At 39.1% G+C, this 576,716-nt stretch overlaps 9 protein-coding genes and 4 long non-coding RNA genes across 16 annotated transcripts; 8 read left to right on the top strand and 5 right to left on the bottom strand.

Moving 5' to 3' along the window:
• Positions 1 to 3,502: 3,502 nt before the first annotated feature.
• On the top strand, positions 3,503 to 6,008 carry LOC145554546 (uncharacterized). Its single transcript, XR_014090521.1, has 2 exons — positions 3,503 to 4,683; positions 5,641 to 6,008. It is a non-coding gene; the product is annotated as an uncharacterized LOC145554546 (long non-coding RNA).
• A 2,930-nt stretch (positions 6,009 to 8,938) lies between these two features.
• Positions 8,939 to 13,982, top strand: mrps22 (mitochondrial ribosomal protein S22). The gene is made up of 8 exons (XM_008426228.3): positions 8,939 to 9,098; positions 9,380 to 9,528; positions 9,601 to 9,765; positions 9,877 to 10,020; positions 10,319 to 10,402; positions 10,845 to 10,990; positions 11,775 to 11,883; positions 13,551 to 13,982. Exons 1-8 carry the CDS (start codon positions 8,972 to 8,974, stop codon positions 13,641 to 13,643), a joined length of 1,017 nt encoding a protein of 338 aa, XP_008424450.1. The 5' UTR covers positions 8,939 to 8,971; the 3' UTR covers positions 13,644 to 13,982.
• Positions 13,983 to 25,473, bottom strand: LOC103474942 (COPI coat complex subunit beta 2). Its single transcript, XM_008426227.3, has 22 exons — positions 25,339 to 25,473; positions 24,777 to 24,914; positions 24,314 to 24,400; positions 24,052 to 24,178; positions 23,806 to 23,954; positions 23,566 to 23,712; positions 22,637 to 22,736; positions 22,418 to 22,560; positions 22,134 to 22,333; positions 21,731 to 21,841; positions 21,399 to 21,487; positions 19,351 to 19,457; positions 19,129 to 19,272; positions 18,868 to 18,998; positions 18,577 to 18,784; positions 18,188 to 18,298; positions 16,995 to 17,209; positions 16,819 to 16,911; positions 16,440 to 16,620; positions 16,019 to 16,090; positions 14,636 to 15,565; positions 13,983 to 14,547 (listed from the first exon to the last, which is right to left on the bottom strand). Exons 1-22 carry the CDS (start codon positions 25,339 to 25,341, stop codon positions 14,470 to 14,472), a joined length of 3,564 nt encoding a protein of 1,187 aa, XP_008424449.2. The 5' UTR covers positions 25,342 to 25,473; the 3' UTR covers positions 13,983 to 14,469.
• Positions 25,474 to 28,324: 2,851 nt separating this feature from the next.
• Positions 28,325 to 30,587, top strand: LOC103474941 (tubulin alpha-1C chain-like). 2 transcript variants are annotated; one of them, XM_008426226.2, is made up of 4 exons: positions 28,325 to 28,483; positions 29,029 to 29,251; positions 29,324 to 29,472; positions 29,551 to 30,587. In XM_008426226.2, exons 1-4 carry the CDS (start codon positions 28,481 to 28,483, stop codon positions 30,529 to 30,531), a joined length of 1,356 nt encoding a protein of 451 aa, XP_008424448.1. In that variant the 5' UTR covers positions 28,325 to 28,480; the 3' UTR covers positions 30,532 to 30,587. The 2 variants fall into 2 exon arrangements, with proteins under 2 accessions (XP_008424448.1, XP_081470811.1); XM_081614685.1 differs by having other exon boundaries at positions 29,324 to 30,587.
• Positions 30,588 to 32,375: 1,788 nt separating this feature from the next.
• rbp2a (retinol binding protein 2a, cellular) lies at positions 32,376 to 34,223 on the bottom strand. The gene is made up of 4 exons (XM_008426224.2): positions 34,075 to 34,223; positions 32,992 to 33,170; positions 32,791 to 32,892; positions 32,376 to 32,522 (listed from the first exon to the last, which is right to left on the bottom strand). The coding sequence occupies exons 1-4, from the start codon at positions 34,145 to 34,147 to the stop codon at positions 32,469 to 32,471; spliced, it is 408 nt and encodes a 135-aa protein (XP_008424446.1). The 5' UTR covers positions 34,148 to 34,223; the 3' UTR covers positions 32,376 to 32,468.
• Positions 34,224 to 75,407: 41,184 nt separating this feature from the next.
• On the top strand, positions 75,408 to 77,642 carry lpar5b (lysophosphatidic acid receptor 5b). Its single transcript, XM_008426223.3, has one exon. It carries the CDS (start codon positions 75,573 to 75,575, stop codon positions 76,425 to 76,427), a length of 855 nt encoding a protein of 284 aa, XP_008424445.1. The 5' UTR covers positions 75,408 to 75,572; the 3' UTR covers positions 76,428 to 77,642.
• Positions 77,643 to 92,469: 14,827 nt separating this feature from the next.
• On the top strand, positions 92,470 to 372,509 carry LOC103474938 (calsyntenin-2). Its single transcript, XM_008426222.3, has 17 exons — positions 92,470 to 92,963; positions 201,655 to 201,777; positions 261,527 to 261,722; positions 276,840 to 277,048; positions 281,683 to 281,832; positions 308,876 to 309,061; positions 315,946 to 316,203; positions 316,854 to 316,975; positions 338,577 to 338,739; positions 344,010 to 344,176; positions 347,995 to 348,143; positions 355,239 to 355,450; positions 358,975 to 359,145; positions 359,236 to 359,381; positions 361,015 to 361,138; positions 366,486 to 366,670; positions 369,042 to 372,509. The coding sequence occupies exons 1-17, from the start codon at positions 92,900 to 92,902 to the stop codon at positions 369,252 to 369,254; spliced, it is 2,838 nt and encodes a 945-aa protein (XP_008424444.2). The 5' UTR covers positions 92,470 to 92,899; the 3' UTR covers positions 369,255 to 372,509.
• A 15,341-nt stretch (positions 372,510 to 387,850) lies between these two features.
• On the bottom strand, positions 387,851 to 417,315 carry LOC103474936 (SPRY domain-containing SOCS box protein 4). 2 transcript variants are annotated; one of them, XM_008426220.3, is made up of 3 exons: positions 417,003 to 417,315; positions 397,868 to 398,753; positions 387,851 to 389,061 (listed from the first exon to the last, which is right to left on the bottom strand). In XM_008426220.3, the coding sequence occupies exons 2-3, from the start codon at positions 398,574 to 398,576 to the stop codon at positions 388,934 to 388,936; spliced, it is 837 nt and encodes a 278-aa protein (XP_008424442.1). In that variant the 5' UTR covers positions 398,577 to 398,753; positions 417,003 to 417,315; the 3' UTR covers positions 387,851 to 388,933. The 2 variants fall into 2 exon arrangements, with proteins under 2 accessions (XP_008424442.1, XP_008424443.1); XM_008426221.3 differs by lacking the exon at positions 417,003 to 417,315 and adding an exon at positions 405,878 to 406,448.
• Positions 417,316 to 424,931: 7,616 nt separating this feature from the next.
• On the bottom strand, positions 424,932 to 438,513 carry LOC103474935 (solute carrier family 25 member 36-A). Its single transcript, XM_008426219.3, has 7 exons — positions 438,062 to 438,513; positions 436,070 to 436,234; positions 434,353 to 434,430; positions 432,744 to 432,844; positions 430,869 to 430,935; positions 429,861 to 430,150; positions 424,932 to 429,774 (listed from the first exon to the last, which is right to left on the bottom strand). Exons 1-7 carry the CDS (start codon positions 438,100 to 438,102, stop codon positions 429,581 to 429,583), a joined length of 936 nt encoding a protein of 311 aa, XP_008424441.1. The 5' UTR covers positions 438,103 to 438,513; the 3' UTR covers positions 424,932 to 429,580.
• On the top strand, positions 432,365 to 432,593 carry LOC145554545 (uncharacterized). The gene is made up of 2 exons (XR_014090520.1): positions 432,365 to 432,493; positions 432,539 to 432,593. It is a non-coding gene; the product is annotated as an uncharacterized LOC145554545 (long non-coding RNA).
• Positions 438,514 to 438,635: 122 nt separating the features above from the next.
• LOC103474934 (uncharacterized) lies at positions 438,636 to 443,906 on the top strand. The gene is made up of 3 exons (XR_535260.3): positions 438,636 to 438,879; positions 441,191 to 441,312; positions 443,632 to 443,906. It is a non-coding gene; the product is annotated as an uncharacterized LOC103474934 (long non-coding RNA).
• Positions 443,907 to 447,883: 3,977 nt separating this feature from the next.
• Positions 447,884 to 448,965, bottom strand: LOC145554566 (uncharacterized). Its single transcript, XR_014090553.1, has 2 exons — positions 448,538 to 448,965; positions 447,884 to 448,153 (listed from the first exon to the last, which is right to left on the bottom strand). It is a non-coding gene; the product is annotated as an uncharacterized LOC145554566 (long non-coding RNA).
• On the top strand, positions 448,023 to 464,104 carry pxylp1 (2-phosphoxylose phosphatase 1). Of its 2 annotated transcripts, XM_008426218.3 has the most exons (6): positions 448,023 to 448,159; positions 449,877 to 450,011; positions 455,898 to 456,086; positions 456,521 to 456,647; positions 461,547 to 461,686; positions 462,328 to 464,104. In XM_008426218.3, the coding sequence occupies exons 2-6, from the start codon at positions 449,930 to 449,932 to the stop codon at positions 463,359 to 463,361; spliced, it is 1,572 nt and encodes a 523-aa protein (XP_008424440.2). In that variant the 5' UTR covers positions 448,023 to 448,159; positions 449,877 to 449,929; the 3' UTR covers positions 463,362 to 464,104. The 2 variants fall into 2 exon arrangements, with proteins under 2 accessions (XP_008424440.2, XP_008424439.2); XM_008426217.3 differs by lacking the exons at positions 448,023 to 448,159; positions 449,877 to 450,011 and adding an exon at positions 454,103 to 454,302.
• Positions 464,105 to 576,716: the final 112,612 nt, after the last annotated feature.

The following is a 576,716-nucleotide window of genomic DNA, read 5'->3' as shown; positions in this document are numbered from 1 at the left end:
GTAAGAATAATCGATAGATTACGCGATTACTAAAATATTTGTTTACAATAGCCCTAATTATATAAATAAAATAGCATTTATAGGTGGATCGGGGGGATTAATTCTCTCCTTCGCCCCCTCCTTCTACAGCCAGACCTCCTCCCCCTTCTTGCAATTTGCTGTCCGGCCGCCCCCCCACCCAGCACTCAACGGTACGCTTGACCGGCCCCACCCTCTTTGACCCCTCACATCTACCTCTACATTGAAGGGGGCTAGTGCACCTCTCATGGTACACTAGCCCCCCCAATGTCTCTCCTTCACCCCCCCCTTCTACAGCCAGACCTCCTCCCCCTTCTTGCAATTCGCCGTCCGGCTTTCCCCCCACCCCCCTCCCCCCCAGCACTCAATGGTATGCTTGACGGGCCCCACCCTCTTCGACTCCTCACATCTACCTCTGCATTGAGGGGGGGCTAGTGCACCTCTCATGGTACACTAGCCCCCCAATGTCTCTCCTTCGCCCCCTCCTTCTGCAGCCAAACCTCCTCCCCCTTCTTGCAATTCTCCGTCCGGCCGCCCCCCCCAGCACTCAATGGTATGATAGACTGGCCCCACCCTCTACGACCCCTCACATCTACCTGTACATTGAAGGGGGGCTAGTGCACCTCTCATGGTACACTAGCCCCCCAATGTCTCTCCTTCGCCCCCTCCTTCTGCAGCCAAACCTCCTCCCCCTTCTTGCAATTCGCCGTCCATCCGCCCCCCCAGCACTCAACGGTACGCTAGACCGGCACCACCCTCTTTGACCACTCACATCTACCTCTACATTGAGGGGGGGCTAGTGTACCTCTTATTGTACACTAGCCCCCCCACAATGTCTCTCCTTCGTTCAATCCTTCGCTTCCCCCTCCTCTCTAACGATACGTCAGCCCCCCACCTTCTCTCCTTCTTCTTCGAACCCCTTCTAGCCTCCCAGTGGGCCATCGTTCCCTCGGCCTCCAATTCTGATTCTTCGGGTTAATCTACCCGTCTTTCTCTCACTGTAACAACAGATGACTAATGGTTTCCGGTATTCTCAGGTTGAAAACTTGTAAGCAACCTTTAAGGCCATAATCATCCGCTCTGGTAAGATGCGAAGTTCTTCTGAGGAACAGTTTTGATACTTCTGACAAGGTGTCACTAGGTTGGTGAGATTAGGCATGAGGACTCAGAGGTCTGTCGTGAGTCGGAGACAGGTCCTGACTCAGAGACAGGTCATAACTCTGTGGCAGGTCCCGACTCTGAGGCAGGTCCCGTCTCTGAGGCGGGTCCTGACTTGGGGACGGGTCCCGACTCTGAGGCAGGTCCCGTCTCAGAGGCAGGTCCCGTCTCAGAGGCAGGTCCCGTCTCAGAGGTAGGTCCCGTCTCAGAGGTCGGTCCCGTCTCAGAGGTCGGTCCCGTCTCAGAGGCAGGTCCCGTCTCAGAGGTCTGTCCCGTCTCAGAGGTCTGTCCTGACGCTGAGGCGGGTCCTGACTCTGAGGCGGATCCTGACTCGGAGACGGGTCCAGGGACGGGTCCTGACTCGGAGACGGGTCCCATCTCAGAGGCAGGTCCCGTCTCAGAGGCAGGTCCTGTCTCAGAGGTCGGTCCCGTCTCAGAGGTCGGTCCCGTCTCAGAGGTCGGTCCCGTCTCAGAGTTCTGTCCTGACTCGGTGACAGGCCACGACTCTGAGGCGGGTCCAGACTCTGAGGCGGGTCCAGACGCTGAGGCGGGTCCAGACGCTGAGGTGGGTCCAGACTCTGAGGCGGGTCCAGACTCTGGGGCGGGTCCAGACTCTGGGGCGGGTCCTGACTCTGGGGCGGGTCCTGACTCTGAGGCAGGTCCTGACGCTGAGGCGGGTCCAGACGCTGAGGCGGGTCCAGACTCTGAGACAGATCCTAACTCGGAGATGGGGACGGGTCCTGACTCGAGGATGGGTCCTGACTCTGAGACGGGTCCCGTCTCAGACGTCTGTCCTGACTCGGTGACGGGATCTGACTCTGAGGCGGGCCCTGACTCTGAGTTCGGCCCTGACTCCTCCAAGTCAGTACCAACCTCTGAGTTGATCAAATTTAGAGGCCCAGCTAAGTGTGGACTAAACACAACATTTGATCCATTCTTGGTGGGCTCTTGCCTCTCTTCTTCATCTGGATTGTCTCCACAACCCGCAGCCTTTTTGATGAGGTCCCATGCCTTTTGGAGAAAGGTGTCTTTGAGATTGATTTTTCTCGGTCGTGCAAGGGTTCTTTTAAAGCATTCCACAACCTTGTGAATCACTATTGGGTTGTTGCTTTTAATCATTTTGAAGAGCAGTTCTCTAACTGCGTCTTCATTGCCCCACAGAAGTTGCAGGATGTCTCGGCAGGCTTTTTTTTCCATTTTGTCATAAAAGACAAAATCTATGTCCTTGACTTCTTTCCATATTTTTGGAGCAAGCTTTCTCTGGACCGGTTCGGTGTGCTTCCTTTTGTAATGCCCATAGCTAGATCTGTAACTGGACTTATAAATCAATCTCCATAGAATATTTTGAACCATAATTCTCCTTTCATCTTCTGTTCCACGTCTGAATCCCATCCTGTTTGCGTCCCTCAAAAATTGTTCAGGGTCCATGGTTGCCTGAGTATAATCTTCACTCAGGCAGTTTTCATCTGCGTACAAGTCTTCAGTTGGAAAAAAAGTCTTTCGGATCTTTCTTTTGGTAGACGTGAACATTTTCTCTTTAGGAACAGGATTCTCCAGATGCTTTTTGAATTTTTCCACGATGACTTGGTGTCCTTCTGGGTAATCCAGTAGTGCGATTAAATGCAGTCCACTGGCAAAGTGGAATGCATCTCTCGCAAGACTCTGGAAAATCCTTTCACCAAGTTCTTCTGAAATCTCCGAGAGTACGTTCACATTTATATCTCCAGTTTTTCTCAAAAGCAATTTCAAAATTTTGCTATGTTGTTCCTCAAAGACTTGTCGGACAAGATGCAGAGTTGGTCCATCTGCAGCCTTTTCTATCACTTCCCACAGAAGTTCACTGAGAAAGTTTCTCTTTTTGTAATCTGGGCTTCTTTGACCAGGATGAACTTTGCTGGACAATGTCTTTTTCACTTTCGTCCAAAAAGAAACCTTAGGTTTCACATCCATTTCTCTCTCTGGGCTTTCGTCGTTCATCTTTATTGTGCTGAGCTAAAACGTCCAAATGAATCTCAAGTTGACTGACTTGTTAACCGATTTGTGGTAACTGATCAGAGAATTAACTGATCAGTTGGTGATGTCATGGACTCTATGACATCATAAAGTCATCCTCAGAAGGGCCTCATGACACAGACATCATTTGAAGTCATGCTGATGACGTCATTGTAAGCAGCATGGCAACTGTTGCTAAGGGTAAAAATAGCACGCAGTGAGCATGCGCTGTGAAAAAAAAACAATCTGTGGGCACTAGATGCATTATTCCTGCAAGTCTGAACTGGCAGTGATTTGTGCAGCTTAACAGGAGGGGCCAGGGAACAATTGGCCCCTCCACTTACCGCCCACCCATTTTTATTTGTTATTTGGGTTCCATCTCCTAATAGGCATAGAGCAAATGTCAGTGGAACCACAACATGACCTGGGCCGGTCTATCAGTCAAACAAACCTCTTGTGATGCCCACTGGTGTGTGAAAAAAAAGTGAAAAAGGAGCATTTAAATGTCTATGGGATAATAATAATAATAATAATAATAATAATAATAATAATAATAATAATAATAATAATAATTTACTTGTTAACAGGGGTTAAAGACGATGGGTGCAGTAACGGTGTTTCACCGGTATGTGGTGCATGGGAACTCTGAGCTGCCAGTTGCTCTTAATACATTAGAAATGTGCCATTTTAATGAACAATGCCACAGATAAAGCATATTTTTATTATGTTTACTCTCTGTAACATGGTTTAGACTTAGATATGTGATTCTATGCATCATAATTTCAGGGACGGAAACATCTTGTCTCCTGTCCTAACATAACATGAACTTCACTTTTTTTTGCTACTAGTAGCTTTTATTTTTTAAAGAAATCCAACAGAAAGGGGATGGAAAGAAGGTGGGTGGGAGAGGACAGGCAACCAAGGAGCCAGTAGCAGAGTTGTAGTCAAGGTCACCGACCCAAGACCAAGTCAAGACCAGCACCCCGCGCTACGTGACACAAAAAAATTAACTTTTACTTATCAAAATTGCTTCTCAAATTGATCTGAAAGATCCACTTTCCCATAAAAAACTAGTTATTAAATACGTAGAGCTTAAATAAATGCAATCAGTAAAGATCCGTCCAGAAGAATCGGATCGTTCCTGAATGTACCAGCGTTGTCCCATATGTGCGACACCTCAGTCAAAACCTCCACACAATAATTCAGCGCATGAGTGACAACTTTTTTTCATGCAGATGCAACATGTGTGTCTACGTCAGTACAGCTAGCTTTGCTAGCATCACGTCCACAGATCTTACCTTTCTTTAAGCTTTCCTTCCAAATGACGCTAAAAGTTGGATGAAGTCCCCACCATCTGTGAAAGCGAAGCGCTGCTGATTTTACATGTCGCCATATCTTATGATTTATGCAGCGCTATTATATTACTGATGATTAGACTCGCTCAGAGGAAACCACTGCGCATGTCTGGAGCTTCGCGTGCGAGTAAAGGTGGAGGCGATGGGTGACAACAGACACGTAAGTTACGATATTGCTCGGATTTTAAGGCGCCACCTTACGTTCCTGAACTTCACATTTTAACGGAAAAAAAGAGCAACGCGACTTGGATGTAACGAGTAACGCGACAGTTTTGTAGAAATGTAGTGAAGTAGAAAGTACAGATACTTACTGTAAAATGTAGTGGAGTAAAAGTAGAAAGTCCCCATTATTAAATCTACTTAAGTAAAGTACAGATACACGAAAACTCTACTTAAGTACAGTAACAAAGTACTTGTACTTCGTTACTTCCCACCACTGCTAATCAGGTAAGCATTATTTCGAAAGAGTTTATGTTTTATAAACTATATAACTTGTTAATTTGGTTTTAAGAGATAAGCGGGGTATTTTTCTTGGCAACGAACTGCCACAAAGTCTAAATCGAGATTTTTACTTTTGTGTTGAATGTGTTTAATACATTTATGACCAATTACAAAAAAAAAAAAACTATTCTGCAAAATTCACCAACTGCACAATTCTTGTTAGTGTAAAATAAGTGGTATTTCAAAAGAGCAGGAGAAACATTATATATTTTTATCAATAAGAATTTTTGTTGCTACGCTGTTAATCTGTTGCTAAGAGATGATCGCGTTTTCTGGTAACCAAGTTCCAGCATTTGCAGCATTGCAAATGCTAGAAATAGTTATGGGATGTAAGCACTTCTGCACATCATGGTGCTTGTTAGAGAGCCCTAAATATTGTATGTTTATGTTATTTCCCTCAGTTACTCAACATATACTGTTACAGAAACTCACAGTTTCAGTGTTGGGGTCACATTGTATTTGGGAAACGTTTGATAGTTGTGCACATAAGAAAAAAATAATGTAGTTTACTGCTAAGTGAAACGCTAGTTAAAATCAAACCTACTTGGAGATACTCAGACAATGTGTATATATATTTATTCATATTTATATAAATTCCCTTCTCACGCTTCTGCAGGTGGACTCTTTCATCCACTGAGCTTGGGTCCTCTACCAGAGGCCTGGGAGCTTGAGGGTTCTGCGCAGTATCTTGGCTGTGCCTAGAACCTGACGTTTCCGGACTGAGCTGTCTGATGCTGTTCCTGGGATCTGTTTTAGCCACTGCTCCAGTTTGGGGGTGACTGCCCCGAGGGCCCCGATGACCACAGGCACTACCACAGATCCCTGCGCTCCTCGGCCCTGTAGACGCAGGGTGAATCCTAGCAACCTGCGGCCTCTTTGCCGGGAGCACCGGATGCCACCTGATGGTGTAGACCCGCCGATTTCTGCCAGGATCAGTTTGGTAAATGCCAGGTCGCTGACAAATAAAACTTTCGTCATTAGGGATTTCTTTACGTCTTATTGATTGGATGTTTTATTAACAGAATCATGGACAAGTGGTTTGGTGACTCCAGCATTTTTAATGAACTTGTACCGCGGAACTGCGGCTATTTTAATGCTCCAAAGATGTCAGGGTCCGGTGGAGGTATAGTGACTGTTTTTAAAAGCAGTTTTACTTGTAAACAGTTGCCTCTGGCCTCGTTTAGTAGCTTTGAGATCAGCCTGTTTGAACTCGGCAGCTCTCACACTGTGCTGTGTGCGGCGGTCTATCGACCACCGAAGTACAACAAAAACTTTATAAATTACTTTTCTGATTTCCTGGCTGATATCATGCCGAGGTATGACCGAGTTCTCATTTTTGGTGTTTTTAATATTCATGTCTGTCGTCCTACTTCACCTATGACTCAGTCATTTCTTAATGTTACCGATTCTTTTAATTTTGTGCAGTCTGACTGGTGCTATCCATGAGCATGTTCACAGTCTTGATCTGGTTTTATCTTATGGTCTACCAGTTGGTAATTTAGTGATTGGTGACTCATTATTTTCAGACCATATGCCTGTTTTATTTGAGATAACGCTGTCCTGTGCTAAAGCTAAAGCATGCACTGCAGCTCGGTTCTATCATGTTCTTAACCCTTCTACTGCTGGTCAGTTTTCTTCTGTTTTTAATCAATTTATTGGTGTATAAAGTGCTTCATAAATAAAGTTGGTATGGGATGGTATGGTACTGTGGTCTTCACCTTCCAGGCCTTTTCCAGTTCCTCTCTGAGGCCCTGGTATTTCTCCAGTTTCTCGTGCTCCTTTTTCCTGATGTTGTAGTCACTTGGTGCTGCTACATTCACCACAACAGCTTTCCTCTGTTGTTTATCCACCACCACAATGTCCGGTTGGTTCGTCATTACCATTTTGTCTGTCTGGATCTGGAAGTCCCACAGGATCTTAGCTTGGTCATTCTCCACCACCTTTGGGGGTGTTCGCCACTTTGATCTTCCAGTCCATATTCTGCAGATGTTCCTGTACACTATGCCTGCCACTTGGTTATGTCATTCCATGTACGCTTTCCCTGCTAGCATCTTGCACCCTGCTGTTATGTGCTGGACTGTCTCAGGGGCCTCCTTGCACAACCTACACCTTGGGTCTTGTCTGGTGTGGTAGATCTGAGCCTCTATTGCTCTGGTGTTTAGGGCCTGTTCCTGTGCAGCCAGGATGAGTGCCTCTGTGCTGTCCTTGAGTCCAGCTTTTTCCAGCCATTGGTAGGATTTCCTGATATCAGCCACTTCAGTTATTTGTCGGTGGTACATCCCATGTAGGGGCTTGTCCTCCCATGATGGTACCTCCAGCACCTCATCCTCTGTTCCCCATTGTCTGAGACATTTATTGAGCACATCGTCTGTTGAGACCTTGTCCTTGGTGTATTTATGGATCTTGGATGTTTCATCCTGGACAGTGGCCCTCATACTCACTAGTTCTCTGCCTCTTTCCTTGCGGCTAGTCTCGGGGTGCTGGATTTGGGGTGGGACCCTCCATGCATGGTTAGTAGCTTCTGAGTCTTAACATTCGTGGTGTTCATCTCCTCCTTTGGCCAGCTAATTATTTATTTATGTATTTATTTTTATTTATAAAAGACAATCAAGAAAGAAAAAAATAAAATAAAATAGAATGAAACAGACTACAGAAATAAGAGGTAAAACAAATTATTATGCCCAAGTGACAAGCAAATTTTATTTTTTCTGTTTGAAAAGGAGCAGGTAGAAGATGTAATATCTTATAATGTCCTGCCCCTTTCATACTTATCAATTTATAATCAATTAACTGTCAAAACATCAAAACGAGACAACTTGTTTCCATTTTACATGACATTTAAAGATGTCCCATTATTTAAAAAGTATTTATATCATCAGTAGTATTTACAGACTTTAAAACAGTCATCTTATTATTATTATCTCATTTTGCAATAAGCTCCTTTTTAATCAGTTTTTTAAGCTGGTTTATATTTCTACTTTTTTGAACTCATCATTCAATCCATTCTATACATCTACTCCACACACCAATAAACAAAAACTCTGCATGGTTGTTCTAATACATTGTTTTTTTAAATGTCCTTCACCTCTTAAATTATAACTTCCCTCTCTGTAAGGGCATAGGAACGAGTCTGTCATTGGGGGCGACGCATATCGGAAACCTGACAGATCAGCAAATATTTTGAGCAGAAATGTCAAACAATTATGCCATCGACACATCAGTAATGCGTTACTATAATCTGACCCTTGTTTCAGTAACAAGTATTCTAACACGTTACTATTTACAATCCTATAATCAGGATTCCAGGATGAACACTCACTTTAGCATTTGCCTCACAACTAGCAAGCTACATACTCTGGTAGCACAGACAGGCTACCAGATTCTGATATATCTTATTGGTCAAAAGACATTTGATTATTGGTAAAAATGCACTGATATAAATTGACTTGCAGTTGAACTGGTTCTACGTCTTTCTAAAACCAAAGTAAAAAACAAATAATAAAATAGGACTCGGCAGTTTTAAACTCAATACAGCAGTTTGACCAACAAAAATAAAATTATTGGGGGGGACGAATGTGACTCTCTTCAATATTTTTTTGGGGGAGGGGAGGGGGGACATGTCCCCCGCTTCCTACGCTTATGCCCTGCCCTATTATATTCCCGTTGTAAAGCCAAATGTATCCCAATATATATCCTTATACTGCAGAAACAATGACTTCATTGTTTTTTTAATAAAGGAAATCACAATGGTACCTAAACAACTATACAATTCTATTCGCTGCCGTCACCGATTGATTAAAGCAGGGCATCTAGGCCCTGTTGACGCTCCGTTTGAAAATGTATCACTATATGTCTGCACCGCCTTGCTTTCCCGGGCTACAAATGGTGCGCACCCAGAGACAAGTCAGACGTCACTGCGCAGCTGCGTAGATGAGGTAATAACAAAGATGGCGGCGCTCGGCACAACGCGCTGCTTGTTTCAGAGCTTTTATCGGGTTAAAGACCTACACAGGATCAGGAAAACATTGTTTAGATGTAACGCGAGGACGTTTTGTGATGAAACAAGTGTAAAAGGTAGCTTTTATTTTTTAATGAGGCTATTGTGGTTGAATAATGTTTTTTTAATGCTGACCTTGTAGCTTGTTTCGTTAACCCCCTATACAGGCTTTGCAAAATTATTGTCCGAAATTCGTATTTTACTTCAATGTAAAGAGGCTGAAAGTGAGATATTGCGTAAATCTATTGTAGTTACTACATCTATTGAAGCTGGATGTGTATCTTAAAACAAGTTATAATGGTACAATGGGTTCTCTAAATCCTTATTTTAAGATACGATTATCTGTTATAATCCACAGGTGGTGCAAAGCCCCGGTTCACAGATGCAGCTGTGCAGGACATCCTCACCAGGATAACTGGGCTGGACCTGCAGAAAGTCTTCCGACCCATTAAACAAGAAATGAAGCCGCCCACCTATAAACTTATGACGGATGAACAGCTGGAGCAGGTAACCATTACAGCTATGTATTACACACACCTCATAAAAGTAATAATTTTAATCCCCCGTGTGTGCTTTCAGGCTATACAGTTTGCCACAGAGGAAGCAAAGAAGCAGCTGCAGATGCCCCCCGTCCTTCCAGAGAGGAAGCCCATCAACGAAGTCCTGGCTGTGGATAAGATCCTGGATGGCATGGACACAGCCAAATATGTTTTCACTGACATCACCTACAGCGTCCCACACAGAGTACACACACTTTACTGTTCCTCTTTGTGCGGATATTTTACTAAGTGGAGTTGAAATGAGTACAAATGACACCCAAAAAAATCCTCGATTGCTTTTTTACTCTTTGTTCAGGAGAGGTTCATAGTTGTTCGAGAGCCTGATGGGACTCTTAGGAAGGCGACCTGGGAGGAGAGAGATCGTCTCGTTCAGGTCTATTTCCCCAAACAGGGCCGGAAGCTGATGCCACATGTCCTCTTCAAAGAAGAGAACCTGAAGGTGTGAAGCAGCCTAATGGGTTTAACCAAGTATTTTTTCCCTCTCTCTCTGTGGTTCACAAGTTTAACCTTCAAACCCTGTTGCTTTGTGAAGTTCCGATAACCTTTTTCCTAGACTGAGTCAGAAATCTTAATATTTCAGCGTGTTTTCTAAACATGTTGTGGTCAGTATACATGAGGCCATAATATCATGTGAATCTTTTCCAAATTTCTGCTTTGTGCATTTCTTCATGTGTGTAACAAATATCAAATCTTTTTTTAAATTTTTTTAACCAAGTTACATCTCTTTTCTGTTACAGACTGTGTTTTCCCAGGACCGTCATGAGGATGTGTTGAACCTGTGTCTGGTCCAGTTTGAGCCAGATTCTGCAGATTACATTAGAGTAAGTTTACACCAGTCTTTATTCTAACTAAATAAACCAAAAACTAAAAAATAGGAAATTCTATTTTAACAGATAAACAAAAGAGTGTCTGATGTATGGATACATATTCTTTTCCATTCCTTCATAAAAAAAGAGAACTGTGTTAAACCTTTCTCCTTTTTTAACTTGTGAATAGCCCATAAACAATCTAATAACCACATGGTTTTGTGCTGAAACACAGCTAAACGCTCCAGAGAAGCAAAATGCTTTTAAAGAGTTGGTCACTATGAAGGAAGATCTGTATATTAAAAATTGGAACCAAGAAAGTATTAAAAGTATCAGTTGGTCTGACAATCCAAGCACCTTCTCCAGGATCTTGGTTTTTCAGAGTCGAATGTTTGATCCGAAGAGAATTTTCCTGATTCAGCATGAGCAATAATCATTGACTTCCTGTTCTGTGTAGGTGCACGAAGCCACATATGAGGACCTGGAAAAAAACGGCAAATACAATCTTCTGCGATCCACCAGGCACTTTGGAGGCCTGGCTTGGTACCTGGTCAACGCTCGCAGAGTCGACGGACTTATAGCGGACATGCTGAGGAGAGACATGTGGGTTTTTTTTTTCATATAATCCTATAAATACACACCTATTCAATAAATTAGAATATTATTGAAAACTGAATTTATTTCAAAAACTTTATTTGTAAGTGAAGCAAATTATATAGATTAATTACACACAGACGGATGCTTGAAAGCCTTTATTCCTGTTGGTTATGATGATTTTCCATTTTCAGCTAATGAAAACATGACATTTAAAATTACAAGGTATCCACACATTGTTAAAAAGTCTAAAATTAATATCTTAAAATGTCTTCAGTTTAAAGTCGCGTTTAAACATCTTCATTCCGTTCTGTGGTTTGAAGTGATTGAGGCTACTGCTAACTAGCTGCTAATGTGTCAAACCTAGCTGGCTAGTTTTTTTTTTTTTTTTCATCTTTCATGGGTAGGTTTAAATTTATCACCAGTTGGCTGGACGACATTCGTCTTTGGCAGTGGTTCACTTCTGTTGCCAACCCATACAATGCCTTGTGTGAATAAAAGCTTGGCACTACTATGTAAAATATGGAAATTTTTTTTGTACACTTATGTTGTCTTAAATTTAGTTTATAATGGTTTTGAAAAGCATTAAGTCATTAGAATATTACATCTGACTGATTCAAACTATACACACAACTTTAATAAAAAGTACGTTTAAGACCTGCTCAAAAGTTATTTTCAAAAAAATATGACAAACGAGACTCATCAGGATATGTATTTAATTTATTGATCATGATTGTAGATGTTGCACCTGCGGGGGATTAGCAGTGTTTTCAGTCTGGGTTTGTGTCTGCAGGCTACAAGATGCCATCAGCCTTGTGTCCTTGTTCCATATGATCCATCCACACAGTGAGTCGGCTCAGGAAGCCGCCAGCCAACAGGCCGCCGGTACCGACCTCCTGAAGGTGAGGACAACTCGGCCAGGATGAGAAATATCTGCTCTCCATTTCCCACCACCGCTGACTGCAACGCGACTCGTGTTCCCAGTGAAATCTCAGATTTAAAGCAGGAGTTGGAAGAGTTCATGTCAGGGCTGCGTCGACAAAGCGGGGACTTTTCCAGAGTCCATGAGAAATCTTTTTTTTTGTTTTTTTGTCTCAGGACTGTTTATTATTGAAGATGCTCAGAATGGTATCTTTGTACAGGTGGATTCTAATAAATTAGTATAGCTTTTAAAAGTTTAATTATTTCCATTATTAGGGCTAAGGAATAAATAATTTTTTATGTTTTTGGAGGTCTAATTGCAGGAAATTCTGGACCCACTCCTTGGGTTTCCATAGTTCAGACTGCAGGGTTCAGGTCAAGCCTGTTAAAGATTGTTATGCTATGGCCGTTAAAGCACGTGTTGGGAAGCATCGGCAGGTACAGCTAAGATGCTTCTGACACTTTCTGATTCAGGAGTGGCTCAGAGATATGAAGGGAGCAGTCGTAGCTCTTGTCTGTGTGCGGTCTCTCTTGAACTCTGCTTCACATGGCACATTCTTTTTTTAAACTTTTCTATGTTTTTTTTTCACTCCTTTGTGGCATCAGCTATGTTGGTGTTGTCCGTTGAGAGGAAGCATTTAGATAAGCTCCTCTGTTCCTCGTCTCCCTGCTTCTCTGACCTTCTGTCTTCCCTCCCATCCTCGCCCGTCTTTAAAGGCACGGATAAGGAATGCTGGCCTTGAGTTGCCACTCCCAAAGATATAAATGCGCTCTGAGATGCAGATTCCACACACGAGCTACACTTTCATATCCTCCCCACACCATCTTTCTCAGAAGTGTTTGTCTGCAGAAATATACTTTGTTAAATATAAGGACCACTAGCCTTCATTTTATCTGTTTATTGAGGTTGCTTATGAAATGAAATGGCATCAGACATAAAGTGCTTTATTATGACACTCAAAGATGCTTTACATAAAATTATTCATTTCCATTCACACACACTTTCATACGCTGATGATGGCAAACTCCTATTATATCTTTTTTTACAAGAGAAATTGTTGCAGAGAACAATTGATGTAGAAGGCCTTAAAAATTTGCTGCTGTTGCACCAGCATTTCCACACTGAGATGATATTCTACTAAACTTTTTCCTTCCACTCAACCTTCCATTTTGGCCGTTTACAGCACACTACACGGCCAACTAATTCAGCAGTGACCTTTAGAGACTCATCCTCTTCAAGGAGGATGTAACGGTTGCAAAGATTCAACAGTTACTTTGCAACTGTTGAATCTTCACTCTTCATTGTGATTATGTAGGGCATCATATTTCTGTTTAGATGATGTAACATTTCAGTTTACTGAGAAATGGATCTTGGAGTTTGTATTTCCTGTGAGTCAAGCTCAAAATCCTCTACTGCAAAATATTTCCACCATGAACCAGTTAAGACGAACGTTTAAGAAAAATAATGCTTGGAATCAATCAATTCACTTTTCTTATATAAGTTAATTTCTGGCAGAAATGAACTCTTATGTAATGTTATGATTTACTGTAATGCACGTGTATCCTAGAAGACCATCCTGGCTGTATACACAATATACATGGACTGGAGTTTATTAGTAACGTTGTCCTGTGGTGTTTGTCCCTGCAGATCTATTCTCAAAAGGAGTCTCAGAGGTCGGGCTACATCGAGCTGGCTCTGCAGGCCTACGAAGAGAAAGCCGCTGAAGGCTCGGCTTCATAACGTCCCAACATCCTAGTAACAACCTGAACTTTTACTTCAGAAGTAAAATGTTACAAAAAGCCAGAGCTGAAGTTATGTTCCACATGAAACACGAACTGCTACTGTTCTTTGCCTCCCGGGGTCCATCTTCACTGAAAGGAAAGCTTCGATCTAAAGACTCGACTCCAAAACTTTGTTTGCAGAGACTTTGTATATGCATTTCATTTAAATCACTGGAATTAAATTGATGTTTGTTGCAAAATGTGCTTACGATATGTTAAGGTAAACTAGGACTATCCTGGAGAATAAAGAGATACTCATGAGGAAAAGCTCATTAAAATCGTCTGTCCAGTCCAGAAACACTTTGACATCCATTTATTTTATTGAAAAAAAAGACAAACAAAACTAGTTACTGAAAGGTAGAAATAACATCAGAACTGTTCTTTGTTTATAACAAGTTACCCTGGTACTGACTTTGAGGTGTACATGTGTTTCCCAACCCTAACATTGAGGCAGACTGCAGAAGAGAATTATGCTTATTTAACATTTCTGAACACATTTTGTACTAAGTGAAGACTGTCCTGCCTGTTAAAATACAAACTTTTTATAACAATTATCCCTAACACATCAACAGTGATGTCTGAGAAGAAGAGATAGGAGTTCTAACTACATTAAGATGCAGACTTTAATTTTCCAGCTTTCCCCTTAGCCTTTAAAGTATAGAACTAGTCTGTATTTGACCCACATTTTAACTTCTTTTAGTAAAAGAAAACTTTGGTTGGTTAGCTTTAAAAATGGAACTTTTAGTTATTTGGTCTCAAGAAAATGTCAAATAATGTTGCTTCCACTATTCACCCAGCAGATTCATGTCTGAGGTGTCAATGTCCTCCAGTTCAAAACTGTCCAGATCCAGATCATCAAGGTCCTAGAGAATGATGAGTGAAATGTTAGGTTACATTAAGGACCTTACTGAAATTCCCCTAATTTAATTTCTAACAAATGTTACAGTTTACCTCATGGTCGATTGCTTCCTCGAGGTCTTCTGCTAGGTCCTGTGATCCTTCAGATCCTGCTTCCTGCTCTGCCACGTTGGCCTCTGCTGGGTCGTCTGATCCTTCTGATTCAGCCTCAGGAAGATCGCCCGCTTCCGACCCATGCTCCGTCTCTGCTGGAGGTTCTGCAGTTTTCTCCTCTTGTTCTTGCTCATCCTCCCACACTGCGACCGGCTTCAACGCCGCTGATGCATCTTCATCTGAGTCTAGCAATGAATCGAGGATCGGATCTGAAAAAGCCTGGCCCGCGGCTGATGGAGCATCCAGCAGGGAACATTCTGTTGGTTTTAAAGAGACGAGCTCCTCTGCTGCTATAGGTAGCTTCGCAATTGGAGTTTCTTCTGTTGCTGTAGCAACTAAGGGAATGGCGTCTGTTTCCAGTTGATCAGGGCTGGATGTTTCCTCTAATGCTGCAAATTCTGATGCAATCACAGAATTGGCTTTTAGATCCGTGCTAATTAGCTCATTATCTGCCGTTTGTGTTTCTTCTTCAGATGCCGTGATATCTGGCTGAGCTTCAGCTGCTGAAGCTATGGCCTGATCAGCCACCTCTTCAGATAAATCTACACCTTCGACTGGACTGGACTGTATGGCCTCTGAGTCTTTAGCAGGAGCCTCAGTGCAGGGTTTCTGGATCAAGAGTTCCTCTGCAATAAGTAAAGTCTCTGATTTCATGATGTTTTCCCTTTTGACTCGACACTCAGACTGTGCTTGGTTTGGCTCAACATGGTCTTTGGCGGCAAAGACAGACAGAGGAGCTTCCTCTGGAAAACTAAATATTTTCTCGGGAACAGGATCAGCAGGAGGCTCATGTTTTATTGGAATGGGTTCTTCCATTACCGTTGCTTCTGAAGAGGCAGCAGGGCTTTCATTCATGCTTCCCACTGCCTCCTGCAAAACAAACACCAGACAACAGTTAAAATACTGTATAACTTCTCTCAATTAAATCACGGCTCCTACACAACTTTGTGAAAAAGATTTTTTTTTCCCCATTTAGAACAACAGACATTTACAAGAATCCCTGTAACAGTTCCTGAAATGTCATGGATGGCCACTAGGTGGGGATGATTGCACAGAGGTCAGGTGTTATTGCTTTGTTGTCAGTCAAGAACTATTTGAGTTCATGCTTGAAAAACAGCAAAAAAAGTTACTGTATAAAAGAAATACTCTATTGTAATTTCTTTCAATATATAAGAAAATTTAGTCCTCACAGACAGTTTATAACAATCACAAACTCAATTTACACATAAACAAGAGTTGCAAATGCAGCCTAAAGATCTGTCTGCAGATTATGTGGTTAGTGTCTAAAAGATACTGCAAAGATGCGCAGGGTTTTCTCCTCACCCCTGGCTCAGTAATCTCTCCTGTGGTGATAAAACCTTTGGACTCCTCCAGAACATCACGGTCCTCGTTTGACTGGAGAACAGAAAAAAAAAAAACAAGCAAAATTTATTTCTAGCAATCCATCAATCCCTTTTCTACATCTGTTTAAGTGCATCTCCATAGTCTTTGGGCGCAAGGTGGACAGAAAAAAACACAAAAAAAAAACACATGCTCCCTACTTGGATTAAATGAAACAAAAGACCTAACATAACTTGGGTGCTTTGGACTTAAGAGAAATAACTCATGCATGAAGTAAGAAACCCTAGAACCAAAAACCTTACCATTCTGAAGCAACGGTGCTAAAACTTCTCCAGTTAAAACCTATGTGTGTCATTTAAAGTTTTTTTTCTGACAATGTTTGAGCTTAAAACAGACCACTGACCACGACGAGGGGGTATTCTGCAGCAGGTCTGACCCCAACATGAGTCTCCTTCAGGTACTGCTCAGCCAGCAGAGCTTGCTGGAGGCCAGGGAACAGGTTGTTGTACTGATCCGGGACAGCCAGTGCATCTGCTGCCTTCTGGTTAACCTTGGACATGTTCTCCTTCCACAGCTTCACCACCCTTGAGGAAGAGAGACAGACCCAGCTCGCACCAGTAAACCTTAATGAACAGGAGAGCTTTTCAACTTTATTTGTATCCTGACTTTGGGAAATTAAAAGTTACAATTACAAAGTAGTTTATGCAGGAGTTCTGCAGAAACAAGATTTGGAAGTTAGCCATTCAACAACCTTGGGGATAACCGATTAGAAACACCTTTACCTTGAGACTTGGCTGGGTATGTATGTTCTTGCCAGGAAAGCAGCCTCTGGCAATCGATCAGTTTTAATAAGCAGCTCCAAACATTTGTCAGTTCTGCCAAAACAAAATATAAGAGTAACAGCATACCAAATGTTAAAAGCAACAAAAACAGGACAAACTGTTCCAGAAACACCAACCTTCCTTGCATGAAGTAGGTGAGGAAGGCCACGTTGGTCTTCCCATCTTTCTCCGCTCCCTCGGCCAGTTTCCCTACCATGTCTGCCCTGCCTGAGGCGGTTGCCAGCAGAAGTAATCCACCGTAATCCTGAGCTTGGTGCAGACATTCCTGAGCCAGGCTGAACTGCCCCTTTGTAGAGGCAACTTCGGCCAACTGCTTCCATTTATGCTCAGACTGACGCCCCAACACGCAAAGGAGTCAAAGAGACAACAGAAAAGATTGTTGACCACTTTGAACCTACATAATAACACTCTATCTCTTAGAGAGTACACAGATGTGGCAAAATTCACATTTTACATATTTTTGTACTTCCGTCTGGGTACTTCCCAAATGAAATTACCACGCACTTAAAAAAAAAAAACACCCAGCGGGTTTTTATATATATATATATATATATATATATATATATATATATATATATAATATATTTTACAATAAGTTAACGTTACGTCTAGAAAATCAGCCGTTTCAAAGACCTTCTGAATGTAATGTCACAAATCGGCAGGAAATTCCCTTACCTAGCAACCCCAGTGGAGCCCAGCCTGTTACCTAGCAACCCCAGTAGAGCAAAAGCACATTTGGTGAGCTGGTTTTACCACTGTATGCATTGTACAATGGCTGCTGGAAAAGGCAAGCGTTTTGTTGTGGACTTACTATCCAGATGCCATTAGCTGCATTATTATTGGTTGTGCAAGAAGCTCTACAAATGCTTTTCAAAGATGTACAGTTGTGTAATTGCTCATCTGTTTGCAGCCATTTTCAGGTGTGAGTTCAAACGTTGATTAGGGAGAACTCTTCTAACAGCAGCTTATTTGGATTTAAGGCTTGAAACGGCTCATTCTGAAAGGGGCCCGAATAGGATATGCTCAAATCTCATTAGCTAATAATATTGAGCAAAAAATTTAACGAACATATTTTATATAACACATTGACCTATCCTAACACGATCAACTAAGGTCACCTGTAAACAAAATCTGTAAAGGCTTAAATTAATATAATTTTTTCAGATTACCATTGTCAAACATTTTTTTAGAAGAAAAATGACAGGTCGGATAAATTCTGGTTGAATTTTTTTCTCTCTTATCAAGTTTTTAAAGCGGTGCTGAACTGCAGCCATACATCAACATGCACTAGCATGAGGCTTTCTCTGACCTCTGCCTCCAGAGCCAGTTCATGCGCCATCCCCAGCTCGCCCAGCTGCAGAGCAAGCTCAAACTTGTGTTCCAGATCAGTGGACACAGCCAGCGCCTGCTGTCTGAAGCCCTACAAAAGAAAATGCATTTAAAAAAAAAACATTAAACTTTCTTCAATAACACTGAAACAGAGCTGTCGTATGGCCACTGTTAAATGTGAGGCAGGTATAAGGACCAGGAGAAGATGCATCCTTGCCATAAAACAGAAAATTTTAACGAGAGGTTTGACTGCATCTGGCTTCCTTGTCTTTTCTAAATCTTAGATCCAAGTACAACATCACTGGGTTGGCAGTAAGTTCAACATGGCAGCAAACTTCAAAAGGACAAATGCTGGGAGGACAGTGACACCTGTTTCTCCAGGAAGTGGGCGACCCTGGTCCTCTGCTCCACTGGTATTGTGGGAAGGACCCTGTCAGCCGTGGTGAAATCTTTCCTCATGACAGCTGTCTCATATTCCAGCACAGACAGCAGCAGGGAGTAACTGATGATGTTGAGCTCCTTGTCTCCTAGATAGAGACGGTCGTCCTTTGGGATGTAGCCCAGCAGATACATGGTCCTATTCAGAGTTTTTACAATGAAATGGCATTTTAATGCACATTTTATTTCGTTAGCCTATAAAAGCAAATGGCAATGTGCTACCTGTCCAGGTGAGCAATAGTTATGATCTCTCCTCCAACATAGTAGTTGAGTCTGTTCACGGAGCTGGTATAGATGAAGCAATCTCCGACCCATAGACCTGTCTTTACAACCTGCTGGACCTCCCCCAGTACCTGGGAAACAGAAGAACCACAACAAACAGAAGCCATGAAATGAAAACTGAAAGGAAAGACAATGAAGTTTTCTTTTATATCAGCATCTTACGATAAAATTTCACAACAAACCACTAGAAACAGCTCTGACCTCAAAAGCATCTTCTATCCCATCCTCTGTCAATGTTTCTTTAGACTCCTGTGCTGCTGACACTCGCTCTGTCAGGTAGCGCAACACAAAGAAGGACTCTTCTGTAGCAATACACACCAGCTCCCCAGAGTCAGACCAGAACATCTGCAGGCACCAATGAAAGGCTTATGAAGAAGCTGCAGTTATAGCATTCGGACTAGCACAAAGGAGATTGTGACAGACATGTTTAGGCAGGATCTCAACACGGCGGATCAAACGGGAGCTTTCCCAGTCATAGAAAGCCAGTCCGCTGGTTGACCTCACTCCCAGTAAGAAGCCACCAAAGATGCCTGATCAGAAGGGATAAAAATGAACATATCAATTATTATGATAAAGTTTATTTGATAGGGACAGACACACATCGACATAGACAAACTGGATAAAACAGCAGTCCCATGTTTGCATCATGGTGCAATAGCAACAGCTAATTCGCAGCACTTGTCCCTAGTTGGGCTTTTAAAAAAAATAACTCTTAAAAAATGAAGTGATAATCATTTAAAATAGCACAACATAATGTATACAAACAGAAAAATGTAAAACATCAAAAATGGGTACAGGTCTGTTTTTGACATAACCAGAGTTTTGTTTGATTTTTGAACATACTAAAACTGGTTACGGACTTTAAATGAACAGGAAGTGAGTTCCAAACTGCAGATCCTCTCACAGACAGAGCACTTTGAGCAAAAGCTGCTCTGGTAGATCTGCTGTTGCCCTGCAGTCTCTGTATGCAATCGCTTAATGGTGTTGGTGCAAGTCCATTTAAACATTTAAAAATCAATTTTAAAATATTATAATTTAGAAAATTTGTAAAATCCAAAATGCCAAATTTAACCAAAATGTGACAGTGATGGAATCTAATCGGCTTTAGATATAAAACCTTTAAGGCCCGATTATAGAGACTTGCTAATGGTTTGAGTATAGTTTGATTAGTCTGAGACCAGACAGTAGCTCCATAGGTAAAATGTGAGAGGATCAGTGAGTTCAAAAACATATCTGGACGATCTTCCAAATATGATTTAAACCAAGACAATGACCGTTCTGAGAAGTTATATGATGAAAGCCTTGAGATCAGTAAATTGTGATTCACCGTATCAAAGGCCTTTTTCAAATCAAGGAAAACTGCACCAGTAATTTGTCCCTTGTCAAGTGATTGATTAACCTTTTCAAGCAGCAAACTTACAGCGGTCTCTGTGGAATGTTGACGTCTGAAACCAAACTGAAGCGGATGCAGAAGACTGTTACTTTCTAAATGCAGTAGTAGTTGTTCCAGAACAATTTTCTCCAGCACTTTTGACATGACCGGAACCAGACTTATTGGCCTGTAGTTGCTGATTTCATGTCGACTTCCTGATTTAAAAATCAGTTTCACCAAAGCTTTATTCCATGCATCGGGAAATTGCCCTGTTCTGATGGAAATGTTAACTATATGAGTTAAAGGTTCTACTAAAATGTTACTGTATTTTTTTAAAAACATAGCATCTAAATTATACATATGTCCCTACTTTACAATTAAAGTAGGGACATGTGGAAGATTATTTTCTTTGCCATACTTGCAAGGAAAATACCTTTGTGGGTTGCAACAGTTAAAAACATATCAGTACCAGATAACTTTTGGTGGAGATGGTGTCATAGCACAGTGTGACATACTGGAAAAAAAGGCTTTCATCTTTGGAGGCAACTTCAATGCTCCAACTGATCAAGAATACACTTTAAGTGGCAACCCTATACAATTTTTAGGGACCAAATTCCATCCTGCAAGGTGGGAAGACTTGTCCCCTCTGGGCAGAGCTTATCAGGTTTACCGCCAGAATTTGGGAATACACTTGATAAACTGTCAAATGTAGGTTAAGATCAGGACTGCTTGATGGCAGTCAAGCAGTAGCTGTTCGCACCAGAGTGACCAACACAACCACATCAGCTGACTTGGAACAATAACCGGTTGAGAAGAATGTCGAACAGCGTGCCAGAACCCGCTGTTTGGCATTGGCAGACAGGATTTGACGAGTTATTTGTGGGTGCTACCAACATAACCAACTCTGCTGCTCAATCCTGGAACGAAATTTTCAAATGTGATGTCATTTAAAGACACCACATTTAAACAACATAAGTATGTTTACACTTTTAAACACAGATAAAGCACTTTGATTGGTCAGTATGGTAGTACATAGATTCAGTTCATTTTACTAGTTGAATGTAGAAAAAAGTGATTTTAAGTGGCAAAAGAAACGTACCATCAGCCCCAAAATCAGGGTTGAAAGTCTTCTTCTCTTTAAAGTTTTTAAATATTTTCACCACGCTATTGCCCTCCCTCGTGGCATACCTGCATAGAAACAAAAATGGCGTGTCATTTTAAATACTGGGTTTATGCTGTTGGAACAGAACTTTGGACAATTTAAATCCAGTGAGTTGGATTAGAGAAGAGGCTAAAGGGAGCCTCAACAGTTTTCAAAAACTGCCCTTTTGATCTTCTTAATGATCCATTCAGACCTCATTGAACCTTGAAACACATATATATTTTTAAATGCGTAACAAAAAAGGACTTCTTTTAATTGGTAGGACTTACTGTGAGGAGTCGTGTGCCCAGACAAACTCCTGAGCAGAGCCAAAGCTTTTGTTCCTCAAGGCCATCGCGGTGTAGATGATATATTCCCCATCTCCGCACACCACTACAAATCTGTCAGAATGAAATGCACACCACATATATATCCATTTAGAAATCTCAGACAGAATACCTATCGCGCTTTGTCAAAATGAAACATTGAATGTAACAAGTACAGATATGAGGTTTCACTCAAACCATCAGCATGTATAGACACAGCGGCTATTCTACCAGCACTAATGTCAAGCGTTCCAGTTTACACAAACTTGCCTTTCCATTCGAAATGGAGATGACGACACTTAATGTCAAATTTTAAAAGTCTCCTGTTTGACTGCTTTTGTCATATTCCCACTCTGCAATGGCTCACCTGCCATTGGGGCTGTGTTGAATGGTCTGTGGGTAAATCTCACAACTGCCCATGTCTTTGGCACCAAGTGGGAGCTTCTCTCCGTCCTGAATCTCCGTCTCTCCCAGCGTCTTCAGGTTGGCCTGCTGCACCTCAGAGTGACGGGCCCACATGATTTTCCCACTGGAGTCCATGGACATGGCCGGCTCCTCCCGACCCAGCTGAAACAAGGTGAGGATCAATATAAATATGTGTTCATGAAAACGTAATAGTGCACTCATTTAAAGCTCTGACGGTGCACAAACCTTAATGATGATGCTGCCTTCATCATAGCCCAGAGCTATATTGTTGGAGCCAGACTGCCCACATATACACCACACTCGTTCCAGCCCGTAATTAAGTGTGTTTTCAAGTCTGTAGGTGTTAGAGTGCCAAACTCTGACAGTGCCTGAGGATGTGTCAAAGTGGAACCAGGTCAGTGTTCTCTTTGTGACCCAGTAATAACTGAGACAGGTTTTACTCACCGTCCTCAGATCCTGTGAGAATGATCGGCAGTTCAGGGTGGAAGCAGACACAGGTCACATTCTGCACATGACTCTCCAGGGTCTGAACACACGTTTTGTTCTGGTAAATAAAATCAGAAGAGACGAAGGCTTTACCTGGTGGTATTAATACAAACCACCTGCGGAATATGTCACTTTCAGTTTTCAGACGGAAACCCCTGACTCACTTTCTATTCTTTGGAAAAATTATGTGGTTTTATATCAAAACTGATATTCTGTTTTCCAAATTGCCACATGGATTTATAGACGTCTAGATATTGAAAAGCACTAGATTCACCGGTATTAAGCATGTTGTTTTTTAGTAGGTTGTTTACACTCTGAACTTTTCAGGAACCAATGCTGCGTTCTAGTTTTAGTCAAAACTGGGAATCCAAATTGGGATTTCCCACTGGTAAACCGGGAGCAACTCCAAATACCCCGTTATGACATCAAATTTCAATATGGCTGCTCCTCACATAAGCTGTGGTGGAGGAATTTATTTTACAAGCATCGGCACAACTGATGTTTGCTAGAAATACTTTAAGTTAGAGGAAATTACTCAGACTACAGCACTCTGCAGTTATTTGAGTGCAGATTAAACTTTCCAAATGGACTCAAAATTCACACGTTTGTAGGCGTCAGCAGGTTCTTTTTGAGAAACAAAAGAGGAATGTTAGTCAACTAATACAAACACAGCTGGATCTCAATAAAAATATACTTTAAATACGTGCTTTTGCTCTTGGTCAAAAGATCGATGCCTTTTGTAGCACTGGTTTAATGTAGATTTTATTTGAAGCTGAATAAACTTTTTTTTTTAATCATACTTGCTGTTAATCTTATAATAGCTGCTCTTTTTCAGGTGTACTACTTGAGGATCCATGTTTATATGTGTCCAATGTGTGTTGGATTACCTGGTAATCCCAGATCTTCACAAGATGATCATCTGCTCCTGATATAAGGTAGGGCTTGTCTCCTCCATTGTAGTAATCAATGCAATTCACTCCTTTCTCGTGACCCTCAAGAGTGAAATTGGGAGACTTGGAGCCCAACTGCCACACCTACAGTACAGCAAGATGAGTTGTAGCATTAGTGTTATAGAAGGATAGTTGTAGTTTTAGTCTGTGGTCACCTATGTCTGCCTGTTTGTGTACCTTAATGGTTCTGTCTAGAGAGGCGCTGGCAAACTGGTTGTTGTCTTTAGGGTTGAAGACGACCTGCATGACGTAGTGTGCGTGTCCCTCAAACACCTGACAGCACGTCCACTTTCGGTCCCAGTCCCACAGTTTGATCAGCATGTCATCTGGAAACACACACCGCTCGTCAGACAACTCAGTAAATGTTTGCATGTTGCCTTTGGACGACTGTATTTTGCGTGACTCTAGGTAGGCATTTCCTACCGCTGCTGGTGAGGACAAAGGGCTGCGTGGGGTGCACAGCGACGCAGCGGATGTAGTCGCAGTGGGCTTCGAACATGAACACCCTGTCTAGCGTGTTGTAGTTGAACACACGGATCTGCATGTCATCCTGTGGGCAAGCGAACAGATTTATCAAAAACATGATCCCAATTCAGTCCACAGCAGCAGAATAGCTGCTTTTGTTCTGCAAAATTAGAGTCACAGAAAAGATTTGTACACAAACTTTTATCCAGAAACCACTTACTGCTCCGGTAATGATCCAGTGTTTCCTGGCTACAAACTTGGCCACTCTAACAGGCAGATCGCACAACTCAAAGGATTTAATAATTGCCTAGGGATAGAGAAGCAAGGTCAGGCAGTATTACTGAAGAGTACATGCCACAGAAACCTTTTCAAAATGTATCATTGTAAGGGTTTTTTGAAGGGATGTACTATGGACAAAATATTTTAATATTACATGAATGTACATGCTTAATTTATTTTATATTTATATTAATTATTTAAATATATAAACAAGGTCTAGGCTCAAGTCCAATCGGAAATTTGTGTCAAGACTGGAAATTTGATCTGAACTTTGGGCGACAAGTGAATCCTTTTGCAAGGCATTTGTTTGTTTTACTGAAAATAAGCATTCTTGAGTGAAATGTTGGAATACAATTAGGAGAGAGTGAGTGCGAAATGACGGAAGTGTTGTGGTTCATAGACACCTGTGTTTCATGGTTCCAGACGACAACAGTGCCGGTGTAGAGGCTGAGCACCATCCACGGCTCAGTGGGGTGCAGGTCGGCACTCTTCACTCTCTCTGACCGAGCTGTCAGCCTCCGCTGGATGTCCAACCTCAGAGGCTGGTTAATATAAGAGACAATAAAAACGAACGGGGTCAACATTGTGCATGGGGTAGGCTGGCGGATGCTCCTCTGCAGCTTTAAATCACGTTCTGGCTTTAGTTAGGGAGTGGGTGTGTCTGTTCTCCCATACCACATTTTGCATGCATGCCTGCCTAAATTTTCTTTCGCATCGATGATTTCTCACCGATCGCACGGCATACGAAAGAATAAAATACATGCTTAACACGTAGAGTTTAAGATTTTTCAAATTAAATGCTTATTATGAAGGCTCGATGTGGTCATTTTGTTTATTTTGAGCTGTGAGAGTTTACTGTACTTTTTTCTAAGTGCCACTAAGTGTATAACAGGGTGGCAAGTACAGTTCTTCTAATAACACATTTTCAAACTGTGACGTGATAAATAGTTTGTTTGGGACACCTACCATGTCTCCACGTCAGCGTGTGCCTCAGTTACAGTCCAGGGAAAACACACCTACCATCCTGCTGCTGCTGTGCTGCTTCAGGTCCCTGCAGTTAAACGGAGAAAAGTTTGATTATCATGCTAAAGATAATATCTAAACAACTTCCGGAGATGCTTTTCAAAGTAAATACTTTGCCCGAAGTGACGAGTAACAAAATTAACGCCTTTAGGAAAAACCGGGAAGAAAAAACATAAACAAAACTATAAACTATGAGAAAAAATGTGTTGCGCATGAATAGCTATGTTAAGATTAAGTTTTATAAGCTAATATGGTGAAGCAGTTTTAACGTTTATCAGTCTTACCTGTGTATCCAAATTCATATTCATGAATATTCATTTTGAGTTCGAACATGGCACAAACGTCACCAAATCTGCATTTATTTAAGTTTAAGTCGTAATAATTTTTGCCAAAAGCTCTGGTAGCTTCAGCTTGTTTGGGGTTTGTGGATTCTCTATTGTCTCTTTCAAATTGTTTTGTAAGCTTTTACTTTGAAAATGAGAAATTCAACTTCCTGTTTATCTGTGTCGAGGCAAACTTGACTTGAGACTTTTTTTTTGCAACGTGGATCTTTCAGTGATTTTAGGAGAACACTTTGTACCTGACAACTCATTCATATACTGATGCACGACAATAAAAAAAACATTTTATTTTAGGAATGTGGTATTTTGTCGGCATTACAGCAAAACGTTTAGTTTAGTTTAGTTTAGTTTAGTTTAGTTTAGTTTAGTTTAAATCAGCCAGCATGCGGAATTTGGAATAATTAGATCGGTTGTAGGTAATTTACTCTGGTTTGCCAAGATAATACCCACTGGGTTATTTTTGTTATTTAGTCACATTGAAACAGCCTACTTCAATTTATTTTATTAGAATTTTACAATTCTCAATGGTAATATTTTCTTCCAGGACTGCATCTATCTTCTCATCAAGTGTCACCTATGTCACTGTCCCTACAAAGAAAAACAACAACAACAACAAAATCTTTCCCACAATATAATGCTGCCTGTGCCGCCTATTAAGACTATGGAAAGGATGTTTGGAATGACGCAAGAATTGTTCACTGTGTGTTCTACAACTTTGCATTTTGTGCGTGTGTGTGTAAATTTTTTTTATGATGTAAAGCACTTTGAACTGCCATATTCCTGAAATGTGTTATACAACTTGATCGATTGATTGACAGTATGGCCACATTTCCTGTTAGGAACCTTTAAAATAAAAGATTTTGTAAAAAAAAAAGTTCAGTTGTGTGTTTTTACTGATTAGACTCCAAGAGTCCAGCTTTTACTTATGAACAGTATACCTGAAATATACATTTTATTACTTTCTAATTCAAGTCATTTAGTTTCAAAATAAAGGGTGGTAGAAAAAAACGATTTTGTCTCCCTCTGGCGTTTGAATTGTGAACTTTGAAATCTACATAAAAATCACAAGGCAAATGAAAGCATCTTATACTTTATATAAAAAGCCCTAGTCTGAAATTTAATTAGTTAAATTTGAAATTAAACTTTTTATTAATTCATAAATCGTTAATACCTTGAACCACTTCAGAATTTTGAATTCACTTCTGATTGTTAAGGTATTTGGGGTTTAAACACAAATTAGTATTTCAGATTAAATTCAGGAGTCACTGATATATTTTCCTTTACATAATTTGTCAAGAATTTTTTTTCAGAAAAATGTATAACTGGAAAGCGAGAGTAATTCTTTCACACACTGTAAATAAATCTTTGCATGTACACAACCTGTCAAAAATGATTTATTAACAGCCTTTAAATCACAGTTTATGAAAACAAACAAATAAGTGGAAAATTTTAACCTTTTTGGTAAAAAAAAAAAAATCTAATAGACCCAATTTATCGCATGCATGATATCTTTTTAAATGTCAAAACAAATTAAAAAATAAACATACTTATCAGAAAACCTACTTATCAGATTCAAGGCTCCAGTTAAACAAATTGTATTCACCAGATTCCGATATTACAAGAACCCTTATTGTAGCATAACTTCCCACAGAGAAATGTAAAATAATCTGTAAGAAGTAATTGTTTTTCACAGCATCACTTCAGGCACTACTACTGGTAACCTTCTAAACTTAAAATAATTGGAACTGAAATATTCGTACGTTTATAGCTTGCATTTGCAGTCCTAAGACTGTTCAGTAATTTGTGACTTGTGAACTGATGCAGAGGCTCTTTTCTTTTACCCACAGGCCTGTTTCTCTTCTAGAGGCACTGGGAATCTTGCTAAGCTTAAAGGCATCATGAAAGAAGAGACTTTAAATATTTGTCTTGTAGCCTCTTCCAGAAAAGTGAAAATGTGGGGTCACTTGTTCTCTCATTAAGATAATGATCCAACATGGCCAAATCAACACAGGAAAGGAAAACCTTTGGGCTGAGCTAAAGGGAAGAGACAATAAGTGAGGAGGAAGCACAACAGATAGCTATAAAGCAGAAATTACCAAAGATGGCAACAATGCACAAGTAAAAAAAAAAAAAAAGTAAATCAAATTCCACCAGAGAGATTCTAAGTCACTATATGCATTCCATTTGCCGTTACTATTGAAATACTCAATAGTATTGCGATATAAAATGTATGAGTACATTTTATATCGCAATGTATATAAAATGTACATTGCGATATAAAATTATTACATTTTATTTAATGTAATAATTTTATTTATTAAATTAAATAAAACGATCATTTTTTATTTATTTTATTTTTAAAAGCACGATTGTTTAAACGCTAGGGGGCGATAGCAGACGTTAAAAAGAAGAGTGGAACCTGACCAACTACAATTTTGATTGCCTTGGGAGTTTGCTGAAAACTGCACATAATGAATATATTTTTCGAATTCGTTTTTAAAAGCAGTGATCTCCCACACCTGTTGTCGCTTTGATGTTAACCTCATGCTGTGTCACAGTGTTCATTTTTCAACCAATCAGAACGTTGCCTCATGTAAACAGACTTATCAGAATTAAAGACCTACTTCCGACGCAGATGTATTTAATTGCCGCACCAACGTGCTTTCACAACATTCCTGCCAGTGAGACGAGAGTCGGCAGCGTTTGTCTTTTGTCCGATTCTTAAGTCATCTAGCTTCAGAAAAATGGTGAGTATCAATGTTATATTCATGGCATAGCTGAATTCCTAAAAGTCTATTAAATTGATGGGAGACTTTTGAGGAAAAATGCTTCGTTTGCCTCGACGGATTAAGACGGCTATTCCCTGTTTTGTTTTTTCTCTTTTTGCTGACTATGTGTGGGAGGCGACGCTCTATTTAAACTACTTCTTAGAAGTTTTGTGGTCCTTTAGTTAATAGAAGCTGCAGTTTTTAACTTCGGAATGTCTTCATTAAGCTTTATAGACCGCGTTTGTAGAGAAATCGGCTCCACCTGTGTCCCTTTCAGTCAATGAACTGGAAGCATTATCGGAGTTTTGTTCCCACCAGGGCTTCTATTATTGGGCTGTCAACTGAAAACCTACTTATCAGATTCTAGGCTCCAGGTAAACAAATTTTATTCACCAGATTCCGATATTACAAGAACCCTTGTTTGCTATGGGAGGAAAAGGGCAGCTTGTCCCTAGGGGTTTGAAGCCTTGAGATGTAATTGAATCCATTTGTTTTTTGCTCATAACTTTCATCTTGCTCCACAGCGTGAATGCATCTCCATACACGTTGGTCAGGCTGGCGTCCAGATCGGTAATGCATGTTGGGAACTCTACTGCCTGGAACATGGGATTCACCCAGACGGCCAGATGTCTGGTAATGAGATGATTGGTGGTGGAGATGATTCTTTCAACACCTTCTTCAGCGAGTCTGGAGCAGGGAACCATGTTCCCAGAGCTGTTTTTGTGGATCTAGAGCCCTCAGTAATTGGTAAGCAGATCACTTGTTAAGCTTCAACATAAATTCTCAAGGTTACTAGAAGTCTAAGTCGGTATCTGTCAGATGAAGTGCGCACTGGCACCTACCGCCAGTTGTTCCACCCTCAGCAGCTGATCACTGGTAAGGAGGATGCTGCCAACAACTATGCCCGTGGACACTACACAATCGGGAAAGGGATCATTGATCTGGTTCTGGACAGGATTCGCAAACTGGTAGGAAATCTCTGTAGTTTTATTTTAGGTCAGATGATGCAGCTGTTCCATATTGGTTTCCTTTTTTTTTGTCACCAGTCTGACCAGTGTACCGGACTTCAGGGTTTCCTGGTTTTCCACAGCTTCGGTGGAGGAACCGGCTCTGGTTTCACCTCCCTACTGATGGAGCATCTCTCCATGGACTATGGTAAAAAGTCCAAGCTGCAATTTTCAGTCTACCCATCCCCCCGGGTGTCCACTGCTGTAGTGGAACCCTATAATTCCATCCTCACCACTCACACCACCCTGGAACACTCAGACTGTGCCTTTATGGTGGACAATGAAGCAATCTACGATATCTGCTGCAGAAACCTCGACATCGAGCGCCCCTCTTACACAAACCTGAACAGATTGATCAGCCAGATTGTGTCCTCAATCACCGCTTCTCTTCGTTTTGATGGAGCCCTTAATGTGGATCTAACAGAGTTCCAGACCAATTTGGTGCCATATCCACGCATCCACTTCCCTCTGACCACATATGCCCCTGTGATCTCTGCTGAAAAGGCATACCACGAGCAGCTCACTGTGGCTGAGATCACAACTGCCTGCTTTGAGCCAACCAATCAAATGGTGAAATGTGACCCTCGCCACGGCAAGTACATGGCTTGCTGCCTTCTATACCGTGGTGATGTGGTGCCCAAAGATGTCAACACTGCCATTACCACTATTAAAAACAAGCGGTCCATCCAGTTTGTGGACTGGTGCCCAACTGGCTTTAAGGTTGGCATCAACTACCAGCCACCCACTGTGGTTCCTGGTGGTGACTTGGCCAAGGTTCAGAGGGCTGTGTGCATGCTGAGCAACACCACGGCTATCGCAGAGGCTTGGGCTCGGCTAGACTACAAGTTTGACCTAATGTATGCCAAGCGGGCCTTTGTTCATTGGTATGTGGGTGAGGCGATGGAGGAGGGGGAGTTCACTGAGGCCAGAGAGGATATGGCAGCCCTGGAGAAAGATTACGAAGAGGTTGGCACAGATGCCCAGGAAGCTACAGAGGATGATGTAGGAGAAGAGTACTAAAGACTTGTATTCCTTGTATAAATGTGCTTAATAAAGAATGGTGTTGCATTATTGTGCTTCTTGGCTCAAAGTGGTGTAAATGTCTTCCACTTGAAAGATGGTCTGGTTCACATGGGACAAGTGTAAAGCAGATTGGAGGTGACAAACTTGGACCGTCTTAATAATAATAATAAGCCCACTTGTAACAAGTGAGCTCTTGTGTCAAGTATCTTAAAAAAAAATTGCATTCATTTTGTGGTGGATAACAGATGTGATACCTTAAAACCTATATTGCATTGCTTTATGCAATTGGCGCACACAAACGATACATTTTATAATTAAGATGAGGGGAAAAAATGGACACACTTTTGCATTTCCTCTCCTACTTTGACCCTGTCTAGCACTTGCCAGTGATCTCAGTTAGTCTGCTTTAAGCTTCTCTACAGTTTTTGTCTTGACAAAACTGTGGACCAAATGGGGAATATTTGCTATGTTTTTGCCTCTTGGTTGATTTCTCAAACATTACTTAAAATCAAGCCTTCTTATGAAGTATCAGTACATTTTTTTTTTTTTTTTTTTTTTTGCTTATTTACCACAAATAACTGTTCATTCAGTTATTTACAGAGCTTAGAAAAATACAAATACTCTTAACATTTTTTTTAAATACTTGCGGTCAGATAAAGCTTCAGGTTAGGCCAGAGTAGGACTGGCTAAGATCTTTCCTGTCATTGACCCTTTAGCCTATATCTGACAAGTAGGGATGAGGAAGGAAGGGTGGGAGGGAAATTAAGGAATTTATAGCAGCATAATTGTAGCAATATTACCATGTGCTGCACACTTTTTCTTTCCCTATTTAAAAAAATCTGAATGACACTGCCTGAAATTGCAAAGAGGAAACTAACATACAAAAACATCTTAATCTCCAACTGTATTTCTGAGAATGTCCAGAGATGTTTCAGGAAATTTGCTTCTGTTTTTTGTAAATTGAAAATTAAAGATGTTTTCTTTTTCTCCAGGTAAAGATTGCTGCTGGGATGACCGAGTCAGTTTTGTTGGTTGCCTTGCTCTCACACAACTCTTCCCACAAAGTCTATTTGAGAGTTTGAATTTTAATGGCTCCTCCAAAACATGGACTTTGTTGCTCTGAAACAACTTTGTAAGTAATTGTACAAGTCATTGTCCATTCAGATGAGCCAGCTGTCCCCAAGCTTTAATTTCCTGGATGATTTAATATTTCCACTTAATATTATTTTGCATGATGCCATCTATTCTACAAAGCTTACCTTTCACTTCTACAGCATAACACCCCAGAGCATTACACTGCCACCACTGCACTTTCTTTGCCAGGCTTGCAAGGTCATTATGGCTAAATAATGACATTTTATTAAATTAGACCACAGAACATTTGCCCACCAGGCTCTTTATCTTACTGTTAGAGTAATGGCTTCTTCCTCACTGAGTGGCCTATCAGCCAGTTGAAGCACAGGCCTCTTCTTTATGGATAAAGTCCCTCCATCTATAGTAGTATCACACGATCCAAACATGCTGATGAACCTAACCCTGAAATACCATGATTGTAGAAGTGGACTTCTTCTCTTTGGATTGTTTCACAAAATCACAAAAGTAATTATGTTGGAGGTGTTGCCCTACAATCCATCTAAAAAGCAATGTTGGGAGGAAGTAAAGTTCTGAATTTAAAGAATGCAGTAATAAATGACTGAAAAAAAAATTGGTCCATTATTCTGGGAGGTGGCAAAAAATAATTGTGATACTAACTGATCTAAAATAGGAAAAGTGGAAGTGAGATGAAGTAAAAGAACGTAATGCCTTTTTAAAAACACATCCAATGGACAGTCAAAGAGACATTGTTTGTATTAAAATGTTTTAATAAAGTTCACATTAAACACATGGCACACACAGCAGTCAGAGTTTTACACACATAATCAATCTTCCTCCTTTTATTCCTTCTTCTTGAACACTTGGTGGCAGACTTTGTCGAGGACTGTGATTTCCTGTAAAAAAAAAAAGGCACAGACCTTCAGACTTGGAGGAAAGTGATGCAACAAGGGCGTCTATTGGTTGCACAAGCAGGCAGAGCTTATATCTGCATGTTTCAAAAGCATTTTATCATTATTGCCCAGAGACATGAGGCAACTCTGTGTGATGCAACTGGGAACGATTGGTTCAAGTAAATGAAGTAGAGTTCTTATGTTTATTCTATTAATGAGGAAACTGGGAATAAATTTACACCAGTTGCCAGTGTGTCACGCTTATTCTCACCAGGTGCAGCAGGTCTCCCTCGATCCAATGCTTCCAGCCGCGATTTTCTTTCTCCCCCTTCTGTACACAGACCAGCTTGTCCCCATCCCAGACAACCAGGCTCTGACATATCACATCACAGACATTTAAAGCAAAGACCAACACATTTAGAGTCCAACACCCCCCCCCACCCCCCCTTCATTGACCCTTTGGTTGCCCCACCTTTACTTTCCGGTTGTCCAGTCCCTTTGTGTGCTCCTCAAACTCCTCCCCCACGGTATAGTTGACCTCATAGTTTCTGAAGGTACTCAGGGTCTTGGTTTCAAACTTGTCTCCATTCTGCACAATTACTTTTGTCTGGTGCAGGTGGACGGCAATCTTCCTGGTGGCAAAGTCGATGTCTGGATTTGTGGAGAGAGGTCAGATGTGGTCAGGAAACTGACTCTAACGTATGTTTTTGTAAAGTTGTGAAAACCTCTCCTGGATGCTGATGGCATTCGTGAAAACACAGATGTGACAATAACCCGTCAAAAATCACCTTGAATTCAGTCAGAATAGATCTGAATGACTTTCTTTGACCCAGGCTCTGCCACAGTGAACCACCCATCCTAATCGTTTAGATATTCATATCCTATTTGCCCTAAAGTGGAAATTCAATTTCTTTCCATCACTCTTACAGATGGGGCACCATATTTACCCATCTGACTGATAGTTTCTGGCCCATTTCCATAAGTATCTCATTTTCCAATCTGCTCCAAGGAAATGTGTCTGAGGACTCAAGGATTACCCCGGATTTCTTGACTGAGCTCATTGCACTGTGGCTTGTTTTTTTGTGAATTGCAGATAAAGTCGTCGTGAAAAATGAAAGTGTTTCTATAGGCTGATCAACGACGCGCAAGGAGGAGAGCCAGCTCTCCTCCTGCATTCTCAGCTGATCCAGGGTCAGAATCTGTCTTTTATTTCTTGGATGGAGAACGAAGAAAATACAGAAGGGACTGAATCAATGCGTATTTGGCACAGCAACAGACAGCAACTGCTCATAGAGAGGAGGTTAACTTTGCCTGACAGCAGCTCAATAAAGAAATGAAGCAGTTGCACATCACACCTCTTTTTTTGGCTTTCCTTTCCGTCCCTCTCCTACCAGCATTCTTGTTCTCTCTGTCACACTGGTGTTACATTTTCTGCTAAGATGTTCCTTTCTTCCTGACTCAGTCTTTTAGTATAGCACTCTGATTTGAACAAGACCATTTTCATGATCAATTGAACAAGATCAAATTACATGCGTTGCATCAGGGTGGAACTTACCAAGAGCCTTCATGACATCCTCGAAGTTCTCATTCTTCACCATCTCCCAGCGTCCATTGTAGTCTGCAGGCATTTTGTCAGCGGTTTGTGAGAGGAGGTAGCAGCCTGCCTTGAGATATGTTTTTCCAACAAAGGGAGAGAGTTCAAGGGCCCAGCCCTTTATATACACTTTGTTTCTGTGTGTGTGTTTAAGTGTGTGTGTGTGTATGAATGTGTGAGACTATGTGGACCAAAGGACATGGTCCGCCTGATGATTGCTTCAGGACATTGGAAGCGTGTGTATGTGGCATAAAGTTCATGCTTCCTTCGCTGCATTGTAACCACTTTACAGAACATGTTTTTCTGTGGCAGAACATCACAATATGAACGTTGTTTTGTAGAGAGTGGACATGACTCTCTGCACTATAAAAATGCATTTTGAACGTTTGTAAACTTAAGCTGTAAAAAAAATTCAAAATATTCTGGCCAGAATCCTTATTTGATTCTAAGAGGGAATCTGTGAAGGGAACTAAAGATTAGGGTGATGGCAAAGACGCCATCCAACCTCAAAGACTCGGACCTAATTGCAAAAGATTAATGGAAAAAAAATAATACACATAGCTTTGTACAACAGGCATCATAACAGAAGCTTATCTGCAAGAATATTTAGCCAATTTCTGCGCCTTTCCTGTTTTTCTTTAATTTATTTTTTCTGCATTTTCCTTTCTTCTAGTTTCTTTTGTAGATTATCTCAAGATTTATCTTTGTTGGAGTATAGAAGGTATTCCTTGAGGCAGTGAAATGGGTCAGGTCCAGTTAGCAGTTATTCTCATTTATGCTGGTGTCCAGCAGAGATTGCTTACGCTAAGATGGTTGTGTGGGTTGTAATATGAATGGCATAAGTATATCAGGTTAGAAAAAGATCAATAACTTCTATAAGAATTGTGATTAGGAACATTTCCATGTCATGGCACAAAAATGTATGTTTCTCTTCGGCTTTAGCTAATTCAGCCATAATGCTAATGCTAAACTTGCTAACACACTAAGCTTCTTAGATGCTGCAGTTGCAGAAATGGTTTAAATGGCACAATAATGTAAGAACAGACTGCTTCTTACTGTTTCATGCTTGGAAACCACCATACAAACCACTTATTTTGTTTTTTTGTCTTAACATGGAGGACAGACCAGATGACTTCATGATGATAATGTTTCTATCGTGATACAAGAGAAAGAAACCTGATATATGACCATGGAACACAAATGGACAAATATTACTTGAAGTCTATAAATGCTGACTTAATATAACTTTATATCAACTTTGTACAAATGATTTATTTGATTAATTAAATTCACCAATGTAGTCCAAAAAAAACTTTGAATTTAGCAAACTGTTTTGGACAAAAAGCATTTGAAATAATTTTTTTTTAGCTGTTAAACATATGTCATGTCTACAAAAAAGTAGAATTAAAATCACCAGTTTTATTGGCTAAATTCTAACAGCTTGTTTTGTCAGTGTTACTATGCATTTGTTGCATGTCCTCTAGGAATCTCCAGTTGTTTTTTTTCCATCTCCATTTCCTCCCATCAAGCTGGCGCCTGCTTTTACTCCATCTAATGGGCTGGAATGGGGGGGGGGGGCGAGACGGAGAGAAGCTGTAAGACAGATGTCCACCAATAGGCAGGAGCTCATTTCTTTAGTGCAATTTTTTGGAGCAGAAATGTTCTTTTCTCAGTTTTTTTTTTTCCACAGAAAGTTTCTTTTACTAAAGAAAGCATATTTCGTTCTCTTAGATGGAAGTTCGAGTACATAGTTGCGCAAGTGTTCCCTAAGAGTCCATGCTTCAAGCTCTCTTTTTGAATCACTTTAAGATAAGACGCCTGTGCTTCAGTCTGAAGGAGCTTCTTTATCAGGCAAAGTGTGCGGGTCTGCCTTGATAAAGTATTTATGACAACATTTTGTGTGTTATATCTCTGAGCCGCACAACTCTGGTTAATGAAAAGTTTTTAGTTTTTGTTGAGGTTTCAGGCAGTGGTTTGTGATTCTTCCAATGAGAATTCAATCAAATTGCTGTCTAATATCTAATCTCTTCCTGTTCTTTATCTAAGAAACTTTAACACAATATTGTGTAGAGTAATGTTTGATATCTAGAGCTTGCTCGTGTGCTTTAATGTGGGGAAAAAAATCAGCTTAGGTGATATGGTTTTACAACAACTTTATGATAATGCTCTATCTGAAGATTAATTGATCCTGTGATGAAGGACTTGTATGTGGAGGGTCAAAGGTGAAGCAGCATGTGAAGTTTATCAGAACTGATAAGATTATTAGAAGTGCAGAAACATCTCGCCTCAATTCATGCTTGACGGATCAAAATAAATTGTTCAGCTGAATTTTACCTTGAACTTTTTCTTGATTCTTCTATATTTCCAGTTAACTCTAACTTAAAAATTCAATATGGCTGCCATGCAATAGTGCAAGTTGCCATATTAACCCCTTAACTGCCACCTTCAAAATCCTTACACGTAAGTCAATGGGTTCATGACGACACTTGTGTCATCATGATAGTTAAGGAGTTGTACTTCTCATTGTTTGTTTTGCAATAAATTTACACTTGAAAAACAGATAAGTAGACTGTGATGTCATTTGCACAGCCAAATTCCACTAAAACTTAAATGACCTTTTCACCTCTATGTATATGCATATTTCCTACCAATTAAAATAACTGTATTAATCTAAAAGGGAAACTGAATGCGGTTATTATTTAAATTTCGTCAGTTGTAGATGGTGATGGCTGTGGTCAGGAAGGATCTCCAGTAGTGGTCATATTTGCTGTTAGACGAGCTCATGAAGAGGATGTTCAGCGTTGTCAGTTGTGTTTTTTAATGTGTGCAGAATCCTTCATTGCACCAGAACAGTCCCCAAAACAAAACCAGCCTCTTTTATTAGCTTGTTATTAAATCTGTGGATGTTATGCTCTTACCCCAGCAGATGGTGGCAGAATATATGGAATTCTCCCTAATGAACTTATATAACATAACATGACATAACAGGAACTTGCTTCTAGAGTAAGAATAATTGTGCAAAAGTGTTTTTCTCCTAAGCTTTCACCATGGGCTTCTGAGTCTGACCGAGGTACTTAACAGCAGTTGTGGTCAAGCAGCAGCAAAGAACATCATGCTTTTAATAAACAGAGTTGCCAACACACATTTTATTAGCTGTATCAGTGTTAGACAGACTTGATGAGTCAGGCTGAGCAAAGGTCAGATAGCTGTCTAATGGCATGCTTTATTGAATAGTCTGAGTTTCAAAAACTTATTTGTTATGATCTCGTTAAAAAAAATAAACTGTCTTCACTACTCGAAGTAATGATGTTTATGCATTTTAATTTAAATGTTATACATGTTATTTGCACACAGACGTAAATTTATAAGTGTATTTTATATATATATATTTCAAAAACCTTTAGATTTTATAAAGTTGTGGTGAAAGAACCTGCGTGGGGGTGACGGGCCCTATTAGATTTTTTTTTTATTTTTTTTGTCATGGGACCCAGAATTCATTGCAACACCCCTGGCTGTATTACATATTTTTTGTAGCCCCACTTCCTGGGGTTGCTGTGAAAAGTAAGTTGGTGAGAGAGTGAAACAAACACATGAGAAAAACTTCTAACCTGGCATGAGTAATATATCGCTTCACAAATGTCACATGTTTCCGGCTATTCATACTCTGTAGTCTGAGGTTTTTTCAAGTCTGAGCCATATCAGTTTGAAAGTGTGAAAGAAACCCTACACTGATGATGAGTTGTGGGTTGGTAAAATAAGTGTGGATTTTCTGGTGGTCTTTTGACATTAGAATTCCTAATCGGACATTTTTTCACCACCATAAATTAAATATTCTCCTAACCCTAACCCAAAGATTCAAGTGAAGCATTTATATCTTTAGGTATTTACCAAATTTCTCCACATTTTTGCATGCTGCCACAAAGGGGCAATGTTGCTGCATGTCAGTGGTGGCTTCAGTGTTTATGCATCAACTGTGCAACTTGAGGCCAAAATAAGATCATCACAAGTTATACTGTGATCCATGCGCAGATTAAACAGAGCCATCTGGTAAACAAAAAGGTTGACAGAGCAGGATCAGCTTTACTTGTTCGCTGACTGGTTTATAGTAACTATGAAACAAAAGGAAGAGGCGTGAATTTGCACCATGAATCATTAATGCATCTTAACTCACCCCAAATGCATTTTTGCCTTATAGCCCTGAAGGCCCCAAGTGCTCATATGCATAGATATTTCTTGTTTGGACCGATTGTGTTTGTCTGTGTGCTCTGAATACATCCCAGCTGTAATTTCCACCTGCCTGTATGCATATGCAATGTGTTTAAACAACGTTCGTGCCAATTCACATCTTATAGCAGTTGACAGGCTTTGATCTAATGGTATAATTTTGTTTCCTTTGTCCCTGGGTTTTTCTCCTCTCCCTCTGAGAGTAGAGTTTCTTATCCCTCTATGGCAGCCTAATCTTATAACGGTAAGACCTTGAGCATCGTGCTTGCGTGCTGTGTCGCTCGATACAATTTCAATATCCTGTGTGATTCAATTCAATTTGCTTCATTAACTTGACATTTAAAGCAGCGGTTTAGTGCGCTGTCTTTACATCCCCTTTGCAGCTCCAGCGGTGGCTCTCTCTTCTCGCCAATATCTTCCTCCTCCCCGTTGCTTTAGGAACATCAAAGTTAAGATTAATCACAATCCTCGGAGGAGACAAATGACTGAGAGAAGGCTGCTCTTGCCTATGAAACCCCCAAGAGTAGATGTGTTTGTGATATATTTTCGGCCCACCCATGGATTTTAATAGTGCTGCGTCTTGCTGTGTGCTTTGGCGTCCCAGTGAGTATTGAAAGGGCCCGAATGTTCTCACACAGTTGAATTATTCTGGCTTTATTCATAATTAAAACCAACAAATCGCATGCACACATTAGAGAAGATTTGACGTATCAAAACAAGATAGAGTGCCGTGTAAAAGTATTCACACCTGTTTAATTTGATCATGTTTTGTGCCTTTACAATCACTAACTTCAATGTATTTCATGACGGAACAACGCAGAGTAGTGCAAGTGGAAGGAAAATTATACGTGGGTCTCAAAATTGTTTATACCCCAAAATTGCAAAAGTCTGAGATGCATTGTCATTTCCCCCTCTTTTCTCATATATAATGAAAGTTACATAGCAAACAGAGTCGGTCTCTGTGTAATCTAGTTTCAGTATGAATGCAACTGTTCTATGAAGGCCTCAGAGGTTTGTTGAATAATGTCAGTGAACAAACACTGCTGCGCTGGAACACAGGAGACAGCTCAGAGAGAGAGGCTGTAAAACTATATCCCGATTCTTTGAACATCTAACAGAGTTCTGTTCTAAGTAACACCTAAAAATGGAGACAGGATGTCACAACTGCAAGTCTACCAAGACAGAGTCAACCATCTAAACTGACAGACTGGGCAGGAAGAGCTTGGATCAAAGAGGCAGTCAGGTGTCTCATGGTAACTTTGTGAACGCAGCAAAGTTCTGCCAAAAGCATAACCATTAGTTGCAGACAAACCTTTATTCAACACTCAAATAAAATAAGTTGCTGCGGTTAATGGTAAAACATTGTGGTGGCAGCCCCATCCGTGAGAAAGGTTTTTCCTCAGTGTGAGCTCTGCTTATCGTTTTGGTAACTAAGTTTCTGTTAAATTGTCGTACAAATTATAAACAAACTTTTGAAATGTTGCAACAAAAAAAAAAAAAAAAAAAAAAAAGAGTGTGTGAGCAGCACTAATTTCTTGGGAGCGGATACCTCTGAAGACCTGTCATGGAGCAACAACACTGCATCACTGCCCAGGACAGCCCATCAGCTCCTACACTTCCTCTGGAAACAGCAGCAGGACATTTACATTACCCACAAAGCCCTTCAAATTTGCAGATGACAAAACCAACCCATTTCACAGGCTCTTCAGCCTGCTAGCCACTAAGAAGGAAGTTGTGAAACCTAGTGAACTGGTCTCACCGTGAGAAAGCTCAATTGCCTCTCTTCTCTGTCCCCCAAAGCCAGAATAAGAACATTTCCAAAAAATGGTAAACCATCAGTTTACTGAAGTACACGCTTGTATGCTTTTATAATACTGAAAGCATACAGCAGTCTCCACCCCCAGACTGCTGAAGTATGATTGGCAACCTGATTGTAACTTCAAATGGCAAATACTTCCAGAGATGCAGTAGCTTGAAAGACACTCTATGTAACCACACAAACAGATAAAGATGCAAAATAAATCCTGCTGGAAGAGCTTTGCAGTTTCCAATTGAAGGGACAAAAGCTACGCAAGTGCCAGTCAATTTTTATGGCTTCTGCACACTCACAAATAGTGTGCAGTCTTTCAGAGAGCAGAAAATAATAGGTCTGCCAGTTGGCCAGCCTCAATGTCAATAGAGGGAACCTTTTAAGGTGTCAAAAAACATTCTTGCAGCAAGGTACCTGTGGAGGTGTGCTCCATGTCAAGGTCACCAAGAAGAACTGTAGGCGTGTGCTGTTCTGGAGAAGCTGCCAGGGGTAAAGCGCAAGCCTTGCTGAGCCTCATGTATTTCTGTGCTCTCATAAATGTATGCATATGTCCACTCTTGTGCATGGCTGTTTGGTCATTTTTTTGTTAAAAGCCTCATCTTCCCTGAATATCATTACTCTTCCTGCCTGCTTGAACCAGACCTCTGCCAGCCTGAGCCCTGACTTCTTCCTCTCGCTGTTGATCAAATCTCGTGTTCCTCCTCTGCATGTGGCGTCCTCCTCCCTCATGGCTACCGTCATGCAGTGAAGGCTTCCTCCAATCTGCATGGTTCTTCTTCCCTTACTCACAAATCTACAAACCTTCCAGATAATCAGAAATCCCACCGCAGGCTCTCTGCATTTTCTTTTACTTTTTACCTCGCAGCAAGTTTGAGCTGGAAAGTGGAGAGCGAGGAAGGGGGATGACAATGCTAAATATTTTATGTATCCCTCTTGGTAATTCCGCATGGCAGGAACAAGACCTCGTTTACCAGAGAAACATATGAAACCGTGGGACTGATTGCTGGAGCCAGAGATGCTCTCTGCGTCTCTATTTTTTGCTTTTCTGCTCTGAAATAGGCCTGGATGGTGATACATAATGCATGTGGCTTCCTCTGTGGAGCTGGAAAGGGCTGAGGGTCCTGGGGGGGATCAGCCTGGGATAGGGTGTCCAGATTTGTATGCTGGAAATAAAGAGAGGAGAAATATTAGTTTTTTTAGTTTTTATTCTCAATGTTCTAAAATGTAAAGATATATATATGAATTTTACTAAAAGCTTGCTGTGCTTAACATCCTTTATACTTTCATAGTGCTTTGCAAAACTTTTCAAATTCATTGAACTTTTTCATATTTGTCATATTACAGCACCAGACTTGGTCTTTACAACGGACTTCATTAGTTTTTCAAAAAGTAGCACATAACTATAGAGCCCATCTGAGTCAATACTATGTAAAACCTTTTTACTGCAATTACAGTTTCGAATATCCATCCATCCATCCATCCATCCATCCATCCATCCATCCATCCATCCATCCACCCACCCACCCACCCATCCATCCATCCATCCATCCATCCATCCATCCATCCATCCATCCATCCATCCATCCATCCAGTGGCTCAAAAAGTGGGAATGCAGCGCATGCAACGCATAGAGGCGCTGCAACAGAGGGGGCGTCAAAACCTTGTCTCCACCTCACGCCCATAACAGGTTAAATGTAGCAAGTGTTACCTTTCATGTACCTTCGTGTCGGGGGTGGGGGTGGAGTAGAGAGAGCGTATGTTGTTGGGAGATTAGGGGGTGGGGGGGGCAATTTATGTGTTTGCATCTGTTGGGTAAAATTACTCATTTTAACTAATCATTGTTTCATCATTTTATTTGAGTGTTTTATCTACATGTGTTCAGTTACCTTTGACCAGTCATGCTTTAAGGTTCTTTCTGTATCTATAATGTAATTTCCTACTCAAGGGGTCCATCTGTTCTGTTATCTCAGCATTGTTCTACTGAAGAAGGTCATCATAATAAAAGCTAATTCCAATCAGAGTGGAGCAGAGCTCACCAGTCTTTGATCCCGAGCGGGTTAGAGGTTGTGGATCTCTCCCTTTGCAAAGGAAGTCATAAAACCCTCATTTGTCTTGTGTCTGGTTCTATACAGGTCTTGAGCTAACTTTAAAAAACCCCAACAGCATCCACCTGAATAATATGTAGTTGTGACCATCCATCCATCCATCCATCCATCCATCCATCCATCCATCCATCTTCTGTACACCCTTATCCTATTGGGGTCGGGAGGGGTGATGGTGAATATCTCCAGCTGTCAACGGGCGAGAGGCGGAGCACACTCTGGACGGGTCGCCAGTCTATCGCAGTTTTGAAATTCGATACAATTCAGTAATAATTTATTAATAACAGGAAAAGTAAATGTTGTTGTAAATCACTTTGTGTCAAAGAATTGTCAAAGACTCGTTGCAGATGGTGATGCAGTAGCAGTCAGTCTTGAAAGGTATCTGTAGAGGCCTCTGACTGCAGACTGTTGCTGTCATGAAAATCTTATGACTGTCATAAGTCATAAGTCTCTATTGAGTTGTGAAATATCCAGGGATACAGACGATATTCCACAGTAAAATGGATAACAGCTGGATAGATGGATCTTGGTTTATTCTCCGAAGGACTTAATGTGTGTCTGTACGTTGTTGACCTTGAGGGAGATTTTCAGTGTCGCAGAGAACTTGTAGCACCAGGGCGACCTGGGATTTTTTTTTTGAGATTCACTATTGAGAAATCAGGTACGATTTCACAATTGGTAGTGCTCTAGAGGCCTGGTCTTGGGCTGCTTGTTGCTCTCAGACCTGGAAAACCTGCCATAATTGATGGAACCAAAAATTCTCCTCTGTACAAGATAAAGTAGAAACTCAACCCATCAAATCATAACCTCCAGGTTAAATGCATGGCAGCAAAGCTAACCTCTGAAAGGTAAAAACAAAAAAATCTATATAAATAAATGGCCTTGACAAAGTTTGGACTTAAATTCAACTGAGACACAGTGGCATGAGTTTAAACAGGTTGCTTATTCTTGAGAGCCCTCCAGTGTGGCTGAGTTAGAGCAATTCAGCAAGGAGGAGTGGGCCAAAACTCCCCAATGATGTAAAGGCTGCCAGTTATCACCAACACTTGATACACCAGATAACAAGTTTAAATTAATTTTCACACGGGCCAAATTGGTTTGGGAAGATTTAATACTTAAAATTTTTATACTTATTGATATATACATATATATATATATATATATTTTTTTTTTTTTTTACTGTCAGAAACAAATGTTTCACATCTCTACAGATCATACATAATTTTGTAGAGCGTTGGATTCAAACCTGATTGCATATGCAGGTAAGCTTAGATGAAATCTTGGACAAAATTAATATTAGCCAAGGAAAAAATATGATAATTTGATTTATCTAAAGTAAACAGAAAAGTAAAACAGAGAAAATGTTGAAAGGTAACTATTCAGCTACTTATCTGCGCCTTCCCAAGCACATTATGCAAAACTGCCATGACTTTTCACAGATAAAGCTGGCATTGTCCTATTTTTACTAAAACCGAATCTTAGCTACCTCTCATAATTATCAGTTATAATTATCAGTATGTTTAAACATACCTGAGAACGAGGATAGTGTAGAGACATGCCATGCAGAAGTAGCCCAGTGCTTATGAATTCACTTGTATGAAAATTAGCATAAAAAATGTAAGAGCAGAGATCTAAGCTTGACACAGTGGAACCAGGTCAATATCCAGGAAACTGAACCTCTAAGAGCAACAACCCACATTTTTTGTGTACAGTGTATTTTAGTGGGATTGAATGTGAGAGAAAACCACAAAGTAGAGCAAAGCTGTTGTGTGCACAAATAAACACACAACAATTAAGTTTTTTTGTTACCTTTAAAAACTTAAAAAGTCAGGTATACATTTGTATTCATCCCCCTTTACTCTGAATCCAATAGAGCCAACTGCCTTAAGACATCACTTACAAGTCTGTGTGAATCCAACTTCTATGTGGTTTGTTGTAGCTTGTAGCATGAAGCTGCTACCACAGCACAAAGCTGTGGTGGCAGCTTCATGCTGTGGTAGCATCACCGTGGCGATGGCACACTTAGAGTGAAGTGCATTGTTAGTTTTTCACAAAACAGGGCTCTTCTTACTAATTACTTTTGAAGTCTTTCTTGTAATTTATTAACAATGATTTGAGAAAAGGGGGTTAATTTCAAATACAATCGACACATTTTAGATTTTTATTAAAAACAATCATTAAAGCCATCCATCCGTTTCTTCCCAGTTCACCAAAGTAGTCTAAGCTGTAATGGGCAAAATGTGAAACGGAAGTCCAAAGTTTATAAGCTTTCACAGCGCGCTGTTTGTGCTGAGGGAGCAAAGGAAATATGAAGAATGGCTTAGTCTAAATTAGTGGCACCATATGTGAAACACAGATAGGAAGGTGTTGAAATAGAAAAATAAAGGGAAAACTAATCCATACAATCCCAGCCTAATTCGGAACCTTGTACTATGCTGACCTAAAAATACCTCACAAACCATGAAACACTGTACCTCATTTTCAACAACTTAACAAAATCATTGAAATGTCTGTGAAGTCATCCGGTCAAAATAAAGCAAGAAATCCAAAAGATTTGAAGACAGTCCAGCTTCTTCTCCGATGTACCACTGCACCGAATCCATAGGATGTGAACACACATTACTAGTATTGAACAAATAAACAATGACTCGAGAGGCTTCATATACTGGCAGTGGGCAGCATCTGGTGTAGCATATAGGAGGTACTTTGCTCCAGGGCACTTCAGCCATGAATAATGGGGCGGGACAGCGTTTGTCGTTCGCTGCCTCAGCCCACATTTTTACCTGCCAGTCAGGGAAAGCTTCCAGCCCCGAGCCCCATCTCTAGCTGCCTGCTTGCATTTCCCTACAATGCATCCACATAATTCCAGCCTTTGTTCCTGCCATCAAACCCTTGCTCACACACTTGCTGTGCAGGTCTGGAGCGCGGAGGGAATGAGAGGAGCTCGTGGTGCTCCACTGAGACAGATAGCTGCCAGTACATCTGGGCAAGAAAAGTGCTCCGCTTGTCACTAACGGTATGCATTTCTGTCTGTGTGGAGAGCAAATGAGGAAAGGAAGCAAGACGAGTGAATGAAGACAGAAACGGACGTGAGCCAGAGTAGAGAGGGGGAGCAGAGGACGGGGACGGTACAAAGGAGGGAGGCAGGCAGGAGAAACTTATTAGTACTTAGAATATTTCACATATATTCCACACTGTAGGCCCATTGTCCATGCCTCTGATGGGAGCTGGTGGGGTTGGTGAGGGGGAGCGGAATGAGAAAACTTTGGCCCAGGTTCATATCTAATTTCTCTTAGTTATTTGCCGTTTCCGCTTGTGAGGCTTTCAATCTCTGAGGCCTTGGGGGGGTCCAGATTATCTCTTTCGTTTGGAGAAAATGAGCCGAGCTGGAAGCTACATTACCTCCTCTGCCTTGTGTGAGCTCATTTTTTCCCACACTGCCATTAGCTTGCTAAAGCCATTTGGAGATGCACAGTGGAGTGTTTCCATGTTCATCAGTAAGTGCCTGGCATTCCTTCAGTCAATTATAAGCAGCACAGTCTCTGTATGATAATTCGGGGTTCGGTGTGTGTGTGTGTGTTCTGGGATAGATTTACAAGAGACGTGTTAATGGTGATTTGAAGCGAAGATTCCAAGTTCCTCCTTAGTAATCAGTCACCTCTAGTCCATAGGAGCTCTTGCGATTAGATGGTATGATACAAGCATAAGTACAACAACATAAGTTTGATGTTTAAGACTCATTACATAAAGTAGATGACATCTTCTGCTGAGTGTATGTTCTTCTGTGTAATCTGTTCTACTGACTGGACTCTATAGACCTCGTCTTGTCGGGGTTAGTGTTTGTGGATTTTTCTGTGGGATGTGACTCCAAGTTATTCACTGAATTTTTTTTCTAAGAGTGTATTTAAAAATACTGCATCTTGGGAAGCCGCTAAGCTCAATGCTACTTGGTTGATGCTTACAAAGCAGTCAAATACCCCCAAGAGGGGACATAAGGAAGTCTGTAGATATTAGCTTCTGCTGTTGTGCTGCTAAGGTGGTTTCCACCGTGCCTGTTAATGCATATAAAGGTATATTTGGTGTTTATGTATCAAAATAAGCAGATATAAGCAGTTTTGTTGAGGGTCTCAGGTATTTATGAATTTTAGTTATTCGCGGTGCCCTGTAACACCTGTTTTCTAGCTTGTTTCTGCTTTTGGTGTGTTAACCCTTACAGTTTCATTTTCTAATCCTATCGTAACCAGACTAACAGTAAAATCAAAGAAACAGCGTACTGAAACAAATCTCAAGATAGGTCAACAATGTGTTCTCTGCAAAGTGAAAATTTTCATCATTTTGTTATGGATAAATTATTCTGTGCTGAGAATTTAGTCAATCAGTTTAAAGCAAGGTTGCCAGGTTGCAGTTTTTCCTTCAAACTGAAATTCATATTTACTTTTATTCAGGTCTGAAATATTGATCCTTTCATAAATTTTGCAAAAGCTAAGTAACGATGATATGTTGTAAAGATGAACCCAGGATTATGGGAGAATTGGATGACAAATTACGTTCAATCAGCCAAGAATTGATTCCAATAGAAAAGGAAAAAATATTGGAAAACTACATTTCATTTTTTCACGTATGTGATTCTTAATATTCACATGCTTCCTGTTTTTTTTTAAAGATTTATCTGTGGTTCCCAAGCATATAGAATACTCACTCTAACACTTGAATAACATACCGATGTCTCATCTGATGGCTAATCATAACAATTATTAGACATAGTTATACATGGCTGAAGTATAACTATGTCTTAATATCCGTCGCCGCCATGATTTTTAAATACTTATCAAATGAATGCATTTACTCACATGGGACTTTAATCACATTTCTCATTTGATGGAAACACAACAATTGTGAAATTATTTTTTTCGACATTAGCAGAATATCAAAAAGGTTTTGAGTGTATTTACAATGTAATAAGCATGTTCAACCATTTAGTGGTTCAGCAATTGTATGTGCAGTAAAGAAGTACATCTTTCACCTTTAATCAGATCCATTTCTATTTCTGATAAGAGCCTTATATTGCTGCTCCTTTAGCAGACATTATAAAATATCAAATGTCTTCAGAGTAACATCATCCTCTTTATGCTCTGCCTTTTGTTATCATCATTATATTGATAACAATCAGCATCTTTGGCATAATAGACAAACTATAAACCCAGCAGACCAATTTCCTTGCAATCCCAGATTTCATGTCTCTCACTAAATATTGTTTGTCATTACAGAAATGATCTTTCAGATTCAATTTGCAGATATTGAAATTCATTAGCAACAATGGTTTCTCTTAACGATGTTTGTTAGTTGCGGTTCAACACTAATTTCCTTTCATTTCTGCTTAGTAAATCTGGCAACTTCATGCCTTGGAGGAAAGCCTTTTATGGGCCAACAAGGAGCTTCACAGCACCTGTTAATGACCGTCATATTCATTGTTACATTCCTGAGAATGCAGATGATTATTTGGAGAGATTTTAATTTAATTTAATTATTTTTTTATATTTTTCTTTTTAAGTTTACAGTGTCATACTTGTCCAAGAACTGAAGGACCCAGTATATTTTCTTGAGTTTAGATTGGTAAAGTGTAAAAGTGTCCAAGCCCCAAAAAAGCGTTCTTAAATGGTTATTTATCTTAAATTTTTAATTTTTTTTACTCTTTAGCTTTCCAACTGTTCTTTCATTAGTTTAAAAGCATTTCTCTGCAGACTTACTGCAGGTGTTAAAAGTCATGTAATTTTTTACCCCAAAAATGTTTTCTATTTTGAATTTTTTTTCCCACCAACTGCAAGTTCTGTGAAAGTAGCAGTGGCATTGTAGGGACAACAATCAAAATTATTGCTAGGATCTTGAAACATTGAGGGCTTAACCCAATCCAGAAACAGATGAATTTTTATGTACCAAGAGTTTAGATTTTAGTTAATTGTCTTTGGCCTGATGATGTTTTGAATGAATAAGAAATAAACAAGAAATGTGGACAATTCCATAACCTGTTTATTTTTGCTGTTAGCAGCCTGAGTAACACAGTAAGAAAAACAGTAATTTGCTAAATTCAGTTGTTCCAGCGTTTTGTAATCATCTTTAAAAATAATGCAGCAGAGTTTGTTCGTTTTTCTGATGATAGGAGGTGGAACAGAAATAATGTCCTCTTAGTGTCTCATGAATGTGATTCTAATCTAACTAAAGATCCCATTTATATCTTATGGTCCCATCAAAGTGTCGCAACTTCTCCTTCCGACAACATAAAAAAATGAAACTTTTTAAAAAACAATCACACTTACTTGATTTTCTCTAAAGCTGATAGATGAAGTTTGACATCGTAACCAAAGTATTGCTGGGTTAAGTTTGGAAGCCCAGGTCTAAGGACGCTTTTGACAGCAATCATCACACATGTGAATGTGTAATTTTACTACATTGGTGCGGATTCTCCCAGTAACTCAACAGCAGTGTCAGGTTCTAACTCCTGTCTCTCTCTTTCCTGCTTTTAGTCTTTCTGTGGACTGTGACTAATTGTTTTTCCAAGTAATTTCTTTGCTATCTTTTCTTATTTTACTTCACTTTCGGTTTGTTGTACATGGGAACAATGAGCTACATGCATTCACAGCATTTTGTTGTCTTATTCCTGTAATTAGTCAATTCTCAGGGGTAAGTACAGTTTACTGAGTAGGTGTGTAGCCTTTTAACCCCTGCACATGGCTGTTGACAGGAGTAATCTATGCACTATAGCTCTTTTAGTTGTGTCTATTTGGAAAGTCCCTAGACCAAGGTTTAACATTGGGTCTTTTATTCGGTTGGTTTGTTTTAGCTACTCTGTAACCACTGCAAAATTTCCAAGATTTCATTTTCTTTGAAAAATACTAATCTGTCTCCTAATCCAAAAACACATTATGTCTCATAGATGTTACCACAAACTTTGCCTTGCAAAGCCAGTTATGATCTTTCAATGTTTTTCGAATTTGTCACGTCATGAAAAGAAATGTGTGGTATTAATACAGAATGAAGGTTGTCAGAAACAGTAATTAGTGTTTCAATATAATCATTATTAATTTTAAAAAATTCTCAACGATACTCATTTGCTTGATAATAGATAAAAACTGACCTACTTTCATTTCCACAAGCAGGTACACGACTTCACCCTGCAGCTCTGCAGACAGACTCAAAACGTCCTCGCCCGCCTCTCGCAGTGGCTCACTTATGGGGGAATTTTGAAACGGTGAGCCGCTGCTGGAAGTTTAAAACTCCACTGACATGGCAAGGAAGTTCAAAGACGAGGCTTTGCATTTGTTTTCAGGAGGCAGATTAAAATGCAGGATTAGAAAGATGCCGACAAGCCCAGATGCTATCTGTGCTGGCTCTACAACTGAAAATCCGATGTTGGCGAGTAACTTCAACGGTGAAGTAATAGACCTGCAAGTTGACATAAATAGGGGGAATTGTGGTGACAGTGGTAGGAGTTCACCCCACCATCGGCTGGTTAGATACCCTCTGCTCCCTCCTCTGTTGTTGCGTTCTTGGGCAAGACACTTCACCCACCTTACCTGCTGGTGGGGGTCGGAGGGCCCAGTGGTGCTACAGTGGTTACAAATTAATGCATGAAATGCCCATCAGTGTATGACTTTATGGACTACTTAATGGCAACTATATGTAAAACATTTTACATATACATATTTATCCATGTTTACTCAAAAAATCTATTTAGGAACAGAATAGTCCTTTTTTTTGTTCCTATGGGAAAACATCTATGCTTATCAGCAGCAAATTTGTAGGCAAATGGAAGCATACAGCTAAAAATAATACGGTATAATAATAAAATAATTATGGAACAAAATCTAAGGTACATTGATCTATAAAAGATACATAACTGTTAATATATGCTGCTTTTTAAAGAACCGTGTGCCTTAAAACAGTTGCTGTGGTACTGAGAATTAGTATCATGTATCAAGTATTTATTCTTAGTGGCAGCATCAATTGTGACAACTGTGGAAGGAAGTGGCTCTGATGGGCTCAATAGTTTTGGCAAATAAAAATCGGAGATGTGTGGAATGTGTTTATTAATTGCGTTGCTGAGTGAATTTATGTTGGGCTGTCAGAATAAATGAAGAAGTGAGTTCTTTAAACTGAAACTGACACACAACATATTCCATCCATACTATTTCCCTTTAGTCATTCTCTTCAAATCTCGTAATTTAGATAAGATGGTTGGTCATCTGTTGAGATAAGGAGGATTTCTGTAATGAAACAGTTCAATTACAAACAAGAAGACACATATATCAAATAGTAATTAGATAATTTGAGCTTGATGCAGTTTGCATTAAAATCTCTCCCGAATTACCAAAATGGTACTTGGGCGAACCAATTTACTTAGTTTCATTTAAACCCAATAAATGCTGAGGAATTATATTATTTGTGAGTATGAAAGAAAATTGACTTTTGCTATACATGCAATAGGGGGTAATATGTTGTTCTTGGCCAGTTTAAAATGTCTTTGTGATGGACAGTAACAGAGCAACTGAATAAAGGTCAAAGAAGCATTTACTGTTACCTAAACAGTAAATTAAATTTAGTCCTTACTGGGATTTCTTTTTCATGGAAATCCCATAAATACTTAAATACTTTTAAGTATTAAAAAGCTATTGAAATAGCTAATATAGAAAAAACTGCACATTAGTTAAAGAAATATATTATTTTCCTCCAGATTAAAAAAAATACCTACAGTTTCACCTCAATATACAGCAAAACTACTGCAGGCAGAATAGGTGTTAAAAATTTAATACGTAATATTTTGGAGGCTAATATTCAAGGAGAAAAGATTTTTGCAATACGAAGAAACTGCTGTGCTGTAAATAAGTTATTCGTCTTTCAGTGTGCTTTGTAGTTCCTGGTCCTCTTTTGTGCTGTGGTGCCTTGTTATTGCATGTAAGGTGCACAGTCTGAGGTAAACATCCAGCTTTTTGTTTCATTGTTTGGTCAGAATGCTTCCTATAAGGAGCAGTAAAACCAGAGGGAACCCACTGCGGCTCGTCTGCTCGTTGTAAACAGACCTGATTAAATGCATTGATTTATAATCAACAAGCCTTGAAACCAGTCACTGCTGGAGTTCAAACTGGAACACTTATCTTTCGCAAACTAATTTTGTAGAAGTGATCCGATCCATTACCTGTTGTCACAATCAAAGCGTGCTGAAATAATCTGAATTGATCCCTTATTGGTGAGCCATGTGTTATGTTTTGCTTTGCCAGCTTTAAAAATCTCGGGCTATTTTTTTTAGTGAGCAGCCTGCAAAAACTGTATCTTAGATTAAGCACATTAAGTTTTTGCATCTGTATCTATTTGTTCTCTGAAAATCAGTGTGTTTTTCACTCTTTAAAACGATGTACAGCCAAACTGTGCCGGCTACTGTAGCTTCGTATTTTTCTGTCATGTGAAAGTAAAACATATGAAGCAAAAATAGCAACATTTTTCTAAGCTTTGTCTGCAGATGTTTAACTGGCGTTGCACAATCAAGACATTATCAGCTGAATTATCACTGAGTCATATCAAAACAGAGAGCAAATATCTTAGCATTAGCTTAGCACTTTACCAAACTGCTAAAACATTGTCAGCAGGAGTTAGATGGGACTTTATCGAAGCCATAGAGAGGCTCTGGGCTCTTGGCTGTTGAGAAACATGTGCTTCCTTTAGGTGTGGACTATGTTGGGTTTTTAAATGTTGCTCAATCGTTAATGTTTTCCTGTAACGTATGGGATGGGCCAGTTCTTCTTTTCTTTCACGTTTAACAAACATCTCAGTTTGAAACACATCCTTAATTTGAATACAAGTTCTAAGTTTGGATATGCTGCAAATGTCCTGCCACCACTGATCTTTAAGCATAAGTTCTAAGTCTAAAAAAAACTTGAGGTAATGGTGTAAAACGCCTCAGGAAAGAATACACTAGTTAAGTAGAAATATCTTTAAAAAATATGCACATTTTGAAAATATGAACCACAGAGCATTCCTGTGGACTCTGTAGAGAAATAATAATTTCCTGGGACATACAGTAGTTTAGTCCTTTTGTCCTTCAGCAACACTGTGCTGAGTTTAGATTGCCATTGCTCTGCTGGGTTGAAGGCTGCGCTGTGTTTTCCCAGATAATCGTGTGGTTAAAGTGGAACATCAAAAAACCAAAAGGGCTTTTAAATGTCACTGGAAAAATTGATCCAGAATTAGTTATTCAGCTGTTTTGTCGGGACTTTTAAACTTGGCCTTCTATAAGTGCCTCTAAACCCCAGTCCTCTGTCTCTCCGTGGTACAGACTGCAGTGTCTCAGCTAACATTTATTGCAAGTTATGGACCCCATGAATAATTGATCCCAATTCTATTTAAGATCCTGACGAGGACAAATGGTACGGGGCTGCTCTGACCAATATTTCTCCCTTCACTGCCCTAATAGGAGACCTTTTTGCCCACATAAGCACAGTCATTTTTACTCCCTTTCATATTCCTCTTTTTTCTTTTCTCATAAAGTGCACTGCACCTATTTTCCAAGTCACTATTTTAGGAACTGGATCCATTCCAGACAGTGTGCAGGGTAATATGGAGGCATAGCTGGAGCACGGTGACAGACAATGCCAGCAGGAACCAGCAGCAGATAGCATGGTGAAGATTTATCTCTGTTGCTTGGTATTGAAGTGACCCTTTAGTGTCATAACCAGGGAGATCATTTGGAAACAACGACATGGAGCTGTCGTAAATCTATTAATGATATGAGGTGAACAGCACGATCAATGCTCATAGCATTGGGCCTTTGTGTCATTGGAAGACGTCCAATATTTTAGAAGTGTGTGTCTTTGTGTTTGTGTACTTATCCTGGAGATGTGAGGTCCAGTAGATCATCCAGAGTGAATCTAGATCCAGTATATCTAGGCAAACACAAACAGACCCAGTCCAGTTGTGCCCAGCATGATCGTTTCTGGGTAATTTAGTTCAGACTTGACCAATCATCTTTTTTACATCGCATTTCTGAGTGTTCCTGTCAAGTGGTGTTTGTTGTGTTCTTGCAGTGGATTTGATAAAATATGGAAAACCTGATTCTACCTAAAACATGTGGTCATGAGTCATGCTGAAATTTAGAGTTCATTCCATTTTCCAAATTTGGAGTGAATGTACACACAAAGGTTTAGAATCTAGACCCACAAAAGCACAGAAGTCCCTCCCACACCATCTCTCTACCCAAACAACTGTTTGGTGTGGCTTATTTAGCAACTTTGTTCTTAGTGAGTATACATAATGCTCTAGCTCTTTTCAAGAAAGTGCCTAGCAACAAATCCTCGAGCAGCAAGCCCTGCTATCGGCAGGTAGAGGACGAGTCCTACGTATCCTGACGACTAATGAATTATGAGTGCAAGAAAAACTTGTTTCTAATGGCTTTCTTCATTCCCTTGATTGCATGAACTTCCATCCATCCATCCATTATCTTTACACCCTTGTCCCTTAGTGGGGTTGGGAGGGTTGCTGGTGCCTATCTCCAGCTATCGTTCAGGGCGAGAGGTGGGGTCACCCTGGACAGGTCGCCAGTCTGTCGCAGGGCAACACAGAGACACACAGGACACACAACCATGCACACACAGTCATGTTTTTGGACTGTGGGAGGAAACCGGAGTACCCGGAGAAAACCCATGCATGCACAGGGAGAACATGCAAACGCCATGCAGAAAGACCGGGGCCGGGAATCGAACCCAGAACCTTCTTGCTGCAACGCAACAGCTCTACCAACTGCACCACTGTGCAGCCCGATTGCATGAACGTCATATTGATATATGATTTTTGATTTTCATGTCATCATATCTGTCAACAGCAGGGGATTGATTAAAGCGTAATCAAAAGCTTGTAAAGAAACTAAATGTCTCAATTAAGGCCAAAGTTGAAATAAAAGCTTCTGTTTTTGGTTTTATATATATCTGAACAATCAGGAGTCAGTGCCTCACCACTCATGAACCCCCCCCCCCACACGCCACAGACCGTAAGACACAAAATGAAGACTGATAGAGCTCAACACAGTGCCAGGCACCACTCAGTGACAGCGGGAGTCCAGAACTCACAGTACATCATAAAAAGAAACAATAAACACTCTGATGAGTTATAGACAGAGCTGCTCCCCTCCTATTCCCTTCTCTTCAGCCTTTTCTCTTCTGTTTCAGCCTGTCCTGGTCTTTACCATTACAGACATCTCTGTCCTTTCTCCCCATTAACACAGACACATTTTTCTGCAATAAGAACAAGTCTCAGAAACATTTCACTCCATTATTAAGATACAATAAGAGCTCTGCAGAGAGGCTTCAGTGGGAAAAGTGCAGAGCGAAAAAGAACTCTTTACTGGTCAGAGACTCTTTGACATGTGGCAGGAAGAGAAAAGGCATGTGACAAAAGTTTACACGATGTTTGAAAATGCAAACCATGCAGAATTTCTTTTAACCATGGAGCTGTTAAAAGTGAGGTATTAAGCCAAATATATATATTTTTAAATTGTGTTATATCATTCCCTCATCATTGCTTTGAAAAAAAAGTCTCCCCCTGACAGAGCCACCAGACTGCCAGCAGCAATCTGCAAACACCTGTTGTCAAAAACAGCTATGATGCAAAGTACATTTTTAAAACGATCTTTTAGATGCAAGACATTTTTTATAACAGTTGAAGGTATAGTTAGTTGATTGCGCAATGAAAACGCACTTTGCGCCTGGAAAAGACATAATACACCGCCTTTAATTATCTCATTTGTTTTGTGACTCATGGGAGTCGAGAGCTTCGTTGATTCCCTCTCTGTAAATTATTTATAAAGACAACTGACTTCATCAACACATACAAATGCGGTAGTTCAACTTTTTGTCAGAAGTAACACAGTTACTCCCAAAGTATGAGCACATCTTGTCACAACAGAGATGATTATCACTAATAAAAACAGACTATTTGTTTTTCCTACATGTGAACATGTTGCTGCATTTAGGTCAGAGAGGAGCCAACAGAAGCACGCAGATGGCTTCTGTGAGCAGAAAGTTTGCTGCTAATTAGGAGCAGAATATCTGTGTGCTTGATGAGTCGAAAAAAAGAGTCGAAAATCACCATCGGAACAAAGATGGTATGTATGGGGTTTTTTTTCTGACTGAATAAAAATATCAGAGCAGTCATGTAAAATAGAAAGTAAATACCAAAACTATCTATCACACACTCAACATTACATTTACACTAATGTGATACCATGTCTTTCATATCTTCAGCATAATTTTGCATGTGTTGCATATGTGGCTGGAATCATTAAAGAGGGGATATAAGCAGCTGAAAACATGAAAACATTCAACTGTCATTACTGTAGCCAATTAATTGCAACGCTTAAACCTTATTTAAGGTTGACAGTGAAAGTTAAGGGAGACATCTATATCAACTTACAACAGTGGTTCCCAAACTTTTTCTCCTGCGCCCCCCCAGTGGTTTCCAAATATTTTCTGCCCCCCCCCCTATGGATTACAAATAGCTGTCTAGCTGAACGACTTATGCGAGCGGAGTTGTGGGGGTGGGGTGGGAGGTCGACTTTTTTTGGGGGGCAAAATGAATGTACTTAGCTGAACATAGACAACATCAGTAGCCTGGCTACTTGTTAAGCTTAAGGTGATGTATTGATATTAGCTAGACATCTTTTAGCTAACTTTAACTGCATCCAACAACTTTACTCAACTCAGTCGGTTAGTTTTGGGGGAAAAACTGTGAAAAGTTCTTTGCGTTTTGCTGGTTTGCTGCCATGATTCTAACACACCTGCGTATCTCTGCACAGCAGCAGCAGCAGGTCTCCTTCACGGCGAACAGGTGTAAACCCAGCGCAAGTGTCGTAGCGCTCATGTTGCGTTCACAGTCAACTCGGAAAAACAGGTTACGACATGTTAACGGATTAAACAGTTTTAACTGCTGATAAAAGTGACAGGACACAGATATGGGAAGTGCGGAAGCCCCTACTGAATCAAATTGACATAGGAATTACAGAGTTGGCCATTCTAAGATAAAAACCCAGCTCATACAGCGTTCAGGTTTTTTTTTTTTCATCCAGACGGCTTCCCGTCCCCTAGGGGGCGCGCCCCACAGTTTGAGAACCCCTGACTTACAACATTTATATTTTAGCTTAATAAAATGCTCCCCTGCTCTCTCTGAATAAGTTAGATATATAAAATCTGTGAAAAGGCACGTTTTCCAAAAGTAATTTGGAGTTTTGATTCACAGAAAAATCTGCAAATGGGTGAATCCATGAATATTGAGCCATGATGATATAACTAGTGTGCTAATTATTTGTAACCTTTATGCTTATATTAAGTATAAAGGACTTATGTTAAAACCCAATATTTGGTCTTAAAATCAATAGACAGGGATTATTATAAAAATAAAACTCATATGTTTTGACTTCATGATTGCACTGCAGCTGATACTGTGGATAGATAGCTTCTATCTACTATAGATAGAAGCTAAGACTGTTCAAATCACTCTTCCCAATCTGATTTGTTTTTCCCTGACAGTCTTATTTTTAACAAACAAAATGAGCCATGGTTTTAAACTTAGCAGCTTGCAGTGGCTGCTCTGGGTTGGCTCTTAAGTGGAGTGACTCCGATGTCCTGGCCAGATTTTGTGGGAGCAGATGTTTATGCATGCCTAAAACTTTAATGTAGAAAAAAAAAAGGATTTCCACCACTTTCGCTCTTTTAATGAGGGGAGTGTTTGCTGCACACATCTTGTTATCGTCTTGTTTGACTCACAGCAAAGAATTTTACACTACGGGAACGACCTTCTTTTGTTAATTGGACAAGCGGAACAATGCTACACAGATAATCCAACCGGAAGCAGCACAAAGGCCAAATTCTAGACCTGAAACCCGAAGAGATTTGGCAAAAAAAACTCCTTCTGAGTCATTCCTTAGTCATAAGCAAAGGCCTGATCTCTGCATTATTTTTTTTATCTTTTCCTGTTTTCTCTTTTGAAGTGGTTTATTTTTAGAGGCATCTGCATGTAGACATGGACGCTTCAATCTTTTACAACACTTTATCATCTCCCTCATGATAGATCCTAGTCTATCAGGCTGAGTTCAAGGTAGCCCTCTTTCCAAACCAGATCTACGTAGGAAGCTGTGTGTGTGTGTGTGTGTGTGTGTGTGTGTGTGTGCGTGTGTGTGTGTGTGTGTGTGCGTGTGTGTGCGTGTGTGTGTGTGCGTGTGCATGTGTGTGTGTGTGTCATTTCTGTACCTTCACAGTCGATTTCATCATTGCTCGAAATGATTAAATAGTGTCAGCTTTGTCATCAGCTTTTGGGAAACTTCGCTTGTTCAGAGTAAACCTCCCCAGATGGGTTAGTTTGTTCTTTGGGAACTATTGAAAATTTGTTCCAACTGTAATCTACTGTATTAAGACACTTTATGATGTTAACTGTAAAACCGTTTGAGCGGCACTGAATCACAGAAATGTTTTAAGTGTGTTTTCAATTTAAAAGGTTGGTATGATTTTACCTTTCTAGTTTTACATACGTCCTACCATGTGTAGGGGTGTGTAAAACCCCTGTAATCTGTGTGTGTGTGTGTGTGTGCGTGTGCGTGCGTGCGCGCGTGTGCGTGTGTGTGCGTGTGTGTGTGTGTGTGTGTGTGTGTGTGGGTGTGGTTTTCTTGTGGCAGCACGATAAAAGACAGATGTCAGAGTTTGACAGAGACAGAATGGAGAGGAGGAGAATAGGACAGCCCCGGCCGAGTTACTTGGAGTGGGTGTAGAAGGAGAATTGGAGATAGCAGCAGAGTGGCACATGTATAATTGACAGCCTGTGCTTCCTCACCATAGAGTTTATGACATTTTTCCTGTGTAATCTACTTTCTTGGCCAGCAGACAAGATGGTAGCAGGCTGGGGCTGTGAGTCGACTGCAGGGAAGGAAATGGCAGAGTGGAGAATAGGTTTGGCGGGGAGAATGTGAAGTGCAGAAAATGCCAAGGCAGCCTTGACATTCTTTTTTTTTTGTTTTTTTTTGTTTGTTTTTTTTACTTCAGCATTACAGTTTTAGCAGGAGCAGGACTGTCACTGATAAAGGCTTGCAAGGATGTTAGGTATGGGGCTGAGTAGAAACCATTGGTGGTGTTTTGTTTCAGTGTTGTGGGTGGGTTCTAAATTTCTGTTGACATGAATGATGGAAGAGGAAAGTGAACGCGCCACCTCAGCGCCAAACACATTTCCTCTGCACTGAAGATTACGGACTTAAAAGTGTGTGGGTTTGTAAATAAAGCATTGGTGGGCATCTGCTTTACAGGCATTCCGCCCACTATAGTAATTACTAAGATCCAGAAAGAGTGACGCAGAGAAGTATGATGAAGCTAATAAGTTAAACTGTCAGGTGTCTGACTGCCTTAAAGGTTTTAGTTCCGAAAGCTGTTAGAAGGAGGCGAACATATTTCAGAATTCTTTTTTGCTTAATACAAGAGCTGAAGAAAACCTATGGAGAACTGAAGTAGGTATACACACTGAGTTATCGGAGGGAACGGGCCTAGAAATAACTTCACCCCAGAGACATTCTCCAGCTCATTCTGGGGTGTCCCACAGCATCCCCAGGCCAGAAGGGAAGTAATCTCCTGTCTCCGTCGCTAGAGGACCCAAATTTGGGTCCTCGGCGCTTGCCGCAACAAGATCAATTAAAAACACATGCTATACATTTATCAATATAGGCATATTGCATATCCACATAAAGGGAAAAAGCTCTTCTAAATGATAGGATCGATATTTTCTTCCTCAACACCACCCAGATTGAACACTAAGCAGATTAATAAAAAGAATTAGACGCTAACGAGGCTAACGAGGCATACCCGGTAAAAAAAAACAATAGTAAAAGAGCAAGGAGGCCTGATATACTAAAACTATTAATCAGAGTAAAGCCGAAGCTCTGAGGTTTTTAACAATACTAGAGTCACCACGCTACATGCAAAACTCAATGAACCAGCAGCTAAAGAAGAAAAACAGAAATAGCTCATTTCACGAAGCTAAAATCAAAAATCCAGTCCTACCTTTGCCGTTTTGTGGTCATAATCCATATTAGAGTAAATATTTCCACTTGGTCCGATAATCCCTTTTCCCTGAGTACATCTCAAAGGGTTTTTGGTTCGGCACAGAGGCATTTCCGTGTTTTACGTACATTCACATTATGCCGGGTAAAATTTGGTCAATTTACGTCACATGCCTTTTTTTCGCTGTAATTGGTGAATGACTTTAGTTTCCGTATTAATGTCAACGCCCTCAGATTCTATTGGCTCTGACGGTTCGAACGACATGTCAATCGTCAAAATTGACCAATGGGTTCCCGAGAAACTGCCCCGCGTAGTTTTGAAAAATTGAATGGGGAATTGGGAGGTTTTACGCAGAGAGCGCAGAGCGCAGCTGTTGTAATGTAATTATGAGATATATTAGTTTTTCCTTTGATCATATCATTTTGACAACTTAGTTTTCATTGCTATTTGCATTTTCATTGTTATATAATTCTATTTGAAGTGTTATTGCGAGTTAATCTGTTCCATTTTCAGTCTATTACAATTTGTCTATTTTCTTTCTCTTTTTATGAATGAATGCAATGTGGATTTTTCAAAAGAACCCCCAAAAACAATTATTAGATGTAATTACTTATTCATGATAAATAATAATTTATTATATGAAAAGAATAAATGATTAAAACAGACCCTACAGAAATAAAAACTAAGAAAGTTCAAATGGCACAAATTGTGCCAAAATGGCTAATTTGGAAGGTCCGCCTAGATTTTTATCTGGAAGCACCTCTCTAAAACTCATATGATTGACTTTTTTTTCATGAAACTTGGCACAATAAAAGGTCAGATTGTGTACTGTTGTTACTACTTTTTTTTTGGCTTTCACTGCATGTTTTGAAAGGAGCATTCATAGATTGAAGTGGTTTTTTTTAGGCGGAAATTGATTTTTTTCTTAATTTCTGCTGTTTATCATATTAATACACTTTCCTCAGTAACAGGCAGGATGGTTTTTAGAGTTGTAACATGTTCCCTAGGGTCTTGCCTTTGTTTTGATACCAAAACATTTAAAATAAACTCTGTAGTTCTTGAGATACATTCAATTCATTTTGGGCATGTTATTTTCAGCCATATTGCTCAAAAGGAGGCCATGTTCCGGAGAGAGATTAACCTCTGCCAGGTTCTCGGATGACCTTCAAAATGCAAAAAGAAGTGAGACCTAAACCTAAAGTAGCTTCAAAGGAGGGACATTACTCTCCTGGAAGAAGTTCTCTTCTGACAAGGATTGTGAACTGCAGCACTGTCATATTCACAGACTACCTTATCGTCTTTGTCAGGCAGAAATCATTTATTTTATTTTTGATCAGCACAATTGAACATTTCTGTTTTTAATCATTTGTCTATTTATCTTTTGCTCCCTTTTGTCCTCCTGTGTCTTAGTCTGATTACAATCTATCAGTGTGAAATACTGGGTCTCTTCTTGGTTCTCCTCATTGTGGAACGTACCTGGAAAACTTCCAAGTCGAGGAGCAAAGGGTGCACTGACATCATCTGTTGTCAGTGCATATCCAAAACATGGGACTCTTTTTGACTCCAGGAAGCTCTGTCTCTATTGAAGAAACTCATTTCAGCCTTTTATATCTGAGATCTTTTTTTTTTTTTCAGCTGCGATCCACTTCTCACGTTCACAGGTCATAATTGGTAATTTTTTTTTTCTTGGCCTGGGTGTTTTTCCACTGCAATTCAAGAAAAAATTAGAAATGTGAGATGATGTGCAACAAACTTTAGGGGTTCAATAGGTTGTTGTTGACAAGCTTAAGGTGTTCTGATTAAAGGTGCCTTTATATAGAACACCTTGACCTCTGTACCTGCTAAGAGCTTCCAAGAATCAATGACTTGTTATTTTGAGTAAGTGCTTTATCAGAGTAGAATGTTTTGTTGCATGCAAGTTCCGCTGTGAACAAGACAAAAAGGTCAACTTGGTGCTTTGCCCTAACCACAAAATTTTATGACACGAATGCATATGGTCAATGCTACAGCTTTGTACAACTGGAATGTTTTCTAGTCTGTTTACAGAATTTTTCTTTTTACAGTTTTGTCAGGAAAGGGTTTTCTTTGCATGTTGTTCTATTCCGATCAATGCACTGACACCTTTTTAAACCAATTAATCAGTTTAAGTTGTAGAGAAGGAAGCAGGGTTTTCACATTTTCTTTGAAAATGAACACCTGCAAAGTGTTGCATGAGTATTTTAATTAAGATCAGGGGTGCAGCCAAGAGCTCAAGTGTAATTTTGGAGTCGCTGCCGAGATTCACAGCCTAAACGAGAGAATCTATGAAAATGATAACTATTGGTTGCTTCATATCACAAAGTTGGCTGTTTTAGGAGTTTGGCAGGGAGAAAACAATGAGAAGATCTTTCTGCAGTTTGATATCAATCATAATGGGCAAGGATTATGTCCTTGCCCATCAGCGTCTTTTTGTGACCGTGCAGCCAGACAGAGATTAAAAGAGAAGTGATGAAAGCAGAAGAAGTTGATTAACAGTGTTTGGAAACAACGGATGGTGTCATCCAAGACGTGTTACTTTAATATACAGTTTCTGCTGCCTGGATATTGAGCTGTTTGCAACTGGTTGTCTGGGAGGCATGACAGAGGGGAAAAAAATGACCTTTTCTGATCTTCTTACATTTCAAGTGTAATCATGTGGACTTTGCTAAATGCTTTTGGAAAGATTTTAGCTAAGATACAGATTTTTGCAAGTGAATGTGCAGCTGTTGTGTGGATCAAAGGATGTTAGGCGTTGGTTGGGGATCTGTGATGAAGTGGGATTGTTTCCCTTTCCAATGACTATTTGCATGGCATCTGGAAATATTTCAAGCATCAGAAGATTTGAAAATAAAACAAGCAAACAAAAAACTATGACCTCTATCAGAAAACTGAATACCGGTGTGACAGAAGGTTAGCGAGAGAAAAAAACAAAAGACAAAATCAAACAAAAATGGCTTCCCACACACAATGTATTCCTTCTCCAGAGGAAAACTGTCGACAGAATATTCAAATAAAATATGCAATTTCTGAAATTGTCAATATGAGGTTAAACTACTGCATGTTTTTTTTGTTTTTTTTTACACATCTTTACACGGTGTCCAATATGTTTTAAAGGTGCTGCAGTTATGCAAAACAAATACATGTCACATTAAGGTTCCCCACATTGTGAAACTTCAAGCATTTGAGCTACCTGTCTTCCATCTGGCAGCCTGTATTTGAGAGTTCAGTTGCAAATTACACCAAACCCATCAAGTAGATTAGATTCTTTTGTCTTTTTCTGCACCTCTTTGCCTACACCTTCTTCTCACATCTCCTCTCACCAACTTTTCATTTTATTTTCACTTTACTGTTTGTGTAAATCAGTACATTGGGGATTGTCTCTCTTCTCTGTGTTTTTCTTTTACCTATCTGTGACATCTTGCACATTTTTTCTATCATCCGTTTCTTGTATTATATCAGTGCTGCCTGTTTTCCCAATTTCACCGCTTTGTCACTCTTTCCTCCACCCTCTTGTTTTAGCTTTTTTTAAATTAAACTCATCAGTTGTCTAACTATAGAACTGAGCTCTAATGATTTATGATTGTTCCACACCCGCGGTCCCACTGCATTCATTAGGTGTTGCATTTCTTTACACATTTGGAAAACTTCCACCTGAAATGCAGCATTTATCTACAAACTAAGAAAACCAAGCAAGTGGAAAGATTCGTCATGCAAATTTAAATGCAAAAATTTATAGTGCATGAAAAAATATTTGCCTTGTTGCTATTAAATAATCTATGTTTAGGCCTTCTTTTTGGAGTAATTTTTGTTCAAATAAAAAGCCTATTGCATTTGTCTGTTTGATTATCTGAACTCTGACAACACAACAGAAACAAAGCAAATCCATAAGCATCCAGTTTATCATAACCCTGTTAATGAAGTTCACAGCACCATTTCTCTTTTGCTATAAAAGAGGGCAAACAAAAATGTATAAATCTGCTGTCTTTATTATCAATAAATATGAAGGTGTTCCAGAATTCTGTATATATGTTTCCTTTGAGGTTAAAGCTGATGCTGTTAAAATATACTAATATTTTCTCAACAGCAGTAAATCAACAAAAAAAACACAGTTTGATTCTTTTGAGCTGGCCTGTGCGAGTACCAAAACAAATTCCTGATGAAAAGCAAACATTTTAATCAAATATGTTCGGTTTTCTGCCTTAAGTGAAAGAACCTGCCCCCTGGCAGACTGGAGATGGTTATTTGATTTTTGAAAATCAAGCAATTGCTCTGTCTTGTTTTCTCACAACATGTCACCAATTGAAAGTCTGAGATTGGTTCGGCTTGACTGGAGAAAGTAATTTACACAACCAGAAAATTATTTTATTTAGTTAGCAGAGAAGTGGATGTCTCCCCGAGTCCTTTGCTGTGTAAAAGGGCAGATAAAGGGACTGCAGCAATGATGGTTTTTAATATGAAAGCACCACATAACCACACAGAGCACCATTGGTAGACTCCAATGGTGCAAATCACAGCTCTGGTTTCCCTCGAGATCAACAATACTCCAGAATACTCTTCATTGTGTAACTTTCTATGACAACAGACAGTTTGGTCTCCCTCTTTACCGAATCAACTGGACAGGACATGATGGTGAAAATAAGTTTACACCTAAAGAAAAGGTCCCCCGACCCTTTCGGTATTCCTGAAGTGGTCAATCTGCGCAGTGTCCACATATCCAGTTCATTACTGCAACATAAAAAAAAAAAAGACCTCGCACACACCTACGCCTCAACACAGACATAGCAACTCAGATTTGAGACTCTGACTCTAGTCACACTTAAGTTGGAAAAATAAAAGACTTTATTTTGTGTGACCTTAATCCTAAAAACTCAAACACTTTGTTCACAAAGGTGTGAAAGGAGGAGATGTTAAGGTCGAAAAAATAGTAGAAAGGTGTGAATAGTTTTCTAAGTACAAGTTAAAGAGAACAGGACTATGGAAAATTAATGGTTACTCAGTGGTTTAGGTAGAGGTGCATCATTGGGGTTTCTATTTAGAACATGCCACACCATGCTACGTATCAGAGAATTATCTATTTAGGACAACCAGCTCTTAGGTAATACCATAGATTATGTTATGTATCATTGATAGAGCAGGAAATAGCTATAAAACGAACACACTATGTTTATTTAAATAACTCATTAGATCATTTCCGTTTTCAACCTGGGACTTTTGACTTTTGACCTCAGCCCTGATGTTCCTAATAAATGTCTGGAGAGGAATCGGTCGACTCATGTCTTCTTGAAGATACAATATGTGAACTTAACTATTTAAAACGTGTGTGTTTTTCACATGTGTGCTAAAAGTGTCATCAGGTTGCGACAGATAATCTTTGAAAAGATTGAGCTCCTCCACCTCCTCCCTGCGCCTCTCTTGCCGTCTGAAGAAATGCATTGCTCCTGCTCAAAAACAACCAATCAGAGACAGGAGGACGGGTGATCAGCGTGCACATGGGTGACCGGCAGGCTTTGATTGGTGAAGACAGAGGAGCTTTATTTTCTTCATAGATTATCTGCCTCATACCATATTGTCACAACTTAGTGACAGTTTTAACAAATATGAAAAATGGCTCATTTGAAAAAAAATTACACACTGCAGCTGTAATCAGAAAGGAACACAAAGTTTTGGAAATATTCATATATTTTATGTATTTTAGTCATTAGTCTAATCGTAATGCAAGTGATGTGTATCGCTCTTTTTTGTCTGCCACTCTTCCTATTCCAGGTTTCCCTCTTCCGAATATTCCAGGCATGTGCCGTTCACTGGTGTTGACTTCGCTTCATTCTTCAGTTTTGCTTGGTCTGCATACTGTGGTTTTGGATTGTTGATGATATTCAGGTGAATGGCCATAAGGCCTACTACCTTTAAAGAGGGATTGAATGCCATCTTCCATTAATGCACTACTATTGTTAAAGCATTTTTTAAAAGAAACAATTCTACTGTTCTTTTGACCTTCTTCTTGCCTCTCCTTCTCCCCCATTAGGGCATGTTTGGAGTGAAGGTTTGCCTTTCCCTGAGTGGAGTTGACACGTGTGCTTTCTCTTCTATTGTGAGTTTACTAAGTAGCTCTTTTATTAATTTGATAAGAGATAGTATCAGGTGAATCTAGTATGTCTGACCTCAACTCTGCTTTCTGTCTCCCTGAGAGAATCATTCTGTTTTTCAGTTCTGTCTATTGCTCATGAAATGTCAATATGATGACAAGAGCATGGAAAGATAAAATCTCGGTAAAGACCCACCCTGTCGATTGTTTGGAGCACTCTGCAGAGTTTAAAGCTCTGCGGCCAGTGTGAGTCAAGGAGAAAGGCCTCTAGAAAGCAAGAAGCCATTGACTTATATAAACAGGTTTAAAATGAATTCGGTGCAATAACAGATTTGCAACACAAAGCAACACTCCAGGTATGCTTTTGATGAGGGAATAACATTATGACATACTATAAATCCCCAAAAAGTTGATTTTACGCTATACCTCCATTTTAGATGTAGGTATAGCATGTAACTACATTAACAAACTTAATTGCAAAAATAAATTATCTTACATAGTTAACCAACTTTAAATAAAATGTCCTAATTTAAAAATAAAATAGTTATACAAAAAAGAAATAATTGAACATAATTATATATTTTTTAAAATACAAATACAGTTGAATGTGTGTAAAGCATGCTGCAGTGTAGCAAATTGTTCCGGTTTATTCCTATTCAAACCTCCTGGATTGATACGCCATTTGGGATCGGATCTAAACCCAACAATCCTGGCCGCCTCCAGACCTTCTTCTTTTACTCATTATTCCAACAAACAGGGAGTGAAACCCGTTCTTGTTTTCCCTTCACCTTCCATGTTCCAACTTGAAACATTTTATGAATGTCACTCTTTGTTAAGCGCGGCAGGTAATTTTAAAGACTGCAACACTCTACTTTGTCTAACTCATTTATTTCTGTTGACAGCATTATTAAAACTTTAAACTCATTTGCATAAGTAATCGGCCTAAATTTGCAGACCTGTAAAGATTTAATATGGCAGCCGCTAATTGGAAAGTAGGAGTAAATAAGGAACTAATTGAGGTTGAGTTTTGCTTTGTCTTTTTGCACGAGACTGAAACAGGGAGGGCCCTCACAGACTGGGGCAGATTAACTTGTTTTGTTTTTTTGGGCTCAGATGAGACATATGAAGCGGGTTAATTGCCTTGGCTCAGCTGGTAATAGTGGAGGATTGGTCTAAAGCATATAATCGTTCAAATTCTCGCTCTTCCCACACCGAGCCATGAGGCAGATAAAGATGCTATTCAGGCCCACAATTCAACCCATGTTTACCTGCTGTGTTTACACCAGACCCGACAGAAGAAAGAGACGAGGGGGGGGGGGGAGAAAGGAAGAATTTGCCCATATTTATAACAATCCCGTCTCTTCAAACATCTACTGCCCTGCTCCATACACACAAACATACATTCACATCCCCGTGAATCAATGTTGATTCATTTTCAAACCTCCAGCCGCATACTGATGCCAGCAAACAGACATGCATTAGCTTCACAGGCCACGGGAGCACGGTTCATTGTGAGTCCTGCTGTTGCAGAAATGGAAATTTTAATGAAGTGAGCACAGCAATGGAGGCCGCCCCTCACTGCCTGGTGTGGGAGAATGGCACTTTATTCACGCTGCCCAAGAACGGTCCAGTGATCTTATTAAAGATAGAAGCTAAAACTCCAGTCAACAACTCCCCCCTTTCAACCTATTTGTGCATGTACACTCCGTTGGTAAACATAAAACATGTTGAATTTATTCAAATTTTAACTCATTTCATTTGCTTGCTCGTCTAGGTTTTCAAGGAAGATTAGAGAAACCAAAAGTGTGACAACAGCTCCATCAAATTGATTTTATTACAAACTACAACTAAACTTTGGACATTTATTACAAACTACAAGGAACTATAAGCTGTAGTTCCTTTTAAAAATGTTTAACTTGTGTACAATTATTAAAACACAGAGTGATGGAATGTCAAAGGCAAACATCTTTTCTCAAAGAAAAATGACAAAAATACTGCATCTGAGTAAAATAAAAAGAGGAAACGACACTCTACTCATTGTAGCACAGACATAAGAGGAAGAGGGTGAGTTGAGTCTGTTGAAAGATACAATCTTATCATTGTTCCTGTTGAAAAGTCAGCATTTTGGACAGGAAATACCTTAAAATGGCACATTTTCAGAGTCTGTGTGGTGAGAAATTTGGAAAAATGTAATAAAGAAAATGTGCCTTCCAACAGAAAAAAATAAATAAATTACACACATTATCAAGATCCTGATCTCGTCAGAAAAAGGGTTAGTGGAAACATTTCTCCATATCTGCCAACTTATCACAACCCAATGAGAATTTCTGCAGCTGCGTCTGCAAATGAAGAAGTTTCATATATGATGACATTGGCTTTTAAAATCTTGTTTGAACGTGACAATTTTTAAACGGTGGGGTACTTTCCAGAGTATGTTAAGAAATCGAAACTGAGATCTATGTCATCATAGAACAAGATTAGAGTGTAAATTAAGAGACTGCTGTGTTAACACCTGCTTGGTTTTTGATTGGCAGTCTTACTTGTGTTGATCTACAGGTTGGGATAATATCAGACGTTGTCATAGTCATCCTCCAGTGTAAAAACAAAGTCATCTTTTTGGCATCAAAATGAGGTGACTTATGACTTACAAAAACTAAATGCACTCTCTGATGTAAAGACCAACATTAATATTCCGTCACAGTTATGTTGCAACAGTGTAACCTATCAGTCTTGCATGCTCTAAAAAATGTGAAATTAGCATTATTCAGACTTCAGAATGTTTTTGTTACTGTTGTCATTGGCCTTGTCCTTATTCCTAAGTGCTACACTGGAGTTTGAATAATATTGTTCAGTCTTTTATTATTTAATATCAGCAAACTTTTATCAAATTACATTGTAATGTAACATCTAAAGACGGCTATAGGCTAATTCATGCTATGAAAATTGATCAAATATTTACTGCATTAGAAATATAAATATGCATTTACGCGCTAAATAAAAGAGTAAAGATTCAAACTTGTTGAAGCTTTAATGTCTGTAACGTGATGACTAAGTTAAGATGACTAAGTTGTTTGTCCCTGTCTTCATATTGTCCTCTCCTTCACTATATATTACACTAAATATGATTTGAAGGCTCTACTTCACTCTAAGCTAAATAATTTGTATTATTGTTGCTAAACGTCACCTAAAATTACACTAATTTAAAATGTTATGTATCAACGTTTTTTAAAAAAGCATATTAAAGTTACCTATTTGTCTACCCAGAAAAAAGAAACATTTCATAAAAGGATGATTTTAATATGACAGTCACGCTGTTGTTGTATTTGCATGATTATAGAACCAAAAATACTAGATGGGCCCTCTAAAAAGACCTCAAGCTATATATCTTAGTTCAAACACCAAACATAACTTAACCCTTGTGCGTGTGTGGACTGAGTCAAACATGGAGGACTGAGGCAAATTATACAAGTTTTACGAGTGTGGGGTCGGTTGGACCCCATTTGTAAACACAAGGGTTCATATGCTTTGATATGCACAGTGGAAATCATCTTAGCACCACCACAAAACCAGCATCTTATCTCCTTATCCGCCAGTGTTGGGGATGCAGCCGATCAGCCCCAAGAAAAATAAAAGACACTTCCAGATTGGCTGTGCAAACCCCAGCCAAAAGTATGTCAGGTAGCACTGCGCCTAGTTATCTCAGCCTCCCAATCTGCATTTTCTTTCAAATGTTTTAGATATTCACAACAGAAAGTTCCATCGATATTGAACAAATAGGAAAGGTTCCCCAGTACATAGTTTTAGTTGAAGAAAACATTCAATATCCGTAATATTCAACATACTTGAAAATAAAATATTGCTGGAAGTTGGCTTGCTCTTACATGGACACAAATCAGTTCTAATGATTTCAACACCTCAAACTGGTGATGGCAGCAAACAGTTTTGCTTTTGAGTTTCAGTTTTCACAAATTGATGAAGATCTGCATTTTTTGACTCTTGCAGTTTGCATGTCGTTTAATTAGTCACGCAAGCTCTTGGATCTTTTTTTTGAGCATGTAGCAATGACCTTTGATACTGAAAACTGATGCAGGTTTAATCTCAAGAATCGGCCATATCCACACAGAGAGAGATTTATATTTTTTTATTTTGCTGTTGCTTAAACAAATGCCAGATTACTCAGGTGAATCACTTTGTATGGCATCACAATCATGAGTTGTCTAAATTCCCACCTACCTTATTGGATTTTGAAAAGCAGATTAGTAATATTTGATGTTATTTTAAAGTAATATGAGCTGATGATCAATAAATTTATGGTTATGGGTTGATATAAAGTCAATCTAGCTTGGTGCTCTTGGGAGCCCCCTGGTGGTGTGGGGCCCTGAGCAGTGGCATAACTCCCATATGCCTTGGGCCGGCTCTGTCTATAGCTTTCATTTAGCATAATTATTGCATGTCTCTTCATTTTGTTCACCTGTCAGTGCCTGTGTAGGTGTTTGTAAACATTAACGCCACCAATATCACTAGATGTTACTTAGTTAGCTGGCTGAATAGTGAAGGAAAACCTCAAAGATTTATTCCTGATTTCAACTAAAAGAAAGGGTCAGTATTACATATTTCGCAGGCACACATTTTATAGCACAATCAAGTAACAATGTTACCTTGAACAAACCTTGAAAAAAAATGCATTCTGACACCTTGAAATTGATCTGTCTGAAGTCAGTCGCTACATTTCCTGTCGGCTCTCACTGTCTCAGTCTTCAAGTTCCACATTTCCATAAACACTGACAATCTAGATGCAATCAAAAAGAAATACTGTACAGGTGCAACATGTTTATTCCAATTAAATTTGGTTTATGTTCAGTAATGACTGCCTCAATTTTGAAGAACTGATGACTAAAATACTTTTATCTTATTTATTACAAAGAAAAAAACTATCTTGTTGCTTCCTCAGTTTTGTTGTCTGCTCACATTATGTAATCATGCAACTTCCTGTAGTAAGCAGCCCTCTGACACATGCTGCATGTGTGCATTCTGTTCCCACAAAAGAAAATGGGCACTAATGTAAAACGTGTAGGTGGTGTGATGCGTCCGGGTGTTTGGGTTTCAGAGAAAACTTGGGTGTATATGCAAATCAGCAACAGCTGTGGAGCTTAACAAGTAGAAAAAAGAAAACTAACTGGGGCAGGCAGGAAGAAAGCAGCGCCTAGCACAGTGTTTCTCCACCCTGGTCCTCACCTCCCCCCTGTCCTGCATGTTTTAGGTATTTCCCTTCTGTCACACACCTGAATTGTATCTGGGGTGATTAACAGGTTTCTTGCAGCACTTGATGGTCACACAATCATTTGAATCAGCTGTTGTGGAATTGAGGCACTTCTAAAACATGCAGAGCAGGGGGGGCACTGAGGACCAGGGTTGAGAAACACTGGCCTAGTGTAATGTTGCAATGTGTTTAGACCGAGACAAACCTTATATGTTTGAAAAGCGAGTTTATGTTGGTTTAATTCTACAATTATGCATTTTACAAAAGAAAGTTAGTTTTGAAACTCTTTTTTTTTTTTTATAGTGTACTGGAATACATATCACTGCAATGCTCTAGTGTAAAACTGCCAAGATTTCTGCTCTTCTAATTACCAACGAAGTGAAGGTGGAGACTGAAAAGTCAACTTCCTTTCTCAGAATGCAGAAGACATTAGTCTACCGCTGCCTCTGTAAGGTTGCATGTTAGCTTGTGCTTGCGGTGTTTATCACATTGATCTAGATCTAAACAGAGGTGTAAGAGCAACAGCGTAGAATGAATAACACCTCTAATGGTTGAGGCTTTTGTGGGAATTTGGGGTTTTGTATTGTTTGTATGTTACTTTAAGCCCTCTTCTGTGCTGTTTTTTTCCCCATTTATTGGTTAATTGGTTCCCCTGTAGTCTCATTGATTGTACCAGCTGTGCCTCGCGCTCTGATTATGTTCCGTAGGTATTTAGTCTTTCGGTTTTTGTGACCTGGGTTCCTTGTCGTTTCAGTTTGTCATTTGAGTTTACCTGAGCTACCAGTTCACGAATCTGTCAGTTTGTGGTCAAACTTGAAGTAATTAAAGAAGCTGAGTTTCTCACCTCTGCAGGCTGCAATTCTTCTCAACGATTAAAATCATGACACCTTTTTTTGTAGTTAAAATATTTGAATTTTATTCCCAAAACGGATGAGGTTAATGGCTTGAAACGCAAAATTTATAAACATTTCTTATAATGTCTTATCTCTTACAATAATGAAAAGGCGTATAAAGCTCTTTTGTGGCTAGCAGTTTGAGACATTTGGCCACAACTTGTCTGTCCTTTTCTTCCTTTGCTTCACACCTCTTAGAACTCACTTTACCCATTTCCTCTGATTTGTACTTGCATCATTAGGCTTTGTTTGTATCACCAACATCAGTTTGGCATGAACTGATGACACATGACATAAGGTATGAGGTTGTTGGTGACTATAGATATAGGTAAATATTGATATACTTGCACTTGGATGACCTTGTGTTTAACATTATAAACTCAAGTTAACCTGTTAAACAGGCTGTAGAAGAGGAAATGCATTCACATTGTGGCCTTCAACTGAGATGTGAAATTTAGCATTCTTTATCACACATGTTATCAACAAACACTTCAATTCATGTAAATATTCAGTTCGGGTGAATAAAGTCAGACTAAGGTACATTTCTTGTAAATTGTTTGCAGGGTTACGTGTTACTTTATGTATTTTATTGATCAATAGTCTTAACTAGCTTATTCTTGCGGGGGGCTGGTGCCCATCTCCAGGTACAAATAGGCAAGAGGCGGATTAAATCCCAGATCCATCACAGGCCAACAGAGAGACACACACAGAACAAGCAACCTGGAGTGCCTCAAGAGGTACCACGCATGCACAGGAGAACACACAAACACCATGTAGCAAGATCTGGCCCCGTGATAAAATTCTTGCTGCAACTCCGCTGCAACTGATTTGATAGCAAATCACAAGTCGACAAAACTGTTGTCGTCAAATCAGTCTACAACAGTTTGCTGTACTTGTCAAACTGTTTAAAATAACAGTTTGAGAAGTATGAGATAGGTAGGCTGCATGTTTGTTTTTCCCCGAAAGATTAGTCCCAAGGCATCATCAGTAAAATCAACATAGTCATTTTTTAGGGTGGGAAGTGTTTTTTTTTTTATCACTTTAAGTGAAATGGTAGTGGGCAAGAGAAAGGTCAGACCTAAAAACACACAATCAGACTTTGCGAAGTATACATATTAAAAAATCTGACAACACCAAAAGATGCAAAACCAGTTGATCCATCTTTGACATTTCTCACAGTTGCAAACAAAAAATAGGAAAAACTAACAAAAAACGACTTAATTTTGGTAGTACATTTTCATTTGTATTTACTACGCACGTCTTCGTCCTGAGCTATTGGGAAATCATGCACAAAGGATTCAAAGGCAAGATGTAACATAACAAAGAAACATCTGGCAACAGATACTTACTTTCCAAAATGTTTTGCTTCTGTTTGCTTTTGATTTTGAATCTACCTGCTGATTTGTAGTCAAAAGGAATAACTCCAAGTGAACTGGCAGCAAAGCACCTCAAACGATGTAAGCGCGAATAGTTGAGAACTAGCTCACTGAAAATCAGTATATTGTGTATGGAGAGTTTTACAGAACAAAGTACACTGAATGATCTGAAATATTGGCAGAATCGTCTCTACAGAGTACACAGGTGTAGTAGACAGGCTGTGTTATTTTACAAGCTGCAACAGAGGCTGAAAACTGAACAGTCTAAAAAACCAGATATCATAGAACTCACTTTTTGAAAACCCTAATTCTAAAGGGTTTTTTAAAGCATATTTCTCTGTTTCAAAAACTCTGCTCTCATATAAACTATGCAAGTCCGATCAAAGCATTGTAATACCCATTCCTCACCAGTAGTTGGCAACATTGACCATAACAACCTTCAAATTCAAAAAACTTGCTATAAATGTGATGCTATCCTCAAAGAAAAAAACTCTTTCTGTGACACTGTTTACCCTTTCCCATAAGTCGTATGACATTTTTTTTTTTTTAGTATTGACTGGAAATGTGTATGAAACAGATTCAGGACAGTGTGAGATCCATAAAAGAAACCCACAACAGCAGTATTTTTGCTGTGGTTTCCAGCAAAGTACTGTGTGAAGGAGATGAGAGTCCCTTCTCACACTATTGCTGGTTTTTTTTTTTGGTTTTTTTTTCAGCCATCCACTTCAGTGTGGTTCTTTAAAAATGCTCAAATCACTTTTTCACAAGGGTCTCCCCTGGTGATGTTATCAACACTCCTGCGGGAGTGACAAGAGATTTGCACTTATAAAATTGTTGTACAAACCTTGCATACAAAATGAGTCACAACATTTACTCATTAAGCTAAGAATTTGGTGACAGTTGTGTTTTGGTGTGTGTGTGTGTGTGTGTGTGTGTGTTTGTTTGCATGCATGTGGGTGAGATTCAGGTTTGGGGATTCTTTTTTGAAAACGTGCAACTTTATTGCCTTACTTTTAAATTTATCCATAAGTTGGACTTGTATCACAACTATTGGAGCTTGTACTTTATACCACGGCTTCATCTGGTTTCTGTTACTGCTGGGGAGCAGAAGTGATTACCAAAATATTTTACTCAGGTGAGAGTAGCACTATTTTAAAATTTTTACTCAAGTAAAAGAAAAAAGTTACTGTCCAAGACATTTTTCAAACAAGAGTAAAAAAAAAACTTTTGGTAAAAAGACTGCTGAAGTAGTGAGTTACTGATCAAAACAGCAACTGTTTAATATTTAAAGACCAAGATATGAATAGCATAACTACCAAATAAAATCAGGTAAAAAAAAAAATGCATTTTTCAAAATTAACTTCTTTTGATATAAAACTTACGAAACTAACAAAAACTGCAGGTGAATTTTTTTGGTTAAAAAAAGCTTGTTCTTCATTCAGTGAAGTTACAGTGGATAGTGAGTAGAATGAAACTTGCAAACACACAAACAGAATGGACAACCCCCAATCGGCACTTGTACATTTACGAGTACAAGTATTGGCAGATTTCTGGGCTGTGGGAGGAAATCAGAGCGCATGGGGCGACACGCATACCCACAGGAAGAACGTGTAAACTCAGCATCGATGCTGAAACGTAAAAACCAGAGTCCTACAAGTTATGAGTCAACAGTGCTAACTGCAGGAAACGCATGGCTGCTGAGCTCCTGGTATTCGAGTGTTTGATTTTAAAAACGTTTTACAGAGATGAATGTATTCATAACATTGACAGTAATATGTAGAATTTATACATTTTACACGTCAAAGCAAATATAAGTGCAAGTCAACGGTGTTTTTCTTTATGCTGAAAGACAAATGTAAAACTTGATCAACCACAATCAAAATCTTCACTAACGTTGTAGATTTTGCAGGGAACATTTTTTCTGTTACTTGGTGATAAATCCCAGTGTGATGGTCAGAGAGCAAAGTCAAAAGTGACAACATGCATCAGGCTGTAGCTTCATGTTTACCTCTGCCTCGACTGAAACTAAGCAGTTTTGAGTGGTTTTATTATGAAGTATCGCTACTCTTACTTGAGTAAAATTTTCGGATACTCTATCCACATGTAGAGTATATTAAATTACCCTAAAGGAGCTCAAAAATATTTAGGTGATCTAAGTGTAGGCCTTTGCTTTGATAGAGGAAAGGTACAAGAACTTTTAAAATAACACCGAACTTGTTCACTTTGAATGCTTGTTCATGTAAGCCGACATGAAAGGAACAAAAAATAGTTTGCTCTATTCTTGTCTCTTTCTTGTCCACGTGTAGGATTTTAGAGCACAGAAATCTTCCATGGCTTTGATCTCCCCACACACTCTTTCTGCCACCTTTGCACGGTGATGCTTGAAACCTTCCTCTCTTGCTAAAGAATTGCTCTCTTGCTTCCTGTTTCACTGCGCTAAAAACTTCTTAGCACGCAATGCCCCCTCCACTTCACTGTCACAAATCTTGTTGACGGTGTGCTGAAACGAGGCGCTTGTGGTTTGTGTCGCAGCTACGCTCTCGGGCATTTCTGCTTTTCATTCAGAAGCCAAACCTCTTCATCAGCAAGAGCAAGAGAGCAAATGGAACAGAGCAAGACATGAGGAACCTGGTGTATGCGACTATTTATGGATCCATTATTGCTGTTGGTTTGCCGCTCAACATCATATCTCTGTGGATTCTGCTCCGTCACCATGGACGAAAGTCGCCCAGCGCCGTCTTCATGGCCAACCTGGTGGTATCAGACCTGCTGCTCATCCTCTCTCTGTCCTTGAGGGTCTACTTTTATGCTACGGGCATCTGGCAGCTGGGTGGGATGTGGTGCGTCTGGTTCACCATGCTCTTTCGCAACAACATCCGCACGAGCTCCATCTTCATCACCTTCATCAGTGTGGACCGGCTGCTGGCTGTGGTTTATCCGTTGAGGTCGAGGCTTATTCGGACACCAGTCAACGCCGTGAAGGGCTCTGTTCTCGTCTGGACGATTGTAGTGATGTTGAATATCCCAGAGAGTGTGGTCTTTCTGAGAAATTTTGACAATCAAACATGTTTTGATTCTTACACAGCAAATATGAATCAAACCAGCAGAGGAAATGACGAGATAGTGGAACTCACAATTGGTTATTTCCAGCTTGTGTTGATGCTGACCATGCTGACAGTTAACATCATCTCCACAGTTATGGTGTCCTGCACTCTTCAAAGACAACTAAGTGAGTCTGCAAAGGTCAATAACAAACTGAACGTCATGCTGATTTTCGCCATGAACCTGATGATGTTCGTCGTTTTCTTCTTGCCGGTGTCTTTGGTTGTGTTCTTTGATCACCTGAGGCCCGTTCTGAGCTGCCTCGCAAGTGTGAACTGCTGCCTGGACCCTGTGCTGTATTACTTTTCTTTTGACGGGTTCTGGAAAAGAAAGGAGGATGTGGAAACATCTCTTGCAAGTCGCGGAACATGAACAGACTGACAGCAATGTGGCAGTTAAGCAGAGATAAGATGAAATCTTTTTTTCTTTCTTTCTTTTTACAACAAATTATGCTTGTATCAGTGTGTTTCCTGTTCTATCTAGTAAAAATATATAAAAAAAATTGAACCAGAAAATGTTTTGGTTGACTTTTGAAATTATAATGATAATAAAAAAAGATTACTAGATTGCTGCATTACTTGAATAAACTCATTGAATTAATTTAAGTTTTGTTGCTAATTACACATTAAACTAAGTAGCTGCTAGTTTCTAGAGAGTTGTCAAGGAATGCATTCATTTGTTTTAGAGAGAATATTTTATGGTAAAATGACTTGAAATGGTATTTGCAAATAAAAGTTTGGCGTAACCTGATCAAACTATTGTGATTTTATCTGATGCAGTGCAGAGTTATGAACCAACAGGAAAGCATTTTTTTTTTACAAATGAAAAGGGCGCCTTTTTTTATATCCTGTCGATTTTACTCTGACAATCTATATCGATAAAATCCTGAGCAATAACCTACCTTTAGAAGTCGCCTGATTAGTAACACACAAGCTTTCCATGGACAATAAATGGAGAAACACAGAAGAACACAACAAATAGATCAGAATAAACAATGTCAAGATTTTCCTGAATAAAACCTCTTAAAAGTTTGATGTGCATTTGTGGATCAGAAGGGAAATGCAACCCACATTTTTCAGATTTGTTTTTTTTAAATATTGATATTTATTGATATAAATATTCTTTTCCTCCTTTTTTGGACTATCATATGAGATACCTATAAAATACTTTAAAGTGTGCAATTGCAACGTGACAAATCTTAAATGGTTCATAAGCTATGAATACTTTGCCAAGGCACTGCTTGATATAGAAAAAAAAGATGTAACTTCCAATAAGTAGAAATGTAAGGTCTATGTTTGTTGCTGTGATCAGAATGTTACATTTGTCTTTTTTCAGAATTGTTCCTATTTATTCATCCCCTCTGGTCTTTCTTTTTAAATATGCCACTTTCAAAATAAAGCAAACCACAGCAAACACAAGAACAGGACATCTTTGTTTCCCGCTTCTGCTCTCATAACTGCATTTAGAGTTCTCATTCTGAGCACATGAGATCTGTTGCTTTGGAATAAGATGCAGAATTTGTATGCATAAAATGTTGCCTCTTGTAAATAAAGTAAGGTCGTCGGTCCATAAGGCTGCGGCTGGCCAGATATTGCTTGAGTGTGACCCTTCTTAAATTGGAGTCCTGTGTGGAGGCGCTCTTCTGCCTCGAGCTGCTCCATATATGTTTAATGTGACCTACCTGTGCCCTCTGCAGGATGAAACTCAACAACAAGAGACGGAAGGAAAAAAAGAAATACAACAGCTTGCAGTCACAAATCTGTATCGCAGTCTGTACTCACTCAACCCTGGTCATTTGTTTTCACACCATCGTGTATGACAGCTTTTATTCAGTGCGCTGTGTGTGTATTGGATTATTGCACATGGCTTGAAAGGGGTGTGATCTTTAAAGATTCTGTTCATTATGAAAGAGGTCAAGTTGTTGCTTTTATATCTTTTATATCTAATGCCATATTTGAAGGTTATGATCTGTTTAGTCTGGGATAAAAGCAGAAAATACACAAAAAAGCCTCCTTTCCTGTCTGCTTCTTCCTCAAGCACGCATACTTGCATGGACACGCAAACACACAACCTTTAACATGGAAAAAAAAAACAAAAGACACGAGGCAGACACATTCTGCTCTGCTCTGTGTGGCCGCAAAAGCCTCTATTCCTGTCTTGTGCTGCAGTCTGGTAGGCCTTTGACCAAAAAGTGAGCACTATACAAAGAAAGCAGCAGCTTTGGTCACTTTGGAGAGTCTGGTGGTAAGAAAAAAGGAACAAAGCAAAAGAAAGACAGAAATTGACATCAACAAGTGCAAAGGACAACGATCAACAACGACAAGGCCTACTGCCAAAAAATACATTTCATAAAAACAAAACTCTGTCAGTTGTATGCAAGTAAAATTCAAATTGTGAACATGAACTGATTCTTATGAAACATACATGTGTGTAGTTTGACAATGTGGTTAAGACCACATGTGTACTGTGCTTTAGGTCGTGACTAAACAGAGCGAGGCATGAGACAGAATGCTTTCTCAGTCAACATTTTCATCAATTAAGGTTCATCCACCAATAAATAAACCCTTAAACAAATGAAATAAATCAAGTTTTACACTCTCTGCACCCAAAAATGGCTTTTGAAAAGTAGAGGCTCCCCGATGAGAGCCAATTTATTTCACATTCCAGTTTGGTGGGCTGCAACAGAGGCCTGTTAATGAGCCCGAGTTTTAGAAAAATAAGATATTTAAAACTGGAAAAAAAAGAGAAAAACTTAAGTTGAAAAATGATCTCTTAAAAAACAATGTAGCAAGTACAAAAAGCTGTGAGGAGCTGCTAACTGATGTTCTCATTGGAGGCCACACATGCGTGATGACCACATTTTCACACATTTAGAAACGGAAACCATTTGCTATCCAAAGTTATTGCTTCACAGCCAGAAAATTAACCCCTCCCATGCCAGAAGAAAAAAAAGAACACTAATCGACAGACTAGCAAACATCACATAGCTTCCTGTTATTTTTTTTCTTTGTGCTGGAAAAATATTTGACTATGTTCAGGCAATCATTATATATTAGTTTCCAGGCTTTGTGGTGCTATTTTAGAGCCAAAAAACAGACAACCCCAGGATGTTAATGTCAGTTTAGGAGCCATAACTTTAAGAAATGTCTAAATTCCAGTTTCTCTAAATACCCACAAATCAGAGTTGCAAGTGAAAGTGGTAGGTAGAACCCTTCATGAGCCTTTGCATACCTTAGTCAGCAAGATGATGAGCTGTTTTAGCCATTTCCTGTATCATTACTAATACTCTTCCATGTCACAAATGAATAAAAACTAAACAAGAAGCCAAGATGCTGATTTCGAAAAAGCCACTAAATATATTTGATCTAATATGACTCGTAAACGAAAGCCAAGCAGATGCAACATCTGAACAGTCCGTTGGGGCTCTTTCTTCTTTTTTTTTTTTACATAAACCAGGCTTGTCAGATCCGTAATTTTTTTAGATCAGTAACTAATCCTAACAATACTGTTTCTGCTAAGTGGTATGCCATGCTTGTTATCTGCTCAGGAAATCAACCAAGGTTTTCTACCTCAACATTTGTGATGTGGCTAACCACAAACCCCCATTTTAACTAAGGCTTACATCTAACAAAACACACTCACACATTCCAAAAAGAAAATTTAAACAAAACACGTGCTTCTTCTTCATCAGAAAACATGACTAATATGGAGGTAGCTGACTCGATCTGAAACTGTTTCATAAAGAAGCATTCATTACTAAGAAATGCATTTCTGATATACAGTCAGCGGTAAAAGTTTTCACACCCCTAGCTCCATTTGTTTCACTTTACAACAACAAATTTTTCTGTGATTTATAGAGAACTGATCTAAAGATGAAATGTGAAAATCCGTCCATAGAACAGATGAGGTGAGCCAGACAGTCAACTCGACCGAAATGTGAATAAGAATCCTCGAGAAAATTTTAATATAGTGGACACAGACGCTCTCCATCCAACCTGATAGATCTTCAAATTATTTTGCAAAATATAATGGCCAGTTTCTTTGTGTGCCCAAAGAGCACACTTAGATTATTTAGGGGTCTCATTAAATAGGGATGAATACAAATCCACAGACACTTTTCAGACTTTAGAGGCGCATCATAGTGAAAGCAGTAATACTCCACTTGTGAAAGTAAATTTATTGGACTTCTCCTTGGCACTCATGCAACAGTTTTAAATACTACTGCTGGACACTGGAAAAAAAACGAAAAAAAAAAACAAAAAACGACTATATGCATACTTTTATTGTCCTTTTCAGTCATCCACAATTTAGCATTTGTATAAAAAAAATGCCAATAAGTTATAGTGAAGTCTGCAGTTTGACAAGATGCAGACATTTCAGCACATTAATACTTTTGCAATACTTCCGCAGTATTTAATGATGCAACTTGGTGTAACATTGAACACTTTGTTTTCATACAATAATCCTCTTGTGAGCTCATGAAAACAAGCATTGCATTCCTGATTTCAAGAACACAAGCTTTGTTTTCTCAAGATACTCTACTAAGATAAAACTATGTTGGTTATGTATGGGTGCAATAGATATTTCCTAATATTTAGAACATAAAATTAAAATTAAGGGCTATGCTCTGCGTTCATGTGACAAAGTCATTGCTTAAAGTTTTTTATACAACCAAAAGCAGAACCAAGCAATTCTGAGTGAAACTAAGAGGGAACTAGTTTTGCCACAACACGTTACTCCCACACTAGCGGTGGTGCTATTATTAGGCCCAAAAGATACATGCAAGATGCAATGCGTGCCAGACGACAAATATCCCAAATGTGAAACATGGCGATGAAAGCATCATACTGTGGGGGTCTTTTTCTTCAGTGGGGGAAGGGAAGAAGGTTAGGACTAATGGACTCAAGGTAAATACAGGGGAATTCGGAAAAAAGAAAAAACTGTTAGAGGCTGCACAAGACTTGAGACTAGGAATAAGGTTCATGTCCCAGCTGGACAACAAATCTATGCATGACATATGTTGGAATGGCCTAGTCAAAATCATAATCTGCAGGAATATTTAACTGCAAAAAACAGGTGGAAGAAAGCTACGTTTTGAAATGTGTAAAGCTGATGGTCATACCCTAAAAAACCAGCAGCCCGAAATGTTACAAAGCAAACCAGACCTACAAAGTATTTATTCAGTAGATTACATATGTGATTCTTTCAGATTTTGATTTACAAAGCATATGAAAACCATTTACACTTCACAACTAAAACCTTTTAGCAGGTAGGTTAGAAATGTTCTTCATTAAGATGTGAAGAAAGAAAATGTTCCTGTGCATAAAGGGTGCTATCCTCAGATATGAATACATCATTTTAAATGTGTGTAAACTGAAAGAGGAAAACAAATGTCCTCATCAGTCCACAGTGTTTGCAGCATTATTTTAAGTATGCTGCCAGGTAATCAATGAAATCCTTGTTGACTGAATGGAAGCTGGTTTGGCCTTTTTACTGTCTTTATCTCGAGCTTTTTTTTTTCCAGTGCTCTTTTTCCATTAACTCTTGGCCCTTTTCATTTACCTTTCTATTCATGATTTCCTTTGCTCTTTATTTTAGCCACAAGGCAAATGAAAGTTTATTCCCAAGGAATAAACCTTTACACATCTTGCTGCACACTCCAGTAGGAAGTAGGCTGTTTTGGAGTCTGATTAAATGATCCTGAAATAATGACTTTTTCTGTTACTGGTTGAACTGTCCTGGACTTGGCAGATGTCACAAGTCCAGGACAGTTGAGTCACCACTTTAATCTACTGGTGTTTGTTTTTGGACTGTGGGAGAATAAAGTAAACTTCGAAAACTCTGTCCTGCACATAGACAACAACTTTAAAACTTCATACAGAAAAGACTTTCTTGCCTTGATGAAACAGTCCTGGCCAGTGTACATTACCACTTACAAATGTTTGTAAAGGTTCTGTTTAATAAAAATGGAAAACATACATTATGAATGTTGTGGGAGCTACATTAAAAATATAGTCCAACTATGACAAAATTGTAAGAAATGTAGTAACTTTTACTTTTAAATAATAAAGTGCATCAACGAGGTTTACCTCCACTGTTCATTAAAGTATTATAATAGAAAACCTGCTGACTGTGTGACTGCTAGAAAATTTTTTTTGTGTGTGTTTCAGATGCCAATCTGAGCTGTGTGTTCTATTTTAAGATGTCAGGTTGGGAATTGTAGCTTCTCAACAAGGCTCAGTGTCTGTCTCTTCAGTCTGCACAGAGGTCCCAACAGATGTATGCCCCATGGACAAGAGGGGAGGAGTGGAGTCGAGCCTCTCAATTCAGCTTGTATTTTGATTAAAAGCATTAGTCCTTAAGATTCCATGTCTAAAAAAACGATCGTTAACTGTTTACTCTGATACCATGAAAAATGTAGTGTAACTAATTTTCTTCTGATGCCTCCGTTTTAGAGTCCATATGGGTTATTTAATCATAGAATAAATACAAATGTTTTGTGAAAGCCACAAATCTGACCTTACTGGAAGAGCAGCAAAGGAGGAAGAATTGAAAATAATTCATCAGAAGTCCTTTTTATAGTTTGTGAAGTACCAGGAAACATTAGGAGAAAGATTTTCTAATGAGATTAAACTAGAACTTAATATTTTTGTCCCACATGCAAACTGCTACGGTGCCATTAAATTCCTGTTGTCTTGTACAAACCTTTCTCACTTCTGGTTCTTGTCCAGTCTGCAGCCTCATTTGTTGAATTTGCGTCTCTCGTTCCACTAGGGGGCTCTACAGTTTATTTACTTTGTCTTTGAGGCCTTGACGGTAAACCGGAAGTGACTTGACGGCGACCCAGAAGTAGTTTATGCAACTGTCAGACGACGCAAACGAACTAAATTAACCTTAAAAATTACTCATCACATACATTCTTCAATATTGCTGAGCGAGGTGAGTTGATTTTGAATATTACAATCTATTGAGAAATGTGTTGTCCTAAATGAATGCTTTAGCAGATTAGCTGTAAGCTATTGAAAATGCTGGTGATTTTCATGGGATATTTAGTACATTAGCAGATAATTAGCTAAGCCAATACTTGAACTATCTTATGCTGCAATTACAGCAGCATATCTCTGCATACCAAGAGAGTATGATTTGTGCTTCATAATCAGGGATTACTGTATTTATTGAGGTTTGTGGTCATAAATTGACAAAAATCCTCCATAAATTGGATGTGGAGAGTCAGTCATCATCAGTTGGGAAGCAACATTAGAGAGAGGAGTAAGATTGATTTGAACAAAATATTAATTTTCATTGTATTCTTGTCAGCCTCTTGTTAAATAACTCTTGTTTTCTTTTGTCAGAAGGAAAGCTCTAACTCAGAATAAAGGGATTAATCTAATTTTGACATTATAAAACATTTAGAGAAAAGAGCTTTCTGTAGCCTGCTTTGAGATTAGAGAAGCAGGAAGTACCTTTGTCTTAAACTGTTTGTTCAATCTGGACACAAAGTCGATATGGAGCCTCAGCAAGCTGTGCTCAGCAGCAGACAGACAAACTGTACCTTCGTATATTCCACACAAATACAGGAGTGTTTTTATTCATTCAGTTGTTTTTCATTTATGACCATAAAAGCATCAGTTTTCTAAAAATGTGCACTCCATCAAATGAGGTGCTTTTAATTAACTCACTCAGTGCTTTACAAAGACTACTCAAAGCTTTCCATACAGCACTTTAATCAAAGTATGGACCTCAGTTATTTTTAGACCCCTCTAAATATGCTTGTAATCGGCAATATAAATAATGCAAATGCCAGATATACCTTAATTTGCCTAAATCATTTTATGCATAAGTAAAATACAGGTTATTACTATGCACACAATGGAAGTCATCTTGGCATCACAGCAGAAGCAAACATTTTGTTGCTTCGGTATTTCAACTTTTCAAGCTGGATTTTCCTTCAAATATTTAAAATATGCGGAACGAAAAAATCAGTGAAGAGGCAAATTTTCCGCAAAAAATTTGGAGTTGCGCTCCAAAGAAAGACCTGTGAATACTATATCAGCAGTCGGTGGGGATCCTCTATACACCGTTTCATTGAATAGTGACTTGCTTTATTCAGATTTTAAGGAAGACGCGTTGAGTATTTTATCTTTTGTACTTCAATAAGACTCACCTGTCTGTTGGGCCTATTACTCAGCTACTACAACTACTAGAAAGATATTTGGTTTTATTAATATAATTTGTATATTAAACAGCAGTTAATCTGGTTGTCAGTGTCAACAATTCTATTGCTGTGAACGCAGATACATTTTTGCAAATACTTGCAGCACAACACTTGGAATTTATTCAGACTTATTCTCATGCAGAACTGCTAGTTTAGTCTTATAGTGTGTAATTGGAAAGAGAGGATGAAAGAAGGAAGCAGAGAAATGACTTAAGTGGATGCAGAGGTTTTTGAAATGTGTGTTTTTTTTTTTTCCAAGACTGGAGAAGAAATAATATTTGCTTTTGTAGTGCTTGGTAATGGGATTGAGAAATTTGCAAGGCTTTTTAGCAGATGACAACTTGTGGCCCGGTTCCTGGCAGTGAGGCGAGGCAAAGCAGGGCCAGGAGGCATCCTCACAGCATCAGACCTCTGCGTGATGTAGGCGGCATCAAAGCAGCACCACCAACACTTCCTCGGAGAGAGCCCGGGGTTGGAGAGGTGGGGATGGGGCGGGGGGGCACCAGGGGGATGACGCTCCATCTCCCTGCCTTTCTCTTCCTCCTCTCATCTTCCCCGCTCACCTCCTCCCCCTGCTCCTGCTGCCGCTCCAGCTCCAGCCAGCTGTCAGTGGGAGTATGCTGAGGCACTGCACTCTGTCACACACACTAACTGGAGAGCGAGGGAACCGACGGGTGGATAGAGAGATCTGAATGCGGTGACAGTGGAGTGATTAGACCATGTATAGAGTCGGGAAGGAGGCATCAGGAGAAACAAGGGCAGGGTGCGGGAGGAGATATGGGATGAAAGATGGGACAAATAGAAACATGGGAGGGTGATTGCTTGAGACAAAATGACCTAGGAGTTGAGGGACAGATAAGAGAAGGAGGAAGGCGCTGCTAGATTGCCCAGAGGCACAAGATGGGAAAATGGGGTTTAGGGGGGCGTAGCGACAGGAAACAGAATGACAACAACAAGATCCAGGAGCTGTCTGGCTTGGTTAGTCTGCAATATCAAGTTTAAATTTATTCACTGTAGAGTAGGAAAAAAGAAAATACTTATTTTAGTTTAACTACCACTTCAGATTGACTCATAAAATGTTGCACATATACAATAAAGGAGTTCGCTTTTCTCTATGATTATATTCCAAATAGCTGCACAATGGACCATTAGGTTCAGCAATGAAGAAGATGGAGTTTCTGTTCTCCCCATGTGTTCGGCAAATTATCAAATTAAGATGCATGAGTGTGCTTTTCTATCTGTCACACTTGCTGTGCACAGAGGGATCTCCAGCCTGACTGCTGGGTGGAGAAAGCTGAGAGTCCGTGGGACGGCATTTCTGAATGGGTCCGCCATAGATGTGGAAACAGCCTTTAAACTGTGGTTTCTTCTTGCATTTTCCATGCAAGTTGTTGATGGAAACTGCAGTGTTGAAAACACAACAGGCTGGAATGAACCCATACATTGCCTTGCAAAAGCATTCGCACCGTTTGAACTGCTACTTATTAACACACTACCACCAGACTTCAGTGTGTGTTTATTTTATGTTGAAGGATAACATGCTAGTGCATATTTGTGAAGTGGAAGAAAACATTTTAATGTACACAAATGTGTGGCATTCGTTTCTATTTGCTGAGTCAACACTCTAAGGCCACCTTTTGCTGTAAGTTTCCAGTTTCACGTTTATTTGTGTAGTACGTTTCCGGAAGAATGCAGTTAAAGCAAATGTATTCACTTTATAGTGAATAAATGTAAACTTGATATTGCAGACTAACCGAGTCAGACGGCTCCTGGTTCTTGTTGTGTTTTTATGCTTTACATCATAAAAACACAAAGACTTGCAAGTATATCTGCAAGTCTTCTATGGCAGAGGTCTTCAATCCTGGTCCTCGGGGCCCACTGCCCTGCTGCTTCACACCTGAATGGGTGATTAACTGGCTGCTGCAGCAATTAAAGGGATGTTAAGCAAGTACTGCAATCATTTGAATCAGCTGGGATGTAGTGGGAAATATTTAAAATATTGGACCCTGAGTACCAGGGTTGAAGACATGTGTTTTAAGGTGTGTATCTACCACTTTTGCACATATATCCCCCATTTTTCTAAGCTAAATCATAGTAGGAATTCAGCATTGCTGCAGGTACTCAATTGTATTTGGTGGTTTTGTGACATTGACTTTGACAGAGCCACTGAAAGCTGAGTATGCTTTAATCTGAACTATTCCATCGTAACTTGTGTAACTCGGGCTGTAGGTTTGTGTGAAAGTCTTCCTGGAAGATGAATCTGTACTTCCTTTTTAAGTCATTTATTGCCCCCTTAACAGATTTTTTTTAGCATTGCTTAATATTTGTCTTCATCCATCTTACCATTATCTCTGACCTGCCTTCCTGCTGCTGCTGAACAAAAGCATATCCAGCCACTAACATCTTTTACAGAGGATATGGCGTGCTTAAGAGCAGAATTATTCACATACCAAACTTCCATTTCGCTTGTTGGCCAAGAAGTTTAATTTTGGTCTCTTTTTCCACATATAGAGCTGTAGTAAGATACAAACAAATCTTCTTTAGGCTTACTTTAGGCTTACTTTTGACAATAACTTTCTTTGTACCGCAATTCCATGATGGTCAGATTCCTGAGTGCACATCTAAAAGCTGTGCTGTTAGATTCTATTACCTGAGTTGTGAAGCTCTGAAACTCCTCCAGAGTTACCAGGAGCCTCTTTGCCCAGCTTGTCAGTTCAGGTGATTTAGCTCTGTCATTGTAGGTTTTCAGTTGTGCTGCACTCTCTCCCATTTTAAATGATGAATTGACTCCATGATATCAAACCTTCTTATATTTTATAACTCTGCTTTAAATGTCATTACAACTTTATACTACGTGTCCTATGTTCCTTAGTCTTCATGTTGTTGCTTGCTCTGTCTGTGAATTCTCCCTCTACGGGCAACTGGTTACTCCCAATTTTTTAGGGTATCAAAGTAAGGAATTAAGTATCTGACACATTTTAAAAAAAAAACTATCAAGTATCATTTTGCCTCTACTTCATTTTATGCACAATGCTGTTTTGGTCTATTCCATAAAATCCCAATGAAAATTTTGGGGCATAACATGGAGAAAATGTGCACATCTAAATGCTTTTGCACAGTGTTGAAGCAGTAACATTCTGTCTTCAGTCTTACTGTTAACTCAGTGTGTATTACAGTGCAACTCGTACACATATTTGGGTGCCTCAAAATCCTCCTAATGCTGACTAAGCCTGCCTAGCGACAGGGCTCCTATACGTTCCACCATGCTGAATGTCACCCTGTGGCAGTCAGGGCAACTCATTAGCACCCGTTGTGCTCTGCTGCAGTGCATCATCAATGAACGTGAAGTGAGCCCAGAGCAGCCTTGAGATTTAGCCCTAAAGAGTAGAAATCAATACAAAAGCATCACATCTTCTTGAATTTATAATAAGACATTACTCTCTGTGTGTATCTCTGGTTTTAAGTTCTGTAGGGTTTTGTGGCTGCTGTCATTGTAAGGTTACGTGAAGCCTTAAATGATCCAGGCTTCTGCAAGCTTTTCACACCAAAATAAATGTCTTCTAAAGGTTTTTATTGGTTTTATTTCTTCACGCAGCAACTAAACTGACAGCATACACATTGAATATTTATCACAAAACCTTGTGCCATGAATTTTAATCCCATATTCTCATCCCCTTCTCGTTTTCATGAATGTTTAGCAACTCGCACAGCAGATGGTTGTCAGTAATGTAGGAAACACAAGAGGCAAGCAGGCCAGATTTGATACACAAACATAATAGAAGGAACCTTCTTTTGGGCTCTGAACTGGCACTTGGGTGAAGTACAGTGTCACATTACTGTCACAGCTTACATCTCTCTACACAAATGAGGTCCTAAGGTGTGTCAACAACAAAAAAGTAAACTACAGAGTTTTAATTTGGAAAATAGCTTTGAGGGGAGACATGTAATGTTTTGCCTGATCAAGCTGAAACAGAAGACCTACATTTGGTTTAGGAACTAGCGGGGGCTGTCTGTGTGAGCCCCTCCTTCTGCTCTTGTGTAATTTTTATTTTAATATATAAAGGAAATGTTAAGAAATTGCTTTCATAATACATCTGACAATCCATTTGAAGCAAATGTATCTGAAGCATTTCTGTTAAATAGTTTTTGTTTGTTTTGGTTGGTATCTCTGGAGTATAAATATGTACCAGTTCAAATTCATTTATTTTAAGTCTTTTACATATCTGGCTACAAATATGGAGAGTCAGTATGTGCACAGGCATACATAATCCAAAATGCTCATGTCAGTGGTTTTATAAATCCAGAGTCTAGTTAATAATGTCTATAGATTGGAATTTTGATACATGCTGATGCCAAAAAAGGTATCAAAAGGACTTTTTAATGTTTTTGCATATATAGAACGAAGGTCTGATTATAATAACTATGTTTTAAAGTGTTTCTGTGTTCAGATTTTGAACAGTTTACGTATTTTGGATGAATAGTGTAGAGCAAAACTTCAATGTCATTATCAGCAATGCTGCACATACCCTTATGTGGCCAAAAACAGACTTAAGAAATTATGAATTGTGGATCAATTTGTGTTTGTGAAATATACTGAGGTATTTTATCTGTTCTTAAAAGCGAAATATCTGGAGAAGGACCACTGATTAAAAACTGGACCAAATAAGATCAATTTCCCTTATGGACCCTTGGAGTGTACTTTTCTGAACTCGTTCAGTGTCTCCAAACTACACTTAAAGATCCAAAACTGTACTTTTTTTCAATCACCTTTTGATTATATTAGCATGAGGAATCCTTTCCAGCAATTGTATCTCACCTAAATCATTTGCCAGGAAAAAAACACCAGACCAAAATTAATTTCATCAGTGGGTAGTGTAAATTAAATCACTACATTGTCATCAGTTTGCGCTATTTTTTTTTTCTCCATTCCTCTCCTGAGATAACGGAGGCAATATTTTTCTCTGTCTCCCAGAATAATTCTAAACCAGTAGAGATAATCCATAAGAGGAAAAAGAAAAGTTCCTTTGAGATAGGCTCCTAAGGAAAATTGAAAACGGTATTATTAATCCCACTGCCCAGCCCCAGCTTGCACATAAACTTATCACACAACGTGTAGAGAAAAAAAACAAGAACGATTTTTTTTTTTTTTTTTACTCTGAATCTTGGTAAACAATATTTTTCTGTTTTCAGAAAAAAGAACAAAAACAAATAAGCTATGTCCCACTGGGAGTTTGACATTTCATTATGTGTTTCTGGAAGTAGTAACAATATATAAAATATAAGAAGCATGGTAAATAGTTTCTTCTGGATGGCACAAGCAGTGTGCAATTTATTTGTATTTAATTTAAATTGGTCAAGTGGAATTTGTTATTGGTCATGGATGAGTTGTTGCAAGATAACTTGGATTTACCAGCAGTGGAAAGTACATCTATCCTGTTGCATGTCAGAATAATTTTGATACATTTTGCGCTTGATTTTCTTTTTTTTCCATTTTGCTTACCTTATGCAGCTGATATCCTACTTTTCAGGAGGAGTATAATTATCCCACAATTGGAAAGCTTCTGGTACCAAGGAATTTAAGGAGGTTTCTTTTACATTTAGAAAACATAAACGAGCCAACTAAACATGAACTGAATTATTTGATTTCAGATGCATATGTTTTTAAGATGTTAACAAAAAAAAGTTAGTTTGCCTTCTAAGATTCTGGCTTTCAATCAATCAATCACATTTTATTTGTATAGCACATTTCAGCAGCAAGGCATTTCAAAGTGCTTTACATAATTAAAATAAAAACAGAAATAATCAGTGAGAAAGAGAGAGATTTAAAAAGAAATAAAAAAACAAAATAAAAATAAAAACAAAAAAAACAAAAAACATTACATCATTAAAACGTCAAAAAGAAAGAAGAAGAAATTAAAAACATTAAAGACATAAAAACATGGAAGACATCAAAACCCGCACTCTAACCCTAATTTAGCCATAAGCAACTCTAAACAGGTGGGTTTTAAGTTGAGATTTAAAAGCACCCAGTGTTTCAGCTGTTTTATGTCTCCACATCTCCCAAACCGTCTGCATTGCTGTGAAAGATCATTCTCGTGCAAGAATTGCTGTGAAAAAGAGTTTGCCTATTATTTTTCTGTTTTTCTCTTACACCTAGGTGTTTTCACACCTGAGAGTCTGTTAAACTCGATTCATTTGGGGACCAGACTTGCAACATTTGCTACATTTTCTTCTGGTACGGTTAGCTTTCACACAGCACTATGTTAAATGAACCAAATCCTTTGAAAAACCTATCAAAACCCCTTGCTTGTGGTGGCACTACATCAAGAAATACTGAAGGAAACATGAAAACCTCTAAAGGAAACATGAAAACCTCTAAGAAGACATGAGCGCAACTTTCTTCTTCAGGAAAGGTAAACAAAAATGGAGTAGCCTCAGATTTTAGCGGTTGTAGGATTTGTCTTTTGTCGTTGGTAAAAAACCACGAGTCACCTTTGAGAAAATATTTCTTTGGTCTAACAAGACAAATGTTGAGTTTCTTGGACGTCCTGTCTGTTGTAAAACTAACTTATCATTTCAGAAAAGGAACATGCAGCTAAACATGGTGCCGGAAGTGTGATGGTTTGGGGCCATTGCTTTGCTGCATCAGCACCTCTACGATTTGTTGAAAAATTTGCATGAATTGTGCTTTCTAGCAGAAAAGCCTGAAGGAAAATGCCGAGCCATCATTTTGTGACCTTAAACTCAAGTGAACTTCAGTTACGTAGCAGAAGCAGGATCCAAAGCATAGCTGCAAGTCCACTTCTGAATGGGTAAAAAAAAACTAAATCAGGGACGTCAAGTCACTGGTCAAGCAAGTGGACCGGAGCAGTGTAATGCATGTATTTTTTCTCTCCCTGGTTCAACGTACCTGGATCAAATAATAGCTCATTAGTAGGCCTCTGCAGAACATCGACATGCTGAAGAGGTAGTACCAATACCAGAGAACAAAAACATGCAGGATACTTTCTTGACTCTGGGCAACTTTTAGACTATATGAAAACCAAATTAGCATAAGGTAAGGTAGTACATCTCAGTTAATGTGACATATGTTCAGGTTGGTTTGGTTCGTTTTTTTTCTCTCTAATAAATGAAGTCATCATTTAGGCTCAGGTATTTTTTGATAGATAATAAAATGCATGCAGTGACCTAATACATTTAGTTATGAAAATAAAAGGAAAGGAAACTGAAAAAAAATCATGGGGCAAAGACCTTTTCACAGCCGATTTGATGATCAATTAAATACTTTTTGTACATAACGAATAATTGCAACATTCTCCATTTTGAAAGGAGAGTTAATATTAAAAGCGGCGTCAAATCAGATATCTGTGACAAAAGCAGCACAGCATTTCAGATGAGGCTGAATTGGTTGTTTCAATTGGTTGAAACAACCAATTTCAATTTAAATGCATAAAATCGACATGCATTAGTAGAATTTGGTTTGTGGGCCCAACATTCTGTGAAGATCACCTCATTCCGTTCCTAAACGAAGTTTAATTGAACGAGCTTAAAATCAATCACTGATACGTGGTTATTATTTTCCGAGATGTTATTTGTGAACAAACTAAACTCAAAACGCAAACAGCTGAACTTGAAGCATCACGTTGTAACTAGTCAATAAGATTTTATTTAAAAAAGACAAAACTTGCAAATCCCCCTTTTGTTTAAAATATTTTAAAACTCTCCACAAAATAATCTAGCATTGTCATCCTTAAAAAGCAAACAAACATTTTAGATATGGGCGGTATTAAAAATCAAGCATTTATGGGAGACTTCTAATGGTTTGGGAGATCTAAGCAGCTGCTTCTTTCGTTTATGCCTTGGGCCAGTTCTGATTTCGAGTCTGCTTACGTTAATACTGACTCAGTTATCAGCTTTGCGGGTTTTTTTTTAATGTTACCTAAAACGCATACTTTAGGTTGTATGGCTGTGATATTAAGTAGAGACCATTAGTGCAACATTGCCTACATATCCAGAGTTGGGATATTTAAGTGAGAAAGCCTTGGGCTGTTTTTGAAGTATTCACCGCATACTGCCCCGCTTATCCGAGGCAGCTGTTATAGGTTGCTGCATGGAAAACGGTCCAATCTTTGGAGTGGGTTGGGATGCTCTACAGAACAGGAACGGGAGGGGAGGGGTAAAAAAAAAAAAAAAAAAAAAAAGTGACTGAATCCACCTCTCTCCTCCCTGTGACGTCGCTCGGTGTGGACCCGGGGTACGCCGCTCTCTGGTCCCGTCTCAGCTCCGCTCAGTCCACCTCACCTGCCGCCTCTCAAAGCTGCGGGGGAGACGCGCGTCAGGGTCCGTAGGGCTGCTGCTCCGAATACCCGGCTTTTTTTTTTTTGTTCTCTCTCTCTCCCTACTACTACTCCACGCCACTCGTCTTGTCCCACATTGTGAGTGAACTGTTTCCACACTGCGTGAAGAGAGCAAGGACAGGAACCGGTCGCTAAATTAGAAAACAAAAGGTAGCAAGAAGATTAAAAAAAAGAAAGGAGGGAGGCAGAGAAGAAGAAGAAGAAGGAGGAGGAGGAAAGAGGTCGCTGTGGTCCTTCTCCTTTCAGCAGTTGCTGAATCTCCCACCGAGAAGATGCCGAGGATAGTGTGCGTGTTGGCAGTTCTGGCTGCGGGGCTGAGCGCCGCTCACACCAAAGGTACGGTAGGTGAAGGGCAGCCTGCTCCGGGCTCAGCAGCTGTTGGTATGGATGTGTGCAGAAAAAAAAAAAAAAATGTCCCTCTGACACTGATAACTCCCTGCTGATCGTCGCTGATTGCTCTCCGATTCTCGATAACATCTCTGCTCTATCCCTGATCACCAATGGCATTTCAAGGTGTTTGCTTTATCTCCCGCAGCTTGTCTGTGCTGCTTAACAAGGTGACCTGTTTTGGTCCAGATCTGCTATCTTTGATACATTTACTGCTCACGTTTCTGTAAGTAAGAGATGGATGTTTGAGAAACGCTGTGTTATTCAGCTCAGTAGTGCACGCCTGCAGGGCTTCCCTGTTGTTTGAGACTGATAGGTGGAGTTATGTAGGAGGAAAGCAGAGGATGCGAGGCAAGTTCTGATAAAACTGCAAATATGCTGAATTGAGTTTTTTTTTTTCTTTCTTTCTTTTTTGAATATGCAAGCTTTTCTATTTAAAATTTTGGAACATCAGTGGTGATAATGTAGATGTGATGAGCTAGATGCCTCTTGGTAGTTGGGACAATCCAGATCAGGAAACGTTAGGAAATCTCTTCCCTAAAAATAGTGCTGATCAAAATGTGACAAGCACACAGAGTGAACTTAAAGATCCCCATTTTTTTCCCCCCCTTGTTGTGCACTAGCTGGTGCTTAAACTTTAATATGACGTGAATTATTAACGTCCGACTAATCCGATTAGCTCACACAAATGTCAAAACATGAGGAGAGTAGCGCCCCCCCCCACACCCCCCACTCCACAAAGCCACAGTCATACAGCAAGACAACATCCAGATGTCACAACTGTGCATCTCACTGTTGGCACTTTCTTGCTTCACTTGCTGAACTAATTTTAGTCCTCACCCACCCGCTGCTCAGTTCTCCAGTGAGAGTAGCGTGTGTCGTGGGTAAAGCTGCTACACGTGGCAACAGGTTTGTGCTAATCAACTCCCCTCGGACCCCGGATGAGCTCTTCTTCTCTCTCCGTGAAATAACAAGTTGACATCTGTCAGTTTCGTCTGGCAGGCGCAGGAGACTCTGCAGCTGCAATAAGCTGCTCATCCTCCCTGACACAGCAGCCAGCCTCCACGGGTTTATTGTCTGCGTGAGGAGGAAAAACAGATGGAAATAGAGCCGCTGCAGGCTGTGTGACCTGGACAAGAGGTCAGAATTTTGCCCCACGTCCACTTGCAGACACCCAACAGGATGACTATAATGTGCTGTGCTCGGGAATAAATTGATGCATCGGCTGGCTGCTGCCTGTTAGGAAACCGATAGAGTTACCCAGGTAACTGTTTCCAAACTGTTTGGCCTGGAGTAGTAGAATGAGGCACCGATGTCAAGGTATACTGCAGCTTCAAGACTACATTTTCCATCATACTTTTCTCACCGTTTCAATAACTTATAAAAAAGCCCTGAAATACTCCGATTTTTATTTCCTGCAGAAGGAAACAGTTGCTACACACTGCCAGTCGGCTGGCTGAAAGAATAGAACCGAAATAAAGTAGAAGCTGCCTTTCCGTCCAGCAAAGGCGAAATTCAGTTGTAACAACAGCCTTAGATATACAGATTGACACAAAAAATTATTAAAGTGTTCAAAACTATATAAAAAAACCCAGATTAGAAAAAAAAAAAGAACCTACTACAGCTTTTCCTCATAAAGCGCTGCAACTTTTAGCTGAATGCAGACTCGGAGCAAAACAATGGGTAATCTAGTTAGGGTGCTAATAGTAAAAATAAGTATTTTATTTCTAGGGAATTGCATTTGAAACAAATACCAAACAATGCAGTACTTTAGAGGTATGGAGCAGCTTATAATATAGCAGCAGCATTAAGAATAATTGTTGCTTTTCTGTTTTGATAAAAATACAAGGTTTTGCAGGGTTTTTTTTTTGTTGTTTTTGTTTTTTTATTGTGAAATTTCTTGATTCGGACAGGAAACAAAGTATTCTCTGCCGGTCTTAAAATCAGCGATGAACAGCAGATTTTAAGACTGCTAGTAGAATGAGGCACCGACGTCGGTCAAGCAGCAGAGCTTTAGCATGCTCTGCCGCTTCCAACAGGTGATACTGAGTAAGTTGGAGTCAACCGCAGCCTCGCTACCAGAGCAAATAGCCTGACTAAGAGATCAACTAATTCCAGCTCAAAGTACGTGTTATTCTATAAAGAGCAGAACGACTAAAATGTAATGTTCTGTACAATAAGCACCATACGTTGAAAACTAAGATTATTTTTGCTCATTTTTGCTATGTTTCAAAATATTACATAAAAATATTTTCAGAGCAGGAGAATTCTTTTTTTTTGTTGTTGTAATTATTCATGTTTTTGTTTAAAGTTTTTACTAAATTTACCAATACCAAGAAAGTGTGGTATTGTTACTGGAGGCTCTCATACCATGAGAACCTCACTTGCTGCTGTCTGACCACAACGATTCATGTTGTGGAAGGATTTATTATGTTTTCCACCCAGTGCTTGACTGTGAAGTAAACAAATTACTCCTGAGCCAATGAAGGTGGAAAAACCAGGCGCGCCACAGTTCTAATTGATTCCCTGGGGCCACTGTACAGAGCAGTTAAAAAAAAAAAAAAAGCAAACCAAAACAACAACAAAAAAAACGAGCCCGATGTCTCCAGACTGTCTATCTGTGGCTATGTTGGTTCTTGCAATCTTCCTCCAGTCCTGTTACAGCTGACAGAAACAAGCCATTTCCCATTTCCTCCCACTGGAACCGTTTCTGCATTCCAATATTTTTTATTTTTTATTTTTTTAACACGGACTGAAATAGAACATTCATGTCATGTGCAGGAGAGAAATCTGACTGTGGTGCCAATAAGCGAAGCTGTTCTCCAGATAACTTTGAAGCGCCGCCACTCCTGTTTAGCCACCGTCTCATTCCAGGAAAGCGCAGAGCGGATGCGCACGTTGCTTTAATCACCGTCGCCGTGGAGTCCCTCCATAACCTTTTTACTGCTCACAGGCAGAGCATTCATGTGTGTGTCTAGATACGTGTGTTCGCCCACTCCTGAGTATGTGTTGTCGGTAATCAGAGCTTGAAGCTTCAACATCCCTCCGTGTGAGGGTGTGTGTGAGTGATAGAGTGCATCCAACATGGTGACAGCCGCCAAGTATGCAGAATTGGGCGAGGAGGTGATGTCGTTTAAAAAGGAATTATTGCCTCCACGGATGCATGCTGCGGCTCAAACGATTTTGCCGGGACTGAGCGTGTCGCCGCGCGGCGGGGAGACTCTTTTGGCCACGAAGCAGAAAGTTTTCTTGTCTCTTGTGTCTCCTGTCAGTGCTGCCCAGAGTCCAGCTTTTGTGTAATTCCAAGCAATATGACCTCTGAATTTAGATAGCTCATTACCAGCAGTGTATTTTAATTCTGCTTCCCACCATAAGACTCTTTGTTAGTGAGACTTCTTGTTGCTGCTTTGTTACATCCAGATGAACACACTTCACATTTTATCTTGTTGCCAAGCACGGAAACGGCTAGGATTTTATTTCCAGGCCTGTTGTGGTAGCAAGCTGCTGGGACTCTGACGTCCCACAGTATAAGTTCCAGGATGAATTGAGGCAGGTTTTATAATTTATACCTCTCCATACGGTATTGTACGTGTTACATGGTGTGTAAGGCGGTGCTATTGTGAGTGTGTGTGAGAGAGATAAAGCAAGTCGAGGTTCCCATTAGCAAATAAAAACGGGGTGTGGGGGGGCAAAAAGAGGTAGATTTATGCCCCCTCTTTGTCGGGAGAAAGTGCATTATAGAGGCACTCTATAAATCCTCCGACGAGGCTGTGACGCGGGACGTGGCACAAATCTCGTCCGGCTCATCCCGACCAGGGGATGCGGCGCTCGGCGGAACAACACAGATTTATTTACAAACACTTGCTTTCTCCTCCTTTGACAAAGCCCGGAACAGCCTTCTGCCTTTTCAGGGCAAGGAGAGCTTTGCGGCTGCTGCGTCGGAGCTGCTTCAGGCTGCTGATCCCCTCACAGATCTGCAACTATCAGAGACAAAAAGTAGACCCAGGGTGGATGAGTCAAAGCGGAAGATGGAGGGCTTGCTCAGTCCTCTGAGAGCTGATGCTGAATCTGTTTTTATACTTGTAGCAACGGAAGAAGGGGGAAAGTTGTTCACTGAGATTCACATCAGGTTCACATGAGAAGAACAATTAAATCTGATTAAACTTCAGATATTTAGTCCGCTGTGCTGCTGATTGTTAAAATGAGTGTGAACGCCATGGTGCGATCCAATGAGCTGTCTCGGGCTTTCAGAAAGAATGTTTTAGCAAGTTTTGTGTCTGGTAAGATCCTAAAGCAATCTGAAATCAAGTCCTTTCCTGTACAGAACACAGTCTGAAGGTGGAAGACATTCAGAAGAAGTATGACCATAACCAAATCTACTTGTCACACCAAGTCCACCCTGAGAGCAGGCGAGGATCTGCTAAAAGAAGTTTCCAAAAGCCTTAATGGAACCTACCTGGTAGTGTTTGTATGAAAGTTCATACCTATACAGACACTAACTGTTTAGGTGTGAAATAAGGAAACATTTGCGCTGTACAAAAAATACAAATGTTAGACTCAAGTGTGCCTGGAAGATAACAGACAGAGACCAGGACTTCTGGTATAATAATCTAAAATTAAGCATCAGAACAGAGGATATGTTCGCATAATTCAAATACAGCAGTCCAGGAAATGAACCTAACGCCAGCTCTGAAGCATGGAGGTGGAAGTGTAGTGGCTTGGGAATGCTTTCCTGCAGCTGGCTAACTCACGGTCACACAATCCATCTTAAATCCTACCGTGTATCAGAGGCTGCTTGGAGAAAATGTAGGGCGTCCTAACTCTTTGCTTAGCTGGAAAACACATTTATGCTGCTTTTATGGTAGGTGGGATGAAGCCATCTGCTTCATAGTGATGTACTGGTTGTGCAACTTGACTGCAAGCTGTGTGAAATACAGAAAATACAGAGCAGTGCATTGTCATATAAATTAAACATAGCATTAAATCCAAGGCTGACTAAAAATATTATTGTACTCTACCATCACAAGATTAGAAAATATAATATTTACAGTGAACCACAAATAAAGTGGCATTTTTCTGAAAGCCTCTTACTGTCATTTGCTTTGTGGTCGTATCTAAGGTTTTCCTTTTTTGTGTGTGTGTTTTTGTGTGCTTCTTACATTTTAACTACTACCTCCTCAAATGTGGAAAGTGGGAGAGAAGGAAGTCGCAGTGGGTGAGAGCATGTAGTTCAGCTGCTGACAGAACAGGGTGCACCTTGCAGTAAGTAGGTGTCTCATCTTTACTTCACTTCTTTTTCTTCCTTTGCTTCCTTTGAGTGGTCACAGCTGACCATACTTGGCACCAAATGTTCAAGCTGCCGAGACCCATTGATTTGGCCCACAGACGGAGAGAATGAGAGTGAGAACATTTGATCACAGACGAGACAGGATATTTTTTCTCTTTTTTTTTTTGTATTCGCAGTATCATGTTGGAATCTCAAGTGTCCTTAAGGGAATCAGAGAGGTTGGGGTAATTGGCAGATCAGGGAATGGAGAGATGAGATCAGGTTGAAAGGTCAGTTCTAAACCAGAAAAAAAAATATATATATTCTAGGAATTTTGCTTGAGAGAATATCAGATGATCAAAGCTGCAGTGTTTCTTATCTGTTGTAGTTCAAATAAGTCTTGATGGTATTTCAAAACTCTATACACAGATATATTACTAAAATGATGAAAGTAGGATATCGTTGTAAGCAAATATTGACCATTGCAAAACTGAGTACACTCAGACCACAGGAGTAATGAGACGTCATGGATCAAGATCCCACAATATTAAACTGCCAAAATATTTTGCAGAGTGCTGTCAGAGGTTAGAATATGACCTTTATCTGGTGAAATAAATGTAGACCACTTTTACCAGCCTACAGATAAAGTGAGTCCTTCTAAGCTCTTATTTTGAAATACATTGTTGCCAACTTGAATGGAGCGACTCCTTTTCAAAAAAGCGACTACCAATAAATCTAGCAACTTTTTATGTTATTGGAGACTTTAGTGACAACATGTGAAAGCACCAATCGTCCTGCAGTTGCAGCGAATCGATTAGTGTTGCTGTGAGTCCGAAGAACTTACAGGTGGTCAGTCTGACCAATGGCAGCCTCGTCATACAGCAAACCCAGCCTGCAGTCAGAGCAGAGAGGACACCCGCTTCCATTAAGGATTACAACGGATGTATATTCACTGAAACGTTTTTATTCACTGAAACTGCTGCACTAAAATAAAACTAGATTTGATTTATGCAACCTCAGTCAATGATTCATCTCCTCCGCTGTGTGCCTCCGATAAGTGTCTCATTTGATACTGATTTATGTACATTAGATTCAGGCAAATAAAACATTTTACACAGTTTATTTGTAATTCTAGACAGGGTATTTTTTTAATCACATTTTGTCTTGCCAGCAGTGAAATTCCTTTTTTCTACTACCAGGATCAAATATGACCAAATATGCAAATTAGGAAACTACATCACCAAGCAATTTTTAGAAGAGCCCATTGCTATTTAACTTACTGAGGAGTTAGCAACAGTGAGTAGCAGAACCAACTATGAAAACCTGGTCATTACTTTTAATATAGTCATGATGATAAAATAATAAAGGGTCGTAAGCACTGTTTGAGAAATGGTGTAATCATTAACTGATGACATGGTTAGGGCTATAGCCTCCTGGTGCCAAACTATAGAACTTCTTTTGTTTTTTTAAATGTTTGTTTCCATGATTTTAATAAAACACAGCAGAACAGTAAAAGAAGCTTAAGGCCTAAATTCTACATCCCACTCTGCTCAATATGTTATTTAAACATCAATGAAAGAGGGAAGATCTCTTTCATTGATGTTTTTTCCCCTATATGCAGGACACAATTCTTCACTGATTTTTTTGGGGGGAAAATATTGCAATTTCTTTTTATTCTCTTCGAACCTATTTGCTCCTCTGAGGCTGTTGTGAAAACCTGATATATCTGAGGAGATTGCTGCTCTTGTACGGTGGGCCCACTTTGTATGTTGTGGCTTTAAAATCAATCTTGGCTGCATTTAAGCATCTCAAAATCTAAAATACTTTGATTAATCAAACCAGCATGAAGCTGGATAATTTCATTGTGAACAGACAATCTTGAACGCACACAGCTAGTGACTGATGAAACTCAATTGTGTTTTTAAAAAGTAAACATTTTCAACAGTAGACTTTTGCAGTGGACTGAAGTATAATTTGTCATCTTGTCTTGGATATTCAGTATGGCATGTCTCCACATAACCAAATTCTCTCGACAGTTAAGTTTTCTTCCACTGTTTAGCCTTAAAGTGAAAGTCAAAAAAACTATAACAAGGAGAATAGATAATTACGTGTAAGTAGTTACTCTCAGCTCAGTGACTTTACTTTAATCACTTGTTTTCACTGCAGCATGTATAAATATGTATATGTTATCACTTCACTGCCACTCTTAATCTCCACTTCTCCACATTAATCAGCTCTGTAAAGTTGGCAGAAGTGCCTTTCCGCTCTCTAACCATACTGAATGCACTCTTAAGAGCTCTGCCAGACATACAAGAGACTCCTTCTGCCACCTTCTTCAGCGCTTCTTTAATCCATTTGTTCCCGCGCTCCAATCACTTAACTCGGGTGCAATCTCACCAGCGGACTCTCCGCTGTTATTCAGTATGCGGTGATGACACATGAAGAGAGACACACATGGGTGTAGATTGTAGAAACACACACACACACACACACACACACACACACACGTACACACTCGCTGATGACTAGCGGAGGGTTTACTCTGACGGATAGCGTCTGACCTGTCGCTGTACAACAGCCGGGCGTGGCTGACCTCCGAGAAAATGATCACTGGGACAAGATGGAGAGAATTGCAGGTGCTGTGAGAGGAGGGTCAGGAGAGAGAACTGAAGATCTTTGTCTCGGTGACTCATAAATCTTCAGACTTAACAAGTGGGGCACACTGAGTCGAGAGCAGGCTCCTTGAGTGGACAGAACAAGAGTGGGCGACGAATGTAGATGTAACAATTTTTGGTCTTGTTTATGGCTGTTTTGCCTGTAACATATTATGAAATATATGTTATAAATTGCTGGATGTGACAGCATATGTATTGTCATATGTCTTGTTGAAGTAACAGTTTAATTTTTTGGAAGCCGCTTGATGCACTCTTTGGCCTAGACTTGTTGCCAGGAAACGAGTAGAGATTTAAGGACGCCATTGATCTTGGCAAGACAAAAGGCTGTACAGAAACAATAACTCATTGTTTTATGGTGAATATTTTATTGACTGAACGAGTAAAATGTCATGTCAAGTAAGCATTAAATATGCCCTATTTGTTCTTTGGAGAATCACTTTTACAAATTTGACAAGATCTTGGGTCTTTCCTGACATGTTTGAGATACGCTTTTTGCACGATCAATTAAGAGAACAACTATATTTATTACTGATAATTCTATTCAAGATAAATATATTTTCAATTTGCTTTTCACATAGGGAATATGGGAGTAACAAGATCTCATGGCACAAGATCTCACACTATTAAATGGGCACAATATTTCTCATAGTAGTTGAGTCTGACTCATGTCCTGCTGCCCAGGGCCGATGAGGATTTGACTTTGTCCGGTGAGGTTAAGTGTTGGCTATTTAGCAGTAGGCTCATGGACATCAAGGTGAGCCCTGTGGGCTTCTAAGTAGCATTGCTGTGCCAAAAGAATAGGCTAATATATTTTTATTATAGTTTGTTTTGGACAACTTAATAATGGCTTGTAAGCATTCTTAAGAGTAATGCTCCAGGCTAATGGTTAACCACTAACAACTATATTCCTCTGAACATAAAGTGATTTTAATGTCATATTTCTGTCTTCCTTAAGTCCTCCAATGTTCAACTTTCTATTTTGTTTTTCCACAATGTATTCATGTTTGGTTTTGGTTGCTTATCGTCAGCTGAGGAACATAGCATTATTTTTCACCATTTGAACTTTAATGTAAATTATAAATTGTTTTCAGTCCTGTACAATAGTCTCATACATATTTGTTGGATACTCCAATGATAATCTGTGGATTTTCTTTGTCAGTTTAACCTTTTAATAACTATAAATATTTGACTGGTACTGGTTTCGGATAATTTGGAGCACTTGTTTCAGACCCAAAAAGATAATATTTTCTCCATCAGTAAATGCACCGTAGCTCAGAGCCACCTGATTTCTTCTTAGTGGAAGTGTTACTGCAGGTACAAGACTCAAACCACACAATTTCAGAAGCAGTAAGATGGTTAAAAATGGAGCAAGAAGAAAGCTCAGGCCTGTAAGAAATTATGTAAAAAATGAACTGCTTTTTTCTCATTCTGTCTGGTATGGAATTTTTAGGAAATTTTGAAGTTAGTTTAGTGTTGTTTTCATGTTTAATTTTTCTCCCTAATCCTGAAGTTTTCTTGATAATAATGTTGCATACATTAGTCATGTTTTCTCAAGTCCACATATCCATCCCTCCTACAGCCCAAAGTTACTGTTCATTCTGTGATTGAACAAATACCTGTCCCCTGGCTCCTCCAATCAAAACATCTTCACTGTTTTGTCCTCCAGTTTTCGGTCACTCCTTGCTGGTTCCTCCTGTTTGTGATTGTTGAAATCCTGTCATGCAATAAAACTTTAGATTTTTTTTGTTGGTTTTGCTGCAACTATAAATAATTAAAACTCATAGGATTAATGTTGGAGACAAATGTTGAATGTTTTTTTATCATTATTATTAAAGACATCTTTGGATTTACTGCAGTTGGTGTTGCCAGTTTAGAGTTTTACAAAAATCAAAGATTAGAAAAGGGCCACAAAGTTCTAGTGCTTCTTTGGTTACTAAAAACAAACATGCGTAACCTCTTATGTTGCACAGGAAGCCAAATATTGATTGAATTTATGCAAAGGTTGTCTGTGTTTCCCTCCTGAACCTGTTATCCCCCAGACCCAACCTCAGAAAAGGGGGAGGATTTGTAAGAAAGTCATTAAGAATGTATTCCTTAAAGAAAGTATTGATTGCAACAGATACAAATTAAACTTGGAAAATTAGACAGAAAGACTAAAGTTGCATACTTAATGAACACTTATCCACAGACTTACACTGATTGAATCTGGGGAAATGCTAATGCAGTGTCAGTGCTAAAGGCAGTAACGTATTCAGGCCAGCTTCACGTAAGCATTACTTCTCTTCTTTAGTACTTTTAACAGCGTCACACATTCCCAAGTATGAATGTATAACGCCATTAGAAGCATGAGTACCATGTATTTGCTAAAGGTTTGAGGTTCGATACAAACACCTTGGTCCTATTAAATGCTAGTCTGTCACTGGGCTCAATTTCAATTAATCCATCCATTTCCCCAGGAAGCCAACAGTTGCCCGTCCATATGCTAGTCATTTACAGGCTGAGCGGGAGTTTACTGGAAGAGCTTACCTGTGAAATCACACCATTCATTGGCTCATTCTAACTCGAATGCTTTCTTATTGACTCACACATATAAACCTCTTGCCAAGATAAAAAAAAACAATTTTTTTTACAATTCTAGATGTATGCACTTAGTGCTGAAGCTTTTTTCCTGCATGTGACACGATTCGTCTGTGGTATTCAGTAGAGGGTTTTGTGAGTTTTCGTCAGCATCCCTGGCGTCAGTCCAGCTTGCACGCAGACGCTGCAATGTCTGCCACTCTTCTGCATAGGGTGGCCACTGGAGAGGAGCTCTAATGAGCTTTCACCTGTTTTACTTAACTGTTCTTTTATGCTCACATCAAAGGCCTGCTTTTTATAGTCACTAAAATAAGTAGAAATATTTATCTCTAAAGCTAAAAGAGCAGGGTGCCAAACACTTAGAAAACATTTAGATTTACACATTGTACCATCAAGGCTCCGAAGGCAAGATTTTATGCGAGAATGATGCAGGTCGGGGTTGTTGAAAGGCTTTGCAAGAGGCATCTCCGCTATTGTTTTTGACAGCAGAGAGTGTTGCTTTTATCCTCCTTTTGAGAAGCTGCACATTTACAGAGAATCTCTTGCAACAGGCGAATAATAGGCCCACACTAAGCCAATGCTATGTGCTGTCCTTGGTCCTGGAGCGAGCCAATGACACTCAGCAAGGCACTGCTTGAGTGGAACTATCCATTGTGCACCGGAGTCTTTGTCCTCATGCCAGACAGTGTGAGTGGGAATTTGCATTATTTGGAGGGATGGAGCTGTATGGGAAGGCTACAGGGACCCCACAGCGTGTTGTGGTCGGGATGTGGTGGAACACGGATGAATGAGTGACAGATGGACGGGCAGAAATAACAGAATGTTCTGCTGCATGCGTGTTTTCAGTGTTTATAACATGTAGACTGGAAAATGGTGAGAAATGATTGTGAGACTGAATCAACAGATTTTCAAACATATTAGTGCCAAAACAAACTGTGTCAATCTCTCATTATGCACAGATGACTTTGCAGCTTCCAGCAACTGCTCACATGTTGTGTTTCTGTACAGTGTGTGGGGAAACTTACTGCCTGACTGCGATTCTGATGTTAGAGTAAAAATAACAGAGCTTCAATTTATGGCATTCGGTATTTACATGTTAATGATTCAAGATGGTGTCATTGTTCTTAAATGTACTTAGAGTAGCCCTGGTTTTTCTAGGGTCAGGAAAGCGCAGACCAATTTGCTCAGCCTAACAACCTGGTGTTGGTTTCACAACCCATATACTTTCCTACATTTAACAAAATTGTGTCCCACAAACATTAATGCATTTTCCTGTCATTTATGTGACAAACCATGGCAAAATGGCACATAATTGTGAAGTTGAAAAAGAATTAGAAAAGTTATTTTACAAATGAAAATCTAAGCAGCTTGGCATGAACTGAGCTTCTAACCACATGCATTGGAGAACAAACTTCCTCCTCATCTATACCTGCAAATCCTTTTGGGTATGAATGGTGCTAGAGACTGACATTTTTGCATAGCATTAGGTCTTGCAAGGAATTTTAATTTGGATTTAGGTCTGAACTTTGATTAGGCCAAGACACAAATATACTTTTTTTGATTTCTTCCCGTCCATCTATTCATTGTCTAGGCCTGTTTGTCCACATTTGGAGCACCAATGGTGGTCTGTCCAAAATTCTTGTACGACTTAACTTTGTTTTAATAATTTTCACAACTTTATTCCTGACCTGTCTGATGCAATCCTTGGTGTTTTGACTGACTCCTATATGCTATTTAGATTTTTTTTTTTTTAGGGCTATCAGAAAATTGTTTGCTAAATAGAAATACACACCACACTCTTCCAGATATTGTGGTCTAGCACAAAAAAATTCTGCAAAAATACATAGAGCTTTGTGATTATAAAGGGACAAACTGTGGAAAAAGCTTTTGCCGGGTATTGCATCTGTGCCCTGTGGGTGTTTGCTCAGTCGCCTCAAACCGCAGGACATAGAATCTCAAAATAAAATGTTATGTCTGAGTTTCTTTGGCCAGTGTCCTGTGATTCTCTCAAGCAGGTTTTTTATTTTTCAAGTTGCAATAGAAATCTCTGGCCACAATGACCCATGAATCATGCAACTTTATGAAGTGCTTATGGGGAGCTACGTGTATTGCACGTAAGGTGTACCACAATACACGAAAGGCAATAGCTGAAAACTTGCAATGCGCCCATTTAAGGTAAAGACCTTCATTCCAGGACGAATAGCTCGCTCGCTCACGTGGACATACGAATGCCCAAACACATGCAGGGATGGAGGTTCTGAGCAGGTGTGACCATCTTTAAAAGGAAGGTCTGTCATGGACGCAGCAATTTTCATCCTGTGCTGTAACTGGGCCACTAACACACACCTTCAGGTGGAAGCACACATAAATATCTGCAAAGGTGCATCCCAGGTTCCCTTTGGCTGATGCACAGACTCTGTAATTGCATGCTCAAATGTGCGTGTGAGCGCATTTAGGTGTCGAGGTCATACCCTGAGGGATGTGAACTCTCGGATCAGGCTTTAACAGGATGCTCGGGGCTTCATTTGTTCCTGCATGTCTGGAGAGAAATCTTGATGGGGCAGAACAACAAATAAACTGCAAGTCTTTTTATTATTTTTACAATACTATGGATCAGATAGCACGTTTTAGGCACAGCTTTGACTCACAACGTTGCTCCGCATCTCTTCATTTTGTGCTCCAGCTCTGCTGCAGACGGCAGCCTGGCGGAAGCAGCTCCGACTGTGTTACCAGGAGGAAGATCTGGGTCACTGTATGCCTCCTCCTCCTCCTCCCACTGCTTTGCATCCTCTCTGTTCCGTCTTGTCCGTCTCTTGTTCTGCTCTGTATCTGCCTTTATCTTGTCCTAATCTGTATCTTTTCCCCTGTCTGCCTTTGTCGAATCTCGGAGCCAGTAATATCAGAAATTCTATCTCCTATTTTTCTGTTTTATGTTCCTTCAATCTATAACCCTCATCTTTCCCCATGCTCCCATGGGGATTTTTTTTTTTTCTGGTGCAGTATTAGCATGGAGGTAATTACTGATGACGAAGCTTGGCCAGAGCTGATCATTTTACTCTCTCCTTCCCTCAGGATCCTTCTCTTCCTTTTTCTGTTTCTGATTCACACTCGGTCCTCTCTGGTTTTTTTTTTTTTTTATTATTCTTAAACAAGAACCCCCACAGAGATTCTCCTTTTGGAAGGGCATTGGGTTAGGGACATTTAAAAGCTGAATTCTTTAATCCAGACCCTCTTTAAATTCTGCTCTCTGAGAAGCTTGTGTTGACTTTAGTTGAGCTGTGCTTTATCAGGGCCAAACATACCCTGAAGAAGCAGAGACACAAACTCGTGCAGAAAAACACACAGGCTGGCATGCAGACAGGGTCTGTGTTCATACGGCTAATTATTGTGTCTGTCCTAAAAACATAAAACCATGGAAATAAATTTGTTTGTTCATTGATTATGTGCATACTTAGAGTACCAGTATTGATTTGCAGATATTGTTATGCCACAATCTCAAACTTAACTGCATTTTATTGGGATTCTATCCAACAGACCGATGCAAAGTAGCACATATTTGTGGAGTGAAAAGTATTGTAGTTTAACTGACTAATATTAATTCTAACACATGAATATTAATTGATCCAAGCTACTCCTTTGTAGCTCTGGCTGCGCACTTTGGGTTGTCGTCTCCCTGACCAGTCTGAGCTCCATTGCTGCCTCTAATATCTTTTCCTCCAACGTTCTTTTTTTATGTAGCGCCATCCATGTTCCTGTAAACTCTGACCAGCTTCCCTGTCGAAGCAAATCACTGCAGCATCAGCATATGTCACTGTGGACATGGTGTGATCAAGGTGATTTCCAGAGTTGTGAATAGCAGATCTAACAGCTTGTCCACTAAACATGGTCGTCCTTCTCAGCTGGGGATCTCTGCAGCTCCTCCAGAGTTACCACAGGCCTCTTGGCTGCTTCTACGAATAAGTCAGGTTTATGTGGAGAACCATTTCTCAATAGGTATTCAGTTGACGGAGCAACATTTGCAAAGCATGGGATATTGTTTTATAACCTAATCCTGCACTGAACGTCTCAAAAAAACATATGTAATCGGCTTGCATATGTTTATGACATTCCTTTGGTATGTTCAGAACTTGAGGACAAGAGGTTCTTTCCCACTATGGAACGAGCGACAACTGGACCTGAAGGTGTTCAGCTAGTCTTTATATAGTGGCACAATTTTAAACACCTTTTGAGGCCTTGAGAGGGCATCATTTGAAGGATGTTCCTAACGTGTTGTTGCAGCTGTTTTCCTATATTTTCAGTTATAGTTTTCAGTTCATTTGTCCAATGAATTGCACCGACTATACCGTGCTTTAACATATTGCTGTGACATATCAATTTAAATCAAAATGCTACTATTAATGAGATTTATTTCAAAATATATAAAAAATTTATTGTTACTATATGCAAATAATTGGTTATGTGTGTACAACTAATGGAGATAAAACTGCCATAAGAGACACTAGCTGCCTTTATAAAGTCCCACAACTCTTATTCTTTGTGTTTAAACATCTGATTGTGGAAACACACTGCATGCCAACATAGAAGCTGTAGACTTGGTATTGCTGTGTGTGAAGGTCACTCATTTCTCTCAGGATTTCTCTCATTATTAAGTCATGAGTCCAGACGGCCTCACTCATCATTTCTTCACTTTTACTACATATATATATATATATATATATATATATATATATATATAAACACCTGAATGTGGAAGATCCGGTGGTTTTGTGGGGTGTTTGTGTATCTGCATCTGGTTGTGTGTACAAGCCGCTGTACCAAACCCGCCTCCCCCTTGAGTTCTCATTAAGGTGAGGGTGGATGGCCGAGCTCAGGCCTAACATCTGTCTGTGAGAGCAGAGGGCCCCTCGCCGGGCTCTCAGCTAGGCAGCATCCAGAGAGGTGAGGCGGCGTTCTGCTGAATAATGAGCCTCACCGCGGCAACTTGCTCTGCAGAAAAGTTGACTCCTGTTCCTGTGAATTGGATCGTAAATGCAAATCTGTGAAACGCTCGGCGCTTGAGGCAGAACTCCGCAGACCTCCATGCACATCAGTTGTCTGTATTGATAGTTTTAATTAGCAAGACTAAGTTCTGAACGTAAATGCTAAAGAGAATCTGCAGCAGCTGTTGGCGCTTTATAAACAATTTATGAGCCATCTTTTCAGTAAGTCATAAAGTCGGACAGGCTCAGAGTAGCAATAGCAAATCTTAAACTGATAAAATCAAACTGGCTTAACGTTTTTCTCCAGTTCTGTTTTCAGAGTTTCGCTTTGTTCTTTATAACGTTTACAGGATTGTGACTTTATTCTTAGTGTTGAGTTGCTGGTCAATTTCTAAACAGTTCTAGTTGACTGTTTAAGAATTGACATGAACAGCATTCAAAGTATTCATGGTCATTATTTACTATAGGAGCAGCTTCAAAACAATTTCACTGTTATTTCAAAACAACATGATTCCGGAGCTGGTATTTTAACTCTGTTCAAGCAGCTTAATTTAGCAATTAGCATGTCTAGCATTAGCAACTGCAGCAAGCAGCCTCTTTGAGTATTCATTAGATAACTCAGACCCTTAAGACTGAGATTATCTAATGGCTGCTAACTTTTCAACATCCAGCATGTTTCATGCAGGAGTTGAATGTTTGAAAGGATCAAACACACCGACTTTGCCGTAATAAATGTAGCTTTCCTTTTGCCTACTGAGATCTACCTCTCTGTTAAAGGTAACAGACAGCAGGCAAATGTAAGGCTTCCTTTCAGCTCTTGTTGCTCTGACAACATAAACACCTGATACTGAAAACAGTTAACTGTAAGGATTTTTTCCTTGTTACTGTAAAATGCCGCATTCACTGATTGGAAAAAGATTGAAAATCTAATCAGCCAGTGTATTTTAAATCTTTAAGTTAGGCAAGAGGTGGTACAAGTGTAATTGCTTTAACACACTGACAGAAATTTTTTTAGAACTTTGAATGAGGTCTTGAGTTGTACAGGTCCTTCTAAAAAAATTTGCAGATTGTGATAAAGTTCATTATTTTCCACAATGTAATGATAACAATTAAACTGTCAGATATTTTAGATTCATTGCACACCAACTGAAATATTTCAGGTCTTTTATTGTTTTAATACTGATGATTTTGGCATACAGCTCATGAAAACCCAAAATCCTTGTCTCAAAAAATTAGCATATCATGAAAAGGTTCTCTGAACGAGCAGTTAACCTGATCATCTGAATCAACAAAGTAACTCTAAACACCTGCAAAAGATTCCTGAGGCTTTTAAAAACTCCCAGCCTGCTTCATTACTCAAAACCGCAATCATGGGTAAGACTGCTGACCTGACTGCTGTCCAGAAGGTCATCATTGACACCCTCAAGCAAGAGGGTAAGACATAGAAAGACATTTCTGAACGAATAGCCTGTTCGCAGAGTACTGAATCAAGGCACCTCAGTGGGAAGTCTGTGGGAAGAAAAAAGTGTGGCAGAAAACGCTGCACAGCGAGAAGATTTGACCGGACCCTGAGGAAGATTGTGGAGAAGGGACGATTCCAGACCTTGGGGGACCTGTGGAAGCAGTGGACTGAGTCTGGAGTAGAAACATCCAGAGCCACCGTGCACAGGCGTGTGCAGGAAATGGGCTACAGGTGCTGCATTCCCCAGGTCAAGCCACTTTTGAACCAGAAACAGCAGCAGAAGCGCCTGACCTGGACTACAGAGAAGCAGCACTGGACTGTTGCTCAGTGGTCCAAAGTACTTTTTTTGGATGAAAGCAAATTTTGCATGTCATTCGGAAATCAAGGTACCAGAGTCTGGAGGAAGACTGGGGAGAAGGAAATGCCAAAAGTCCATTAGTCCAGTGTCAAGTACCCACAGTAAGTGATGATCTGGGGAGCCATGTCAGCTGCTGGTGTTGGTCCACTGTGTTTTATCAAGGGCAGGTCAATGCAGCAACTATCAGGAGATTTTGGAGCACTTCATGCTTCCATCTGCTGAAAAGCTTCATGGAGATGAAGATTTCATTTTTCAGCGCGACCTGGCACCGGCTCACAGTGCCAAAACCACTGGTATTACTGACCATGGTGTTACTGTGCTCAATTGGCTTGCCAACTCTCCTGACCTGAACCCATAGAGAATCTGTGGGATATTGTTAAGAGAAAGTTGAGAGACGTAAGACCCAACACTCTGGATGAGCTTAAGGCCTATCGAAGCATCCTGGGCCTCCATAACACCTCAGCAGTGCCACAGGCTGATTGCCTCCATGCCACACCGCATTGAAGGCTGCAAAAGGATTCCTGACCAAGTATTGAGTGCATAACTGAACATAATTATTTGAAGGATTACTTTTTTGGTTTTAAAACACATTTCTTTTATTGGTTGGATGAATATGCAAATTTTTTGAGACAGGGATTTTGGGTTTTCATGAGCTGTATGCCAAAATCATCAGTATTAAAACAATGAAAGACCTGAAATATTTCAGTTTGGTGTGCAATGAATCTAAAATATATGACAGTTTGTTATCATTACATTATGGAAAATAATGAACTTTATCACAATATGCAAATCTTTTGAGAAGGACCTGTATTAAGGAGATGTAAGATTAGCTCAGACAGGAAAATAAGTCTGACCAGGAGAGTTACATTTGTTATGTTGACGCTAATTTGTGCTAAAATATTGCTTTAAAAAAGGAAGAAAATAAAAACTAACCCAGCCTTGTTCTTCATGATATCCACATTAACTGTATTGGTTTTGCTCAAGTTTTACAGCTTATTGTTCCCACGATGTTACTAAGATGAAAATAAGCACTGGCTCTTTTATTACCACAATTATTTTCTCTCATCCATATTTTATTACAATATTAGCTCTTGGATATTCACATTTTAAAATAAAACATCGAAATGTGTTTTAGCTTCAGCTTGTGGATTTTAGTATTTTTGTATGATTTTTAGAATTTTCCATCAGTTAATATGAGATTTACAGCTGAGGCTGGTAGGGCTAAACTGCTGGGGAGTTTATTATTAATATTATTATTATTATTATTATTATTATTATTATTATTGTTATTATTATTGTTTTTACAGAATGTTCCATATGTGTTTGGAGACATGACTTAAATTGTATAATTTTTTACTTTTTAAAGTGTAAAAAATTAAAAAATACGTCCTATATATAAAGCTATCAGACGTTCTCTGTACACATTGCTGAAGAATGGTGATAAAGAAACAAACTTCCTACATGTTTGTCTAAGATTAAGCTTGGATGAGTTGCAAATAAGTCATCTCAGCAAGAAGCATGAAGTTGTTTAACTTTAGAAGAATGCAAACTACTATGCAGAGGGACTTTAATATTTAAAGAAAACACATTAAAATAATATGACAAGCCTGCATAGGGGAACACTTAGATGTCTTCAAGTGAGATTTTCGCCTTCTTTTCTCTTACATGTTTTTTCTTTTTTTTCTACTTGCGATAAAATATGATCCTTGTGAGTTCCTCCTCCTCTATTCATTTATTCACAACAGAAACCTATTGCTCTCTGGGATACTGTGATTATTCATATTTATGACGCTGCAGACTCACTGTTTTAGATGTTTATGTGTCACCAGTCTCTTGAGTGCAGGAGTGTTGCTCAATAAGAACTTAAAAGAAGGCTGGTGGAGGACTCAAGATTACACTGACAGTAGCTGCAAAAGAGAACAGAATGCAATACTGGACTCTTCTTTTGGCTATAAGGAAATACATGCTATGTAGACTGAGTATTACTGTCAAATATTGTATTGTAATTTGAGATTTTGATCAGTTGGAAAGAGATGCTCTGTTGGTTTAAATCTATATATATATATAAGTATATAAAAAGAAATATAGCATGTGTAAAATGAAAGTTTCTAATCTCGACCAAACAAAGGCTAAAAGCTGGAAGCACAGCTGAGCAACGGCTTCATGCATGCCATGAAGAAAAAGCATAATTTGCGTTCATCAGTTGTGTTTTATCCCTATTTTAGTTTTCTTCATGAGAGAGGCTTGCATAAAGTGACATCTCCAAGGAGATGCAGGTCAGCTCTGTGACCTCAGAGTCACCCCGGGTTCAGACAACTACTTGTGAAGAGCAGAAGCTAATTATGTGAAAGCAGAGAGAGACTTGCAAGACTTGCTTCGATTTCTGAGCAGAGCTTGTGTTTGTAGCTACTGCAGGTAGCTACAAACATAATGTAGCTACCTGCTACATTGTGTAGCATTGTGTAGCAGGTAGCCACACAATGTAGCAAAAAGGTCACAATGAGTTGCAAAAAGTCCAACTCCTTTTTGCATATTGACATACATCAGTAGTTTTTTTTTTCCAGGGTCCCACTAGATCATTTTTGAAACAAAAGCCTTTCACTTCATGCTCCATGTCCTTTTTGGAGCTGGATTAAGTTATCTTGACCTGCAGTAAATTTACTTGGCACCACAGGTGCTCTCCCTCTGCGGATTTCAGGACAGAAACTGATATTAAACCAGAGGATCCTATTGTCATTAGAAACTTACTGCTCCTCCAGTTATCTTGTTATTTCTTGCAGATCAGGTAATAAATTATGACTAATATGAATACATTATGTTTGTCTCCTTTGCTGATGATTCACCACTAACTGTTTGTTTGCTGTCTAGACTCAAAAAGGAGTCAAACTGTCTGGTGAATATATCCATTCTGACTTTTGCATTTGTCATTCTACAAATACAAACTTAGTTGGGGTTTTTTTTCGATGGTGATGAAGAAAGTATTAGTGGGAGTTTATTGAAATTTTAAATTGAGTTAATTGCAAGGTTTGTAATAAAATTATTACATTTTAGTCGAAAGCCACATCTCAAAAAATAAGCAACATTTTCAATTTAAAAACCCCTTTTTTTGCTGCAGAACTATTACATTTATAGACATATAAGCTCCTTGTTATTTTGGTTATTTAACCATCCAATTGGTGTAATTATGCTTTTCTACCCATTCAGTTTCGAAGTGTTTCAGGAGCCCCTTACCATTCATGTAACTTATTTGAAAAAATGCTTCTTTAGAAATGTAGAGGACATCTGCAACACATTTTGCATTGAGGTGGTATTTTATGCATGAAAAGCTTTAGTAATAGGCCAACTCCTTTTTTCACATTGACATACATCAGTAGTTGTTTTTTTTCCCCAGGGTCCCAGTAGATCATTTTTGAAACAAAAATTAACCCCAAGTGACCCAAGAAAAAAAGCTTTGTCGTCCATTGCTGTTGTTTGCAGATGTTGCATGTGCAGAGGCGGTTCTAGCCTGTTCAACGCCCTGACTGAACAACTCCACTGGTGCCCCGCCCCCGTCTGAGTCTATTGTGACCGGGCCTTTACTGTGTCTATAAATCTTGTGTTCATAAAATGAACGGTGTATGATACAACTACAAACCAACCAATAAATGGCCATCCACCAAAACAGTGAAATGACAACACCTGCTTTGGGAAATATTTTCTGCAGCAGATCAGAATACATCCTGTAGGAAAATGTGCTAAAGGTTGCAAAAGATTTTAGACCAAGGATGAAGTTCACCTCCCAGCAGGAGAACAGCCTTAAAAACTTACTGCAAGAGTTACAAGGGAATGGTTAAATTTGAAGCATATTCAAGTATTGGAATAACTTAGTTAACGTCTCGGATGAAATCCAATTTACAGTCTGTTACAAGACTTGAAAGGTGATGTACATGGATGCTCACTATCCACTATCACTGAGCTTGAACTATGTTTTAAAGCAGAAAAACCTTTGAAAAATCCGAAATTATGTTGCCTCTCCTGCTACGCCAACTTGCCCTAACATTTCAAAAATACCGTATGCAAGTTGACCCTGCATAAATAAACGGGCATAGACGATAGATGGATGGTTTATTTTCAATAAATCTCATAAAATGCTTTCAAAGTTTGTGGTTTTATCGTGACACAACGTCAAACAACTTAGGGAGTAAATACTTTTCAGGAGACGGCATATGAGGCTGATCTTCACAGTCTAACTTATGTGAGTAATCGCCCTTAACTTTTTGCGATCGTCCTTCTTAGCTCATCAGACTCTTGCAATCCTGCAAACAACACACAGATATGAAACCATCTATCTTTGTCCCATAAATACAAAGAAATATTTTATCTCAAAATTACATTTTCATGTTGTCTGAATACACACAGCTGCTGCCTTTCACCCCTGCTTATTTGCGCACATGCACACACTTTTGCACGCAAATGCATTATTTAAATATCCGTGAGTCATCTCCTTTTATGCAATGACCCCCCACAATCGCCCACCAAAACAACAAATAGATTAGATCTGGCTGTGTGCCATTTCACAGGTGGTATTTTGAGCCTCTCCAGTGCAGACCACCTGATGCTCAGGGTTTTATGAAATGGTCGCTGCTGTGTGCGCGCGTGTGTGTAAGTGCGTGTGTGTCTGTTTGCTTAAGTGTATTGGTCAGCTATTATGTGGCCTTTTGAGTCCTTGTCTGCCTGGGTGATTCTTCCTTCACGTGTTTGGATACGGACAGCTGATCCCTGTTGCTTATTGCCAAGAGGCAGGAACACTTGTTGTGCGGAACAGACACACGCTTTCACACACACTTCGCCTTAAAATTCTGAAATTCACCGTATTTAACCTACTCCAGTTTATGCCTTTAGTGCATTTCCTGATGGTTGTGCTGCTCTGCTGTGTAACAAACAACCCTCCTCCAGCTGTGAAGAGAATTTTCTTGTTGCTGTATTTATGAACCGTCATCCTAATCACACCTTCGCCACTTCCATTTCCAACACATCGGGAGGTTTTTGACTATATATTCAAACACGCTTTGATAGAAATAATGGAAACGTGACAGTGTTAGCAGAGCGAATGCGAGGTGACAACAGAGAAAAGGTGAGATTCTTGGCAGGCATGTCAAAGAATGATACGCAATGAACAGAAAGACTAGGTTAGAGAAATGTAGACAACGATGGCATTTATCTCTTGAATTTCTGTAAAAAAAAAATGCTTTAGTGTTTGACCTGTTTTGAATAAATAGCATTTATTTGTTTCTCTTCTCTCGACGTCTACCATCTGTAACTATTGGTGCCACCGTGTTCCTCTGGAGGAGCTGCACAGAGATCTAAGGCCCAGGTGGGGGAATATTTAACAGGAAAACTTAGTCGTGTAGGAGAACAAAGCTCTTCCTGAAGAAAGCAATACAAATCTTTTCTGAAATTTACCACAAACTGTTTAGAAGACACAGCAAATGTGGCAGCATTTTACTGCAGTGACTGTGGTTCGAGTAGTCATCCTTTGATCGGAATATGTGCATGTTTCTATTAATGGGTGAATGTGACTCTAGTGTAAAGTGCTTTGTATGGTCAAAAACGATTGGAAAAGCAGCATAAGTTCAGTCCACTTACCGTTTACTGATAGCCAGAGAGATGGAGCAAAGTACATGGCATTCCAGGAAGAAAACCTGTAGAGGTTGTATAAAACTTGAGGTTTGAGGTTTGGGCAGGAGTCACTTTCCACCAGGACAATGGCTCCTAACATGCAGTCAGCCGATCTGTTCCATTCCAGGTGGTAAGCAGTGTGACTTGCCACAAGTGTCAGACAATAGTCAAGATACTGGAAACATCAAAAGAGTCTTCCTGTAGTGAGACATATGGAAGCGTTCTTCTGCCATTTCTTTTATTTCTATACCCTCTTGGATGTCATAAAAGGATTAAATCTCTTGAACATTTGTGTGGAGAACAAATATTAAATTTTTAGTTTGGCGTCCGGAAAAATATCAGGTTGGGCTTTTGGCAGCCTTGTCGCCTGTGATCTGACCTAACTGATAAAGAACGTCATTTATCACACATGTAGCCGGAAATATGCCTTGATATGCATTAATACAAACTTGGAAACCATGGTTGCACTACAGCTGAAGTCTTTCACAGTCTTTCTTACTTCCGCTCTTGGGTGTGCAGCCGATCAGCGCCAAGGAAAATAAATGGCTCTCCTGCGTTGACTGCATTTCAAATGCCAGCCAGTAGTGTGCTAAGCAGGACTGAGCCTAGGTATTTCACCATCTGAAACTGCATTGACTTTCAAATATATTAGATCTGGTTTAGGTGAATCTGCGGATATAGAACTGTAAATGGGTGGAGATCCACTGTATAACTATAAATCCTCCACACGTCACTTGGAATGACCTTGTGGCTAATGCACAGGGTCTGCAAAACAAAAAAGAGATCTTAGTTCTCTTTACTTTTAAACATACTTTTGTCTGTATCCTCCTGAGTTCCTGAGGCTGCATGATGAAACACGGAGGTACAGTTATCATTGCTGAGCAGGGATTAAAACCATTGTCCTGTGGCACTGTTTAAAGCAAATGTCTTTTGATGTGAAAGAAAGTGGATTATTACATGCAAAGCGGGTGAGGCGTTAATCAGCCTTACAAAGTCTTACAGCCTGATGCAACGACACTCACTATATAAAATGTATCTATAAGACACTCCTAAACAGATATATTGCCATCCCAATAGCCTTCCTCTAAACTTTTTTTTTTTTTGGTTTGCTTAAGTTTCAACCACTTCTGCAAATTTCAATGATTTATTCTTGATCATATGCTATTTTTTCCACTTCTTTACAAGAAATGTGGCAAAGAACGCAAGGTCCTATACAGCAAAGGGAGTTCATAAAACTCCACAAAGAGGGGCAAAGACCGAATTTAATAGCAAAAAGGATTTCAGCTGGACGTGAGAGAACAGGGTTCACTCTTTTTACTGGGCAAACTCCACCAGAGTCGTTCTCCTTTCTTTCCATTTGCGCTCCTGGGTTTATGGACAGGGAGGCGTCCATTAAGTTCCATGGGTCAGTGGATATAGGATAGAAGTGTGTGTCTGTGAGCAGGAGGATGGCTGGGATGGATGTGGAGGTCTTTCAAGGCTGATACTAATGGTACATTTTTATGTGTGGCTGGAAAGCAGATATTTCATGCCAACCGTTCACTAAAAGTTATGTCTAATGTATCCTTTCTGTGGGGTAAGCAGAAAAAGAAAGCACAGTTTGCCTAAGACTATGCCACGTCTATATGAGTGGTGACTCCTCATCCGAGGAAGGTAAAAAATCACGCACAACAAACTATATTTATCATATGCGAGTGTGTTTTAATCCATACTTGACAAATGAGTAAATGGCTGTTTTTATTCTTGTTCCATTCTAAGACGGACCGAACACCAAAAGAGTTCTGACAATGTGCTTTTGAAAGACTTTGTGGCTTTACTGATCAGCAACTTGACAGAAAAAAGGTTTGACATACAGCAAACTGCCCAGATCAGGAAATGAAACCTGGAAGAACTGCGGCAGGTTTTGTTGCCTCTACATACAGTGCACCCACTAACCACTGAGCTACATGGTTACCTCTAACATGGTCTTTTCTTCCAAGTACCCAAAGTGCTGCCACCAAAGTGATTTAAAAGTAACCAAGTGACTCTGTCATCACAACAGAGTAACAACTCATGAAATACTTCTGTTACACCAAAACATCTTCAAATGTGCAATAGCAAAACTGTTCTTAACATTTTCCTGGTTGTAGTTTTGAGGTACACTTCTGAGTATTATTAAAAAACTGTGGTGAATGTAAAGTGAAATGGGAAGTTAGCTTTCAAATTGTAAAACTTACCTGGAAACTGTATTTGGTGCAGAGGGGGAGCTTCAGATTTATCAGTAAAGTCCTACCCAAACCTTCGTATCATGGTGCTTTATTCCATTTCTTTGGACAATTGTAATGAAAATGTGTTGGACGCAGTTTGTGCTGTTGGGTTTGGTGTTGGTCCCCTGGTTTCATCCTACTAATTTCTCATCTTTACAGCCGAGCTCTGCCGCATTCGGCTCGGCTGTCCGTATGTCGTATTGCTTGGCGCCCACCATGCTTCGCTCCCTTTGAGCCGGTGCAGTGCCATTACTATCACCGGCTGCCAGGGGCAACGGGCCGACTCCCCGGGATTGGAATGCAGCCGTGTGTTATTTTGTGTGTGTGTGTGTGTGTGTGTGTGTGTGTGTGTGTGTGTGTGTGTGTGGGTGGTTGGATGGCAGGCAATCTGTCGCTTGTTTACACATTATATGCCAATCTCTGGGTGCTGTAAATCTTTATCTGTGTCTGTCCATGATCATCTCTTTGCAGCTTGGATTACATCTGCTTTTCTCTTTCGGTTCCTATTCTTGTCTTGCTAAATGCGACGGCTGCTATAAATCACAATGTGACACAGTGTAGCCGCTTTCCACGGGCTCCCTCTGTGAATAAATGCTGGATCACTCCCACTCTTCTTATCTTTAAAACTTCGAGAGGATGCAAGAGTGAAAACGGAATCGATCTGCGTAATGGAAGGCGTGATGCTCCTATCATTGTGGTGATGTCACAGGACGACACATGGACCTGAGGACAATCTTTTCCTCCTGGCTGCCTGGAGACACCACCCATCTTATCGATCCATCACTTAGGTGTCACTTCTCCCCCCATCGATCTCTCCATCTCAAATCTGGCCAATGACCAGCAGTAACAACAGCTGAAATTAAGGCAGAGACGGATCCAGCATTTTGGTGCAGGCAGCCAAACGTTCCCATTCTTCTTTTACAAGCACTCTTCGCAGGTCACCGAGAGGCCACGACTGTTATCACGGAAAACCTGCTTTGCTTACGGATCACTGTCTTGCCAAACGACAGCAGTAGCTCCAACTACAAAATCAATTTCTTTCCATTCCCATTGGGCTGGGTAGCTGGAGCAGTGTTCTCCGCTGCATTTATTAATCTTTCAGCAGCTGGCTCCGACTTTCTTTTTTCCATAATAACACAGGAATCCTTAGTTATGCACTTGCCTCATTCTCCTGCTGCCAAAAATGCACAGCTTCATGCATACTTGACCTTTTTTCTTCATGCAGCGGAACTACTGAGTTTTCAAATGTTAGTGTTTGTGACGTACACTGTAGCTGCTGTGTTGCTGATGGTGTGTTGAAATGCAGCTGTGGTCTAATGGTAGCAGACCAGCAGTGTTGTAGTACTCGAGATCGGTCTTGGGTCTCGAGACCGGTCTAGGAACCCTAAAAGTCTTGGTCTTGTCTTGGTCTCGGGTTAGGTGGTCTTGACCACAACACTGCAGACCAGCATTTCAAACAGCATTTGACGGTTTTTAATTTGACAGTTCAATCACTAATAGACATTTTTTTTTTGGTGGCAAATGAGTAAATCTGCACAATACATCAAGTTGTGACATCAGTACAATATCGATACAATACTGTATCAGTCCATACAATAATAAAATGTACTGCTTGGATGTAAAACTTAGTTGGATATTATATCTCAATACATTTAGCTTCTAGACAGATGTTGACTGCTCCAGATGGCTGCACACTTAAATGTATATTTTTTTATTGGCTGAGATGATAATGTTCATAAACAGTGGTGGGGAAGTTGTGATGATGGAACAGGAACATTAAACCAAGGAAAATATGGGTTAATCGTAATTCATAATATAATTGACAATGGTATCGCAAATGCATGTTTTCCTGATGCTTGATTTTTAAAAGAATGTGGGGGATCAAAACTGTCATAAGGCTTTTAAGCTTTGCAGATTTTTCTGACACAGTTCTGTTATTTAAAACACAGTAGATAAAAAATAGGACGACTTTTGCAACACACTTTTAAACCAGGAGATTTTTCGGTCTCCTCCCAGCCTCTCCACAATCCGCTGATAGAGTGAGCTGGATGGGTCTCGATTAAATGCAGTTTAATTTCTCCAGTCTTTTCAGAGGAAGAGGAAGGTAGAAGACGAAGAGAAGTGTTTAAGAGTTTCTGGCTGTCGGCCCAGACCACTAGCTACAGGCCGTTTGATTGAGGTATTATTTGCTGTTGGAGTAAGGATGAATTGCAGCGGAATGTGAGGAGTATGAGGGATTTTCTCAGCTACCAGCTTGCGGGTAGGACTAAGAGATAAAATAATCCCCTTGGCAAGTGCAATATGAACAAATCCTCGATGGGGGGGAAAATCCCATGTTTACTTGGACATGCAATTCCATCGTCTCCAATGGTGTCAAAGCTCTTTGAGGGAATGGTCAGGGTTTTTTTTTATTATTATTATTATTTCTAAAAATTCCATTTCCAGGCTCAATAAAGCTTAGGGTATATTAGTTTTATGATGACAGACATTTGCAGCAAAGGTGAAAAGAAACCACATTCTCTGTTTAATCTGGGGAATAAATGGATTCTAAAAAGATTTAAATGTAGACTAGGGTGCAAAAAAGTGCAGAGTAAGTATTGTCATTCATTAAATAGATCAAATAAAAATGGAAATGCTTGTGATTGATAGATCACTACGACAACAAGAGGCGGTCACTAGGTCCCGACACAATTAAATTACATTTTAGATGTGCTTTTCTCATATTTGTACCTTAAATGTCAGAAAATATTAAACAAAGTGGTCACAGTTGGGTAAAATTAGGAATTTATTTGTACATTTAGACCAAAAAATAATTGTGGGAGTACTTTTCCCCCTCCGTTCTAGTTTTCTAGGACAGATCTTTTGTCAGGCTGAAGTTTAACACCACTGTTCATCAATAATCTTTCAAATCCATTGTGTCCTGTTATACATGGCTTCAAACAGCTTCAAAGCATGCTGCGCTAGACACTGCAAGTCCTCCTACAAATCTCTGGGATTTGTACAGACGGACTTTTGCAACGACATCTAAGAGACTATTTTACTCACACATTTGCAATTTCCTCCTTAATAGCTAAACACTGAAAAGGGAGAACTGGTCCAGTCAGATCCTGGCAGACATTAATCTGATTGGTCAGTCTGTGTTCGCTTTCAGTCTTGCTTGTCTTTTCTTTTGGCAGCCAAATCCAGTAACAACAGCCAGAAGCTGATGGAGCTTATTAGCAAATACTGTAACCATCACACGAAATATGAGACTATAGCAATTACTTTGATATCACTTAGCATTAAGTTCTTATCAGCTCAAACGTCTTCTTTCCTGTGTCCAGATTCAGTGTGCTCAAAAAAGGCCTTTATTCATTTAAATAGGCTTACTGACTGATTATTACATTGAGCTGTTAGGTGGAAAATCAGACAATGGACCATTTTTTTTTATTTGTCCAAAGCTGTAGCTGTGTCCTTCTTTTACTCTCATATAGAAGCAGATCTGATTGCACCACCCTCATCTCCACCAAATATCATTTATTTCCATTTAGTATTTTTACATGGTCTTGCTGACAGATGGTGGTAAAAAGCAAAATAAAGAGAGTAATAAAGTGAATTCTGAGCCATTCTGATATTCACATCAATGCTATCTGGCTAATAGCTGCGCAAGCGGTAATAATTACCAGATTGTTTGTTTAGGATTGTTAGTGACACATGCTGAATGAATCCCACCAGTTGCTACCCATTATGCTGAAAGGCAGGAAAAAACATTGGAGTAGAATCCTGATGCATCAACTCAATCTGAAAGGCTTAAACTCTTTTTACAATATAAAAACACTAAAAATAGGCTTTTTTGTATTTACTAGGGTTACCTTTCTCTGATATTAGCATTTGTTTAATTATCTGAGATAGTTAGGTGTGACACTTTCTTGAAACCTTATAGAAGTAAATATGAATAAACCACAAAGGCTATTTTAGAAATACTGGTGCTGTTTGTGCCCCTCGTACAAGATTGATCAAACCAAAGTAAGCCGCAGAATGTCCCCATAATGCCTATATTGATATCCTTGTCAGCTGCAGACAGGCTAAATGTGAGTAGACTACTGAGAGAAGGAGAAAACATAGCAGACATAAGAAAGTTTGCTTAAAGAATATCTGTGCAACACTATTTAAATTGGCCTTTCTGTGCTCAGTCGTAGGTGAAGGCTTAAGCAAAGTAATGCTGAGAAATTCATTATTTTAGTGCAACAAAGTGAAAAACAATGCATGGCTTTTAGCAGCTTTGATTAGTGACTAGTGCAGTTAACACCATTAGCAATGCTAACTGTAATAGCAGTCTCTCCGTTGCAAGTATTAAAGGCATTTAATATTAATACTGTGTTAAAGTTTTGTAACAGGCTGAGAGAAATGCAAAATATTTAAGTCTCCACAGCAGATAGGGTTTGAAAGCTCAAGAAATAAAATTGAGTTGGCCTGTATCTATTGAAAAATTAAGAAGTTTTCAATATTTTGTTATAATATTGAAAAATGACATTATCCTGACAACAAATTGAGACGAGAGAAGTTACAAAGGTTCGATCAGAACAGGTTTCCTGTTTGTGGGACTTTGACTGTTGAGTCCATCAGTCACATCCATCTAATCGTTTGCTAAAAAAAACTGTAATAGATTCTAAAATATTATTTAACGTCACTATTACAAAAACTTCAAACAACATGGTTCTGAACATTTGAGCTCTAACTAGAGATAACGTAGCAAATAAAAACAATGTGACTTAATAACATACGCTTCGTTGTAAACATTCTTTGTTGGTAGGACGAGACTTTATTTTTTTACTTCTTTTGGGTTGTTGTTTGATACAAGGATGACAGCCGTATGATATTGGATCGAATTGGCCATATTTCGAATCAAAACATAGTCCAATATTTTTTCAGAATGCCACGCACTCAGGTGTTTTTTTTGTTTAATGCCCGTCACACCTGAATGAATGCTCTGGTGTGTACTTCCCGTCCACATTAATCCACATCATCTCACTCAGTCCTATCCTCGATTTCAATGTCTCATGAATAGAAACGATTACATCTCCTAAACCTTTCTGAAGTTGCTCTACATTTTCTCTAACTTATCGCAGTAGTTCACCTTTCCACCTTTACCTCATCTATTCTTTTTTTCTCACCTCTCAGTGTAACAAATGTGTCATTTCACTGTAAATAAGCCAAAATTAACTTCTTCACACAGGCAAATCTTGCGAGCGTAGCTGAATTTGAAGTGTGAGAAATACTTTTTTCACCTGATTAGATGAAGCTGGGGTCTTGTTTTTTTTGTTGTTGTTTTTTAAGTGAGGCAGTGCTGGGCCACTGCTGCCATGTTGATGTTGCTGCGGCTGCTGTGTCCGTGGCAGCAGTGACGTGATGAGGATTGTAAGGGTGTCTGGGGAGTGGCTGTCGTGCTCTCAGTTTAAATGCTGCAGTGGCCCCGGGGGGAGATGGATGCTCGCGTTCAGAGTGTCTTTCTGGGCTGGCTAAGATAAGCAGTTTTGTTATTGGATGACTAAAAATAAAAACCTCTGACCTTGACTGGCCACTGATGACAGAGGGGGGAAGAGAGGTGATGAGTGAGATACTTTCGATGTGTGTGTGTGTGTGTGCGTGTGTGTAATTTTGACAGTGAGGCAGAGACTTAGAGGAATTGAGACAGGAATTTTGTCAGAGTAAGCATTAGATGTGGTATCAGAAAAAAAAATTGAGGATTTATGAAAGCGTGGAAAAGTTCGAAATAGGATAAGAGCTTATGGATATTTGACATCATTAAAATAATAATAAAAAAAATGTTTCCATTTGCTGCTCAGAATTATTGGGCTAAATTTGAAAACAGATTTACTTTTTGACGCTGGCTTTTGCTTTGGAATATGAATACACTAAATCACACATTACAGGTCGTTTTTGTTTGATGATGGGTAATCTCAAAGTGTAAACTGTTTTCAGTCACCTCTATTAAATTTATTTTACTCCTTTCATATGTACTGATAATAAAGCTAATGTTTTTTAAGGCAAAACTCACACGAGTCTGAAATACCCATACTGTTAGATAAGACTACTGTACAGATTCTCTTATGATTAATGTATTATTATTCTCGACACAGAAAAACAACAAAATGTATTGTGATATAACCTAACATGACATGTTAGGTTATAAGTGTTAGATAATGGGTAGATATTGTGAGAAAATGATTAAATAATAGTTATGATATGATGAATGCCTACAGATGGACAGTCTGTTGCATAAATGTTTTGGACTCTCATTAATAAACAATCACTCATTTTAATTAATTTGTTTTTCAAGAATTTTGGGTGCTTGGAAGAAATAAGAGGTCAATATAAAAACCACTTGAAAGCATTGTGAGAATATTAAACTAGCTAACCATAGCACACTAACATTTGACAATGAAGCCTTGGAGAAAACAGATCAGGACCATCAGGACCACTTTAGAATAAAACATGCATGAAATCCACAAAATACTGAAAAACATGGACTGACATATTCTACAATGATGAAAAATTTCATTAAAGTTTTTAATTCATAAAACATCTACAGTATATATGACAACTGTGCCCTTCTCATCCTTTTGATGGAAATAGCATTGTGTATTATCTTGTCATGTCAGCCTGTTACGCCTCACTGAAATCTTGCAAGCAACACCTGATGAAGTCCTGTATTGTTTGTCCTATGGTACATCTCACTCATTGCTTTCTACTTTCCAATACTGTTTTCTTCCCCATTAAGAAAACCTAGATCAGGTCATACGTCCTCTACGCGGAGGGCAGTATTAGTCTTTATGTCCTGGATTAATTCAGGATTATTATTAATTGAGGATATTTAAAACTACCAGCAGTATCTCTTCAAAAACATCTGTGAACAATGTTTGTTCGCAAGACAAAAAACTGTGTAACGCTGGAGTGTTACACTGCTATCTGCACAGCAAAGATGTACTTCTTGTGCAGGAAACAGTACAAACTAAAACCTGAAAAAGAGTTTATCTCAGTCCCACAAAAATTACTAATGCGTCAATAGTCGCGGACAAGACAAGAAAAGTGAAAAGGCAAAAGACACAAGTGAGCGGATACGGTCCCGACCGACCGGAGATAAAAAAAAATGTAAAGTTCTTGAAGTTTTAAGGCTGTTGGATCACTTGTTCAGAGATAATAATGTCTTGATATTGGTAGCAAAATTGGAGTTCCTATGTTTTTTTTTAATGCAACTGTAGCCGTATTAAGCTTGTTTGTGTTCACATATCTCCTGCATGAATGATAAAGTCGTATCTTTCTAAATATAATTGATTTATTCTCCCGCTTAACTATTTATGTCTTTGAGAACACAGATATTGAGATGAAGGTCAAAAGGACATTATGCAGACATTGGTATCAACATAAACTGTTGACATATATTTGTAAATTATAACATTTGTAAATTATTTTTATCCTTTTGCATCACTTCACTGTGAATCTGATTCTCAGCTCAACTAATTTCATGCCAGTCCCAGGGGTCTAACGGTAGACAGATGAAAGAGATGCACCCAGCTTGTCTGGTATGCAGGGCTGCAGGGATCACATTCAAATAGACTCTAAAATGCTGATGCCTCTGCTCTGCTAATGCACTAAGGCCCGCATGGTCTGTACTTGTCTTCAAGGCAATATACAGGACAGGGAGCATAGGAAGGAAGGTACAACTGCTATTTAAAGCTTGACTGACAGCGCCGGAGGACATACACAAAAGCCAGCAAGGGAATCTAAGTAAAATACGTTTGTAAGAAGAGTGCGGGTACGTGAAATCTTTTCAATAACAGGAGAAATACATCAGCGGCGAATGTGCTTCTCACATCCTTTTTTATGTAACAAACTGTGGATACTTTGTTTTCTTTTCCTGGCTCTCTCGCCCATTTGTGGGGAAAGCAGTCTTTAAAGTCAAACACAACTGGAGCATTTTGCAGCTTAGAGGTCCGTAATGATGTCATCTGTCTCTTTTCTTTGGCAGTACTAAAGTAAACTTGCCATGTCGGTGTTTACTATGGCATTACAGATGTTGGTTAAAGTTTTACAGCACTTCATTATCATCCGAAATATTCACTGGAGTCCCTTCCTGCTCTGTTTGTGAGCAGACGTTGCACTGATGGATGCCTGATTGTGTTTGTGAATGCCTCAACAATGGTATCTTCCAAATTAAACTAACAAGGCTCTTGTCATTTTTAATAATGTACACCCGGCAACACATGACAACAATGCGGAAAAAAACATGTTTGGATTTCGGCGACACCCTGACAACCAGTAACACAATTATCATACTCCCCAAGTCCTTTCAGTCACGTCATTTCCACTCCAGTAACACGTTGACTCGACACATCACGGGCCGAACAATGCTCCGGCTCTCGTTTTGACATCTGTGGAAAATCAGGAGTAATCTCGCATTAAAGATGAAACGGCTCTCTGAGCGGAAAAAAACATCTCTGTTTAGCGAAAGAGAGAATTGTTTAAAACGATTGGAGTGTAACTCTCCGGACTGTCATTTTGCTCTTGCACTGTAGCTGGTTTTCTGCAATGAGCGGACTCATGAAAACTGGACAACAAGGGTCCCATCCGTTCTCCTGTTCTTCTGCAGGGAGGGACAAAACAACCAAAATGTGCTCCAGCTAATTCTTTTCACCAGCACTGCTCCAACAACTGCTGGGGTAATTGGCCAGATGGAAGTTTTAATGTAAAACTGCACAATTCTCATCCTTTTCCTTGGTTAAATTTGCAAAGACAGAAGCCCTGCTTTTTTGAGGGAATTAAAGAAAAACAAAAGAAGACGACATGGTAGGAGAATTAAGGAAATGTGATATGTGGTCTATAATAATTAGGACCAACAGAGGGAAGAGTGTGAGCGCTTAGCGCGAGGTGATTCCCGTGTCGGCCAGCCCTAATTACAATGGGATTTCTTCCTCCTCTTCCTCACTCTGATGAAAAGGGTTTATTCTTTCACAGATTTATAAAAAAATGAATGAAAAAGAAGGGATCAGTGTTGGCTGATGAAAGGATTCACTCTAAAAACTGCCGCCTTTCATTATCATCTCTGTGCAACACTCTTTCTCCCACTTTTGGCCTTTCCTCCTTTTCCTTGCACAGATTGCCTTCAACTTCACACACGGAAAGGTGTGTAACAGTTTCTTTTTTTGTCTGCGTATTGTGATCGCCAGAGAAGAGCTCCACAGTTGGAGTCGGGCGCTGTTTGGAACGCGACAGCTGCGCATTGTGCTGTTTTTGCTGAGCTTTTAGGAAAGATTTTGCAGTGTGTTGGGTTGTGTGCATCTGAGCAAGTCTGCATTGCTACAATCTGCAGGAGGTCGACAGCTTGCACTCTCCTGTGGGATGTGGCATTTCCTGCTGAGATGCCTATTTAGGGAAATGTGTCCTAATCTGGTCAATTTACAGCTCCAGGGCCATAAAAGAGATCAAGTTTAGAATAATCGTATCTCAAAGGTAATGGATTTGATTGGAACTCCTGTGATATAAACCCAAAAAGCAAGCCACATTTGTTAAATGACGAATGGTTTTCACTTGGTGCACAAGTGTGATGTTAACTGGTATCTGCCTTTACTCTTGTACACAAGCTCAAGTGGAAGAATTAGTTGACGGGGTAACTTTTATCATTCACCATACAACTCTGCTGTTGAGTGGCAATAAGGGCCCCATTACTGAATCAAAGCCATACAAGAAATCCTGGTAACACTTTATTTGAAGGGCTGTGCATAAGACTGACATGACATGTCATAAACATGACATAATACATGTCATGAACATAAAGAAGTTCATGAACATAACGCAACTTTGCGTTAAAAGTGTCATTATTTACCGAATGACACTTCATGACAACTGTCATAAACATTCATAAAGACTTCTTTATGTTCATGACAGATGTTCTGTCATGTTTATGACAGTGTCATGTCAGTCTTATGCACACCCCTTTAAATAAAGTGTTACCTGTTCAAAGTTTGCTCCAAAGCCCCAAAGCAGACACAGATAAGAAGTGGGTGAAGGTGCTCTTTCTGACCAAAGCTGAATCTTTTGACCTACATGCTGACACTAAGCATTATGGAAAGCTAACAGTGCACATCACCTTAAATGCACCAACCCCTATGGTAAATCAATGTGATGTCAGCATCATGTATAAAGGGTGGTTTTCATTTAGCAGAGAAATTGAAGCTGGTCAAAGGTGATGCAAGAATGGATGGAGTTGAATACATTGCAAAGGCAGAAGAAAGCCTATGAAAGGTTGTGAACGCATTAAAATGTGTGAAACACTGTGCCTTAAAAGCCCTATTCTGCACTGTTAGCTAAACTCAGCCTCTAGTGCTTGATAAACTGCACTACAGATAACCTACTTCATCAGCACAGGGGAGAAGCGAGGGCAGCAGACGGCCAGGTTGCACCAGCAGGCTACTGAACATCTGGACTGGAACAGTGTTTACAAAGTTTATTATAGTGCCAAGCGCTATTACACAGAATCCATAATAGAGTCTGCCTGTGCAAACGGCGGCTCTTTCATAAGAGACTATCGCTGCTCTCTTCAAGGCTCTCAAAAAGTTTTCCAAATGAATGTATATTACTGCTGATATATGTCGCTGAATAAATTGTGTTATTGACCTGATCAATTGCCTGAACGGTAATTACACACCAGGGTCTGTGCCACAGACTGCAGGTGTCTGTTTGTGTACTTCTGACGTTCTACAATGATGTCAAACACATAAATAATCCAAACAAAGATAAATAAAAAGCAAAACAAAAAGTGGTCTTTGTGTTATTGCGAGGAAAGAGCTGAACATTTTCCGTAATGTCTTGGTCTGCGATTAAATGATGAGCCTTTGTAATAATGGGCATACAAGATACACAGCCTGGTCGTCTGAACACACATATTGAGGTTTCCTAACTGCTTCCTGTTTGTTGCATTGAGTTAGGCTGTGAGAAGAGTGACTTGTTTCTATATTGCTTAATGATGCAAACTGGTGACATGCCCACTTTAACTGGAAACAAGACCACAAATCAATTGTGTTATGCAATGTCCCATTGGAAACCATTGAAATGAATGGTGGACATACAGTAATGTGGTATTAACTTTTCCAAGATAATTCTATATTAATATTATAACAAGTATATGACAGATTTTTGATGTTGTGTTGCTAGAAGATTCACAGATCACAAAAGCAGACAAAAATGTGTACTCCACTTTATGATGGAGCCCTTCCTGATTATTATTCAGCGGCTCTTGGTCTGTTTATTTGATTGCAAATTGTAAATCCCCAACACGTTTTTTTCTTCCTTTTTATTTGATCCGGTGTTTACTCTGAATCAGACCAATTTGGAGAAACATTGTAATTATATCATTTGCTTCCAACTCTTTTATTAGGTTTTTCTTTCTGTCTAAGCATGCTGTTTGGATTAACCCATTAACTGCATATATGACAGATTTGAAAAAGGTCTAAGTGTATCACCATGTGGCTGAGTGTGACATAACTTAACATATGTACATGTATTCTCAATTATCTAGATTACACCTTTTTATAGTGTGCTAGCAAGTGTTATAAAATCCTGCGTATACATGTATAGGTTTGTCACTTTGTCGCCTGGCCCTAAGAAGGGCCAGGCGACAGAAGACCTACATGGCTGCCAACAGGTGTTGATTATGCTGATGAGTTCAGAATTAGAAGTAATGACTGTTTCAATTAAGTGAATTGTTTTCCACTTCATGTTTTTTTTTCTTCCCCATGCCTCTCTTGCTTTTATTAAGGGGCTTTCACTGTAGGAGTGTTCCTTATTGAAATGGCCTGTGATGTAATGTGACATTTTCAATTGGACACTTAAGTCTCTGCTTGGAGCGACATCCACTTCACGACCCGGTACACTACCCAGAACACACTTTTAGAGACTTTATCGGTTCTAATTAAGTCCTTTAAAAAACACTGAAGAACAGCTCGGCATAGTCGAGCTGGTACCTGTCAGAGTGGTCACAGCAGCACTCTACAGCTGCTTTACCTCCCTTTTTGCTTCCATCAGCCATTACCTGTGGCTCCAAGCGGGGAGATATTAGGCCTGGCTGCAGGGTAAAGCCTGCCGCAGTGTCTCGAGTGATGACTTCGGCCTGATGTGTGCTCTGTTCAGTGTTCCATCGCGCTTCTCACGTGTTCATCACAACTGTCAGGAGAGCAGGATGGGTGTTTATCTCATCTCAGCACAGATGGGGGGGGCTTTTATGCCTGGGTCCGTGACACCCAGTGGGACTCGTGGACACGCCCGCCCAATCTCCTATCAGATCAGACATGGCCTAGCCATTACCGCCGTAGAACAGATCTGGGGGCTGTTTTAATTCCCAGGCTCCCTGACTTGTAGCTGTAAGATTATCGATGGTAAGCGGGTCATTAGGAAGCAGAAGATGGACGAGGCTGTTAAGAAAAATAAGAGCCCAATCGCTTTCTTATACAGATGTCACTGCCGACTGCTAGACACCAACAGGAAAAGGTACTTTGAATGTGTCTCAGATGCATCTAATGAGATGAAGGTACTTTACAGGGAAGAGTTAGGGTTTTGAATATAAAAAGATATTTGCCTATTTGTAATGGTAAATAAAGCAGCATAAAATAACAACATGGAGTCTTACCGATCTCACTTGTACTGTACATTGAGCCATTTTATGCATATTGCTCCCCTGGGAGTGACTCACTTGAGTAGACTGCTACAGAGAGGTAAGCTCCTCTGTGTTCAGGGATTTACATACATATTTTGTTGTTTTGCTGAAACATTTTATCGTTTTGAACATTATTAGAAGAAAAAAGCAAACCCCCTGTAGATGTACAAACATGTACAGAGAGGCAAACCTTAATATTATATTCTCAAGAAATTCATGTTTTCAAAATCCTTTGTCTTTCCTTTGACAATATAGGTTAGTTTTTCCAACATAGCAACGAAGGACACTTCCTCCATCCATGTTTGTTGATGGTAAGATTAAAACAATGATTTTTTTACCTGTAAAAGTCCAAAGTCAATTAATATTGAGTTCTTTAGGTGGTAAATAGGAGTTGCACAACTTAATATTTTTTTTAAATAGATGTCAACATGATAAAAAAAAGTCCAGCCGACTTTGACTAGTAGCTGTGACTTCATAGAAATGCAGAAACAAATGTTCATAGCAACTATCACATTCATTGCTGTATAACCTGAAGCTTTCCCTAACCCACCCAGGGGAGAGCATAGGGGATGACAATTTTGGGATAATCGCACAAAAGATATTCCCAGCTGTTTTGCTATCCAGCAGATATGAGTCTTCTCCCAATGGATTCTGTTATCAGCAAGAAGGATGTGTTGCACATGCTATAATTCTAAGCAATGGGGGTCCTAAACAAATGTTCTTTTCCAGATTTACAGCTGAATTTGTTATGTACCTGCTTAAGACTTTGCACCCTTCCGTCTTACTGGGACCTTAGTTCTGATATGATGCAACCGTAATCTTCTAAAAAAGTATGCACTCTCTCCTGTTGTTTATATGAAATACTGGGTTTTTACCTGCTGATCTTCTTCCATGTGTCTTACCAGTTCAAGATATTGTGTTGGTCATGTCTTGAATTATAAATACCTGACTGCCAGCCTTAAACATTGATTGCACAGATATGGTATATTTTACATCTTGTCTGTCACAAGTCTCTCTGTTGTGGGTGACTCGCCTCATCGCATGAAATTCCACTGGAGGTGATCCTACTAATTCATCACAGGTTTGCAGAAGGATGCAACAATGCGTCGGCTGAGTCCACTGCATGCTGCAAGCTTTGGACACAGGTGGAAAAGAAAGAAAACTCACACACATGCACGCACATTGCACACACATGCCTCTGTGAGATGCTTTAAAAGTCCCTGGAGAATTGACGGTGATTATTGTGGCTAGTGTGATTGCTATCATTGTCTCCCATCATGGCCATTACCAGCCGAGCTTTTCCCCGTGCACTCCTTTCAGCTCAGCGCTCTGTTTACCCTAATGTGAGCTGGGGGGAAAATAGCCGAGCGGCGTCTTCCATAAACACCTTGTTATCTCTCAGTCCTTCTCTAATTTTCTCTCCATTCTATCACTGTCGCTCATTTTTCCGCCTTTCCATGAGCAGTGGCCGAATGGCCCTCTCACACTGAAATGAAAGGAAACGGTACATATATTGTGTTTGTCTTGGAGCCTTCTTGCCGCTGTCTGAATTTCTAGTTTTCCTTTTGCATTTTCATTTTTATATATATATATATATATATATATATATATATATATATGCATGTTATATTATATTACACACTATTAAATCTGACTAACTTGTTCATACAAAGCTATACTCTGCCCACATGTCTGCTCTTTGGCCTTTCTTTTCTTTTCCTTGGTTCTTTGCTCTCGCTCTCATCTGGTGTGAGCCAAAGCGCTCAGTCAATTCTGCACAAATGGGATTCTTACAATGCAAATAGAGAAGATTGAAATCCAATAGCATGCATTTGAAAGGCCTTAAATGTGTCTGCCAGTTAATACTTCCTCAAACAGAGGAAAAAATAGAGAGATTTCAAGTTACATTAAACCCTGATTTCCTGGCATCTCTGACTGCTCGCTCTCTAATAAGAGCAACAAACTCATTTTTTGGGGATTTCATCTGGATAAATACAAGCAAGGGGCTGCACAGTGGCGCAGTTGGTAGAGCTGTTGCCTTGCAGCAAGAAGGTTTGGGTTCGATTCCTGGCCCCGGTCTTTCTGCATGGAGTTTGCATGTTCTCCCTGTGCATGCGTGGGTTTTCTCCGGGTACTCTGGTTTCCTCCCACAGTCCAAAAACATGACTGTCAGGTTAATTGGCCTCTCCAAATTGCCCCTATAGGTGTGAGTGTGTGTGTGCATGGTTGTTTGTCCTGTGTGTGTCTGTGTTGCCCTGCGACAGACTGGCGACCTGTCCAGGGTGTACCCCGCCTCTCGCCCGAAACGTTAGCTGGAGATGGGCACCAGCAACCCTCCCGACCCCATTAAGGGACAAGGGTGCAAGAAAATGGATGGATGGATGAAATACAAGCAAGTGTGGCGTTGATTAAAAGTGAGTAAAACTAGAAACTCTTGAATTGTAACACCTGCATAATTTGTGAGTAAAGGGCCCAGCATGATCAGACCGAGGTTGAACTGTCGAACTGCTCTCAGACTGAAAAATTCACTGCTTTGACTATCTGTGCTACCGGATGATCCATCCTACCTTTAACAGATGCAACAGATGCTAAACTGTGACTGTAAGCTGCTCTGACTTTGGTACCCAAATGTAGCCTCTGAAAGGATGGACCACAAGATACTCTTGGCTGGTGCAAAACAGGTTTTGTTCTGGTTGTTGAGGTCTTACGTCTTAAGTAGTCTTTAACAGTATCAATAGTTTTGACTAGCTGACATCGCCCGTTTTATTTTTTATTTTTTTAATTTTTTTTTAAACAGGTATAGCGCTCTTACTGTTGTATCTATACAAAACTCTTGAATATTATGCTGCTGAATGCACTTTCATTTAGTTTCCTCCCATGAGTGGATTTTGAATTGTCTCTTAATTTTTTATATATACAGTCCCTTTAAATTCTTTTTTAATCTCTTATGGGTTGATCTTTTATTTTTTATATTCTGTGTTTTAGTACAGTAGCTTTGTGGGCGATTTTTTTAATGTGCTTTACAAGTAAAATAGTATATGGTGCATAGTTTGGTATAGCCTGAGTTTAGACATCTCTTTTCTTCCTGATGTTTTTATTCTTTCAGCACAGGGCAGGACTCCCACAGTTGTCGCAGCTCCTCTACCCCGTGGATGTGTTTTCCCGCATTTACTTTTTTGTTTACGCATCTCATTTAAAAACAAGCCAGTGGCAATTACCTCAAAACAGTATTTAATCAGCTTGTTAAATTGGCTGACCAAATAATTGCTGTTATTGCTCACTGAGAAATGCGTGCAAACCTGCTGGAAGCGAGTGGGTGGACTTGCGAGCGTGAGTCGATGACATTTCATCCCACCATGATCTGTCATGTTATCCCCCCTGTCAGTCCTCCAGACATGTACATGTGGAAGAAGCTGTGCGTCTGTGTGTGAATGTCTCGTGGTGAGAGGTGAATGTGCGGTGCCACAGATAATGCTTGGCTTCTCGTGTCATCATGTCATTGCCTTGAGCTGTTGTCTCTTGTGCATGCACAAGTAACCCACAAAAAAAGTCACACACACACACACACACACACTTATCGCTTAGCTGCCACCTTTTCTTGCCCTGGGGCTTTTATCAGCAATTAATTTCCCAGTATCTCAGCCATCAATCATCACAACTTGTTCGCAAATGCTGCCGATGCTGCTAAAGACAGCGAGAGGGAGACGTGTACACAAGGAGACATGGACAGGCCAAGAGAGAGAGAGAGAGAGGGGCTTTTCAATTAAGATTGCAATCGACAATCACTGTTAGAGATTAAAGTTTGCCTTGTTTTCTGGAGAGTGTTAGATCACAAGTGGACGTCGGTTGCCACTCCCCACTTAACAAACCTGTGTTTTAAAAAGTCTTGTTTAAATGACAGTCCTGGGCTTTGTTTTGTTTCACGCATACTTTTCTTTCATAAATCATGGCAATTCAGAATACTTAGGCCTGACAATGTCTCTCAGTAACTCCAAACGTTCAGTGTTTTAGCAATGCCAATCAGAATCTCAGTCCTATATTTGAAGAGATAGTTCACTTCTATTTTACTGTCAATCACTGGCTTAGTGTAGCTGTGAAAAAAGACTTAGCTGTATTGGAAGTTTGAATCTGTTATCTATGTAGATCAGGATTGTGTTTGCTGCAGAGAAGTTAACAGTCTGTTATGATTCAAAAGAAAAATTCAGAAGAGTATTTAAGTGCTTTTATTTGAAACAAGAAAATCAGATTTTTATTTCCACATAGTGATTATCGCATTAATAATATATACAATTATTTATTCAACCTTTTGTGCTGCTAAATGTAGTAGCAGATTCATAGTAGTAGCAATAAGAGTTAATGATAACTATTCAATATGGCGCTCTATCTACACCAGTAGCTAGCTCTGTATTTAACTGTATTTATGCAAAACTGTGCTGCTCTTAACTTGCCATGTTGCTCTTAACTGTATTTATGCAAACCTAACAGCGGTGATGGATGCCTCTTTTAATTTCTACAACATGAAAGTCCATGTTTTTCTTTAAAATTGATTCCGAACCACTGGATTTTGTCTTCTTTGTGAGAGAAATTTACATTTTTTCAGTATGCTGGTCCACAGTGCACAGCAACAGATGCAAAAGAGGCAGCACTGCATTTACTTTATTCTGTCTTTGTGAAGCATATGAACAAACATTTCATTGTTTTGTAGCTAATTGGTAGCGTGTAAATTCTCTTTATGATGTATTGGTATTTACAATTATGAATTATAACATGACTTATAAAGTGCTCAATTCATTTCCAATTGACTGTCCATAAACAAAGCTCAAAGAAAAAAGGGCTTTCAACATCGTAAAATTGATTGTCTTGTGGTTCTGCTGCTTTCTGCAACAATTTCCATCATGCTGACAAAAACAGCAGCCAAAACAGGCTCTGTTGTACTTCAAGTGACGTTGAGAAGGAATTATTTTCATTATTAAGTCAACTAAATGATGTGCTCTGCATATAACACACTTTTGGTTGCAAACAGTAACCATCCAGATTGCTGAGAGTGCATGAGATAGTAAACCAACATCAGGTTCAGGACTGGAGTTTAGCTAAGGACACAAACACCAAAGATTAAAAAAAAAAGGAAAAATGAATAGTTCTGGAAGAAAATTAAAAAATTCATGCTTTTGAACAGGGTGTGTGTGATGTGGCTACTCAGTAAAGACATTCTCAACAGCTTAATCGACATATCCTCGATCAGTGTGTGAGACTTTTAGTTTTTTGTTATACTTTCTAAAGTGAGACTGGGCACCTTGTGGGCTCCTCATTCTGTCTGATGAATTCTGTCATTTTAATCCTGACCACACAGGCCACACTGCCAATCTGTGCTTTTTACAGCTTCCTACTGCAGCAATTTCAGCAAGTGACCAGGCCATTTATCCTCTAGTGGAAGCAAACCTCTGTTGAAAAACCTGAGGAAGTATTTTTTTTCATAAAAGGTTTCTGAAGAAGGTGCAGGATAATGATGCAAAAGACAGAATGGAGAACAAAAATCAAAGCATTTAATATGAGTAAGCAGCAGTGTGAAAGGAGAAAGGGTAACCTGGACCTGGACCTGCGTTGTTTACTTAGAACACTTTTGGAGACTCACCTTTACTTTCTGAGTTTTCTCTTGACAGTGATTTAGGAAAGAGAAACAGCAAAGCATTCTGCGGTTGATGGCACTGGTGAGTGAGTCCCAGCTATCCCTTTAAAGCTCCTTCTCAGACTGCTGATAGCGGTACAAGGACTTTATATGTTAACAAAAATGGGACTTTGACTCAGACGGGACATGGCCTTGTCCCTGAAAATATATTTGGAGCTTCATTGCAGATGCACGTGGTTTGTTAAAAACAATTTCTTCTTTCTTTGATTTTACTTAAATTTAGCGGAGGAAAATATTGTCGAGAGCCTCAGGGAATGCAATAACAGTGTGGTTTTTGATTAAAAATAGTAATACAAATGAAACTTCATCTTGTGACACGCATTAGTCAAAGCTGCACAGACGCATTATGTAGCTTACATAGATAACCTAAGGGTGATACATATTTTTATGAGAAAATGTAGGTGCAATTTACTCTGTGATTTTGAGCTATTCTGAAAACGTTGTTTCTTCGGATGTAGAATTGTTGCACAGTGCTTACCTGTAATGTACTTAGGTGGCTGTGTCTGTGATTCTAGACCCAGTCAGAGGATAATGTAGCAGAGGACAATGTATCAGCTGACTCCTTGTAAAAATACCATATTTTATACAGGAAACGGTTTAAAGGGGCTGCACAGTGGTGGTGCAGTTGGTAGCATTGTTGCCTTGCAGCAGGAAGGTTCTGGGCCCAGGGTCTTTCTGTATAAACCGGTGTATTGAAAGTGATGATGAACTTTTCTTTAGGGAGCTTTCTTACAAAATCTGTTTATGGTACGATTAAATACATAAAACTTCAGTTAAAGGTTTTTAACTTTAAGTACACTTGGACGCTGAATGAGTATAATAGCACTGCACAAGCAGCTGTGTTGCTCTTAACAGGAGTTAGTCCTAACGTTTTACAAAGAAAGGTCGCTGTTTTCAGGTATAAATTATAAACCGTGGTAATGTCAGAACCTACAGTAAACAAAATGATTTGTCTCAAAACTCAAGGAAGGATAAATTTTTCTGCTTTGTAACCATCTGAAAAACTGAAGAAAAATACCCTGCTTCCTAATTTTTCAGTTTTGTACATTGGCCTTGGCCTTTCATCACTCTAGAAAGCAAAAACAAAATAAAGTTAGGTGATTCTACATCCCATTCATTGAAGTCAAATAACCCAAACCTTTTCATATATTTGTTACGCACTTAAATGTACAAAGGATTCTATTAACTCGTGGGTCAACGCTGAGCTGGTTTTGTGTTCCAAAATGCTACAGAAGTAATATCTTAAATCTCTGTCACATTTTCCTGGAAATGAAAATAATTGTTTGTTTTTTTTTTGTTTTTTTTACTTTCGGGATAATTTTCTTGCGTCTACCGTCACGGATGTTTTTAAGAAGCTCTTACGGCTTTAAAAACCTGCAGATGCTCCGTCTTATTGCGCCGTTATCGCTTTTATCCCAGTCGGCGTTGAGATTGTGGGGAAGATGGTATTTTAGACCAGCACCGACGAAAAATTACATTGCGGGGATAAAATAGAAGAAAATTGACTCCTGACTGCGTTTAAAGGTCACATTTCAAAGACAGCCGTGACATCAAAATGCACGGTGTGCAAGGTGTCAGTCTGCGTAATGACAAAGAAAGCTCACTTTCATCTGCTTCCATTTGTGTCCCTCCCCCACCCCATTCTTTGAGTTATTACCACAGCAGGTTGTTGTTTCCCTTCATCTCCCTCTATGCCTAATTTGCTTGGTCCTGGAGATCAGTGGATGTCAGATCTTTCCTCCCGATGTTGGGAGACATTAGGTTTTGATGTGAGGCGAAGCTGCATTTCTCTGAGCGAGTACTCTGCAAAACAAAACAAATAATGTTCTCTGGGACCTTTAGTTTGAGATCAAATTAAAAATGGAAGAAGACTTCAAACTTTCCAAACAAATATCATCTTTAAAATAGTTACAATAGAAATAACCTTAAAGTAAACTGATAATGGTGATCGCAAGAGAATCACATAAAAAGTATTTGGTGCTTTGTTGACAGCAGACATTGTTTAACTTCATCAATGTCCTAACTTACTAGTATTTGAGATGTTGTTATGGTTTCAAAACTGCTAATATTTTCTCCTAAGCTTTAGAGTGACCACAGCTTTCTCTGCTAAGAACAATTTAGCACTGCCCCTCTCCCACATGTTGCTGTACCTGCCTGTCAGCTGGCTGAAAGAAGGCCATCATGCTTTTCTTTTGCTTACAGGTAACCCACCTTTGCTCTTTCTTGCAAATGGCTGCAGCGGTTTGCTTTTTAAAAGCGTCACTTGTAAAACATTCTGATGTAATTTGGTCTTCTGGACAGCTATGTCACAAACCGATGAAATCCTAACAGTGGCAGTATTTTTAATTTCAGTCACTATCAGAACTCCACAACGCAGTAGATGTATCCAGAAAGTGGCTGCTCCAAAAAACACCACTGCATCCCACTCTGAGATTTTGTCTGCATCAAACAGGTCATCGTGAAAATGAGCTCTGTGTTTTTTTTTAATGAGGAGGGTGGGAAACGTGGAGAGAGGAAGATAATTATTGTAGTAGGAATAGGAGCCAACTTTTTCCAATGTGACAATTAACGAGGCTTATTAACATCAAAGGCAGGAAAAGACCAGAGGCAGGCGAAATGCAGTAAGCTGATAAAAAAGGCCGGCTTTGGATTGAAAGTTTGGTTTTTTTAAATGCACTTGATCTTAGACCAGAAAGTATAGATGTGAAAAAAAATTTTTTTTTTGCTCAAGTGATCATTAGCCTTGATTGGGGTCCAAGAAATGCATTACATTATATTCTATGCAAGGAGATGTAATCAACTCTGTATTGCCATTTGACTGCGCATCACTTATAAAATTAAATCAAGATCAGTTTTTGTGTTGAATCAGTTTTATTGTTGGAAATTATACCAAAGCAGCATGAGAAAGGAACGGGGAATACATTTACCACCACCAGGCTACGGCGGTTTGTTCAGAATAGGCAGATCTGACTCTTCACTCATTGACATACAAAAGTATTTTTTTTTACTCTCAAAACCTCAATTGTCAGAAAGTTTTTGAACGCAGCAACATTTTTATCTGGCTTCAGCTGTTTCTGACAAAAGACACGTAATCCTGCTTTATTGAACAAGTTAATCTGTTTCTTCCCCGCATTGTGGATTGACAATGCGATGGCAGGCAGGTGGTGATAAAAGAAAAGACAAGTGACAAAAAAAGTACAGAAAGAGGGTTTTTCTTTTACTTTCCCCACTTCTCTCTCTTCTGCACTCCTTCACTGGGGAGAACAACTATTGCGGCGTCCGGATTATCCTCGGGTCTGTAACTCCATCTTTCAGCATCTATCCGTCTCCTGCTGCAGCTGGAGGCTCTGATTCCCTGTTTTTGAAGGTTTTAGTATTTATTTCAACTTGGTATGTTTTGCTTTGAGGCCTTACCTTTCACCAAAGTGCACTAAAGGGGAAAAACACATTGCCAGTCCATTGCTAGCCTGGGAGCGTGTAGAAAGACAATCCTTTAGGCATTCTGTACAGATTTGTGACTTGGTTATTTTGTTTGTTTGTTGTTTGTCTGAAATAACAAAAGAGAACACTGATGCTTCTATAAGTGACAAATAGAGTTTAGCTTTAGGTTTCGGTATATGACGGTCATGGAGCTCCTTAATTGGTTCATTTTTTTGCCACTTTTGAAAAACGAGGCAGTTTAGAGAGTACTTAGTCGAGTCTATGGTGGAAACAGCAAGGCTTCATTTTCAACTTAAAAACTATCTGATGATCCAATTAAAATACAAAACTTAGGACACATTGGCAGACAGTGCATATCACTAATGTCTTTTTTATCCACTGTGCTTGTGGACAGCACTTGTGTTTTTTGTGTTGCTGCCAGAAGGGGGAGGCAGAAGTTCCTCTTTGCACATTTTAAATAAACAAAGAAGAGAAAGCAGTAATTCAGTTCTAAGGTAATTTCGTTTTTATTTATATGACTCCACTTCCCATTTAAAGGACTCTTAAGCCACTTTAATTAGAGAGAAAACCAACAACATTTGGCAGTGAGGACTTTTTTTTCAGAAAACATAGAAAACGATCCAAGTTGCTTCTAATTAGCTGGCATTACAGTTTGTTTTGTCATCTATTTAACAGATCATCTGAGGCAAATTGCATCTGACTGTTTATACTTTAGATTTGTCACCACAAAAGAAATGAGATATATTCTTCAGGGTGCTCTTAAAGTTGTAAAAACCTGCCATTTGACGAATTGTCATCGATCTGTCCCTGAAAATCCACTTTAGTATTAGAAGAAAAGCATTAGAAAAATGTCAGCTGTAAATGGATCTAACGAATTATAATGTAACCATGCAAATGGCTTCCTCTCAGACGGCATAGTTTACTTCCACATGCATCCTCTGAGGCGAAGCTGCCTCAAAAGAAACATTCATCACTTACCCATAAAGATAATACACTTGCATATTTATCTTGTTTGGTGTATTCCAGACAATATTGTCATTTCTTTGCTCTCGCCATCATCAATGGTGGATCTCAGCTTGCAGCTAATGGGAGAGTTCCCGGCAGTTTGCTCCACTTTCAAGGTTAAAAGAAGCAAGTTGTCGGTTGCATATATACATATATATATATATATACACCCATCAAAAACCAAGCAGCATTAGCATTCATTTGGTGTCATATTTCTAGCCACCTGATGAAGCCCAATATTTACTTCCTTTTTATCTGTTTATCATCTCCCCAGCTCCTTTGAGCAATATCTGTCTCATTAACTGATAAGTGAGCCCCCATGTTCACCAGCCACTCTTTAATATTGTTTACGACTGGGCAGGGAGCATTAAATCAGGCTCACAATTGTCCTTTTTTTTTTTTTTTTTTTACTGGTAAGGAAATATAACCTGGCATGATAAAAAAGAAAGAAAAATAAAAAAACATCACTCTCTGTACCAGAACAGAAAATTGTGGGGACAAAAATCAGGAGAGTTGACTGAAAGTTATGGCGGAACTACAGAAAGCTGCAGATGTAATTTTCTCTGTGGTTTGTCATGACTCACTTTTAAAAGCTATATTTTTACTTGTTAGACATAATAGGCCTTTGCCACTTTCTTATAAATAAAAAATGTAAATGCCATGAACAATAACATATTACTTTGAATCGATCGCCGTCCTTGACAATGAGATGAGTGTTAGTGATGGGAAGTTCTGCTTTTTTTCAGTTCTGGGTCAGCTCCCAAAGAAGAGCCAGCTCGTTCGGGTCCCGAACGATTTATTGTCAGTTTATTATCATCTGCAGACTCACATTTTAGCTTGACTTGGCAAATATGAATGTTTTGAATAATAGATTCTTTAGCATTCAGTGTTCCCTACATGAGAAGCCTTTTACGCCGTTTGCTTGCTTAATGTTCTGTATTTAGTCTGTTATGAAAGCAGGCATTCTTACTTATGTATTTTAATTTAAACCTTTTACATTTTATGTAACACAAAACATGAATGAAACACTGCCAACAATTCTACTAAGCAGACCTGTAGTAATAATTTATTATTATATCATACAATATTTCTAAACTTCAGCCAGATGCTGCTTTGCTTACAGGTGACACTTATATTTATGGGTTTTTGCGACTCATGCTCCTCCTCACCACTGCCTATTGACTGAGGGGATGGACTCTTCTGACCAAAACAATACAGGCACAAAGCACACTCCATGTTTCATAATAGGCACGGTGCACTTTTTCTTCAAAAGCAGCCATATTCCTTGTCAACATATCCATCCACCAATCCATACCGTTGCACATATTGGCAACTTTGAGTACATTTGCATCTTCTTTCTGGGATCAGATAGATCACTTGGAGTTCAGCTTGATTGGTTTAGCTTGATTGGCTCTTCTCTGATCATCCACACTTTCCCTCTGAGCAATCTGGGTTTGGATTTTGACTGGGATCCATATCTTGCGGGGTTGACTACAATACCTTGAACGCTATACTTTCCCTGAAAAGAACCATGGTCACGTGAATATGAAGCTACTTGGAAAGGGTCTTGTAGCCTTTATCTTTAACATTGATATCTATAATCTTCGTTCTTGGTGTCCTGAGTAGCTTTTGCCTGTGCTTTTCTCTAGTCTAGTGGTGTCAAACTTCAGTCCTCACAGACCGGTGTCCTGCAGCTTTCAGATGTTCCTTTTTAGATGTCGAACACACCTGAATCAAATGCAGTCAATTTCTTCAGAGTTTTGAAAATGACCTAATTATTTTAATCAGATGTGTTGGACCAAGGATCCACCTGAAGTTGGCAGGTGGATCCTGCCAGCTGTGCTCCAGTTCACTTTCAGTGTGGTGGATGCAATTATAGCAAGGCAATAGCATCTTTGTTCCCTTTGACAAAAGGCTACAAGGCACTCACAGAATGCACATAAACCGAGACTGATCAATTGTGACTTTTAAGACACATTGTGTTGAAATGGACTTAATGGACGTCTACCACAGAAAGCTTTATATCAGAACTGATTGAAACAGGTTCTAAATAGAAACTGGTATCATCAGCTTCTGCCTGTGTAGAATTGTCCTGCCTGAAATAATGGGGGTGTCCTTTCTGATGCATAACTTATGCAAGTGTCCCCCTTAAAGGTTGTACACTTGCTTTTCAACAAAGTTGCGAGAAATAATCATGTGTTTAGGAGCTACAACATTTGCTTTTATTTGCATACATTTTGCAAATAGACATGTTTTATTTTATTGTTCTACTTGTTTTACTCTTATCACATATTGAAGTCATGCAGTTATACATTAGTCAATTACTTTTTACAGTAAGGGAAATGAAGAATTATTTTAATCAGCTGTCAGAGTACCGCATTTCCAAAGTAAAGAGTTTCATTTCAAGGAATTGAGGACCGAATAGCAGGACATGTTTTTTGGCTTCAGAGCTGTTTGTCATGTAACAGCGATGTCTGGGATTTTTTATTTGCAATAAACTGCATGTAATGCTGCAACTCCCTCAAGGACGATAAAGAAGCCGAGGCAGTTAGAAGGATAAGCTGTGGGATCATCCTGGAGAGATAGAAGAAGAACTATTACAACCATAACGCCAATATGTGAGAAGATAAAGGCTGGACCTGCTGCAGCCTACACTGGAGCCAGACTTCAGGGTCTGTGGGGCTTTATTGTACGAATCAGTCACCTCTTGATTTTGCCTTTTGTTTAACGCGAACAAAAACATGCCAGTAATTTTTAGGACATAGACAGCGAGGACAAATGTGCTCTTGTCTAATCAGATTTAACAAAACATCGATCCAGACCGAGGTTTCAAATGAGAAAACGGGAGCGTTTCTGGATGTTTTACGATGCAGAGCGTCAGGTGGCTGTAAATTTTCTTTGCATGTCTGGAGCTTGCAGGAAGCCGAGGTGAAAGAACACAGCTCTGCTTTAACACACAGCTATCCCACGGAGGACATGCTTCTCAACATCCATGATATCTTTCACTATATTGTACGTTTATATGCATTTGCTATGAAATGTGAAGTTTTTGTAGTCATAGTTGCCTAAAGAGTAAGTAAAGCAATGGCACCGGCCTTCTGGGAAGAAATGCACACTCTGCTTTGATTATATAACTGTAATAATGTTCAAGGTCTGGGACTGAATTACAGTTAAACATTTTTACAAATACTATTTTGCATTAGGATGAACCACTGTATTAAAAAGGCTCCTCTTAAAGTTAATCACAGTTCGACCATACAAGTAGGGCACTACGAGCCGCTTTCATGTGGAACTCATTGCAAGTCAATGAATGCAACGGTGAAACATGATCAGAAAAAAAAAAAGAACGATTCAAGCATGATGGCATGCCAGTTTTACACTCTGTCCAAATCAGATATGCAGGAGCTTACGTCTAATGAGCCGACGATGCTTTTCTACAACAATGTAGTGCAGAGCTACACCTGGACTCAGCAACAACTATAATTATGACTCTAGAGTATTTTGTTGTATTTGTGATGGTTCCTTTTCCATAAAAAACAGAAGTTTTGAGTCAGTTGCTCTGGGAATAAAAAAGGTAGTTGAGCCAGGAATAATTTTTTTTAAGCTTTTTTTTCAAAACTCTCTGCAGACAAGCTAATGTAATCCACTAACTCTTAAACAACCATCATATTAAATTCAAACAAATGCTTTGGTGGAAAAGCCATGTATTCGATACTAGGATCTTAAGATGTTCTATATGTAACAGTGCAATTCACAACTCACTGAAGAATGGTTTGGAATTCGGGTCGGATTTTATTGGATGCACATTAAAAAACAATAACTTTAATTTTCTAAAAACAGATTCGCTTGCCTTGAAAGCTAAAGCTATTGCTCAGATTTAGTAGGGCCAAGGTCAAAATAGACCTAGCATCATAAGGAAATGCTAATCTCCAAATATCATATCGTTCACGCCAACACTATTTTAGAACAGAACTTCTTCTACTTTCTTACCAGCTCTGATGAACATTGTGCACATTTCTCTGGGATACAGAACCTGCCTACCATCTGAAACATATCATGTCTTGACATTCCCTGCATGTTGTTTGAGCAGATGAATGTAACTCCTTCAGGCATCCGATAATTGTACCTAAAGATGAGTCAGACTTATGAAGGTCAACCACATTCCTCCTTATAGCTCTAGCTGATTTATTTTTATTTTCCAGTGATGAAGCACTCATGTCTGCTATTAACTTAAATGTGTTTAATTACGCCATCAGAAACCTACAAAGTCATGACATTCTTTTGCACACCGTCTAAATGCAAAATAATCTCATATTAAATCCTAAAGAAATATAGATGAAATCTCCCGGTTTAAATTTAGGCATTTAGCGAATGAAAATAACTCTGGCAATTCTAACTGACCTGAAACACATAGAGTTTAATATCATTTTATATTAGACGGTGAGGAAGACATAGGATTTGTATTCTTACCCACAGTGTATTCTGTGTACATATCTGATTTCAGCCAGATGTTTCACATTACTATTTCTTCATAAACAAGAGGAAACAGCAATGCTATTTATTAGCCAAGTGTTATACCATCATCACTATTGTTGCCTTGATTACAACAAATTATTTCTACTTGGAGAAAACACAAAGCTAACTTGTGAGGAACAAAGAGCACCAAGGATGAAGATTCAGGAAACAAGTGAACCATCATTACCTAAAGTGTCTAAAAACAACCCTGTCTGAATTTCTTACCTCTTTTTGATAATTAACACAATTTGGCTTGTTTGACAAATAGAATTACAAAAACAACCAACAACTTTATTGCCAAAGTGAAAACCAATTTATTAAATTATGACATTAAAAATATTTAAAATAAAACTAAGTGATTATAGAAGTGTTCTTCTCCTTCAAGTTCATTTTTACTAGATGGACTTGTAAAAATGTAAAAATTGCACACGCCATGCTGCAATTACAGCATGGAGTGTGTGTGGACAAATCTCAGTCAGGCTGCACATCTGGACACTGCATGGAAAAATGTCTGGACTTTGACTGGACCACTCCAAAACACCCACCTTGTAGTTTTCAAAACATTTCCGTGTAGCTTTAACTGAATGCGTTGGGTTGAGCTCTTGCTTGAAAATCAATGGGCTTCGAAGTTCTCATTCAAACAAACTGTCCTCCAGGATTTCCCTCCATATTGCTGCATTCATTTTACCTTCTGATTCTGACTTCTATTTATTTATTTTTTTGCATCAAAAAGGATTTCAAACATCAAGTTGATTTGAACAGAGAATCTGCTTTTGATGTTCAGTCCTGGTTCAGATCTTAAACTAACAAGCAACTCCTTCAAGGCTCACCTCAAGTCGGAAAAGTGACACATGAAGGCTGGTGCTGTGTAGCTACAAGGCCTAGCGGAGCATCAGTCTAAACATGGATGGTGTCGGGACCGAACTGCACCTAGTCGGCTGTAAACAAGACGGTTAAAAATACCGCCAGCCTTAAACGACCGGGGGTGGGAGGGGAGGAAGAAAATGCAGAGGAATAGGCGGCCTGCTTTTCAATACACATGTTTTCTCTTCATCTCCAAACATTATGCAGTTGTCTGGCTTTCTTCCAGCTCAAACAGACTCTCACTTCAAAATCACAGACTGCCTTGTGGGATGCTCGTGAAGCAGCCGTATCGTGTGCGAATGCAGCCTGACTTTTAAGTGTGAGCTGCTGTATTTATGGATGTTCATCAAAGATGTACGTGTGTGTGTGTGTGTGTGTGCGTGTGTGTGTGTGTGTGTGTGTGCGCGTGTGCGTGCGTGGGTGTGTGTGTGTGTGTGTGCATGTGCGTTTGTGTTTGTGTGTGGGCATGTATGAATAAAACACAGTTGGGAATGGAGACTAGACGTATCGTATATCCTCAAGGTGAGCAAGAGACCAAAGAGGTTCTTCCATGACCACACACACAGGTTGGAACACACACACACATGCATATGTATATCGTGAAATAGTTTTTGGGACACGCTTTCTCGTCTTTCCCTTCTAACAACCTTGAAAACCTTAAGGGCCTCTCGTGTTAATGCAGTCCACCACTTTCCCTTGGCTGCGGTGGAAGGAATGTCTTTCCATCCATGCGCCACTTTCCTCCGTGTGGAACATTTTGGGCTAAGTAGTCCAAATAACACGGCTCTAAAAGCTTGGAGGACAGCTTTTACAGCTTACGTTTTACCTTTAGAAGCCTCTCCTCTTACAGCCACTTTAGTCTCTATTTCCTTCCCACTTTCCACCTTTTAACCATGTTAGAGGGTCTCTTTTCCACCGCGCATTGCAGCGTTATCAAAGCCGACCACCCGCAGTTTGTTAATCACGCCGACGGAGGTGTGAAATGAAGTGTTTGCACTTGGCAACGTGGCACTCTCTTGCCGAAGCCTTTCTACTTTGGTTATGGTCAGCCATGTTGAAACGAGTGAAGGTAGCTGTCGCACAAATCAGAGAAACTGAAAACCTTCTCTGGACCAATTACAGTGCATTAGCTTGGCTCTTAGGGTGTCATTACTTCCATTTGGAGTTTTGAGAAACAAACTTTTTTTCTAGAGGCTCATTTGCATGATTTGTCCCCACAGCGGGCTACGGCTTCTGATTTGTGTGAAAGCTGCAATTTTTACTTGATTCCAATGGCCAAAAGCGCCTGTGGCCATTAGAAGGAAGACAAGGCAAACGCATCTAACTCAAATTAAAGAAGGAGCAAAAGCAGGGACCATTATGCTGGTGTCATTTCAAAGCTGCCACATTGTCCCCCCCCCTCCATCTATAACTGCTGTTTGCTCCAATTTTTATTTCACAACATGTAATCACAACTCCAAGCCTCAGCTCTGAAGTTGTGCCTGTGGTGATTAGAATTAGAGGGGTAAGCATCCTGTCAATAGGGCTAATTTAACACATGCCAAGATGACTGGCGTCAGAAAGCACTGCCAATTGTGCCCAGTTAGGAAAATAACAAGACGGTCGATTTGTTTTTAACCCCCAGCTGGCACTGCTGTTTATGGCTGGGAGGCCGGCACCCAGCATTTGGCTTATTATTTAGTCGGGTCATCAGTCTAAACGCTAATTAGAATCGTCTCCCCACTGGCTGTGTGGTGTGTGAACGTCTGTGTGGACCTGTTGTTAAATACAAGAAAATCTGCACAGCTTCAAGCGATTGAAACTGGTTTTCTCTTGGAGGTGTTTGGATGTTAGAATAATCTTCTCCCCTCCTCAGATAGTTGTAAAGCAAGTAAAGCTGCGGCTGAACAAGAGTGATAACACTTTGTTTGAATGACGAAGAAATTCAGCCACCTTTAAGCCTCCTCCGGGCAGCGCTAATTACCTTCCGTGGTTGGATCTTTGTTAGCGCTGTGTTCCTCAAATTTGATTTAAGTTAGGGAGGATAGAAAAGGAGACGGGGGCATACTGTAAGGGGAAAAAAAACAACCCGCTGCGGTTTTTAATCTTCACGGGATTATACAAAAGGTTTAATCTCAAAACAGCTTCTGTTCAAATTTTTCATAACCCTTTAATGTTGTCACATGCCACGTTTCAAGGTCGAGGATAATTGGGAGGTGGAAATGAAAAGGATACATTATCAAAATGTCCTTCAAATAATGCTGTGAAAAATATAGCATGCATTTATCTCCAGTTTTCTGAGTCAGTGCTTTTGCAGCTGCAGGTCTCCTGCTTTGCACATCTACAGTCTGAAATGTTTACCATTGTTCTTTGAAGTACAGCTAAAGCTCAGATTAGACTGAGCTTGTATTTGCTCTACACGTTTGGAGTCTTGCCAAGGATTCTAAACAGAATTTTGGTCTAGACTTTAACTAGGCCATTCTAACACATGAATATGCTTTGATCTAAGGCATTCCAGTTTACCTCCGATGCTTAGGATTGTTTAGTTCCATTTATTTATATAGTTGCCTTTCACAAGGACGCTATATTTCACAATGGTCTTCATAAAGCAAACAAACAAAAAAAAGAAACATAACGATGATGTCCTGCCAGTTTCAAGAAAAATTCTGTTAAAAGTTGCTTTCTTCTTGCCAGTTTTCCATAAATGCTACATTTCTTGAATGTACTATCAATGGTTAAATTGATTTTATTTTTGGATTTTAAAGTAGAGGGGGGTTACATTTCTCAGATTCTGATTCTAACCATATATCATTTTCCATCCCACCTAACAATTAGCCCCTACTTCTTTTTTGCTCGGTCACATAAAATCTCAATAAAATTGTGAATAGTTCAAAGGGTTGGAATATCTTTGCTAAGCAGCATAGAAGGACGTGTAATTGTCAGACTTTATACTCAGAGCTTTATAATATCAACCCACTGAGCTCTTTAAACTTCTTTGAAGTTGCACCCATTAGGCAGAATCGCATTGTTCAAGTATTTCTTTACAGTATTCATGGCAAGAAGAGTAAAAATGCCAGCTCCATGATCCAGAGGCTTGTATTTTCGCTCAACAAAGCTGATGCTGAAAAGGTTAACTCGAAGAAAAATCCTCAGGCGCTTTATGTGTGGATGTGTGCAGGAAGTTCTTTTAAAAAGTCCTAAGGTCACAGCTCAGAGCAACCACTATTCCAGCACCGCTTCTGTCTTTGAGAAATCAAAATTCTAAGAAGTCATTCAAATATATCTTACTGTTTTAATAAAAGAAAAAAAAAATGTTGCATACCAATCATTTATAACCGTGGCTGTCTTTTATGACACAACTTTCTGAAAGTGCTCACTACAGAGTAGCACCTAAAGATTCAAAATCTGAAGATATTTAGGTCTACAAAGTATTAGAGCTTCAAATGTGAAGAATTCTTTAAGTGCAACACCATGAATAACGTGAATTGAAAGAACATTATAACTGTCAATGTGACATGTTCTATCAACATGTCTAAAACGGCAAACGTGAACAAAACAGTTGTTTTGTTTCCTAAAAATGTACGCATGAAGTAATGTGTATTATAATTTTAAACCTTTAATGTTGTTTATTTTATATATTTTTTCCGTCTTTTCCACCCAAAACTGAGTCTTTCAGCAGGTCATATGTTTCCAGTCATTTTAACAGTATCCACAGGAAACCCTATTTTACTAGGGTTTCTGTCCACAGTTGCAGTGATGTCAACAGATTCAGGTGCTGCACTCGATCAAAGCTTGACGAGGTTAAGAGTGCAACGGATGAGTTCAGAGTCGTTTCACACGAAGCTTGCAAGTTTACCCAGCAGTGAAGATGACGCAATGTGTCTGAGATGAATTATCGAGTTGAATTTAACACGGAATTGCACTTGCATGCTATATATTTAAACCCAAATAATTCATACGGATGCTTTACAGAAATCATTTAATATTACTAATTTGCTTCTTCCCACTGGAAGTAATGATAATGTTTTGGAGTGGCACAGCCAGAGTCCGGAATGGAACCTTTTCAGATTCTGGAATCTGAGGGAATTCCAAGATGGAATCCTTCAGATTCCAGAATGGAAGTGGTGACAAGTAAGTGATAATAATAAGAAGGATTACTCTTAATTTTATATTAATTATCGAGAAAGGTGTTAGATAACTTTTTTTTACATTTTTTTTAAACCTAAACAATACAAACTGATTTTTTTCCAAATTGATAATTATTTCATGTTGTTTTATTGTTGGTTTTTGATAGGTGCCTGCTTAATAACTTATCAGAAACAAAAACATTTTCTATCTAAATCTGCCAGGAATATAAATACATTTGGGCTTAATTGTATGCATTTCATTTTTATGCAATACGGAAAACTAAACTAATGCTCATAATTTCCACTTAGGCAATATACAAATGCAAACAGCAGTGAAGACAATCACCTAAAGGGTCGAGCACACAGATGAGAATCAAGCTGTATTTAAAGGCAATAGCCAGCCTTCAATTTCCTTTTGAGAAATTACGCTTTTCCAACCAACACATTAGCTACATCCTTCAGTCCCAGATGGAGCTAATACCTAGTATTTCGATGTCAGTCAGTCATTCTGGAAAACTAATATCATATTTGAAATAAGATGCACTTGCAAAATTTTAAAGAAAATTGCAGGCTTAAAAATGTGTTTCAAACTCGCACACTGATCAGTTCTTCCTGCCGTGTGTGCATCTTTCCAGAGATCAGTCATTTTCAAGCATAAAGATTTCTTTCTGTACTGTAAATGTTAATAAAGTTACATCATAGGAATAGGTCAAATGCTGGATCTTTTTACTTTTTAGAGGCAAACTGACATTGATTGCTTGCCCCAGAGGTCTCTTGGGAATCAAAGCACACCTAGCTCGGTGAGCAGTGCTACCTGTTAAAGGCTGCCTTAATCTCCTTGTGATGCACATTATTTAACATCCAGTGATTTAAAGAGTGTCTGCTGGTTGAGTCACTGTTATTTTACAGATCTTAAGTTGTCCTTGACACTGAAAGGGCATCACTACAGAAACTCGTGCATAAACATTCTCCATCCAATAGCTTAGTTCTGCTATCAATTCAATGCAGTGTCTGAGAATGAGTGAATGTTCAGTAAATATTCCTTGTCTTCCTAGCTGTGCACTCTGGAGAACCAAACAGTTATCTTTCCTCAGCCTCCCTCTGTGTCACATAATTCCCCTCTTCAAACAATCACAATTAACCTCTCGGCTTTTTCCATCAAGCCAACAAAACAAACGCACCCATGTATTGTTTGTTATTGGCTGCAGAAAGAAGGGTGGATGAGAACACGCTGCTGATGCACCGACTTATCCAGCATCCCATCAGCTGGGCTGCAGTTTTGCTGTAAATACAGAATCCCCCACCCACCCACTTTTGATTGGGGATTGAGGTGAAGGAAAGAAAAGAATCAGGGAAAACTGCAACTTTGCTATGACCCACAAGGAAAAGTGAGTGCAGTGTAAACAACATGAGCTCCTCCATGTAAGTCCATATCTTTTCCTCTCAACAGCGCCCCGCTCTCCTGATTTCTCCTTACCTAACCTTGTTGTTCAGGCATTGAAAGTCCAGACGTGCTACTGTACAGGCAGAGGTTTTGATAAGAAGCGAGTTGTTAGACATATCAGCATGTTGTTCACTTCAGTTTAATCCAGGATTTATTTATCTCTCTTACTACTGCTGGAAAGTGTGTTTTCTTGTTTATGTACAAGTGAGAGCAAAGAGATTCCCATTTCTCTCCCAGGTGATAAAGATTGATAGCTTGCTCTGTATGGGATCTTGCTCCGATTGCATTGTAGTCAAATGTTCACTCAACAGGGATTGGTGAACACTTCCCCGACACATGTTTGTTGGTTTCCTGAAAGATTCCTTTGCAGTGAATGGCAGCCTGATTGTAAATTCAGGTCAATAACTTGTTGAACTTGAGGACACTTGGATGTGTTTGCATTGAGTAAGCAGGCAATGATAGATGAGCCCGAAAAGACTAGGATAGACTCTGGAAAATTATGGTTATTTACCTTAAAAAGTAATGTAGGGTTTTTTAATTAAGGGTCTGTTAAAAGGTTATTAGAAGCTAATTTTGTCCCTGCTGTTCTTTCTTGGTAAATTAATTTATTTTAAATTCAATTTTGATTTAATTTAACCTAAGTCCAGTTCAACAAGGGCCAAACTGCAGTGAGAGTTTCAGTGGGTTGTTATTTACACAGACACAGGTTATCATTTATGCAGAAAATGGAGCTAAAAGTTTATTCACCACCAGAGAACATGAAGCATATTTTGTCAGAGTAACTGACAAAATCTGTCTATCCATCCATTTTGTTCTTTTTTTCCAAGATTGGGTTGTGGGGGTAACATTTCCAGCAGGTACACCCAGATACCTCTTCCCCTAGTAATACTTTCAGGTAATTCTGAGGGATGTCAAGACATTCCCATAGCAGAAAGAAGTTGAGGCTTACCATGTACTTGGGCATATTGTGCATATTCTGTGTGTCGCCTGAAATCTGAAATCCCCAAACGGGCACTGTTTGGGGAGTGCCGGTTGATGCATATTGATGACCTACACTTCTTGTAATAAATTCCTTCAATTCCCACAATCCACATGTCATATAGTACCCAGTTTGATGAGCTAGTTGAACACTCAGCTTTTCTTTTCTGGAGGAGACACCTGTCAGTCCGGCACAGAAAGCGGCAGTCTCAACCTTTCTAGCTTGGTGTATGAAATGTTTCAATGTGAATACTGTTTCCCTCCAAACAGCTTATTATGTGACACCAAGCATGCATAGCTGGAAAAATTAACCCCTTTGTCTACCTTGAGTGGTTCTGGCTCCTCTTAGTTTAGGCTTCTGTGACCAACTACACTGGATTTATGCTAAATAGCTATGAAGAGAGAGCCCTCTTCTGTAGTTGCTAACTGCTAATTACCTTGTAACAGAGCCACAGTTCAATCCCTTCAAGCACAGAGGTAAACGCCTCTGTTGTAAAGAGAAGGTTGAAAAAACAAGATTGAAACAACATGAAGATGTCAGAGTGACAAATAAACACAAGGCGGTCAGTCAGAGGAGATTAAGCTTGTTCCAAAAGTGTAAGGAAAAATTGCTGTGAAGTGCTTTTGGGTCATATCCATAGAGATGTAAGATAGCTTGGGTTTGTTGAACATAAAACTGACCTTCTCAGTGATGTCTCATACATCAAACATCAAACAGCGAGCTTACTAACCTAAGCCTGCTGTTTGAAGTTTTAATTTCCCCCAAATTGTCTGGTTTCTTCATAATGAGCCATCATGCACGTGCTTTTCCCGATCTCTGCTGGGAGGCTAAAGCTGTGAAGGTTCTCTATTCAAAGCTCTGAATACAAGCAGCTTAAGCTTCTTTGGCCCTGCAATGCATGCCATGACCGTCCGACTGCATCCTTGGCGTGCCGTGCCAAGTCTTGTGCCCCTCGGTGGGCGGCTTGGATCTGGGCATCCACAGATAGCTGTGACCGACACATCGTCATGGCCAAATGGCACCATCCTCCCACTAAGTCACTATCCTGTAACACAGCAACAGTGAAAGGTCAGGCATTGTGTCCTTGTTCTGTCAGGAACATTTTAAACCCACAGGACACCAGCCTAGACACATGCAGGTGGTTTTGTACTTTGTCGTGTTCTCTCTCTCGCTCTCACCCACACACACATGTAACTGCTGTTTCATACACTGAAAAACATACATTTTCTCAATTTACGTGTCTCACACACATCCCCACAAACACCTTTGCAGTGGAGAGGGACTCAGCCTCTGCAGAGATAAGTGTCGGGTATAATCCATGGCTATTGTTAGCCGAAATGTGTTGTCCAAGAGGAGATTGTTCACCTTGGCAATAACTGTAATCTAAATCCATGGTTTCAGCCCATCAGTGTAATAAGCTTGCTCACAAACTCATCCTTTTGGCAATAACCTGAACTCTGCCTCCACATCATCTCCCAGACACATGCAGACACTCCAGATGCACAGATAATAAACGTTCTAAAAATGGTCTGCAAGCTTATTGTCTCAGCTTGGTTTTGTCACCATATTAATACATTTTTTTTCTCATTAACTGTTATGTGATTGCAGTACATTTTCTGGCGAGAAATTATCATGCCGTTTGAAATCCACTTACACAGAAATAATCAGCTTTCCTTAGATGTTGATGTGTCCAGATGTAACTTGACATTTGTGGCTTAGAATGAAATTTTTGGAGATCTCTGTAGTTAGCTTTATATAAGCTTCATAGTTAGTTGCCCATTTGGGTTTCTGCCAAAGTTTTTATTTGCTTTTTAAAATAGCTCAACACTAACGTGCACAGTTACGGCTGTCAGTTGTCTTGTAGCAAGCAGGTCATTGGGTTTGCATGCTTGCATGCCCTGCATGAAGTTTGGATGTTCTCCCAGTGCATGTCTTCACAACAGGGAATCTACTCCCTTTCTTTTTCCAAAAAGAAATTTGTCAAACAAGTATAAGCGTTTCCAGCACAACATTGTGGCTTGTATAAAACTAACAAGCTACATCCACCCAATTTACAGGTGGATGCTGGGCAAGAGGTGGGGCTTGTAATCAATAATGAATGAAAACACTGTTGTAAGTTACCACATAGTACGAGCTGCTCACATACCTCACAGGTTTACTCCTCCTTAACTAAGCTGTTTGACAAATCTTTCCATCCTCAAATCAATTTTTAAATCCAATTAGTCATTGCGTTATACTGTGAGAGGAAAGCATTGCTGTGCCTCCTAGCTGTTAGTTTGGCTTGCTGCTATTTGTTTGCCATGTAAGTGCTATTGATCATTGTATTTGTGGGTCACGGTAGGAGAGGAAAGGTAATAGTTGGAAGACCAGGTAGGAAAGAGGTGCAGTTATTCCAAAGCAGCTTTCCATCTCAAGTGGAAAGAGAATATGATGATAGTTAGGAAGAAAGTTATAAAGATGGTGAGAGGGAGAAGATCAGTCAGAAATGCAGAGCCCAGGAGCTGCCAACCGGAGAAGAAAGCAGGTGAAGAGGAGCGACAGAGCAGGAAAAAGAAAGAAATTTCCATCGGCCTGGAGACAGAGATAGATTAAGAGAAGGGAAGTGGCATGGAGTGAGTGGTATTGCCTGAGGTTGAAAGTGTCAAAAGCAAAAATGATGATGGCAGGCAAGGCCTAGAGGACACCTAGTTTTCTGGCAGCATCCTAAGCCAAGGGAGCCCAATCCGAGAACCCTACTTGAAAGAGAGATAGAGATGGATAAAGGAAGAGGGGCAGCAGACAAGGGGAGCAGAAGCTGATTTAGATGGGGATAAACAGAGGACAGAGCACTGATCAAAAGGCTGAGCTGCTTCACAGTTTTACCCAAATCGTTTCGAAATCCCCCATTTCTGACTTACAGAGCTGAGATAAGCTGGAAGAGGAGTCCTGACAAGTGTTACACGACAAAAGGGAGAGGAAAAAAAAAACATTTAGGGCCTGCTGACTCGGGCATCAGCCCAGAAGGGATAACAACACTGTAACACACACTGTGATTACATTTATTATGGCACGGGAAATTAAATTCTGAAGCCAGCACAATATTGGAGTGAACATCCATAAGTGTGTACAATGAACAACATAATATCCAATTATAAGAATTAACAGCTGCACGCATCATACTCATTTATGTGCAGTGGCAGCTTATTCATATATAATCATCTCATTTTCTCTGGCTCCCCCAAATGAGGACATATGGTAAACACTAGTCGCATGTCTGCATATTAAAGTTACAAATCAACACCAAACAAATCAGCAACAAAAGCAATAAACTGCCAATTTATTTTTGATTGGTTGATCGTTTTTTCATGAGATTTAAAAAATGAGAGTTGACACAGTAAATATTTGTTTTTCCCCCTCTTTTCTTCCTGTTTCTTATCCAGTTTCAGTCATGATTTTACTTTTTCTTTAGCATCTAAACATTTTATCTAATAATACAACACCAGAAGGAGGGGGTGGGAGGATTCTGGGGTGGGGTGCTGGGGTTTCTGAATTATTTATCAGCGCTGGAAATCTGGGTGAGGAGATTGTGACACGCTCATGCAAACACAAATAAATGCACACAAACAGAATAGAGGGTAGATTTATGACCCTGGGTGTAGATTTCTTTTCCAAGAAAAAGTGTGAAATGGCCATTCTTGAACTATGACCCAGGAAGGAAAGAAGTAAATCAGTCTGGAGAACTGATCTCGAACCCCTGCTGTAATCACCATCCAGTCCTGTCCTGGGGTTGATTGATGGCCCCTCTCTAAACCACCTTTTCTCTGTCATGCAGAGGCACTCTCACACACGCATGGTTACCTGCGAATCAGGAGGACTCAGACAGCTCCGCTGGTCACTTCCTAAGACGGCCTTTGTCATGGATATGCGACATTTTCCACAACACTATCCATGGAGAATCCTGCAGGATTTAATTTCTGGCTTTTCACCGCTGTCTTTAGCTGTTTTCTTGTGTATAGTAAATCTGCTCACAAGCTGTGATGTTGGGCTTTCGTGATGTAGCTTTTTGGCACTTTGTGTGCCTCATGTATGAATTATCTCACAAGTATTTCCCCCTCATCTGAGTTAAGATTCAATGGTTCAATGGTTTCTGCTATGCCCTGCCTGTTCAAATACATTTCCCTTTAGCCGTCACATGCACTGCTGTTCAAACCACAAAACCTAGTGCAATGTATAACGAGTACAAAAGACAAAAAGCTAAAGGGGTATTGAGAAATTAACATTGGTTTACCTGGTCAATGTCCATTGAAGAAAGGTGGAAAACTCAGCAGATTTTTTTTGTCTGCATCATATCCAAGAACTATCAAGTTGCACCAACCACAACACTCTTCAGTGACGAGGTTGTTTCTCACAAAACAAGCTCCCAGTTTGCCATTTAGGCAATTAGTAAGATATTTATTAAAATTTAAGTCAGAAGAAGCACAAAAACTCTATGAAACTATTTAAATAAAAACTAATTGAAAAGAAACTTCCCTGGCGCATGTTGGCGATTTATTCGGGCTGCTACAACAGAGCTACACTTTTAGAGCAGTTAGTCAATGTGCTAGTGCACGAAGTTAGATTTATTACAGTAAAGGTGCTCTGTTCCATGACAGAGCTTTCAGATTTGCAAATGGTGTCAGCCTGCCATAATTCTCACTATTATATTCTATTGCACAAACTGCCTGCCGTTTCAGTATTGAATGACAACATGATGCAAGAGGAAAATTATGGTCCACTAGCAAAGCCAGTCAATCACAGACTTTAAAAATTGTTGAGGAAATTAGGTTTATTGCACAAATGTACCACTGCAACAGAACCACCACAACTGCTACACCAATATCTCAGCTGTGACCCGTCCTATCTATTAGTCGCTACACTCACCTCATGATTCTAGATGCTTGAAGTTTGATAATTTTCTTGCTTTAAAATAATTTAACTATTTTAAATCTATTTTAAACTAAACTATAATAAAACTATTTCTTACAGACACAACACATGAGGTGGCAAGCACTTACAGCAAGAAGGCTGGGAAGAGGCACTGCTACTTCTCCAACTGAAATTGATAAAAAAATAAAATGCTATTGGCAGGTCAAAGCATCACAAAAACATGATTGATTAAAATGTTTTCATCTATACAAAAACAAGTTGAATTCCTTGATTTAGAAAAAAAGGGATTTATACATGTTTCAAAGGTTCAATCTGCATCAGTCATCACATGCTACTTATCAGTCATCCGTCTAAAGACCTGTGCTGAATTGAGGCTAAGTGGAATCAGTGGCGTTTTCAAAAGCAGCAATTTTACATTTCAACATCTAAACTCTTAATTACTCTGTGTTGGTAATGGGGACGGGCAGAGAATGAGCCCAATCACCATTTCTTGACTTGATTACTTCACTTCAATTACAGAGCATTCATTGAGATCAACAGGAACCCTGGCAACTAAGGTCACATGAGAAGAAATTTGAGACCACAAACCAAGAGCACGTCATCTGTAGCGAGAAAATAGATTTTAGATTTCATTTGCGTGGTAATGTATTTTGTATAATGCAGTGTCTGCAACATCTGTTTGAAATAGAGGAGGGAAAGGATTTACAAATGATTATGAGAGACGGTACAAGAGAAACTCAATGCTCTTTCTGCCTCAAATTAAAGCACCATAAGGGATCTTTAATTTCATTTCCTTTGCTTAAATACACTTAATTTAATGATATTTGCAACATTTGAAAAACCATGTGAGGATTGAAATTCCTCATTCATCAAGAAAACATAAAGGAGCCTTCGTTCATCTTTTCTTGAATGAAGGTTGGCAAAGATATATGATAACATTGCTTATGTACAGTTTGTCTCTACAGCAGTGTACGTAGTGCCATGATTTTTCAGTATGTCACTGAATTGAAAAAAGCTGCAGTGCTTCTGACTTGACCATAGCGACATCTGCACTCCTTTAACAAATTCTATAAAATGAACATATATATGATACATCACGAATTTTTACATTTCCATTATGGGAGACACAATCTAAAAAGAAAATCCATGAAATCACACTGTATGATTTTTTTTTTTACAAAGTAATTCGCCTTTGTTACATGAAATAAGTATTTGATCAAATATAATAAGAACTTCATATTCGGTACAGAAACCTTTGTTTACTATCACAGAGAGTCGGACTGTTTTTTTATAGGAGTGTAAAGCTGTCGTGTTAGAAGCTTCAACACAGCTGATCATGTTGAGAATCTGTTGAATAGATGAAAAAGTGCGTGACATGTAACGTCACACATTATTGCGGTAGACATTGCCAAGATTTGCAGTATCTCTTTGGTATGTTACGTGCAAATTTACGCCATTCCCATTACCGTAAATTTCCCACCATGCTCCTCATCTTTCATCTTCTCAGAAAAATCAGTTGTGTCACGTGATTGCTCTAGTTGATGTGAAACATAAAAGAATATTACAGAGCACAAAAATCGATTAGTCTAAAAGTCATTGAGTTGGTGCAACCGCTAGATCGTTTACTGAACCAAATAAATCACAGACCTCAGATTTTTTTGTATCAGCCATCCTCTTTTAGAATTAGTCCAGTCAGCACAACTAAAATTGTGATAAATCACAGATTACATCTTGGACTGATGATGTATATTTTAGTTGTCTTGGAATCAGAAACAGCTGCCTAATTGGACCAGCTCTGCATTAGTGTACTGACTGATACCCCAACATTGACTCCTGCCAACTTGATGTGTGAGTACTTGACTGCCGAGCCTCTTCCAAGGCTTCTGATCAACTCTCCAGAGCTAAGCTGATGCATTCCACAATCAATACCTGGCCTCTATAGCATCCTTCATGCACTCAGCAACATCTGGGCACTTGATTTCTTTTTGTACCTCAGCCTTTATTCCTTAGCCCAGTGGTTCCCAAACTTTTTCTCCTGCGCCCCCCCAGTGGTTTCCAAACATTTTCTGGGCACCCCCCTATGGATTACAAATGGCTGTCTGGTTGAATGACATGTGGGAGGGGGGAGAGAGGATTCTTAGAGACTCCCTGTCCCTGCCCCTGGGGTGGGGGGATCGACTTTTTGGGGGGCAAAATGAATGTACGTAGCTGAACATAGACAACATCGGTAGCCTACAGGCTACTTGTTAAGCTTAAGGTGCTGTATTGATATTAGCTAGCTAGTCATCTTTTAGCTAACATTACCTGCATCCAGTAACTTTACTCAACTCAGTCGGTTAGTTTGGGGGAAAAACTGTGAAAAGTTATTTGCGTTTTGCTGGTTTGCTGCCATGATTCTAACACACCTGCGTAGCTCTGCACAGCAGCAGCAGCAGGTCTCCTTCGCTGCTACACAGGTGTAAACCCAGTGCGAGTGGTTGCGCTCATGTTGCGTTTAAAGGCGGCTCGGAAAAACAGGTTACCACATGTTAACAACGGATGAAACAGTTTTTAATTGCTGATAAAAGTGACAGAGGACACAGATATGGTAAGTGTGGAAGCCCCTACTGTATCAAATTGACATAGGAATAACAGAGAGTTGGTCATTCTAAGGTAAAAACCCAGTGCATACAACGTTCATGTTTTTTTTTCATCCAGACGGCTTCCCGCACACCCCTGCAATGGCACGGCGCCCCCCTAAGGGGCGCGCCCCACGGTTTGGGAACCTCTGCCTTAGCCTGTAAACTCGGTTTCATAAAGGGAACTCAGGATCATGATAGGTTGTATTACCAGGCAGCTCACGGGGAATTTGTCCGGAGCATCTCCCCCTGCTTTCTTTTTTTTTCTTTTATTTTTCTAACTCTTCTGCCCTTCTGTGAGAGATTTCACCTCGCAGTCCCTTGCCTCCTCTGTCCTCCCCAGCTCTCTGTCTCTGTACCTGTTATTACTGATGAGTCGATTTCACGACTCAGTGATGCGGAGAGGGTACAGTAGAATTTAGTGTGTGCGAGTGTGAATAACAATAGCTGTCTAAGACTCATAAGAGAAACAATAATTACACGCACTGGCACGGAGATTCCATGCCTCGTAAAAGCACAAAATGGTCATTTTATCTGGGAAGGGATTCGGTAGCTGCTGTGTGAGATTTTAGCTAATTATGTAAAGTAATCACCAGAGATGAGACAGAATCCTGTTGGTAGTTTTTGTGAAATCAAAACTTTTGTATGCAGTATAAATGATCGGGTTATTTTCTTTCCCTGCCATGCAAAATGTTACACTGAATATTTATGTAAGATGCTCTTGTATTTCTTGGATGTTCGCAGCTGAAATCAATAGATATGCACCAAAAGCAAAAGAAAACCTACAAATCCTCACTGATTAAACTCCTATTTCTTGACAAAGATGATAAAACCTTTTTTATGTGCACTCCAGTTATTGTTTTCTTCCTTTCTGAATGGGTACATTTTAATTCAGTGGTGACACACACTTGAGCATCAGAAGTGCCACAGTAATGTGAAGTTCTGCACAACCTTCACATCTTGACTAAGTTCAATGCCTGGGAAGAAATTGAAAGAAACTTTATACCTGAAACTTTACCTTTCATAGAAATTTAAGTCATTTCATTTGGATTTGATGCAGAGAATATTTTTTTGAAGCCTTGCCACACAGATAGTCAAATTTAGTTTTGGACTTTGACTACCTTCTGGACTTTGACTAGAGTATTGCAGCTGTTGTTGCAGAGTTGTTGTCCTGTTATGCCACATGCCACATGATTCTTAAGCATAAAGGAAGAAACAAAATTTCCAATAGTAGTGGTACTTGATTCAAATGTTTCAGTCAAGTTAATAGCAGGGTCTGTCCTTGTCCTTCTTTTCAAGAAAACAAATGTAAAAAAGAAACATGGACACCCCTGACCAATCATATTTCTTTCACAGTCGCTCTGCATTTATCTCTCCACAGCATGATGCTGCCTCTCATCTGTCCAGGGCATCTTTTTGTGCATGTTGCCATGTCTGCTTCATGGCTTGTGGCATCCTGAAAATGGGTCTTCTATGTGACTTTCATTCTGCAATGGCTTTTTCTTGATAATGCTCTTTCATAAAGGGCAGCTTTGCTGTAAACATGACTAATGGTTGAATTTTCAACATAATCTCAGACCACAGCTGATCTCTGCAGCTCCTGCAGAATTTCCATTGGAGCTCTTGACTATTTAAACGAAACAAATCTGGAATATATTTACTAATTGGGCAACGTCTGAATTTAATTGGTAACACTTTATTTATTTAGGGGTGTCAGACTAAAGGACTCAATAAAAACGCACACTCTACTTTTCTGATTCCACTTCACAATGTTGCCTTGCACAGTGTTTTGTATATTACAAAAACCTAATTAATGACATGGACGTTTATTATGGCTAAATGGGAGTAAGATCAAATGAACTGACTATTTTGCAAGGCATTGTATGGATTTAAAATTAGTCCATACTCTTTCCATTTGCTATTTCAGACACATAGAGGCTTCATACAGCATTAAAGCTCACTTAATTATAGAATTATATTTTTATTCTTTTAAAATCTTTTCTTTCTTCTGAGTCACTCAACAGTGGGGCTCTTAATACTATGTGTGTGTATGTGTGTGTGTGTTTTTTAGACATTCAAAATTGCACTGAATGGCTTTAAAAGCCAGAGATGCATGGTGGTGGCACATATGTAAATATATGTTTGCAAATTTCTAAACCTGAATTGAGTTTTATCAGGGCTTTTGCATACAAGGCACTCTGTCTTTCTACCACAAAGATCCACATTCTCCATTGTGCTCACGTCTAAGCATGTGTCTGTCATCTCCTATGTCTTGATCTCTAACATTTTTCATCAGACTCTAAGGCTCTAAGACTTCTTGTTCTTTTTCCTGCATCATTTTTCTATTCACTCTTACTGCTTTCTCCATTTTTGCTGCATCTGCTCACTGTAGCCTCCTTCCTCTCTTGGTTCATCATCTTACCTTACACCCAGATGATACCTCTTATCTGAAGGAAGGGATAGTGCGTGCGTGCGTGCGTGCGTGCGTGCGTGCGTGCGTGCGTGCGTGCGTGCGTGCGTGCGTGTCTTGCATTCTGGGAGCAGGAGAAGATTTAACTGTGTGACAGAAGATCCTTCGGGTGACTTTTTTTTAGAGATGTGGTATGTATATGACGTAGTTCTATTGATAGTAGGAGCTACAAACCCACAAAGTAACTGAAACGGTGGAAAGAATAATAGGGCCTGGAAAGGATGTGAAAATATAACAAGAGAATAAATTTTCTTATCTTCTATTGCTGTAGTTTAACCTCACTAAAATCCAGCCCTTAGCTCAAGAATGTATATCCAGCAGTTGGAAAAAAAAAAAAGATCCAATGTTAACAAATAACTGGTGGCACAATTACTGGCACCGCTACTATAACAGAACACCTCTCCATGCTCTCCTAGAACATTTCATAAGGTTTATATAATGGGAACGGTCTTTGATCAAGACCATGACTTGCATGTTTTTGAGGCGTCTCATGAATAAAGTTATTAAATTTTGCAGTTCCTTGCAAATGACCCATTCGTTTTGTTCAGGTCTCTTGCAAGAGGGAAATACCTAAACCAGGCAGGAGACGAACATTTGAGGACCAGCTTGGGATATCACTGCTCTAGATGGTCCAGAGTCCTGAATCATCTGTTATACTCTTTTCACCTTAGCTGTGTGTGTGAGCTGTGTTTTGATGAGCTCATGTTCTGAGGCGTGCAAATATACTGGGACTGGCTGTGAAATGATCAAGTTCTGTACTTTGTTTAGACAGGGGATCCTACCTAAGCCCCGATGCCCCCACATATCATTCTCCTATATTTATATCTACATACAAAAATTTCTCAGTCAACCGTCTACAAGTGAAAATAGTCACATAATTATGTCAAAGAATGAGATTGGTAGACTGACCTTGTTTAACATAAAATTTATTTAAAAAATATATATATCTTTACTTCAGTTCTCTAACAGTTGGCGTGGGAGGCTGTGTTGCCTTCATTATCATCTTATTCATTGTGTGCTGTAGCCAAGGTAAATATAAATCCACATCCAGGTTAGTGGCCAGTGGAAAACGGAGAGGTCTCTATATCACATATTTATACTTCAGGGAAACAAAAAGTAATCGATTAATAATTAGAAATTCATAAACTATTGTCTAATAAAAAAATATAAAGTAAAAATGTATGTTTGTAATATTAGATCTATGTATTATATTTTGTGTGTTCTGATATATACTGTATTTTATTCATCGGTTTTTGTTCCCCTTAGACACACAAGCTGGCTTTCAATGTTGGTTCTACAGAAGACTGCGACCAAAACAGCAGTCCTAAACATGCATGGCCCGCTGTGAAAGAACTGAGTTCAAAGCAAATACATTGACACCAAGCACATTCACAAAAACGTTAAAAAAAAATAAAAAAAAAAACCTTCTCCTAATTGTTGTCCAAAGGTGCAGTTTGCTGCTGACTTCACATCTCCATAGCGATCAAACCTTCCCTCTGAGCCCAACGATCTTCCAGCGGATCATCTCGACACCAGTCATTAAGAGTCTCCACGATGCCAATCACTGGAAACGCCTCCTGCCAATAGCCGGAGTGAAACGCTGCCGTCAGTGTTTTCTTTGAGCTGTAATCTTTACTGGAAGTTGCTTTTTAATAGGATGACAGAGGACAAATAATTGTTTTGAGGCGACCCGAGCTCAGAACTAATTCAATCTTCTCAGCACCTAAATCCCCACCCAAACACACTAATGCACATTAATGAGATTTCATAGCTCTTAATGGGAGACAATGGCGACGTCTGTGCAGGCTTTTACTGCGCCCGGTCGTTTGTGCCTTTTTGAGTTTATCGGATGTGTGCGCGTGCGGTGTCTGCCTGCTCTAAATCTGCTTTCATTAGCTATTGCATGGGCACAGTTATCCATCTGCTGCGGGGGATAGAAGTGCAGGAGGAATCATGGACACACCCTCTGGGTGATATTTAGACCAATAGCGGCACAAACAGCAATGAGCGACTTCTGGACTGGGTTTCGTACGTTTTTCAGCTTGTCGTATCCACAGGAACACCTCTAACATGCTGCCTTTGTTTTTGTTTATAAAGAGCAGTCTTCTGTCATGGGAGGCTGACAATTAGGCAGACTCATTTAAAACTAATTCGTTATAGTGGAAGACAAACGCGCAGAGGTAAATCAGTGTGGAGTCTCTGATTTAATTTTCAGCTTTCAGGCAGTATTACAAGCAGGTAGAGCCAAAGATCCACCTGCCAAGGTTTGGATAGAGCTGTCTGTAACCAATCAGAGAACTGAAACGAGAGACGGGGCGCTAAGACTGTGTGACATTTTGCTTCTGGGTTAAAGGCTAACACAAATTCTTATGAGTTTTGAGGAAGATTATAAAATTTTTCTGAGCTTGTATCCGAAAGATTTTTAATTGTACATTTGAAAAGTTTTACTTCTGTGCTTAGGGGTAAGACACTATGACATGCAGAAAAATGTCAATTAAATAGGCTAAAAATATGTGAAAAATTAAGGAGATGTTCTGAATGTGAGATACATATTTATTGTTTGTCCTGATGCAGAAATGGAGTGGTAGCAATTTGTTTAAATATACCAATAAAAGCAACCTGCTCTCAGGATGATCTTTTACTAAGCCACACAGGGATTTAGGACAAATATTGCAAATCACATGAGGATCATCACTCTATTTCCAGACTAATATAGAGCCCAGCTTTTGGGTTTAAATTCGTTTCTCTATTCTTCATATGACGAAGATGCTTGAAAACAAGTCTTTATACTTCTCATTTGAACTGAAATGAGTGAACTAAGAATAGGTGAAACAGCTACAATACAAAGTAAACCAGTTCACACTAGCAGAAAGAAAGGGGATTTCAGAGAAAGAGGCATAAGAAAAGTGAGACTGAAGTTTCTCCTTGCAGCACAGTCAGGCTGACTGCTGTGTGTGCACCATGTGGTCAGACGGGTACACTGCTGTACTTCTATCCCTCACTAAATGTTCCTGCGTTCACCATCAAAACCAGAAACCCCAACGCAAGATGTGCTTACTTGGCTGGATTCAGAAGCATACCATGAGGCTTTGCTTTAGCCGTAGAGTGATAACAGCATGCAGACAGCAGAGAGGAGGAATGAGAAGCGGACAGCTTAAGAAAATCTCATCACTTCTAGCTTTCTATCTGATCCCTATGCATACAAGTAAAGTTTCTATGTATAGGGTTTTCTTTCTTTTAAAAAATAAAAACTTTATAAAAGCAGAGGATAGACTATGCAAAGCTTTCATGTGAAGATGCCCTAATCACATTTGATTTTTGTAAAACTTAAACTTGCTGATGCCAATTTTTCCAATGTTCATTCTCCAAGCAATGAAGAAATAAGAACTGAAGCATATTTTCATAGCTTTCCTTGCATGAAGTGTCAGTAATTATCGATTGGAGGAACTCTGTCTCTCTAAAACAAGCTGAGTTGACATTTAAACTATCTTTCTCATCTTTTATCTCTGATTACCCTAGTTAGTGCATTACCATTACATAAACAGCAGCGTCTGTCTCTATTTGATAGATTCAGCCTTCCTGTTATCTGCTGTAAGTCATGTTCTCATTTGCTCTCGCAACCTTAATCATTGCTAAATATGTCTTGAGATATCCAGAAATATTCTCTTTTCAAAAAGCTTCTTATTTGACTATGCTGCCTCTGATTTCAGTTTTAAACATGTTCGGGTATTCTTCACGTAGCCACAGTGAAGAGTAATGTCAGCACCACCCAGAGGTGTTTATGGTGTTTTCACTGGAAAAAAAAAGATTAAGTTTCCAAACAGATTGCCACAAGTTAGGGCCAAAAGAGCTAAATTCTTCCTCGTTCCAAGTCACTGCATCTTTACTTTTAGGAGAACGCAGACTGTAAATGCTACTCAATAACCTAATGAGTATGTTAAAGAGTAAAGGAGTAAACCTCCAAAAAATATAAGCTTTTTATTCGATATTATCACATGAAAAACAATAAATGATTTCAGTTTTTAATAGTTTCTTTTGTAATCTACATGGGCTGAGCCTCAACCCCAACGAACCCTTATTGTGTCTGCAGTTTTTGTAGGTTGCTGATATCGAAAGATCGAAAGGATAAACCCACTGGCTCACCTCCGAACCGTTACGCTGCACTTCTATGTGAGCAACATTGGTAATGCTCCTCTGACTCCTTTGCTGAGTCCACAGCTTCATCATCATTAGGCAGCCGCAGTGATAAGACAAAGTGATAGAGGGATGAGGGGAGAGACAGAAAGAGAAGGTGATGTGTTTCTGCAGCAGAGGTATCAAGGGATTACCTTTGCAACTCCCACCTACCTAATAGACTCTCTCGCCAGATCTAATGAAATGCTTGCATGCTCTCTTTCTCACCAACACACACTCGTCCACACACACACACACACACACACACGCACACACACACACACACACACACACACACACACACACACACACACACACACACACACACACACACACACACACACACACACACACACACACACACACACACACACACACAAGGTCTTTCTTAAAAATTTGTGCTTTATTGCATCCCACATATTCTCAATGTAACTGAGGGTTGTGAAAGCCAAAACAGAGCATCCTCCAAGGTAACGCCACATTTTGCTTTAATATTACAATCATCAAACACATTTCTATCTGCTCAGAGACTAGAGCAGAAATTCTGCTAAAACTCAGGATGTTCATTAGTTTTGTTTTTGTTTCTTGTTTTTTTTTCCTCCCTGTATTTTTATCATCCTACGTTAGGTTTATCTCATGTGTCTTTATTAGCGCCGCAGCCTTGTTAGACTTGTTCAAAATTTTAATCTCGTTAAGAACAATCAAAGCTCGGCCTCTACGCAATGACTTGGGAACATTTGCAAAGCTGCTTCTATTCAGGGCTTTTATTCCACTTCTGCTAATTCATTTGATCTTTTCTTAATATCTGTGGTAAATGTTAGATTTGAGACTTCTAGCGTTTGTCTTTCTCAACACATGGTGTTTAATCTGACTGCCGTAGAGTTTTGCCATGGTTTTAAAAATATTTCCTCTGTGTTGCTCAGTGCATAATGTTTGTTGGGTCTAGCTAAAGTTCTGAAGAACTTGTAACTATGTTTCTTTTGTGAAAATGCAAACCTTACACTGACTATGATTTTTATTGACTGTCTTGATCCAAAAACAGCGTAGAGCTTTTGCTGAGCTTTTGATACACATACACACACCTTAAGGCTCTCAAAAAGTGACATTTTGTATAGAAAGTCCTCTTTTTGTCTAATCTTCCGTTTGTGTCAAAGCTCTCAAGCGCGACCTCTCTCCTTCGCTCATCTTTCTTGGTGCCCTCTCAGTTTTATCTTGACAAAAACAGACCAAGCCACCAGGCTGATGTTTAGACCTTACTTCATAAAGCTGATTGGTCATGGTGCATGACAATGATTGGATTTTAATTGATTAGTTACAAAGTAATTGACTGATAGGCACGAGCTTAATGAAAATGAGAAGGTTTAAGTCAGCTGAGTGCTGGTGAACGACACACTGAGGGGATCCTCTCTTATCCATCTAGTTATTTTCCATTGCTTGATGGGGGAATGGAGGTGGGTTAAGTGAAGCAGACCCAACAATCCTTTTCCGAGCCAAAATTGCATAGCCCTTCCTCGGGGATCCTAAAGCCGGATGAGATATCTTGACACTCTGGCTGCATCTTCAGATCTAATCCATAAGGAAAGAAAGAAGAAAAAACTGTATCTGTGATGGAGGATAACGCTGATGGAGCCCAGCAACCACTTGAAAGCTGTTTGACTTCCTGGCGAGTATAAGAAAATAGAATCACACTCTTATCATTGTCATCTATGTGCTCCAGAAAGTGGATGTTGTATTTGTACATCCTAAAATGACATTAGTATTGATTAAAAGTGGAGTTTATGGTGCACCACAACTGCTGTATGTACACATACAGACAAAGCAGAGAAGGGTGTATCCATGAATGAGGAGCCCCACCCATTATTTTCTTCTTTAATTGAAGCTAAAGTCGAAGAGTTTCTTTCCTTGTTTGCTCTATTTTAAGCAGAACAGATTTTGTTCACGATGGGCACACAGATCTGTTGCTCTATTTTCCCATTGTTCTCGAATCTATCTATCTTTACCATCAAAATAGCCTAAAGTCGACAAGAATCAGGAATTTTGGCATGGGCAAAATTTAAGAAATCCTTAAGATAAAAGTGAGAGTTCCTGCATGAGGATGAACATCTGAACCAAGCTAAATTTCCATCATAGTTCCGCTCAAAACTACCTTAAAGGATGAAAGACTGTGTATCTAGGCCGCTGCCAAAGCTTAACTTGATAAATGATTTCTCATCAGGGACATGTTCATTAAGAGATTAAAGCATCCAGAAATCTGTCACTGTGGGCAGAAGATTTGATTCTCAAACACTCAGCCAAGCCAGCCAGTGCAGTTTATTCAGCAGCCGGTCTGATAAATAAAGATTTGATCTCTTGGCGGTCATTAAAGGGATCACCATGTGTGTGCATTGGGAATATGGAGAGGGAAAAGAGCACTGGTCTCTGTAGCACAGCGGGGGACCTGCAGCAAAGGGCACAGCCTGCTCACAGCATGCACACTGGTCTGCGTTGGAGAGTGTGCATGTGTGAATGGATGCTGCTTTGATCTCTCCTACTGCACGGATTTTGTTCGGAGCTTTCTGTAAACCCTGTTTCCACATCCAGCGCACTGGAGGGGGAAAAACAGGGCTCAATTTCAAACAGAAATCACAATCATTATTGAAATGTTCTCGATGTTTGCGGTAATGCACACAAATGTTCAGCTCGTGTTTCCATCAACGTCGAGCTGGTGGTTTTTACTTTAAGATTAAAAAATACATATATATGTAATTGCAGACCTCTGAACAAAGCAGACATATCGGTAAAGCTGTTGTTCGTATGTTTCATGCTTTTTCACTGTGAATAAACTAAATACATGTTTTTTTTACTCTGTGCTTGTGTGAGGAAAGTGTAAATGTTTAATGTACCGTTAAGTTTTATTATTATGTAATTATTATGTAATTAATGATTGTATGAGCTCATAAAATCATTAATTACATGATATGAAATTACATGTTCATATGTAATTTTGATTTGTTTCCATTTTATTGTTCCTAAATAGGCTTTGAGCTGAACCACCTCAAATTGGAAGGAAAAATCACGCCACACACCTAAAAGTAGTTAATTTCTAAAGATTCACAAGATGCTTTCTGATGTGAGAAAGTATTAGTTCGGGGAAAAAAAACAAAAAAACAACAGGTTTTACTGATGTTGTAAAAAATAAACACACTGTCATTAGAGGTAAACTTTAGTGTCTTAAATTTGTGGAGTGTCACACAGGAACCTCCCTGTGCTTTCTTACAGAGTGGAGATTTACACTTTGATTGAGATTTCCAAAAACTCAATCAAATTTCCAAATCACCATGTTCAGTGACAGGAGCTGAGAGCTCAAAGGAGGAAAAAAAGAGCAGCCATGCAGCTATACTTTTATCTGCTGAATGTCTGTCACCCTGTTGTGACCTAAGTTAACTACAGACATATCTTGATCTGCTCTGACATGTGGAGGGAAATACAGTTTCCTTTGAAATATCTTTTTACATCCCTGTTCTTCAGATTTTCAAGCCAAAGAGTGTAGTAGTCAGTCTGACTTGACAGCTTTTCCATTGATCAGTGGAAATCCAGCTTACAATGAACCTCATCCAGTCTAAAATCGCTGTGTGTGTCTCTTAAAAAGTAAAACATATTCATTGACTGTGGAAACTCAAGACAGATACAAAATAGTATCTAAGGAAGAATAACTCTCATGTTTACATAAAAGAAGAAAAGAGTCTGCTATTATAATTCTTAATGTTTATCTGGCAGGAGACTTCGCAAATCTATTTTTACAATTTTTTACCATCCAAAGCTGATCAGCATGAAGAGTAGGTGATCAGAGGAAGACCAGTAAAAAAAAAACCTCATTGAATAACTTTGCTCCAATATTTCACCTATTGTCTACAAAGCATAAATCATCAGGGAAACTTGCACTGTCAATCCCAAGTGCAAATACAGAGTGGTTGTTCCTGATTCCTTGCAGTCATTATTATAATCCAGGCTGTCTGCAAAATGAAGAGCTACAAGAACGAGAAACACACCTGGGAATAATAAGACGTTCTGTTTCTGCTGTTTCTCACCAAATAATCTAAATATCAGACTCCCTGTCCTGTCAAATGGACTTTCTTGCTTTACAGAAACCTAATAAATTAAACCAAATTACAACTGACTGAAGCGTTTCACAAATCAGTTAATTGTTATTTATAATTTTAACTAATAGTTCTATAGAGGTCAACATTAAGGGCTCAATGGGACACAAATTGCAGTTGGTTATAAATGAATGAAGGACTCCTCTTTGCTCACATTACCGTTTTTGAAAGTACTGTTAGAATGCTAACAGACATGCTTGTAGGCTAGCTAATAGACCATTTGACCAGCTAATGCAAATGGGTCAGACAGTGTTTCTCTAAAAATAAAGAACAAGTAATGATAATGTTTCACTCAACAAGCTTTTCACTTTTAAGCTTCTACGGAAGTCAGTGGGTGTTAATGCCATCACTGTTCATCTGTTAATGTAAATCCTAACACTAAGAGCAACACTCTTATGTATTCTCTTTTTCTCTCTGTGTTAGCCTATGTTGCAATATCAAAATAACCATAAATGAATACCATAGCATTGTAGTAACCATAATATTCTAGCTGAAGGAATCCACAATTGTTTCTGTTCTGTTACAAGTCAAGTACTTCACATTCATTGATTCAATTGATTCTTCAGTGATTCATCATCTTACATAGCATGGACGTGTTCTCACTGACTGAAAATACACATTCACTGGAGAATGCTTAAGAAATATATAATAGAATAAATATTAAAGTATACATCATACATGACCAGCATTGTTCTTGTATTCAGATTAGCAGCTTTAGGTTATTCATTTGATCTATTAAAATGCAGTATATGTCTTAAAAAAGAAAAAAAAAAATACTTAACGAGTTCAAATTGACAGTTTTCAGCTTTAAGTCTGTTGCTAACAATATTTCTAACATATTAAAGCTTTGGTTTGATCTGAGCTCCACACGATTCACTGTTTAAATGCTTCAACCAGCTGTGGCTGCACTTTGGTTGGCTTTTCCTCCACAGCAGTTGGTGATGACCCTTCAAGTGAGGAATTAGGTTTGACATAGAGCTCGTTTATCGTTGTTGAACTAAGCCAAATTACAGCTTGTATTCAATCCCCCTACTTTTCTCCATTGTCTCTGTAAAAACCTGATAAACAGCAGATTTTAATGATCTGGGTTATCTCTGCTTGCGATGCTGTTTTTTTTATTGCCGTTTTATGCACTATTTTGAAAATTCAGCACAAAACATTCTGTTTTCCTTTGTTTACAACAAGTTGGCTTTTATTTAACATGTGCCAAGTTTTTACCAAACATTTTCAGCAGTTTGACTGCAGTTTTCATTTACTAGCAGTCAATGGAAAATAAAATAAAACATAATTTTGGTTCCCATAAACAGAAAGTTATCAGCTCTTAGTGAAAAATCCTTTCAGGGAATACTTAAGATTTTCTCATAGGGGGCTGCTCAGCCCTACAAGCTCAGTCCTGTACTGACCCCTGGTAGCTGAAGGTCAAAAGCATTTAAGGTTTACTAGTCAGATGAAAACTCTGTAATGTGTTCCGGTTAAAGTTCAGAATATCTCCATAAAATTGACATTCCAGGAAACTGTCCTTTACTGAAGGCATGCTGGGTAACTGATGGTGGAATGGACTCATGATTAATGGTGATAATGGCTAGACCCCTGCTGTAATCAGGCTGAGCTCAGTTTCTCACAAGGCTTACAGCAGTAACACAGAAAGAGATAAAGAGGCTGCGGAGGCCAGTCCACAGGAGAGCTACTGTCTTTTAGATGGATCGGCAGCAAGATATCAGACCAGTAGTGGTGAGTGGAAACATGTATAATTCTGCATCCATGCACACACTTCCTTCTCTTCTCTTTGAATTTTAATTTCCCCCAGTTTTTTTTTTTTTTTTGTCTTACGCTACAACCTACATTATCTCAGCTTGTCTATTTCACAAAGCATCAGTGTGCTGAACAAAGAAAAGGCTCGGAGCAGTGTGTGCTGACTGAAATGCATTCATTTCCCAGATCACCTCAAGTGCTACACCTCCGTCAGCAGTTAGTAAGTGATGTTCCACTGTGTTCATCTTCCTCCGTCCTCACCCCGTTCCAACTGCATCCTTTGCAGAGCTTGGTGCCTTTCTTCCCTCCGCAGGAGATTAGTGTCTCCTCTGTGAAGTGCAGCTTGACCTCAGCCCTTCATTCTTCCCACCATTTCCCCCACAACTCCCCTCATCACCATTTGATGTAAATGCAAATGATTCATCATCCTCCGCTGATACAGTACCATCCGTCCATGACTGGTGGAAAAAAAAAATCCTTTCATGTAGCAGTTTTTTCTGTGTTACAAGTCAAGTAACGCGCTGTGCTTTATTCAGTGCTGAAACATGATTTTTCTATATACATACTGGGTTTTGCTTGTCTTCTGTTGGGATTTCATGTTATAATCTAAGAGGGGGAAAAAAATCAGTTACCCTCCTTTTTCATGTTAAGATATGAAAGGCATGTCAAACCTTTGCATTCTGCCCCTTTTACTATGATGCCCTATATTAATGAAGTCGCATTTAAACTAATTGCCTTCAGAAGTCCCTTAATTTTCAAACAGAGTCAGCCTGTGTTTAATTTAATCTCACAACGAATGCCTCAAAAACTTTGTTAGAGAAAATTAGCATCATGGAGACAAAGGAACACAGCAGACAGGTCAAGGAGAAACTTGTGGAGAAATCTAAGGCATCGTCCAAACCTTTGAATGAAACAGAACTCTAAAATCTGAACTGATAGGTTGAACACGGAGAGCATTGTGTAGTCAAGAGGCCCAATGGGAAAACTGGAGCGGTTGCAGAAATTGTAAATGTGCCGAGTAAATCTGCTCTAATCAGAATGGAAATCACTAGCCTACAAACAGAATAATGTATGAAGAAAAGGTGCTGATTTTTTTGTGTTAAAATGGCCTAATCAAAGTATGGAAATAAATCTGAGAATCTTTGAAATGACTTGGAAAAAAGATGTTCACAATTGATCACTAACTCAAGAGAGGTTCAGCTATTTGGCAAATCCTGTGAAGCACACATTATGTCAAAAGACTTGCAGCTGTAACTGCATTGCAGAGTGGTTCCACAAAATATGGTCTGAGGGGCTGAAAACAATTGCACATCACTCTGTCCACATTTTTTGAAATTTGTGACTGTAACGTGACAAAATATGAAAAAGTAAAAAGAATTCAAATACTTTGACAAATAAATGTGCTTATAGTGATGAGTATATGAGATATGTAACAGTTAAAGGTACATAAACTCTGGTGGATTTTGCAAATCTGCCAAAAAAGTACTTGTCATTCTCATCCCTTCTCAGTTTTTCCATCTCCTCCATCTGTCCCTTCCTCCCTCCCCACATCCTCTTCCTCTGTGGACAGCGAGCATTCAGTCTCTTATCTGAGGAATCAGCCAAGCACAGCCACTTTTAGTCCGCAGATAGGCAGGAACCGGCTGACAGTAATGGAAGCGGCACAGAGGAAGAGATATATTAAAGATGAGGGTTTCCAAGCCAAAGGATGAGACATGGAGGATGAGGAGCAATAACTAATCGGAGAAAAATAGATGGAGTGTTTGTTTTATCCTAAGAAAACCACCTGCAGATAAGATAAGAACTTTTTTCTCCCAATCACAACATCGCATGCACTCTGTCTTTTGCGTACCGCGGCATATCTCCGGTGCCATCTTCAAATACCAACAGGCTGGGATTTATGTTTGACTTTCAGAGAACCTTGCCGCGCCAGCATCTTTCTAACTTCTCCGAGTTCAGTTCAAACAACACGTGTTTTGTAAGATCACACACAAGTTAATAATGTTTGAGTTCCTTTGACAGTAAGATCACGTCGCAGCTAATCAGCAGGAAGCTGACAATCTTCGCCCAGCCTACTTCATTTCTTCTAAGGTAAATACTGTTGTGTTTTATGAGCTTGGGCTCCTGGTATTGGCAACCACAAGGTAATTAGGTAAATAGCGGGAGCGCTGTCAACAGAAGTTAGCTGTGCAAAGATAGATAAGTTTTTCATCATGTGTCATGGAAAGTTATCTGTCTGACAATTATTGGGCATTAAATAAATCCAATGAAATGGTGAATAAGTACTGAAGTTTTGCTAAAACAGCTGGACAACCTGCTTTTTAATCTCCTGTACAGGTCATTGGTCTTCCTGACCTGTTAGGATTTCTTCTGCCTAATATTAGTGTCTGATTTCACTTTAAACCTTTGTTTTAATAACTTTAGAGGTAATCAGATGGCTTAAATTTTAAACCACAGAGGGTAACCTTCCTCCAATCGACCGCTCAGCCTCCCCAGGGAGCCGTATGCAGAGTTGTGTGGATGTTCAACGGAGCAATGCATCCAGAATACTAAGCAGATGACAATTTACTGACATGTTATGGGTTCAGTTTTGTATCTTTAAATGAAGTGTAATACTGTTGCATAAAAGGGGATGGGATGGTACTGTATTCTTCTTTAGTGCATGCCATTAAAAGGGAAAACATTAGTAATAGATTTTGCTATGGTAAATTGGACGAGGACAAAGGACTTTACGGCATTTCAGAGTCGTTCAGTCTGAGCGATGTGCATGTGGGGGGAAAATCGACTGTATGTCTGCATATGCGATGCTTGGCCTGTAATCCATGTAAAGCCTCTTTATGTAGCTTTGGGTGCTTGCATGCGTAAACCGTGATTTGCAAGCCAGAAAAAACATTTTGTGTGTAACTTTCAATTCTTGCAATGTATGTTAAAATACACAAAAAGTGAGGAAATATGTGTGCAGACGCGCAATTAGAAATTGCACAAACATAAAAATTTAACACCCAAATTTCCTACCTTCAGCCTCACAAATATAATATTTACGAATTTGAAAAGGCTGCTGTACATACACAACGTTAAATACTTTTGCACAAATCAAAGATTTAGTCAGATTGTTTAGAAACCAATTATCAGACACGTTGTTAGGATAGGAAAAGTTCTAGTTTTTCTCAAAAAAACCCCTCACCTAAAACAGAGTGCCCTGCTTTTTCTAGAATTATTTCATAATTCCTTTAGTTTGCTTTTTATAAATTATTATTTTCACATTTCTTTTTCCTTTTTATTAGCTCATGTAAATTGCATCTAATTATAAAGTGGATCAATAAGATTTCCACAAATTGATTGAAAAACATCCTATATGTTAAAAATCATAAATAAACAACCATAATATCACATATTTGCTGGTGTTAGGGACCACAGCCATCTGTGATTATATAAAACCAAAAGCACTGGAAAAGCCCTCTTTTTACTGACTATTTTAATTGTTCAAGCACCAAGTATTCGTTAATATGCATTAAGGAAACCATCTTAGAACTTCAGCAGAAGCTCGGTACAGTCAATCAACGCTATAAAAGCTAAAGGCGTTACTGGATTGGTTGACATGCAAACACCAGCCAATAGCATGTCAAGTAGTATTGCATCTAGGTAAAATGGAATTAAAAGCAACCTATCCAATATATGTTGAACAAATGTAAACCTCATTCAGGCATTAAAAGGTTCACAGAGACACGTTGCCTGAGGCGCAGTAATTCAAGGTTGTGCTTATTCTGTCTTTATGTGATTCTCGAAATAATACCAAGTCTTTTCTGCACCTTATGCCTCTGGCTATTAAAACATAAACAAATTTAAATTCCTCTCTCTCTCTCTCTTTCTCTCTCTCTCTCTCTCTGTCTCTTTGTCCTCATTGACTGCTCATGGCTCAAATGTTGCATTAACATAATTTAGCACAGGAAATGCGTGAATCACGGGGGAAAAGTTTATCGTCTGAAAGGTTATCTGGATTTTCAGTGAAACACACACGCCCTTAGCAACAGGAAATGATAGGATTAACCTGTAAAAGATAAGAAAATACAGTAAAATTACAGGTAGATCACTACTGCAACACTTTTGATTAATTAGGCGGTGTTTCTTTCTGTAGCTGATAATCTCATGTTCAGTCAAAACCACAAATCATGCACGCTGTTCGCTATAATTACAGCTGCAAGTCTTGAAGGGTAGCTCCTTACCAGCTTTGAACATACAGAGACAGACATTTTTGACTTCTTTATTAAAAAGTTTAAGCTCGCTCAATTAGTTGGATTGTGACCCTGAACAAGATTTTATAACTCCTCTCACAAATTACTTTGATCAAAGCTATTCCACTGTAGCTCTGACTAAATATTTAGGTTTGTTGTCCTGGTAGAGGCTGAACTTATGCCCCAGTCTCAGCCCTTTAACAGGTTTGATGTACAGTGTACAGTAATCTATCACAGTACTTGGCATGCTGATCAGAAAATAAAAATGTGCTCTCATTTGACCACAGCACCTTCTTCTGGATGTTTGCAGTGTATTCTACATGACTTGTATCAAAAAGCAACCCAGTTTTCGAATGCATTTTTTATTTTATTTTTTGCAACTGTTTCTTGATGCCTCTCCATGAAGGCTATCTTAACAAAATGCACAGCAAATAGTTCTCCCACCAGAATAGTTGACCTCTGTATCTCCTCCAGAGACCTCTTGGCTGCTGCTCTGATTAATGCTCTCCTTGGCCGGCCTGTCAGTTTAGTTGGATGGCTATCTCCTTGTAGGTTTGCAGTTGTCTCTTAAATTAAACTCTTAAATTAAGCCAAGCTTCTTTCTGAATTTTATTTATTTTTTTGGTCTTTGTGGTGCTATTTTTTTTTCTCTTCACATTGTGTTGCTCTGTCATATAAAATTCTGTAGAGATTTAGGTTCTGTGAGAAAATGTTGGATTTCAGGTTGAGTTCCGACTTCGATGTTTGTCTTGTTGTGTGGGTATATACGTCTCTCTGCTTCAGCTGGTTTTCCAGTCTGTCAGGTATTTTTGTAGGATTTACTGAATTACAAACAATAATAAAACACTGATTGCAACTCTAGTTGACCTGATCAGATCACAGCAATGAAATGACATCAGACCCTCAGGTTCTTCATTCAAAGATGTCGTTCCCATTCACACATGCATTCACACACTGATGATGGCAAACTACAGGATTGTAACTTGAAGACAAACAGCCTGAAAGAACTGCAGCAGTCCTTTTTCGTGATTTTTGTGAAGTATCGCAAACCCAGAGATTTGCTTTCATGAAAGAAAAAGCTTCATTTATATTTCTGTTGACTGCTGCAGGTTTAACCAGAGAAAGCAGCCATGAAAAATAAATGAGCATGTTTTTCTCTATTATTTTATTTTCACTCATTCTTTGATTCTCTCTCTCCCTGCTGTCTGATCATGTATTTCTTCATTTATTTTTTAACAACCATATCCCACAATGAGACTATCTCAGCAGATGACAAAAGCTTGAGCAGGTAATGTAAAGTTCAAGACGAGTCAATCAAAGTTTTAATATTTCACACATGACACTAATATTCACAGGAAAAACTCTTTTGATGGGCATACATTAATATTTTATCAACGTCTCTGGACTTATAGCTCTTGATAGTTGTAGTCATTTCTATGACCAGAATTTGCTGAAACGTTGCTAAAGATGCTCTATGTGGAACGTTGAATTCTGACAACTAAATAATGCACCTAAAACAGGGGATGGAAAAATCTCCAGCTCTATTTCAGATGGATTTTTTAAAAATTAAAAAGAAGATACACATTGCCCTACATACAGCTCTATAAAAACGTATTTTCCACCTTACGAAGTGTCTATTTGTACCTCGCCCCTAAATTCCAAGATGTTTTTTTGTTTTTTTTACGTTGCTGTGAATAATAACATTGGCTCATTCTCCTTTCCATATCGGAAGGTTTTTAAGAATGATTGATTGTTAAAGATTATTCCACATAATTTGAATCAGATATTAGTCCAGCTTTTAACTATAAGTGACTCCCAAATCTTGATTCAAGTGTTTGACTGATGGTATGAAGCTAATTTTCTAAAATGCTATATTAGTTTTACTCTAAATGTAATGGGACAAACCTTCCAAAATGTTACACACTTATCTTGTAAATTTATTAGATATATTTTTAAAGCATCTCAGTAAGTATCGAAATGTTTTGTTAAACGTGGGGTGCTATAGGTCTTTGTGTTCTTGCTGGTCTGCAGTGGTTGAACTCTTCCATTGAGTTCATTTTTCCCAGTCTCTTTCCTGTTGTTGAGTAACTGACCTTATGTGAGGCCACTGAGTGCTTTATTTGTTCTGGGTTCTTTTGTGATCTTCTGGATGAGTCATCATCGTGTTCAAAATGTAAATGTGGACAGTCACTAGTGGAACATTCACTGTGGAAAGAGATGTGTAAAGCCTTGGAAAGGGTTTTGAAAGACATAGATGCATGTCAGCGACTTTGCATCTAATCTGTTCTTTTTTTTTTAGCAGGTTATGTTTGTTTTGTCTGGCACGCTCTACTTAATCTCTTGATTACTTAAATCTACAGGTGGATGGGGTAAATTATATTTTTATGTAGGGGCAGGTTGACTTGGATAACCTTTTTTTTTTTCTTTAATCAATAAAATTATCATTTGAAAATTAATTTTGTGTTCACTGAGGTCATGTTTTTCTGGCAGTAAAATTGTGTTTGATGATCTGAAACATTTCACCGTGACCAAAAAAGAAAAAAATAGAAGAAAACTCTAAGGAGGCAAATATTTTTTCTCGGCATTGCAGGTCAATATTCTATTGGACACTGTGGATTTAGATGGTTCATTATCATTCATATTTGCTACTCTGTGTTTTTTTTTTCTTTAAGTCAAACATGACTACAAAGCTGTAAAAAGTCTTATGGACAATGAAAACCAATTAGACTTTTTTCATGTGGTGATTTCATGTGTTAGGGTCCTAAAATATGATCATTTTTTTCCTTTAATCTGCCTGTCAACATCTTTTGCTTTTCATACCGTTTGTACTTCAACCCCTTGGAATTGCTTGGATCATTTTTGGATTTGTAGACTTATTTGTTCCTACTTAAGCCAAAATCTCAACACAATCTCCACATCCGTTTTTAAGACATGGGGTTTATCCGCAGCTTGATTGTGACTGTATGAACAGCAAAGGAGACAGACGGTACACTGACCTTTCTCTAATCAACTGCAGATGTGCACGTTGTGTGTGCATGTCCAATACTAGCACTCCGAGATGCACCACTACACAATTCTGATGAGCCTGTGCTGCCAGGCAGTTACTATGAGCACATTAGCTGATATTTATCCAGTTTTTCAGATGAGGACTGCTGAACTGGAATCACCAACTGCCTGCCTTTGATCATCGTATTCACATTAACCGGAATGACCTGAACTGACTACGGATCAGTACTTCAACTCGAAGATGATTGATTAACACCAACTATTGAATGCGAGTGCAGGATTTACTGGGCCGGCGTCTGGTAAATCTTTATCGTCTGCCAATACAATGGATGCTCTATCTATACCTTATGAGCTCTGCCATGATTCATGTGGAGATCAGATGGAAACCCATACAGAGAAAGATTAGAATCCCTTTTATTTTATTTTAATGGTTTATAACTAATCTTAATTGAGCTTTTCCATCTGCGGCCTGCCATTGAACCCTCTTGTATCGTCACTGTCTCACCCAGAAATTGCTTCAGCCTTGTGCTCCTTTTGATGCTGGAAGCACTTTGAACTGTAGCCAGCATCTTTACGCCTCGGCTCGATAGCAAGTCCACGATCGGCTCAAATATTCATAGGGACCAGACCTCACCTGGAATACCAATGGACATTATTCCGCACTCTGATCAGCTCTGACCACAATGGGCCAGAATTGGGCTGTGAACAGTGTTACAGTACCAGGCTGTAAAAATGGCTGTATACCTCACAGCACAATGGGCTGTGTTGGTGCATTGCTATGTGTGATGGATAGCACACTGCAGGGCGCAAGGACTTTCTTTGATTTTCTCAAAGGTCGTAAGTGTAGTTTATCTTGCTCTCTCTGTCTCGATATGGGGGCGACTGCAAACATTGTAATGGGAGTCATGTGGAGGTTTACAGTAAAGTTCATGGTTAGATCATATAGCAACAGTAAGTCCATCATGTTGTATGTGCTGTTTTCCGCCTGAGTTGACATTATGCTATTTAAGACCCTGATTTGATGAAATACTTGACTTTTTAAAAGTGTCTTTAAATTCACTCTTTAGTATGGAACCTCTGTGCCTCCTTGGAAGAAGATCTTTTTGCCTCTCTTGTGTTGTGGTGGCGAGCAACGATCAATGGTTACTTAACTTATTTAGAATGCAGAACTGCTCCTGTCATTTCCTGACCATCTTTGATCCATATATTCCTCAGGAATCTTTGAACTATTTAGATGATGATTTTTGAGACTAGTTGTTTGTTTTGATCAAATGATGGAGCAGCACATTAACCAACTTTCAAGAACTTCATCTTAGCAAATGCATCATTTTTGTAAGCTTGGCGGTGTTTTAATAAAGCAGCTGGCTGAGATTCGGCACTAAGCAAAACAACCGAATGATTTGTATCAGTATTGGGAGACCAAAAGTTCTGATCAGGTACCCATTCTAACTTTGGAAGTATGGGATTATTACTGCTTTTGTTTTCCAATGGCTGCATTCAACAAACTACTGTATGTAAACGTTCTTTGCAATCAGCTATTATAGAAGCCCGATTTATGCAACCAAAATAAAATAAGAAGTGGGACATTTTCAATTTCAAGTAATTTATTCATCAGGAACCCATTGTTTCATTCAAGTATTTGACTTGCTGTCTATGAGTCAGAGCTACTTTATGAAATGATCAAATTTAATATCCAACAATCAATTGACACAGCGTTGTTTATGATGTTATAATAAAACATCCAATTTAAACAAGAACAATTATGAAACAACAACAAAAAACTGTGTTTCAGCTAAACTTTTGAGGGGAAGAAAGCTCCGAAACTGTGAGGCAATCCTGTAATTAATCCTGCAAAGCATTTATCTTCCTCAGCAGCCACAATGCGAGCAAATAATGGTAGGCTCCCCAAACCAAACCCTCATGCTATGCATGGTTGTGCTTCATTATGCAGACTCTGACTGTAGATTAAAGTAATTTTTCATAGCTAAATATCATTTGGACTGATTATAGAACAACAAGTTACTTCTCTCTTGTGGGGTTTGGCTTAATTCATCACACAGATCAAAACAGAGGCATCCTTCAGCTGAATTTCAAACGTAAGCTTTTGCACCTAATGTGTTCTTCAAGCTGTTCTATTGAATTTCTATACAGCTGTCATCACACTGACACTACAAGAATCTAATGATGTAATTAATCTTTGTGTTTTAGAGTACGATTTCCCTTCTCTTCAGGTGTGTGTGGAAGGATCTGTAGACTCACCCGGTCTGACTTTGTTTTGAAAGCATTTTCATCTATTTGTCTTCCGTTTTGCTCCAGGTGTGAACCTAGTGGTTTCAGGGTGTCATTTGGCAAATGAGTCAAGGCTGTCAAATAAAATAAAATAAAAAACAATCATTTAAATTGTTTAAACTGCCAATAAAGACCTTTGAAACCAATGTAGCAATTAAAATTAAACAACTTCTTATTTCTGAGATGAAAATTGTTCCCTGAAGTCATTGCAACGAAATTTCCTCTGTTGACCTGTGATCACTTTGACAAAATAAGTGGACTTGAGTTGAGATGGGTGTGAAACAAATAAAAGCTATTAACATCAACACCATTTAGATTGCAGGCAGGGATTCTGTAATGGCACCGCTGTGCTGACATGAATAGAGCACAATCCATTAGGATCAGACCGAACAAAATGATACAAAGGAAAAAGAAGAAAACTGACAGTGATTGAATGGGTGCTTAAAGCTCTTTGTTTATCAGGAACAAAGGTGCCTAATAACAAGCTGTTTAGTTGCTAAATCATACAATCGGCAGATTTTTATAAACTTTGTGGCTGTCAGTTAGACTTAATATTTCAAGGTGCCTTGTTTGGCATCTGATTCACTTCTCACTGTAATTACTCAATAAATGGCTCTTTTATTTCAGAAAAATGTAGATTTCTTTGAATGAATAACATCTGAATGGCAGCCACTGCTGATAGAAATAGTAGGTAATTAATAGTAGGCAATGTTCCAATCTCCAGGTGACTTTAATTGATAGATATGTCATTACTGCGTGAGTCTGAAATTGAGGCCTACATAGGTAACGTCAAACTGAGCTGCATTGAACAAAGACGAAGCCTAAGTGGAGAGTGTGTGTGAAAAAGAACAGCCTTGCTCCACATGCCAGGAAGGCTCTGCTAGTCAAATATATTTTATGAGTGTGAACACCTCTGTAAAATCAGGAGTTCTTTGGTTTTGCCGTTCTTGAGTTTCTTTTAAAGAAAATCTAGAAATCAGTTCATTTTCAGAAGTGAAAATCATTTAGATGGTTTCCTTTGTTCTAATGTCCCCTCAAATTTCCTTCAGGATCAGAGCTTTCTATGCTGTACAATACAAGAGCTCCAGATTTCAGTTAACATGTTAAAAAAAGCTGGAGCTCTTAACAGGACAACTAGAAAAAAACGGATTGAACATGTTGGTTGGAAGGTTGCAGAATTACAACTGAATGCATCCAAAGCAAAACAGCACTTGGATAGATCAGGTTAAAATGATGTTTGGCCATTATGTACAGTGCTATAGATGCACAGTGGCTGAAGGGTCATTCTTTGGGCTTGTCTAGCGGCCAGAGCATGAGGGCACATTGACTATGAACTAATCTATACCATAAAGTATTTTAAAAGAAAATTAGAGGCCTTTTGTCCAAAGTGGGGTTAAATCAGAACAATGACCCTAAAAGCAACAGCTTATCTAGAACAGAGTGACTGAAAAGAAAACAATCAAGGTTTTGCAATGACCAAGTCAAAGTCCAGACCTGAACAAAATTGAAATGCTGCTGTGGAACTTTAAAAATCTTGTGCAGAAATGAATGTCTCCTAACCTCAGTGGACTGATGCAATTTTGTGAGGATGGGAGGGGCAAAAGTTCTCCATAATGATCTCAGAGATTTAAAAAGCCATACAGAACATTGTAAAAGCGATCCCCCTTTAGCAGGAAGGGGTGTGTGAAAAAGCATGGAAATGCCATCCTCTTTCATACATGGCATTTCCATGTTGTCTTCTCCTTTGGCCAGTCATAATAGATTTAAATAATTTCAGGAACTGGTAAAAAGCAACTCACTTATCTGAATACATAAAACCCTTTAATTTGAATAATTGTAGACAAACACCATAATTACTGAGCAAAATGTGCAATATTTGTGTATTTGCAGTTTTTTTTTGTTGTTGTTTGTTTTTTCATATTCACATCTATTTGAAAAGGTTTTGGGGTTTCTCTTAAGATCTATATTTGGAAATGAATACAATTATCTTTTATTGATTAGCTTTGGCATAATAATGAACCTCCAAACAGATTTGGGCAATTTTGTCTTTGCAACAGCTTAAAATAGATGGGGCAAATGCCTGTTTCTTTTTGTAGAGCTTGTGTGTATGTTTGGCATATCATCTCCCTCCGAGATGTTGTGCAAACTTATTAAGCGTGCTCAGGCTTTTCTTTATTTGACTGCGTTCATTTCTCTGAAATCACTCTGGGATAGATTTTCTATAGCTCCCCCATAACGGTCGAAGGTACAGTAACAGCCTATTTTCATATCAGTGTCACATGGCCATCAGTGAACGATGCAACAGAGAGATGTGTTGGTAGAAACAATCTCTCTGTTCTGAGTCTAAATGTAATTTTTTATTTTTTTTTTGCCAAAGCCAATATGTTGTTTTTTATTGGTTACTGGTGAAATCTTTAATTCCTCTAAAAGCTGAGAGTCGCACACATTTCTGTTTGTGCGCCCATCTGTCTTTCTGCCTGCTGCAGCCTCTTTGCCATCTGTAGCTCTGGGTCAGAACGAGTCAGGCCGGAGTAATCCAACTGCTCATGTGAGAAAAAGAGCCGCATGCTGTGTGGGACTAGTCACAGAAAGTAAACATTTTTCCAAGCCTCTGACCTTCACTTGCAAAACATTCTGCAACTCCAAGTTCTCTCAAGAGTCATGAGATATTAAAAGCTATAGTCCTGATATTTTTGAAACAAGGTTCTGTGAAATTATTGTAAGCTACATCGTCATTCGCTTGTGGAGAAGCCAGTTGTCATTGTAAACGTGTTTTTAGAAGAAGGTGTATCAAAATGTAACATATATTTTTTAAAAACTGATATTAATATTACGCTGGTGAACATTATTAGCTGTTTCTGTCAAATCACTTGCAATCCATCAGTCTTCTCTAAATCCAGAAGAAATGCAGAAAACTTTGGGATTTTGCAATATTCTGTCGTCAGGCCAGAGGCAAATGGAAGTGACATGTTTTATCAGCCTTGGGGATTGCCTTCCAGTGGTTCAGTCACAGTGTACTTCTCTAGTACAGGTGTGCAGCAGTTCAGGCCACATTTTGTCTGCCGAGGGAAGACTGACTCTTAAATTTAACTGCAAAGCAAAGAATGTGTCTCTGCTGGATAGTAGGAATCAAACTACAGGGCTGACGTCTTCAAACAAATGGTTGATTTTCCAGCAAACAATCTTACAGGTCCAACTGACTACGGAGTCCCCCAAAAATGAACTTGAATGCATATCCCACCAGGAAGAGATATATCTGATTACAATTCATACCACCTCAGACAGTTTGAAAGAAAAACCCACCACTTGAAAACCCAGAAGAGCTTCAAATGTTTAGCTCATGTGCTTACAGTGCATAATGAATATATACCACGGGAATATTATTGAAATAACTCTGCTTAGAGCAAAGTGTATATACGTGTGTATCAATATCAGATGTAATGGATTACGCAGATGATTTCCCATTGAGACTAAAACTCTTTTCAAGTTGTCTCAATGCAGCATAGACATACAAGAGCATTTATATTCTCCTCCCTTATACATACATACAGCTCTACTATTCAGAGCTGCTGTTTTATTTCTGGCTACCAGCAATTTATTTTAATCTACTGGCTGGAACAGCTAAAATTAAACAAAAGGAAATAAGACACACAAACACACAAATCTCAGAGCTCAATAAGCCAGAAATGCTGGTCAGAGGGATAATCTAGCAACAGTTCGCTAACAGGCTTTTGCCTCAGTGCGGCTCGGAGCCTGTTTTCATGTTGTGTTACGAGGCAGGTCCCTTTTAAAAGCACCCAGAAAACAATGCGGCACAAACAGATGCTGGGCTTTATTCCACTGAACCCCTGCCCCATGAGCCTTCCACCTGAATTCATTTCCTGTACTAAACAACAAAGTGGAAGTTTTCAGAGATCGACTGTATGCACCACAAACTAACGCCGTGTTATTCCTCTCTCCCACACTCCCACTCGTCAGTATAATGGAAATTAAACGAACCGCTTGATCTTTGGCTAGTGAAAAAACACACACGGACACCTTTTTTGTAGGCAGTGACTGATTGCTTTGGTTCTTCAGCGAGTGCTCAATTAGAGTAGGGTGGGCTGAGGCTGCAGATGAAGATTGTACAATAAAAAGTCCTGGTCAGTGGGTGGAATAGCTGAATGGATATAAGCGCATTCTGCCAATTTATGAGTGGTAATTGTGGGTGTCTGTGGTGAATGCTGAATGCTAAATTGGGGGCGGCAGCATGGAGGGGTGATTGTTTGTTTTAACCAGGATGGCATTCACCTCAGTTAAATACTGAAGTGTTGCCTTGCCTTCAGTGACAATTTCAGATTTTGCAACACGTTTGCACAGCGCTTTAAAATCCCCCCTTACAGATTTCTTCTGTTTTTATGAACATACAAATAAATATGAATGATAACCCAAGAAAATACAAGAACGCTGATTTAATTTATGAAGAAAAAAGAGCTATCTAAACACTTTGGAAAGAAAAATGATTGATAACAATCCAAAAACTTGATGGAAACCATTGCCATCAAGCATTTACAATCTTATCAATTACTTTTTCCATCACTGTAGAGGAAATTAAACCACAATATTCATCCACCAAGATGTTACCTCACAAAAATGAGACCAGCCTGTGTTTCTCTTTTGATCAACAAAAGTTCTTGCTTTGCAACTCTTGAATGAATGGATCTTTTTGGCCAGTCTTGTTTTTATTGTATTAAAAACTTTTACCTGAACTGAGGCTTGGTTCTTTGGTGACCTCTTGGATGATTTGTCAGCAAGCTCTTTGAGTAGTTTTGGTAGGCTGCCTGAGAATAATAACCACCATGCCATGTTAACTCTGTTTGTGAATGTCTGCTGTTGATGTAGATCAGCTATGGTTGACTTTGTAACACTGTTCAGACTAATTGATGCAAGTGAATTTGTTTCACACCTGTCCTTGACATTTTAACAATCTGAACATGATGTGTTGCATTTTGATATTTCTTTGTCTACTTCATGTTGTTAGACAGTTTCTATCTCAGTCATTTTGAATTCTGACTGGACTAGCAGTAAGTGGATCTGAGTGCATCTAGTAAAAATGTTATATCATGGTAAATCACGATAAAACTATTGGTAATTTAATTTTATTTCCACAGAAGATTGTGTTGGTGTGAATAGATTTTTCCCTGAACAAATGGATAAATTCTAAATGGAGTTTTTAATTTTTTTATGTATCTTTGTCTGATATTGAAATTCCTTTCATGATCTGAAAAATGTAAGTATGATTAAAAAGCAAATCCATAGGAAATCTGGGAGTATTTCTTTAATCACACAAATGTTCCCTCACATACATGCAAGTTTTAGTTTTTGCTGCTTTGCTGCTACTGAAGTACAAATTAACTTAATGTATCATCACTTTCACATTGCTGGGATGGCGCAGAGAGGAAGCTGAAGTTATTTTCTGTTTTTGAGTGTATCACTGCCTGCCAGCCTTTCTTTTCTCCCAGTCCATAGTCGAGGCTTCACAGCCATGCCCTGCTGCTCTGCAGTTCAACCATGGGAAAACAAAAGAAAAGACACAGGACAGGTGAAGAAAAGGTCCTTTATGAGTTCACTCAGAACAAAAATACCACATTCTTAATTTGTGGTATTTATTAAGAATGTATGCCAACTTTATAAGTTCAACTCGCACTGAACTTCCACCTCTTCACATTTCAGTATTTGGGGATTCAGTTATTTGGGTATTTTTCTGTGGAAAACATCTCCAAGTTAGCCATTGAAAACTATTCAAGATTTTTTTTGTAGAGAAATTCTAAAATATTTGAAATAAAATGCTACTTGGGAAGCTGAAAATTCTAGGCACAATTCTACTTGACATGGTATTTGCAAAGCAGTTTTTCAGTTTTCTTTTTGTTTTAGTGCTGACTGGAAGTAACCCAAAGAGCAGAGATAAGGTTAGCATGTATGGTAGTAGAAGGTTCATCTGAGCATATTAAGACATATTTAGTGCTTGAACTATTAAAATTGGTACCCATAAGCATTTTTAGAAGGGGTCTAACGCATTTAGTGCTTTCACTGTGGGCTGCAGCTCCTAACCTCTGTGAAAACTGGAGGTCCACTGTATTCATCTGTTTTGTAAACACAGATAAATGGCACACTGTTCTTGCCAATCAGAAATTTTTTTTTAAATAACCGTCTCATTGAACAGTTATTGTTTAAATTAGAAGCTCTCTTTCTCCTAACTTAATTTAGTACTTTTTTCGGGTGCTAAAAATACTTACATTTTTGTCTTCTTTCAGTAACAACTTCAGCACCAAACTGTGTTTTTGTTAGCTAGACCTTCCTACTAGCTGGTAGTTGTAGTTCACTGTTGATTACTCATTTGAGTTTCTGACTAGCAGATCATTGGTCAGCCAAGTCAAGCTGACCAGCGTCCAATTCTCATCTCAAGTCAGCTTGGCACTGCATCACCACCATGATTAAGAGCATTGAAGAACCACAAGAAAAAATGTCTAAAACTTGAAAGGGCCAGGACAGATAAATGGTGCTATGTGTATTTAAAAGAGCAACTTTATTCAAGAGACAGTTTTGATTTATCTCTCAAAAAATGTCCACTGAAGCTCTATATCCCAGGTTTGCTCCCTTTGATATGTATCAGCGCACTGAGATTTAACCACTGAACAAACAGCTTTTCAACATTATGTCACTTTGACTCATTTCTTCCTATAAAATCAGTTTTCTTCGCCTTTTTCACCCTTTAAATTGACAAGTAAAGGGCAGTCACTTAGATTTCCACAGTCCAGCTTTCCCGTCTGTGTTTCCACACAGCCGGAGCCGCACACTGGCTTTTCTTTAACCAGATTATAGTGCATAGTGCACCTCATGTTCCATAAGACGGTGGCCTTCACTTCAAACGCCTTGCCACTCTAAAAGGATTACACAGGGGAAACTTTTATTGACTCAATGTGTCTTCACCCCCCTTACTTCACAGCTGGCTGCAGGTGTCACATTAACTGGCTGGCACAAAATTCTGTGGGGATCAAAAAGACCTGGAAACATGTCCTGCAACACACACACACTCAGAGACAGCTTATGCCGGGGGCCATCTGCACATAAGAGGCTCTTACTGGGCCGCAATACAGAGCCGAAGTGGTTTGAGTCAGCAGGAGTGCTTGTCTGTGGCCAATTTATATACAGGATTTTCTACATCATTAGTTTTCCCCAAATACATAAAATTTCTTCCCACCTCATGTCATTTGTTTGTGAGGTCAAAAAAAAAACAAACAGAAGCAGAATAAAAGAATGGTAGTGCTAGAAGCTTAAAGATTAGGAAGATGGACTTTTTTGAGTTCATGCAGTTTAAACACATTATTGATCTGGTTCACAGCGATTTTACAAAGCAGCAACAGTTCACGGGACATGACCTCTGTCAAACTGCCCAATTCACAACTCATCTTTTTTTTTTTTTGCATAGCACTATTCTAGAAACCCAAAGACATTTTATGGGAATCAAACAACATGACAAAATTACAAAACACAAAAATGCATCAAGCAAAATCATTAAAGCAAAACATGTAGTATTAATGACTTGTTAATTAATTGGTCTGTCTTTGAAAGCGATGTTGCTTTCTGGCTCATAAGCCACTAATAAAGTCACTATATACTAAAGTTCTATATATTTACATATATTTCAGGATTTTAACAAAAATTCCATGTTCGAGGCATAAGAAAATCTGTTATTTTTGAATATTTTAAAAACATCCAGTTAGTACCTGTTTGAAGTGAGCAGTTACTTTTTCCTATTGCACTTGAACGCATCTCAATCAGCGTAGTGACGTAGCCTGTTGCATGCGGAGTAGGTAAAATGCTGTGCTGGGCTAGCAGGAGGTAAGCCGTGCTACATTATCGGTCCAGGTGTAAATCATTTTTCTTGGTTAATTCACATTTCATAAGTTATATATTTATTCCAGTGTCTGAGGGAATGTTATATGGCCTATGGAAGCCGAAATTGGATTGTATTGTTATACAGCAAGCTAACACGAGTTCCTGTGTTACAGTTATGTAGCTGTGCATTAGCTTGACTTCACGCAATTGTGGCGGGATTTTTTGTTTGTTTGTTTATGTGATTTGACTCATTTTTATTTATTTTGGATGTTATTTTCTTTGCAAAGGGAGGTGTTTTTGTGCAGACTGTGCAGAGTGCTCACTGCTGTTTCTTTTGATATATCAAACAGGTATGAATTTTATAAAATATGACAAATATTGTTAAGAGATTTGTTTTGGTTTGTTTTTACTGTTCCACTATAACAAGGGTGACTGAATGTCATTGTTAAATGTAAAAATATTGTATTTTTGCACATGTCCAAACACGTATAGAAAATGCTGCGCTGGGCTAGCAGGAGGAAGGTGTTCTGGACCAGACTGTGCAGAGTCCACTGCTCATTGCTGTTTCTTTTGATATCTCAAACAGACAAAAGACGGTCGACGATCTGGCTCTTGTTCTATTTGTTACACTGATAGAAACATACAACACAGAGCTAAAGATTGGACCGGTCACAATGGCACCGCATATGGGTCCTGGATCAAGCATGGAGGAATCTTGATGCACTGTTGTAGTTGTTCATCCTTGATGTTTTCTATGCACACCAATTCTAAATTTAACCGCACTCTCACCAGTCTCTCTCAGTAGTAACAAAAAACATAACAAAATTCTCTACTCGCTCAGCTGCTATGTGCATTGTGTCCAAGCAGCAACCCAGAGCATCTCAGCAACAACAGAATAACATAATCCACAATTTCTACACCAATGCATACAGTGTCACTAGCAGGCCCCTGTCCACAGTGATGGGCATGTGCTGGGCCTGTGTTAGAATCGGCCTCCCAGCTGTAGAGAAGTACTTCCAAATTGCACCACAGGCTGTTTGGCCAAAACAAGCCATGTTTTTGTACCTGTTCGGTTGTCAAGAACAATTGGTGTTGTCATATTTAGTAATGAGGCTGGTGGTGGAGAAGGAGGAGGACAAAACAAAAACATAGACTTATGGGGTTTCCTGTGTAATACAACAATAGCAGAACAACTCATAATGAAAAATCTCAAGCCTGTGAACTTCAGAGTGATGAATGGATGGATGTTTTTTCGTTTTGACTACAGTAGTTAAGACATGCAGCAGGTACAAATGCCTGTTTATAGTTTAGGATGTCCATTAGATAGGCTAATGTTGGGGTACAGCATTATGAAACCCCACCTCTACCTGTTTACATCCTCTCGTGCTCCTAATGAATTAATGAAAGTTCTGATGACGTGTACTCCACAGTAAAGGTGTGATACCTATAGCATCATGTGTTATAGGTATAACACATGATGCTATCATGTTATTTACCAATACATTTTTTGGTAAATGTATGGATATATAGAATATTCTACATCATAAGTTTCTGCCGATACATGCAATTTCTTCCCACTCCGTTGCATAATTTATGTGTAATAAAGAATATGTGAAACAAAAGGGAAAAAACACTGTGTGATATTTCACAGACCGAAGTGAAGACAATAGCACAATGCACATTGTTCTGGTTCACAGCGATCTTGCAAAATTGTTCCAGTTTAGAGAGGCCATGGCTTGCTTTTAACCCTGTGTAAAAAAAAAAAAAAAAGACAAGCAAATTTTGATTGTACATCTTCTGAGTCAAATTGCTAAATGTGTTGTGATCAGTTTATGTCAAAAGTATCATAGCAAAGATCAATCAATATTTCTTACAATAGTAAAGAAATAGAAAATAAGTATAAGTCAGTTTCTTTGTATATCAAGGTAGAGTTTGCCTATGTCTTGTCCCTGCGAGCTGTCCTGCAACTTTTCAATGCCTCTTTTCTCCAACACACATGAATCAAATAGCTCCTCAACATCTTTTAGCTCCATAGAGGCCCGGTAATGAGCCATTCATTTGATACATGCGTGTAGAAGCAGGGATGCATCCAAAAGTTCAATCTCAACAAATCTTCAAAATTTACTGTCTTCAGGATAGTACGAGGATTGGACATTGTCACCCGTGCATCAAGAAATCTTTGTATGTAGGTTGGGCAATCTAAGTATGAATACTGATCAGAAATATTCGAGTAAAAGCAGACTGAAAACGTTTCCTGCATAGTTTAACACTATTAAGCCATTCACGTAATTGAGTAACCCAATACGTTTCTCCATTAGGTATTATTAGGTCCTTACCCACTCATTTGATGCTTTGCACTTATCTACCATTTTGAAATCTCAAACTCAGACTCTTCAATTCTTCCCACCTAACGATTTTATTTTTCGAGTCTACATGTATATGAGAAAAACTGAAAGCTACAAATGCTGCGTCTCGAATTGCACATACAATAATGGACTGGGATAATGGCCCTCAAATGATCCAGAGAGAGCACATTTGTGACTATGTAGCGGTTTGATAAAGAGGGGTAATGATGGCTGGGGGCGATGGCTCCAAAAGTGCATATGCAGCTCCCAAACATCCACTCCTGGACATTTGGATGGATGCTTTTAGCTTTGTGCGCGCGTGAGCCTTAATGCAGGAAAACGCCTTCATCTCGCTTTTTGTTTTTCTAACTCATCCCTGGGGACAGCAGGAAGGCTGGCGGGGCATTGACTCTTTTTCCCTTCTCTCTGGAAGAAGAGCAAAACTTGCAGTAACATGGCAGCACGTTGATTAAATCAAAGGAACAAACTCAGACAGATTGCCTTTATTTTTGCATTCCTCTCAGTTTCAGCGACCCATCTGTAATTGTGTGCTCTGAATCCAAAGGGAGGTGACGTTGAGGAGGTTTGGATTTCAGCCAGCGAAGGTAAAAAACAAACTTGCAATAAAAGTCTGACCTTTTGTCTCACAGCTTTCATACTGCTGGAGGATTGGAGAGAGGGAGATAGGAAAGAACTGCTCTGACAAAAGGCCATTGCATGCTGCGGTGCAAATAAAGAAAGGATTTTTACACGTGTGCCAGCCCTTTGCTTCCTGTGAGTGTTTGTTTTTGTCTGTGAAGAACAAATTCTTTAAAGTTAATTTCTGCTTGTGCCAGGAGGTGAGGGATGTTTGCTCTGAGGTCTTCTGTTTACCGCAGCCACAATACTCACCCTGTTTCTTTGCAGGGTACTGGCACACTTGTTGTTTTGGATCTGTTGGGTAAAGAAGATGCAAGGGCCTGTTGTTATCAACACCACTGAACCTCCCATGTGGAGTGTTATGTTGAACACACGCGCACACACAGTCATCAAGACACAAGACACACCATGGCCTAAATGCACAACCTGCTGGCCACAGAAGCAGCATGTACACCTCGCAAACAGACACAGTAACACAACTTTAGTCATGCACATACACCTAGAGACTTGCAGCGCAGGCTTTGAAGTTAAAAAGAATGAGGAGATCCAGCTTCATCTCACTCAGCCAAGACTTACAATCAGCTCATCGTATCAAAATTCAAACACAGCAGGTACAAAAAGGTCAAATCGTGGCCATCATGCTAGATAGCTTATACAAGCTATCTTGTATAAGATAGCTTTTTACCTCAAAGCTATCTTATACAAGTACAATTCTGTATATTGAGTTGAAAATAGATACGTCTGCTTTATAAAAACAATTAGAATATTTTTTAATCATTGTTTTATGCTAAACCAGGCTGAGCACTTTTGTTTCCATTAAAAAGTATTTATTTTTATTAAAAGTCACAAGAATTCTAGTGTTTTTTTTTTTTAGTGTTCGGTAAAATTGCATTATAGCCTGTAGGACTTTGATCAAAAATGGTGTTTGTTATAATAGCTTGCTAGAATTTGGACCCTTTCCTCCAAATAGAAATGGTGCAACTGAGTCAGATTAGTAGGCTACACTTCTCTCATTCTATAGGATTGAGACGGGAACTTTTTGATGGCCACTCCAGCATATCGACTTGATTGAACTTGAACTACTCTGTAACTAGTTTATTTGGTGAAGTGCACCAGACCCAATTCTACCCCACCACATGATGCTGCCAGCCCCTACGTCAGATTGTTTTATTGTGGATGATGGCACACTATCAGCACCGTTAGCCAGCATCAGCAAAATGTTTTGCTTTTGTTGAGCTTAAAACACACAGTTTTACCTAAATACTTTCTGTGGGACAAATACGTCTTCTTCCTGTGCCTTGGCTGGACATTGTCATGCTGTTGATACTTAGGAAATTATTGTTAGAACATTTGGATATTGCGTTTTCAAGCATATGAAAATTGTACCTTAGTAAAATTACTAAGCTGAATTTGAAATTAAAGAAAGTAATAATTTTAAGCTATCTTTTGCTCTTCTGGCATTTAGCAAAAAGGAAAAAATATAAAAAAATATACCCGAATGGCCTAAAATAAAAAAGTTTAGTCATAAATAGCGTGAGAATTAATTTTTTTTCGGCCTGTGTGTATGTAATTAGATTTCAACTATATTTAGATTACTTTAATAGTTTGGAGTTTACTTTTAACTGCATGTCCTCCAAACAGCTCAGAGCTGAAAGGACTGCAGAAGCAGACACAAAACAGGTCAGGGTGTCGCTGTCTGAGAGGAGCTACGATGGGCTCAATGTGACCCAGGAGGCTTGGCAGGAACACATTTTGCTTTGCTCCGTGCTCAGGCTAATAACCCTGCTTGTATTCAGCTCAAGACTTTCTCAGATTTATTTAGTCACCTTGAGGAGCATTTAACTGTGTCTTCTATTGACTTAATCGTTGCATTTAACTTTGCCGATGATTTAGTGGATAAACAAACTGGAATTCCCTCTACACCTGCTTAAATAAATTGCTGCAAATGTGTGATTGAAAACATAATCATGCAATTAGAGATAGCAAGAAAAGCATTGTTGCTATTTGTCATCCTGGTTTGGAGAGACTTGTAAGAAAAGCAGCTGAAACACTTGTCACAACTTTTATGATGTTTAAACAAAGGTTGTCAGTTTGACACCTTAATGAATGACACAAAGATATTGAAGATCTTGATGTGGCTTAGTCAAAGCCTGGCTTTAAATGTGACTGAGGCGTGGCAGTGGCAGAGCTTTGCAAATATCCCATAGTTTTGAGGCTTTTTGAAGTGATTTGCTCCTGCAGTGCCTCCCAAAAATGTATAAAGTGAATTATTACTTTTTTTATACAAATCGGTTTTTGAATATATCCCAGACTCCAAGATCTCTCTTTACGTCTTTCTAACCGTACGGTCAGACAGATTTAGTGAGGAGTGACCGTGTCATCCAGGACATGTTGCTGTGAAACATCATCTGTATCACCTAGATATCGAGCTGTTAGTATGCCATGACATTTGTATGACTGTCATGCAGGAGTCTTCAGTCAGAGGCCTCTTCATCCTTGTTGCGAGACTGATTGCTACTGGAGATCCTTCCTGCCCACAGCATCACCTCCCATATGACTTTTTAAAGATACTTGAATGATAGGAGTTGGGAGTCTGCAACATTCTTTTTATTTTTAAACATGCATTACTGCTGGTGTCAGCTACATTTTGATATTAAATGCATCAGCCTGCAGTTAAACAGATTTCAAAACCAAACTGGGGGATGCTACCTGTCTGGAGAAGTGATCTACTTGGAAGCTTTTAAATGTGATAAAGTTGTCTCCCTGCAGATGGTTCCTGTCAGCCTGCTCTCGTAGGCACAAAGCCAGGACACACAGAGCATACACGATTAGCATTTGCAAAGATCTCCAGGGTTTTAAGAAGACAGGGATCAGTGCGATGATGGAGTGGTGGAGAGCAAAGCAAAAGCAGAGGCGAGCCCCCTCCTCGTACAGGGCAGAGCGGAGATGTTTCTGGCTGATTCGCAGTTACCCACTGACGAACGTCTCAGTGGCACTTTGAGCTGTGATGAGCTCCCAGCTTCCAGTGTGGCTGTAATTGCGTGCTGCTAGCAGTAATGCCTAGCTGTCTCTGCTACATTTACTTTTCATTATGCTGATGTATTCATCGCAGCCCCTTTTTCTTGACCTTATCAATCAGAGTTTAATTTCCTACAGACTTCTTTTTAATTACAACTGTTTCTCTTCCTCCCTGCGTCCCCTCCGGAGGTCTGTTCAGATTGCAGCATCAGCCTGGTTAGAGGTGGCTCTCACCAGCACCGCCACGGTGGCACATTGTCGCCTGGTCAGAGATTAATCCACCGTTGTAGCGCCTCTGCCATGCTCAGAACCTCAAGTCAAATCCACGCCTCTCAGCTTAATTGGCAATGAAATGGCGGGGGATAGGCCCACTGACCTGCAGCTCGCTGTAAAGGGCATCGCAGCTCCAGAATTCTCTTTTCAGCTGTCACACAAACTGATTATATTAGCCTGGACAGGGGTAATAACTATATTCCTGTGATTAATTTGATTTGAGGCACAGAAATTATTCTCTGGCCTGTGACTCTGCTCGTTTGTGAAAATGCAAAAATAGGCAGATACTAAAATGTATGAATGATGCAATTTATTAATTTGGCAGCCACATGTTGGATAATATGGAGCAGTTGAAGGGGTTAGAGTTGGAAACGCAGCATCTTTATTCTGAAAATTGAGACAATTACCTAGGAATATCTAGGAATTCTTTAAATATGAAAGTCTTGGTATTTCAGAAGTGGCTCAGCTCAACGGTGCCTTGTAAAATATTTCATACCATCTGAATATATGCATAGATTATCAAAATACAATCCCAAAATTTTAATAAATTTATGTGGATTATTATATAAAAGACTGACATGAAGTAGTGCATAATTGTGAAGTGGAATGAAATTATATCTGGTTCTAAAATACTTACAAATTAAAGGAAATTGTAGTGTACATTTCTATTGCCATTTTTTTGCTCCTATACCCACAAATAAAATCTAGTGCAACTTCTAACTGTAATAGTGAAAAGAAGTTTTTAGTATTTACTCAGAGTCAGATTTATGCTTAAAAAAATATAGAAAATTATTACTTTGATTTTAAAACCCCCCTGACTTGCTGCACACATTTCAATGTTTAATTCCAGTTCTGGCATGAACATGCAAAAATCGTTTAAAACCTTAGCAGGTCACACTCACCCAGAAAGACGTGAGGTTTCTCAAGACGGCAGCGAATTGACCTCCCTCCATTCGCAGGTTATCGCATGCCATTTACTGACGGCTTTTAGCAGCTGTACAGGTTGTGTACTTTTTGAAATTGGGGTCACTTGTCTTGGACTGAGTTTTATTTTAAGCATTCATTCCATTAGAGTCTTTCTTGAAAGTAAAACAATAGATGAGCATCACAGGTATAAATCAAAACATGTAAAGGGCAGCTATAAAATGATAAAAATCTTTATTTCAATCATGTGAAAAACAATTGTCAGAAGAGAAAAATAAAAGAGGGATAAGAAAATGACAATGTTCTTATCAGTCCATTTTAGTCTGGAGCGTAGAGTCCAAATATTTACCACATTGTAAATGTTTACATTAAGTGTGCTAAAGACATTTGGCAAAGAAAGCAAAGCTGAGAAGTGGAGTTCCTTTGAGTCTAACTGCAGAGAGTGATGTTACTTTGGTATTGATTAGAGGATTTATCAAGTTCAGTTTTGATTGAAGTTGCCATGGTTTTCCATGTAGCTAGTCACTTAATGTCAGGAAATTAGTTTCGGGTTCAAACGTGATGAGCTACAGCAACACTTCCACTGGGAATCTTGGCATCTGATGGTCTCCACCCATCATCCCACCCTCTCATTCTTGCCTCCTCGACCTCCAACGGCCAGACATTATTCTAAGACGAAAGAACAGATCATCCATTTTCCCGTAATGACCCAGGGCCAGGACTCCGGCTGTCAGTGCATGAACCCAGTTCTGTTCTCGAGGTTCCGCTACGTATGTCTTCCCGGTGACTGGCTGAGCTGTGGTTGTGGGTGTCGGGGTAGGGTTCACATGTGGGTGGGACGTCATCTTGATGCCGTGGCGATTACCGGAGGCAGACTGCTTTATTGCTCTCATCACTCCTGATGAAAAACCATTTTATCCCACACACATAGAGAGCAGCAAGGTGATTAGCTTGCAAGTTGCAAAGCAGCCTGGCCAAGCTGACTGATGGCCCCGCAAAAGTTATGTTGCTAATTAGTGATGTTGAGTTTTCTGTTGGTGATTTTTCTCTTATGACATCAAAGAAAACAGGTCTTCAGATATTCTTTGTTGTATTGAAGGTGGAATTGCTTTCAAAATTTATTTCATAATTCAGAACACAACCTTCAGGTCCGTCTGACACCGCTAAAGTACAGAGAATGAGAGGCACATCGCAGATTACAAGGTCAGCGGGAATCCTTGGCTGTGACTGCTGAAAAGGCTCTTCAGTCCTCATGACTCCCAGTTACTAATGGTGCTCAGTCTCATGGTGCGTTTTTCAAATTTAATGGAACTTTGCTGTGGTCACAAATGAGAATTTCAGTTCACAAAGGGCTGTTTTCAAATATTTTTTGCATTTTGATCAACACTCATTGGCCACTTTGTTAGGTTGTTACCAATCACATCAGAACAAATGCACTATCCACGATAAAGCCAACTTGCTAAAATTCATATTCAGAAATGTTGAATGTGGCATGTCGTTTGTTAGACAGGTTGGTCTGGTATTTACATTCCCAGCCTTAACTTAATCTTATCCAGGAACGATCCTGAAAAGAGAAAACAGCCGGTGAGGAGCACTTGTGTGGATGAAAACACTTTAATTGTAACCATGCAGTCCAGGCTTTAGATTGAATAAATGCCAAATAAGTAGTTATTACAGCTACATAATACATTTACATGAATTCTGAAGAAGGTGAGCGACAGCTGCAGAATGCTGTAAAAACTGGGGCTACAGTGTACACAGGTTCACCGGGCTATGTTCACACAGCAGGCGAATGTAACTTGCATCGTCTTTTTTGCCCATATGTGACCTATGTCCGACTTTTTCACAGCAGTCTGAATTGCCCAGTTTTGATCTTAATCCCGATCTTTTCACCTCCACAGAAATTCTCATTTGTGCCACCTTCAGATGTGGTACTAATTTGGGTACATATGTGGTATACATATGGTAGCAGGAGGCAGACACTGTACATCCAACAAAAAGGTGGATTTAATTAGAAGTCAGATTTGAGCATTAAGATATGCTACATAAATACGGCCTTAGTTCCAGCTAAAACATTCAGACGATAATGTATGTTCTGTAAACATAAAAACATCCATCCTGCTTAGCATCAAACAGAACATGCTGTCTTTTGCACTGTAGCTTTATCACCAAGTTATTTCCCATCATTACACAGTCAAAACCCCATGGTTATCCTCACTGTTTTATCAAACTAATGAATATTAATCACTTCCTAATATACTAGTGAATGATCTCTGACTGTATCAGTGCTGTTAGTCACGCTTTCTTGGCTGCCCCTCATGAATATGGAGTCTTCCGGTGTTCATGTGAGAAAATGTTTCTCAGGTTTCCCTGGTTTTGTGTTGTCATGAAATCACTGTCACAAAACATCTTTCTAAAGTCTGCAGAGTGCTGATCTATTGTGCTTACAACTGATATAAGGTAATTTGTGTAAGCAGCACTATTAGTTACTAGGTAACACAAAAAACATTAAATTGACATCAGTAACTCACAGGCTTATCAGCTTTTTGTGATTACTATTGTCACTGGCAAATGTTTCATTTACTGTCAATGTTAATGATCTAACCCTTAAAAGTAATTTTTTTAACTTTCTGACTTCCACAGCCTCTCACTTAACTGTGGAGGAAATGTGACCCTTTCTTCTTTACAATACTGCCTCAACGCATTGAGAGTTGCTGATATTTGTTTCTACACAGTACTCCTGAGGTTTCACTGTAGCATAATTTGATTGAGGTCTGGACTTTAACTGTTCCATTGCAGCACCTTGGTTCTTTTGCGGCCATTTGTTGTAGTTTTGCTTCTGTGCTTGGGATCATTTTATTTTTCACGAACCTGTTTCAGCTAAGCCTTTGCTGTTGTGAAAGGGTTAGGATTATTTGTTGATTTTATGGATAACTTGATTTTACCATCTTCGGATGGTGAAACATAGATGTGTCCTGCCCCAAGTGGAGGAGTTTAAAAACCGCTACTCCGTGCTGAAGCAGAAACAATACAACGTTCAACGTTTTCCGTTATCTGACAAATAGAAATCTGTTAAGTTGAATAAAATTTGTTTGCTTTCTTTTATATTTATCTTCACAGATCTAAGTCACAGAAGGAAATGCTCTTAGTTAAATACAAACAGGACTTCAACCATATAATTATGTATAGGTTTTGTGATTCGACTGGTATCTGGGCAGTGATTTGGTGCAGATATGTAAGCTAAACAATAGTAACATAACTCAGGGATGACATGCAGTAGCAGGTATTGTGCAGTAGCAAGATGGTTTGTGAATACTTTCATTGTCCCAATGAAAGTGGAGAATGTTTTGTGACTTTTGTTCTTCTAAATCATTCAAAATTGCACATTTTAGCACTGGCGTTGATTTTACTGACATCCAGTGCATGGCTGAAGTGGTCTGTAACAATTGCTGCTTGATTTAACCTGGAGAGAGTCCACTACTTATTTTTTCCTGTCGTCGAATGGGGAGTAATTATTGTTTTTGCACTTTAGTCCTGAATCTCAGGGGAACCAAAATTACAGCCTTGCTTTGTCATTTCTGATCCTTCAACTCACACCTGACATTTACAGAGTCAAACAATTTGTTGCAATTTGTTTTTTGTCTTTCTTCTTTTCTGGTCAAGTATAATAACATCATAAAAGTGAAAATATTCCCTGTTTGTTCTCTCTATGTTTTTTTTCTGTATTGAATGAAAGACGGTGGAGAAGTGGCTAGTGTTTGTACAACACCGCACACTCCAAAGACTGATAAAGTACCCTAGAACATTAAGCCTTTTAGTATTTGTACTACTTTATGTCCTTAAACTCTGGAATTAAACTACTTTGAAATATTACAACATTTTTATTTAAAACAGTTAAGGAGCTCTAAAGAGAGATACAAAAATGTGTCCTTCTGAGATCAAAGAAGCTGAAATACTTTGAGTGCAACAAAACTACTGATCTGTGTTAAGCTGTGCTTTCTTAAGGCTCATTTGTTGCTTTCTGTGTCTACAGTGAACAAACACAAGCCCTGGATAGAGACATCATACCATGGAGTGATAACTGAAAACACTGATGTTGTTCTGTTGGACCCTCCACTGGTTGCCCTGGATAAAGACGCCCCCATCCCTTATGCAGGTAGGCTGCATTTCACCATCCACTCGGCAAACATGGACTAACTGGTATCCGCTAGAGGCCAGTCAACAATGACTGAAAAGTTAATCCTCACACGGAAGCATCGCTGCAGGATTTATTTACGCCAGAGATATAAGCCACATAAAGCTGTTGTGTGATATCCCTGAATGAATCCTCTCTATCGCATATACTTTTTGTTTGTTTTGCACTGGACTGTACTGATTTAATTTTAATCCAATAGTTCTGAGTAAACACTACGTGCAGGACTCCTTTTTTTTTTTTTTTTTTCCTATGTATTGTTGCCCATATAAGCCCCTCTGGTGACTGAGGAAGCTGTGAGAGGAAAAAAAACCCTTGTATAACCGGATTAGATTCTTCTCACTTTGTGGCCATTCCAGCTCATCTAAAGGGTGCCAACTTTTGCGGGGGGGACGCCTGCTGGAGGCTACTGGCTTGCCCAGTCGTTCCCTTCTCCCGCCAAGCCGCTAATGTGGCCAGGGCCGCGGCAGGGGGCTGCTGCCCACTCACAGAGACCCTCAAGCTTAGCTGGCTGGAAGGACGGATTAATGGTTGAAGTGGGGAAGAGAGCGTGCACTGCGCACGCAAATGTGAATGTGTGCATGCTTGCGAGAACATGTTTAGCATTGGTTACAAATGTGCACATGCATATATATGTATGTGAGTGTGATTGTGTTTGCATTGTGGCCGGAGGGGCTTGCTGGCATGGCCACCCCACAGGGAGAAAGAGAGAGAATGATGAGGTCGGTGGGAGTTGCTGGCTGACCAGTACATGCCCTCTAGCTCTCTAGACTGATGGCTACACATGGAGATGGTACGTGCACCTGCATGCATGGCTTCACACAAGCATTTTCCTACACACTCAGATCAGGCTTTGCATATAGACATTCCTGGAATTCCAAAGTGAGAGCACCGGGAGAGATTCCTCACTGAAATATTAATAGGCACAGACCAGGGTTACCTGTTGCTTAGCACTGAGTCTCTCTTCTTTCTTTCTTGCTGTGGTAATTAGGTATCTCTCTCCACTCTCTTGGTTTCTTCTCATCATAACTTCCCAAATGTGTCACCTTCCTCTTTGTATATTTCCCAGCAACCCCCCAAAAAACCAAACAATATTGCTTTTGCAGCTTTTTTTTTGACATAATACAGTTCTGAATTTGATGGACAGAGTTACTCATGAGATTCATGAGATTGTAGAATTACAAGTCGGTGTACAGGTAGTATTTGAGCCATTTAATTAGGTCATACAGATTTTCATTAGGGTAATGCTCCAACATGGAGATACAAAGCCTGACTGGTAACAATTTGCATGAAGCACTGGGTCGTGCATCAGTGGTGGACAAAAAAAAGCCTGCAAGCTCTCCCTAATGCTGCAAGTCATTAAAATGTATAATATTCTAAATTGTGTGAGTGTGTCAATCACATTTGCTGATCTGTCTCTTACAAACGTATTCACACTGCTTCCAACCTCTCAAATTTTGTGATCTTACAATCACAAGTCCCGGGAAATTTTGGGGGGATTTTATGTGATAGACGACTACAAAACATTTTAAAGCAGAAAAAATATTTTCCATGTTCTTTTTTTTTATGTTTTACAAATATATTTGCCATTTTATTTTTGACCATTTCCTCCCAACCACCAAATAAACTCTCATTGCAGTTACAGCTGCCTTTCTTGGGGGACTTCCCCAATGTCAATGTGACGCTGCACGACCCAACATCTGGAGCCTTAAGGAGCTCCAGGCAAATCTCATCCAGGTGTATTAATAGTAATAATAGACACAGGCAGGCTGTATTTACAAGCTTGATGACAATTGGTTGCACTCTCATCTTTTTAGAGGTATACAAGTAAAGAGGGTTTTCTTTGTAAAAAATATTTAATACTCTGCATTACTTTCATGTCACCTCACAATTACGGCTTGTGGTACTTTATTTTTTTGGTCTGTCACGACATTATCAGATGCACTGGTGTGTGTAATTATGTGACACGTCAAAGATGTATGAATGCTTTTAGAAGACACTGCTTTTATTCTTAAAAAAAAAAGAACCCTGTAACTTTAGACACATTGACTGTAAGATCAACACGCAGTTCAGATTAATTCAGAGAGAAAATCCCACTAAGTCGGCACAATTCCACAGAGTTTCCCTGTTCTTCTTTTACATCGCTCTGAACCTGTCCAACATTCATCTGGGGCTGCTGGGCAGTCACTGATCTGGAACAACAGAAATTGTGGCAGAGTTGTGTCTGAAGCTTGACGAAAACTGACACCCACCTTGACTGTGGCCCCATATCAACTCTCCACCTTCAGAATTACCTACTCAGGACTTCAGGAAGAGTGAAGGGCACCTGTCGGCTCTAAAAACTTCTTCTTTTATGCATGCCTGTGTCTGACAGAGTGCAGTCTGTTTGCACTAACAAACAAAAGTAAATAGCTTAGGTAATAAAAACACCAACAAGAGTTTATTCTTTATGTTAAGCTGACAGAGTACCTCGTTGTCAGTTAGGTTGTGGTTTTCACAAGCAACAGAAACTCTTCACAGCTTCTGTCTAGACTAAATATATCCATAATTTTATTAGTTGACAAGCACCTACGCAAATTCAGTCAATCATTTTTCTGGATTTTCCCACCTCAGTGACAATTGTACATGAGGGTGATGCTGAAGCCTCTGAAAGGTGAAAAGAACCAGGCAAACACTGTAGCTCTGTAATAATGTGCAGAAACAAGTCAGGGAAGGCTGCATGGAACAAAAATATGGGCTCTGAATCAGTTCAGCTCAACCAATTATCTCAGCACATCGGCCCCCTCTCCATGCTGTGATTCAGTCTTAGCTTCTCGTTTTCATGCTCGATCTGACTTAAATAAATGTCACGCCTGTTGTCAGTGGTGCATGCCCAACTCTTTCTGCCTTACCTGTAGGCAGAAAGAGTTACTGCCTTTTACTAGTAGATATTACCTTTTGTTGACAGAAACATTTTCATTATTGGAAAACAGCAGATAAGATAAAACCTGTTTGTTAGTATGATTCTGAGTATTTATATATCTTCAAATTCCCATGCCATAAATGTCAGTTATCTAGTTATTTTTTAAACAGACCCAGGCAGAGATTTTTGTTACTGATCATTCTTCATCAAAACCATTGTTTTAAATCGTTTTTACTACATTGTTTTTGTTTTGTTTTTTTTCAATATAAGACTTTCCATTAATATTATTAATATTATTCTTATTTGCATCTACAATGATGGGCAACATGATGTTGCCACCCCTTTACATTTGGGATGGTTGTCTCAGGCTTGCAAGCTTTTCCTCCAAATGTAACAGATATTATGTTTGAAGACTCCAGTTTTTGCTTAACCACACCACAGAACATATCTCCAAAATTATTTTCTTTCCCTCTGAGTGCATTTCTAAATTGAAATCTGGATTTCTTTGTGTCTCCTCTCTGAGTGGTCTAGTAGCCCATGTCAGTGCGGGACTTTTTCAGACTCATTTTGATATTTTTAAGTTTACATTTTTCCTAAAAATCTAAATTCACAATAGAATAGATAAATTCACAAAATTTTAAATGGAACATGAGCCAGTAGATGGTAATGAATCCATGTTAGGACACTTAGAAATGCAAAAGAATATGATTCTAAAGAACAGTTCAGCACCAAATTACTCATATCCCTGGCATATCTACCAAAAACATAGCTTTCATTTGAATAATATATGTAAACATAGAAAAAAAATCTTGATTACAAAACATTTGCATTAGGGTGAACAAGGTAGTGAGAAGTTTTGTACAAGGGACAAAAACGCTAGTAGTCGAAGTGCTGAATATCCAATGTTCTTGAAAGAGATCAATGACGCGTTTGGTGGTTTGATCTGCTTTTTTTACTACAAGTTCTGCTGTAAGTACATTTAAATCTATAAATATAAATATTCTGAATTATTTAGTTTGATAATATGCAAGACCAATATCCATGCAATTGATTGATTTGAACTGGCTTTGTTTAGATGGTTTGTGGAGTGTCACTGTTCAGAGAGAGCTTGCAAAGTGCTGGGTTTGCCAGGTTAATCGGCAAGAGTTTTGCTAAGTGCTGGTATTTGGCACAGGTCAAATGATTGTCAGTCACTTCTAATATTCTATCGCCAACATGCCTGTTGACACTGACAGCTTTTCATTTTCTTACAGGGAAACTTATTGTTAATGTGTCAATCCCTCAGTTTCACCGGTCCCCAGAGTCCTGTGGTTTTTGCTTGGACAAGCAAGCAAATGTCTCACCACTGACCCACAAACCGCATACTCTATGCTCTATCAGCAATGCTTGGAAAGATTCAAAGTCCCCAAATCACCCACCCACGCGCACACACACACGCACATCCCCGCACACACACACACACATCCCCGCACACACACACATACACACACACCCACACCCCCATACACCCCCACGCACACACACACGTTTGTATTTCTACCCATATTAAGACTTTGTATAGACTTCCATTAATTTCAGTTACTAAATTTATGCCAAAGGTAAAACCCAGACAGTTTTACCTCTAAACTTAACCCTGAACTCTAAACAATGGGGTCAACAGTATTAGGATCAGGCTTTGGTCAGTATAAGGCACAATGTTAGTTAATATGCCAGAAATGATCCTAAACAGGATACTGAGACGCATTCTGTCCCTTGCTTTTTTTTTTTTTAATAATCAGAGCTGTTCTTGTGTGATTGCATATGAAAACAAAAAACTGTCTCTAATTTCAGTCTTATCTGCTTTACTAAAATGTGCCTCTGAAGACAATTATCTCCTGTCTTTGGTGAATCCAGCAGTCTCCTTTTAATCAAAAAAGCTGTTGGTCATATGATCTCCTGTCTCTAGCTATATATATAAATATTCAGTACAGGTAAGCACAGGGCATCATAATATTGCTGTGATTAAATAGATGTTACTGTGTAATTGGGAGAGACATGTCAGGGTAATTATAAAAAGTATGCTGTATCATTCACATAGTGTCAATGAGCTCCACACAATATGTTGATGGAGAACCAAAGTGGGATTAATGACAAAAGAAGAGTGAAATAGGCCTGTCTGAGAGTTGCAACAAAGTACAAAAGCACAAAATAAAGATTATTCAGAAAGGAAAAAATAGGTTGTACAGGTTAAATCTTGATTATATATTCAGGGGCATTACATCTACAATTAGGAATGCTGTTAGTCACAATCTAGAGCTGTATTTGCTAAAAATATGGTTTAGTGCAACAGTATTCAAAATCTGCTTAAAAATCTGTTTGTTAACTTCCTTTCGCATGTTGGAGTCACTCTGTTAGTTTTGATTTGTTCTTTTCGTAGACTTTTATTCATTATTTTTATTTTGAGGCATTGCATGTTTGAACGATTAATCCCTCTGGATTTTTGATCTTGCTATTTTTTTTTACTTTTGGACAATTGTTATTACATGTAACTGTGACAATATTGAGTTGCTTTGACAAGTGGGAGCAGCTGGTGATCTCCTGAAAAGCTCAATTAATGCCTTAACTGCAACCCATGGCTAAAGAGTAGGACTAAAGAGCAGAGAAAAGAAGGAAGTCCAAACCATCTCTTCCATTAATCCTAATGGGCATGGATCATCTGTCTGCCTGGCTTTCTAATGAAATAGCCAGACAGATTTAAAGAGGAGCAACAAAAGAAACTAAGATGGATCAGCAATGCTTGCCAATAACTGACACTGTCAAATAGGACATCCATTCATCCATCCATTATCTTCCTCACTTATCCCTAAAGACACTGCAAAGGGTGCTGGTGTCTTTTCCCAGTGGTCAACGGGTGACGGGGGAGGTACACCCTGGAAGGTGGCTAGTCCGTTTATATCATGTTTCTGTGAAATATCAGCTGTCAGGATTGTCATGACACTCATGAGGCTGTTATACATCAACAGTCAGGGGCCTCTTTGGATTCGATGAAAGACTGACTGCTACTGGAGATCCTTCCTGCCCACAGCATCACTATCCACAACAAGTCTTTGAAGATACTTTGATAAGCTATGACAACAGTTAATTCCCTTTTGGGATAAATAAAGTATTTTCATTTTTGGGTTATTACGGATCATTTAACTCCCTTTCTGGTTAAAGCTTTTTGCTTGACCTGTCAGTTTAGGTGAACAGCTGTGTGTTTGTTGGCTTGCAGTTGTGTCATGCTCTTTCTGTTTTCAGAAGATGGATTAGACATCGGTCAATGAGATGTTCAAAACTTAGGTTTTCTCAGAAAATATAATCCCTTCTTTAAAGTTCCCTAACATCTTTCCTCCTGACCTGTCGGCTATGTTTCAAATAATTGATTTGAATAATTGAATAATTGATTTCAAATAATTTGTCCCTGAGGGGCAATTTCAAGGCACTTGAGTAGTGCAAATGGACTCAAAAGTGAAAGCTCATAAAATAAAATTAATAAAATTCACACAAAATAATCACATATGTACGTAGGTAGTGAAAAGTGCAGTGGGATTTTTTTGATTGTGTGCTGTGTGAAGTAATTTGTAGTCAAAGTGCAGCAGTGTAGCGAGAGTTCATAGTTGGGTTGGAAGGGTCAGCTGACCCCAGGTCAATGACTTCATCATAAGAGGAACGCTGAAGTCAATTAGTGGATATAAGGGTTACCGGTTAAAACTATATGGGTAGATATAAATGCATTCCACTCTCTTTTTCACACTTTCTTTGTAAAACAGTAGGTAAAAATCATGTCTCAATTTAATCATGTAAAATCTGAAGATTCTTTAAATCATGTTCTATAGAGCAGCTTGGTTCTGTAATAACTAAGCTGTTTAACTGACTTTTTATGCAAACCTATCTCTGCATTTTGTAAATATGAAGCCAAAAATCAAGCCTTTTTCTTTGAGCTTCAGATCTTTACTAATACATTATTTGAAAAAAAAAAGTTATTAGTACAGGCATTTGATTTTAAAAAGGCAATATTTTTGCCCTTTCTTTGTCAGTTTCTTAAAATAAATATTCTCCCAGTTGAAAGCTGCAGATACTGTGATTAAAACTGAGCAGGCTGTGGTGTGTTTGCAAAGCGATATTCCCTATAAAAGTTGGTTTAACCACAAGTCAGGCAAATGCCCTTAATCCATGTGTTCTTTGATTTGCCCTCGTCGACCTCAGCACCGCTCCCTTCTCCTGTTTCAGCTGTTTTGCTTTCGGTTTGACCTGGAACAAGCCCTCACTTCTTTTCTTTTTTTTTTCCACCCTCCTTCCTGTGTGCTCACACTCCTCTCCTATCTCTCTCAGATAATTTCCGCCTGTCGGATTTTATCCAGATCCGTTTGAGTTCAGAGACACGAGTGACGTTCTTCATCTTTCGTAACCCTGCAGGCTGTTCGAGGTGTTGCATCATGTTTCCGCAAATGGCTGATATTTTCATTCACAGAATAAAATCTTATTAGATCCATTTTTGAATATTTTGTTTTTTATGAGAAATCAGGAGCAAACAGATGACTCTGACAACAAGGGCGACTAACTGCAAACACAGCATCCCTGTTTAGTCTGACTCAAGCACAGTATTATTCAGTGACGCTGCTATTCATGCAAATTTGTTTTCAACAGACTTTTGAGCTGATAAGCGCAGACAGCATAATAACCATCTTCCTTCTGGCATTCGGAGTGCCTTATTCTTTGACTTCAACACAATGGAACTATCACTCTGCCATTGTTCACATGCTCAATTATTAATGAAGTACTGAATTGCAATCTGCTCCTTCAGTGAACCACGCAGATGAGGGAAATAGTCTTTGTAATGAGTTAGGCTTTTTTCATGCTTTTTACTTTTTTTTATGTCTTTTGATGAGTTTCACAGCGGTCATGCTGACTCGCAGCAATTCTTTGTTCCTTTAAAAGATGGCAAAAAAAAAGAGACTTGTTTTCAGTTTTCTTGAATACCATTTTTAGTTTCCAGCTGACATTCTCCTCATCCAAATTTGAAAGTTGTTACGTGATAGGCTGGCTTTTCAAAAGAGTAGCATTGTTGTCTTCACATGATTGCACTGAAGCGTTTGATGGTATCCTTCTCTTTGCTCTGATCTGCCCTTGTTTCTGGAGCAGGATATTGAGGTGCCGATATGCTGAGGACTGCTCTAAAACTTCAAATATGGATCCTGTTTTACTTTTTTAGGATGTAGAAGTGTATGTCACGAACAAGCTCTTGTAATAACTGAATCACCAAAATATCTGTTATCCATATCCAATGACTTAAATGAAGGATAATGGTCCTCCATATGGGGTTTGGTTCCAGACCTCATAATTTTTCCTGTATGCATAACTCTTTCTCTCTTTGCACCGTTTCTATCTAGGCCTTGCTAATAAAGCCCACCAGTTCAAAAAATTAGTAAAAAAAAAAAAAAAAGTCAACAAAAATGTTTGCATCAGTCATGTGCAGTGATGTCAGTAATGTGATGCTTAGTAACTAATATAAATAAATTCTTATTGCAGAGTCTTTTTTTTTCTTTACAGTCAATTGTATATTGTTTTTGTCATATTGTAAAAGCAAGGAATGTTTTAGTTTTGCTGGTTGCTGCCAGGTGCCCATTAAAGTCAGAATTCTGAGAAAAAATATTCAGAATTTTTAAAATTTCTCATTAGTTTTAGTTCTTTTCTTTTGTCTTATTTTTCAGATTTTTTTTCTCTTTTCAAATAGTCATCATTATTTTTTCCCCCAGTGACCGTGATCCTTTCCCATAGAAATGACACTCTCAAGTCTGAACTTAATTATTCTAAACAGAGTCTTCCAAATACTGTTTTTATTAACTAACACCTTTTTGAAAACAACATAAAACAAGGGCTTCTTAGTTTTACTCCAAAAATATTCTGAAAATTGTTCCTCTGTTAGTGAGTTGGATTAGTTGATATACTCATACTGCTCATTTTGGAGAAGAGCTAAAAAAAAAAAGCTGTCTAGGCTAAATAGCTTTATGTGACTTTAATGGAAACTGTGAAATTAAGTGGGATTCTAATGATCAACACTTCAAGGAGAAAAAGAGCACATGAACATTTGGTGTGAATTTTGTAAACAGTCTACTCTCCTAAAACTACGTCTAGTAAGCAATAAATATAGTAATTTAGCCTCGTGTTCAAGACTAGAAAATGTTTCATACACCCACGCTGCAGTTTCATACAATCTGACAAATAACCTCCACACTTGGTTAAATGTGTGATTGCTGAAGATATGTGGTCATTCTGCATCTTGTATGACCTAAAATAATGTAGCATGCAGGGTTGGCATTTCAATAGCTACAAATGTAAAAAATATCAAAACTAACAGAAAATATCAAAACTAACAGAGAGCTGTTGCTATCTTTAACAAACCATCTGTTGAAGGTTAGTTTAGTTTTTCATCTCATACGGTTCATTTACAGAACACTCAATATTTTAACTGATAATGTACAATCTCTATGTACAAGACAATTTGCAAAGATGTAATTCAAATCAAAAGACAACTTATTATCTCTGAATAGCTTTATGGACACTCATGTGAGGGTTGTGTGTGTGTCCCACATTGAAGTATGTGTTACATCTCTGAACGTCTGTTGCAACTTTTTTCGGAGTAAACAAAAGTACATAAATGTCTAATGAAGAAATGTGGACAACAAAACACAGTAAGAAAGCAAAAACACATAAGTCATTATATTCATGTGGATATTAATTAATTGTGAGAGGTTTTTTATCTTTAATCTATCAGAAATGTTAAAGTTTTATGCATCAGCTGAAATTGTAAGATGTGCCATTTCTTACTGAAATATGAAATCAAATCTAAGCAAAAAATAAGTCATGAAATGTTATACATACCCACTACATATGTACACATTTTTTCAGTTTTTTCTTATCTTGTTAATCTAGTTTTCTTTCTTTGTCAGTCAGTTGTCACATATTTGTACTTCAGTGTATGATTTTTTTCATGTCAAATTTAATTTTATTGTTCAGCAGTGACAAAGAGAAATACATTGTTCCTTACAAAGCTCTATGAAAAACTTTAGTCAGATTTATTTGCACTCAGCCACATAGTTCAGCTTTAGATTTTTGTGGAGGAATGTGGAAAACTTGAGGCAATCATCACCAGGGCACTTTTTTTTTTTACAATCAGTTGATTTACCTTTCTCCTAATGTATTTTTCCAAACTCTTTCATTGCCTTCAGAGATTTACTGCACTGTTTTCACACAAGGGCAAGATATTGTCAGTCACACTGAATAAAAAAGCAGCAAACTGTCATTATTTAACATTACCTAAGAGATCACCGAAAAATAAACTTCAGAGCCAAATGGAAAATGTGCTGGTGATGGAAATATAACAGAAAGTTGGTGCTATGAGTGCAATAATAAATCCCCTTCCACATATATGTAATAATTCTTTATGCCCTTGGTCCTGGAGCATTCTGTTTCAGCGAACAAAGTTTGGCAGAATGTCATTTCACAAAATGTTGTGTACCATTAATCACAAGATTGCATGATCACCATTCTTTCAAACCAAATGAACGGCATGAATTTTTAAAGTCAAGATGAAGAATTGAGGATTTATGCACCCTTGACATGTGAGGGAGCGGCGGCACAAACTTTGAGGCCAACGTTATCCTGTTCCGGCTCAGGGTTTCATCTCTGTATCCTTGTTTTATCTTCTTTCTCCTACATGCCATCGTCTCTAATATCATCTCAGCATGTTCATACGCATGCGAATCAAAGACTCCATTAAGTGAGCAGGGGGGGGGGAGGCTGTGGGGTACAAAAAATGATTGTTTAAGAACGTATGAAAGATGATGATGAATAGCAAAGCTTACGGACACTTATGTCAGGAAGGCATGGAAGGGATATCCATTGTAACAGATGTGGATTTATTTTAAAATTAGCTTTTAAATCAGTGTATGCGTAACATACACATTGATCAGACATAACATTATGACTTATTCCTAATGGTGTTGCCAAAACACCCTTAGCCCACATTCCATTCCACTCACACATGATCCCAACTAAGAAGAATTTATAGAAACCAGTTAACCTGACACTATTCTTTTTTTTTTTTTTTTTTGGACTGTGGGAGACAGTGGCAAACTGGAGTACCCAGAGAAAACCTACAAATACAAGGGAAGAAAATGCCTGATTGAAAATGCCTAAGAAAACATCAAAAAGCTAAACATTCTTTAGATGCATTTACATTTTAAAGTTATTAAGAGCCACAGCAAAGGTACTAAAGCAAACATGCCACTGCAGGTTGACGACTCCTGCGCTTTGCACACCTGCATCATTCAAATCAAATAATTTCACCTACCAACTTTCCAAACAGGATCATTTCTCTGTGTGCTTGTGTTATTTTTATTGGACGTAAAAGTTAGATTGTAAAAATTGATCGAGGTCGTATGACTAATTGAAATAATCTGATGTTTTTAAATAACTTAATGTTATGCAAAGACATGACAAGGAAGCATCAGGTGTAATTAACTCAATTGGGATGACCAACAACATCCAGGAGGCTTCATATCAAGGTTTTTTAGCTGAAAGGAGAATACATTAAATATACCTGCTTCATATTACATGAGCAGGTTTCATTTTCCATTCCTCCATAAAGCACTCTCACTAAAATATGGACCTTCATAGTTCAACAAGGCTCTGCTCTTTCAGAAAACATGCCACAGGTTCATGGAATATTGATGTATTAGGACTAATGTAATAATCATGAATTGCAATTCATCTGTACTGGACGCAGAGTCTCAAACATAGACTTGCATTTGGACTCACAGCATGGATAAACAAAACCCTCTTCCAGGCTGAAAAAGATATATATTCTTGTAACATGATAAACCATGACAAAATATACTTATCTGACAGAATGGGGACATAGAACCCCTTGAGGGACAGACAATGCCAGCTCCACCCTTATGATCATAAAGGCTTTAAAAAGGTACAAACAAGATGAGTCGCTTGGCAGTTGAGTGATCTGGATGAAAAGGAAGTAATTGGGTATGCAGAGAAAAAAATAACATAAGTGTTGATCTGAAAATTAGGGTGATCCTCCGTGGCAGCACATATAGATGCAGATATAGGTGGAACATGAAGTGAAGTGTTTGCAAGATTGCTGAAAATTATAAGTACAAAATTGGTCACCAAAATATAATCTGCTTCGCAGCTCTAGTCGTTCCATGAGGTTGACGATGCCAGGCTGCTTGTGACAGTCCAATTAAATACATTTGCATATCGAGAGGCTTAAATTATTGTCATCTGCTGGAGCATAAAATGGAGGTGCAACTCAAGAGGAGCCTGTGGTGATCTGCTCTTGTAAACAATAGAAACAGAAAACAAACACTTTTTGGTCCTGCCAGTCTCTTTTTCTGAATGGCGTCTTGCAAAAATGTTTAATACCCCTTAAACTTTTCCGTATTTTGTCATGTCACAATCCACATAGAATTTTTTTCCCTTCGCCCACAGGAGCATATTGAGAAGATCAATTTATACGCTGGAAACCTGAAACTATAAATTCATGGAGCAGGGGAAATCTGGTTGCTGGTTAGGTCAAACATGCACTGATCCACTTCTTAGGACAAATACTGGAAGAATCAGTGGTTATGGAGTCCAAGTCAGTAACAGGGCCGGCTGAGATGGCCGAAGAGAACCAGAATTATGAGAAAATAGTCAGAGTCTCCGAACATAAGGCTAAAGTCAAATCTAGAATCAGAGTCATAATCACAAAAGAGATGAGGATCAGGGAAAGTCAGTGGTCAGGTGGCAGAAAACGCTTCAAGTACGCAAACGGAGGACCTGGACGTGGACCGCTCGAAGGCCGCTTGAACCGAGTCAGTGTAGAGGAGGCAGCAGCACAGCTGGGAGAAACCAGCAATCAGCAACCAGCAGGATCTGGAGGGGCAGAGCAGAGGAGCAGCATGAAACATAGCTGGAAATCCTGACAGCTTTGTTTTGTCATAATATTAAATCCCCACAAAATACATTGAAGTGTGAAGCTGCACTATTACAATATTTGGAAATCATCAAGGAGCACAAGCACTTCCAAACAAAATCACATGAGAGTTAAAATCAGTCTCTGATTTGTCTTGCTTTCATTCAAAGACCACGTCTTCCCAATAAAATCTTGGTTTCTTTATCCTGCTAAATCCCGGAATTTTACAACCTCCTTTTTCAAGCACCATTACTAAAGTTTTAAATTGTTAAAAGCAGAGCAGCGATTAACTGTTCTTAAAATGTTGTTTTCTAGTTAACTGAACAGATGGGAAGGATGTAGGTTGTAGCTGTAAAATGATCCTTTACAGTCAGTGAAAGTGTTATGTTCTTTAGCCCCAAACAGTGAACTCCCTCTGCTGTGCTCCATAAAACTGCTGTTTATCCATCTCAGTCTTCACCCATCTTTGCCCGGGGCATATGTATGGTTACAGTCTTATGTCATGAAGGCATAACCACCAAGAGATGCGGCACAAGTAAAGGTACCTGTCAAGCACGAGACAAGAGAAACAAGACATTACAAGGAATGTCTCCAGGCTGTATGCACAGACCATATAAGCTGTGGCTTTGGTTTTGCCTATTCCTTGGTCTGTTTGTACTAATAGCCTACAAATCTGCCCTTGCTTGCAATGCTTTGCCTTTGAACAGAGCTGCATATTTTGGGTTTGATTTCATCACACCTGGCCTTTATGGGCAATTTGTTAACAGTTAGAATATCATTTGTATTTTGATGATAAAAGCTGAAAACATAAGGTTTACTGAAGCAGAAAAAGGCTCGACTTGAGTGTAGTTACAGCACATACAGAAGAAACAATAGCTGCTCATGCTCCAAGTTATTTTATGTCCACTGTGACTCTTTAGTTGCAGAGGTTTGCATCATCAAAGGTGAAGTAGAGTGCAGGGTGAAGGGAGCATACACCACTTCCCCTCTGAAACAAATGTAATTGGCTTTCCACATCATCAGCTCCCATTATTTTATCTGTTTTGGACAAAGCAACCCTTTGTCCCCCTGCCAGGTCATCTTTGTCTCTTAAGAGACTATTTTACCTTCATGATTCTGAAGATGTTATATTAAGAAATCATAAAGGACATGTGAACAAGAAGGAAGTTGCAGAGAGCATGAAGAAATGCTTCCCCTCCATCCGTCCAATCCATCCATCCATCCATCCATCCATCCATCCATCCATCCATCCATCCATCCATCCATCCATCCATCCATCCATCCATCCATCCATCCATCCATCCATCCATCCATCCATCCATCCATCCATCCATCCATCCATCCATCCATCCATTATTCTAACAACTATATTTTTGGATTGTTGAGGGAAGCCAAATAAAACATGTTGACTCATCTACAAAGATGTCAGTGGTTACTCTGCAATGATGTGAGAGCAAAATGTCCACTTTTTCAGTTGGCTCTAAGGGAAATGTGAGACGGTGTGCAACTGTAAATTAAAACATTTAGATGTTGAAAATGTTGTTGCGGAAGATGTGGGGTTCATATGACTAGGGTACTTGTGATATTTCATCCCTCTGAGAAAACGCAGACTTTAAGAAAAGACATGATGATGAATCACATGTCTGACACATGAAATGTAGCTTATAACTCTTGAGTTAATTTAATGTTTAATGTTTGGAAGCAAGTTCTGCCAAATAAAACAACAATTTTGAGTTACTGTCTGAGAAATGCCTCCCCACATTTCTAAGCATCCATCAATTTAAATGCTGGTCTTATTTTACAGGCTGAAACAAAGATAACTTTTACTGTAATGTCTACTTTAAAAGCTGCACCTTAAAAAAAAGCAGATAATCAAAAACCTTTATCTTGCATCACAAGCACTATTCTAACCTGCAATGAAACTTTGACTCATAGTTGCTATTTGTCATTCGACACCTGAAAATAGACTTCAAAACTCTTAGATTTTGAAGTCTAAGAGCTCAAGGTTTTGAACAATTTTTATATGAAGCATGTACAGTTTATTAAATTTAACCTTTTTTGCTATTATAATACAATGAAATTCTCTTACTTGTACAACTGCAGAGTATTTTACTTCTCTGTCATTCAAGTGGCAAAAGCCCACTGTGTGTTCAGACTTGTCATATCACATTGCTATCCGCAGGCTCTGTCACTCGCAAACTACAGCAGATGAAATTAACAACACGCTCATGAATTTTACCTTAAAGGCCCAACAATTAACAACCTTTCTTGCTACTGAGAGCGCAGAGTTTCTTCAGTTTTATTGAAAGCTGACTCTAAATTGGTGCCAGAGGACTAAGCATTATCATATCAAAGAGAAGAAGTTAAATAATTGGAGTGAAGTTGTAGCAAATGAGTAAATGAGATACAGCTCAGGACTCAGATAGAGGTCTTATTTAAAAAAAAGTTTGTGCTACAGTGCAGTGAAAAGTGTTTACCTTGCAGTTGTTTTTGGCGGTTTGTTAAATAAAAGTTCTCAGTGTGTTTTTTTGAAACCCTCAAGAAAGGAGTTTGTAACCTTTTCCAGATTGATGAATTTGTTTTTCATTTATTCTTAAATGTATTTGGACCATTCCATGATGTGCTGCTTTTAACATCTTCTAACCTACTTCATGTTGTCAGAAATGTTCTATTAACATAACTTATTGAAGTAAAGGCAAGAACAAAATAAATCTCTAATGGGAAAAATATCTATATGCAAAAAGAACAAAGGGCACAATGCACATTGGGATGTAGACTTATATATTAATGATATGCAGATTTTAATCTAAAAAGGAATTCAGCATAAACTTTACGTTTTGTCTCAGAAATACTTGAATCAGACATGATGCTCATCAGGTGCAGAATATTGGGGACCCAGAGTTAAAAGGATTTAAATAAGCGGAGCGTGCAAAAATAAAATGAGATGAACCTACACATTTTTGTTTTGAAAGCAATTTGAGTGCAAAAACACTTGTAAGGAAATAAAGAACTAAATAAGTAATATATCACCATATCCCCAGACTGCAGTGACAGTTGTCCATTAACCAAGGAGGTCACTCTCCTAATAACTTAACACATTCCCTGGATCGTTTTGATCAGCCTGAGGAGCAGACGCCTCTTTGAATTACAAGCTGACCTTGAAAGTCTCTGGAAATAAAAGAACTTTGAATATAAAACTAGTTGATGTGAAAAAGAATAAAAGCTGTCAGATGTGTATTCAATAGGCTTTATTTCAGGCCAAATAAATTGAATCATCAGCCATGCCCGTCTTTTTTGTTGCTATAAAGTAACCTTTACTTTTTGTAATGTATAATTTTCTTCTATTTTTTTTTCTTTCAGCATGCACTTAGATTGATTTTCAATATGAGCCTTTTTCCATTATGTTACTTTATGAACAAAGAGTGTTTCTTATAAACATCCAATACAAACTGTCTCATGAATGTGAAACTATTCCCCATGCTTTTATTGGACAATGTAGAGTGATAATTGGATGGTAGTGCATCACTTCAATTTACAATAATGTTTGCAGTAGCATTTATAACACATTAACTTTAAAAATTTTTGTTGTGTTACAGCCACAAACTTTAATGTATTTTATCCAGATTTGATCATGCAACTGTGCAAGGACTGGAAGGAAAATAAAAAAAGAAATGCTTTACAAATATGAATTCTTTATTTTCATATTGTACTCTTATACTTTTAAAAACATCTTTATAGTCATATGTGAAATTTACCACTTGATCTAAGATATTTGACAGTAATTTTTTTATGCAAATTTCTCACTTTACAATGTCAGAGAATATCTTAATCTTAACATTATAAATAATATCTTTATTCATGGAAAGCTATTTTTTTTCTCACAAATTTCTCTCAACTGTTTGACATCAGATGATGGCTATGGATGTTTTTTTTCCACATATGTGAAACATCTGTAAGAACATCTGGAGTTATTTGACTGAAATTTACTCATCCATTGTTACATTATGTTTTCCTTTTACCTACAATGATCCTGATAGCCTGTTGTAGCATTTATCATTTGCCACCACCTTGCAATTCAACCCAACTTTGTTAGCATAGAGTCAGAAAGTAAAATACATTCAAGTTTGTGGCTCAATGTGGCAGATTGTGAAACAGTTCATGAGGTATGAATATTTTTGCAAAGCACTGTGGTGATTTTCTGCTGACCTTATAACAACTATGCAAAGCTACAGTTCCAACTCGTGGTAGTAGTTTAATTTGAGTGATTATCACTTTCCTGCTGCACTGAACAACAGCTCGGTGAGGAAGAAATGGCAGAAGCCCAGAAGCCCAACACATTGAATGTATGTATACTATAAATGCCATCAGACTCAGAAACGCAAAAATCAGGAGTGAAAAGCGCAGACACACACATCTAATAAAATAAGTTGTGCCAACGATAAAGATGGGTTGCTTCATTATGGGACTAGTGGTAGAGGAATACAGATACCCCAAGAAATGCTTCTGATTGCTTTGAGCTTCCTCGAGGTTAAATGGGCTATAGCTTGAGTGCTTCTGGCAATGTACCCCATCGGAACAGCTCCATCCTTTAACAATCTGCTTGATCACATTACAGTTAATTAAATATTGGCAAACTTTTCTCAACCACAGACGGCCCATTAAAGTTTACACACTCACCAGATTTATGATTTTCCATGTCTCTTTTATTGGCTCTGCTTGTCGCCTTTTCTGTGCTTAAAGTGGATGATGATAAATGCCTCAACCTTTCATTTCTCTTGCCTGAATGTTTTGCCACCTTTTCCTCTCTGCCCCTCTTTCTCTCTCTGGTTCAGCTTTTTATCCTTCTCACTTTTCTTTCCGATGAAGTTTGCCATTTCTAATGGAAGTGTGTGTTTCTCCATTTCCCTTCGTCTGTGCACAGCCTTCAGCATCTAAAAAAATGTCAAACGAGGGGAAGTGTCAGGGATGAGTATGGAACATGAAATGACACAATTGAGCAACAACAGAAGCACAGAGTACAAAACCGAAAATTTTTTCCTAGAGCTGTCAAGAAGGACTGTAATGAAGTACAATAATACTGATTGGCAGGGTTATGCAGCACTTCTGACAAGGGGGTATTAGGATGGCAGCTTTTATTGAACATATTAAAGCATGTTCTACTTGCCCCTATGTCACTACCCCAAATCCGTCAGGCTTCACAACAGGGCATTGGTAGAGAAGAAGACATGGATGGACACACATTGTTGCCTATTTGGGTGTAGTTAGAAGGTTATTCAGTAACCCCATGCATTCACTTCCCAGCCTGGAGTGGAGACAGAATATCTCCAATGCCTGACAAGACAGCATATTTTATTTTATCTGGGAACAGATGAGAGTCAAGTAAGCAGATTCTCACTATAAAATCAGGGACTTTGATCAAAGGCCATTAGCCTCTAGGCCGGTGGTTCTTAACCTTTTTTGAGGTACCGAACCCACCAGTTTCATATGCGCACTCACTGAACCCTTCTGTAGTGATAAATAAAGTATGATTTTTCTCCCCTCACCCTCCCCCCCAAATTCAAGACATAGGGGTGACCCAACTAAAATGTAGTTGGGTCACCCCTATGTCTTGCATCTAAATCTAGTTGGGTCACTCCATGATCACTAAGTCTTCTTAAAAGGTAGAGTCTCTGAGAACAGTTCTTCAAAATATAGTCAGTGTTTTCAGCAAAGTTGAGCTGACTGTCCAGGAACAACCCAAGGTATTTAAAATTTGCCAGTTTCAACAAGTTGGCCATCGAGAGAACCTGGAACCAATTTAAGGTCTTGTTTAGATCATTTAATTAGCTCTACTTTCTTAAGAGAATGAAAAACTAATAATAAATAACAATGACTTTGTGGTGTGTATTCTGATTTAGTAATGTAATTATATTAGTTGTGTTGCCACCCCCACGCCACTAGAAGCAGTAGCAATCCCGAAAAGTTGCGACTAAAGAGCAGATTTAGAAGTACACCGAAGGCTACAGAATTTGGTAAAAACTGTGAGCTTTGCTGAAGTAACTAAAGACATAAGTTCAAATCCATGCTGAGAGTGGAGCTCCTTCAATCAGGGCTCCTCCGCAGCTCTGATTGGCTAAGCAATGTAACGTGATCCTCTGCAGCAAGTGATGGCAAAGTGGGGCGTCATCACGACTTTACACAAGTGTGTCTTTACCTCTGTGGCAGAGGCTCCGCTGAACCCCTGAAACCGGCTCATCGAACCCCTGGGGTTCCATCGAACCCCTTGGGTTCGATCGAACCCAGGTTAAGAACCACTGCTCTAGGCCATGAAAGGAACTGCAGTTCTCGATCCCCTTCTTTTATTTCTAAAAACCTATTAATGAGGTGAAACAGATCTCAAGATGTTAGGACACAATTTGGGTACCTGGAACAAAAAGAAAACAGTGACAAGCAAGCGACAAATTACATGTCAGCACTGTGGGAATGACTCTAAAATCTGTCTGCTTCATAGCTGCCTGTCGACACAAATTCCTTGTTGGTTGCAGCAGATGGCTGTGCATATGGACTTCTCCTTGAGATTTCTTCTTATTAAAATAGAGTTGCTCCTTTTCACTGCTATCAAGAGCATCCTTCAGATTAGGGGTCTTCAACTGTAGACTTTGAGACCTGGTACTCTGCAACTTTCAGATGTGTCCCTGCTTCAACACACCTGAACAAAATAGTGAAGTCGTTAGCAGGACTTTGGCCAACTTGACTGCATGCTGAAGTAGGAATTTCGTCATTTGATTCAGGTTTGTTGGAGTAAGTTGCAGGACATCAGTTCTTGAGGTCTGGAATAGAAGACCTCTGCAATAGATGATGGATAACTTTTTACCAGTTGGCAGAATTTGACAGCTGTATTTTAACTAGAAGCAAATTCAGAATAAGAATCTATATATTTCAATTGTAAATCGATTATAACATTACTCCACTGTTTGTAAGGAATTTGAATTGTATTTGATTTTCCCCAAATCAAAATCTAAGATATCTTGATTGATCAAACTTGAGCTGGATAATCCTACACTGAATAGTTTTTTTTTTTTCAAAACCCTGATTGAGATTAGCCAAACCTTGATGCTATTCTTAATCAACATTAAAAGTAGATTTAAAAAATATATATTATTATTATTATTTTTGGGACACTTTAGAGCCATCTTAGAAGACGATCATAAAAACTGCCCTTTATTGACTTGTCAAACCCAGATTGGCTTATTCAACACTGATTACAGAATCTTTAAGTCAGTCTGTGATTTGTGAAAGATCTGAAGGACCCTCAGTTTCCCCCAACATTCCCAAACTCTCATCTCATCTTTAACTTAGTGTTGTGTTTCATTTTGCTTTTTGGCCTGGACGTAGCATCACATCACGACTTGTTGTGATGGATTAGTTTATGAATATTGGATGAAACTCAAGAAAGGAAGAGACACAGTCAAATAATTTTTTTTGTCACTAGATCCCACTGGATTTCCACACCTTAAGCTGAAAGATTCTGCTGCTTTGAACCAAATGTCTGAGGCTTAATAGTCAGAAAAGCATCATAAACCACACCTTTTATATGTAGAGGAGGACAACCTTGAAATAAAACTTTCAGTCAACACTTTCACACCTGATGCTTGAGTTTAATATGCTTGGTAGAGAAAAAAGTTTTTGGAAATTTCTGTGATGGATGTGTTGCATCTATGAGAACTACTTCATTTTGCCTCATTTACATGCTGTCAACAGCCAAAACCGTCTCGCAACCTGTCAAGCACCAGTCCAAAAAGCTGGAGCAATTTGTGTTTTATGTTTAGATCATTTTAAAGCAAGTTATTACACCTTTTTTTAATGGCCATTTAAATGTATGTTTAAAAACGTGACAGAAGACATTTAAAGTCATTTAAAGCAGTTCTATTTTGTGGGGAACTGATGAAAAAACAAACATCTCCAATGACTTTTCAAAACAAGAAATAGACAAATGTGATTTAAATGTGAGTTTGAATCGCAGCCTAAATTGTACATAGAAGCTCAAAATTAAACAAACGCCTATTATTATTTGGTAAAGTCTCCTTTAGTAATTTGCAGTTTTTAAATTTGTTAAATGTTTGTTAGATTTGCTTTATTGTGGACTGACACTGGTGTTCTAACTTTTCCAGTTTACGATTTACTTGGTGGTTCTTGGGGTTTTTATGACTGGAGTTAGTCCTTTAAATGTTTTGAAAATTATAAGACCCCCACTTATAGATTGAGACATCTTTTCACAACCATATTTAAACGCTATATGCAAAATAAGCCATCTTTTTCCATCTTCCATGTTTTGTTTCGGATGATTAGGATGCAGAACAATAAAACATTCATAGCAATCAAAGTATATTATGTCTTTGTAGCATCTAAAATTTTATGCTGCATTGGAAATCACACATTAATTTCTGGTACACAATATCACAGCCTCAGTATTTTACAGAAGCTTTGAAGCTCATTGACAAGATAATAAAAGCCTCAAATTCTGTCTTTTTGGTCAAATTCCAAGTCGGTTTAAGACCTACAGGAAGCCATGAGGTTAGAGCCCTGTGTCGAAAGAAAGAAATATGAGTTGGCTAATAAAAGCATAGCTGATTAAATTAAAAGGGTAATTGAATGCTAGCCTATGGACTAAAATAAGGCTGGAGTGGGTATAATGAAACAATCTATTCAAGACTTACTTTCTTTGCTGCCCTCCTCCTTTTTTTTCCCGTATGGAGCTGAAAGCTTGTAGGGTTTTACTGACAGGCAGAATTAGGAGTTGGGACCACCGCACAGGAGTCAGAAAATGAACTGAGACATGCAGGTTGTTCACTATGCGCTCCAGCACCCACACAGCATTTTGTGGAGGTTTGAGCCTTCAATTCATGTTTACCAACCAAACAGGAGCACAGCAACAAGTGTAAACACAATGTGCCTGGGCTTTTTGGAGTTTTTAAAGTCACACTTTATAGTTTGCAGCACAGTTCGCTTATCAAAGATATAATATGCAGCATTAAATGAGTCTTTTTTAAAAAAAAAAAAAGTCACTCCAATGTACTGTATACTTCAATGTTAAGTTCACTGGATTAGCTATGAACCTTGGAATTTAAAATGCCTTGTAGAAAATTAAGTCCGTTTTTAGAGCCAACACAGCGATGGTTGGAATATTCTAGCATATTTTTCTGAAAGTTATTCATTCAAACTATGCCTTTAACAGATGTGGTGATTTTTAACTGTAAAGAAAACTGTAAGCTGTTTAGTAACTTGTGCACTGGCGTTTTCCTTTGGGATGTTTTCTCTTGCTGTCATAACGCACCATCATTGACCTTTAGCAATGAACATAATAAACATTTGCCCCATGCAATTATTTTTAAATCATAGTGAAAAGCAATTTTCAAATGTCTCATATTCCATTGCATGAGTGCTAGAAAGTGGCAGTATAGCTGTTAGCAGGGTTTCAGTTTCAGGCATCTTGCACACTGAGGTAAGTAAATCGTTTTCGGCGCATTGTTTTCATAGTGTGACTAATGTTTTTTGGGGTTTTTTTGTAGCTGGTGCAATTTTTGACTGGCACTTTTTTTTAATGCCACAAAAGAGGTGCAGATATGGAGTACATATGAACTGCTACACTCATGCAGACATTTTTGACACACAGTAGTGTCATGAGAGTATAAAGGTACCTAACTAATGTGACAGATCTGATGCACCCTATTGCACAAAGTTGGGTCACTTGCCTTTACACACATATGAATAAAACTGAGTGACAAGATCCATAGCATTTAATGTGATGTTGGCCAACCCTTTGCAGCGTCCTATGACTTTAGAAAGGCTTTCTATGAGGTTTACAACTGTGTAAAATGTAAAAATGTGGTAGCTTCCTTCTGTTTACACATCGGATTCCAAGATACAGGTATGATTTATGCCTCCAGAGAAAATGTCTCCGCTGCTCATGAGTCCAGTAGAGGTCTGTGTTTAAGCAAAAATCTCCAACCCTAGTCCTCAAGAGCTATTGTCCTTCAGGTTGTAGACGCAACCCTGTTCCAACACATCTGAATCAAATGAATAACTTGTTGCCAAATGATGTAGAGGTGATTTAATCATTTGATCCAACTGTGCTGGAGCAGAGATGCATCCAAAACCAGCAGGGCAGTAGCTCTCAAGGACTGGAGTTGGAGACCCTATAGGAAACTATTCTTAATGATAGATATTTAACTCAAACTGTGCACCACATTTTAAATTACTGATCTTCTAATATTTATCAGATTAATTAATCAATAAGTGTAGAAGGAGTTGAATTCCCTAAGTACTGAATTTTGTGCACTTGCATCGATAGAAGTTGTTAGAACACCTGGATTCAATGATTTGGAGATGTTACCCAACATTTGGCAATACTGTATCACGAATCGAAAGTGCACTAAAAATGGCAAAGAGCTCAAGAACAAGAGAAACAGGTAGGATGATGTAAGTGTAACAGTGGCAGACAACACCATACAAAACAACATAATGATGTAAAAAAAATCGGATATCTTGAATATCTGCATAATAATAATAATAAAAAAATTAAAGCTGTGTTAGTTTGTACAAAGTGACAAAAGAAGACGCTGAGGAGGCAGCAGCGTTTTCGAATAGAAGACATTTAAAAAGTTACTTTAAAAGTAAAAGCTTTCAACACCTTACAAATTTCAGCTACTCTTTTCTATGTCCTTACTTAAATATTAACATTTTACCAGGAGACTAAATAGTACTATTGTGACATATACAAAGCTTAAAGTGAGAAGCTTTTCAAGGTTTAGCAATGTATGTATGTATTATTATTATTATTATTATTTTTGTTCGGATAGTGTTTTATTTTTTAATAATCAAAACCTTCATAAATTAAACTACGAGCATCAGTATGATAATTTAATCATGTTTATAATGATCACAAAACATTGCGCTTAATGTCTGAGTGAATGATGGAGGATTTACGTCGTGGCTTGTGTTATTCCGGCTCTTTAAATGGCTCTTAGTCATCTGTTGATGCCTCCAGTGAAGAGAAGCTTTTTTTCTACTGGCCAGCGGGGCATTTTTATTTTAGTGTACCCCAGAGCCTGGCTATCACTCACTCAAGTCTAATGACCCAATAACCCTGAATACACAAACACACACACATGGGGCTCTGCCACCAAAGCACCACAATAAGTGATTCATTAGTACTGATTTATTCCCTGTGGGAGTACTTGTTAATTACAGAGAACTGATCGATACCTTCCGCTAAGCGATGGATCAAAGGTAAGTGTGTTTGGCTCTTCCTGTGTGTGTGTGTGTGTGTGTGTGTGTGTGTGTGTGTGTGCGCGTGTGTGTGTGTGCATGCGTGCGTGTGTGTGTGTGTGTGTGTGTGTAGAACCCCACCCTGTGGGATAAGTACAGTCTTTGCACCTCCATGATGGATGATGTGAGTGTTTTAGCTATCAGCAGTGTTTTACAGGCCATGAGTGGTCGTTTTTCTGAGCTGACCCTGTGACAGACAGCCTGGAGCTGAGCCAGCAGCTGGCAGGCCTGGACACAGCTGGACAGCGAGAAGTCAAGAGAGAGAGAGAAAGAAAAAAGAGAGAGAAAGGGATAGAGAGAGAGTGCCTGTAGTGGTAATGATAAAACCTCCCCTCTCCTGCACTGTGGTTTATAAAGGCATGGATCCCATTGTAGGTTCAAGAGCTGAATAACAGTTTTTAGTTTGGTTTCAGTCAAACGTGAGCTCTTAGGAATTTTAACAAGCAAATTAGAATTAAAACTATATTTCTAGATTGATCTGGAACCAGTGGAACGTGTAATTCAAACCTAATTGGTTCAAAGAGCTCAGCATTTTCCCTGAATTCATTTGCAAAATAAATCTTTTTGGATGCATCAAACCATGTGAAAATACAGGTGGACAAGTATTTGCATGTGTAAATTAGCTTTGGATGACAGACTAAAGTTTAGTTTAATCAACGGATGTCTTCTTGGAATTCATGGTTGTCTTTGAAACAATTTCAGCCATGTCATTTATTAATAAATGCCTTGTATTTCACATAAAAAACCATTCTAACAGCTGACCTGCTGAGGTCTTTCTGTACAACAAATTCTCTGCTCTGCTCATAACCTATTAAGTTACTGGCCTGTTACTATTTAGAACTTAGATGTTTTTGATTGGATTTCACAATTTCTTTCTCTAATAAAGAGTTAGATAGTTTTTAACCAGATCTTAGTAGCTTCTGTAGTATATTTAGATGTTTTCTCTGCTTGATACCTGCCAATGATTTGACAGTAACCCTATTTTGGGAAGAACATGTATAAATTTCGTAGTTAAAATGCATCTCTCATATAATGAAGAAGTCAAAACAAAAATAATATAATCACCAGCTGTTTAAATCTTTTTTATTCAGTGGTGTTAGTATGTTCTGAGTTATCAATCATAAATCAGTGCAACAGGTTGTGTTACCTTTGAGTACAGCTTAACACTGAAATGTTTATAAGAAGAACATTACAACTGAAGTGACAGTATGCAGGGAGTATTCAGACAACAAGTTGCATTTTCATTATCATCCGTCTTGATCACTACAATCAGAGATCCAGCTCCTGGATGCTCTCTGTAGAGTTCTTCTCTTTGCTATCAAAGAACATGTTTATTTCATCTTTTCAAACAACAGATTAATGCTTTCGAAAATACCAAGTTGTTTTCATGCTTCCTTACGCTTATTAATGATAATTGTGATAGACATGCTTAAAGGCTGGGGTTTTTATTGAAATCGGGAACCACCAACTGCGCGCAGTGTCTGTCATGGACCGGTGAGGATGGGTGTGCACTTGGGGAGAGGATAAAAACAATAAACCAACGAAGAATAGCGGCTTGCCTGGGGAGTCGAGTTGAAGCGCTAATAACACTGTGAAGAATTTTTCCTAATTTTCTGGATGAAAAGCACCATTTAGCTGCAGACACATTTGTGTGAAGCTCCAAAGTAATTAAAATCTGAGGAGATGATTATAGAAGAGCCTCAGCGTGAGCAAAGACAGCCTTTAAATCCGGCATCTTGGACATAAGAAGTGAAAAAGAAAAACATAATAAGAAAAACAACAAAGGCAAAACAAATGCAAGCAAATCAATAAGAGGATTACAAGGTAAATTAGTAATTATTTTTCAAAGCGTTTGAAATCAAAGTACGGCTTTCTTTGATATAGTGAAAGTATTTAGACTTGTCTAACTTTTTCACCTCTTATCACCACAGGCTTGATTGCATATTGTTATGATTCTATAATGCAGACACACAAGACAAGTAAAAGTCAGTCAGATCTTTGCAAAATCATTTTTTGCTGCAATTTCAGCTGCAGATATTTAGGATATGCTTCTGCAGACTGATGTAGACTGATGTAGACTGTCAAGCTTCTCCTCTTTTTCTTTGTGAAAAGTCCTCAGTCAGATTTGATGCAAAGCATTTGTGAACAGCGATGTGAACAGCACTACCGCAGATTCTGAAATGTAATGGTTTGGGCTTTAACCGAGACATTGACATTGAATTTCATTTTTGCCTAGAAGGTGTATCTCAAGTCTTTTACAGGCTCTACTGGATTTGTTTTGTGTTTTGCGCCGTCCACATCTCCATCAATTCTCATCACATTTTCTCTACTTACCGATAAAAAGCATCCCAACAGCACCACCTGCGGACGGTGAAGGAGAGGTTCTTCACGTACAAGTGGAGTCAAAGAAGTTCAGCTCTTTGCTTTGCTCGAACGAAAGTAGGCTCTGAGTGAAGCAATATGGCACTGAGTCTCATTTAGTAGGAGCTAACTTTGGGTTATCCAAAAGAGTGATGTATGATGTATACCCACTCCTGGGTTATGTTTTTCTTCATTTAATCTGTAGTCTGAAGAGCAGATTACACATTTCTGTAAAGCGGTATTACATTCTCAGCAACAGAGGGATTATGTGATCTTTGTCTGTGATGGAACAAAGCCCAGAAATAACTAAGATGAAAAAAACAAGGGCTCTTACAAGAGAGTTTGAATGCAAGGACAAGATCGCCATTTTCAAGGACTTATTGTGATTTTATTCTCGCTGACCGCAGAAAGATGATCTTCTCATCTTTATGTGGAAATGTCAGTACCTGTGCCCCAATTCCCATATTTGCAACTTCACAGCAGATGTATCAAAACGCGCTTACAATGACCAATATTAAAATATTCATTCTGCTTTTGCAGGTTTTTAAAATTTTTTTAGATCTGATTATCACCAAAAGAAGCACTATGATGGAGCCGTAAAGTTTTAGAAGTTAAAATAGGCCTGTACTGAAGTCAAGACAATGCCTTAATAAATGTTTCTTAATGCAAAATTGTAGTAGATGGACATTGAACAGGTGCAGAGTTTAATTTTGGGGAATAATTCACAGTGTCTGATTAAATCTCTCTGTGTAAAGGCCAAGCCCAGTAAGAGCTGTTGGGTTTGCGTGACCTTCAAACATTCAAGCAGACTTGCATAAGAACCAGGATGTCTGGAGTTACCTTGGAAACTACTAGACTCAAAGTAACCCACCAATCAATCCTGCAATGTAAGATGAGATTGTTTTGTTTTGAAGGTTTTCCCTTGTGCACATACGTCAAATCACCTCAAACTGTATCTAAGTTGCTGAAAGATACTTCTAAACCAGTGTTTCTCAACCTTTTTTGGGCCAGCGCCCCCCTAGCCTTTATCCAGGTCCCTCACCATCCCCCACCAAAGAATTTGCAGCATACTTTGCACTGACCATTATTTTATCATTAATATTACTATCACTATTGTAGATGTTTTGATTTTTATGCTTGTTTCTGTATTTATCATCAAAAATAATTTCCCAGAGAACAAAAAAGTCATGGGAATAGAAATTATTTTCACAGGCGTCTATGAAAAATGCAATGAACATTGAAGTTAAAATTGGTAGGCCTAACAGCAGCCAATCCGAGTGGAAAAAATATTCTTATTCTGTGTCATTTTCTAGTTGTTAAATCTTGCACAAAATGACCAGATAAAAGATGTACAACATGCCAGTTTAAACTTTGATCTATTTGCAAAACGACTGAGCTCTGCAACATTAAAACATGGATAGAACTGTAACTACATTAATCATAACTCTTCTTCTCTTCAGTGTTTCTGTGGGTTTTTGGTGGTGCAGCTCTGTGCTGCCTTCAGGAGAATGGGACATCAGAGTATCATACATAAAATTTCACCCACATGGCATTTATTGTGCAAACCAAAGCTTTCATTGGAAAAACTAAAGTTCCAGATCCTTTTAATGCCATACAAACATGAGACAGAAACATGAATTATATCTTTATATAGGCCTGTCTATTGATTTATATATTAGTAGTTTTACTGGACATAAATTACAAAGAACAAATCTGGTTCTTAATAAAATCCCAATGAGTCAAATTGAAAGTGTCATGGAGTCATCAGCCTCATGACATTAACACTGACATGAAAAATAATATTGAAGAAATAAATACATAAAATATAATTAAAAACATAAATAAGTGTTCAGTTCTTTACTGTTATGGTCTGTAAGATATATTTATTCTCAGTACTAGATATGGTCTCAACAAACCCATGGCATTTCAACAATATTATTTTACCTTTTATCTAGAAATAGTGTCTGTTTATTCTTGCCATACAGTCCTCTGTATTAATTATTGCTCTAAAGGTCTTGCCATACCAGTTTATTCCTCTGTATTTACTTTAGTTTCTTAGTTTATTGTTGCATTTTGTTCTTCATTCATTTCCATTTAATTTCCTTTGATTAGTATTATCCTCTCCTGGTTTATTGCTATGTCCACTTTAGTTTCTTTGCTGTTGCTAGATTTATTTTATCGTTTATTGACGCTCACATTAGTAATCTTCACTCATCACCTGCTGCGCCGCTTAATCGTCATGTGTTTCACATCATGTGTTGATTTTTCACTGTTCAGCGTCTTTATACCATAATTTTTATGCCATAATTCACATCTAGTTTGTCGCTCCGTTTTATGTCCAGTTTCTCCTGTTTCAGAGTTTTGCGCAATGTGCGCGTCTTTTTTTTTTTAAGCCCCTAAGGTGCAGGGTGGTCGGGAAGCGTATCGATGGGGAAAAGGCAGACTGACTAACATAAACCTTTTAAAACAACGGAAACAATTTCTGCATTCTGATTATTGAAATTTAAAAGTGCTCTGTTCTATCACCCCCGTTTCATACCGGACCACTTACCTTTTATAGTGTTAACCGGTGTTAACGCTATAAAATGAACGCTCTCTATCGTGGTTTCACCCATGGAGGGATTTATTTATTTAAATAGGTTCATTTTTCAGAGGGATACACAGTGAGGGTATTGTGATTTTAGCTACCAGTAGCAGGAGAACGGAGCTGCGCCAAGAAGCTAACAGAAGCTAACAAACACTGAATAGAAGAAGAGCTGCCATCGATACAGTTGCAGCCAAGCATGATTTAATGTTACACAATACAATTTTACCAAGTTGCTCAAAGTCTAAACTGACATTGTTGTGCACTTAAGGTGTAAAGTTTACCTTCGACCAAACGCCCCCCTAAGGCATCCCAGCACCCCCCTTTTGCAAAAATGTCCGCCAGCGCCCCCTGCCGTCCTCTGAACGCCCCCTGGGGGGCGGTACCGCCCACGTTGAGAACCGCTATTCTAAACCCAGAGATGTGAATAAACCCCACACCCAGGCTGTATGAAGATGCTTCACTATTAGCACAGCACAACACTAATGGTTGATGTTACAGAGTGAAGCTTCTTCAAACAAAACGGAGGCTCGTATGTCTTTTACTGAACCTTTCTGTTCAGTTTTTTATTGAAGAGAGAAAACGGCGACAGCTGATAACGGCAACAGCTGATCGTTATCAAGACAACCAAAATATCAACAAAGCAAGATAGTGACAAAACAGAACCAGATACTTAAGCATTCTTCAAAATAAAAGACTTCTTCTATTAAAATAAATCATGTCTTGCACTTAAATATATTTCACTTCATCCTTGTAATTATATACAATCATGTTAAATTCAATTAATAATAATCATGTAATCTATGCTTAACATATAATTGTAAATCAGTCACTTATCATACCGAACAACATATAAGTGTAAAAAAGTCACAACAGTTGAGGAAAAATTGTCTTCTTGTTACTCTTCAGTCTTTAAAGGAAATCTTTTATTATTAATTAGTTTGATGTTGACTTTGTGTGTTTGCTGATCGTTTTCTGTGATTGTCTAAATAAAGTAAAATGTGCTTTTGTCAAAAAGTAAATTTTGAGGTAATACAACTCTCCTAATTGATTAATAAGCATTTAAGCACTATGTGTATTATACTGAAAACAATGTGGGCTGCAGCAGTTGCTTTTACAACGTACATTAACATTTTTGACTGGCACAATTGCGACTGTCCACCACAAAACCAGGAACATGTCTCTCCTGGGGCATTTTTAGTTATTTCTGAAAATCTATCTTCAAAAATTGCCAGCTTTTGTTCCATTTTTCAACAAAGCCGTGACCTTCTGCCTTGTGAGCTTTTGTTAGGCAGTCGTCTGTGATCCCAGAAGTGTGGAGGAGTTAAGCCATCCCTAAAAGCACCTTGGAGGGACTATGTTTCTCAACTGGCCATGTGCTCCTTTCAAACTTGTATCCTACTGGACGAAACCAATAGCAAAAGCGTTTGAATAACCAATAAACTCCAGTATGTTAATCAGCTGTGAGTTTCCACCAGACTCAAAAACAGCTCCGATTTCAAGCACAAACTGTACCGTTCGGAAAATCTCTGAAACTGCTATTTAAAGCTTTAGGTAATTTCTTCATGACTTCTACTGATATATTTTGCAATAAAACAAAAATCACTCAGACATAAGCGGTTTTTATCTCTTTTTTCTCAATTTCTTTTTTTCAATTGGTCCTTGTTTTCTTGAAAAAAAAAGTACTTTAAAAAGCACATTTTTGGTAGTGAGGTTTACAGCATACATTAATATGTTTAATTAGTACTCACAGCCTCTAACAGAGATCTAATGGTAACAGGCAGAACATTACAAGGGTGTTGGTGTGCTTTAAAGTTCACATAATTGGGCTTCTAGAAACGGTTACTGTCAAAGTTTGAAATAACTCATTACTTCTCCAAGATCTTGGAGGCTTCGCAGATTTACAAGGGGGTTGATTAGGCCTCGGTTAATTTTGAACGTGGGTGGACTTGTGCTTTAAAATTTTGTGAGCTCCGATTTTGTCCATGTGGTTGTAGCAGCTTCGCTTCCAAGTTGAGATGTGCTATCGTTGGAGTGAAATACACAAAGAAGAAGGGATGAGGCAACTCTTTATCACACATTTGATAAGATCAGATAATTGCCTTGAAACTCAGCATGGGCAACAGAGGTAATTGCTCTGTTTAATGAGGAGTATGACTGTATCTGTGTGTCTGATCAATACCATGCTAGGCTGGGTGGCTGTGTGTGAGATCCAGAGTTTCTGGTTGGTGAGTTGCTCTGTTCAGACTGACTTAGAGGACATTCAACTAGAGATTGAGAGTGTACTGATGTTGCAAAACAATAACATTTCACTAGCATGCATCCAACTTATAAGTCTTTTGGTATTCCATTGTACTAAACAAATGTTCAACTGCTGTAACAGTTTTCTTGAATTGCTGCTCTTTTTACAGGTATGTTGCATTGATTTTGAGGGCTGCCGTTAATAAAGATGAGGCATGATGGTTGCTGCCTAGAGTTCTGAAAGTTGACTCTGTGTTGAAGCAGTCTAAACAACAAAGATGAATAAGCACTCTCCGTCTATAATCTGGAAACTTATTTCTTTGGTACCTTTGCTTTTTTTTAGAACAGCTCTATGAATGTGCCATAAAAATTGGCATATTAATTCTGCCATTCTTAAGTATTTGCATTCTACATTTACTTTATTCTGTCCTATTTCCTGTGAATGTCTTTCATTTCCCCCCCCCAAAAAAACCAACAACAATGAAGACTACATGTTTAGATTTTTGTTTATCAAATCATAAAACATTTCTTCTGACAGGTGACTCGTAAAGCCACTTCCGAAGAAGTACTGTAATAAATATCCAGGTTTTATTTAGGCACGCCTGTTGACAAAACCGCTACTGATATAATCTTTACTCTAAATAACTGTAATTCATCTATAATTGCATGTTGCAACAGTCTAAAAACATAGAAGCTGCAGGCTTTTTATGTTCCTCTGCTCTTTTGCCTTCTGCTACTGATAAACTTAGATATGGATTTCATGGTTTGTTCCATTGGTACATGGCTGTGCCAGGAGCATATCAAGTAGCATTGTGTCTATGTATTTCAGCTTTCCAATCTGCATTTTCTTTTCAATATTTTCCATAAGCTCTATAAAAAAATCCACAAATAGGTGAAGTTGCAAACACTGAACCATAAACAGGCTCAGGTGCATTGTAAGTACATTGATATTGGCTTCTCTTGCTACTACTTGCTGCAAGGAATCTGTACATTTTCTCAAGGGTGTAGCCTATAAACTCAACTCTAGTCATTAACTCACAAATACTTTTCATTTTATTTTATTTTTTATTTTTTTAAGATTTGGAAGTGTTTAAAGGGAGATGAACAAGCTTCACTGTTGCAATAAAGAAATCATCAATCACAAATGTCACTATTTTTCATACTAATTTATTTTGGATTTAGGTTTTAACTGTCCAGTAGACTGACAGATCATTTAAACAGCCTATGATTGAATGAAAGTTTTTTTTTTTCTTTTTATTTGAACATTACAAAAAGTGAGTTTGTTCTCTGTAGTGGTCCACATAAGCCAGTTTTTTCCTCAACATAGTCTGTTTAGTGTAAGCACTTCTCGTTCCTATATCTGCCTTTCGGTTACGCCAATTTTGGGAGCAATAAAGCACAAATGAAATGCTGCAGCTGAGTAATGACTGTAGCTTTTCACAAAGCCACAACTCAGTAAATTTTAATCCAAAACCTGAGTGAAAAAAAAAATATATTCAAGGAGGTGCTTTAGCAGTCACGCTGCATGGAGGGGTAAACACTTTGTCTTTGAATGCTGCATTTTTGTTCTTTTGCAGAACAATGCAGTGGTTATTATGCCAATAACATTTAACAGAATATGAGTGCATTTGTAAACCAACCTTTTACCCCTTTCTTGTTTCTTGTGTACCTCTTAAAAACTCAGTTTTCCAAGACTAAAAAGCAGTGCCACTTAGCGGGAAACATATTTCCTTCTAAGTGAAATAATCTTCCAGTCGAACTAGTACATCGTCATCTATAATAAGGAATTGTTTACTTAAAATAAGCTCCTTTATCCTGCTGTAAAATTTATTTGTAAGTTATCTTTGTCTATTTCAGGTGGACTAAGATATTTGCACTAAAAACTAGACCAAAATTGAAGATTCAATGGTTTTGCAGTTTTGTAGTCATCTTCAGCAGACAGGGCTGGGCCGCTTAAAGTGAGTATCCACCTAAGCCGCACACAAAATGTCCGTCTGCACATTTTATTTTTATGACATTTAACAAAATATCATCTCAACATAGTTTTTAGTATGTGTCCTTTAATGTAACTCCCATCTTAAATTATTCATAAACATACCCTATTTAGAGATAAATTGACTAGGAGTTTGTGTACGCAAATGTTCTGTTCACTTTGAAAATGCTACAGTAGTTGCAACAACATGTGTTTGTGAGAAAGACACAAACAAAAGTGAGCAAATGTCAAAGTTTCAGACAGGAACACAAACTAAATATCCAACAGTTCTCTCATGTTTTCCCAGCGATGTGTTGATCCATTTGCAGCTTTGACGTCTCTTGTTGTAATTTAAGATGCCTCCCCTGCTGCCGAAGCCGTACAAGACAGGAAGTGGAATTGAAAATCTCTGAGCAGGATGTTTTATTAGCTGTTGAAAATTGCCCAAGTAGTTAAAATATGAACTTGATTTTGCAACCTTTCTTTCATTTGCTCACTCTAATTTGTGATAAGTGACTTTTCCTGTGGAAGAACTCGGTACTAATTTCACAGTTTGTGCTTTCCGTCTTTTTCTATCGGTGTCCACTATCCACGTATGACGCATTTGAGCCCATCTCAGGAACTCTTTGCTCTGCCTGGAGGCTTGATTGCAGCAAACTATGCAAATGAATTTATTCTATTTCAAATGAATGGTCCCATGCTAAGTGGCTGCTGTTTAATTTCATATTGATGAATGATCAGTCTGTGCTGCTGCTCAGAACAATAGTTTCTAATTAGAACAACACTAATTGAGGATCCATTGATTGGCCGTTGGACTTACCTTTGGGGGATCATGCAGATCAGTTACTGAAGAGTTGTGTCTGGAGCAAACACTTGAGCTCTCGTTCATGTGAGCTTGTCTGATTGTAGAGGTAGACCTTTACTATTTCTAGAAAACCCCTTTAAAAACTCTGTTGTTTGCTGTTCTACACAATGCACTGTGACAGAGTAGACGTTTGAAATGCAAGGCGGAGACGAGATCTTTTACAGCATCTGTCAGACAGCGTAGCTACATAGAAAAGACAAATAAACTGTGTTGTTGACTATGAACTAGTTTTATATTCCAGCCGCATAGCCTTCACTTCCCGTCTCTGTTAAGCAGTAAAAATCTACTTCTTCCAAAGCCTACAGCAGCATCCATAAAACTTTCATGAAACTCATGCTTTTTATTTCAGCTTTCACAAAAAAAATATGCCGATCTGACAAACACGGCAGTCATGTGTTTGGCTAATCTGCATCATAAATTTCAAAGTCTAGTGACTAGAGTTCCACATCCATGCCAGTAGGTGGCAGTGATATCCTGGTTGTTTATTCAAAAGAAGAAAAAACATGAGTAATTATGTTTATGTTTTTTTATTGTCTCCTGCGCCTGGTCAGAGTATTTGGTGGTCATCACCTTCAGCCATGTATTACAAAAAACTGCATCAATATGCATCAGTACTTGAGCAGAACCTTGAGTTTTGTCATTGTGAATGTGTCATTGTCAGAGACATGAAAACAATTGATTTGTTGTACAGTTGTCTGAAGCAAGTGTATTAAACACTTTTAATTAGATTAATTTCTTGCATAAAACCTTTTAAAATCTTTAGAAGTTTGATGAAAGATGAATTTGGGAACGAAGTCCGAGTTCTCCTCCTTTACTGTGTTGTTTGATTCATTAAGTTTTATAAAAAAATATGACATGTCAGCCCAGCATAGCTGAATTTACTTTATGTGAATGAAAAAAACATTGCTGAAGAAGCATCCTATTGCAGAGAAATTCTAAATCAAATCCTGTTTGCTAAAGACAGTTTCTAATTCTAATTTGAAGCCAAGCATTTTTTTTTCTGGCTGATATTTTGCTGGATAATACTGGAGTGTTTCCTATTGAATCAAAACACTGAATCAGACTGAATGATGGCTGAGAGATGAGTCGTGTCAAACAGCTGTGTCCTGTTCATGTAGAGTTAATGTATCAAATTCTATTGAAGTGTGTATAGTGTCAACCATAAAGCAGAAATACCCAATCCCACTGTTTTCCAGCAGTGTGTACACAAATGTAAAACTATAGCTACGCAGGATTAATAGTTTAGCAGAACTTGATATGTGGGTATAAAGCCTTGCAAAAGTTTTCATACTGCATGAATACTTACATGTTATGAATTTGCAACAATAAATATCAACATGTGTTCTTTGGAATGCATGTCACAGGTATAGAGAATAATGTGATGAGAATGGATAAAGAAAGCCCGGTTTTTATTTTTATGTTTTTACCAATGCAATTGGAAAATAGCAGCATGTAATTGACAAAGCTTTGTAGAATCAACTTTGTTTCATGGTATTTTTTTATCAGCTTTGCACATCTAGATGGACTTTTTTTTTTTGCCAATTCTCTTCTCTGATTCTCTGATTAAAGCTTTCTTTAACCAACCTGATAGTTTCTGATTATGGCCATGTCTTATGAAGCATGCCATTGTGCCACACTCTTTTTAGAGGATGAATTGAACAGAACTTTGTGATATCTTCAAATCGTGGGATGTTGTTTTATAACCTAATCCTGCTTTGAACTTCTCCAGAACTTTCTTCCTAACCAGTCTGCTGTGTCCCTCGGTCTTCATAATGCAGTTTATTCTTTAATTTTCTTCTACAAACGTCTTGAGACCTCCACAGAATAAGGCATATTTATATTTCCCATTCTGAGAAATGGTATAGCAATAAAGCAACAGGTAATAAACAGGAATGTTTGATATTGGACTTTTAGGCGTGTTTGTGTGGTGATGGTAGTGTCAGAACGGTGGCTCTTAGAGCCGGCCAGCTTTCCTCTCTCAGGGCGCTCCAGCTCCAATCGAATCATTTAGTCTGATCCAGAGGAATGAAATGGTGTTAAAGAAGGTCAGCCTGTGGCGCCATGTTTCTCACTCTGCTCTAATCTAATAAGAGCGCATTAAGAGAGGCTTGGATTTCACTGTAGTCCACTCGCATCTCTCTCTTTCTTTCTGATTTGTTTGCGTTATCTGTCCCACCTCTCCTTCATTCCCCCAATTTATTTCAGCCTCATCCTCCCTCGGTTATTGGGATTCTGCTCCTCTCCTTCACTCTCACCCTTTTCTTTAATCACCAGACCTCTTGGTTTATTGATACTGTCAGTCACTCTTTGCTACAAGTGTTTCAATTGGGATCATTTGTGGATGTAAAATATCTTACGAATCAGCTTTAAATTAATCTAAAGCCTACCATAAAGATTTTTAAATATTATTTTCAGGACATCATAACCACAACACACCTCACCTCCCATTTAATAATATATAGTTGAAACCAGAACCTTACATCCACCCAATAATAAGATATGTTTTCTCACTGTCTAAAGTTAAGTCAGACAAAACACCACTTGTTTTAGTTTGAAAACATAATTTGGGAGACCAGTTTGTACTCGAGCTTTAATTTCTTGGTTGATGACTTTAGACCATTTTTTTGTTCTTCCCCCTTTTTCCTCCAAATGTAACAGTTGTCATTATGGCCAAACAGTTCCACTTCGGTTTTCTCAGACTACAGGACGTGTCTCCAAAAAGTTCGATTGACGTCTTCATAACGTCACTGACATTTTTTCTGAGCTACATTTGCATATTTCGATTCAAAACATGTTCATCTCTGTGACACAGAACTTGTCTCCTTCCTGAGCGGCATGATGATTGGTCATCCCCCATCATGCCTATAGTTGAGTGTGATTGTTTAAACAGACGAAAGCGACATCTGGAAATCGTTTTCCAAAGGATGAATCAGACTTGTGCAGCTCCACAGTTTTCTTCCTGATATCTTCGCTGATTTCTTTTGTCTTTCCACTCATGTCAAACCAGAAAACCATGACATCATCATCTGGGCTGTTCTCACTGCTTAGAACGACAGTAATCATTCTCTATGTAATCTTCTAACATCAGTAAATTAATAAAAAAAAGCCAAATAAATGTCTGACCTTTCCAAGAGTAGTGTGGTCTCATTTGACTTCAGACAGTGAAGGAAAAAAAGGTTTTATTTGGTGTACGTAAACTTATGGTTTCAACTGCATAGTACAGTACTGGTTGGTTAAAATGCTTCTTATCCCCAACAATTATAATTTGAGAGGATGAGAAAAATTACTTAAACAAATGAGATGCATTTTGATGAAGTGCCCTGTCTTCAAGGATCAGCTTAAATTTGACGGGAGCATGACTGATTTCTATCTGCCATGTTACCTCAGGACATTAAATCAATAATTTACTGAATAGGTCATAAATCAAAAAGCAGGCATCCATCATTTCTGAACTGAATGAGAGGTAATTATTCCCGTATAAATAAAAGAGAAATGTATCATCACAAATTGAAAAGCTGAATATTTTGCAACGGAAACTCAATAAAAAGTTGTGAAATGTCCTTAACATATTTATTTCCTTTTTGTGCCACCCTCTTGGAAAGGATATGCCAGCATCACACTTCCTAAATCTAAATTCCCCTTTACGCAGCACAGAAAGCAATAACTGTCTTTTCAATGACTTATGAAAGAATCTGTTCCCTGCTTCTTCTCATTCATCTAACCCTCTTTTCGCGCTAAGAGACACGGCTGTTATCATGTTCCATCCAGGGAGTCGACACCGAGTTTCCTAAAGAGTCCTTTGGGAGCGTTGTGTAGATATGTGATGTGTGGCAAAAGCAGAGACTTTGGTTTGAATAGGAATGTGTTTGTGTGGAAAATGCAGATGTCGTGATGCAGACACGCAACAGATAGAAAAAATGTTCAGATCCTGTTTAAAATGCCATGTTTTTGTGTTGTAAAAGTGAAACCAAGACAACTCATCTCAGAAGTTTTTCTTTTGTAATGTACCATATATCCTTTTCAGTATCATAAACTGCAACACATCTGATTGGACCGGGGGATGTAGGTGATAAATAAACTGCAAAAATCGGGTGGCAGAAATCTGTATGAAATTGCATAGCTGAACATTCTGTTCAAATTTACCTTCTGCAGGAAACCTTTGCCCTCAAAAACTTGAATACTAGACTAAACCAGAAAGAAGGAAAAAAACACAGTAGGCTTTTAGAATTTACTTCAACATTTGCCTTCTTGGATCCTCAAGATCCATTAATTACATTAGATCTGATTTACCTTAACCAGAGTTCAGCTGTTTTAGATTTTTACTATTGCTTTAGCTAAAGCAATAGTTTACAGAAAGGTTAAAAAGGAGCTTCTTGTTTAAATGTATCTGTAAAGAGAAAGAAAAGTGTTTACTATGACTGCCAATCTCCCTTGAACTCTATGATTTGGACCACAGCTCTTTGGGTCTCCTTCCACAAGCTTTTCACAATATTCCTCCTGATTGAACTGGTGGAGTTGAGTCGGGTTTGCAGGCTCACAGATGCTTTTACAGATGGTGTTCCTCCAGTTAACTCAAATGCTTCAGTTAACCTATCAAAAGGTACTAATTAAATCCATTCCCAATAAAATACATTGAAATTTCCAGCTGCAATGTGACAAGATGTGTTGGGCTGGGGCTATAACAATGTTTTTACAAGGCACTGTACAGTCAAAGTTCTTCGTAGTTGGTGTAGCATGTTTATATAAACATCCACTCTCATCCCTTCATGTGCTCTTGTGGGGTTTTGGATTTTCCCTGTATCAACTTGTTTGGCATTGTTGTGCGTGTGTGTGACGCGTCGAGGCAAAAGTCTGCCACATTCCATGTGGGGATATCTTTGTGTCACTCCTGGCTGACAAGCTGACATTTGCCGCAACGCTGACGTCTTTGAGCTGCTCTCATCAGCGTGACGGCGGACTTGCGCATCGGCAAGAATCCCCGAGCAGTGACAGTTTGCTCAGCCGGCTCAGACCCACACATGGCACAAAGACACCCGGAGGTTTTCACAGACGGGCTTTGAAGTGTAGAAGCTGGACTTAACCCAGAAAGACGCTGCTGATGCGTACGAAGAGCGCCGGGTCCTGAAATTTTTGACTGTTTCACAGTTACCTGGAGTGGCAAATTAATGAAAATGAATCATTTTTATGCTCTCATTGTGAAGACCAACCTTTGGATTTATTCACAACTTGAACCTCCACTCCCACACGAAAGATGGTGTAAGTGCATCATGTCCACTCTGAGGGAGCATTGAAATGCAACAGGCATTTCCCATTATCTTTTATAATATTGATAAGGCATCAAAAGATCAACTATCAAGCAAGAGGCTAAGGCTTTATCCACTGTCTATCATCTGCTGTAGGCAGGGAATAATCCATAATTAATCCCCTCTTGACACATGGGCTGTTGTTGTCATAAATACTTTAAAGTGCCTCATGACTCATTCCAGTGAATCAATGTTTGGACTTTACCAATTAATATTAATTAAGCTCTTTTATGGAATTACTGAATCCTCTGCACTTTGACATCTGTTATGCTAAAGAGAATTTAGATGTTTATATGAAGCAATCACATTCTGAGGTCTAGGACAAATTACAGAGATGCTTAAAATATTTTCCTGAATTCCTCCCTTTATAGATGCTGACACTTGCTTTGTGTTTCCGTCATGAGATTTTCTGGATTTTTATTAGCTTATTCTCATCTCAGTCAGCCGTAAGAAGGAAGAAAATCACAACTTTCATATCACAGACTGTTCTGTTTTTTTTTTTTTTGTTTTGAGCTCACAATTCTGAATAAACCTGGGAAAATATATCTTCAGGCACTCTAACACATTATTGCCTTTTTGGCTTCTAATACTCCCTGTGACATTTACCTTTGAAGTGACGTCCTAAGTTACACTTGCATTCTTTACATTACTTGGGACTGAATGATACGATCTAAAAATGAAACATTTGCAAATCTACTTCCTGTTTAATTAATATGTCAGGACACACCTTTCAAAAAGCATACTGTGTTTAACATTCAGTTCTTGCTACATTTAAACCTATAATAAAAAAATACTTTCAAGCTTAATTACTTTCAAAAAGCTATACATTTTTAATTGAAAAACTGTTATTGTGTGAACCTTTAAGTTATCTTGGACCTTAAAAGTCCCAGTATTTGAAGAAATATTTTTTTGTGCCCTTTGGAAATAACGTGCTAAATCACACCTAATGCTCAAGTCAGTGCTTGACTGTTTCAGTATATAAAACATACCTTTGGTTTCTACATCCACACCAGATGTAAACAAATAAATCACATGAAATTCCTCTTCCAGTTTGCACATTACAATATGACTGAGGGAACATCTCTTGTCTGTGGCCTTTATTGTTCAGATGTTTTCTTGGATTTAGTTATCAACCCAGGTTAGATCAAATAGCAGTTTTAGTTTTGTCTTGTTGAATTGGACTCACTGTAACGCTGAAAAATAAAATTCCTCTTCATGGTCCGTGTCAAAACTAACTGGTAATTAGAACTTGCTCACAACTCCATCCAGCTGGTCAAACCTTCCAGCTCCAAGTGAAGGACAGTAACCTCAAAACATGATGCTGTCACCACCATGTTTTACTCTTGGTACAGTTTTCTTTCTGGGAATGCTCAAGTTTGCTTATTCTTTGTCAATCATACTTTTTTAGAAATATGACCCACAGGTTTCAGTACCACATTCTCCTCAACACGATCTTGGGAGATAACAGTCAGGCCTGTGGTAGTGCTGAGACGTTTCTGGTGTCTCTGTTAGTTCAGAAATATTAAAATAGGCAGCTATGAGAGTTTTTAGGAGGAGTTTTAAGTATTTGCAGATTTTAGGCTGTAAGTTCATAACCACTGCAAAAACTGATGGAACATTTTATAGGATTGTTTCAAAGAACACAGGTCATAGATTAGATTGTGTTTGTCACCATATCAAAGACACACAGCTCAGGTTCAGTTTCATTTGTCACCACTAAGATACAAAGATGATTTTTTTAAAGTAAAAGATTTTATATTTTTTGCAACACTGTAGTTCTTTGGTATTTTGAGATAAAGTACGTCACAGACATTTCTTTAAGTGCCTCAAGTGCCTCATTGTGAAAAGGAGTGTAATGGCATAAAAATCTATATTCACTGCAGGTAAACGATAAAAAAGTAAGGTCAACTTCTTAAAAGTTTTATAAAGGCTTAAATAATTCAAGCACAAAGTGGTGAAAAGCACTTTAGAATAATAGATGTGTTTGTTTACTATGTTATTTGCTAAATAGTCAAAATTACCTGGTTTGGTAATAGAGATTGTGTTGCTGTAAGGGGGCAATTAGCACTTTTCTTTACTCCACTGACTAAAGCTTTGTCTGACATTACCTCATACGTTTGTTCTTATATTGAGTGGCTCCTCAGTGGTCCTGAGGCTGAGATTTAGCTGGGGCTGTTTGTACAGGAGCTGACAGCTTCTATTCTGCAGCTAATGTGGCGAACTGGTAAGCTGCAGTAAAGATAATGTAAGAGTTGTACAAGTGCTGAAGCTAATTAGCTGGCTGGCAGATGCTCACCAGGTGAAAGGAGCTGTTGAAGAGTCAGACAGGCGTGATGAATAGGGTTTTTTTTGTTGTTGTTGTTGTTTTTTTTCCAGTAAAAAGTAATCAGCTACAGCCAAGATGAAAGACAGAACCGTCCAGAATAGTCAACACAGTAATATTGATTTTTCAAATATTAATATTTATATAATACAGATAAGTTGAGTGAAGGATCGGGGCTTGCTTTAGTATGCTAATTAGTGCCGTTTGTGGACGGATGACTGCAGATCTTTTCGCCCTTTTGTCATTTCATACATTTGCATTTCTGGTAGTGTCATACCCAACTAATTTAGACACTGTATGTAATTTTGTCATTTACTGCCAACACTTTATCCTGACCATGCATCAGTTTATAGCTGCAAAGGAGATATTTTATACTCACCTTGACAACTGCTGATGTAGCCAGCATGAGGTCTCTTAAAGTTATGCTTTGATCAGAGGTCATGTTTAATAAAAGTCATCTGGCACAAACGAGCAGAACCGCATATAAAAACTCAAAAATTGTGAAAGAAAAAAAAAAAGATAAAAAGAAAAAAATGTTTTCAGACGGTTACGGTGTTTTCAACATTTCCAAAATACTGGGCTGATCAGAGAACCATCTGACAGTTTACAAATAGTCAACAGAAACATGAAAAGCACATTGGAAAAAAAAAGAAGCCACAAATTAACTATGATTTCAGGAAAATCTAACTTACCAGGAACCCGTGCTTGACGAGATTAGTGACTCTTAGTAGACTAGATAGAAAGGCTTGATCATTAACAAGCACAGAGCTCCACTTCAACTTTGAAACAGGCCAGGTGAAAGTAGGGTACTGGTAACTCATCAATTATTGAAGACGAGTTTGAAAAAGCTGTCAAATTCAACCTCCAAACCTACTGCCAGGTATTGGAAAAAATTCTTTTCAATTAGTGCCACAGGAAAATAATCTACATCCTTTAAAAAGGCAATGATTTTTATGCAGGACAATGCTTCATCATGTGCACTAAATTACTCTACTGCATGGCTCTCCTTAAAGATGAAAGAATAATGGCATGCCCCTTCTTGATCACCTGGCTTAGCCCCTGTTAAGAATTTATGGGAGCTTCTTAAATAGGAGAATTAGGGCTAAGAAAAAACGCTTTAAATCAATCTTTGGAGGCTGTGGTTGCTACTACCCAAAAAATGAATTGGTAAACTCAATCAGTAATGTATGTTATTAAAAAAAGAAAGGTTTCTATATTGATCAAATTTTTTTTATCACTATAAAGCAGAAGGTTGAATTAGTGTCGTCTAACAGAGCGTTGTTAGGAGAAATGCGGCAAAATCTTTTCGAATGAGCTCAGCTCGGTAACTATTCCCTCTGCCCTTGCCACATTACATATTCTGGGTTTTTACAAAAACACTTTTTTATCCTCTTTGTACAGTAATGCGGCATCCACCTCTGCGCATTTAGAGGGGAACCCTGGCGGTGTCCTTGAAATGGGCGGACGTTCATGTCCAGGGACACGCATGTGCAGATAAATTTAATCAGCTCTAATCTTTTAGGCCTTCAGCTGTTAATCTGGACTCTCCTAAACCTCACTTAATATTCTACGGTGTGCATGCACCCAAATCAAAAAAGAATTGCTGCAGTATTAGATGCTTTGCATTTGTATACAGTTTGTCTTCTCCGTCCGCTGTGGGTTGATCATGTTTGTATTCTTTAATGATTCCACAATTTCCAACTTTCCACGAGGCGGCGAATCTCAGTCGTAAGTTGTCCAAGATCAATTGTCATTCAAGGCTAGTTCACATTAGCAGCTGCGTTCAGTGAAATGTAAATGTGACTTCAAATTGTGTTTTTGTTGTACAAGATGAGGAAGCAGAAACCACACCGTCAATCTCTTTGATTGATTAGACTTCAGGTGAGCTAACTCAGGTTCTTAATTTAGCTTGGTTGATCCCATTAGTCATGGAACTTACATATATATCCAGACCACAACATGAGCTCTCTTTTAATTAAGAAACTGGCATTGAAGCAAACACATCTGTGGGAAGAATACAAATCTGAAATGGCGCTAAAAAAGCACATTTTCTTCAAAGTTGCACTTGTTCTTTTTTTTTTTTTTGCAAACTATTTCTATTTTTGCGACATTTTTTTTGGAAATGAAGTCTCTTATTTCAATTCAGCCCATGTCTGCACCAATATAACAGAATCAGAATTACGACAACAACTTGTCAGGATCACGTGCTTGTTTGTATAAATGACCAGATATTAAACATTGATATAAAAATGTACAGTGCCTAAGCTTTCTGTATATTCTTTATTTGTCTGTCAATTTCTTTTGGGGTAGCCATACATTCAACGCTGTAGTGTATGAAATCTTTTAATGTGTTTACAGCATCTAACATCCCACCTCTTGCCTTAGCTATGCGGCTTACAAGTCAGTTGCTTTAAAAGCTGTTGTGCAGAGTCAAGCATCCACTCTTTATCCTCAAGGAGGAAGAGAGGTTTATCCAATCTAAAGGGCCTTTTAGATTGCATGAGCTTGTAGGAGATGATGTGCCCAGCTGAAGCACCCTATTTCTGTGTTCAGTGACAGATCACCCTGTTCAGCTGACCAATCCTCAGCAACACCCTCAATATCCTGTTTTGCTTGGCATTTGAGTGGGTTGCATTTATGATCATGACTTCGGTCAATCTGGGTCCCTTTTTCACAACCTGCCTGCTGTCTGCAAGTTGAAATGTCAAAACCTTGGGATCTGTGAAGTGAGTGGTTCTGATGGTAGATACCATCAAACACCAATCTGGTAAACCGCATTGAGGTTTGATGGAGACATGTGACTTACAAGCTTATCCTTGCATGGCTGTGATGGGGGCTGGTGCCTGTCTCCAGCAGTCATTGGACGAGAGGTGGACATGTCACCCTGGACAGGTCACCAGTTGTTTGCAGGGCAACACAGAAACAGAAAGGACAAACAACCATGTAGGTGCATACGCACACCTTTTGAGAAACCAATTAGCCAAACAGTCATGTTCCTGACCTGTCGGAGGAAACCAGAATACCAGAAGAGAACCCATCCATGTATAGAACATACATGACCCCAGACTGGGATTCAAACCCAAGATCTTCTTGTTGCAGTGCAAAAGTGTTTCCAACTGCGCCACTGTGCCTTTGGTAGAACTGCACAATGTGGATATTAATTTAAAACAATTTAATTTTAAAAGTTAAACATTCATATATTATTTACTTGGAATAAATAGTTTTCTTTCTCTAAGTGCTGTCAGACAATATTTGTTATGAATATTAACACGTACAGCTTGCTTTCCAAGCAATTAATCCCAGTAAACTATACTGTCCTTTGGACTATGCTATGCTATCATGCTAGCACTTAGGACTATGCTGTCCAAAGGCTGAGAACATGTTGATGTTTCCTATTTCCCACTTCCTTTCTGTAAGAAAACACTTAACATTACTCTCTACTGTCTCCTATTTCTAAAAATTGAAAGGCTGGACCTTTAGGATTTATCTTAAGCTATTATTGAAGTTTTCTTGTTTGTTTGTTTTTTTTTTAACCATTTTTACCTGTTGAATTTTTACTCATAAAACTTTTTTATTTTTTAAAATTATCATTCAATTTAATATTGTAATTTTCAAATCTTAGTGAATTTTAAGCTTATTGCATTAAAATAAAAGCAAAACAATGAAATGTTATTTCCTAGCACTCCATTTCAAGTGCTTCTTTACAAAACATGCCTTGCAACTGACTCGTTTTCCCAGAGGGCCACCTGTTTGTCTCAGGCACTGAGTTCATGACCTTTATTTTAAAAGAAAGCATTATTACAGGAAATTCTAAAGAAGAAAACAATTCTGAATGCAAACAGAAAACCTCTTTTAATAAAAACAAATGAAGATGAATAAGGAGGATTGTCTCTGCCTAACTTCCAAATCCACAGTAAATCACTACCAAAGTAAAGGTTAAGTTGAACATCTGTGGGTAAACCCTGAAAAAAGCAGCTGCTCGTGGGAAGGATGTAAAATATCTCAAAGCATGAGGGTGATACATTTCAACTCATCATAAAAAGAGCAAAACAGACAAGCTGTCACATTTGTTACAAAATATTACATTGCAGTGCTTAGTATAGGAAACTACATTTTAGTTAATGCTTTATCCGATTATGTAAAACTGCTTTTGACAGAATATAAGATTATTATTTTTGGAACAAAGGAAGAAAGCATAACTTCATATGTTTTAACATAAAGTTTCATTTTTACTGCTGAATTATTTCCCATATTTTGTCTTATTTAATGTCTGCTTGCTATTCAGTATGCAAACGGTGTGAAGAGGTTCAATGAGCTCCTTTCCCCCACTGCGCATAGAAAAAAGAAAGTCTGATAATGGCACAGTGAGGTCACTTTGTTGTCATCTATAATAGCTTAGCCATTCTTTCCTCATAATAACCCTCTTACAGTAGACCTATATGTGGCCTCCCTCCCACCTACTTGATCACAGGTAGTTGCTGAAGTTTTATGACAGTCATTTTAAGAGAACATTTATGTAGCTTTTATAGTAAAAGTAATCTGTTAGTGAATGACCTGTTATTTGGCCCATCAGGTCATCTTTATCTTTGGGCCTGTATAATTTCAGTAATTTGGAGACATGCTGATCTGATTGTAGATAATGTTGCATTGTGGGAATAAAAGTACCTGAAAGAACCCACACAGTGAGCAGATTTAATGGTCCACTAGGGGCTCGACAGATGAAAGTGGTTTCCTTCATAGGTGACTGTGAAGGAAACCACAGTCGCCTATGTGGCGAAACATAGCTGTTTCGCCTATGTGGCGAAACATAGGTTTCTATGTTTCTATGTAGGTGAATGTCCAGAATTCTAATTCTGGACATTAGAATTCTGGAATTCTAAATTATTACATTGTACTGTAATACTTTGTACAGGAAGTGAACATAAAAAAAAAACCCTGATGTATTTGAAATATTAATTTCTTTTCATGGCAAATCAATGAGAAATTTTCGCTATGGCTTCTGTTAATTTAAAAAATAACAGATTATGTAATCAAGTCTGACTGAGCTGATAAAACCAGACATATGTATCACTTTAACACTTATTTTGCGCACAAAGTAAGCATGTTGTCATGCTTTCATTGAGTTGTGCTGATTGGCATTGGTAATCAAACGTGTCAAGTAGAGCAGAATCATGAAAAGTGGTGCTGTGGAATAGATGGTTGCTGATTTATCAATAAAAATGCCCTCATGCAAAAATCTGATGAGGAAATATAAGGAAAAAGACTGTTCTTGTGTTGCCAGCTTTTATCAATTTTCACGCATTGCGAGAAAGTGCAGTTCCCATCGACTTTCCCAAACTCCAATGTAAGGAATCAAAGGAGAGGAAACAGACATGAGTAAGAGTAATTGATAACTCCGTAGACCGGGTAGTTAAAAGGACAGTCGGTTAACAGACAGAAATATTTACTGGCAAAGCTGTATAGATGGATAAAGGATCTTAAAGGATCTGTCTATATGTCAATATATAGATATAGACAAATATCTATACTGGTGTCAATACTAGAGCCCCCTTTTTGTCAACAGAACAATGTCACATCTTCTCTAACAAAATTTAACAATGCAAAGAATACATAAGTCTTTAAGTCCAGTCCTTGAGAGCCACTGCCTTACAACTTTTAGGTGAATTTCTCTTCTATCTCAAGTGAATATAACGAAGAAGCTCATTAGCAGGCATTTGCAGAACTTGACACGCTGAGGAGCCATATCAGCAAATAGTTTTATTTGTGTTGGCAAATGGAAGCATTTAAAATTTGGAAGACGGCAGCTCTCAAGGACTCAAGATAGAAAGGTCTGCTCATGGTGGTTCTGTGTAATGGCTTATCTTTTTATGTTCTTATTTCTTTAGTTCCTTCCATAGGCTAGCCAGATTTGGCTGTGGGTATTAAGACAGTGATTTGAGAAGACTGATCTGGCTAAATATTGCTGGATCATTATCACAATGAAACCGCCAATGACTGTAGTTGTTATGTTATGAAAAACAACTGTGGATGATTGACAGAAATAACAGAGTTTAAATGAAGGACATAAATAAAGGGAAGAATGGAGTAGCTCTACTGAACATGTTGGGCAGCAGGTGTGGAAAGCAGTGACAGCAGTACACACAGGGAGAAAACAAACAGAAAATGTACAGAACACTGCAGTTTCTTTCAGCAAATATGGGACTAAGAACTTTACCAAGACAAACATACACATAAAACTGACACAGACATCAAGAGATGAAGACTGCTGGGGATTTTGTGATGTCCTTTAAATCTCCTAGTTTTTGTGTTCACACACTGAAACACACCACTCACTCACAGTCGTTCTTGGCAGAGAGTTTGCCTTTGTGCTGCCTGGTCCCTGGCCCAATTTGAACTGCATTATTGAGAGATGGTGGTACACTGGTGGCGGCACACCCAGGTTTTTTTTTTGCTTTGTGCACTGATACAAACAGTGCCCAAAGGGAATTAAGTCAAAATGTTGCCTTTAAGCAATTTTACTTTGAATTTGGTAGAAACAAGTTATTATGACTGAAATAGGAAAGCTGTAGTCTTTTCATGTTTGCAGAGTCAATGATAGAATAACTTATTTACTTATTGGCTACAACCCAAAGGAAAATGTTTCCATAATCTTGATCCGTCGTACTTCTGTCCAAGGAAGAGACGTATGTTTATTGCAGATGATGACAAGCTTTTGGCTTTGTAGTGATACAGAACTGCTAATCCCTATGCACACTTCTTAAGTGTACATTAATCTTACACCTTATTTTTGGATGTCTTAAACATTTGTTCCGTCTTCCTAATGTCCTTTCAGATTGGAAGGGTTGTCAGATGTGTTATCTCTGACAAAAATTCTCCTATAATCACATTGATAAAATTATTTTCAAAACCAGTGCATGCAGAGAGAGAAGTAAATTGAAGCAGTGACACAGCACTGTGATACACCTGCAACCTACACCATTAGCCTAAGGTCATGCCTTTAGCACTCCTAGCAAGAACCACGAGTCACTACACATGTTACCAAACAGACAAATAAATAAATCCAGGATTTCACTATTTCTTTCCCAGACTGAAATTTCTGACCTTAGCTTAAGTGTCTTTATGCCATTTCCACTGGCACCTTGAGCTTATGATGGAGTGGAAATGTTTTGGTTACAAAGATAGCTGGCCAGTGACTGCATTCATTAGCTGAGCTTGTTCCTGACATCCAATGGTTATGATAGAATACACAATGTTGAGATGTTTCTTTCCAAAGTGAAATCCCATTGTACTTTTCCTCAAAGCTTGTTGCCCAAAATGAGACTAATATGCTTTTACTTCTTCTTACAGTATCAGTTTGAAAAAAGCCTTTTGAAAAAAGTTTATCAAATTCAAACACCCAATGAACTTTCCTGTACTGCCACGTGGTAGTATGTGATCGATCCCAATGAAAACATTTAAAACATGTTACAGATAAAGTGTAGCATGATCTGGCAGCACACGTTGTTTTTATGCCTCAGTGTTTCTCAGGAGGTATGACTGTCTCATGAAGGATTTTCCAGTTTCTGTCAGCATGTGACTTTACCTTGTTGAGTCAGTCAAGACAATATTGAGTTACAAATATAAAGGTGAATGCTTTGCACCTGACAACCTCTTCTATATGTGCATGAAGCTCACATTTTGAATTACGACACCAAGTATAGACATTGACAAAGACAAAAACCGGACCAGTCATTCCCTTGGTTTCTCTAAAAGGTAACCAACATCCTTCAAATTTTAGAACGAGGCACTCAAACGTTTTACTGTTTGTGTGCACTTTGACAACAGACTGACTTGCTGATTGACTGGATTTTCTTCACTTCACTTCTATTGAAAGGTGCTGTAGGTAATGCTTGAGATTTTGATTTGAGGCTGACTTTGATGTGGTTCTTCATTATTGACATCTACATCAAACTGTACTGCTTAGTTCTTGAAGTAATGACTTTGGGACTTCACTTGTAAAGATAGTTACTATTGTGATTTTACTAGAAAACTCTGTATTTCACAATCTGCAGAAGCTGCTGTGCATAGAGTCCATCAGTCATAGTCTCCATGGTTGCCAAGAGGCGAACAAGTTCATTTCAGCAGACTCACCTAAAAAGGATTGGTTGCTGTCTCTTAGGAGTTAGCTGGATGATGTAACTAAGGGCAATCTGTACACAGGGGCAACTGCGGGCCATTTCAAGCTAGCTTTTTATAGGGGGTTTTCCTTCCCACTATCAATGAATCATAAACATGACCAGAATACAGAATCCAAAAAGTCTTTTTGTGTGTTCACTGCAAATATAACGCTTCTGTTTCCATGACATTAATATTTTTGTCTCCAAGCAATTCTCTGTAATATATACAAAAGTTTTGTGATAACCTAATGTCTTTGTTTTTTTTTTTTTGTTTTGTTTTTTTTCTTCAGTTTTTATGTGTTTGATTAATGCCTTGAATGCATGAATAAAAAACCTCTATACTGTGCCGATAGCCTTTGGTTTAGTTTGAGCCATGGGCATTATAACAAAAGCTGAATAGAGTCATATCCGGAGGGAGCAGAGTCAGTAGTATTCAGAGCTGATGTTGGTAGACAGCTGAACCTTACAGCCAGAGGCATCAACATGCACTGCGATGATCAGTATCACAGTGTCAGAGCAACACTCTGTATTTGGCCAGTGTCCGGTTACGCTGTAGATTTAAGAATCATTTTGCCACAGGGAATGATTAAATGATTATGGTAGTTTCTATGATGACCACAAAGTGATGCCTGCTGGGAGAAAAAAGAACAAGATGTCAGAAACCATATTTAAATTAATAATTTTATTGTCAGATATACTAATGTTCCTGTGACCATCCTCTGGCTGAGGTTTATTCACCTGCTGTGAATTAGAACCATAGGGACCTTTAGATTTTCTTTCCATGCCACCATAAAAAAAAGTGTCCAGAGGGCTTTCTGTCTTATTTATTAGCCCAATATGTGATAAATGGACTGAATTTGTGAAGAGCTTTTGTAATCTTCCAAACAACTCAATACATTTCACCATAGAGACATATTCACCCAATCACATTCTAAAACGCCCACACATTCATATGTATATTGGTAGACAACTTTGTGTCAAATTGACATGTGACAGGACCTGGAATCAAACCTGGCACTTTCAGATTGTGAGACAACTACACTGAGCCTCAGTGTCCTTCATATTCCCATATGTGTGAAACTAGGCTGGTTTTACACCAGTTTCCACCATGAACATTTCGCATGACCCGTGACTGTCGTCAGTCTTGTATAAAGTGTCAGAACATAGCTTAATTAGAAATGTATGTGTGTTAGAAATACTTTTTTGCTACAGTAACCATGGAAATGTCACATTTTATGCATTGTTGCTCTACATTTGTAGCCATGTTTGATTTTTCCAGGAATCACATCACTTTATGAAATCCCAGATCTTTGCCTCTACTCTTATAGTGACTTTGAATTAGGGATCAATTAAGAGGGAATATTAAGTCAAGCATGTATGTGTTGGGTTTGTGCATATTTTATATTTTATCTGCTGCACCGTGCCCTTTAATCCTCTTTTAATGCCCCACATTTTTGCTTTTGTTTAGCTGCACAGAAAGGATTTAGGTTTAGCTTTAAAATGTGTGTCTCTCTCCGACTGTAATTCCTCTGATACAGATTTGTGCCGTTTAAGCCTCTTGAAACACTGAGTGTGATATGTGGCACAGGAAATGAAAGTGAAACCTTGGAACTGATTAGAAAACCAAGTTTTTGTTTTGTTAGGAAACAATCTAATAAAGCCTGTCTTTGATCAAAGGGACTATTTAGGGAGGTGATGGTCTTTATTTCATCATGCTGCTCAGCTGTACTGAACATCCTCAGGGGGCTTAAATAGAGGTCATAAACTCTGATGCGGCTGTTTGAGCACATTGAACTCCAACTGGCCTTTCTCTGACGAGCACACATGTTCACTCCCGAGGCCATTTCCATGAACAGCATTGGAAAATAGAAAGTATTGATTTCACACTGTTTAATGTGATTACCTTAATGCATCTCAGGTTTATTTGGTTCCCCTTCGGGCTTCCACTTTTGTTTGGTTTTTTCATCTTTACATGATGTCTTTCTTCAAACCCCGAGCATATAAGATGGATTCAACATAAAATGTTATATACAGATAGCCACATACAATATTGATGGGTGGGAATGTGTTATAATTGTTTTAAGCCTGAATTTATTGAGAACTTCAGTTAGTTTTCATGTCACCGCCGTCTGACTTCATTAATCTTGGCAGAGAAAAAAAGTATTGAGTGAATTGTGTTTCAGTGGATGTAACCGTCTCACAGACAGCATATTAAATTGAGATGTTGGTGTTTATTGTAAGGTTTCATCTGCCGCTGCATTGGATGCCAGTTGGTTATTGACAGCTTGACTCTTGCTCAGTAGTTCTTTTGGCCCTGCTCCAAGTCCACATAATTGACATGTCGCCTGGTGAGATTTGTGATTAACTTTGATATGTTAGTGTGTGTGTGTGTGTGTGTGTGCGCGTGTGCGTGTGTGTGTGCGTGTGCGTGTGGGTGTGTGTGTGTGTGTGTGCGTGCGTGCGTGCATGTGTGTGTGTGTGTGTGTGTGTGCGTGTGTGTGTGTGTGTGTGACTGGTGTCACACGCTACTGGCAGATCTAACAGTTCTTTCCAGCTACTAAGAGAAAATAGAATTGTTCTCTTAGGGAGCCAAGATTTACTATTTTATTCACCAAGAAATGTGAAGCTTACTTTAACTAGTTGAGATGATTTCAACTATTTTTTTAATCAGATTCACAAAGAAGTTGTTTTAGAATAAGGGTGACATGATATTCACCACTCCTACACTTTTTGATGAAGTCACAAGCTTACTTTTAATCTCTTAGCTGCACTAATAAATCGCTATAAGCTGTGTGTAAAAAGGCATGCATAGGATGTAGAAAAGTAACAATGTGAAAATCACCATTCCTGCTTTTTAAAGTCATTTTAATGTGCTGTCATAAAGTTCTGGAGTGACTGGACCTTTCACTATCTGTATGGTGCATAGACTTATGCATTACTGCTCCTCCCCCCGTATGTTGCTTAATATATTTTAGGTCATGGAAAAAAATCTAAAGTAATTGTGTGGAAATTAAGTGGATGCTGATTTCCCCCTATTAATCTACTAGTAATTAAATATGCAGCCAGGTCTATCTAAAATGTTTTTAAAGCAATGTCCAGATGGAGGCTGCTGATAACCTTAGGGTAGTATACTACCCTATGGTGCTAAGGTAAGGTGCTAATATTACTGTGTTATTGTAACGAATAAAGAGTTTGGAAAAGGGCAGAGAATAAGCAACAAATAAGAATCACAGTTAAGGACATCCTTTTTACATAAGCACAGCTCCAAAAATAAAAACACAAATACATAAAAACAAATGTTGCAACTTACACTAACATGTACTTTCCTTATTTAAAGTCATTATTAAAAAAGTATTATGTATATATTGTCTAGCTGGGGGTGCCAGCAGGGTGGCTATTGCCCAGGCATCCCTGCTAGCACTGCTAGGCTTTTTTTTGTTCCTAATGTATTTTAAGCCACTGACTGCAGGCTGGATATACCAGCAGATAGTGAGACCAATTAAAAGCTAATATCAGCTTGTTATACTTGTGTTTCTCTTTAAAGAGCAGAATGGTAATAAGATGTAATGCTTTGAGCAATAAGCAATTAAAAGCTACTAGAATACTAAATTTAGCAGATGTTTATGCTGCATTTTTTTATTTATTTATTTTTTGCTTAAGTGCATACATACAAAGAAAATGAATATATAAAAACTGTAATCTTTATTGACTAATTTTTCATTTATAATTTTGACAGCAACATATGTAATTGTTGCTAACAACCCACATTTGACTTCTGACCACAACTAACTACCGCGATTGAAGTCCAGTCATCTGTTCTGTCTCGGTGGACTTCAGATTGCCTCATGCAGTGTTTTTTTATGGTAAGACTTGACAAATTTGAAAATGATATAACTTTGTTTCCTCTTGTAAGTACGTTACCAGCTGGCCCTATAAAAACTCTGCCCTTTCTACACCTGATATTCAAAATTATTAGTCTGTTGCCACAGCATTTAGTTTTTTGTTGCAGTTTGTGTGTATATATATATATACATATATAGAGAGAGATAGATATAATAACGTGGATATCTATCTATCTATCTATATATATATATATATATATATATATATATATATATATATATATATATATATATATATATATATATATATATACAGTGTGACAGGAATGTTATGGAATAATTTGTCCACCTAATAATACATGGCTTAACATGGATTCATGCTGCAGGCCTATTATTACAAGTCAAAGTAAATGCGAATATCAAAGCTTTTTTTTCTGCCCACTTATGTTTTTAATACTGTGCCAACTTTTCCCCCTTTGAAGTTATGCTAAGAATTTCTTTATGTAAAAGAGTAGAAGAATAGCAGTCCGGTCTCCAGTCTCCATCTTGATGAGACAAGGGGAAAAAAAATAAAATAAAAAAACATGAAACTTTTCTTTGAAAAGATCTTGTCATCTCCAAAACCATTTTTTAATCACACTCTCAGTAATTTTGTGTAAAATGTTCACAAAATTCTCTTTAGTCCGGATTGGGTGATTACAGGCACATGAACATTTATACAAAGCTAGTTTCTTTAGATTCTATTTTTTTCTTTCCTCCCTTCCACCAGTTTGAAATACTCAACTCATAGACGCGTAACAACAGCAGGAGCTTTTTTCAGGGTTTATGCTTTCACCAACCTACAGCTGCCTTGATGGTGGTTAAATCCTTCTTTCTGACACCAGTTTGTCACACAGTCGGGGCAGTACACACACAGGGCAGGGGCGGGGCGGTCACTTTGTTAAAGGACAGTGGGATATCATTAACTCGGTGAGAGGAGACGTTAATGTAATTAACAGAGAAGAGGCAACCGAGAGGTCGAGTAAATCATCTGCAGGATTCCTTTGCAACAGTCATAAACACACCTCTACCCTTATGACTCCCCCGCTTCTAAATCCCTCTCCAAAAAGTGTGTCTTTAATTAAATCCCATAACTCTACATGGTCACACACCCGGACTTTACACAAAACCTACTCGAGGATTCATTTGCTCGACTCCAAACACACAAGCTTGATTAGTATTAATCCTTATCTTCAAAATGGACAGCTTCTCAATTGTGTTTTTTCCTCGCCTGGCTAATTTCATGAAGAACATAATTACAGCATTTTCAATTTCAGCCCTCCGCAGAGTTATGAGGCAGACTTTCTATCTCTGAGCCGCAGCTGAGAGGGTTATGCGGGGGTTTATGGGGGAGGGAATCCATGTATCCTGGAGTGCTTGTGGATGGGTAATTGTGTTTTCAGGAGCAAAATGAGAGGGAGAATTAGCAGGTTATGGGGGTGACTAACACAAGAGATAATTTGATGCCAAACCCGAATTGGAAAAGCGGCAGAAATCACGACAACTGCGTGAGCCTCATAGTCGAGCATTACTCTTGTGGAAACAGGGTTGATTTACTTTACAATACTGAGAGAACATGTGTGTGAACACATTTCAGTTCCTACAGATGGGTGTTTGGGGTAGAATCTGCTCACTGACAGTATGATATCCAGTAATCTGATTTACTTTTTGTCTGTCTGCCATGTGGGCTCCAACAGTAGGAGGATGAAAGGCACATTGGCTCTGATTAGAGCTTCCAAACTGGCTACATTTCAGTTAATCTGAGTGTGTGTTCACGCCTGTGCTTTGGTCACTCTCCAGTGCTGAGATTGGAGCTGGCCCTAGGCAGTGGCCCGCTTCCCGTCTTTCTTGGATCTTCTTTTCATCTGTCTCTATATCTTCCTCCTCTTTTCGGCTCTATCACTCTTGCTCGACTGATATCTCTACTCTGCCTCTTGCTCATTTAACATCTGCTGAAAATATCTCCACGCTTATGTGTGAAAACCATGTTTTTGTTTTTTTTCCCACCACGCATATGTGCATGTGCATACCCATTCAGACACAGGAAGCTCATCAACACGGTTGTGTCAGCTTTGATAATAACGTGGAGCCCAAGGCAACGTGAATGGCCCACAATATTCTGTCACACTCCTCCAGCTTAGCAAACACCGGCCACCACTGCCAGCAAAACACCTCTGCCTTCACTGAATTCACTGATAATGAGTTCTGTGTCCTCAAAGATAGTCTTCTGTGGACAAGTGCCAGATTCCCTAGAGGTTTTTAGTACTGCATGACTTCTATTTCCAAACAGGACAGCAGCTCAGGTACTATCAACCTTCCCTCCGCCTTATGGACAGCCATTCATTTGGACCTGATTAAATGAATAAGACACTCATCCAGGGTGAGACTTTTCTACCACAGCAACAGAATGTGGAGAGAGGAAAGAGACGAATAAAACTTTTGCAAAAAGTTTCACTTGTTTCATTCAAGTAAGTTAGATTCAAATCTTTACTATAGAGTCATGCCAACAAGGCATACATGTCATGTTTAGGTCTGACAATTTTACATAGTAAGACAGTAAAATTAATCTGTTGTCTGCCAGGATGTAAAATTGCTCAGACCTAAATTCAAGAATGTGTACAAGTGTACATACTTATGTAGTTGATAAACAAAACCAGGACAAAAACGGAAAGGCCTTTTGGGAAGAACTTGTTGTTTCCTTGTAGTGAATAAAGGAATTGAACAAAGTTACTGCTAATAAATACATTTGTTTAACTGTTTGAATGAGTTGATACTGTCACCATTGCTATAAAATAAAGGATTTTGCAAAGAGGTTGTTTTTCTGGAGCATATCTATGTGTGTTACCATAAGACCAAAACAGAAAGACCATGCAATGTTTACTGTATTACTGGCCATTACTTCTCAAATATTATATCTCAGATATTAAAGATTCAAGTTCATTACAAGGCAATAAAAAAAAGGACTGAACAAGTATGGCTTGTTTAAAAAACGCCTCATTCCTCTAAAACACTCATTCCTCCCCATCTTTAAGCCTACTTAAACATTTATGCCTAATATATACTCATCTTCAGTGAAATTAATCAATGCTTAAATGCAGCATTTTAGCCTATGTTTCTATCAGCCTTAAGAGAAGCTGTGGAAACCTTCTGCATATCAAAGCATTGAAGGGCCAAGCGTGAAACCATCTGTTTGATAGATAAAGTTTATGATCACACAGGTAAGGTATTGCTGCTAAAGGATCTTATTTTGGCCATTTAATTGTGGAGTGTACTGTACTTAGTTGGGTCTTCAAACAACTTTTAGTTTGGGTTTATTATTTCATAAATTATAAGTGCACAGACTGTCATATGCTATATAATATATGTAAATATTTTTACAACCAATTTATGATGTCCTTTTAGCTAAAATAAGAACTGTAAGAGACATGCTTCTTTTTAGCCAACCTCTTTATCGCATGTAAGACCTATACTACCAGATTGTAACTTATAAAGAAGCAGCCTCCTTATTAGTTTTTGATCATGAGTTGCTTTTGGCCAAAGGTCTACCTCTTTAACAGTCTGATGTGGCACAGAAACATATTTAGCCACCATGTTTATGGCTTCTCTGCCAAGTACCAGTCGCCTAACATCTGTTCCCTCACTTCCACTGGGGCTAGCACGTCCACCCTCGTCTCTCCCGCAGCCACCAGCCCTCTCTTCCTCGACGCAGGTGGCGGATCACTTGTCACGTCTGGAGGAAAGTGAAAGACAGACATAAAGGAGGAAAAATTGTGTCAGGTATGCTGGAACCCAGAGCCATTTGAGTCTGGAAAAAAAGAAGAGACCCTCTCCGTTCGGTCACCTTGACGCCCCTCCCACCCCAAGTCCTCATCAGTTCCCCCATCAGGTACAATTAAATCACGAGGAACACGTTGGGCCACCGAGCCTCAACAGTAGGTGTGCGTCATCAGCATATCCTAGGCATATTCATCCTGATGGGAAGCTTCTGCACAGGCCTGGGTATATTGGATTTATTTCTCGCTCCAGTGGTGATGGATTTTGTGTTCGCCTGTTTTGTGCGGCGGCGTGCTATTAAAAGAAGCAGCACAGAGAGACCGCTGCATCTTCTGTCACTCGCCAACGCACACTGTTTGCTCATTGCCATTTTATGAATATGCTCACAGCGCTGAGCCATGTTTTTCCATAGCGCCGGGGCCCATTTAGTTCTGATACAACATTGTTCAAGTAGTATAGCCAGGATAGAAGTGCGTAAGGGCGGGGGTAGGATGTGCCAGTTCTCTACCTTTCTGTTCCAGTTTTACTACCCCCTACTTAGAGCTCCTCTGCAGGCAAATTATCGTTTCAGGGGCCTTGTCCTGACAGCAGGGGAGAGTAACAGGGAGGTTGGGGTTGAGGTGGTGGGGATTATGACAGGAACAGGATGAAAGGATTGGAAATAAAGTTCCTCTTATCGGAACTTGCCAGGAGCAAGGCACGCACAAAGCTTCTTGGGAATCCAATTTAGTCCTCGCTGTTAGTTCAAGTAAAATCAGTGCAATTAGCTGTCACAGGTCAGAGTGTGAGCTTGGCGTGTTAAGTGATTTCCTGAAATGCTGTGAGCAGAATCACAAGGGCAATGTCAATTTTCTTAGCAAACAAAACAAAAAAAAAAAATTAAACTCTCGCCTGAGCCTCGCAAAATATGCCACTTCTTTATATTATGTCTCTGCTAATAAATGTCAGATGCACTTTTGTTTCTCCCCTTTGTTTTTCTCTTCTTCCTCAAATTGAATTTAAAGAGATGTCGGTCCTTTAAATCTTCTCAAGGGCAAATTTGAATCTCCTTTGAGTCCACTCTATTGTGCTCATTGCTTATCAGCTTTCCAACAGCAGCAGAATATCACAAATTACAGGTTAGTAACTTTGTTAAACCAATGATGAGCTCAACTTTAGAGATATAGATACATAGATAGGTACATGGATAGATACTCTCATCAGGAGTGTATGAGTGTAAGTTTGATTTTTCTCTGTACAACAGCTCCACCGCATTTGGTAGCACTCTTGAATTCCTGCAAGACGTTCCTGTGTTAAAGTCCCGATTCGAACACAGGAGTTTGTATGTTCTCCCAGCACATGAGTGGGTTGTCTCCAGGTACTCCAACCTCCTCCCACATCTAAAAAACCCAACTGTTTGGGTTTGTTTGTTTTTGTTTATTTATTTATTTATTTATTTATTTATTTATTTATTTATTTATTTATTTATTTATTTATTTTCTCAAAAAAACAACCTAACAGATTGGTTATCAGATGCATAACAGGTTGGTTTTTAGGTATGTGTGCGTGTGTGTGTGTGTGTGTCTGGGGGCGGGTGTGTACGTGTGTGTGCGCGTGTGTGTGTGTGTGGCGGGGGAGGTGTGCGTGTGAGTGCGTGTGTGTGTATGATTGTTTTTTGTTTTGAATCTCTGTGTTGCCTTGTGATCAATAAACAACCCTGCAAGAATAAATGGGTTCAGAAAAGAAACGGAGAAAGTGGCACCAAGTGTCTAGAATGTTGTTCATCACTCTGGACAGCAACTAACCGTCATATCAATAAATTAATCTGAACAGTAGGTCAGTCAGTAATTAGTTGTCCAGAATCTTCATCACCACAGATTCAATAACTCGTGGCTTTAAAAGCTTGGGTTTGAACTAAGAAGTGGCTGCATGAGTTTCTTAAACTTCCCCAACCCCTCTCAAGCTGACAGACTGTGATAAACTCTCAACTCATCCGTTTATCTGCTCTCTCTCTCTCTCTCTCTCTCTCTCTCTCTCTCTGTCTCTGTCTTCTCTGTCTCTCTCTGCTCTCTAGGGGAGATCTGTGCGTTCAACATTCATGGGCTGGAGGCTCCGTTTGAGGCAGTGGTGCTGAACGGAACGTCTGGCGAGGGTCAGCTGAGGGCACGCGGCCTGGTGGACTGCGAGTTGCAAAAGGAGTACACCTTCATCATCCAAGCTCATGACTGCGGTTCAGGCCCTGGGGGTATGGAGGGCAAAAAGTCGCACAAGTGAGTAAATCTGACAACAGGCTTGGTGAACACGAGGCCACACAACAAGACACAATTCACAGAAATTTTGTCAGAACACACAATAATCTCTCACCACAAATGGTGTTAAATATGTAATGTCCAGCAATCAACTTACAATTTAGAAAGGATGAGCTGTATGAAGCCGGATGTTTAATTATGTATGGGACACAATGAGGGAAATTGTGGGTGTTTGAGCGTGTGCCTCTGTCCACCCTAAAAGCTAAAATACCATACCATACCATACCAACTTTATTTATAAAGCACTTTAAAACAACCACAGCTGATACAAAGTGCTGTACATTAAAACACAACATAACAATAAAAAATAAAAACTCTTACAGTTTAAGAACAAAACAAAATGGTAAAAATGAGTGTTACAAAGATGCCAGCATAATCAGTCTCTGTCAATAACTCAATCAAGCTGTATGAATGGTTCAAGAAACAAAAAAGATCACAACCAACATTCAACCAACATACTCTAGCATGCAAAAGTCAACAAAAAATAAATAAAGGTAAATAAAGGTAGGGGTATCTTGTCCTGACAGCTATGAATCAATGAATTTAAAGTTCTGCAGAAAACACACCAAAAGTCATTCTTGTGGGTCTTGATAAAAACCTAACATTAAATGATAGAAAATTGCTTGTAATTTACCACAAAGAGCACCATCTGTCATGGATATGAGGGCGCTTTTGTGTGTGCCGAGTCTGTGGAAAATGCTGAGGAGGTAAAATTGCCTGCAGAGTTACTTGTACGACGTACACAGCAGCATGAAAATCCATCAAGAACAATAAACATGACCAGCAAGATCATGCAGACTGCAGGTAGTTTGAGAGTCTGCATGCAACAAAACTCCCCTTGAAGGATTTGTCAAAAAACATTCATGGTATTTAAGTGTCTATTTCAGCTGCTCTTCTCACTACCTCCCTGGTCACCAGTGCACTAGTTTAAAGAGATTTGCTGATAAAAGCAGTTTGTTACGCTCATTAGTCTCCATTGAAGTGACTTCTGTCTGAAATCGTTTTAATGTGCAGAGACAATTCCCTGTCCTCTACATGGAGTTCAGTCTTGTTTAGTTGCTCTTACCCTCACTTCTGCAAAGAAGTAAAGACATCAATCACTTTGGCTAGTTTATACACCATTGTACTCTTTTCCAGCACAAGTATATTCTGACAATCCCTCTCATTCTTCTCATCCCTCCTAACAGGCTTTTTGTTTGCCACTCATTTTCCTCACCTCTCTTTATTGGCGCAAAGTCTGCTTTTTGTCACCTGAAGAACATTTCCAGGATTTATTTTTAGGACTTGAAGTAATTACTGCGCCAGTACCTTCTCAGTTCTGCCTCCAAAAGTCAGACCACCGTTCAGCTGATCCTGAACGGTGCTCCACGCATTCTCACTAAAGCTAAGAAAAAATAGCACATCAGCCTAGTTCTAAAGTCCTTACAATGGCTTCCTGTAGCTCAGATAATAGACTTTAAAATACTTTTGTTTGTTTATAAATCATTGAAAGGTTTAGCACAGATGGAAGACCTTTGTCATGGGCGCAATGGCATAGGGGTAAAGGCCCTAGTCCTACTGTCACAGGTTTGAGTCCCGGCCCGTTGACCTTTGCCGCATGTCTTCCCCCTCTCTCACCACCCGCATTCCTTTCTGACCGTGGTCAAATAAAGGCCACTAGAGATGGAAAAAAAGACTTTAAAGAAGAACACTCAGGACTTCTTGTACCAGTATAGATAATTTTGGTAGTAATCTTAAACTGTTATCTTCTGACTTATTGGTGTCCAAGGAATTTCCTGTATTGTTCCACCTCTAAATTTTTGTTAATTATGTTTTATATCAATGTTGAGAATCTTACTTTTTTCCCTGAACACCACTGCTATAAGACGAACCAGGATCTGTTGGTACAGACAGGTAGATGTTGGAGGTTAAGTGGATTTGGGAGCACTTAAACAGCTTGTCCTTCGGCTGGCAAATCTCAGAGGATGAGACTCGCCTTTCACTGCACTACCAGCCCGCTTGCTCAAATTTCTAAAGAAGCTAATAGGGAGAAAGAACAATCTCTGCCTAAGGCTGTGCTCAAATTACGCATGACACGTCAACAGGCATGAAAGAAGGCAGTCCAGAAATTTAGCAGCTAAAGAGGACAGGGTAGAGGATCAGGAGTGACACAAGATGAGTTTAAAATTCTCTCTTTATCCTCCGTGTTCTACTGCACTGCTTACCAATAGCTGCCAACCCACTTATTCCTTTTCCGAAAGCTCAGTGGGTTCTCTCCGTTCGATTCTGTCCTTCTGTCTGCCAGGCGTTCTGCGTCTGCTCCCAGCTTCAGCGCTTGTGTGTGTTGTCAGGCTGTCTCTGTACTCACAAATGGATGCTCTCTCTACCATGGCTGTACAAATCTTTCTGTCAGAGCTGCCTTTTTTCTACAAACAAATGAGATGTTTTTATTTTCAAAATGCCATGTCAAACTTTGGACATTTGCATCTTCCTTAAGAGACAATAAAGTGTTGCATTGCTGCTCTTTTGGTGACTGAATCAGGAACCACGACAACGGGCAGCTTTATAAACACTTATGGTCAGGTCTCTCTGCATTCAAATGTGCCTTTTTGGAGTCAAACTGTTTTACATTTTTCTTTGATATGTTTTATACACCTGCCAGAGAAAGATTTATTCACCTGTCAGCAAAATGTAAAGCTCAAATGAATTCACCTTAAACTCCTTGAGGCTGCTTCTGCTAAGGTCAGCTTTAAATGAAACATAAATTAATTCTCCATAATGTTGGACTGACCTCTGTCAAATGAAGTGGAATGTTTCCTACCTGTAAAAAGGGTAATAAATGTCAATTTTGAGTGTATTAACCCCTTAGCAAACAGAGGACAGCTATGTATAATCCAATACTTTGGACTTTACAGTTTTCAAAGTTGTTAAAACACTAAGTCTCATTATATAAACCTGAAACCTTAATTTGTGAACAAGTTTATTGAATCAATCAGTATTTTGGTCAAACCACAGAAAACTTTCTCCTGGGTAGGTACATTTTTCAAGACTTATTTACATATTTTGCAACATTTGCAAAATATATAAACAAAATCACATTTGTGCACCATGATTCAACTCCATTGCAATAACTTTAATGGATAACACTCATATGATGTAACATAAAATGAACATTCAGCATGTCGACAATAGACAGGGTCTAGGGTTCAAGTACGTGGATGAGGTGCGATACAAAAAGAGGCTGGAAGGAGTTAGGGATCACATGAATACCTGAAATCAGCAGGTATTTCAGACCTCCTCTGAAAAATTTTAGAAGTGCCTATTTTAATAGTTCAGATACCAAATATAACTTAAGATAACATTAATAACCACAATGGAACGCATCGTAGCTCTAACTCAAACACAAGCTCTTCCTTGTCACCGCTGTTAGTGGTGCAGTCCATCAAGTAGTGCCTTCATATATTTCAGCTTCCCAAGGTGCATATTCTATCAAATATTTAAGATTATGCTCTATGAAATAATATCTGAAAATAGGCCAGTAATCCGGGAACAGTTTGGAGTTGCATTCTACAGAAAAATCTGCAAATAAGTGAATCCACGACTAAGAACACTTTCAAATTTCCATTTCTGAACATTTTCTCCCTTTGGTTTTACATATTCTTGACATATAGTTTTGTAGATTTCTGAGAGAAATATAATGTCATGAAAAATGAGTCATTTTTTGCTTAGCTTCATCAAAACTATGCCCCCTTGTACAGTGTGGTCAATGCCAATGTGAAGCTTTGAGATAATGGGACTAGTTACTAAGAACCAAGTGCCAAGTATAGTACGAACATGTGAATTCAGTAGATTTTACAAATGTGGACACTCAGTGAACAACTATATAGAGTGGAGCTACTCAGTGTTTCTGTACACATACAATAATTATAATTGCACAGCAGAGAGCAGAATTATTAGGAAGAAATTTGAATTACTGAATCTCTACACCTTTATTCATTTCAGGGTTTTGCATTAGGCTGCACTACAAAAGCAGCTGTAGAAAGCCAAGGTTATTCATTTCTGAGAAAATCAATTATATCAATTAGAACCAACACATTGTGCTTGTGTATGTAACAGCCTGTGGAAGATTAAAACTATTATGTTGTATGGGAGATCAACTTGGTACCATTATCAGACTGCTTCATAGATTAGCGAACTACAACCTAAAAATTGAGCAGAAGTCATGACATTAATTACAGATTAACTCTGTGTCTTGTTTAAAGACACGGCTATTCACCCATTCATCTTTGTTTTGATCTAGGTATGCTGGGGAAAAAAAAAAATAATAGCTATTTTTGACCCACAAGTTAATGTCCCTCTTCCTTTTTCTGTACTAAAAGCAAGAGTTATATTATGTTTTTCTTTGGAGGTCATTATGCACATCATTTTGAACATACAATGGTAGTTGTGGATGATTGATATATGAATTTGGAATCAAGTGTTGAAATTAATTTTAGATTATTTTTTTCTCAGAGGATGATGTTAATGGAAAATTACAGACTTGTTAAATAAAGGCAGAAAGGTCCTATTAAAACACCTGGCAACTGCCAATAATGTGCAGTAAAATCCAAGGTTACCTGTGAAAGATTTATATAAAGCATATGCTGGGAAATGATTAACAATCTTTCCTGAGTGTACTTTAGCTCTCGCCCAGTGTTTTCTGTCAATAGGCATTAACCACCTCACAACCCTGGCTAGATGGAGCAGATATAGAAAAAGAATGGATAAATGTTGGAAAACATCTGAAGTAATAATTCAGATCTGGTATTTCATAAAATAAGTCATAAAGGGTTAGTCACAAATTGACATGTGTAAAGTCATTTAAAAAAATCTTTGTAGGAACGGAAAAAATTCCAACATTTGTCGCTTTATGCATAAATAGCTTTTATAAAAAAGAATCATCAGCCAGGATTCTTTTGGATAAATGCTTTCTACATACAACCAAGTTATCTTTCTAATAAATACCTAAAGATCTATGTTACAATGCAGTTCTAATCGGCCTTTTCTAAACATCAATCTCTGTGCTGCATTACAGTGTCTTTGTAGTAATTAGGCATAAGGGACATCTAATTCAGTTACTCTTCAAAGCCAGGCACATATAAAAAGTCCTCCCAGGATCCACATATAAACCGTGACATGTGTATTTAATGCCACCCTGATCAGGCTGAGTGTCTGGCAGCAGTCCAACGGGTTAATATATACCCGTGGTTCCAGGGGAGCATGACGGTGGGCGTGTTATAAGATGTAATTCCCAAAAATGGGCTTTTCCAAACAGTAGCACGTGCAGACACTTCATGCTTAACAACAAGGGAGTTATTAAAGACATCATTAGCAAATCTCAGAGACCTGTATGTTCGAACCCCACTGCAGTTTGGAGAGGCTAATTATATTTTCATAAAACGAGCTGAAGGAGAGTCGTGTTTACCCACAGACGCACAAACACACTGCTGAGTCAATCCACACCAATAAATATGCATTACCATATAAATAAGACAAACACTATAGCAAGAAAGACATAGGCTGATTTCAGGAATTCAGAACAACCACGCATGCAAATGCAAAACATAAAGACCTACCTATAAACATACTTGAAATTTATATATAAAAAAAGAAGAGGGCCAAAAAGCTATGCCTCATTAGCATAAGCTGTCATGATAAATTTCTGAAGTGAGAAGACCAGGGGGCTCCACACAGACAGTGATCTTGCCAAGGTGTCGACTCTTTATTCTACCAAGAATCTTAGCTTCACGCTTGTCACACTTCATGCTAATTTGAGTGAAACCTCATTCTGTCAAAACCTGTAAGCTGATGTGACTGTTACTGCAGACAAGCCATAAAATCGGGAAAAAAATAGTTTAGGACTCTGTTGTTTATCTCCACATAACAGAATGTATTTGGGAGAGCATAGTTGACATGTTCAAACTATAACATGCCAAGAACAGGAACATATGTCTCCGTCTGCTTCAGTTACCAAACAACAGGAAGCAATGGCTGCTTCCATTCCAATTTCAGATCACAACCAGATGTCTCCATGTTTTTGCAATTTGTGTTTCTTTATTCTTGCAGCTTGTCCAGTATTGTTGAATAAACTGCCATTGTGTCAACACTGACCACAGCAAATTAATATACCACAAAAACACCCAATACATAAACATGCATGTGTTTCAGCCTTGTAGGAAGATAAATGATGTTGGCTAAATAGTGCTACAGCACCACCTTCTTATTCACATTAGAATGCAGGATGCTTAAAACTAAAAGTAACCTGCTTTCAATTCCATAATGTTCTTCCTGAATAACTTGGTTACACCTGAACCCTTGGAGGGACTCAGGCAATTGAAATGTACCTAATCCCATATTGTCAGTTGATTCTTAACTTTGTGGTGGTGGAGGGGGGGGGAAGATGGGAAAGTAATTCATCCCATTCAGACATAGTTGAAAATTGTAAAATCCACACCTGTGATTTCAGCATGCAGATCACATCAGAAGCAAAGGAAATGCAACATGACTTGTGGGTGATGGTGGCTCGATGGAACAGACTCAATGATTTCTCAAACATGCATGAATGAATTAAAGCAACACTTTGGTTGTGTTTTTGATGAGTGGATAAAATTGTGACATTATATAATACACTCAAGTGGATTTTGCATAATACCGAGCATTTAAAACTGTGCTGACATATAAACAAGAGAAATATTGAAATTATTGTACCTTTTTTTGAAGGTAAGGTGAAATTTTCCCTCACACCTGTGGGATTTCCATCCTGTGTCGTGTTTTTGATCCCACTGCTGTAGCTGAGGTGGTTTATTTCCATTCCAGTTCTGCAAGAGAAGAAATGATTAAACCCCCAGGCTAATTTTTGACAATGATTAATTGAGTCCCTTGCCTTTCTGTTATCTGTGGAGGTGTGTGCTGGAGGTTTTCAGGGAGGACTTAGTTCGAGTAGTTGTGTGTGTTGATAGATAATGAGTACAGATAAATATGAAATAAGCTGGGAACAATACCAGCCTGGCATTAACATGCATCACCTAGAGCTTTAATATCTCTGTATATAATTTGATTGGGTTGATACCTCACCTGGCTCTTGAATAGATCTTCCCTGTTTCGAAGATCCTTCATTTAAACATCCCTGGTGAGATATTTAAATCTTTACAAAATATACTGGATACATTTTTTTTAAGTGTTTGCAAAATGATATGTAAACAGAAAATTCTTCAGGTCACATGTGTCAAACTCGAGACCAGAGGGCCAAATCCGATTCACAATAACTTTTCATACGGCCCTTTAAACTCCGGAGGGTCACATAAATTAAACCTTCAAGATGAGAGTTGTGTTCTTAAATATAATTCCATCATTGAAATCAAAGCTGCTGCTGTTATCTGCAATCTGCCAAATCACAACAATTTGACAAGATGTTCAATATTATTTAATTTTAAGAAGTACTCATCAAATGCAGAGACAGCTATTTATTAAAATTTTAACAGTCTGGTAATAAGTACTTTATCAATACATTCTGACACAACCAATCTTTTGAGGACATTTGTAATGTTGATATGGCCCAGAAGGAAAATAAGTTGGTTAGGCTCGTTTTAGGTCGATTTGTTTTACCTCACAAACATCAGTCATTTGAGTTTTGAACATTAGGAAACATGTTGAATTTAGTTGCTGTCCTTTGCTAAATGAGTGCTAGATACTGCATGTACTGAATCTCATGTCTTCTGAAAGTCTTTATGTCAACAGTGTGAGGGGATTGAGGCTACCAGTGATTAACCTGTTTGGTGTTTTTACACTATCATTGTCTTTGGCCAGGCGGTTATGATCCATTTCATGTGGATTATGGGATAAATGGAAGGCATGGTTTTCTTAGTAAAAAGGAAATAAACTCTTATTGTGTATTTTGTTTGTTTATTAAGAGTTATTTTGGCCTTAATAATTTCAGCAAACCTTTTTCTTCCACCTAAAATGCTTGGATTGTCTGCAAAGTTGGGCCACAACATTTCTGAATGATGATACAAAACATCTATGCTGGACGTGATCACAAATGCTAATATATTCTGTACTGTTACACTCAAGTGTGACAAGCAAAAAACAGTAATTTAGGAAGGGGGCAAAAACTTTTCCCTCACCACTGTAGTGCTATATGCAAATGATGAACTCTAAAGATCTCAATCATTTTCACTGCTAAGTATCAGCTCAGATATGCTTAATGTTTAGCCAAAAATATTTAAGCAAAATATATATTTCTGCAGTAATCAACAAGCTGCGCTTATTAAAAGAACAAAAGAAAATTATTGTTTATTATTTCTCTGTTATATTTGAATATTTGAAGCATGTGGGTTAAAACTGTTTGATTAATTCGGTACAATGCAGCAATCAAATCTCTTGTTAGAACCTCTCAAAGTTCTCTGATTAATTATTGACTTGTAAAAAGCTGCTTTTCTTTTATGGAAATCAAAGTTGCTTTCACTGAAAAGCGAGGAAGATGGTACGGGCTTAGTTAAAACTGCTGATCATAGTCATGCTATGATCAGCATAGCATGACTATGCTGATCATAGCAGCATAGTCACAGTCATGTCCAAATCAGACATGACTGGCAAAACAACTTGGAAATGTGTCAGTTATAAACAGACATGGTGGACCATTGTGTTTTGAAGCGACTTACAAACAGATTTTATAACAGGGAGGTGCCTCTAATAAGCATAGAGCAGATGCCTCATATACAGAGGCTATTAGTACAGATGCAGCCATCTGTGTTATGATTTCTGACATTGGGATCTTGGCTGCATGCCTTCCCCCTATACTCTGCCTGCCCATTTACTGTCTGATTACTGTAAATAAAGGCCACTAGTGCCACAAAAAAATGCAACAGCTCTAATAAAATACTCCTTTTATATTCATATTATCAGGTTAAATTAGACTTGAAGAAGCAAAAGATGAATCAGTGTTATGTAACTCTACACTGTTTAGTAGTACAGTGAACCCCATTTTTTTGCGGTTTAGTGTTTGCAGATTTTTTTCGTGGAGCGTAACTAAAATATTTGCAGATATTTTTGTATATCTACAGCGTTGGAAAGAAAATGCAAATTGGGAAGCTAAAATACCAAAGTACCAAATATTGGCTGGTATTTGCAAAGCAGCCAATCTAGTAGTGGTATTCATTTTCCTTGGCAATGATTGGCTGAACCCCCAAGAAAAGAAATAAGGAAGACCATAGATTAGGGATGTCCAAAATGATTCCTAAACAGTCTGAATCCTGTATGTTTTAGTTCCGTCCCTGGTTCAACACAGCTGAATTAAATTGATGACTTGCTAGAAGGCCTCTGCAGAAGTACATTGACATACTGAGGAGGAAGTTACTACCAGGGTGTTGAACCACAAAGAGAACTAAATCATGTAGGATACCAGCTCTTAAGGACTGACTTTGGATACCTCTAATCTATGGTCTTCCTTGTCTTTTAGCTTCCACATTGGAAGCTAAATGTTATCTTCAGTCACAGATTGACCACCAGATGGGTCTGCAAAGAGAGAATGCCCTAAAAGCAGAAAAAGGAGAAGACTGAAACAAAGCCTGAGGATCTGAACGTGTGTAAGGTCGTAGACCGCAGGGAAGCAGAAATGCTGGGAATCAGAATTTACATCAATGTTTTGCCTAATTAGTTGTCAGTAACTTTGAATAATTCATTTTTAATTAAATTATGAAATGATTTTTTTTAGTTGAATCGAGGCACAACCAGAACCATAAACAAAGCTTGTTAGTCTCTCATGAAGGAGTGAATTCAATGCAGAAACTCCTCACTAAAACAGGAATGACCACAGACACAACTGTCTCTTAAGTCTGAGAAGGTATTAACAAAACAGCTCCCCCTCACAGTCAAAACATCAAATAATAGTGAGCTGCACCAACTGAAAATGTAACAAAAGTGGCAATTTTGGTCCTTGTTCCAACTAAGTGTACTATCAGACTATCAGGTTTCAAAACACCCATAGCCCAAGAGATCATAATGTTTTTACCCCATTCTTTGTTTATGGCCATGTTTTAGTCACAGTAGTGAGTGGACCTCTGGGTCTTTTCTGTTCCCACTACTGATCAAACTCTGCAATGGTGGCAATACATTACCTTAGTTGAATTCTATTCAGGAAACAATCCTGGCACTTGTACTTTCTTGGGGGGATGTCTTAATCTTACATCACAGCATGGGAACCTCTTCTTGCAGTTCTCGACAATATGATAAATTGTTGATTTGGATACAATTCTACTAGCAGTAGTCTGTCCATGAAGCCGTTTTGATGTAAAGCAACAGAGACAGCATGTGTTTTCTTGGAGGTAACCGTGGTTGACAAATGAAGGATGATTTCAGGCTCCACTCCCTTTTAGAGCAACCACTCTACTCTTCTAATTCAATCAGACTGACAGGGCGATATGAGCTGCCGTACCCTCACTAACACTTTCTCCTGACCTCACTGAAATGGTCGTTTTGAGGCAGAGCAAAACTTTTGCGATTAAGTTAATTTTATTAACTTCTTATACAGTTATTTCAATCTGTTCTCATAGCAGCCTCGACTAACTGCAAATTGCCACCGTCAAAAAAAATTACACTTGCATTTGTGAGAAATGTAATTTTTTTTTTCAATTTCAGAATTTTTACCCATGACTGTCGGTCACAGAAAGGTTCGTGCAGACTTAAACCACTGAATTCATGTTAACACTGAAGTATGTGATTATATATTGCAGATTGAAGTCTCTGGCTGGGATTGCTACCATTTTTCTTGCAAGTTACTCATAAACTGAGTTTGAAACCAAGTCAGGTACTGCATTTACAAAGAGAAAAAAATTTTTATGTGCCTTTCATCCACCGTCTGCAAGATCATTTTACATGATAACTGACTTTAAATTGATGTAGCACACAGCTTGATGCCAAACGGGGGTTTAATGTTCCAGTTCTTGACTGATAATGCATCCCGGGTAATATAAATATGCTTTATTGTCATTATCTTTCAACTAGTGAAACACCAGGGGGGCTACATTGCATGTCTTCTAAATCAATGTGTTGAGGGAGCATTTTAAAGGCAGATCACGCTAAATAATATAAGCTAAACACGGTACATGATACATGCAGAGTACAGGTCATTTCCAACTAATAAAGTTTTACTGAGACCATCCTGTTAATAAATGATACTAAATAAAAAGAAAGCTCTCGATGTTGCTTTATCATTAACTATGTGACGTAGCTTGACACTATTTGACTAATCATCTCCCTGTCGATACTTTTTATCCAGTTTGGTTGTCGTCATAATTATTCTCTCACCCTTGGGGTCACACAGGCCCTCGCTGTTTTCTGTGTCTCTCTGACTTGTTGTGAACCCCTACCAGCACACTGACACCTGTCATGGGGAGCAACAGCGGCCCTGGGCCCAGCTTGGCAAGCTTTTAGGACTATAAAGCCACAGACATGCACACTCACACACACACACAAAGTCCTACACACAAATATCTAGTCACCCCAGAGTACGAGGTGTCTGTTCCAGCCAGATGTGCGCCATCAGCAGAGAACGCCCGCTCACATGGACGCAGAGACATCTTCACAATTACTGCATTTAGTTATATTCTATTCATTCGTGTGCATGAATACATAATGACGCTCACAAATGTGAGTCCCACAGGAGCGGAGCATATGCTTGCTCACTCACTATTTGGGGAGAGCGGCGAAGCTAGGGGGGAAATGTTTATGTGAGAACTGCATTAATATGACAAAACAAGGCTGGCTGAGGGATTTACTGTGCACACTGGTACTGCTATCATCTGTCAGAGCATCTTATTACCATCTTCTGCTGCTGTTAGCATCACCATTAACATCCCACCTTTCCTAAAGCTCAGCAATTCATCACTGTCACCCACGTATTCATTTGTGTATTCTGTACTAGGGTCCAGAACTTGAAGAGGGTGTAGTAAAATAATTTATTTCTACTCGAAGTGCTATTATAAACAAGTACATTTTTGTTTTATCAAGCCCTGAAACAAGTTAGTTTTGATTGCTGTTCTTGTCCATAATGGAGCTGACTTACTGTAATTTTTCATGTTTATGTAGTGCACCTAAAAATGCAACCACATTATTTTGGTTGTTTTATAACTTTGAAATATTTTTATGTATAATTAAATTATTTAATTTTTTCATTATATTTTTATTTTAATGAACAAATTATATTTTGTTTGCATTTCGGCATGTTAATCAGCCTGCATTTATAGTGCTTTCCTGGGGTTTGGGATGGGAGCAGTAGTGGCGAAGCGGAACTTATGTTTGGGGGGCGTTGCTTCCGAGTTGGCTTTGAGGCGGAATTCCGGTTTGCCTCAAACGCAATCTGGATGCTAAAGGCACCGCTTTGGTCGTCTTAGCTGACTTCTATTTTATTATACTTTAGGTCAGTACACGATAAAAACATGCCAGAACTACTCTGTAAGATGTTTACCTCTCATTTGACCAGTATATAGTATTGAGTTACGGTTTCTGTGCGCCGTTTTGCCAATAGTTGTCAGTTTTATCAGGCGAGGGTAAATTTGGCAGGATGCCAACACGCGCTGGGAAAGTCCCACAGAGGGAGGCGATTAGAAGGCCGTGATTTTGTACAAACTCTGGATTTTAGGAGTTTTATTTATCATTTGTTTGAATAACATTTAGTGTAAGTTGCTTGTTGATTCATAAGGTAGCTCAGAGCATGAGAGTAAAGTGAGTCCAGCCAAAGTTAAAGGTAGAGAAACTATTCTTTGTTCATGAAGTGTGGGAATTCAGGTTAAAATTGAAGCAAAGTTAAATTCTGTATTTTTTTTGGTAAGTCTTGTAATTCTAATTTTGATTGATATTCAGTTAAATTCAGTGTACATATGCCAGTTAGTATTCCGCTAAAGACAGGGGAGCTTTAAAACAGTTGATTTATCCTGTTTGATACACTATACCTTGGTAGCTATCTTGATATTGAAAGCCAATGCAACGGCAATGAATTTGCATGAAAGTACTTTCATTATTACTAAGTAATTTGCCAGCTGAAATTTCTGTTTGTTCTTTCCTAATTACTTAATTTAGTTGGTTATTAAAATGCTAAACAGCTTTTAAAAGTAATTTATTAATGTCTGTCTTCTAGCCACAAGAGCAAAGAAACAACTAAAGCACGAATTTAGAATAACATAACTGTTAGTGACAGTGATGAGTTTCAGCTGAGATAGCATTGATGCCCTGATCAAAGGTGTGTCTGCATGTGTAATAAGCAAAAATTAACTAACTGAACGTATTAGAGAGAATCCAGCTTTAAATATGTGACTAAATTATTTTTGTTTCCAGCAACGCTGCCTTTTTTTGACATTTATTTTTTTTAGTACCGTTGGTTTACCATTTGTTGGATGGATTTATATTAAATTATGTGTGTATTGAGGCTTAAAAACTGGTCTTTGTGTATGCTGGACAAAGATGATAAGACAGAATGTAAATGTCTCCAGTGTTCCAGTCTGCTACAGTGGTAGCTGGATTGTTTTATATGGATCTTTTTAGTAAAATGATTATGTAGTGCTCAGCTGCTAATCCTCTAAGGTACATGTTAATCTGTATCCCTTTGTCTTAAAGCAACACACTACTTTTGCTTTCGAGTAGTTAATTGTCAGTCATCTCTGCCTGTAATTTATTTAAACAAAGGACTATTTCTGCATGTTCGTTTTTTAAAATGAATACATTTCTTTATGTCTGATTTAATTAAGATCACAAATGAATATTTAATACAAATTAACCTGCTATCAATTTGCAGCACATTTTTTTGTTCTGTTAATACACATAAAAATGTATCCTTTTTGTTGGTTTAGATATTGTTTTATAGAATTAGTAAAAGCTATGGCTAAGCTTTTCAAGGCATGACTGAGCAGGGATGAGGTTAAATGAAATGGAAAACTTGAAACTAACTCATGACCTTTTATCAGTTACATAAAAAAGAAATTCTGTTCTGCTTATATTTACTCTCTTGTCTTTTTTATCTGCTGTTGCAGGGGGAAGAAAACAAACAGCAAACCTCTATTAAACACTATTTTATTGACTGATAGTTACTAAGAAAGAAAATGGCATCATGGGTTGATATTGCTGTTATTTGATGCTGAAATACAGCTGAATTCATTTATTTACAAGCAACAATGAATTTTGAAAAATATCTCGAGAACCATGTAACATTTCCTTAGTATTACAAAACAAAAGACGGATTAGTGGTTCTGAACCTCATAAAAGGTTCAGATTTAATGTAATATGAATACTATTGATAAGGCTTCAGAATCAGGATAAGAAACGGTCCCATTAAGAAAGAATTAGATAAAAAGTATAAAGTATATACATTAAGCTTAAAGTCTGCCGTAATGTTTTTATCTTAAATATTTCACACTTATCATCTTACTGTTGTGATCAGCAAAAATGTTTTTCAATTTTTCAAGCATTCCGACTGCACACAGTTTGAAGAAGTCAAATATTTTTAGTTAAACCATTTGACAGTTAGCAGTGAAGTATCAGTCTTTTGGACACTTTCATAATCTATTGGTTTTGCTTTCTGTAACATCATTTCTGGTTTGCCAGCAAAGCATGACAAGCAGTTGCTAAATCTATTCAAATTATTAAGACTAATAGCTTGTCAACGGTGACATAAAGAAAAAAAATGCATGCATTACATCTTACTTTAATACTTCAGTATTGTACTGAAGTAATCTACAATATTCATGTTTAAACCAATTGTGGATTTATACATGGAGATGACTGACCAGTGATGAGGTTAAGTGAAACACAAAACTGGAAATTAACTGGGGATGAAGGGAACATGACAATTGATTGACAACTTCTCAAATATGTTTCTTGCACTTTAAATGAAAAAGCTATAATAATTTATATGAAAGGGAAATAACTTCTTTACTAAAATGTAAACAGAACAAGCAGAATACTTGTATTTCCCTAAGTTGGAATAAAAAACTGTTTTAACCTGTATGACACTATGCAGATGATACTTTAGTTTGAACTTTCTCCTCCCCTGTGTCTATGTATTGTCTGCAGGGCAGTGGTACACATCCAGGTCAATGATGTGAATGAGTTTGCTCCCGTGTTTCGAGAGCCACAGTACAGAGCTGCTGTGACAGAAGGAAAGATTTATGACAGCATCCTGCAAGTCGAAGCCACAGATCAGGACTGTTCGCCACAGTACAGCCAGATCTGCAACTACCAGATCACCACCGCTAACACGCCTTTTGCTATAGATCGAAATGGTGAGTAGAAATTAGAATAAATATATTCAGCATTGCATGATGCCTCAGTACATGCCACAAAAAATGTAGTAGTAAAACACATTTATTATGCTAACAACTTATAAGTCTTAAAGACTTAAAAAGAAAACAACACTACGACTGGAGACAGAAGCTACTGGAGAAAAAAAAGGCCAAGTATCTCATCACTTTCTATTTCTATCTGCATTTTTAAAGGAACTTATCAGTTTTGACATGCTACGAAATCTAGGATGATTACAACTTGTCAGACTCATGCTTGTGCTGAATATTTTATGTAAGCTTTTTTTCTTTTTATGCAATATGCAGTATAAACTAAATCACTTAATAATGTGAAGACTATTCACAGCAAATTGCAAAATGAGGATTAAATACTTTTATGTGAATAGTTCAGTTATAAAACTGGACCACAATTATAAAGGAATGGAACATTTCCAAAAAGTAAAGCTGTCACTGTACACAGGGTTAGGATTATACATAGTGCAGAACCTTATCTTAACTCGAGTTACCTACTGCAGCTTTAAGAGAATGGTGTGATTACTTTTACTTTGCTGTTGCTTTCAGTCTATATTTTCTCCTAAATAAGTGAATAGCATTCCCAGCTCTCTTTATGGGAAGAATATTTCATTATTAGCACTCAAATTAGGACTTTAGTGCTTTGTTCTTGCACTCTGGTCAGCTAAAGTTTTCACTTGGATAATTAAAGTGCAGAGAATCACAATAGACAGAAATTTGTATGAATGATACTCTTGAATTTTGCAGTCGCTTCTAAATAAATATCTAGTATAGTTTCTTTTTTCGTAGAAAACCAACACAGACACAGAATGCTTTGTGCCAGAATCTCATCAAAATCATAGAACTTACAAACTCCACTTGAATTATTTCCATCTGTAATACAAACATGTGCAGCTGCATTTGTTTTCCTTTGTTCAGAGAAAAAATGTTTGTTTTTGACAAAGATGGATTTTTGAATTTCTTTTATTTCTTTTAAATGTTCATTATATCTTTATTGGGTCCTATGCAAAAAACGGCAAATAAAGACCATGTGCAGTGTTTTTATCATATCAGCACTTGACCAGAGTGATGTAAAAAAATCTCCCTGCTTCACTCAAAAAACTGAACCGACATGTATTCTTGTTTGGCAACGAAACACTAAACTAATTCCCTTAGGAAACAGGTATGTAGAAAGATCTTTACTTTGTTAGTTTTAACCTGCCGGCATATATAAAATACATTTAAGCAAAGCTGCCAGGCTATTATGTCAAACTTGAATTGATTTATGTGCCTGAATGCAGCAGGTCTAATTGTAGCACATTGCTCAGAATTTTAATGAAGTGGATCACTTTGAGCTGGAGGAATATCAAGACTCACAACTTAATTTTCAACAACATCGATTTTTGCTGTGGAGTTTGTTGCACATCTAGAAATAGATGCAATTTCAAGTGATTTAGACACCATTTAAACTGCAAAAACAAGGCTTGTTGTGCTATAGTTTTATAAACACACCTGGAAGAGTTGGGGGGTGGGGGTTAAACATGTTACCAAAGCTACAGCCAGCTCATAAGATGACAGGATACAATCAGCTGGGTTTATCACGACGAGATGAGATTCTAACAATATTTTGAAGAAAACTTAAAATCGTAATTGTTTTTCAAATAGATGTTTTCTAAATCACAATTTGTACTTAAAAGAATCTCTGATCAATTCATGTTTAACTACAGTTGATGTGTTTGTACATGTCTAACTCCATCATGGTGGTGATGCCAAAAAGCGTTGAAATTTCTTCTTTCTTTGGTTTCTCAAAGCATAAGTGGAATCTCCTAGGAGCAATCTCTGGTTGCAGAAAGTCTTCACATAATCCACTCAGAAAATACAGAGAATACTTCATCATTATCACCACACTTTCCTGACATGACGCCAGTGTGGGTCCAAAGGAATCACTGCCTAACAGCTATTTTTTATGGACAAGGTCATGCTGTCAGCAGCTGCAAGACAGACTTCCCTTTGAAGAGAAATATTATCAAATTATCTCATGCCCCAATATCTTGTTGAACCTCTACATAACTCCTAAATGTCATTTTCAAATATGAGACAACCACCCATTCTCCCTGAGGTGTGCTGTGGCAAATGTTGAATTAAGCAGAATTAGTCACGGCTGTGCTTAATATAATGAGCTTACAAATCTTCAGGACAACAGCAATCCCACTTCTACTGAATGTTGATAAAATCAGAGATTTAATGTTGATGCTGGTGGGCATGAGTAATTACTGCTTTTGGAAAAGTAACAACTGAGAGGTGAACAGGGGGCCAACAAGCAGCAATGTCTTTACACGAGGAGGCGGCAAGTATTTAATGGAAACATGTACCCAATTTTGGGAAGCATTACAGTTAATCAGACCCCTTAAGGAGATAGAAGGTACCTGTCATCTCCACTGTGATCTCATTTGTTACAGTGATTACGTTAAGCCATTAAAGTTAATTTGACAATGATACATAATGATGATGTAAGATTAAATAACCATTACTCCTTGAAGCAAACACTCACACACTGTCTTTGTAAATAAGGAGCACATACATAAAGTGTGGTACAAGTGACAAAAAACTCTTTAGATTGACTACTTTGCAGTATCCAAAACAGACTGGAGAGTAATCCTTGCTGTTTTATAGTTTTATCATGAGCTAATGCAGTGGTTCTTAACCTGGGTTCGATCGAACCCCAGGGGTTCGATAAGTCGGTCTCGGGTTCGGCGGAGCCTCTGCCGCGGAGGTAAAGACACACTTGTGTAAAGTCGTGATGACGCCCCACTTTGCCATCACTTGCTGCAGAGGACCATATTTACATTGCTTAGCCAATCAGGGCTGCGGAGGAGCCCTGATTGAAGGAGACCAACTCTCAGCATGGATTTAAACTTGTGTCATTAATTACTTCAGCAAAACTCACCATTTTTACCAAATTCTGTAGCTTTCGGTGTACTTCTAAATCTGCTCCTTAGTCGCATCTTTTCGGGCTTGCCACTGCCTCTAGTGGCATGGGGGTGGTAACAATATAATTACATTACTAAATCAGAATACCGCAAAGTCTTTATTTATTATTAATTTTTCATTATCTTAAGAATGTAGAGTTAATTAAATGACCTAAACAAGACCTTAAAGTGGTTCCAGTTTCTCTCGATGGCCAACCTGTTGAAACTGTGGCAAATTTTAAATACCTTGGGTTGTTCCTGGACAGTCAGCTCAACTTTGCTGAAAACACTGACTATATTTTGAAGAACTGTTCTCAGAGACGCTACCTTTTAAGAAGACCTGGTGATCTTCTTGAAGTGACCCAACTAGACTCTAGTTGGGTCACCCATATGTCTTGAATTTGGAAAAAAATAATTGTATTCATCGCGAACGAAGGGTTCAGTGAATGCGCCTATGAATCTGATGGGTTTGGTACCTCATAAAATGTTCAGAACCACTGATCTAATGTAAAATGAATACTGTTGATAAGGCTTCAGAATCGGGATAAGAAACAGTACCATTAAGAAATAATTAGATAAAAAGTATAAAGTATATACATTAAGCTTAAAGTCTGCCTTAATGTATATGTCAATGTTTTTGTGAATTTCTTAAAGCTCACTGAAAGGATGTCAAATAAACTTTTAAGTTAACTGGTTAAAAAGATTAACTTAAACAAGAAAAATGTGAGACTCTGTTGAACAGGTGAGCTATTTTTATGTTTATGTGAATTATGAAAAAAAATATTTTATTTAATTGAGTTATTCCTATAATTACCTAGAAAGAAAAAGATTTCCTATAATTACCTAGAAAGAAAAAGATTATATATATATATATATATAAATTGTGTTAGATGGGCATCTGATATCACATATCAGTTGCAGACCTATGAACTCCTGTGAAAGCTGATGATTGGCATTCTTTGTCATAGAAAAGAAAGTTTTGTTTTTAATCAGCTTTGTACATCATTTAATTTCTTTTGTTCATCTTAAACAACTGTTACTGAAAATAGCTGGGTCTTCACCGTGAATGAACAGCTGCAAGTTTGTTTTGAAGCATTTTTATTATTTTTCACACTTCAGGAAAGCTATGGGTTGATGCCTTATAGTTGAAGTTTAGTCAACCAAGAAAAGTAATAAGATTCTCACGGCAGGAAGGAGTTTGGAGAATCTAAACGGCAGCTACAAAAACAAATGGCCCTTCACAGAAGAGCAAACTCACCGGGTCAAGGTTCATTTACATCTCAATGATGAGGATTACTCAGTTTAAGACAGCAGTTTGGTCTGATTACTTTCAGACAGTGAGGGGAAAAAAAAGTTCCTATGTGGTTTCAACTGTATGAAACAGGAGAGTGCATTGACAAAGTTCAAACTGACCTAAAGTCTTATTCGATAAACACACAAAGTACAACAACACATTCTTGTTTCAAGTATCCCTTATAAGTTATGTTACGTTAAGTAATGAAATAAATACATTAGACTGACATAGCCACAGCTGCATCTTTTTCCATATTTCTTGCTTATAGCACTTCCCTCATGATTTGTTCATGTCAATTATATGTGTGCCTTGTTAAGAAGCTCTTTTGGTTGACCTTGACTATGACCTTCTCTTCCCATTAGGAAACATCCGAAACACAGAGAAGCTGAGTTTTGACCGACAGCAACACTACGAGATCCAGGTGACAGCTTGGGATTGTGGCCAGAAGAGAGCCTTGCAAAGTGTCCCAGTGCACATTGACGTCAAGCCGGTCTGCAAACCTGGCTGGCAAGGTTGGTCTTTGTCAGACATGTGTGAGCAAACTGTGCAGTGTTTAATCATCCAGGAATGCAGTAATGTTTGTGTGTGCCTGATTACTGGAGATTACACAGTTGCTTTCTTATTTGTAGTACTTCGCTGCACCTTGCCCAGTTCACTAAATGTGCAGCTCCCTGCAAGATTATTTTTCCACAAATTTAGCTTACACCCTGAGAATTTCTGACATGTTTTTAAATTCCTGCTCCTGTTTCTGTCTTCTCACTTTTCCTACCTTATGCAAAGTTCTCCCTTTTGCCACCCCTGTCTTCTGCCCTCCCGGAGGAGTTGGCTTGTCAAGATAGGATGGTGTAATAACCGACTCTTTACTTAGAGCATCACAACTCAACAATGTTGCTCCCAACACATTAGAAAAGCCCCCTGGCAGCAGTCTGGTGCCGCAACAACAAGCGTTACTCAGGATGACAGCATATGAGGACAGTTGTCAGAGGACAGAGCAGAAGTAATTAGATACAAACACTTTGCAGTATATTCATCTCCAGGCAGAACCATGCGCAGAGTGCGTTGGTAACCAAGTCACATCTTCTATATTTGGCATCCAGCCCTCCATTGTCCCAAAGGAGTCTATGTTAAATGGTGCTAAATCAGGATTCTGGCAGGAGTTTGATGTCATTTACTGGTACCCCTAAACCTTTCTTGCTCCCTAATCAGTTGTTCAATCAGTCTTTTCTGGACTAACGGCATTTTGGATTTGGATAAATTTGCAATGGATCATAGTGTTTTTGATTTCATACAGGAATTATCGGTTACAAAGAAAAAACATAAAACGTGTATCAAATTTATTTTTCAAGTAGAAAATAAATAATTTAGGAAAATGATTAAAGTATTTGTAGAAATTCCATTATGTTCACACTTACAATACATCACATTATTTAACGGTAGGAAAGCCCGCAGTCTATCTTAAATGTTGCTCACTTTTTTTGTTATGACACCAACAACTTCCATTACTGAATAACTTTAAAATTGACCCATAGATGACAGCAACCCATTACTACTTCTGTAAATAGTTCACTGCTGTGTGACGTCTGTGTTCTTCTTCTGCGCATGCGGGTCAATTTTGGATCACAAACCGTTCACACAGAAGTCAATCCTAATTGAGTTTAAGGACCTGCTGTGTTAACATAGCCTCTGATGAATGATTTTTCATTTGTAAGACATATTTACTATTATTCCATTCAAGGAAGTTTAACAGATTTTGTTCCTTGCAAATTTAAGTCTTTGTATAAGAGCAGTGTCTTGTATACTGCAGCTGTGTGGTGTATTAAATTGTTAAAACAAATAATAACAGTCATTTTTTTGAGTCTTTTAAAAATAACTTTTGACATAGTTACCAATTTGTGCATAAATTTAGCTGTAGGGTCCTTGCTTTTTGTCCCCTTTCCATTTTTATCTCAAATTGCTTGTTTTCCACTTGTTTTATGTTTGTATTGTATGTTGGTATCTGGAGGACCACGACTGAAATAAGATCTTAGCTTTCTCATGCTTTTGTGCTCAGTGATGATTCTTGACTGTGGTCATGAAGTGTGAATACTACACTCATTTGGGTTATTACAAAATAAATTCAAATCAGTTCAGTTCAAATGTCCCACAAAACTTATAACTTAAGTAATATGCGTGAAGATCCTTTTGTTTGTGTGTGATTACTTCAGTTGTCATGCACAAAGTATTTTTTTAGACAAGTGAATAATTTGTAAAAAGAAAATCATGAGAATAAAACCTTAGCATATGTCTAAAATAAACTTACGTGTTTTCTACTAAACTTCCAATAAATATATGCACAAAGAACAGTTACTCTGCTGGAAAACTTGACTGCAAATTAAGTAAGGATTTATAATGCTAAAGGTTTCTGACAATAATGGTAATCAGTGGTCCTGTTATGCAAAGCAAGCAAGCATCTAGTATGGTATGTACTGATCACAACATGCATAAACAACAAATATGGCAAACATATATAATAGTAGGGATACTTGTTAGTTTATAACAATTATTGACCCATTTGTAGTATTGTCAGAACTGTTGTTTTAATCAAAACAGTACTGTGTCTGTAATTATTTCCCTTTGTCTTCCTGAGCACTAGGCCGCTTTCCCAACTGATTGCATAATCTGCCCTTTTTTTGTGTAGTGCTCTTTTTATAACTGTTCTTTGAGTTTTTTTTAGCTGAAAATGTACAAATGTATTTGAAAGACACATCTGTTCTTGCCAATGTCACCCTGGCAACCAGTACAGTAACTTATGTTATGCGGTGGGTTGGTTACTAACTGGAAAACGGCGAGTTCAAATAAAAAGGGTTTATTACTTCCTAAAGCTCATCAACCAAAAGAATCCAAAAAAAACATGAGCAGTTTGATGACATTTGATCTATATTAAGCTACCAATATTAGCTTCCTATTTAGGGTAAAGAAACGTGTGACAAATATTTTCATGGAACTCAATAACTCAAAATGTCAGCTGCAACCATAGACACAGAGTTTGAAACTTAAAGCATTCACCCTCTAATCCAGGGTTCACTCATTTCACCATGTTGATAGCAGACAGTCAATGCTTTGTAAGACAGATTTTATTTAGTTGTGTATTAATTAAATAGAACTTTTTAAGAGTGCCTGATCTCAGCAAATGAAGCTCCAAAGAAGAGGCAGATCTTCCATCCATCCATCCATCCATTTTCTTGCACCCTTGTCCCTCAGTGGGGTCGGGAGGGTTGCTGGTGCCCATCTCCAGCTAACGTTCCGGGCGAGAGGCGGGGTTCACCCTGGACAGGTCGCCAGTCTGTCGCAGGGCAACACAGAGACACACAGGACACACAACAATGCACACACACACTCACACCTAGGGGTGACTGTGGGAGGAAACCGGAGTACCCGGAGAAAACCCACGCATGCACAGGGAGAACATGCAAACTCCATGCAGAAAGACTGGGGCCAGGAATCAAACCCAGAACCTTTTTGCTGCAAGGCAACAGCTCTACCAACTGCGCCACTGTGCAGCCCGAGGCAGATCTTATAACCTCCAACTCAGTTGCATGGACGATGCTGTTTAAAGTGAGGGTCATGATTATCTTACAATATGCTTGTGAAAAAACTGTTTTCACAAGCATATTGGAGAGTTTATTATGTTTTTATTTACACGTATCCCTCTCTGGCATTCAATGGTGTCGCTCAGTCCACCATAAACCTCCAGAGGTTATCCAACAACATGAGGAAATTCCGTAAATGTTTTAATCAAAAATTGAGCCTGCTCCATCAGTTCTTAATAGAAAAACATTCTCAGTGTCATGTTTTCTGTCCAATTTGTTCTCCAGTAATGTGTCTGCATTTTTCCGCCAGTTCAACTTGTTTTCCAGTGAAAACAACATTTCAGTGTTTGAAATGTTGGAGCTCTTCCCTTCATTTGTGGAGTCCTTGTGTAGTATTTTTCAATTTAAAATAATGGTTCCACACCATCTACAAAACTGTCCATCGGCTCTTGAAGTTAGCTTACAGTCCACCTTGCACACTATCTTCAGTAAATGTAACTGCACCAGTTTTGGGTATTGGACTTGCACTTGATGTATTATTTTAATTATATATTTATTTCACATGCAAAATTCTTTATTCTTTCAGTAAAGCCCTGCATCACTGTAGATTATGTGAAAGTTTTGAGGCCAATGTGCAAGAAGCTTCTGGACAATCCTAATCATCTTTCAGCTGTAATGCCTTTGAAGCCTGTTGTTTTTTATGTGTATTCATGCATTTGAATATTTAATTATAAGTCTTAAAGCCTAACTTATGCTGAGAAGATGCATACAGGATTATTTAATTAAATTGTATTTAATGAATACAAGTTTATGAGATTCAATAGCTGAACTGCAATCCCTTTTACAGCAACTTTTCTTTTTCCTATAAAGACTTTTAACCATCAAAACCCTCACTAATGCAATGACTCAATAACTACATTTCAAATACAAATGTAAAAAAGACAAAGTGAATTTTTCTTTTGTGAATATGTTAAGTGCTTTTTACTAAAAATGAAGACCAGGTTGACTTAGGTTTTTATTTGCTATACAAAACAAACCATTTTTTCTTTCTTTCTGATCAACAAAATGCTGATTTAATGTTGATTATTAAATTCATTGGACCCCTGAGAGGGCCAGATGATAAATCATTCAGATGAGTGTAAACATCCCTGTAAATTTTCTTCTCCCTGGAGAAATTGAGTTTTATTGGCAATCTTTTTTTTTTTTTGCTTTTAAAACCCACTCTTTAGGTTGAGTGGATTCTTGTGATCTTGACCTTATCAATGTGGCAGCACCACTCCATGAAGTACTGTAATGATTTATGAAGTAGTAATTCATGCTATCCATTGTTGTGTTTGCTCCGCGACCACTTGACTCCTTTCTTTTTTCTTGTTTGTTCTCATGGTTAAATGTTCTAAAGACTCTTTTTTATTATTTTCTCCTTTTCTATTTGCCATTATTAACCATGGGTACATTTGATTGAAACCTGTATTTTTGCTACAGCAACAGAAAATCAAATGGACACAACCTTTGTTTTCTCCTCTCTGTTTGCTGGAAGCAATTTAAAACCCTTCCAACTATAATTTCCCATCTCATATGTTGGCTCTTCATCTTCCTTGTCTCTGTTGTCCACAAAGAGGCACAGGCACATACAAATATAAAAACAAAACAACTCATAATGGCATGAGTTTCTATTGAGAATCCTCATTTCATTCATTGTAACAGTTATCAGTGTTATTTGGTGTAATACTTTGTTCTCCACCCAAATTGGTCTGAAAATACAGTATTGGACAACAATGTTGGTTTAACCCAATATTATTTTTATGCAGGATATTGGATTCAAGGGCTACACAATGCTGGAAAATTATTAGATTTTATTTTTAAATAATAAGATGAGGATTGTGGGAAATCTGCATTTTCCTATATTCCTATATTTGTTGTTATTTCCAACCATCTACTTAACCTTTCCCATCTTTGGCATCATTACTTGCGCCAGGTGAAGGTATGTACAGTAAGATTTCATACAACAGTGTGAACACAGCTTTTCTATGGAAAGTGGACATTTGTAAGACTAAATTGCATTACAACCGTTGCTCTTTGTTACTGATCTTGCAATATGTATATTACTTATTTACACCTTTACTTAATCTATATATAATCCCACAAATGCACATAATTTGTCATGGTGTCTGATAAAGGCACAGATTGCAAAACACGGATAGCTGAAGTGGATTAGTTGAAGTGAAAATCACTGAGTGGCATGGAATGGAAAATTGTTTTTCTTTGTGTTTTGTTTCCTGAAATCTTGACATTTGTATTTATCCAAGAATTCTGTCCAAGGGTCAGTTATTTTTGTTATGCTGAAAGTGACATATTTTGTGATTTCATTTTATTTTAATTCCTGAGATGGTTGAGTTATTTTGTTTGTAACTCTATTATGGCATGTGGCTTGACAGACTATAATAGGCTGACCTTTGACTTATTTAAAATGTCTCTGTGGCTTTTTTAAGACTTAGATACCTCTGATTTAGAAGTTCGCTGAAAAACCTTAAACAGACCTGTGCAAAGAAAGAGAATAAAATAAAAGGGGTGTTTTTTTATGATTGTTGTCCAACTATCTTTTGATCAATGCCATCCACTGGCATTGATAAAGTTGTTCATCTTTCCAATGATCATTCTAACAGACTTTGTGAGGGGCAACTGATGACTATATTATGTGTCTTTCCCTAATGATCTCTCTAACACCTTTATGAATTTCTGCTGTTTTGATCCTGACCTTCTTTGGCAGTTCTTTGCTCATAGTGAGCAAAGTTAGGTAGGTTAGGAGAATCTGTAAATAATAAAGTGATAAAATTGTGTGTAGCATGCATAATTCTAGTTGTAAATTTAGAGAATAAAGCATTTACCCAATGGCATGTATGGCATTTTTTATTACATTAAATTTCTTTCATATTATGACTTTCCACATTTACATAAAACTACCACATAATTCAGTTATTGTGAATATACATGTGAATGAGCAAATGTTAAAAAATCTCCAGGAAATCAAACTGTTCCTTGCTTCACTTTAAGTTGCAGTCTATTTAATTATCCTCTGTACCAACTGTGCAAGCTATAGAGGGAAAAAATGTATTTCATACCATGAAAATGAACTGCATTCATCCACCTCAGCAGCCTTCGAACCTCAAGGTCTTCCAATGTTTTAAATCGTGTTGCTGCATTTTGTTTTTCTTGTGGCCACTTCACATTTTATCAAATTTGAAGAATATGTTTTGGTTTTAAAGCCTGAGGCCTGATTGATTTACATTTAATACAAGTTATCAGTCCATATTACAACTTCTGGTTATTCAAATATAAAATAACAGAAACAACTTGACATTGTAGAATGAAATCAAATCAAAATTGTAGTAGCTACACTTGGAAACTTGTGATTTCAAAAAATAAAAAAAGCTCAAAAATGGGGCGCAGTGATCTAAATATGGAGCCCTTTGTTGTTCTTGTGACCGGTATGGGTTCAAGTCTCTCCCCATTGACCTTTGATATTTGTCTTCCTCCTCTCTTACTACCCAATTTCCTGTCAATCCACTGTGAAATAAAGACCACTAGAGCCCTTAGAGCTACTGTAGAAAAGACATATAATTTCAAGACTCTTGAGTGATTGATCCTTTTTTAAATAGCAATTAATTTATTTTTACTTAATATGTTAAAAAATATGAAATGATTTGAACCACCAATGATTTGAAGTAATTTCTTATTCTATAGAATTAGGAGAACAGACAATACTTTGCAGGTAATCAAGATCTGATAAGAATCTGGTCCATAAAAATATAATCAGCAACCACCCTTTTTTGTTTAGGGTAGGGTGCTACAGATTTTGACTAGATTCTGTTCCAACCTTTGACAGCATCAGTCAGCATCAGGTTGGGCGATTGGTCGAATTTATCGATGATAGGCGATTGTCTTCACTGGTTGTTTTTAAGGAACAATTTTCTTCTGTTTTTTGGGCCTATTAGGTACTCTATTAATTATTGTATTAGCAATGCTTCATTGAACCCAAAAGGTGAAGTTCGTGGAAAAGATAACAATATCCATCTGTGGCTGTCATTAAGTGTTTCATATTTCTGCTGTAGCACCTGCTGACTGAGTAGCATAATCAGGCGAATAGTTTGAGTCCTTTGCTGCCACCTGTGATTTACCTCTTCATCCATTTTCAAAGTAATCCCAAATAGGCAACTTTGTATTTTTTGGCAACTTACCCCTACATTTTGAAACTTTTGTGTTCTAGATTGGCAAATCAGTCTGTGCATGTTTATATTGTTCAGCCCCCCAAAAGATTCTTAACATAACCTTCATAAATATTAGCTGGGAAGATCTTGCATATCGGCCAACCTTTTCACTCAGGTTCTCCAACTTGTTTTATCAGTAGATACAGCCACTAATGTATTCACTAAAAATGTTAGAGGAATAATGCAAAGTTCACCAATTCATCAGAGCATTTGATAGTGATAGCATTTGTGGTTGTTTTCTACTGAATGAAACCAACATGGAATACATTTGTAACCATAGAGGGACAGATCTGTAATGGAATGCTCACTTTTTTTCAGTTTCTCATCAACAAGATTATTTATCTTTAACAGGGTTTCTCAAGTTTGTATATGTAATTGATTTCTAGCCGCCACCAGTATCCGGAGTTTACAATGGCGAGCCATCGTTGCATGTACGGTACCATTGTGTGCCAACCTGGGAAGTTGAAAATAGCTTATTTCATATCAACTTTGCCACAAATCTGTCTTCAACTTTTTTTTTTAGTATTGATTTTATGAAAAATATTTTAGATTTTGAAACTGCTCTTTATGAAGAGGAAAAAAAACTATATTCTACACAAAAAGCAACTACTAGAACATTTTATGTAATTTTATTCAGTTTTATTCATAAGTTCTAGTATTATTGTGGTATCAGTTGAATTTTTTGTATTCTACATTTTGAAAAATCATTGTCCTTTTGAGCAGCAGCACAGGAACGTGCTGTCAGCCAGTTTAAGCAAAGACAGCAGTGTAACAAATTTACTACGACTTCCAATCATCGCCAGCTTGATGATAATAATAATAATAATAGTAATCAAATGTAATGAGATTAAAGTCAGCAAAATGATCATCTGACATTTACTTTAAACATAAATCAGTTATTTATGCAGAAAGGAAAAACACCTGTGCAGCTCTAATAAAAATAAATACACGTTTTTCTACAAGTGCTAAACTCTAACTCACAACCACATAAAGCTTTGTACTATCCTTGAATGACACTAAATTTAAATTTATATATATATATATATATATATATATATATATATATATATATATATATATATATATATATATAAACTTTTATGCAAGTTCTTCTCTCTGAGTTACGAAGCCCACTTTTAAAACTGAGCCCATGCTTGTTCCCAAACAAGGTAAATAGCCAGAACTTACTACTTTGAGCCAGGCTTTCTGAACAATCAGAAAATAATCACAGAGATAAAGCATAAATGTTCACTGTATGTTACAATTTTCATATTGCCATTATCTTCTAAGTCGAATGAATCATTCACTCTGAAGACAGGTGGTATTTAAGTTTTATCTGCATCCTGAATGTGGACAGCTTCAGCATTTACACATTTAACTGAGATGTTTTTGTTCCTTGTTGTTGTAAGACTCCTTTTCATAATCATAAATGTTCACTGCAGAAATGGTTCTAAAAATAAACTGGATAAAAAATGTACATCCTTTTTTACATGTAGTGTAGCTGTGACTGCAAATTAAAAATGCATGGACCGCATGTCAGGACTGTAATTTCATAAAAGGCGATCTATAATATGTCTTATCTGAAAGTTGTTGATTTGAGATATGTCCAAAGGTATATTATGTAGTGTTAAGTGGCTGGGGTGAGACACGGCTTCTTGGATTTAGCGGGAGATGGATCGATTGAATGGGATGTTGTCTGGAGGTCTGCATGGTGTAGAGAGCAGAGTCATACAGTGAAACACTCAGGTGCACTGTATGACAATTGCACTGTAGGTAAGAGTCAATGTTCCTCACCCACGTTCATAACTTATCAATTAAATCTCAAAGCACAATATCCTGGACACAAGCTGCTGAAATGGTTTGCCCATCTGAACAAACCCTGACTTTGGAGGTGGTCTGGGCACATCTTATATGAATGCCAGATACACAAAAGCAGAATGAAGGTTTTGACAGTACTCCTGTAAAAAAATAAAAAATAAATAAATGCCTGGGAGTTTATTATGCCAGCAGACTCTCAGAGCTTGTAAATGTTTCAAAACAGTATTATCTTAAAAAGTCAGGGCCGGTGACTCTCTGATTAATTTCTTTACACATTGAAACATTTAATGTTGACTTTTCTTTTTAAAAAGAGGAACTGTGTCGACAAATTTCCATCCTTTTATTAGCATACACAAGTGACCGCCAACTCACAACAAAGGTTCTCTATGAACAGGCAATAATTACCAGTGTCTGTGAGCATCATGACAAATATTCATTGTAAAGCCACCGTAACTGTATCTAAATGTAAAGCTGAATGGTATCTGCACTGAAACTGCAACTTTTCAAAACTGGCTTATACCTTTAATCTGCAATCTGAGCCATGCCTAGTAAGAAGCTTGGTGAAAGTTACATTAAACTGTAAATGTAAAGGTAGGTATTTGCCTTTCATCCTTCATATCTGTACACATAGTGCTGTGTTAGCACAGTGATACACAGCACCCCTTCGTCTGAAGGACTTGTCTATCTGACAGCTCAGCTATACCCAAAGCTTAAATCTTTGCCACCAAACAAGTAGTGTGTGGCAGCTCCTACAACAGCTAGCGTTTCCTAGAAATGTAACAAAGTGAGCCCTCCTGTGTTTTGTCAGTTGTGATTTACACCTTTACATTAATACCTAAAGCAATGACGGCGCATACTGTATTAGAGGTCAAAGAACCGATGGGAATCTATATTTTAGACGGCACCAAAAACATATCATATTTCCTTTTCCTACTACCACTTAGGGTGCTGTTTCTGTGTGAATTGCATTGGAGTATAAAGGAGGCGAAGGAACTGCATCAAAGTCTTTTCAGTTGGTCCAGACCGACTTCTCATGACTGAATTTATAATAATAATAAAAATAATCAATTTTATTTATAATGCCCTTTTATCTCAAATTGCAATCTCAATGGGCATATTCACACTCTGATGATGGCAAGCTACTGGATTGTAGCTCCAGCTGCCCAGTCTGACAGAAGCTCCAGAAAACTCTCAATTTATCAGAGTTTTTTGTTTAAGCCAATTCATGTCTTTGCAATGTTTTTCCAACTTATTAGGATATTTATTTTCACAATCTCGTTTGTGTGATCTCATCATCGGAAACTTGGATGTGGATGTACTGCGTGCTTGATAACTGCTGCTGATTGGCATACCCCAGCAAATCTTGGGTGTGTGTGCGTGCACGCTTGTTGAATTATCCTATTTAAGACCATTTCTGACACATCCTTATGCCTACAGGCTAGGCTATTGTTAAGGTTTGGAAAATAATAGCACTGGTTTGGTTTAGGGAAAATGTCTGGGCTAGGCATAAATGCAGTTACTAAAATTAATGGAAGTCTTAATATAGGTAGAAGTACAAATGTGTGTGCGTGTCCGTGTGTCTGCGTATTGGCAGTCAGCAGCCCGACCTGCGATAAGAAGAAAAAGTAGAGGAATGAATGAGGAGAGAAGAAAAATAAATGGCTTGGCACTTCCCTTTCCCATTTCCTCCTCTCTGGCTCGTACTCTAATCTCAGTCTGAATGCTGTTTTAGCACTTTTCATCCCCGCTCTGGTATTAGCTTGTTTTCCCTTATTACAATCGTTACTTCCTCCATCTGTTTCTGCAGGGATGTCTGTCTTGCATCTTGCTTACCTTTGCGGGACTGATCCCACTTTTCTGTGTTTCCTTTTCCTTCTTCCTGTCAGTTATTTTTCCATCTGACATATTTTATCAAAAATAATCCAGTAACAAAATAAATCATCATTTAAAATATTTCTTTAGTTTAAGAATTTGAGGAAATTTAAACCACTATAAAATGCATTTTTGCTGGTTTGCTATGTGATCTTTGTAGGAGGATATAGAAAAATATGCATTCAATGGGAAAAACTGTTTAAAGTATGGTGTTTAATTGTGACAGTGACTGACAACATCAAAAGCAGGCCCAGGAAAAGAGAGAAAATAGAAAGCACTTTCTGGATGTGAAGGATTGTCGAACTTTGTCTGAGCTCATCCTTTTAAGACGTCTGATAGTGACTGGTGATTGCCCAAAAACGTCTTACGACAATCCTCCCAAACTCTGAAACTGTGACAAGATGCTGTAACTTTTAGGGTGAAACCATCCAAAAACAATTAAGACAACACTTTAACAGTGAAAGGAAGTTATGGAAAATGTTATATGTTGCTAAATCTTTGATTTTACTTTTAGACTGAGCACAGTCACTGTAAGCAAAGTCTTCATTCCAGCATATTATGAATTTATGATTCTGTATTAACAATAGTAGAGAAGTAAGGCTACTTTTATTTCTTTTGTTTTATTATGCTCTCATATGTTGAAGTTGAAACCATCAGTTTTGAGAGCTGTCCATTGGAACACCAGCATACAAAAGACCTTAAAATAAGTAAAGCTTTATTTATATGGCACTTTTCAAGATAAAAATCACAAAGTGCTTCAACAAACAAAATAGTAAATGCACAGAACAGATTTAAGCAAAAACTGATTCAAAAAGATAAGTTTTCCTTTCCTTTAAAGGAAGCCACTTAGTCCACTGATCTAAGAGTTGGAGGAAGGGAGTTCCAAAGTTTTGTAGCCACAGAAGAAAAGTTTCTGTCTCCTTTAGTTTTTAGTTTTGTATGGGGGCAATCACAGATCTTGATCATGGGACCTCAAGGCCCTAATGAGTAAAAGTTCTGAGAAGTTAATTGCTGTCTACATCTAGCAGCATATATGGTATTCGTCTTGGGTCTTTGGCACAAATGCATATAGTCTGTAGCTAACTTGTAAGGACAACGTTTATATTCCATTTAGGAGCTTTGGAAGAGATGATATTTCAAACATACTTAAGTTATATGTAGGCCTGTCATGATAACAAATTTTGCTGAGCGATTGTCTAAAAAATTATTGCGATAAATCATATTGTTTCAAGACCTTTTGACACTGATTTAATGGAAATGACATAATAATGCATGCAATTTCCTGCCAGATAGATGCACCTTGTTTTCAAAAGAACACATAACACTGGAACTGATGAACTAAATAAACAAAACAGCCAAAAACAAAAAATAAAATGGATTCTCAGTCTCCATTAACAAAAAACATACTTGAATAAAAACTAAACAACAAAAAGCCAAAGTGGAAATCAATACTGCATTCAACCAAAAGAGTGCAGATTATGAAGTCTGTATACTATATTGCCCTTCAGTAATCACTAGATTTAAATTTAGAAGATGGGCACATCCGACTACCTGATGCAATAGTTCACATGATTTTTTTGCAGCTATTTTTCCCTTACGACAATCTTAGATCGTTGGCCGATCTAAGATTGTCGCTGGTGATTTTGTAACCGATCATCCAGAACCAGACGAGGAGAAGCAGCATTCAGTTTCTATGCACCACAGATTTGGAACAAACTTCCAAAAAACTGTAAAACAGCTGAAACACTGGCTGCATTTAAATCTCAACTGAAAACTCACCTGTTTAGAGTTGCTTATGGCTAAATTAGGATTAGAGTGTGGGTTTTGATGTCTTCCATCTTTTTATGTCTTCAATGTTTTTAATTTCTTCTTTTCGACGTTTTAATGATGTAATGTTTTTTGTTTTTTTATTTTTATTTTATTTTATTTTTTTAATCTCTCTCTTTCTCACTGATTATTTCTGTTTTTATTTTAATTATGTAAAGCACTTTGCCTTGCTGCTGAAATGTGCTATACAAATAAAATTTGATTGATTGATCGATTGATCCTGTAGTGTGATTTAGATCGTAATGGCCGGTCCGATCTAAATCAGGGGTTTTCCATTACTGGGAGCTTATCGCTGCCTGTTGAATGTGGCAGGTAGCCAAACAGAAAGCGCAGATTCTCCTCCGCTCTTTCTGAGGGGAAATTACGGAGGGGAATCCCAAACAGCTGACACAGCGCAACCCGAAGTCCAGCGGACATTGGAGATGATATGTGGTAACACTGTTTATTCAACATTTCGTGCAAAGAATATAGAAATGATAAGGAGATGATTTGGAACCAAATTGCTACCGCAGTTGATAAACCCGGTAAGTTTTCAGCTGTTCTTTGTTAACGTGACATAAATAGGTTATAATGATTTTCATTAAGTCAGGACTTTACGCTGACTCTAGCCAAATGCATCACAGGTAGATTCTAGTAAAGCATTGATTAATGCCTCGTTTTAAAATTAGTTAACTGGACTTGAAGCCATTATTTTGTGCCCATGTGGCTGGACACCACACGACACTATACGAACCTGATTGAACCGTTATACCTAGGATTTCTGTCGGCCAATGTGTAGTCTCTCAGGTTTTGAAAATGGGCAGACAACTCGTGTCGTGTACGCTGGACATTACACTAAGGAAATGAGGAAGTGGAGAGCACTGGAGCTGAGCCTTTTTTCATTCAGTGTCATCAAGAGAAAGAAAAAACGCAGGAAGAGACGATAAAGCCGATAATTAAAATGAGGTCGATAGGTTTAATTTATCGTGCGATTAATTGATTTATTACGACAGGCCTAGTTACATGTCATAAAAAACTTGAAGTGATCTCGTGTCTGCATCAGCTACACAAGTCCTGTTTGTTGAGGACTACAACATGGAATCTTTAGTTACATTTAAGCATTGTATATGCTGTTATCCATCAGTACAACAAACCCTTTGCCTGATGGAAAACTGGTGAAAGCTCACATTCAAGATTGGCAGAGAGAGAAAAAAACAAACAAACCGAGCAAAGAGCACAAGGACATTTTTGTTTTAGTTGTGAAGATGCTTGGTAATAAATCAAATAGCCTGTTTATTTCTCTTAAAGGGTTTCACATTTGGTAAATGTAACTGCTGTTTTTGTGACACTGATTCTGTGCACTTGTGCAGACCCCTAACCTAGACTCTGTTGTCAGGACAAACTTCATAATTTATTCAAAATATTTGTATTATTTTTTTGTGAAAATACTCACCTAGTTGACACCCTTACAGGCTGGCATATTTACTGCGAAACGCCACAACAAGCAAGAGTAGAACACTCTCCTAAATTAAGCCTTTGATGATCTCTATTCATTCCACTAGTTTATAATTAGATTACATTTGGAAGTGTTTTTTAATTGTAGCATGGCCTTACTTGAGTTAGATTGAAAATAGGAGAGGAGCACATTGTAAAGACGTGGTTAATTAAGATATCACCGATAACCTGTGGTATCTTAACTAACAAGTTACAGGCAAAGTTACGTTTTGGGCTGTAACTCGTTTAGTCATCATTAATTAAGTCTACAACCTAGTTCCTGCAATTAGGAGACCACATTCTGAAAATAAATGGAAAGCTTTTGGAAAGTATATGAAATGACGACCTTTATAAAACTGTTAAGTTCAAGTTAAGTTCCTGAGAACCAAGAAAACTTTGTGATCAAACTGATTATTTTTGATTGCAACTTTTGTAGACAGGGCTGCACAGTGGCGCAGTTGGTAGAGCTGTTGCCTTGCAGCAAGAAGGTTCTGGATTCGATTCCCGGCCCCGGTCTTTCTGCATGGAGTTTGCATGTTCTCCGGGTACTCCGGTTTCCTCCCACAGTCCAAAAACATGACTGTCAGGTTAATTGGTGTGTCTAAATTGCCCCTGTGTGTGTGCATGGTTGTGTGTGTCTCTGTGTTGCCCTGCGACAGACTGGCGACCTGTCCAGGGTGACCCCGCCTCTTGCCCGGTACGCTAGCTGGAGATGGGCACCAGCAACCCTCCTGACCCCACTGAGGGACAAGTGTGTAAGAAAATGGATGGATGGATGGATGGACTTTTGTAGACAGTTTGTTGATCAGTAAAATCATCAAACAGAAGACCAACTGGGACCTCATACATTTTTAAGTAAGTCCAATGTAGGAATTTGTACTAAATAGAGATTTTTGAATTAAATTCTCAAATCAGATGCCCAGCCTTGCTACATCACAGACATGATTTTGCTTGTGGGTAGTGTGATAAAGTTGTATTGATAAAGATGATTTATTTTGATCTCGAAGCAAACACCATATAGTTATAGTTACATTATTGGCTCCCCTTTTAAATATGTATGAAAACAAAAAATATATTTTTAATGAATTGCAGTGACATTATCTCACTCTGTAAATATACAAGAAAACCTTACCTTTTGTTTATTGTGGAAAACAAACGAAAACACCAGCAGAGGAATAGTAAAGCCCAACTGTCAAAATCTTGTACATCCTTTTTTGGGGCAATTGGGCAGCACTTATTCTTTCCAATAATCATTTTCTGAGGTTTTGCCTAAGTCCTTGTCTCTTCCCTATTTAGACTGTTGTTTTCTTTATTGTGGCAATTCAGTGTCAAGACAACATTCAGCATTCAGTCTTACAAATGCACTTAGAGAGAGAGGGGGACATTGACTAAAAATGCACAGAGTGACGACAAGGGGACCAAAAAAGTGTCTGCCATTAACAGATGAGATAAAACAGTGAATCTAGTAGCAAGTTGTAAGATCCTTTTACCTTTTCCTCCACCACTATGTTGAATTCTGACTCGGTCTTGTACACATTTAGGCTTGGATAGCAGCTAAAAAGCCATAGGCTGGAACGCCTCATTCTGGAGAGATCAGACCCTGAGGCAGATATGCTGCAAAGATCACAGCGTATATCCCAAAAAGCTTTGGGTTCCCTCGGGACCCCCTGGAGGAGACAGAGTGTGTAGAACGCATGGAGTCTGTTTAGTGTACCACTGTAGTGGTGTGGACAAAGAAGACAAGAACGCTGTAAAAACTGACACCCCGTTAAGTTAATTGCACTAATTTTATGTCTAAACTCTGATTATTCTGATTTTTTTATTTATTTATTTATTTTTTTACACAGAACGTTTCTGGTTTTCCAATACTTGTAAATTGTTCCGTTTTTAAGTTGGTCAGCACTCATATCTGAAAGTTGACTTTACATATAGTTTTTAGGCAGCTTTTGAACTTCAGTTCTTAAGCTAAAGGACTTTAAATTAACTACACTGAAGAGGTAAAAAGATGAGAAAGTAGATAGTTAAGCATTAGCATGTTTTTATTGAAAAGTTTCTTTGTCTGCACATTTTTATCTGTTCCTCAAAAAAAGCAACAATATTCTTCAGTCATGAATCAGAAGGCAATTCTATGAAATGATGGGCGGTGCTATTTTGTTACATTTTTCCTAATTATCTTCACAAAATGATAAAACTGTTAATAAAAATGTTTTTGTCACCTCATGCTTTCATGCAGAACCCCCCATCCATTTGATCTGAAAGTCAATAGTAAAAGCAAACTTTGATCTTACAGATAGCTCATCCCAAAATTAAAATCAAAAAGGATCAAGATGTTTGGCTTGTATTAACCTGTAATGTTTCTCCATTAATAATTAAAAACTAATCTACAAAGTAAAATAGACTGACAAAGTGAAAATGGGGGGAAGGGGAAAATAGACTAAGCCGCAGACATTTTAATGATCAGCAGCTTTTCCTTCCAAGCTGGTCTTTTGGCAACCTACTATTGTTTTAATCAAAAGAAGGAATACATGTTGGTGGTTACGCTGCTTGACAGTCGAACTTTTGCAATAAACTACACATATCTCAACAGCAGTAATGGGTAAACTTGTTATTGTACACAGGCTCCACTTTATGCCATCCTTATGATAATTTTATTCATGCACTGTATGAGGTGGCTACATAAAATCTTCTGTTATTGTACCTTCACGAAAGAAAATTCATGTACTCTATTATCTTACTTAAAATGTTTGTCTTCTAGCACCCCATTATAGAAGCCTTACTTTTAAAAAATATATATTTTTCAAGTCCTCCAGCTCAGCAAGGAAGAGCTGGTTAAATGAACTCAAGAAGGGAAACAAAGTGGGCTGTAAGGCTCTCAGAGAGCATGAAAGCATTAGAATGAATGTTTTAGGGGCAATTTGGAGCAGGAGAAATCGGAGACATGGCTCTCTGAAGTGGAGGGAGATGAAGGGGGATGAGGTGCAGAGGAAAGGAGGTAAAAGAGGAGAAGAGTCGAAATTGGCTCTCTCCACCGATGGCGGGGATGAGTAATGATGACACCCCCCCAACCCCCGAACTTAAATGTGGTGTCAGCATTTTTACATGGACTCCACACACAGATACACTTGCAATACTCACACAACCATCATGCCAGACCTCCACACATCTACATACACATTTAAAGATCTGCAAAAACTAACTGACGATACACTGACGCACACACTCGTCCAAAGCGTCCAGAGATGAGGAGCTGTGTGAAAGTGTGATGATGCGTCATTTTCTTAAGCACTTCTATCCATCTTCCCTTCCTCACCATGTATCTCTGTCTCTGCTTAACATCCTTAAGTTTAAGGAGGATGATGGCAGCTCACCGCAGTTCAGAGTTTTTGTCTACAGAAGCAGATGGGCTTTGTAAACTATCAGGGCGTTTTAATTGTGTGCACAAGAAAATATTCCATGAGATAACCAACATACCACTATTCTAGTCACATCTGCCGACCGGTCTCTTGTTTTCCAAAACGATTTGCAAAATAAGAAATAATAAAAAGAAATGTACCCCTCCCTGTTACCAATTTTGTAATAGATGTGTCATTACTCAATATAGCAGCGTCATGGAGGTCACAACCTGAACACACATCCTTTAGCATCAACAATCATGCCACAGAGAGAGTGGATAATAAATTAGTTCAGGAACACCACAGAGATCATTAAATCAGAGACGGCATTTTCTGAAGAAATTGAAACAAACCGCCTTACCTACCAGTATACTCCCGTTGTGCTACAGGGATGAGGTTGAGAGTGACTTCTGTTTTACGACGGTACCACAGTTGCAATATGACAGACAAGAGGGCCCTGCAGACGGATGGTGAAAGGAGCTGAGTGGGTCAGTGGAGGTGAGAACATGGAAGACTGTTTCCACCTTCAGAAAACTTTTGAGCTGTTCCCATCAAACAAACCACTTGTTATTGGGGAGATTATTCTATGTTAAACTGGATCAATGTGGATTAGTCTCATATAATATCAAATTACTCAATTAAAATATATCAAAATTAACTGGAGGCATGATTTCTTCCTTCTTTAATCCTATCATACCCAAAGTTTTATGCTCTTGAACGCTGAATATTGCATAACTTCATGGCCACGTTTATTACTGTTTTGAATAGATCTGGAATCTAATGGAGGACATTTTGAAAATGACCGAAAGGAAAACATTTAAAATATATGAAAGGTCAAATCTGAGGAGTCCTTCTCCACTGCACTAATACACTTTCAGCCTCAAGCTGTTCGAATCCTGAACCGCTGTTAAAATTAAGCAATTCATGCCTTTGGAGTTAATTTGTTTTATCCATCTTCGGTTTTTAGATGTTTTTAGGGGATTTTGCATTAGTCAATTGGATTATTTATGTAATTTTGTTGTTGTACAGTCAAGTAAAAAACTGATTAGCTTTGATTCAGAAGACGGACATTTTAATTGGAATCGGGACAGTTGATAAGATTTTTATTTACTTATTTATTTGTTTATTTATATATATAAATCATAAGTATACCATAATTATAGATTTATTTGAAACCCCACTCATGCTCAAACTTGTATATATAAGGTGCAGATGTAGCAATGACCGAGGGTGTGGCTAACTAAAAATTAGTCTTTAGAGATAAGTAGCTCAAACAGTGAACAAACTCTGATCCCTTGTGGTCTTCCTACATTTAGTTATATCTGTAACTATATTATTTTTTGTCAAAAAGCATGACACCTCTTTGTTTTTGAAACTTAAATCTAATTTTCAGACAAGTTTTAGTCTCTGCTTTTGGGTTTTGGGCAGGCATTCACATAACACAGCATGCATTTTGAACTCTGTCATTTGAAATGCAAGGACACCAGTGGCTTTCAAAAAGCAGTCGCCCATATATACATTTTTTATTTATTTTTTAATAATGTGACTGGTTTTTACCTTTTGATTTGTGGTGTGATAACACTTTACTTCTATAGTATCTCATGGAGACTAGCAAGCATGATTTGGTACATATTTAAGGTGTTTTTAGAAAGAAATAAATCACTCAAATTTTCAGAAAAATAAGTTGTATTTAGGAGATAATTTATTAAAGTAAAAAAAAAATTATGTCGGCTCAATGGCATCAGTCATATTTCCCAATTTAAGGCACCCGTTTGCAAGCTTACAGACCTTTTTCAGGGCAGAACTTTTAACACGCCACAGCAGGAACATCGAGAGTTGAATTAATAAAATTAATGAGAGTTCTGTTCCCTACGGTGTTCCAGTTTACCACGGGAACCAACCAGCATGAACAGCAGCAGGTGCTCCCCAATGTGGAACACAGCCACCATAAATCCACCTGTGTATTTTCTCATGTGAACATCTGTCACTTTCCCTAATTTAAAAAGGCAAAGAAGTGTGAGCACTCTGTACAGGGCGCTCCACAAGATTTACAATCTGTGCAGCTTCACTTTGAAGCAAATAAAGGCTTTTTTTTTTATTTTTGAAAAAGGAAGATGTTTAAAATTTGTACTGTATGACACAAACTATTATAATTTCACAAGCATTTTTAGTGATATGCATAAAATGTAATAGAAATTAAATCTAACTGATAACATAAGCCTTTTCTTTAATAACCACAACCAAGTTGTGCTGTTAATATCCGTTATCTGACTTGGGACACTGAGGCTCAGCTACCAAGAACATTTAACGTTAGCAGAAGCGCTAATGCTACACTAGCTAATCGGGATGCAAACTAAGATTCTTGATTTAAAGCTGAAGCTTTCTCAAGCACCAGTCCTATTACCAGTTGATATAAGTTGATATGTTGAATTAGCTGGACTGGTAATTACACTACAAAGAAAAAAAACAATTAAACAGTGAAATTTATAATATGAGCTTCCAAGTTCCTAAAACTAAACTGAAAAAATAATTATAAAAGTGTATTAAATTATAACATTTTAGGAAAAATTCTTTTTTTAAGTGCATTGATTTATTTGTTGTGCCATTTACATATTTGTGCTTTTGTTTTTAACCATTTTAGTTTCACTCCTCCATTCAAAACAACCCAGTCTTCAAAACGAACTTAGATAGTTTAGATAGATCTTTCTGTCTTGCCATATTCAAGATTCAACAAAAACTGTAAGGAGAAAACTGGAAGACACACAAGAAAGTACATTTTTGTACCATTACAACTCCAGTGAGGACTTTGTTCTCCTGCAATAATAAAATGACTCCACATGGTTGTTTCATTTTTCCCTGCTTCTTCTCTCTCTCTCTCATCTCCGTCTTAGATTCACAAAGAGCAGAGCTCTTGGGCCCACCATGTGAGTTCTGTGCTGTGTTCATGCACACATCTCAGTAGAGACCTAATAGCTTCATAATAAACCCACACAGTTTTAAAGCGAGCTGAGCTGCAGCTCAGAGCTCTGTGGTATGCCATCTATGCTTCAAATTTGCATTTTCAAAGTACTACCTACATTACTTTTAGATGTATGTCTCTATAGTATTTGTGCTTCTGCTGTTTGTAGCATTTTGTTTGTTTTTCCACGCATAACGTACCTGTTTCTCCTGATATCAGCATCTTCCTTCAGAGACTTGGATAGGACTAAATAATTCAGAGACCACATAAAAACAAGTCAGCAGTTGATCTGGATGAAAAGAATCAGAGTTCTATAGATAAGCGATCAAAACAAATCTCTTTTTATAATGACTAAAGCCAGAATGTTATATGTCTTGTTCATTTTACCTGTTTCAATTGAAGACATTTTAATGTAAATTTACACTGTGTCAAATCAATGAGCTAAATTCATTGAAAGAGTTGAACAGAAATCAATGTCTACAAGCAACTGATGAGACATCTTTAAAAAAGAATATAGATCAACATTTACATGTGAGAGCATTTTAAATGTTTAAATGTTTAATATGCCTTTCACTGGAAGGAAAGTTTGCACAGCTGACAGCACAGACCCCCAAAGTGACAAGCTAGATATGAGGTGCAATATCTTTAATATCAAATTAACATCATATACGTTTTTGCTTTGTGAAATAATAGTTGGTGTAAGCAAGAACTCACCAGAGAATGAGATTGCATTTAGTTGAGCCCGTTTTCCTCCTCCGAGACTACATTCACTGGCCATTTCATTTGAAACATCTGTTGAAATGCTTTTGTTAACTCTCACACACAAGCACACACAGAAGTGAGGTCACCCCTCAGTCTGAAATGAAAAGACAGTCCAGCCTGGGACCCAGAGGTGTCCTTCAGACCATTTGATGCAGCTATTTCAGGTCAAGCAGAAGCCACAGAAAGGGATTCGCCTGACACTGTCAAGGTTAAGCATGCGGTGGAGTCGTTGATGGAGGAGCTTCCCACAACTCCAAGGAGATGTGTGGAAGTGACATACAGCCAGAAGAGATGGAAAGGAACTCCTTATAAGGCATGCAGTGGATCGGGATGGAAACACATATCTTCTTCTGCTCAGAGACTCTGCCCTCATTTTCTTAAAATTCTCTGCAACCACTTTTCATGTTAATCATTCATATCTACTCGTACAAAAGATTAAAACATTAATGTTCACTCAGCTAGGATTTTTGGTTGCCGTTTGGTTTTCTATTTGATGCTGCAGGATGTCTGTTGGATGTTTTTTGGATGTCATGGAAAATTTTTCTGAATGGATTTTTCTTGAGATATTTGAACTTGTAACTTATTTTTACTTTGAATGCATTTTCTTTCATTTGTATTTTTTATAACCACACATCCTTTCATCTGAGAGTATTTGTGTGGTAACTGTCCTTCAATTTACAATGCAAGTTTCTGGTTTCTTACTGAGTCATTATTAAACTCATTCCAATTTTTCTTGTACATCAAAGGGTCAAAAGCCATTGAGTAGGCTTGTATTGATAATGAATCCTACCTGTTCCAGGGTGCTTTTTTTTATTGATGCCCTTCATATGTAATTGAAGAATATCTGGGACTAGATGAGTGGGTGTCGACTTCAAAGCCTTTCAAATTTATGTGATTAACCGTAGTGCACAGAGTTACGTTTCACAGCAAGGAATAGTCTTGAAACTCAGTGCTTCGGCTGTTCGGCAGTCTTCTGAGATTTTTGGAGCATTGAAACTGAATGCTGCTTCTCCACGTTTGGTTCCGATTTTGGTGATGCAGAGTAAACTTGAACCAAAGGACCCGAGTTGTGTGGAAGGTTGATCCAAGGACAACAGTTCAACATGAAGGTCAACATCGACTTTTCAAGATCTGTTACTTTGTGTCTACGTTTTTCCGTTCAGAGGACATTGCAAAGAAATCCATGACAGCTCAAAGTCAGAGCTCCTGTCTTGTTCTAGGATTCAGGTTCCGGCTCCCGATATTATTCCTTGGCAACACAGCAAACTTAATTTTACTACTATTGAACAAAGTAGAGCAATTACTTATTTTTACCCTTTTCTTTGCAAAGTATTACTACAAGCATGTTATCTTGCAATGACTGATCTAAAAAAAAATGTGAGTAATTAAACCGCTGTTTAATATAGAAAGGGTGGAAATGCTTTATATTCCTAAGTAAGAAAATCCTACAAGTGCATAGTGACAAATTACAACAGATTTCTGCATTTTAATTATAACTTCATTATGTTTTTTTTTTTGTTTGTTTGGCTTGGTTTTACCCTCCACATTAGTGGAGGGTAAACACAGTAGTGTTTAAAAAACAAATATGTTGAAGGGAAATGAGTTTATTTTTCCCCAATGAGTTCTTGGCAAAAAAATCTTTATTTTTATTACAGCAGTGTCTCCTTTATTAAAAATAAATGTCAGAGCTAAATATTAGGCACTGATACAAGGTTGTTTTTGTGTGAAAGAATAAATAGGTTTTTTCTTTGTGCAGAAAATGCCTCTCTCTTCTCCTTCCCCTAACAGCTTACATTTCAACCTCACATTGTTTTGCTTTCTAACTCACTGACTCTGGTCTCTCAGAAAGTGATGTGCCCTTTAGTGTGGGAGAACATCTGCTGATCCACTGCTGTCCATGCTACCGTGACTGTTGCTCCTTTGTTCTCTTAATGTTAACGTCTTCAACGCATCGGATAGCAGTTCACATCACACCCTGTGCACACAATTCATCATTTGACTTCTAACTCACAGGAAATCAGTGCAATCTACAACTTGGCCCTTCTGGTTTGTTTTGGACCCATCTCCTGTTTATATAAGCATAACTCTGGAAAGATCTGAAGGTGAATATTTGTCATGAGACGGTTTGAGAGTAGGATTATATGGCGCGATTTTTGTGTCTCCAAGTTGAACAAGCAGCAGCCAATCTGTGCATGCAGTGAGGGATCTCTGTATGTGATATATATATATATATATATATATATATATATATATATATATATATATGAACAAACAAACAATAACTTGATTTGTGTGCATTTACATTACACAAACGCTTGCTCAATAGTTCTGTCAATTCCCACACAGCCTGCTAGTTGCAAGTGAGCAACTAGCTCAGGCTTTTACATACAGTTTAAACCAGATATTTATATATATGAATAAAAAAAGACACAAATATTCTTTTTTCTCACTACCTGAAGTTAAATCAGATGAAGCTTCTCTTGTTTTAGCTTAGTTAGAATTACCAAAATTATTCCTTTTTGCTAAATCAAACATATGTAAACTTTTGACTTTGAGAAAAGTCACAAAAAATTCTAAAAAATGTGTTCTTATGAATGATTGTTTTTAATTCCAGATAAAGCAGTATTTCCTAGGAATAATCTACAAATTTGCATATGATTGGCTTGTGGCTTTGTCCATTTATAAACAACTAAAGAGTTTCTTTTATGTTTTCTTATGTTTTGTGTGGCAGCTCTGTGATGTGGGACTAAAAAAACATTTGTGGCTTCCTGATTTAGCTGGAGATCAAAAAATGTCTAGTGCAGTGTCAGATTCTTGGAAAAGCCATAATGAAGTGCATATGCAGTGTGTTTCCATAAATTAATGATGAACATTAGTGTGATTAAGGTATTAGAATCTTGTATCAAGAAACTATTTGAGAAACTTTGTATTCATCTCAGGTTCTTATAACAATAATAATTCAAGACCGTTAAATCGGCTGTCAATAATAAGCCAACTCTATAATGACAATGGCACTCAAACAGGTATAGAATAATCTTTATCTGTCTTTGCAGACCTTACCTCTTGTTTGTCCACTGCTCTCTAACCCAGAAACCTTAAATGATTCATGTTCAAGTACACCCCAAGCCTTTCGTGGCTTTCTATATGCAGCCTCCATCCTGAGCTCATTACAGCTCATATTTCCTTCCACCTTCACCGACTCCTCACCATGAATCCTTAACCAGGTGCTGCCTCATTCTCCTCCATTTCTCACGATGTAAAGCCGGGCTCATATTGAGTCAAAGCCGAGTCACAGACAGGTCATTTCTCTGTTTTCTGGAGAGTAAGTTATTGCTAAATAACCTGCTATGCCCTTACTCCATCTTGAAACTGCTTAATGATGCAGTCCCAGTCCCAGTATGACACAGCAAGAAAAAGAGAGATATAGGGCAGAAAACTATAGCAAAACCATGTTTTTTAATCTAATCTTTTTATTTACCTTTTAGTTCAGGGATTGACTTTTGCACAGTAGCTTAGCTTAGAGACATTTCCTTTAAGTGTCTAATCAAAACTGGTAAAGGTAATTTTTGTAACTGTTTTAAAACACTTTTCAAGTTATTATACTGAGCTAAGCTAATTGTAAAAACACAATTTAGTGGCAACATTTAAATGACTGGTGCCACTCAGAACATTAACTTTTTAAGCATATTCACCTCATCTTATGTCAATGGCAAACATAAAAACGTAAAAATATTTTCTGTTTACTGGGCGCTATTAACAAAGAGGATGACCTTCCTTACCAATATGCAGGCTAAGCCATTGGAGCCATTGGCATATTCCTGTCATATTTTCGTCTTGTCAGTTCATTATTTATTTATTTTTTTTCTGGAATAGACAAAAATATCCAGCCACAACTATGCTAGAAGCAATTGCAAAATGTGTGGGGTTAAGATATATTTAACCAAATAGAAGTGGTGGTTTATATGTAAATCTGATTTGCATGTAAAAATGTGTGCATTGTTGCAGCAAATCCACAATAAAGTCCAGCTTATGCACAAAACCTGTTTGTAAAATTACCTGAATTGTACAAGAGTAAACCCAGCTGAAGAGCCTGTTGGGCATTCTTGTTAATGCAATAATGCGATATTTTATGAAAAACAATCAAAAATATAATTTGACTTGTTACATTGCAAGTGTTAGTTGCATCCATTTTGGTATCTCATTAAACTAAGGTCAGTTGCTCTGATGTTTCTTCTTCACACTACGGCGTGCTAGTAGCGTCCCTATTGTTACTCTTGGTTCCTGACCACCTTTGAGCTGTGAATTCCCAGAGCAGACTACAGAAAGAGATGACACATAAAGAAGTGATCTAAAGGTGAGAAGCTGCGCCATAAATCCAAGAACAACACAGTGCCACTGTGGCGAGAAAGACATATGTGGGAGAGAAAGGTATAAACCATAATAAATCAACAAAGCCTGTTTATGCCTTTGGTCCTTTTCTCACTTATTTTTTTAGTTTTTTTTTTTTGTTCTTGTTAAGCATGCCCCACGGTGTGTGCACATTTTTATCACAATCACGGACAATCCCGTCGTAACAGTGCTGCAGCAGCCCACAGCGGTTGCAGACTCGAGGAGGTAAATCAGCAACAAAACAGATGCGGTGTGTTCCTATGTGTTTGAGCATGACATGGTGATTGTGTGAGGAAGCGAAGATGGCAGATTTAACAGGCTGCTGAACAACAGAATTTCTTTCATCCCCTCCTGCTGCTTTTATCTAGACTCCATGTGTTTGCCTTTAGCTCCTTACATGTTCTGTTCATACTGATTGGTGAATTGGCAGCTATTCATTTCCACAAGCAACACCGATGGTTTTAAATAGTTGAAAGTTTTTTTGTTGTTGTTTTTTTTATTCTGATTTGCAAATTAAAGGATTGTGAAGAAAAACTTTCATCAGTGATCATATAACTCATGCAGGTGAAAAAGGGTGTTTCAATGCATTTAATAAAAAATACAAACTTATTTTCTTTTGCAAAACAATTCTTCCTGTTTTAGGTCAGTTAGAATGACCAAAAATACTAAATTATTTAGAGATCTTTTTTTTTCTTCACTTTCCCCAAATTCAAAGGTTTGCATGCATTTTCCCAGTATTTGTTAGTTAGCTCAATAATGTGGCTAAAATGCTGGAGTTTCCTTCTGACAGAACTGGTGTTAATTTCAGTATAAGTTGCAAGCTGAACACAAATGCACACCACAAAGACTGGAGGAAAAGATTGGACATCAAAGATGAAAACTTATTTCCAAACCAGAATGATATCTTCACATCTGACAGGACAGTGACAGCATAATGACTGTTGCTGCTGAGACAGGCAGTGCACTCCAAAAATAGAGGCACAATTTCATAAGCCAGCTATTTTGTCCTAGGAAGATACTGACTTGTCATAACAAAACAACCACGAACCAGAAAAATTGAAAAGCATGTTTTTTTTTTTTTGATGGACTTTTAAAATCAAGAGAAGGGGTCATAAAATGTGCCATATTAAAAGCACAGCATATCATTGTGATTATTGATAATTTACCACTTAAGAGCAGATTGTCCCTTTTATTTACAACTCTGTCCTTCCATCTCTTCCTTCTCTCAGGCTTTAATAAACGAGTGGACTATGAGCCAGGGACAGGCAGTAAGCAGCTGTTTCCCAATATGCACCTTGAGACCTGTGGTGAGCCGCTGTCTTCGTTGAGGGTCACCGTGGAGCTGCAGACCAGCCACATCGGGAAGGGCTGCGACCGAGAGACCTACTCAGAGAAATCTCTACAGAAACTTTGTGGTAGGTTTCTTCTTTTGCCTGGCTGTTTGTGTTCTGTCATTTCCACCTGACAAAGCTCACAAAGCACCTGGTCATCCTTTTTGGATCTCATAAAACACTGTTTCAGTGTGGATGCAGTGCAAAAAACATTCCTGTTTTTGGAAAAAGAAAAAAAAAACTTTTCTGTGTGGACAGGGCCTCAAACAAAGCCAAAATAATTTGTATTTGGCATTTTAAACTGGTTGTCCTTTGGTAACATGCCCAACAGAGAGGCCAGCTAACCAAACCAGTTGGCAGCAGCATCTCCTTTTTTAGTGAACACAACAGTTGGTGGTTGCCAGGAGTTTACTTCAAAATCCGTAATGTACAGGTTACTAAACTTATCTTATTTTTGAACAGAACACTCAAAACACTGGTAACATTTAAAATTTGAGTGCTACACATGAACACATAGTCTTTCTGTCTTCACATCTGACAGTACATGCCTAACAGTAAACTTGATCTTAACCCAATTTAATCCCAAATTTAACCCATAACCCAAAACAGCACTTCTTCTTACTGGCCTTACAATGTATCAAATGTGAGGCCACAAACACACACACGCAGTCTGAAGTTTAAATAATCATCTTATCATTGTCCCAATAATGATAAAACCCTATTTCTAACCGTCAAAAACACATAGTGAGCCAATACTGAATATCCGTCTCATTCTGAAAGTTGAAGTTGTCTTTAAAAAATGTTATGCCAAAAAGGTTTAAATGTATTTTCTGAACCCCGGTGCCTCAACACTGCAACTTTACACACTCAGCAATGCAGATATTTGGCATAAAATAGGAAAGATAATTGGCAAAGAAACATTTTCTCATGAGTGACATGTAAATTTGACCACTGCTGGAACAGCCCTGAAAACTGCAGGACATGTTTACTGTATAGATCTGGATTACACAAAATCTGCAAAAAACAATAACAGATTGAAACCCCATCAGTTCCTTGAGAATATTATGTTTATTTTAGCTTAGATAATAGAAACCGCCCCCTGCCTTTAATAAAATTAGTTTACAATCCCTACAAGCTAAATAATAAGACAGCAACATTTTTAATTCAAACAGCCATTAACACCTCTGCTACAAAATTAAATTTGTCTGGAGCTGTGAAAACGATGCATTTCATAAATATGTACTAAATTAAATGTCTTACTTTGAAAACTAAGAAAATCAAACAATATATTCAGATTTCAGAATGAAACAAATGATCCAACTTTTACAAATAAATAAAAACTAATTTTGCAGAATGAGGAAAATAAATAAAATTGGAAGTACAAATAAAAACTAAAATTGTGTTTGAAGCAAAAAAAAATAATTTACAAGCCTTGAACCTTTTAGTGTAGCTATTATATGTGGATAGTGCATATAAACTGTTAATACCACCCTTTCTAATTGCCTTTCTAATTACAACCATTTCTTATTTGGTTTTTTAACAACCATAGTGAAGGACCCAACGAGCCACATTGGTCTCTGGAGCCTCATGCAGACCCCTGAATTAAACAATCCATTCATAAATATATAATGATATTTTAGGGTGAGGAGAAGGCACCTCCACTTTGCACGAGATTCTCTACATTTAAATAAATGCCAAACACTTTTAGCTGGTGCTCTGGTGTTTTCAATAAAAATTTCAGCCAGTTCAGTGGGTAGCTACATCTTGATGCATCAGTTAATATGAAATAAGAATGTCCCAAAAACAATTTTTAAAACATAGTATATGTACTGCACACTATTAAATGAAATATAAATAATTAATTTTTATATAGTATATAAAAATGTGTAGCAGTTTCAGAAGCATATTTTGATTGTGTTTGTACCCAAAGTAGCTCAATGCAGGTGGGCCTATACCCAACTTTCTGAAGACTGTAAGTGAAAAATATTGACTAGTTCCCTTGTGTACTCCATATTTTGTATTGCATTCTACTGCACAATGCTATCTATGAAACAAATGCAACAGTCCAGGACAAACAGTAGAAAGTGAGAGGTTTTAACATGTTTTCACAGGTGCAGAAGTTAAAATAAGATTAAAATGTCTCCACACCACGATTGTTTGTAAATCATATGCATAATTGTCTTTGTTTGGTTCAGTTCCTCTTTTTAGTTCACTAGATAGTTTATTTCTCTTCTGTATGTCTGTCCATCCATCCATCCATCCATCCATCCATCCATCCATCCATCCATCCATCCATCCATCCATCCATCCATCCATCCATCCATCCATCCATCCATCCATCCATCCATTTCTGTACACCCTTGTCCCTAGCGGGGTCAGGAGGGGTGCTGGTGCCTGTCTCCAACAAGACATTTCAGGCGAGAGGCAGGGTTCAACCTGGACACGTCGCCAGTCTGTCACAGGGCAACACGGAGACACACAGGACAAACAACCATGCACACACACACACTCACACCTAGGGACAATTTGGAGAGACAAATTAATCTGACAGTCATGTTTCTGGACTGCGGGAGGAAGCCGGAGTATCCGGAGAGAACCCACGCATGCACAGGGAGAACATGCAAACTCCATGCAGAAAGACCCTGGGCTGGGAATTGAACCCAGGACCTTCTTGCTGCAAGGCAACAGTGCTACCAACTGCACCACTGTGCAGCCCCCTCTGTATGTCAACAGACTCTTTATAAGTGAGCTGTGTCTTCAGGCAATTTACTTGTTTTGTCAAAACATGAATTTAAAAGCTTGCACACCATCCCAACCGAAGTGAACTTTCTGAGAAAACAAACTCTGGTGCACCCGAAGCACCCTAAATTTCACACAAGTAGGGTCTGTCAGTAGATTACTACTGAAAACTGTTGGTTGTTCACAATTTCCTTTTAGTGGATCCGACTAAAGTGGTTTAAATTCAGATTCACACCACTCTTTTCAGATTTGTATTGGTAGCAAATGTGGAAAACTTTCCATACTTTTCCTTCCACTTCACAATCTTGCACTACTCTGTGGTTGAAACGTGACTAAACATGCAAAGGTTCAACGCCTATGAGTCCTTTAGCAAAACCTATATGTGCACATCATTTGGAGATTTCAAATCATTCTGACAGAAGGTTTCGTTGTGTATGTCTGCTGATGTAGTGAGAAGCGAAGCAGCAGACTAAAAGTGAGAGCATGAAATCAGGATTATGCTCTCTGCTTAAAGTCAACACTCAGAGAAGCAGGGTCAGACAGGGCCTGAGGCGCCTTCCTTGTGCCCTTTTTAAATTAACATCTAAAAGCTCTCAGCCCGTGTTACAGTCTTATCTCCACTTATGTCCCTGGTAAACCCCTGTGCTAAATGAAGGCACCAGAAAGGCAACTTAAAGCTGTGTCACTAATGATGTGACGGAGCGAGGGCATTAGCCGCCCTGGATGCAGCCCTCCTCAGTGACTGATGAGCAGCAGAGTCGCCGTGTCAGTCCCCAGAGTCCAAACAAAGCAGCCAGGTTCCCCATCCCCTCTGCCCCGCCCACACCGCGCTGCCAGCAGGGGGGCAGGAGTCATCATCTTTGACTAACGGCCTTCACACAAGCCCCACTCCAGCTCATCTGAATGCATAATCCCCACCCCCGCTTCCCTTGCCTCCCCCCAACCCCCCTCGGCTCCCGGTCCATGCATGGTTTACCACTAAAGAGCTCTTTTCTGGCACCTCATAATCGTTATCTGATAGCAAATAGAATAAATTGTAATTGCTTTTTTAAAGCACAATCAATTTCAGATAATGTACAGAGACATTGGGCAAAGCGGCATTTGCAGCTGGGTGTTGGAGAAGTCGATCAGTTTTTATTTACTGAGGGAATTTAATTAGTTGAGTTGAAACATTGCTGGTGCCATAAGAAGGCAGGGGAGGAAAATCAGACCTTTAGAGATGGAGGAAAAACACCAATTAATGTGCTAATGTGCTTTTAGCAGAAATGAGCAGATGCCTGTGGCATTTGGACAACAGTGTCCAATATCATCTCTAAACAGTGCTGTGGTTTCTGTATCATTGGGCTGCATTAGCATTCATCAGTGGAGAAACATTTCAAAATTTGCTTTAAAGGGACTATCCAGGATTTTTCAAGTGAGGTTCTGTTAAAAATGTTGTAAGTAGTTAATATCTTACCTGCAGTGCATAACTCACTTGGTGTCCCTTTCATGCTGGGTGGGCAGCTAGTCAAAGGCATCTTGATTGGTTTAGCGTATGCCACTCCAAACACTGCCACCTACTAGCCAACCAGTGTAAGTGCATTAAAACGTCAAACACACGTGGCTGGCAGTCGCCCAGAATGCTGAACACTTCTGAAATAACTTGCCAAGTGCTTTGTTTTGTGAGACCCTAACATCGAATAACAATTACGGTCTTGTGTATTAGTTAACATTTGGGAGACTGTGGGGAAGAAATTCTAATAAGTCCTCCTGTAATAAACTATTCTTGAAAATACTTCAGATTTCTTTTATGAAAATGATTTTAAGTTAAATAAAATGTATCGGTAACAGATGGTAACTTTTTTCTTTTGTTTGGACAAAGTGTGCAAAGACCTACACAGTGTAGGAATCTGATATGTAGTCAGTTGAGCACTGTTTTGAGGGACAGTGCATGCAGACGTCCCTGGGGGAATGAAGGACTGTAGTTGACTTGTTGTAGTGTCCATGGAGATAAGAATGCAGTAGTAGCTACAGACGCTGAGGAAGACGAGGGTTTGCCACCAGACGGAGCCCAAGGAAAAATAAAGAGAATATTAAATACTGATAGCTCAACAGGAATGTGTTTCTTTGTTAAACTGACAGATTAATTGATGACTCTCACTCCCTTTTTGGTTAGAATCATGAATGATGTTGTTTTTGTAGAAATTGTAATTATTAAAATATGTAGTTGAACAGAGACACTTGAGATGAGGCAGAGTACACAGGGTAAAAAAATCAGGAGGGTACTTTTTTTAAATATAGTATTGTAATACAAAGATATAACGTGTGCCCAAAATAGATACGTTGAACTTCAGTGTGCCGAGTCACATATGGTAAATGGTAAATGGCTTGTACTTGTATAGTGAAAGTACAAGCCAGTGCTTTTGGGTTCAGAGGACCCCAAAGCACTTCACACTACATTTGGTCATTCAGTCATTCACCCATTCATGGACACATTCACCCTGAAAGCCAGTAGAAACAGAATATCTATCAGACTTATCAGAGAAGAAAATGAGCTTCTCCACTTCTTTTCTCTTGCTTGCCTCACTATGTCAAGTTTGGTACTAATGTTAGTTTAAACACAGGAAATATAATTAGCTCCCTTTTTTGCTGTGAGTGAACTGGATACAGCACCATAAGCGTTGTTTTCAGTCCATCACAGAATCCAGCAAGGTCAGCAAATTTTGCTTTACGTGTGCAAACTCCTTGGTACTGGCAGAACAGACAGACTCATTAAAAATGAGTGGACAAATAGGTGGATATAGAAAGCCTTGAAGCTTCTGCCTATTTTAGCAATGTTATTGGCTAATGGTTAGCCAGTCGTGGGATGCTCACAGTTCTACACATCATTTATGCAATTTCTGTCAGGATATAAGAGAGTTGTGAGCTTTTTCAGTGCTTTTGTTGGTGACTGTCTAGAAGACTTTATTAGCAAACTGTCAACACAAATCTACATCCTTTCTTGTTTCAAAATAAGAGTCTACAATGCAGTGGTGGGTGGTGAAAAAAAAATTAGGTTGAGCTGTATAATAACACAACATTCTTCATACAACAAAATAACACAAAACACTAAATTAGCTAAAAGTTAAAAATCTGTTCAGTAACTAGCAAGATGTACGGTATTCAATTGTTTAATCTTCCTCAACAATTAACTCTGAATCACACTCAAAACTGTGAAAAATACCAAGCTAATGCATGAATTCCTGTCCCTAGAAGTTTACCAACATTCTGTCGAAACTTAATTATTGAGAATCAAGACAGACAGCTCAGGCCTTCCTACTTTAATCAACTAAATTAGGATGAAATAATTATGATTACAAAAGATAAAGTTAACCCAGAAATCCCAAGGACTTTATTCTGCTGAAATCACTCCACAGGCATCTACAAAATCTTACAGATATGACATCTGAAGCATATGACCAAGAAAACCTCAGTTCCTCCTTGTTCTGATCCATCAAACCCTATATCAACCAAATATAAACATTAGAACAGCAGAAATAAAAGGCAACAACAGCACTATTGTTATTGACAATTTGAAAAAAGAAATCTTCAGAACATTTATTGAGGGCAACATCTTGAAAGGAAATGACGGATCACTGAAAAGCATGTCAAATATGTCAAGGCACAAGATGAGCAATGTGGCAAAAATATTATTTGTCAAGGTGACAGCTGAGAAAGAAAGACCTCTCTGATCTCAAAACGCTGAGGTTATTGTGTAAAAGGAATGATGGAGCTGTTCGCAGAGGGAAAAGGAATGGAATGACTTAATGCCGTGCAGTGATGATCGGTGTATTTTGTCAGGACTTGTGGGGATCATATACCAAACGTGTCAGCTGTAAACAATTCATACCACACTTTTGTCCTCCTCAGCAAGTGCCTGCTGCGTCTCCTCTCATTGTGTAACCACAGTGCTCAGTCGGTGTCCTCTCTGGTTTCCATAGAGGCACAATTCAGCTGTGAGCTATGCTCCAAATTTATGGACAATGACTCACATCTCTCTTCTTTTTAAAGTTAGTTTCATCTGCCATGAATCAATACTTGCATCCTCTATCCATCTTGCTCTATTGATTACATATTAAGCCCTGTCATCTTCCTTACTCATAAGTAATCATACCCAAGGTTAAGGCAATATACACCACATATCTTCCATGATTGTTATTGACACATCTTGTGTTGCTCTCTTTCTTCATTCCCACTGCTGTGACCTCCAGGCGCCTCATCGGGTAGCACCGACCTCCTCCCGGCCCCCAGCGCCGCCACCAACTGGACAGCTTCCCTCGTGTCTGACAATGGACGGGACAGCGACCTGATCTTCAGGTTTGACGGGCATCAGGCAGCCAAAATCCCCGACTGGGTGGTTCCCCAGAATCTGACCGACCAGTTCACAATCGCAACGTGGATGAAGCACGGACCGAGCCCCGGGCTCAGAGCTGAGAAGGAGACGCTGCTCTGTAACTCTGACAAAACCGGTGAGTCGTTTGTCTTTTCTGAAGTTTCTTCCTGGCAAATGCCTGGAAGAGACAGGGACAGACAGCAAATTGATTGTGCCCATCTAGCTCAGGTGCCTGTGACAAAGATTTGCACTGTGATCTAAAGTTAGGGGCCATCTCCAGGGAACTTATATTCAACCTTAGCGGACTCCAGATTTTAGTTACAGCAGCAAAAATTTGTTGCCCTATTTTTGAAAAAAATTGAACACTACATAGACTTTTACTATACACACTCTGCATACATAAAACCCCATCTATTTTAATTTTCCTGTGCAAAAACTGACGCTACTGATGATTTTCAAATAGCAACTACATTTTTGATACTTCACTGCTATCTTCTTTTCACTTGCAGTTTTTGTCTAGCCAGCAAATGAGAAATGTTTTTAAAAATAATTTCATTTTTAGTAATACTTTTATGCAGCAATGCAATTGGCATTAGTTCCGTATTAATATCTGCACTGAAAGTGGGGATGAATATCTGACAGCTGGCCTCAGTCAGTGAAAGCGCCACTGTCCCAGTCTCCTGTGGATTCAGGAAGTCAGATGTCAGACTGACTTTACCTGACAGTTATGAGTAGGTGTGGTGAGTTTTGCTCCCTGGTGCCTACTCATCTGTCTTTCTCCTACAGAGATGAATCGTCATCACTACTCGCTGTATGTCCATAATTGCCGGCTGGTATTCCTGCTGAGGAGGGACTTTACTCAGGTGGACACCTTCAGACCAGCAGAGTTCCACTGGAAATTGGAGCAGGTAAGGAGCTGATGTTAAGATTTAAAGGACAGACAGAAGAACCTGTGTGTCCTCATTGTCCCTTTGTGGATTAAATAAGTAGGTCACAGGGCACTGTCGCAGAGATGTGAAGCTTCTATCCTGGATTAAGCATGTAGTTTACTAGACATCCTTTGGGGTTTTATTCTTTTTTTTTTCACTTAATCCATCTCTGTCTGCGTTTAACACTAAAGAAATCACTCAATCTGTTTTGATGTTTGGAAAAAGCTTTTATTTTCTTTTTTTTTCAGTTTTAAAAAAAGTTAATCTATTCTATATTGCTTTTTTTAAAGTTTCAGACCATTATACTTCTTGAAAAACAAGGTAAATAACCTCAACCCCTGCTGTGTTGCACTGCTGTGCGATAATAGTCATGTGAAAATGTGACTGTGCTGTGTCAAGATGACACAGGACATAAAAACATACTTTCTTTCTAGTGTGTTATGACTTACTGCAATATTCTATATTTACGTTTATTTCCTATAGCAGAATGGATGGCTGCAATAAACTAGAAAACCTTCAGGTCAAACCTTGGTTATTGTTCAGCAAAAGATGGCAAAGTTTTCTTTAAGGGAAGGATTTGGTTGCTTGTTGTGAAGTTTCACTGTGGCACATCTATCTAGCTCTGTTTGTGGAAGCCTGTAATTCATAACAATTTTTATTCTCCATCACTTTCAGACAGCAATGTTCCAAACTCATGTCTTAGGGTGTGAAATCTAAAACCATTTCTGACTAATGACGTGATTATTTCATAAGGCAAAAACTGCAGCTGTTCACCAACACACTGGCAGACAACATTCATCGTTGTCTGTGGATCTAGCAGAACCTGATACACATATGACTCATTTCCTCTGAACAGTACAAGATGGGTTGGTGCAGTTTGGTACAATATCTTATAATGAAGAATGTTTCCACCACCAGTTGGACTCTCACTGGGGAGGAAGTGACGTTTTTCTGTACCTCAACTAATGAGTTGTGTTGTGTGATCCTCCAACTCCACCATAATCATACTCTACCATTGTCCTATGGACCTACAACTGAATGCCTCACTCCAAATGAGGCAATTGTAAAATTTGGAGGATGATGGACACGTTTTTTTTTTTTAATTAAAGACAATGAGGCCTATGACAGAACTCAGCCAGACAGGAGAAATTCCCCACATATATCTCATCCATTTTGCTCAGGTGAATGCTGAGCTATTATCCCGACAATCTTGACTCCACAAACCTGCTGCCTGTGGTCCTGGCAAATGAACTTACGTGATAAAAAAGGACAAGTTCATTCATAATATGGAATTTATGGTTATAGAAAGAGCTGCTAGGTCCAAAAAACAATTCTGTGTCTCACTGTTGCTAATATAATATCAAAGAACCTATTTGTTTTAGTCTTGATCTCTGATTTCTTTGCTTGGTCGTAACAAAGCAAGACAAAAAAACCTGTAAATTAGCTTTGGTCTAGTATAATTGTTGCTATAGTAAAGTACAACATGTATGAACTGAGAAACTCTAGAAAGAAAAAACATAATTTCAAATACAGCTACTTTAAGAAGATTCCATGTTGTAAAAACTAGTAAATGAACCTAAATTAGTAAACGATTGGAGTGTAAATTTATCTCACTGCTGTCAGCATGGAAGAGAGATGATGAGTTAATGAATTCCTATGAACTGAACTTTGAGCAAGTTCTTGTTGAGGGTAAAGTTAGTTGGGATTCATTCACTGGGAGGTGGTAACATTTCGTACCTGTAAGGACTTTTCCCATAACTCTTGCATTATTTTGTAGTTCTCTGTTGCCTCTGCCATTCCATCCATTTTTAAACAGCTGCTGTATGCCCTGAACTCAAGCTACATGTCAACTTATATGTGATTGAAAGTAATGAATGAATGATTTACAAGACTGCTAATTAAATGCTAATAAAATATATACCTTTTGTCTTTCATTTTCAACACTTACTTTTCATCATTTTGTTTAACATGCTTCTGCTTTTAAGTGATGGATATTTAACAGGGTGGCATTGCAGAAGTAGACATGGTCATTCCAGAAGCTTGTAGCTGTGTGTGTGCGTGCGTGTGCGTGTGTGTGTGTGTGTGTGGGTGTGTGCGTGTGTGTGTGTGTGTGTGCGTGTGTTGTGTATTAACAGCAGCAGCTGTCTTTTGCTCAAAGAGGCTGTCCAAATGTAAAACTGGTGACCTCGACTCCACAGACTTGCACCCAACAAGGACATTGGATTCAGGCTAGAGACACACAGCTGAACCTGGATGTTCAGATGGAGAATCATAGGCTAATTTGATCAGACGGATCAGTGGTCTTGATTGGGGAGAAAGCATGAACGAGGTCATCCGTCACGCACCTGACAGACAGTAAAGTGTGTGTGAGTCATCTTTTGGAGGCTTTTTAGACAAAGAGCTCAGACTATTGGTGTTTTTTTTGTATTCTGACTCCACATTTTCTCTCTGAGAGGAAGTTGCAAACAAACACCAAATAAAATGAGAGACTTAGCTCATCTAATATAACCCAATTTTACTGCAGCGGATAAATCTTACACATAGAACAAAACACAGTATGGTTATTTCTGATTTTGTCAAATACTTACACTGCAGAAAGCTAATTTGTAAAAGTTTCTTAATCTATGATACCTTCTGTTTCCTCTGCAAAAAACTAAATGTGTCACATGGTCCAACTGCTTTAACTTATAAGCAACAATTATTGCAACTGCTGATGACAATGAGTTGAATGAGCTTACTGATAAGAAATATAACAAAATGCACTAAATAAAATTTTGTCTGCTAAGATCCATTAAGAAGTATTAAAAATAATTAAACAATGAACAAAGATACAAATCAGAGTATAAAGATATAGAGACATGCATTAATTTTGCCTTGCTTCTTAGAGGTCGTGAAACTTTTGGAAAGTAATATGTTATTCCAATTTTATGAAATAACATTTGAACTATAATAAAAACAGATATCCTTGCAGAAACAGGGTACCTGTGGAAATTTTTTATGGTTATTTAAAGGTTACCCAGTGATTTTCTTTTTTTCAACGGAAATATATGTTGTAATTTGAATGTTTATAACCTTATAGATCTCTTCCCAATTTTGTCAAGAAGAAAGATTTTGAGATTCAGATCTATTTAGAGCATTCGATTTGGCCTAATGACCTGAGCACCACTTTACAACAATAATGGATGTGTTTGTGTAGACATTTTTTCATCTTTTGAGGTTCAACAACATTTTGTCTTAAACTGAGAACTTTTCCATATCTATTTAACTTTTTTTTAAATTGGCGAGATATGTGTGAAAGTGGTATTTCCTCAACTTGCATTCTGCTTAAACATAACGATATCTTTAATTTGATAGAAATAAAATGCTTTGTACAGCAAATTACCAGTATTTTATGGGCCAATTGTTTCATTTCTAACTATATTCTCTTATCTGCAATCAAGAAAACATTTGTAAGACCATGCTGCTATTGTAATAACCTCTACAGCAATTGCTGAGAGAACGTCTGCATTCCTTTTTAGTTTCTATAATTTATTTGTTTCCATCTTTTTTCCCTTTTGTTAAAGGTTTCCTCCAACATGGAGGTGTAGGAGAAGATTTCCATTAAGTTGATATCTCCTTTTGCCTTAATGGCTTCTTAACTTCCTGTGCCTCTAATGTCTTTTTAACAACATCTGAATACCTCAAACTCAGCGAAGCCTTCCACTAAAGAATCTTTCGCTACATTGGTTTATCACAGAGGCCCAATTAATTTTTCTTACAATGCAATCAGGCATAGTGAGCTGGTGCATAATGAGTGGAACCGGAGAGAGAGGGTTATAGATATTCATTTTACCTACTGACAAAATGAGAGTTCAGTTTCTTAATAACAGATGCAGTACTCGGAGGCAGGGTGGCTTTCTGCACACTGTGGTCCATTGTGTTCAGTGCTGGTCCATATTTTCACTAGTTTTATCTCCATCGTCGGCATTGTTAGCAGCTGGCGCCTGAAGTTTTAATTGACATTACTGACAATTGTTGCACTGAGGTGGCATTCATCATGACTTTTGTGCATAGTTCCATTCTTTCAGCGCAGATCCAATCTCAAGCACTTCAAAGAAGAAGGCTGTCGGTCTTCAAATGTTTCCTGCATTAGCAATTATAGTCCCTGCAAGTTTTTCAGCCTCAAAGGGAATTTAAATTTGGAAAGCACAATAGCAGCAGAAATGCATCGCCTGAAACCGTGCCAGATTCATGTTTTTAGTTCGTCCACATTGTAAGAGCTTTTTGATATATTATTATTCTGTTCACTTGGAAAAACAAAAGTCATTTGAATTTAATTCTCTTTGATATCTCAAAAGCACTTATGAATATCTTAGATATACGATTCATTTAAAGATGCAGTGCCTTCTTTGTTGTAAGGTTACAGCAAAAACACTTGAACTTTCAAACATGCAATAAATTCTGTTTCCAAAACCAGAACAATGTATAATTTAGTACCAACCCAATCAAAGCTATGGATTAGAAGGGAAGCTGGCACTGAGTTGACCCCCATGACTGATGTTTTTCACCTGCGTAGCCTGTGTAGGAGGGAGGGTAGTCCGAACTAATGGGAGGAAACATTGGGTGAAAACCAGTAGGTACTTTTACCATCTCTGAGACTCCATATATGCTGTTGAAAAAAAAATTGCAGTTATCTGCATGTTCATCTGTTAAGCTACATATTGCAAAAACATGATGGAATATCCAACAATCCTATTTTACAGATAAATACTCTTCCTTTGCTGCAAAGTTTGTGTTGAGTAGGATAATACAAACCAAATAGAAGGACAAGTGGAAGTCTTTGTTTTCAAGTTAGAAAATTGAAGCGTTATCATCATTTGTCTCTTTAGTGTACTTGTAAGAAGTCACCTCGATCCGCTCAGATGGAAAAACCGAACACAAAAAGACAACTGGGATAATTGAGATCTCAATGATGTTTGCAACAGGAGTCTAAATTGAATGTGGTAAGGATATCATTACCGTCAGCTGCTCCCATAGAAACCAAAAGCAATCAGAAAAACACTCCAGGGGGGATATTCTCTGACTTCATTTGTGAAAATATTCAAATTCAATCAGCAACAAGTCCTGTTGTGCAATAGCAGCACAGCTCTACTGTTCCTCATAACTAAATTTTTTTTAATTTTGCAGAATAAAACTAATTGTACCGTGACATTTGTATATTCGGATACATATTAAATGGTTATGTGGTTTCCCTGATGCCCATTAAAAATTGCTCTGGGTAACTAATATTTGAGGCAAAAGTTGTGTGCTGATTACTCACTGCTTTAGTGAGTACTGTGGATTTTTCATGTTTGCAACATTGCAACCATAATGCACTTTGCAAGTATTTTATGTGACAGACCAGGTTTGCAAAGTTGCTCATAACTAATAGAAGGAAAATGATTGATTGTCTTTAGCATTTTATATATTTATAAAGTGTGAAAAGTGTTGCCTACATTTGACCTCAGTCCCCAAATGCAATTCTTTGTAGAACGCTCATTTCCTGCTCTGCAAGTTACTAGTCTTTTGCAGGATGGCTTTAGATTCTTATTTCCAATTCACTCAAATTCAGTGAGTTTGTGAACATCTGTTTTTAGGTCTTGTCACAGATTCTTCATTACAGTTAGGTCTGAAATTTGACTCAACCTTTTTCTTCTTCTTCTCTTCTAGCTTTTCCCTTCAGGGGTCACCACAGAAAATCATCTGTCTCCATTTACTCATGTCCTCTGCATCCTCTACCCTCACTCTGACTAACTTTCTGTCCTCTTTCATCACGTTCATAAATCTATGTTTTGGTCTCAGTCATGTCCTCCTGTCCCGTGGCTCCAATCTCAGCATCCTTATATCGATTTGACAATTTTCTCTCCTCTGAACATGTCCAAACAATCCCAACCTGGCTTTGTCTCCTAAACATCCAACATGTTTAGATCTTGGACGATGAGTAAATCAGTTGCCCCACTGATCTTGATTCACAAGGGCACTGGTGTCCTCAGGGACACCGCAGTGATCTAAGGATTTTGGGGGTGACAATTGAGAGGTTAACTTATTTTATATTTAAATCACCAAAATGAGGTTTTACATGCCTAATGACCAAAATAATAGAAGTATATTGATCTACAAAACTGTTAAATACCTGCATAAACCTGGTAACTAGCCAAATAGTCTAAAGAATGGAGCGTGGAAAACTGGAAAAAGTCTTAACCCATTTGCCATTATCCCTCCCCACAGTTTCCCACAAAGTAGTTCTACTCTTTGTCAAAACAAGGATCTCCTGAGTGCTATTTGAATGCGCAGCATCTGGTACTTTTTGTGTTACCGTTGACTGCTATCATTTGAAACAGCTTGTTAACAAATTATGGGCTGCAATGGGACCACCCTACCTGATAAGGTTGTGAAATTATGCTATTTTTCACAGTGAAAGTCATAGAGCAGAAAAAAAGCCCCAAAAGTTGCAAGAAGTGGAGAGCCATCTGTGGGGCTCAGACAAGAAGGAAAAGAAAAGCGTCCAGCTTTCTTCCACCGTGGCTCACCCTCAGGCTCAGATCCTGTGTGAGGTGCACAGACCATTACCAAAGGCTCCAAGAGCAGCACATGCAGCTGGCCTGTTTTTTTTACTAAACCCATCTGCATTGAAGGGTGTTCTGCAGGTTTGTTCCATATGCTTCATTTTATGCTGGGGACTTTAATTTGAAGTTATGAGAATAAAATTCTCAATCATGAGCAGACAGATGTTTAAAAACATATTTCCCTGTAATAGTTTGGTAAAGAATAAATAACATTTTTTCACCTAATTTGTGAGCACAAAAGCTCATGGTATTTCATTTGAGCAGCATTTATACAAAAAAAAATGACAGAACATTTTATTTCCAGCTTTCAGCAGGCCTTGAAATATCTTACTGTTTCTATGTGTAACTCTTAGTGTGTGAGACATGCACACACTCACACACACAGCACCTCATTCCTCATGGGAGGGGTCATGTTGAATGATAGATGACTCCTTCTAAAGGGCCTGCTAAATTTAGAGCTCCACTGCACCAACTGTCTCCAACGAGCTTGATGGACACACCTACACACACACGCACGCACGCAGAGATTCACACATACACTTGAAGCATCTTTGCGACTGTCTTCATGCATTTTGAACCAGGTAGTTTAAGCCCCAATTCTGTTTCTGTCTGTAAACTTTAGTCGCCATGCCTACATAGAGCTGCCGCTCCTTATTTTTCTAAAGCAGAAACACTTTAAAGGGATACGGTTTCATGGCTTTTGAAGTCAGTTTCATTATAGGCTCGTTGTAAGTAGTTAATATCTTACCAACACTACGTAACTCTCTTTGCATTTTGATTCACCTCAGTAGGTAGACTTAAAGTCTAGTCTGGGAGAAGCCACAGACCCAAGCACACTTTTACTATCTTAAAACAACTTTATTTTTTTCATAGTATTTGTTATGTCATGTTTTCATTGGCAGGGAAGCAGATTTACAAAAGAAATTGGAGGTAGAAGGAAGTGCACCACCAGGATTCTTTTTGTGTGACATAGATAATGAGAGCAGAGAATTTAATGCATATCAAGTAAGAGTAATTGTCTGATATGAAGAGAAAGAGCTGTAAAAATCAATAAGCATTCACTTGGACACTATAATGCGTATTTTTCTATCCCACTTTCATTTCGGTCCTTTTTTACCTCAGGGATCTTATACTCCACTCCTCAAGCGCCTGCGTCCTGCTATTAGATGTGTCTCCACTTAGAGTTTAGATTTATGGCCCAAACCCGACCCGAAATTCAGGCCAGATCGAGCCAAAATGATTTTCTTGATGATCGGGTCAGGTTGGGCTTGAGCTTGTTTAGTGCATTTAATAATCCTGCAATAAATACAGCACAGAGAAAAACAAACGAGAATGCGAAATATAAAGTTTTTATCTACTTATCATAGTATAAATGGAAGAGTTGGGAGTTTACTCTGTTGAGTATAGAAAGAAAGGGAAGTACAGAACTTAATTTGGCCGGATTTTCTAAGCCCGATCTAAACTCTACCTCTGCTTCAACACTTGAACCGAATATTAGGACATCAGCAGTGCAGTGATTGCATGCTGAAGGGATAATTTGGCCTTTTATTTCAGGTGTGTTGAGCCATGGCACATCTAAAAGGTGCAGGAATCGAGTCCAGTTTGTGACTCATGTTGCATAACATGCACCACGCCACCACCACCCTCCATATCCCATGTAAATAGCAACCCAATGCAAATGCGACAACAGTTTAAAGGTTAATAAAATAGTAGATAAAATAGGTTCTTCAAGAGAGTAGAGGTCTGCTTTGTCTCTGCCCTTCTCTGATTAGCTTTTATCTCCGCCCTCCGGGAGCAACCTGTCTGGATTTATTCTAATGAAGATCCAAGAGAGTTAATCACTGGAGGTTTTAACACAACTGCTCTTGAGAAAATCTTTAACTGTCACTCCAAAATGTGTTTGCCTGTGCACTTACAGCCATCTGTTTGCTCAGTGGGTAGGACAGGGATCCATTTACCCTGCACACGGCCAAAACAAACTTTATTTACTAAAAATCGCTGTTTGGAGTCTCCTTAGAAGTGAGGCGGGCACTTTAGCTTCCAGACTCAACAGTCCATGCCACTCTGTCTGTAAATCTCACCAAGCAGAGCAAAAATCCCCCTGAAATGTACTTGTCACAGCAATCTCCATCCTCTCTTTAATAGTCAAGTAGCACTAAAAAATAAAACGGTAGATCTGCTTTTAAATAAAGAGTACCCACTGCTGGATTTTGGAGATTGATTGTGAGGCATGTAGATGGCCTTTTTTGAATTCAGGTGGAGGTTTCTATTGACACAGCAATCAATAACCATGGGAGATGAGGGGAGAGAGACGGAGAACAGGGAAGAAAGAAACAATAAAAGGGAGGTGGAGGAAAGGAAAACCTCAGGGGATGAAGGTTAAAAGAGAAAAACTGTTTAAGAGAAAGAAAAGGTGATATATCTAAGAGACATCAGAAATACCAGGTAAGCAGGACTGAAACACTGAAATATTAGCAGGTTGGAAAACACCATTTCAGTGGTGCTGCCGCCTGTCATGTGGATGCACATTTTTCTTGTGTTTCTAAAAATATACCATGTGTGAACAGGACCTGATATGCTACTAAAAATGTGCCCTTTAGATTGGGTGAGAACCATAATATTATGTACAAAGGGTAGATGGATATTCATTACATCAACATAAAAACATAACAAATTAGATAAAGAGGCAAAATTATGCACAGTGATAATTTTTATAAATGTATTTGGAACAAACATGTGTTTTTGCAGCACACCTCATCATAAGATATCACGCATTCATCAGTCAGCATTATCGTAGTGTGCCGAGGCGTCTCTCAACCTTTGCAAGCACAGCCTCTTTCACAAATGAAATCAACCTTTATTACAAAAACATATTCCGAAAGCCAGATCCATGCCCTTTTCCATTATTTTTATTTCCATCACACACAGGCATCCCAGGATGATATTACCTTCCCCTTTATGAGCGTGGGAAGTACTGTGGGTCTTAGATGGGTGGAAATGGTGCTGGAGAGGCCACTAAATGACAGAGCAGAGGAGAAATAGCTTTTATTATGTCGCCTGGTGTGTGTGTGGGTGACTGAGTGGCAGTGATCTCAGAGTAAGGTGGGTGTGCATTTTTGCTGTTGTGCTCAGGGGTATAAGAGCATGTCCTGTGCATTGGGAGGATGTTTATGTACAGACCCATTTACTTCCTGGGTCAACTCATTGGTGAAGGTAAAATACGAAGTTAATACAGAAATTACAGATTTGAGATGAAGCATAAAGTCCATGTAGCTTTGTAAAAACTAGTAACCTGTGATGGAAAACTTTTTGGACTATTCTGGGCTTGACCATCTTTGCTGCCTGACAAGCTGAAACTGCACTCTACTTCTGATAGTAACATTAAAAAGCTTTCTATTTGTCAGTGAACAGCTGAGAGAGACATTTAGCAAAAATATTACCTTCTTTACAGTGGGAAGAGTCAATATTTACCCACAAGAACAGGAACTTTAACTATGTATATACAGAATATATAGATATATACATATATACACCAACCAGGAGCCTGCTCCTGGCAAGAAGAGTGTTTGAAAGTGTTTGTTTATAGACATGGCAGAGCTGAGCAAAACTAAGACTTAATCACATGGCATTCCTAAAAAGATTCAGGTGTTTAACAAGAACACCCAAAAACCTTGTATCACTTGAAAATGGCTGAGATGAAAAGAATTGCATTAACAGTCTTTACCTTTATCATAATTTTAGACAAAGTTATACATAATTTTAGACAACATATATACAACTTTACATTATTATATATATGTGATTTTTAATCCAAGATGTCTAGCTTGGATTAAGAAAAGAGTAAATCCTGCAGGAACTTTTGTTTAAATGAAATATTTAGACATTTCCATGCATAAGTAAAGTGAATGTGGAAAAAGTGAAAGGTAAGTCTTCATTTATGTTTGAAGATGTGCAAAACAAAAACAGGACTATAGGGATAAGTATTGTCGAGTGTTTCCAGTGCCTTATAACAGCACCATCTGCATCTATACAACAGCTTCTGTTCGCACATTGTCATGCCTCCAGTATGTGTAGGTGTTTGTGAGTTTGAGGGTGAGAAACTGAAGACCTTTGATATCGTTTTGTGGTAAAAGGGAACACCTAAGCCAAATAAAAGAAAATAATAGTGCAGTTAGAGCTGCTGTTCTGTGCCATTTGTCATATTAATCTCGACAACTTGGGCCCGCTGGATCCACTCCTCTTACAGAAAATCTGTCCCTTTACCCTTCGCCCTCCTGCACTTATTCCTCTCCTCATTTCTTCCCTCCATCAATTTGTCTTACTTTCACGCCAAATGGCACTCTCCAAACTTTCCATCCTGACTTTCTGCCTACTCAAATCATTTTTAAGAGGGGAGTGTTTAGGTGAAGTGCTGCTCTTGTGTCCAACGAGCCAAAGCACTTCCTGGATTGAGAGCTCCTGTCAGAGCGTGCACCAAAGATTTATTGTTTACATCCCATCCTGACCTTAAGTGTTACAGGAGAAAGGTATGGGTGAGAAAATATGAATTGAAGGAGCGACAAGACAGAGAGGCAGAGAGGAGTGAGGGAGCCTGGTGGAAGGCAGGTAAATCTGTTGTAGGAGTAACAGTGATGCACTTGTTGTGCAGGTTTAAATAATCAAAAGGGGGCGTGTGATGAATGCGATGTGGCAGGAGGAGAGATGGCATGAGGATTCTTCCCGCAGCACATCTTGTTCTGTCTCTCTGCTACGGTTCCGCAGCACTCGGTTCATGTTGACCATACTGTCTGTTTTCTCTATCCACAGTTCTTTCACAATCTCTTTGCTTTGTGACTTGACCCGCCTTTCTCCTGTTTTCAGGCATTGGCTTTACCTCAGTCACTCACAGTAAACAGCAGCCAACACGTTGCATCAGCATGCACCGCTCAGTATGTCGGCCAGAAAGAGACATTACCAAGTCTAACATCATGCTTTCATTAATAATGAATTCCTGCCTTGCAGAAAATGTAATTTTAACTCTAGCAAACTACGACGCTTCCAGTTCCTGTTACTTTGCTAATAAATTCATCAAAATCACCAGACAGCGTGACGGATGAACCGCCATCCAACCTTATGGAAAAACCATTCACATGGGTTGCACTAATATTTACATATATAGACCTTTCATTTCAGGGTTTTAATGCTTTAATATATAGCATAAAATATGTGGCTCGTTACTTGGTGATAAAATTATTCTGATTTAACCTAAAGTATTTGAACCAGATATCTCATTCCAGCTGTTTGTTTATCAACTAAAGAAAGCAAAATTAAGATGCTGTAACTAAAACAATAAGCCGTGTTAGCAATTTTTTTGGTGTGGGGCATACAGGTCTGTTTCAACATAATGCCAAGACCCCATGACTAAAGCAATGAGACTGCTTTAGTCAATGAGACTAACAGAAAAGCACTAAATAAATGTGCATATCTCACTTTTTAGATTCAAATTAGAAACATGTCATATGTGGCCAGGTATTAAATAACGAGCCACACAGAAACATTCCCAAAATTACCAGGGTTTTTCCCCCCGATTATCCTCAGAATGAGGAAACACATTTACATCACCAGTGGAAATGCACTCACAGGGCTCTTTTTTTATATATATATAAACACTTCTTATGTAAATACTTTGCTAGTAACAGCCGACACCCTTTTTCCTTCAGAATCGCCTTAATTCCAAAGGGTGGAACTTCAACAGAGAGTATTTGAATCTTTCTTTAGAGATTTTAGTCCATATCAACATGAAAACATCACACACTTGCTGCAGATTTGTCAGCTGCACATCCATGATGTGAATCTACACATCCCAAAGGAGCTGTGTTGGATTGACGTCTTGTTGGATTGTCACTGTGGAGGCCATTGAAGTCCAGTGAACTCATTGTGCATTGTGACATGGTACGTTATTCTACTGGGAGTAACCTTTGGACAGGCTGGTTTCCTCATCTGGAACTACCCTGCACATTTTCCTCTGACATCAGCATTGCTTGATTTTTTTTTTTTTTTTTTTTGACCACTCTGTAAACCTGACGGACAGTTGTGTGTGAAAATCACAATATTTACTCAACAACAATGCCGCATTTTCTCATTTAATTTCTTAATTAGCTACTCTCCACCTCATTCTGGCATTCAGTTTAAACTTCAGTAGGCGCCATGGTTTGGCTGATTCACCAATATCTTATAACAGCCAGCTGATCAAGTGTACCTAATAAAGTGGCTAGTGAGTGTAAGTTGGTGGACTGAGGTAGCCTCTCCCTCATTTTTGAACCCAACCACATCTTAAGTAGTTTGCTCTAAATGAAAGCTAAATGTTCATTTAATTCGGATGTGGTCTCTATGTTTTGAAACTTCAAGGCTTAAATTCTCCCCCTTTTCAAACCCCATTTAAACCTGAGCACACTATATATTCACACTGAGCCTCTGGTGCTCATTTTAGCTATTTCCTTCTCCTTTTGCTCCAATCTCAGATCAGAAAGCTTCTGCCTCGTTTGAATTTGAAGTAGACTTAAGTGTTTTACTGTGTTTGCATATCACTCAGATTTGAGAACAGAGGAAGAGAGAGATAAAAGGAAGTGGGATACTGTGAGGGCATAGACATATTTAACATATTATTGGCTGCATGGTGTCTGGTTCAAATCCTTCAAGCTCTGCGGTGAGTCAGGAAGTCCTTCATGCAACACATTAAGACGCAAATCTAATACTGAGTCCAAATCCAGGATATAATCTTTTCACAACCTGCTTCCCAAAAACATCTTTATAATGGCTGAATAGGTGGATACTGATGCAGAGCATTGTAATTTGCAGCTAAAGCTGCAGCACAGCATGAGGTTGTGCTTTAGCCGCCAAAAACCCAGAGTTTCCCACCGGGGTGAAATAAGGCAGTCCCAGTTTCTGCAACTGAATGTTCTCTCTCTGCTCGCTGAGCCAACGCAAAATGCTTTGGGGAGAGTTGGAATCAAAAGTGGGCCAAAGTGTTTCAAAAACAAGAAATACTGTTATTGTGGGAGTGGGTGTTTAGAAAAGTAACGACTTTAAGGAAAAGAGTTGTGTATATTTGTGTGTGCATCATTTTATTTTCCATCTAAAACAGCGTAGGTGAAAGTGAAACGTCTTCTTTGATAGTGGTATGTTTTTAAGATTCCCTACACAATATGAAAAACAGCTGCCAGAAAGGCTAAGCTCACAATTCAGGATGGAAAGAATACACCAATGCTGGGTCCCGTTTAGCTTGGAAGTCAGAACTTGGAATTGGGTTTGACATCACACCCGAGGTAACCATGTTCCAGTTAAGAAGTTGGGATTTCAACATGGTGACGCCCATAAACACTGGTCACAGTCCTCTTACAAACATCATTGTGAGCTTTACTTTCCATAAGGAAGCACCACTTTTAATTTATTCGGTATAGAGATAGTACATGTAATCTTGTAAAATAAATATTTTTTTCACCAGAGCTTTCTACTGTTTATACTCGAAATCAGCCTTACACGTTGTAACTGGAACAATCACTTTTCAGCGGGAATTGTGACATTGGAGGCTGTTCCAGTTGATTTTTTTCAATTGGGAAGTCAGAATTTCCTAGTTCTGAGTACAACTAGAATGCAGCAATAGTTTCTCATTTAGACAAGGTTGGCCATGATTTTCATGTTTCTCCCATGCTGCTCCTTAATTTATTTTCCAGGACACATCAATTCACCAAAACAAAAAAGATTCTTTATTTGATGTTGTGTCAATGTTTCTGGATATTGATGCATGCTATCTACTTATCACAGAATTTTGCAAACTACCAAAACCAATAACCAAAAAGACAAAAGTCCAACATGTCACATTATTTAAGCTACTCTGTTTTGCATAAATCGAAACCATAGAGTACATCATTGTGTAGGACTTACTGTATCATGAGTACAGTGTATGTGTGTGTCTATCTATTTATGTGTGGCCCATTAAGAGCTTGTAGAGAGGTCATTCTGCTGTTGACTCCGGGTTTCTGCCTGGAGTGCTTGTATAATTGCTTCTCTAATTAGTCACTTTAGCCAGCCACTAATTCATAGTCACCTTCAAGGATAGTCCTCTTTTAACACATAGACAATCATGCTGTGCACACTTCATACACACTGATCAGAAACCATTATTTCCCTATCACTCTTCTATTTTAGTTGTTCCTTCTAGTTTTGTAATTATAGACTCTTAAACCTCCGATTTCTCAAGCTTCCAGTGTTTAACATGATAAAGGTGTCGACACTGACACTGAGCTGGCAATGATTTATGGCACTTTGGTGTTAACAAACAATACATTTAATTAATCTAGAATAGCTGTGTCTGTCTGTCACCAGACAGATTGTACATGTTGTACTGACACTGATTTTAATGGAATTATTTGGTCTCAAAATAACTTTTGTTCTTGGTGACAGTTCTTGCAATGATAATGCCCTGTGCAAACTGTTCCTTTTAATGCCAAAAAATGCATACACATTAACACACACGTTTCTGACACAGTAGATTCTTCAAAAATAAATAAAAACATGAATTAAAAATGTGAAGGACTTGTGGATGGATCTACGTTTCCAGTACCAAGAAATTTTTCGTAATGATGTTTTAGCAAATCTGTGTAAATCTGTAAACTGGTGGAGATCTGACCATCTGTGAATTAGAGCCATCCACAATTTACACCAGCATTTTCAAAACCAGACAGGTGGACATGAAAATAAACCATAGAGCCCCCATTCATAGCAAACTGAAATATGTTTTTGTCTTTTGGCAAAATCACCTTGAGTGGGAAGCCATATTGTCAATATGAAAAAAAACATTGTTTTTGCAAATAATTTTTAACCAAGTGTTCTGATTTACTATTTCTAATTCATCAAGCAGTGCTCACCAAGAGCCATTGAAAAGACTGACAAAGGCAATAAAATCATAGGTTACTCTTAAATGTACATTTAGTGTTATCCAGCCAAAAATAAGGTCTATTTATTTTAGATTTTTTTTGTGTGTTTTTAGATTAATTTGGCACTCAGCTTTAAATCTCTGCTTCCGTTTCGCCTGTAACCTAAAAAATGCACTTTTTTTCCTAGTTCCTTTTCCTTTCCACCTCTGAGTAAAGTCACCTTGTTTCTAATGCTCATCAATCTCTGTTGTGGCTCTCTTCTGCAGCACACCCCACAGGCCCAACTCCCCTCTTAGCTCTGTCCGTACTTCTCTTTTACCTGTATTTCCTGCACCCTTTTTCTCAGTTTCTAAAAGTAAGCTCACATTTAAAGACATAAATCACAAATTGTTCATCTTTTTTTATGAAATTGTTCTGGTGAACCAATCTTTGTAGTTTCATGTAGGGATGCAATTTTTCTCATTCCAAAGCCAAACCATCCTTCAGCACCATTATTCTTTATTATTTTGTTCTTGTTTACAGCAAAGAAATAAATATGAATTCCTGGAGACAAATGTTGTTTATAAATTAGATTATTTTTTATTAGCATGGCTTTTAGATTGCTCTTTCACTGGGCACAAGAAAATGAAGCTCTAAAAGCTACTAAGGAGGAGATTGAGAGACATTTTTATCTCAAGGTACTTGACTGGTAAGACAAATACGTCTGTTTTAAATGGCCTCATCAGATATAGATGTAGCAAGTCAATAACAAATAAAATATTGGTTCGTATATGTTATAATTCTATTCTATTTTAGCCAATATTGGAACCAATCAAATAGTTGATCTCCAGGTTTAACCTGCGGTGATCAAATGTTTTTGAAGGCAACACACTTTGTGTTGTCAAACATTTTTTCTGAAATCTTTTCCTGCATCAATCGTCAATCTGTTAAACCCAATATAGGTTACTCTTAATTCATGATTAAGAGCTGTGAATTCTGACTGTGAATTCATATCATGAATTCACAGTCAGAAAACGTTTATCTTATGATAAACGTTTTCTTCATCCCTAGCAAACGTTTATCTTATGAAGGACAGGAATGGTTTCGTTTTTAAAAGGCTGTTATGAGCTGCAGAGGTCTTAGCAATGCGGTTCTTTTCTTATTTTCCTGCTATATATATTTTCGGTTTTGTGCATTCTAAAAATAATAATTAGGCTTAAAATGTCATTATTTTTTATTATGAGCTGCATAGAACTCTCTTTACTAGAATTAAGCTTTTCTTTTTTTATTGCCTTTCCTTTTCCCTGTAAGCTTTGCTTGATTTTATTTTTTCATCCTTCTCTTTTGCTCCAGCTGTGATTCCACCACCTTCATCCACGGGCCAGTTTCCTATCTCACACCACCTTATCTTCATCCTATTATCTCATTTTCCATCTCCTATTTGAAGTTAAGACGATGTTTGGGTGACAGATCTCCAAGAGCCTTTCAACTCCAAAGAACTTGAGGCAACAACTCCCACAGTCAAGTTCTAATGGAGAGACAGGCAACAAAGAGGAGTGCAAATAAACCGCAGTGAGATAGAGTGAGATAGAGAGAGGCAATAGAACTTTTGTTTTTGTCTCACCCGACAAGTGCCCCAAGAGATGATGGAGGGTCCTTTGATGTGTGCTGTCTTCATTCTCCACCTCCATCACTTCTATTCATTGTCTTCTGGTTGCGTCGAGTTCTCTCGCTCCCATGTTTGTGTGGTTATTTTCATTTCATTCATTTCTTCCATCTGTCAATTTGCATCAAACAGAGACATGGGGAAGTGGAGGCCTTGGGGAACAGAAAATTTCTTTGGGTTTTTTTCCACAAGCAGGCAGAGCGAGGGGTGCTCTACTGAAACTGAGCTTCACCTTTTAGGTTTTTGAAGCGAACACTTAATAGAGTTGGACTAATGTGTTAGCAGATTAATGTCGCCAGAAGTATTATCTCTGTATTTCTTCTACATTTTGCAGTTGGATGAGGGCAGGATGCATGTGTACATGAACAAATGGGCTGTAGTTTTACTATAAAGGTTTGAGGTTGCAATTATTATTGCAATTTCTTTCACACATAAGCAATAAAAATCACCACCAGTTCTTTAAAGAGGAAAACTTCAGAATGCAAAATATGAATTAATCTTTTAAGGATTACAAAATGCAAATTTTAATGGGCTAAGTACTGTTTCCAGTTTTATTTGACAGGTTAGCTGTTTTGCGGGTCTGTCTAAGAAATATTTGTGGTGGGGAATAAAATGTACTCATGCTTCTGAGCTTTAACTTCCTGGCTGAATTCTTTAGATTTTGCTTCAGTATTTCCATATATTGTTTAATTATCACACCATTGATATTATAAAGTGTACCAGTTCCTCCAGAACCAAAACAGTTCCACAGCATGATGCTGCCACCCCTATGTTTCACAGTTTGGATTGTGTTTTCATGTTTTACATGTTTCCGCTTTTTCCTTCAAAGAAAATGAGGACCATTAGGGCCAAACATTTCTGAGTTTCTCTAGACCATTTTTGCTTCTTTGTTAGTTCAAAAACATTAAGCTTTCTTTTTGTATCGCCTTTGGAGTAATGACTTCTTTATCACTAAGTGGCCTTTCAACCCATTGTAACAGGAAATGTTTCACTGAGGGGAATAACATTCTCCTACCAGCTTTAGAAAAATCTTCACAAGGTCATTTGCTTTTGTTCTGGCATTGACGCACATTTTCACATTTGCTGAACACCTTGATGGCAGGACGGTCTCATGGTGTTTATGCCTGTGTATAATGGTTTGAACAGATAAATGTGGCACCTTCAGGCAGCTGTGATGTGTAATCAAAGATGGACCAAAGTTGTGAAGATTCACAATTTTCTCTCTGAAGTATTTATCGATTTCTTATTTTTCACATCGTGTCATTTATAGAAGCAGTGCGTTTCGTGTGTTGTGTTAAAACACATCCACAGGTGAAACAAGAAGAATCTGATACCATGACATCATTACCTAGGTTATCCTGGGACATCCTACGGTATGTCTACAAATAGTTTCCGACATTCTTACATAAGAGGTACTCAGTATCCTTGTCTGAGGAAGTTAGACATTATTGCACAAATTAAGATTACATTTTCCAGTTTCCATGCAAAAATGAATTGGCAAATGATGGTCTGATTGCATATAGTAGTCGAAACTTCTTAAAACCTCTTTCACTAACCAACTTGCAAACACTTGTCTGAACAGAAAATCAGCAATATTTGGATAGCGAGATTTTTTTTCTTGGCTTCTTCAATTTTAGTTTTTATTTTGCCCTTGGGTCTTCTACTTTCTGTTGACGCATGTGGCCGTACTATTCTCTTCCTCCTACTAGAGAGAGCTCTCCAAGCTGTCATCAAAAGCCTGCTCAGGCAACAGCCTCTTGGGCAATATTGCCGCACCATTTCTCCTTTGAAGCCTTCAAGAAGAAGTCACCCGCTAGGGCCTCGCGTCCCAGATGGGTTCGAGATCTCTTTGAAATGCTGAGCAGCTAAAAGTGTTAACGCATGAGGATAGGGTAGTCTAAATGTCAGAGGAATTAGTATTTGTGCATGTCAGTGTACATAGTTGCATTACACCCGGGAGCTGACTAATAGGATTTTCCAGATTTAAAAAAAAGGGCACGAAGATCCTTATTATGGAAACGTTGAGGATTAAAAAGAATTACCTGTATCCAGGACGTGCTCCATATCAAAAGAATTTGAAAAAATTATTTTATCACGGTGAAACGAAGCGAAGAAATTGTGTGTGTTGTGCTTTCTCGGTATTAGATGGTATCGTAACTTCCTAAATAGCTACTTAAAGTCAATCCCATTAGTTTCGATCACTCATCTGCAGCACCATCAAAACCTTAACAGGATTATCCCTCTTGACTACCCTCACAACCGTCTTATCAGATCCACACACTGCGAGTGTGTGAAGCAGCTGTGCAGAATGATTATCAATAGGCCAGATGTTGTACCTCACTCCTCCATAACTGAGAAAATCAACCGCATTGATTAGAACTCCCATCTGCTGTGCTAGCATGGTGTTAATAAGCAGGCTGCCGAGCGCTCCTCATTAGAGAGCGAGGTTACCCAAGGCTGTGTGTTCAAAGGCTGTCCCAGGTTACATCAGAGGAGCTGGAAGAGGAGAGGCGCGCCCTGGTAAGTGTTGCCACAGCTGAAGTACAGCTCCATAAGTAGAAAAAAGGGGAAGGAGGCGTGGCCAAGCCGCTGCAATTAAAAACTAGAGCAAGGCCGCGTAAATGGTCAAACATGCTGGAGAACCATTCAGTGTTGTATTTCTTCTAATAGGTGTAACCTCTGAAGTATTAATGTTTTTTTGGGGGGGGTTTTTCCACCACACTGTCCGAAAACAATCTTGGCAAAAGCCTCTGATTTTTTTTTTTTTTTTTTTTTTTCAACTTTGAAGGATTTCTGAGTGAATAGTAAAGCTGTAACTTAGCAATTTAAACATGAAAAGCAAAAGCCTGCTGAGAGAAGCTTCAAAGCTCATCCAATTTATTTATATGTTTTAAATGGGTTGAAAGTTTAACGATATCAAAAAGCATATGGCCAGTACGGTCTTTGATCGGTTTATATTTATCTAGATTTTTATTCATTAATAGTCAACATTAAAGAGAAATAAAAAAGTTGTTTTGTGAACATGCAAAGAAAACTTTTCTTGAAAACTAATAGACACAGTAAAAACAACAATAAAACACCAGGAAAACAAGCTTCTTCATTTACAGTTTTGATCGAAAATAAGTTTGATTTCTCACAACTGTGTGTAAGAACTTACATGTTCTCACCGAGGCCTTAACTTCTAAATACGTCAACTAGAACTACCTCAACAGATGGGATGCTTTTGTATTTAGCTTCAAAATTTGTAAAAAAAAAAAAATAATAAAATAAAATAAAATCAATAAAAATGAAAAATTGCCATTGCAATAAAGAAAAAAATTTGAAAGGATATAGGATGAAAGACAGCACATACAGTTTGTTGTAACAAAAGCTAAGGCGATAGCTTCGTCTAGTAGCGAGACAGGGCTAAATGCTGAAAGACAAAGCCAGCTATCTATAGAAGGAGAATGTTAAGTAAAGTATAACCCCTTGTACACTGGTGAAGCTAATTAGCTTCATACCTGTTTGCTTGTTAATGCAGTCAATGGATGTATCTATTCTATAAATGTTAGCTTCTACATATGCCTCTCATCCTAATCCACTACTAAAAGTGCTTTGACGCATATCTAGTGGTGAGAGTGTGAACTGCGACACACAGGATGCATAATAACTAGCCAATGAACTGAGTACAGAATCTTAACCCTGAGTTAAGTTGTGCAGTAAAAAATATATGAATGCTTACTAATGACTAAATTATTAAAATTTAGTCTAAAAGTTTAATTTTAGGCATGAGGCTTTTCAGTAACCACAGAATGGAAATGAGTAATACTGATAAAGATACAATTATACCTAATTAACTTAAGTATAATTGTAGAAATGTTCACTTCTGTTTTGATTATGAAACTTTGAATCAAATAATAACTTAATATTTTTAAAAAATCCTAAATAAAAATAATAATTTACATAAGTACATACACTAGTAGAACTTGTTTTTTGTGAAACAGTGGTTACACACAGTGAAGGGATTTTCCAAACCAACTCCAGCACAGAAAGAACATTCATTTCCATTCAGAAAGATCCCCAGCCAAAATTCAAACCCAGTACCACGCATTGAACAAAATGGTTCAAAACCTAAAGAATATTTAGAGCATCTGTTTTATATTGAAAGAAAAAAGAGATAACACCTTTTTGCACAATATTGATGTTCTTATACATGTGGTAGCTTGAGAATGAAAATGAATTCCCCTTGAAGGCAATAAAGTCACAGTCGAGTTGAAGCTGATACATCTAACAATATATTTCAGGAAAAAAGAAGTTAGTTTCCTAAAAAGTGGCTGATATTTGCACTTGAAATGTACAGTAAGTAAAGTGAATGTGTGGCACTTTCATGAACTACATCTTTAGGGTACAGAGTCCACGCATTAATAGACCCTTTCCATGTTCTTCCTTCCTTTCAGATATGTGACAAGGAGTGGCATTACTACGTCATCAACGTGGAGTTCCCGGTGGTGGCGCTCTACGTGGACGGAGTCACCTACGATCCCTACCTGGTGACGGATGACTGGCCCATCCACCCATCGCAGATTGATGTGCAGCTCACAGTTGGTGCCTGCTGGCAAGGTGACGCTGTTAGAAGTTTTAAGACTTATTCAGTCATTAAATCTAATCGCCTAGAAACTGGAAGAAAAGTTTGGACATACAGTAAAAGTCAAAGTCATTATTTGGGTTTTAAGGAATCTGCTGCTTCCTCATATTGAAACTCCAGAATAAGTATTACTTTCAGGGAGACACTGAGTGCCGAACATGCTCTTTGGCCTTGAATGCACAATGTAATTAAGAAGAACCCATAGTCTGTCTTTGACAAACGACTGACCCAGTCTGAATGAAGGCCCCGAATTAAAGTGTCCTCTAAACTGATAGCTGCCGCTAATTGGACACAGAAGAAGAAAAGGGACTTTTTACCCCTGGTGCACCCCACCATTGATCTGACAGACCAAAGAGCTGCTCAGCGATGCTCTGCCTTAGATGAAGATATCCCTCTGTGTGAGAGCGAGAGAGGGTCATCTTTTGTCACTTTCATCTGTGGCAGAGACCGCCCCACCGCGCCTCCCTCCTCTTCCTCCTCCATACCCTCCCCTTTCTGTAAGTGAACACAGCACGACGTGCTTTTGGGAGGATTAAAAGGTGCTTGAATTGAAAAGCGAGTTAAGAGAGTATTGCAGCTGTTTTACAATTGAGGCTAAGCCTCAGTTAAGAGTCATAAAGGCGCTACCGAATCTTAACATAAGCCATTAGCCACAGCAGATTGCCTTTTCAAAGCACTAAGCTGTTTGTATCTGCCATATTGATTGCAAAGATGAGCTCATCTGTTGTCTGACTGACTTCTGAAGCTTCTGCTCTGAACCCATTTTCAGAGTAGAATTGCTGGAGTGATTATCTGCATTTTCTAGCGTACTGGTTGGGTTTATATATATATTTAAAAAAAAAAAGGATTCAGAGACTGATATAAAGTTCTCTCGGTAAACGGCTTGATGGAGTGTGATGGCGGAGTAAATAAAAGATTTGTCAGCTCTAAACAGTTCCGTGATAGTCTGCTGTATTTAATTCAATTTAATGATTTAATTTCATGGTTCATAACACACAAATGGCGAATGAGCATTGTCTAATGAGAACAGATTCTGTTTGGACCATAGCAAATAAATTTCATGTGGAATTATTGTATTTCATGTGTTTACCCAAAGGAGCCATTCTGGTTTATTGTGACAGGATTCTGAGTGTGTAAAATTTGTAATTAAGCCTGCTGTTGACAATATCAGCAGACGCTAGCATTTGGGATTTCATGTTTAGCACCATAATAATTTGTGTGTTCAAAAAAACGTATTTTCTGACCTGAAGGAAACTGGAATTTTATTTGCATTCTCACAATTGAAGCCTATAGTTGACGAACATAGATAGACAAAAATGAAGTATGTGTGAGCAAAGAAAGCCCAGGACTTTCCATTTTTTTATTCTCAGTCAGTTCCTGGTGGATTTGCTGATATGTTTTAGGTGTGCAGGGCTCATTTATGCTTTGTCTTGAGCTTTTTACTTATTTTTATTTCTAATTTTCATGGACTATGCTCATATTTTGCTCTATCACCCTTTAAAGCATCCAGGATTAATAATGGTGCGCTGACCAGGTCTTGTTGCAATAGGGCTTCTTTAAAACATAACACTTTCTCATCTTTGCTTCGCCGTTGGTATGAGGTTCTCTTTCTTGGTATGCTGAATTTGGTTTACACCAATCATGTCTCTAGCTCTGGTGTTCAACTTTAGATTAATATATCCAGAGAACAATATTCCTGAGGTTGGAGTAAGGATTTATTAGACATTTCTGGGTGTTTTGGAGACTGTTATAAGCTTGCAGCTTGCTTTCGGGATTGAACTTGCATGGATTGGTCATACATCAGTATGTTGGCAGTTGTTTTAAATGTCTTTCCCCTGTGGACACTACAGTGGAATAGCTGATTTCATATTCTTTATACCAGACTCATGAGCTGCTGTAATCTTCTTTCTGAAGGCCTCAGATACCTCTTTTAATCTCAACATGATGTTTACTTTGACTTCAACAGTCAGGAGCACATCAGACTAAATCTTTGAGGGCAAATATCCTGAAAAATGGTGACTAGGTTCCTATCATGAGCATGTTATGTGACTTTATGCATATCATGTGGTAATTTATTCCTCGCCAAAAATTAGCTTTTATTGTACTCAAAAGTTTTTTTTTTCTCTTTACTTGAATTTCTCAGTAATTGTAAAAGTGATATTAAATATCCGTATTGTGCTCGAATATGTTAGAAAACACGCTGGCTGTCGCAGGGTGTGCTAATTGTTTTACATAACTACATTTGAAACGTGTTCATGCATAAACATAGACATATTACTTCAAGAAACTTTTAATTGCCACAAATTTGATTTAGCGCTTTCCCTCGCTAAGTTTTAATTTATCTTGTACAACGGCAGCTCCTTCTAAAAATGCATTTTCACTCTTTCACTTGTTTCTACTTTAATGAAAAGTTTCTTCCTCCCACCTCCTCTAAAACCAGAGAGCAGGTGCTGGCTGTGGCCTTCTCTCACAATCTGCCTCTCTCACCTGTATTTATTCTCTGACCAGTTCCTTCTCAGAAGTGTTTGATATTTAGAGTGGCACAATCATCTTGCCACCTTCTTTGCTTTCTCAGAGTGTGAAATCACACGCCGCTGCCTGGCCTCCCAACTTCCCGCCGCCAGCAGCAAGCATGCAGCCAAGATCTGCTGGTGATTGCACTTGAGCACAAATTGAAACTGATATACCTTTATACAAAGTAAATTGAATAAATATAGGCCCACAGCCATGGATGCATTTATCCACATACTCTAAATCACAGTGAGTGCGAACTCCCATTTCTCACTTACGTAAGTAACAGTCCTGTTTCCAGCTCTGCCGTGCCTTTTCACTCTTATCTGCTTCTGTTTTGGAGATGAATAAAAATAATAGAGTGAAGATGTGTAGAGCAATAAAATAGCTCTCACTCAAGTGGGATGATCATCACCTTCATCATCCTTATCGTGCTCCCTCTCCCTCTCTCTCTGCAGTGTCTTACTAATACCCTCACCTCAACTTTCTGTCTTTTAATCTGCTGTTGGGGACCTTAATAGCTTCCCTGACTGCATCGTAAATTGATAACATCTGTCAGGGTGGGACTGAGGGACAGTTGGATGTCTTAAAATAACGGACTGCTAAAAAGTGAGTCTAGAAGAGGAAGCAGGTGAAGCGTGACAATAACCGAAAGAATGTGTTTAATATATGGGATTCATTATGTGGTCATGGGATTTTGTAAACACGTGGACGGAATTTATTCTTCCCACGTTCCCATAAGCACCGAGGTGGGATATCAGCAGCCGCTTCACAGGAAAGATAGAGATAGTCATGTTTTCATGTAGCTGCTCAAATGGAAAACAATTCTCCATCTATTGCAGCAGAAACACACACATGACTCTGCAAATAACCGTACAATACAGGATCCCTGCGTAGAGACTAATGTTTTGAATTCAGGAAGCAATTGCCAGAGTTGCTGAGTTTCAGCTGTACAAAATGGATATTCACACTACAGTTTCCACTTCTCTGCAATGTTTCTATGCATGATAGGTTTGGAAAAAGTGAAAAAGCTGGATTGTGTTCAGCTTTTTTATAGTTTTAAACCCAGGTCATAATTTATGACCCAAATAGGACTGAGCAGCACATATTAAATTATAAACATAAGCCACGAAGATTGTATTTTAAAACAATATCTCTTTTACACACTGTATAAAAAATATAAAAAAATATAATCAAATAATAGTAGTTTTGAACCAGCATCATCATATAAAACACATACATAGTCTGTGGTCATCACACATTATTTTAGAAATAAAGTCAAATATGTCTTATAAAACAGGCAAATCTATAGCCATGTGCACTGACTGGCACATTATATTCTCTGATTTTGCACATCTAAACTTACAAACTAATCTCAAACAAATTCAAACAACAATCAATGTGGGAGGAAGTTTGCCATGAGACTGAAGATCACAAAGATTTGTTTGGAGACAAGATACAATACAGGAAGTTTGTTTTACCTTGCTTATCAGTCATTGCTTTGCTTCATCTTCCCCTTGTTTAATTCATTAATTTATTTATTTTGATGCGTGAGACAGGATTCGTTATCTGCTTTTTGCCAGGCAGATAACGAATGAAAGAAATGTTCTTTATCTGTAGTTCTCCATTGGATTACTTCCAGAATTAAAGAACAGCAGAGAAAGACAGAGGAAATAAATGAAAGGAATGCAAAGGTGAAGTTTGATAGGCATAGCTACAGTAACCTTTTAGCTAATGAATGGCTTGGAGGCCCTTATTGCTGGTTCTGGCCTTTATGGGGTTCAGAGGACAGACTTTAAATGTATTGACTTTTTCCTTCCCTTTATTTAGCCTGAATAGGGAGGCTGAATATCACTTACTGCAGGGCCCTGCTGCTTTATCGCCACATGGAGAGGCATAACTGCTATTTGGTCTTTGGGATCTAAAGGCTCAACAACATACCTGGTAGTTTGGCTCATTTCTTCTTGTGCCAAACCCTGTTATCTTGTTCTCATCATTTTAAATTGATGGTTTTGTATAAATGTCATCAGAGGAAAAGGGCAAAAGGGAATCAAATGTGTTTATGTATACCAACATCTTGCTTGAGGTTAGCAATCACTGTGCTACTATTAGGGTTAACTCACTAAAATCTGTTAAATATTTTCCATAACTTTACTGATCAAACACACATAATTTTCCTTATATGCTTACTAATGGTCTTGTAAATGTAGATTTACTTCAAGCAGTATTTGATACAAGGTGGAATTGGGCAGCAGCTCCTTCTGTAGGAAACATGCACACATTTACCTGATAAGAGAACATGCTGTGGTGCTCAGACAATTAGATTTTAGACTCATCAGTACAAAGAAGCTTTTATCAGAAGCTCTGGTCTCAGATTCTTTCTGACCTTATTCTGACTGTCATGTTTTTTTTAGGGAGCAAAGGTTCCCTCCATGCACACCTTCCAGTAAAGATGAACTTCTGTTGTCTCATTCTGATTGAACAAACATAAACTGTCATGTCAACGGTAGCAAGAACCATGCCTTTCAGACTTTCAGACTGAACTTACTTGCAGCGCCATACTTGAGCAGGTTGGCAGTTGTTTGGAAGACTATTTCCATACAGTGGAATGACGGCTGACAAAATATTTTAAGAAACTTATTTCTTAAAATATTTATTCAAAACAAAGCGAATATTAGGGTTTTCCTAATAACCTAATTATGTGGATACTTATGTTTATTATTTGTGCTTGTAGGTGGAGAAGTTACCAAGCCCCGGTTCACTCAGTACTTCCGGGGCAGCTTATCTGGACTGACCATCCGACCAGGGAAGATCGAGAGTCAGAAAGTCATTTCCTGTCTTCAGGCCTGCAAAGAGGGACTGGACATTAACTCCCTTGAGAGCTTGGATAAGAGTATAAAGGTACACACAAACAATCTGAGAATAAAGCAAAAGAAGTCAGTAGTAATTGGGGAATAATATGGTGAAAAAAACTATAAAAATATATTTTAAAAACTTAATTGAATGAATATATTTTTTTTGTCACAAATATTACAGCCCAGATTCATTTTAAATAAATGTTTCATACTGCGTTTGTCTTTTTTGCAACTGGACCAATACAGATGAACACAAAGTTATTCTGAATTACAGTATTAAATCTTATTCTGTAATTAGACTTTCTGTCTTAAAGGTGCCTTTGTCTATCGAACATTAGCAGTCACAGAATGTTTGGATGAGAATAAGAATGATGGGACTTTTACTGTGTCCTTCCCCTATAGCCCGACCCAACTGAACCTGTCTGAAACTTTAGAACCATCAATTTCAGTTTCCTGGATTCTTCAGGGGTTTTATACCTTGCACAGCTTCACAAAGGCACTTTTACTTACTTTAAAGCCTTCTTAGTATCTGAAACAGAAACTAATGGACATTAAGGACAATCAAAAGTCTAGGCTCTTGTTTGTCGTGGTAGTCTTTTACTGTTGTGCCACAGAATTATTGTCATGAGGGACAAATACAGTATGAGAGCTTCATGACTCACAAGTCAGATAATCAGAAATATTTCATATCACATGTTAAGTCTTAGATACCAAGTAGGAGAGAAGTTCAATTCTTACTGATGTTAAAAAGCTACATGATGTAAAGCAATCGAACATTTTCATTTTTAAGTTCTCTCCACTTCCAGTTCTAACCCAGATTATAAAAAGGAGACTGTATAATCAAATAAATTCAGAGTTGATCAATTTTGAATTGAAATCACTGAAACTGTCCAGCAGAAATTTAAACACATATGTTAGCTGTAGCAGAGTTAAGACAGAGATAAAAAAAATAGCACATCTAACACCAAATACTAACTTCCTGTGTACAAGCACTAGCACTGCTGTTCTGAAAGCTGCTACAGGAAATGAGAAGCACTCTAAAAATAGTATTAGTTACTGTAAAATTTGTGTATAATTTTATCTTATGAAATGCTGTTTTGTTTTTACCATGTCTAAATGTTTTATAGTTATTTTAGGGATTATGTTTGGCATGTTTCAGTATTTTATAATCACTGATGACATTTCATTAAAACTATCAGTGAACAGCTGATAATTATAAAATAATTAAAAAAGAGACGTTCAATTGATATTATATCCAGTTGAAAATATAATGCTTCATGACTGACATGACATGCTTAGAGCTCGGTTTCCAAGAAGCAGAGGCAATATTCCACAGTCAAATGTCTTGGATGACACTGCTAATCCATCTCATTTGCTTTTGTACTTTTTAAATCTCTGTCTGACAGTAGGCCCTCTGTTTTTACCCCTCTGAGACTTGGGGTCATAATTCAGGTGTTATTTGAGCTTTTGAGATGCTTATCAGCTGCTCCCAGTTGTAAAAAAGACAGTACCTTCAAGATATACATGCAACAAGTGTAAATGTAATTGAAACATGCATAGTGAATCTCTGTTTTTAATGGCTTGTGTCGACCGGGCCTCATTCATCATTTTCTAGTTGCTGCTACTGTTTCTATTTTTCACACTCGCACACACAAAGAACCAGCGGCGAGCAGACCTGAGAGTCGCATCACTCATCTTCCCCCTGCTTCTCTTTCGCAAAAAAAAAAACTCCTTCTTTAACTTGAGCTTTTTCTGCAGCCGTGGATGCTTTACAGCTTGTTCCCGCTCAGAACCTATCCTGTCTACACCGAGACAAAGTTTTGCATACATTCTTCTTGAATGTGTACAAGGAGAAGCACACATTTTTGATCTCCACTTTGAGAGAAATGTTTTGCTTTAAATCACCAGCAGAATCACCAGCTGGTTTTCATGAAACTTATCTGCTTTTCTCTTTCTCTCCCCCCAAATTTCCCTTTGCACCGGCCCGGCTAATCCATCTCCCTGTGCTGTGGAAGACAGGGGGCAGACAAGATAAATGGGGGTTTGTGCACACCCAAAGCTGTCCCCCCCCCTTAACCACCCACCATCAGCTCCTTTAACTCTCTTTTTCATCTTCCCCTCTTCAGTCTTGCTCTCTCCTAAAGCCCACTCTTTGCATAGGTCTCCTTGTGCTGCGATGCAGTGAAGAGATGCTTGGCAACCTTTTGAGACGACTCGGTGGAACGAGGTGCTGGGATATGAGAGAGCAGGGGAGGATATCCTCTTAAGGGCCAGTGCAGTTTATCTTTAGAGTACCATTATATCTTCTTCTTAGCCACACTCATGTGGCTCCAATAAGAGCGCTGGAACTTAGGGAAAGAGTTTATCCAGGGAGGTGGAGGGCTGGCACTTTGCAATCAGAGGAGAATATCCTGCTTAGAGGGAGAGTCTGAGGGAGGTAGGCAGTAAGAGTGGTGACAGAAAACAGGATGTTGAGTGGAGTCAGCAAGAGAAAGGGTAATGTGGATGGGAAAATGACAGGGGAGAGCTGTGGGGAGTGTCACCTTGTCGCCAGGACCCAGTTTGAAGGAATGGGTAGCAATCAGTGCTGTTGCAGTAGGAACACACAAAAGCATCTTGGGGCAAGAAAGTCCTGCCATCAAATATCAAAGGACTGCACAAATAGGATCAGATTGTATAGTTGTTTTTTTTTTCAGTTTTTTTCTGTTGTATCCATATTGATACACATACAGTTGTACCAACAATGATCACTGATGGATGTTTTTTCACCTCCTTCTGATTGAAAGTTGCTGTAATGTCTAGAAAAAAATTGGAAATTTTGTAGAACAAACCAAAGTTTATTAGATCAGGACTGCTGGTACTTTTTAAACCAGGCACAGGAATATTGATAGGATTGTTCTTTTGGTTTTGTGTCATATTTTTTTAAATCAGAAAGGCCTGTCTAATGACACTGATCAGACAAACATTATTACTATAAAAGCTGAATTGTAACTTTAAATCAAAATCCTGACTTCCAAACATTTTCCAAAATTCATCCGTATGCCATCTAAATGCTGCTTTCATCTTTTGAATATACAGTATATCCATTTATTGCCACTGAGCTTTTCCTAGCTGTTAGAGTTTGAAAGGCTACATAGCCTTTCAAACTCTAGTCAATACCAATTAAATGCATTATCTGTAGGTACTACCCTATGCTCATAAATAGTTTACACAACTCTGGAACATACAAATTACCAGTACAAGCTACTTTAAAGTTGTTGAATAACTTCAGTCTGCTTTTCTGCAGCCTCAAGAAGTTGTTAATCCGAAAGAGAAGAAAAACATCTGTACACTAACCGTGCTGCAATCAGATAACTGACAGACAAAGCTATTTGGTGAACAAAGTGGAGCACTTAGCTGCTAAATAGCCACAAATTTCCCACCGGAGTTGCTGCAGAGTTAAGAGGAGAGTGATTATTGGACTCTCCTGTACAAAGTGGCCACAGATACCTCTCCCAGTGATTAATGATGCTGCTCTGCACCTGCTGAATTTGTAATTGACCGTAAACATGTTCACCAACAGGTTCGTAGTTCTCCCAACTCGCTACACCACCCCCAGGTGTTCAGAATATTACAGTTGTACTCTGTTTTCAGTTTTATTAATTGATCCAGGAGATTCTGACCTGAACTCAGAAAATGACAGACCAGTTAGTGTCAGGAGAACATGACAACTCGGATCACTCTTTGTCCTCCGGCAGGTTGGCCTGTTCGTGACTAACAGACGGATAGTGATGGTTTCCAAAACAGAAACCAGACTGATCCACTGTATAAATGTCCATCAGTTCATTTAACATCTACTTGCTTCTCGTTTCTTCCATCTTCCAGTTCCACTTCAACCCAGCTCAGTCCATTCTGGTGATGGAGGGAGAGAATCTGGAGAACATTAACACAGCTGTGAGGAAAGTTTCCTACATAAACTCCCGCCAGTTTCCCACACCGGGCATCCGCCGCCTGCAGATCTCCACCACCGTCCAGTAAGTGTGTCACCAGCTTGTTCTTACAGTTATTTTGACTTCCATCCGTTTCCCCGTCTTCCCTGTGGATTCCTTCATATTTAGCATGCCTCGTATTGTTTCTGGGTCTCTGTGGCTCTCTTGTGAATGTTATTCCACCTCAACACTTCTGTTAAGTGTAACAACAACACAGAAGACGGCCTTGACTAATGTAACTCTCTTTTCACACATCGATTTCCACACGTCTTTCTCTCAGCCCTGTCCCCGTGCTGCCATTTCTTTGGCTGTCACTTCCTGTTAACACACCAAATTGAGTTTGCTGTCGCCACCGGGGGCTAGTTTTAACATCCTCATGTCATGTATTAATAATTCCAGGCGGGTTTTGCTGGAGGAGTCGAGAAATAAAGATGAAAAAACTGAACGTGAATCTGTATGTGCGAAGGAGGGAGGGAGGGAGGGGGAGAAAGAGCGAGTGGCTTGTAAAACAGTCTCCCTCAGCGGGTAACTATTAAAATTCATGATTGTTTTAAATATATGTAGACCCCTGCAGCACAGCCCTGGGTTCCATCTCTCTTCCCTCCCGTCAGGGTCTTTGCGCGGACACGGACCCGAGGACTGTGTGTGCACGCTGCACGGGTGGCTGGTGATAAACCAAAGCCATTGAAGCTGGAGGCATAGCAGTTGTTAAGGAATACATTATGCAAACGCAAATAAGCTTTCATCATCGCATTGGCAAATTTTGGTCAAATGAAATTTTGCTTGCAAATCCTGGACAAAGCTGCCATGGCTCTACAAACAAGCAAATCTAAACTTGAAACTTGGCTTCCTGCCAGAAAATGTTGGCAACTGCATGACAAAGCCTGTCTGGTGAGGATTGTTTAGCAGAAATAAGTTGAGATGCTGAAGGATTTTTGGCAATTAAGCAGGTTTCTTGCTGACGTGTCATAATTGCATTAATACATAGTAAAAATAAGCAAGCGGCACTAATTCCTAATTACAGATCTTTTGACTTGGTAGGTTTTTCTAAAAATGCACAGAAGCATGGAAATGCCATCAACTTTGTTGCTGCTATAAGGGAAACATAAGAAAATCAGTTGGTGACTAAAAAACGGGGATTTTTTTCTATCTTGACCAGAGAGCGTCCAATAAAAATAAACTAGCTAATATGTGAGTGCCTGTCAGGGCGACTGCTTTCTAAATGAGGTGGAAGCTACAGGTCAAAAGTGCCAACGACGTTCTCTGACACTGCGCCATATAGTGCCTGGCATGACAACTATATTGGATTCAAAGTGTCTTAGTGGTCAGCATCTAGAAACACCAGCAGTTTCCAGACAGCATCTCATGTAATCGTGGCCTTAGGGTTTAACGTCTTGATGAGAATAAACTGCCTCTGATATTCTTCTGCTCCAGTTGCAATTTTTCTGCTGCAGATGTTGAAATTGGAACCTTAGGATAGATAGAAAAATTATACTGCCCACAAATGCATAAACCCTTATTAACTTATTAACGGCAGTGAATATTTTAATAAAATGGTTTAAAATCATTTGGCGAACTTCTTTTTTTTTTTTTTTGCTCTTACATTTAAAAGGCGAGCATCTGTATTGAGTATTTAATAAACCTAGAGGGGCTTTGCTAATGACCTTTAATTCTACCCATTTATCAACCTTAGACCACTAAACAGTTTGCCTCTGGCCATAGTTGTGTTACTGTTTCATCTACTTTGAGTTAACAACAGCAAATGTGTGTTAAGCGTGTTCTGGATCCTTCTGCTGATCTAATTTTTAGCTAGCGGTTTTACTGCTCCGTCCAGAAGAACGTCCAGCAGAAACACTGGCCTGTACCATTTATTGTCAGTAAGTATTAGAGGCATGATGTAAGCAAAATAACTGTAAACACAATAGAATTTGGAAACAGGCTGACCACGAAATGAGATTACTGGCTGTGAATCAGTTGTGTCTGAACTAAACTGCAAAGTTTAAGTACTTACACTCCATCTTTTTTATTTCCAAATAAAAATGCAATAAAAAATAACTTCTCTATAAACAAAACTGAATATTTTAATAAAGCAAAGTACTTTGAGTTTTGTATAAAAAAGGGGACTTGTAAATTATTACAGACCAGAAACAAAAATGGTTCTGAATGTGTGCCTTATTATTTATTATTATTTTTTATTTTTTATTGTTCTAGGGATGGTTTTAGTCAATTCTCATCAACAGTATGTCAGATATGGATCATTCTTTAATCTCAAAATGCTTTATTGAAAAAAGAACATTTTGTTGTAGCAAACATTTTCCATTGAAAGAGGTTTTACATTTTTAAAAAAGACAAAATTATCTGCACTTTGGACACCTCTGCTGTAAATCCAAACAATTAATTTTGCAGGATTAGAGACAATAGTTTTTTTAACCAACTCTCAGAAAATTCACTTAGCTTCTTTTTAATATTAAAAAGTAAAATGTTTACTCACCCTGTGCATGATGTCATGTTTTCTTTCTTTTAATAATGCAATTCAACCTTTCCGTCTGCAACACAAGATAGTCATACAAAACGCAGCTTCTTTGAATATCTACAATAACAATTGGAGATTGAGGGAATAATACTTTTTAAAGAATATATGCTTTTGCACCTCAGTGCAGTTAAATTCATTTTGTATCGGCCTACCAATTAGCTCTGTAGAGCTCAATATAATAACGCTATATATCCCATAATGCACAAAATAGCTGCTCACAGTTCCAGCCATGGGTCCAAACAAGCTTGTGTGAGAATCAGATGTATAAGGAAACTTGCCAGACTTTCTATGTAGTCAAGCAATGGAAAAACTCAGTCAGCCTTGGCTTGTGCACATTTTAAAAATAACATGGGCAAAACTTAATCTGGAACTCTTTCATAATCCATTCGCTTCTGATGCAGAGAGGTGCCTGTACATGCAGATGGACCTAATGGAGCTGCAGAGCAACAGCACACATCAAATTATGACTCCACGGGTCCAGCACAGCTTTTCTGCTCCATTCCCAAAATGATGCCCCAACTGCCTTCAAGCTGCTTCAATGCTCTGCTTGTTTGTAATAGAGGCTTGTGTGAGTGAGCGTACCTGGTGGGGAAGAAGGAGATGACGGACGCACAGAAGCTTTCTGACTGGTCTGTCACTCCAAAGTATTCTAAGGTTTCCACGACTCAAAACCTAACAACACACATTAATTCATTTCTTGCCAAGAAAAAGGCAGAAAGAGCAGAAAAAAGCAACATAAACTGTTATTTTTGTGTGTGTGTGTGTGGGGGGGGATTGCTTGTCTTCTGCAATATCAGCACAAACTTAAGTTTCCATCAGATTTTTATTTTATCATATATTCTGTTCTTACTTGAATATGTTTTTTTTTACAAAATAACTTTTACATGTAATGCATTGCCTCGCCACCTGGATCTAACGAAGCATCCTATTGGATAATTACTGCATGGCCGACTGCCTTTCAGCTGGCAACAAGTTTTTTAACCCCAACTGATGCGATGAGTAGCTTCTCATTTCTTAAACAACCATGTGGAAAGAGACATGCTGTAGTTGTGGAAAAGATGTTATTATGGTAGAAAGGGTCAAATCATTGCCAAGCACCAAGCAGAGAAAACATCTAAAGAGATTACAGACACTACTAATTGTGGATCTTAAACCAGTTTCAGGTTTGAAAGATTCCAGTTAACATATTTTTCCATATATTTAAACACACAACTATAATAAAGATATGACAGTGATATATAGTTGGTGAATATCATTTATGTATTATTTAAAATTAATTGGTCACCCAATTTTTGTTTTTGCAATTTATTAAATATGTTTGCTGGATAATAACGTTAAGCTGAAAGAAGGAAAATTGCAATGCATGATTAAAATCTCAAAATTATTGCGACAGCTTTCCAATTGAGGGTGTAAGTACAACAAGGCTGGCTTTTCCTTCTTAAAGTCCCTCAGTGGTTTTAGAAAGGCTTTACCACCTTCTCAATTTCACTAAATTTCAAATCAATTCAAAAATATTTTGTTTTTTCAAAGGGAAATTTAAACATAACTCACATAATCCAGGCACTTACTCCTTTTCCCAGCATTTCATTTCTGTTCTGATGTAATGGTGGGATCAGTGTGAGATGTTTTTCTTCAAAAATCTGAAAATTGGGGCATTTAACATGTAAAATTTGAATCTATGGGCTTAATTTATATAATTGTAAGAAGAAAAAAAAACTGACTGAACTCTGAATGATGAAATAAAAAGTAAAGCTTTGAAGTTCTTGTAAATCATTTTTGAGTTTAAATGCAAATAAATTTTTTTTTTTAAAAAACAACTAAGAAAGAGCTTGAGATGGGGAAAACATTATGCTGATGTGTGTCATGGATTGGCGTATTGCAGCATAATTTACATCAGGACGTAGGTGGGAAAAGACAGATAATGCCTTGCAGCGTAAACTGTACGTTCCAGGTTTCCAATCCAGGAAAGGAAACATGTCATCGTTTCCTGTAGCTGCCGCAGAGGCACAGTATGGAGGGAAAGCTCTGATGTCCCTCCCACCGACACGTCTGTGTGCTTGAAAGGCCTTTGGTGAAACGTAAAAGCAAAAATCCGGCATGTTTGTTCAGCTCCCACCACAGCATCACCACCAGCTGCAGCATCCATCCCTCGCCCCGCCCGCCAGCTTCCATTCTCGTTTTAATAGCTCCTGTTTTCCATGTGATTGATGTTCAACCTGCAGTCTTCCACCAGTGCATCCGTCAGGCTTCGCATCGTTCCTGTACGCGTACATGTGTGAACATGGCAGATGTATGTCTGTGTATGGGTTACGGATAACGCTTACCCAGGCTTCATTGTAAGATCACAGCTAATTCTAAGCTCTCAACGAGCTCCCACCCATTAAATGTTGCCAGTGGAAGCTGTGTGTTTATGAGGCGGGTATTGAAAACAAGTATAGTCCTGCAGCTCTGATTCTACTCAATAAAAACTAACGTGACAGAATGTATTACCCTCTAAATAACTGTAGTAATTACAGCATAGATCTTTCTACGATGTTTTTTTTTTCTTCTGTGAGCTATCAGAGGTTTGATTGGAGGTTTACTACACCCTCTGGCAAAAAAAAACAAACATGGTGTTGCAGCTCTTGGATGATATTTAGTCTGTTGTAACAAAATAACCTTCTGAAATGTGACTGCAAATTATCTTCTGGGTTTGTAAAATACAAAATATAATGTGTAGGCAACGTTTATTGGCACCCCTGGCAAAGATGGGTTCAAAGAATTGAAATATATTCATAATTTTACTTCAGCAGCATGCTTTGAAACACTAATAAACTCAAACATTGAGTATATTTACAACTAGTGGTAATTTTGCTGTTAATGCTTCCCCACTGGTAGAGCTCAAAATGTTTGGAGCATTCAGAGATGGATCTTTGGAGTTTTGAGTCATAGATTGCTGTGAAAGATGGCTTAGTTTTGTACCTGATGAGCCACGTTTGGGTTACTTTTTCCATTTCTTGTGGATCATTATCCTGATTTGGTATAAGCTACCAGATTTCTAAGAATCCATGGACTCAAGATTCCCTTAACTTTTGAAGTAGCAGGCCCACAGCATGACAGATCCCCCACCATATTAAATATGGACATGATAAGATAAGATAAGATGCATATGAGTTGTCATCCAGGCTTGTGGCCAGACCCAGAAAGAAACAGGCCTGGGCTTTATGTCATACGCTCAGTATGAACAGAAAGTTGCAGATTACTTATGAGATGTTCTTAAAAGCAAAGAAGGAAAGTCTGCATTTAAGAACACTGCTCTAGTTTTATCTATCTGAAAAGAGTTTTAGGGATATAAATATTTATCCATTTTAGTTTTACTAAAATATTCAAAACTGCAATGAGAGAATAACTAATTTCAATGCTTTTACAATTCTTAACCAGAGGTCCTGGCAAATGTTGGGCAGCACTGTTCATAAAAATTAAATATCCCTTGATGTGGCAATCAATTGCAAATACGTATTCACATTAATCATCATCATCATCATCCTGCAATTTGTGGATCTTATTGAGCTGTGACTCTGAGATGATTGACAGGAAACAAGCCCTCAACAGTTTACACAGTGGAAAGGTTACAAAGCTCCTTTAGGAGGGCAAATTAACATGTGGAATGGCAAGAAATGAAGCACAAAAAACAAAACCGTGCAGAATATTGTTTGTTTTTGGTGAAATTGAAGAATCCAAATATTCAAGCTGATATAAAATTCAGATGAAGTACTAATGTATTTGTTTCTTATTTTTTCTGTCTGTTCACGCACATAATCTGAAAAATTATGTGCCAATTAGTGCAACAATATCAAGCATTTTTAGTGGTATGTTTGACAAAGCTAAACAGTCTTCTGTCAAATGTTTACTTTTTTTGTTGCCCAATAGGAAACAACTCATTGTGCGATCTCCATGACCGGTGATTCCATACTTTTGCAAGGAGTTGTACGATTTGGTGCCATAATTGTTTGTTTTGGTTTGTTCTCTTGCTGCCATTACTGATTGTGAATTTTTCCCCCCCTTTGATTTTGCAAAATCAAAAAGAGGGAGACAGTTTGTAGTGAACAACTTCCCAAATCTGGAGTCTGAAAATAACCCAGTAAAAAGTTTTAACGACCAGAACACTAAAGGGTCTTATGGATGCTGCTTCTTTATCTCGTGTGAACCTGAAAGCTCCAAAGCTGCTGTTACGACTGAATTTGGGGGACAATAAAATATGTCTTAATTGCCCCCCATTTGGGGACAGTACAGAATATTTCTATTCTCAAAGCGATTGTAATATTAGTTCAAAACCTTTTTCCTTCAGCACTGATTTTTAACTCTACTGTTTTCATTTGGGGACAAACGAAATGGAGCATCCTACTATCCTCTTTTTTTACTCTGCCTGTGGTCCAAGCTTTGTTGAAGTGTCTGTGACCCTGAACCCCTGTCGCTTATCAAATAATAGTCACAAACTAAAACCTCACTGTGACACAGCACAAAGAAGCGCCGTTTTGATGTCATTTCCACCAACCTGTGCTTGGTGATTCAGCCCGCTGTTCTTTTCTTCTTCGTCTCACTCCTTTGTTCCCCTCTGTTTGGTCTAGGTGTTTTGGTGAAGACACGTGTATCACCATCCCCAGCATCGAGGCGGTGGTGATGGTGCTGCAGCCCAGTGAGCCCAGGATCACCATCAGTGGGGTGGAGAGACTCAGCCAGTCGGCCTCAGACTTCAGAGCGGCCGGAGGCGTCTCTCTATTTCAGGACCTCCACATTATCAGCACAGTCACCAGGGCAGACACCGCCCCCCGTCACACAGGTAGGACCTTTCCACACACTCACACTATGATTTTGTTAAGGCTACATTCCCTATTTTGTAAGCCCCTGAAGTCCACATTGTGAACACAAGCATTCCAATCTCTCATACAACATGGAAGAAGGTCTGACTATCTCACAAAGTTTTTAGATTGAGTGTGTACCTCCCTCTAGGTGGAAATCTGTCTTGGGTAAATATTTCAGCAAGTGTTTTTCATATTCATGGTGTGTTCGCTCATTCATGAAGCCCACCAGCACATTCACATATCACCTGTCTCGCTAAGCAAACCTTCAGAGAAAGATAAACATTTCATAACACCTCCTGAGACCGTGGATAAGCAGATGCTGCTTTCATCCGCCGCATCTGCACAATCCGTCAAGTCAAAGCATCAAACCACCGTGCTCTCACTCTCACAATGGCAAATTCTCCAACTTGGGATACAAGTTGTTTTTTTTTTTTTCTTAAACATGTAATGAGGACAGTCCTTCATGGTAAATTGTTTTCAAAAACAGTTACCATCTGTTCATGTACGGTACTTTGTAAAAAATATTCACACCCCTTGAACCTTTCCCCATTATGCCACAAACACAAACTAATGTTTTTTAGTAAGACTTTTACTGTAATAGACCAGGCTGCATGTTTTTTGAGACAAGGGGAGAGAAAAATATAAAGTCATGACTTTGACTTTATTTTATTTCCAAATGTTTGGTATGCGTTCATATTTAGACCCTCTGAGTTAATATAAAACCAACTTTGGCTTTGGAGGTGTGTAACCACCAGTTTAGTACATCTAGAGACAAAATGTTCTGCTAGTTGTTTGCAGAATAACTCAAACTCAGATTGTCTGGGGAGAGACTGTGTTATCTAGGAGCACTGTGAGACGTTTAAAGCTTGGAATATTACGTTCTAACCAAACCCAGCTGTAAACTTCTTCATAAGTTTACAGCTGGGGCCACGTGGACAGAGTAGTCGTCTTGTGATTGGAATGTTATAGGTTCGATTCCAGCTTCCTCCTGCCTCATGTCGATGTGCCCCTGGGCAAGGGACTTAACCCCAAATTGCCTACCGATCTGCGTATCGGTGTATAAATGTGTGAGCGTTTGTGAGTGCGAATGGGTGAATGTGACTCTAGTGTAAAGCGCTTTGAGTGGTAAAAATGATTGGAAAAGCGCTATATAAGTTCAGTCTATTTACCATAACTTTCTCACTGACTTGTCTGTTATGATCCTTGGCCTCCATGATGCCATTTGTTCTCTATGGTTCTCTAACGAACCTCCGAGGCCGTTAGAGAACAGCTGGATTTATACTGAGACTATGTTTTTGTAAACACACCTTTTGACAATAAAAAGTATGGGTGGGAGTTACTACCATTAGTAGTGGTTGTTGTAAACTTTACTACAAATATGAAGATCCATTTCTTAGTATTTGATCCAGGAAATTGGTTATTATAATGCAAATGTTAATAAAATAATAAAGACAAATATCAAAAGCAAAGAACACGAAGTCAATCACATTTACAGAGGATATGTGATTGGAAAAGAAGTGGAAAGAAGTACAACTTATTTGATTCCACCTCTTCTGCAAGTCAAACATAATTAACCCGAAACAATTTATCTCCCGTTAAAGTCCCGCTGCGATCGCTCACAGAGGCTTAAACCTGCATAAACTGGAAACACAATGACATCCAAACACAAGCCTGAGAGAGCTGTAACCTAAACGATGCCCCTTTAAGGGTGAGCAGCTCTTCTCAGCAGCAGTAGCTGCGGTGAAAGCGAGAGCCTTTTGTTCTGATTACTCCCCACCATGTTGAGTCATTCACCTGCAGCAGAGTCCATCCATCCCTCTCTACACCAGTCTGCAGGTATTAGTCCCTCCAGTTCCTCTTTATCACTCAGCAACTGCAGACCTCCTGCCGCTAAATACGGCCTGTAGCTGCCCGAGGGCTGATTCTTTCTGTTGCGCTGCCTTGACCGGTGGCAAACGAGTGCGACTGTTAAATCTCACCAGCTCCTGTTCTGTCCAACGATCAGACCACAGAGGCAAGAAACCGCCCGCCTCGCCTCGCAGCCCTGCCGCTGGCAGTCAATTAGGAACAGATAAGCGGGGCGGGAGGGAAATTTTATCCCTCCATTGTGCGTAATGTGTGAAGGAAGAGGAGCGGAAAGTGGCTTTGCTTTCAGGGAGTCAGAGGAACTCTTTTTGCAAGTGAAATGGAAACTACGGCTGGGAGGGAAAGATTAGCAGCAAACCAGAGAATGGAGAGAACGGAAGACGGATGGATGGGAAGAGTTTATAGAAATTTGTCAGGGAGGAGTTACATTAAAGTGTCACAATGGGTAGATTGTGTGCTCTGTCAAAGCCTAAAGGATTTAAGATAAACTGCGGATTTCTTTTGCGAGACATGCCCTAAGTTTCTTTTCTGCGGATGTTTATGACACTTTGTCTCCTTGCCATTGGTTTGTCTTCTACTTGACCTGACACAGCACTTCGTTGCGTCTTCCTCCCACTAATTCCCCAAGATGTCTTTTTCCAGACTGATTCAGATGATTCTGAAAGTCACCGTCTTTTATGCTCGATACTTTGGCACTTTTTCCCCAGCCATCTGTCTTGTCTCAAATGTCCTTCTTTGCTATAGAGGTCACTGTTTCCTTGTTCCTTTGGTGTTCAGCTGCTCTCTCAGGCTCTTTTTATCTGAACTCTTTTCTTTGTGATCCTTCCTACAATCAGCTTTATATTATGCTAGATTCCACTGTTGAAGGGTGTGTGGAAGATGGAGTCATGTTCTGTTGGAATTTTGATTGATCAAGTTTATTTCGTTTCACTTTTTTTTAATTAAAGGAATAATTATTGGGTGTAATGATGCATATTTTTGCTTCAACATTCCCAGCATTACATTTTGTTTCCATTTTTGTTTTTTCTCTCAGGTTTAGTCTGAGAAATCCCTACAGTTCTATTTTCAGTCCTAAATTGTTGTTTGTAGTAGTCAGTAGTAGTATTCAGGTGCTTATGCTGTAGAACATTGGCTTTTCTTCTAAAATAACTGGAAAAATATCTGCTAACTTTAGCAGGTTTTTTTATTCTTATTCTCTTCTTTGTGCTTCCAGTTCCTCTTTGACCATTTACCAATTTGTCCAAAATCCTTTGCTTGTGTGATTATTTGCTGCCGTGAGACTCTGGCCAGCTGGCTAATTATTGCATTAGCATGAAAAATGCTAGTTCATAACCTTTGGGCTATTTCAGCTCCACGCATTAACAATATGAATATTCCACACACTAATAATGTAATTCTGATTTATTCATAATATATTATGCAACTATACATACCTGAACTTTTATGTATGATTTTGACCTATTGTGGACTATTCCAAAAATAAATTCAAAATGATGTTACATAATCCTAACTGAATATTTTTGACCGGCGTTGTAAAGGAACAATTTATAACAAAGGTATCTGCCAGCGTAAAATCTCTTCTGCATGCTTAAGCGCCAAAGAGTAAGATCTTACCGTGATGTTTCTGTTTGCAAAGCTCATCAACCCGGCGTCCTGGAGGAGATCATCCATAACTTGGACTACTGCGACATTCTTGTGTTGGGGGAGGAGCTAAACCCAAAGCAAGAATCTCTCCAGCTGCAGCTGAGCTCGCTTCTGGGAAAACACCTCGACGCAACCAACTCCACGTCCGGCATGTCCATATATGGTAGGTGACCGAGATCAAAACCACTCTGTTGTGCCTGCTGCATGTATAGAATACTTGTAGCAACAACACCTCTACTGTCCCTGTTCACAGGCGTGGACTCCATGACAAACTATGAGCAGGTGATCAGACAGGTACATTACTACCACCTGCAGCCCGGACAGCTGACAGAGAGGAGGTTTCGCCTGACCTGCTCAGAGCTCAATGGCCGCTACACCAGCAACGAGTTTACCCTTGAGGTCAGCCATCCAGCAGCTTAATAGAGTTTTTTTTTTCTGTATTATTTTTGTTTTCTCTGTAGCTTGTTAGACTTTTTATTGTTTATATGCGCTTCACCTGCCGTTATTGTGCCCCTGTGGGTCATTTTGACTTGAAATCATCAATTTGTTGATAGCCGAGGCAATAACAAGCAGCAAAAATGGGGTACATGGTTTGAATCTAATTTAACATAAATGCGACTAAATGTTTGCTTTAGGTCTAAATGAAAATAGTCTCAGAAACAAAGCTGCTCGCGGCAGACATTTTGAGGACTACAATGAGGATTTTAAGAATCCACTTTTAGAGGACAGCTTCATTCCCTGCTTCTTTGAATCTCTATAGCTGAGGCAAAAAGAGTGCAGGTCTGAATGGCTCACTGCAATATTATAGGCTCAATAATGGCAGTTACACAAGCATCAAATAGGACATGAACATGACTTTCACCGGCTGCAGCAATACAGATTTTCAGAATTGCTGTTGTTCGCCATCTGCAAAAATAACAAGAAACCAAATAGTTGTTTTCTCTTTTCATCACATTGTTTGACATCTGCAACTAAGCCAGAAAGCAGAAAGGTCAATGTTAGATAATCTGTTGGTGCAAATAAGTCTTAATCAAAATAAAAAGTTGTCATGTCCAAACCAGCATTATTACAATTTTACTCAGTGCTTTGGTTTTAGCCACCATATAAGGATAACAACATGTGGATAAGTCAAGCACCTTGAGTCAATGTTCCAACATAGATGTAATGTGGAGAACATGCAGAGAACGGAAAACTAAAGTGACATTCTCACAAAGAGCGCCGTCTGCGACCTTCACTACGTTTCTATCTATGGTTGCCATGTTAGACATAAACCTGGGAGCTGCTTGGAGAGGTCCGACTTTTCAATTTCAGGGGCCATTTGTCTTTCATTTCTTGCAAATTGAACAGTTAACATACAGATCAATGATCAATATGTGAACCGAATTACTGGAGATCTAAATCAAGCCATTTGTTCTGAGTTTTTAACTTTTTTGTCATTGACAGGAAACATTAGAATCCGCACATTTTCTTATGACATGATATAGTCAAGGAAGCTTTATGGTAAATTTGAAATAGTAAATGTAAAATTAATAGTAACAGCAAGTTCTCACATGTATCAGTATTCTTGCAAACTTCACTAAAGGGCATCCACAACATTTTCTTTGTCACATGAACTGGGCCAATTGGCAGTTCAAGAGAAAAAGAGAAAATGAGTTTGTTGCACATTCAACAGTAGTCAGACAGCTGTTTCACATAACAAAGAAAGGAAACGGAGCATCAGCTTGTACATCTTTTTCCTCCGAAGCATTCTGCACCAGGTCAAGATCACATTTATTTATATATAACACGTTTCCAAACACTCAAGGTGCACAAAATGCTGCACTTAGACAGCCTTTTCTAGCAGCAAAAAACATTTACACATGATAGCTGCCGGCTCTTACCTGATGAGTGAGTCACAGTTCGTCTTCCTGACTGGAACAAACATTCACTTTCTTCTAGCTTGCCTGGAGGAAACCTCTGTTTGGGTTGAATGGTTTAAACATTTAAAGCCAGGAATCCTGGTTCAACCTGATTTCGTTTGTCCTTCCACCAGGTGAGCGTCTGGCACAGCTCAGAAACAGAGGAACACATCAGTCACATGGTGGCCCCGCCGCAGTACATGCAGGTGGTCCACCACCCATCCATGATCAGCGACCTTTACCCCAACCATGCTTCAGGTAGGAAAACACGTTTGTAAGATTTCAGTACCAAACAGCAAAGCAAGCGCCGGTTGCAGGATTTCAGTTTTGTTCCGATTTCCATTTTCAATGTATTTTAATGGGATTTGTGTGAGGAACACAAAGCATTGCATTGTTATGAAATGGGGGAGGGGGGGGCATGGGGGAACCACACTTGATCTCTGGAAAATTTAAATCGAAGTAATTCTGAAAGCCTGACTAAAAAGGCAAATGAATCAAAAATCATGTCAGCTATCTGTTGTGGGGTAAAAATGTAGAGATCCAAGAGAATTCCTTTTTCTAAGTTTGTTTATGACTCTGTTGCTCAAGGGGCTGCTTTCGAACGCCACTCTTGCTCTTCCCTCTGAGCATCCGAGTGGATTCTACTTAGAGTCCTGGAGAGTTCAGTGGCTGAGGCTGTTAACAGAGCAGATAGCTGGAGTGTGTGTGTGTGTGTCCGTGGAAGGAGGTCAGAAGAACAAAGAGGGCGGAGAGCGGCTGAGCAATCAGCGTATGGCAAAAAGCTAAATACTCAACAAAGAGAGATCCCCAACTCTTTAGGCACATGTGCCTGCTGCTGTGGACTCGCCGTATGTTGAGTGCGTGGAGGAGGTGGTGATGCTCTTGTGTGAACGGAGACTTTCTGCATGAAGCACTACTCAGAAGATCAAAGGCCCTGAATTTGGTATGAAAATCTACAAACTAGACTGAATCAAATGATCAGTTGAAGAGTGCTCTGTGAGCCGTAGTCTCATTAACCGCACGCTTCCACTCACCAGGAAGGACTGCTGGAGAGAGGGCCGGCACAGAGGAGTCACGCATCTTCCAGGCGGCTGGAGATCAGAGTGAACCAAATAAACAACTTCAGTACCAGAGCCATGCCTCAGCATGTGCTGCAACATGATGATGTGCCTTTGTAGCCCTCCGTCACAGGCTTTCCATAAGTAGAGATAAGTCTAATGTAGATTAAATATGATTGTTTTTGTATGAGGCAAAAAGCAACTCTTTTAGATAATAGATCTATTTGCAGTGTTTAGATTTGGGTACAGCCTGATCTGATTTAACAATCAGGCTGTACCTAGCCTGATTGTACAGCCTGGGGGGCGGGGGGTTCAGGATGCTAAAATACACAGTCTGAAGAGTATCTGCTCTGTTTTCAGAATAAAATATTTTGCACTCAAACATGGTGAGTTGTACTGGCATGCTCACCATGAGAACTGTACACACTTCATTCAGAATGTTTAATTCTAGACTTTAACCTTAAAATCTGATTCAACAAACTCGTCTAAAAGGGTTATTAGTAGAGGTATGTGATACTGCATATGTTAGTATTGATCTAATACCAATTAAATACAAGGATGGTATTGCCAATGCCAATAACGATATTTTTAGTTTACGCTTGACATATCGTCAAACTTCTGACTTTTAGGTGCTTTTTGTTTTCTTTTGTTTCTCCTTCAGTTGTTTTGTTCAACTCTAGGACATACAGTAATTTAGACCTTAATAACATGCTGATATATAAAAAATTAACAATAGAAAAAGCAAAACATAAAATACACAATTGCAAAGTGCAAAATAATATATGAGAGAAAATTAAACCAATTTGATTCATGACAACTTGAGTTGTTATACATCTTTTTACTTGCGCTTCACATTTAAGTGCTTTCTTGACTTTTACATGAAATCCCAGTATAATACATTGTGTGTTTGTAGTTTTTAATGATGTGATGCAAAGGAAAAAATGTATATATATATATATATATATATATATATATATTTTTTTTTTTTTTTTTTTTTTTTACCACAGTTTGCTTGGGCAACTGATATTGATAATATCAATAATGGTGAATTATAGTTCTCAAAAATAAAATTTCAAGGCAGACTTTCAAGCTGAACAACTTAAATATATCTAAAAAGTGACACTTGAAAGATATTTTCAGCTGCTATATGGATGCTTTACATTATGCTTTCCATCTGTCTGAGCTTTTTCACCAACGTTCATCTCATAATGTTTATCATGAGAATCAACCAAAGCAAAGTAAAGGTCAGGATTAGGGGGCAGTTTGAGCTCAGGTAGGAAATGCGGGGCTCTATTAAGGTTTTCTTATGATTCTTTTACCGTCACTCTTCATTTCAGGCATGGACTAAAAATAGAAGAGAGAAATACCTTCTTGTGCTGCCTACAGTTTGAACGTGGATAATTAGGAGAGAATACTGATTACTGAAGATTCACATACCAACCCAATTCTGACAAGAGCAATAAATGTTTTAACTCACCTGAGGGAGTTTATGAAGAGTTCACAGACAAATGCAATTATAAAGCAAAAAATCAGATAAGTTTTGACAGATTCTTTTCAGGAAGAGCCTAAAATTTACCGGGGAAAAAAAAAAGTAGAGAAGAAAAATCTGAATTATTAAAGAAGCCCATTCTGGCATATAATGATCTAATTTGATTCAGGGAGACGATTAACAGTCACAGAGTAATGGCTGCATAACCTGAAACAAAATATCTTAAGAGAAGAGGTGTGGACTCAAGTCACAAATTTAATGACTTAAGACTCGACTTGATAAAAGCATTAAACCCTTTGGGCTTGACTTGGACTTTCACATTACTATTTAATCTGAATGTTTTGTGACAGTAGCTGTTTGTCCAAGTGGGTTAACGGATAAAGAACTGTCAAAGAAAACAGCAAAGTGATCCGACAGGGCAATATCAGTTACAGAAACATTGGAAATACTCACAGCCTTACTGATAACCAGGTCCAGTGTGTGTCCCTGAGTGTGTGTCGCTTGTTTGACATGTTGTGTTAGACCAAAACTCTCTAATATATTACAGAGCTTTATAGCCCCTCGGTCTTGGGGGTTGTCATCATGAATGTTGAAATCACCGACAATTATCAAACAATTGTAATCAATACATATGAGAGATAGAAGCTCATTGAAGTCTTTTCATCAACGGGGGTACTCCAACCCGATCCCCTTTTCAACAGTGGGGGAGAGGCATTAAAAACACAGGGGAGGGTGCATTAAAAACGAAGACAGTGAGACAAGAAATAAAAAGAAATTAAAAACATTAAAGATTTAAAAAGAAATTAAAAACATTAAAGTCATAAAAACATGGAAGACATCAAAACCCGCACTCTAACCCTAATTTAGCCATAAGCAACTCTAAACAGGTGGGTTTTAAGTTGAGATTTAAAGGCACCCAGTGTTTCAGTTGTTTTACAGTTTTCTGGAAGTTTGTTCCAGATCTGTGGTGCATAGAAACTGAATGCTGCTTTTCCTCATCTGGTTCTGGGGATGCAGAGCAGACCAGAACCAGAAGATCTGAGGGTTCTAGACGGTTGGTACAACAATAACAGATCTTTAATGTATTGTGGTGCTAAACCGTTCAGTGATTTATAAACTAACATCAGTATTTTAAAGTCTATTCTTTGAGCTACAGGGAGCCAGTGTAGGGACTTTAAAACTGGTGTTATGTGCTCTATCTTCCTGGTTTTAGTGAGAACCCGAGCAGCAGCATTCTGGATCAGCTGCAGCTGTTTGATTTGTTAGTCAGACCTGTGAAGACGCTGTTGCAGTAATCAATGCGGCTAAAGATAAACGCATGGATGAGTTTCTCTAGATTGTGCTGAGACATAAGTCCTCTAATCCTGGAGATGTTCTTCAGGTGATAGAAGGCCGACTTTGTGACTGTCTTAATGTGGCTCTGAAGGTTCAGGTCAGAGTCCATCACTACTCCCAGGTTTCGGGCCTGATCGTTGGTTTTTAGTTGTAATAACTGAAGCTGTGCATTGATTGTGGTTTGCTCCTCTTTAGGTCCAAAGATAATAACTTCAGTTTTGTTTCTGTTCAGCTGGAGAAAGTTTTGGCACATCCACACATTGATCTGTTCTAAGCATCTATTCAGTGATTGGATGGGTTCAGAGTCACCTGGTTGATAAGGGTAGCAGGTTGGAGTCCCCCCCGTTGTTGAAAAGGGGAGCAGGTTGGAGTCCCCCCCGTTGTTGAAAAGGGGAGCGGGTTGGAGTCCCCCCGTTGTTGAAAAGGGGAGCGGGTTGGAGTCCCCCCCGTTGTTGAAAAGGGGAGCGGGTTGGAGTCCCCCCCATTGTTGAAAAGGGGAGCAGGTTGGAGTCCCCCCGTTGTTGAAAAGGGTAGCGGGTTGGAGTCCCCCCCACTTTTGAAAAGGGGAGCGGGTTGGAGTCCCCCCGTTGTTGAAAAGGGGAGCGGGTTGGAGTCCCCCCGTTGTTGAAAAGGGGAGCGGGTTGGAGTCCCCCCGTTGTTGAAAAGGGGAGCGGGTTGGAGTCCCCCCCGTTGTTGAAAAGGGGAGCGGGTTGGAGTCCCCCCCACTGGAGTTTTTTTATTTTTTTATTTTTTCTGCCAATTCGAAGGGTAGAACTTTGACTTGGCGGGAAAATTACTGGGGGGTTTTTTATTGTTTATTCAATGTTGCATAACTGTATTTTTGTGTTTATTGATGTAAAGCACTTTGAAATGCCTTGCTGCTGAAATGTGCTATACAAATAAAATTTGATTGATTGATTGATTGATTTTGAGCTTGAACTGTTTCAAAAGTACCGCCATGCGGTTCTGACCATTTGTTAGTGTTTCCTCATCCTGCATGCTGCTGTTGTACCTGCTTTTCTTCTGCACCCCTCGATGAAACAGAGACACACTGGTGGAAAGGTTATTTAATTAATATGTCACTAATAAAGAGGATCACATGTTTTTAGAATCCATTAAGGATAGCTTTATTAATTGCCAGGCAGTTTATGATAATTTACCATAACCCAATATATAACACTAGACAGAAAAATACTATTCTAAATGATGGATTAATGAATCTTAGTTTGATAAACATGTAGACTGCCAACCACAGCAGAGAGGCGACAACTGCTGATGTTGTCTCTCTACAATATCAGCAGTTGTAGAGAAAGTGAAAGGTCACTTTATGACCTTTCACTTGATGAGTCAAAGGTCACAAAGTGACTAATGTATGGGTAATGTTTTCTTAACTTCTAATCATGGAGCCTAGAAAGGTTGGAACTTAGATGCAGTGTATGACTTGGAGTTGACCCAGAACATGCATGTCTTTGGACTTTGGACTCAGCTCGGAACCTTCATATGTTAACTTGGGATTTGATTTAAGACTTGGAAGATTGTCAGGGGGAGAGAACTTGTCTTGATTCTCTCTGTGTTTATAATTACTCATAAAAATCTCCAACTAACTTACTGTTCTTCTTAACTAACAGCAAAATAAATCCAGACTAAATGATGTCCAGCTCCAACAGAGAAGCTGCTTCTGCATCCCATCAACCTCATCTGCTTCCTCTCCTTCTGTCCTCAGGTGTTCCGAGCGCCGCCACCGTGGTGATCGTCATGTGCATCGCCGCCCTGGTGGTAGTGGTGGTGCTGGGCATATACCGCATCCACGTGACCCACCAGCAGGAGGTGAAGCAGGGGGAATCAGCGAAGGAGGCAGACACAAACTGGGAGGACTCGGCTCTGACGATTACAGTCAACCCCATGGAGGTAGGAGTGACGAGCACGTCGATGATCAGAATGTCTGCAAGATAAATGAGGCTTCCTCCAGTGTTTTAGCTGTAAGTTAGTGAAATCTAACTCCAGCATAAGTCCTTTGGTCACCAGTCAGAGATTCTCCAGATTTGATAAAATTTTGACCTGCTGATTTAAGTTTGGACGATTTTGATTTACAGTGCTCAAAATATTTATTTGAATCCTTACAGCAGTAAGTTGTCAATTTTCTTAATGCAGCATGCTTTTTGAGATTTTATAACAAAAACATAATGACTACAGAGTTGACCTTTTAGACCGTCTATTGCACATTAGCGACATAGTAAGCACAGTTATTATCATTAACTATGGATGTCAGTATCAGTGCACGCTTCCTAGGACATGTAGCCTCTTACCTTAACTCTTAGACTTCGAAAACTTCCAAAATGTTCAAATCTTGCATGTTCCATCAAAGACTGAGGAAGAAAATTCAAAAGAATAAAGCAAAGCAGCTTTTCAGCCTTCCTGGTTTTTGCTGAAGTGGGATCCAGATAAAGCCTCTCCTTCACCAATCAGACGAAGCTTATACCAACTTGTACGTGCAAATTGAAGTGCTATGGCAGATGGCTCTTTTTCAACAATGAAAGTACCAAAATGTCCAGGAGCTGCGGAAGTTCAGTGTCTGCTGTAAGTAGCCTGAACCAATACCCAACATTCATCTGGATAAAATGCTGTTGTCTATTAATTGCATCTTTCTGCATTTGTGTTTCTTTTACTTTCAGTTTTAAAACCAACATTGAAAATAGCTGATTTTCAGTTTTCTTGTTTCATTGACAACTTCCACACCAACCACAGTTAGCACTTAACCAATGTGTGTTTATTGTTTGCAAATATGTTATTTTTTTCCTTCCCAGCAGTCAGCGGGAAGAACTAGCATGCTAGCTTCATGCTAGTTCATGCTAGTTCATAAAGCATGAACTAGCTTCATGCTATATGCTGAAGCTAGTTAACTTCAGCATATAGCATGAAGGCTAACTGGATAACAAGTGGTTTATTGGGGTGATTTCTGCTGATGGTGGTGCCTTTGCCACTTCTGCTGTCGTTTTTAGGCTCAAAAATGTTACCCCTTCTAAACTAGTTGGAAATTTGATACATATTTGGTATTTGGTAACAATGCAATAAAAAAAGAAGGAGCATCAAAGATTTCTGCAGGGTATCTGGGCTAAAAAGTACAATTCCTCTGTATGATTATGAATCCTCATACCTGGAGCTTTGCGATGTCTCTGAAAACTTGGTAAAAAAAATTTGGGGAAAAGTCTTTTGAACAAAACCCAGCTGCCTGGCTCATCTTTGGCAAGCAGTTGTGAAGCATGCAAGCATGCCACAACAGTTTGGCAGACCTTCTTTTGGCTGACAAGAAAGCCCCCCTTCTGTTTGTTTTGGGATACAGAAGAAAGTCATTACACCTCAAAAATGTAAGACTCAGTCACATTTCATGTGTCTGACAAAAGGAGGACTTCAACTACTAACCCCTCACTTCAGGACTTCTTCTTAATTGCTGCCCTACCCGCTTTGATCTGTGAGGTACATCTTCCCTGAAGTGTGTGACAAATACAACCCAAACCCAGATATTTACACACACTGTTTCAAGCGACACTTGAACTTTAATTTAGACAACATTTTTAAAGTTTTAGGCCAGTTAGGACTGCCAGAATTGTCTGTTTGCAAAATGCAAGAATTATAAGCACAATATTTTTCAGAAGAGTTTTCTGTTTTTAAAGTCTGAAGTTAATATTTAGATTATAAATATGTCTTCTGATTGATTTATTCAGAGCAAGTACACTGCTTCGTTGAGTCAAATCATGCAAAAATAAAATGACATCAAAAAATATCAGGGGGGAAGTTAATTAGAAAGGCACTAAAGGACCAGGATGTGAATTTTGACATGTACTATGGTCCAGTGAAACTAAAATTGTGTTTTTTTGGCCATTTGAATAAAAAAATGAGCAGGTGAAAGCATGAGAGCACCATTCCAATGGTGAGGTACGAAGGTGGCAGCATCATGATGTGGGGGTGTTCACCACAGTAGATGCCATCATCATGAGGACGGAACAGTATGTGGTCCATGTTTTCAAAGCCCTAAACAAGGAATGAGTCACAAATCTAGCAAACTATTCTGAGAAGATTGTGTAAGGAAACCCAAAACATTTGACCCAATTCTTACAATTAAAAAAGTATTTGACCAAATACTAATTCAATTTATGTAAACATATATATATATTATCTCTCTCATTATTCTGATATAATAATTTATATGACTCTCACCTAAACAAGGAAGTTTAATCTTCCTTGTGGTGACAAAAAATGGGTTGTATTTTTGTCACCACAGAATTTGAAGAACCGCACTGCAGGGGAGGAAGAGGCCAGCGAGGAGGAGGAAGAGGACGAAGAGGAGGAGGAAGAGGATGAGGATGAAGAGGATGAAGAAGTCACCAGCGATGAATCAGATGACAGCGAGGAGGAAGTGGACGTCCAGCTACCCAGGATGCAACGCTCGAGTGAGAAGCCCCGAAGATGGGACAAACCAACAATATGCTATTGAAAACACACATTCACACACTCATTCGCTCACTCCCACACACACACACACACACATACACACACACACGCATTCTGTAACACATCCTCGATTAAATCCCACATGAGGCGGCTGTAAACAACAACAAAAAGGGGCTTCACGTGCTTGAAAAATAAAGTATTGTTGCCCCCTAGTGGAAGATTGTATGAAAACACAAACAAATGCAGATCAGAGAAACAATGGGGCGCTAGAACTGCTTCTCCAACAACAAAGCTCCACAAATCTGGGTCATTCTCGGAGAGATGATAGCTCTCCCTCATTTCTACTGTCTTCTGTGAGAACAAGTTGTAAGAAACCCATTTTTTGTCGACTCGGTCCCATCTATCCAGTTTGATGTGTAAAATTCCACAGTAAGATTTCTGATGTCCCCACATTAAAAATGCAAAACAGCCTTTATTTAAGAAAAAAAAAAATGGAGTCGCGAAAGTAAAGAAAATTAGACTATTTTTTGTTTTGTATACTTATTATTTATCTGTCTTTATTCTAGCCAATATGGCAAAGCCAGGTGATTTTACAGAAAAAGCATATTTTCAATGGTATTTTAAAAAAACAAAGAAAAAAAAAGATCAATGTGCTGTTTCAGATGTCATGTCGAATTAGCAGCCAGCTCTACGTTCTGGGTTTTTGAGAAAAGAAGAGGAGTCTCCTTGTACATTTTTATACGCTCCCTTCTTGTAAATATCAAGTATAGTAAGTGACAGCCCTCCTCATCCTCCTCCTTTATCACCGTCCTGAAATGTTCAACAACCCTCCTCTCTTCACCTGTACACACCACACGTCACCTGTTCATATGTACGGACACACTCTGATCCCTTAGCCTGCAAGAATACAACCCCCAAGTCTTCCCCCCCACCAAACTGGTTCCAAGACTAACTGGGATCCACAGCAGAATGTCTTTATGTTTGAAATGGTGAAGCATCTAGAAACCTCTTTACTGGCCTAAAATGGAGAGACCTGAGAGAAACAAGTGGAATAAAGTGATCATTTTGTCTGAAACTTTTTCTCACATCTCCTTAATTCAAGACAAAAGCAGCAAAACACCAAGCTTCACCGGTATTAAGAAATCAGAGTTAGCACTAGAATGACAGACTATTGTTATCTATCCTCTTCATGCTGTCTTAGTATCACCAGTAAGTAATGTATGTCAAGGCTTTGCAGTTGGACTCAGTATTGCAAATTTAAATCGCATTTAAATGCGATTGATATAAATAAATTGTCACCAACTGGTCTTTACAAATCCTGCTTTGTGCAGAATGCTGAGGCATTTTATACTTTTTTATGGTTTAGCTCCAGGACAAGGACATTGCAGCTGACATTGATATTAATTCAAATGTATGTGCGAGTGCTTCTGTAGGTGCTGCAGTTTTGTTGTACTAGTCAAGGATTTTCAAGCTGTCGTTTTGAGAAATGTTCTCTCAAAAATACAGATTATAGCCGCCATTATCAACAACTTTCAGGAAAAAAAAAAAAGTAATCTTACAGCTGTGAGTCTTCTTGAATTATATTAGGCGACATCCCAAGCTAAAGGATTTGAAGTTGACGTTTTAAGCTGTCTCTAGCATATTCACCATAGAGACAGGTTGAGGTTGAAAGGTCAAAAGTTAAAGAAATGATTAACTTAAGCCTAAAGTTGGCTCTATTTGCCATTTCAAAAACTATTCCACTGAGGTACAAATGACATCCTGTAGTAGGCAGCTCCGGCTTTTGCATCCGCAAAAATGTTGGGTTTGATTCCTAAAACTGGTTAAGTACAAAACATCAAAAGAAAGGAAACAACCAGCAGACTAACTCTCTGTTGATGAAATTTGAAGAAAAAGCTTGGAAACGTCGGCTGAACATACAGTTGCCTTTCTAATAGATTCTTATTTTGCTTCCTGTGACGTTTATCTAACAATTGCTAACTCTGAGTCTTCTTTCCATTAACTTCCACTTGAGATTAGCATGATCAGGGAAAACTGATCCAAGTAACTAAATACAAAGGATAGAACATTTTGAGTAGAATTGTTTGGTGTTAAAAAAACTTTATTTGTACGTTTTAAGCCGATGATGACTTGGGGTCATTGCAGGGGATCTGTAAGCATAGGGCGGGGAAACATGTTCTTTCAGAGGTTGGGAAGCTGAAACAGATTATGAGAAAGATTAAACTGGAGTCAGTCTTGTTCTGACACAATTTTACAACGTTGTCCGAATCGTCCGAATTGTGTTGTTAGTTTTGACTCTCGTTTCTGAACCAAAGATCTGCAGCTCTAGTATGACACCTGGTGGCCATAAAAATAATTGTCCAATTGAAGAATCCTACTTCACTACACATTTCCTTACCAAATGACAAACTTAAATACAAAAATATAACACATGAAGTTAAATTATAGCTGCAATAAAATGACATCAGAGAGAGAAATTTTAAACTTGTCAAATTGTTCTATTTCTTATACGTTTATCAAATCAACTGCTTATGGTCCAAAGTCATTTAAAGTCAATTCAGTCATTTAAACATATGGTTGCCAATTTCTTGTGTGTTACTTGTCATATATATTTTGCAGTATATTCTGCAGGAGTACGTAATCCTAGTGCATTTGCCTACACTTAAATCTACAAAATGGAGAGATAGTCTGGTGCAGCTGTGGGAGAAGTGGAAACAAAATGAATACACATTTCATGAGTCACTTTTCACTTGCTCAAAGACCTCAGATGGGAGTTGTTTCATATCAAAGTGAAAGGGCATTACTCTCTGACTGTGGCCATCCTGATCCAGTCTGGTTGTACCGTTTGATAGCAGAGAAACCAGTCTGATGAGGACAAATCGAAGCTTTCTTTTGTTTTTTGGCCTCTTCTAGCCTGGTGAGCCTCAAGTTCTTCTCTTGAGGGCAGATCTACTGTATGTGTGTACCGTAAGCTCTATTGTATCTCCATGTACAGCTCTCACATGTTGTTTAGGAATTTTCCTCATCTGCCTTGAAACCTGGTCTTGTGATATCACCTCCCCTCCCGCACCCCCAACTTAAAGCTTTGGTGGATTTTGCATCGGCCCGATACCCAGTGTTGTCCTGACGTTTGTTTTAGAAGAGGACATTGGAATTAACATTGAAACCTTGTATAACGTGTACATTTTTTTTTGTTTTTGTTTTTTTTGTTTGTTTTTTGGACTCTTTGTTCTGTTTTTCTTTGGAATGGTCACTACAGCACTTTCTGTAAATTGGCCAATAAAAACTTGTTTTTGAATGAAGTTGTGGGAGCTTTTTCTGGTGAGTGTAGTGAGTGAGTGTTTCTGCCGTAAGGATGGGAAACACCATCCATAAAGTTAGCTGTGCAGTGAATTCTGGGTTACTGTAATAGGTACTATATGGAGCGTAATTAGTGCCCAATGTGTACCTTTTAAGGCCTTGCTTCTAAAGACGTAATTCTTAAATAGTTATTTTTTTACCTCCCATCTTACCAGGACACCTTTACACCTAAATGTAGCAATAATTTTCGTGTTTAAACTGCTGAGAAGGAATTAAAAATTATTTTTAGGCCAATGGAATAGAAAACATCTGTTTCAAAATATTGGCAAATCTTTTGGATGTTTTACAAAGTGCTTTGCTTTGTTTGTTTTGAGCTGATGAAAGTGAAAAAAAAAATTGCAGTTCTTAAGACATGGAAGTCCTTAACTTGGTGATGTTGATATGTGTAATTAAAGGTTTAGACATTAGAACCACAGATATGAACAAACATGTGTAGTTGAGTTTAGACAGGGACTTCAATTTGGATTGTTTAAAAAGGTTTTAATTGGGATCCTTTATTTACGTAGGTAAATTGAAAACCTGGTTCTAGCTGCACTCTGGGCGCAGCTGGGCCAACGTTCCCAGCCTATAAATCTGGCTGCTCTTCCCAAAGCAAGCAGTCTGGGTATTTTTGTTGGGTGTTTGTTTTAGTTCTGGCTGACTGGCTTTGCTTACGCTGCAGCAGGCAGTTTTGTTATTAGCTTGGGATTGCCAAACTAATCACAGTAACACCTTCTTAATGAATTCAGGAAGATGGATTTTTTTTTTTGCTCCCAGCACCAGTCAGAGCTTTTGGCAACGGGAAATAATTAAAGCAAACACTGTTTTTATAGAACATCTTGGGACCAGCACAGTTAAGAATGGCGTATATTGAACACTGACATTTATTTGAATGAACACTGACGTGATTGTCCTCTTAACAAAGCAAAATGCTCTCGTTTTGTTGAAATGCCAGACCGCCGGAGAACAATAAATATGTTGTTTTCTTTTGTAAGCCACTAGGCGAATGATAAAGTAACAAAACTAATCTTTTTACAAAGGTAAAAAAAAAAACATCACTAGTTCCATGTCTAGTGGGTTGAAAGGCGCTCAACTCGCTCAGCTCCTCGTGGTCCGGTGCTCGCTCCAGACGCACGGTGAACAAATTACCTCACTGCATAACTGCGGACATTCAACACATAATCATGCGGGTGGATGTTGCTCTCAAGCTGGTTGTGACGACCCAAAGTTTCTATCATCTGGAAAATAATAGCCTGCATCTAAAACTTGAAGTTTGATGACAAGCAGGAAATTTAGCCTCACTTAAATTAGCCTGGAGGATTGCAATCCCAGATTTAGCTGTGAAATGAATTAGAGTTCAGAGGTGATATTAGTAATTCAGTTCTGAAATGATTTCATATTTTGAAATTACCCATACAACCCGAACACAGAGACACACGGGATAAACAACCATGTGCACACACACACACACACGCACACACACACCTTACGACAATGTGCAGGGAGAACATGTGAAGTCCCTGAAGGATTTGAGTGCAGCAACTTCTTGCTATGAGTCAATTGTGTCACATGCAGCATCTAAGAAGTCAATTTATTTCAGTAATTTTATTCAAGAAGCAAAACTAATATATATGTCATTTACATAACATTGAATTTTAAAGAGAAGCTGAATTTTATGTTTCCATTAGCTGTACGATTAGTCATCTTTTGCCAGAAATGTATCCCTCCGTGCAGAATAAATCAATATGATTTGTTAATTTACCTTTGCTGAATTGAAGTTTTGAATCAAACAAACTTGTTAGTTATACTCCAGTTTACTGCGTTTGGTCATAATGTGACCAAACACCGCTGGTATAGTAACAAGTATAATGAAAACATGACTCACTGGCTGAACAGGAATGGAAAACAGCTTTCATATCACTTCTGTTTCCTTTATTGTTCTCATTTTGCTTACAATCAAATGTACATATACAGCAAAGTCTATCATTATTCATCTCTTGAGCCTCAATGCTGGAATAACTTCCCTCAGTATCTAATGGAATGTTTCCATCTAGTGGTTAAAAAGTACAGCAAAGACTTTCAAAACACTCTTTCAAGATCTCTCTCATATTTAAGCCAATCAGAATTGCAGTTACAAAAAAAAAGCCGAGGAGATCCTGTGAAATAATTTGTAATTCTGTAAGCCAGTGGCCATTTTCCTGCCTTCAAAGCTCACATTAGATCACATTAGAGTATTCTGCAACAAAGGCTGTGAAATCAGAGCATGACTGAGGCATCATGCCAGCGAAGGTTGACACATGAACATGAATAATGAAGCTCAACTTGCCTCAAACAGAGCCTCATTCTCTATGTATTATTCAATATGTAGCTTTTCAGTCCGGCATACAGCCTTCACTGTAACCCTGAACAGAGAGATGGATTTTACAGCACATTTCTTTTGAACAAAGAGATGCACATGTAATTTAACACAAGAAGTTGACCGAGAGCAAAAATTAAATCATGACCACCAGATCAAACATTTTGAGCCAGAGGAAGGGTCAAGCTGACAGTTTAATGTAGCAGCTGAGGGATCGCTGAGGTGTGCAGGGAATTTGAAAAACTCTGAAATCCTTCACTGTGGAAAATGTGAAGTTGGATGCAGCTCTGTTTGGTTCCCACGGTGAGTGATGGCCTTCACCCCGGCCAGACTAGTGTCCAGCAGCACAAAACAAGCAGCAAAGCAGAGAACGCTTTAAAACTGCTTGTACTCTATTTTCTGACCCCAGGCCAGCTGGGTATTCATTGAGCCAAGGTTACTATGACTGTAAAAGTACCATAAATCATTTTTAGAAGAAAATGAGTATGATTCAAATCTGTCTCACATAATAATCAAATTATCCACCAATAACTATGGCAAAAAAAGTTTTACTGTTCAACTTCTTGGTTTAATTTGTCCAATCCTTTGAAAAATGATGGCATATCATTTGATATATAAATATTGATTTACAATCACTATCACAATGTCAGGATGTGCCAAAATGACAGAGGGATACAATATTTGGAAATTCTGCTTTCCCATAATACATTTGGCCACTAAAATTAGCTTTAACTGACCTTTATTCCCACAACTAATAGAAATCGTAGAGAGAACTGAGAATTGTATGTTTTGCAGAGCGTGAAGAAGAGACATTGATGGTGGAGCACAAACAGTACAGAGGGGAACATTCATTAGTTACAGAACTCTCTCTGCAAAATTAACAAATAGTGTAAAGTTATGCTTTCCTTAAATTGTGCAGCTTTATTTTGACACTAAGCTTTTGATGTGAGTTGAGCTAATTTTTTTTTTTAGATATTGTGATAACTGGTGTTTTCATAATTCTGTTCGATTCCATTTGTAATCAATGATCAGTGTCATAACTGCTTTGATACTAATACATTTATAATACTAATTCATCTACTTGAATGAACTGATGTGGCCTAAGCTACTTTTTATTTCACTTTATCTTATTAACTGACTGAAAATTTAAAAATGCAACCCAATCGAAAAATATTGTTTTAAAAAAATATAAAAATCCTAACTGAAGCGGGTAATGGGTCCGTTAACCCAGGAGGCTGGGTAATACTGCTAAATTATAGTTTAAAAACAAGTTATTTTTTTAATCCTTAAGTTTTTAGGTTGGTAGCGAGATAAACTGGAGTGTGTGAAAACTCGCTTTGAAGAAGCAGCACAAACCAGCACTTCACACAAATCCACAGTGGAGAACAGAAAATACTGTTCTGTGTAAACAGCCAAGAGCTTAGCTTGATCCTCCAACATTATCATAATCTGTGAAAATCCTTCCAGTTCCTGCTGAGGACATGCAGTACTGTCCTGCTTGGGAATGATTAGAGCCGCTGTTCTTTTCCGGCTAGTTTTAGTGAATTATTAAAAGTGTGAATGAGATGCTCTTTGTCCACAGATACACTGTGAACAGAAGTGAAAGTATGGAAAAACATTTGGCTCTCATTATCAACTGATCTCTTTAGGTAACTGTATTACTCATCTGTTTTGGTTTTTTTTTGGAGGGGTTCATTTTTGTTTACTAAAACTCATAAAGGAGTTAAAAGTCTGGTCCAGAACAACATTGCAGTTCAAAACCAAAAAAAAAAAGACCAGATTTTTGCAAAAGAACCATTACTTTTCACTTGAAATGTTACACAGTTATTGATTCAACACATTTGGGTGACATTTGTGGAAATTTGGAAGCAGCTTCTCTTTGTACGTACAACCTGAAAATAATATTCACTTTGCCTTTTGCAGCTGCAGTTAGATTGATGGGAAGCTCATTGCATTTGTTCACGCTGGAACTTAAGGAAGATTCACAGATGCCAGAGGTTCCCATAGTTTAGGGTGGGATGCTAAACTAATATGCAAGGTTTGATCATCCTGATTTTGAGATATAATGCCGAGCCAGAAATACTGGTTCCCAGACTCCTTGTGAGAAACCTCAAATTTAAGAAATTAGTGACTATGATATCAGACACTGAGCGTTTGTGACACATGTCAGCTGTTCTCATTTTTGAAAGGACTAATAAAGTGCTGCTTGAGTAGAAATCACCAACCTCTGCTTGGTAACTGAGAGTGACAGTTCATTAGGGGAAACTCTTTTTGTTCTTTTTTCTTTATTTCTTTTCCATTTCCGGTGCACTGCAGCAGGGCGCAGACATGAAGATGTATGCTTCTTCCTCATATCTGCATGGACACCACAGGAGAGTTAACTCCTCGGCACAAGGACCTGTTTATTCCCTGTATTTAAAATATGCAGGGAAGTAATGTGGCTTGAAAGAGGACTAGAGGAAGACATTTGCAGTCAGTTGTCACTGGTCTGACGCACCTGAATCAAATGGTTGAATTACTTTCCCAGTATGAAGTCAAGTTCTCCAGAGACCTCATTATTTGACTCGGGCATGTTGAAGCTGAAACGCATCTAAAAGTTGCAGGACACGGGCCCTCGAGGGCCGGATCTGAGGACCCCGGTTATAGATTTTTATTTTTTTTTTAGATTTGAATGATGTTTTGTCAGACTGTCAGTCTGGTTTCAGGAAGCAGCACAGTACAACTGCAGCTGCTGTCAAGGTGGAGAATGACATCACTGAGTCCCAAGGAGCACATAAATAATCTGGTGTGTAAATAAAACCTAAACCAGGTGTCTTTTACAGAAACAAGGCCTGTTTTAAATCTGATCAACAACATTCCTTCCTCTTTTGGGTTATGATGAAATGTCGAGTGTGAATTCACCTGAGCAATATCTCAAGATATATCATGCATGCAGCCACCGGCCGATCTTCTCTTTCTGTTTGTTGACGCCACATATGTTCTTTTTGTGCACAAATGCATTCTGGGACTAGTTCTCTCTTACCTGACATACTTTTATGATTGGGTCCCACAACAGGTGTAGACTACGTTCTCAGGCCTTTCTTCATGTTCCCAGAGTTCGAACAGATCTGGATAGGAGATCGTTAAAATTTGCCCCCCCTCTCCCCCTCTTCTTGGAACGACTTCCAGCAAGAGTCTAAAACTGACAAAGCGAGTGACACAACGTGAGCCGGCAGCGCTGCTGAAAGACCGTGACAAGAGTTTTGTTAATTGCAGTTGTGTTTGACAGCGAGTCATGATCTATTAGCTGATTTTATTACTTTATGCTTTGACGCTTTTAAAACGGTATGTCATGCCGTATGTCACGGCATGAATGTAAATGTTAGTACTTGCTACTGGATCCTAAAATAAGCTCAAAACTCTGTCACATTCAGTTTGACTTGTTTCATTTAAATCGCACCAATTCTGGATAAATCTCATGTCAAAGAAAAAAGAAAAAAAATATCCAATTCGTTTAAATATCTAGCTCATTAAATCCGATCATGCTGACAGTTTCAAAGTCATATTTTTGCTATTCTATCCTAGATATATGCCAGCATAATAAATTTAGTTTTGAGATAAAAGTAACACCACATTTCAGAAAAAGAACATCAGATCAGCATGTAAAACATGACTGTGGTATTGTGATGGTAAGGGGCTGCTTTGCTGCTTCACGACCTGAAAATCTTGTTGTTTGGAACCACGAATTTGTTGTTTCTGTTTGCTGAACCAAATCAGAAACTTGGTTCCTGCAGTGATCCACTGGATTTACACCAGTAAATCCACCTCTGAATGGCTGAACAATGACAAAATTGGAGTGGCCTAGTCAAACTCCTGACCTGAATTTACAATAATTCTGTAAAGATGAGTGGGCCAAACTTCCTCCACGGCGACCCACCAGTTATTAGGTTCAGGGAGCAATCACCTTTAAAACTTTACACAGGACATGTAGGTTTGGATTTTTTTTCCTCCCTTAATAAACATCTTCATTAAAAAGAACAAAAAACATTTGCTTACTTGTGTTGTCTTTGAATTTAAATCAGTTTGATGTTCTGAAACCCTGAGCTGTGAAAATATGCATAACAAATCAAGAAGACAGTAAACACTTTTTAGACTTTCCTGGCCTCAGAGCTTCACTCAGTCTGCTGAACACGGTTTGCCTCTCCTTCCTGAACAAGTTTAAATTCAGCATGTAAACTTGATTCCATAATCACTTCTTAAACTCAACAAGGGATTCCACACATCTGGCGCGTGCTGTCCGACAATTACGGCTCCTCACACTCCGGTGGGCAGCAGCAACACGCCATTTCACAGTCAAGTACACTTTAATCCACTTTGCTCTAATTACGGGGATAACATGGGAGTCAGGGGCCCGAAAAACAAGCCGAGCCTCTCAGAAAGGAAGGTCGTCACCTACAGCTTATACGGTGGCTGCTTCAACTTCAGCACAATGTAAAAAAAAATAAAACAAAATGTACAAATCAGATCCAACTTTCCATTTTCAACTAATTGAAATGGGGATAAGAGAAAGATGCTGAACGGAAGAAGCGGCACCAGGCCTTTAACGTGCTGGAACGTCACTGCTTTCCGAGGTGGAGACGTTTCCAAGAGTGGGAGATTTGACGCCCGTTTGTTCGCATGAGTTTCAGCGCAGACGGCTGAGGCTCCTGCTGTTGTGCTGCTTCACTGCCGCGTCTCACTGAGAGGTTTACAGCTAACCGAGGCCTTATTAATGTTACTCCAGCTGCTGGAGGAAAAGGTCAGCCGGAGCTGCGGGTCTCACGTCCTTCATACGTCTCGGGTTTTGGCGTCCATGTTAGGAACCGAGACATCCCGCGGGACTCGTACAGGGATCTATTTACACGCGTCAGGCTGCAGAACTGAAGACAGAAGAGGAGAAAAGGAAAAGAAGAGAGAAATGGAAGTTGGTAGATTTAGTTTGGATCGTCTATGGTTTCATTTTAAGCTTCTATGCAATAAACAGTTCAAGTGATTTACAATGACTTTCAAACGTTTCCACCCCTCTTGAATTGTCGCAAAGTGAATTGTAATAAAAGTGTAAGGAAAATGAAATGTGGTTTTGACCATTTTTTTTTAAAGTGTGGCATTTGTTTGATACCCTTAGAGTCATCAGGTTACTGTATAAGATTTTCTAAATATAAATGCAGCTTTTTTTGTGAAAGTAAAAGTATTTTACTGAAAGTATTAGTTCTCTTTTTTTCCCCAAGAAATCTGGAATTTCCCACAATTAAAATAACTTTCCTGAATAATCGGTTTTAGGACTTAGAGAGCTTATTCTATTACACACATGGATTTAGTGTTAAAGTGCTTCTGGATCCGCACATTACAATAAAACATTCACTTTTTTTTTTTCAGGGGCTGCACAGTGGTGCAGTTGGTAGAGCTGTTGCCTTGCAGCACAAAGGTTCTGGGTTCGATTCCCGGCCCCAGTCTTTCTGCATAGAGTTTGCATGTTCTCCCTGTGCATGTGTGGGTTTTCTCCGGTTTACTCCGGTTTCCTCCCACAGTCCAAAAACATGAGTGTCAGGTTGTGTGTCTCTGTGTTGCCCTGCGACAGACTGGCGACCTGTCCAGGGTGACCCCGCCTCTCATCCGGTACACTAGCTGTAGATGGGCACCAGCACCCCTCCCGACCCCACTGAGGGACAAGGGTGTAAAAAAATGGATGGAAAATGGCATTCACCTTTCAGCTGTTTTGACCATCCCGAATGATGCAGTACTAACACTCAACCAGATGGTGGCAGCTGTGACACTAAAGTATGAAATCAGGAAAACACAAAACATTTTTGACATTCATTCTGTCTGCTTAACTGTGTATTTAACTACTTTCTATAGTTAATTAATAATAAAAAAAACCTGATAAAGGAATATAGCTCTCTTGTTTTAATCAGTATGGCAAATATTGAGTGCATTGCAGCAGCATTCATGTCATGTTTCATGTCACATCACAGCCACAAACTTCAACGTGGAATTGTTGGAATTTTGGGACAATCTAACCAGACTAAATGTCAGATAGTTTCTTATGTTTTATTCACAAAGAAAGTTCTAAACGTGGAGAGCTTTCATTAAACAGTGGATTTTTTTTTTTAACTCGTTATTTTTTCTGTAATTAATCCACCGTGAAACTCCAAGTAATATGTGAAAATAAGTGATGAAATAAACGGCAGTGGTGTCGTCGTCTTTCCATTCATCTGATGATTGAACAGAGTATTGATGTTCAAAGCCTGGGACGTTGTTTTACAACCCAACCCTGCTTTTTATTTGCCAACAGTTTTCTTCCTGACCTGTCTTCTGTGTTTCTTGGTCTCCACGATGCTGTTTGTTCTCTAATAAAAACCGTGCATCATCCTTGAATGAATGCAATTTATAATCCTGCATTCATTTGTGTTGTTATGGCACATTAAATCTACAAAACATACACTAAAGTTTCCAGTTTAAATGTGACAAAGTGTAGTTTAATACTGCAAAAACACAAAGTAAGACGCCTATTAAACACTTGAAATAAGACAAAACTAACTTTTCAGTAAGCAGCAGCCGGATTCTTTAAATATCGATTTAAAAATGTATACTACAGTACCCAGGGCGAATTATTTCACTTACATTTCTCCTATTTTAGGAGTGAAACAATCAGCCAATGAAACTCGAACTTTTTCATCAACATAAGGGAATTGTTTATTTGAAACAAGATCCTTTGTTGCTGAAAAGTTACTTATAAGTTAGTTTTGTCTTATTTCAAGTGAACTGAAATATTTTCACAAGAAACTAGACCAAATAAATGTTGCAAGACTTTTGTGTTTTTGCAGTAAAGTCACTGTATTTTTTTTTAAAGCATTCTTTCTTGATGCTCACCTTTTTTTTGATTAATATGAAATCTAAAATAATTTCCTGTTGAGGGAAAAGTCTTCAATTCCTTTCAATTCAATTCAGTTGTGGTCTTCACACCCACTGAATTCCATTTAACAATGTTTTACGTTTTGTGGAAAAGTTTAACACGGTCACCTAAATCAGGATGATGAAGCATGAAAGGCCTCAAACCTGAATCCCTGCCTTTCATTGGCTGCTTTCCCATTTGCGCAACAAGCAAAGGGCACCGTTCAGGGCAGCCAGTGGACTCAGACCACTCTGTGGCTTGACGTCATGGGGGCACGTGTAGCTACCAAGGAATTAAACAGCCTTGGCGCACAGTCAGTGGCAACAATGACTGCAGTGTTTGTTCAGATGAAACAATGAGGTCACCCTCTGGCTTTTAGCATTTTCATCATCAATCTACCACTGAACAAACACTGGATTTCTATGCACAAATATAATGGTGCCTGAAGGCCGCGGCTTCCAATTAAATCTGTGTGTGTGTGTTTGAACCCGAGTATCGGCTTCTTTTTTTTTTTTTCATCTCAGATGCAGAAAGGTGTTTTGTCTTTGCAGGCAGCAGTTAACATTTAGGAAAGGTTGAGACGGCACACAGGTGGTCCGACTGAAACATGTTAACAAGTTCAAGCCGGGGAACTCTGCAAGCAGCTTGTTCTGCTTCTCGTTTACTTTTTCCTCTTTTTTTTTTTTTGTTAAGAAAAAAAAAGAAAAAGTGACACTGCTGGAGTCAATACTCTACTTGTTTGACAAAAAAAGAGAGAGACACATGCGAAGAAGATGAAGAGAGGGGAGGTGGTGGTGATGGCAGAGAGCAGAGGGAGAGAAGATGAAGGGACGATAAGAAACAGTTGCTGTTTGGCTTCGCACCGACTTCTCCTGCTGGGGATGTGTGGTGCTGAGGTGAGTGTGACTCATGCATATGCTCACTTAAATATAGACGTTAAGATGCTGAAGCAGGGCTGCTGAAATTAGAATTTAACCCTCAGACTGTGTATTAGCTCATTAGGCTGCTGTTTGGAAAACGGGGGGGAAAAAAGCCCTGCTCCCCTGGTTTCTATTCTCATGTTGTGATGTTTTTTTTTTTGTTTTTTTTTTCCTTCTGTTATCTTCTCTCCACTCAGTGGCTACCTGCCATCTCTCCTCCTTTCCCTTTTCCTATCTCTGTTCATTTTGAGCCAACTTTGGTCTGGTTATCAGCACCGTGTTCAGACTGGAGGAACAGGCTGTTCAGGAACCACGCGAGGAATGTTGGGAGAAAGCTGGCTGCAGCGGGCGCCATCACCGAGGCTGAGGGAGGCAACAACAATACATCAATGATCTGGAAAGTTGTCAGAGTCCGATGTTTTCTGTAGAGATTCTTTTAAATATCTATTAAAATGGGCAGTAACTTTATACTTACATAATGGATCAGCATTTTAACTCCAGGCACTTTCATATATAACCTCTGGTAAAACGCCTACAACCAGAAAATGTCACTTTATCTTGTTTTATTTATCAGAATCATGAGCATGAAAAGTAAACAAACTTTAAATCTTTGCCTTTAAATATGACCAGGCACATTTATTCTCTGTTTTAACCTTGCTGCAGTCTTTGTTTAGCTCTAAAGCATTTGATTGCATAGATCCTCCTCTCTTAGGTTTGGACTATAGGTAGGAATTATTTAAATGATAATGTTCTCAAACAATCTAACTGGTAAATCTGATTGTGTTTGCCCTTACTCCTAATGATGTTAGTGTGATCAATTCCAATAATAAAAAGGTCACTTAAAAAGATAGGAAATGTCTTTCACAGCAGATGCTGTAACGACTGAAGAAGCAGTGCTACGTTTCAGTGTCGTAACTGCGGCTTTCCTGAGCTGTAAAAGAAGATTCATCATGTTTACAGACGCACGTTTTAAGGGAAACTCTCACCTGAGCTGACCGGACGCTCTCTAAGGAATTTAGGTTAAAGCCGCAGTTTGGGGACAATTGAGATTGCCAGGAGGCCCCCTGCTGATCCATGCACTGTTCTTGATTTAGAACATGTATGGCTATATTTGTCTGTCGGGGCGGAGCGGCCCACAATTGTTTCAGCTGGCACACATACAGGATCCAGGCCAGCAGGATCCCAGTTCAGCTGATGCTGGATGTTAAAGCATTCGTTTTTTATTTACAAAACTTACTCTTGCGAGGCTTTGCGACATGACTTCAAAACAGCTGGCTGCACTGTCAAGATATAATAAATACGTCTCCACCTTGTTTTACCAGAAGAGTTTATGTTTACAAAGATAAACCATTCTGTGCTATAATAATAAAATTGTGAAACAGAGACTGAAAACAAAACCAGACAGATAAATGTGACTATGAAAGGCTAATTTTCCACCTTAGTTTTATTTACCAGTTCATTCAACAAATCAACTTGCCACTTTTCTGTGCCAGTTTGAAATAAGACCTACACTGCAGAAAACTGCAGCAAAAAACCAGTTAAAAAACCCCCAACACATTTAATTACACTGTTTAATGTAAACAACACATGTGCCGTTTGAACAAGTGTTTAAATAATTCATTAACAAATGTCTGAGTGCAAGTGAATGCAGCACAGAATGACCTGCAATTTATACAGTGGCTAAATAGAAAGTGGGGAAAAAATTCTCCCCAAACAGGTTTGAAGTGTGTCAATAAAGAATGTGTTACTACAACCTGATTCCTCACCATTCAAAGCTTTATGGGAAAATGTGAATAAGAAATCCTGTTAATTTCAGCTAACAGGTGTGTGGCAGAAGCCAAACACCTAAAACATGCAGGAAAAGTGGTTTCTTTGGACCAGGACTGAGAAACACTGAGCTAAAGCTCAACAGGGTTGGTGTGAGGACAACAGGGTTCATGTTCTACAGTGGTCCAGTCAAAGCACAGATGTCAGTCTAATAGAAAATTTGCAGCAGGACTAGAAAAAAGGGTTGTTCACATCTGATCCCCATGAAACCTGACAGAGCCTGAAGCGTTTATCAGGAGGAACTGAGGAGAAACGCAGCGTCCCGATGTGAGTCCTGACTGAGACCGATCCACACAGACCCCATGATGCAACTGCAGCCAAAGGTGCATCTACTAAAAACTTAATAGAAAGGGGTGAGTATTTATGCCACCACTTATTCCACATATGTTAAATATCTTTATTAAAAACCTTTTATTTTGTAAAAATCAGTTTTCCCTTTAATATTCAAGGGTTTCTAATGAGCCAGATTTTGATGATCTTTGCCAACTAATCACTTCTACTGCAGATGTTTAAAGCCGTTGCCACTTTCCAAACTTCCTGAACTAAAAACAAGTCGTCTCTTCACTTTTTGTGTACGCCAGCAAACCAGACTATATTAATTGATTGTTTGCAGCACATTACAGAGGCAAGATCAACTTATTTACATGGACTTTGCTTCTGTGTTTAGCGGCTATACAATTAACTGGTGTATCCATGATTTTTGTGGTAATGCTTGTTGAAAGCAGTAGAAGTGAGAACTACATCCTGCGTGTTGCTTCCACTTCATTAATTCTTTCCCGGGGACAGACTTGCAGGGCTGGAGCAGCTCGCCAGCCATCCATCTCCTTGATACCACAGGAAGACAGTTTTACATCCTCTCTTTGCTGCCGTAAATAAATCTCCCCCATTTCCACACTCCACCAGAATCTCTCTCAGTGTTTTGGCGCTGTGAAAAATGTTGCATTAAGTTGTACAAACTCCCCATTCAATCATTCTGTCTCTAAAGATGAACAAGTGGAAGCAAATAAAATGAAATCAAATAAAAATAAAATAAGTCCCAGGAACAAGAACAGATCGTGTATCGTTGATGTTACCGGGCTAATCTGCAGCTTTTACAGATCACAAAGTGGATCAGAGGCATAACTTACACTCTGAGGATTATTTGTCCTCTGAGGATTCCGCATGCTGTGAATAAATGGGAAATGCCAGCTTTTTTAAATGGGAGACAGGATTTCCCAGTTGAAATTTGGGATCTCTGCCTCTTTTGGAGCACTCAGCCGGTTTCCATGCACCATGTCCATACGATACTGCAAAACATTGTACTTTTTTTTTGTTTGAATTTAACTACTGTGGAGGATTAATGTCTGGAGGATTAATGTGGAGGATTAATGTCAAATAAATGTTGCTCAAAAGACATCCTGAGTATATGCAGTACTCAGCTGATTTCAATTGCTGAAGGAACAAAGCTACCCAAACCAACCTCACCCCGAGTGAGAATATCACTCTTCCCTTGTACATATCATGAATTAACAAAGATTCACATTTTGTGCGTCTCACCAGCCACCTTCTGGCTTCATTATTGTCTGATGAATAAATAAGTCACCTTGTTACACTGAGAGGTGTAGTGTGGAAAAGAGGAATCATCTCTCTGATTTGGCAAAGACAGGTTACTGCTTTCCAGGCATCACAAAAGCTGCAGCTTTCAAAAATGGCAGCAGTTAGTTAGTTAAAAACGGCTTTGAAGGGGTCTAGGAAAAGTTTGGACTTAAATCTTATAATTATGTGGCGTGACGGTTCACACTGAAAATCCTCCACTGTAGTTAAATTCAAACAAGCTTGCAAAGAATGTCGTTGAAAATCCCAAAAGACTAAATGCCAGCCGCTGCAAATGCTGGATGACACTTGTTGCTTCCAAAGGCGGCACAACAGCTTGTTGGATTAAGGATGGAAATGACATTTTCTATAAGGACACAGCGGTTTGCAAAGCATGTTCCGGTTAATTGAATCACTTAAAAATTGACTTTTTTTTTGTTTCCTTTGTTTTCGCTAAATTGTTCTTTTTCTGCAAAAGCCAAATCGTAAGAAAACTATCACAGTTGTGCTGATGAAGCTCATGTGGTGGGAGAGAAGAAAATAAGTGGAGGCAGAAGGAAAGACAGCATGGTAAATTTAAAGTGAAAGTTCAATGTCAGGAGGAACCTAAATATGGATTAAGTCGAGTCACTTCGAACTAAATCAGACAAGTCGTGCGCTTCACCTTTCAGGCTCTGTTCAATAATCCTTTAAAGGGCCGGTACTTGCATTATTGAGCAGCTCTGCATGCTGAGGGAGACATTGTACAGCTGAGGATCAATGGGAGAGAAGAGAGTTTTAAGCTGATCTAGTCTGCTGAAACTTGTATTTCATCCCTTCGCTTCCATCAGAGTGTTAACGACCACTTTCTCGTCAGTGATCACTCAACTCTGCCTCAACACATTCTAGACATTTTTATTGAAGCATTAAATATGCGCATCCATCAGTTGTCTTGCATTAGCAGTTGTCATCGTTTTCTCTCCCATGCAGCTAAAAGCGGAGGATGCCTCTCAGGGCGATTAGGTGTTAGCTGCACTTTTAACATTTATGGATTTTGCACTGGAGGTTCTGAGCTCATCTTGGTTTCTGTCATGTAGACGGTAGATTCTGATGCGGCCCCAAAACAGCCAGGATCAGCAGCAACGATTTCTCCTCAGTTAACTACAACTAAGAGATCTGGATCTGGAGATCTTCTTGTTGCAGTAAAATTCCCATTTTAAAACCCTTTTGCTTAAGGACAGAATGAGCCTTTTTATATTTTTCAAAGTCAGATGTTAATGTTCCCTTTGTATTTGGTAGAATTTGGCCTTTTAAACTGCATGACCTCAGTGCAGTTTGAACTTTGGACCATCTCTCCTGACAGAACTGCTGTGTAAGAGGCTGACAGACCACCTTGGATAAAGACAACTTTATACCTGTGACTACAATTCATGGTGATGGAAGCTGCAAAAAAAAAAAAAAAGAAAGACCTGTTTTTACTCAGCTTCAGATTTCTGACTTGCTTATTGAGATATTGCTTCAACATTTCCACATCGTCTTTTTCTCATGATGCCATCTGCCTTGTTAAGTGCACAAGATTCCTCGTAGATTAATTTCAATGTCACAAAGCTTCAATATTAATCATTGTTGGGGTTCAGGAGAATGACTGGAATAAAGTAGCTGCAAAAAATTTTTTTTTTTTTTTTTTTTTTACATTTTTCCAACCCTGATATTCAACATAAAATCCCACACAGAGCTGGTGTTTGTTTAGCAGTTTATTTTTATTTACATTTAAAAACATTTTCATGGTAGCACATTCTTCAAACCTATGCATGCGAGATATGTCCCACAGACATATTTCAAAATTCATAAAAAATAAAAAATAAAAAAAAGTAAATCTGAGATAAAAACTAAGACAATAAAACCTACGGGTTAAAAAAAAAGAAAAAAAAAAAGCAGCATTTCCAACTTTGTGGCAAAAAAAAAAAGAAAAAAAAAGTAATGTGACAGAATGTAGTGTGCTTTTTATGTGAATGCTTACTGTAGCAGAGCAGGCACATTAGCAGTTGAAGACAGCTTCATCTTCTGCTTAAGAGCGAGAGAGCAGGATAACTGCATCTGCAGCCCTTCCAGTTCAATAAACCTGACAGAAAAAATCTCAAACTAGCAGGAAGTGGCAGAGAGAGAGAACCGCCGACAGGAGAGAGCAGATTTTAAACATTCAGACCAGTTTGGAGGTGCCACGTTCTACGCCATGGTGTTCTTGCTACCAACAGTGCAGGCTATGTTTCCATACACTGCATGTGTATATATGTGATCTGTGTGTGTGCGGATTAACAAAAATAGAACAGTATGTGTGTGAAGACGCACTCTCCCTTACCTTCTCTCTCTCCATCTCTCCTATGGCTTGCAGGGAGCGTTTTGTCCCCACAGGAGCCCACTGTGTTGTTGGGAACATAAATATAAATACCAACATGTCAGAGGAAGCGTCCTCAAAGAGGCTGTGCAGAGCAGACCGTCGGTGTAAACCACACTGCGTGAGGCCGAGCCGACGGTATATCAGCTTGATGCCAATCAAATCATCTCATCAGCTCTGTTAATAATGTCTAAGTGAAAAAAGGCAGAGAATATAACCACTAAAATAATAATAATAATAAAACCAAGAGATGACATCCAAACTGAAAACATCCTAAAGGTGTAAACAATCCTCTGCTTCTAGCACTTCCTAACCGCCTGTTTCTGGTCAACGTCGCTGTGCTGCATGAGCAGATTTCTCAAGTCCAGTTTGGAGGCAGCAGGTGGGCCTCTGCGTTTCACCGCCTGCATGTGGAGGAGAGCAGTCACTGGTACTGGAGGTAGTTTTTCAGGGTCTGTGGCAGCGGAAGAGTCTCGATGTGATGGATGCGTTCTCGACCCAGAGCGAGTCGAGCTACTCGTCTGCACAGGTCCATGAGGGGGAGCGGCTCCGCTGTGAGGGACAGGAGAGAGCAGCAGTTAGGGTCCAAACGGATCAGGAAGCCCCCTCTGGGTCCAGTTCAGTCCCACCAAAGCCCTGATCACAGCAAGACTACATAACACACTTCCCACACGTGCGCACACACACACACCACAGCTGACCTCACAGCCTCATTCATACATTTACATAATGAGATCTGGATCCATGCAGAGAGTTCATCACAGAGGGAGCTTCAACCACTAAGATGTGGGGACAAAAATCTAATCAAGTCAGATGACAAAAATGAGACAAAAAGTATATTACAACCATAAATGTAAACATTTTTCAAAGGAAAACCAAACAGTTCATTACTGTGTAATTTAATCCCAGTATAAATTCAGCTGTGCTTTAGAGCCCTAAAAGGTTCGTTGGAGAACAAAACGCAAAGATGACAAAACAGCAGAGAGGACAGCTATGGAGACTGAAGAGTGCAGAAATAGTTTATTAAATGTATTAATTTATGTGCCTAAATCAAAAGTATTGGGGCGCTGTAGTGGCGCAGGGGCAAAGCACGACCCACGTATTGAGGCCATAGTGCTTGTGGTCGCAGATTCAATTCTCGGCAAATGGTGACATTTGCCGCATGTCTCCCCTCCCTCTCTCATTACCCTCTTTCCTGTTGAACTACTTTCAAATAAAGGCCACTAGAACCAACGAAATCTTAAAACAAAAAAAGAAAAGTATCGATTTAATAAATCATCTTTCTGTGTTAAAGTACATCATGATTGAATTAAATGTCAACTCCACCCATCAAATCAAAGACACGAGTGTCTGATTGGCTGCTTCAAACAGCGACTCAAGACAATTTCTACTGCTTGCTATGAATGAGGTTAATATTTTTGCTGGAAAATGCAGGAATAACTGAAATAATTTATGAGTTTATTTAATTTATTTATTATAATTTGGCACTCTTTACTCTATAGTCAAGTGGAATGTTGTGAAAAAATTTAAAGCAGATTCGATTCTAAAAGAATCTTGAACTCTGATCAACTCAAGAGTGTTGATCAATCCATTGTTCAGTCTTACAGACAGGCAGGCTGGGCAAGGAGACAAATTACTTTAGAAGCGCACAAGAGGCCTGTGGTAATTGGAGGAGCTGTAGAGATCCACAGCTCAGGTGAGAGAATCTGCTGACAGGACAGCCGTCAGTTGTGCTGTTCAAAAATCCTTTTTTTTTTTTCCTTCTCTGGAAGAACGGTAAGAAAAAAATCTATAGGAAGATATTTATTTGCAGCTAACCACAAACCATGCATGGTACGGGACGATGCAATCATGTGGACGAAGATGCTCCGAAGCTGAATTTTTAGCCCGCATGAAAAACACTAATCATCGTGCATCGCGCCATCACATCATCAAGACTGATGTACGGAAGTGGCAGCATCATGCTTTTTTCTGCAGCGGGAAGAGAGTAACTGGAGAAGGAACCCATGGCAATCCAGAGAGAAATCCTGCTGGAGACTACAAAAAAAAAAAAAAATCCAAATGAAAATCTATGGGTAGAATATTCAGAGACCGTCTATCCAATTCGACTGAGAGAAAACTATTCTGTGAAGCTTTGAATATAAATATTCACCGCTGGTGTAGACTTAAATGCTTACAGCTGTAATTGCAGCAAAACATTCTACAAACTACTGACTCAGGGGATGAATACTTACTAATACTTTTCAGATTTTAACTGGGCAAAGCTACATTTTACATCTAAGCACTACTTTGTGTCGCTGCATCTCCCAAAATCCCCCTACAATACACTGCATCCTTTTAAAATATGCATGCATGAAATACAAACGGAATAATCTATGTTCCCCCTCAGTAGGGGAATTTCAGTGCATCAGCAGCAAAGCGACAGGCAAATGGAAGAGCACAGATACATACTGATAAGAAATAATGCATAGAAATGTGCAGCTGCAACAAAAATACAATTTAACAATTGTTAACTTTGAAATAAACAGGTGGTGAATGAACTTGTATGACATCAAATGATAAAGACGTAGAAATGTTGCAAGATTGGTGACGATATAAAACACGTCTTTGTGAACCATCTCCTGTCAGGACTAATGAGCGCAGATGACTGGCATGTCAACACGTCACGGCCGTGGATAATGTGTGCCAGCGGGATCTGAAAGGAAAGTCATGTCAGGATGTCAGACCTGTACCTGCTGCCCGTTTACCGGCGACGAGCGTCACCACCTGGATGCACCATCTGGCTGAGAGCCCCGATGCACCGGTTTCACAGACAGTTTGAAGGACACGATCAGGCATGAAAACGTTAATACACACCGAAAAAAAGTTTGTCAACCTTCAGGGAACTGAACTCCACAATGTTCTTTTGGTATTTAGGCAGCAGAGCAACATGTTTCTTTAACTTTTCCAAAGAATAAGAGCCTTCGAGTAGATCTAAATGAGCCTAGTCTGCTGCCTTTTTGTGAACCTGACCTTCATTTCAACTTCATCTCATCGTGATTGAGTTTATCGCCATAGCGACCTCTCACTCCAGCACATCGCTTTGACTTGTGACAACAGTAACATTAAGGATGAGTCGGTGCGTCATGCTGTTAAGCCGTCCTTTCATTTCCCAGTTAGTCATGAAACCACATGTGCAAACGCTCCATTACGAAGGATGCAAATTATTAATGCATCCGAGCTTCACTTACTGCGACAAGTCAAAATGTGCGCCCTGAGAAAGGTCCATCTGCACAGTTAAATCTTTGAGCCAGAAATATTTTATAAACAAAATTAAAGATATGAGCACAAACACGAGTCCTCTGTGGCTGGCTAAACTATTTCTCTCCAGTCTATTAAAAGGCCCAAAGATGACCACAAACTGGAGCGTGCATGGAGGCAGGAATAAGAGACCTCAGCCATCACTGCTGTCCCTGTTACAGGAACTCTGGACGCTGCAGTCAGCAGAGAGGGAGCAGCAGCTTCTCTCAAGGCCAAGTTTAGACAGGAATCTAGTCTGAACAGGACTCTAGAAGCTGATTTCTGATTGTTTTCGAGCTCAACCTTGTCGTTTTCTTTTGTACGCACTGATGAACTCAGTAACTTTTTGCCACGCTTTGTTTAACGGGACTTCGAAGGCAAAGACTTTGATTAATCACGCTTAGGCTTACACAATCAAACATGAAGGGACTTGTTGAAGAGAACGTAATAATTAATAGTCACATGGATGTGATTTAAGAACAAAGACCAAATTAGGGTTTATGCAGGTATCAAACTGAAACTTAAAACTTTAGACTTTAAGACCTTTTCAGGACCATTAAAAATACAATTTAAGACCTATATCACGACAGATTGACAAAATACATTCCTGGGATATTTCTCTGGCTGTTGGCAGTGCTTCTCACATGGCAGGCATATTGCTCTAACTAGCTGGCTACCTAGTTAGCAAGTATCAACAGTCTTAACTGTTGTGGGTCACAGAACACAGTGAGTGAAGATGTACACCACGACCTACATAGAATGGGAGATTAAATAGCATTGCCACGACAAAATTGAGGACCTGTGACCAACATATTTAAAGGCCAACTTATATTTTTTTAAACATTTCGGGCATTTTAAAGGTCTTATTTTTCAGAAAAAAATATTTAAGACATTTTAAGGATGTGCAGACACCCTGTAGGTGAAGAAATAAATGGGTACAGTTACAGCAGATAAAATTGGTTTCCCAATTTTTGCTCCAAATCTTTACAAAAATCTAAAAGAACAAGTAGATCTCCATCTCCAGCTAACACCTGTTAACCAGCTCAAGTTTGTCCTCAAATAGAACCTGAGAACACTGTCCCCCTGAAGTCCCATTTGGGAAGTTAGTATCGCTAAAACAGCTCTAACATATGGAAAGTTTCCATGACAACCACATCCTCATGAGAAAAGAGTGCGAAGTCACATGTTCTTCATTAGAAATCTAGAGATCCGAGAACCATCTTAGATATGTGGTTAAAATATCCCGACACCAATGAGAAGTTCTCCATTCTGCTAGTGGAACAGATGGGTTTCTGTTATTCCAAGCGCTGCTCGCATGGGACAAGTTTTCTGACTAACGTAGCACAGCTGAAGCACTGCATATGCCTGCTCTGGTGAAACAAAGTTAATTATCGCTCCATGCACAGTCTCCTTGTTGGGGGTGAATCATTGTTGCTTGCGGTGATGCTACCACAAACACTCGCGTCACTTGGCAGCGATCTCCTGAGGGCGGCAGAGTGGTGATGATCCTACGGACTGAAAAACAGCCAATCACTGCTGCCTCCACCACAAGCTGGTCTCCATGGTAAGGGTTGCCTAGGGCGACAAATGGCCCTGTCAGACAAATTGATGAGCACCGACGGGAGGTGCTCGCTCCATCAAATGGTCTGACGGAGTAGTGGTCTCTGTTGTGGTTAACAAGTAATTTCTGCTTGGCTCAGTTTGGACCACAAGCTTTTAATCGAGACATTTCAGAGAAACATTTCAGATGAAACACATGCCACATAGAAGTGTCGACTGGAAGCATTTGACACTTCTGCTGTACTCCAACTTCACACACCGCAGATCATTGCTGCAATAATATTCTGAATCGGATGCAACTGGATGTTAATCACAGCTTATTCTTTGGGGCCCATATCATGATGAACATTGAAATGAAGACCATCTGTTCTCAGCCACTTCTCTCTATACCTCAAACCCCTGCCTGACGCAGAACGAGAAGGCAGGCTTAATAATTCCTTCTTCCTTGCTCATTCTTAGGTTGACTGGTGGGCCTTTTCACACCTTCATCCCTCTCTTTCCACCAATCCATCATGCAGCTGTCAATATCTGCAAGCTTCCCTTTCTCACATCTCTTCACATCTTTTCCGAAGCAGCCAGAGAGACTTTCTGACAGCTTTATGGCACCAAAGACACGATGGAGTGTGGGAAAGTGCGCTTCAAGAAAAGAGAGCGTGCGCGTCTGATGCACTACTGGACCAGCCGTCCGCAGAGGCAGGCTGGTGGGCGTGCACACCTAGCACCTCATTGAGAACAAAGCAGAACAGCTGAGTATAGACTTTGTGATGGCGGGACGTCAATCTGTCTGCCCTCAGTCAGGTGAGATTGCTTACAGCCGAGTGGTGAGAGTTCCTTCCAGTTCCTCTCACTTTCACACATGGCGCTCAGTGAATCTCAGAGGTCAGGTGGGCATTGCTCAGACAGTAGCTCAATGTGTGAGACAGCACAACCCAGTTACGTCCAACTTACAACTCCTACCGGTTTCTGCCTCAACTCATTAAGAAAGATGCACTGAGGCAGCAGTGTCAGGTACAGACCTCCAGGCATACTTATGCATTATATTAATGCAACACTATTGGGACCATCTGACCCAGTTTTACGATCTCAGGTGTACGCATCACCCTTAAGGTGTAGGAACGCCTGAGATGAAAAAAAAACAAAACACATATTAGTCAAAGGGGGACATAGAACACGAGATATATTCAGGAATGGACAGAATCAGATCACTGATGTTGGAAATGAGAAAGAGAACCAGGAGGGACGAAGAAACACCAACACACAGAGCTGGAATATGAACTAGGGGAAGACTAAGGTAGAAAGCAATGCCAATCACACGATGTAGCTGGAAGGTGATGGAAAGTTCTGGTCATGCCCAATGCCATAATTGGCCATGGAGTTCTACTTTTGCATAGTTTCCAGATTCAGGGATGCACAGCATTATGGAATCATGTCGTTGCGATATTGGCAATATGACAAGATTTGAGATGAGGGAAAGTGGGTTAATACCAAACACTACTGACAGATTTGTCATGTGTGAGAATTTGTACCAATAGGCTGCATCCAAGCAGTCCTCTGATGAACAGCTGCAACATCAAACAATGGCGACGACTGGACAGCTCAACTTTCAATAGAGCTGTTCGTTTAATCACATTTAAATGAACATTCTGCTTAAACTTAACTTAAACTTGCCTATGTGTTTCAGTACAACCAGAAAAAAAAAAAAACAAGTTTACACCAAAGTCCGCAATATCTTCTTTGTCTTATAAAAATAGTGGCACCAACTACTGCCCATCACACTGTATGGATTGACAGTCTGGATTACAAACTTCAGCTTTATCACTGTACACTTCAAAGATGTAAAAATCTACCATGAAATGTTTTTTTTATACAGCTAGTTGTGCAAGAACATCAAATTGCAAAGTGCTTGTTCCCGCCATCTGACCTTCTACAAAAACTGCCAAAATGATAGATGAAGAAATTTTGAATTGTGACAGATGGGGCCTTTTTTCAGCATAAGGATACTCCAAGAATGTTGAATAATTTCAAGACAATGTTAACTAATTTTGATCTTTTCAGAAAGTGTTGATGAGGCAACTTTGAATTCCAATAAACCACAAAGCCTTTATTATCAAATTTTTCTTCATTCTGTGGGCTTTAAACATGTCTGGCTATTTGGTAAGCAAAGGTTTGCCAACAAGCACTGTTAAGGTCTTGCAACACATTCTGCTAATGGTCCAAACTGTTGTCAAAACATGTCAATTCTGCAATATTACTGCTCTTCTGAAGTAAAGATAAAAACTCAAAACAAGTCTGACTTGTCATCTTTGTATTATGGCTCCATATAAAGTCATATTGAGAAAACGGAAGTACCTGAACTACTCACTGCCCAAGAAAAATCTGAATAGAATCTTTTTAGTAATACAACTGTCTGTAGTTGCCATGACAATCATATCCAGCACACCTCCACAATTTCAGAGGCAACTACTAACACACTCATGCCATCTGCATGCCTTCAGATCAAGTCTAGCATGATCATGTGTTGTGAACAGTAGTGATCCAAAGGCCAAAACGCTACAAAGCAGGCTTTTAAAGATCAATTAAAAGGCCCATCAAGCCACAAAAGTCAGCTAAACCGTTTCCACAGCAACCTGCCACCACAACTGGCTTTTTAATTACTGAAAGAAAGGATTAGTGTTGAAAAGGAAGAGGAAGAAAAGAGATTGTTAGAAAGCAGGTGGGAGGACAGAGAACACAGTGACAGTTGGGTCAAAACAGGATTCATTTGCAAAAGAAGGACAAGGATGTGTAAACCGGTTTGACCCAGCCTGCCACAATTACACCAGCAGAGACCTCCATGGACTTCTTGACTTCAACAGTGCAATGTCCAAGTTTGTATTTGTGCTATACCATTTCATTTAGTTCACCAATTTCTGATCGATAAAATCTGAGGTTTTTCACACAGGGAAACTACATCTACTGATTAGATTGCAGTGGATTTCATTTGGGATGGATTCATATTGCGTGGCACACTTTACATTTTATTTGAAACATGTTTTATTTCGCAGTTGGGGACTCTTTTGTGTTGATCTCACAAAAATACATAAATTGCACTGAAGTTTGTGGTTGTAATATAACAAAAGAGGGTGGGAAAACCTTTGCAAAGTACTGTCAACAGAAATACCAAATACAAGAGTTTGGCCGATATCATGCAAAAGAGGGGGAGTAAACCTACAATGTAGGGCTTCCTGCCAAACAACTCCAGACGTTAATCTTGGTGACATACTGGGACATCCTCCAGGACCTAACTATCTGCTGTCCCCACCACAGGTTTGTGGCGCACAGCCATGCAGCGAGGCAAGACCTACAATGATCGCTCTTGCGAAACTTTGACAATTCCACAAGTTGGAGCGGACAAAATGGGAGAAAAGCAGCATGGGAAAGAAAAACACAGAAAAGGTCAAGCTGACACGTACTTTTTGCAATGCAAGAAGAATTTCCTCTCCACACAAAACTTGTGAGGCACTGGAGGCTATTTAGCAGGTGGTTGTAAATCTCAACAAGAAGGTTCACTGAGGCAAAAGAAACAACTGTGGTTGATCTATGCAAGGCTGGATTCCAGTGAGTCATCCAACTTAACGCAGGCTGTTCAGGGTGACCATGTACTAGTGCAGAACAGCACTACAACAGTGCTCAGATACTGATTCACAACTAGCATTAATGCCAGATATCAGAATATTCACTTTTACAGATCAACTCTTTAAGCATGGGAAATGATAAATGATAAAAGGCCAAGGACTTCTTATTTGGAGAAAAGATTGAGAAAACAAGTGCGATGTGATTTTCTTTTGTGGATTGATTATAGTGACGCTTAAAGTTATCAGGTGTTAGGCAAAAAAGGTGCTAAAAAGTGACAATAAGACTGTAATTTAAATAAATTAGAGACGTACTGATGCGGTAGCATTGATCCTGATGCAGATCAGGCATTAGTGAAAATGAGCCCAATCCATAAAGGCTGATCTAATCAGTCTAATTCTATACTTCCTGGTCTGAGCGACATTGTGCTTTATTTATTTTACGTCACACCTAGAATTTCTAATTTAACTTTCTGGATCATAAGAAAGAAAATTTGTTGCAGTTTGTTATATGTTTGACCAAGGTAGTCAACCAACTGTTTTGGTCATTTTCAGTTTATATTATGTTTAAAGTTGTGATATTATAATTGCACTGACAGAACAAATTAAAGTTGTGTTTTTACATGTTTGACAAGCTTGCAAAACTATTGGTAGATTTAAGTGTGCTGTACTGGTGCAGAATTAGTAAATAAATTTGTAATTCATGTCAGTTTAAAAAAAGAAACGTTTCAAGTTAATTCAGCATCATTTTTCTGTATTGGCTAAAACTGAACCTCAAGTATTGGAAGTGAAAAAAGTGGATCGGTGACTAAAATAAATAATTATAGATTGGCACCATAACAGAGAAAAAAGCCAAAACAGTAATTTAAAAACAAAAAAAAAAATATCAAGTTTACACTTTTACTTACGATCTAGTCCATTGACGTAGCGGATTGATACTTCACAGTGCCCCCAGACTGCACTGACGATGGGATACAGTCTCTTTCCCTTAAGGCCCCTGAAGGCCACTCCTAGATATTGTCCATCCACCATAAAGCTTAGCGTCCCTTCGTCCATGTCCAATATTACTGTGAGGCAGTCTGGGAGAACAAACGACTCATCTGGCTCCAGAAAACTGGGGTACGTGGGCGCAGAAGAGTTACCAGGTCTGTTCTTTCCATCGTGATAAAGTCTGTTTCGGCCAAGGTCCCACCCCCAGGACTCAGAGTCTGAGCCTACTAGGGCCGTGTAACCAACTGAGTGTAAAAGTGCTTCAGCAGTAGCCACTCCTACTACAGCATGGGTGCCCCTCTGTCTTGCCGGCCAGTGAATCCTCCACACATGTAGGCCACGGGTGTAGCCAACCTTCCCTCGAATGCAGTCTGTGCTTTGAGCCACGGGGTGCCTGTGAAATGTCAGTTTGTCGTCCTCCTTGACGAAGACGTTGAGTGATCGGTCGTCAGAGTTCCAGGCATGGCGAAGTTGTGTCTCAGCAGTGGCTGGCGGCATGTCGAGTAGTAAATCCAGTCTGGGGGGCCGACAGAAATCCGGACCCCGTAGTTCGCGACGCACTGGCCGATACGAAGGCTCCCCACGTACATCCACTGACTTGATGCTGCCAGAGATCTTCTGGCCCATGTTTTAGGGGATTCGAGGGAGGAGGGGACAGAGGGGAGGGAAAAGGATGGACAAAGGGTGGTGATGAGGGGCCAGTAGGTCCGTACGTTACCTCATGGGCACACAGAGATGATGCGAGGTCAGTGTGGAAAGATGCTGCAAGGCACACACAGTCGTCAGCCTGAGGGGACCACAACCCTGCAAACACACAGAGACATGATCCTAATTTTTTGTTCTGAATTGGCGAGTCAAAAATAAACAGAAAAATCTGTGTTTTCCTAGTTTGTCGTTTCCCCTTAAAGGGGCATTGTTTTTAGCCTACAATGAAAATGTTCCTTCAGACAGTTTTATGTCATTTTAATTACAGACAATGTGATGGAGTGGCTAGGGTTTTTGCAGGCTAACTTGGCTTCAACCCTTCACCACCTCCTGTTGCACAATGTCAGTTGACTAGTCTAACTTTCCTTTGTTTTTGAGACAGAACAATGTGATTGTTGGAAATACACAGTCACAGTGTGGAAACTGAAGGAGCGCCACTCGTTATTCTTGCTCAGGTAACAGCACTTTAAAACTTCAACTGATAAGCTGTCGGGTTGTACGTCTGTTGAGCACCTGACTCCAAGACTGTCTTCTCCAGATTAGTCAGGCTGACTAATCAGTAAAACTGTGTAAATCAAAACAAAAAAAGATACGACATTGTTTGCAATAATGACTTGAACAGAAGCTACTAATCTAATGTTTATTTGTTGGACCACACTGCCAACATCCTCCCTGTTCCAAGGCATTAGTTTCGTTTTAGTAAGATTCTTCCCATGCGTTATGGGATATCTGAAATTGCTCAAAAACCATAACAAAACAATTTGAATATAGTTTAAATTAAAAATATTTATCATTAAGTAAAAAATAATTTTACAGCAGGATTAATTGTTTCTCTGCTGAAGAGGGAAATAATTAACGTGCAACAATTAATATACAAGCAGTAGTACTTTTAGTTTAGGCCGAAATGATCTCAAACAGAAAATATCTGGTTACTATTCAGCTCCTAGGTTGTACATCGATTGCTTCAAATTAATCTAAACATTAAGGCCTCTGCACAGCTCTGTCTACTTTGAACTTCAAATGTGAAGCCATTTATGTTGTATAAGAAAAAGACATCAAGCTGAGCTTGAAGAAAAGACTAAAGGCCACCGACTACTTTCAAATGTACAGAGTGCAGTGTGGTTTAATAGGATGAAGCTGCTTAAAACCTGCTGCACCAACAGAACTCCTTGTCCGCTCTGCAAACAGTCTAAGGTTTCACAATCCCCTGCTGTTTCAGAGGAAACTCCACATGGTTCTTCCAGGGAAAGTACAGTGACTGGAATTAACCCAATCATTTTAAATCCCTCAAACATTTATTGATGGCTTCTGCTTAAAAACCTAAAATGGCAAATGATTTCTACTTACCATCTCAGATGTGGAAAAAGCCTGGGGCTAAATTTGGTTCAACGTATGAAAATCTATAACTAAAATATATTGCACTTATAAAATTCTCATCTATCATGCTTAAAGTACAGTGCAAAATATGCAAATATTAGGATATTTACTGTTGACCAGGAAAATCTGTAGAACGCAAATTCATTGCCCTTTGCATTTCAAAAATGTCCTGCCTGAGACAGTCCCACGTCTCCCTGTTTGGCAGACATTGCTCAAAGGTTTTCGCAAATGCTGCTATAAGTAGGGCTGAGCGCCACCCTCAATTTGACATGGCTGTGGGGGAAAAAGCAGAAAGGAAATATAGAATAAGCAGCTCTGATTGAGTCTTTTCTCAAAAGATTGAGTCTTTTCCCATAGTGCTCCATGGCAAAGTATTTAAATGGGTTGAGACATTTCACAACTGCTTGAAATGCTCAGAAAATGACGAGATTAAAGACTTAGCATTTTATCCAAAATGACGACATTTCTTTAAAAGAAAAAAAAAAGTTTCTAAAAGACCCAGAATTGCATAAACTTATCTAAATAAAAAGTCAACCCAAAATAGAAACTGAATGCTAGAAAAAAAAAATCCCTAATCAATCCTATCAATCCTAGTATTAATACACTTTCTAGCTTTAATGGCCATACTGTAGGCTTTGAAACAGTAAAACTTTTAGGTTGAGGTTTATATCTCAAAATGCAGAGGCGAAAGCAGAGGAGCAATTCAGGAAAGAAAAAAAAATTCACCATGATAAATGAACAGCAGCAGTCAGAATATTCAGACATAACAATCTCTGAGGATCATTTGTTGGACCTCGTCTCATGACTGGACTGCAACAACACAGAGCAACTTCCACATTTTCCTCTACCGAAGATAAAAACATAGTGGACACAAATCATATGTTCAGTTCTTCAACCGTCCATCCATCCATCCATTTTCTTTCACCCTTGTCCCTCAGTGGGGTTGGGAGGGGTGCTGGTGCCCATCTCCAGCTAACGTTCCGGGCGAGAGGCGGGGTCACCCTGGACAGTTCGCCAGTCTGTCGCAGGGCAACACAGAGACACACAGGACACACAACCATACACACACACTCTCACACCTAGGGACAATTTAGAGAGGCCAATTAACCTGACAGTCATGTTTTTGGACTGTGGGAGGAAACCGGAGTACCCGGAGAAAACCCACGCATGCACAGGGAGAACATGCAAACTCCATGCAGAAAGACCCCAGGCCGGGAATCGAACCCAGAACCTTCTTGCTGCAAGGCAACAGCTCTACCAACTGCGCCACTGTGCAGCCCTCTTCAACCGATAATTCACAAACTAATGCCAACCACATTTATTAGACAACCAACGTGGCATTTTTAAAAATGTAACAAGCCTGTAACATGGCTATAAATGGCTTTACACTGCATGAGACCATGTATAAGTTTTTTCTGTCGGGACCGAAAGTCCTTACAGCGATTCTTATGTTGGGTATTCAGAGTTTGCCTTATGTGGTTTTGAATCATTACAGTAGAGGGTCATCGAATGACAAAGTGTGAGTTGTACCCTTTAAAATGCATCATCATAGTAAGCAGTTTATTGTGTCAATGTGCATTTGTTCACTTTGAGCCTCGGCCAAGGACAGAAACTAAAAATCTAGAAAAATGTAAGCGCACAATATCAACCTTAAATTTTTTTTCTTGAAGAGGAAAGAGGTGGATCATCTCTCAAAGGACTCTTTGGGGATACTAGATGGCATCTACATCGACATGCTGACATTAAGAAAAAAAAAAGGCTTTCCACCTGGTGAATGCCAACCATCAAAGCAACATCATCTTAGTTTGATGGACAGCACAGTTTCTGTTCATGCCTCATCCCATCTCATAAGCACACAGGTGCAATGACTATATGATCAGTAACATCTGTGGAGAAAACTTCTAAAGCAGATTTTAAAAACACAATACTACAACTTTGTTCAACAATATGCTATACAAACAATAGGTTACTTTAATTATAACCCATTAGCAAAAACAATGTTCACCATGCCAGGTTTAATCAGTGTAGGTGGCTTAGAAAGCTCACTTAACCTCCATCTCTCTAACCTCAAGCCTATAATTACATGTTGTACTTTACTGAATTACTTTATGTGCCTGAATCTGTTAAATCAGTGGCATTCATGTAATCAGTTCTTTTCTACATGCGTACAAAGTTTCATTCAGAGCCTGGTTGTAACTATATTTGCTACTAATTGAGGCAGCAGGTCGAGGTACACTGCATTATAAAAAGACCTCAGAATCTTTTTTACACATGTTCGAACTGTCAGCTTGTGAGGGATCAAGGGTAGTGAATATTGTTTCAAATGTGTTCAAAGGAAGGTGAAATTCCCCAAAGCTAGAACATTTTGTCCACTAAATACACTGATTGGACAGGTGATGGATGGGTGATGCAGAAGCCCCGACAGAAACAAAAAACTGGAATGAGGAAATACCATGTTGCACGTGAAAAGACTAAATTCAGCTCTCCAGCTGAAATGTTTCAGAGTTCATGCTCTGAAACAAATACAGCTTCTTCAACCTAAAACATCTGCCAGTTTACCATGATGATTAACAGAGTGGAACCTCTGCAGAAAAATTTGACTTGTTGCTACAGGCAGTTTGGATCTTTACAATTGGTAATTGTTAAATGTTTCCCCACTGGAAATAATAGAAATATTTTGTAAAATAATTTGTTAACCAACCACCCACACCCTGAAACGACATGCTCAATACCAATAATTACTCATTTCCAAATTTGGAGTAATCAGTCTTATACTTAAAATATTGCAATTCAAAGATACTTGCTCCCAAAGGGAAACAGTTGCATCTCATATTCATGTATCTTTAGAGAGTCATGGATGGTGATGCCGAGAGCAGGAAGGATCTCTGGTAGCAGTCAGTCTAGCAACAAATCTTAGGAAGTCTCTGACTGAAGAGTGTTGCTGGATCGAGAGTCCTACTGAGAGCTCAATATCCAAGCACAATAAACCATTTTCCTCAGTAACAGGTCATGCATGACAGCAGTTGGCAAGCACTGCTAATTCCGACCTTTGCTTGGTTGCATGCAACCAAGCAAAGGTCGGTTTAGAATGGGGCAGAGAGACTGAGATGAGGAGCTGATCCTTGCACATTGTGGTCGATGGAAGGGATGTTTTGGACTCTTTTCTACCCTCCTTGTGCTCTTCCTGCTTTGCATCCAAGAAACTCTTTTCAACTCCTCTGAGATTTGGGGTCTAATGGTGCATTTTATTTGTAGTTGGAACACAGAAATTCTGAATTCCCAGTCTAACAGAAATGAGAGCATCACTGCATTGCATTACAGACAGGAAAACAACTCTGAAAGAGTTCATATGCAGTAGCAAGGCAGTGAGTTATAGTTGGACAGCAAAGCCAAGGTCATGAGAGGCGCAGAGTGCTCTGGTTCACATACTCAACGACGTCCTACACTTAAAATCAAATTTGGGGGAATAATGAGTCCTTTACATTTGGAATGATAACATTTCTTAGTTGTATTCAAATTTAAAAGTTTCTCAGAATAAAATTAGACATGACTAAAGTAAGAACAGTAAAATTGTTGAGGTTAGACAGGAACATGAACTCAGTGAGAGCTTATTAAATTTCTGTATGTTGCCTTTCAACACTAACTGGGAGTCATCAAGTAAAAGCAGATGTCACCAGCGTGAACCCAACAGACCACTTTTTACAAACATCTCTATCCCAACTTGCATTTTCAGTCTGAATCCCTTCATAGTTAACTGGAACTGTTGTTTCTTCTGAACCTATTAAATCTACAGGTGCAAACTTAATGTGATGCAGATTGCGGCTCCTAGCAAGAAGGTCTTTATTTAAATTCTTTAAAGTTTCCTTCTATGTGGAGTTGAAATGTTCCAATGAGAACATATGGGGTTTTTCCTGGGTTCTGTTTCAATTAGTAGAATCATGCATGAAAGTTAAACTGTTTACTTCAAAGCTGGTGTGTGTGCATGCATAGTTTTGACTTTTTGATCCCCGTTGGACTGGCCACCTGTCCAGTAAATACCCAGCTTCTTGCCCAAGGACATAGTCCCCTGTCACCCCATAACCTTAAAGACGACAAAAGACGAATGGAAATTGAGAGAGAACTCTCTTGCAGGTAATTTACAGTATATTATATAGTAGATATATTTATAAAAATAATTTTAAAAAAAAGGCAGGACACAGAAAAATATATTTTTAACCATCTTCTGCAGGGATCCCTGCTAAAATTATGATTAAAGTTTTCAGATGCAGCAGTCACTGCTTTCAAAATAGGAGAGCAGCACAGGTGTGGATGATGCAAAATGAAATTTCTGTTTTTCCATCTCTTATTTATTCTGTTTGACTGCAACTAAACCCTCAGTGAAGCACTCAAATGGGTAAGCAATGAATTTGGCAGATTGCAGTATATGGCCTTCACGCAGAGCATCGGGTCTGAGAGGGAGTCTGTGGAAACCAAATCGAAAACAGGTGATGTTTCTCTGATACAGATTAGTGGAGGCACAAAGTGGGAAGGCAAATCAGTTGCAAATGAAAAGTGAAAAACCAAGGCATACTTCCAGATTCTTTATATGCAATAAGATTGTAAATCAAGAGATAATCAACTAAGAGCTGTTTTTTAAATGGGAGTCATTTACAAAAATCACTTCAGCTGGAAGAAGTGAAACACTCCAGGTCAAGAAGGATTATATATATAAAATCACCATCACCTACTTCTGTCTTTTAATACTTTATGCCAACATGTCAGATGACCAAATCAAGGTTCGATCTGTATTCACTCAAATCCTGATCTCCGTGGTTGGTCCGACTCAAATGTGTTATGGACATTTTGGTAACCTATTGAGCGTTGGTTTTTCCACTGCTTGGTGTTCTTTACCATTTACAATGCTCACATTGAAAAAGAGGCTGTATTGGCCTCTGTAGCGCCCTCTGTGTCTGATGCAACATGCTGCCCAGGTTCATATCCAGAGAGCTTTTTGTGAGCCAAGGCTGCAAAAAGAGCTGCTGAGAAACTTATCACATTTTATGCTTTTCAAAAACAAAGCCATAAAGCAGAAGACCAACTTTTCTCATTTGAACCACATTGAAATATTCTGAGCAACAACAAGTCATATCAAAACAGAGTAAGCATCCTGATGTTAAACAATTTAGCTGACTGTTCTGCATTAAATCTTCAGTAGGAGAAAGGATAGAGTTTACTGAAAACTGTAGCTAAATGTGTGGAGTCAGACAGCTTTCTTAACAGTTAACCATGTTTTGGAGAATGTGTAACAGATTAAATGTAGCATGTTATTTTCACTGGACGTCAAAGGATACAAAGTGTAAGTTTAGAAATGGAAAGAGTAATGCTTGGCATCATCAGATATCTAAATCTTCAATCCGTTATTGTATCTGGGAGCAAAAACAATGACTTACAACAATTTATAACCTTAAACCTCCAGGGAGAACTTAGAAGCTTAGACTCAGTCTTACAGGTGTTCCAGGGCTGGGAAAAAATGTTTCCATCTCAAGAGTGTAACCAAACAAAAAATAGTTAACTCCAGAAACACCAACACACAAGTGCGTGGAACATTGTGCTGAAATCCAAAACAATCAAAAGTTCTGCTAATGAGAAACCAAGCAAGTCACCTGATGATCAAAATAGAAGAGATAAAAAAGTCGTGAAATAAAAGAAAAATCTCCACATGACTTGACGGCCAACAAGAAAACGCTTATTCAGAGCTGACATACACCAATTATGCTGTAACTGTCGAGAAGTCTTGAAACCTGTCACTTCTTAAAGAAAGATCTGCTAGAAACACAAAGGGCCAAGACACAGAAGTGGCATCTTACCATGAAGACATTGCTTTAAGTCAGGCGATTTCCACACAGCGATGCAAATGTAATCACAGCAGCCAAGTAGAATAGTGGGAATACTTGCTCTTCAATGCGTCATCCAAAAGGAGGTCAGTACACACTCACCAGCCAGGAGCGTGTGGGACAAGACAGAGACAGACAAGAAGAGTGTGTTTGTGTGGGGAAGACAGCAAGTTCCTGCTCGTGACGCGAGTATGGGGAAGGAGAAAAACAGAAGAAAAAAAACCTTGGCTTCAGTTCCCAGCTAAGAGGGAAACAGCTGCTGGAGGAAATGGAGGGGGGCTGGAAAACACAGGGAGGCAAGACTTCGTGTGAAGCACGCTCAAAGTCTTACCGAAGCGGTCCAAAAACCACCCACTCTCACAGATACCCTGACTGAGCTCCTTCAGAAGAGAAGACCATGTGGACACACACACGGAGCTGTCCAGGATTGGCAGATTAATGCTCAGCTCAACTTGCTGAACGGGACAAAACCCACGGGGCTGCTCAGGATTAGGTCCAACAAAGTGACGACCCATCAAAACTCACCAGCACCTCTGAGGCAGTGAAATCAGCGAGAGAGCACCTATCAAAGGAAGTGACATCAGCGGCAGCAATCGACACTGTTCCATAAACAGTGTTTGGTAGCACAACAGAACAAAATGCTACATTCAGTGTCATCAAGAAGCCATTATTTTTCACCTATAGTTATAGAATTAAAAAGAGTCTGACAGGAGACACTGAACTAGGGTTGTCAAAATAATACAACCCTAGAATGGCAAACAAGAAAAACAAAAAAAAGTTATTTAAAAGATACTGATCTGTTTAAAAATAAATGCCCAAAGGGTTTCACATCTGCACACCAGAGCTGCAAGCACAAACGGTGTGTAAACTATAAACCTAGTTTTAGCCTAACGGGGTGCAAGCAAAGTCTGGCACTAAACATAACAACCTTCTTTATAGAAGTGCTTACACTTGCTTATAATTAGGAAGACATGCAATACACACCAATACTCCTGAATGCTGGGATAAATGGTCAAATAATTATGAACTATTAATGCATTTCCACATGGGACTGATCGAAAACTAGACCCAAAGTTAAAATGTCTCCATCAGCTTTGTGAAATGTGTTGACATGTTTATTTCACTGAATTTCCTCAATTAGGAGAAACTCCAAAAAGAGCAGACTGTGTTTTACATAGCAAGAGGTAAAACCAAGTGTCAAAGAGTTTGCATTATCATGACAGGATCTGTTAAAAGATCTCAAATAAAAAAAATTATTGGGAATAATTGGGGTTGGAATTAACACCAACATCAGATTCATTTAGCATAAAAAGTGCTTTATAATAGTCATCATTGTGAGAGTTGTTAAATTTTAGCAGGAAAAATAATGGGCTCAAAACTGAATTTTCAAAAGAAAAATAATCTTCAGTCACTGCACTTTAAATTATCCCTTTATCCATCTGTCTGAATGTTGTTGCCAGGGCAGACGAAGGTCAATAATGGACCCATTTGTCCAAATGACTTCCTGCTCCTCAGACACACCCATTAGCAAAGGATAAGAGGCCGTTCACAGTCTCTGCATCTCCGTTTACCCAGGAAGAATAACTTTGGCAACTATGTGTTAAAACTAGGAGCCAGTGCTAGCTTTTCATATGGACTGTGGTATTTCCAACATTGGTTTAGAGCCAAAGCCAGACCCTTATACAGAGGGTCCACAGCATCCTGACATGAGTTTCTAAAGTTCATGCAGTCAAAAAATTCAAACTTCGTTCACTGCCAGGCATTACAATTATAACTGAACTGCTTTTCATTGTCACGTTATAACATCCAAAGAAGTGCTCTGGTATTTTATGGCAAAAACCTTAATTAGTACAAAATTGTGAGGAATAAAAACGACCGAAGGTTTCAACAAGTCTTAGTGTGGCAGACATCCGTATTCACACCTTGTGAACGTCATTAGAACTAATCGGTACTTACTGCAGTCGCAGCTCAAAGACTTTTGGGTTATGTCCATAAACTCTTTAGTTTATGGATTTCGTAGACTTAAATCTGGATATTCAATCTCATCTTTTAGAAGTTCATTGCAGACTCAAACATAATGTTAACTATTCAGTTTAGCCAAATAATTTTATAGATGCAAATGTGTCTGCATTATAGATTTTAATTTTTTAACATGGGCAACATTTGGATTTAGGTACTGCACTCAAAAATGTACATAGATATCCACATATAAACTTTATTGAAAAGAAAAACCCAAATAAATAAAATGCAAATTACGTCAACCTAAATCTTTTGCAGTTTTGGCGTTTCCCCATCATCACACCAACAAAACACTGAGCTGCAACGTTCCTTGCTTCCTCATTGCTGCGTCTAGGGCTGCTAAATCACGGCTGTTCCGCTTCAAAAGATGACAAATGCATTCCTGATGCTGCTCAAGCTTAAAACTCTACCCCAAGCAGCTCTGTGATGACCTTTGCTCATGTAGCGACGACGCAGTCTGGTGTCAATGTTTTACCCCTCAAGTGAGCATAAAAAACAGGGAAGAACTGTGCAGTGTTTGCTAGCAAAGTTTAATAAGGCCAGGGCAGATCTGGTTTTTAAAGCCGCTCAAGAAAAGAAGCAGCTTTAGGTTTAACAGGTGTGAGTACTTCTGCGAGGCACTGCACCCAGTACATGACTCCAATTTTAGGCACTTACTTCAGGCTTGGTGAATACGTTGCTTGTCCCCCCCTACAGTACCTGAATAGTTGAACCAACAGTATGAAAGCTTGAAATGTGTAGCTCCGTATATCTGGTTAACTTTCCATCATCAAAATGATAAATACCACAAATTTAAGATTGATTTTTAGTTTGAAATTGAATCAAACAATTGAATCAAATGACGACAACCAACAACAATCTTCAATTCCCGTTTCAAGCATTATGAAAACAGGAATTGAAAATTAAATATCCTCATCCATCTAGATCTGAGATACTGAGACAGTGCATACATGAGATTCACAGCATCTGGGTCACATCACCAAAGTTCAGGTTATTACCTTATAAAAACGGCATAGTTTAATCAGGATGCCACAATGAAACTATATTTTATGGGTCACCTTGTTCCTCTTCATTTTACAAGCACCAAGGAAATGGTACCATTAACATAATAAATGATATTTGGCAGAACATGTTAATGAGCTCAAGCAGAGGCAATGGTCTGACACAAGGTCATGCATTATAAATGCAGGAAGCACTAAAGAACTGGTGGTTGTTTTAGGAAAACTGGATTTGTTTGGACCATGCTAAAATACAGGCCAAGTTTCAGCGTTTCAAAAGTACTGCAGAATGGCAAAAAGAAGAGGTGAAAGAAGACATGGACATTACTACAGCCACAATACTGTTATGGAAACGCTGAGAAATAACATACTGTTCTTTACAGATTAAGAATCTGCACTCAAAAATATTTTTACTGGGAATACAAGTTTTGTTTCAAAAAGTTTTATTTTTCAGATGCAAGAATCAGTTGCTAAACTGGGTTAGATTGCTGCTAGATTTAAACTCATCTCTTTTCCTAAAGCCCCAACTGCACAGCAATCTTGTCTAACAAGTTTACCTCTGCTGAGAATCTCTTGTGAAACCTCTTTCATGTCCTTGCCATTTTATCATCTACTTCTCATTAACAGGACAATTAGTTTGCAGTAACTAAGGCACAAATCCAATTTGGTTAACAAGCATTTTGTATTGCGCATCAAGACGCTCCCAAGAGGAAGAACTGCAGAGGTTAGTGAATATGGAAAACTGTGGCTTTTAATGATCCGACATTGTTGATGAAGGCTAGAGGGAAGCGGGAGTGAACCATTTATCAGCAGACGGCCTCAGGGAAGGCACAGACAGCCGACCGTTTCAGACCCGATGTGTTTCAGTTCAAACACGGTCTCTAGTGACTGATTGCTCCTGTGGTCAGTGGCACTTCTGAATGGGTTTAGGTTGAAATAACAGTCATTAAATATCCCAATAAAGAGTCATGCTGGGTGTCCCATAATGCCCCTATTTTTAAGGCTAGATGTGGAATGACCTTATAAAAACATCCTCAGTCACATGACCAAGAATAGAAACACCTTGCCTGAAACATGGCTCTGAATGCTTCCTAAAGCCATTCAATAAAACAATTGTGTTAAACTTTTTACTCTTCCACAATAAATCTAAATGCAACTTCCTTTGTACGAACCATGATCTAATCAGATCTATGATTGATTTATGCAATGGATTTTTTTTTATTAAGTTTTGACCTTTACTCAATGTTTTCACAATTAGACAAGACGATATCAAAATTCTGCACCACAATTGTGCACAAATTTATCATGAAATGCCACATTGCTACATACTCTTATAGCTTAAGCAGTAATTAACCCAAAACACCTTCTGCTGTCCAATTTTCCTTAAATAAAAAAGGAAAAACGGATATCACCACATGACTACAGCAGCTGAGATTCAAACATGTTAGAAGTATTGCTTTAGCTGCAGATGCATTCTGTCACAAATGATCAAGCGTACACTAAAGGAATGTTATTACATTTTAGACATAAAATGGTTTTTTTCAAAAGGGAATTTAAATATTTGTGTAGAAATATGATATATATATATATATATATATATATCATAAGTGCTTAAAAACATCTGCAGAGCATGCCAATTGTTTTGATCCAACATCAAAATAATTGATTACTGAAATAATCGTTAGCTGCAGCTTTACAGCAAAGGAAAAATGTTTGCACATTTGATTGGTTCACCTCTAGAAGTCATTTTCTTTCTAAGCAAGGTGATCAATCCTTTGACATTAGTTCCAAAATTTACTCAAACGGGACACGAATGTAATCAGCTCATCTGATCATGTATTTGCAATGATCAGATGAATGTAAAACAGTTTGTGCTGATTTAGTTAGCAGGACAACAGATTCATTCCTTTCATTCCTCTGGCAAACAGATCACCATTTTTTAAGTTATGAAAAATAAAAAAAGAGAGCCAAAATTCAAGTTTGTTTTTCTACAGATGCAGGCAGCAAATGAAATTGCTTTGTGTATGACAAAGTGTGGAAATAGTGGTCTGATCTCAAAGAGTGAATTAAAAGCAGAACCTACCAGCCAATCCAGACACGCTCAAAGATGACTTGACACATTCTGCACATCATCCTAGAAACGCTCTGATGACAAGGAGCTTAACTGGGAGGCATTTTGGACGTCATGTCATTGAGTTAAATTAGTATACACTCATATTTAAGCTTGTGGCCTCATTAAGAAAATAAAAATCACGAACTACGATCAAACATGCCATGAAGGAACAGGGGCAACTAACCAGCTGCTGTCAACTTCATGGATTTTTAATTAAAAAAGCTAATTTCTAAAGGATCAGATGAAACCACTGCAGTGAAAAGTGTCGTCAGCTTTCCATGTTGCTTTGATCTCACAAAGATGCTTTTCTTCAAACTCCAGCAGTCCCAACAACATTAGTACTACCCCTAACTGAACAGTTAGGTAATTGGCAGTGTAAAGAAATCTCCAAATTTAAATACAATTTTTTTTCGACACCCTCAATGGAGGACATGATCAACATGATCCTGAGCAGATTAGAAAAAAACGACTGACACCTTGCAAAGAAGACAGGAAAGATGCTGTACGCCACTGCAGCAACACGATCCCAGTGGTGGACATCTACCAGCACAGGGGACAATTCAATTATTCATGTCATTACAGCATGGGGAAACAATGGGTTGGCTGAATGGATAGTTGTAATAAGAGGAAAGCTGAGTGTATGGGTCAAGTTGCAGCAAGGTAACAGGAAGCTGGTCTTGGCAGGGGAATAGGGGAAACTATGAAAAGAACTGGGCTTAAAAAGAGTCAAAACAAAGTTTATTCAATCTTTTTGTGCCAACATCTACTACAACATCATATCTACCCAACAGAATTTCTTTGAAACAGTCACATAGAAAGTTCTAATGTAAGTTGAGTATTAGTTCACAGAAATTAACAGCAATGACATGCAGTAGGTCAAGAACTTTTCAAATATGAAAGAGGGACCAAAAGACTAGAACTAATTTACTACAAGTCACAAAACCACTTTATTTGGGAAAATTGCTATGAAGACATCCCAAGATGAGAAACTCTTCAGGTTCATTGCATCGACTCCAAATCTTTCAAACACTTTTTCAAAAGCCACCAGCCAATATATTCAGTAGAGCCAAGACAAGACAACAGCCCTTATAGATCTAGCCATCGTCTTCAGCTTGTCGGAGATCTGCCTGAGGAGATAGAAACTCCAAAAGGGATATACGGTTCCTCCAGCGAGTTTGGAAGTCTGTCTCTCTCAGAGGCAGACTTCCAGAGGGAGCTGCCCTTTTGACTCCCAACAATGTGAAGGAGTAGCAGCTGTATTTTCAAGTCAACCTTGTATGACGAAGCTCCTCATCACATCTCTAACACCAAGTCCACCCACCCGACAAAGGACGCTTGAGACAATCAGATGATCGGTATCCAAAGACTAGAGATGAGTTGAAGCCATGTGAGCAATAGATTGGGAGCTTTTAGGTTCAGATCTTGATCCAACAAATACTTAATTTACCAGGGTGTTAAAACCCCCATATTTTTCTTAGTGACACTCTACTTTTCCCCCAGTTCAAGACTTACTGTGGTGTAGTTATGAGCGCACACAGAGACTGATTTGAGCACATACATCTCTGCAAACAAGCAAAATTGCAAAACCAAATTCTGTGCACATAGATCCATTTTAATATTTCTAACTTTTTGAGCTACTACTATGTAATATGTGAAAATATTTCATATTTTAGCTGAAGATTTGTCAAGGAGGAACTGGAAACTGCAAGCTTCCACCCCTGGACTGGAAACCGCACCATTGCACACTCAAAACTCTGGCTTGAAGATGCCAACAGAACCACAATATCTGCCAAACAGCAAAGCCCCAGAAATGTCCAAACTACAAAGTAGAGGCCCTCTGCTCCATGAACACCACAAACAAAAATCTGTAAAAAGGGATGCAACATCCCTGACTCAAACACATCAGCATCCACAATGACTGATGATATTTGGATGACATTAGTTGAAACATTTAATTTTCCTTTGAGATAAAGTTTTGAATCAAACCCTATGCCATTAGTTCTACCTCATCAGTATAAACAAAAATCTTGATGCAGTTTCCAAACCTTAGCTCACACAGAACACACACCTTTACTGCTCCAACTTGGCGAAAATTAGAGTCATTTAGCAACACTCCTGTGGTTCAATTTCAGGCAAAAAGAAGAAAGTTTGCGCCATGAATGCTACCTCACAAACCAGAGACAGTCATAATAAAAACTTGATTCAACAATAGTCATTTTACAGCTGCTTCAATGTCTGAGGTGTAGTCTATATTTAAGCATACACAGAAAAAACGCTGCATACTGGATCAGCGGAGTTGTGCTGATTCTCTACAATGGTGTGCATGCAGATACTGTTCTTGCACTGACCCCCAGGTTTGGGTACATCGTTTTGCATGGCTGGCTTTTGTGGCAGGAAACAAAATGAAGGTGATGGGGATATGATGTTAAGATAGTCAAATTCTTTACACTGTGCAGACTGTAGTAAAACAAAAGAGCGGATTGGATTATCAACATCTCAACAGGAGTTGTGCGTTACTGCCTCAGAGGCTGGAAACTACAGCGTTTCGCAGCTACTGAACACAGAAAGCAGTTTGGGAATAAACAGGAGGGAATTATTGTCGGGAGTAATTTTCATTCAAAATATTTTCCAGCTCCGTGCTGCAAACCTTCAGTGTACGAGTATAGAAACATGTGGGTGTAAGATTCTTCCAGGAGGAGCACTTTACACCACATCATTCTCACAGTTAAAAGATGAAAGTAACCTCAACTTCTCTCTCCCTCTCTCTGGTGAACATTAACACTGTAGCAAGCCTCCATGATCTGCTAAAGAACTTAAGATTTCAGTCAACAGTAGCAACAGGGATCACATACACTGTAGATCAACCCAGCATTTTACTCCATCTATGCACCCTACCTTGTGGAGTATACTGGATTTTGATTGTTTATCAGAATCATGGATGGAATGGATGGGATATTTTGAAAACATTTCCACAGAGACAAGATGTCAGAACGTTTGCGAGATTTTGTCAAGTTTTTGTTTTCATTGCCATAAGGAGGACGTCCCATAAATGTCTGTTTCTCAGTGTTTTCACAGTAGTTCTGTGAAAACTAATCTGCTTCAAAGATTAAAATCGGTGTGTAAAGACACACAGCGAACTTCTCCATTGCTACAACCCGATATGTTCCCAACGCCGAGCTTTGCTTCGTTCAACGTGGTTCTGGAGTGTAGACAAACATTCCTTCTGCAGATACCGATTCAGTTTCAAGCAGAATTGCATGCGATTACGGTTTGTGCAAACTTATTTCAGACTTCATCTCATTTTGGTTAGGAAACATTTTACCATAAATGTGTTTGAAGTTTTGGACCGTGTCCCGACTTGCACTCATCGATGAAAGACCAAAAATCTATTCCTTTTTACGGAAGTCAAAGGTTAAAGTCATGCATCATATCAAAGCCTCTCGGTAAACGATCAGCAAGTACAAACTTTGTTAAAAAACAAACAAAAACTAGTTGAAGCTACTTTGATGAGCAATGAAAAGTGTTTGGCAGAGATATAAAAGCAGTTTTGTGTATGGTGAGGCACTGGAGTGTTTCAATTCTCTCACACAAAAACAAACATGAGGCCGTTTAAATGGCCTGCTGTCCAGCAGAGCCAGCGCAGGGCTTTGCTCAGCACCGCATTGCTCTTAATGGGATTTGACAACATTAACATTCTACTGAGTCAGCATCGGACTCTGTGCCTGCAGTAGTCGATGTGCTGAGTACAACCTGGGCTCTTAACTGTACATCTCCATTACTGTGCATGTGGGAAATATTAGGGAACGACTTAAAACTTGTGCATCACTTTCAGATACGAGATAAGTGGCAGAAGCTTTAGCAATCTGCAACAACAGTCATTGATCACACTCATGTTAATGTTGCTCAGGTTCATTCAGACATGGTAAAAAGAGCTAAATGTTTGATTCACGTGAGACTTAGCAGCACAATATATTAAGATTTAATATTGCAAGAACTTGGCATTATTCAAAACTTGCTAAAATATGCAAAGCACGTGGTTCACTGTCTTACACCATTTTGGTTTTAGAAACCACTAACTTTTGAATAACTCCAGTTTCACAGCGTTTAACGCCTGAGGTTAACCAATACTGGGTTCCTGGCAGAGCAGAGATATGAAAACGAGGTGCTAATGGCCAATACTTACTTGGCTGTACTTTTTTTTAAATTTATTAATATGAGAGTTACTAAGAAATACACAAAGGACCCGTTACAGTTCACTCTGTGACCAGAAACTGAATTTTACTTTGATTGTTATGACCAGTTTCAAACTCCTAAATCGATTTCATTTTGTTAAAATGGATCATTTCTGGATCATAGGAAGCACTCCATCTTGTGATCCGAGTTGGCCCTCACAGAGACACTGTTCAGCAGAAGGTCCAGCAGAGACTGCACTTCTACAACCTTCTACTGGAGCTGCTGGTCATCTTCAGATTATGCAAGATCGCCAGGGCTAACCTTCCCTCCATCCAGGACTTGGACAGGTCCAGGGGTCAGGAAAAGGGCAGCAAACTTCTCTGCACACCCCACACATCCTGGAAGCAGACGTTTATCCTCAGCTCTGCGCTATATGTAAAAACCAGTCGCCACAGACAATTTCTTCCCCCAGACTCTCTGATGAACACTTTACAGTTCGAGAAGTCAACTACTCTGATGTGAAACAAGAAAAACACTTCTGCACTGTCAAAATAACTTGTTGCCTTTCTTAATTTTTTTTTTTTAAAAGTACATGTGGCTGCAAACACATATACATATTGTTCCTTTATGATCATTTTATTTCCTCCATAGTTTATATATTTCGGCTTTATGCCTTTACACTGTGAAAACTTTACACGAGTCAAATTATTTTTTGCACACAATCTCGGCCTTATTCTGATTATTCATATGTGCTGCTACCATATTACACTGGCAAGACAGTTTCTGAGTTAAAAAATGCTGTCTTTTTCAGTGTTGATGACATTATTGGTCCAAACTGTGAAGACAACATGACTTGGTAATCAACATTCCATACAATTTGCTATAGGAGAGGAGTTTGTGTTTATTACAACAACCCCAAATGAAAATAAACCAAACAATGACAACAGTCAGCCAAGCTGCCACATCAGCCAACTATGTAGTCCATCTGCTGCTGGTCCGCCCACACGATCCTTTATCACACTTGATCTGGACAGCAGCCTGCCAGGGCCCAGCAGGGCAAAGCAGATGGTGTGGGCAAAGGCTGAGCACTTAGCCTCCACTAACAGGCAAGCCTTAAATCAGACAGACAGTGAACGGAGACCCGCAGCCTTACTGCTGTACAGACTGAAACACGTTCCCAGCAGAGTGGTGCAATGCATGAATGACTAAGGGTTGTTAATGCATGGATGAGGCAAAATGGGGGTCATAAAAGACGAGCAGAGTCAATTCCAGTAGTTTGATGCTGACGCCATCTCTCTGCAGACATTTGAGAAGTTGTCACTGTTATCAACTTTAAGCGGCTGGTTTGTTTTTTTTTCTTTCCGATTACATTAGATATTTTATATACAGTTTGAGTCATGAAACGTACAACTCAAGTAAAAGTGACAGACACCTTCGGAACCAACAGTTCCAACAGGTTAGACGGTTTGAAAAAAAGTAAGATTCGTAACAGAACCGCACTTTCAATAGAAAAACTTGTTCAACGCTTACAAAAAATATTAATGTATTGGTTTCTTCTTGTAGTCACTGTAACAGAGCAACGAGGTAACACGACGACACATTATTGTAGCTAAACAGTTTGGGAATCGAACCGATCGATTGTTGAACGCGAAGAGAGTTAATCGGCACTCGAACGAAAGTTTGTGTTAGAAGAGATTTGTGTTGCCCACAAAGTGAAGCCAAGCGGCTACAGTTAATACAGCTCTTTTAGACTGTATTAACACCGTCCGAAGAGAAAAGAGAAACACAAACTTACCATAAGCAGCCTTCCAACGAACGCATCCAGGCGAGTCTCCGAGAAAAGCGACTCGAGACAGAAGAAAACCCCTCTCACGACTTCGTCTCTCCTCAGACAATCTGAGCGCTCGACAGAAACACGCAAAATGTCGGGAAAGTGTAACAAACAGCGGTGAAAAATGGCTGAATGTAGTCCGTTTTTTTTGGAGGGTGCAGGGAAGGTGAAATGACTGTGAAGAGGGAACGAGGCGGCTTTCTTTCTTTGTTCCTTCTGGCTGCAGCTTGTTCTGTGAATATATTATAGCCGCTCATGTGTCCCAGACAGCCGCTGATTGGCTGGAGCCACGGGATCAAGCAAAGGTGAGTGACGTTAATTTGGCCACAATAACAATGCATTTCCGGTCACGATGCCTTCAAACAAAATAGATGTAGCAAGAATACTGCTTAGTTAAGAGAATATTTTTTCGCAATTTTTAGGAATAAAGCTACAATAGTAAAATTTTAATGAATTTTATGTAGTGTTTATTGTTTGTACTTTCAAAAGTACTGTACTTTTTTAAACATGATTACTTGGTGCTTTTATTTTTGTATGGTGTTTTTAGTGCTTCCTGTTAGATTCTAGCGTTTAACCTGCGGTAGGGTGGAGACGCTTTCATGCTTTACATAGTTTTATACTGAGCCTATCAAGATATTCTGGTGCTTATGAAATTCATGCCTATGAAATTCATGTGTTAGGATCGTTTTCCCATATTTTCCCTCAGTTTTCATGTGTGAATCTAAAATTTTAAACTTAAAATTCACCTCATATAAATTCAGTTGAACGAGTTGTAATGTTTATTTTGATAGTTGGCAGTAAACTTCCAACTATAAATCACATCATCTTCCCCTACTATAAATACACACAACTTCCTAAGGACTGTCATTTTATTTTATATCTATGCGCATATGTTCAGCCTAACTTGGATCAGACTGTATTTTGTGTTCTTTCATGCTTGGCTTTGTCTAAAGTGGACAGTGTGGCGAAAATGACCTGAAATGATGCAAAAGGCTATCCAATTCTATTGTTACAAGTGGAGTAATAGTTTCATTAATCTAAAACTGGTGTTTTAGCAATCTCTGTTCAGTATAGAGTATTCAGCTGTAGATTTGATCAGTCTGAGCATGTCATTTTTTTTACCTAAATGTGATCAAATTCAGACTAAATTCAATTAAAAATTATTTTAAGTAGCAATTTAATTTAAAACCCAAACAGGGAGCTCAGGTTTTAACTTTATTACACAGCTGCAGTGTATATCAATATTAACTTAAAGTTGTTCATCTCTGCACGAGAGCATTCATTAGCCAACGAGCAAATATGCAGATAATTGGGCTGAACAGCTGAGTCGAGCAGATTTGCAACCAATGCCCCACAGTTTTTAGTGGGCCCATTATGGTTGTGTCAAGCAGCATGTTTTTCAAGGCTTGTCATCAATAAAGCAATATCAATGCAGATGACATTCTGCAACTAGAATAAATCTCATATCCCTTTTAGGAACTACATTCTATCCCCTAACAGGTCAATGTTCTCACCAGTAGAGCAGGATTTCACAGAGACCAACTCCAGAGTTTGGTAGTGGAGAGGATCTAATAATCAGTTTTAACAGTCCCTGATTTTTAAAAGCATAAATTATTAAACCGCTGATATGTCTTGCTTCTTTGAAGTATCAAACCAATAAATACCATTAGCACTATTAGCTGTTTAGCTTTGGCAAAGAGAGGATTTGGCAAGTTCATCATGGTTGCTACCCACCTACTAAGCTTAGCAGCGAAACCCACACATTCAGGTTTTTTTTGTGGTTTTTTTATTACAAATTTGGCACCACAAAATTGTCAACTAAACCCAACTTTTCTTTCTTTAAGAATATTGCATTTGATTTAAACACTAGATTAGATTTTTAGCCTTTCAGCTCATAGCCTTTTTAATGCATTTTTGTAGTTTCTAAAGAATTACTTGGCAGAAAATGCTTTTTTTTTCACATTTCTGATCACTCAGATCTCTTCACGTACACATCCACAAGATTTGTACGTGATCAATCACTCCTTTGCATGCACTCATTGGCTGGGTGATTCTGTTATACTGATGGTCCTCTGCGTCACCATTTAAAGACTCCGTATGAAGTCCAAAGACGAATACAGAAGAGACACGCGAGAGCTGTGAAGGAGCAGGCAAACAGGGTTACTTTGTGAGAAAGACAAGGAAGAAGGGGGATATGGGAGCAGCCGGTGAGAGAGAAGACATAATGAAAGGTAGGGAAAGAAAACATCTGACGTAAAGAGGCCTGCCAGAGGACTTGGGGAGGAATCTGCGAGGAAGAGCAGAGGCAAGTTTCCTTGAAGTCGGCCCCCCAAAAAGCTGACAGGCAGGCAGATACATGCTGCCTCACCGCCTCAGAGCTTCGTTCAGCCCACAGCAGATATGCACAAGACTTGCCCTTACACAACTCAAGAAATTCTGCACTCTATTGTAGCTCTTAGTCATATGCAGCTGAAGCTGCCTCCATCTTCCTGAGACATGGTTTCAAAGTGAGCAACAAACATTTTACTGCTTGTGGTGACAGTTTATAGATAGATACATCTCCTCCCCCCCTTGTGCTTCCAGTGTCGAGCCAGGCATCTCCTGGCTGCAGCGTCGCTCCTAATGGACAGGAATGAGAGTGCTATTGATCTTTTCCAACAACTCTTGGCAAGTGAGTTTATCAAAAATGTCGAACCAGACCTTTAATGACTCACTGCAGAATGGCTTGAAAACGCAGCTTCGTGTTTTGGACTGATGGTCAAGTGATACTGACTATGTTAAGGGCATCACCTTCCAGTCCGTGGGTCTCCTATAAATTGATTACAGGCCAGCTAACAGGAAAAGTCCTGTTTATGTTCCACAGAAAGTCTCTAACGAATGGGAACTGTTTACAGTGTGGAATAGATGAGGGGTTTTTGCATGAAGCTGAAACAAACGCCTTGTTCTAGATAGGCAATATGGCTCTCAACCCAGAGTGGCATAAACCTAGAGAGTGCATACGCTAGAAAAATTTTAGCTTTCTGCTTCTAATCTTCACAATTTTGGCACTACTTGAGGTAAAGTAAATTGGAATGATAAAAGATTTTTTGCTTAGAAAAATTGCAAAGTACAAAGCAAAAAATAAATAGATAAACCCGCTAAACCCAAATTACCTTATGTTTTTGGGTTAATCATAGATAAAACTCAGATTTTATTGTATTAAAGGATAAGAAATGTGAACACAGATGCAGTGATGCATTTGTCCTTGCTGTACCTGCTCGGATTTTTGTCCTTGAAGAAGTGGCTGCGATTTTCTTGATTTTGAGCTATGAAGTTTAAATTCGTTGAGACTGTGCTAGCTGAAAGTCTCAGTGTATTGGACAAAAGAACATTTCCACCATTCTGATTTATGAAAATTTGACCTAATGTCAAAGAATTGGCAGCAGGCATAATTAGATTGCAGTAATCTAATTATTGTAGTTGTACAGCCTCAGTTGAATGGCGTGTCTGTGATGTCATGAGCATTAGGCAGAATTTGTTCAAAAGCCTCATGATATTTAAACTGTGATCTTGTAAAAGCGGTGAAATATATTCGAAAGCTCAAGTACTTGATGATAGATATTGTCTTGTGACCTATTTACAGATTGAATGGCATTTCTAGGCGACTGTAAGGGGAAGAAATGAGCCTTCAAAGAGCACAAGCTGTTTGATGACTTGAAAGCTTTTCTATTTCTACTCTATAGGAATAAATTACTTAAAAAAGTTTTCTTTCTTTAAAAGATATAAGCAGAAGAATTCATAGGCATCATGTCCTGAAAGAGCAGCCAATTCTGATTTAGACTTGAACGGGTGAAATAGCATGAAAACTGCTGAAGTCATTAGATGTCAGATATGAACAGAAAAAGAATCTGCAGAGGTAGAACCTCAACAGGCCAAGTGCCTTATATTAAAGTTCATAGCAGTACAGTTAGAAAAAGCCAAAAAGAATGAAATAATTTGCTCTCCAAAAAAAGAAAGAGCTATTTCAGAGGAGACGGAGGAGGTACGGGCTGCCTTTTTTGCAGCCCGTACCTCCCGGCGGCATTCTGGAGTGCCGTCAGTCAGTGTAGCACCAGGGTTCTTCATCCTGCAGCGCTGCAGAAGACAAGTTATAGAAATAACTTTCCTACTAAAAGAAACGATACTTGTAGACGGTAGGATGATTCTACCTCATCCATATAAGATGCTATTGGAGGGAGCCCAAGATTGTGCAGAACACAAAGCAGAGTTCGGTTTGAGTGGGCCAACTTCCAGTTCCATCACTCAGCACCACTAAGATTGTTTAGTTGGGCAATTTACACCTCTGATGTCATGGTTCGCCAGTGTGCTAGTAAATTCTCTCTTTGCTTTGGCAAAGAGATGAATTGGCAAGCCGACAGCTGAGCTAACCATATCACAGAACAAAGTTTGTCCTGGCTTCATATTTATGGCAAGCCTTAAATACAGCAATGTAATTACTATATTTTTACAAATGGTTATTCATATATGCAATATATGTAATGTTTACCTTTTAATTTGAAACAAATACAGGATTAAATTTATCCCAAATATATAGAGAGGATCCAGGACTGTGAATATTCCATTGTAAAAAATGTTTTATTAGCACTTCTGTAAGTTTGTCTCATTAAAAACGATACACCCTGGAATGTCCAGTATATAATATTGCTAAAGTGCTTGCTTATCCAAAAACAGTTGTAGGCTATTTGAACGTGTTTGCTGACCTGTGAGGAAACTGGAGCTCAGCATAAGCAGAGATTGCTGCTGACTTGCAGGAAGGAAAGAGTAGCATTTTCTTCACTTTAAAGCTTTTATTAGAGGGGATTTCTTGTCCTAAACTTTGCAAAGTGCTTCTATGTGAAGGGCCGTTCAAAAAGGAATCATAAATCTTTGTAGTGTCTCTTTAAGGACTAGTGAAATTTCTTCCTAAGCCTGGATCTTAGCAAAAATCTATTTCCATAACAGGTTCCGGAAATGAAGCAAAACGTCTTTGTGATGCAATAAAAGTTTAAAAGGACTGGAAGATTTTCAAAATTACCTGATTCAGATGAATACCCACATTTTCGTCAAGTATCATGCAAAAGTACTTATTGACCCTTTTCCACCAGTACCTAGTCTGCATGGCTCAACTTGTTTCACGTTTTGTCGTGTCAAACCCAAAAACTTCAACGTACTCTATTGGATCCACGGTGCCGGTGGAAGAATCTGTACCATGACACATGCAATCTAAAAATCTGTTTTTTTATGAAAGAGTGGAAGGATGTAAGCTGTTGTGGGAAAGCGTCTTGATCAGTGGGTACTTGTGTTTTGGTAGTCAGTTGGTTTGTACTTGAATTTCTTTAGATTTCTGCTTAAATGCCTGCCTGCACATACAAAAAGAGATAAATTTGTTCCCTCTCCCAGTGGTGCAAGAAATAACACTATTGAATTTAGGTGCTCTTAACTCTACGGCTCTCAAACATGCTGGATATTGACCCTCGAGGACAGCTTCGGAGCACTGGTTTAGATCAAAGCATTTTCATGAGTTGGCATGAAAACTCGTGTTTCCAGATGCTCTCTGCCCGGTCTGACTGAGTCTGAGGTGTTTTACAGCAAATGGGCAAAAACAACACTGGTAGAATCATACCCCAAAGACTTGCAGCTGTAATTGCAGCTGTTGTATTGACTTAGCAGGCTGAATAGGAATGCATGCCTTTGTTTCCTAGTTTCTATTTATAGAAGAAGTTTGAGAACCTGGTATAACTGTGCAGCTGCACAGTGATGGAATTGATAGCACTAGCTGTCTCGCAGCAAGAAGGTCCTGGGTTTATACCCCACCTCTTATAAACACTCCTCTTATACTAGGTTATTTGTAATAGCTTCTTCGTGACCCTGGAATGACGAGCAGGTATAGACAATGGATGCATGGTATTATTTTGCGCTTATCAATTCTGCACTACTTTGTGTCCTTATGCATAAAAAAGCATGAAAAAAAAACAGAAATCATGTTAAAGATGCTGCATACAGGACTAAATCAGAGACTAAACATGTAAAACCATGTTTAACCTTTTACTTTTCATTTGGATGACAATAATGCACTGGCTTCCCCACTTCTTGCTTCATCCTACAGTGTTGTCCCCAGTTTTTGGTTAACAAGTGAGACACCACCAGCACCCTCGGGCTCTTCTGATTATTCCAAGAATACTGCCATTCATGGCAGTAACTTTCAGGAAAACACACTCCTCCCTTTCAGTCACACACAAAATAAACTCATGTGGTGCGTGAGTCAGTCTGCTTCCGTAACTGCAAATGTGACACTGAGGTGCTGCTGTTCAGGTCCAGGAAATGAGCTGTGACTTAAAGAAGTGTGTTTCTCAGCCATCCCACCTTCCCCTTTGGTACCTTTTTACCCGCATTCATTCCCAGTTCGTGCATGCTACTCCTTTTTAGTGGAAAGATTCAGATGTTAGTATCTAATGGTAGAAAATGCTTGATGTGGTTGTATTTTATTTGAATCTTTTATGTGTTTTGGACTTCATCAGCAGCAGGGTGTCTTTTTTGCAGTTCCTGCTTTAATATCTCGCTGGAGGAGGTCACAGAGGCCATCTGGGCCCGACCACACTGCCACCTGCTGGCAGGAAATATGTTTACAACTGTCACGCAAAACATGAAAACAAAAACTAACCTAAAACTATCTGGGCTTTTTATTTTTTCCTAGTCTAATGAGCAGAGATGTGTAGTAACAAGTTACATTTAATTTAGCAACTATTTTTAGTAAAAAGATACTTGAGAAAGTATTTTTACTACACCATAGTTTTACTATTACTTTTGAAGTACTTATTGAGTAAGTACAGCATTAATTTATTGCATGTAGAACAATGATGTAAAACAAAAAGAGTCTTATGTTAAAAAGACATTTTATTTGAAAAAGTGTTTCTCCTGCCTGGTTCATTTCTAATTTTGGAATTACCAAAGTTTGCCCATAAATTTAGATCAGTCTGAGTGTATATTTGTTCAAATATTTAGAACAAATGTTTTGATCAAACAGGTTACTCAGTACTGGAGAAGGCTTATAATTTTTTTTGAATGGCTATTTTTATTTTGTTTTTTTACAAGCAAATGTATTACTTTATTATTAGTCATATCCAATGAAATAACAGGCTAAGCCATAGTTTACATTGGACTGGACAGCGGAGGAGGATTCCGTAAAACGGTCCGGTGTGCTCCTGTTTGAGAGAAAGTGAATATTTGTTGGTTTTGCTTCTTTTGATTTCTTAAGAAACTTCTCAGTTATATTTGTCTAAAATCCCCACCAGCTGAGTAAAGCCAAACAAACCTAAATCCAACATCAAATCATGCTGCATTCAGTATACCTTGGCAGAGTCCAATAACATCCAGTTTACCCTTGGTTTTTGCAATATTTACATCATTACTTCTTTATTCTCACAAAACATTGTAGTGGGTGTTAAAGTAGAGATGAAAATAAATTCCTTGACAAATGTTTGATCTGTGGGTATTAAAACAGTCCTGGAAACAGATGAAGCAAATTACTCAAAACTAACTTGTTTGTTCTTCAGGTACTCATTCAATAGGGTTGTTGTGTATTTTTGCTTTTCTGACTCTTAAATCAGAATCAGAGCAGACAAAAATTATACTCAAGCAACAGTAGCATTACTTTGATGCTACTGCAAGTAAGATTTTTTTTTTTTCATGCAACTTTGTCTTGGTCAATCAAATCACATCCTTATTTTTACGTTCATAATTTGACAAAAATGCCAAAAAGTTATTTCAAAACCCTACAGATATTTTTTTTTTAACAAGTGAACATAGGTCAAAATGCTAAAAACATAAGCAAAACAATCAGGAAGAGGAAGAAGAAAAAGAAAAAAACAAGTTACATACACTTCTTTCATTTTATTGACATTTTCTCTTACAAAAACAGGTAAAACCAGAATGCATAGACTGAGTCTCAGCAGGCTCATCTTTGACATGGAAAAAACACTAAAGGGTGAGAGCAAATTATTTTAAAAAAACAACAAAACAAAACAAAACACTGTCTTCAGGTTTTCAACACACTTCTATATGGTCTCTTTCATACAAAATACAAACCAATGAGAACTGTTATGTAACTCATGTAGAAATACAGACAGAGGCAAACTCACTGACACACAGAGGCAAGTAGGAGGACAGAATAAATCCTTCAGACAGACAATGACATAAGGGAGGAAATGTCTACTTATGAACACTTTAGGGGTCTGTTCATCCCACTACAACTCTTCACTATATCTACATGACAAGTTGGCAACAGATACCTGATAGAACAGCTTGAAATGAAGGGAAAAGAAAAAAATTGAATTACTAAGTGTCAAGATCTTTGAGATTTTAGTTCATATTTGCGTGGAAGGATCATTTCTGGTTAGGGCCGGTGGTCCCATAGATGCATGCTGACGACCAGCAGTAACTGCGGCCTGGGAACTGGAATCATTAACTGATGGTCCGACACCGTGGGAACACAGAGGGTTTCCCCCTGCTGTTTTCATCATAAAAGTGAACAAAACAGGGTGGGGTCATATCAAGGGTCAGTTCTGAAGCTGGAAACCGGAAACTGGTACATGGAGAAACTCTCAGAACTACCGTGTAAAACGCCGGGCATTTCGATGTCAAAAATATTGAGACTGAGAAATCATTTCAAAACTGTTTTCCACATATCTTGACTTTACACTATTCACCTGGAAACAATCAGGGGCAGAAATGAGAGTACAAATCAGCGGTAACCCTTTTGCACAACTGTTGGCAACATTTCAGTTCCAGCATTTAGTCTTCTTCAGTTCACATCTGACATCTATTCTATCTGAAGGACCTGGAATAAGGTTCAGCTCCATCAGCAGATTTTTACTAACATCTGCTTCTATTGCATAGACATTACAAATAATCTCAGTGTATAAATGTATCAGTCAGGAGAAGCACATATAATTAGTTCTATGAAATTATATGTGAATAAAAAAGGGGGGCTGGGGGAAGATGGTCCCGATTACTAAGAAAAATAAAGTACAACAGTGAGGTTGAAAATAATTATGTATTAAGGAAATTGATGAAAAGAAATGGGCCACAAAAGCTGGAGAGAGGCTGAAGTGATGGTAAAAGAGCTGCAGAAAATATCAACTGGTTGTGTTCTACATGTGGTATTTTTCTGCAAGACAGAACTATTTTGTTCTAAAAAAAACAAAATGCACCCAGACCTACCTAAAGTCTCCTAAAACCTTGTGGGTCAATGAGTTATTATCCAGTGGAGCCCAAGTCCTGAAGAAATGCGGCATGTCAGCGAGAGAGAATCGTATTTACACCCCAACATGGTGGTGTGAGCATCATGGTGAGGGGCAGCTCATCTTCAGATGCAACAAAAGTTTGTGAGAAGGTGGGAAAAGTTGTGAAAATTTCAAAAAGCAGGTTCAGATGCAAAATCTTTAGGTGTGTGCTAGCAAGCTGAGGACAACGTTTGGAAACAGACCAAACCTCTAGACACGTCAGGCAGTGTCCAGAGGAGAACAGAGCCGCACGGTCACCTGAAGACAAGAGTGGGTTTCCGACAAACTCCAAAGAAAACTAAATGCAGAAACTGATCTAAAGGTGCGCACACTACTGTAGCTAGGCCATAGGATTTCTTTTCAACATTTCTATTGTTTTTATTAGTTACCTTGTACAAAGGTATTTTCTTTAGGAAATAGTATTAAAATGATTCCTCACAGTCTCAGAAAAACATGACATTTCAACAGATGGGTGACCAAGTTGAAGACTGCGCTCAGGCGTTCGCTTTGGGGTGAATTATTACAAATGAAGTCAGATCGGAAATCTGGTTTTGCCTACAAAGATAAATCTGATCTCTGCAAACAACATTTATGCACAGAAAACACCAAAAATAAGAGTGAAATGCTTCACATATAAATAGCAAAACATACACAGAGATGTGAAGGTTTAATGAATGTGCGTTTATGACGAGCATTTTATTGTCCACTTCTTCCACTTTGCTGGTTAAACACTACGGGTGTCCTGATGTAAACACAAGAGGATTGTCCTCACCTGTAAAACAAGCCCGTCTCCACCACAAAGTTGAGGGGGAAAAAAATTAAATAAAATAAAAAATCATGACTTCTGGAGAAAGATCTGGAAATGTGCGATTTGAACAATACCTTCTCTGTAGATAACTGTAACTAGTAATGGGATAAGTCTGCTCTCCCCTAGATAAAATGCACTAAATGTTTCCCACGACGGGCTCAAAACCGCAACACAATCACATTTTAGAGGTAATATATATTTATCTAAGTGGGTATATATATATCTATATATATCAAAAAAATCACAAATTTTGTTAGAATTTGTTAATTATATTAACTTTTTAATCCACAACATGGGTGAGTATCATATCCTTCCTTGGCTCTTCTTTATGTACATTCAGTTAAGTTTGAAAACTGGATTCGGTTCTGCTGTAGCCGGATGACTTTTCACTTAAAACACAAACACCCACTGGTTCAGAAGTCAGCCGCGCCTACAGACTTCACTGCCAAGCATGTATGAACTCTGTAAACGCATCTGTTCTGATAGAAACTCCAATACTGGAAATGCAGAAAACCTTTCAAATGAAAACTTGTGCGACTTGTCTGCTGTGCATCTCCGTCTGCGGATCGTTTTCACACAAGGCACATCATCTTTTCCCTCCTCTGCCCCTCAGGCAATCTTTCTTTCTCGTCGTTCCACTGCACTTTGATTCTGAAGGATGCAGGGAGCACTATGTGCTACTTTAATCATCGTGAGGACTACAACAGGTTTTGAACGATTTTTTTTTTTTTACTCCATTTTATGCAGTTTGAACCGATTTAAAGGCTGTAGGTCAATTGGATGGCTTGCCTGGTAAAGAGGTGTGAGAAATATGCGAGTAAAATCATTTTACTGCAGCAACATAATCTTGCTATGAAATATAAACTTGTAATTTATTCAGTTGACAAAAAATAAAATCGCATGAAGGAATAACTGAATAAAATCATAGATGGCACAACAACTGAGCTGCACAATACAATTTTACTATTTCTAAAATCAAAATTGGAAAGGATTCTTCTACTTTATATTTGGTAGGATATTATTCTCACTCTGGATGCAAGTGAAACATCTGGTGAGTTGAAAAGCCTTTTACTGCCCCAGATGCCAACATCTGGTGTATATTTCAGTCACTAAATGCTGAGGGATTTATTTTATTTTATTTTTGTTTAACCTTAATTTACCCAGGAGAAAACAAAATCTCCTTTACAAGACTGTCCTGGGATAAATGCAGCCGAATATCATCCTCATTACAGAAGAAAATCATCCCATGCCATAGTAAAAATAATTGGTAGTAAAAATGAACTAACCCTGTGGTACTCCACCACTAACGTAAGTAACAATAATGCAATCACATGTTTTACTGACATGGTACACCTCTCCTGGCATAGGCTGGTCCTGCACCACACAGGGAGCAGGATGTTAAGAATATCTCTGAAGATTGGATGCTGGAAGTCAACAAATCACAATAACCGCCATTAGATCCTACCTCCATTTGTTTGGGCCGATGCAAGGAAAAAGCCATTTGTGTCAATACCATGACAAATGTAAACATGGGGAGTTTGCTGAACTTGAACTCTCTGCTTTGGACTGAGTTAGATTTGCGTATCGTAAAAGAACAGCTGAATAGGAATCAGCTGAATAGGAAGGAGAGCACTTCATGTCCAATGTTAAGCACACAAGAGAATCTGATGCACTTCTCCTCCAAAGGAACTGGGAATATTGAGTCTATTGTATCAGAAGCTGACCACATTGAGAAAAATAATGACCAAAAACATATGACCAAATTTACACAAAAATATTTTCCCTGTCCTCAAATACAACCCCAACAGAAAATGCTGGTGTGAGTTGAAAGGAGGACGGAATTTTAGACAATTTTCAGTGACTGTGAAAACAGAAATGGTCCAACATCTTTTTGTTTGTATGCTCCAACATTTAGCCTCCAAATGCTCACCTACTGGCAAAACAGACATTTGGATAAGTTGCTGCCAACAGCAATGGCAATCATTGGGCCACCAGTGATTTTATTCAAAATAATTATGAATAAAGCTAAATAAAAGCAGTCAAATGACGGGTTGAAACTGTTCACATTTTCAGAGAGATTATGTTGCTGCAATAAAACATGCATTTTAAGGCTTTTTTCCCCCCACATCTATACAGGAGTTGCCAACAACTTGTCAGGTTCCTACTTCAGAACTCTGAACCTGAACAAGGGACAGAACAGAAATCAAAACAATGACTTCCAGAGTGAATGTGAGTATCCTTGTGCCTTTTCCTTTGGTTGTAAAACAAAACTCCAAGGCCTTGCTTTTGAGACAAAGACCGATGGGGCTTTCTCTACCCATTTCCATCAAGCAGATTGTTAGCAGTGCCAACTATTGTGCAGGTGCTGCTGTTTTCTCATCTCCTTCTCTGATCAGGGCTAAGATTACACCAACTCTCTGAGGGGTAGGGAGGTTTTAACCGTTCAGGAAGTAGACAGCCAGCTCATAGGTGCACATCATGATGGCGGTGTTAGGGATCTGGCGTACCAGGTGGGTGGTGAGGCCGCGATACAGGGCGCGGTAGCCCTCCTCTCTGGGTACTGTGGTTAGAGTCTGGAAGAAGGAACGATACTTGGTGCCCTCTTCTCGTAGCCTGGTGCGGATTACCTCTGCAAATGAAACGATTTGGGTAAGTACAAATTAAAAAAAGGATCGTAATTTAGCTTTAGCTACCTATAGTATCTCCAACTCTCACCATGAGGATAAGCAATAGTTGTGGCACAAGTCTTGGATGTGGCAGCAGCAAGCATCATCCCGACAAAGTCCGAAGCATCTTTTGATGCCTCTTCTTCTTCGTCCATGTTCTGCGGCGTTTTGGCCTCCAAGAGGCGCCGCTTAATGTTTTCATAGATAACAAAGTGGATCACAGTCTCTGAGATGCCGGCGTAGGAAGCAGACATTCCCCTGTAGAATCCACGAAAGCCGTCTGCTTTATACACCCGACGAACGCACTCCAACGCACTCATCCTCCGCTCCCCTCGATTCCTGAAATAATAATAAAAAAAGAGGGATGTGAAATGATGTGAAAAGCACAAAGCATCATCTGGCATTCGATTTGCATATGGCAACAGAGGAGACTCAAAAATACGCTCAAGCAAATACTGAGAGCATCACTTCAAGCAGACTTAACATATTTACAGGCAAAATTGGGTTTTTCTCCATCTTAAAAGCATGTGTTTAATTTTTGTTCAGTTTTTGATTAAAACTGCTGTGTGTTTTTCCAGCAAATGGCCATTTTTGGAATCTGTAAACTCTAGTTAATGACTTCCAAATTAGTTGATGATTATTTCAATTATCGATTCACTATGATAAATCGCCTTAATCATTTCAGCCCCAGGATCTTTTCCTCATACTATTAGATTTTGTTTTATTAAGTACCATTACAGAGGTATTGATGCTTGTTAATGAGCTTCTTTTAACATGGTACAATTAGTTCCCAATAAGGCTTTGCATAGTCATTTTGAACAAAAAACCTAAATATTTTAAACAATCATAGAGGAAAAAATATTTTTCGCACTCATGTTTTACAAGTCAAATGCTGTCCCCAACAAGAATCAGCAAAGCCTTACAGAATTTTACAGTCCTTCAAAAATAAAATACAAAAATATTCAGAGAACTCCCACAAGTCAAAATCAAAGCAGCTGGTGTTCCCACCAAAGTCATCCTGCAGTTTCTACATCTGCCATCTCAGTGTAATGTTTACCTTGCATCCAACTGTAAGCGCGTTTTTATGAGCCATATTGGATTTGTTGCTGTGATGGCTGTAAAACCTAAGGAAGGAGAGAAAACAGGAGGATTACACAACCAGAAACTTCTAAAATACAATAAGCTGTGTTTTAAGCTGCCATTTGTGATATTTAGCGATACTGTAAAAGCACAGCAATGTGTAAATGTTCTTGTAGCTGTGTCCATGTCAGCAGTAGAATAAAATGGTGAAAACTTGTTTTAAAACTACATAAATCTAAGCTCTATAAAGGCATCTTATAGAAGGAAAGATAGCCTTTTTATAGACCATCAGGTGTGAGTAACAGCATGTCAGGGAGGCTGTATTTAGCTGTAATAGCTTTTACAAATGAAGCAAATATTTTTAAAAACATAATAAGGGAGGAGAGGACAGAAATACTGAAAGAGAAAGAGAAGAACCAGGTACAAAAAGAGGCACAGATCTGTGGTGAGTACTCACGCAGACCCAAGTAACTCCTCACAGATGCAGCTAGAGACCCCTGGTGGTGCGGGGGTCTCATGCCCTTGCGAGAGGAGAGCTACGGTAGAGTAAAAGCCTAAAACAGACACAGGCTTGTGTGTAGCAACATGACCGGCATGCAACCATTTGACTCCCCATTCCCCACAAAAACACAGGAATTAATCCACCACAAACCGAAAAAAAAAAAAAAAAACTACGAAAAAATTATCACCCTCAAACAGACGACACGAGGGGAACAGGGACTGTTGAACAGTGCAAGTAACCTTATTTTCAGCCCTCTTAATATAATTCTCCAGCATTTAGATGCTGTTTGTTTATTCTGAAAATCTTTGTTCATACATTTTTATTACCATCAAAATAATTTTGCTGTCATGCTGTTCTGTACAGATTAAGCTAAATATGAAGCAGAGACAAAAAAACCCCCAACAAAAAACAAATTAAATCTTATTAATCTAAAGCAGCTTTTCATGGACCGTGTCTTAGGAAAGCACTGTGCTCAGTCTGCTGACACCTCAGCCAGTTCTGCTCTCACAGTGCAAACACTAAAGAATGTGTGGAGTGAAACCGAAGGGAGACCCACTGACACATGCCGACCTTGACTAGGCTTTTAAACGGCCAAAGTTACGGTCCACTAAAAGCATCAGTGGAGTCCACTTTCTGTTTCACCCAGTACCACACACACACAAAGCTGTAGCTGTCTGACTGTGTGACTGACAGATCTGTTTTCTACAGAAGGATTAGAGTCCTTCAGAGCAGAAACCAACAAAACATCACTCCATTACTGTATTGATGTTTTATTTTATCTGTTGAAACAGAACAATTTTTAGTAAATACAGTGCTTCTTCTTATGGTACACCCAACAACTTTTATTGTGTTTTTCAGGTATTTTATGTAGAAGACCAACACAAAGTTGTTTACCAAGTAGCTGGATCTCCCAACTCTAATTTTTGTTTGAAAACCATTTCTAATTTTCCTTTCACATCACATCAACCTTGTGTTGGTCTATCTCATAAAATTCACCAAAATAAAAGTTTGAATTTGTAACATGACAAAACATGAAAAAGGATTCAGAATATTCTCCATAAGTCATTATCTGGTTATTTAACTTAGTTTTAGTACTTCAGGCAGTATAGTAAAACTATACTGCCTGAAGTATAGTTTTACTTCAGGCAGTATAGGCAGAAAACTACTTCTATAGCTCTACATAGCAGCAAAAAAAAACAACACTGCACTTAAATCTGATCTTGCAGCACCACAGTAACTAACAGCAACCCGACACTAAACCACACAGAAATTATTTGCTGAAAAAAAAGCTGCTCACTTGGTTGCTGAATTTGACACGGCACTGCCCTGTCAGTCTGATCTCATGGTTACCTGCCATTCCAGCCGACAGCATGTGCACTTGCGTGGAGTCGGGTTCCAACACAGCGTTCAGCTTCTCTTTGGCGGTGGAGTAAGCAGCAAAGTAGATTGCTCTGTTTGAAACAAAAGCAACAATTGGGTCAGTGGGTGTTTTACCTGAATGAGGTCAAACAAGCCAAGTAGGCCACTTTCTTTTAATTTCTCTACAAAACAAATTACTTTAAGCCTCCAACTGTAAGTCAGGTTCCTAATTACACACAGGCAGGATCTGCTTAGTGAGTTTTAACAATTCATGAGATGAAACACCAACAGCAGAATTAATTTTCACTGTCTCTTCAGACAAACGGCATTCAGAAAATAAGGCACTCGCTTGTTTTTATGTTTTTTCATTTTCAGTACAACGGTTTGTGTGTGTTGCAACATCAATAACAATGCATATCCATCATGTTATAATCTAAAGGTCAGCTTTGGAGGTGTCTTCACTCTTTTATTTTGCTGTGAAAGCAGAATTCATTGATGTAATCAAACACTATGTACTCTGAACAGTGCCACCTGCTCCCCTCAGCATCAGCTCTGTGCCATTAGTCCTCACTTTCCTCCTCTCATTAATGTGGAGAAACGCACTGGAAATCGCCGTCTGTGAGTTTCCTAATTACGCGCCGGCTGTTGTTGCCATGTCTCCAATGCGCAAACTGCTGAGAAAGCCATGAGCATGAACGGCACCTTAATGACTGTGCTGCCTTAATGTGTCTCTGTTTCCAAGTAACCTCAAAAAACCTCGTAAGTGGCTCATAATGACAGCTAGCGTACAGAACCAGTCCATGTTAACGTGGGATTTTGGCAAAACAAACCCCAAAAACAAAACCAGAAAAACAGAGTTGCCACTGAGGTAAAAACTGTGACTTTGACGTAGAAATTCTGTTAAAACTTGTTTTTGTTATTATTGCACACACTTCACATTTAGAGAAAACTGTGCGTGCCTACTACATGCTACAAACTAGAAATAATAAAGCTGTTTCTAATAAAAAAAAAAATATTTTTTTTTTATCTGTCTGATTTATCTTCATGTATTAAACCTTTGTCATTAAGCTTTTTTTTCTGGTTTTATTCAACTGATGGACTTTTATTTTCAGCCATCAGGGGAGTGTCAGTAACTCCTCCAGCTAAGCTAATATTTCCGTGTTTGAAAACATTTATGTTAGAATGTTTTACAATGTTTAACATATATTTCTGCTATCTAGCATAAACCAATTAAATGGTTACAGTGGACAGATGGTGACTGAAACATACTTGTTTTTTTATATTTGTGTGTGATGCAGCGCTTACACAGGCGCTAGCTTAACATGAGCAATGGACATAACGGACCAACAGTGAGCTACTACCGGAAAGATTGAGAGTTTTGGAGTGCAAAACTTCAGTCATGTCATATTTGACTGAAGTTTTGTACTCCAAAATAACACAGTTCCCAACACAGAACCCTGTGGACTAACAAGATTTGTCAAAAAATATATTGAAAGAAAATGTTTCCATGTCTTGATTTAAGATGGGCAATAATTAATGCTATTGAGGGTATTTATTCAGATAGATGCTGTATTGACCATTAGAGCAGAAGAGAGCTCACCTGGAAGGTGCCACGCCCACTAAGTTTGGCCCCAAGCCTCTGAAGAGAGATCGAGGTCCCTCTTTCTCCAAAATCATTCTGAGTACGAAACACACACACACACACATATTTATCTCTACAATCACATAACTGTTAAAGAAAGAACATATTTCCCAACAACTATGCACGATCTAAATTAAAACCAGTCTATTCTGTTACAGTCAGTTTTTGGTCTAAAATATTTCATTTTGACTCATGATGTTGAACATTGTGTCATTCGATGTCGGTGATGGCATTTGTTGAAGCTATTTTTTGCTACCCCTCTCACATCAATCACCATGAAACCAAACCAAACTCTATTCAAGTGGCAGAGGAACTTTGACCTACATGCAAAGCCTAAGATGTGTCAGTGGAACACAATTATAAAAATAGTCTGACATTTTTGGATTCTCAGTCAAGGTCATTTGGGCATACAATAATAAACGGGCACAAATTTATCAGATATAAGCTCCAACATTATGCTCCGCCCCCGAGTTGTTTCTGTTCACACATGTTGGATCTTATTTCCCTTTAATAGCCATGCTGAGTCATGCTCTGTCAGTAACCTCAGGATTCCTGTAAACAACTGTCAATTTATGATGGCTTCTGTTGTCGTCTAGCTAAAGCAGTTTCTTTTTTCTTTTTTTTTTAACAGTTTGTCCAAACACTGAGATCATAACATTTGGTTTCAGGAAGTGGTTACTGTGGCCACTTCCTGGGGGACACTGGACACAGTAAACAAAAACAAAAGCCACAATGCGGTGCAAGGAGCGAGTAAAGAAAGCTGGAGCCAAATGCTTCACATAACAAAAGTTGTACTCATCTCACTTTAAACCTGGTTACCGACTAAAAAAGGATTATGAATATAGCAGAGGCATTTGCACATTTATAGGTGTAAGATTCATAGGTTTTTCATCATTTCACATTCTACACTATAACAACAAACAATATAGTTTGCTGGGATTTTAGCTGAGAGACCAACACAAAGCAGAGCATAGTTTTAAACAACAGAAAATTATACACAAATATTTTTACTAAAGAATTGTGAAGTTCTATCATCACCCTGATCATCTCATCTCAACAGTGAAGCATGGTGGTGGCTGTAGCATTATGATGCTGTTCTGGCGAGCTGCTAAGGTCATTTCTGAAAGAAAGTCTGTTAGATGCTGTAAGTCTTGAAAATGGAGCAAGACTGACTTTCCATTAGGACAATAACCCTAATTATACAACCAGAGTTATGTGTTCAGAAAAAAATATATAGTGGCATAATCCGCATCTGCTTGAGAACGTATACAAAGATTTGAGAATTCATGAGTCGCTCTCCGTCCAGTCTGACTGAGCTTGAGCTATTCAGCAACCAACAATAGGTAAAAGTCTCAGTCTGTAAATGTGCAAAGCTGAGAGACATAAACCAAAAGATCTGCAGATTTAGTTTTAACCAAAACGTGGGTCTACAAAATATTAACTCAGAGAGGACTGAGCGCAAAACACCTTTGAGATTTTAATTTGTATTCCTCTTTACAGATTGTGCTGCTCTATGACATAAAATCCTTTTAAAATAATTATGATGTGTGGTTGTATCCTGATAAAACTGTACAGAGGAGAAGAATGCAGTTGAAAGACTTGGTATCTCCATTTGAAGACAAAGTATATTCTGTATTTATGAGTCTAAAAGGAAAGAAACCAGTCGACTACTCACTTTAGACAGTGCAGGGGGCCTGGTGGAGACACACGGGTCACGCTGGGCCCATTGACGGTACTTAGCTGGACCTCAGACACATAGAGGGTGATGGAGGAAGACTGCAGACGAGTCTTCACCACTTCCAGTGGACACGTCAATATGGCTCCTACAGTGCCCCCACATCTGGTATAAAAATAAAGAAGACAAGCAAGACAGAAAAAAATCATGACATGAAATGCACAGGTTTTTAAACTCTGAAATTCACCTTTTCAAGTGTTTTTCTGCTAAAAACACAATCTGTCAATACTGTACATTTGTGTTTAAAATAGAAAAAATAAATCAAGATAGGTCAGCAAGACACAAAGACATGAAATGGTAAATTAGTTATTTACATATTTTTTTTAAAAGCAAAGTTTTATAAAGCATATGCTCACCAAAAAAATAGAATCTACACGTGCATGAAACCAACCTTACTTCAAATTCCCTCCCTTAACTTTCTTTTTCAGTGAATGTCCTACCAGGACCAAAGCATTCCAAAAAAGCAGCTCCGCTATTTATAAAAAGCCTAATCTCAGACACACTGATAACAAAAGACAAAAACATTATGTACATGTGCTACATGATTGAGCCGATCAAAGCAGGACCGCACTGGGCTGGGTACGACCAGAGTAAGGAATCTCAGGTGGGGTTATCTCTCAGTATTGGTTAATTTTCAATCCGTAACAAACCGTTCGGAGGGGGTCCGGTTAGAGAGCGCTTTAGCAGGCAAAGGACATACAACTATTGTAGAAAACTGAAGATATACGACTTCTCACTAGTGAAAGCATGTGGGGATGAGCTCAGGATTGAGTTATTCAGCATATACACAACAGGGATGAGTGCAATCTCAGCACTCAAATGATCCTGGTTTGATTTATTCAAAACAGATTTTATTTAAGGGAAGAACTGTTTAACATCAAAAAGGAGAAACCCGACAGGTCTAGGCTCATAAAATAAAACCACAAAGTAGCAGAAAAAAACTGCAGTGAAAGCTGGGCAAAGTGCTCAAAGTTACATTCTACTCTAATCTTTTTTTGTTTGGTCTTAACTCCCAGTAGGTCATGGCATTTGTTCGTTCATACTGGGCCAGGTTCTGCTAAAGGTCTCTACCTGAAAAGATCTGTTCTCACTTAAGAGGAGGGATTTTTGTAATATCAGTGGTTAAATGCAATCAGTTGGGCTTCCCTTAGAGAGATAATTACCAGTAGCATTATGAACTGCATATAGTTGGATTGTAGTAAAAGTAGAATCAAATTTGACAGCATCAAACTGAATTTAAATTAGCCTATATGAGTGAATTGTATTAGATGACATTTAATAACATATTTTTTGTAGCTGTACATGGTTTAAATCCTATTGTTTTGCAACGTACTTTGGGATGTTTCTTGTGAAATTGAGATATGTAAAAGCAAACTGAGCTGAATTATCGGCCTATATGCAAACAAAATGTCGTTATTATACATTTTCTAAAATATGTAAAGTGGGGTTAAATAATTCACAGTAAAAAAAAAATCTTCATTACCATGCTTAAACTGGATCTAGCAAAGAATGAGACATTCAGATATTTTTATGCAATTCGGGCTAATACGCAGAGGTTCCGACACATCTGTATCACACTGCACATTAAAGCGGAAAAAATAGTGATTTAAAAAAAAATAAATAAAACATAGGAAATAGTATTGCTTTTACTGATTGTTAATGAAAACGGAAGGCGTGACCACAAGCTAGCCATTTCATTCATATATATAACTGTCATTGAAGTGTCAGCTCATACGGGTACACAATCAGGGACAAGCCTTTGTAGCTCATATCTGTCAAGCTGATGTTTAAGCTACACAGTTACAAGAGTACATTTAATAACATCCCACTTACATTTACATACCACTGTAATTATTGAAAAGCTTCAACTAGCTGCTAGCACAGAGCTAACTAGCTTAGCTTCTGGCGTACACGACTGTAGAACATACTCACCCTCCAGCAAACAGATGAACTAAGGTATCTCTTTGACTCATTGTGTATCATATTCGAGAACCGTCCGCGGAGAGCCACACAGCAGCGAAGGGAGCCAAGGATGTCAAGCCACGGGGTAAGCGACCCCGAAATGACAAACAGCGACACTCTGTCCGTCTGTCTTATGTTCGAGGTCAGCTGCGTACAAGAAAACGAGAGTAGGTAACAGCTAACTGAGCTAGCTCACGTTAGCTAACGAAGCTAACAGGTTTCCGGTGATAAAGGTGGATGTCGGAGTACAAGCTTAGCGTCTCCACCTTCCGAAACAGGACACTACTTCACTAAAGTGTTCGTATCTGTAAAGTAGCCTATTAATTCCAGTCTAACACTGCGACTTGCAGAAAGGGGAGGATTCGCTCGGACTGACCTCCCCACGTTGACGTGTTTTGCCTGACTGTGTGCTCAGCGGGTCAGGTCGCAATGTTTATCATCGAATGGCAAGCCGCAAAACAGTGAACGTGATTGGCTGAGGGGTGCCTAAGGCCCGCCCCGTCACTACTCCTTCACGTGATAGCCGCCTTTATTTTGAAGGGCAGAGATCATCGGAGCTGCAGAGCTGGCGAGACCTGAGACTGGGTGAAAAGATTCTGAGTCAGGAAATCTGACCGTTTTCACTGGTTTTGGATGAATGATTGTTTAAAGATGAGTTTTAATATTATGCCAAAATGATCTCTTACTATTAATTTGTAATAGTTGTTCAAATAGTTTTGCTCTACTGACTGTCTTTTACTCAGACTTGAAGCAGAAATATCCGTTTCTCTGTTTCTTTAACAATCACGGTAAGACACATCTTACATATTTGCATAGTAACCCTTTTATAGCCAACTAATTACTTGCATGATGAGACATTTGGACCTTGAACTTTCAGATAAGACGCAGTACTCTCACCTGAGTTCCTGAAGAGAACTGATACAGAATCCTTATGCAGTTGGAGTAGGCAATTCATTATTCATCAAATATGTTCCATTCATCCATCCATTCATTATCTTTACAGTCTTATCCCTAGTAGGATTGTCGGGGTGCTGGTGCCCATCTCTAGTGGTCACCGAGCGAGAGGATGGGTACACCCTGGATAGGTCGCCAGTCCATCGCAGGGTCTCATCTGTTACATAACTCAAATGGGTTGCAAGTTATGTTTTTTCTTCTAACAGAAAAATCATAACTTTTTCAGAAAAAAAAATTCTATCTGGCAGTTAGAACTCCATCTAACTGCCAGATAGAATTCATGATCTAAATTTTTGATACAGTAGCTCCTTTTAGACAGTATAGTCCGGTTGGTGAAAACTGTGAGAAAAAAAAGAGAAGACAACTGAAGTATTCTCCATATTGGACATGAGGTTTCCAAAGTGGGACAGGAAAATAAAACTCATACTGCCTTTAATTTTATAATTACAGATGCCTTTTAACTGCTTAAGATCATGTGCCGCTACTTCCCATGTTATCACATTACTTCCAGACAATACGGAAGTCAGAAGCAGCACAAGGTGCTGCTGGAGAAAGTTTATAATCTATAGGTTGTCTTCATTTTGTTAGGGAAGCACTGTAAGTCTTAGTACAGACACCAATCCATTTTCTATTTTTACAGCATTTGTCTGTCTTTTAAATAGTTTATAGGCCAAATGAAGCATTTCTTTTAAACAGTTTAATACAGTGAATATAAAAAACAACAATAACTACACTACTTGTCTTTAAATTGATTTTATATTCCTCTTTAAGGTACAGTCTCCAATCTTTACCCTTGCAGAGTTGGAGACGGGGTTGTACTGTATAGGAGAGTGGTTGCCATGTGTTTGGAGGTAGCCATACGACCCTATCGGCCCAAGTCATTTTGCTGAGGGTTCTGCTTTAATATGGGGTACTGTATACCTATTGTAGTAGTACTTTGAGTGGTCAGTATAACTACAAAACTGCGTTCTTATTTTCCAACTGGCCTTTATGTTTTCTGGAAATCCAATGTAACCCAATGATGAGCAATATTCTCTGCATATCTCCTAAACTGTATAGTGTATGACCTGCTCTAGTAATGCTAATTCACAGTAAGCTAATTAATTAAATTGTTATCCTGTACTTGTGGGTCCCCATTAATATCATTACATAATCAAATTTGCTTTCAGACTGGATCTTCTTAGGTACATGGTTAGAAATTGCATTGGAGACTTAAAATTAAGGTGAAAGTCCCTTCAACACGAGTATTGTTGTTACAAACAATGGTCCAGCCCACTGCAATACTTGTGGCCACCATTAATGTCTGTAGTACGTTTCACTTAAAGTACTATTCATTTGAAGTACTTGCAGTTTACCTTGTCCATTATGAATCAAATCTCCATTGAACCATTGCTTTTTGTTTTCATGCCAAGGTTAATGTATCCTCTCACACTATGTGCTGAGTTGCAGGAAACAATCCTTTAAAACTGTGAAAGTTGTTTTTCTGTCTGTTCTTACCTTCACTTTTCTTTCTGCAGCAAAATAAATACCCCAAACATGATCTAGGGACGTATGTGAAGAATGTATTTTCGTTCTGTTTGTTTTGGCTGTTGATGCAGAGGCCAACATCTTGGTTACCACGGTCTGGACAAATAAAATGTTAGTCTGAACTTTGACTGCAAACATTCTTCTGTGGCTTTTGGTTGGCCTCCGAGGACAAATGCAATCACAGCTAAAAAGATCTGCAGCCAAAACGTTTGTGCACAAAAAAAGAATATGCGTTTATGAACAAGAAGGAATGACAGAATTTAAAAGAACAAATGCTGATTAAAAGGACCTATTATGCTTCCTTATACATGTCAGAATAAGCCCATGGGCTACACTAAACATGTTCACGACATTTTTTGCAAGCAATCATTTTCAGATGAGAAATCACCTGGTCAGTTCTGCCTAAATGAGCTCCTTCTAGAATGGCGAATGGCTGGCGATTTCAGCAAAAAGTGTCTTTACACAATCTTTTTTGCCAAAGTGAAAGAATTGGACATTGATTGGGCCTTTCTTAAGATTTATATCTAAATTCTTCTACTGTAGCTCTTGTTGTATGTTTAGATCTGTTGTCTTGTTGGAAGATGAACCACTTCACTCAATCTCAATTTTTCTTTGCAGCAATTTACTCCAAGATTGTCCTGGAATTTGCTTCATTCATCTTCCCCTTAACTCCTGCTTGAGTGTCTCTGCTGAAAAATCATCCACACAACATGATAATCCCACCAAGGTCCCCTGATGAGGTTAGTGTTGTCCTCATAGGAGACAACACACTATCATATTTGGCATATTTTGTATGTACAGTATACCAAAAAGTTAGGGTTTGGTGTTATCTAACCAGATCATTTTCGTCCATACGTTTGCTGTGTTCACCACAGAACTACACATTGCAAAGACAATATACTGAAGTTGTCTTGTCAACAGAATTACCGGCATTAGCTGTGAAAAGTCATGACTTGGTAGATTTGTTGTTCTGTCACCCTCTTTCTATTTCCAGATGATGGACTGAACAGAACTGTGTAATATTTAAAGCCTGAAATGTAAATGTATAACTTAATCCAGCTTTAGGATTCACAGCTCTGATCCTTGGTCTTCATGAGAATGTTCCCTAAGAAATCTAAGATTACATCTGTAGTTATACTGGGATTAAATTACATTCAAGGATAGAAAAGAGAGTTGATTACATAGAATTGTATTTTTGGACATTATGTATATAAGTGAATGAAAGGGAGTGAACGCAAATTCACACCACACATTTTAGATTTATATTTGTGCACAGTTTTTCAATGCTCTGCATAGGTAAAATCACAAGGTTTTTATTATTATTATTATTATTATTATTATTATTATTATTATTATTATTATTATTATTATTATTATTATTATTATCATCATTATTATTATTATTATTATTATTATTATTATTATTAGCTTTTATAGTAAAAGACCAGCCATCATGATTTTGTTGAGAAGACCTTCCTGCTGTTTAAAGAAATGTGGAATATTTTACATTTGTAACAGACATTCAGAAACCCGGTAACAGAATGACATCCATATTAGGGTGCTGACTTATAAAGCAAATTGATTTGGGGAATCCCTTAGTTTGAAGTAATCCCATGCAAACTCTGTGTCACCATAAAAGGATATAAGGTATATTTTAGTGTATTGCAAACAGGAAGTCCATATATTGACTCAGATTTAGGATTTTTAACTGCAGCCAATTGATCTAACAGCTGAAATAATTTGTGGGTACTCCACAACAAATTTATAATTTGTTTTTTTGTTGTTGATTATCTTATCCTGGCTGATTCTGTTGGTTACAAATGCAAAAACTGTTCTCCATGACTCTGAAGTGTTTCTGGAAACATGTATGTCCAGTCAACACAATGTCAATCATTAACCACTCTTTGACCATCTGGGCTACTGCACTTTTAACTTTGTTGTTAAGTACATTAAAACAATAAGGTGCAATCGGTTCAGAAAATACCCGCCCATTCATTTTCAGTCGCTGGGTAATCATTTTCAAAACTGCAGGCTGGAGCGTGGAGCCAGGAGTCAGTGGACAGGAGAGAGGGTACAACCCATACAACTGTGCAAACACAAACACACATTTGAGGACAATTTAGAATTGCAATTTACCTGACATGAACATGGACTGTGGCAGGAAGTCAGAATACCCAGAAAAAGACCCTGAACCCTTGAGACAACATTGCTAACCAATGCGACACCATCAGCCCTTTGGAAAATCTCTTTTTGGTATTTTCAGAGCTCTAAGTTTAACACATGTGACCACAGAGTGGTCAGTCATTACAGAGGGGCTCACATGTTCTCTGGCATCTTTAGGACAGTCATTGCATAGCTGCGGAGTCTGGGATGTGCAATACTGTGCAAAAGTCTTAAAGCCGTCCTCATTTCTTTTTAAATTGTGTATTCTTCTTTTAAGGAGATGCAGGTTGTTTGAGATTCTGGTTTAGAGTCAGATTTCTCCAGCTTCTCTGAAATTGTACCTTTTGTTAACTACATTGGTTGTTCTTTCACTCATTTTTGGAAAATAGTGTAAAACAAAACAACAATAAACAAAAACATACAGTACTATTTTACAATAGATTTAGATTCACATTACTATATATTTCCATGTCCATTTTTCATTTGGAGAAAAATCATTTGTTACAGTTGTATCATATGTCACCTTCATGTAAAATAATAGTAAAAAAAAAAACTGTTGAATGCAGAATTCCTTATTTTGTAAACTGAAAGCGATTACATGTGCTCTGCGGCTTGCCTGGCTTGTGATTCATATCTGCACTATCTTAAACAATGGCCTTCATGAATGTTTGCACTCCTGGAAGATGTGTGAAAATACAACAATTAATGTATCTTTTACGTAAATGGAAGTATATCACACTTATGAATCTAGTAAAAATCCAACTCTAATTTAATTGGATTTATTCTGTTTTAAAGAGTCCCAAGCTAAGAAATAGTTGTATTTTTAAAAGTGATCAGTGCCACAATCATTGGTGTCCCTAAAAATTCCCTTTCTTGTCTTTATCTGTTTGTATCAGGTTACCCATCCGTCACAGAGCAACACAAGACAAACACCCATGAATGCACTCACTCATACCTTACAGAGATCAACTGACCTAGCAGGTATGTTTTTGGATAGTGGAGCTGGAGAGAAGTCACGCCTGAATAGAGAGAACATTCGAACTCCATGCACAAAGAGCCCCAGGCCTGGATTTGAACCCATGATCTTCTTCCTGGAAGGCAATAATGCTGCAAACTGTGCTGCCTTGCAGTCCTACCTACAAATTCCAATAAAATAAGTTTCACCAAAGAATCATTGTATTTTATTCTCAACTATTCTGAATTGGTCAGTTAAATGCACCAGCTTCAACCATCAACCATCCTTGATATTTAAGTATGCCATTATGTTCAAAGGCTTGAGTATGATCAAATATGATTTGACTATCATATATCAATGAAACATTAGCGTCAGGTCACACTTATTGTCTTGCTGTATCAAAGACGCAGTCAGACATATCTCCTATACTTAACCTAATAGACTTTCACGTGGCAAAATAGAAACTCACTCCCAAGCACATGCATGTCATTCCCAAATAAAGGTTGCCATCATCCTCATCTCTATCCCATGACTTGCATTGGTGCTGAGTAGAATTTGAAGGGAGCACAGCAAGATAAGTGGTTGCACGTTCAAGCAGTTCCACTCATATGACTGACGTACCCCTAGATATTACTGTGGAAGAGAAGGAAGATGCCTGTTGACAATGAGCCACTGAAAGCCCAGAAGATTCCTCAGTCTGATTCACACTGTGATGGTCACACTCTAAGTCCACACTGTTAAATGACTTTTCTATAGACAATAGAAATACAGCAGAAGCTACTAAGTTTATTTCAATGACACTTTAATTTTACAGCCATTTCTTTCATCTGCCCATAAGAACCTGGCGTCTTATATGCAGTTTCTGGTAGATTTACTTGGGAATGGCTTCCTAACTGAAATCATTAAGCAACTAAAAGTCATTGTACAATCAATTCTGGAGGAGCATGTGCATGTGCTTATCTTACAGCTAAGTTCAAGGAGTTCATCTTTTTTTCACTCATCCCCCATTTCTATATTAAGCAAACACAGCTCAGCTCTTTGAATAATCATCTGGAATTCTTGTCTGGTAGATTATCCATTTTAAGCAGGAACCACATGTCCTGAACAATGACCCGAGAATACAAACACTTTCCATGTGAGACAAGTCTTTATCAATGCCCCAATTGTATAAGGAGTTTGAGTTGTGTGTTAGCTAACATAGACAACATGGTAGCGCAGAGTCAAAGTTACATTCTTACTGTCTCGTCACCTCCACATTAAAATTGTGAATGACATTTTAAAGAGTATAAAAAATGTATCTTGGAACTGAGGGAAAGCCCCTTTATGCAAACAGAAAACTTATGCCCATCTCAACAAGCCAAAACATATTTTAAAGAAAGTTACAGGCCATATTTTCAATTATCAAAATGGTACAGAGGCAAACACATGTAGGATGTCAACAAGACAGCATTGAAACTTTATGCTCCATTGGTTTGTTGTGGTAGAAAGTCACATATAGATACATATGTTGGGTGTGTTTATTCAAACACGAGCAGACATGAACACCCTCATGCTGTGCCCAAGAAACATCCAGATGACATGAAATTTACAAACATGGCCTTAGGTTGAAGATTATAGCAAATTATCAGCTTATTTTTTTCCAGCTAACACCACTGAACTTAGCAATTTTTTAAAATTTTATCCAATGTGAATTTTATTTCTAAACTAACATTGACTTAAATGGCTAAAGATCAATGGAAATCTGATCAACATTATTATATCGCCCAAAGTATTCACTTTGGAAGTGACATCTCATACATAATCCATATGGTTTAGTCTTTAGTGTGATACTGATCCATCCTCTGCAACTCTAAAACTTAAAAGCTTTAAGTTAAGTTTTAGAGTGTGTTTGACCATTTCATAAATGTCTAAATGAGCTGAAGCATTAATAGTTACTTCCACATGTATCCACAGTGTGGAAAAAGAGCTCCACACGGTAATCCTCTCTGCAACGAACTTTAATCTTGACAAAATACAGTATGGCAAGTGTTATTTCCCCGGCAGCTGCCAAACTGGCTTCTTTGTTGGACTACCAGACAGTGAGAGATTATTATTCCATCCAATAAACACTGCTCCACTCATATGGTGGAAATGCGCTTTATACCACCACTACTGACCTCAGTCTGTGATGTTAATGTGACCTACCACTTCAAGGTTAAGTTGCTTTTGTCCCCAACATTTTCTCTTTGCACTGGTTACATTCTATTACGGTGCCATACCAGAATTTACTGAGCTCCATAGATCACTCCATCCTTTAACAAATGTTTACAGAAGCAGTTTGCATCCCTAGGCGTCGGACATTTGCACCGTCTGAATTCAATGATTTGGATGGCTGAGAAAATTCCTCCATATTTGTTGGATGGACATTGCCGCCAGCTCACCCAGGTTGTAGCCGTCCACACAGAAAAACAATATTCAGAGATACAAAACAGCTGGGGGAAATTATTTGCTGCACAGGAGCAGAATAGTCATCACCAGTTGAAAAACATGCATGTTAGGTTATTTGTCTGTGTTGAGTCTGATGGTACAGCAATCTGTTGTCTATTTCCATCAACTGACCACTGGAGAAAGGGACCAGCCATCCCAATTCCCCCTGTGACACTGATCAAGGTTTAGACCAGTATAAAAAAGTGGATACAGGCTTTCCTAGCATTTGTGCTTGGGATAACCTCTATCCTGGAGAAGATCTTGCCTCATCCCTAAAGATACTGTACATTTCTGTCTGATTTGTGTTTTGGTTAATGCCATTGTTGTAATGATGGAAACTTGAAGCTTTACAAGCTTTATAAAGAATACACTTTGGCCTATTGCTTGGAGCAAGAATTGTACTACGAACACAAGGAAACAAGACAACTTGATTTCTCTGGGTGGAAAACATAATGACCAAGTGAGACGTCTGAAAACAATACAAATGCAAAGTTAAAAGAAGATAACCCTGACAACAATTTTATGACAGAGGCAAAACTCTGGTCGTAGCAACCAACAAGATCATTTTCTGATGCTTCCAGGCCACGGTAAGACTCTCAGTGTGATCTGTGATGCTAATGGGGTTAACAATTTTCAATATCTACAAAAAAGAATCATTTCTTGTGCTGTTTGTGCACAGTATGTCGAAATGTTTCATTCACTTTAAAAAGCATCCTATATTATGGGAAATCAACTATCCGTCTGATATATTATTAACAAAAAAGCTTAAAATAATATTACATGTTTAAAAATTTCCATTGTGAAATATAGTAAATTAAAGTTCCTGAAGCATTAATAGTAAAAAGACAACACATGTATCGCTGTAGATAGTCCAGCAGATGGGGCAGTTAGGTTGTGCTTTTGCCTTGGCCAAGAGTCCACAAGCTATATAAAAAAAGCTCGTTCTCTCTGTTGTCAAGTTAGAAACGGAAAGCTAGAGCCTTTATGGAGAACCAAAAAATTTGTCTCAAAATAAAAGCTAAGCGTGAGCCTCAAAGTCTTAGTTTTCAGTTACATGCATTTACAACTGTGCTGCATCCTCTACTGCTAAGATGATCACCGCACATAATTTTACTTGCACACTGTTTATATTTTTTTATATTAAAACTATAATTACAAAGTTTAGTTGAATGTCAAGAGTCAATGTCATTTTTATTTTTACATAATTAAAGGGATCAGGAGTTAAAACATAAAATTCACATCCACATGGTCTTATTTTTCCTACAAACACCCTGCTATGGTTTACTTTTGAGAGACACCTTCAAGCTAAACATCGACCATTAAAGTATCTGACAATTAAAAGCAGTGGACTATGAAAACCTCAAAAACACCTAATAATGAGTTTCTGAACAGAAGCAGTTTCTCCCAATACTTTTGATTGACTTTAAATGGGGGGCTTTTTAGCTCTCAGAGCTTTTTACCCATTAAAAACTAAAACTGCCATAACTTTTTATTCAGTCATTCTGGTTTTTATTCAATCGTTGTGGTTTCAAATTAAATAAAAGCAGATACAATCATCATTAAAGGGCACTGCTACATTTACTTTTATAATGGAAATAATCCAAACTCCTTGTTTAGAGCACTAGAAAATAACCTTCAAATGTGACTCAAGAAATTTCAATCAGATATGATTTAATTTGAAAGCCCCAGAAACAATCTGATTTTTTTGTTTGTTTATTTTTAATACATTTATTTATTTATTTATTTATTTTAATGATCACTTCCGACCAAGAGTGGTCTCTTAACTGCTCTTTCTTGACCGTCAAAGTATGAAGCCTCTTCTTTTATTTTGAAAGGACGCCCCCGGAAGTCTCATTTTGCATTAGATCCATCCATTGTACTTTGATATCGCTGTCCGCTCTCTGCAGGCAGTCAGGTGTAACAGAGAAACCGGAGCGCTGGATTTGAGTAGCAGTCGCGCTTATCCTAGTAACTATGTGAGGATCCGTCATTGCAATCTGCAGGTAAAGAGACCCATTATTGATATCAGTTTGTGTTTTCGAGCGTTATTATCTTCTGGGGGTTTGACCATGTTCTGCTGCAGTGTGCACGGTTGTTGATGTGGCATTTTTTTAATTGGCTCTGTTCCTCCACAATACAAAGGCTTTTTTTTTGTCTGTGCAGAGTTTCTACTTTTAATAGGCCGAAGCAACAGGTAGCGATGAGCAAAGTTGGCGGAAATGTTAATATGCGATAAAATAATTCAGGTAATTAAAGCCCCGACGCTCGACTACGTCAGTGTGGAATGCGGGGTAAAATCTGACGGTACAGATGAGAATGATAATACACATAAAAGCTTCATCACAATGGATTTTGAATTCATTCTTTCAATGTAGACTCACCATGAAAGGAAGTCTGTGACTTCTGTTGTTGCGGCTCAGTCCTTAGCGGAGGGTTACACTTAATGTAGCAAAGTATACTGAACGTCAGCAAGCTAACTGCTAGCTAACTAGTTAACCAGCTGACTGTTGTCAGGGGAGTTTATCGACTCAGTTAACCGTATCGAGTTTCAGTGTTTCTTTAAGTGAAGGAAAGACTCCACGCAGTCTGAAGGACTGTTTGAGTTCCCTAGAGAGGGAGAACATTCCTACATTATCCGCATAAAATCCAGCGCTTTCTGTGTGAAAGCCACTGATGTATTTTCCAGTGTCTATATAAAAAAAAAAATTCCCTGACTTTTTCCCTCAAAAGATGGCAGTTTTTTTTTTCTCTTGCTCATGCGCAGACCGTTCATTACGCTTCACTATAAATTCGTAATAATCATTTCACTGTGCTCTGGTGATTGTTATCGTGCATGATTCATAAAGGTAATTTAACAGTTAAAGTCTCCTTAATTAACGAGTTTATTAAGTCATACAGAAGAAACGTAAAACAAATTAACTTTTATTTCTGTTCTTCGTGAAGCTGTGGACGAGTGTGTTCAGGGAACCAATCAGGAAGGTCATATTTATGGTTTTCGGTGCTGGTGTAGCTTCACTACTGATTGCTGGGCACATTTCTACACCACCTAATGGTAGGCTTTAAGGTCTAGGCCTCTCATTGGCTTTTTCGTTTTGTTAGTTCAATCCATACTTGTTTCTAATTTTGGCCTTTTTTTGCAGAAGTTTTTTTGCAGAAGTTTCTAAAAGGTTTAAGTGAGAAGAAATGGTTTAAGACACATTAATTAGGATTATTATTATTATTGTTATTGTTATTATTTTATATGTATTTTATGTAGCCTTAATTTTAGCAGTCTGGAAATGCAACCTATTACATGAACTGTGCAACAGATTTGAGTTGGTTGGAATAAATCTGATAATCTGATACGCAATGTTGAATAATTATCTGGATTGTTTATGTAAGTGATTGATATTTAGCACGAGTAATAGTTTTCCGCTTTATGAAGACATTTTTAATAATTTAAAAGCATGCACCCTTTTTATTTATCTCTACGTTTTACTCTGTGTTCTCAGAGCACGTTTTCCTGTTTTAGGATTGTAATTTGGGAGTGTGAGTATTAACATGATAGCTGGTTTCAGTATCAAGAGAGTCTGTAAGGATTGTGAAGTGAAAGAGTTGGGGTTTACTCTTAGATCCCAGTCATTTTATTGCACATATTTAACACATGTGCAACAAAACAACAGCTGCTGTAAATCAAATGTAGTTTTAGCTCTTCTTTTTTTTATGTTTGTGTTTTGATAGGGATGAGATGTTGTCTGGATGGCTGATGGACAGAAACGCCGACCAGTTCCAAGATGCTGGCTCGTAACCGCTTCCTCTTCCTGGTGGTGGTGGGTGGGGCAGTGCTGGCTGTCCTCAGTTTCAGCCTCCAGTTCTGTAAGTCCACCCGTTTGCGTATATGTAAAATATAAATTTTCTGTTACTCAGGAGCCGTGGTCAGACACCCTTTTTTTTTTTTTTTTAAATTGCGGTTTGGAATAACCATTCATGTATATCCTCTCATTCCTGTTTTATTTTTAACATTCCATTCATGCAAAAACAAAGCAGAATTCCCTGTAGAATTCCTATAAATACCCAGCACCAGCAGTGGGCCTCTCTGGATGCTTTGTTTGTTTCCCTCCCACCATCTCCGTTATTTGCACATTGAGGTGCACAGAATTGTGTCTTTTTGTACAGAAGGTGCGTGAATGTGGAGCTGATTGAATGCTGGGAAACCTCCCAGTAGATGAACTGCTTTGCACTGGTGGAAATGTGAAAGTCCAACAAAACTAGTGGTTGGTGCAGAAAAAGTTTTGTGTTGAAATTGTTGAAATTCACCTTTTTTGTACTTTCTGACCTATGCACTTGAGTTCAGCAAAGTTTTAAAGTAAACGTGCAGTTTTCCCAAGGCAGACGTGCTATTATGTTTATTTGAAGTACTAAAATGGAATCTAGTGACTCAGAGCTGCTGTTTCAGACTTCAGAATCTGAGTTTGAGTTCTTCAGCTCTTGTAGCTTCAGTTTTTTTTCCTGCTTTTTTGCAAAACAGCTGAAACACTGAATTTCTTTAAATCTGGACTAAAACCTGCCTTTTTAGAGTTGCTTTTGAACCTTAATAAATGAAATATTGACCAACATAATTGATGTGTAACAGTAACTGACAAAATGTAAAATGTTTAATGGTTTTCTCTATTATTGACTGTGTGATGTCTTTTATGACTTTGTATTTTTGTGTTTTTATGATGTAAAACGCTTTGAACGACCTTGTCGCTGAAATCTTCTGTACAAATCAACTTGGAAAACCATAAGCATTTTAATGGAAAACTTCTTATTGAATTGTTTTTCATCTTCTTTTGCTGTGCTGCTGTGTAAGTTTAGCTTATACTTTTCAACATGTTCCACTAGGACTGTATTCCACCAAATCAGATCCAGCGCCATTGCAAGAGAAACAAAACAAACAAAATCAAGGCGGGGAACAGGATGCAAATCATGATTCAAATCATTATGCAACTGAAAATGTATGTTAAATGAAATGTTTGTACCACTCTATTGTATTCCTATGAAGGTTCCCAGTGCAGAATGACTGTTTAAGCACACAAATGTCCCATTATCCCTTCAAATAGACTTTTTAACATAGAATAAGTGTCATTTATAAATGCTGTTTTGGTATTCTTGACAGATCCCTGCCAACATTTACAACTTCTGATTGGTGTTCATAAACAACAGCTGCTCATAAAAATATATCATAGTGCCTGTAAAACGGTCCCAAATGGCATTTACACATGTAACTTTTTACTGCAGCCTCCTGCAGTGCATTGGGCGTATGCTAATCATGCCTGTTGCGTATTTCATTTCAGTAGTTTTGTAGGGGAGAAAATAGTTGCCATAATTTATTTACACATGAGGAAGAATTGAACCATTATCCAGGAATAGCCCAGGAGAGAAACGGGGGATTTTCTCTTCATGTTTAATAAATGACTGTTGTGTTGTCAGTCTGTCTCACACTGCTCTTTCCTCTTTGACTCTCTCTATTTAATGGAGAAGTCTGATCACCTGTTTATTGCTTATTGATGATCTTTGCTATCAAAAGATTGTCCATCTGCCTGCAGGGGACAAGGATGACGAAAGGACAGGGACATCTCAAGAGAGGAGTGGTGCAGCTCATGGTGGTTAAAATGACTAAAACGGAACATGAGAAACACAAAGAAGTGAATCTGTAAAAGAGAAGTGAATCAGAGCTGTGTTCTGCAGGAGAGTTGGCAGCTTGATGGGCAGGAATAAAAGATAAGCAAGACATTTCAAGAGGATCAGATTAGGGCTGAAACGATTCCTCGAGTGATTCGAGTACCTCGATTATTAAAATTCCTCGAGGAAAATTGACCTGCCTCGAAGCTTCGTTAATTTATGCTTTATCATTTAGCGCACCGTGTTTCAGCCGGAACATAATTTGCGTTGAGCGGAGCTCTGACTTCCGCCTCTGAGTTGTTGACGGAAGCTGCGTGTTAGCGGCATAACGTCCAATCTTCAAGTTCGGCCCGCGGGGATTTTACTAATTGGTGATAATTCCGGGTTTTCATCGTTTTTGTGGGACCAATAAACATCCTTAAAATGACCGGCGCGATGCCGGGAGTTCGGCAGCCTTTCTGCTCCGGAGCTGATGGTTGAACGGCGGGAAGAAGCTGCGGAGGATTTCTACAGGTGAGCGGAGAGACTGAACACGATGCTTACAGGGTAAGAGCAGCTTTACGGACGAACCGCACAATAAACTTATATCATCCCGGTCTGAACAAACGGGAGGCGGAACATGGCTGGTAGATGAGTTTCTGAACGGAGGAGCCGTAAATATCCCGTATTGCTCCCCCGGTCTACAAAAAAATAACTGGTAGGGAAGCTCAAATGTGGAACAAATAGACTGATGTTGATATCCGATAGTAACACTGGTGTTATGGAAGATTTACCAATATTTTATTTCATAATTGTTTTTATCCGATTACTCGATTAAAAATCTATAGATTACTCGATTACTAAAATAATCGTTTACAACAGCCCTAGATCAGATCAAGCACAAATGTATTTCGCATGGAGCAATTCAGATTTACTTTAAATGTCTTTGACTATTCTTCTTCTTATAAACGCTGTCAGAAAAGTTTGCACACCCCAGCACCCTGAAGTTGGCATCTAATTTGAATCTTCGTTTCAGCAAATAAACCAAAGGCGTATTTCACACATTTCAAAGCAATTTGGACTAAATGTGTTCTCTCCTGTCTCAAAATGTCAAGTGTAGATGCTGATCAAACTTGAAATACATGATTCGAAATTAAACGTTGATTCTTTCTACCTTAATTTTGTAAAGCCTTGACTGCAGTTTTGGCTAAAAGTTTTGGGAAGGACAGATTTGTTTTGTCTTTCGCAAACAGTCCCGCTTAATTTATTTTACTGTGGTAATTTGCATTGATTTTATGTTGAGGGATTACAAAAAAAGTATTAATTGTACTGATTTAATTCATAACCAAGAAAAAGTGTTAGTAAAGAAGCTGATTTATGCTCTTTTCTAATTTAAAGCAAAGAGCAAAATAGTTACTTTAAAGATCGATAAGGCTTGGGTTCATCCTCCTTTTGCCATGGTTACCTGTTAGAAAACACAAGCTTTTGTCAGCTTTTTACATCAAATGGCTTTACAGTCACTAATGTTGGTGTCATTTATTGAATCAACATTAGCTTCAGGGAGCGGTTCAGGGCAGTCCAGCACATGCCAGAATCTGGATGGATGCATAAACTGTACAGTTGGTTGGATAAACCAACTTCATGGATTGATGGAAAGACCTACTGATAGATTCTCAGTTGGACAGTGTGGCAGGGAATGGTCTGAAAACACACATCCAGACCTGGAACATCTTTAAATTCCTTCGTTTTCCAGAATGTGCCAGAATACCTCCGTTTGTGTTTTCTACCAAATCCTTGTTTGTTGCCGAAGTGAAACTAAAAGCTGCCCTGAATCATGATTACTTCTAAGAACATGAGGTTAGGTAGAGCTGTTTATTTAAGAAAAACAGTCATGTTTATTTCCACCTGCAATTCCTTTAGTTTTGGTGTTTCATCTTTTGGGTGTGCACTTGGATCATTTATCAAAGTGCCTTCCTACCCTCTAATTACAGCTGTGGTGTAGCTAGAAAGCAAGTGGTTTTCTGTTAGTGTTTTTTTTTTCATGCCCGATCCGATTCCAAAGTAAGATCTCAGCTTTTCACCATGTTTAGTGTTAAAGTATTCACATGTTAATGACCAGCCCTCCCTCATCACCCAAACTCTGTTTTTCCTTTGGATAAAACCTTCAAATTAAGCCCCTTTTTATTTCTAATGTGATGGAAGGAGACGTCCTAAATAGAGCAGCCAGACTTTGTGCAGACCCGTGAATGTGTGTGTATTCCAGCTTTCCTGTGCTCCCATTCGAACTGAGGATGAGGTCACAAAAGCCCCATTGTGTATGGGACCGTGGCAGAGCTGGTCTGGAGAAGTTTGGTCAGTCTGCGGAGGCCTGTGTTTGGATGGTGGCTTGGGAGGTGGCTGCGTATAGGGAACAGGTTATGGTAGTGAATGAGCTCCAGTGTGTGTGTGTGTCTGCAGCAGTCAGCTATCAGCATGGTCTCCAGTGTTACCGGGCACTTTATTTTCTTCTTTTGCATCGTTTCTGGTGAGTTTATACAAACGTGCTTAATGAACAGAGTTTTTTTGTTGGGTTTTTTGCTGACTTTCCCAGCTATTATATGGTTGCAATTCTTAAGGCGTAGCTCCAGATCCAGGGTTTTGGTAAACTTATGTGCCTAGATGATCATTTTTCCATCAGGTGTCGTTTCTTCGCTCTGGTATACCACAATAACTTGATTCAGGTAGCCAATCAGGAACTGATACTCATATGAACATGTACCAGCTACTTTTAAGATTGAAGTGTTAACGTTACTTTATGCTGTAAGCTTTGTCGGCTGTTAGTTTTATTTTAAAGCTAGCTAAGGAAGGCAGCATTGAAACTCTGTGTTTTATCTCTAGCATAAACATCAGAATCACTATTTTTCTTTTGTTTGACAAAAATAAAGCATAATGTGCTTCATTCTTTACTACTGCTGCTCTTAGATGTATTGCTGTAAACACATTTTCTAATTTCAATTTGGATACATAAAATAAGGAGAGAACAAGTTTTAGGTCAGCAGTCAGTCTGTAACAGAGATGCACCAATCAGACCTACCTTTAGAAAGGAGAAGGATACTCTTTACATCCAGAACGTAGACATAAATGCTTATTCATTCCAGGTGCAATAACTGCAGTCGATTAACTACACTGTCACAAATAACAATAAATCAATTAATTGCACAGTAAATTACAAGAAACTCAATAATTTTCATTTTCTTGATTTATCGTTTTTCTCTTTCCTCATTACTAAAACTGGTCTCCGTTCTGGTGCTTTGGTGTCAACTATCCCTTTTTCGAAAGATTATTTTGTATGTATGTGTGTATATTTTGCCACCCTTTTGGCACAGTGGGCAAACAGCCACACCACTGACCACACCTGGTTAGAAATGAGGGCAAGAGAGAAATGAATGTTGACACAAAATCCCTGAGATGTATAAGCTTGTGGGAAGACAGAGGAATTTTCTGGCAGCACACAGTGTTCTTATTCTTTCAGTCTGATGTGTGTGTGAAAGTTGCCATAATCAGAACTACATAATCTATTTAGGTCACCATCAAAGCAGGAATGTGTCTGTTCTTTTGTAGCCAGAAGCAACCTTGAATGAAACTTAGACATTCAAGTTTCATATAATTTACTTTGAAACTTGAATGTCTAAAGTGTGTGTGTGTGAGTGTGTGATGTAAGTGGAATTTAGACCTCCGGCTCTCCAAAAGGGGACATTGGGGCTGTGCTTCTTTTTCTTGGATCTTAGCAAAAGCTGGTTTAAGTTCCCACAGCAGCTCTGTCTTTGTTACACCATGGTAACAGTGAGGTCTTAAGAGGGACACAACTGTTGTCATGGACGTGAAATGTGGTGGAACTGTGACAAAGTCGTGTTTGTCTGCTACTCTATCCATTTTTTTTAAATTCTTGCTACTCTGCTCTATTTTCCCCTCTTTTTCTTTGTCCCATTACGTGAAAATCTCTGTACTGACCACCAAGTTTAGCCTCAGGCTTCTTCCCACAGATTGGTGCTGGTATGCTATTGCATGAGCTGAAAATGTTCTGACTTTGCTTCTTCCTCTCTGACATTGTTATTTCTCCCTCTTTCCTCTTCCTCGCAGTGAACCTGATTCCCACCTCTCCCATGCTGGATGAGCAAGCAGTCCAGGCTGCAGATGGAGGTTTCAGAGGTTTCCAGGCGAAAAGCAGAAAGCGAATCTTTCCTGTGCATCACACCCAAGAGCCTGATCCTGTCTTTGAGGCCTACAGCTACTGCAACACCCCAAACCGCACCGAACAAGCCTGGGAAGGTAAATGCATAAATAACAAAGTAACTATAGGACTATTGAAAGCCCACCGAATGCCGGGAAATTCAAACTCATTTTTTTATGTGCGGTCTTGAGACCAGTTAGCTTTTAAAGCCAGGATTAGAACTAGATCATATGGAAACTTTATATAATCCAGCCACAGTACACTTTTAGTGTGTCAGAACTCCAGGGATGTGTTAAATATGGTAAAGTCAATTCCTTGTAATTGCATCATCTGTATTTTTACATTGCGGAGCCGTTTTTATCTAGGTTGGGGTCAGTGAAAGAGATCCTGCAGAAACAAGTTGCATAAACACTACAAACTCTTCGCATTGTTTTCCAGTACATGTTGCTTTCGTTTACACAATCTCCTTTTTAACTTTTTTAAAAACATGTGTTGGAAAATGAATGACAACAGAAAATTTGTGTTGTCACAGGTCACAGCCCCGCGGACTACAAGCTGCTATCTGTCCATGTGATGATTCGCCATGGAGACCGCTACCCGCTCTACTCCATCCCAAAGACCAGACGCCCCAGCATCGACTGCACCCTGTCTGCCAACAGGTACACAACGATAGTGAATACAATCACAATTTGTATATAATGTCTCATATAACATAGTGAATATACGGTATGGTTTTGCATGAGCCTTTGCATCCCTTGGACTATTTCACATATTGTGACATTACAACGATGTATTTGATCCACGTTTGTGTGAAAGACGACGCCTGCACCCATTTTGCACATCTAGAAACTGAAGCTACTTCTTTGCAAAGTAGCTTAAGCTAAGTCCCGTTTGAATGGAAAATTTCATGAGTTGTCACTTCCTAAGTAGTTTGCATACTTCTTACCAGAGCATGTATAAATACAATTTTTCAGTCATAGAATATCTTTATTGTGCTAGTAATGCACAAAAAGACCCTTATGGGTAGACACGACCGCCACAGAGGGTGAAGCCAAGTTGGACCCAAACAAATGTTTTCTTTTTTGCTTCAGGTGAGTAAAATTAACTCTCAGGCACAGGTTGTTTTTTCCAATTTATATTTTTTATGTGAAAGTAGCAGAGCGTGAGACACAAATATATGTCAGAGCTTTTAATATTCTCCCATAAAAACTCCTGCCGAGGAGTGATAAGAACGTTTTGCCTCGAAAAGCTCCAGCTGAATTTAGTGGAAATCACGACCTGAATGAGGCGCATTAACTGGATTTCTGCTCACAACACTGTTAACAGTTGCTTGGCTTCTCAGCCGTAATGCACGTGTCATCAGGAACGGGTGGGTACGGCTTGCTATGGCACATCTGCGCTCTTGTACAGCTGGAAAAACATAAACAAATGCTAACAAACACGTCATGCATCATTGTGTTGCTGTTGACGCACACTTTCTGCCTCCCAAAGAGGGAGAGTGGGTGGAAGCAGAAAAAGTGCTAAAAAAAATCCCTTATCTTTTTCCACTCACTGAACTCTACTCTCATTTTGTATCTGCAGTGCTTTGTGTCTGCTGACAATCACTCCGCTTGTTCAAGAGGGTCAGATAAGATTTAATGATGAGCAGTTATTAAAAGCCGGCTCTGCTTTCTATTTGAGCCTAGCATATCTGAAATCGGATAGTTTTTCGGAATTCATTTCCTTCAAATAAACCAAACTCTGTATGAGAGTAGGCACATTATAATTTAAAAATAAATAAATAAGCAGGGGAAACTAAATCCAGAAAATCGGACCATATGGTCACCAGATTGTCTGAGACAAATCCTCTTTTGATGCTGTGCACCTGAGCTCAGATTTAGCTAGCGACTTAATTTTGCATAAAGCAGCACATCTGGACAAATCACAAGGAGACTTTTATCTGTAAATCCACAGGCTAGAACGCTACAACCTGCATTCACTTGATCTAACTTTCTACTGTTCCATCTTGACATGGAGAGGGTCGTAAAAGAATTAAAAAGCTGTTGTTTCGTATGCCCATCAGTTGATTCAGCTTCATACCTCTGCAGCCGAGAGCATTGTTGAAATTGGACAGGGAGTGAACTCTTTTTTTTTTTCATCTGCTGTTTAATAGCGCAGGAGACCGGATGTCTGACAGAACCAGTTCCAGCCAGAGAAAATCAAAAGCAAGCGGGAGCACTGTGACCTCATATCGGAGTTCTGCAAGAAATGCATCCTGGAATCTAAGATACCACACAAGCTCTTAAATCCCATCAAGACGCATCCAGAGCCTTTGTGCTCTAAGAGCAGAAGTTGGGCTGTTTTCTCAAGTGTGTGACAAGTTAAAATGCTATATGCTATGCTGTTATAGCCACTATTGCCCCAATTAAAGACAAAAAATGTGGATTTTCCTGATGCGAAAATATCAAGGATTTTGGCAAAATTAGGTTAAATGTAAATTCTGCTCCAGTTCTGACCAACATCGTTGCTATGGTGGACACTTCCATGAACACATTTTTATTGACACCTCTGACAGAAGAATTTGTGAGTTATGGAGAGATTGGGTAAAACAGGCGCAATGTGTGGAAGCAGCTGAAAGTCTCACTTTTCTACACACATTTCATCAGTTTCAAACTTGTGAAGGTTATAATCAATGACATATGGTGTTCTCAGAAAGACAACGTGTTATTCAGAGTACACCATATGTTACTCAACTCAATCGACAGTTAGTTTTTAAAACATCATCTTTGGCCATGAATTGTTCATTCAAACAAATGTTTTACAAGGTGTGGACAGAAGGGAAGTCAAATGCGAGTTACCATTCCTTTGGCTCATACACTGAGAAAGCTGAGTCACAACTGAAACTAATTCTCATCTATAGGACTATACCAAACAATATGTGGATTTCGGCAGAGGTGTTTTTCAGACAAAGAAGATAAAAAATTCAAAAACCATGGTAAGACACTAGGTCTTCTTATCTGCCGAACTTTATGCCCACAAACAACATTTCTGATCTTGTCATGTTCTGGCTCCAGACTTTGCTGGAGATATCTGCTGTAGCTGTGGAGTAACCTGTGTGGCATTTCCATCCCTCAGCTTTAGGTTGTGGCTTTTCTTAAAGCCATGTTTCCATTTTTTTTCAGAATCATTTGACAAAAAGTGTTTCTAGCAGTCATGCTGTTTTCAGTGGGTTAGAAAGGTTCCTGTCGTTGAATCTCACTAACTCTTTCTGCATTTTTCTGCTTTGACAAAACAATGGAATGGTCACGGTATATTACCGTACACACTTTTGGTTGTTTCTATGGGTTGGACTTAAATCAATCAGAAGACTGAAGTCTGGAAAGGGTGGAGGTCTTGCCCCTTCCAAACATTCTCCAAATCCCTCATAGCTATTAGCCGTAAGCTTCACCACAAACAGATGTTGAGAGGTGGAGCTGTGAAAGGGTGAAATTTCTGCTTCATCACAATGAAGCCAACTAATTCCAATACAAAGAGTTATTTGTGTATGCATAGGATTGTATAACTAGAACTTATGTTGTAGATAGTTCCTTCTGTTTTCTTGACCAAACTGTGATTACAAGCACACAAGCTGGCATATGCTCTCAGAGAGATCGTCACAGGGAGCAGGTGATGTGTGTGTGTATGCGTGTGTGTGTGTGTGTGTTGCTGTACATTTTGTGTGTTTGAATGCTCTGGCACCAGCCTGCCGACCCACTGTCTCCATCTGCGGTTAACTGAGCTCTTTCCATCTGCAGGGAGCATCTCCTCCCTCTTTCCTTCCCTTCTTTCCCATCGGTTTCTCAATGTTTTTGTCTTTTTATAAATTCACTACATATGTTCTACTTTCTATTTCAGTCTTCTGCATTTCCAGCACAACCTCGCTCTGTTAATCCCACCATTCACTTTATTGTTTTTTTTTTTTATCTCTCCACCCGTCCCTTCCTTCCTCTTCACTAATCTATTCCCATCCTATCCAGTGACAATAATCCCTGCTTAATGTAATTGGGCTCTCTAATCTTCAGCTGGCAACAATGAACCTAATAGAGGCTTTTTGTCCACTGTGGCGTCTCTGTCCTCGGACATCCAGTCTCCCGGTGCAGCCAATTAAATCTGAATTGTTCGGTTCTCCTCAAACCAGTCGGATCTGCTGCTGACGGGGCAGAAAGTCGCTCTTCTCAGCACATCCACACTCAGCCCGCAGTGTGTTTGTTATGGTGCTAATGAATAAGAGTATGATGACGCAAACAGTGCAGAGTGGCGACGTGATGACTGACATGACCTGGCGGCAGAAAAAGGCTTTCATTGTCCTTTTTTGATGTAGCAGGTGGCTGCAGATGACAGATTAGGCTTTGCTGTGTAAGGTCAGACATGATGGCTTTATTCGATCTATTTTTATGGCTTGTTCCTGAATCTCTCTGTGATCACTATGGAAACTGTGCGTGCGCGCACCCTTAATTTGGTTGAGTTGAGCTGCTGCTCTCACGGATTCTTTCATATTAATTTATAATCTTCAATCCTCTTTAATCTTTTGGATCATCGACTGCTCGTCTTGCTTTCCTCATTCCTGGATGATGATATGTGTATCCTGGGATTTGTGTGTGTGTGTGTGTGTTTGTTGTCATGTGCCCTGAAACAACAAATTCATTCATCGTTTTATATCTACATATTTAGTTGTTTATTTTTCCTCCCACACACATCTAGCTGTCCTGTCAAAGTTCACATCCTTGTGTTAAAGAGACACCTGCTGGTAGTTTATAGGAACTGGTCACATTCTCCCACCTACTAATCATTTTAGTGCACTTAACATATTTTTTTTCTGCATTTATTATTGCAAGTAATTATTAAAATAATATTTGTTATATTAGTTTTATTAATTTGCTTACGTTTTAACTCCAAGACACCAATCTGAAGTCTATCCAAGAAAGACAAAACACTTTTAATTTGTGAGTTTGAATGAGACAAAAGTAATACAGATAATTCGAGTAAAATACTGCACCATTTTCAAATCATAACATTTATTAAAGGAAAAAAAAAGATATCTTAACCAACTAGTCCTTCTTTGGAAAATGGAACAATCTCCTAAAGCAAATACATAGTCGCGTTACTTTTAACAGCAACAACTAATACTTTACAACTCTGTAAATAAATGTTGACCCTCCAAACAATGTAGTTGATCAAAGTTATTAATTCATGAAGGCAAATTCCTCTTTCACACAGAGCCAGGTTGTTTTTAAAGCATCATTCAACTGTAAATCCTGGTCTACTGATCATCTAAAATCGCCAATAATTCTTATTAGCAGACTAACTCAGATTTAGTTATTTACTGCAAAAAGCATCTTTCAACCTAAACATTTGACAGCCACAGTGAAAAGAGTAATGGGTCAGCGTCAGAATACATACACTGATTCTAATACAACCCAGCTGCAGGAAACATGCAGCAGAACTCCTATATGTGAAATAAAACTCGCCATACATGCGACTGACAGTTAATCACAATAATCATGTTTGATGGCATTTTTTTTTTGTCTTTGTCTTCCCAGGCAGCCTTCCCACCCTCTGCTAGACTCCTTCATTAATCACATGGGCCAGGGGACCCGTGGCCACTGGGAGGCACAGCTGGGCTCCATTTCACGTCTCCCCAACCACAGCGTCTGTGAGATGGGAGAACTCACGCAGACAGGTGTTCAAACCAGACAGCTATAAATCTCAGCCCAATGTGTCAGCTTCCGCTGTGCTGCTGTTCGTAATTAGTGGTGGTGTCAATCAATTAAAAAATGTAATCAGATTAATCACACTCTAGCACTGTGATTAATCACTATGCTTGACTTTGTAAGCTTGAAAAAATGTTACAGAATGAGAGAGTTCTCAGTTTTCCAGCTTGTCATAATCATGAAGGGTTAATAGTAAATTTGTTTCAAAATGCTAAGTTAGAAAATGTAACTATAAGCTACTTGAGCTTCAGTGGAAGGATAATTCACAGTTCTGGTATGTATGTAGTATCTGTCTCGTGGTGTTTTTTTAAAGTGAGAACAGCAGTTTGGCATCTATTCACTCGCGTCTGCAGTTCTCCATTGTTGACCGTAATATAAGACCATGTAACACGCTGCTGTGAACTAGATAGCCCTCTCCAGAAGAGAGAATTTTAACTCGAAATAGGTAATGCAATTGATCTGCATTATGTAATATTAATTTGCTAAACTTTGTAGATTTATCACGTGTTAACGCATTAATGTTGACAGCCCTAATAACTGGATAAATGTCTTTGGTTATGCCGTAGAAATCTTTTCCCCTTAAAATCCAAATCTTTGTCGTTCTCAACAGGTGTCATTCAGCACCTTCGCAATGGGCAACTCCTCCAACGTGCCTACAAGCACCACAGTCTGCTCCCCTCTGATTGGTCGCCTCGCCAGGTTTGGATGGAGACCACAGGGAAAAGCCGGACCCTCCAAAGTGGAATGGCCTTTCTCTACGGCTTCCTCCCGGATTTTGACTGGACTAAGGTGACCGTGCGTCATCAGTGGAGCACACTGTTCTGCGGCTCGGCATGCGAGTGCCCTGCCAGGAGCAAGTACCTGGAGGAAGAGCAGAGGAGGCAGTATCGCCTCAGAGTGGCTGATTCCAACCTGGAGAGGACTTATATTGACATGGCACGCACTTTAGGTGTGCTCACTCGCCAGCTCCGAGCTGCAAACCCTATAGACTCGCTGCTTTGCCACCTGTGTCACGGCCTTCCTTTCCCATGCGTTTCCGGTGGAGATGGTGGTAGTGGCGGATGCCTGACTATGACACAGTTTGCGGTAATTCGGCAACAGCAGCTAGATGATGAGGTAGATCGGAGAAGATTTGGGGCCTATCGTAAATACGCCATCCTGGCCATGTACCCGTACCTCAACAGAACTGCTAACAAGATGGAACGGGTTGCTAGGGCCAACGAGGATGGCCGGCAGCCACGTCTGGGTGGGGAGGAGGTCTTCACCCTCTCTTCAGGTCATGATGTCACCATTGCCCCGTTGCTTAGCGCCCTGGGACTAGAGGAGGCCAAATTTCCTCGCTTTGCAGCAAGAATAGTCTTTGAAATGTGGAAAAGCCCGCCTACAGCACAAGGCCAGGCAAAAAACAGAGCAGGAAAGAGCGAGAGGTCAAAGTCAAATCGGAAAGATGGGGAAGTGTTCATCAGAGTGCTGTACAATGGTGAGGATGTGACATTTCATACCGCTTTCTGTCATCCCAGCAACCGCCACATCAACCAGCCACTCTGCCCTCTAAGAAACTTCCTAACCTTTGTCAGGAAGGATATATTCAGCATCGTCAACGCCACTTCCTACAAGGATGCATGCTACAAGCTCTCAGGGTGACAGATTGAGAGCAAGGTCGCAGGGTAAGGACGCCCAGCCGTCAGGTGGTTGTGATTCCCCAGATTCTTAAGTTTAAGAGAAGGTGCTCTTTTATGCCACTCATCATATCTGGCATGTTTCAGAATATGCTCCTTCACATTCCCAACATTTCCACTCACAAGAGACAAAAAAAAAAGAAGCACAATCATTTACTTGAGATATTTTTGAGAAGAGATGCATTTCTGAAGATCCTGTAACCTTTGCTGAACCTGCTCTGGTGTTTTTGTTTACGGAGACCTTCTCTAAAAGATAAATACCTCAAGGACAACTGATCGGCACTTTATTCTGTAACTAAAGGGTTTTGTACATTTTCATGGTGAAATAAAGGCTAGTGAGAAGGGAATGTTGAAAATACACATACTGGGCTGGAATAATAATTACTTGGGAACATTTTGTATGACTAATCTTTTTAAAGCACATTCATCTAAGTAAGGATAAAGCTAGAGTCACTTTTTTGTCCTCACTTTTTGTTTCTGTCACTTACACACATGGTAGGTTTGTGTTTTTTTATTTCTGATTTTAACTGAATATCAATGTGGGTCTTGTTTTTGTTCTAAACAATGACTGCGGTACATTTTCAGTGTTTTTTTCCCCCCAATCATTTAATGAAATTCCAAATTATTTAAAGTTTTGTTGTTTGTGAATCTAACATTGGTGTATTTTGATCAGACATTTGTACACATTAAAATTAATGTTGCATTTTCTGTGCGGTCTTGTTCTTGATTAGATTTTTAGAGCAAGTTTTCTTCTTGTTTAAGATGACTGTCTTACTGCATCTTACTGTCTTACTGCCTCAACATCTTGGGTGTTCAAAACGCTTTTGTGCCTTTTACCACCAGAAGATCACGACAGTGTGGATTCCTGACACAAAACGATACTGAATCCACATTTTTGAAAAGATTTGGGCTTTTAAATGCTTTGAGAAGCTGATGAAATGCTTAGTCTGGTTTCTCTTTTTTCTCTCTCTCTCTTCCATTACTTCCTTTTGCATTTTGAAGCTCTACTTTGAATCTTCTTGAGTTCAAAACGTAAATGCTTTCCGTTTTTCAACTGGTCTTAAAATGTTGATCACTGTAGGAGTGTTTCTAGTCTTTGATCCCATCTCACTGTGTCTGAAATCTGGTTTTAATATTGAGGAAGACACTGGACCACACCATCACACTGCCTCTACCTAAATCCATCTGGGACAGGCTGAAAGGATTGGACAATTTTATTTATTTATTTTTTTTACAGTTGCAACCCACATTTTCAACTCTGTTCAATTTGATGATTATGAACTATTGAAGACTCAGTTTATGAGAAAATTATAATGCCGCAAAAGAAAAAGCTTTCTAAAAACAAAAATATGTTTTGACTTGCACGACAGGTAGGACTCCTGACATACTTGGCAGTCTGACAAGCTAAGCCACTGGGGATCATTTATAAAGAGGTTTTTTCCCATAGTGCTGTTTCCTACCTAATGTAATGCAAAATTGAGTGGAAGGAAAAAGTGGAGGGAAATGTAGGGAAGCAACAGAGACAATCGATGTATATATTGTATAAATGTTATTTTTTGTACGCTGTGTTTTATGGGACTGAGTGAAAATTGACATCTTGCTAAATTTGGGGTACTTGCAGCAATATTGGATATTGATTAATATGCATTGTCCCATATAAGTCAATTCATTTCAATTCAGTTTCATTTTAACAGTTGCTGGGCAAAGCCCATTCAAGAATTTAGACAAAATCCACAAAACGTGTTGTCCATCTACAACCAATGCTTTTAGAGTCACCACATATGGACATGTCCAAAACTAAAACAGTTACGTTCTCTGGGTTTAAGCCACTCCTTCACCAGACGCGTCAAAAGAATCTTACCTGTGCCAAGGTGACAAACTTAAGAAAGTTGCAGATTTCATTTTCCAGCAGCACTTGACTCTGCCAAAGGTACCAAAGGCTGGCTCAGTTACTATGGTGTCACTGTGCTTGATCAGCCAGCAAACCCATCTAATCTCCACCAAGAACCTGAAAGGCATTTTAAAAAGAAAGCTGAGAGACCCCAGGCAGCGCTGCAGAAGAGCTGAGGCAACCGGCGCTTCCTTAACACCGCAGCAGAGCCACATGTCGATCTATTCCATACAATTTGCACTGATGCTGTAAGTTATGCAAAGGGAGCCCAAAGCCATGTATTGGTTGTACAGTACATGGTCACACTGTGTCGTACGTTCAACATTTTAGGGTAAATAAAACACGTTTCTCTCGATCTCATGTTATATTACACTTTTCTGAGAAGAGTTTTACATTTTCATTAGCTGTGAGCCACAAAACTATCCGAAAAATTAACAGAAATTAATTATTGGAATATAAACCAGGGTGTGAAATGAATCTTTATTGTAGATCACTGTCAGTTTTTGAGCTATATTGCGGAAATAAATCCACCTTCTGATGGTATTCTAGCTTACCCACATGACGCAAATTTGCTCACTATGTCAATGTTTTCCAGTGCAAGGAGAGATGGAAAGTGCTCATTCCATTTTTAAGCCACTAGATGGCAGACTAGCTCCACAGTCCTTGAATAGTCTGGTCTATCTAATTTAATCAGTTATCCACTTTGTCAACATTGCTGCAGGGGCACAGCACACTGTAAATTTATATAAGCGTAAAAACCCCGAGTGCCTTTTTCCCACCACTACACAAGTCATGTGTCATCATCATTAGGGGCGTAATACAATGCTGACAAGATATCCATTGTAAAGCTCATTTTCAAAAGTGCTCCAGCTTGCTCAGCCTCCGTTTTTCTGTTTTAGAATCCTCCATATCAGGAGTGTATTGACTGAAATAATGCAATAACAAGACCAGCTCGATAAATTACATTTGCAGTGTATGGCTGTTGTATTTGTCCTGGCAGTATGGGAGTATGGTGCAACTTGCTGGTGAATAAAATGATCCTCAATTGATGCTGCAGACATCTCAAATGAGATTTGAAGGGCAAAGACTTTTCATTCTGCATTTCCTCAGTTGGAGACAGCCATATAGCATTTCCAGAAATTGTCCCAACTAAGTGAAACCACTATTACAGCTACCAAATTTTATCGTGTTACGTCTTTAAAATTAACACGTCCACAGTTTGTGAAATGAACAAGGTTTTTTTTTTTCTTTACCTGCATGTCACACACTAAGACTTCCAAAAACCCCAAGTTAAGGCAACCCACGTAAGTCTATGAAAATGTATTCCCCAATTTTGCCTTGTTACATCCGAATGTACTTCCAGTCCCTTTCCAATTCTATGCCATGATATCAAGGCAGTTAAGGCTTGGAGCAAGCAGCCTGATTCCTCCGCCTCTTGTCCCGTCACCTCTTACTAACGTCTTTCCCTGCAGTACCTGACGCACCTCTAACACTAACAGCTCTGATGTGAGATGGAGCTGCAATTCCCTCCTGCTTCAACTTGCCTAAACTTTGATTTTCTTACGCCTCCTCTAGCTTCGGCTTATTTACCAGACTTTTAACGTGAATGCATATGTGTGAGAACAGGAAAATGGGCAGTTCAAGGTGGCTTTAAGGGGCACCGCTTCAAATTATTGTTGAAGCAATGTCCACTTGACACCGTCTGTCTTTAAAATCTTAGGGAAAAGACTTCCCATCACATCTCAGATGTTTGGCATCTAAACTTGAAGAGCAGACACAGAGAGCCATGTGTGGATTTGGCTGATGCTCGGACAAAATATGTGAGGAATGATGACTGACAACGCACACAGCAGGAGAGGGATGTTGTGGTCAATGCCAAGAAGCCAGAAGATGGTAAGAGGGAAGAACTTGTGGTTAGAGTTAGACAACCTGGAATCAGCCGTAGAACTGCCTCACTTCCAAAACCACAACTTATGGCGCCCGGTTAGATTTTTTTCTTAAGATATTCAATTTTGTCAAATAAGGAGGTTTTCAAAAAACTGAAAGTAGCCCGTTGCTGCATGAAGAAAGTCTAAATACTGACAAGTGGGAGCTTGAGCAGCGATTAAAAATCGACAATTATGTCAACTTTTCTATGCGAGTCCAGGAAGGCCCAGATGAGAAGGGGAAGGGACAAATCACTGCACCTCTGGTAGTATTGTTTAAATCATAGCACATATTATGTGTTTGGAGACTATTATTAATGAACAAAAAGTGTATTTTTAAAAAGTCTTTAGAGATGACGAGCACAAGATGAGCGAATGACTGCAGTAAAAGTTCCAACACTGTCAGTGTATTCTACTGCAGGTAAAGATGTCTTTTATGAAACACAAGCAGGAAAAGTGATATACTTTGCCAATGAGGAGTGAAGGTGAGTCTCAGAAAAGCCATATGTGAGCAAAAACCAAGAAGACGGCCCTTGTTAAGCTTAGGGTCACCTAAGTGGGTTTTGGTGCATGTGTGTGTCCTGTCTAGACTGCTCCGCTGCTGTGTTTTCTCAGATGTGGGGCAGTATTAAGCCCTTTAGGTAAGCAAAAAGCGCAGCTGTCACACACACACACACACACACACACCCCCACACACAACACACACACACACACACACACACACGCACACGCACACACACGCACGCAAACACACGCGCGCACGCACGCACATCCAGAGGAAGCGGTGTGTACTTTGAATATTTTAAATACTCCTGTTGTTTGATGACCCTTGCGTGTGCACTTACCTGTCTATGATTTACTGAGATGGGAGAAAGTTCTTGTTAGCTGAAATAATCAGGATTTATGAGTCTCTTTGCGATGTTAAGCGACTGGCTAGAGACTCTGCCCCATACAGGCGCACACGGCTGGACTAATTGAGTTTAGTGATTGCTGCTTCATTTCTCCACCAAGAGCTCCTCTGGTTGACCGTCAATCACACTCACACCCTTTGAGTCGGGCTTTCCGCTTTACTTTTCCTTTTTCTGCACACAGTAAACCCTTTCTCTTAAGGTGTGTCTGCCTTCCGCTCGGGCACATTTTCTTTAAAAGGGGACATGTATCATTCTGTGAAACACTGATGTACAGCCTGATGTATCCTACCTGTCTCCGCTAATGTTTTTGACGTTATTACCCTCACTCATCTCGGCCGCTCACTTAGCCTGTCTGCCTCCTCCGTCTTCAGTATTTGCACACATTTAGTTCTTGTGTGTCCAGGAGGAAATGCGAGTTTGTGTGTATAAAGTCATGTGAAAAAATGAGGCCTGTTTGTTTTTCCTACATATTTGGATGCAAGAATCTGATGTATGGACTAGTAGTATGAGGGTACAGAAAAAAAATCTGAATAGTAAACAATTTGGTGAGGAATAAATTACATTAATCCCAAAAAAATTAGCCATGCCTTAATTCAAAACAATTAAGGCAGTCCACAAGATGCTAAAAGAAGTCCCAAAAACTTAAGTTTTCCTGTTTTGTTCCAATATCCAGAACTGAATCCAACACTGAATTATTTTGGAAAGAGGACATACATGACATGGAACAAATATATGAGACCATTCGCATAGCAACTGTGAAACATGGACCAGGAAGTGGCCAGATTTGAAGGCTAATTTTTTCCAGGCTAATTGTTTTTAGTCTGGATTCTGCTGCACATTTGCACATTTTCTCACGTTGCAGAAAGAGGTAAATCTGCTACTTAGATTGCTTTTAAATCCCCATTGAATGCAAACTGTAAAGGAGCTCCACTCATTCCAGAGGCAACAGAAAAAGAGAGCGTACAAGTCAGACCAACCCATGGATATCACACCCTGGAGTATTGGAGACACAATCAAATGCACAGCAACTCAACACCAGAGGAGCGAGAGAAGGAGCAGGAAGGGAGGAGGAAAAGCTCTTGGTAAATAGGTCAGGCCCGTCTGTGATCCCTGCTATGTCAGCGTGCGCCACCACTCGGTGAGAAAATCTACAAGATTCCACGGTAATGAAACCGAAAAATGAACTGATAGAGGAGAGATGTGTGAAAAAGAATAACAAAAAGATGACAGAAAGCTTTATGATTGTAGATGTCAGTACATACAGGTGATAAGGCCAGGTCCTGCTGAGTTACACAGACACATGTTCTTACCCATCTCCTCAGGCACATCTACAGGCTATGAAAGCTTTGGATTTATTTGCTGTGAGATGTTAAATACCTCCTGGAAAAGCTCAAAGTAGAGCCTTTCTTAGGTAAAATGCTCTGATCTGCCAAGCTGTAATAAATTTGGCTTTCTGTTACTTATTCCTGTTTTAAGTCTCACACCTGTTGAAAAGTAGCAGTCAGAATGAACAGCTAACATGTCTCAATTAAAAATGATCTTTTTAAAGGGCTGTGTACTTCATCGCCTTTTGTTCCTTCACCTTATTGATCCTTAGCTTTCCAATAACTTCTCAGAGTAGGAGCTCTAGAAAGCGAAGGAAAAGCTGTCTTTTCAAAAAAATATATATTTGGTGCATATGGTCTTTCAGTCTCTGACCCGTACCACTTAGTGTGCCTGAGCCGGCTGTTGTTCGAGCCACACCAGTCATCTTTTATGGAGCGCAAGTGGCTGATGAAAGGACGCAGGGAGTTTGTTCGTTGAACTGGAACTGCATCAAAGAAAAGAGAGAGAAGAAAGGCGTAACGAGCCCGGCTGTCACTTGAGTGAGAACTGCGCAGTGGCTGCTTGGCTTGAACAGATGAAAGGGTTAATTTCATTTGACAACAGTCAACAGTGAGTAATGACTCCAAAGACTCTCACTGCCTTCCTCATCCTCATACGTTGACACTTTTTTTTTCTTTATTGAAGTATGGCTTGTTTGTTGTTCTGCCTTTGCCACATCCTACTATGTTTCTATTTCATGCACCTCTTTATGGTTTGTATGTGCCTAGGTAAACACAATTTGGGAATAGCAGTTAATCCATCACTGGTGTTGAGCTGAGCGATTTCTCCCCTGGGTCCTTGCAGAGTTGCTGTATCTAGTGGAAGAAAGCCACTTCCTTTCTTTGTGGGCAGGTTCCTGACCGAGGGAGAAAATCCCCGTATTGGGCCCCAGAGGATTTAGCACACAACCCTTAGGCGACAATACCTGTTCCACCACACCCCTGGTTGGCGCCGATATGGGCACTATGTGTTTCTGTGTACATGTGTACTGCAATGCATCATGTAACTAAGAAAGACAATATTTTAGAATATAACTATTTGCTCCTTACACCCTTCTAAACTACTTCAAACTGCATCTGAGTCGCTCTCCCGCAGGTGTAAAAGCGCACATGCTCAGAACATGGGGCTGGAGGATTTGCTCTACAAATAGGCAGCCAATAGATAACAAAAATGATAGCATGTAGCATCTTGCGGTGTTGTGCTATGTAACCTGTTCAGTTTAACACAACTTCTGAAAAGGAATATATATGTGTTACAACATGAGCACTTGGTTCATTGGAGATGAGTTACTGTTTTCCAACAGTAATGCAAACACGTTTTGATAACATGCTAAAATCACAGTGCCACATAGTGGCCTGGCATAACAACTGCAGCAGATTCAGGGTGTCTAAACTCGGAACGTTTCCCCAGTAAACACCCGAAAATACTGTCAGTTTCTTGAATCATCTTGAATTTGGATGTCTCAGCGCCGGCTTTTAGAAGGAATAGATCTCAGTAATCTCTGATTTAATTTCCACACAACCAGATATGAGTAACTAAGAATAGCTGTAGCAAGACCAGAAATTAAAACATTTTAATAATATGTCCTACAAGTTATAAAACAGCTACATCTCTGCACTGGACTGGAGGAGAAAACAGTTATACCTTTGCAATGTTCTTCAGAGGATAAAATGTGTTTTATGTGTCTCTGCCAAGAAATAAAACGTCAGTCTTGTCCTAACTGAGGTGAAAGACATTCTCTGCCATGATTAATAAAGGAAGCTTTGGCCTTAAATGGTAAATGGACTGGATTTATGGAGAGCTATTTCACTCCACTCACAGTGCTTTACACCAGAGTCACATTCAGCCTCACAAACACATTCATACACAGATGAGTTGGAAATTTGGGGTTAAGTGGTCACCTAACCCTATTGAAAATCTATTACCTGCTTAACGGAAAGCCTAAAAATTATTTTAAAGATTTATTGCGTTGTTAAATTGCAGTCACTGCCTGGGAGTCTATTGTTTTACTGAAAGATGAGGTACAACTCAGAAAAGCCACCAGAAGGTTAATATTTACCTTCCAATTCAAAATCAGTTTTGATTTTCTGTATGACTGAACCATCACCGTGCTTTTCTCTGAATACCATTTTGATTATTTGTGTGTGCAGCTGCGAATTTCATAAAGCTTAAAGATGCAGACTAAAAATTAATATCTTGATCAGCACCCCATTAGTCCATAACAATGTACATATTTCTCATCTGTGGAAAAATGCACTCATCTTCCAGTAGTTTGCAGTACTGGCGTTAGCCTTGGTGGTCCCCTGGGTTGTTCTCAAAATTCTCAAATTGTTGAAATCCATAAAAAGGGTGTTCCAACACAATCAAAATAAGTTTTGAAATAGACAAAGCAAGTTAATATTACTTAAGATTCCCAAAGCCTCAACCTCAACCCTGTTGAAAATATATGGACTGTCACTAAACTAACCAATTTCTCTGCCAAAATATAAAGAATGTTTCATATGCATCCTTAAAGGCCCAAATTTACTTCCACTCATGCTATAACGAATTTGTCTAAGCATTTTTAAACTGTCCCTTTGGTAACAGTTTAAAGATGAACTACTTTATTCCCTTATGCAGTTTTTTTTTAGTTAAATCTCATAGCAGTGTCACAAACCTAATATTCTGCATCTTCTCACTGTATATAAGAAAGATCTTATCGGTTGTTAGGTGTTTGCGACCAGTAAGAAAGCACAAACAATGCTTAATGTTTACAGCCTTCAAGTATTGCAGTGGTGCCTGTTCTCTCCCAGTATGGTGCAGTAAGACAATCCCTTGGGTGAAGCTTCAGAAACTCCCTTTTCACTGACCAGACTTTCAGTCTTGGCCAGTAGAAAACAACAACCTTTTCCTCCAGGTCTGAACTCGAGATATTCTTGTTTTTCATCAGTGGTTTTGTAATACATTTTAGATGATTGCAGTTTAAGTTATCTTTGAAGGACTTGCATTTGTGTTATAAAATAGTAGACAACTATTGAGAGATCACTTTGTTTTAGCTGCCAAAATATGATAGCTGGCTCATTAGCTGCCTAATGCAGAGACTGTTGCTGAGAAGAGCCAACATACCATTCTCCATCTGTAAAGTATGCCAGGCTATACTTAGTGCTGTTCTTCCACTGCAGAAGCAAAAAATGTTACCATCTTTGAATAAAGACCCTTAATGTTTATGTTTAATAAAAATAGGAAAAACATTATTGCTCTGCTTTTAAGCCTAAAGGCATAGTATGATCAATTTGGTTGCATTACATAAGAAAATATAACGCCTACATACACGTTGAAACAAAATGAAAATACTTAATATACTTTTTAACTTAAATAATGCAGCATTTTACCTCAATGTATTGTTACCAGTGGCACAATTTACTCCACAATGGGGGCAGGTTGCAGGACTCACTGCATCCTACATTATGGTACAATATCGCTTTTCAGTCTAACTTTGCTTTCTATTAGTCTTTCACTGTTTCAGTTCTCAATAAAGTTTGGAGTTTATAAATTATGTACGCATGTATAGTGTCCTTTAGATTTTCTTCAAAAATGAGGCCTGGACGTTATAAATTAATTATGGTTTAATCAGAATTTGAAAATGTACCATTTTTCATTGCAGATTTATGTTTACCTTCCCCTAACCTTCTTAAACTTTGTTTTCAGGACTTCTGCTGTGAAGCTGATGCATTTGTCCTTCTCACTCCACCCACAGTGGCAAAAGTGAAGTTTTGTTTCAGTGCATCTTTGGTGAGAAAGTCATCTGTGGGAAGGCTGTTCCACACCAAGGTGTGTGTTTCTTCTGATGTGTTTTTCTGTGACCAGTTGGGTGTGAAAACACAACAAAAGGTCTCTCATGTCAGAATATTTGTTCATTGTGTTTTGGATGCATGTTGCATGTCCAAAACCACAACGGAGAAAAGTGAAACATTCCCAGCACAGCCAGTAATTATCGCAAAACAAGTGTAGTTTGATTGTTGACATCATTTAGGGTTTGTTCTGAATAACAGAAGTCGAGTTTAATGGGGTCAGATACATGGTAAACCTTGTTGCATGTAGAAAAGCTGAATAGTATCCAATGCAAACACCCTTCTAAGACTTGGCTACTCTCAGGTTGTGGTTCAGTTGTGCTCTAATGTGTTGTCACTGCCCAACTCTTAACCCTAACCCTATCACTAACCCCCTTTACCTAGCCCCAAACCTTAAAGGACGAGGCTTGCCAGTGGACATCGTCAAAGACCCTCTAGCAGGCAGGTAAAGAAGATGAAATTTACGTGACACAAGCTTTGCCAGGCTCGAATGTGTGAATTAAGCCTGACACTAATTGCAAGCATGAATTTCTTCTGGTGAAGACCTCAGCTGCTGCTGAAGAGGCAGCTGCGTTTGAGGATTCAGATTGAGAGTCTGTAGCCATATCCACATTATTCCTACAAACAGAGATGACTTGCATGGGTTATAAGCATGAGTCCTTATTAACAAAAAACAAAAAAAAATCTCTTGCAGAGCAAATATGGGTGAAAAACATTCTGATAATCAACTTTTACACATTAAACCAAATAATATAGTCATATTTGCTCCTTTATCTTTCAAAGTTTGAATCATATTACATACCTATTACATACCAGAAAATTCAGATGTATTACTTTGCAGACTCTGCGCAGATGATTGTCGGCGAATGCTTGAGATTTCACAGTCAAGCATACCAATTGATTACATTTCTCTGACAAATTCCATACTAGAAAATCAGATGATCAAGTTTGGCACCTAGCCACCGTGCTTCTCCATCAAGGCAGCGACTGCACGCCACAGAGGACGGCAGTCTAGCTGCTGAGCATCTTTGCAACTGTTTGCGGCGACTCTCAACCTCATCAGCTTGGTATCGCATACAAAACAGTTGGATGAGTACACTGTTACCCGCTGAGCAGTTTACCATTTACTGGCACGGTTGTTAGGTTAGCACTGTTGCCAAGCAACAAAATGGTTAGGGGTTTGAATCTCAGCCTGGGATCTTTCAGCACTGAACTTGAATATTTTCCCTGTGCATGTGGGGGTTCTCTCTGGGAGCTCTGGCTCCTTTTCCCCAGTCCAAAAACATGACTGTTGGGCTAAATGCTCTTAGGAACAGATCTCTGCAATGGCCACCAGTCCCTCATGTGGCTCTGCAAGGATAATTGAGTATAGACAGTTGGTGGCTGGAAGGTCTAGTCTGTGTTAATTAAAAGGTATAAAATTAGTTTTGGTTTTGCCGTAGATGAATATAATGATGACAAATGAAAGATAAAATTCCAAAAACAGATTGTGTAGAACTGAGAGTTACTACTGGCTCAACTCTGCACGGCTTGGAATAAATCCTGATGCTCTTTTCTCCTTTTGAAGCCAATGAGAAGGACTGTGGGCATGAGATCAATGACTCAATTCTACCCATGAGTCGGGCCTTGCAGCAGAAATCTATAGCACTATTTTGAATTGTTATTACAAATCCATTCTTTTTGTTTTCTCTGCTCCTACTAAAAGAGTTGGGAATGTTGTTGAGACATTGAGAAAAAAAATAAAAAATCAATATCTTCAGCAAACAAAGCACACCCTGCAGAACCCCAACTATAGGTCAGGCCAAAACAGGGGGTGGGGGAAATGCTGTATTATGATAAGTATGATTCAATAGCTCTTCCTCTGTTTGCTCCACAGAGACGTTCGCTCTCGGAGTGGTAGAGGACACAGACGGATGTTTCCATCCATCTTTTAGGAGGTAATGAAGTCACCATCTCTCAGTAGAAATGTTCCGACCCCGTCGTCTACTGTCGGTGACTCATCTGCCTGTCATAAACCTCGCACTCAGACATGCAGGTAGGCTTTTCACTGCACACACTCAAACTCTGGCTTGACCTCTCTCTTCATCCCTGATGCCCCTGACTGTTTACATCTCCATCATAACAACTCACTGGTATTTGACGTAACACCGTTAACAAAACATACACACCACAGTAATATTGCGGATGAATTAAGAGCACAGGAAGGTGGCGCTGAATGCAAAAGTCCAAACACAAGAAGGAGCTAACGCTGTACACATGGTGCCTTCATAATGAAAACATGACATTATTTGGACTCTATGTAAACATAGCTGAGTTAAAAGAATCATGGTACTCTGCTTGATGGAGGTTAAAAATGTATGAGCACACTGCAGGGAGGGAAATATCAAATTAATTACAGCAGACTGACGGATTTCACAGTACCTGAAGTAATAGGACATGGTACATATATCAACTAATTATTAATCATATTAAGCAGATCCACTGTTTAGTGGAGAACCTAATTTGCTTTAACTGTCACATTTTTATACATTTTAAATTTGACATCTTACATATTCTATTCGATTCTATTTAGGGCTGGGACTTCCTTACGAAGCATACATTTTGTGTTAAATAACACAAAAATCATACAAATGCCCACTCCAGCCCAGTAGGTGGCAGTAATGTATTTAAAATTTGTTTTCTAAGCAATCGCTACACAGAATGTATTGAGTACAGCAGCAGCTGCTTCACTTTAATACAGCTTGACCAGTTCTCTGATTAATCCGGCTAATATTCAAACCCTATGGGGATACTCACAGAGCATTTATGATGTCTTGTGTACTGAAATGTTCAGGACAGATAAATAACTCTTAAAGATGAAACACTGCACAGCAGAACAGTAAATTCCACAACCTTGATCCCAATTCACATGCACTATTCAGAACACTTAAAAAATACCAAAAACACTTCAAAGGTGTCAGAGGTCTTGATGTCTCAAAAAACGTTTTTAATTTCTTCACTTTCAGACCCACATGATACATGTATTTTAATATTCCAGAATTTATATGGCAACATAAGAAACAGTATGAAAAGATAATCACAGAACTAGGTTGTTATTAAAGCACAAAATGGAGACAATCCTAGTACGGAAAGCTGGGGTTTACATTGAGTATTGTGAAAATGCATTCTGATTTGAGTCTAAATGAAAGTACAAAAAAAAAAACATTTAATTACTTGGCTGATGGCAATACGGTATGCTTCTTGTTGATCAATAGGATGATGCTGACGTCGAAGAAATTTATTACTCTAGCACATTACTGAGTAAGCCAATACTTCCCAGTTCTGGGCAGAGCCTACAGAGACACAGATAGGGACTCTGGAAAGCTTGAGAAGCAGAAGACAGCTGAAGTCTGAGTTTGACAGATGTCCTGGCTCTCAGGGGAGCCAAATTAAATAGTTGACATTTTTTGGACAGAGAACGTTTACACTCTTTTACTGTCTCAAACGCCCCCTCTTTCCTTTGCACACATGCTCTCCTTCGCGGAGCAAGCTGTCTGACAGAACATAAACACGTATTAGCTGTGTCATCTCTCATCAGAGCTTAACGCCGCAGCGTCGGGTGTTAACAGGCTGCAATCCATGCCAAAGCACTGTGACCAGTACAGTCTAAAGTGGCACCTTTTAGTGCACATGTGGTTACATTCATGTAGACGCATGCAGAATGCATCAAAACGAAGGAAATGTGTGCCTCATCTCAAAGAAATGAACCGAATCATAAGCTTTATTTATGGAGAATTTGCCACCATGCCTGCAAAAGTATTCACACCTTATAACTGCAAGCTGCAATGTATTTTATAGAGATTTTATGTGACAGACTCACACAAAGCAGAGCATTTGATAAGTGGAAGGAAAACAATGAGTGATTTTTGAATTCGCTTTACAAACAAAAAGTGAAAACGGGGATGTGTAATTTTAATTTCCCCTCAATAATTCAAAGGAATACAGTGGAGAGACTGTGGAGAAATCTTAAGCAAGGTTTGATTATATACTGTGTTCAGTGGATTATCTGTAACTGAATAGTATGTCCCAACAGCAAACCAACCAAGATCACGACTTCAGCTAAAATTGAAAAACCAAGCAAAAGGAGCAAACAGTCATGAGGTCAGTGGTATAATCCATGTTCTGAACTCCACAAATCTGGCCTTGGTGGAGGAGTAGAAGAAAAAAAGTCTTAAGAAGTTATATTTGGAGACTCTCCCAGTCCATCTAGGGGACATAGAAAACATGAGGAAGACTATCCTCTGCTTGGATGAGACAATCGCGAGACATGGTGGGGTCAGCATCATGCTGTGGGGATTCTCTTGAGCAGCAGAAACTGGCTAGAGCTGATGAACAGATAGATGAAGATAAATAAATGCTGAAGAAAAATCTATTATTAGGCTGCAAGAGACTCACATTACAAATTCTCAGTAAAACAGATTGAATTTGTGCTCGTAATGTCAAAAAGTTCAGGCAGTGTGAATACTTCAAAAGGCATTGTAAAAGATTTCATAAGCTTCTGTCCACCACCACCTGACGCACACACGCACACCCCCATATATATATATATATATATATATATATATATATATATATATATATATATATATATATATATATATATATATATAGAGAGAGAGAGAGAGAGAGAGAGAGAGAGAGAGAACCTTCTGCACCCAATTTATCTTTGGCTCAGATGGTTAAGTACCTTGGTAACAATGTGACAGGATCATGGGTTTATGGACTTGTATCTGTTCAGCAGGGATCAAAAGGCTTATTCGAGTGAAGGGGGCAGCAGTGAGGTGAGAGGTGGTGTGAGTGTGCTCTTATGTTTGTGCACCCAAGGTACCTCAGCCCAATCGAGTCTTGATGGAATCTGTTATTCATGGGGGCCGATAGCTGCCGCTTCAATTTTCCCATGCACTAGAAACTGATATGATTCCTGTTTTTTATTCTGGCTTCATACAGTTTCAGATTTTAGGCTCTGTCTGGATCTTTGTTAACCTTGCTGCCAGTCTTCGCCTCTTATTCAGTCTGTGCTCTAATCTCACAGCTCCTCTCTCTATTGATTGGCGTTCTCATTCAGTTTCTCTCTCCCTTTGTCCCACCGCTGAGGCTGAGCTGACAGGTTCTGCCGGTTCAGCTGCTGTATTTACAGTGAGGTCATATTGTCCCGCATCATTCCTTCATCTAGCTTCATATCATTCCAACATCCCAACCCTTCAGATCATTTCCTCTCATATTTGTAATTTTGATCAATTCATGTTGTAGGCACAACTGACCAGAACAAGCTGTTGATCTTAGGCGAATGGCTCAATGGAAGTTGGAGGCAGTAATTATCAGTTTGGCCTTGCAACTGTGGGAAAGTTGCAGATCTAGTTGGTTCAGTCATCACTGACGGAGAAATAAGAGGAGGAGGAGGAGGAGAAGGAGGAAGCAAAGGAAGGCTTGATCTCAGCATACATAAAAAATAAATGACTAACAAAATAGGAGCGCACAGCCAGTCGTGACCGCGATCAATGCTTCAGACTCGAGCTCCTCTATCTAGCTCTCTAACTATTTGGCTATATTTTTCAACTCCTTGCTTTCTTTGTATTCCTCTCTCTCCATCATTGCCTTAAGTTTGTGTTCTTTTCTTCTTGCCAACTCCTTCATGTCAGCCTCCATTCACCCCCCACCATCACCACCGCCCGTTCTGCAGCCCCATCCTGAGCAGGTACTGATTGAGTCCTCACACCTTCATTAGGATTCTCCCTCTCACCTTGAGGGATGCAGCCCGGGGCAGTTTCCCGCGGGGGCTCTTGAGAGAGGCACACAAGGGTTACATGTCAGCTCTTCCCATAGTTCACTTTTAGCAGACTTACTTGCCTTATCTGCTCATTCCAGGCTGCTGAATCTGCGCTTCCAGGGTGTTTCCACCCTCCCCGCCTTCCCCCATATTGGGGTTTAGTGTCATGAATATGTGTCACCACCAAACAGGAGGTGGATGACTCAATGTGGAAGTCAGTATCTGGGGTGATTTGCATTCAGCCAGCTTCAACAAAGTTCTAGTTCAGATACTTTTTCCTTACCTCTCCTTTCCTCCGGAGATCCTCACCTTATGACCTCGGTATTAAATGTAAAGCTCAGCAGTAAAAAAAAAAATCTTGAAGTTTTAGCAATGAACTACCCAAAATATTACAGGGATCAGTGTGGGGAAAAAAAAAGATCAGAATACCACCCAACTGTTTGGAAAACAAGCCAGGTGCTTTGACTCCTCCTTCACACGTGTGTGACCATCTGTCTTCATGTGACATAAATATCACATTAGAATGACTATATTACATGGCAACTGTTAAAGTTTCACCACAACACACAACCATGAGATTGTTCTAATGCCATTATAAGAACATGTAGATTCCTTACAGTTTTTCTCCATCGTTTCGGTGCATTTCTCACAGCAGAATTGAAATTCTTAAAACTGCTTGCTCAATTTTCAAATCATTGTGTTGCTGATGCTCATAATAAAAGCAGCTTCTGATTCCTTTGAGCAAGTTGCAAATAGTTTGGTCTATAATACAAGTGATTACGTACAATTCTCTGCTTTTGTCACGTTGATCAAAGTGTGTTTTATGGATCTCGGTTGAATTGTCTCGACCCAAACAACATTTAAGCATAATTTCGTTGTACAAGTTTTAATATGCAAATTACTTGAACAGGTTGTCATAATGTCAATCATATTTTTTCTGAATCTGTTTATGACAAAGATACAGAATAAAGTATCTCAGTCATCAGTTTTTAGTCCACTTTCAGTTTGCAGAAGCTCTTTTTAAGGGTGCGTTCACTCCAGCCCTGTTTGGTCCGCTTTAATCAAGCTCTGGTTTGCTGGCCTAGAAAGTTTTATTTGTTTGGGGAGGTGTGAATGTGCAATCAAACGCTCAAAAATGCTAACGCTGGTCTGCCTACAAACCCAGGTCTCGGTTCGGTTGAACTGAACTCTGGAGTGGTTCAAATGCATTATGTGAATGCCAAACAGACTGGAGACCTCTTCTAAAGCAGGGAGTGGACCACAGCGCAGGGCATCTCTGGGTAAGTACAACCAAAACAACTGAGCTACAAGTGGCTACGACAGCTAAAATTGGACTCCTCTCCATTTTTGTTTGCATAAAAAGTAAGAAGTTGTGCTCAGTGTGTTTCTCAGAGATTTTTATGTTGTTTCCTTCAGTGGTTCTTGGTGTAGCTCCATCACAGGTGAGGGGGTAAACAGGTTTTTAAAAGAGCTTGGTTCATTAGAGGAACACAAGGCAGTGTGAAAGGGAACCACATCAGCTGAAAATGTAACAAATGTGGCAATTTTGGTCCGTAATCCATCATCTATCACCTATCAGGTGTGGAAACATCCTACATGTTCAATTTAACGGTTTTTAAATTATGTGATGTTTGTAATTCCCTTGTGATGGGGGCAGTTAAATTGAGGCGTCCGTTTCATGTACGTGTAAAGCTATATAAACCAAATTTAGCAGCAGATTATCAGTCTTTACAGGGATTGTCTGTTAAAACTCAAGTTTTACAAATGGCTACAGTTGTAAAACTTTTTCTTCATATTTAGACACCTACAGAGCACTTAACAGCTGGAAGGACACCAATACTCACCATGTTTGGAAGCTGGATCCAAATCTGAATCTCTGTTGCAGCTGCTTGGGCAAATTCCCTCATTTTTCCTCATGTATTGGCTCTGAGCTTTGACGTGCTTTTGGCTAAAAGTTTCCAGAAAGTAATCTATCTTGACTTTACATAAATATGTCAGTGGAAGGCAAGGAGACATAAAGCAGAAGCATAAAAGGGGGCAGTCAGTCATGAAGGAGTCAGTTTTAGAAGAAGTTGGAGATCCCCAGGACCAGGGGGGTACACACACACACACACACACACATGCACGCACACACACGCACGCACGCACACACACACACACACACACACACACACACACACACACACACACACACACACACACACACACACACACACACACACACCCACACACACACGCACGCACACACACACTAATAACCCCTGCGTCCCATAATGCGCATACCTCCAGCACTATTACACAAGTGTGTGAAATATGACTACATGAGGATTCGTGTGCAGTCAGAGGTTGTAGAAAGACAACAATGAGTTTGCATATTCCCTTAGCCACACTATCAGGGGCTGGCTTAAGATATTCTGCAGACCACATATCAGAGATGTGTCTGATATGGACCACTGTGTGTTTTCACATGGCAGCTGCTGTATTCCTTCATGAAACCACAGGATGATTTAAGGTTCTGTTGGAACATTTAGATGTAACATTTGGGTGAAGAAATTGTGAAAATACTCCGGCACATTTTCCTTAAATTTATGAAGTGCAGTATACATATTTTTGGTTTTTAAGGTTCGTTTTATAGTTCTTTGAAGGAATGCAAATGGTTCCTCCTCTGCTGGTCCAACAACAAGAAACCCAGAGAAATAAGCAGGGGTGAAAGTAGTTTTAAATTCTTGGGGGTACTATGACAAAAAAAAAATTATATATATATATATATATCTTTGTGTGCTTTGGAGTTTCTGTGCTGATGAATTTTTTTGCGAAGCGCTAAAAGCTGGGTAGCTCTTTAATTGTTACAAAATAAAGCTGTATTTCCTTCAGCCCACTGGCTGCAATGTTGACACCTTGAGGTGCCATGAGAACTAAATTCTGAACATAATGGCATGGAGGGCATCCCAGTTTTCCATGTCTGGCATATAACCATTCATTTTAGCTTTTAAACTGGTTCTATTGATCCTGTGTCCAGACAGAGGGACAATCAATAGCCCAGCATCATGACCTCTTTGTTCGGAAGGTCCTGCAGCTTCCACTTCGTCTTCCTAACATGGCACCTCCTCATCCTGACTCTCAGACTGATAGGAGGAACCACCGAGCTCTGTTAGGTTAAAAGCTCATCTTCTGAAGTTGGGATATTTTTCCTCCAACAGGTTCCAGAGGAATCACCTCAAACCAGATGTTGGACTGGATTTTATTTCACTGTCATTTGAGTGGAGTGGAGCTATAAAGGTTGAAAAAGGTTATCATTTTGGAGAAAGTCTCATCAACATCAATATTTCCACTACATAAGAGGCAAAAAAAAGTTTGATAAAGGAAAAGCCTCAGACTCTGTGCCTGACAGCACCAAACATTTTTTTTATTAGACAATTAATTTAATTTCACATAATTATCGCGGTAGAAGCCATTTGTTTGTTAAATACTTCATGAAACATATTTACCGCGTTTGATGTTTGTTGTAAATGACATATACTCACAAACAACGAGATAATTAGTCCAAGTTTGTCGTTTATTCGTTCAGAAACTACAGCGGCTGTGATGCGCCAAGACAAAGCTAAACAAAAGTAAAACAACAACTCTAAACCACTCGCACCTTTTTACTCTCTCTCTGTCATTTAAGCAGACCCGTTGCCATGGCAACCGCCTGCTCTACACAAGCCGACCAGAGATTACGTTAAAAAACATAACATTCAGTCCGTTACGATATTAGGTTTGCAGGCTTGCTATTTATTTTGCGGTCATTAATAAGCCTCTCATGAACACAGCGGTGGTTGATTAGTTCATTTTAAACTCCTGCTCTGCTCGTTATTTTGGTAATGGAACCGAAACGCACAGAATTGCGCAACACCTTGTAGAAACAATAATGACTGAGATTATAGTTGCTGTTGGGTCATTAATTTGAACACGTTTTGTTGATTTTTTGTTGTTGTTCTTTAATAAAGTTACGAACGTTTGAAGCCAGCCAGAGGAGAATGTGCTGGTCTCAGCGTCTTGGCTGCGTTCAGTTTGTCTCCTAATGCCGAGATCGACTCAAAACCTTCCACGATCGACGTGTTGCACCGCTGCTCTAGCAAAGCAGAAGAGTTCAGAAACAATATGAAATGAGAAAAAAGCTATTTATTAACTGATTAAGACGTGTTTTAGATTGTTCTTGAAAAAACTAATCAGTCACGGCTGATTAGTGGGCGCACTCGCGGCTGCACAGTGAAACCATTCTTTTTTTTTTTTTTTTTTTTTACAGCTTACAGCCGCTCCTCTCTCTTGCAGGTACTGCGTACCCCCGCTAAATCTTTTAGGTGTACGCAGTACCCTGCCGTGCCCCCTTGCTGTCACCCCTGGAAATAAGTAAGCTGTACTTACAATTCAAGAAAAAATAAAAACCCAAAGAGTTTAAGATCTAAGTTTTACATGTCATGACATTAATATATCCTTCTTCAGAATACCCTGAAATGGGGTACATTTGACCTGCATCCAACAAGACGTGACAATGGGACCCTTATTCAATAACTAAGCCAAAATGTAGCTGCTTTGTGTGAAAGGGTTGACCTATTGACTACAATGTGCCGATGTCCTGTACCTTTGAAATCATCCCAGATCATGACTCTCACCATAACCGGGGTGCTATTAGGTGTTTGTGCAGATTTGGTAGTTGGTTTTAACCAAGTCAGGTGTATTTGGTCTATGCATAGAATACAAGAGATAAAGAAGCACTCAAAGTGTGATAAAAGATTGTGGGAGTAAAGGCCATCTGAGGTGTTTGATGCTTTGTGTTAACTGAAACCAACACCTGGATGTCTTTTGGCAAGCTTTAAAAAAAAAAAAAAATCAGGTGAACTTCTTTATGAAAGGGAACTTGCACCCTTTCATGTACGTGTAAAGCTATATAAACCAAATTCTGATAATATATATTAATATATTCTGATATCATCAATGTTTTTTTAAAAAAAAATATAATAACCTTCAAAACTGTACTATATACAGAGACAAGCAAAGCAGCGCATTCCTGCCTTTCTGGAACTGAGCATTGCGCATTTTATTCCTAGATTACACAAATGAAAACATCATGTATTCCTGCACCGGTTGTTGACATGTACGTCTAAATAGTACGTGCTGTTTAGCGTAAAGTGCAATTCTCTGCTAGCCCCGTCAGTCCGTTTCAGTGGGGAATGTTGAGGAGTTGGGAGGGCTGGCTCAGACACCCTGTTTATTTAGCTTGACATTCCTCCGGTGCTCTCCGTAAGACTGACCTGCCGAGTTTCAGCCTGACTCACGATCGGCCTGTCAGTACCAATGCATCTATCTGTGTGCGCCTCTGTGAAGCTGCTGTGTTTGTAGCACTTGGGGGTGTAGGAATACTGTCTGTGCTACTAAATGCCTTGAGTCTTGTTTCCATCATGGGATCTTAGTTAGTTTTAACAACCTTGTTGGTATGCAAGGAGCAATCTACAGGAAGCTATTATGTTAGATGTCAGACTGAACTTGTAAGATGCCCTTAGAAGTGGGGGGTTGGGTTCTGCTCTGGTTAGTCTGTCCTGTCTCACCTCAGAGGCAGTTTATTTATCCTTCCCCTTTAATTAGACTGCTGCTTTTTACTGCGCGCAGTAGCCATTTTGGATCGTTCTGCGTATGGGGGCCTGTAATGAGTCATCAGAGCTACTGTCGATACCGCTCCCACGGACGTCTTCATCGGCTCCTGTTTAGGGTTTGCCCTAATTGATATTGAGTGCTGACTTGCCTTTCGTTTAGCATGAGTTGAACTCCTTGTCGCTCACAATTAGCTGCCTTCACACGGAGTATCAGGGTGCCGATACGTAGACTCAAATATGTCCTCATGGAGCGGTTAGCAAAATGCATGGTTCATGTTCTTTTCTTAGACGTTCTGCTGCACTATTAGATTTCCCCTTCTCTTTTGGGGGGGGAACTGACTGATTCTTTTATTCCCTCCGGAAAGCTCAGTAACACCCGTTGGGCTCGGAGCCAGAGGATTGGCTTTCTCATTATTAAACGCTCTAATTTCCTCCTCCTTGTGTGAAAATGCTTGTGTGGTTTTAGCATGAATGTGACTCAGTCCTCTTCTGTCCGGAGGTGTGAGTTTGTGCCAGTGCAGTGCCTCAGATATGATTCTTTGTCTCTGTGAGCAGTTGCTTCTGGCTTGTCTCACTCGTTACCCTGTCATAACAAGCACTCCGTCGCTGTATTTCACCCTACATGTGCACACTCTTAAACATAGCTTACACATCCAGTCTTTTCCTCACCTCATTAAGCTCCAGAAGAGGAGAAACGACAGAAATATGGAACAAGAGGCTGCAAACTGGACAAAGTGAGACATTGTGATGCTTTAAAAGGTGATTTTTTTTTTTTACACATTCTTCTAGGTCATGTTCAAGTGCTGCAGTTTGCTAAGTTGTCTTTTTTCTTTTGAGAAATACAAAGTCCAAAGTGTCCGACCTTATCTGTCAGCCGGCTCGACACGAGAGCCCAGATGGGATTCAGAGATGAAAGTGTGTACGTCTGAAAAATTGTGTTTGTGCCTTCTTTAAAGCTCACTCTGCTTTGCACCTACACATTGATGTATGGGTGGATGCACCAGGCGCACTTCATCATTCCTTCCCCCTCGCAATCTCTGGAGATACACAAACACACGAAACCTTCAAAAACCTGCTGTGATTTAACAGGGAATGCTTTTCAGCCTGGTGACTCAGTCTACCTACGAGTTTTTATAACTCTGTGATTCGGTCATGCGTGGCCCGGGACACATGAGCAACCGTTGGATGAGAAGCTTTGGCAGCTGTCCCTCCTTGGCCGTAGACGAGGATTTGACTGCGGGGAATGTGATAGCGACCATCTCCTGTTACACTAATGCAGCCTCTGCAAACACAGGATGGATAACCTGTCCGCGGTGGCTGCCGTTCAGACTGGAACGCTGCTAAAAACATATCCCGCAGGAGGTTTTATGAGCTTTACCGATTTCCATGGCTCGTATTTAGAGGGTGGTCATTGGCGTGGCTCCGCAGACGAAGAGAAGAATAGATTTCACTTGTGTTTTTTAAAGATACGCAAGCACGGTCTAGCCTCAAGATTGACCATATGGCTTCCCTCCATTAGGTCTGCTGCACTGATTGAGCCGTAGCTAAATACTCTCAAGTATTCCCCAGGTTCGGCAGGAGTGTAACATTTTGCAGGTCGAGTTCCTTTTGAGGTTATGCACGCATCGCTGTGTAAGCTACCCGGGAGTCTCCAGCTGTTTACAGAAACTGCAATCAAATCAAAAGACATAATCACTTACATCTAATGCTGAGAAATAAGGCGTCACAGTGCTGGTCAGAGATCTAAATATCTGAGCAGATATCACTTTCATTTTATGTGTTTAAGCCATTCTTTCTTCAGGGAAGTATAAATGTGTAATATACAATTTACTATATTATGGTGGAATCAAGAGCTCTTAACTATTTCAACAATAATGGTGAACAAATTAAATTTAGGTAAAGAAGAGGGAAGTTGTTTTGTAGAAACCCATTTGACAGAGTCTAAATGCTGAATATTTCCACAAATATTATAATTTTCTTGGAGTATTAATTTTCTTTCTTCCTGCTAAGTGCTTCTAAATCTGAGACACTGTTAAGCTGTCTGGTTGGCACTGGTCTTCTGAGGTCGGTCCACGTTTTCATTGTGCTGTTTTTCTTGGAGGGCTTTGAGAGCTGCAGTAAAACCTTCAGATTTTACTTCATGAGGCAGTTATAGTGCTGAGAATCTCTGTGCTGTTGTAAAATGCAACCTTTCTTTATCTTCAGCCTTTTACAGGTGGATTTCACGTTGACTTCAAGAATTTTGATTGAAAAACCTTTTTTTTTTTTTTTTTTACCAGCTACAGTGAAATGTTCCCTGTTTTACTAAGATAAGCCATAAAATGAGCTGACCACAGTTGAGTCTGTGCTATTGTTTAATATTTGAGCTTTTTTTTTAAGCATTTCCATGCATACATGTAACGTGAATTACTTCACAGTTCAAGCGTTCAGTCATTTAACTTTGCCACCTCTGTATGCTCTCTGCCATTTCTAAATTATTCTATGCACACAAGTTGCTACATTTGTCCTTTATTTCGCTACTGAATAGGATTATTTCTTTTTTTTCAAATTAACTGTACCAAATGGATAGAAATAATGAATGTGTGGAAGCTCAAATTTGTCATAAGATATAATACAAATATAGCAAAGATAGCTACCATTTTGGTGCCAGTTTTTTCTAGTACCAGTATGGACTTTCACATGATAAAAACTTCATTGCATTCATACATAAAGGTGACCCTCTTTTGCAAAAATACTACATTTGCATATTTACACGGCAGAAAAGATGTTCATCATGTATTCTTACCTTTTTAATATATTGTACATGCTCCTCACTGACAGCAAAGTAAGTTTTGCACAAATTTGGTGAAGAAACCAGCAGGTGGCCATAACTGGATGAGTTTTAGCTTGGTCGACCCTGACTAGTCCAAAAATCATGAATGCCAGGTGAGCAAAGCTCATGAAAGTTTCTCAGTTTTATTGTATTTTTTATTTTTTTTTAGCTTTCAACTTCTGACTGCCTTTTGGAAATCTCCGACCAAAGACACGACTCAGAGTTGTAGAAGTTCACACAGGAACCGCTACTAATTAAACTTATAACATGAGTCGGTAAAAATAGTTTAAATGTCAATCTGTAATCACTTGTGTCTTAGCCTGTTTACTCTCTTATGAGGTCAACTCTGCTCCTAACATTAATAATCAATGACCATCAATGGCAGCTGAACTAGAATAAAAGAACATTTTAATTAGAGTTCTCAAAGAAAATCATCAATCTGTAGGCTGCAGGCACAGTTTTAAATGTTGTCAGAAATAACATACAAAAATATTGTTCCTGAAATTGTAACATAAATTTTAAGTGAAGGTGCTTTCTGGTGTTGCAGCATTATTGCGAGATTACCTAAAGAGTGCTGGCTGTTTTTGTACACAGTGTCATCAAATCCTAAAAGGGAGAGGGGCAGACCAAATCTAACAACAGTAACGTCACAGATCTCTATTATGTGCAGAAAGCAGATGAAACACTGGTTATTAAGTTTCACAATGTTCAAAGCAAACTTATAATGCAAGATACATTTTTTTGGTAACATTAGCTTAGCACTTCAGCAAACTGCTCCGTGTTAAAACATCATCAGCAGGTAAGTTTATTGAAGAAAGTCGCTATGTGTGTCAAAACATACAAGAAGCAAAGATGTTTTCACATAATTTAGCTTATGTTGGAGCACACTGCCGTTAATACACGAAAAACACATCTATCTATCTATCTATCTATCTATCTATCTATCTATCTATCTATCTATCTATCTATCTATCTATCTATCTATCTATCTATCTATCTATCTATCTATCTATCTATCTATCTATCTATCTATCTATCTATCTATCTATCTATCTATCTATCTATCTATCTATCTGGTGGCACACTAATGATTTTTAGATCAGAAATGCAACTAGGGAGATGCTACTTTTAATAGGATGCTGTAATAACATTTAGTGAAAACAGTGTTTGTTCTTATGTCACAGAAATGAAAGGAAGAGAAGCAACTGTGCGACTATAACTGAGTTTGATAAGAACTCTCGCCTGTAAACAGTGTCATCCTCAGTTGTCAGATATCTGATTGTGGCCTCCTTACTGTCTGACAGGAGCCTGGGTTGCTGTAGCTGAAGGCAGTCAGTTTGACAAGCCCAGCGTGAAAACAACAAATCCAGCCGCCCCCATCTTGCCCACAGTTAGACTGATCAATCAACCTCGACCAGAGTTTGTCCCCTCTGGCTGCAGGGACGAGCAGTTCTCCCTCTATCTCTATCAGTCAAAGCCCTGATGGACAAATGGCTAAAAAACACATTAAGTGAAATGGTAAATCATTATGACCATTTCCATGTTAATGAGCCTGAAAGCTGGTGAACACACACTGAATGAAAAAAAAAAAAAACAGAAAAAACTACAAGCAACAATGACGAAATGAAGGAGAAAAAAAAATACATTTTGAGAATAAAAGTTGCTATTATGCACGAGTTTAACCTCTGTTGACCAGGAGAGATTTCACCCTCACACCTTCACAAGTTTCCCACTCAGACGGGGGGAAGCACAGGAAAGCAGACCCTCTCAAATTAAACTCTTCGGTCTCCTCTCGTGCTGCTTGCTCCCCAGGCGTTTTCTGTTTTGTTCCAATCATAACTACAGGAAAGAGGGGCTTGCAGAGGTGATGGATGGTTTTTCCAGAACCGTGTTTGTACAAGGCATAGCTGGAGCTGCTGGTGATCATCCACCATGGATGAAAGATGCATGAAATCAATAAGAAGCGAAATTAAGACCATATGCCAACACCTTTTGATTACATCAATGCTGGTACTTTTTAACCAGAGAATGTTTTACTTCTACGCTTGAGATCCATTTATCATCCCGGGATGCACCACATGTTTGGGTGGATGTGGTGCAATCAGAACCAACAACACTGGGTCTGGCCGAGCCAAAGGTAATCCATCTCCTCACTTTGGCTGAATGACTGGTCAGCATGGTCTAATGTCTCAGACAGATGTGGTAGCAGCTTCCTGCTTTCATGACCAAACAGATACCTTTACCCCAATTTTAGTCCTTTATTGCTGTCATATCACCGAATATTTACACCAGAGCACCAAGACAACACACATAGGATCATTCTTTTACACTTTAACATTATTTTTGCACAAAATGGAAACGTTATCATTTGTTAATAACTACATGTAGTCACTCAGACAACATTTCACCATTGCTCTCACAATTCAAAATCACATGGCAGCTAAGAATTGGGGCCTTGTGTGAGACATACCATGAGCAACTTTTTTTACTTTCTTTAAAAATGAAGTACATGCATGTTTTGATCTTAGATGTGCAATTTGTCCACTTGCAAGTAAACCTGCTTTTTAACTAAGCAGCATTATGTAGGCAACATAAGAGTGCAGGCATGGACGAGTCATTTGGTGTACTGGGAAATGCCCAGTGGACCGACACACACAGAGAGACGGACAGAGAATTTCCTTCATAGCCTTTGTTTTCAAATAATGCTATGAGTAGACTTGGTGTCCAATGTAGTGTTATTTTAGCTATAAAGCTACAGTTTTCAGATGTTGCAGCAATCAGTCATTATTCTCATGTGATATTAATGACACAGGTCTTTACTGAAATTCATTATTTATCGACCCGACCAGAGAAATAACACCAGTGAAATTGTCTCTGTTTCAGGCTTTCAGGTCCCACTTTGATGAGGGGCTTATTATTTTACATGGACATATGGGTCTTATTATGGGAATAATTGCACAATTGTGTTTTGACACGTATGCAGGGGAGTTTGTCAGGAGGCTCGTAGTTAAGCAGCTTGAAGCTGAAACCTGCTTTTCTGTTAAGCAAATGGAGTTTGATGTAAGTCAACGACCCAGTCGTTCTTCAACTGGCTGGTTTGGGTCTTTTGTTTGGAGTGCGTTGTGTGCTTGGCCACCTGAATCGTGATGGGAAAAGTTATGTAATTTCTTTGGAATGAGTTTTAAAGTAGGTTTGTAGACGCCTGAAAGCTGAAACTGCAACACTGCCCCTTAGTTCAGTGTCGGTTTTACCTTTTTTGTCCCCCAAAGATGTGTCCTTAGCTCTTGAGCAAAACCCCGAGGTGCTTGCTCTTCTGTGTTGTACCAATTGTTAGTGCAGTTGTTTGGCTTCACCGATGTAGAAGTCAGTGCTTGTTACACGGGACAGCACACACAACCACATTTTGTCCTTGGGATGAACCAGCAGCCTTTGTCTGAGGGTGTTGCTGGGTTTGAACTTGACTGGTATGTTGTTTTAGGAGAAAATTCTCCAGAGTTTCTCAGAAAGCCCAGCCACATACGGGATGACAGTGTTTTTGTGCCTCTCTGTCTTTTCCGTTGTGTTTGCCACTGTGCTGTTTTCCCTTCCACTGTTGTTAGCAGATTTCACAAAGGCTCAGTTTGGGTAACCACATGCTTGAAGCGATTTCCTGACGTGATTTTGTTTTTTGTGTTCCCGGTCTGCAACGGTGGGAATGTTGTCCACATGATAATTCAGAGTTCTGATAACATGACAGTTTGTGCTCCAGAGGGTGGAGTGACTCAAAATGTAGATATTGATCTGTGCGAGTGAAGTTGGAGAAGAATCTGTACAGCAGAGAGTTCATCCAGCCAGAGACGAAGGCTTTGGTCAAAGATCTAAATTTCACAACAATCTCTGAGCAACTTCTGATAAGAGAACTCATCACTGCCACTGAGTCAGGCATCAGAAAGAACAACATGGCAGAGGCAGGAGGCCGAAGTGGAAACGGAATATCTCAAAGTTGCGACTCGTACTCGCATTCATGCGACGTCCTTATTGGAAGACAACAATAGCCTGATTGTATCCACAACAACACAGAGCAAAATTGATGGGAGTCAGCTGTATCTTATCAGACATGTTATTTTCCAGCTTTTACAGTCAATAATATATTGTACAGAATCGAACATTTCAGTAACTTAGGAAATTTGATTTGAAATAGTTTAAAATTATTTGTGTGGGGATGTGCCACTGTCAGCAATACACATTTACACACAGAAAGTCTTGCAAGTCTTTTAATATCAGTAGCAGGTTCGATTATTAAGCTTTTGTAGAGTGGAGTGAATAAAAATAAGGGCAAAAACAACAACAACAAAAAAAATCTGCAACCAAGTAGTCCCTACCTCTTCCCCGTTCCCACACCGACTGAAAAGGTGTGGGTACTTACCCAATGCCTCATTGGGTCAGAGGGGTTTCTGTTAACGCCGGACATGCAGAGGTCGATGTTGGTGTGAATAGTGCTGCAGGTGAGGGGACTGAATTTAGCCTCCTTGGTGTTGGGAACCCCCCACTGGTCACTATGGGCCGAGGAGCAGAGATGTTGTGACAGAAAGCATGAAGAGAGAATCCGTTAACACTGCGCTCTTTATTTGTCCGAGGAAGAATGAATGATGAGGGGGATGTAAGCTCAGGAGAAAACTTTGGAGTTTATCTACACATTTGAACTTGTTCAGCCAAACACAGATTCAGATTCTAATGACATTAAAACGGTTTCTTTTCTCTGTGTTTCAGGAGGTTGTTTCAGGCTCTTATTGCACGGTGAGGAGAAATGCCACACGTTCGAGTATGGCATTTCTTCTGTCGCTGGCTGCTTTGTGTTTGTCTGAGCGTGATTGAGGGCCGCTTGGTGTATAAATGGGTTTCATAAAGCCCATGCAGTCAAAACAACTTTATGAAGAGAAACAGCTATTGATCTGGGCGGCAGGAGGCCACATGATATCAATAATGACTCAATCTAACACACACAAACACACACACACTCGCCCCATTCAACATGGAAGCTATCAATTCTCTGCTGTTAACCACCAACTGATCACAGTGCAGGGGCTGGTATAGCCTACCCACAGACTGCATGCATGTGTGTGTGGGGGGGGTGCATGTTTGTGTGTATGGAACGCAGCATTTCCTGCCTGATCATATAACCATAACCCCACTGAGCTATGAGCAACATGGTGTCTGTCAATAAGCCACAGTGGTTTCACTTTAATAACAGGTCCTGGTGCAGAATTTATGCACTCATTACATACTAGAACATAGCAGGTAAACGGAAACAGTCTGGTGCTTAAACTAAAGTGTTGCTTCAGGTAGCAGAGTGAAAATAAAGCGCTAGTTTGAGTCAAACCTCTAATTAGATACTAAAATGTCAGCAGAATGTGCGAAACGTTATTTTGGGTGCAATGGAAATTATTTCATCTGATATTGTGAAAATCACAAGGATCCAGTCGTCTTAATATTTCCACGTGTTCTGAATCTGCTCAGTGCTGCAGCTGATTGCACTGTGTGTGGTGTTGCATCGAAAGGATCCTGGGTTTGGATCCCACGCAGCCGTCCTTCTACGTGGAGCTTGGATATTCTCACTGATGCTTGGGTGTGTTTTCTCTCGGCAACCCGGCTCCAAAAACACAACAATTACATCATTTGCTCCTCTAAATTGCCCGTAGGTACAGTTAGGTGTTTGCATGCTTTTTGGTTCTGTGTCTTTGTTTTTCCCTATCTTCGGCTGGCGACCCATAAAATTGCCATGGTGGTTTAAAGACACAGCACCTGCTCGGTATCTGAAACCACACATGACCGGGGTGCTAAGCTGTCTCTGCTTGATCAAGCAAAGGTCAACAATATCCTTTACATGGATGATTTCTTCACTACTCCAGCAGAACTCTTCTGTGAACTTAACGAATGAATAAATATTATAGCAGCGTAGGGGTTTTTCTTTTTTGTTTATTTTTGACGCTCCCTTTCTTTTATTCTCTGGCCACACCACGTAGCTGAACTATGACCTCAAATCCCAGACAAGTTGAAAATGAGGCGTTCTGCCTGGCTTTTTGCTGCTTGACCAGACAGAGATTTAAAGATGAGCAGCAAAAGCAAATGAGGTGGATTAGTAGCTCTAGCCTACAACTGATGATGTCATCCAGGACATGTTGCTGTGAAATATTGTGAGAATGAGATGCCGGATGAAGTTGAAACTCGACGCAAAATTGCTTCATTAATAGAAATAAAATGCCCTGCTAAGCAATAATGAAAAACATAATCTTCATTGAACCAAAGAAATTGGGGAAACTTCTTGCTTTTCTTAAGCTGAGAAGGATAAAAATGTAACTGAGCTGTTATCAAATATCTTTAAACAGGCCCAAATATGCTAGACCTGGTAAAACAGATGACGTACCATCTAACCTTACATGAACCATGGCTGCCTTCATTAGATTCATAGAGAAATTTGACTCAGATATTGTTTTTGCCTTATTATTGGAATTGACATTTTAGTTTTTATTTTGCCTGGCAACATTACTAAGGAAGGTTACGCAGTTGACATGGTCCAAAGTGTGATAAAAACACCAGCAGGATGGATCCGAACATCTTTATGGTGCAGCTGCAATTGTGGCTCATCGAATCAGGGAACATTTTTCTGATCTGTTGTTGTCTATTATACGTCAGCCCTGTGTTTGTAAATGTGTGTTTCTTGTTCTCAGCTGCCAGGATGCCACCAGGTATGGCCTTCTGCTTGTTTAACTCAATCTAATTCATGGTTTGAGTTCAGAGATGCTAGTCATCTTTGTTTCTAATGAGCACGTATTTGAAATACTACTGTGTTAAGCAGTTGAACAGGTGAGCCTTGCAAAGTGGCTGGTGGGAGCACAATACGGTAGATATTGGTATACTGATGTCTTAATTGTGGTGGCTTGGAGTCACCAACACAATAACAATCCTCTGAGGGCTTCACAAAACAGCTGAGACTATTATATCATATGCTCAAGTACTATTTTTGGAGATTTGTTTCAACCTAAAAGTAGGATAATGCCAACAGAACCTCTTCATTTATGAAAAAAAAACTAACTTTGAGCAAATTCTGGAAGACAAGAAAAATCACCCTGGAGCTCCATGTATGCACTTTGTGTACCAGTTGTGCTCCAGCTTACGTAGTGAAGTTTCTCTGCTCTCTGAAAGAAATTCTTGAGGTCTTGATTTTATCTCTCTCTCTCTCTCTCTCTCTCTCTCTACCGTCTCCCTCAGGTGCATTGTCTCCCAACTGCTAACTCAGCTCTTTTAAGTTGCAGCTCAGCTTCTACAGCACCGCATAATTTAGAAAGTTAGCTTTAAACCACTCGCCGGCGCACATACATATATTGCTTCTCCGTTCAACCTTGGGAATTGACTTGGAGAGGTAAAGACGGGGAGGAGGTGGGTGGGAGAGAGCAGAGCGATGACTGTTCTCCTCTCTGTCCCTTGGTTCGTAATTACCTGGTGAGTGTGTGTGCATGCGCGAGTGTGGTGCAGCCCGCTGGGGGTGGTCTTGTTCCCTTTGTGCAGATTAAATGCTGATGCAGAGTGGAGACAGCTGGTCAGAGTGGAACTCGGGTCATTAAAGTATCAACGAGCGCCGAAACAATCATCCTCACATATACGCTCACCGCGGCACTCAATAAGCCTTTTATTTTGAAAAACAAACAGAGGAGCCCAAAAAAAGTGGAATCAAAACAGCACTTGTGACAGGCTCACTGTGGGGGTTTCAGGTCTGAGGGATGAGGGAGACGGAGGAAAACAAGAGAGAGGAAGGGGGAAGGTGTCTTAAAAAGCAAGACACTCTGAGAAGTGTATATTTGTTCTAGCGAGAGCTTTCGAGTGGGTCCAAAACAAAGCGGGGTATCAGAAGGGAGTCCACTGCCACCCCACCCGCTGTCAGTCCCTGCTCTTCCCACCCCCTTCATATTTCTGCTGTCAGCATGCATGTCCAATCCACACCCAGGGGTCCAGCAGGAACTATGGGCCTTTGTGCAGCAAGGAAACACTTACGAAGCCGACTGATTGCAAAAACATCCTGGCGCAAGTACAGTCTGTTGCCTTCTGCACACCAGCGGAAAAGATTCTACAAAATGTTTCAAGCTCTTTTGGAACTAAAAGTTAAATTCAACTTTCTTCAGACGCAGACAGAGTATGTGCCAATTTTACATTTGATAGGAGGCAAAGATTTGCCACAATACTCCTTGTCTGGAATATTGAAAATGTTGAGTCTGTTACGGAACGATTGGTCGCAAAAGTGTTGAAGACGCAGAGACCACTTTTAAACTGTTTGTGTGCCAGAATTTTGTTTATTCAATAGAAAAAGGAACGACAGAGAGCAGAAAAGATACACATGATTTGTGAGAAATAAGAGAAAATATTGCTGTTTATTACATCATCTTTAGTTAAGATTATTTAGTCATAAGCCATCGGTTTGCCCAGGGGACTGCAACCTTTCCAATCCCAACAGCCATTTCTGCACCATTCGCCATAAAAGAAACTCAAAAGTATAACATATCTTATAAACTTTTAAGAGTTTAAATCTTTCTTTTTTTTACCCCAATTATAACAGAATACAACGAACAGAAGTGCAGAGTGCATATGATGGCCTACGGTGAAATAAACACTGAATTATGCAAGCCTTCTGGTCAAATTAAAACAAAAAGTAGAACACTTCAATATAAAATATATATAGTTGCATCTTAGCTGTTTTAAGATAATGACATAAATTAAAGAAAAATCGCTCTAAAAAAACGTGTATGCATATTTTAATGCACAACCTGAAATTTCTGTCTTTTTTTTTCTCTCCTCGGCTCCAAGATTAACTGTTTCCTAAAAATCACAGTAAAAGTAACTTCTTGAAAACTCTTTAATTCCAGTCATTTTCATTCACTCACTGTAAAATTTGTTGAGCTCTACTCAAGGACCCCACTGGTCCTCCCAACTCCAATCTGAAAGCCCGGGGCTCAGTGATTTATACTCCCTTAAGGACAACGTCTGCAATCTGTGCTCCGGGATGCAGTTTTTTTTTTTCAGATGCCAAAAATGCAATGTTGTTCATGTAGATCATCAGGGGGCCGACAGGTCGGTAAGGTGGCTGAGGTGAGCCACTGACGCCACAGCCGTCAGGAGACAGGAAGCAAGCTGCCCTCTGATTTGCTTCTCTACCAGTTCAATTTCATTAAACCTGTGATTTGTTTCTGTTTGGGCGCCGCAGCATCTGGGAGGAGGGAGGGCAAAGTGAGGGATGAAATAAAGAAGAAGGCAGATAAATGAATGAGTGAGAGTGAAGCAAAGTATGTGTGAGAGAAACAGAAGGCATTGGAAGAGCGATTAGTGCAGTGGTATCCATCATTGGAGCTGCGCTGCTTTGGTCGATTGCCACGGACTCTGAGGAATACTTCATCTGGTCCCACAGAGAGAAACGCAAACACTGTCATCTATTATTTTGTTGTATTATAATCCAAATAATCTCTTTAATTCTTTATCATTTTTTTTTTTGTTTTTGCCATCTTCATTCTGTCCTCATTTTTACATTATGAAAAAAAAAAACACTATTTTGCAACATGTTTCTGAGCTTTATCTTAGCTCATTGTTATTTTTTAAAAAGCCTCTCTGCAGCAATGCACCTTGCCAATTCAATTTATTATGGCTAAATGCATAATGCATTGATTGTGTTGCAGCCTTTTATGATTGGCTAGTGTGAGCAAGCATGCACAGAGACGTATATCGCTGTACAAGCTAGTATTTGCACATGTGTGTGCCAGCTGGAGACAGATGTTTAAGTGCTTGTTCATAAAACTACAGTGCAACTCTGCAGAGTACACTTAGGCTACGCAAACAAAAGCCAAATCACACTCAACCCCTGGGCTTTATTTCAAGAGTGTGGTTACACTCGTGTGTATTAAAACAGGAAGTTGACTGGAGCTGGAACCACCGGGTTCTGAGCCGACTCTTTAAAACCAGGGGGATCCAGTGAAGCACCGGTGTGTCTATCAATCCAGTTTCTATACCCGCTTAATCCTTACAGGGTCACAAAAGGGCCCGGCGTCTGTCTTCAGACGTAATTGGAGAACAGGTGCACACAGGTTGCCAGGGTGATATCGTCATGCTCAATTTTAGTGCCTCACAAAACTATTCCTACCATGTGAACCTTTTCACACCTTTTACAACTTCAATATATATATTTTTATATATTTTAAATGACAGATTCAATTCAAATCAGATAACTTTATTTATCCCCAAGGGGCAATCTCAAGGCACATGAGCCGTACAAACAGATCAACACAAAGAAATGCATGGTCGTGATGGAATGGAAGGCAAATTTATGATTGTTCTACAATTGTTTTATGACAAAAACAAAAAATCTGTATGATTTTTTTTTATGTTTATTTAATGTTTAATGCAGGGCTAGGTGCAAAAATCATTTGGTCCCTCGTAGCATACGGACTGGGGAGTTGAGCTTTGACCTCTGACATTTGACAGGGGTGGCCAACAAGTGATCTTGAAGTCTTTTCCATATTAATAAATATACTCTTATATTATGTGTTACTCATAAAATACGCATTAAAAGTATTGAGCTGTGTTTTAGTTAGTCACTTTCTCATTGCAGAAGAGTCAAAGACTTTCTGAGACAAACAATTAACTTGCCCTTCATCTATCAATCAATTAAAATACACACACAAAAAAATAGTTTTTTGTGCATTCATTATTTTTATTTTCAGATTATAGATTAATAAAATGTCAAATAGAGAAAAAAGGTTTTGAATATCAACTTAAACATATAACACGGTTAGTGCCATCATCCAACACCGTTTTAATTCTGGAATAAATCTTTGTCCCAGCTACCAAATTTAATAGACAGTCAACTGTTTTATGAACTGATTTTTTTTTCTTATTCAATTATCTTTACTAAAAATGAAATAACCGAGCTGAAATAAGCCCATTGCTCAAGTGAAAGTGGAAAACACCATTTTCTAGAGAACAAAAGTGGAGTAAAAGTTTGTTTGCTGGCGTCGGACTCGGAGTCTGAGGAGGATTTATTTCCCAGCGGAGGCCAAGCCTGGCAGAAAGGAGGCGACAGCGGCTTGGTGGCGCTTTGGGGGCTTACTGCCACGCATAAATCACCCACCTGGAAAAAATTACAAAGACTGGCATTAGCCGCGGCACCGCGCCACTGGCCGACAAGCCATTTATGTGGAAATGAGAGGAAACAGGCACTCTGATAATAGCGAAGAGTTTTTTTTCAGAGCTTGCCACATAACAGTGTAGGAGTTATGACATGCTGAAGTGAGGGATGAAGTGAGAGGAGGGCAGGAGGCAAGGAAAGGAGAAGAAACAAAAAAAAAAGTAAAGATTTGAATTGGTGTCATGGTGATGCGGTCACACCTAAACACTGTGAATGGCTCACTAAGTCACTGCTGGACGTCAAACAAGACAAATGTGCAGCGATTTCTCCTTCATCATGTCTAACTATGTGTGTGTGCGTGTGTGTGTGTGTTTGGGGGAGTGGAGATTTGCTCCAGTCTCCTGAGAAGAGGCCTGGGGAGGAAAAGTTGGAAGCAGCTACTATGCATGGTGTGATCCAAAGTTTTTTCCACCTTTCACGGAGCTGGGAACAGCGTTCCAGCCAGGCACATGTGGAAAACGTCAAATCCTCCAACACTGCTTTGGAAAAAAAATAAACGCTCAGATTGTTTCGAGTGGGCCTGCCCGATTGTCAAGGGTTGACTGTTTGTGTATTTTCAAACGTAATCATATTAAATATAATGAGTCCAGTGTGCCTGACATTATTCGGACACAGCAACATTGTTGCAACATAAATACAGGAGGTGGCGGCGGGGCTCACCGACAGCAAACCTACAAGAAAATAGCTGAGGGAGAACATGCAGGCTTGCAGGGACTGTCGCTGAAAGATAAGGAAGAGTCATCTGTTAATGGATTTGAAGGCAGGTGCTTCGAGGTTGACAGCTTCGATCTAGATTTTACATTTTCCACTTTGAGGAAATAAAGGAAGTAGCGTTTGAGTTGCTCTGTGGTGTTTAATAACCACTAACAAGGGCTGCCTGAGAATACCTACAGAAGAATTGAAGAAGCCATCAAAGCATTTCAACTCGCAAATAAATGTTGTACTAGAGTACCAGCAGTGAGGATTGTACCTTACACTACCGAGTTTTGATGCTCAGTTTTGATTTCCCTGCTGAGCTCTAATTTTTGAGGGTGATTTTTCACTTTTTGAATTCAGTGTCATCGCCGTCAGACTCCAGAGAAAACCATTCCCTACTCTGAAATACGCAGAAGAAGAAGTGATGTGTAAATTAGCTAGCTGTGCTTACAGGAATAAATATGCATACTACAGATGGCAGCATCTGTATCAAGGCTGCAGGTAAAGAAAACATACGGATCCAGATAGCTGGGCTGACACTAAGGGAGGAAAAGAGATGTAATCAGATTTATACCATAATAAATACATGCTTGATACTAAAGTGCAAGCTTTAAAAAATACATATTTCATGAGTGGAAACGTATTCGCTGGTATGAAGATGGGAAATAAAATTCATGTTGGCATAAATTTTATGGAATAAGGATTAATGCTTTGCTTTGACAAAAAAAGTATTTTTTAATGTTATTTTTTTTACAAGACATTCAGGGAGCCTGACATATTCAGGTTTTTGTCGGTGATGCCAGGAAAACAACAGGGAGGAGCTGGAGGTGCAGGTTAAAGCTGCACGATTCCACAGCAGAAACAGATTTCTGCAGCTCCAGACCAAAAAACTGCTCACATTATGATTTCTCTGTCGAAACTGGAATCATGTTCGATAAATGAGGACTTTACTGAAAAGTTCCTGTATTCCACAAACTAAATTCACTAAGTGAAACACATAATACAGATTAATGCAGACTGATGCTTTCAAAGGTTTTTATTGATGATTTTCTGCTCGTGGCTAATGAAAACACAAGATTAAAATTTAATGCACTGAAGCGTAGCCTTAATGAAAAGTATGTTTCATACGTTGTTCTTTTCTACAGGTGTTTGTAATCTGACAGATCAATTTTATCAGAATACATGTTCTAACTTAATGAATATGACTCTAAAGTAAGGTGCAAGAACAGTATTTATTGTTGTATTCCAGCCATAAACATTAATTATTTATAGTTACAGTACAAGTATGAAAGAATGTGTGCTGTAAAAGTACTTTTAACAACATTTTAAAGGAAAAACAGTTATATTATAGCTTCTTGCTTTGGCTATTAGAAAGCTAATAATACGCTTCGCCTCTCCACCCCTAAATTCTGAATTTAGTTTCTGATAAAAGCTGCTCTGTGGGGAGAGAGAGCTGACATCTTGGAGTTTGACCCCTGGGAGTCGATCTATGGGACAGCAGAGGTGCAGAATCTCTTCTTGAAAACTCGCTGCATTGTCAAACCATCACACTGCCTCCACCAAAAGCTGTTTGGCGTTGGCAGAGAGGAGCTGGGAAGCTCATCATGGAGACAACCTGTGTCCTCTACTCTGCTGCCCAAATCAGAAACCCATGTTTGGGTCCATTCAACAGGAAACAAGCAGGACTTGTTCCAAAAGAAGAGTAATAATTACACTCAATAAATTGTTAACCGAGCACAAATCCTTATCACTGAATGTCAAAACGATAGAAGGTGTACATTCTGAATTGAAATATTTCTCTTTTGGTCATGTTTTTCAAGGAAACCTATGCAACTCATGTTTTTTACTAAAACAATGGAAAAACAACAAGTAGCCCAAACTGTGAAGGCAAAGAAAATGCTACCAGAATGAAAACAACCCCAGAGGGTTGCACACCTTGTGATAATTTGGAGGGAAAACGGGTAGAATAATGCACGATGGTTTTAATGACAATGTTGCAACATTTTTGTAAATTTTTGCATATCTACAATGAATTATTTTCACAGCACTTAACTTATACAAAAAAAAAATTGATCTCCCCTACTGTCTGTGATGCAAATAGCGTTGTTTTTATTTCGCGTCTCTTCAGTTTTCCCACTTGAAGATAAGACATTTCTGCGCACAACTACTTCATAATATTCAGACATTTCTCAATTAATTAAGCAGAAACGCCGACGCGTCGCTCGACGTCGAGTAAACACAAACATGTGCGTCCGCTCGACGCGGAAGCATTCCCACGTCTGCATTCCCACGTCTGCACCTCGTTTCTGAGATTCCGGTAAGCATGAGCGGGATGCGGGAAGCTTATTTACATTCAAGGGGAGTCGAGTCTGCTGTGCGTCTGTCAGTGCTGCGCTAACATCAAAGAGACGAAGCAAGAGGGAGAGAATAGAAAAAAAAAAGGAAGATAGAGGGAGAGAGAAGAAGAGAAATTGACAAAGAGATGGAAGAGAGAAGACTGGGGAAAGTAAACAGAGCGAGCTTTGATAGTTGGGATGAGGGAAGCTGAGGGACAGAGACTCAGGCGGAGTGGAAGGTGGAAAAGTGACATTTGGACGGTTTGGAGAAGACGAGCTGCGGTCCAGTGTACATGCACAACAAACTCTGAGTGATTATCAGCGCCGCCGTTTCTCCGTCAAAGTCTACAGAAATAAAGGAAGAGCCAGGAGGCTCAGAGCAAGAGGAGAATCCCAACACGAGGTGCGAATCACTGCAGTTACTTTCGTCCTGTCAGACATCAGAGTCAGTCATCAAAGACGCCTCAGTTAGCAGAGTAAAAAATGTCACATTGGAGGGTGGGAGACTGCAGTGCTTGCGTAACAGGTGTGTGTGTGTGTGTGCTTGTGTGTGTGTGCCTCTAAATATGACAGCAGACGCCCCCCGAACCCGTCAGAGCCAGACTCGGCGTCTCTCTGTCAGCTTGTCACCCAGATGACGCCACCTGTCTGTTTGTTTGTGCAGGTGATGCCTGCAGAAGAGCATTTTCCTCCTTCACGGCAAAAGAATCAATTAGCAAAGAGAAAACAGACGCAGCGAAAAGCCTGACTAGATCCTCCAAGTCTTGTTTCCATCATCCATAATTAGCGTAAATCATGACTGTGGACTCAGCTCCGCTTCGGTTTACTTGTCCATAAACTTTATTTTGTCAGAGTTTATACAAAAAAAAAACAACAAAAAAAAAACTTGAAAAGAGTAAACATATGCATGCACTCTGACGTCAACATCAAAACAGGATATTTTCATTGTAGCAACTATCTCACCTGTAATAGAAAACTCAATCATGTCGCTGTTGTTTATGTGACATTTTAGAATATTTTACTCTGATCAGAAACGTTTTAACATGTTACATTCTCAGTGTATGTTTGACATCGGTGGCACATCGCCCCCTTCTTCCATTTCCTGTGCAACACAATATAAACCCAAAAAAGATTTAAGGATCAATAGCAAGTGGCTTGATTAAAACAGTATAAAGTATTTAGTAGTAGTCTGAACTCCTTTCAGTCTAGCTGTAAGTCTCAGCATCGAGAACCAGATAATCTGGATTCTTACATGAAGACACCAGAAGAACAAACTCCTCCAGGTTTATAACCTTTCACCAGAACCTCACTTAAAAATCTTGAACTCTCCCTTTAAATACAAGGAAAAACTTGTTACTCACACATTGAATTGATAAATTATTGCACTTTTCTGGCCAAAGGCTACGTGTGGAGGCTCACCAACACCATGCGTCACCCTGAAAACACCATCATGTGCTGGTTACAGCGTGATAGTCTGAGGATGCTCTTCCTCAGCAGAAACAGGGCAGCTGGTCAGAGTAGAGGGAAGGATGAATGGAGCTTAATTTACAAAAATCCTGGAAGAAAACTTGTTGGAAGCTGCAAAAGACTTGGAGGCTGGAGGTTCTTTCAGAAAGACACAACCAGAGCTGCTTTGGAATGGTTCCGATTGAAGGATTTTCATTTGTTAGAATGGCCCAGTCAAAGTAAGCACCTACAACCAACTCAGATCTTGTTGGTAGACTGGAAAATTGCTTTTCATAAACGCTTTTCATCCAGTCTCACTGAGCTTTAAGTATTTTGCAAGAAGGAACGGCCATAAAGTTTAGCCTCTTGCCGTGCGAGAGACATTAACCTAAAGACCTGCAGCTGTTTTTGCACTAAAAGCTTGTTCTACAAACACTCCCAAGTGCTGCATGCATGACCAAACATTGGTGTAATGGTTAAACATGAAGGAGCTGTGGCAAAAACATGCCTACATCTCCATAATACCCATAATATCCTAGAAACCAAGAAAACTCCTCCAGCACGATTCACAAATTTCATCAAGACTTTCTTGGAACAATCCAGCAACTTTAACCATTTTCATGAATTCTCCCTGATCACGGTATTTCAGTACCTACGCAAAGCACTGATAAGTGAAATGTTTGCGTTTCACCTTTAAAATGTGTGTTTTGGAATATGATGTGCCGTGTTGCTTTCTTCCCAGGCATATTATTACAGTTATCCAGAAAATTCCTATAAAACGTCAAAGGATGAAACAAAAGAACACGCGTTTGTCTGGGTGATTACGGGCTTCAAAGCGCTTTGGACCCATCGGCAGCTGATGTCATCAATCAAGCAGCCACGAGGATCTCTTCAGATCCCAAGAGCAAACTGCTGGATGCAGCCTAGACAGTCAACACACACCGACACAGTTGCTGATGGAAAGTGGATTCACGGTTGCAAACGTAGATCTCGCGTGTGTGTGTGTGTGTGTGTGTGTGTGTGTGTGTGTAAGAGAAGAGGCTTTGGGGCTCAACCAGCACATGTCACGCAGGGCAGCTGCAGCTCAGCAGGGATTCAAAGATCAGCAGAATGACTGATGGTGCTGCAGTCCTTAGAGGCTTACGAAACACTCGGAAACACAACAAATGCAAGTCCGAGCAGGAGTGTGATCCTGCACATACACAAAGTCCTACTAAGTCTGCATTTAGGTCCCAGCGTAGCTGCGTTTTGCGCAGCAGCTTGCAGACTAAACAGAAAATAAACACTTTGCTTCTTAGCTCCTGAGTACTGTCAAAGTGCGATGCTGGAGTTTGTCAACAGAGGGCACTCTTACCCCTTTCCTTAAAGACTTTCTACCTACTCACACACACATAGTCACACACTCTGATCTACCCGAGCTTTCCCTTTTCAGCTTCACTTCTCCATTTTCTTCAGTTTCATGTCATTGTTTATCGAGACACTGGCTGAAGTTTTTTTTTTTTCCAGCTAAACAGTTTATTTTTTGCTCTCCATGGTGGGATTCTATGGGGATGTAATTTATATTTTACAAGGCCGCTTAGTCTAATGTGTTTGTTATAATCTGGCTCTGTTTGTACAGGTGGCGATAAGGGACAATCTCCATGTGTCTGGTGTTGTTTACTGGCTATAAATAGCAGTGCATTAGCTGGTGGCGAGGGCTCCTGTGATGGCTCGGTGGGTTGGCTAAAAACACACCGCTGTTGCACTGCTGCCATTAGGACCACTTTATGCCTCGTGTGTGTGTGTGTGTGTGTGTGTGTGAGGGTAGGGGCGTTTAAGACGAAGGAGAGGATTTGGTATTTTTTGGTCTGCTGCCACTGCCACTTGTCTACATTTTCTTCTACAACTTTCTCTTTGTATCTAAGTGTGTGTGTGGCTACATCTTGTGATCTGGCTTCAAGTTTACAACTGGAACTAGATTCCACTGCCAAAAACTTCCCATCCCATAGCGCGCACTATCACACCCCTAATCTGGATGTGTGTGTTCAAGTGTTGGCATGAAGTGCTCCCAGTTTTTCCCCCCTTCGTTGTTCCTCTACAGCCCGTCCTCCTCTTCATCCATTGTGGCTGAGAGGATCCTTCTCCCTTTCATTCACCCTCTCCCGCTCTCTTCCATCTCTCTCGTTTTTCCTAATTACCCATACTCCTCGCTGTGGCCCCTCCCTCGGATCCTTTGAAGTTATTTTAGCGCAAATTCTACTTAGCTGCACTGCAGACAAAACAAGGACAGGCCTGCGACTCAGGGTCTCTGGAAATGTGTGTTTCTTTCTGTTGATTGAATCACCAGTGTCTCCTGTTTCATCTGTGTTTACATCTGAGTCGATGTGTATGCAACAGGACCGAGTTTCAGGGTGTGTATGTGTTGAGGAATAAGAGCAAAATTGTGTCCATACCTTGTTTCCAGATAGTATCTGTATATATGTGTTTGCATATATGGTTTATGTTTGTGTAAGAGTGCATGTGCGTGTGTGTGTGTATGTGTGTGAGTGGAAAATAACGCTCCAACAAAGTAACTTGCTGACATCCTCCACATAAAAACGACTTTATGTCCTTTCCATGCGTTGTTGTTTCTAAAAGGTTCTCCATAAATGCAGTATTATTTCTGGAAACATCTTCATCCCAAACACTGTCATTACTATTCCAGCCCTGCAGATGAATTACCGCAGCATATCTGCGGAAATATTTAACACATTTGTATTGGTCCCTAAATAACAATGAGCTGAAAATAATTACCAATAATTTGTTTCGACTTATGTTTCAGGAAAGTATCTCCATCTACCTAAATACCTTAAAGCCCCCTCCAAAAAAATGTGTTCCTTCTCCAACACTCGTGATGAAAAACATCATCAATATATAATTTTAAAGAAGATAAAAATATCTGTGATTCTGACCATGTTTATGGAAATAAAAATCTGTACCTACATGGTTTGTGGGATTCCAGTCAAAATAAATGGGAAAACTGCAATTTGCCAAAATACTTACTATGTAAAATAACTGTAAAAACGGCGACCCATTCTTGATACTCATTTGAATGCATTTCAATCCAAATTCAGGCTTAAACCAAATGGACAATATTGTCAGAAAAAATAAATTCCTGAATTTTCTTTTTACTTTGTCTATATTTATGTATAAAGCTGATAAATGTGTCACCCAGCAGAAAATTTGTTTGCCGTAAGCCCAAAAAAAAAAAAAAAACTCAAACAAGTACCACCCAGCCTTGTGAAGTTTTGTGTGGTGTAAATTATTTCCAGAAATAGCTTAAGTGTTGCAGTATTTTCTATTTTCTTGGTTTCTTCCCAGCTTGATGGAGGGGAAACTCCGGCACGGAGGAAGAAGAGTAGCAACTCTTTTCAGGCGGCTGGGAATTACGAGCGTGTTAATGGTGAGAGAAGCTCCTTCTGAGAGGGGAGGAGTGAATCGAAGCGAAGGGAAACATTTTTATGCGTGTTGGATGCGTATCACAAAACAGATTATATTGTCAAAGAAAAAAGCTAAAAAACAAGAGGAAGACACAGGAACAGTAGATTTATGAGCGCAGTGCCAAAGCAAAGGGAGGGAGGATCCAATGCTTCCCCATCTGACTCAACCCTCTGCTGAAAACCACCCGCAAATGAGAAACACAAGCACTTGGTCCAGAAAGCCTACAATGACGCTGGAGCTTTGGGAAGCTGGAGCTTTTCCTGGGATTTTTGCTTCTTGAATTCACCTCCATGACTTTCTGCCCACGGTAAACTCGCGCAGTCTCCTCCACAGGAATGACTAAAGCGGACGTCCTGGTTCACCGCACTGTAGGCCTTCAGACTGAATCACTCAGGGTGCCGATCAGAGCCTGATCTTCTCCAACGGCTCCACTCATCGAGTGCGCAAGTTCCCACACACGTCTGCAGACGTACGCCCAGACGACTCCACCCAGAGAAGAAAAGTCACTTCACTTATTAACGTCGTCTTTCACGCCCACCTCGGCCCAAACGTGGCCCACATTTGGATGGCAGAGCTGGTTCTGAGCCGTAGCGCGGCAGGCCTACTGCCTCATGCGGCTCATGCGACTTCACGTGCTGCTCGTAATGAGACACAGGTTCGCACAGAAAGCGCAATGGCGTCTCTGCTTCAAATTAAAATAAGGCACAGCTGGAGGTCGTGGCAAAACGATGACTGATAGCATTTATGCTTCGTGAGGCAACGGCTTTTATTATGCTGCATGCTTAGAAACAGGCTTCCTATGTTTTAAGTTCAAACTTGGATTTAAATCCCCATCTGTCTTGAGTTCACAGTTTATGCATCTCCAGTTGACAACAAAAAGTTGTTTTTTTTCCCCAACTTTGGATTATTTTTGAACATGAAAAACAAAACGTGAACAAAGCCAATTAGCTATTGCTGTGGCTTTCATTAAGACAGACCACCACACTTGTCTGTATTGGAAACATGCGAGAACATCCCAATGTTATATGTTGCTTTGAAAGTTTGGTTTGCTGGAACACAGAAAACAAAGCTTTTGTTTGATATTTAAAATTCTTGTTTTAGACAAAAACAATTTGGTGTTGTTTAGCGTCTCCTTCCTGGCAAGATCTGCAGAAGTTTCTTCACCGAGGTTTTGTGCAACAACATAAAGGCACTTCAGGATTTTTACAGACTTTTCATTCTTTTAAGATGAGTAAGACCAACTGGGTTTTATCTACAAACGGAATATAATTAAACCTCAGATATTTCCAAAGAACAAAAACATTAACTTAACAACACTGGTGAACCTTCTTGGACTAAAATAATGCACTGGGGACATTTTCACTCGCATAAATGTACCAATTAATTTGAAACTTAACCCTTGTGCGTGTGAGGACTGAGGCAAATGTAGAGGACTGTGGCAAATGATACAAGTTTTACGTGTGTGGGGTCAGTTGGACCCCATTTCTACATACAAGGGTTGAATATCAATTTTCAGCTAATTTAAATCTTTGCTCTCATTTGAGGTGAAATTGTTCAATAAAAATTAATAGTACTTTTTATTCTCAATGCATATAAAAAATTAATTAGATTTATGATCTGTGTTATGAGTCATAGGACCCCCCTGATAGTGTGGAGGCCCCAAGCAGCAGCTGAGTTTGCTTATGCCTTGGGCAAGCTCGGCTTGCTGCTTGGAGTCTGCAGCTCCGGGGAGGAGCTCCGTCAAAAAGGCAACTCTTATTCTGCTCCCAGAACAGGTACCAGTGGAGAGTCAAGGATTTCCCAAACATCCATAAAAGAATCACAGCAACACTGTAGGTATGTTTTTGAAGAAGAGATGCCAGTTTAACGTAATTTAAAGCTCAAGAAAGCAGATTTTACATAACACTGCCTCTTTAAAATTCGAGGTACTACATTGTGAACTGTGCCGTTTACTTCCATGACATTTTAACAGAAATATGGCAGCCCTAAAAATGGCTTTAGAAAAACAAACACAAAGTCAGCCCATAAAACAGAAAAAGGTTTATGGATTTATCTTGTCGCTCGTTATCTTTGCCTAACCAGGAACAGGCTTCTCACGGTTTCCTAAGTGGTTACTGGCTTCGGTTTATCGTCCCGATAGCATCTTCAGCAGCAACATTTCATCTTTAACGATGCTTAATTTGCTCAGTATGTCTGAGAGCTTCATTTGGAGCGCCTCCCAGGCCTGGAGGACGGCACGCAGAGATGGTCTGGAGATGGAGAGGGATGAAGTGTGACTGTCCAAGAACATAAGATGCGGTAAGGAAACATTTACGCTCCACTTATCTCCCCTCTCCATCCATATCTCCGCTGCTCTCAGGCAGACGGCGGGGGATGAGACTGGATTTCGGCACGTCAAACAGAATCGCGTTCTTCTCTTTCGCCTCTGCCGTTTGCTGTCACTTGGCTGTTTTATCAAAAAGACAAGCAAACACAGCGGAACGCGCCGATGAACATTTGCACAAAGCTCAAAATCAAATACAACGTAGAGACACAGTGCAAACATTCATACAAGTGGGTAAACACGTAGACAGGCAGAACAATAAAACTCTGCTTTATGCACGCAGTGACACCAAGTCTAGCCCAGCCACTGTTTGATTATTCCAATGTTGCTTTAATTCATCAGCATGTTGGTGACATCTCCCTGACAGGGTATCGCTGCATGGATTCCTCCCCCCCACCACCATAACGGCACACGCTGGTTTAGTTACACAGAGGAGAGCGGGCTCATCCACTTCCCTGAATCATGGCAGCAGAAGAAGCTCATATGTTTAAGATAAAGCTTCGACAAAGAGCGCTGTGTTTCCCTCTCAATCTCCGTCCTCCTGTTAAATATGCAGATGCAGCAGCACCAGGATCCTCGCAGGGTTGAAGCGTGAATTAGGTCAGAGGCGACGTCATACGGATTTAAAATGTGGCAAATTTCAGAGAAGGTCTGCCACATCCAGAGCAGAGGAAAACTGTCGGTCACGGAGCGATTCTCCAAACAATGAGGACGACTGTATGCATGTGTGTGTATTTTTTTTTACACATGCCCAAACAGTTTTAATTTATTGTGTTTTTTTTACCTATTCAACCGAGAAAATAATCAGTGTGGATAGGTTCTGGAGTATTTGGTATATCAGATTAAATGTCAAAATAATAATACAGTAGTGGAGTGATGATCAGGCCTTTCAGGGTCAGAACTATTTCCAGGTTTCTTTGATGTCTGAGCTGCAGATTTTAATTTTCTAAATGATGGAATTACCTTCAATTATCTGCACTTATGTGTCAAAGCATATCATCACTCACCTATACTGGAATTTAATTCAGTTCAAAAAGCGTGTATTACTGTACAGGCTGTTGTGTTTTTAGACTGAAAATGAAAAGAGTTCTTAGTTCCGAAGCACCAAAATGTACAAATATGTGTATTTTGAGGAGATTTTTATGCTTTTTAATATGATTTAATAATTTTATAGGAATCCCCGTAATTTGACAATCATTAAAATGGAAAAATACACCCTCATATAAGGGTATATAAAGGTTTTAAGCTTTAATCAAAATGTCCTTTTTTTCATTTGCTTGATTTCTACACATCACCTCAGGCAGTATCCATTTAGTGATAAAAAAAAAACCTCCCGATCTCTCAAGGCCATTTCAAATGTTGCCACTTAGCTAAAGGCTTTGATTAATGCCACTTTCAGTCATCTCTATTGATTGCTCTGTCTGTAATTAACATGAATCACCTTGTTAACAGGCCTGACCCTGAGCACTGACCTTCCATCGCAAATAAAGGAGAAAATGTGACAGAAAAGCAGCAGCATAAAGGAACCGACTCGTATCATCAGCCTGATTGTGAAACACTGGGAGGAAGATGTAAGGCGTTAAATATGCTAAGTTAAACCCACGGCGCTTTGAAGGTGGTGAGCCTAGAAGACACAGATCTTAACACGCGGCCACAGTTTATCGATTATAAAACCTCCAGTTTCCAGTTAAAACTTTTTACAGATCAGTTAAAATAATACATTTTTAAGCTGCTGAAAGATATTGTCCCAGAAACTATAAAAAAAAAAAAAGAGCAGCGAGATGCTCATATGTGAATGATTTTTTGTGCCAGTTCTTCTTGCTTTGCTGGGAGCAGTAGACCCTTCCAGCTCACAAGGGGCATCCGAGAGGAAGAAATCTTTCTTAGAGATCTGGAATTAGCTCGGTGAGTCACAGGCCCAGCGCTGCAAAAGGTGGAACTCTGTTCTTCTTTTAGGGAAACGTTTCCAGCAGCAGAAACCTTGCCCTGTCTTGACATCACCCGCCTCCAGCTGTAGCTAAACCCGGTTCGGCTTTGCAGCTCTCTCCGCCGCCTGGCATCTGCGAGAGCTGTATGGATTACGAATCACGGCGTATTCCTGGGCCTGTTTTATTTTTTGTTGTTGTTGATTTTCTTTTGAGCGATACCTTGCTTCTGGACTCTGTCTGGTTTTTTCGGAGCCGCGCGGGTGGAAAACCAGATGGTCCAGTCGATGCAAAGCCAAAGCAAACAGGACTCTGGGAGCGGAACAAATCCAAGTCCTTGGATCCCCTCAGGGCCACCGCTGCACGTTGTTCTGTTTTCCCTCTTTTCAAATTTGTCTTTCATTTTTCTTTTCTTTCTAAACTCTACAACAAACATTTCCTCTTCGGCTCTTGTCTTCATCTTTATCATCGATCGTCGTCATCGTCATCATCATCATCATCATCATCATCATCATCATCATCGTGCTCCTTTTGTTTTCCTCCCCAGCACCACGACTTTCCATCATAGTCAAGCTAACTGTTTCCAGGTGGACAAGTACTCTGCCCAACCAACCTGCAAGATTATTTCATTTCATATCCAAAGTGAAAACAGCTGACTAGAACAGATCAGACGTTCAGAACAGAAAAAATAAAAAGCTTCGATCGCGCCATCAACAAGCATTCTGCCTGCTCTAGTTGAAGCTGTGTTCCAGTAGCAAAACGAAGCAAAACGAAGAATTAGAGAAAAGAGAGTTGACTGTATAGTTAAAATCTGCCACCAAGATTGCGCCGTTTGAACAGATTAACTGAAAAATTAACCTTCCTACTGGTTTGTCTGTTTCATTATAAGATTTTGCAAACTGTCTGAGGTGATTGCTGCCCTTCCAGGCTCCTCTCTGACGCAACACTTTACAGCTTGTACTTCTTCCTCCTCTTTTTCTTCCTTTTTTCAGTGGTGGATGCCAACAACAGTTTGGTGTTCCGCTGTGTATAAATATACACCATTTATCTGATTTTACTTTTTATAGGTATATGTTTGAGTAAAATGAACATTGTTCTTTATTTTTCTGAACCACTGACACATCTCTGAAATCCCAAGCAAAATTTTTTTTTATTTATTTTTAATGAGAAATGGTCAAAAAACAAAACAAAAGATGCAGTGCTTTCAGATCTCAAATAATACAAATAATAATTAAAAAAAAAAGTTTATATTAATTTAGAAACAACTGAACACATGTTTTAACTCAGGAAGAGTTCAGAGATCAATATTTGGTGAAATAACTGAGGTTTTCAATGGGGTCCAGTGCAGTGGGCTCTTCATTTTTTCCAGAGCTGCATACGACAGTGACCACAGTTTTATGAAGTCACCTTTTCAGTCTAACTCGGTGCTTGAAGCCCCAGTGAGGTAGGTCTGTGAAAAAGGGGCTGGTACCACGTAAATGTTATGAGTGGAAAACCTGAATTACAGAGTACAGCCGGGTCTACTGTAGCTGAGTAGGTGCTAGTAGAAGAGAGTCACACGGCTTAGGCCAAACAGAGGAATCTCATATTAGCTGCCTGTATCCGGGTTCTTGTTCGTTTGGTCAGGATTGACGTCTCATAGCCTTAGACCAGCTTTGAATTTGGTTCAGGTCTTTCTTCACCACAACAGATTGCCCACATTGAAGTAAATGCAAGCTTCATTTTTCTATCCATCCCTTGCTTTATGCCACCAGGACTCCAAAACTAAACAAGAAATTTTCCACTTACAGATTTGACCTCTTTCTGGAGAGTCCAACTTCTTTGGAGCCTTATACTCCTGCTATTTTCTACAAAATATTGTGTATATTGCAATATCACTTCAGTATCCTGCATGTTTTCGTTCTCCCCCTGGTTCAACATCCTGGTCCTCCTCAGCATGTCAATGATCTAAAGGGGCCTGCTAACGAGCCATCATTTGATTCAGGTGTGTTGAATTGGAGAGAATTTAAAGCACTCAGACTACCGGTATAAACTCTTGCATTTGGGATGAAAAAAACCCCCACAAAACAAAAAAAAAAAAAAAACAGGTTTTTGGGTGTATATGTGATGAATTATGCAATATGTGTTAAAGAAGAAAGGTGGATGTCAAAACACAAGTGCGCGTTTGATTAGCTAGGTGAAAGACAAGGCAAGACGCGAGTTCCTCTATCAATCTGAACATAATAACTCCATGTTTCTCGCTCACACAGCCAGCTCGTAAACAAACTGGCTCCAAGACGACGAGCACCACTTGTCTTTCCTCTTTGAAACCCACTCTGCTTTGGGAGTAATTAATGCAGCTTATGGTGGAGTACAAAGGCAGAATATTGCTGCATTGTACTGTTGTCTATGTGAATGAGAAGGGAAGAGAGCCACCTGTGTTAGATTCCAAAAAAAAAAACATGCTGTTTGCATCTGAATGAAGCACAGGTACTGGTGTGTGTGTGTGTTTTAGTTTTTTTGCATATTTTTCTTTATCTGTGTGTGATACTGAATATGAGAGGGAGAGAGAAGAGGGAAAAGAATGAGCACATCTCTGTCTAGGAGCATTAGCAGCGAGTCCGTTCTCTGTATCTCAATGAGGGGATTAGAGGACTATTCATTAGAAAGCCTTTGATAGGTGGCTGGCTGAGTCTGTCCTCTGCTGCTGCTAGCATCCTGGCAGGCAGGGAGACCAGGGGGAAGTGGAGGAACCCTGAGTGCTAGATTTTAACCATCTTCATCTCTCTTTCTCCATTTTCCTTTTCGCCTCTGTGTCCTCATCCTCAGCATCGCCAGGTCACTCTAAACTGATGCTGTCCGAGTTAACTCGGCTAATCCACAACATTTTTTGAGGAGACGGTTGACGGACAGACAGGCAACTTTCCGTCTATGTTTTGATGGACAAAAGAAGAGATGAATTTGCAGCAACGTGTTCTTTCAGCATTCACACCCGAATGAACAGACTCACGATGCTGACTGCTACTGTTCTAGACTTTTACAGAGGCAACATCTACATTATGTGGAGTTTTCCAGTTTACCACCAACCATTAACTGGTATAGCAGTTTGTTGCCATGGAGACCATGGGCGTAGGCTGGTGGTGAGATATTGCTGACCAAGTGGTCAAACTGGTTTCTTAGTAAGACAACCAAACACCCCTTTCTTCACAACTACACTATGATCCCCCCTTTCAAAATAGATGAAAAAAGTCACATTATTTGATAATTTTGTGCACTATTGCAAACCCTAAAAATAGTAGCAAAGGAAAATAAAGAAATGTAACCATAACACTTAGAAACCTTCCTTACTGTGCAGTTGCTGATTCCTCCACTTGGAATATTTTTCTTGTTTTGATTCTGTTTCTCTTTGTTCAGCCGAAAGCATTTCAGAAGACCAACTCCTGTGAAACACCCCCACCTGTCAGTGTTTGATGCTTCCACTGACAAGTCATGGGCTTTACATCCAGCACAGAGCATCACTGACGCAAATGGAAAGATAATAGTTGCCTGCGTAAGCTCGTTCTCGCCCCTAACAGTGACATATGGTTTAGATTGCTCTCCAGACGTTTGCTGAAAGTACACACACCGCTGTAAAAATGATGAGAAAATAAAACCCCAGGCATGGGAAAGCAAAGACATTGTCCGACTTCTCCGCTCCTCCTCGTGTCCTTCCCCATCACCTACTTCTCCCACTTTGGCTCTAACCTCAAGAACTCAGGCCCGGGCCACGGGACGGAGAGGAAGACAGGCAGCAAGGATGAAGGAGAAGATGCTGTCAGCTGAAGGAGAGGAAAACTAAGGATTGATTAGAGGAACGAGCTGGGGAATTGTTTTGATCCGTGCCTTTTAATAAATCTGTCAGAGTGAAAAAGCAGGACTGCATGAGACAGGAAGAGAACGATCAGCTCACTGAGGTCTTAACCAGGTGATGTTCACTTCTTCTTCATCTCCTCCTCATCTTCCAGCACCGTACTCTGTGGATTCTCTCTGTGTTTGTCTACTGTAGCATCTAAAAGCTCAGACGTTTTTTTTTTTGTACTGTTACAAGGTAAAGTGGTTTAAACACACATCGAATTTAACTTTAGTCTCTTCAACAGAGATTGAGAAATGTGGATTTTACACTAGATCCTCGTGGAAATCTACCATGGTGTAGAACTGATCATGAAATAAACATTATAAAATAAATTATATTGCCACAGCTGCAATATTTATGACGGGGAGATTACTTATTCCTTCATTTACTACCTCTGTGCCGAGCAGCTCCTTCTCAGGAATTGCTCTTATTGGAACATTAACCAAACACATCCAATTGATTTTGGGGTTTTTTCCTCTCTTTTTTTTGGCAAATATCACTTCTGGAAATTATTTTCTATCTCTGAAGTAACCTGACAAGTCTAAAGGTCTTTCCAGCAGACAGCTTTTATGTCTGGAGTACTAAACCTCCAGAAAGACTCTGTGTAAACTCAGTACACAGAGTCTGTGTACTGACTCTGTGTACTGTGTTATGATTCAAAAATGTTATGATTTTTGAATCATGTTATGATTCAAAAATGTTATGATTTTTGAATCATAACATGATTCAAAAATCATGTTATATCTACGGCGAAAGACTGACGTGTGGGAATATTTTTTATATTGTTTTTCAGTCCAGTATTTCCACAATGTTTGATTCAGGGTCCAGCACCTGCCTGTTGAACTCAATGTGAAGAAAAAAATTATTTAGTTAGCTAGTTAGTAAGTCCTCTGTTTTCTCCATCCTCTTCTACACCCTTAAGATCAGTTCCTTCAGGTTCGTCTCACTTTGTAAAACAGCTAAAGCATTGACACGTTTCTAAGCATTAAAATCCACATCGGAATATAAAAGAGCGACAAACCCAACCATGTAAAGCAGGAGTCTTGGCCACACGCATGCAGATCCCTGCAACTGGAAGAAACCGTATTTATGGACCATGTTTGCTATTGTTTCATATCAATGCTAGTTTATGGTGACACCATGACTCCCAGTTGGAGGGTAAATGCTGGGTAAGATGGATGTGTGGTCCCATGCGAGCGTGTGTGTGTGTTTTGTTATGGCACTTCTCGTTGGCAGGCCATATAACTCAGGTTAATGTTATCTTATTTCACACAGCTCAGAGACAACCTCAGGGAGGAGATCATTTGGAGCGCTCTTATTACTTTTCATTAGGCTAATGTGATGGATGGAGGAATATTTACAACAGGGGAGAGGCGTACTCACACACACTCACACACATGCATACACTTTACTGAAGACCTCGTATAGGTTTGAGTGGGAATTTGTAGTCCATTTTAGAGTTGACCTCACTGATAAGACAGAACATCCGAACTGTCCACCCACAGCGGGGACTACATAAATAACCTACCTGATGTATCGATCAGGATGTTTGCACATTTGACCAGAGAAACAGGAGGATTTACAGCAGCACTGCCTACAAGACTGTTGGTATGAACCTTGACTCAGTGGTTGAGCTACTATAAATACTGTATTGTTCTGTAGGGACATTTTATATAACAAAACAGCTTTAAACTCCTCTAAATATTACATTTTCCTATGACGCTTTTGGACAGACTAATCAAATGGGGTTCTTCCTATATACATGTAAACCTGTTGCAGGACTTTAAAAAAAAAAAAAATCTTATGAAGAACTCTTTGAACAAAACGTACAACGTAATTGTGAGGAGAAAGCAAAACGGTTCTCATTCTTGCCCTAAAGGTTGACCTGCACTTTGAGCTTCTGCCCTCATTACGGGTGGTCTTCCTTCCCACATGGATCGGATTCTTTCCTATTCACTTGTCTGTTGATGGAAAGACAATATTTCGCTGGCACTCTGGCCGTCACCGAACCCGTTCTCGCTATCTGTTTTATTTTACTTTCCCTTTCTGCTTCGCGTTTCTGTATTCCCGCTCCCTTCCATCTGCCATCCAGGCTGTGAGGAGGCCGCTGACGTTCTCGTCCTTTCTTCTCCTCCTTACAGTAAACACCTGCACTCGCTTCGAATGGAAAAAGCAGAATGAATAGTTCCGCTGAAAGAATGCTGACAGCTCCAAAGCGATCCATTTCACACGCACAAATGCTGAGAAGGTGCAGGGGGTCAGGCATCTGTTAGCATACGTGTATCTGTGTGTTTGTGTGCGCAGGAAGCAGGGATGGAGAGCAGCCTCCATCATTACCAGCCATTAAGATTTTCATGGTAACATTTCAAGTTTTTGTCATCAATCACATGTTGTTCAAAAATAAAAGTGTATTGTTAATGTCATGGTTTTCCCATTTAGCCTGTGACTTTTAAAAGTTTTTAATAAGGGATAACTTGTGCTTCATCATCAGGCAAAATGTTGGTGATTCATTATTGCCTTTTAATAAACATCATTTCTACAACCCAACAGGGCTGTGTCTTTGTTTTATGCGTTTCAGCTCATTAAGTACAACTCATTTGTGTTTTTGGGTTCCAAGGCAAACAGTGAGATTTAAATGTGATTTCCCTCCTGCAGGCAGCACGAACATTCGGTCTTAGAAGAAAACCAACATGGGAAAACTCAAACCTCCGTCACATATCTGTAAAATATGTTACTCTTACCTATTTTTATTTTTATTTTTCCCCCCCACACGTATCTCACCTTTGCACGAAGCTGGAGTCACGCGAGAAGGCAGAAACTGGGGTGGACCTTGAATGGCAGCAGTTTGACTTAAAAGTGAGGCAAGAAAAGGAAAAACAGACATTTGTTAAACAGGCCTCTCTGTGATCACATGTGGTAATCACAAAATTATGGTTTAATAAATTACCCCTCGTTTCCCACGATTGCTAGGGGTGTTTTTACAATGAAGGCCAAATAAAACTGAAGCATTTCATGCTAAAGAAAGAATTCAACAGTTGTTTCAACTGGACAGCTTCTGTTTTGTTTTGTTTTTTTATATATGGTTTCTTTGCTAGGTTGGAATAGTAAAACCAGCTGGTATCCACACCTACTATAGTCTAGCAGTGCAGATTTTTTAATTCGGGTGTCGGGACTGGCTAGTGTCTCTAATTTCTATGCTGTTCCATATAGATGAGCCAATTTTATGGGAAACAACTTGCTATTGGTAAAGTGACAGGATTCGGTTGCTGCTTCTCTTGTGGTTTTTTAGAAGAAAAAAAAATGAAACCTTTGAATCTATAAAGCTTCTTCCGGGTCTCAGACTCTCCAGGATCAGCCTGTTACTGCAGAACTCAGCCTGAGGACTAAAAAACCTTTAATTGGGTTTGTCATTTTTGAGCTTGTCGAGAAAGAGAGTGAATGAAGTCTCCCTGAATACAGCAGTGTTCTGCAGGCAATGCAAGCAAGACATTATCAGATGAATATGACATGCCTGGGGGGAATACTGCTGAGCGTGTTAATGTGTTAAAAGTCCATTTTCATTTTAACTTCACGTGGAAAAACCTTAAACATCAAATGATTAGAGCTACACAGGTGTTCTCTCTCAGCAGGTTGAAAGCTCTTCCTAATTCAGCAGACATGTGCCGACGGGATTTGACTGACATCTCTATGGTTCTGCTGTTTCTTTAGTCACACCTGTTAGGACAGGACAGGTAATACCTTGATCACTCTTGATGCATGAAGCGTAATAATCTCTCATGGACATATTTCACTAACAGGGTTTTGGAGTCCCTCAAAAACAAGAATGGCAGGATTCAGCTCTGCCTGGTGCAGGAGAGCCTGGCTTAATGTACTTAGGCTTTCTATTGTTCTTATAATCCCTTATCTGAAAATTATATTACAATATTTTGATAAAATGCTTCAATACTGAAAAAAACAGTAACAAATCATTTTAATGTTTAATAGTTATTTAAAATTGCATCTAAACCTTATCTTGTCCATTGCTGCCTTCTAATAAAATTAGTCTAAAATTTTAAATTCAGAATTATGTTGTCATATCAACCACATTCCAAGACTTAAAAACTTAGGGATAGTTATTGTGAATGGTGTGATTATTTAAATACACTATGCTGGACTGCGGTTGCCACAAAATGCATTATGTATTAAATTGTAACGGTAAAGATAATTTTATTTATATAGCACATTTTTAGCAACAAGGCAATACAAAGTGCTTTATATTTGTATTGTGTACTGTTCTGTAATATTGTAAATTAATATTCAGTTAATTGGACTATGAGTTCCAATGAAGTTAATTTGTCAGATTAGAAGTACCTTTTTGAAAATTAACAACCCTTGAACAGATGTTTAACATGCTGTTCATTACAACTATAAATCTGTATTGAAAATTTATTTTTTACCATCTGATCTGATGTTATTCATTCATCAAATGGAAAAAGAAATCGTCAACAGAAACAAAGGTTTCCAAACATCCGTCTGGGTATAATTAACTTGCGTTTCACTCAGTGTTAAAGTTCCTGAAATAGACTTTTCAATAATATTCCAACTTATTGAATGAGTCTGTTGCTTTTTCTGCAGACATAGAAAACGACTTCTAGAGTGCCATCTTGTATTCTATCATTCTTTCTCTCCTTTCCTCTTACTAACTCCCAACATTTCTCTCTGTTTTTCTGTCTCCATGCTCATTACAAAAATAAACTATTTCACATAGAGTTATATATCTGTTTCTCTATCAAGTGGAGCATCATATAGCAAAAGCCGTCATGCTCCACTTTTGAAAGTAAAACTGTTGAGCTTCTCCTTGCACTCAGACAACAATTCTGAGTGAGACGCTGCCAGACAGGACCTGCTTAAAAAAAATAAAAAAATAAAATAAAATAAAATACAATAAGTGGTGCTGACCAAAGAAGCTTTTACATGAACCAAGAGAGAAATTCAGGCTATCTGTGCTGAGTCACCTCGGTTAATGCCGAGATATATGGACACTGGCTTCTTCTTTTTGGCAGTGAGCTCTCAGAACAGTCACAGATATGATATACAGCAGCTCTTAATACACTCACTGGCTCTCAAATATGTAATGGAGCAAATTAATGCAGTGGTTTCAGACAGACACCCAGAATTGAAAACCAATTTAATCAACCTTTGTCTAGCGCTGTCATTTTTCTCCCTTCCACCATCAGCTGCCTGCTTTCTGCTCACCCTTGGCTCTCGAAAAAGGAAAAACGATGATGAGAGTGGGAGTCTGTAAGTGTGGACAGGACTTGTGCAGCCGGGAAGAACGCGCAATCCTTTGCTTTTGCTTCCTGGAATTCATCGCAGCTTCATTTGTTAGATTCCTGTTGCATTATGGTAATGCGGTGCAGCTCTCATCTTTGGCACAAAGTCCCAGCAAAATCAGGCCCAATTTTCCACAGGGAGTTTTCAACTTGTCATGTATCATTATCGATTGGAAAGTGTTGAGTTCAAGGCTGAATCCCCACTGGATTTTATGTTTTCATCCACCCCCCCACAAAAAATAAACTGATTTAGCTCTTAATATCCATCCCTTGGAACGGATTAATGTCAGTGAAGGATGAGGAGAAATCCTCCGTGAAGCAAAAGGTTTCTTGTAATCAGGATCTTGTGAGGGAGAAAGACTTGAGTGCTCAATCAGAGGATTAAAAGGAGCCGTTCTTTCCTCATAGTGACCCAGTGAAGATCAGCTGAACATTTGATAGAGGCAGAAATGACACACTGCTCCTCATTCTTCATTCCTCTCTCATTCAGCAAGTATTCATCAGAGTCTCTTTCAGCTCGGTCACATACATCACGCACTCATCTCCCAGCTGCACTGCGCTTCATTCTGCTCCCTCTTTTTTAACTTTGACACTCATAGGAAATGCATCACATTGATACCAGATACTGCTCTAATAGTTTCAGTAGACCTGCTTAATCTGGCTGGGCTAGAGTGCAATAGAGTGCTGTAGAGTGACCCCTGTGGTGCCTTCATGTTACTGGTCTTTTGCCGGGAGGGTGTTGCTGCCTTTCCTCCATCTGCTGCCCCGGCTCCTCATCCTGTATCCCAGTGACCTCCACGTCAACTCTAGCCGTCGCCACCTGATGGCTGCCTTCTTCTGCATGACAGGACTAGTTACCGGAAGGACATCCTTACGTCAGAAGTGTGTGATCAAAAACTGTTGTTCATTTCGGCACAAAAACACAGTAAGACGAGTTTCACATTATCAGTCACAACAGTTTAAAAGTGGTGGGTAACATCAGTTCATCACGCTGCAGAGCATGACATTTAATCCACCTCTCGAACACGAACTGCACACGTTGAAATGATGTCACACACTTTCTCTGTCATGTACTGTAGACTTTCTGTGTCCTCCATGAAAAACAATTCAGCATCCGAAAACCCGTGTGTAGAGCCTGCATGTAGTGCTGAATTTCCTTTACTTAAATATGCTTTTATTAATATGTTTTCAAAAATATTTTAAGTGTTTTAGAAAAGTTATAAGTACAATTATTTTAAGTTTGATCTCATTCTTTGATGGACACAATTTTAATATATAATATCCAAATTATATGTAAGAACCAATATAGCGTGCAAAATCTTAAATATGCACCTAATTAGTAGCAGTGCTTTGCTGCTAACTGTCAACACTACCTGCCACAAGTAGCTTTAATTAACAAAAAATAAAAAATAACAAGGAAAGCAGATCAGTTATTCCTGCTTGACTGACAACCTGAACATGTAGATGTGATGTGGAGTTTGGTGTGTTTTGGTTCAGCTATAAAATAAAAAAAGGCGACTCACAAAATGAGTAGCGCAGGTATTTAAATTAGCTAATCAAACACCGTTGTGTTAGGTTAGCTAATGGCAGCGGTAGCTAATCTAACACACCGATCAGTTATTAATAATCGCAAAAACAAACATAAAGCCTTAAAGCATAATTCTGTAATGGACTGAACGTTCTCTTCTTTGAGTGGGAAATATTCGGGTGCGTTTTGGTGTCCAGTCCTGAAACATAGCAGCGTTATTGTCAGTTGCTATGGGTACGAGTCTACGCGAAACGTTGCTCACGCAGAGAACGAGGAAAAGTGAGTTTGAGTTGTTGTTCAACGGTTTTATTAAAGTTATTTTCCCTTTTCTGTGGCACACTGCACTAAATTAATAATACCTACATCGCCAGGTTTCATTTAGTTGATGGAATCATTGTATCTCGACAGCGCAGCTCTGGATGCCATGTAAATGTATTGCCTTTTGCGCATGCGCACAATTTCCGTACGTAAAAACTATAACATGCAACGGGTAATGAGATATTTTTTTCACCCAAATTGATATTCTTAAATTGATTCATGATCATTAGAGATGTACATTTTTGTATCTAAATATGCCAGAGATGTGAATAATTGTGTGCTTAAATGAGGATGTGTGTGCATCAGCAGGGGAAAGGTCACCTTATCGACCTGTTGGCTTTCATTCCACTCAGTTGGATTTTCTGCCTGGCACTATCACTGGAACTAGAACACCATCAAAACACATCAGAAGGAAGAACTGGTACCTACAGTAATCTGTTGTGAACTCCCACCACCATCAGCCTCCTCTCTTCTCTTTTGAGTTTTTTTTTACTTCTTCCAATGAAGGAAATCTTGTAAGAATGGGACTGCTTTGTTGAGAAATTGCAACAGAGGAAAACTAAAAGATAAATTGTCAACGGGCGAGAAAGAGAGGAAGGCAGACAGTAAACAAAAGACAGGAAGAATGAAAGAGTTAGACAAAGAGAAGGAAGAGAAAGGATGAAAGGGATTTCCCAAATGGAAATGTAGAGGTTCTGGGGATGGATAGTATAGGCTGAAGCTCGTCATCTTGCTTTAAACTAAAACTGGCTCCGTTGGGTAACAGTGAATTATTAGAGGCTTAGTCTGACATTTTAAGGCATTAAAAGGAATGACATCGTGCTATCCCTTATATCCTACTCACATTTACGATGGCATTTCCAAGTGTAATGCAGTTGTGAACATATAATAGAGCTGCAGAAACAGCTTAAATAACCAGGTCATACTCATGTTAATAAAATTACTTTTTAAAATTATTCCTGACATTAACATTTTAATTATGTGCATTGGTTAGACCCTTTTTGTCAAAATAAAATAATAAAAAATAAAAACTATAGGAGAAAAAGGGCAAAGCAAACAACAGGCTCCCTCATTTGTTGTCATCTGTTATTTTCTCGTTTTGTTCATTAATTTGTAAGTTTTGGATTTGTTCACGCTCCTTGAGTTTTCAGGAAAACCTTGTTCACTTTATTTTCACAGTGATGTTTAAGATTAGTTTACTTCCTGTTTCAGTTTCAGTCAAATCTCCTTTAGCTTCAGGTGTTTATTTGCTCTCAGTGCATGTAAAACCACAGTTTTCAATAGTCACATTCATTTGTTGCATATCCGTATCGTCACTCAGGGCTCTAGTTTTATTTAGTCCAGTTGCGTGATTGAAATTAAACTCATCGCGAACCCGACAACTTGGGTATTTGCTGCAGGCCTGTGTTTGCTTCCTACTTCACACTATTTTATGGTATTTATACACATGTGCATTGTTTATAGGGTTTGTTTGGATTTCATGAAGTGAGATTCTGTGAGCTTATTATAGGTAACAGCTCACTAACCTGCAGTAAAAAGAAGTCATAAAGAAGTGTAAGCTTGTTAAAGGGTAAGTTCATCATCTGAGGGTTGGGCTGGTTACCACCTGTACTGTGTCAATGCACATACCGTTTTGAGGCTTTTTCTCCATTGTTTACTCCATCCTGATGACATTTACTCTGGCCAAACACATTTAGGATGCCAGATAGGCTATAAAGACTAACATCACTGTTATAAATCTTCATTACTCTTGAGGCAGAATCCAGAAAACACACAGTTTCACACCATAGATGTAGAGAATATTGTCTTTTTTAAGAAAGAGAATAAAAATAATAATAAAAAAATCTAACTAAACCCGGTGTACTCTTTGAAAATATTAGGGTTTATGTTGCCAGAATGGCTTCACAGCTTCTGAAAACCAAACCAGGCAGTGTAACTCGAAATATGGAGCAAGGTTTCAACATTTTGTCTGGAGGAGTTTGACATTTCTCTCCATCTCTCTGGTGTAGGTGTCATATTTAGTTTCTGGTCTCCGTGGAGAGGAAAATGGCAGCAGGGGAGGGAGACATGAATAAATCTCTGAGGACCAGGCTGTCTGCTTAAGACTGGAGAGTGGCTGAAGCAGATAGTGTTACACTGCACCCATGGGAGACAATGAGATATGACCAAAGGGATAAAGGGACTGTGTGTCCGACTGTGGTGGAAGAAAAAAAGGGAGGTAGTGCTGGAAAGAAACAAAGATATATGAAGGAAGGTTTAGGAAACGGGGAAATAAAAAATGAAAAGTTGACAGCAACCGTTTTAAAAACTCTAGCATGGAAATATTTCAACGTGCAGCACAGCTTTGTGACTTTGGCTTTTATAACATGATTTACCTGCATGTTGTGGATAGCACGCTGACCGACTCCTACACTCCTGTAAAAGTTTAGTGGCAAACAGTTCCCATGCTCCTTCTCTCCCTTTTTGCCTCTCTCTTCAGCAGAGCGAGTGGCGGCATTGGTCTGAAGTGGCTTGTCAACGGTGCTAATGAATGGCGCCACTCTTACCAACCAGAGATGAGAGGGATGAGAAGGAAGGAAAGGTGAAAGAGAAGAGTGGACGCTGAAGAAGACGAAGTGAGTATGATGAGTGGAACAGATCCTTGAAAGTGTGTGCAAGTGGAGCGTTATAGGAGGGTTTGGATATATTTAAAAAATTACAAGTGTTGCCAGATTGATTAAAAAGATGGGAAGAACGAGGGTGGAGATGAGTGGAAAGCATAGAGAGCTGGGGAACGGAGAGAATGAGGGGTGAAGGGCGCAGGGGGCTTTCTTATTATGCTTCCAGTTTTTGATTCTCAAAATAGAAAATGATCTCTATGAAAGATTTATCTAGTTTAAAGAAGGAATAAAGTTCTAAAATACAACTGAGCAAAGAGGGGCTTTGGGAAATATAGATTATCATAATACATTTAATCTGTACTACAAAGTGCAGAATATATAACCATTTAACAGAAAAAGGAATAAGATCTTTTTGATGTCGCTTGCGGTACAATTTCTCTATTAAAACAACGGCATGGATGGTAAGAGTAGAAATCAGTTCAGTAATCTCTACAGGAAGTATTTTAGGTTTTGTGGATGGTTCAAAATGCTTGCAGCAAATTAGTATGCATCTCTACAGCAATACAGAGTCGCAGATAGATCAGTGTAACACACTCGGATTGGCCATATGCTGGCAAATTCCTGATTAATGCCATATGTACATTTAGGTTTAAAAATAGTCTTATCTTGATTTTTAAAATTTTTTATGAATGAACAAACTTTTATTAAGGTTTTGGAGTGACCCAGCCAGGTCCTGGCTTGAATCTGTAAAGTAGCTGAAGATGAGGATGTTGGCAAGGACTCTTTCCAAGCTCCAAAGCAAAAAAACTCACAATGGTCACTGAAGTAACTTGAAACTGAAAAAAGTAATAGCAGATAAAAATTTACCGAAATGTGACTCAACAGAATCATTAGATTTAGAATAATAAAACAGGCCTGGACAAAAATGATAGTACTTCGAGAAAGCTTTGAGGAAAAGACAATTTGCCACAATACATAGTGACAAGCCACAAATGGGAGAATGTCCTTCAGACAGATGAGACAGAACTGGAGCTTTTTGGCAGAGGCACATCAGCTCTATGTTCAAACGTAAAAATGAAGCATGCCAAGAAAAGAACACTACCCCTACTGTGAATAATGGAGGCGACTCGGTTATGTTACGAGGCTGCTTCATTGCATCTGGCACGGGGTGTCCTGAATCTCTTCAGGGTACGAGGAAATCTCCAGACTGTCGAGGCATTCTGGAAAACACTGAACTTTAACTCCTGTACTGCTGATGTCTCATTTGTGACTTTATTTTACAGATAAATGAAAAGAATGGCTCTGTCACCATTTTAAAAACTGAGTGAAACCTCAAGAGGACACACATTCACAACCCATATCTTCTGCAGTTTGTCAGGCTCTAAGGACCACGGTTGAGAGCATCACGCATGCAGAGCAAACTTTGATACTACATTTGTCTAGAGGAGGAGGGAGAGAAAAATGGATGGAAGGAGGAAATGAAAAAGGCCATAGTGCGTTAGTTTTAAATGCTCCCAGAACATTGTGAGCCTTTGAAATGGACAGTATCATCCATTCGCTATAATAAGGGTTATGGTTTTCTCTTCGGGGGGTGGAGAGAGCAACAGTCTGCTGGGGCGACAATTTGAGCCAGCTATCAGGTTCCTCCTGTTTGACTTTCTGTCATATTCATTACCTCTCCGTCTATCTGCATAAGCTTCGACTTCTGTCCTATCAAATCACTTTATATTAATTGGGGTCAGTGAAGAATTGTATAGTGCTCATATGGACTAATTTAGATGTCTATTCTACCTGACAGGCAGGGGGAGTGGATTTTTGTGCTATTAATCCTTGTTGGGCTTTCTGTCCTGCTAATACAGTGACCTATTGGGATTAGACACTCGTATTTTCTCTGTTTACAACACTACTTTGTTAAGAGGCTTCCTTTTTTACAGTCTATTACAAAGAAAATGACTGGCTTCTGACAGGCTAAGGTAACACTTTATTTGAATCATTACTGATATAAATTTGTTATAAAAGTGTTACTGATTGCACTTTAAAAATTAGGTAACTTTGTTATTAAAGGTAAAGTTTAAACAGTAATGATTTCTTGGTTAATGTCAAGTTTTCATAACAAAGACATTTTGAATAATGTCAACTTTGTATTAAAAGTGTCATAATTTACCGAATGACGGTTTATGACAGTCATAAATATTCATGAAGGCTTATTCGTGTTCATGACAGCAGTTATGTCATGTTTATGACAGTGTTATATAAAGGCCAAATATAAAGTATTACCAATGTTTTTCATACAAACAGCACTTTCGTCTCTTCTGCTGCTTCTGGTTTCCCTCCTTTTCGCTACCTCATTACCCTTTAATACACCACCACTCCCACCCTACCCCCCTTTTCTTTGAGCTAGCACACACTCTGCCAAGCCACCATGATGTATAAGGTTTGTTTGGTTGTGCATTGGAGGCCATATGTTCTCTTTGCGGCTAAAGTTTCTCTTATCCTGCCTTTGCAGCAAAGTGAGAGGGGAGTCTGGGCCCATTGTCGGCCGGCTCTCTGGAAGGTTATGGAGCGGCAGTGAACGGGGGGAGAGGGATGAACTGGAGGCAGAGGAGGAGACAGATAAATTCTAACAGGGGGCTCTTTCTATTGTCAGCATAATTACAAAACCAAGAAAATAAATTATAGTCTATGTGTGCATCTGTTTGCTTTTTTTTTCTGCCCAGTTTCCCAAATGGCATATTCTCTGCCCTGGCATATATTTTAATGCAGTCAAAGTCTGGCTTCCTTTCCAGCAAAGTCATAAAGGTTTTCACCATGTTAAAGACAACTCGGAGGAGGGGGACTCCATTTTATCTAGGCTTGTCTCATTCAAAACATAAAACAGCTTTATGAGGCGCGCTATGAAACGGCTCTTCAGGAGTATATGTCATGAATAAGTGATCTTAGAACTAAGAGGTTGTGTTTTAAGGTCTAGTTTCTCATATTTAATAAGCTATAAGTTGAATCTGTGGTAAGGGTTCTATTTTAACACTGCTGTCAGTTCAATTCAGTTTCTATAATGGCTCAAATTCACAGCAAATATTATCTGAAGGCACCTTCAAAGACAAAGCAATCCAGCTTAAACTGCACAGAGAATAATCAAATTACTCCAGTCATAGAAATGTTCCCATTCAATTCCTCTCCTTTCATAATATTACAATGAAGATAAGTTCAGTAGTTATTACTGCTCTATTTAGGGGGTTAAAATGACCTCTGAGTTTACAGATTTAAGATGTCTTAAAGGTTAGCGTAATAATCATAAATTTGAAATGATAAAATTAGTTTTAAATTCGAAATTCGATAAGAACCGAATAAGTACACTTTTTTCCGCTCTGAGAGTTATATCAAATAACATTTCCCTTGTTTTAGCTTTCTTAAAATATCCAAAATTACTTCTATTTGCTGAATGCAACAATAATGAGAGAATAATATATCAGATATATCTGAAAATATTTTCAAAGTCAGAAGTTTACATACAGTTGAAACCAGACATTTACATACAAAAGTAAAAGGACACATACAACTTTTTTTTTTGTCAAGGTCCAGAGTTAATCCTACCAAACTCCTCATGTTGTGAAATTATTTGTATTTGCTAAATGCCAGAAAATTATATTTGTATTTACTTTCCTAAATGTAGAAGTTTGTATACATTAGGTCATAATCATGGATAATTGTAGTTTGACTTGGGTTGAATGTTTTGGTTTTCTGGAATTCTGGCCCATTCCTCCTGACAGAACTGGTGTAACTCAGTCAGGTTTGTAAGTCGCATCGCTCCTTCGCTCTTTCAGATCAACCTCATCATAGGACAGAGATCTGGGCTTTGTGATGGCCATGTGAAAATATTGACTTTATTGTCCTTGAGCTACTTTGCAACCACTTAGGCTGCTTGATGTTATTGTGCATTTGGACGACCAATCTGTGCCTCAGCTTTTACTTTCTGGCTGATGTCTTTAGGTTTTGCTTTAATATTTCTACTTAATGCTCTTTCTTCATGATTACATTGGTCTTACGAAGTGCTCCAGACCTTCCTGCAGCAAAAACAACATTGTTCTACAATTCCACACCTATGAATGACTACACCTTGTCCAACCTAAAAATTAGGTGAAATGAAAAATCATGGATACAAAATAATGGGAACAATTTGAACTGACCCAGAGTAACTAGCAACTATTGTACATACCTTTTTTTGTTCAAGGTATTTTCCTAAAAAAACACAAATTTGATTTATTTAAAAAAATTTTTAGTGGTAGTAAAAATATACAGTATAAACTATATTTATATTTATAAAATCCTCCGGCCCTCTGCCCCTGCCATGCTTCCCAGTCCGTGGGTGGGGGGTGGGGGGGGTAATAACATGGGTGGGATGGGTCAGAGCTAAAAGGTGTTTGATTTCAGTGTTAGCAGGGGAGGAATGACAGTGACAGTGTGAAAATTCAGCAGGGTTCTCTCATGTAGCCGATGAGTGCATCAGTCAGAAGTGGATAAATACACATGCAAACAGGCACGCAAACCATTGCTTTCCTTTCTGTATGTTTTGGACAGACTGCATGTCTAATTTTATGAGAAAATACCGCTCCACGTCGATGAATAATGAGCACATTAACTGGTTTTTTAATGTTCCTGCTGCTCAATGCAGCCTTTGTTTAGACTCATTAGCAACATTTGTCATAGTCAATCTAATGTTTAGACAGTCCGGTGCCTATTTGGACATAATCTAAATTCCTTTACCGTTCCATCATTATCGTCATCATCATCAGTGCTCTTTAACTTTTTCCTTCAGCTTAGTTTATGTTGCTGCAATGGAAGCACCTGCCAGCTATTCAATGAGCCACTTAAGGAGCGGGGAATCCAAGCAGAGAATGACTCATGCTTCTCTTCGTAGCTAGCGGTGTGATCATGTGTCTTGATGAGAAAAGAGAGAGAGAGATAAAAAGAGAGAGAAAGAGAGAGAGAACAAGAGCTCTGTGATTTACGCCCGTGCTCAGTGTCTCCCGGTCTCAGATCTATGTGGGCTCTTGTCAACTCTCTCAACATTTATGAGTGCACTTAAAATGTATATCTCCAGCCATATGCATAAGGGTGTGTTTGCGTGTGTGTGCGTAGTGTGCATGTCCAGCTCCCACAGCTGCACATCAATGGCTTCCAGATGTCCATCTGTCTTAAGGTAGCCCACGTTGACAGGTGAACTCTCCACTGTCTGCCAGAGATGGTCGCCATTATTCATCTTCACTGCTTGCCTGACAATTAGCTCTGACCACACACACTCGCGCACGCACACAACAAGAGAAATGTTCAGCAAACACCAGGCGCACGCAAAGCCGCTGCATGTAAGAACGTAAAACTGCTCGCAAACACACTCGACCCCACATTTCCAGACACATCAGCGGACAGTTGCACTCATCTGTCACCCCCCCTGAGGTTCGGTCCTTCTCTTGTGTTTTGAGTCAACCACCTGATGGAGTTTTGTTTCACCATGTGCAGAAAAACCCCAGCCACTTCTGTTCCTCCTCCTCTTTCCTGGACCACGAATACCCTTTATGTGAGAATAAGTGAGAGCCCATGGAGACCAATTCATCAAACACGTTTTAGTGCCTCTCCGTGGGCTAAGAGAAGGGAAACCCTTCTTTTACATTGGAAATAAAGACCAAAGCCAAAGTACTAAACCTGAGTGATGGCTCTCTGCATGGCATTGTTTGAAATTTTATCAGGCTCCTGAGCGAGTTAAATAAAATGAACTGCAAGCGCTTGTAAAAAAAAAAAAAAAGCCTAATTATTTATTTTATTAACTATGCTCACTTAAAATAACCAACTTGGAAAATGAGATTCTAGAGGAAAACAGTCCAAGTTGGTGCTGATAATGGAAAATTTCAATGAAAGAGAGGACATCTCACCAATGGTATGAGAAGGACAGGATCTAACGGCATGGAGGAAGTGAAAGCAAGAGTGCAGCTGACAGGTTATATTTTACCCCCTCTGATATCTGACACACACACAAACACCCGCATGCCCGCTCACACTGGATTTGGAAAGCAGACACACAATCACACACACCCTCCCAGTGTTGGACTACACACGTGTCCTTGTTTGAGTGTGTGTGCCGTGTCGGTGTGTGTCCCTCAGTGGCAGATGCTGCCCAGCCACCGCCAAATGACGGAGACAACAGCTAATTGCTCAATCAGCCGATCTAATCTGGCCAATCTCATTTTCAGTTTTGTCTCTCGCCCACCCGCCTCTCCGCCCGCACACATTTCCTGACCTAACTGCTCAGCAGCTGCCAAACCAAACTGCAGAGAGAGAGAAAGGAGGGACAGCTGGAATACAGAACCAGGAGAATTTAATGGTTTATAGAAAGAAAAACAACTAATTTACTCTTTTTCTGCTTTTAATAAATCCAAAGCACCTAATTTCAGACTTTTGCAAAGATTCATTCGTCAATATTCTGACCTGACTTGCCCATTAATTTGAGGCTTTGCAAAATATCCTGTTTTTTATTAACAAAATTATTTTGTGGGTGTTCATGTTTTTTTCAGCTACAATTGTATACATTTTCAAAAAACATACAAAACCTAGAAATTATTTATGTCCCAATCTGGATTATATTTTATTCCAAAAAACCAAGCAAATACCTTAAAAAAAGGCAATCAAAACTGAGTTCTGGCAAGATAGTTCATTAAAAGCAATTGCACAAATAAGTAGTAAACTGACCACCAGGTTTTATCGGTATTAGAGAATCTATATTAGCATTATGAAAAAAAATCTAAAATGTTTTCTTAAAGCTAACAGTAATTCATCTAAATGTGGCTCAGGATTAAACACTCCCAAACAGCTTTTCCCTTCTCTTGACTCAGCAGTCAGCCGTACCAAACTGATACTCTTATTTACTTTGCTTCGGACTTAAACGAGTTGATTTCAATATGAAATGACCTCTTTTAAGATTGTTGTATATTGGAGAGAAATTATGTATTTTTAATCAATAAACATGAATAGCATCTGGCTGTTAAAAGAACGCCAGAGCACTTATGCCTTCAGCTGTTATTTTAAGCCTTATCAGGCAGGTATTTACAACAATAACTGAGACTAAATTATTTTCCTGATGATCAATTGGCTCAGCGACATGCACATTTTTAATGTGCATGCAATTATTTATAATTATTTATAGCCAAAGCTAGGTGTTGCACAACACAAACAAAGTCTTCTTATAAAATAAGCAAACAGAGAACAACTGTGTTTTTACCACTAGCACACCTGCTATGATAAAGTGTCTGACATCCCTAATCAATGCTAAGGTCTCCTGGGTGTATCAGCGACAAACAGAGTGGCTATTAATTACCCTGGTCTTTTCTGCTGCCTGCAGATTCGTGCGGGTTAACATCCATACATGACCAGAGATTGTGCATGACCCCTCACATATTACCGTATCACCTCGGCAACCCTCTCATGTGACCTGGGTTAGGAGCAGTCACGCACATTACCCCAGCTCCCCTCTCGGCAGATGTTAGCTCCCACAGGCACAGACACAGAGGAGGACTCACAAGTTGGAGAAATTAGTTATTTTGCAACACAGCTCACCAGTGCTAAGGATAGACTCAAGTCTGTGAACAAATCCCTAGTCATTGTCCAGAGTTCCTCCTCTGAGGGTCAACGATGGCGTCGGCAGCTACAACAGAAACAGAGACGACGTGGCTGTGACCACGTGGCGGAAGTGCATAAATATATTTGAGACAGTTTGCATGTGCATCAGTGTTTTCGCATGAAAACGCAGAGTTGAATTGTGGCTGTGTTTGTGCATGCTTGTGTATGTGCAGGAACACCTGTTTGGGAATAACGGAGCAGGGATGTGATCAGTAGATGAGTGTTTCCAAATGCCGTTCTGTCAGCGAGACGGCGGCATACAAATGACACATGTTCGACCGTGGAGGACAACGAGTCTGAGGGGAAATCACTGGAGCCGAGTGTGTTTGTGTCTGCCGACGGTGCCAAGCTGCAGTGATGATACTGCCTCTGCATCACAAATCACAAATTAGGACTAATGTATTCCTGCACCCAATAAAGTAGTAGCCATGGAAAAAATACCTTCCTGCATCTTGCAAACTTGTTTAGTCATTTTTATTGAACCTATGAATTTGGTAACGTTTTAGTAACCGGGCTTCCGGTGTCCAAGTGCAGACGTTTGTAGTGCTGTATGCTGTTTGTATTGCACAGTGACCATTTAAAATGATCAGCTTCTCTGATAATAGGTATATGTTGTAACGAGAAATGGTCAAAATAACAAAAAAGATGCAGTGCTTTCGGATGTCAAATAATGCCAAGAAAACAAGTTCATATTCACTTAGAAACGACAGTATTGATGTTTTAACTCAGTTCAGAAATCAATATTTGGTGGAATAACTGTGAGGTTTTCAATGGGGCTCAGTACAGTGGTCTCTTAATTTTTTCCACAACTGTATATTCAGAGTATTTATGTCACTTTTACTATATATGAATACACATGCAGGAACAATATTTACAATCGTATTTGTAAAGCTGAAGCCTCAACTGATTAAATGAGAACAGCTTCCAAAAGGGGTGACATCTTCCATCATGAGATCTCACAATAGCCAAGTTTCACATACTTCTAATGAAGAGAAGTCTGTCTCTGCTTATAAGCTTAAACTGCTAATATGGACATGGGAGTGAGCTCTGTAAGCTCGTCTCCCTGCATTTGTGTTTGAGACTCTTACAGTATTTTTAATTAAAAATGGAAGTAGTTCTTAAGCTGCCCTGTTGTGTAGTTGTCTGATAAAGAAATATTGTAAGTCCAGCTCAGAGGTATGCAACCCGTAGCTCCAGAGCCCCAAGTACTGAATATTAACATTTTTCCACATCTAAAATTAGAACCGGACCCCACTTCTGAAAAGCACATAGTGTACATTACAGAGTTTCTCTCTGTCTGCTGGCAGGAGCATGTGTTTATGTGCAAGCGCATGTAACTCAGTGCGTGTCACCGTCAGTGACACGGAGTATGAAGCACTTGCTCCTGACCAGCTTTTGTCAAGTTTAGCGTTTCATAAGCAATCACACGGGGACAGAAATTGCTCACAATGTGATCTGTAAATAAAAATAGGTAGATTATATGAATAACATTAATCGTGAACACGTACAACTACCTCATATCGTGATGTTCTTGATATTAAGGTTGGCGGTGTGACGGTTTGAAACTGCTTTGTTGATTCAGGACCTGGACAACTTGCTGTAATAATTGGAACCATTACTTCTGTGCTCTACAAGAAAACGAGGCAGCAGTGTGCCTGGTCATCATCACATCTGCAATATCCATTAATAAATGAAATCATAGTCAGCAAACTTCCATGTGTCTACATAGGTTATTTTCTGTCTCATAGTTAAGTATGTTTGATCTGAAATATTTAAATGGAACACAAAACCAAATACTTTTCCACACCGCTGTTTGTCCAGTTGGGCCCTGTAGAGTGAACATGTCATTTTACTCTGAACAAATGATTTCTGTTAAAGGAATTAGCAAGAGGTTGACACTTTCAACCTCAGCCTAATGACCTCACGAAAGCTTTAAATTCCATTAAAACGACGTCTTTCAGGTCAAAAGGTGGACATTTTAGAGGCACTAGCTTCTTCCCTGACGGGCACAATTAGTGCAAATGCCCTCCATTTGCATTTCTGTTGCCCTCCATTAAAGGCGCATAATTTTGTGATACACTTGAGCTCAGTTTATTGCTGCAGCATGGCAGGTAATCACCTGGTTTCATGTTCTATTTAATAGAAGTAATAAGAAGCTGGCAGTGAACAATCTTTACACGGATGCATCCCCCATCGTTATCAGCCGGCAGCTGCTAAGAGATGAGCTTGTGTTTTGCTTCATGTCTCCATGTGTCACATGAAGGAGATTTACAGTCTGAATGTCCAGCCTCAGTAGATAAGGTTACTGTTAATGATGCCTGCTGATTCACACTATATTTACTTGTGTCTGACATGACGTGACATTTGATAAGCAGCCTCTCAGGGGTCGTCTGAAACGCTTGATTAAAACTTCATACCTCTGAGAAGCACTAAATCAAAGAAATGATCGGGCTTTGATGGAAGCAGTTCGCTTTTGTTTGCTTATCTTGGTATCATTTTCAAATAAGCCATATAAAGACTTTGTGTTTTGTTCAAATCTATCATGCACGTTTGTTTAGTCAATTTGAATTAAATGTTTAATATGTTTTTCGCTGCTAACATCAAAGGGAATGTCAGTTTGGGTTTGGCAGTAATTTGTTTGGCATCATTAAGCAGAAATTGCGCAATATCTTCTATGCTTATTGTTTTCATGGGCTATTGAAAAATGCAAGTGCAAACTGCAAATGACCCCTCGGATGGCAGAAAGCCAATGCTGTGGTGGGAAATCCTCAGGAAAAGTTGCGAGAGCTGCCTAAAAAGCAGCTGCATACAATAAAAGGAAAGCCTCCTGACAAGTGCACCCCTCTGCAAGTTTGAGTGTTTTCTTATGGCTGAACACCTCCGATTTCCCAGTAAACCAACTGAAAAGCTGAATTTTACTCATTGAACATGCATTAGGTGTTCAAAGCAATATATTACTAAAATTTCCTTTATTTCCTGCAAGCAAATAATAAGTACTAATGCATTAGTTATATATGATAAATTCTGCATTATTGTGTCTTCAACTAGGCCAGTATGACTTTAATTTTTCTTTTTTACAAAACTTATAGTTGTGCATTACATTTTGCTATAGTTTGGCCAAGGTCTCATTGTGTTTGCTGTATGTTTGGTCTAGTAGAATATTTCACTACATTTTAAGTGGTGTTCTTGTGGAAGGTTAACTTAAAAACATTCCAGTTCTTCTTTAAGAACTGGAGCATTTTAAATTAATTAAAAGGCTTATCTTTAATGTCATATTGTCTAATAAAACAGAATGTATTACCAAGAAAATATTAATGATCTGCTCATTTTCATGGTCAGAAGACTATGCAATTAAAGAACAGCTCATACTGCTTTCAGTACTTTTATGTGGAATGCTTTTTTCACAAAGATGATATGAAATTATTTTCAATGGACCTTTTTGGATAAGTCATTTTATGGAGAAAAAAAAGACAACAGAAATAAAACCAAGCCAATTTTTTAACAGGTGGATATAAAACTGAATGTTGACTCAGGAAGTAGATATCATCTTGAATTAGTTGAAAAGTAACCGTAGCATTTTGTGAAGTCCAACAGGTCAAAATCAAGTTTTAAGAAAATGAATCAACATGTCAAGGACACGGCCAAGAATAAGCTTAACGACAATTTGACAAGTGAGGATGTGAATACAACGAGATAGTATAAGTAATGGCCTCAATGGGAAAAGAGTAGGATGAACAGAAATGAAAACAGGTGTCCAGAAAGTAAATTATACCCAAAACCTACAGAAGCAACACAACTTGCAAGAATAAAATCAGCTTCTTCTACTTTCAATCTCTTTAGCTACTTCTGTACACAAGGCGAACACCCAGCTGTCACCTTTTTTCCTAAAGAGGTGAGATAACAAGACCTAGTTTCTGGCACGACTGTATACATTGCTCTGGCAATTTGTTAAGCAAAATGTTGGGTGGGAAGGGGATGCATGTGTGTCATGGACATGTGTCAGCAAGGCAGGAAATACCACACCTCACTGGCGCTGAGAGCAGCTGATATCTTATTTGCCTGCCTGGGCTCGGTTTCATATCGACTAGATGTGCTTTCACTGCACATAAGTGAAATATAAATGGGTGTGATGATGCTAACATCTTTTCAAGTGAGATTTTAACAATATTTCTTGAAAAATAAAGATTCTCTTTTTTCTTTTCATTTAAAAAAATAAACAGGTTATTGGGTCTTTTAAGCTTTGCCAATTCCAACATGTTCCAACTGAAATGTGTGATTCTACTGAAATAAGGCACTGAGAATTCTTCTTTTTTTTTCCTTTTTATCACAAATAGTTGTAACACATCTAAAGTGTTTTAAAACTACTTAGGCTGTTGCTACACCTAAGTAGTTTAGAATTTGCACCAGAGATGACTGGATTAGTCCCTTTAAAAAGTTTAAAGCCAATAACCAAAATTCTGCCACATGAACAATTTAAAGTAGGGACTTCTTCAAAGTTTGTCTACCCTGTTGTTAACAATCAAGTGTTCTTATTCAGTTTGTTAAAATCGTAATGACATTATCAACTTCAAGAATTTTTATTTTATGTTTTGTTCTCGTATTTAGTTTATGTTTATTTTATGTTCTGTTCTCGTATTCACTACTTTGTGTAACGGTTCCAAAAGTTTTAGTATTTTTTTAGGTTAAAATATTATGTCATACCCATGTTTCAATTTTTCCTGACTTGAAGTTTGTATGGTGAATCCAAATAAATGTGTTTGAGTAAATGAGTAAATAAATTAAAACGACTTGAAGTGTAGTGAACTGTTTGGGTAATAAATGTGTGATTCATACTAATTACCTTAGGTACTATAATTTGTACTCTCCAAACCATTGTACACATGCTCACATCCACCATGAACGCTCCCTTCGATAGCAACCACTCACTTTAAACAGTACTTTTCTTTGTGTATCTGCAGTTAAACTTCCTTGAATAGCTTTCTTTCCTTTTATGTTTAGACAGTATAGTTTCTGTCTGCGTCAAAGGCCCCCATCAATCTCTCTTGTCTCCTTTCATCTGCTTCCCTCTCGGTCTGTTTGTCCTTCCAGCTCTGCGACAGCATCACTCCATAACTTCCTGACTGAACTTTGACCTCCCTCTATTTTGTTGCTGACAGAACCCAGACCCTGCTGTCATCTCCATCAGTCAGTGTTCGAGCAAATGCAGGCTTGTGCGTTTTTAAATTATGTTCACAGCCTTTTCCTGTCATTGTGTGGTCAGGGGATCATCAGACAGGGTTATAGTAATAATATGAACTGTAGTGAGGCAACAGAAACCTTTTTTTTTGTTGCTGTTGTTCATTTAGGCAGAGCAAAGGTCCCAGTTAAACAAACTGAGTTTGTTGAGTTATTTTACAATGAAAGGCTCTTTCTTACTCTTCTGTTACCTCCAGAGAGAGCAACAGCACAGCGAGAGCAAAGGAGCAAGTTCCTCATGTGCAAGAAAAGCAAACTTATTCCCCTCACTTGCTATGCAACACGTCTTCTAGTGCCGACACGTGTAATACAGTCACTTCAACTTCGACTTCCCCTCTAAGGTCAACCCTCAATCATAATGAGTGCTTTACAACTGCAATGATAAACTCTCAAAATCAGAATTTTTCTTAGATTTGCTCTATCTGGAGTCTTCCTGTGAGTCTGAGAGTCACTATTTATACTATCCAGTCCACATATGCGTCACTGTAGGTGGTCCAACATAAAACATGAGCTGAATAGTCAACTTCACACAGGGGTTGGTCAGTCTCCATCTCTGTTAATATGGTCAAGCCTTCCTAAAATAACACAAGGGTATATGGTGTCACTGTTTACCTAGAGAGGCTTGTGCTACTGTAACTTTACTGTATATGATGAAAGTAACTTTAAGGGTTTATTGTGAACCTTCAATATTGGAGATGCATTATAATACTAGGTCTTTTAGTTGTTTCTGTATCACAGAATAAACTGGTTTAATGATAAATAAATTAACTTAAACAAAATGGTGCGTAACGTTTTTAATCTTTCATGTAAATAGTATTTTTGTTAGAGCTTCCACCAGCAGAACCACGGCATCATTGGGAATAAACAACGGACACTTTCCAACTTTAGAAATCATCCAGGTATTCCTGCAAAGCAGACGAAGGAAACAAGAATAATTTCTACATATGTCAAAGGCTTTTGGTAATATCCTTCTAGCTTTGTTTTTGATTCCTCTTTGTTCTTGTGTGGCTGGCTGTCTTATTTAATTTTAGCTAATCAGACAGCTGGCATTATTGTACAACGTAAAGCAGTGATCAGTTCTTGTTTCAGTAGACGTATCTTACTCAATTTACATTGGTTCTGTGATTTTAGAATTAGGGTGGCAAAGGAGCTCGAAGTGTCAAATCGAGACAGTAATTAGGTACTGTCAGGCTGTGACTTTGTCTAGTGAAGTGGTCTAAGCCATTATTATAAACCCTGAATATGAAGGTAAGTGCTAAAGTCTGACAACCCGTTGTATCTGTTTGAGACTTAATTTGAAGTCAGAAACTTCAGCATTTTTAAAGTTCCTGTTTTGCCCCATTTGCTTCAAGTCTCTTAGAAACCGCTTGTCTGGCTGGCTGACAACACTCTTATTATAAGTGCTACATTAAAAGGCTGCTTCACTATTTTTGTTATTGAATGATATTTATTCTCTTTGGATTAAAATTTAAAATGCTTAGACTAATCAATGTAAACTGGGTAATTCTAAAGTAATCACAGATTATTTTAAAACCAGATTAAGATTATTAATGTACTCACAATCTCAGCTGTAAAGCAGAGGAAGCAAACAAATCCTGCATCTTCTCATTCTGGATATACATCATGTGCCCTCGATTCATAAAGTTTAAAAATGTCTGTATAAGCAGAGTAAAAATGAACAGCTGAATGCCAGATTTCAGCCATGGCCTGGTAATGAAGAAAGTTACACCACCAACTAGGAGGAAAGACTGAACGGTGTTTTTCAAAACTCTACACACTGCTATTAAAATTGCCTTATAACCCCTGAGACCGACTCATCAAACCCCTGGGGTTCGATCGAGAACACTAGGGTTAAACTCGTTCGTCTGTTTTGGTTGTAGTTACCCAGAGTGCTCTGTGCTATAGTCCACTTTCTAATTTTGGAGCAGTCTCTGGTTCACTTGACATTCACATCAGCATTCATTCGAATCGCACCGGATTTCACTTCAGCTGAGACCTGGGTTTTTTAGATCCGTATCACAGTTTGATTACCAGTGGTGGAGAAAGTACTCAAAAAATGTACTTAAGTAAAAGTAAAAATACATAGACAAAAATGTACTTAAGTAAAAGTCAAAGTACCACATTAACATTTTACTTAAGTAAAAGTAAAAAAGTACTGGCTTTTAAAAATACTTAAGTATTAAAAGTAAAAGTACTTGCTGAATGCATTACCTAATCACTAATATCATTAAGTGTACCAATTGTATTTAATTTTAATACATCAGTAATGTGCCATTTTAATGAACAATGCCACAGATAAAGCATGTTTTTATTGTGTTGACTCTGTAACATAGTTTAGACTTAGATATGTGATTCTATGCATCATAATTTCAGGGATGGAAACATCTTCTCTCCTGTCCTAACATAGCATATACTTCACTTTTTTTGCCACACATTTATTTTGAAAGAAATCCAACTGGCAGAGGAGGACATGGAACCAAGGAGCCTCGTAGCAGAGTTGTAGTCAAGGCCACTGAACCCAAGACCAAATCAAAACCAGCACCCCGTGCTACATGACAATAAAATTAAGTGTACTCATCAAAATTGCTTCTCAAATTGATCTGAAAGATTCACTTTCCCATAAAAACTCCTAGATATTAAATACTTAGAGCTGAAATAAATTTAACCAGTGACAATTCAAACTCTTCTTCATTCTGTTTTGCTTTCATCTCTGTGCCACAATGCACAGGTCTCCTGCCATCCCTAAAAAAATAACACCCTGGGCGGTTGCCCATATTGCCAATGTCAGAAATAATAATTGTCTGCACCATTAAACATAGCAATTAACAACGCTCAACTATGAACACTGTCCAAGGCCCAATAAGCAAGAAGTAACCAAGCAGGAGGAGCACCGTGACTGTGACTGTTCTCATCCTCCCTCCTGCTGCCACCATGACAGGTGACGAAAACAAAGAGCAATGAGCATGTTCTGTGTTCTTACGTTCTTGTTTTATTTATTCGCCAATTAAATATAAAGATATTTTAATGAAATAAAATAGCTACTGCAGTGTACGCAGAGCATTACAAGAACAAAGAACGGCTCTCAGTGAGGCTTCAGCACTATAGGACTTTAGTAAAGATCCGTCCAGAAGAATCAGATCGTCCATGAATGTCATATTACTATATTGCACTTTGGTCACAGCGTTGTCCCATATATGAACACCTCAGTCAACATCTCCACACAGTAATTCAGCGCATGAGTGACAACTTTTTTTCATCGCAGATGCAACATGTGTCTCAGTAAATACAGCTAGCTTTGTTAGCATCACGTCCACGGAGCTTACCTTTCTTTAAGCTTTCCTTCCAAGTGACGTTAAAAATTGGACGAAGTCCCACCGTCTGTGAAAGCGAAGCGCTGCTGATTTTACATGTCGCCATATCTTATGATTTATGCAGCGCTATTATATTACTGACGCTCAGAGGAAACCACTGCGCATGTCTGGAGCTCCGCTTGCCGCTTGCGAGTAAAGGTGGAGCCGATGGGTGACAACAAACACGTAAGTCACGTTATTGCTTGGATTTTTCGGCGCCACCTTAAGTCCCTGAACTTCACATTTTAACGGGAAAAAAGAGCAACGCGACTTGGATGTAACGAGTAACGGGACAGTTTTGTAGAAATGTAGTGAAGTAGAAAGTACAGATACTTACTGTAAAATGTAGTGGAGTAAAAGTAGAAAGTATCCATTATTAAATCTACTTAAGTAAAGTACAGATACACGAAAATTGTACTTAAGTACAGTAACGAAGTACTTGTACTTCGTTACTTCCCACCACTGTTGATTACGCACCTCCACAAAACAAGCTGGACTTTCTAAACAAACGCACCAGACTCTGATCAAAGCAGACTAAACAGGGCGAGTGGGAATGAACTCCTAAAACCACTGTAATTTTAAAAGATGAAGACCATCTTAATGTTTATTTTAGCAGACATCTAAGACATCCAGAAAACACTGGTGTTTCCGACTATCACTGTACAAAATCTCAGTTCCATCTCAGAAAAAATAGCAAAGTTGAAGTTCAACAACAGCTTCAAAATAGTCTGCATGGCATCTCATTAATTACATAAAGTAGATCATAGCATCAGTCATAAGATATCTGAAAGATGAAAAAAAAAGAAAAAAAGCCAAGGACCAACTCTGCAGGTTCTTTTGTTTTGCCCAAGATATTTTTAACAAGTAAATCAGCACAGACTTAGCAGAAAGTTCTGCTGGGAGACATTTATTGACAATACAGAAAGGTTTACATTTGGTTGTGATAGACAGAGATGGACAGATGGTTCATCTGATCCTGTCCTTCCTTAAACAGGGTCCAGTATCTTCCAGATTGCCAGATGGCTCTTTGTAACCGACCATCTGGTATATTTGGTTATTTTCTGCTGCTGTGAAGCAACAACTTTGACACATGCATATACGGAAACATTTAAATACATTACTGTAGAATGTGTGAGTAGTATACCCACCTATAACAATCTTGATCTTGTACAGGAAGAATACTGTAAATTTACATTGACTTAAGGCTAAACTTATTTAAACCATGATTAAACTTTTGGAAGCTAGTTCTCTTTTAATCCCACTTTATGTTTTCCATTGGAGCCCCCCACTGTCAACTCAAAACAGGAATCAATAATCTGGCAATTCAGTTTCTGAAATTCTTTCTTGTAAACAATGTAAATGTATTTTGGGGGAAAAATACTATAATTTAAAACATTAATACATAGGTTGGGGCTAAATATTATTTTTTCCTCTTTTAAAGGTCTTGTTTTCATCATATTTCAATATAGACCCTAGATTTACAAGATAGGCTGTCTGACTCATCTCATGGGCCTGAACAATAAAGTGTTTTACTGCATTGTGCAGTAAAACACTGCATGGTGACTACAGCTCACAATCACTGACACCAAAGCAAACATTCATCACATCCATTTCTTTTGAGCTACTGTGCACGTGTTCAGTTCAGTTTATGTAGTCGTGCACAAAAATGAGTTTCAGTGACCTAATCCCATCTCAAATAAACCTGGAATGAAGTCTTTGGAAGAGAGGCAATTACATGAATTAATGGATTATTGTGAATGGTAAAATGTTCTGTCTGGACACCAGTAAGAAGGTAGTTTAACTGGATTAAGGTTATGATTAATGAGTCTCCTTTGCTCATTTTGGACTAGCTGTTAAATAGGAGCTAATGCATCTTCAGAGATCTGTTTGTGCAACCTGCCTCCTGCTTTTAGCAGACGTGTGTGCAGATACGCCTTTAAGACAAAAGTTATGGTTACAGCCTATACTGATAAAATACTAACGGGAACTTGCTTGAACTGCATGGAATAACAATAAAATATCTGTAGCTTAACAGCCATGTCTCTTTACAGCTCTGCATGACCAGTACATAGAAAGGCTCTTGTATTTTGATTCTGCAATTAACTGCACATCAGTGACGGTTGACTGTAATGCTATTGCTAAGTGCATGAATCTTAACATCTTTATATAACATTTATCGTCACACATGATGAGAAAATCAACAATATTATATTTTTCTTTCTTCCCAAAAACAACACTGCAAAAAGAAAGACAAAAACAAAGTCAATCACTTCCACACCCGATACCTGGGACTTAAGAGATTTCTCAAATTGATAGCAATCAACCTGTCACTGGTCTTTGTTGCACCGGTGTTGAAAATTTGTTGAAATCCAAGACTCAGAAAATGTTATCAAATCTGTAATAACAAAATTTATAGGCAAGGGTGGTTGATTAATGTCTAAATATCAACTCTTTCCCGACCCATTTCAACCATCAGGGTCATATCTATTGAGAAACATTTTTTGGGCAAATTTTATTGTAATTTTTTTTTATAAGTTTTACCTCTATTGACAGTAATCTGACAGGAAAAAAATTAAAGAGAGAACGGAGGAACACATGCAGCAAGGGTCTCAGGCTCGGCAACTGAGCCTCAGAAAGTTTCCACCCTACAGCTGTACCATTACCCCAAGATGTAGATGTTTAATGCTGGTGTTCACTTGTTCCAGACAAAGTGGTTGCAATAGCTGAACAAAAATATATACTTTCCTGTGATGTTAAAATACCACTGAGAGCTGCCACAAAGTAAAACTATAAAACCTCCCGATGTTCTTAGCACACACAGCCTTCCTGTCTGCTTTATTCTTCATGTCAAGATTTCCGCCTACAGTCCCTAAGTACAAATCTCAGTGGTAGTTAATCTTTGCGCCAGTTGTTTGGACAGGCCTCAGCCCCCACACTGCATGCTGCTTTGTGCCTTCCTACAGGACACCAGGCCGCATTAATGCAAGACAAGAATGACTTGGAAAAGCTAAGTAGGAAATGTCAAGAACAGGCCAGACAATTGGGCTGCAGGAAGCTTAGTGGGTCTCTTTAATAATGTACATAAACAAAATAATGAGCTGGAATGAAAAGAACAAAAACCCAGCACAATTAGGCTGGAGCAAAGGAGGATGGAAAACCCAAAATAATACAGTTAGCCACAAGAGTTCAGTTTTTAAGGGCTGGTGCAGGTAATATATCTTCTCTTCAAATCATGTGTGCTTGATTGAAAGGAGGAAGAACAATCAGGCTCAGACACCCTGCAAGTCACCACAACCAGCAGCAGGCATCCTGAAGCACTCAGTCATATCCCAGTAAGAGCAGACAGGCAGAGAAAAACCACAAGTACTCTCTTTCCAACTCCAGTGGCATAGTAGCATGAATTGGCAGACGGGTGGCATAAGGAATAAGCCAATGCTTTGGAGTCAAGTGTACCAGTTTGGAGAGACGCAAAGTGACTCCTTTAGCACAGCAGCCATCGCTTTCCTTTTACGCTCTCTTCCTCCTCACTCTGAAGTTGACATGAACGTGCACTCGTGACAAGTTCATGTGCAGTGACACATGCAAACAGGAGATCCTCAAGTTGCACATTTCAATACCTAATGACAGCGACGGAGAGTGGGTGAAAGAAGCCGAGATTCATCTGCTGCCATGTACGTGTGAGTGCGCCCGGAAACCTACGAGGGTCCAATTTGGAGGGACATAAAGTATAAACTCCTCCATACAAGACTCCCAAATTCTTCTTCTTCTTTTCCTCCTCTGTTTCTCATTCCTTCACCATCTGCTTCACTAAGCAGGGATTCTTGCCCACATGCAGTAAGTAAATCAACATGCGGATACTAAAAAGCAACTGTGTGCGTGTACGAGTTTCTCTAAGGACTTTTTGAACAATAATTCATTCAACAACAATAGCACAACTGAAATAATTTGAATGTGTTCATATACGCTTCCTCACAAATAAACTCTGTTGTCTTGAAGTTTTTAACATTTTGTCAAACTCACAACAAAAAACATCAATGGGATATGTTTTAGACTAAGCTATGTTAGTCAAGATAACACATAACTAGCTAAACTAGTTTATATGTATATAAGCTAGTATACATTTTGCTTTCAATTCAAGTTGATTTCACTCTTTTTTTTTTTACAATTAAAATTCTAAAATGTGTAGCATGCACTTTAATTATTGCTCCTGAGAAAACACTCAAAGCTTTTTGTTGTATGTTACTGGCAGCTTTCTACCAATATTTAACTTGCACTTCAAACTCAGTTAAATTGGACGGTCTTTGGGAATGCTGTCTTGCTGGAAAGTGAACTTCCACTCAATTCTCAAGTCTTTAGCAGCAACACTGATCTCCATGTTCCCTTTAGCTTTGACTACCTTCCCTATCCATGCTGAAGAAAAAATTCCCAAAAGCATGATTCTTCTGCCGCCACACTGTCTCCATAGGCAGGGTGTTTTCAAGGTGATGTGCAATGTTAGTACTATGTCACACATTGCATGTAGGTCATGAAGTTAGATTTTGGTCTTATCTCATCAGAATAAGGCGCGCTGAAGTGTATGGGAAAACATCATCGGTGCACCGCCCCCTTCAGACTGGGTTTTGGTGCCCCCTCCGGTGCTGCGCCCCTATGCGTTGCATGTGCTGCATACCCACTTTTTGCGCCACTGACACCACTAATAGTTTCCCTTCAACAGATTCTGTCACCTGAGTGACAGATTGTTGTTGCTACTCGAGAGCTACTATGAGCCTTAGCTGCTTATTAAAATTTGTCTAATTAAGAATTTCTTCAATTGGCTGAACTCCCAGGAGTGGAGATAAAAAAAAAGACCAATGATCCCCCAACAGGGTTTCCATATTGCATATCAATGTATATTAAGATATATTTGGTGTTTGAACGGTTAAAATAGGAGTTTGTGGAGGGAATCTCAAGTATTCAAGAATTTCAACTATTTGTGGCCGGCTGTGGTCTCTGACCCCCACCCTCTACATATTGGGAGAGGGTCAGATGGGTCTCTTTCACTTCTTAATTGTGAACTACTTTGTATTTGTATGTCACATAAAATAACAAAAAATGTTTTCTCTTTATGTTTTATTTTACTTTTTGTAATGAGCAAAAAAATGTAACAGCATTTAAGACACTTTCAGAGCACTGTATACTGCATATTTGGACAGCAATATCATTATCCCGTGTGATAAAACTTCACACAGCGATGGAGTGAGGGATAGACCAGCTCAATCCAAACAGAAAGAGGAAGGAACGAACAGAAATTAAAAGCAAGGCTTGCAATATTGGACTCGGGAACGACTCCTGTCTGCACGTCTGTCTGTTCGTCCATCTGTCAGCACCAAATCCAATCAGCCGTGTCTTGTTCCCATCCAAATGGCTCCTTATCAACCCCGTCTGGATGTCCAGTCATTACCCTAGGTGTTAAAAAAAAACATCTAAAAAGGCAGGCAGTGGCCATATGTACTGCGTATTTCTAAGTGTGTGTGTGCGTGCATGTGAGTGCGTGTGTGTGTGTGTGTGTGTGTGGAGCAGCAAACACATGCTGCTACACCCACACATAAAAGTGAGGCAGTGAGTAAAGGCTCTGATTGCTCATCAGGAAATAGTCCTGTGGTGGAGTCCGAACATGTCAGACTGAGCTCTTTCTTCTCTGGTTTCCACCACCCCGTTTAAGGTTTTATGGCGAAATTAGTCGGTGTTATTGTGAAGCTTTTGTTGTGGAACCCCGTTTCTACAGTCGTAACAAACAGGCAGAATAGAGTTTGTTTAATCTTTATAGCTGTCCTCAAGTTATTCCATTGATCAAACAATACAGTAAATGTTTAATATTTCTGTCATAACTCTTTCAAGTTCTTTTGAAAGCTGTTCTTTTAACTTTGACTGAAACTTGTGCACCATTCAGAAACCTTTGGATGAAGGTTTTAAGAGCATTTATGCTTCGAATAAAATATAGTTTTAGCTTCTTTTTTTCTTAAATGCTACCATATGTCTGAAAAGTAGTTTTTTTTAATTTAGCATCTATAATCATATGTAAAGGGAAAACTATTCTGTTCAGTCATGCAAAATAGAAATAATAATTGTAAAGTAATAAAATTCATCCTTAATATTTAGCATACAAATGCAAAATCTAGCTTGTCGTCCACACAGAAGATGAAAAAAAAACATTCTAAAATAGCAAGGAGATTGTAACATGTGATGATGGAGATGGAGATGATGCAGTCCCTCAAAATAAAAAAAACAAAACTAGTATTTCTTAATATGAAAGCAAGAAGTATGTATTTTTGTACATGCTATTGCATTCCCATGTCAGTTTAAAGTGCTTGTGTCACAATTCATACTTTGCTTATGTTCCCTGAATTTTCTACCCCACAAAAAAAAAAGAAAACTGTCTGAAGTTCAAAATTAAAATGCAACAATGTTCGTCAGAGTAAAATTAAACACACAAAAAAAATCCCCTTGCAGTTGAGGCAGAATGAAAGTGCAAATGAGCAGAAAGGCGAAGGGGAGTGTAATAGATTAATAATGTGCTTCGTAACCCTCCGGCTGAGAGAGAGTAAAGAGAAGCAGACGAATGGAGAATCAGGGAGTGAGCTAATGACAAAAGGGAACGGCAGAGAAGAGAAGGGAAGGGAAGCGAGGAAAAGCAGACGTGAATAGAGTTTCCATCATTTCCCTCTCGGTCTTGCTCCAGCACAGACCCGGGCCTCTCGCTAGGCGACTCGGCGGCGGTGGTGAAAACTCTCGCTCCCACAGTCAGCGGCAAAGTAAAACAGTGCTGCCAATTTGTTACCTGACTCGCCATGGCAGCTCGTATTCTGCACGTTGCAAACTGCCTTTTAACAAGCCCGGAGGGTGATGAAGTGAGAAGTGTGTGTGTGGCTGAATTGGAATACAGTGCATGTGTGGTGGTGAATGCATGCGCGTGTTGCCAAAGGTTGCAGAGAAAGTGAGCATAAATCGTTTTTTCCCTTTTTTTTTTTTTAATCAGGTTAAATGTAATAGAGACCCAGCTGATAATTCATGTGTGTGCATGGTAGTGCGTTAGAACGTATGCGTCTTGTTTCACTCTAATTGCCTGGGCTTGTCTTAAGGGAATCTGATAGTTGACCCTGCCGGCCATTTCACTTCACTGATCCCTTTACACTTCCTGGAACCTCGACAATAGCCCGGTAAACTACATCAAACACCTACGCTAGAATCTCTCAGCCGTGATTTTAAATAAATGAAGCCCCACGGTACTCCTCCTGAAATCTGTATGTGCACTTGGAGTAAAGCCTGATGTAGGGAAGGATTCTGAAGGATTAAGATATAAATGAAAATAAGGAGAGGGGGACACAATCTCCATCATTCACATTACTCATGAGGAAAACATGCATGTGCTTCAGAGAGGCGAGGAAGTTGGGAGGCAGTGAAGAAGAGAACCACTGACTTCTGCCAACAATTTGTCATTTATTGCTGACGAATTCAAATTACTCCCCTGACTATTTACTTTGTCTCCACTCTGTCTCTTATGTCTATAAGACTGCTCATATAGACGGCATTTAAACTTTGAACATGATCAGACTCACTCTGCCTGTTTTTTCTATTTCAGTCTCACTCCAAAGCAGTAAAACTGGAGATGATTTGTTTTCCCTTTTTACATTTTTTTTTTATCCTGCCTCAATGCAGTTTCAGCTACTGGCACCTCTGAGCCTGCTCTAAAAGTTTTATTGTTGTTTGATGTCGCCTACAACAGATTTTGTTTCCCAGGTATAGAATAAAAGGATCCTTAAAACTTGCCATTGATTGTGTGTGGCTGAGTTTGCGAAGCACGACTTCTAAATGTTAAATTGGTTTCACTCTTTTGATCTAGATATTCTCACTGATCAGTATAATCGGGTTTGAATGAGTGCTTCCCCTGAAGACAACTTCATAAAAGTTTCTTGTGTTTTACTTTAGATGTCACTGAAATAACCTAGCTGGAACAAAAATCTGCTTATTTTCCTGGGGATTGTGCTACAGATGAATAAACACAGATTCTAAATAGACTTAAGCATGAATAGTTTAAAGTTACGACATGTTCTGTTGTCTTATGAAACTGAAGTTCCTAAATGACCATAACTGCTAAAGGAGAAAGAGATAAACATGCCAGCCTTTCAACACAAATCCTACTGTGATGTGTGGGAATGACAGCATCATTTTATGAATGTTTGTTTCTGGAACAGGGCTGGTGCACTTCACTGGCGAGATCAGTACTGAATGCAAGAGCTAATGAATATGATGAAGAACCAAACAGGCAAGTTTAAGATCACCAATTTATTTCACATAAAACATGAAATAAACAAAAACGGTCACAAACACTGTATGTAATAAGAAAATGTTTCATTTACACAAGGTATATCCATATCTACTAGGCATGATAAAGGGGTGAGAATCTGTCAGTTTGATAAACTTAATTAAATATTTTACAGTATTAATACACATTTTTAAACCAAAATGTGATATATGGGGTGTGGGGACTGGGGTCCATCTCCAGGGGTCACTATAGGTGAGTTGTTTTTGTTTTTATTATAAATGTTTAGCTACCTTTTCGGTTGAAATCTGTCAGAAATTATAGGCTATGTATGTTGCTATGCATGTCAATTTCGATTATTTTTTATACCTTTCAACTAGGAGGGCACTACAGATGGAAATCTATTTGTCTAAATCTGGCAAATTTACATGATGTATTCATGTTGATTAATAAGCGTCATCTCCTTTACGAAATAAATAAAAATTTATAAAATGTTAGTAGCTCTTTTACTGGCTTCCCCTAGGAGAGAAACACAGCTAAACTATGAGCTCTGAGCCAGTTTTAAAGTCAACAGGACAGTGGTGTTTAGACCCATGCTAAAAATACTCACAGGCCATCATTTATTTTTTCAATTAAAATGCAAAAAAAAAAAAAAATTGTTGTGAATTCTTTTTTCCCTGTTCAGAATTTAGAATGAACATGCAAAGGTAAAAAAACCAAACAAAAAAAAACCATCCTTGTTACTTGTCCTTGCCCTTTTTGTCGAAAAAGAGAAAGTAAAAAAAAAAAAGAAACACCAAAAAAAAAAAAAGCAGGGGTAGTAAAATAAATCTGTATCTGTACATTTTCCATTTTAAAATCCTACAGGACATATGGTGATGTTAACATCTGCCTTCCTGGCCACATCATGTTGCCTCAGATATTTAATTAGGTAGCAATAAACTGCTTTGAGCCAGCTGGATGAGTGAGGTCAAGCGTCAGTTCCTATAACAACTCAAATAGGAACAAATAAATTAAACGCTAAGCTTATACGGAAACCCCACAGGCTTTTGCTCCGCTTTGTCATTTCAGGTGTCTACCAATTTAGCAGAATGACCTTTTCAAAAAAAAAAGCAAGCTTGAAAATCTATCTTGCAAAATCCCAAAAACAATTGCCGAGTGGACATCAGTCATCTTCATGTAAAGACCCAAAGATTCTTCTTGATTGTAAGAAGATTTGAGCTCCAAGGAAACTTCCTGTATCAGGTTCATGTCTGAGCCAAGTGAATGACGCAGACTGAGATTTCTGGCCCTCTGTCCTGGAGCCTTTCTCTGTTGGCTTGCTTGTAGCCCAGAGTTTCTGGCGACTAGTGATTACTAGACTTGGCCAGAGAAGCAGCTGTAGTCAAATGAGATGTGGCAATGTGGCCCTTGAGAGGCCACACTTAATGACGCCAGGAAACACCACCCAGGTTCACCAACAGCACAATCTTTAATGTACATGTGTGAGGGGCCGCCACAGCGAGAGAGTAAAGGAGTGGAAAACAGAGAGGAAATTGTGTTTGCATGTGTTATGACTAAAAGTGATGCTCATGCTAAAGTCAACACATGCTTTCTACACATGCTTATTTTTCGTGTAATTGGGTACCAGGAGAAAATTTGACATTTTTACAGTATAAATATGTTGGCGATGCTTTCAGACGATGTTTATTCTGCTGTAACTATAAATCATCTTTGCTTTGCATTAAACAAAACATAAATGGAATGCAGATACATTCATACAAGGCCTTCCAAAAGTACACTGCTCAAAAAAATAAAGGGAACACTCAAATAACACATCCTAGATCTGAATGAATTAAATATTCTCATTGAATACTTTGTTCTGTACAAAGTTGAATGTGCTGACAACAAAATCACACAAAAATCATCAATGGAAATCAAATGTATTAACCAATGGAGGCCTGGATTTGGAGCCACACACAAAATTAAAGTGAAAAAACACACTACAGGCTGATCCAACTTTAATGTAATGTCCTTAAAACAAGTCAAAATGAGGCTCAGTATTGTGTGTGGCCTCCACGTGCCTGTATGACCTCCCTACAACGCCTGGGCATGCTCCTGATGAGGTGGCGGATGGTCTCCTGAGGGATATCCTCCCAGACCTGGACTAAAGCATCCGCCAACTCCTGGAAAGTCTGTGGTGCAACGTGACGTTGGTGGATGGAGCGAGACATGATGTCCCAGATGTGCTCAATCGGATTCAGGTCAGGGGAACGGGCGGGCCAGTCCATAGCTTCAATGCCTTCATCTTGCAGGAACTGCTGACACACTCCAGCCACATGAGGTCTAGCATTGTCCTGCATTAGGAGGAACCCAGGGCCAACTGCACCAGCATATGGTCTCACAAGGGGTCTGAGGATCTCATCTCGGTACCTAATGACAGTCAGGCTACCTCTGGTGAGCACATGGAGGGCTGTGCGGCCCTCCAAAGAAATGCCACCCCACACCATTACTGACCCACTGCCAAACCGGTCATGCTGAAGGATGTTGCAGGCAGCAGACCACTCTCCATGGCGTCTCCAGACTCTGTCACGTCTGTCACATGTGCTCAGTGTGAACCTGCTTTCATCTGTGAAGAGCCCAAGGCGCCAGTGGCGAATTTGCTAATCCTGGTGTTCCCTGGCAAATGCCAAGCGTCCTGCAAGGTGTTGGGCTGTGAGCACAACCCCCAACTGTGGACGTCGGGCCCTCATACCATCCTCATGGAGTCGGTTTCTAACCGTTTGTGAAGACACATGCACATTTGTGGCCTGTTGGAGGTCATTTTGCAGGGCTCTGGCAAGTGCTCCTCCTGTTCCTTCTTGCACAAAGGCGGAGGTAGCGGTCCTGCTGCTGGGTTGTTGCCCTTCTACGGCCTCCTCCACGTCTCCTGAGGCTGGTAGCGCCTCCAGTCTCTGGACACTATGCTGACAGACACAGCAAACCTTCTTGCCACAGCTTGCATTGATGTGCCATCCTGGATGAGCTGCACTACCTGAATCACTTGTGTGGGTTGTAGAGCCCGTCTCATGCTACCACGAGTGTGAAAGCACCACCAACATTCAAAACTGACCAAAACATCAGCCAGATAGCATAGGTACTGAGAAGTGGTCTGTGGTCCCCACCTGCAGAACCACTCCTTTATTGAGTGTGTCTTGCTAATTGCCAATAATTTCCATCTGTTGTCTATTACATTTGCACAACAGCAGGGGAAATTGATTGCCAATCAGTGTTGCTTCCTAAGTGGACAGTTTGATTTCACAGAAGTTTGATTTACTTGGAGTTATATTGTGTTGTTTAAGTGTTCCCTTTATTTTTTTGAGCAGTGTATTTATACGCCTTTGACTAATAGGACGAGAGAGACTGCACCTCATCTTTAATGCACCATGCTCAGAGTGAAACATGGTAGTGGCAGTTTCCTGATTTGGGGGTCAATTTCTTCTACAGTGATGTTACTTTAAAAACTTTTGTGACCTCCACGTTTCCTCCCTTTGTTGATAATGGTTGTTATTGTGGTTATTGAGTCCCAATGCAGTAGACATGGTTTTTTAACCCTTTCCAGTTCTGAACAATGTCATTGATGCCATGACTAGCCTGCTTCGTGTTGTCAGAAAGGTTATATTTTAGTTATTCCTTCTTCAGGCTAGACAATATTCAGGCCTTGGAGTGCCTTGTGAAACTGAACCATATACCCACTGTTACTGCAGGGGCATTGGACAAGAGACAGTTAACACCTTGCATTGGTTGCCAGTCCATCACAGGGCAACACATAAAACCCCAAGAAAATTGTTTCAAGCTTTAACTTTTGGGCTACAAAATGTGAAAAAGTTCCAATAGTTCATGTGTTCGCAACACATGAACTAAGAACGTCATTGCAGGCAATTTACTCTGACACCGGTGTACACCGAATCTGTACCATGAATCACTCGACATGTCTGGATCTGTCGTTTCTTCCTTACCTCTTTGTTTCTCTAGGCCTGCCTGTGTTTTTAATGAGCGGAAAGAAATACTTAAAAAGCAATATGAGTGAGCAATTACCATTAGCAAAAGAAAATCTTAATGGCTTTTTGCATCATTAAAGTTTGAGGACAACTCTGACATAAAATGTTTTATTGTTCTTATTCTTTCAAAGTCATTTTTCTCTTCATAAAGCCAAATTTCAAAGCTGTTTTTTTTCCTCCCGTACCTCATAGCCAAGGTTGTTTTGATGGTCCAAAGGGGGAGAAGAGGCTTGGCTAAGCATTATCTGTTCTGCTGTTAAGCAGATGCGCTGCCAGCAAAAAGTCAAGAGCCAGCATGCACGAAGGAAGAGAATGAATGAGATGGATGGGAAGAGCATGCTCTCTCTATACCCTCCCTGCTTCACTTGCTCTTGTCTCTCCTTGTCTCACAGCTTAAAGAGGAGCAGGCCTCGGGGTCTGTAGGAGGTAGGGAGGAGGCGGCGGAGGAGTGCTTTCTTTTAGGGGAAGGGAAAAGGATCGATACCTCTCGTAATCATCCTCCCTACGTTGACATTTCTCTGCCTCTCCGCAGAGGCCGTTTAAGCGTCAGATGAATAAAGCTGTCATGGCCCATTCCACCCCTCGTCCTCTAAAATCCCTGCATGCCTGGCACCCAGCCCTTACTTCTCTCCATAAAACAGTAATGCCATTGGCTTAGGCAGCCATAGACTGTGACTAATGAAACTCTGCGATTGGTCCAAGCCACTGTGAGGGCTGATGGATTGCCTCCGTTGATTGGCCCCAGCTAATTACAGACCTTCAGAGACAGGGTGATGGATAGATTAGCACCGCCCAGTTCACTCCCTTCCGCTTTGGTTTTGAACCGCGATGAGTGATTTGTCTCAGAATACTTACTGGTTGCCACTAATTAAAAGGACCTAATCAAATGATCAACACTGACATGTATAGGTGGAAGAAGCCCCATAGTGTCTTTTCCAATACTTCCTGTTAGCTTTGTAAAAATAACATTTGTTAAAGGATGGTACTGGATATGTGAGGGAGGTTCTGTTAAAAAGTTATAAACAGTAAATTTCTAAGATCTACTCCATGAAATGCCAACAGACTTGCAGGGTTCTCAAAGATGCTTTGCAACGCCAACAAAACTTTCCATTCACACACTGATAATGTCAAGCTGCGGGACTGTAACCACCTGGCAGTCTGACAGATGTGAGGCTGCCATCGCCCAAAGACACAATGACAGCGGGAATTGAACCAGCAACCCACCAATTGTGGGACAATTGAGGTTGAGTGAAAACATGCCATTCTAGTTTTTGGTAAGTTTTTCTTAACTTTGAGATAATGTGCGTGTTTACATAGAAAGAATGCTATTGTGAAACAGATAGGTGTATAAGGGCGATGTTAGCCTCTGCTAACTCTTGTATAAACTAATGAGTGATGGTAAATGGACGATCTAGCTCAGCAATTAAGGAGCAGACGCAAATTTTAACACGCTGGGTCACTGAAGGCGAGATGTCAGCTGCTGTCCATGGGAATCTTGAGGTCTTAGATAGCTGCTTTGTGACTGGGGTAGGACTCGGGCCATGGCTAAACCTTTTTCCCGCTAGTTCTATACAACAACCTCCGTGTGAGCAAAGTGTGAAAACATGCACCCGGTTGCTGGAGCTGTTATGCCTGAGGACTACGCTAGGTGCTGTTCCCAGTGGGGGAAATAACGACAAAAACAGCACACAGATCTGGATTTGAATCAAAGTTTTGCTAAGACAAATTAACTAACAAATGAAAAATATATGCCGTCTAAATTCCCACGTGACTAGGTGCTTGATAAAAAAAAAAAAAACATAAAAATGAGTAAGGAGCTCATCCCATCAAGTAAAGCTTCTATAATATGTTACATATTACAACAATATATAGGAAAAATGTTTTATCATTTGACCCATAAATCTCGGATTCCATTGGACAATCTTCCAGTTTTGCTCTAACAGCCCTTTCAGCAACATACAAGGGTCCAGATGGAGACAAAGGTCTTTTAATGACATCTTGCCTGGGCTGGTGAGGCTTTGAAGCATTACTTTGCTTAATGTTAGTCATCGGGTATACATAGCCATTATATAAAATATAAAAGCCAAAAAAATGCATCAATAAAAATCAAATATATTAGCTGAGACATGTGCAGACATTGATTTAGTGTTAGCTGTTAGCGGAACCAGAGTGTTTTTTTTTTTTTCATATGACTTGGTTACTTAGCAGATTGTAGAGTTCTTGTGGTTTTCCTGGTTGTTCTCTGGCTTACCAGTCTCTTTCTCTGTTTTTACCATTCTCTGTCTTTGTCATTGGTTTGAGCAGTTGGCGGTTGCATTCCTGAGCCACCCATTGCAATAACAGCACGGCACTTAAAGCAAACTCTCCCAACCACAAAGCTCCCTCCTTACCCTGCTCTTCAGCCCAGAACCTCTACACCTTCTCCTTCATCTCATTTCTTTATTCCATCATCTCATCTAAATTAGCGGCAGTCTTTGTTTTATAACCGGTGTTGGCCACATTCTAAGGCCGAAGTAAGTTTTTGAAAAGAGAAACAGTCTAATTATTTCTTCCCCTTTTTAGTGTGTTGTATTTCCATGCCGCCGCCGCCTTCTTCCATATAAAGTGCTCAATCCGGCCCTTTCACAAAATGAAAGAAAGTAGGAAAAAGCGGCAATGATTCACGCCCACAACATAAAAGGAAGCCTGTGAAGTATTAAGGGGAAATCCACTAGCACACACACACTCACACACGCGGACAAACTTAGTGTGCTTGATATGAGAGGGCCCCTATCTAGCATGCATAGTGGTGGAAAGCTGGGTATCTCTTCAAAGACCCCTGCAGTTTTCCCAGAAGACATCATCCGCGTGTCTAACTTCCTCCAGATCCTGCAAACACTGCAGCTCAGTCTGTCTGTGTCAGTATTTGTGTGTGCACACATCAACAGTATGATTAAGCACCCAAAATAGGGGACAAATTGCTCTCAGGTGCAGATACTTTGGGATTAGATTTTTTTCTCTCTCTTCCATCTTCATTTTTCCCAACCTCTCCTCCCTAATTCTGTTCCTCACCCCCCCTACTGCCTTCCCAACCTCCTCATATCTCTTTTTTTTCGGTTCTTCTCCTCTCCACATGTTCTTGTAGGTCCTCACCCTGTGCCCTTCTTTTCATTCCAACATGCTCTGTACCCACCTCCCACTTTCCTCCACTGCATGATGAGAGAAAAGGCTCTGTGTCTATATGTTTGGCATAGATTACTTCCAACCGGGTTTGGAGGGAAAATCTCTTTACCATTATCAAAGCCTTTTTGCTTCTTTTGTCAGGAGATGCTTTCTCCTCCCACTTTATGTCTTGCTGACATAAGAGCTCCATTATCTACTCAGCATGTAAATGTATGTGTGTTCTTCTATAAGTTTGAGTGGTTCTTGAAGTGGTTCGCACAATGAACGCACATAGATCAGTGATTGATGTAATAAGGATGACATTAAAAATATGCTTTGATCTGTTTGAGCTGTTAAATTGTGATCAATCAATCATTTAAATGTTAACAGACACAGAGAGTGATCACTTATTGGTGTACAGAAGACTGATGGGATATTTTTGCCTTCTTTCTTTCCTCTTTCTGAACTTCAAGTAATACTTAACTACATTTAAATATGTAGTATTCATGTGAAGGCCCAGCTTACCAAACCTTTCATTCATATAACACATTTAGTAACTAACATTGGTATCTTTCACAGATAAAAATCAGAAAGTGCTCCACAACGACGGTATAAAAATGCAGACATAAATAAAAAGACAAACAACACAGATGATGGAAATAAATCTATAAAATTTTAAGGACATCTTAGTGCAAGAAACCTTTGTGTTCAGTTGCTTTTAAAGTGAATCCAGACTCTAATAATACAAGGTGCAAAACAAATCCTGTATAGGTTTAAGCAGGAAACAGAAAGCACATTTACATTCAGTTCAAAATTTCAAACCTTGTTAACAGATCATGTTCCATCAGTGCAACAGTAAAAACGCAACTAAAAATAAATAGAAGACAGACATCCAACTACTGAGATAAACCTCATAAAAGTGAAGAGGCTAGCAAAAACGTCTCGGCATCATTAACCTTTATTTAGCCATGACTCAATGTCAAGTATTTATGTCTACAGATCGCTTCAGACCGAAAGTGAATACACCTGCACCATTCTCTAAAACCTATGAATTCCTATTGGATGCAATTCAGTGAACTATTGAAAAAGTTAGGTTGAACTCTGACACACTGCCAGTGGTTTGGCTTTGCAAAGCAATTCCTGAAAAGCTTTGAGATTTGTGTGCTTTATGATTCTCCACAACTGTGTACCTGGCCTGCTTGCTTTGTTCCTTGGTCTTCATGATGATGTTTGTTCTGTAATGTTCTATATCAAACCCCCTCAGTCCTTTGCTGAACAGCTGCATGTAAACTGGAATTGAATTACAGTGGACCCCGGCCGTTTCATTGGCCATTTGTGGAAAACTCAGGACTTCAATTTTTATGTGGAACATAACTCCAAATTATCAGTAGAAAACTTTCCCATTCACAGCTTTTTTCATAGAGAAAATAAAAAAAATTCAAAGGAAAACGCAGTTTTTGTAGATGAAAGGCCAAGGCACGATGCTTCTTGGCTGGTGTTTGCAAAGGAACTAAACTAGGAGCATTTATTTCCCTAGGCTTTGCTTGGCTGGACCCCTAAGAGCAGAAATGAGGAAGATTGGAGCTTCTGGAGTGGTGCTGAGATGGATTCCACTGCACGTGTCTTTGAATTGTTGAAATAGGCAGAGATAAGCAATTTTAAAGGGGATCTCAACTATTAACTATTGCCTAACCCCCGCAAAACCTGTGGGTTCACTGTATTCAACAGTAGATATTTTCTGACTTGTATTGATGTACAACATGGGGATATTCCAAACTTGGGCCATCTACGTTTTTCTTTATCTGATTTGTTGAGCTGTTTCTACTGTGGGTATAGAAGAAATCGTCATAGCTGATCGTGCTACACCTTTCCCCTAATTAAAACAGCCATTTCCTGCATTATTTTGGAACGTCTCAGTCATTTAGACATAGATGTGCAGGTCAAAGCAAAACATTGTTTATCTTTAATTGGCCACAAGCTTTGTGGTTCATCCCTAGTTAAAATAATAGCATATGTGTAAAACATATATGAAATTGAGAAAAAACTCAAGTCTGTTTCTCAACTCAGCCACACAATCTTCCTGTTTGTTGTAGATTGACCTTTTACCCTGCATGCTGATGCCCTACTGAGAGGAAAAAGATGGCTATCGACTGACTGAGCTGTGTGGTCTGTTTCCAGGCAAAGTGGACTGTCATCTTCAAAGAGACCGACTGTCTCCTTACCTCTAACCTCTTTATGTCCTTGCCACCATTTATTTGTACTTTAATCACTATACGTTCATGTTAACTAATGAAACCTTTAATGGCTGGAGCTTTGGAAGAGCTGAAGCCATGATTTTTTTTTTGTCAGTAAATAAACCTTCGGATGAGTTCTTTGTAAAGTGGAAAGCATCAACATTTCTTTACCACATGTGAAGGCTTGAGACTTTAAAGCCTTCAGTTTGAAGAGTGAGTTTAACGTAAGACTTTAAAATACTTTTTTTCAGGATGAAATAAGGCAACATTTTGCAATGCAGAGGCTGAGAGGAGGGCGGCTTTGGTTGCAGAACACTAAGCAAACACCTCTTATCTTATGGATCTTTGCCTTCTTTGTGCAAAAACTTTTGAACTGTGACTGTGGCTTTATTACATATTGGTTTATGTGTGTATTCTATGGCAGCCTGCAGAGCATGGTGGACCCTATGGGTTCCACACTTCAGAGGCCAAACGTTCAGAGGTCAGATACTTTCCTTGAATGCCTCCATGGGGCCAAACATCTTTTAAGGTGCTCAGAGAAAGGGACCATCTGATTTTCTGTGCCACTCGGCGCCTGGGCTCCGGGGGAGATGAAAGCAGCACTGCTTGTTGAAAATGACTTTCTTGTCGCTACTTCAACTTTTAATTTCCTTAATTGATTTTTATTCCCACAGAGGTAAGGGCTTGGAGAAACAAAAGTAATTGATTTCAAATTTTAATCCCTCTTACCGTTGAGTGATGCCGGGACCTCCCCACTATTGATCTTCAATCCATCCAAACTCAATTAATGTGTTTGAGACGGATGAGAGGAGGAGGAGGAAGACCCCGGTCTTCTTTAGTTTCATTTTCTTCTACTTTGTTTTTTGCTCATTCTCAGACAACGCTCATTCCTCTTCTGCTTTTTGGTGAACCCTCAATTACTCAGCTGTAATGGATGAGACTGTGTGTATACACTTTTTAAGGAATGACGTTACTTTAGATCATCCACTTGGCAGCTCTATGTGTTTTTAATTAAATTTGCTTACTAATTCCAGTTGTAATGAAGCCAAATTGACAGTTGTGCTTGCTGCAGTAAAATGACTCAACCACTTGGCCAAATCTGTCTGCACATATATCATGGGTTACAATCCTCTTCATAAGCCCAGGACCAGAAATGTATATTGAATTTTAGTCGCCTCTTTCAAAAAATTTCAGTTGTCCTTCAATAAATTTCCTAACATTTGCTAGTTTCTATCTTTTAGCGAAAGCAACAATAAGCAGAGGTTACTAATGATCAGACTGTGCAAAGGCATCTCTCAGGAACAGGGTACAAAAATAATCTACACAATTATCTATATGTTATGGCACAAAAATGTTTACTAAACTGAGACCTCTAATCTATCAAATCATCTAATGCCATCAATGCATTCTGTAATGAGATGTGTTTCATTGCAGAATGCATTCATGATGAAAGCTTGGCCTCAGTTGCTTGTGCTGGGGTTTTCAACGGGATGCTGACCCAAAACACACAAGTCAAAACATCCAAGACTGGATAAGAGCAAAACATTGAACTATTCTGAAGTAGACTTCTATGAGCCCTGATGCTAATTGAACATCTGTGGATGAAGGTGAAAGAGGCACCCTTCAAACCTGAGACAAATCAAGCATTTTGCCCACAAGAAGTGGACCAAAATGCCCACGGACATGGGGAGAAGTGGCATTGACAGTTACAGAAATTGCTTGATTGCAATGAAAAGGTTGTGCCACAAAATATTAAATTACTGGTACCATCATTTTTTATCTAGGCCTTTTTCCATAATTTGTTCCTTAAAATTATTCTGTTGTAAAGCAAGGTCTGATCTTCATTAGTTGATTTTCAGGAGTTTTCTTATTACTTTAGTCAGTTATGAAGTTATTTCAGTGACCGTTGTGGGCTTTATGTTCTTCAACAAGTACAACAATTTTGGTCAGTGTGTGTACGCATTTGATCCGATCTCTATTAGAAACATCTGTGTCTCCTCTTTGCCACCCTGCTTACTTCCTCTTTGTCTCTGAATCGATCTTTGTTTACATCATTCCTACAGCTTTCAACAGATCCCATCCCCTTCTTTTGACCTTTCATTTTCTCCAAGTAAAAGCAGAAGAAGTGCTTGGTGATTAGTGACATTGTTTTGAAGCAACCAAAGGAAAAAATCTGACATGAGTTTTAAAGGCAGAAAGTTGAAGTCTCCTGTCAGTTTGTTATACACCGCTCTCGCTCTGCAGAGAGTCTGTTGTTCATTTTACGTTTTGTATCCCTGGAGGCACCGTAAACACATGAAAACATGTCCGGCTGCAAATCTGATGATGGTTTTGGAATTCTATCTCTTCTTGAAATCTTTACTCTTCACAGGTAGAAACGCTGGTTTTACATGTTCTTGTATTTTTGCTAGTATTAATCTATTTTAAATTAATATCACAGCCTGGTTAAATGGATTATCCTACTGTTTTGGTTTGAAAGAATTAAGTTAAGGTGCTTTACCATTGCTATTTACCAGATGGATGATAGAATGAAAGAAGATATTTTTCCATCAAAGTACTCCACTCTTAAGCAATGCATGAATAATAGAAAATGAATGACAATGAGCTCCACTAACTTGTTTTAGTCAGTCATGAGTGCGTGTGTGTGATAAATGGAGAGCAAAAAGTGTCAGCAAAAAAAAATGCCAGCAAAAAGGTTCTCTGGCTCGCCCCGGAGCTCCGTCAATGGCAGAACCGAACAGCAAAGACGCCCCGGGCCCCGGCCGAAAGAAGACCCAGTTTTCTTCTTTTCTTTTCAACTTAGTTTTTGTGACTGATCTCTGGTTCTTTTTTTCTTTTTTTTTGCCTTTGGTAATCTTTGTTTCTACATATTTGTTGTTAACAACCCACTTTGTTGTCTGGGACAAGTCTGGTCAGTCTGTCAACAATCAAATTCATAATGGGGAAAACCTTTAATCGGTATGATTCAAACCTACCTCTCTATCTCCACCCCAAAGGTTATTTTAATGAAATGCCAAAGGAGGTTCTAGCTTGACCAGCATTCTGTCCGGCTGAATGGAACGTACGTCATGCTGAACTGCCTTTCCTTAAAGAAAGGGTACTACTTTTTTCTCATGCTCAAAAGACCAATTCAATTGGAAACACAGACTGTGCAGATGTAGAAACTAAAGAAAGCCCACCCGTCATTTTTTTTAAATAGCACTGTTTACTACGAAGCAATTAGACCATATTACAACATTTGGTTTCAAAATTGTGTTTATTTTTCCATTTGTATCTCGCTTTGAGAATCTAACACTGGCCCACTTCAAATTACAATTTTCAGTTGACCTTTCCAAGTAGTCTGCTTGGCAACTGTTAATAATCCTCTTGGATTCAACCTTTCCATTCCCACAGTGTATTATTTTTCATCATGCCTCCACCAGCATTCTACTTATGCATTTCCCTCTGCAGTGTTGCACTGTGATGGAATCTATTCCTGGATGGTTTTTGGTCCCTGTGACTTTTTCCAAGTTATTTGTGGTGCCTGCCAAGAGAACGGCTGAGTTTCTTTTTGGAAATGGGAGCAATGGAGCCGGATAAATTTGAGTTGGGATTGGCAATGACAGAGTCATTTTACTTCAACATAAATTCTGTCCTCAGCGGTATCCATAACCTAAATGTTGAGATGCCCCAATGATATGATCTAAAGACTGACGGAGAGAGTAGAAGGAATGCCCTTCTCTGTATGAATGTTTCCCCCAAATATTCAAAGAGTCATGCATTCTGTTCTTTTGTGCCTGCTTCAGTCTGCTTTATGGCAGGATGTCACCCACCATTCACAAACTGATCCTGATTGCAGTTCCCATTATAACACAAGATGATACCTACTCACATGGAAGCCATCTAATCATTGCCAGGCAGAACAGTTGGCCCAAACTATCAGGCTGACACTGATGGATCTATTATGGTCCGATCGAGAGAATAGGAGAGAAAAAATGTTTCTGCACTCAGGATTCCAAACTTTAAGAAGGATGTCATTTGTTTTTCCTGGCTGCATTTTGAGGAGAGGAGAAAAACCGAAGCTGTGACTGTAGCAAACAGACATGAGGAATAAATGTTCTCTCTGGCTCGGACTTCTTGTCGGTACCCCTGGGAACACGACCGTCCAAGCAGGAATAAGCATGATGATGGCTCTAAGCATCGTGCAGAACGAAACATCGAGGTTCTCCATTGATCACACTCTGCTCACAGACAGTTGAAAAGGACAAAGCTGCATTACCAGTTTGATTTTTACATTTTGTTTTAGTTGTTTTGGCAACAAGAGTCCACAAAATTTATATCGAATGATTTTCACATTTGAATGCCAAAAGATGCTCTATAAATCACACTAAAGGCTTGTACATTTTTATGGAAAGTTAAAATAGCTCATGATTTCACTGCAAAGTGACTTGCTGCTACATGTACTCTGCTGGTTTTCAGGCACTTAAAGTATTTAAGAGAAAATTGGTTGTCACTGTCACTCCCTTTTTGGTCATGTTCAAATAGTGAGATAGGAAGAAAGCGCAAGCTTTGCAACCAAACATTAGACACAGTCAAACTCTATAAAGCTCACATTTATATTTAAATTACACCTGTGTTCCTGCGATTTCGCTGCCATTTTTACTTAAATTTAAAATGTTCATAGTTTAAATTTCCACTGACCGGCATGCTCACAACACTGACCTCATCTCAACTGAGAATTGATCAAATCACTTAATGAAGTTATTTGCTTCAGTTCATTCTCTCAGGTGATTCATTCATTTGAAAGAATAATTCAATAAATCATGCAATACTATACTTTAGACGTGTTTATAGGTCTTTGCATGCATTTAGCCAAACGCCAGACAGTGCCAGAAAGCAAATAAAAAGTTATCAGTAAAATCTCACATAAATTGAGAAAATATGTTAGCTTTTGAAAAACCCACTTAGGACATTGTTTTTTTTTTCTGTGTAGTGTGTTCTCTGATGGGTAAGCTAAAAGTTGGCATTTTGGATCATTCTAAAAATTATGCACAATAGGATACAAGTCCTAGACAGCTGCACAGTCATTCATATAATCATTGGTTTGTGTGTAATATGAATCAAACAACATCAGAGAGCAAAAAATGTACCATCTTGGTAGCATTAAAACCAGAATCAGTTCGTAATAGAAGTCAATTTCTACATGTACAAGTCTTGTACAATGTTCTCGGTTTTATTAAGGTTGCAGCTCAACAGCTCATAATTGCAGACCACAGATTCTATCAGGCCGATATTTCCCACTAATCTTTTATTCAAAGCACCCTTGCAATGAAGTTCCCTGTGTAATTTTGCACATCATTGCTTGCAATCACATCCGTACCATATTATTGAACCTTTCATCCATGCACCTAGTGAGAGTTATAGGTATCACCCTGACTGACCTGAAAATGTCTACCTAATGACTGAAAGATGGTGGCCTGTAAGAAAAAAAAAACTGTGTGTGTTGACATTGTCCAAACTTTTAGGTTATGATGTGTTGTTTGATTAGGCGCAGCTGCGAAAATGTGGCATGGAAAGATGTGCACTAGGGAGGATGAGAAGAGCAGCCAATGGAAGGGCAAAAACACTGGGTGAAAATATGGGAGCTATCAACGCTCACCTCAGCAAGAAAAAAAAACAACTCATGATGAAAGAAAATAAAGTGGAGCAGAGGGCAAGAATGACAGGCACAGACAGACAGAGAGTGAAGGTTAAAATGACAGAGACAAGCAGGAGGGAGAATGAGAGGCTCCAAAGTGGACAGCTGTGATGAAAGAGGACAGAAGGAAAGGACAGGCAGACAAACAGACAGATAGACATCTCTTGCTATCAAACCCACGTGGATCCCCTGTGGGGACCACTGGCTTACATGAAAACAGAAAACACAAGAGAAGGAGGCATGGATGCAATGACAGTAGACATTGCTTGTCACATTTTTAGAATATCTAAAAAATATAAAACACACCAAAAAAAGAGATAAATATCCTTCAGCAATGCTAATTTGGAGCTGCAGGACTTCCAAATAATTTCAGCACACCATCACTTTAAGACAGGGGTGTCAAACTCCAGTCCTGAAGGGCTGCTGTCCTGCAGTTTTTAGATGTGCCACAGGTACAAAACACCTGAATCAAATGGCTTAATTACCTCCTCAGTTCTCCAGAGCCTTGCTAATGACCTAATTATTCTATTCAGGTGTAGTGCAGCAGAGGCACTTCTAAAAGTTGCAGGACACCGGCCCTCGAGGACTGGAGTTTGACACCCCTGCTTTAAGAGTAGTATAAGAGTTATGTCTGGATCCCCTGTAGGACCACATCTGACAAAAGATGACAGGCTACATTTGTTATCTGTTGCATGTTCTGCAACAGAGAACATGGAAATGCTTATGCACTCAGATTTTTGACAGGATTTATGCATTTAACCAAATTAGTTGTAAATGTTAGCATGAAAACAAAAGGTCAAAAACAATCCACTCCATGGTTTTCTTTTTGTACATCTTAAATGTCAATAGAATTGGCATTAACCATCAATGCTTTAAAATAAACCAACTGTTTGTATAATGGTTACTTTCTTTCAGTATGATGCATTAATGAGGATGTTGTTTCCGTCTCAAATAATTGCAGTCACAAATATTACATTATTTTTTAAAAAGTAATTATTAAATTACAGACAATACCTAAAAACTATGAAAATCAATGTGCCAAAAATTGGCAATGGCTTCCCCAAAAACAGCAGAAGCCGTGTCACCTCTTCCACCATGTGGCACCTGCCGGCAGCTGCCTTTCCAAAGCAGTGGCAGTTACAAATTGAGGTTGTTGTCTCTTGATTTTTCGGCAGTGGCCAGTTAATGGTACCTTTGAAATTATCTCGTAATTACAATATCTTTTCTCACAATTTTGAGATCAGGACCTTGGAGTTTTGACAATTTATCTCATAATTATGACATCTTGTTCATGAGACCCAGATCTCGCAATTGTGAATTAAGATGCAATGTCATTCCATACTATTCCAGTCCAATGTGCATGTTCTTTTTCTTTGTGTGTGGTCGACATGAATGATTATTATTGTTTAACTCTTATTTCATGGACAGAGTCATTAACCCCGAATTCTTCCAAATATCCTGGCAAAGTTAAGAAAGCATATTTTTCCATATTTCAGTTATTGCTGAGGCCTTGTTCTTTGCTTTCACACTTTGAGACAACAAAACAACTCACTGTAAGTGAACCCAATCACTTGCACAGACAGGCTTCATGATTCATGCGGCAAAAATCCAGACATTAATCTATGCGAATAATGGATTTTCATAAAAACACACAGATCCAAACATTCTTGGAGCTTGCTGTGAGTTGCTGGGAACTGTCAGTCAGGGCCTCCTGCATTTACTGACTATCAAGCAGAATGACAGCGCTCTCCTGGCATCGTAAAGATTTTATTCACGGACAGAGTCAAGAACAAATATGAAGTATCCTAAAGGGGCAAGTCACTCATGACATGCACATATTCGCTGTAATCCTTGACCTTTTAGAAGGTCACTTTACTTCAGGATAGTTAAATGACACTGATCTCACATAGTGCATAGTTAATAAAAAGGGTTGACAATGACTGCTAAGGTTAAAGTGCACAGTAGGGACATGTCAGGGTGTGACGTTAGGTTTGATCTCTGCTGTCCCTCATTGAAAAAACGCAGAGGATCAAAGTTCTGGTTTCTTTCTATAACTGACCCAATGTTACTGGTGAAAGGTCAGCATTAAGAGTGCAATATATTTAAATATTGTAGCATTTCTTAGGAAAAATAATTTTTGTACAGTTGCTTGGGTTGCTTTAGAGTGGTTAGTTGTAAAAGTTTACCTGCTTGTCCCCAAGAACACCTATTGGGATTGCATAAAATAATTTGTTAAAAAAAAATCCCCAATCCCATGCGCGCATATACATGTGTGTTTTATAAATATATTTTAATTGTCAATAAATTTCAGCATCTATGTACAGCTGAAACCACATATTTTCTTCCACAGTATAAAAAAAACAATTTATTTGCTCACCGTCAAACTAAATGTTTCAAATTAGGTCAGCTAGGTATAAAAACATTATTTTATTTATGAAATGCATGACAAAGGAATAGGATATTTATTTAGAGAACTTGTATTAATTTTTTTAAAGTCATATATTTATTAACACTATTGTTACTATCCCTTTAGACAATTTTGGAAAGCACAGATAAAAATGTTATCAGGAAAACAAAAAAAAACCTGCACATCCACAGGTCTGTGGTTCATGCTTGGGTAAATTTTCCAATGCTTGAAGGTTTTAAGTTTATCGGTTCAAACAATTATGTGCAAATAAAACCGCCATGAGAACATCCATCATTCCGTTCATTGGAGAGTTGAATTCCTTTCTGCAACCCAGAAAATAATTTATTTTAGTGGAAAATGTGCCAAAGATCGTGGCTTAAATACGATTGCATGGAAAATAGTAAAGTGTTGTAAAAAGCTTGTGGAAGGAAATCCAAAATGTGACAAACACCATAAAGTATAATTGACACTGATAATAGATTATTAAGGAAACGTATGTAAACTTCTGAATTTGGAATAAAAAAAAAACATAAGTCTCTATTGTTATTCTGGGATTTAAGAAATAAAAACAATTTTGAAATTTCCATCCACCCATTTTCTAGAGGCATAGTACACCCTGGACAGGTCACCCTGCTAATGTTTCTACACCAACAGCCAGATTTTCTGAAGAAAATGAAAACTGATTTGAATATAATTGTATAGACAATAATATAGGTCTGATTTTTGCAGTGGGTAACTTCTTAAGTGCCAACTGCATACATATGTAATGCAGCTCTTCCTTAAATGAAATTGCAGCCTACTGTTTCTGAGATTCATTCAATGTGGTATGTGGTTGTGTGGAAGAAAACCCAAACAGCCTCTTAAGGAAAACATCACAGACCTGTGCCAGATGTGACTCAACACCAGTGAATTACACAAACACTGAGGAGTCTGGGACTTTTTTCCCCCTTTTCTTTTCTTTTTACTTTTTTTTTTGCTGTAGGGCTTCTCTTAGCCCCTTGTTGTCAGGTGGCAATGTTAGGAGGACCCAAACATAACAGGTTTGTTTTCACATACTATAATATCGATATTAAAAACTCATATGAGACGACAATTAGTACATGTGACCCGCTTTGGCTGAAATGACGTCAAAAAGATGAAAGTCACCCATCTACTAGTCTCTACTGACATATTTGAATTGAGATTTGTTAAAAGTTTAATGAATATTATGAAACCTTTAAACTTAACCTTTAAATTTCACACTCTGGAATGAAATGAAATAAAAAGCATTTTCAATTACATTTTTTGGTACTTGGACAATCTTAAGATTGAGACAAGCACTCCTCATATCTAGACTGCTTTATTCTACACTGATTATTTTCTTCAAAACATAGTTTTACGTCCTTGACTTTAAGAGTAAACAAATCAATGCTAGACTTTAATAGGTTTTGCAAAGTATATTTAGAACCTAATCTCATTTCTATTATTTTTTTATTGATTCTGACCCTTCTTATTAGATCTTCTTCTATACCTTTATAAAAGAAGGAGATCTGGAAAAGTAGCAGCTACTTAAATCATATCATCACACCTGACACACTGTCAAACTTTTGTTCAGAATGTCCGATTTGCTAAATTTTGAGAGGCAATTTTCAGAAATTTACAAACACGCATATTTGTGAGGCAAAAGCCATGAGCAGAAATATTCCTCCCCTATGCCTCATGTTCCAGCATACATCCAGTATGTATGACATGACAGGTAGTGCTCACTCTGTGGCATGTCAGCCAACAACAGTGGCGCTAATTGACTACCTTGCCTACTCCCCGGCACACCGCCCCTCCTCTTTTTCCACAGAAAATGCTATCACAGAGCAGAGGTTGTGTTGACAGAGGCCGAGACAGCGCCGGGCACGAACCCAACCTTTCACCTTTAACCCCCCTTCAACCTCCACAAAATGTGGAAGCACAGGAAGAAAGCAAGGCCGCCTAGATGAGAGTGTCTGTCAACACACAGAGAGAATTGAAAGCAGGTTCACAGTGGGGGGGAATGGAGAATTTAGGAGTGAAAAATCAGGAAAAGGAAGAAAGACGAGGGCGCTGACATTTCTTGGGGATATTAAAGGAGGACTTTTCTTGATTGGAGAGCATGCTAAATGAATCAGACCCATCAAGCAGCTGGCCTACAACTTATACAGCCCGCCCATCTGGAGTTTCTGTCATTTATGTTCGAGATTTAACAGAAAGACAATCATAATAGAGACAGCCGGTTGGCTTCATTCACATTGATCTCGCTATTACACAGATGACTGGAAAAACGAAGACAGGAACGGGAGATCTGGGATTCATATACGAGCCGCCACACTCCTGCTCTGCTTCCTATCAAGTCTGAAACAGTAATGGGGAAAGCAACGCTCGCTGTTTTCTTTAAGGTGGTTCTGCCCATCTGTTACTCTGCTACTGGTCTGTCTTGTTCTTTTCGCTTCTAACCTACCAATGTTTTTATTTTCTTGCAGAAAAAGGGATGAGAAGACAGCAGTGCTGTCATACGACCTATACTAAGCATTAGCTGCAGCTGGAATATGGAATGCATTCAGCTCCCCAGCGTTTGCATCATCTGATTGCTTTTGTTTGATGTGCCTCACCGTAAGGTATCCAGTGTTAAGTCTTTTTGGAATGGTGCTAAGTCTTACCTCAGTGCACTTTCTTCTCAGTCTGTGTCTATTATACTTTCCGTAATTAATTGACCCAATCGCATGCTTTTATGTCGTGCACCATACATAGCTAACTGCACGGTCAAAGCTGGTCAATGTTTTCAATAGAAAAAACCCTTAAATAATTTTTTAGGAGATGAATACATTAAGAGCATCTGTTTCTACTAGCCCAAGTGATGCTGTCCAGACGCCTGTGAGCAGGAATGCACAAATGCAGGAGGCAAGTCTGTAGTGGTCACGTTCTCTTTATCCCCACATGTGCCCCCACCGAACACATACTGTAGGTTATGTGTTATTACAGTATCAAGATTTGCATTTTTGTGGTGCTGCGATTAGATTTCCTGTTTATAGCCTTGTGTTATGGGAAGAAGGCTCCCCGCTTCAATTTTGTGCTCCCAGTGTCAGGGGATGCTGCACCATCGGGGATTAGCGAGACAAACAAACACTGTGGACGATACTGATGCAAGTCGCAACATGGCTGCACACATCCTGGAGTCACTGGAAGGCCACTGCTCGGAAACTCCTAATGTGTTGACCCCTGTTTGTTTTTCTAATCTAATTTTTCTTTCTTTCTTTCTTTCTGAGCAACATGATTATAAATTTATGACCTCATTAAATCCTTGACCTCTATTTCTTAACTCAACTCCAAGCTATGCACATTCCAAGGCATCCTTGCTTCCGCAACTTTCCGAGATAATAACACCATATAACACTGTGGCTTCACCCTCCGCCCCCTTTCTAGCAGTAAAACATTACATAAAATGATCAGCATGTCACAGGGTGGAAGCAGAGAGAGGTAAATCACCTCACTGACAGCTGCTCTCTACTGTACTGTAGGTGAGGATGTGGGACGTAGCCTCCTTGACCTTGTGGGAGGCAGCCTTGGTGGAGAAGCTCAGTCCAGGGTAGGGCTAATTGTTCATTTCGTCTGTAGTCCCCATGTTTTTCTATCAGCTCAACTGACAAGCGCTGTGACCCCTAACCCAGCAGAGGTGAGGTCCCAGAGGGGATGGAGGTAAAGTGGAGGGGAGATCGGGCTGCAACATGTGGTCGACTCGTTTGGGGCAAGAGCCAAACGGTTTTTCTTTAATTGACCGTGCAATCTGCCACAGCTGGGAAGGATTACAGGGAGAATTCCTCCCTTGAAAGAGAGCGGAGAGGCTGGCATACACTGGGGGTGCCGACTGGGAGGATGATTAGAGGAAGGGGCGGCAGACGTAGCCAATCAGCACCAGAACTTTGCTTCACTTTACTCTTTCATGCTTACCTTTGAATTCTGATATTAAAAACAAAACCAACACATCTAGAGCCCAAATGGATGTTTCTTTTTATTCTGAGTATCCCCTGCATCAAATCTATTTAGGCAAGTAACCTGAGGCATGTGGGACAATCACTTGGTGCTCATTTCTGTCCATTCAGTTATTTTGCAACTTCTCGTAAGACAATGAACATTACTGCGATGCGGTTTGTTTCAGTGGCTAATCATAGGTGGTAAGTGGATTTTTTATTTTTATTTTTTTTTACAATAATCACACTTATGGACATGTCCTTGTGAATATAAAAAGTGTCCAAACATGGTGACTTTTAGTGCTGTTCACTGCTGCACATAAAGCTTAGCGTGTCTCTTCAGGAGTTTCATCCACACAAAGTAAAAACCTCAGGTTCATGCTAACGTGTTCAAGAGAAATGCAGCATCTAAATTGGAGATTTATCTGACAAACCTGCATATTTGCAGCTTTTATTGTGTCAATAAAACACCCGCAATGGAAAATCTATATCCCATCTTCTGCTTTGGCTGCAACTGGCCAACAGGCTTTTGAAAAAGGATTGACATCCCTTCTGGGAGAAGATCAGGTACCAGTCTTTCCCTCAATTTAACATTTTTATTTGATAAAAGTCAAGTACACAATGTGTTATCTGCAGATTTAGCACATGATGTTGATGTTGGGGGTGAAGGTCTAGCTAGGTGAACTTTATACTACTTAAATGCTTAAATGTAAAAAAGGAAAAATTTTAAATCATTCTGAATTTGATCTGCTTTTTTTTTTTTTTACGTTTAATGGTGCATTTTCTCTGAAGTCAGATTTTCCAATGTGACCTTGCCCTGAAGTCAGAATCATAATTGGAAATATTGCTGACCACCCTGAATTTTTCCATCCAACATGGCTGCAGCATGTAACACATAATGAAAGTGTACAATATTATTTATTAGCACTACTGATGATTTTTATCTCATTCAGCTATCCATCATGAACATCTAGTTGTAAACATCTCCCTTAAGGTTTAAGGGATAAAATGGAGGGAGATATATTATTGGCTTCTATTGCTAATTGGCACCAAGACGATCTGTTTTCTGATTTGCAATCAGAAAGTATTAAACTTGGTTGTGAAATCATTTCTAGCTTAACGCTCAGACATTTTGAGCAACTTGAGTCACAAACACAAATCATGCAAAACGTCAGAGGTCTAAAGTAAATACGACATAATCATAACATCATAATCTGCTTTAAAATCTCAATTTTGGGGGAGTTTAAAAAGGGATTTGAGTAACTGCAGGAATTTGCCTCCAGTTTCGAGTGACAAGCATGTTCAAGTTTAAGAGCTGCGACGTTTATAACTGACTGCAAATTGTAATTTATTGTGCTTCACGAGGTGGCCTCCCTGGAATGATTTAATCCATGTAAGCAAAGTAAAAAAATGTTGACTACAAAATATATAAAAAAAAAAAAACAATACAACAAAGTGGGTGGGCAAGACTTTGCCTGGGAAATTTAGATGGTGATTTTCAGAGAGACAGGATCTTGCTTGAAGTATTTTATAAAGAGAACTGAACACGCCTGTAAATTAGTTTTGTTGATAATAAAATATCTAAACCAGCTGTCTCCTTCTGAAGACGTTTTATAAACATGGAACATGGACACTTAAAAAAATAAAAAAGAAGTGTGGACCTCTATAACTTATTAAAACATTTCTAAACCCACTTTTTGCTCTTTGATGCCAAAATCTGTTCCTAGTTGGACATTACAGAAGTCAGCTTTCGGTCAGCCAACTCCTTTGGACTCTTATACAGAAATATGGTCAGCATTACTAAGACTAAGGTTTTCTTGGTATATGTGTTTACTTGAGACATAACTAAATGCAAATGAATGGCAGCAACATCTTGAGGCCATTTAGAGAGGGTCAGTGGATAAGATGAGGGATGAAAAAAGTGAAAAAGAAAAGGAAAGACGCTTGTGGAGAGAAGGAAAAAAACAGATGATTGGCTCGTGTAAGCAGGCTGATAGACGAAGGATGAGGAAGAGCAGGATATGGGACATACATTGGAAAAAGCAGGCCCATGTGGCCGGATATTGGCTGCGGGGTCGGTGGTGATAGCCCTCGACTGGGGAACATCTTCATTTGACTCACCAGGACATACATTGTGTAGGTTTTTATGCACAGCTGTGCTACGTGCCATTACGTTGATGAGCATCTGGAGTCGACCCCAGCCCCTCCCGCTTCATCGCCACGGCATTAATTGTCACTTTTCCTTGACCGGCATGTTTAAAATGCCGAGTTTCAGAGGAGGGGAGTGTTTACGCAGAGCTTATCGAGGTATTCACCCTCACCGCATCCTCTTTTTATTAGTTTGGCTTGTAGAGATTGCATGTGTGACATTCCCAGCTGCTCGCTTATATCCCCCTGAGAGAGCAACACGTGAGCGTGCCTTGAGCAATTCATCATTTTTTTTGTGTGTTTGCAAATTCACGCACCACTGTTCTAATCTATTCTTGATGTGTTTTTGTTTTTTTTCCTGCCGGTGCATGTGTATCAGCAGAGATGTGTTAAATTTGTTTACCTCCATTGCCGCTGCATATGAGAGACGGCTCAAGGCCTCGATGAACTGAGTGAATGACTGGGAATGAGAGCTGACAGGTTGTTGAGTAGTGTGTGCGGCTGGCAAGCCCCACTCTATTACCCAGATTGATTAAGGAAGTGCTCAAGCTCCCACTTAGCCATCACGGCCGACACTGAGGTGACCATCTTATAACGGACAGAGAAGAAGAGGCGGAATGGGAGCAGCAGCGGGAGCGTTGGGAGGAATAGGTGATGTTGTGGCTAATCAGTATGTCTGATACAACTACAGTCCTTTGTCCTAGAGCTCTTATATGATAAATTAAAAAATACACACTTCTATAGTAAAGTGCTAGGATTTTGTGATATGAAAAAAAATCTGGCATGATAAACAATCTGAAACAAATCTAAATGGGGGAAATGCAAATTTAACACCAGAAGTGTCCACACTTCTGGTGGACATTGAAACACCTTTTGATTAAATGTCAGCATTCAAATCAACACCTCTTGTTCAAAGCCATCTGCAGCTTTTCTGCAGACACCTGAGCATTTTAAAATAAATATGATTGATATGTAGAACTGTTCATGATCCAATATATGCACACACAAAAAAAACGGTTCCATTTAAGCAAATATGGATCATAATATTGTCACTGCCATATTTCACTGCCGGTGTGGTGTTCTTCAGCTGATGTGCTGTGTTGTTCTTGTGTCAAAAGTGTCTTTTTAGTTCCAGTTCCACAGTGACAGTTTGGTTTGCAACTTTTAAAAAATATGTTAAATAGGATATGTTTGATTTTCAGTTGAACTGCAGGAAACTTGTCACATTTAAAGAGGTAAACTTATAGGAGGAAGTTTTATCTATATCTGTTCTTTTTCACTGGCTTGTAGTCTATCATCTTTCTTGTAGTCTGTTCATCCCCAAACCTCATCAGAGCTCTTGTCTCCGAGTCCCTGTACGAAAACTTTACCTCTGATTAGACAATGTGGGAGTATAATAGTTTCCACATTTTCATTCAACTCTCTCACTCTTTCCCCCAGGGCCCCGTCCCTGTCTCTACCCCAGCACCGGCTTTGGTGGACTTTGGCATTCCCTAATCCTGACAACTTTCATTAAAACTACTGGGATAATCCACAGATTTCCGATGGAAATTCCCAAAGATGTGCTTTCCTTTCTTTTCTTTTTTTTTACTCCTCCACACTTTCTTGTCTTTATTCTGGACTCCGGGTCCCTCTGTATTGGGGTCTAACGTTTCGCTTGACTCTGCAGGAGCAGCGACATTTGCATAGTTTTCCCTAATCTTCCAGAAATCCTTATATAGGAAGAAAGTTAGGGCTGCATAGGATGCTTCATTGCAAGTAAAAATGGACTGCAGAAAGGTACAGGCGGCAAAGAAAATATTTCAGCTAGGATTTGATTACAGCGAGGCACTTATAGGCAAAAATAATCAAAGATCCCACTGTGAAGCTATCCAAATAAAGCAAGGGGAGCTTTCATGTTTTGAGAGAACACATATAGTTAAGATTCTTGCCTCAGCGCTCTATGCTTGTGTATATTTTAATGACTCTGTGGCAGCTTTGGGGAGCTTATTGAAGAATATTGTGGTCAGCCAATTTAAACCTGTCGCAGAACGAAATGCCCCAGCCTTCATTAGGTTTGTCAATATTATGCGGTCAAGCTCACGTGTTAATCATCACGACTGTCTCGGTAAGGGGTCACAGTTCATAGATTTAAACAGGAAGGCTGACGGTCTACATTTCTCACAGAAGCTCCGAACTAAGTGGAAGTCAAAACTCGAGATGCATACCTCCTGGATATTGGATTTATTTAAGGCAATACATTTTCAAAAAGAGTAAAAAGTAGTCCAACATTCATTTCAACAGAGTAAAGTAAAGCATAAAGTATCAAGTATTCAATAATTGTATAGATTCATTCCACACGGATGTTTTACTTATGTTAATTCGGATGAATATGGATTACAGCAAAAAGAAACTCAGAAGATCATAAATCCAACTGAGAAATTCTGGGGGAAAAAAACAAAAAAATAAAAACATACACCCTGTTCCAAGTTGAGATTGCCAGACAATACAATTCGGTAGGTTAGATTCGGAGATTAACTTGAAAACCATGTGAATATATTGAAAGGGTGTTAATATTTTTGCGAGGCATTGTGTGCATATGTTCCACTTCACTTCTTTTTACTTCCCTTCTCATTGGTGGAGGTCAGTTTCCAGAACCAACTTTCAGATTTTCAACAAAAATTGGCTGCAAATGCAGTGAGGGAGGCATCATGTGAAACGTGGAGCTGCGCTTCTTCCCAGCTGATGACCTTACTACAAAAGCACAGGGCACTAATGGATGTGCACCAGCCTGAAATGCTCCACATGTACTCCCACTGGAACGGTAACATGGTGAGAGGACAGCGGCTGCTTATTTTGTATCTCTTTAGAAAAAGCTTCAGTAACGCTTGCGAGAGACTGAACACCACATTCACTGAGATATCAGTGAATGAGAGATGTGTAAGAATTGGCCGTCATAATTGTTACCGGGGATTTCCTCCTCTCGTGTTTGAACTGTCGACATGGTTCCCGTGTTTACAGCAAAGAAACATGCATAACAAAACTGTTTTTCTCCAGTTTCGGATGTTTCAGACATAACAAGCAACACATACCCACATCTCACTATTTTATTTTTGGTCTCATTGATCTCACCCGTCTCTCCACTTGCTTATTCCATAGATACGATAAGGCGGACATGTGCTTTATGTTTGGTTTGGCATATGGGAGAAAAAAAATCTGTCTGGCTAAGCAGTGATGTCAAACATATTTGAGACTTGAAGCTCTGCACATGGCCCAAGTGTCCACTTCGCTGTCTGGTCCTTTTATCTGCACTTCATTTCAACACCATCCATCCCCTTTCACCTCTCTGCTTCTGTCAGAACACTTCGCTCCGTCTTTTAAGGAAGCTGTCTTTCTTCTTCTTCTTTTTTTAATAAATGTGACATTTAGTAAATATGACTCATATGTTTTAACTGAGCAAAAATACCTTAATGGACATTCAACTTTTGATCTGTTACGAAAGTAAAAATACACTATTTTTGAAATAGAAGCTCATGTTTTATATAACTGCACATTTTTTTAGTCTTTTCTTTCTCTTTGTGTGTGCTTGTCACATAGAGAACTACTAAAATATGTGCTAAAAGATCTAAGAATAGTTATTTTGATTTAACCTATTTCACTTGTTACATTTGTTTATCTGTAGAAACAAAATCTGATGTGTAGTTGCTTCCACAATCACTGGTTTAAAACAGCTATACAGGCCCAGATATACTGTTACAGCAAAGTGCTAGTTCAGGCTATGTTGCTGTGGTTTACCAACAGGGCTGCATGGGGTGTAGTGGTTATCTTTGTTGCTTCAAATTAATCAAATAAACCTCTATTTATAGAGCACTTTACAAACCCAAAGTGACCAAAGTGCTGCACAGATCCATAGAATAAAACATAAGACACAAAAACCTACACAGCTAAAACAGAAAAAAAGAAAAGAAAAGAAAAGAACAGCCAAAACGATTCTGTGACTGA

Source organism: Poecilia reticulata, chromosome 13 (assembly GCF_904066995.2).
Source record: "Poecilia reticulata chromosome 13, P_reticulata-male-v2, whole genome shotgun sequence".
In the NCBI taxonomy this organism is placed as follows: Eukaryota; Metazoa; Chordata; class Actinopteri; order Cyprinodontiformes; family Poeciliidae; genus Poecilia; species Poecilia reticulata.
Note: the sequence above shows the minus strand (reverse complement) of the source record. Positions and strands in the feature narration are given on the sequence as shown.

What these genes read in the sequence shown, in the direction of transcription:
- mrps22 (XM_008426228.3), top strand. Translation starts at nt 8,972, where the DNA reads ATGGCGGCGCTCGGCACAACGCGCTGCTTGTTTCAGAGCTTTTATCGG. An exon ending in TGATGAAACAAGTGTAAAAG is followed by an intron (nt 9,099 to 9,379) that starts GTAGCTTTTATT and finishes TATAATCCACAG; the next exon opens with GTGGTGCAAAGCCCCGGTTC. An exon ending in CCTACAGCGTCCCACACAGA is followed by an intron (nt 9,766 to 9,876) that starts GTACACACACTT and finishes CTCTTTGTTCAG; the next exon opens with GAGAGGTTCATAGTTGTTCG.
- LOC103474942 (XM_008426227.3), bottom strand. An exon ending in AAGGCAGCATCATCATTAAG is followed by an intron (nt 22,334 to 22,417) that starts GTTTGTGCACCG and finishes ACCTTGTTTCAG; the next exon opens with CTGGGTCGGGAGGAGCCGGC. An exon ending in ACCTACTTCATGCAAGGAAG is followed by an intron (nt 16,912 to 16,994) that starts GTTGGTGTTTCT and finishes TTGTTTTGGCAG; the next exon opens with AACTGACAAATGTTTGGAGC.
- LOC103474941 (XM_081614685.1), top strand. An exon ending in TCTAGAGCCCTCAGTAATTG is followed by an intron (nt 29,252 to 29,323) that starts GTAAGCAGATCA and finishes GGTATCTGTCAG; the next exon opens with ATGAAGTGCGCACTGGCACC.
- rbp2a (XM_008426224.2), bottom strand. Translation starts at nt 34,147, where the DNA reads ATGCCTGCAGACTACAATGGACGCTGGGAGATGGTGAAGAATGAGAAC. An exon ending in GGATGTCATGAAGGCTCTTG is followed by an intron (nt 33,171 to 34,074) that starts GTAAGTTCCACC and finishes CCACAAATCCAG; the next exon opens with ACATCGACTTTGCCACCAGG. An exon ending in AGGGAGACCTGCTGCACCTG is followed by an intron (nt 32,523 to 32,790) that starts GTGAGAATAAGC and finishes TTTTTTTTACAG; the next exon opens with GAAATCACAGTCCTCGACAA.
- lpar5b (XM_008426223.3), top strand. Translation starts at nt 75,573, where the DNA reads ATGAGGAACCTGGTGTATGCGACTATTTATGGATCCATTATTGCTGTT.
- LOC103474938 (XM_008426222.3), top strand. Translation starts at nt 92,900, where the DNA reads ATGCCGAGGATAGTGTGCGTGTTGGCAGTTCTGGCTGCGGGGCTGAGC. An exon ending in TTTTGCTATAGATCGAAATG is followed by an intron (nt 277,049 to 281,682) that starts GTGAGTAGAAAT and finishes TCTTCCCATTAG; the next exon opens with GAAACATCCGAAACACAGAG. An exon ending in GTCCGGCATGTCCATATATG is followed by an intron (nt 359,146 to 359,235) that starts GTAGGTGACCGA and finishes CCCTGTTCACAG; the next exon opens with GCGTGGACTCCATGACAAAC.
- LOC103474936 (XM_008426220.3), bottom strand. Translation starts at nt 398,576, where the DNA reads ATGGGCCAGAAGATCTCTGGCAGCATCAAGTCAGTGGATGTACGTGGG. An exon ending in CTACGTCAATGGACTAGATC is followed by an intron (nt 389,062 to 397,867) that starts GTAAGTAAAAGT and finishes TGTCCCTCACAG; the next exon opens with CGGAGCCGCTCCCCCTCATG.
- LOC103474935 (XM_008426219.3), bottom strand. Translation starts at nt 438,102, where the DNA reads ATGAGTCAAAGAGATACCTTAGTTCATCTGTTTGCTGGAGG. An exon ending in CGCTTACAGTTGGATGCAAG is followed by an intron (nt 430,151 to 430,868) that starts GTAAACATTACA and finishes TTATTATTTCAG; the next exon opens with GAATCGAGGGGAGCGGAGGA. An exon ending in AACTATTGCTTATCCTCATG is followed by an intron (nt 429,775 to 429,860) that starts GTGAGAGTTGGA and finishes TTTCATTTGCAG; the next exon opens with AGGTAATCCGCACCAGGCTA.
- pxylp1 (XM_008426217.3), top strand. Translation starts at nt 454,206, where the DNA reads ATGAGCTCCAGTGTGTGTGTGTGTCTGCAGCAGTCAGCTATCAGCATG. An exon ending in CTTCTTTTGCATCGTTTCTG is followed by an intron (nt 454,303 to 455,897) that starts GTGAGTTTATAC and finishes TCTTCCTCGCAG; the next exon opens with TGAACCTGATTCCCACCTCT. An exon ending in TGCACCCTGTCTGCCAACAG is followed by an intron (nt 456,648 to 461,546) that starts GTACACAACGAT and finishes TTGTCTTCCCAG; the next exon opens with GCAGCCTTCCCACCCTCTGC.